Source organism: Anser brachyrhynchus, assembly GCF_964034855.1.
Source record: "Anser brachyrhynchus genome assembly, chromosome: 12".
Taxonomy (NCBI): Eukaryota; Metazoa; Chordata; class Aves; order Anseriformes; family Anatidae; genus Anser; species Anser brachyrhynchus.
In genome coordinates this window covers 14,340,679-14,789,018 of record NC_137707.1, presented here as the reverse complement: position 1 = coordinate 14,789,018, position 448,340 = coordinate 14,340,679, and the positions used below count along the sequence as shown (strand labels likewise).

Here is a 448,340-nt window from a genome sequence, read left to right as displayed (position 1 = left end):
TTAGGTATTACACCTGTCTTTTCAATAAGAAATTGGAGCCTAGTAGCTGTGAATTATTTGATTGAAGGCACTTTGAGCTGTTTTGTTCTTTTGAACTTGGAAGTCCTAGTAAGCATCTACATGTATATTATTTACAATATGGGCATTCAAATATGGCCTTGTGTGTTCTTGAAATGTGACCTACTTTGCCTCATTATTTAACTGTTGATGATACTGTTGGTCTTAATCAAAAGTACATTTGTTTTTTTTTTTAATTTATTGTAATCTTCAGATTATCAGTACTGGTCTGAAAGCAAAATTACAGGGACACCATGCCATGATCTCTGGAGTATTGTGCATAAGTAACTTAAAAAGTATAATTTATTTGGATGTAGTTCATCGATAGTCTTCGTATTTAAAACTTTGAATCTTTTTCTCAGATGATGGCATCAGCATTAAACCATTCTTTTATAATGGCAGAACAGTATCTCATCAGATGATGTTCAGACTATTTTAATATAAATATACTTAATTAATTACTTAAACTACTTAATTTTAAATGACTGCTGTTCAGATCATAGAGTAATTTCTAGTAAATCTATACAGTCTAAGAAGAAAAGTTTTTCTTACTCATTTTGTATGCTGCAATAAATGCAGTTCAGTATACTTAAATTTGATACAGCTTTAGCGTTAGAATTTTACTCTGAACCTGGAAAAGAATTTGCAGCATTAAGCAGAAATTTTAGAAGTAGCCTTTTTCCTGTTGGAAGTGCTATCTTGTATCTTGTTCCTGTTCATGTTGTTGCGGGCCATCACAGAGGAAAAAGTCCTGCTAGTGGTGTGGCCTGCAAATTCTCATAATATAGAACCATTGGATGTTTGAGCTTGGAATGGACATCTGGAGATCATGTCCCATTCGACTCCATGCAGGCTTTAGCTTTCCCAACCACATCACTGTGCTCAGACAGCATCTCTCTTTCTTCCTGGACACCCAATCTTGCTTTCACCTTTTGTTCTTCCCGTGTATATTTAATTTTGACTTAAAATGCTAGTGAGAGCACATGTTTATGGCAAGAAATTGGTCAACTCCAGTGGCAGTTATGAATGTGTAAGGTTTGATTTTACATTGAACAGCTAAGCAGATTTCTGCAGTCCAGCTGTCAAAAAATCACATGTAACTATATCTGGAAGAACTATAGTTGGAGAGAGATGTCTAAATAGAGGTTGTATGAAAATACTGTAGCTCATAAAGGTTTTACTAATTATCTTATATTCCAGAATATGTGCCTTGTTTTGGCTGATGGAGAGAATTGAATAATACTGAGTATATATTCCTCTGTAAGCTGGAAAAAATGTTACATTAATTTAGGACTGCAAAGTGTATGTATTGTATTTTTCCAAAAACAAATGGAAGCTAAAAGTTTCTGGAGGTTGTTTCTGTTTCCTAGTAAGAGCATGTCTTCAAATCCTAATTTAAATTATTACATGGTCAGAAATGCTTACATTTATTCCTCATAATTTGTTGTAATACTTGTAGATGTTGATGAGGTGGTCTGTGTTGTAGTTCTGGATGACCACAACTAGGCCAAACAGCACGTGAAAATGGGAGTGAGAGTCACTCTATCGGAATGAGCGCTCTACGCTAAATATAGAAGCGCTGTAAATTCTGGCAATTGGCTCGAAAGCATAGCGTATGTTTGACATCCTTGACCCATGTCAAAAGGGAAACTTGCAATTGTGTGTACCTGCACATGGGAGAGTGAAAATAATTTTGCTTAAGGTTTGTTTTCTGTTACATGCCTTCATTCTTAACTCTATTGCAACTAATGTGTGACTTTGTGCCATTGCTCAATCCAACCTCATTAGTTTTACAGTAAGTAGGATTTGTATTTAACGTGTGTATTCCCTCCCAAGTACTGGTTTTAAAGTAATTCAGCACTGTGCTTTCCTTCTAGAGACTGTTCTGTTCGCATTAGTTTTAAGGACTTTGTTGGACAGTTTATCCTGCGCTTCTCTTTTCTGCTGTACCTCCCATAAACAGAAGGTGGCAGATTTTATTGCTCTTCTCCAGGAAAATCTGCTGACTTCGGCAAGATTTGGCGGTGCAGCCATTGCACTTCTGCATTCTTGCATAGGGTGGCAATTGAGACCACAGTTGGGTTGGAGGATGTTTAGCCTCACTCGCCAGAAATACTTTTATTTTGCCACTTTTAATATGGTGTGGATGTGATACTCGGTCAATATGAACCGAAGCTGTGCTTTAAGTATTTAGTGGGAAAAAAATCCTATTAATCCTATGGAATTCAGTGAAGCAACCTTTCTTTTCTATCTAAAAAGCCTTTTTTACAAGTATTGGTGCTGCAGGAACTGTTCTTAATACCAGCCGAAGGTGACCCATGTGCATAGGGAGCACTTTGACACCCCCTGATAGCCTACATGTATTCTACTTATTAAAGCATGAATGGGAACGCGAAGATACGTTTACTGGCCTTTTAGCACGGATGCGCTCAGTGTGGGCTACCTCTGGGGCCTTGCTGGTTGGAATGCTTTTTGGAATGTCCCAGGCTCTGAGCCCAACCCCGCCCTGGAATGTGAGGTTAAATGCTGGCGGTACAAATCTAGAGTTTGAATATCAAAATCCTAGAGTTCCCTAGTGCTGCAATTTCAGAAAGCTGGCAAGTGAACCACATGTCAGCTCAGCTGCTCTCTGATTCAAAGAGTAGGCATGCTTTGGGTTGCTGGGGGAGGAGGGAGGGAGGATGTTTTTTGTTTTGTTTTGTTTTTTACTTACCCGTTATGACCTGCAGAAGGGCATGCTTTTCAAAGACATTAACTGGCAAGATCGCAGGAGGTCCCAAACAGGTGCTAGCTTGAAAAAAACCTTCATTCACACAAGTGCTTTATCGCCGCTTCTTTAACCAAACCTACGAGCTCAACATACATGGGAGCTGTTGCCTTATTAAACAGGAGTCTGCTGATTCTTGGACTCAGAGTCAAGAAGCTCTCGATGCGATGGCCCACGAGGCTTAAGTTTCCGTCTGTCCAGAGTGCAGGAGGCTGGCGTTGCAGACTTTTAATCTGAGTCTGATGACAAAGCTGATGAAAAACATTAAAAGAGACATGCAAGGCCTTTGGTGAGGAGGGAGTGCCTTGTGCATTGTTAAACAGCAGTTGTCTAGGTCAGTTGAGGAGAAGAACTGATGAGCTCCAGAGGGAGCCTAGTCCAGTATCCCCACTCGAAGTATTAACCTCAGTGTTTTTATGAGGGGAGGCTTGAAAAAATCGACATGTTTGTGGCGTTCACGTAGCTCCCAAATGAAATTCTGTTGCAGGAGTTAATGGGAATCTGCTTGTTAAATAGCTATTAGATAAATAAATAAATACTTTTCCCTTGCCCCGGCATGGTGGGAGAGGCTCTGATTTCCTTTTTTAGAAAGTTCTTGTCTGACAGATAACCTCTTGTGAGAGTTTACAAAGCGCTGCAGTGCAAAGCTGACATTTTACCCATTTTGACTTAATTTTTCCTCAGTGGTCGCTATATATTGAATACTTCAGTTTGTACATGTGTGTAATAAGAAAAATGGGCTTCCTGTTTAAGTGCCTTTAAAAAATATTGCTTGCTTGGTTCTTGCAACTAAACTAGTTGTAACTGTGAAAATGGATTTTTGATTAGTGTTCTGTGGGGTAGAGCTGAAGGAACTGAATTTGAGAACTGATCCTCAATCTGTACTTTTTATACAGTTTTAAAACAGCTTAAAATTTTACCTCTCCTGTGAAGGTTTTTTGTTGATTGTGAAGTTACCTATGCTGTGCTAGGAGGCTGCACATGCCACGCATGGCTGTGTGCTTGCTGTGCACAGGTGTTAGCAGAGACTGTTAGAATGCTGCCATAGGTCTGTATCTGAAACTTCTTAAACTGATAAAATGGTTTCCCCCACTGGCACCTGAGAAAAGCCAGGGTTACAAAGATATTAAACTCAAAGCTAATACCTTTTAACCTTTTTTTTAGTGTTGGAAAACGTTCTCCTTTTGACTTAGGGGAAAAAAAAAGGCTCCGATCAAGCTTCCATGGCTCCATGGATTTGATTCAATGCATGTTTATCTAGAAATTAACTACTGCAATTTTCTCTAAGTTTCTCAGGTAGCAAAGATATGTATACCATCTAGTATTTTACTGTCTCTCGACCTGTCTGAATAGTTACAGAAATGTAAAGTAAATTTCATGGCCATCAGTGTATCTGCTCTAGTTGCATACTCAATACACGTCCCAGGCAGCAAACAAAAGTTAAAACCATTGTTTTCTGCTCACTGTGCTGAAATAAAGCAAATCGTGGACACCAGACAGAATACAAGTAAACATGTCTGGGTAGATGTACCTATACGAACCACAAAACCCATGAGATCTTGAGTATGTTAAAAACAATGTGGGACAGTTTCACTTCAGCAGTAGCATGCATTTATTTCCCCTGTATGGCATACAGTGCTTTTTTTTTTTTTTGCATTTTTTTTCAGAAGCTAATTGAACATTAAGCATTCTGGCCATTAGGTGAGAGGGACCAGCAGATCAAGTGTTCGATAGGTGCATAACAATGACAGGACTTCAGAAGCTGGGATATTGAAACGTCAGGATTAAGCAGGTAAATCACTGTACAGTTAGACCGTGATGCTTGCCTGTCACATCTGTGACATGTAGTTCTGACTTGCTGTCCTACTGCCCTGTGACATTTCGCTAATTACAGCTATTACCAGCTTTAATATTTTGCACTGCCTATAGTGTTTATAGTACTTAGGCTATAAAGATACTGCATTATGAATACTAAATTAATAACAGATGTAATAAGTTATCTTCTCTCCCATTAACTTTCATCAGTAGGCCAAATATTACAATGTAGACTCTAAAAATCAGGTGTAGTTTGCTGACTTGTACAGGTAACATACAAAGACTACAGTGTGATCTTAGATGTGTGCACATCCTATAATGGCAGTGATGCTGCTAGGGGTGAAGGGATGAGTGGAGCAAACAACCCAGCCCACCCCACCCAGCCCACCAACCCCCCTGAAACCAAACCAAACAAAAACCTTACTCACTGACATCTTACTGCACAGTACTACTGCTTCATTATTTACCCATAGTTTCTGTCTTCAAAACTGCTTTCCTCATATTCATATTCAGTATTTAAGTTCTTTTGAGGGCACAGTGCAAGGATTCTCCGTTCTTTGTTAGAAACATGCTGTGTAAAACATGATTTATTTGAAGTGATGCCCTATGTCACTGTTCTGTAGAAGCAAATGCAACTCGAAGTATGATGGAGGACAGTTTCCATTTCATGTCTTCTTGCAGAGAACCACAATGAAGACAAACAGATTTGTTCCACCCCCACTTGGTTATTTTTTTCATACATCTTAATTAAACAACAACAACAAGAAGTTAATTTAGATGAAAAGGAGATTTTCCAGAAAGGGTTGATGAATTTCCATGAAAGGAAGAGCTAACCTCATCCTGTTAAGAAACAACTTGTATTTTCACCTATCACTGCTAGATTGCCATTATGCTTACCATTTCCCTCTCAGCCTAGCCTGTGAATTCAGCGGATCACCTGGTCGGAGAGAACATTTCGCCCACACAGTTCACACTCTTCTCACTTCCCCTGTGCTTTAGAACCCTACAGCAGACTGTCATCACACTGACATCCTATATGGCCCGACAAGACAGACAATAAATAATGATATTTGTGTGTGAGTTCAGGCACAACAAGTGAACACACTCCTTTATGCATTTTACAGGTTTTTTTTAAGCCACACCTTATCCTTAAGCCATGAAATCTTCCCCTCTGGCAAAATGACAGAGGTAACAAACACAGGATCTGTCCTGTTTTAGGACGTTCTAATCCTCTAATTATATCCTTACAAAATAGATACCTGGGGCCAGTGGAAAATAATTCTGTTCTAAGGCCAGAGCCCACACCCAGGTCTGTAGTTTATTACTGGTGCTTGCAATGTTTTTTTGCCATGTGTATGTGGCCTACTGTTATTCTGCTCTCTCTAATAAGTTTCCCCAAGCAAGTCCTTGATAAAAGTGCCTGTGAGCAAATTGGAGGGATATGCCTTAGTTTAGTATGCAATGGTACCTGGTTTTGCACAGTTTTAGGACCCTTTTCCAAACAGACATGTAGAAAGCAGCTGGCTGTATTCCATCTTGCATTAGTAAGTTTGATTGGCTTTTTTGTAGCTGTGACTTAAACTCATTTTGACTAAGTAAAGCTTGACCTTTAGAGCGGTCTTCTGTACCCTTCTAACAGACTTTGGGATACTGACAAAAAGCTACTCTGGGCTCATTGAAGTTACTCCTTACTCAGGTCAGTGTGGAGGTGGGAAGAGGGAGGTACTCCAGTGGTAGCTCAGAACATTTGCTGGTCTCAGTTATTTTTTCAGCCTCACTAAGGTGAAGTTAGCATCTGTAAATACATTTCTTTCTTCCACCTCAGTGTTTAAAATCAGCATGTCAAGCTCAGCACTCTTTTTATCTGAACATAGTTACCTTGTTAATCCCCATTCTTCCATGACAAGCCTTTCTTGCATCCTTGGGTGAAAATGTATTCTATATTCAACTGCTACATTCGAGTTACCAGTACAGTACTGCACAGGTGTTGACTTCCATTCAAGAAGGCATTTAGCTGGGATGATGAACCTGTACATCTGTTGTCTTCCTATCTTTGCTTGGCAATGATTGCTTCTGTAGTACAGATCCCTAAGGAGTACAGATTGACTTCTGCTGTGTACTGCCTGTAGCGTTTGATTAGTGTCAGTGCTAATTGTCATGATGCTGCTTCCTCACGCTGTGTCTGGGGAGTGTAACCCTTCAGCAGGTGCAGCTAGCAGATCAGAGCAGGCAGCCGAGAGTGGTCACCACCTTTTTAGCTCCAGCAAAATCTGCCACCAATTGTTACTCAACACCTGAAGTGCCTCTTGACAGGTAGAGACTGGCTAGGACAGCAATGTAGCGAGAATACTGAAGATGGATTATGAAAGTGGAAGATGCAGACAGATAGGGAGCCTTTTGCTCTAACACCTGCACGTATGATAATACATACGCAGACAGTAGGGATGTTTCAACTGAAGTGGAATGAGCTGCTGGTTACAGTCCAGTTCTTAGCATGAAACATCCTGTTGACAATGTTAGCACAAAGATCAGTGGCAGAAGACAAAAAAAGCAATTAAAATATTTTTGTAGTCCCTTGAAGTACTGTATCTGCAGGTCAGGGCTCAAAGTAAGTGATATTGGGGTTCTGTGGACTTTGTCCTGGTACTGTCTAAGATGCAGCTGATCTCCTAAAAGAATTTAATCATTTTCATTTTTTGACACTTCTTTGCAACTTAGCACAGACGTTAGTGAGATGAGAAGGTACAGACCAACTGGATGTGCAGTTGTTTGATAAGCTTCCTTGCGATTCTAGAAATGGAACTGGGAAATGTCTAGTGTATTTCTATCCACTACACTTCTACAGACTGCCTACTATTTTGTAGTCAAGTTCATAACCTCTGCACAGCTGGTAAAAGCTATCAAATGTATTCTGCTAATTATTTGTATAGGTTAGTCCATTAAAAAGCAATATGTAGTATTGAGCTCTGTCAGCAACTAGTCTGTGTATTACAAACACACCCACAGTACATCATGAACTGCTGTAGTTTTACATAAAACTAGCACCAAGAGGATCTTCCTTGATAAGTGAGGAAGTTGCATGATCTGTCATTAGTTTCCTCCTAACGAGAAACAACTATCTTCAACCACATCTTTAAACTCCCACGCCACTGTGGATATTGAGATACTAAGCTCGGTTTATTTTAAAGGTCATCATGTGAGATCTAACACACAATTTCTAAACTATAAACAAAACATCACTCCACAAAAGGAAAATGCAGATTATCAAAAGTGAGTGAAACTTAGCAATGTCTAAAAATAGATTCCAACCTCCCTTTTCTGGCTTAAAAACATTAGCAATTATGCACAAAGTTTGGGGTTTTGTTGTAAGATGAAGTTTAGGTCTATGTGAAATACACATATTTTCTATAATATAGCAACATCCAAAATAGGCCAAGTGTTGTAAGTATATGGAACATCCGCTATGAAGAATTTACTAAGAGAACAAACATGAAAGATAGGGTAGACAGGATATACCATAAACAAAGGGTAGAAGGTGGGGAGGAGCACAAAGCTGACTGACCCATTTTTCACAAGAGTAGAGGAGAAGATGAAGTGCATCATTTTTGTGCTTTTTGTGCTCCCTGTGATACTAGAGGATGGATGTTGTAAAGGAAGAAGAAGCTGAGGGACTCAAGAGTGGATTGAATTTCATAATCATAACATGGAAGAAAGAAAAACTTTTGTATAAAGCAGCTTAAAGAATGTATTGTTGGACAAACCAGTGAGAAGAAAGTTAAAACGGGGGCCTGGAAATGGGGTTACGTGAAACCATATCAATGTAATGGAGTAAGATGATTTACTGTCTCCCTCAGTGCTTATATTGGTGATTTAAATATGATTCTGCGCTGCTGGTAACATCCTGAATTCAGATTTACACACTATAGATAGGGGAACAGGGAAATACTTCCTTGCATGATTCCTGACAGCAGATTCTTTAAAATGGAGATCAGCGTTGTTCCAGGTTTTTGCTAGCTGACTGTAAAGCTTTAGACTGAATTACTTAGAAAGCATGAAGTGCTGGGTAAATTAGCTGGATTAAAGTAACATATTTTGGATCTAAGTTCTCACAAACTTAAGAGCTATTTAGGCTTGGAATTTTGCTTCAGGCCTTTTTCTGTTTGAAGTTTTAAAATTATGTGCTTAAAAGGAAGGAACTAGCATCCAGTACTTCAGGGGGACTGCATGAGATTGCTCCTGAAATGTATTAGACTTTACGGAGATTGGAGATGAACTGAGGGATGCCAAAAAGAGGTATTGAAGGAACATCAGTTAGGGGAGTTGGCATCTGTCCTTGAATCTCACAGGTGTACTGGCATGGCACTGTGTCTGAACTACGCTGCCAGTGTATTCCTGGGACTAATTATTCCAGAAACAACACACGCTTCTCAGAGACACTCGAAGCTACAAAATAAGCCGCTGTAGCATTTAATTCAAACATGTAAACACTTTCTTTCTTAAAAAGTTATAACTAATGCAAGGGACTGTGAAAGCTGACTTGACACCCATTCCGAGCTCTTTCATTGAGCTATTCAGACTCACCGGTGCTTTCATCCTCTTATATTTGCTTTGGTACCATAGGCATAATATGCTTTCAAGGCTCACATAAAAGGCTGTGGTTCATGTCAAATTACCTTACCAAATTCTTGCCTCCTGCTTCTCGGTGCAACCTCCATTGCTCTTTGCCACCTCCGCTGTGCCAGCAGAGATGCTTGCTTATGGTTGCTTTGATTTCTCAGGTGAATCAGTTCCCTGGTCTGATTCACTCTGGGACCCCACAAGTAACTGTAGTGGCACAATAGCAAGCATGGCACGGGTGCCCAAGAAAGGAAAGTCCCTAAGGAGGGGAAATGGGGACTGCTGAAATCAATATTCGTCACCCAGGAAAGGTCAGTACAGCCTCATTAGTTTCAGGCCCAGAGAATATCTCTTGGCAGGTTAACCTTTTCATTTGTAGATCTTATTTATGTGCAGGGTTCTGATTAATCAAATCAGAGTTGTATTTTTTTGCATCAAATTGTTGTTACAGGTAGCATAACTCACGGTGACGAAGTCTTGCTGAGGAAGAGCACTGCCCATTGGGAAAGTTTGCTCTGCAAGTTCTGTGATTCCTGAGAACAGCTCTGACGAATGTTATTTCCATGTAATTGAAGTCGTATTGTTAAAATACCAGTTAAGATGACTGGCTACTGGCAGAACAGCTAGGCCAGAACAGATTTCAGAGCCGGACTAACTTCTCAAGTATTTATTCAGTTTTGTAGGGCGTCATGCATCCCTGCAATGAAATATGCACTGCAAGGGTTTTGCCAGCTACAGCTAATGTGGCTGCTTTATAGCGAGGCTGCCTCTGCCTGAGCTGGAACTCTGAAAATGCCTACAGCGTGCATACACGCTCAGTTGCAGTGGGAGGACTTGGTGGCTCAGTATCTGCTTTCTGTTATGGTGAAATAGCTGTAGTTCTGGTGGGGTACACATCCACTGTGATGCACATGGCAGCAGTCTGAGTGATGGCTATCTCCATTTCTGAGGATAGATTGTGATTCTAGGGAAGAGATTTTAGGCAAGACCATGTCATTTAAACCCTAGATGTTTTATTGCTTCTTTCTAGTCCGCTGTACAGATCATGGCAGCCGACAAACAATTCAGTCAAGTGTAGAATCTAAAATCGAACACCGTGTTTTTCTCTTTGTTTCCTCCCCCTATGATTTCTTGAGAAGGAATGTCTTGAAATAGCTACTGAATCCACAGCACATTTGTAAATGTTTGTTTAGGGAATTAGCGCTTTGGGAAAGGTTTGGATTAGTGCCTCTGTAAGCTGAAGTCCCCTGCCTGTGGTTCAGTACAGTGCACTCAAGTCAGCTTTACCCAGGCTGGTGGAGTCAATTCTAGAGAGGTAACCCCGGACACCTCTTCCTGCTCCCACGTCGCCCTCTCGGTTCTGCAAGTGCAACTTGCACAGCTGTTTGGCTAACTAGACTGGGGAACTGCTGCGGGTTAGAAACAAGCCAGCCAAATAGTGCACTTAACTGGGTGGATTATTTTTGATAACCAAGGGCCACAGAAGCACTCTCATTCTCATCCGGGATGACTTTGAACTGGGCTGTACAGTTCCCGGGCTCTCCAGGGCTCCACAGTTCACATTACCAGATGCTTTGGCCAGTGTCTCACTCCTAAATGAAAAGATGAAAATAGATACTTTTTCAACACAGAAATGGCAGCTGTAAGTATTTAAGGGGTAGATATTGGCAACTACAAATGAGCTGTAATGGGAGCTAAGTGGATACTCGCATGGCTAACAGACAAATAGCATTCTTGTACAAAGTGAGTTGTCTTTCCTGGCAGTAAGGCAGTTGGAGTTGTTTCTTGACTGTGTAACAGATGCTATGCCTATTCCGTATACACATAAGATATCAGCATTTAATATTTTGGGGGGTCAGTCTGCAATAAACAAAAGCTGTGGCAATTCACGATGTGGACAAGCAATCATGGTTTTCTTCCTGCAGCAGTTTCTGAGTTAACTGGTTTTAATTGTAAAAGATTATTTTTTAAAATAGAACTGCCAGAGGCTGAACTTTACAGATCATTAAAATGTAAAGACTTTTTTCCAAATGGTCATCAGTTTCTCACTTTAAATAAACTGCTATACAGTCACCTACCTCTATGATATTTCTAGGGTTTGCTAAGTGAGATTTTGCTCTTTTCTTCTTTAGCTAAATCATGGCATTCATTCACTTTGTTTCAGGGTATTAATAGCCATGGTAACCAACTATCAGTGAGAACCTTGTCCAGTCCCCAGAGTAACAGGAGCCAACAAAAAGGAACACTTTTCTTTTATTCCTTTCCGATGGGTCTCTGATCGTTTGCCATGAAAAGCAGATTATTCTGACAGAACCAGGTTAGGGAGTGGCTCCATGTGTAGTCAGATGGGCAGATCTGAGAGGACTGGCAACTACAGGCAGTGTGAGGGAGTTCACCTCTTAATACAGATCAGCTGCACAAGTCTGACTGTGTCCACAAGTTCAGCAATGCTCCTTCTCTGTTCCCTCTCAGATCCAGGCAGGGAAGACAGATGCTCTGTTCCCAAGGTGACTTGCGAGACCAGTTTTTTCAAAAAAAGAGGCCAATTAAATACTCAGTTTATGGTCCATATGATTTCTCAATGATAAACTTGAAGTTCTGATTGCTCTAGACAGGCAAACGAGTTTGATCCTTTGCTTTACTTGGCTGTGAGTGAAGCCAAGGTTTGCAGAGAGATCCTCTGCACTGGACTGGTCCCAAAGAGCATGAGGGATGGAAAAATGTAAGGAGAGGCAAAGGTTCAGCGGAAAGAATTGAAAGAAAACTTGTTCCAGGATCCACGCTAACCATTTTTCAATTATCTCTGATGCTCCTCCAGAGAACCTACTATTTTCTGAACTCAAAAGGTGATGACATCTTCCACGCAAGACATCTTCATGTCTTCCTGATGAATCCAGGTACTTCTCTGAGCTGCTGGGATAGGTGACAGACAAACTAGATGTTATCTGTGGATCATTTAATATATATTTGGGAAAGCAAATCAACTTTATGACATTATTCTCTCATAAGCTCTAGGGCAGATTGGCAAAAAAAAAGTACAGTTGGTTCCAGTCTCCATATTCGTACCACATCAAAATAAGCCTAGATAAGATAGAAGTTCCTTTAAAAGGATTTATGTATTTTAGTTTTCGTCTGACTCCTGTCTCCATATTTTAGTCTATAGAATAAAAAAAAAAAGCTTGCAGAGTTGCCAAGAGTCATTTCTAAAGGTAAAGGGAACGATTTGAGAGGGGTGGAGCAAAACAAAAATGCCCTTGTTTTGTAAAACAAAAGCATATTCTTCGGAATGTCTTTGACAGCATATAGGTTGGTCAGTATGTGAAAGGTACTCAGTCTAGTCCCCCTGCCCTTCAGAAAATTTACCAGGCTCTGTCAGTATCACTGGGGAGACAAATATGATCCGTAAACAGACTAAGACTTAGGGATTACCTCCTGCCTTACGCCAAAACAAGTACTGTATTATATGGAGTAATAACTCAGCCCAGTATTCATAAAAGTGGGGAATGAGCAGCTGCTTAACAGTTCTTTTCTGCGTGTTTTAGAGCCTTTAAAAATCTGTCTGTGAATTTTCCCCTACAAATGCCTGTATTGTGTAATCTGGTTTGGGAATAGGCAAACACACTGGATCTTGGAAGTCTGTAAATTTATGTGTGGTTATAAAACAGTCTGCATATTTCAATTTCTAAATTTCCAATAAACTGCAAGAGTCAGTAACAACAAGCTTGTTCATAAAAATGTTGTACACAACTGCAACAGTGTCTGGGGTGGGAGGGAGAAGGAGAGACCCCCTTGAAGACTAAGCAGAGTGAGCTTATTACAGTGTGACTTCAGCTGTGTGTGATCCTTTTTGAGAGGGTATCTCCTTAGTCCCTATAAAAAGAGCCTGAATTATAGATAGGTAGTTTTTTTGTTTGTTTGTTTTTGGTTTTGAAGAAAAGGACAACATCATGTAGTTAGTACACAGACAAAACTGCATCAGATTTCCCTAGGAATTCTGAATATGCAGCATGAAGAGATCTGACCCTTTACAATTTTTGAAACTTCAGTAAGAACTGTACTACACAAACTGTGTGTAAACAAGCCCAGTTTTGTACTTTTAGTAAATGGCCTCTACTATGAATTTGTAAATGGGAAGCCAAAGTATACAGCTGATAGGAATAAGGGTGATGGTTTTGAACTAGGAGGGTAGATTTAGATTAGATAAAAGGAAGAAATTGCTTACTCTGAGGGTGGCGACGCACTGGCCCAGGCTGCACAGAGAAGCTGTGGATGCCCCATCCCTGGAGGTGTTCAGGGCCAGGCCGGATGGGGCTTTGGGCAGCCGGGTCTGATGGGAGGTGTCCCTGCCCATGGCAGGGGGTTGGAACTGGATGGGCTTTGAGGTCCCTTCCAAGCCAAACCATTCTGTGATTCTGCATATTTGCAAGCAAGGCACTGAATTCTACTCAAGCTGTTTAAATGGAATCCCCAGTTTCATTTTGAAATAGTTTTATTATTTAAAGGACAAGTTTTGTTGCCATCTTTCACTAATTCATTTTTACTTCCCAAGAATTCTCCTTTAATTGGCTGCCTAGATAAGTAGCAGAAACATTTTATGCTCCATCAGCTTGGCTGCTGTAGTTTGACAAACACCTTTTCTGGTGTCAGTGTTCCTCAATCCCCAGCTATTCATTCCCCAGATCTGTATGCCTGTCATAGTTGCAGCAGTACAATCTTTCATGAGATTTTGGGGTAAAACAGATTAGGGAATTGATGCAGGTTAAAAACATGCTCCCCTCCATTCCCCTTCCAGCAACCTTCTGAACAGTTGATCTGGGGGAACAAGGAACCTATAGCAAGGGTGGTTTAAGTCAGCGCTGCTGACAAGAGAAGTATTTGTCAGACTGTGTCCTATAGATATTTACTACCTGGTTGATTTGGATGTCCTTGACATTAGACTTCCCAGGAGAGCAAGCCCAAGGAAGCATTAACCATACCCATATGTTCCAACAAAAAAATACGTGAGCTGTCAAAGGGGAGAGCTGCCATTATGGAAGCGATGCGGTGTTTCTCTAGCTGCCGCTGGTGAGGCAGGGCAGCCTGCTGGATACAGCGTGAAGATTTGTGCACGTGTGTACAATGTGTCCAGATGAATGTGTATACTTGTTGCATAAAGTTGTTGGTTTAAAAAGCACAAAAAAATCAACAAGTGTAAATAATTTAAAAGTTTAAGTTCCATTTTCAGATCTGTTATTGGAGACTACATCCCACTGACTTGTAATGAAAGACTGATACATTCCTAAGGCATTTTGGAAATAAAATTTAGTTTTTGGAAGAAATTTATATACCGTAGACAATTTTACTCTGGCAATAGCTAATATCTTACTCCTACAATGAACTGCAAATGGTCAAGCTTCATTTCAAGGCAAAGTTGAATGAACTTGGTGGTTGTCAGAGTTATTTTATAGGTTAATTAGGAGAAGCATTTTGGATTAGTGTGTTGTACCTAAAAATCAGAAGTTGTCTTTCATGTTGAGTATAAAATGGATACAGTGATTTCTTCTTGAGCTGCTGCCTGCCAATTTTGCCATCTCTGAAGTGGAAACATTATAGAATTAGTGACTCAGCTGCAATTGAACCCATATTGTTTTTAATTTCCTTTTGCTGTTTTAACTAAGGTTGACTCCTGGTAAAGGTTCTGAACCATGTGCAACATCTGTTTTCACCAAAATTTTAGTTTACCAACTTTGTCTTTTTCAGTAACAAGAAACAAAGTCAGTTTACATAGGATAAGAGTCTCACCATGATCTTTTTTTAGAACTGAACTTTTTCCCCACAACTTCTGAAGACAAAACACTATGTGAGAAGTTGACTACTTTCATCATATTCCAGCTGAGAACAGAAATAAAAGTGCCAGCAACATCACAAATAAGCCTCTTTCTCATAAGACTTACAGCACTTTTTTTTTTTCTGACAGAAAGTGTTCAGATGAATATCCAAACTTTTAGATGTTTATCTGAACTATACCCACATTTTCAACCTTTTGTAGCTCTTGCTTATATCTGAGACAAAAAAAAAAAAAATCTATCAGAGCCATGGCTTTGAACAACAATCATCCCTGGAGGACAGGTTGTTTTCAGAGTTACTGGTATGAATTGTGGGGAGGGGCATAACTTGATGAATTGTTGTCCAAGTGTTTAAAGATTCTCTCAAAGGGAATACGAACTTCAAGCAGGTTTCAGTCTGTTTTTCCTGATGATTTACTATTGCTTATCTCTTATTTCTAACAACGGTCCTTTGAAATGATTATCTTTCTCTTTATTGAATGCAAGTCGTATCTCTGAAACTAAGTAAGGTTAACAAGAGAAAATCCAATAGCAAATAGTTCAATTGCCCTGGTTTTATCGCTTACAATAGACCTCAGTAGTTACTTTTCAGACTTACTTTCTCCTACTTTCCCTCCCTGTTGATCTGCCTCATCACAGGTTTTCTTCTAAAGTCACTCTATAGGAATGCATTCGCAGCATTTACCCCTGAGATAGCATCTGTTCACTTATAAATTTGTTCTGGGTCCCTTTTACAGGCATTCGTGAGGAATGGTTGCCTTGGCAGTGTATGAGAGCCTTTCTCTCGAGCTATTGCCCCATGCAGGCAGGCACAGTTACTAGTATCGCTCGTGCACTTGCGTTTCATGACACAGAGTTTGGCATCAGCACTGACTGAAGATGTCCTTGGTGTGCATTGCTTATTGCAGTCACTACACCAACCCTGAATGGTTGTGCTGACACAGCTTTTCATGGGGCCACGCTTTGGATTGGATCAGGGAACTTATCTGACTGTACCAATCTCTCTCCCCTCAGATAAAGAATAAAGCTGGGTTGGTTCCTTGATCTGTCTCACAGGCTGGCCTGACAAATGGTTGTGCCAAAGCAGGTGAGCAGATGGTGTGCTCCTAAGGTGCAGTGAGAAGGAAGAAACCCTTTAGCTGGTATTGCCTAACACCATATCACCATATTATTAGTCTCAAAGTACAAACAGATGTTAATATTAAATTTATTTCCTAGTACTTGTTGTAACTGCAACTGACCTTAATGGCTAGGTTGCTGATTTTAAGTATAAAAGAATGAACGGACAAGGTTTTGAGACATAGGTGCTGTAATTTATCTTGTAGCCTACATTCATTTATTCATTCCAATTGATTAAAATGTCGTTGGAGAAAGATCTATACTTAATATATCCAGTTGGCATTGATGGCAGCCTGACTAACTGCTGCAGATCAAAGCACTGACTCTTCTGCTAATTATTCCTTAATTACTAAGTTAATATCATCTTGGGTTTGTTTTCTGGTAGAAGAAACATGTTTAAAACGGCAACAAAGGTCCTGCAAATGGGGTCAGGTCTGGCTCTGTTCCCTAGATTAGAGTATGCTCTGGCATGCAGTCAAATTGAACTGATTCCAGTGATTTCTGCACTGTGTCTGACTTGTGCTGGCTTTTCCTGTAAGTCTTGCAGGTCAGAAACCTGTGATTGTGCATTTGCTGCCCCCCATTCATTCTCCACGGTTTGTTCTTTGATCCAACCTGCAGATACCCCAACATTTTCAAAGCTTTTTGCTTTTCTCTCTCTATGCTGAGCAGCAAGGCAAGCAATTGAAAATACACATTGAAGCAGCAGGTTCATCGTTATCAGTACCTTACTGACTTTTTTTGGAAGTGGGCATGTTCATTTGGTACAAATTACTCTTTATGGAGAGGGTGTGCAGAAGGCACAACAGTGGAGGAACAGAAAGGGGCTATGTGCAGAGCCTTTCACATGTGTGTTGTGGCAGGTGGGTTGTTGGTGAGGAAACCGGAGGTGACAAAGGCATGACCAAGGTATAGGATCCATGCGATTTTTCAGTTTTTTTCCAGTTCTCAGGTCTGTGTTCAGAGGGAGCTAAGGAAGAGCTACTCTTTAAGCTGCTGGGGCTAACGTGGCTGATTTTCACTGCAGCTGCAGAAGGAGTGTTCACTCCTTTGCTTCTGTAAGCTGTGTAGGTGGCTGTGAGAGGCAGCCACTTCACCAACCCAGAAGCAATCAGACCAGGACATGCATCCACAGCCCCGCAGGCAAAGGCGGTAGGCTGAGCTGAGCTGAGAAAAAACTGCTGCTTCCACAAGAAAGTGATCCTGTTCCCATCTTGTACTGCCTCGGGCAGAAAATTAACACAGCAAAAGTAAGTGAGACTTTTTCATCTGGTTTAGCAAGTTAAGTCCATTCTCTGATGGCCATATGAAGGAGAGCAAGCAGTAAACCCTCTTTCCCATAGCAGGGAGGTGTTAGACCAGTGCAGCTAACTCACTGTGCCTTTGGTTCTAACTTACAACTTAAAACAAGTCATACTGGGTGATTTGTGACTTACCAGCTGAAAGATGTTACCATTCCCTTGTCAGAGGTATCAGATTTAGTGAAGTTTTATCCATTTAATATACTAGCTGCCATATTCGTGGACCCTAAAGCTAATTATAGTTTAAGTCACTATTTTGTGAGCTACAATGCTCATACACAGATGGTTAGCCACTGAGTGTTGGACAGCTGATGGTCCCAGGGGCTCTGTAGCCCCTTATATCAAACTTGCATGAAACCGAGTGAGGTGAGGTCCCTCCCCTGTGCCAGCCGTGCTACCAAATAATGAGCTATTCAGGGAACTGAGACAAAAAGTTGCTTTCTTTGGAGAGCTGTTTTTAACTGGCTCAGATCCCTGAGCTGACTTACTGCGCAGTGCTCACATCAGCACAAATCTCTGAGCAGCTAAGGGCTGCTGGAGAGGCAGGCTGTGGCAGCTGTGCATTAGATTGGCTTAAGGTGGTGTAGAAATACGTCCCACATTGAGGCAGAAACAATATAAAAACTTCTCTTTAAAAATAATGTTTTCCTTGAGTGTTTGAGACACTATTGAGAAGTGCAGAGAGATTAGGTACAAAGAAATTTAAATCCTACGCAATTTTAATATAACTTTTGAGTTATATTTGGGCCAGTTATATTGAAATAGATTGAAATAGATTTCCCAAAAAGAAATTCTTCCCACTCTTTTGTTTAAAGACCTGTCATTCTGGTGATTTAATAGGTTAATTAGTTCATTTTCTTAAATGTATTTCTGGGATATTTTCCCTTTAACTACTTTGACCCATAACCCCATGTTCTGAGAGTTACTTAACCTTTGGTCTTGTACAGTTTACTGGCAATCATTCCTTTCCTTTTAGGATCTTTCTTATTTGTGATTCTCTTAGCAGTATAAACCACATGTAGCTACTGTTTCCTACCATGAAGCCTCAAACAGTGAATTGATGTTACATTTAATTAACAGAAGAATTTTAGGTATCTCACAAAGTTACTGAAACCAGGAACACTGTACGTTAATACTAAATGGTTGATGTGATTTACTGTAATAGATTTTGTAATCCCAGATTAAATTAATTTTCAAGGATTCATCAAATTTATTTTCCAACCAAAGGACTGCTATAAGAAAGAGTTAACATTCCCTGCATATACTGTATGAGGTTCTATGCCTTAACAAGCTTGGATTTCTTTCAAGTTTTACTCCAACAGTAACATTTCTTGGCTTGCAATTGTTTTCTACTCTAAATCATTTTAAAGCTTAATTTTAAACTTTTACAATCAATTTTATAACAATCTCGGTATAATTTATTAGGGCATTCCCAATGACAAAAAAAAAAAAAAGAAAGAAATCCAGTAAGACTGTTTTAAAGACTCTAAATGTATATAAATATCAACTTTGAGACTATTTTTAGTTTGATCTTTTGTCTGATTCACTGGTACATACCAATTGTTTTGTACCAAGCACAGTCAGAGCCTGGTAGCCAGTTGAACTGGGTTTACAACTTTGGAAGCTGCTAGACGAATAACTTTCATGTGCTGTCTTGACTGGAAAAAGATTCATTTCCAGTTTATGGTCATACTGTGGCAGACACACCCCTCCCTTTGTGATAATAAATGAGAGACAGTATTCTGTGATACAGATCTTTAATATATTGACTGTTTTTGGAAGGTGCCACTGTAGAAATTTCATAAGCACAAAACACACGGTTTCCTAATACAGGTAAAACTCGGTGCAAGCAGTTTCCCACTTGGTGCCTCTGGTGTTTTAGAAGGCTTTTGCTTTTAATGGTTCTCAAGCAACTGTATAAACCCAGAGGATTAGAGGCTGCCTGCAGGAGAGCACCAAGAAGGGCAGCTGTTGCTCTCTTCAGCATTTTTCTGCTGAGCAAAAGCATCTCAAAGCCATCAGGACAGCTTAATGCTACTACATGCTAAAAAAGTCATGCATTACAGCGATTGTGGGTACATACAGTCCTGCTGACTACTTCCTGCTGAATCCCTGCCCAGCAGAAACCACTTCATGGCTGATTGATTGCTTCTTGTTTTTTAATTGAGCAAAACTGGAGAAGATGTATATGTTTTAATTCAAATGGAAAACTAACTAGCAGATTCCAGAGGCTTCGCCTTTTCTTGTCTGTGAGTACATTTAGCTCAGCAAAAGGGTTTAGTAAGTTAATGAAGAGATTTGCAGGAGGGACTAGCACCTCCCTGTATTTTATACTTTTATATGTTAGTTTATAAATACTGAAGTATGTTTTCCAAAAATAACTCGGTCCCATCCTTTTGTTTGGAAACCTGTCATTTTGGGTGGTTTTATGGGTTAATTAGTTTCTATTTTTAACTGGATTTATGGGATATTTTCTTTAACTGCTTCAACCCATAGCCTCCTACTCTAAGAAGAACTTAACCAAAAGCATACTGTTACTCTGCACAGTGCTGCTAAAACACATTATTCCTCAGGATCCTCCCCTTGATTAAAATCTTTTTCTCTGCATGTTTCAGAAACCATTTTGGACTGTTCAGAAAAAGGCTTGAGAATGGACATGTGTTGTTTTATTTCAACAGGAAATAGGCTGACACTGTCCCAATATTTATTATGGCCAGCTGATGTGCCAAAAACATCTATTTACAGGGACAGGCTTGCAGTCATACTACTGTAATCTTTTGAAAGCATGTGCTTTGTTGTCCAACCTTAGATTTTAGGCTGAATTTCAGATTTTACCTCTGTTCTTGCTGTCTCAATGGCTGACCAGATAAAAGTCTGTATAAATGGCACCTATTTTGATTCATTTATTTGCTGTGGTTCTGCGGTGGGCACTCGGTGGTACCCACACACACACGTGTATTTACTCATCTCTTTACATTACTCTCCTCTTCCAACATCTTCCTTTTCCAGAATCTTTATCCATAGCTTTCTAACATTGCCTTAAAACCCTTGTATCTACTGTCTGCCTATTTTCTTTGTTTACAATAGGATAAAAGGTAGATTGCATATTAGCAGTAGATATTTGGGATGGAAAAATTACCCATCTTTTTGATGTTTTGCTTGGCCTTTATTCTATAAAAATACAAAGAGTAAAAGGAGAGACAAAAGTGGCAAAACAATGATTTTCAAGCTTTTTTTTTTTCCTTGTAATTAGATGAATTCCCTGTTGGAGTATCTTTCTTGCTGTTTTCTTGACATTTTTCCTCGAATGGTAATCTTAAATGTTCTTTTCCTGATTTTTCCCCCATTGTCTTTAGTTTAGCAAAAGCTAAATTATTTTTAACCTCATTATGTCCTTATCAAAGACCACTCTACTCTGCCATGCAATAGTTCTGAGCTTTTTTTTTTGATCTTCACGGGTTTTGCATTCTTTTTCCTCCAGATATATGTTTCATAGCAGACATTGCTTCAACTCTGGTTTGTGTTAATCTTCCATCTGTAGAAAAGCCTTTGAAGATGGTTTGCAGAAGTACATGGCATCTTTTCATCTCCAGGTTATTGGCTGAAGCTGTATCAAATCCACTCGGACCAGAATCTGTTTCCAACCACTAGTTTAGCAGTGTTAGTCAGCAGCTATCAATATAACAGAGACATCTCCATATCTGGTACCACTATTGCAAATGCTGGTCTTCCTGGTATGGAGCAAACATCACTGGAGGTCCCAATGCAGGGCCCAGGTTCATTTATAATTTGCTGCCTGAACAGTGGGCTTTGTGCTTTTCTTTGGTGTTGTCAACCCAGCATTCTTCACAAACTCCATCTCCCTCTTGGTTTTAGGAAACATTATTTGTGAAGGCCAAAACATTTTGCTGTGCTGCTGCTCCCTCATGGATGTAACATAAATACTATGTAGAGGTTTTCTAGTATTCTTTTTTTTGACTTCCATCTACTTTCTCCTGAGGTAGCTTTTAATTTTGATATAGTGCCTTTCATTTATGGATCTTAAACTACTTATTACCAATTACTTATTTTTTGTTTTGTTTTGTTTTTTTCATGGAGATGACTTTCCCATGGGTTTACCTTCTTTGTTTCCCATTGTTACTACCATTCTAGATGCAACTACTATGACGTTTCTAGCTAAAAACAGCAGGACCTAGAGGTAACATAGAAGAATAGAGAGTAGCCTGCATGCTGAGCATGCAATTGGCTACTTTCCGATCAATCTACAGATTATAACCCTTGTTATCAGCAAATGCTTTATAGACAAAAATTGAAAAAGAACCAAAATTAATTCAATTTTGCACCAAATTTTATATTTAATTGGCAGATAATCAAGTTTGGTAAGGACCTCATAGAATTATTTACCCATTCTATTACTATCATAATATCAAATTTAACAAGTTTAACATGTTCTCTTACCAGTTTTCCTAATCGGAAAATATTTGTTCTGTAGTTTATTACTAGTTACCTCCTTGTGGCTTATTGGTATTATTCCTTCTTAATGTATAGGAGCACCAGGCCCTGGCCAACGACGGAGCATGCAGTAGGTCAAACATTTTGCATTTGCAGACAGATGATCTGTGACATGCACAGTGAACTCAGACTGCATATTCACACGTTTATGGCCTTTTTGATAAAAGCAAAAAGACTGATTATATAATTTGTTTTTGCTTGCTGACTAGATGACATAAATCCTTGGGATGAGATTTCTAGTTTGAATACGTGTTAGAAATCCATTTTATTTGAGCATTCATTGAAACTCAGTTGTTTTGTTCAATACAAATTAACAGCTAGGCCATTGCTTATGCATATCTGAGAAACAAATACATAGGACCTGCAAATACAGCAAAAATAAATCAGTATTAGAAGTGTGAACATCTATTAAGTAATATTCTTCCAGAGCTGACTGCGATCACATTGTTAATTGAACAGCTCATTCTCCAGCTTGGAAGAATACTAAAGTAGTATTTAATCAGTTCTGAGTTTTCACTTTTCTGCTTCTCATACATTTTTAATAGACAGCAGTACCTTTATCTCACAGTCCAGTCTTGCATAAAAGGAGCCAGAGGACCCAGCAAAGCCTACTCCTGGGAAGGGGTTAGGGTAGAAAGATAAGGTCCAGGGCCAGCAGAACGGTGTCAGATAACTTGCTGTAGCGAGGATTGATTCTGTGACCAAATCAAATCGTTAAACCTTCCAGCCCTTGCTCAGTCAAAGCAGCATCAACCCTCTTCTATGCAATCTGGACAGCAAGCCAGGCAGAAACTCAATCAACTCAAAACTGAGGGGCAGGAGCAGTTAATGAAAACTCTTGATGACGATGCCAGTGCTACTTTTATTCCAATGCAAAGCAAAAACTAAATGTAAACCACCTGGGTGGCCTGCTCAACTTCATACTGGAATGGATCGCAGTACAAAAGACACACAAGCACCTGCCGCAGCTGGGACATGGCAGTGGTGTTCAACACCTGTTGCCTCTCAGCTGAAAGCTGTTGTATCCAAATTAAGACACTGGGTCAGAAAGCCTGTTAGGCACACACCAAGCAAGTGGTGTGAGCATATGTGATCTGACGACTGCAAAATGGATCCAGTTCCACAAAGAGAAAAGGTAGCAGTCCAAAATCCAAACTACCAGGGAGCCTTTCAAGCGTTCCGCGGCATTAGAGCCTATTGTTTTATGTTGGCTTAGGCTGACCTGAGTCAAGGACAAAAGTGATTTGCACAAGGCTGACAGTCTCTCACTGAAGAATGAGCCCATCAGGATTCATACAGGCAGTATACTTGAACAAAAACAGAGCCATATCATAGGATTATCATATTCTGTAGAGATCCTAGAGAACTAGCAAGAGGCTCAGAGACTGGGGTTCCACTTTCCTGTGATAGTTGTGTGATGCTTCTCCTTTTACAGCACAAAGAGAAATATCAGCCCAAATCACCCAGTTAGGCTGCTTGGTTGTTCAAGCAACGTTTAATATTCCAAACTTTGTAGTCCTTATGAAGAGGCATGTGCTATCTAAGTAAAAAAAGAGACAACAAAATCTGTATTATCATCACCTTAGAGGGAAGCAACGGCAGTGTTTTAGATGACTACATAACAAGCAAATTAATTATGCCCTTTGGGAAAGTCTGAAAGTTAGTCTCTAAGAAACTGGAAGCTTGGAACAGAACACTTGTTTTCTGTGTCCCAGTCCTTACCTTAGCAAGAGGACATTCTGCTGGCTAGCAAACCTTCAAAAATGAAAGTTAAAATATGCAAAAGTAACTAAAATGCCCCCTTAAGACTTTGTATCAAGCCTAAGAGCTTTTATGAAACCTCATTCGAGTTTCCACAAATATTTATCTTATGCAAACATCACTGTGCATTAAAGGAGTTTGTTCTTGTTCCGGTAGCAATCTCAGTTGTCATCTGATTTCACCAACAAACCACTGCAGGCTCTGTAATAAGACTCTAAGGTAACTATAAAAGCAATCTCTTCAGAAGCAAATACCTGTGCCTGGAGTGTCCTTATATATTGATACCAGTAAGTAATAACGCAGGTGATAATTTTATTTGGCTTTCACTTGATGATCTGAGAGCAAAATGCTACGAATAGAAGTTCTGCGGAGAGAGCTATGCAACTAGGTGCCAGGTTTCCAGACCCTCGGCTCTGTTTAACGTGTGATGGTAACCTCCAAATGGGGGGATTCCACCCCGCTGTGCAAAACTATGGAAACATAAAGCAGCAACAAACTTTATGAAGTAATGTCTGCTTTACGTGGCAGTGTTAAACAAACAATAAAGCAAAGCATTGATTGTTTAATGTAAAATATATATTGAAGAAAAATCTACTGAAATGTACTAATGAGGCTGCAGGAAGTTTAGGGGAGCGATGAAACTTCCCGGGGAAACCTGTAACATGGTTAAATGAGACTCTATGACCTCATTAAATTTTTATGTATGTGTGTTTTTGTCAACACACACCTTGTAGGCAACCTTTTTTTTTTTTTTTCACTTTGTGATCTTGTTATTACAAATGCCCCATTGATCAAATGCTGAGCACGAGATCTAGATAGGAGTGTTGCAACTGAACAGTTGTGGCATAGTGAGTCTGAAAAGGATGCCTGCAAATTTTCCCTGAAATCTTAAAATTTATCCAAGTTCAGTCAAATTACTCCCTTTTACTCCATTTTCTCTTACCATGTATTCTGATGCCTGAATTAGGACAACTAATTTTCCTACAAAACTTTCCAACGCTCTGCAATCTACTTTTGTTTTCCTTTTAATTCCCCAATGGCAGAAGTTTCACATTTCACCCAGGCACTGGTAATTAGCCAAGGAAATTATTTAAATGCCAGATGTCACATATTAAATATAAATAACCTATGACCTTGTGTGCAGAATGCAAGCCCCTTTTTCTATATGACTGCTGAATTTAACTTCCCCAGACACTGCCTCTATGCTGGAATAGTATCCTTCTCCTACGTAACACGGTTCTGCATGCTTACAAAATTGATTTGACTCGTTAGCTGTGAGAGAAATAAAAGCTGTGATATTTTGTTTTTATGCCATTTGCAAATGAGTGCAAGTGTCTAAGGCTATATTTGCAACAGCAAAAAAAAAAATCTTTCTGTACTCATGCTTTTTTTCAATAGTAGCTGTAAAAAGCATAACCATCGATGCAGCCAAAGAACACTATCTGCTGATTCCAGAAGTCTTTCTCTGTGCTTTCTCATCTGCGCTTTCCATGCCACGCTGGTGTGTGTGGCTTCTAAACAGGTCCAGATTCAACCACGAAAGGGAACAAGATCAAGCATCTGAAATACAACCTTGTGCATTATATTCTTAATTTGAGTCTGTATGGTTTATTGAATCATGCAGAACGAATGCCTGACCATGCTTCTTCCAAAGCCTATTCTGGCTACAATTGCACAGCTGGGTTTGATTTGCTGCCCGTAGGAAGGGGGGGAGGAATCCCCGTTTCTCCAAGACAAATACAGATCTTGGGATGTGGCTGCAGCTCCAGAATTCCTTGCTATCCAGCATAGGATGATGTGTGGAAAATAAAACACGGCACAACGCAGCCCTCAGGTTTTTGGAGCCGAGAGTCACAACACGCCTACAAAATAGCCCCAGTTTGGAAAGCATTCAAATACCACAGGAAGCGTGTTCCTTCCTTCTCGAGGCACACGCAGTAACTCCAGCTTCTGACCAGATCAAGGTGTATCCCCATCTGGATGCAATAACACAGCCTAAAAGCAGCAAGGACAGAAACCACCTACAGATATTAGATGAATAAACAAAAGCACCCCCTCACAAAAACACAAGCGAAATAAAGCTGCCCTCATTACCACCGCTGTTTCAGCATTCAGTGGTAGCAAGCAAATGCCAAATCAGCCATCCACGCTGCGGACCTCAAGCACAGAGGTCGACCTAAGTCCCTGGAAATTGATGTAAACCCACGTCACTCTTTTGAGAGCTTCTGCCAACTCGCTCTCTGTCACGCCCCAATTACTCCTCAGCTTCATGGAAGGGGGTTGAAGGGGTTTTTCTTTTTACAAATTTAGTGCAGAAAGGACGTGCATTTCAGTGCAGGAGGACAGAGAAAGTGGAGTGAAAAAATATGGTGAAGACAAAGGAAGGATATCACTGGCAAGAAACACGAGTTCTGAATTCAAAGAGTTGGATATACCTGATTTTGAAGGAAAAAGCCTTATAAAGGTTACTGCCTTACTTTCTACAAATTCTGTAAATCCTTTCTCTTAGCTAGATGGCCATGAGATAACCGACTGGTGTATTTTATTTCAGGGTACGTGGTCTTTTCTCCTTTTTACCAACAGCTCTAAGTAGGACTGAAACCACTCCCCAGTGACCCACAGGTATCATAGCTTTCTGAGTGAGTATCTGTCTCAAACAGGGGAGAAAAGATTTGTTTTACAATCAGAGGAAAGGAACAATAGTGTACATTTTTAATTTAGCCTGCTGATTAGAATTATACTCTGAGCATCTTATCAAATAACCGGGATCAAATGCTTGTTGTGCTCACGTACCCCCTTTATGCAAGAACAAATTTAGTTGTATTTTACTCCAGGGACATGCATAATGAATAACGTGCTGGTGTAGCAGAACAGGAAAGTACTACAGTTACTCCACCTGCTGTAACCTGACACAACCATTATTTAACAATAAGATGAATTCTAATTTATCTGCTTTGAAAATCAGAAAGATTGCCCCAAAGTTTTAAGTCAAAAATTATCTGTTATCCTGAAACATTTCTCAAAGACCTGTTTTCATTCAAGAATGAAGGCGCGAGGGCTTTTTTTAAGCCATGGTTAATCCAATTACACATTCTTTTCCAGCCTGTCTTGCTCCGTGACCTTGGATTTAGAGGTAAAAAAGAAGCACCAGACCAAGGGCTCATAAAGAAGGTTTGGGTTTCCTTCAGGAGAGGGAGGGGGCTCCCCTAGCAGAGGCATCAGCCTTCAGTTTAAGCACCACAGGAGCAGTAGCTGCAGTTGCTCATGGGTTTTACATAAAGAAACAGCTCGTGGTGCATGGGAAGTGGCAGCAGAAGGGATGGTGCACTGAAGATTAAGGGTAAGACAAACGCACAGCTGCTTTGTACGCTGGGCACTACACCATCCTCAGTTAGACAGACTCCTCCCATGCCAAGGCCTGCATAGTTTTTCCAGTTTTATTTTTTAAGTACGATGCTTTCTGCTTCCACTAAATCTGGAAGACCAGAAAGTAGCTTTTTGTTTAGGCAGGGTTTCTTCAGCACAGATTACTGAGCTTCTTTATGAGTGTGCAGGCACATGGCATTAACTGGGCTCTTACAATTCGTCTGCACCCAGAACCCTACGCACGCACCAAGCTCTGTTCGCATCACCTTTGCTCGCCTACAAGAGCAGCTGGCTGCAGACACACGTGGGGCTGCACGTTTGTGCATCTGCATCCATCCAAACAGCAACAAGCCTAACCCTGTGCAGATAGACGAGCTGAACTTGTCACTAACACCCACGCCTGGGACTGCCCCCAAGACCCCCCCAGCCCCGGCTCCCCTCGCCCCCTCCCTCGCGGCGCGCCCCAGCCACGTGCCCGCCCGGCGCGCTCCCGCGCCGCCACGTGGCGCGCCGTGCCCCGCCCCTTTACGCGCTCTCCTTGGGCGGTGCCTCCCGGAGAACTACAACCCCCAGCAGCCCCCGCGGCCGGGTGGGGCCGCGTGGCGTCACGGGCCCAAACCCCGCGTGAGAGAGAACCCGAGCGCTGGGGGGGGGGGGGCGAGTCCTAACAGAGGGGCGTGTCCTAGCCGGAGGGAGGCGGGGCTTTCCCAGGAGAGGCCAATAGCTGATGCTGCCTGCGCTGACTGACAGCCGGAGCCCCCGCTGCCCCCCCCCGCTCACCGCCCTCCCTCAGCCCGCGGCGCCGCCCGCTGCTATGAGGCGGCCCTGAGCGGCGGCGGCGGCCCAGCGCAGCCCGGCCCGGGGTTGCCGGGGGGGTCTCGCTTCGCTTCGCCCCGCCGGCCAACCCCATGACTACGGCAAACTGCGGCGCCAGCGACGAGTTCGACTTCAGGCTCATCTTCGGCGAGGACGGGCAGCCCGGCCCCGGGCCGCCGCTGGGGCCTGCAGGTGCGCTCCGCAGGGCCGTGAGGGGAGACCGTGAGGGGACCGTGAGGGGCCGGGGAGGGGGGGGTCGTGTTCTCCTCACAGCGAGGCTGGGGGAGCACCGGGGGGGGCATCGGAGGGGTTGTGGGGGTACTTAAGGGAGTATCGGGGGGATCTGGGGGGGTACCGGGGCTTTGGGGAGATTTTTGGAGGGTACCGCGGGGTTTGGGGGGAGCGGCGCCGTCCCGCCCGCCCTGAGGGCCGCAGCCGCCTCACGGCGCCGCTCCCCGCCCCTCGCCGGCGGGAGGCCGAGGGGGCGCCGCCGCCGGTTTCTTCGGGGAAAAGCAAAAAAAAAAAGTTTTAAAAAACCCACACAAATAAATCCCAAAACTTCGCCCTGCGCCGCCCGGGGGGCCCAGATCGCGGGGTGGGGGCGTCCTGAGGTGCAGGGTTTGGGGCCGAGGGACCCTCCTGCAGGGTTTCGTGACTTTGGTGCCTGCCTGTGGGGGCACCCCTGCAGCCTGGAAACCCCTTTAAAAACCCCTCTCGTTTCCTCAAGCAGCGCCCAACACGCGTATTCCCTGTAAGTTGTCGTGCATGGGATGAACAAGAGCCAGGTGTGCGGCGTGTGGCTGCGCTGGACTTGGACGGCTGTGCGCTGCTTTTGTGACCTACTTGAAATAAGTGTTAGCTGGTGACGCGCCGTCCTGAGCCTGCCCGGTGAGATGGCAAGATAGGTCTGAAACGCAGCTGGAGCCGGGCTAAATGGTGCAGCCATGTTGTTTTGTTCGCTCACTTGCTGGTCTGCATAAGTTGATCAGGAAAAAAATTCGTCGATAACGCTCTGTATATAGTCCAGTGCGAACGCTTGGGAATAGTTGCTAAAAAAAAAACCCAAGCCTCCAACTTTTTTGATGCAGAGTTTTAGCTTACAGATTCCTTCAACAAAGGGGGGATTTTGCTCCCGTATTTTCCAGCTTGGGGGAGTAGACAGGAATAGTAAAAAGCAGATGGTGCTTTTGGGAAGGGGGCCTGAGTTCTGCTAGCCAAAACAAACGCGTTGTAGTACCCGATGAACAGGATGCATGCAAGTCAAACGGGAAACAATGGGGAGTGTTAATAAATTACAACAAAAATAATGGTGACGTCCCAATTTCTGTTTGCTTTTCTTTTCACGTTAAACTAATAATCTAAACTATGTTACTCAGTCAATGGTAGATGAGAATGAGAAAACAAGCTCAGAAAACTGGATACTTTTATAGTACTTGTATTTTGGTAGCATTCCTTAACAAATGGCTCAGATATTACTTTACAAAGAGAGAGAAACTTCCATGCTTGATAATTTACAACTGTTTTTAAGGCAAATTTGAAAATGTGATATTCAGATGATGAACAGATTCATTTGCTGTGGCTTTCAGTGAGAAATGCTTGTCGGGGGGGTTGGACCAGATGATCTCCAGAGGTCCCTTCCAGCCTCAGCCATTCTGGGATTCTGTGATCTGCATCCCCAACTCAGGAACTCGACAGCGTGGTGAAGTGCTGGGGGTGGCTGGCCTGTGCCCCAGACGTGGTCCTGAGGCGGAGGGTTTACAAAAAGGCCTCTGCCTCTTGGCATTGCCACAGCTTAGCTGTCAGTTCTGCCTGTGGATCCAGAGCTAGATTCCTTGCCAGAGAGGACCCTAGTTGGAAGTCATATATTTTCCCTTTCCCCCTCGTCCAAGTATATTAGTTGAACAGAAGTTGTTGCATCTCCTTAAAGCACGTGTTTCGTAATCCCATGTCACTGGCTTCAATGATGTTGTCAGTTGTGTAGCGAAGTAAGTGTAAGGGTGTTTTTTTCCTAATATGTGGTGATAATAAAGTGTGTAGGTAACAGGGGAAGGTACTTAATTTGAAATAAATAATATTTAAATTGCCAAGTCTGCTGTGATCATGAACACTTGAAAAATTCTTGTGCCTCATGCTTATCTCCCGAGGTGTTTGGGATCGGCATCCTTGTGAAAGAAGTGCCTGGTAATAAGTTCTGGTGTAAATAGCACAGAAATCTAAGTTAATGCTTTCTTTTATGCTGAGACTACTGCAGTATTGTGAGGATTTAATTCTTCTATATAGGTACATAAATATTTATATATCTTAATTTGTGACTTTTTAACCAAAATCAAAAAAATGTGAGCTATTCATTCATTTAATGTTTTTTTGATTTCTGAGTGATTAAGAAAATGCTAGACCCAGGCTGTAGTTGCCGTTTTTTGTGACATTAAAAGGTCAATATGAGAAATTAAACCAGGCTATATTCTGAGCTAGTGCATAAAACAATCTCAGGGGGTTGCAGGATGGTAGAACTGAAGGGCTTAGCTTTGCGCTCAGTGGCAGAGATTGAGACCACCGTTCTGCAGTGGAGCTTGTGTGCTAGATTTGAAAATTGTAGTTCCTGCTGCTGAGGGGAATGCGTGAAAGATGGCTCAAAGACACTTGAGAGTCCACGGCCTAGTACTACAGTCTGCTGTGTTCTTTGGTTAAAATCAGGGGGATTGCCCACTTCATATACCTCGTGTCTTGACATAAGCATTTGCTTAGGTTCAGAAGCACTTCAGTTACTTGTAAGTGGAGGTTAGGCACTGAGCACCTTCTGCCAAATCTCCCCTGGTGTTTCAGTGTCCTTGTCCCCAAGATCGCTTTTATCTTGCAGCGTTCAGCGCTTGGAGCAGGTGGTTCTGGGCTCTAGGTGCGGGTCAGCTTCATCTTCTGACAAAACACTGCAGGCCTCGAGTGCCCTAAGGTGAACCAAGACCCTTCGCCATAGTCTTCCTTGCAAAACTGTTTTGTTAGTTGGGGCAGCATCTGACTGCATCTCGCCACCCAGTATCAGTTGCCTTTGGGATGCTGAAGTAGGCATTTGAATTATGGTATTGTTGATCCTGTGCAGTCCAGTAAAAGAGGTTGCCATGTAACTAACTGCCTTTGTCGGTCAATGTATTTGAGGTGCCACCACGCTTGGTCTTTTTAATTAGAGATTTTTGAGATTTGAATATGTGACACTTGACTAGCAGAATTTGAATACTATTTTTTCTGATGCCCCCACCCCTTCTACCCCTATTATACTATATAATATATACTATATGTACTTATACTATTAAGTATAATCTTGTGAAGTTTGAATTTAGAATTGATAAGGCATTAATCAAGTAAACTGCATTATGGGCTTGGTGCTACTGTTACAAACCCTGTAGAGGTTGAGGTATAGTAAAAGTTGCGATCTGGCATTGAAAAATGCCAAAGTGTGCAGAAGGGAGCAAATACAAGTAGCTATGATTTGTTTCCTCAGCTGATTTTTTATTTTCAAGGTTTATCTTCTGTTATCAAAAAAGGTGTTTTTACAAGGGAAGGACCTTTAAAGAACTTAGAGTATGTGGTACTGAGCTGGGAATTCCAGATCTGGTGAAGTTCTGTAACATCCCAAATTATTTCTATTCAATATGTGAAATGAGGGCTGACTTAAAATCAGAGGCTGTCGATATACAGCAGATGAATTATTTAATTGCTTAGGAAATTGTGACAGTTGAGTTGTTGATGCTTCTGTTCTGAATCCTGTCAAAAATGTGCCTGTTATTTCTGCAGAAGTCTTCTGAGAGCGAAAGGGTTTGTTACCCAGTAGAGCAGGGCAATATGCCTGCCCTAACCCCCAACTTCTTGCTGTTGAATTATGAAGTGGAGGAAGACAATTTCATAATATCTTTTAGCTTTCAATATATGTACTTGTCCTTGGTTGTTTTTTTGTTTGCCTTCCCAAAATACAAATATTTTAAAAGTACTGATACATTTTTACTATGAAAACGAAAGCTATGTTCCTTGGAGTTTTTGTCCATAATAGCTGTTTTTTGGAAACTACAAAACAAGCTGAGAAAGGGTTCTCCGTATTTTCTTTGACTTAATATTTGGTTAGGTAATGCTGTGCAGTTATCTTGTTACTGGTGCATTATTTCCCACAATCTCTCTTACATCCTGAAGGAAAAAATAGTTGTGGGTTATTGGTTTTGCTTGTTTGGGTTTGTTTGGTTTTGATATCCCAGTTTGGTGATGGATTTAGTGACAGTTCAGGACGTCTTTGTGAACTGGAGCCCTGCTCTGGTTTAGAACAGTGTACCTAGATTTGGCTTTTTAGTTTATTTGGAAACTTGTATACTTTTGTTCTACTTGTTTGGTTTTTTTTGTTTGTCTTTTTTGTTTGTTTGTTTTTTTCTCTGTAGCTTAGAGCCATTAGTGTACTGGTTCAAAGCTGTTTCTGAATACCAAGAATGAAATACTCATTTGGCCATTGTGACTAACAAAGTAATACCTGCTACTTCCTTTCAAAGGCTTCCCTGTTTGCCCTTCTTTCCCTACGAGCATCCCAGAGCTCCTTGGGCCGCTCAGCAGGTGCCCGCTGCTGGTGTGCTGAGTGCTTGGGAGTGATGTCTGGCTCTGAACTTTCCTCAGCAGCTAGGCAGAGGTCTGTGCAGCAGAAGTTGGTACTCTGTCTGTCATTTAATTCAGTTATGTACTGAAACAGCACTGTAATACGAGTCTTCATAGCTTTGCTTTGATCATTACTATCTAAAATATTTTTCACTTCTTAAATGTGTATTTGTGACATTTTTGCTGTCAGGGGCTGCTGTTAGAGAGTAGAAACCAGGCTAAAATGTTTATAGAAACCTGCAGTGCAATTGAATTTCTTGTTCTTTTCCCTAAGGTAATGGTTAGGGTGGATAGTGCTAAGTCACATTGTGGTAGGAAAGAAAGTCTCAAAACTGGGCTGGGTGGAGGATGCAGGGCTGAATGCTGGCAAGTCATTGTGCACTGGAGGTGCGAGCTGAGGGAGGGCTGCTGAAGGTGGAAATCCTGCCTGTGGCCTCTTGCTTCTGATCCCAAACTGCTACAGATCCCTCACCTTAGCTGGGAAGGGGCAGTTTGTGGGATGTAGCCTTCTGAAGGCTTTTTAAGAGATCAACTTGCACACCTGTATTGCTTGCCTGAAGTCATCTTACTCTGTTTAGGTTGATTTGTCTGTATAAATGGGTAGGAGAGCGAGTCTTTGCACAAGATGGTATCTCTGAGGTATCTCTGAATAGTTTGAGCCACCCGTATAAATACAGCTGTCCGTGCTGCTCTGTAGGTGTCTGCTCTGTGAGAGAGAACTTCTGTAGAGGAAGGCCAGGTTCAGCTGGTGCAAGAAAGGGATGAATGAACAAGTTGTTCAAGTCTGTTTCTTTTTTTTTTTCTCCACTAGAAATAAATGTAACTTTTAAACAAAAAATATTTATTTATTTATGATAGATAGAGCACCAAATGTATTGCAGTAGGAACTGCCGCTTGCGGGGAAGTTTAATTGCTGCCACTATTTTATTTCACAAGCTGGTGAGTGCTGTTGTGTGCATGCAAAAGGTTGATGCGCAGGGACACGATGCAAATCAGGCAGAGGCTGTGGTTATATAATCTGCTGGTGGAGGGCAGGGGGAAAACCAAACAGCTGCATCTGACCAAAAATAGAGGGTCTGTGACAAGAGCCGCATGGCTTGAAGATAATGTTGAGAGCCTGAGGAAGAACCAGAGGGAGATAGGTATTAAAGTCAAAGCTGGTGTCACCAAATGCAGCGTTGCCTGGCCATTAAGAGTAACGCTGATTAAGATGGTAATGTTCAAATGTGTTGTGGTTTTTCATATTATGCTGGCAAAATGGAGTCTTGCCTCTTTGGGTAAAGCTTGACCAGGAGGAGGCCATTTGGCAAAAGCCAAAAAAAAGTTCTCCTATGTGCTGTGGTAGTTGCACCTGATCTAATCTTGTAACTTTCACGATTTGGTGTCTGGTTCTTGGCTCACTGTGTAGGGTATCAAGAGGTGCTCATGCAGCCATTTGAAAAACATCCCCCGTTTGACCAAATGTCACTTATTTCATGTGTGCATTCATCCTGACGTGCCACTTTCTGTTCCCCTCCCTCCAGTCTGATGGTGTAAATCTGAACACGTGCTGAGAGCCGGGGTGTGGGAGGTGGGCTGGGTACAGAAAATGTTTGTGCTGATCCTTTTATCTTACAGATTTATGAAAATTGGAAATAAACCTTTTCTTTCTTGAAAGCAAAAAGTAGCCCTCTGCTGAAAACATGACATCTTCCTTTTGCTTGTACCCTACAATTGCAAATTTAGTATTGTTGCTGTTGAATGAGTGAGAAATAAGAGCAGATTGGGCCTGGGTCAATCGCAAGCAGCAATTTGGCCGTTCACAGCAATAACGTAACTATGGGAGTTGTTGCCTAAAGCTGCCCTAGTGGGCCAGGGAAGTGCGTGGAGCAGAGCTGGCAGGCAGCCCAGCCTGTAAAACGACATCCTCGTCCTTGCATTTGTCCAGGCATGCCGTGGGGGTTCAGATGACAGTGGAATTCAAGAGGAGTGAAATGATCAGCAAGGCGAAGTAAAATCGCAAAGCGGGAGCAAGCCCATCAATGAGCCGCTGTTCGGTTCTGCCTCTAGCACAGCCATCTCTAAGTACGGCTGTGAAACGCTGGCAGTGAGGTCGTGCAAAAATGTGCCGAGCTGTTCAAAGTCTTTCAGGGAAGATGAGTTCAAAGCTGAAGAACAGCAGAGCTGATCGGTAAGAAAGCTTTCTGTCTGTGCTGCCGGCTGCACGTCTCTCAAGCTGACTGAACAGCTGAACTTAATCATTTACATGGCTCTTCTGATTAAATGTCTCCCTGACACTGAATGCTTATGGCTGCTCGTCAGACAAAGGGCAATAGGTGTGATATGAGTTATTTTTGGCAGTTTTTGTTGAGAGGGCCGGGCTTTGTTTCTGTGTACCTGGGGGAATGGGAGAAGAATCAGCTTTCTGGGAACATGAGTGCAATGATGGGAACACAACCAGTGATCTTCCAACATCATGGTCATAAAAATGGGAATCTCATTTTGGTTTGGTTTGGTGTGTGTGCTTTTTTGTTGTGTTGTGTTTCTTAAAAGCAGAAACAAATACTTCATTTGAGCATGCAGAAAGATGTTCATAGGTAGAAACGTGAGCAGGTACCTATGGCTAATACATCACCCTCAGAACTACAGAGTGAAATTATTCGTATTAATATTTAGATTGACAGCAATTGTTTGTTTGAAAATGGCTTCTTAGGCTGCTTTTTGGAGGTTATTCATCACGTCTGAAAATGATATATATTTTTAATATAGCAAGATATTGCTAGATGGAGTAGGGCTTTCTGTTTGTTTTTTAATGGGTTGGTGGAGGAAGTTATATTCAAAATCTTATAAGTGTTCATCTCTGGACTTGCTTTTAGGTTCTTTCAAACCTATTTTTTTTTTAATAGATGAGCTTATTCAGGATTGCAAGAGGCAAATATCTCTCAATTCACCGCTTAGCAAGAGTCTTTGTGTTTCAGTGGTTGCTACCTTTCTTTTTTAGGAGCCAATGCCGTGAGATTTTTTTTTCTAAATTGTTTTACATTGGTTTGGGTGAACAGACAAATTGGAAGGCCACGTAAACAGAAATTCACTGATAAGCAGCATTTGTACCATGCTAGAGAGGGAATAAAGTGTTACCTTGTAACTAAATTTGTTTTACAAACTTTTTGTGTCTTCATATCCAAACTAAAAACCCACTACATAACCAGGATCTCAAGCTGGTAATGAAGCCAGGGTGCTTTTATTAACTGGGAGTGCCAGTGGTTTACTGCTTTTGGTGACTGGATAAAGGGTGGTGATAATGTCTACAATAATTTATAAGGATTCATCCATACCTTATATAAAATGCTGTCTAGTAGCTGTTCCCTAAATCAAGGACACAAAGGAGCTGGAGTAACAGCCTGATTACAAAAGGTTTTAGTGGTGTCACTTGGGATAAGCATACTCAAGTGACAAGGCCACGAGAGAACGTGTGGTTTAATGCAAGGAACCACTAAGAAAATCTGTCAACGTTCTGTATTTTGCATGTAGCTACTTTAATTTAGGTCAGAGTTTGTGTATTTCATCAGTGTGAATGGTCAGGTTTAGGCTTCAGAGCAGCAGATAGCAGTACCTTTCAAAGGGGTTAGCATTTCTGCTGGCTGGGGGAAGATTTGATTTTAAGCTGATTAGGTGCCTGCTGGAATAAATACAAGTGACTGAGGACTCTACGAAGAGATGGGAAGTTTCAGGGTTTGCGCGTGACACAGTCGTGAGGCATGCTAATATTTTCTTGCTTGTATTTTGGGGGATCATTCTGGAAATCGGTGAAAAACTGGCTTTCTAGCTGTGCTTTGGTGTCTCCTTTCGGGTTCCATGCCCGTCTCTGCCTGTGACACTTACTGTGTCAGTCGGTTAGCAAAGTGAACTCGAGGGGGGGTTGATAACTCTTCATTGATGCGAGCACTTCTCATTCTGGCTCATTTCAGTCCCATAACATACAGAGCCTTTGAGTTCTGTACATGTGAAGTCTACACTCAAGCTGTATTACAAAACATATTGATGAAAAGCTATAATATTAAAGATTTGAAGTACCTATGTGGTAGGACCGCCTGCTGCGGCACGGCAGGCTTTACCCTCTGTTGTGTTGCAGGACAGCTACTGAAGTAAGGTGTAGCTTTGCTGAGGTGTGAGGGGTTCCCAGACTGGTTTGTTCAGATGCTATCAGCACCAGGTCTCAGCCAGCGCTGTGTTCTGTTTGATAACCAGAAAGAGGCAGGCCCCTGTTTGTCTGCCCTCCTTTTGCTGTAGGACTTAACCTCTCCCCATGCAACCTTTTTGTCTTTGCTTATTGCATTTTTGTCTACACACTTCCATAAAGACCACAGCCCGGGTCACCGTGCTGTCCTACAATCTAAGATACCCATTTTCTTGCACGTGCCTGTTTTCTCTTTTGGCTTGTTTTGCTTTGGCCCTACTTAAGCACTCTAGTCTTGGGAACTCGGCTTCTGTGCAGTGCTTGTTTCAGGATGGAGGCAGACTGCTCCTGGATGTGTCCCTGGGACAGCAGAGTGTTGTCGGTATGCTTGGGGGTGGTGGGAGCTGGTCACGGTACAGCCATGTGGCAGTGGGGTGACAATTTCACTGGGTAGGTCAAGCACTAACCAGAACTTCAAGTAGCTGGAGAACCCTTCATGGAGTCCATTGTCCCCACAAGAGAACAAATACTGAACCATAAACTCCAAAAAGTTCTCATTTGAAAGCCTGCTTCACAATCAACCCGAAATACCAGGAGAGCTTGAGAAGGCCCAGGTATAAACACTGCCTAGTGCTTCCGGTTGCTCTTTGCTGTTCTCGTAACCAAATGTAGAGTGACTAATTCTTGTTGAAACTTACTGTTACAAGCTGGATTTTTTTGCCTGCTTTGTGCATCAGTCTAGTCAGCATCTCTCAAAGCATTCTGCAATGAAAGATTATGAGAACTTGGATTTTAAAAACAAGGAAGAGGTTTTCTCAGCTGAGATTAACTCCATTTGCCACAACTGAAGTACATAATTTTTTGAAACGTGCTTAAGGCTTAAGTAGATACACTTGATTTTCATGTTTATTTAGTCTGTTTTTCTTACATGCCCAATAAAATTTCACGACTGTTACTTCCCTATTTGGAACTGAATTCTGTTACTTCATGGTGAAGCGTGATTGCTCCACGGACAGCCCTTCTACTTGAAATGTGTACACCAGGCGACGGCCGAAGGCTTCAGTTGCATGTTACGTTTTTATTTGAGAGTGCCACCACCTGCACTTCCAGTCCTGGCTGCTTGCTTCTTCCCACATCCTAAAGTTTACGTAGCTGCACTGTAAATCAGATTACTAAAATCATCTCGGTTAAAAATACGACTCTTCTCGTTTCCCCTCCTGCTTTGTATATGTGTGAGTGTGTGTGGGAGGGTACTTACTGCTGAAAAAAACATAACATGTAGTTACACCCTGCAAGCCAGTCTGGTCTTTTTCTGTGAAATGTCAGTTGTAAACACTTGATAGGCTGTATTATTCTCTTGCTTAAGTTAGTGCAACTTCATTACTGCTCTGCGGTTCTACTGAGGATAATTAATTCTCATCTAGACTAGGACTCGGAAAAGATTCATTGACGAGCTGCCACTGTGGAAGAGATTGTTTTTCTTGCACATTTCCAGGATCCTTGCTTAACACAAGAAGATGAGTGAAATTCTGATGGGCATGACAGAGCTGCCTCTATCTAGCAGCATACACGACAAGTAAAATTTATTTTTCTCCCTTTTGGGTAATCAGATATGACTGTGAAAGAGAGCACAACATCATTGAATGTGGGGAACTCCTCCATCAAATGGTGGTGGTGTAAATTATCCTTTCCTGGAAGCTTGAACTTGCACTACTGTTTTGTGTGTTTGTAAACTTGGACTACAAGGAGGTGTTTTTCCCCTGTTCCCCATTGCTGCCCTAATTGCTTTCACAATTTACCCTTTTTATTACCATTTTTGGTGGCCTGCTAGTCAGTTAGACTCCTCATAAACTAATACGTGGCTGCTCTTCAGGGCTTTTTTGGGTTGTTTGTTTTGAAGTTCTCTGCTAGATCTGACATTTAAGCTTGTTGGAAGACATGAATTGTCTCTGGAGAACGTGCAGGTTGCAATGGAAAACTGGAGTTAAATGTCCAATTATAGAGCTTTAGTGGGGTAGTGTGCCACCACGAACGCTGATGGGTTGTCTTTAAGTGCACAAAAAGCAAACTGGGGCTATTGAGTGGGTTTGGCTTGTGAAGATTAGGACTCATTTTTCTCCTCAAGAAGTATATGAATTGCTGCAACTGAGTAGGATAATGAAATTAAAAAGTGGAGCTGCCTATGTTTTTTTGTTCATGTTAACAGATACTTCTGTGGCATTCTTCTAATACCATCAAATTTGGAAAGAGATAATGGTGAGTTGTGACAGACCTGAAAAACAGAGGGTGTCCTTCTCAGAGTTTGGGAATGGAGACAGATTGTATGACTCGCGTTAGAGCACACATGATGTCTGTGGCAATGCTTGAGTCCTTCCTCATGCTATTTAAAGGACTTTATTACTGATCCTGTTTTCACAGCAGTATTTTTGTAAGACCTAGGTCGTGTTGCACTTTCTTAGTACCTTATAACAACTCTTATTGTCTGAACCTGTTTGTTTATGGGCTTACAAACCTAGAATAATACCGCAGTTTGGATATATTTGGCACAGGGCTTGTGTTCAGACATTTGATAGTAATTGACCTTCCTTCTGTGGAGAAATGGGGCTCGCCGCACAGCTGCACATACGCCTGTGCCAGTTCATCGCTGAGAACAACTGGTGAGAAGCATTGCTGGTCCACAATAGCAGTGTGATACGCCAGGCAGTGAGCAAAATGTGCTTTAGAAAATGTTGTTCTGGGTTTTCTTTAAGCTAACTGGAGAACATCGTTACATTGAAGTGTAGCTAGCAGTCCAGTCAGAGATGAGCCAGTGTTGTTTCGATGCTGCCCATGAGCTGCTGTGGGCTCCTGCACTTCCAGGCAGTAGCAAAGATGTGCTCCAAGTGCCGGACCGTCTGGCTCTTGTTGAGGCACGGACACCTGAGGGGGACACCAGTGGCAGGCTGCACCTCCGTGTAGCTGACGGACGTGTTGGGAATACGGGGCGTACGCTGCCTTTTGTGAGCCCGCTAGTAAACACCATCTCAGCAGGGAGGGGAAGAGGGCTTTGCTTATTTCTAGAGACTCGCTGCCTTCGCCATGCATGGTAGTGTGCCGTGCTGTAGTAAGCTGAAGCAAAGCTGAGCTTCTCTCTGTGCTACCAGTCAAAAGGCCTTCGTCAGTCATACAAAACGTGTCTGATGTGGTTTTGTTCTTAACAAATGTTGACTTCTTGTTTTGTTTCTTGGTCTGTAAATGCTTACAGGAGCAAATTACTTCCCATAACTGAAGTTAAACTGATTGATCTGTAATTCTTCACTGCTTTTTAACCTTTTATTCAGGCCAGTTTTCTTTACTCTGCATTGTTATTAATTTTGTTAATTTCCTCGCTTGCCTTTACTGAAGAAGAAGCATTTACAGTCTGCCATGTCAGGATTTTGGCAGGTTTTGGATGTGGATGGCAGTACTTTTCTCTGTCCTTGTGTTTTGCGATGTCCTACTGAGCATCTTGCCTCCATGTGCTTGTGGTGGCTTTTCTGCTCTACCTCAGTAATCTGACCTAGTTTCTGTTTCTTCAATGGTTCCAGCACATATTTTAAGGTCAGTGAAGGCCTAGGCCAGCTTTACTCCTTTATTACAACATCTTTTGCTCCTTTACAAGGATTACTTGGATGTAATAGCTCTCCCATTCAGTTACCTGATTTCCATAACTCCATCCCTTGCCATGGATTTTTGCATAACTCCTTTTTGCCTTGTACTTGCCTTTTGTGAAACACTCATGAGCTTGTTTACTCTCTGCTCTCTTGAAGCCCTCTGTTGGATTTCTTTCAGCTATTCTCACTCCTTTCCATCTTAAGGATTGTCAGGCTTCTTTTTCCCCCTCCTTTCTTTCACTGAAGTTGTATTCATCTTTGTATGTTTACTAGTTCTTTCCATTTAGTTAGGGGGCTCTTCCAGATCAAATTCTTTATATAGTTCTTAATATGACAAAATTAGTGGTAACTAATGTAGTAGAATTAGTGAGACAGTCTTAATATTTAATGTTGTCCTTTGTATGAGTAACTAGCAGATTATTTTAACAAATGATTATAAGGGGAGGGGTGGAGAACAGGCACAAACTAAGATAAATCTTAGTTTGGTTTATTGATTGTGTCTGAAAATGGCTTGCGTGACTTAGACTTCAAAATATATTGTTTCCACAGTCTTAAGCGTGCTTGTGGGATTTGGCATTCATTAGAGGCTAACATGTTCTGACTGCAGGTTTCCAGCTGCCTGTGTTTTAAGTGCACGCTGCTGGGGAGGGATAGCAAGCGAATGCCCATATATACATGTAATGTTACATATAAAATCACACAGTGCATATAGAACTATCTAGTATTAGTCTTAAATTCCTTTTTGTGCCTCTTAATGTGAGGATCATTGTCTGTGTAGTCTATTCCTTGGTAACAGTATGCTTTGTCTCCACTTGAAGATGCTTCCTTCTCGTCTCTGAGGAGATGCTGTTCTGTTCTGTTTTGTTTCCGAATAATGGCTTTTAGTTAATATTAAGATGATTGCTATTAATGAAGCTGAATGACTTGATTAACATACTTTTTTTTTTTTTTCCATTGTGGAAGGGCCTAAAATACATCGCTTCCTGTCTGGGTATTTTTATTTGATTGTGAGACAGAATAAATTTATTTTAAAACCATCTTCATTTTAGGGCAGCAAAGGCAGCAAATTGAGGGACAGTACTGAAACATCTGCTAGAGTAAATATATATTTTTGAATGAGCAGTGACTTTGCTGAGTGGTGTAAAAAGAGTCTGCTAAAAAGGTCTTTTGCCTAATAACTTTTAATGAATCTTGAAATCTGAAAAGGTTGGTAAAGTGTTAATATCCTATCCAGCACTAAAATAAAATAAAATAAAAAAGAGCTAATATCCTGAGATACAATTAATGCCATCCGATTTGCATTTACGGAAAATCATCAGATGAACATGGTGTCTTATCATTACATTTGATAATGAAACATTTCTTTTTTGTGGAAATATATAGGTTTCTGCCTAGTGGTCCCCTACTTCTGGAAAAAAATATTAAAAACAAACAACGCTAGAAACTGCACAATTTTAATTTTAATGGGTGAAAAGCTCTCCAAGTGATTCAGCATTAAAACAAATTATTCATGCTATAGAGACAACATTGTTAACAGATTTTTCAGACTAGTTTCAGTATCGAGTGGGAATAATCCAAGTACGTTGAATTCATCTTCTAGGAGATGATGGAGTGGTGAACAACCTGAGGTCTCCTTCATGCTTTGTATGATTTTAGAGGGAAGGATCCCTTTTACAAGGGAAATTAGTGGAAGCGTAGCGATTACAAAATAAGGAAAAAGGTGTGTTTCCTACTTATTTCCAGGACAAATGTTTTGTAGGGGCACTTAATCCAATATTGAGAAGCAGGGCAAGAATATCTGCATTGGTTCTGTGGGACAAAGCTGCTGATTTTGTTAACTGGACTTGCACTCCCTCGCGGTTGCTTGTTTTTCTTTGGAATATTTCCTGTGTTTGGGATAAGTTTGTGAGATCTGGGAATACTTTGCCTTTTTTATGCTGAACAGCTTGCGCTCAAACTTTGCGAGACTCAACTTGAAAAAATGCTGTTCTGTAGGATGGGCACTTGAAAGTTTTCTGAGCAACCAAAAAGGCCTTTGGAATAAGATTCTTCCTAATATCTTTAATAATGTTCCTTGTTAGGCCTCTTTTGGTTAAATGCTTTGGGTTGTTTGTCATCTTCATTGGAGTTTGAGACATTGTAAGATGCTTTCCAATGTTAAAGGAGATAAATACTGTGCATATGATATTCCCATGCTTATAAGTATTGACTAGTGGGATTGCAGAAAGTGTAGTGTTTGTTCATATTAATATAAAAAGATTAAATATTTAATGGATTATTATCACTACATTCAATTCATAATTAATTTATGAAAGAAGAAGTTTGAGTTGAGCATTTCATCTTAGATTCTTTCAATATTTTAAACCCGTATTCTATGTGTATTACATTTTAAACCACTAAAGATGTGGATAAACTGGAATGTGGTTGAAAACTAGATTTATGAAAGAAAACTTAAGCTGTAGTCATATCTATCTATAAATAAATAAAGGGGATCTAAAATAATGAACTTTATTTTGTGTGCCTAGTATAGTAAGAAATGTCTAGGATGTTTCCCGGACACGTCCTGTTTTCAACAAAAGATCTTGTGACGTTTTTCAAGTATTGCATTCTGACTCTGTTCCTCTTTTTTCTTCTTCCTTTATTTATTTTGTTTTCAGATCTTGAGTCAGATGACTGTGCATCCATATACATCTTCAATGTAGACCAACCATCATCGTCTGTAAATCAGCCAATTTGTATTCCTCGCCATGGACTGCAGTCTCACTCCTCTCCTCTGTCACCACCTACAAGACTTCAGAGTCACAAGAACTATGAAGGAACTTGTGAGGTACCAGAATCCAAATATAGTCCACTAGGTGGACCCAAACCCTTTGAGTGCCCTAGTATTCAAATTACATCAATTTCACCTAACTGTCATCAGGGGATTGAAGCCAATGAAGATGAATTGCACACAAATGGCACAGAAAATGAGTATATGGAAAGGCCTTCAAGGGACCATCTCTATCTTCCTCTTGAGCCATCATACAGGGAATCATCCCTTAGCCCAAGCCCTGCCAGCAGCATTTCCTCCAGAAGTTGGTTTTCAGATGCTTCCTCTTGTGAATCCATTTCCCACGTTTATGACGATGTAGACTCGGAGTTAAATGAAGCAGCTGCTCGATTTACCCTTGGCTCTCCTTTGGCATCTCCTGGTGGTTCTCCAAGAGGTCCCAGTGATGAATCTTGGCAACAGCCATATGGATTTGGGCATGCCTTGTCACCTCGACAGTCTCCCTGTCATTCTCCTAGAACTAGCATTACAGATGAAAATTGGCTAAGCCCTAGACCAACATCAAGGCCCTCATCAAGACCTACATCTCCCTGTGGGAAACGACGACACTCCAGTGCTGAGATTTGCTATGCTGGTTCTCTCTCTCCTCACCATTCTCCAACTCCATCGCCTGGTCATTCTCCCAGAGGAAGCATAACGGAAGACACATGGCTGAACACGTCCATCCATAATGTACAAGGTCTTAACTCTGGCCTTTCACCATTTCAGTGTTGTACAGAGACTGATATTCCTCTTAAAACAAGAAAGACCTCAGAGGATCAGACTGCCACTTTATCTGGAAAAATCGATATCTGTCCTGAAGAACAGGGTAACTTATCATCATCCCTGGAAACTGCAGTAGATGACTGCTCTGGATCTCAACACACCTTGAAAAAAGACTTGCCCGGAGACCAATTTCTTTCTGTTCCTTCGCACTTTACTTGGAACAAACCAAAGCCTGGTCATACTCCTATATTTCGGTAAGTGGTAAGAAAATCTCTGAGTCCTTCAGAAGGCTTCCCTCCCATGCATCCTGTATACACATACTAATGCGCTAATATTTCTGTGATGCGTTAAGACTTCTTAAAGAAAACTTCTTGTGGACAGGTAAACAATATAATAGGAACAAAAGCAAGTTGAGACTCCAAATACCCATCTGCTTCTCCTTTTAAAAATATAGTAGATGCGCTGTAACATAGGAACTGACTGGAGGGTGAAGCTACCCTTTGCTTGACCGGTTCTGTGTAGATGTTTTCTAAGAAAGTTATGTTATGTAAAGCAAATATCTGTATAAAAGCACACTGTGTGTGTGAATCTTGGTGTTCCCATACTAGTCTGCCTTGATTTTAAAATAACTAATTAAAGTAGTGTCATTCTACAGAGGCAGTGCTTAAGATTTGCTCTTCAAGGGCGTTGTGGATGAAGGAATCAGTGTGGTGGATGAAGCAATTTCTCTCTTTTAGTCGGGGAGCAAAATCAAGAGCTGATGACTTGATACAGAATGTCAGAAGTTAGTTAAATGCTGACATTTCTCAAAAATATAAAACAGGTACACATGCAGAAAGCGGCAAAGACTACACCTATTCACAAGTAAGCTGAATAAAATGATACATTGGCTGCCCAAAATTTAGCCTGACTATTGAACTAGTGGAAATGGTTGCATTAGCAGCTATTATCTGTATGAAAAGTCAAACTACTTAGCATTTGTAGCTTGTTCCAGAGGTACCGTGAGACCAGGCGTCTTCAGTATACTCCAATATTTAATTCTGTTGTATAGTATTTTGATTTAGCTACTTACGAAGCAGGGAAGCTAAGTTCACTCTTACCCTTTAGGAATAAAAATTAAATGTAGGGAGATCCACTGTTGAAGTAGTTTATAGCAGTGACCAAAAGCAAGCACCTCGGTTGTCATAAAGTTGGATACTAATTGCAATGTATATATTCATCACATATTATATATGCACTATATATAGCATTATATCATAATATAAATTATAAAATATATCATAAATTACAGGATATGTCAGTACGTAATATTTGTTTGACCAATACCTTGGCAGATTAGCACTCTTTCAATTGTAGATTAAATTGGTCATTTTTCAGTATATTCAGCAATGAAGTTATTTGGTCATTTTATTTATTACATTCTTACTCTTGTTTAAGACACCTTTTTTTGTTTTCTTTTAGTTCCCTTAGGAGGAAGGATAAGAACTGACTTTGTGTATTTCATGTTTCCATCCCCTCCACTTAGAAAATCCCTTTCTTATTGGGATCTTGTGGTAGAGATGGCAGATCTGACCTTGCCATTTGATTGTTGCCCCATTGTTTCATGAAGATGCTGAGTTTTATTCTTTTTTTCATGTCTACTGTTAGAGCTTGAATTTCATCCACTGAAAATACTCTTTTCCCCAGTAAATCTTTCAAAGACCTATTTCTAGGTTCTTGTATAAAGTAGTTTCAGATTTCTTTTATGAATTTGATTATTTTTTTCTTTCATTCCTTCTCAAATTCTGTATTACCTGTTTGAAGAGCAACATAGATGCTTCAGGATAGCCTATGTCAGTATAGGCTAGGTAGTAGTCCAGGAGAATGCCAGAGAAAGTGTTTCTTCCTAGAGCCTATTCATATGCAAATATCTAAATGTGATCCAGTTGCTCATGGTGAGGTACCATCTGAAAACGGTTAGTATGCTCACGTGAGTTATCTTAAGTGCATCCTTAAGTCATTAAAACTCTGTGGAATTCCCATTTAGTAGGTATTTAGTAAATATTTATGAAATCATGTAATATTGGGAAGTTCATCAAGACTGATCCCTTCTAAAGTTTTCTTGTGTAGATTCCAGCCAGCTGCCTCAAGTACAAAGCTGCTGTTTTAGAAAGACAAGTAGCAAGTAGTGTTTTGAAGTGATACATAAATAAATTGTTTCACAGAAACTGATGTTCTCCATTACAATGCCTACAGTTAGACATCTTAGATCTCCAGAAACCAGGGGGGGGAAACAAACTGTTTTATAAGGCTTTTTTTTTTTTCAGGTTGATCTAGGAGAATGAAAACATTGTATGGACAACCCAGAAACTAGTAATGAGAAAAGATTATAATGTAATTTAATACTCAGGATGGGGATTTTTCACTAAAAGTACAGTTCATAAGAGCTGAGCAACATTTAGTGTTAAAATCCACAGATATGGTGCTCTGCAGTTAATTAGTTCTGATTAAGAACTACTTTATAAACTGACGGTTTCCTTCAGAATGCTGTGCCACAGGTTCAGTCTGGAGCACCATGAAGTGATGGGGTACCATGCAGTATCTTGGTTGCAGTGGTGGTGAACAAGTGGGCTGTGACACATGCATGTACAGTTCAGGAATCTCTTTAGTGGTGGATGCTTAACGGCAACTTGAGAGTACTTTACCTGCAGTTATATGGCAGTTTCCACTGAAAGCTAAGATTGCTGACTATGTTAACCTTCTTTTTTGGGAAAAAAGTAGTGTAAATATAGTGGCAGGTGGTAGAACGCTTGAAATAGTTAGTTCTCTTGTCTTTCTCTTGAAAGTCTGTGGAGCAGAGAGGAACAGAATTGTTCTATTTTTAGCATAACAATTGGGATCTCAGTCTTTAATTTTAAGAAGAATAAGCCTTTTAATTCGATTGGACTATAGACAAACTTACTCTGGTACATAGTTATCCATCTGTTTTTTGTTACATAGAAATAACACCAGTTATGCTGTGTTAGCAAAACTTTAAAGTGAAAATATTTGCAAGTCGCTGACTTTGAAGATAAGTACCCACTTAGTGAGACAGGCAAGAGAACTTTGAACCTCTTAGATTTTTAATAAGCTAGGCTATTGCTGTAATGTTTACACACCATTAATGAATCCAGAGAAATTCAGACTGTTTAATATGCGACCTCTGTGCTGTACATATGATTCAGCTCTCTCCTTTGTTCTGAAAGATAGAATATAGATTTTACTCGGCAGTATACTGTATCAGTAAAGCATATTTAACTGTAGGTCTGCTAGTAGCAGAACAGTGACATTTTGAATGTAAGCAGTATTTAAAAAAAGATATTTATTGATAATCTGCTGTGGCAACTGGAATGGCCCCCAAATTCTTAACTCCGAAACACGTTACTTTGTTCTGTGTAGTGAAGAGCAATCACAGCTGTGTTTTCACTCTACAAGAACTCTCAAAGAAGGACTGTAATATTGCAGAACAGTAAGATTTGAGATTCTGAAAGGTTTGCTGTGTCACGGCATTGACTTATCGTAACCAACGCTGTTGGTTATTCTTTGCAAAAGCTCAGGATGTGAAAAAGCTCTGGAATATCCATTGGTCAGCAAGCTCTTTCTCAGTCACAGATTTTGATGTTTCAGGAGAGCTGCAAGTGGAAAGTGTTACTTTTGCTGTAACTAAGAAATAATAATTAAAAAATCACTCTAATAGCAGATCTGTGAAAGTTAACCAATGAAAGAAAGAAACTGAAAAAGAGGAATTGTCACAAACTTTTTGAGATCCTAGTGGGTATCTTTGAAAGGTTATAACTAGAATTTGTGACTACTGAGAGGCAGGAACATGTTCATACTGAGTAGCTAAAATGAGCTCTCATTCCACCTGTATTCAAAAACTTTTTAAGCAAGGAGTCCAACAGAGCATTAGACTAAAACTGAGTTAATCACAGGTGCTTCAGCTGAGGTACCAGGGTTAGCAATTGCTCTCTGCACGGAGCCCCAGCTGTCTGTCCAGTGAATTGCCTAGGAGGAGTGCTCCAAATGGAAGATAACCGTTTTCAGTTTTTAACAGGATTATTTTCCACAGCTGCCATTGGCCCCACAACACTGCATGTGGGATAGAAGGAAGAATAAAGCATAAGTCAAATGCAAGCAAGCAATCTTGTTTCTAGGCTTTGTTTCTTCCTGTGCAAGGGAGATACAGCCCATGGAGGGGGCCGTTGCTTCCGCAGGTCTGAACACTGAAACCCAGAGGAATCCATGAGATTGTCATTCTGATGAGCGTTAGATGTCTGTTCATCAATGTGAGCAGCCAGAAGCGCTGTTGTTTTGGAGATCATAGTTGCAGGTGAAGAAGGTATCCATTGAATTAATAGTGTGAACACTGAAGTGATTGTTTTAAAAGTGATGGCTTCTGCTGAGGATGCTACTGAAGGGTTCTTTCTCTACTTCTAAGTTTCCTTTAATAGCAGCTGTTCGCTAAAGCCTTTAATCTTGAGGTGATAGAAGTTTGAGCTTTTGGAGACTTGCATTAATCAGATTATGAAATTCTCTTGGTATTACTGGAAGAACATCTGTAGCTTTACAGATTGGTGCTGTCTCAACAGCATGCTAAGATTTGATTTCATGAAACATTTAGGATGACCATCAGTCATTGTTTGCTGGTATGTGATTTGGTGCTTTACTAGTAGGTTACTGTACTGTTAATAAGGGGTTTACTCGGCAAAGAAAAGGAAAAATTACAGAACCATGTATAAAAAAAACACTAAGTTGCAAGCTGTTGTAACAGTAATTTTGTGATGAACTTCTGTAACAAAGTGTGTGGAAGTGTCTACTAGTACATTCCTCCTCCCTCAAGTTTGACAAGTGAGAGGTTTGAAAAACAAAAGTTCTTATTTCTTTTAATCTTTTAGTCTAAAATAACTTGTAAAAAAAAAAAAAAAACAGTCAGCACCTGATCTAGATCCTGTGTTCTGAATGCAAAGGTACAGATGGCTTTGAAAGCAATAGAAATGTCATCATGCTGTGTGCAAACTGGGGTAGACAAATCTTTTTGTAACGGTACCAAATCTTTGCACGTTTCTCAAAAAGCTGTGTTTTTTTAAACATGTTATAGGTGTCTTAGTTAAGTTTCAAATCATCAGAGATCAGTAGAGTTCACTATCAACTTTATTTACTCTAATTACTCCAGCTAGCAGCTTCAGAATTTATTTCCCATATACAGTGTCTAGTACAGAGATAGTGTTTCTTCACACCCCAGTTCTGACATGATTCTTCCGTTTTAATGTTGATTTCTACCTAGTGGGGAAAAAAAAAGTTTATGGACTGTATTCTGATATTTGATGTATTTATTTAGTGTCCGAGCTTGAAGGTCCATGTGACGTTCAGAAGGTGACAGGCAAGGAAAGTTCTTGTTCAGCCTCTCTCCCGTTATTTCAGTTTGAACAAACCATTTAGATAGTGGAGGCTCTGGTAAACTAACAGAATAAAAAAGCTTACCTTTCAAAATGAAATAAAGTTAGATCACCGATTCACTGTAATGTGTTGCTCTACAGCATTTGCTTCAAAACAAGTGAAAGAGTGGTGTGGAAGCAGAAATGGATTTAAATGATATCATCACAGGGCAGAAAGGTGCATGACACTGTACCCCGAAACTTTTTAGGATTCCATTGCTGCTAAGAAGTTGAGGGTGATGGAGACAGCAAGAAAAATATTCAAAGATAAACACTTAACACTTTGGGTATCCCACATCACAGTCTGTTCCTTAAAGGGAAGCAGCTACAACTCTGGTCTGTTTCATCTAGAAAATAGCAGTTTGAAGCAGCAAGACCTAAAAGTCTAATGCTATGCAATTTATTTGGAAAACTTTTGGAAGCTTCTCCCTCCCTCCCTCTCTCCCTCTCGTTTAGGCATCTGCACATGCATGTGTGCTTGCTCACTCCCTCATGCTGATTTTTTTTTATTTGTTTTCAAAGAATGACAAAATCTTGAGACCTCGTTATTTTCCTGTCTCCATGTTTGTTCTAGTATTCCAAATATTGTTTCAGCAGATAATGGGACTCTGATATGGCTTGTGCTACATTTTTATTAGTTAATTGCAGGATTAAATCTCTTAGAGGTATAGAGGGCCATCATTAGCAACAAATACTTTTTCTAGAGTGAGTTTAATATGTAACTTTGAGTAATATCTCCCAGTAATTGGTATGTAGTCTGTGGTGTGCATGTTACACCAAGCTCTCTGCGGGACCATATCTGTTCACTATGCATACCAACTATTTTAACATCAACTACTTGGTTATAGGGGAGAAAAAGCTTTTTCAGAAATAATAAAGAACGAATTCTTGCATGCTATATTTCTTTTAAAACTATTTTTAGTATCGTCTAATCCTGATGTTTTCTTTCCGTTTTCAGACTGAAGACTTGAGTCTTGTTCAGTAACTATAAAAGTGAATGGCAAGGTCTAGTTGATAACCAATAGTAGCATTTAGGCAGTACACCTTGGCCTGTGGTAAGTAACTGGCAGGACTGGGCTTATGCTGCATTCCTCTTGTTTTCCTGTTTCCTCTTTTATTCTTGACATCACTTCTCCTACCCAGTAAATACTATTGCTGTGGAAGGACTGGTCCTAAGACCTGCTTACTGGGGGAAGAAGAGTCTTGGCTACACACTGAATGCTTGTGGACATGATTTATTGCTCTCATTTCTTACTTTCAGTAAGAAGAAAGGGAAGAACTCTGGTTCCCATTCATTCCCTGAAAGGCGCTTCAGGAGATGAGTTTATCTCAGGGTTAGCTCTCTGCTGAAGTGCACAGTTGGAGGTACTCCACAAAGCAGCAGGCCAGCAGGTTTATAGGTGGCCCTCCTGTAGGAGGATGCCAGCAAGTGGGGCCTTTGCTTCTCTTCCTTTTCTGTGCTTAGTGACAATGATGTTTGTAGTAAAAGGTAGATATATGGTGCTGCAGCCTGAGCCCAAGTCCATCCAGATACTTACTAAAGACAGCCTTTTTTTTCCCCTTCAGTTCAAACATCACCTTCTTTCCCAACTGTGGATATGTTTTCATAGGTTGCAGCTCTCCAGAAGGTACAGCTTGTCTTTTGTGGATCTGTAGCTGTTTGTGTTTGTGAAAGTGTGCATGGTTTTGGACTGGCAGTGGGGTTTTACCTGACTTCCTGTAAAGGAGAAAGGAATGGAGTTGCACTTTCTCAGGCAAGAATACAAACCAGCGTTTGTCCATCTCTTTAAAACCTACTTTGCTTGCCCTGTTGGTCAGTGTATGGTAGTAAAAACTATTTCAATAGAAGCTTATTTTTATTGTATATGTTCTTGTGTGTTACACAGTGCTATAAACATTCACTTTTAAATGTTTAGAAATTAATTTGCTCCAACAGGTAATTACTGACTTGAATCCTACTGTTCTTCATATTAGAATAATAAGTCTGTGAATCTAAGCAGGTAAAAGGATAGGTATGGAAAAAAAATGGTGATACCATGTGGCTTATTTCCCTTTGAGTTTTTCATGTTACTTCTATTGCTGCATTTTTTTCCTCCTCCCCTGGAGCAATTTTGCTACTGGGTGTAAGGGTATAATCCATGGATAAGCTAAGCACACACTTCAGGTGTGTTTGTTGCAGTAAGTCTTTATGCTTAGACAGGACTACTAGTCTTAAAAGTTTGAATCATCAGGTAGTGTTCATCGGAATGATAGTTAACAAAGTGCAGTGCTTACCAATCTTAACAAAGTAACTGTCTGCTTTATTATCTTCAAGTATTTTTTGAAACTTAATGATTTAGTTATGATAATGATAAATGAATTTAAACTGTTCCCTTTAGAACCATTTGAACTTGCTTGTTGATAAACTTGAGAATAAAAACATAAAATAAGAGCATTATGGAATAACGCTGGTAATGCAGGGCCTGCAGTACCTTTCTTTCAGCCAGGGACTGGAAGGAAGAAATACAGCACTACATTAGTACGCTCCAAAAATACCCCCCAAATAAATGTTTAATTGAAGATTTTAATGCACCAGCAGACTTTGGGAATTTTCAAGAAATAGTGCTAGGCTAATAGCTATTCTTATTTCGTAATCATGTGTTAGGAAAATGACATCATTGTCTGTATTTATGGAGAAGTTCCTGTGATTGTACCCTGGCCAAATGGCATATTTCATTTAACCATAGTGTGCACATCTTGATTGCAGCACATCTTCGTTGCCACCTCTCGACTGGCCTTTACCAAGTCATTACGGGCAATGTGAACTGAAAATAGATGTCCAGCCTAAAACTCATCACAGAGCTCACTATGAAACAGAAGGAAGCAGAGGAGCAGTAAAAGCATCTACTGGAGGACACCCTGTAGTGAAGGTAGGAAGTCTGGCTTTCTTGAATCAAAGATAACTTTCTCTTAGATACAGTTACTGGTATTTATAATGGCGTGAGTCCTTACCTTCTTTGAAGCTTATATTCCTTCCTGGGTAAGATTTTCCCCTAAATGTACCTTGTGCAATACAAAAATTAGTTCAGATTTGAACTGTTACTCTGTAAGGGCAAGCAAGACTTGTTCCCCTTCCTACCCTGCCCTGTGTCTTGTCACTGTTTCCACTGCTTTAACAGAATCAAGCAAGCTTTATTGTCTTTTAGAACAGTTTTGTTCAGTACTGAAACTGATCTAAATGCAGTAGTAATTCAGGCAACGGTTCTCCTCTGACTAACAGAGGGTGGTGGTACACAAACTGTTTTGATACCTGGTACTGGTCATTAACAGTTGCTTTGGCTGGGTTCCTTTGTTCATGCTAAACATTTAAAGTGCTAAAGACATCTAAAGCATAGTATATAAACACTTTGCAAACACCATCCAATTGTTGTTGAACTCAGGGATGGATGTAAGGTCCTGGTAAATTAGGTTTGGCTTTCATGTGAAAGCTTTGCCATCATAATCTCCTTTGAAGGGAAAGAAGCATGGTTTTGGTGTCGTGGATATAAATAACTGCGTACACAAGCTGTGATGTGCTCCCCTCTGAGCCGAGGTGTGCACACATCTCCTACCCTATGCTGGGCAGGCTTCTGGATTACTTTACTGGTAGTCACTTATGTCTCCTTTAGTACCTGTGGTGCCAGCTGGCAACAGAACTGGCCCTCTTACTCGCTGGACACAGGGAAGATTGCGCTGGGGAATTATGGGGCTTTTAAGATTCCTTGATTTGTAAGTTTGCTGCATCCTTGGGTGAAAGCAATGTCTCTTTACTTATTCATCTCAATCTTGCTTAATGATTTTTATCTTAATCCCAAAATATATTAAGATAAAAATCAAGTGTTCATTTATATGTCAAAAGAAACAACAGCTATAAAGGATAAATAGCTGCTTAGGATAAATAGGGGGGACAAAAAGAAAATTAATCTAATTACCTTAAGGTTACCACAGGTCTGTTTCTTCCCCCAAACCCAGGATACTTCCTGTTCTTTTACAGCAAAATGGCAGTCACGGTTTCAGTCCTTAGTGTTTTACAAGAGCAATCGAGAAATTAAAAATGTATTTGTTATATTTGTCCCATTTCAATAGTTTAAGTAACGTGTTAGTATTTAAAACCAGACTCAAAGTGGTAATAGAGTTGGCATAATCAGTCCCTATTGTTTCTCCTACTCATACTGTAGAATAAACATATTATCACTTTTTCTCCTTATACTTTTTTATTCCTCACTGGCAAGCAAATTCTGTCATGCGTTGTAATTACATCAGTTTTGGAACAGCTCTGAAGTTACACGTGCATAAGTAAAGATGTACCAGCAGAATTTAGATGTATTGGACTGTCTGTTCCTTTCTCCTTGCCTAAGCAATCTCCTCTTTCTAAGCTCTTCGTCTAAAGAATTTCTTCTCCTAACCTGACACCTGGTCGCATTCTTCAAGCTATTTACCCAACTCTGATTCTTCTCTGATACCTTACCGTGATTTTTTTCATTCCTTCTGTTTTCTTCTTAGGACTTTTTTTGTCTGTATCTTTCCTTTCCCTTCCTCCAAAAGAAGGCTGGATCTCTTCATCACATCTCTTCTTCCTTGAATATCTTTCATCATCCTTCCATTTTCATTCTTAATCTAAGCTCTTCGTCCAGCTTTCATGCTACCTACAGAGTTTCTCAGTGATCTCCTGGTGACAATACCATGGCGCAACCAGCTCAAACCTTCTCCTATTGTCAGACCTACTAGATTCCTTAGCACAGTAGAGGCAACGATCGAATACACAGCAGGGAAGTAAGTCTGTGCTGCATACTAGAGAAAAGTGAGGATGCCTGAGCTAGGCTGGAATCTGAAAGTAGTTGCCAGGGCAAATTTCTTCATTGTGTTTAGTTGCTGGAGAACAAGTAGATACAATTTTCACATGCCAAGGTGCTGGTACTGGAATTTAACACATCATTAATGAGGACAGAATCTTGGGAGATTTTAGCTGCCAAACTAAGTCTCTGCTGAGCATTTGGGAACTATTTCCCCCCCCCCCCCCCCCCCCCCCCGGGTTTTTGCATCTTGCACTAATATTTGTTTTAAAGGAAATTATTTTGCTGATGGTTATAAGACTTGACAAATATATGTAGGCTTCCTTTTGCTTGCAAAACTAGATGCTTTTAAATTGTAGTGGTAGATGTAAATTAGAAAAAAACCCCACAGATCTGTAATCTATGTGACTTATTATTTTCAAAGCTCTTTATTCTAATTAGAATTGTGAAATACCTCGCTATTACAAGAATCCTGTTTTAAAAATGGCCGTAGTATTTGTTTGTTTCACAGTCTCGTGCTTAAACACATGCATGGTGCTATGCCTCTCTAAATTAAAATGAATACGAATGCAAATCAATATTCTATTTTGCAATTTCGTCTCTTCCAGCTGGATTAGAAATTAATTATTGTGCTTGATGGGAGAGGAAGTTGTTATGAAACAAAACAAGGATTTGAATTAACTTTTTATTCGCTGCTGGTAAAAACAGTGTGCTAAGGGCCAAGTTTGGTGAAAAGTAAACATTAAATAGCTGTGAGTAGACATAAATTACTCAATTTAAATATAAAGATGCAAGCTTTTCCAGCACTTCCAGAGGGTTATTACACAAATGCATTTCACGATATGCATTGCTATTTGTATCTGACTTATCTTCTTTCTGTTTGGTGCTCTTGGCTTTACAACATTCAATTCTGTCTATGTGGGTGATTATTGCAAAAAAGTACTTGGTGTTTCCTTGTGCCTGTAAGTTAACCAGTGTCAGAGACAAGAAAGGATGTGGGTGCCTCAAGGCCTATGTGCTTTTTCTTGCTACAGAGTTTTTGTTACTTTTGCACAGTATTTTATAGAAAGAACATTTAATTTCCAAAATGCGGAAACCTCTGTAGTTCTGCATGTGCAGTTGATGTGTTATTTAGAATAAAGATTTTAAGATAGTACATGGCTTCAAGCCATTAATCTATTAGCATATGCCATTAATCTATTACTAATACTGTACTGTACCTGTTGCTAGGAGACTAAGCTTCTGACAAATTTGGCATCATCTGCTGTGAGTACATTTAATCAGCTTATTTCCAAATGTGAGGAAATGAAATGAGTTGAGCATCATGTTTTGTTTTCTAAGTCCATTGATTTCAAAGAAGTAAATTCTGTGCTGAAATTCTACTGTTTTCAGTCTTTCAATGGCAAAACATTCAAAATATTAGGTAACTGTCATTTTTATCTCTGCTTGCTTAGGAGTGTGTTCCAGCTAATCCGTGTCATCTGGCACTACTTATTTTACCTGTTTAGAAAAATCTACAAGATAAGGCTGACATTATTCACAGGGAAGGAATAAATAACTTGGCAGCATGGTGAGCAATGGGAAGGGTGACGTTTTGAAATTCTCTCATTCAAACAGTGTGGAAATCTTGTGTTCCATAGTCAGGAGACAGAGAAGGCCTCTGAGAACTGTCTACCTAATTCAGTAGGTTGAAGTACATATTCTACCCATCTAAGAAGCCTTTTAAATAAATAGCTGCTATGTTTCATCTAACTCTTAAATGAAAGATCACAATTCCTTGAATTTCTCACCCTTGCCCCAGGTCAAATTGTACATAATAAAATAATGTTTACATTTACAATTTGCTGGAGTGAGATTTAACTGTTTTCTAAAATGGTTAAGGTTTTTCATGAGACTTCACTCGGATAATGGTTTTTAAGCATTTTAGAGCAGGCAGGAACACAATAAGGATCTCTCACAAATAGTTTCTTGCTTTTATATTCTAGCTTCCTGACCTAAAATGACATTTTTCATTTAAAAAATAATTGTATGTTGTGTTCCTGCAATTCACATCAGCTTTTGCAATTTGCCGAGTTCTCTTAAGTATTTTAAATTTGATGCTATCTTCTAGTAGGAAATTCCACAAGCTGTTGTGCACAACAAATATTTTAACCTTATGTCCTGTTGCTGTTGAGGGAGGTGATCTCCAGTATAGTCTTCTTGATAAACTTGCAGTGAGATTTACTGAGTGGCAGTGGAGCTAACAGCTCCTTGTTCTGCATGCGAGGAGGATATCTGTCCTGTGGTGAGTTACCACAGTGGGAATCGGTTCTAGATGTGAACACAGTGATAAGGGTAACTCGTTTTGAAGTGATGGTGTATCTACGACAGACACTGTGTAAGTTCTATTTGGGGATGAAGTACCCCATGTATACCAGAGAAATTTGGGGCAGGGGTAGCTATTAGGAATTTGCCTGTACCATAAGTCTTCTTGCCATGCTTTAATGGGCTCAAGGGTAGGAGCCGTTCATCTCTGCCATAAGCCAGATTTGCACAGGAGTTGATCCTGCTGCAACAGGAGAGAGGAAGCATCATGCAATCTATGGACTGGTCAGCAGTCCTATGTTTGAGGAAGGGTATAGAGAATGGTATACAGAATGGTTTTTCTGTGTCTTATGACCCTTCCCTTCTTCCCACCTTCCATTTTTTCAATTCTTCTGTGTTGGTTTTTTTCTTTGTCTCGAGTCCTTCCCTTTATTCATACATCACCAGAAGGCGGGTTCTTATCCCAGTTCTAACTGTTGGTGACAACAACCTGCAAATAAATGCAGAAGGTAAGTCTCAGCCTGTGTGAGCCGTGTGATCGGCTGTTAGGGACAAAACATTGGCTTTTGGATGGGATTGTAAAAATAAATATCTTTTTAAGAGTAGATTGACTATATAGGCATCTTCTGCTCTAGAACCCCCAAAATAGATAGTAAAACCCATCCACATGCATCTAATATATGTTTGAACACTTAATCAATACAATGCTCTAATTAACATGGAAAAAATTAAAATGGCATACTGGATTGGTAATGACACGGTTGTCTGCTTCTTGTGTTGTGGTTACTAAGATGAGGAAGAGTACTATTGAAATTTTTTTCCAAGTAGAATTAGGGTTTTTTTTGCAAGTTATATGGGTTTTCCTGGAAATGCTCATCTGAAAAGTTGTCCATAGCGTAATTTGGCACTGGGAATTGGAGGTTCAGAAACAGCACAATTTCTTGATAGTGCAGAGCAAACTGAAGATGGATTGTGTATGGTGATGGCTAGTTAGATGTGGCCAGTAATTCTGCACAGCGTGAAGTTGTAATGTTAGTCTAACACTATTTTAGCTATGATTTGGTCTTCTGTTGGTAGCATAGAATGGGACAGGACTCTGAGCTGAAACACTCTTCAAAATATGCCTGAAATTAGCATTTAAATAGTCAGTCTTCTCTGCAAGCAGTAAGCATGGAAGTGTGAGATTTCAGAAATAGAAAAATCCAGGTTCTTAAACCTTGAAGGATGTTCCGTACGTTGTATGACCAGATGGTATCATGGCCAGTAATGCACTGCTATTTTTGCTTTGGTTCTCTTCAGGACCCATTTGTCTTTGTGATGACCTTTAAAATGCTGTTAAACCTGGACTTGTGCCACTATGTCTAGTAGTTTGTTAACACTTGTTGCTTTCATACCTCACTATTTTTATTTTTCAGAATTGCAGAGATCTATACTATTTTAAGGTTTTAAGTCAGTCTACTCAATGAGCTATTAGCAAAAGAGGAAGGAGGATGCTTCTCTGGTGTGCATGCTTTTCTTTCCTACATCAGATAATCAAATGATTGAAAATAGTACTGCACTTCAGGAAGGGGAAGTAGGTTGATACAACATATTTAATTTTAAAATTATACGTTTAACTGTCTCTAACATTAAAACCTTTGTGGAATGGGAATGAAATTAAAAAAAAAAAAAAAACACACTTGCATCTACTGCTAAGCTTTTAAGTCAGTGGTTGGGGTATTGTCTAAGAGATCTGAATGGAGTTATCTTCCATGAATTCACTTTCCTGTGAACAGTCCACAGCAGATCAAAGGTCAGCACTCATTGCCCCTCTGCATCCCCCACAAGGAGATGGCTGTGGTCAGTCTGACTTTCAATAACTTCCCTGAACTTGTTTTTATATCTATAGCGTGGTTCAAGCTTTTCAAAATGCCACTGACAATAAATTTATGGCAAATTGCACCACTAGTGTTAGTCATTCTGTGGCTTTTGTTTCAATTTATTGAGCATCTTCATGCCTTTAGATCTTTTTTATCCCTTGCTTTTATTTCTAGCTGTTACTAGGTGTGCTGCTCAGTTTGGAAGAGTCACCCTTCAGCTTTTAAAACGTCAGTCTTCACGGTTCTGTAAGAAAGTAGCTGCAAACCACTCAAAAGTGAAATTCTTGTGAAGAAATGTCTGAAGAAAAAAATTTTGGTTCCTCAAAGCCATGCTCCAGTGCCTCTTGAATACTGTTGTCAGAAATAGTCCAAGGTTATGGGTCACGTCTCCATTGTCTCAGAGGACAAAACATCTCAAAGCCTTTTTTTTTTCTTTTTTTTAAACTTTTATTATATTACTATGGTGAGGTTTGGCAGTTTTGTTTTGTAAACAACTGTTTAAAAGTGGACTAAACCGTAAGTAATGAAAGTTCTTTTCTTTTAGGATTGTTTAGATTCCAGGGTAAATTATACCGTATCTTCAATACTGCAGTCTTCCAAAGTAAAAGGAAAAATACCTAATTGGAGAGAACAGCTTTACCTTCCCTTTATCTTTGCCTTCGCCTTCATCTATCTGGGCCTTTCTTGTCCTCTTTTGTCTTCCTTACGGTGGTGTAACTGTGGGAGGTGTTCTGACGAATAGAGACACGCTGAAATGCTTCTAGCTGCAGGGAGACTACCAAGGAGGAGATAACTAGTTAGTTGTGCGCTTCATGTCAACGTGTTGAAAAGCCTAGGACCTCACTATTGGAAGTAAAGGGGTAGGGAGTGCCTACACTTCTTCACACTGCTGTGGATTTCCTTCCCCCTTCATGTTTGAGCTGAGGATTTTTACAGGAATACTGGTGCATTTGATGAAGCTGGAGTTGTTAACCTGCATGAAGAAAAGCCTTGATTATCACAGATTTTTTCCCCTGACATGTCTTGTATTTCAAGACTATGCTCTATTTTTAGGGACATCTGTTTTTATGTAAAAGACTTCCTTCTAATCAGCCTACTTTACCAATCCAGTAATGCCATAAGCAGTAAATTAATTGTCCAAGGGGAGGGAGCACTGGAGTGGCGATAGGATCTTATTTTTTGCTCGCTAATTGAAGGCAAGGCGCACAAAGGATAAAACATGAATATTGAACACAAGTGAAAGTTTGGTTAAACATGCAAATTCCTAATGAATGCTGGAAAGTTTTACAGGAAAATTGCTTTAAAAATACAATCAAATGGGTTTTGGCACTGTCTGAAATGTCATTAGTATCTAGGATTGGTTGATTGCTGAGTGTAAAATGTAGCTAAAGAAATGATTTCACTTTTTTTTTTTCCCTAAGCTGTCGTTCCCTTTTTTTTTTGTCTGCGTTTGTAGTCTAACAGAATAGCCATGTGAAAGCCTGACATCACTTCTGGATTTAGTGACAATATAAGGGGTTGGTTTATTGTAAGTAAACAAAGAGAGTTTGGGTTATTTTAAGAAAAACAGACTATTTCGAAGTATGCTATTGTGGTCTGATAGTACCTGTTTTCTGTGAAGTGTGTGTTTTCTGTTGGATATTCTTCTCAAGTCTTCTTGCAGCTCTTGAGAAATCACATCTTGTGGGTAAATAACATTTATATTTGAATAGAGATCGGTAATACTTGGCCTGAAACAATAGATGGAAAACAGAGAGAGAACCTTCTTAGTTTAAAAAAATAGACAGTGGAGGGAGGCAGAACTTCTAAATACTTGAGATTTTAAAGCCCTCTGATGAGCTTGCCGAGTATTGCAAGCTCTCCCTTAGCTCAGAGCATGGAACTGATGGCATATGAGCAACATAATGGCCCAATACGATCTGCATGTAATCTGGAAAACTGCTACCTTTGTTAGGTTGATACCTTTTACTTAATGTGACCTGCTTGATTTCCTCAGAAAGGAAAAGATTCTCACCCTTACCATTAACTTTCAAGTGTAAATGCTGCTGACTTCAGTGATCACATTGATCTCTAGTGTTACAGTTGTTTTTTTCTAAAGGATTTTCTATATGTGCATTAAGAACGTAGGAATGTTTTTCTAATATGAAAACACAGCATCCTGATGACTGAATTTTTCTCATTACCTTACTCTCTTCATACTTGCATCATAAAAATTGCAAACTAAGTATTGACATGCAGGAGTTTACTGAATGCATGTAGTAACACGGCTGGAACTGCTTTGGCTGAAGCTGTTCTGGCTTATCCTGTTGTGACCTTCAGTCTTTAGCCTTCCAGCTTTAGTTTAACTTACGCATGCACTGACCTTTGCTATGGAAACGATACAGAAACACAAAAACAACTTGGCAGAGTTTCCTCTGCAAAGCAGTGGGTGGTGTATCAGTATTCTATTACAGAGGAGGGTTTCTAGAGGTCAGTAGTGACAGCATGCAGTAACTTATTAGTTGTCTGCAGCACAGTGCTTGCTACTCCTGGGAAAGTGTTGCTTTTGTCTTTTAAAAAAAAAAGTAAAATTAATATCTATATTTTTGTTAGCATGCAGCTCTAAAATTGCATATTAATGGCATAAATACTGGAAGGCATGCATGGAAAAAAGCCCCAGTGCTCAACCAGTAGTTTAAGTTACCGTCTTTCTGTGTGTGACCTGTGACTGAATCTTGGACGGGCTGATATTGTAGCAATTTACGGTGTGCATCTTCAGCGTGGTGATGCTGCAGCAGGTTGTAGGTTGTAAAATAGTTTGTTAACTTAAATGCCCATGAGCTGTGTAGTGACACTATGTTCTTATTTGTATATATCATGAATTCTCTACCAAGGTAAACTAAAGGTACAGACACCACAGCTTCACTAGGTATTTGAACTAAACAGTATGTATTCTTTCAAGGTAATTATGTAGGTATTTTCATTGAAGAAAAATTAGCATGTTTTTTTAACTTGCAGTTTTGCTGGGGCATTGGATTTCTTGTTTGTTTTTGTTTAATTTGCTATATAGAAAAGTATAGCTAAATGCCAAAAGTAGTGCTACTATGTGGTGGCTCTTTTTAAAAAAAAAAAAAAAATATATTATTTATTATTATTATGTTTATTTTCAAGCTGTAGTAACACAATTTCAGATTTCCATAGAGGTAAGGCTTGCGTATTGGTGTGATGTAAAACAGTCAGACTGCCTTTCAAGACCATCACTCAGAAAATGCACCTGATACCGTGCTGATATATAGCTAATCTGTTGGTGGGGTAGGGAGTTTTTGTCTTTTTTTGTCTGCCACTTTCCACTCCTCCAACATCTTTTGCAGAATAATGTTTGGAAACCAGGCTCTGTATGTCTTCCATAGTGTATCTGGGAAAGCATAGAGGGTGAATGTTTGCTCTAGTGTAATGGAAGCAAAACCATTGTTAGAAACAGCTCTGAGCAATTCAAGTGTAGTGTGCAGCCATAGAGCCTCGTAGGCAACACCACTGCAACCACTGGCACTGGGTGGGCTTTGCTTCACTGCAGTAAGCTCCCACTGCCTCTGGGCCGCTGTAGAGGACAGGGCCTCCACTGACTGTTGACAGACTGGTGCAGTTCTATGAGTCAGTCTCGGTCTCTCATTGCTGTTATCTCTAGAACTGTTGTGTACATATCCATTGCTAGGGATGGGGGAGATAGCGTTAAGTGGAAAGCAGCTTTGTCCCAGTGACCCTATTTGTTACTCAACTTTTTTTTAATAGCTCTGGCTTGTAATATATATAATTCCCAGTATAAGAGTGAGTGCGTTTAACAAAGTTCACATTCAGGCTGCGTTTCATCATGTTAAGAGTGAATTGTAACGGAGGAAAATGGATGGTGGGGGTCACAGTGTTGAGAGTTTTGCAAAAAGTGACTGCTGTAAATGCTAAATGAATGTAAGGTCTTAATTTTTCTTTAGATACTTTAAATTATTGAAATTCATAGCTTCTGGAAATACTAATTTGTTATTAGGAAAAAAATATTTTAGAAAGATATTGGAGGCCTGCATCAAGTATAATGGATGTAGCCATAACTGATGAAAGAGTCCCCATGTTCTACTTTCAGTGGAATAATAATTAAGGGTAAAAGTTGTGATCTGGTTGTGCTGCTGTAGTTTACAGGTGACTCCTGGCAGATGGAGAAAAACCTGAACACTGGTGGTGGTTACGAGAAGTTCATTGTCTCTACTGTAACATCGGTAAATGCCTGAATATTGCATTTATTTACATGGGTATCAACACAGTCTAGACTGCCTCCACTCAGTGAAGGCTGAGGCCTTGGTATGGTTTGTTTTTTTCCTAGATTTAGCTCTTTGTGCTGCGAACTCCAATGAGAACAAAACCATTGACATATTTGACAGAACATAAGCCTGTGAAATGTAGAAATACATAAATAAATGAAATCATGTAAGAAATTAGTTGGAAATTTGTCAATTATAGGACAGGATATTGTGTTTGATAAAAGCTGCTGTGACTTGTAAAGATTGCCTGGCTTTTTGTGGCAGATATTTTTATTTCATTATACCAAGGGTCTGAAGGGGGTAACGAGTGTTAAAGCCAGGAGGAGATGTGACTTACTGACTGAACATTATTATGTCTGTTTTCTCTGCTTGACTATGCACAGGTCAATTCCTGAAGGTAGTTGGACTTGGGGGAGATGAAGAGAGTTCAAGTTTCAGGACAGTCTGCTTTAGTGTAACCCTACTTTTAGTCTGCATTTTATGGTAAAACTGAACTGGACTGACTTTTAAAAGGCACAACAGCTAGGAAAGGTATAGGGAGAATTGAAGACAACAGAACCCAGAATTCTTTCCCTTCAACTAAGAAAAGCAGGGAGGTCTCCTTACTGTAGGAACGGTCTTGAAATCACCCAGCCCAGGAAAGTGATAGAAATGCTGAACTGCTTCCTTTCTTTCCCATCAGTCTCCCACTGTGAAGAACTTCAAGATGGTATGGTCTTACTAGTGTAGCTTTTAGGACCTTCTTACTCTTCTAAAAACAAATGGAAAAATGGGAGAAAAAAAAAAAAACAAACAGAATTACTTAATAATGCTGTAAGTGTAACATACGTAATACATTAGATCTATCAAGCGTTTCTGTCAGCTCTTCAAGATACGTATGTTCTTGCTTAACAGCAGCTATGTGCTGTAGCTTATCTGGAGATTTTTATCTGCAGTATGTCTGTAGGAATTTTTAGATTGTGTGTGTGCTGGGGGAAAAGGGGAAGAACAAGCGTCTGGTTTTTTTTTTTTTTGTTTTGCTTTTGATTAATCTCAGTTTTGTCTGTCTTGCATGGTCTAGATGTTTGCTGTTATGCTTCTCAATCACATTGAACCAAAAATTAATGGACAGGAAATATTGACCCACATGGTTGTATCTGGATGGATTAATTAAATCTAGGTGGAGCATTACATCTTGGACAAAAGCATTCATGTAGACCAATAGCTGAAAGCTTTGAGAATGGCTCTTTAACATTACGGACTCTGAGAAACAACACTCCTGTCATTGATTGAGACAAAAGTTCTAACACAAGTGATAGGACAGGTAGGTGTTGTCATGGGCGTAGCTTTAATGTAGGAAAGAGGCAGTCATTGGGTGTACGTAAAATTTAGCACCAGTTGTAGCACATTGAGATGCAAGCAGTTTGCAGTGGTGCTTCAGATGTCTGTGTGTGGGTGTGCTTTTTTTTTTGTACTGCTGACTACTGGTGTTGTTGTTCTTTTAAGTAGGTTAAATTGACATGGGTTTTTGCATTTTTGTGTGTTTTTTTGTGTTTTGTTTGTTAGTTTGTTTGTTTTTCTGTGCTAGTTCTGCAAAGAGCTTGGATAATATTGCTGTGCAACCAAGTAACTTTAAAGACAAAAATACTGATGTGACAAAACCACATTTAAAGAATAACTGTCTCCCCTCCCTCGATTTGTAACATAAGTTGACATTGAAGTCAGTGAAATATAAACGTGTTACATTACTATTTAGAAGTCATGTAACTTGCAACGTGCATCAGTCTACACAAACTGCAGGAATACTGAAGATCAAGTGAGCATTGTGGATTTGTAAGACCTGTTTTGTAGGTCTCATTTAAAATTGCAGTGGGTAAAGGAAACTTGTGTGTTACTGTCAGTTAAATTTTGTTTCCTTAAATCTTCTGGACAACTATGTTACCAGTGTATAATCATAAAGCTAGCATTTTTTTTTTATAGCTAGTTTAATTTATTTATTGAGGCATCAGTGTTTTTCATGCTGTTTAATTACTGTTAGCTCAAACAAGAGGTGGTTTTGTGATAGCGGAGTGCATTGGTGGTTAGTCATATTTTAGAAAGGGAAAGATGCACGAGTTAACTTCTTTTAAAAAAAAAAGCAAAACTTGATAATATTTATTTTCTTTATGAAAAAATAATCATACTTGATTTTCTAGCTATGAATCAACTTTTCTTTACCCTAATATAATACGTTTACATTCATAAAACCCCTTAATAAGCTTACTAAATTGCATTTCATAATAAAAAATGTAAACTTGAAAATATTTTCAATAATTCTAGAAACTGTAGGTGTATCTTAATAATATTGATAATTCTTCATTGTTTAAAGGCAGTATCAGAAATGCACGTATAGCATAACACGGTTTTAACATAGAAGTTCCATAGATGAAATGATTGTTTCCTCTGTCCAAGACTCAAAAGGAATACAGACACATTGATATCCATTTATTCTGGTAAATGTTGCTGGAGGACTGGTGTCTGTACTCAGTTTTCTTTAGCATTGAAGAAAACACAAGAGACTGAAGAAGTTTGTTATTTATTATTACTCTTTTATGCAAATACAGAAAAGCTAACTAATATTTTAATACATCTTTTATTTTTTATCAGCTCCTGGGCTATAGCGAGAAGCCTGTAAACCTGCAAATGTTCATCGGCACGGCAGATGATCGCTACTTAAGACCTCATGCATTTTACCAGGTGCACCGAATCACTGGAAAAACAGTTGCTACAGCTAGTCAAGAGATAATAATTGCCAGCACAAAAGTTTTGGAAATACCACTTCTTCCTGAAAATAACATGTCAGCCAGGTACATTGCAACTGTGTAGTTGATATGTGGCTTTTTTCCCCATTTGTACAAATGTGAAAGAAACGTCTTGTAAAACAGGCAATTTTCCACAAGTATGACTCAGGATTAAGCTAGACACAACTCTTTAAATGTGCCAGTATTTAGAAATAAGTCCTCAGGTAACATTAGAAGTAATGAAGTAGAGAGACAAGGAAGCTCATATGATTGATGGGAAGATGGGTGAATGATTCTGGGGTTCTGTTTTCCTGTACAGTCTGTATGTATGTATGATCCCACAGCTGTAGAATTGCATGGGGGTTATAATTGGCTGGTGGGTTTGTTTTTTGTTTTTTTGTTTTTGTTTTTGTTTTTACATAACAGGTGACTTTTTTCTGTGAAAGTATAGCCATGCAGTTCAACTGCCTGTTTCTTTGTTGAATGTGGTCATCTAACCTACCATGTCCTTGGCATTTTCCTTATTTTGATTTTTTTATATAGTTTTTATTTTTAGCAGTTAAATTATTCTCATGTTTTACATCCTGCCAGATGGAGTGTACTGAATAATAGTTTAATACCAGTTAGTTTTAGAAACAATTACACTGCTTTTTTCTACCTGGAGAGTCAGTGAACTGAGCGAAGCGTAATTTTTTATTAATGTAGCATATTTATTTCTAACATATACTTCTGAAGCCAGCTTAGATTTTCCTGAAGTTACACGCTAGTAACCACTGAATGCTATGAACCCATAAAAAGTCTTCAGAAGCTTCTATGTGTGTTATTTGATTAAAGTATGCGTGACTTATATGAATAATCAACAAGCACACTGAATGATAGCTGGGATGTGATCATTCTCTAGTCCTTCCTAAGCAGCGCTAAATATCATCCTTGTAAATGATATTTACTTTGTTAAACAACTTACTGTGAAGGTTAAACAATGTGCAGTTAAGTGGAATAACAATCTTTTAAAGGTTTGAGAAAGCAGCAACTAGATGTTTGCAAGACAGAACAATGTTTAAAGAAAATACTTGCTGCCATTTCTGACGCTAACAGACATGTTAATGGAGGCATTAAAATAACATTAAAAATAGCATAACGTGGGGAAAAAGTGGAACGTTCTCTATTCCTTAACAGAAGGGCTTACAGAGTATACTTTAGCAACAGTTTGATTCATTTTCTTCCATTTCTCTTCTAATCCATCCTTTCTCACCTGTCTCCAGTATCGATTGTGCGGGTATTTTGAAACTTCGCAATTCAGATATAGAGCTCCGTAAAGGAGAGACAGATATTGGAAGAAAGAATACCAGAGTGCGGCTTGTGTTCCGTGTTCACATCCCACAGCCTAGTGGAAAAGTCTTATCTCTGCAGACTGCTTCCATACCTGTTGAATGCTGTAAGATTGTTTTACAATTGTTTTATGTAACTGTACATAATTTATAGCCATGTTTTCTGCATGTGTCAGTAGTAATGTCATTCTGACAGTATTTAGTGTCAGAATATATGTAACAATTGTGTGACAAGCATTTTGTGTAAAGAGCTAAATTATGTAAAAATAGTAATAATTTTATTTAAAGATGGTACTTGCCAATGGGCAACCCCATTTGCTGTTTGGGGGAACAGCAGTGTTTTAGGTTTTAATCCTAATACTGCAGTCATGCAGCTAGCAGCTTCAGAAGTTCCTGTATATGAAGGGAGGCAGCCCATGTATCTCAGTGAAAATAAATACTCATTTTAGGAACAAATAATACCATTTCATTTACAGGAGTCTGTACCATTACTTACCCAATGAACAGCTGAACTTCTGGGGATTTTTTTTTTAAATGCTGGCAGTAAGGAATCAAAACATGACCTTAATCTTAATTATTCCTAGAACTCATTTTATCTATTAAATACTAAAGTAGTTTTTAAACCAGTGTTCCCAAATTAAAAATTTAATTTGCTGTAACAGTAGAGACTGTTAGGTTTTGTGACTTCTTTGTGTTTTCTTTTCTATAATTACATAATTTCAACATAATTCTGAAAACAAAGATAAATACACAACTATGATATATATGGTTGTTTTACTCTCACCTCTGATTCTTCAATTTAGGATCATAAAAGAAATATTACTATGGTTAAAATGATGGCTTATTTTCTTCTTTTTTATTTTTAAAGCTCAGCGATCTGCTCAAGAACTTCCTCAGATTGAGAAATACAGCATCAGTAGTTGCTCAGTAAATGGAGGCCATGAAATGGTAGTGACAGGATCCAATTTTCTTCCAGAATCAAAAATTATATTTTTTGAAAAAGGACAAGGTAAATCTCTTTTTTTTCCTTTTTTTTTTTCTTCTTAAGAACAAAACCAAAACCACTACCTGAGCTTGACTTTATATGTGTTCTTCATCTCTTTTATCTCTTTTGAAATTGTTCTGGATTAATGTCAAACATCAAAGGACTCCAGAAAAGAGCATAGTTTGTATTTTTCTCTGGAGAACTAGTTTTGTTTAAAATACTAAAAACGTCTGTTCTTCAGGTACAAAGTATTGACCAGGCAGTTATGGAAGTATGCCTGGCAGTAAAGTTACTGTTCACGTTATTAAAAGCTCTTAATGAAAATGAAAGGCTCTAAAACTTGGATAGCCTAGTAAGACTGTCAAAACACAAACATTTATCTGTTTTCATTGTTTTCCCTGAACTGCAACATAACACACAACTTCCCTTGTGATTTTGTTTTGCTTTGGGTTATCATTTTAACCATGACACTCCTTCGCAGCTAAAAAAAAAAAATCTTTTGAAAGCTCTAAGTAATATCCGGGGGGGCATAGCATAAGTCAGAAAAGAGCAGTGCTAGACTTGGGGAAGAAACAGACTATGGGATGTCAAAGGAAATGGTGTTTTAGAATAGACAGCCTTTGGAGCGCACAGTACTTCGTGTTGAATTCTGTGAAAGTTTAATGCTGGTGGGCATGGAGAGTGAGTGACGTATTTCAGTGAGAATAATGTAATACCTGTGACAAACCTGAACTATTTTGCTTTGAGGCTTTGGTTGCAATCAAAGCTTTTTCAAAGGCATTTGCTTGGCCCTCCTGTTACTTCAAGTTGAAAAGTTTAAAACTTATATCCATTCCTATAGAATAGAAGCAGCGGATAATTGCTGTTCCAGTTAAAAACTTCACACAGCCTGTTAGTAAAATCTAATTTCTTACGCAAATTCAAAATTTATGACCCTTAGAGATGTATTTTAAGGGGTGATTAAGTTTTGGTGGTTGCATCACAAGCATACAAATTCAGTTCTTTGTAATCTCAAATAGATAGAAAGCTTAGTAAATGCAAAGTTACAAACAATACCTGTATCACAGGAATAGCACTATATCAAAGTGAATAATTAGTAGAAAAGCATTGCTTTTTATCTAGCTAAACCCTTTTCTTCATAGTTTTGTTTTTCCAAAAACAGATGCCATTTTCGTCATTATGCAAAATTAAATTGGTATGCAACTACATAAACTATAGATTTTAACACCCCAAAGCCCTACGAAAATATTTTTGTTTTGTGATGTACACAGGTGTACATATATGCAACTTACCTAAATATGTTGTGTTATCCAGGATTCCTTCCTGGTTCTGTAGCAGTTCTGGATACATGCTGTGATCTTAATCCTTCTTCCTTAAACTAGTATCCATGAAAAATAGTTGAAAGTTTAGGATTAGCTTTCCTGATACAGGGACTTCCTTTTCTTCTCTGAATTTTCCTTTAATATGTAGAGCTTAACATTTGAGCAACTTAAATTATCGCTACTGGAACTTGAATACCTGATTTCAACTTTTCAGGAAAGAGTAGCAAAAGTAAATCATTAAAAGGAAAAGTTTGCAGCTAAGTCCAATTCCTCTACATTTTATCTTTTCCTTAAATATTTAAGTAAAAATGTGGTATTGATTTAGTTTTAATTAGCAAATACAATATAAAGTGTTTTTTCCTACCTTATATTTTGACACCCAACTTTTCAAGCTGTATTTTTAAGCCCCTTTAAAGAAGTACTGCTGCTAGACAGTAGGTTTCTTGATAACTGCACTAAACCCAATAACAGAGAGAATCAAGCCTTAGGTTATGCTAGGTGTGAGCAGGGAGAGGTTCACCAAGGTGAACTTACCTCCCTCACAACACAGGCAACTTGCCCTGTAGTTGAATTGTAGAGTCTTTTAGTTCAGGGGCTGGTATTTGTCTTAAATATATAACCTTTGGATATGTACATGAAGGTACAGTATATATTCTCTTTCACATGGTGACTTAACCTGTAAGTCTTCAGCATGCTTGTTTGAATAATCAATCAAGGTAGAAGTTATTTAACTTTCTTTTTAAAATGTTTTGGAAAAATAGGGAAAAAACACCCCCAGCCACTTACAGTATACACTGCCTACTCTGGAACTAGATTTAACTGTATGTAATCAGCAGGAGTTCTATTAAAATGCAGAATCCTGAACAAAATCCTGCACAACAGCCAGCTTCACAATGTCTGTAGTGTTGAAACTCTGAAAGCACCCCTGTACTTGCAGTCTGTTTACAGTATGCCTGTCAGCTGTATCTCTCCCTGAATTGCCTCTTTATGACTGAAAATAAATGCAGTTTTAGATCAAGTATTTAAGGATTTTAGAAAATGTTTTTTGCTTGAATTATTTGTAAATTTCTCTCAACAGATGGAAGACCTCAGTGGGAGGTAGAAGGGAAAATAATCAGGGAAAAGTGTCAAGGGGTAAGAAACTTTCTTTTTCTTTCTTTAGAAATCTTTGTTTTCAAATGAGAATACTCAGTTTTCATTGTTGTTCTGAAATTCAGAATTCATTTAGTAAAGTAGATCACTGGCTGATTCAGACAGACAACTGGAGACTTCTAAATTGGCTTAATACTATAAAGTAGCTATTAAGATGATACGTTGAAGGAATTGGAAGTAGCATGCTTGCTGTGAAAGCATTGAAAAAATAAATTCAGATTTAACTAAAAGAAATCAGAAGATGATTTTTCTAAAATAACAATTTCCAGCACATTCGAATTTTTCTTGCAAGCTTAATGATCTGAATTGCAGTTCTTTGACTCCTAGAGTATTTTATGCTCTGGCAGATAAACAAAGCATCCATTAGATGTGTCTTCCTAATTTCAGGTGTTACCTTCAGAACACTTGGGTTTAAGAAAGAAAAAGGTCTCCAAATAACAGTTCGCTTATAGTACTATTTTGTTATGTAATATATGCATAAACTTTATCCATTCTGGAATATCAATTTGCTTTAGTTTTGTAATAAAACTGTTTTAGTTCTTCTGTAATTAATAGTAGTTTCATTTGCATTTAATATGTAAAGCTTTTTCATTTCAACTTTCATATAGGCAAACATCATACTTGAAGTTCCTCCATACCATAACAAAACTATTACAGCTGCAGTTCAGGTGCAGTTTTATCTCTGCAATGGCAAGAGGAAAAAAAGCCAATCTCAACGTTTTACTTATACACCAGGTATTAAAAAAAAAAAGCTGCATTCTATTTTGCCATGTAAAATAGACATTTGAAAGTATATCAGACAGTCTCGTACTTCTTATAGATAGATAAGACTAGCTTTGAAAAGTTTGTAAAGCACCTTAAACTCATCTCATTAAAAAACTGAAGTTTAGAATATTAAGCTACAGTGCTACGTGTACAGCCAGGCATTTCTTTGTTATGCTTTTTACAGAATAATTTGCATTTTACCAGTCTTTGAGAATGATAGTGAATCTTGGAATTTGCTCTTCTCAATACCCACAGTGATGGTAGTGAGATAACAATATGCATTTTTATGCATGTTTTATGCATTTTTTTCCTCCTTAGATATTCCAAAAAACTGCTTTATATGCAAGGAAGGAAGAAAAAAAAAGTCCTCTGGACATGTTGCAGCATATTCAGAGGAAATAGCTTGGAACATAGCCAGGACTGAAAATTGTGCCTATTTCAGTTAAAAAGTCTTAATCCCTTCCTTTTAGCACAAGAAGGTGGTCACTACTATCTAGATACAAAATACCTACTACTTTGCCTGCTGCTTTCTTTCTATTAAGAAATTCATGCCCACTTAGAGTAGTCAGTTCTCTTGGTGCTAATGATGGAGCTAGATCTTATAGGACTATTTGGAGTACTTGAGAACAGATAGCTGAAGGCATCTTTAAAGTCAGATATAAATATTAAGACAAACTTCTTGAAGCTAATTTGTATGGTGGCAAAGAAAGCTTCTATTAGTTTCCACAGTTTAAAATAAGTTTTGCTTGTTGTGCTCTAAAATACTTCATGCATAATTTGAGCAATGTTACCTAGGTTTGTGGTACACTAAGTATTCATTTATGTGTTACCAAATTTGTGATGTTTTTCAACAGTTATTCTTACAAATACCAGCTCCTCATACAATTACAAGAAGAATCTTAAGCGATACATTTGTATGAAAAATCCATATTTAAATGGTGGAATGAAGTAGTGAAACTTATCTCTTAAATAAGAAACTATTTTACTTACAACTGCAGCTGTTACTGTACAAACCCTTTAAAAATCCATTTTATTTTTTAAAAAATAGTGCTTTTAACATGTACTGTTTAAAATAGAAATCAAGCCATTAAGAATGTTAGCATTTTTCTCCTATTTACACTTAAAATCAGTATTTTCATGAACCTACCTGTGGCTTCAAAAAAAAAAGTCCTGTAAGAAAGTGTACCTATTTAGAACAGTTGCCATCACTGAAATTAGGGAATATACTTAAAGAGCTGCCCTAAGAAAAACAACACATACTACTCAGACTAATGGAACTGAGTTGCTGCCAAAGGTCAGCAGTCATCTTGATCAGAGGCTAATGAAAGTTTGATATGTGGATAAAAAAAATTTTCATTCACCTTTTCCTAGTGCCTGATACTGCACTCATCTGCCTGTTTTCAGTGGAGCCCAGCAACAGTCCCGACAACACATACCTTTGATGAGCGGATCCTTTAGATGTACTGGACTTTCTCTTTTTTGCAACTTTTTCTGAGTTGCAGATGTCTTTAAGAACCATACACTGCATAGGAGGATAGTTTAGGAGGGAAGAGACCTGCCTTTAAATAAATGCTAGAAGGATTCTTCTCCCTTTATATACCTGTAACACTGACCCTTTAAAGTCCAAGAAAATGAAAGCAGAGCAAGAGGAAAAGGGAAATTAGAACAAGGGCAGTAATGATGATATTGTGGCTGTTGAACAGCAATTAGTGTGCATTTATCACAGGATACAAATGAGATGGAATTGTAACGCGCCGTTTTACTTTTTCTAGTTATAATGAAGCAAGAGCACAGAGATGAGGTGGATTTGTCTGCCGTTCCCTCTTTGGCCCTGCCTCACACAAGCAACGTCCAGGGCCTACATTCTATCCGAACTCAGTTGCCTTCACCAGAGCAAGGGCATCCTCATGACAATTTACTGTCTACATCACCGAGGAGCCTTGTGTGTCCAGTTCAGCCACCGTACACAGCAATGGTGACCTCAGCAGTGTCCCACCTGTCGCATATGCAAGGTAGAAACCTTAGTCCGAGCGAGGAGTGTCACGTTTTGCCCCCTGCTGTGGTTCAGTCTTTTCAGGTAACAACAGCACCTCCTGTGAGGCCTTCCTACCAGCCTATGCAGTCTAACGATGTATACAATGGACAGTCTGGTCTTCCCATGAACTCTGCCTCCAGCCAAGGATTTGATGCTATTTCATTTCAGCAGGACACAGCTGTACCTCATTTGATAAATCTTAGCTGCCAAGCTCTACCACCAATGCCGTTCCACTCTTCAAATCCAGGTTCTGTGTCAACATCGAGTACCGCAGGGCACCCGCTAGCACACTCAGCCCATACGGGACAGTCATCTTCGCACCTACCATCGATGGGATACCACTGCCCAAGTGCTGGGCAAGGCTCCATCCCTTCTGCAATGAGTCGCTCTCTTGGGCAGTCTTCTCCCCAGCTGCAGCAAGTCCCGTACCATCCTACAAACCCAGCATCTGCTTCATCCCCATCCCCAACAGCTTCCCACCCTATGGTCCATTCACCACTGTCTGGACCTTCTTCACCCCAGCTACAACCTATGCCTTATCAATCTCCTAGCTCAGGACCTGCCTCATCTCCCCCGCCAACCACTGTAAGTCACTCGGGACAGCACTCCCCTCAAGCACACAGTCCTGCACTGGGAGGTCTTAATGCAGCTTCATCCCTAGTACACCATACCGTATGCGATTCATCTCCATTTTCACCAGATGGGGCAGCTATTAACATTAAACCAGAACCTGAAGATCGAGAATTGAATTTTCAAACGATAGGACTACAGGACATCACACTGGATGATGGTAAGCGGATCTAATATTTTAATACTGGGATATAATTACATTAAACCAACAGGTGTGGGGGAGGGCTGTTTAATTTAGAACACTCTTTACAAGAGTAAATTTGTACTATCAAAATGGAGTCATTTTTGTGCCTAAAGCAATGACTTATTTAAAACTAATTATATCAGCTGTAGTTATACAGTTCAAGTACTTTAGTTTGCTAGACTTTGGTTTTAGTCATAAAACAGGGCCAGAGGATTAACTCATACATACTGACACCTTATATACAAGGAATTAATTTGAAGCCTCTTCTGATTGTCTTACTGGTATGTTTCAGTGAAAGTCCTAACAAAGTCTGAGTTGCATAAATGTAGTTTGAAGTCGTTTCATGGGGTTGTCCCAGTTTTGATGGACAACCTACTTCACTGAAAAGATAGCACATGCATTTTGGCACTGTCTTACTCTCTTCGTAGGCATTCTGTAGAAATGCTGTTGTCATTCAGCACCTCTGCTCACAGTAGCTGTTTGCTTTTTCCTTACCACTTTGGCTACATTTTTTGAGAAATTCACTTGCTTACCATAAACAAGGACCATGGTGGAAGACATTCCAATGCTTGAGGCCAGACTACAAAGTCCTCTACTTTAAATACTTGCACAATGTTAAGTTACAAAACTTGTCCAACCAAGTGGAAAGTAAGAGAGATCAGCTCCTAAGCATCGGACTATTTTAGGCATAGATGAGAAGCCATTTAAAGAACATGTCAGACTAAAATAACTGAAGGAACAGAAGGCCTGCACTTCAGAGGTGTTTGATATTGATGATGGGAATCTTCCTAGTATCTTTTTTCTACAACAGCCGTAACTGAAATTTTTGTTATCATCCTTTGTAATTATTTAATTGCATCAGCAGTACCGATACCATAAAGACTTAAGCATAGGCCATCTGTTAAATATCCTTATCAGTCCCAGTTCCTTGCCTAAATGGAACTTTGGTATTGTAACCTCCAGTCGGTAGTAAGAAAGTTTAGTAAGAAATGCCATTAAGACACAGCATACTAGAAAGAAAATGAGAGAAAGTGATAATGTAGTTGGGCTTTCAGTTAAATGGCCACCCTAGGTAAATAATATTCTGATTTTAGAAACGCTGCACAATCAGCTAGCTTTCCTTGATCTAGAAAAGAAGGAAGAGACTGATCCTTTCAAGGACTTGCTGAGGGGAGAAGAGGAAGGCTTTATGAAACAGAATGCCTAAAAAAAGAAATATATATCTACTTCCGTGCTTTAGGAGTGAGAAAGAAATCTTAAAGTTTCAAAAAAAGTGTCATGGTAGAACTTGTCTTTTTCTCATCCTGCTTCCCTTCACACCCACCAAAAAGATAAGGGAATAAAAAATTAAACCCTAAAAACTAAATACTGTAGTTAAATTTAACACAACCTAAGCAGAAGTGTTTCGCATTCATGAGCGATTCAGCAGTTTGTCTGTACCTGTTTGGGAGTTAGAAGGAATGCACAGCAAAGAAGAGAGACAGATTTTTTCTTTTTTCCTATAGCATAAATACTAGCTGCTTTTAGAAATATAAATATCTATAATGAAGCATATAATAATATAATCTATTTATATATATAATGAAATTACTGGATTGTTTCTGTGCTGACAAACATATTTTATACTTTAAATCACAGGAAAAGCTGAAAGAGATACACTATAAAAGGGTGACCACTTGCTAATACTTCAGATGATTCAAGTGACCACAGCTTTAATAATTATTACTTCTTAAATAGTGCTGGTTGGAGAATTTTAAAGCTCTGATAACTGGTGATTAAATGATACACTTCCTATATGGAAACAGAACTTGGTTTTGATACTAAACAAGTACTTAGCAGAAGCTATACATTTACAGGCACTGAGCTTACATTCATTTCAGTTTAATGTTACTGCCATACAGTGATTGATTCATTCAGTGTTAGGATTCAAAGAAACAGAAAAACTTTTTTTTTTTCATTTCCAACCTCCAAATTTAAATTAGATGTCTAGCCTGAAACCTGCTGTCTGAAAAATCTTGAAGTGCATAGTGCAAAGAAACAAGCTGCTCAATACTCTCAACATGAATAAATACTTCCCCCGCTTAATCAGTTTTAAACTAGAAAACATGTTTAGACAGGAACACTCTTTTTGTAATGTATCTAATATATTACTGCGGTTTATAAAATAATTTGAAAAATTTGCTTTTGTTTATAATTGAATTTTAGTTTCCATGCAGATAGAACTAGACACAAATTGCGAATGAATTACTCTAATGTTATAAGAACTATGAAAAAAAATCCAAACCCAAATGCATACGTAGATAAATATTGATATGGTATGTTCTCCCAAGTAATTTATCAAACCTGAAGGCTATATTTAGCTGGAAAACAGGTTTTTAAAGGTGACCAATTTAATGCAAATAAACTGCTCTCAAAATAATAGTAAGGGAAAGCCAATTAAAATTTTTTTAAATCACATCTGGATTAGAGTTGTTAAATGTTGAATAATATTTAAGTCAGGAGGTTAAAACAGAAAACAACACCCTGATAGCGTAAATAATCTTCTTTCTTTTAGTAGTGTGCAGGATTTCAAAATCAGCATAGTAGATATATTTTCTTGGCAAATAAAGTTTGAACAAAAATTCAAGTGCAGTACAGAAGTGCTACTTCTAATTACTAAGCTTAGCTAGACAGAGTATGATTATTTAAAAAATAATAATAAAAACGTAGCTAGTAGTTATATCAGTTCCGTTAAACAAGACTCCCAAAAGCGGATTTCAGTGCCTCTTCTGCCAACATTCAGGCTTTTTCTTCAAATCCTGACTCTGCTCCCCTCAAATCTGAAACTTAATGTAGAACTACAACGCTGCTTCATCAGCACTCAAACCAAGAGCATCTGGATTAGTCTTGATCCAGCATCTGCTGGAAGGTGTAACCTATCTGGATTCACCATTTACAGTTTCTGCAAAGTCAGATATGCTTGCAAAGACCAGAATGGAGTGGCTTTTAAAGTCTTGTTTTATTCCCTTGCCCAATATGTAGTAGTGCAAGTTGGGCTCTGTTTGGATTATGAGTGACAAAAGATTGCAGAATTTAAAGGTAGATCCTTTACTTGTACATATGCAGAAATTACACAATTTCATTTTTTCTTCTACTGAAACTTGGGTAGTTTTTTTCCTTATTTTTGAACAGGACCTAATTGATGTTTTAGCCTTTTCTGATCACTTCCTTGCATTTGCTTGTGTGTATAGCATCACTCCTCTTCCCCACAATCCTTCCTCCCCCCACTTAAAGAAACAAAAAATCAACATGCATAAGGGCATCTAGATACGAAATTAGAATTACATTACGGAAAATGTTTGAAATGTAGCACAAATTCAAAGTAATTTGTAGTGTATGCTACCACTTAAAAGACGTTCTGAAAACCAGTACTTTTTCTGCATAGGACTTTCCAATAGTCAATCTGCACAGGTGGAGAAACTTTTGGACTGGAACTGCATAAAAGCAGGTTCCTACTCTTTATTTGTCCCATCCCTTTCTCTTCCTCCTCCCCCAGTCTCTCCCATGTTGGACCTCGTTTTTCCCTTAACTGCTTTCACCAAGTCTGTCTTCTGCACATCTCCCCAGGCTAACTGTTCCCCATACAGATAGCAGAATATTTAGGGCCGCACGCAGGTGTAAATAAGAAGGCTAACATGACAACCAGGCAGCCGGTCGCTTCCTGTATCCATCATCCATACCATGCTATGTTGTGTACTCATCTAACGAAGGTCCCATTCCTTCCCGACTTGAAAAAAGTAAGTCAGTTAGGCTCTGTCTCGCCGTATGATGAGGCCCTGTTAATTTTTTTCACTGTTTTTAAGAAGTGCTCCTAGTGTGGCGGTTTGCCTATCCCACTGTCAAGTGTTAAATTTAAAGCTATTCCAATAGTATTGATCTAAAACTTAAGCTCTTGTGGTTTTTTGCAGTTTAGGTGTGAGCTTACCTTGGACTTCACGACTTTCTAAAGTGATGAGATTTCTGTATTTAGCCATTTTCAAGGTATTATATTAGGCTATATTCAGCAAATCAGGATGACCTTCTGCTAATCCTCTTACATTTTGTTACTCATTGCATCTCCATTACATAAAGCCAGAGATTAGAAAATTCAGTATGTGGATTTATTATAAATCATAACTAGAAATCCTCTAACAGTTCTGTGTACATAAAGCAATAAGTTTGCTTTGTCAGGCGTATGCCACGTAGAATTCTAAGCCACTTGCATTCATTCATTTTAATAGTTCTGTGATAACTCTTCAGAGGATAAGTTCTTTTGCTTGGAAGCTCAGAAATTATTCAGATCTTTACTAGAAAATCTGTGGATCTTTACAGGCATCTTTTTACTTAAGCTTCATCTTAACTTAGCATCACTACTCGTATCCTATTAGCAGTAACTAATAAGAAAGTTTTTGGAGAATGACTGTATTTTCTATTTCTGTGTATTTAAAATTTACAATTAATAGGTTGTTCTTAATTAAGACAGCTTCCTGCCAAGCAAAGCATTGAAGGTCAACAGACACTAATATTATATGCCAGAACAAAATGGTGCATCTTGCAACATACCTGGCATGGATTTCTGTAGCAAGAACTCCAGCCTGCATTGTACACTGAATTTAGAATATTCCTGATTCTAAAAGGCATTCAGAAAATGGCACTGCTGTGGATTGTTTAGTAAGGTTGTGTTTAAACTCCCATCTTTCTTAGTATTCTCTATATTAAGTATATATTATCAAGTATACAGGCTTTGCAATAAAAAGCAGTATACAATTCTTACTCTTCTCATAAGCTTTATGGGCTCCTGCAGTGACATCTTGAGGTTGAGTAAGGTGATAAGGCAGAACCTGACTTGTATTGGACAATAATAGCACTCTGCTTTTAGGATTGGTTGTTATGAATAAAATAGAGAACAGTCCAGACGCTAGACAGTAGATTCAAGGGATGAGGTTGGAATAGTAATATAAAAGTGAAAAGGATCTTATCCAGGGTTGTCAGCAGTTAAAGGATGTTATGACCTATATCTTCTAGTGGAGTCGTTCATAAAATTGAGGCCAGGAAGGCATCTTTTGAGAAGATCAGTTATAGACTGCTGATGCGTTAAGAACTTTGCATAAATCCTCAGATCTCCGTGACCAGCTCATGTATGAATCCTCCTGTTTGTCTCTGAGAGCTGCAGAACACCTCATATCTATTTCCAATTAAATACACCTAGTTGTACCACCACAAAAAGATTCCTATTTAAGAATTAGGACAGGTTAGAAACTTATTTTGGAAATGTAACTGTTATGTCTACATCATGGTGCAGATACTACCACTAGGAGCAGAGCTGAAAGGAGTTAGGCATGTCATTGCAACACTGGCAAAAATACGCTTAGACACTAGTGCACTGCTTTCCACAGCCCAGCATGTGGCCTCCAGCTCCAGGATTCACGCATAATGCTTACTATGATAAACTATGTTTAAATTCATGTATTTTCTTGCTTGAAAGAAAGGGTAGCAATGTGACTTCATGAGTTGGCTTCACTACAATATATAAATGCAGAGTGTGACATCATAACCATGACATGGACGGGTTTTTGTTACTGTACAGAATAACTTACAGCTTGCGCCATGACTCTGCAGCACCCACACAGTCTATATTAGCTATAAACATCATGTGCCCATGAAAGTTATACTACTCCTAGCATTTAATACATCCTTATTAGTTTGTTTTTTTAAAAAATAAAAAGTAATTTTTAGTAAAGTTGGTGTAAAACCCAAAACTTCTAAAGTGAGTACGTCTTATGGCTTGAAGTAGTAAGTTGCAAGGTCACTCATCGTGTCCTTGAGAGTTTGCCATTGCAAACATGGCCTTCCATTTGCCTATTTTTGATCATCAACCCCTAGAGTCACAGCTGGCTGCTCCACAGCAGAGAAGACTGAGGGTTAATTATAGCCTGGCAGCTGCTGCCCCCCCTTTTTTTTTTAAACAGGAAAGTTGACACTGTACTACTTGCTGGTTCTGTGGAGTCAAAACCAGGCTAAGTATGCGGTGCTAACTGTGACGTAGCTTCAGGGCTTCTTAACATAAATGCAGCTGATAGAACTCAATCCAGAGTTGACAAAAGAAGGCCTATATCCAAGGAAGCATGTGCTGCAGTCTGTCCTTAATGTTCTTTGAGGTTTAGTGTTCCTCGTTACATCTGTAAATACAATAATTCAGTCTACTATCATCCAAAACACAAGTTTCTAGCTGGATGCAGCAATACCGCCAAGCCTCGACTGTTGGTATAACCTGCCAGACACTTACATCAAACTGCCTTTTGCAAAGAACATGAAAAACCCACTCTGGCTCTAACAGCACCACAAACAATGTGCATTCTAGTATAGTTTGGGGGATCCACTGTTCTAGAAACAGCAAATCTTCCAGTTTAAGTCTAGCTGCCCACATGTCTTACTCAGCTCATAGCAGTAAAGGATATACAGGCTTTTAATCAGATAGTGCTAAAACAAAAGAAAAAACCTAAGTTACTTGAAGAGATCCTGAAAACCAAATGGTAGAACTCCATTAGCTTTTTGGTCTGCCTGGAGCCATAACAGAACTACAATTTTTCATTGCCTTACAACTCTGACCCAAGTCTGGTGCAGCTAATGGAAACAGGGGAAAAAACTTTTCTCAGCTGTTTATGAAATGATAAGGTAGAAAGGTATTTTCAAGGTATGGTTATTTGGTACCTCAAGTTCTATCTTACTTCACTGCTCATGGCACAAAACCCTTACGCTGTATTACACACTTATAAAGGCTGTTACTTTATTTACCATGTTTCACAAACAACAAATATTGTGCCCAAGGCACGCGCATGCTTCATTCTAGCAGGTGCTGGCAGGAGACCTGTTACACATACTACATACAACATACAGTGTCAGGAATTTGTAAGAGTGAAAATTCAATACTGTCACCAGCTTTGTAACTCAGATAACTCAGAGTCCCTCTATGTATGAAATTAATTGGGAAAAATTTAATCATATTTCTCTGCTAGAGTGACAGATAATCCTTACTGTATAAACGATGCTGACATGATGCAGACACTGTTGCTTAAAAGGGGCAATTAATTCCACTGTTCACTTTGGAGGCTCTCACTGTGATTGTCTGCCTCTTTGAAAGCCTGAACTTTAAAGAACACCGTGAAAAAGTTAATTTGTTTCATCCCCAGGTAGTTTTCTGCCTGTCTCCCTGGATTCGATGTGTATTTAAATGTCACTTTCCTGCTGGTTCTACCAGCTGGTGAGAAAATGCTCTTTTCATAATCTCCCATTATTTGAGATGAACTAATGAAGAGTGAGCTTTTCTCAAGAGTTTGTCCTTCATCTGCTCCTTTCCTTCAAAATGGCAGTGGATATTTCTTTGAAACACAACTAATGCCTTCCACTTCCTGTTTAGATACATGTAACTTTATGCTTTAAACAATTAAGCTTGAGAAGTCATCCAAAGAAGTAATTCGAACTGCTTGAATTTCAGGAGGGAGTGAGAATAAACTTCTTCATTCTCCCTGGAGTCCTCCCTGAGCACTGCTTAGAAATCATGCTGGCAAAACAGATGCGTGGCTCTATCCAGAAGGCACAGTTTAGCCAGTTTTCATAGCAGTTTCATTAATTGTATTAAAGGCCCGTTTACAAAAATGTGTTGCTCCATCTTAGAAAAGAAAAAAAAGGTATCCAGGTGTAAGTTCTGCTGATTAGTGTAAGTTCACTAATCACAGCTGCATAAATACACTCTTGTTGGTTAAATTAATAAATACACCATTCTACATTCATTTTTCCCCCAGGAACAGTTCAGTGAAGTACAGTTCTCCTCTTCCTCCTTGATTTCTCACAGTGCCTCTGACAGAGCCACCCACACCAAGATAATGCTTTGTTTTCCCACATTGCAAACTGTGTGGCCTTACTGACTGAAGAGCGGTACCTTGGACAAAATATTCAGATAGTCTGACAAGTAAGGGGAAGCTAACAGCTGTTTACAGGAACTGTTTCCATTGTTTAAAGGATAAGAATAATAAAAATAAAGGTCTTATTTACTAGCACTACCATGCCTACCACGTTCAGTGGAGGTGATGTCAGCAGGTATAAGCACTTTTAATTTGACTGCATTAAGTAAAGCAGGTTGAGAAAACTGAAAGAGGAATGTTCTAAACCAACACAAATTCTAAATGAAATTTATGTAGCATAAAGTTCACAATTATACAAGTAGGTAGACATCCAGAAATATTAACCATTACCTTTATGGCTCTGGCTACAAATTGAAAACTAACTAAATATACGAGATAAGTGATACTGTTTCTAATAGGCACTCTGACAATTTATAAATAGTTATGTCGACGTATGTAGTAGTTGTGAATGAAACTGGGTGTTTAAAGTTAGTGCTATTAAAAGAAAACTGAAAGTCACTTCCTGGTTGAGTGAACTGTAACTTCTTGGTTTAGTCCAGTCAGTAGTTATGTCTGTCTTCTTCTCTGACACAGACAGTTTTATCTCTGACCTGGAATACCAGCCATCAGGTTCAACAGAGAAATGGACTCAACATTCAGCACTCATGTCCAACTCCTATGTGGAAAATCTAGAGGGTGAGTCTGCTTACGGAAATGCTTCAATGTTTAAAATTGGAGCACAAAGGAGAGGGGAAGGTATTTTAATAGTCCTAACATACATAAGTGAAAAGCACTATATAGTACTTAAGTATTGCTATAATTGGACACCTGTGTATTCTGAAATAGTTGGAAACTTCAGAAGTTGTGAACCAGGTGTACACTCAGTAAAAGCCTCCACCTGAAGTATATATAGCTGCCACAGAACTTCCTGAGTGCTGTAGAATCTAGTACAATAACAGAAGGGGATATGAAAATCTTAACTCAAATACAGCCAAGGTTGTAGAGTGGCCAGATCAGTTAATTCTGAGAAACTTAGGATGTTTCTCCTTTTTTAAAAAAAGATACAGCAATGTCAATTTAAATAGATGGAACACAGTGGCATGCACTACCAGTCTAAGTATCAGAAATATGGGTTTCATAAATAGAGTTCTAGTTGAATGTCTACTATATAATTGGGAAAGTTCATCTGGATTTGCTTTAAGGTGCTTTCAGCTTCTTTGTCTTACGTATAAGCAAGGTAATTATGCACCGTGACTCTTTTAAGTAGTAATGTTAGAAATTGACAAGTGGTATATTGGACATGTTTGTATTTGTAGTCATTTTTCTTAAGTGTTTTTCACTTTACTTACAAACATGCCTAAAATGCCAAAGAACTGTCCTGTTCCTTTACATATATATTCCATATATATAAATAAATGGACACACAGTCATGTACATACACCCATATATATGTAACATGTTTTACTTTCCCTGTAGATTTTTAAAGGGGAATACCTGTAAGTGTACATTCAATTTAGGGTTGTTAACACTAAAGTAACCTAGCTCTGTTATAGCCTTAATAAAGCTCTTACACGATAAGTGTGTAGACTTACCTTAGATTTGCTCACATAACTAATTTAAAATAAACCACACCACTGGTCTTTTACCATCTTTCAAAAACTGACTTAGTCCTGCTTTACTTAAATCATCAGAATGTGATCAGTAAGGTAAGTAGCTACGCTTCAGAATGGCAAAACTTGCAAAAGGACTCCCTACACTGAGTTGACATTTCAACATCTTGAAATGGCAAACTGATTGGTAAAATACCAGCTCTGGCTTAGATTATTTCTGTGTTCTAGACTATTCCCTGTGCAATTCAGGATCTAGTAGGTACAAAATGATTGTTGAAGTTCTTGAATGATGGACTCAATGGAATAATAATAATAATAATTAAAAGAAAAGCATGTATCAGTCTTGTCAAGTAAATGGTGAGACAGAGGTTGGCAAAACCCAAAAGTAGAATTACAAGATGTATGCTTCTAAAAGGGCACACAAACGGAAAACCAGACCCAGAGAGGAACACACTTATTCACGAATGCTAGTATCTGAGAAACACAATCGGGAAACATGACATTTTTTAAATGAAAGTAATAGGTATTTCATCTAAGAAAGCTAATCAGTGAGATGCTAATCCTGTAATGTAAACTAATATTTACACAGGAAAGCCAGAAGAATGGTTCTGTATCTTAAAGAATGCTTAGTGTCAAATCAGACAAAAGAACTGTATCAATCACTAGGATGGATGCCAGGCTTAAATTAAGAGTATAGCTTCTGAATTACTCCACTGAACAGGACAGCGACCGTAACTGTAGTGTGCTGCAGATCAGACAATGTGCAAAGGCAGGAAACACACGAATGGAATACCTGAGTCATCCTTTACAGAATGGGTAAGTGTGACAAGTGCTTCATGGAGCGCTAAGTCATGAGAGGAACTCACAAGGGGAAACATCTCTTTATTTGTCCCAAGTAGTGTACAGGAACTAGTTAAAAAAATATATTTCTTCATTTTGTCACAGCTTCAGCATTACAGGCTGCAACAAACTTCAGTAGTCCTTTGAAAGGGGAACTGCAGGAAAACAGTAAAACTTTAAAAAACAGATAGTCAAAAGGGTAAAATAGTTGCAAGTGGTCTGCAAACTACTTGCAAAGGTTCAGACTAAGTGTACAATTACCTGTTAGAGAGTCTAGAAGCTGTTTCCAAATACCAAAAACAGAAAAGAAAATGAAAATTGGTAGGTTAAACTTGAAACCTGACCAACGGATGACAAATCAGGAATTCAGTTTAAAGTAGATAACCATCAACAACCTTAGAAAATATTTCGTGTTGATGTTCACAGCCAAGAAACTTGTGATTCTTATGCCAAAGTCCTTTGAAAGAGGGACTTAATGCAGGATCAGCCTCAAGTTGAAGTATCAGAACAAGGGTTTCGCAACAAATAGATAAAACAGACAGTGACAATTCACTGCAACCAGATGAAACGCCGTACAACAGTTCTGGAAGAGTAAGCACCAGTTGAACTATTAACCACAATGTATAACCTCTCACTTAACCTGATTTGGAGCCAGAGGACTGGAAGCTGAAAAATGTCACACTGCTGCTGCTGAGCTATTCAGAATAATGAAAAACAAAAACTGGCTGAAAATATCTACAGGAAAACCTCGTGATTAAAGAAAATCAATGTTACTTAAAGGAGTGGAAATTACGGTAAGGGGAGGAGGAAGAAGAAAAAAAACACTGCCCTATTTCCATACACACAGTGACAAGCTCTCTGGACTATTTTTATTTAAAGCAGTCTTAAATTTAAAATGGACAATTCTATGAAAATTTGGTTGTTTTAAAGGGGTGAGTAAATGCCAAGAATGAGTATGAAACCAGCAGAGAACAAATACTACTACATAGATAGGGTATGTGCCCACATCTCAATTATGGTCACCTTCTCTCCTCCCTGAGCTCACAAAAGAATTAGGTGCTGTTTTGGTTAAGGTCAACCAGTAAGCTCAAAGATTTGGAACAGAAGTTCCGTTGAATCAGCTAGCTCTCTCCAGCCAGGAAAATGAATGTTGGGAAGATGTTAAAAATGAATGGGTAGCTTGGAAAAGCTAAAAAACAAAAAAAACTTACTGGGAAAGCAAATGAAAAGAAAGTGTCCAGCAAGTGAAATAATGGACCGATGCAAATAAAAACCACTGATATGGCTACATGTAGTTAACCTTTGGAACTTACTGCCTCACAGTGTTGCGGATGCCAGAATTTTGCACAGACCCAAAAGACCCCTGTGAGAAAAATCCAGATTGGACTGTTCAGCACAAAAGATACTGTCTTAAGAATTCCCTCAGCCAAGCACGTTTTGAAGCCTGGTAGAAGCGTCATGATGTTTTTTTCCCTACTTTTCTCTCTGTCTCTGCTATTGCCCATTACATACCTAGTTTGTGATGTGAACTGGTTTCCTGATAGTCCTTCTTAGAGGTTTTCAGGTAGTATTTTTGACCTATGAAAACCTAAAATGCTTGGCAACTGCTTATTACAGAGACCTGTAGAAAGGACTGATAGTAGATTACCATGCTGATTATAGATTACCAGCTTCCTGTAAGGTAAAGGAGGTCACTTCATTATTACTGGAATGGCCTTTAGGGTTCAGGAATGACTTATGTTTTTCTGTGTTCCTGTACAAAATATGTGGTTCTTAGCATTCACAGAAACGGGGGGAATGAGGTATAGACCAAATTAGGAGGATGCTAGTTCTGGATTGACATTTCATTTAAAAAGAAAACACCTTCACTTCTGATGTTAGAACTTCAAACACCTATCTCAGAGTTTACACTACATTTAAGTGTGCTTTTATTCCAATATGAAATATGTAGTAAGATGGTAGAAGTATGCAAGATGACTCACAAATTATGGCTCAGTCTCACACTGAAAAGGTGACATTGTAGAATTGATGAAACAAATAAAACAGGAGGAAAAAACAGACCATACAAATATATCAAAGCATCAGTTCCTTTTTAGAACTTGTTACTGCAAATTCTTAAAGCTGTTTTTTGTTGTTGTTTTTTATTTATCAAAAAACACAACCTATTTTTAGAAGTCACCAGCTCTTATGATGTGATGTTTCATAACACAAGAACCCTGTTCTGTTCAAAGCAGCTACTGCAGATAACTCTTCCTAGGTGAGAATTTCTCCCAGGAAGTTGGTCTATACGGTACACAGGACACATCTCCATTGGAACAGCTGACAAGATTACAACTCATAGCTGTGTGTGTCACTCACGGCACAAATGGCTGAGCTGTTCGACCCAATTCTAGTTTATTTTAAAACTCTGGATTGCAAATTGCAACAGTTTAAGGAATCTTCACGAACAGTCTGGCTGTTCATGCAGCTAGCAGCTGGAGCAATAGCTTTATCAGCTGTCCCAGTGTAAGTCTTCAGGGAGCGAGAGGCGAAGTCCTCTGACTAAAAGTTAAGGGGGTGGCAAGCGGGGAGCAGGGAAAGAGCTTCCAAAGAGTTGTGGTCCGGTTTTTATATCAAGCTCAGTGGCTCAGCTGTCTTTCATGCGTGTAGTCAGCAGGGACTTAAAAAAGCAAACAGAACACTGTGAAATCAAAACAGTGGGAACAAACCAGGAAAACAGAATGTGTGGTTGCTCTTATTTTACAAGCTTGACAGCAAACCCCAAAGTCAGAGCTGGTTATCTTCTACTCTGTTCCACTGGTATGAGTGTTAGTATGCTGCTTATTTTTTTTGAAAGGTTATAGGGGCTGAGCCTCCAGATGACTTTCAGACTTTTTAGATGCAGCACAGGGAGCCGGAAGTGGGGAACCTTTGCAATACATTACAATCTTACCGGTATTTACAGGTCCAATCTAATCGGTCTGTAGCAGAAGGTTTTTTCTCACCATGCTAAATTCGGTTCTGCACCATCTATTTTTAACTATCAGTATAAATCTGCCAGCCAGTTTAAACTATGTATAGATAGTGGGAAAGAAAAGGATAAAATTATTGCAAATAAAGTAACAGCTAGAATTCTGAAGTCTGGGATAACTGCCAAAGAAGTGAATGAAATAGACCCTGGAAAGTTATTAAAATAATTTCCATTTAACAGCTTGATTTAAAATACCTGTTTTGCATTTTGATCCTCGCCATATTTGACAGTCAAGCTTTCAGAATGCAGTTACTGCTTTTGTAGTGGAAGAACTTGCCATATTTCTACACAGATTGTAGTGTGTGCCACTGCTCTCATTTTTGATCTGATCTAGTCATTATTAAAAGATAAGCAACCTCAATTGTTAGCACATAAATCATCTGATAACACTTTTGATGTTACCCATGCAATTGACATTGATCATGTAAAAACAAGTCATCAGTACATACTGAGTACTAAATACTGGCTAGATCTCTAATTATTTGCATGTAAAATATCTCTGATTCTTTTGGAAGTAGAGGTCTGGGGTGTGGGATTAGTAGTCAAATCACCTGGCATGAACATACCAAACTGGCAAGAGTTTTACCATGGAAATTTAAAAAAAAAAAGTAGTAAGTTGAAAGAGTCACGGTCCTATTCCCTTCCATCTTAGGACTCATGAAATTGGCTCACCTCAAAACAGGAGCAGAACTATAAGCTACACTACAGGAATAAACCTGCCATACCATAGAACCTTAACAGCATACCCAAGATCAGTATTGCTCAATCCTGAGTAGGCTTTGCAGACTTCCCCAGTAAACTTATGTTGAAGGAAGGAAGGAAGTTTTATGAAAAAATGTGTGCATGTATTTAAAAAGAATAATATATCTTGGTTTCCCGGTTTCTGTTTGCTGATTGAATAGCTTTTGCAGTTAAGTAAAAGGTATATGAAATCTTTCTAGCCATATTTCAAGAACAGCATGACCCCTACAGCCCATAGTTGAAAATAGAAAAGGTGGGATAAAGCATTTTGCCACAAGTATAGAAAAGAAGTTTTCTTTCTGTTATAAAGCACTGTCAGTATACCCTGAGCTCTGGCCAGTCTCAGACTGTTGAACTAGACTTCCTCTCCCAATTTGTCATGTAAGAACGAGCCAACATTACAGAAAATCTGTGTTTATGTTCCTGAATTAAGTCTTCAGTTTTAATCACAGAGCAGTAAATGTTCTATGGTAATATTGACCCTGTATGGAGGAAGGTCACACATTCAAATCCTAACTTGTGGATTTCTAATTTAGTCTTTAATATTAATTTTCTCAATCACAAATAAATACAAAGGGGAAAGCACCATATGATTTTTACATTCAGTCTCATATTTCTCTGCAGTCTTTTACTCTTCTTACCAATTACACAATTTACGTTTTAAACTTTCTTAATTTCTACCATCGCACTGTCAGAAAGAGAAGTTAATTTTGATAATGCTGGTAAATACAGGCTGTCCTTCATAGAAAGCCAAGTGTTTCCCAATTTTGATATATCCAGGCATCTCATTAACCGCTGCCTTAAAGCTGGGTGGTACATCTCTTCCTGAGCTACTCCAAAGGGCTTCAAGGCTGCTTGGTTCAACATGACTTCTTTGCAATGGTAGGGTTTTCCTACACTGGATCGGGGCTCCCCACTGTCCCCTTACAAGCACATTATCAGAGGACTCATGGAACAGCCTTGTCCCCGTGTCTCCAACTCAGCAGCCAGGCTGCCGTGCTGTGGGTTAGCGCACTTTGATCTTGGCTGCTGACTTCTGCAGTCTGCACTTTCTTTGAAGCATTTCTGCCATCATCTGTACATAACGTAAAGCAACCTACAGACTTCTGGAGTGTGCTTCCCCTGGCCATTTGTTGCCTGCAGATAAATCTCTATTGGTCACAGGCTAAAAATGTTGCCAAAAAAAAGTTCTGTAACACCAAAATACCAAGTGTAACAGAGATACCACACTGAGATTAAAAACAAAACAAAAAAACACTACAAACTAACCTGTAACTTTAATACTCTACCTAATGAATTATGCAGAACCTTGGCAAATAAAACATCACATGACCAGCTATTGTTTTCATGATACAGTGGGATTTAAGGAAAACGTAATGCCACATGGCAATGTGCTATTCATTTAGTAAACACCTTTGCATATGGGAACTGCAAAATGTTGAACAGTATAGACCAGTTTGATGTGCTGTTGCCTACTACAGATACATATATCTAAAATCTATCAAAACGTAAAGGAAGTAAGAGTCTAATACTTTCAAAACAAAAACGGGATGTAGCTATGTTGCTTTTTATTGCACCACTCATCAAAGTTTTAATAGTACTGAATAGCTGCAGTGCTGGATTTGCACAAAGCAACCTGTTCAGCAGCATGCAGCAGATAATTGTTAGCGGTCCCACAGAGCAAGCTAGTGAGTACCCTGACAGAAACTGAGGGAGCACAGTACTTATTCAAAAATCTGAATTCTGCTTAGAAAAAAAAAAAAAAGGAAAAAAAATCTTGTTTTTTAACAGCTGTTTACTTATGCATTATTTTGATAAAATAAAAAATATTTGGAAAAGCATCCTACCTGCAGTCACACAATTTTCAGTGGCATAGAGCCAGTTAAAGTTCTTTGAACAAAATTTTTTTTTAAGCTTAGCAAATTGCAGTCTTGCAGTGCTCAAGGGATTTTGTTAGTACATAGGTCATCTGGACTATTTTAACCTTTGGGCTACCATAGTGTGTATTTTTAAACAAACTGTCCTTGCACTCATGCAAGAGAATACCATTGTCATTGATCGACTGTTAGATAACAAACACCTCCTCCGTGATTACATATGGGTACATGACATAAGGTGTTCTTAAAGCTTTCCTGCGTAAAGCACACAGACAGGGCCTGTCTACAGGAGCTGGATTCCGTACACATTCCACATACTGCAGAGCATTCACAATATGTTAAGCTTTTTAATGAAAGCAATTTACTAGCAAAAGAACAGTCTCTTAGTTACACGAGGAGTGGTCCTTATTCAACAAAAGGATCCCATTCTGTGCATGCTTATAGAACATCCAAACAAATTCACAACAGGGGCTTTTCTTCTACTACTGTCATTTGGCATATTCAAAATCTTGCTGACTAAGAGATACTCCACACATACTGTGACACACACACACAGAATTGAGCTGCATATTAGTCGATCTTAATTCTTGACTGTAGAAAAGCTGACTGATGACTAAGGAAGATTTTGTTACTGAAATGTTAGAAACATAAGAATACTGAATAAGAATATTGAATACGATTAAGAAGACTGGCCAATTAAATAGGTTTGTAGTATTTAAAAACAAAACAAAACACATTCTATTAACCCAAATCCAAGTTCTGAGGAAGTTCTGTAAGTAGCTTGAGAGAGCCTGGAGTTATTTATTTTGCCTGTAACACTTTTGATCTCAGACTTCTGTGGGGGAATTTGTACTGAACTGACCTATGCTGTGGCTGATGGTGACCTTGTTTTCATGAATATGCATTTGCTTATTTTCTTCAGAAGTTTTAGAGATTTCCTGACATGTTTATGGTAAGTACAGAGTGTAATACGAGAAGCTAGGGCTTTTTCTTCTTGTTTAACTGTTACTGAAGTTCTCTCATTCATCCTCTGCTACTTTACTGCACCAAGGCTTAGCACTGCAATATTTTGATTTAAAAGAGATTGATTGATGAGTTCAGCATTTTGGAAAGCATAAAAACAGCCACTTCTCTGTTCTTTTTTTTTGTAGTAAATGAGATCATAGGAAGAGATATGTCACAGATCTCAGTGTCACATGGAACAACAGTGGCCACCCAGTCTCCACGTACATGCCCTGGATCTCTGGAGACGAGAATATCTGACGGAATCCAGTAACAGATAAGCTTACAACTCAACATCCATGAAAACTTCACAGTCTCTCTGAATACTTCTTCACCCTCTTCCTCTTTAGACTTACTGTGCTTCCAACTCTGTGGCCTTTATGAACTGGAACAGTGGATCCTTGCAAAGCCCTGTTAGTGGGTTACGTTTTTGATGTAGAGACAGAGCATTTATAGTTCCTCAGATGCTGTAAAGAGACTTCTTAAAATGGACATGTGGAATCTACACCAGATACTTAAACTGTTTTAACGTTACAAACAAGCTTTGCTTTTTGCATTTAAATAGAATACTTTTATATTGTAAGTGCTTCAAATGTGTGGAGATGTTAGTTTGCTCTTATAATATTCACAGTACTGAATGTGGAAAAAGATTTAATACACATCTTCAGTGTGCTGCTTTCCCTTAGAGATAGTATAGTTTGTAATTGATGATTTGTTAACACCTTTTGGTCATTTTGGAAAGCCTTTAAGCTTATATTGTTTAATTTTATTATTATTATTTTTTAATATGATCTTCCAGTGGCAGATCATACCTGTCATCTGAAGCCAATGCCATGGAAGCCATTGTGTATACAAATACTGTAGTGTTTTCTTTCTTAGATTCATAGGAAGCAAAGCCAAATATAGATCTGCACTTGTTTATAAACTTAAAATGTTACTTGATAGGCTGCAAAAAGACCATTCCATCATGAAAGTGTTGGGATAGAAATGACATTCCAAAAATTTAACTTTTATAACTTTGTGGATAATCTTCCTGTACTTTATTAGCACAGGCTCCTTCTTGAAATAGCTTTTTCTTAGAAAGTTACATTTGTAATCAAATTTGAGAAGTAGGGTTTTAGATTAAAGAACAGCAACATCAAAGCCATGTTAGATACAGGAGAAATTTTAGTATTTGCTGAGGATCCAGGTGTTCCTATTAACCCTGCAGAATATGGTTTTGAAGTCACCAATTCAGTGGCATTCAAGTTTTCCATGCAATAAATCATTTGATCACATCTGTATCTTTTATGTGCTGTATGCCTGACCATGCCACTTTGAAGTCCTAAGGAGATGACAATTACAGTTCCTTTGTTTATAAACTTCAGCCTGCTAAAAAGCAATTTCATGTGAATTAGCGATTAGGTAGTATAATTTGCCCACATTTAGTTGTAAATGTGTAAAGCAGAAGCTACCAAAGAAATGCACAAGATTCATGGCAGCAGTAAACTGCTGTGCTCAAAGGATGCATTTCCCTTGCCCACATAACCTGATACATCTGAAGCAATCTGTTTACATGGTTATTAAAAGTCTCAGGCCTCTATGATTAGAAACCTAGGAGAGGATCTGAAACTGCCTGCTTAGGTCACAAATGTTTCCCTCCCCCACAAGAAATGGTAGTTTACATAGCTTTCTGATATGGAAAATACAGGGTACAACAATCACAGCCAAATAAAATGAGAAGCATCTGAGGTTCAGTATATTTAAGATGTTAGTTTTAGTTCCTTATTTGGGTAAGCCATGAAAAGAGAACACACTCAAAAATTTTGAAATACTGAAAGCGTAGTTGCACTGAAGCGTTCAGGCAATTATGGACATGTTAACAGCTAAACACACATGGAGGACGTGCCTCTGTCCTGTAGAAAATTATTCTAGGCTCTTAAAATTACAGTAAAACGTAAGTCTTAAAGTGGACTTCATTACTGAATTATAATACCTCTAAGAGTAAATTCAGATTCCTGATGTTGCATTTTGGCAGACAATCACAGGGGAAGACTTTACATTCAGCCTTTTGCAGGCAAACCAGTACTCCTAAATTTAAGTCAGCACCCCAGCTCTAGCATTAAAGTAGTTACAACTGCATCTTTGTAACAGCTGAATCATGTACTTTTTCAAAGTCCATACGTTAAGCAGGTGAAATTAAACTCTTTATCAATTGCTTCCTTTTAAGAGTGCAGCCTGAAGCTACTATCTCAACACTCCATAGTTATTTCAGACAACGCAAGGACACTGCGTACATGCTGGGAATCTAAGCATCCTTTTTGTGAATGTATTGTTCAATGGTGCAAATCTTTAGATTTAAAGTAAAAGATCGGCATGGCTGTAATCTGAAAAGTGTGGTATTACAACTGTCCCTCAGCAATGGTGCTTTACTCTGTCCTCTACTCATTTACATTAAAAATCCTAGTAAAGGGTTGACATGCTCAGAAATGCATCTACTTATGTTTTCAACATTTAAAAAAAAAAAAAAAACAACACTGTAAGCTATGTAATTGTCTTCAGACTGCGTGCTGGTGGCAAGGCATGTTCCAGTTTTCATCCATTTATTGGGTCTTTTGCATTAAGCATCATTTGTAGGAAAATTCTAACTTAAAAGCTTTTCATACTGTATGGGATTTATGCTCCTTTATCCTGCTGGTACAGACTCTCCTTGCAAGTTCTCCAAGTAAGTAGCTGGAATTCATACTGTACCTAAAATATAGGAGCCCAAACAATCCAGAGTTGCTATGCACTAAATTTTCTGATGCCTTTGAATACCTTGATGCCTGTAGACATAGAGATGCTTTCCTATTTAAAAATGAAATTAAAAAAATATATAGCTTTGGATACTAAAGCAGTTTTGTATTTGCCTTGTAAAAGCTTCAATACAAGGGTCTTAATTTTATTTTAGCTTGTGTGATAATGTAGGTAAAGACTGTTAATCTTGTATAATTTTAGTGATATAAAAAGCACACAATCTCTATTGGACTATGCAAATTTAATTAAACAGCAGAACCCGGCAACTGTTGATATTTTGTTGGCATCCACTTTCTGGCCCTTAAGTCCTTTCTTCTTCCTGAGACCTCTTCCAAAACTTTTACTAATTTAGATTGTCCTGAAGGAAAGCCTTAATGATGAGGTAGCTTTTCTATAAGGAAGGTCAGAAAAGATCAACGTTGAAAACAAAAGCTTATGGGACAATAAATTAATCCATGAGGGAGGGAGGGAGTTTTATTACTGAAATTAACATAAACTAGCAATCTCAATTTCTGTAGTGAAACTTTCATGTTGTCAGTGGAACTGCCATCCTTTTTAACCAAAGAATGAAAAGAACATGACTGTTTTGTTCTGATACAAAGCTTTGAAACTCTATTTTTGATACTCAGAATGGATGTCATTCCTTGAGGTTCGGAAATCATTCAAATTGAAGTTTTATATTTAAAAATATGGGACAATAAAGATTAAGTTCTAGATGTTTACAGAGCCTTGTATTGTAATTTCATGTACATTTTGTATTTTAAACATTTTTGTAAGTTATGATTGCAGTGCTACTTGCAGAAATAAAAGGGAAGAACTTGCATTTAGGCTCTTAAATCATAGTGTTGAAATAAATAAAAAGAACGCAAATGCGTTGTCATTCATTTAAAATGCATTTCTGACTGCAGGGTGGGAAGAAAATCCCTAGTTGTGATGCAGCGGTGACAGCTGCACTCCATCATGACATATAACACGAGGGACATTTAATATTCCTCCTTAGAAGAGCGATGGGTTTGAACCAACGCAGTAAGCACGTGGGGCTCAGCCTAGCCGCAGGAACAGTGAGCCTGTACATAGTGGGTGGGCGATGGGCAGCTCTGACAGTTTCACTTGGCACAATAACTGGTGATTTCTTGCTTGCAAAGCTGATTGTTTCAGTTAGGCTGTCATAGGAGTATTTTCAGAAATTATTCCAGAAAATATTCAGGAACAGCATTATAAACAGTAATCTCCATCCCTGAAAGGATATTATCACAGGTGAGTTAAACTGTTTCAAAAACAGATTTAAAATTCCTACAGTCTGAATTATTTTTTTTAACCCAAGATCGGCTAATCAGGCAGTACTGAGGGAAATGCCTTTGGCAACGGCAGATTCAGGCCCTAAAAACTACATCCCATCTCAGTGGTATTAGTGCTACTGAAAAGATTTATTTATTTATCTCCCTTTCAGTTTGGCCACAGGGTCTTTTGTTCATCCGTGGGATCCCGCTTGCATACTTAGGTGTACTGAGGCATGCAAGCGTTCCAGTTTCAATGCTGAAGCAAAGGTCTGGCCTTTGCCTAGCAATGCACACCTGCCCCAGAGTGAAACGGAGCGGAGATCACCGTGATCTCATGCTCACATTGCACAGTGAGAACATAGACCAGTTTAGGATTAGCCTCTTATTTACAGTGCTTGTCCTGAGCAATTACCTTCACCGATGGTTTTTAATCTATAAATATAACAGAAAGGGGTGGCTACAGTGCCAGGAACTGAATGCAAAGTCATTATACCTGAGTTTTACTAAATATATACATGGTTTTTCAAAACTGCTCCACAAGTTTTTTAGTATGATTACCCAGGATATAATTAGCATATGCCAACAACACTAGTAATAATCCATGGATTGATTGTATAATTGTATATGCTTTACTGCCAATTCAAGCCTTTCAGATGCAAGTAAGCTGAAGGCTGATTCACGAAGATTGATAGGATCTGAAAGCTGATAGGCTTTGCGTTCCAGCCAAGGCATTTAAAGCCGAGCATGGCTGACCCCAAGCACCCATGCTGACACCCCCATCTGTTGTGGTGCAGAGCAGAGGTAGTTGGACCTTACTCTAGGCCTTGTGAAAACATCACTTCTAACTCGTAAAACACTGCTTTGTGATTTCAGGCAAGCAAAGAAGAAAATATCCTGTTAAAGTCAGTGCCTTTAGAAGAGATGAAGTGCTGGCAAAAGTCTCAGTTCTCTTAATTTCCTTTCAATACTCCACAGCAATACTTCTGCTATCTGCTGCTGTTTCCCAGCTTCTGGCCCTGTCCATGCCATCTCTCCCAGCCCAATTCAAATACAAGTGTACTCTGAATCCAGCACTTACCCCGCTGTAATGAGTTAGGTGAGGGTTGAGATCATTTTCCACATATTCTCCCTTGCCATCTCCCCCTCCCCCCCCCCCCTTGGCTTTTATTAATTGACAAAAATAATCAGGAAGTAGCCACTGCTGCAGTGATTAAAGTATTAAGATACTTGAAAGGCCCCTAGAAGTGCGTTTAGTTCACCATGGAAAAGAAAAAGGATTTAAATTCATACATAGATTTGCATGAATCTATGGTAATTAAAATTGACATTGAACCTCATTCTGCCTGTTAAGAAGAGCAAGTTTTATCAGTCCTTTACACAAAAGGCATTGTCATTTGCTGGGAGCATCTAAGAAAAAGAATTACTTTATAATAACTTCTTGATACCAGTAACATCTGCTACACATAAAGGGGTGTGTGTGTGTGTTTGTAATCAACCAGCCTGTAACATACAATCATAAATGACGCAGGAGCAAGAAAAACAGGATAGCTGCTTTGTGAAGAGTTGTATGTGCCATGAATTTTATTATACAAAAGATGGATGTAGAAAAGTCAAGCTTTACACAGTCACGTTACAGCTAGGGCAAAGTTCTCCCTGATGTTTCCACAGATTTAGGGATGAGGGAAAGTTGCTCTTTTGTTTGTTTTGTATTTATTTTTTAAAATTTGTTTACTATCTTGAAATACTATTTGGAAACTCAAAACAAAAGCGCTTATCTCTTCCCTACTGTCATTGTTATGTCATCTGCTGGTAACAGCTGGAAGAGTGTTTGTGGTCTCTGCTTGCTCCCATTGCAAAGACGCTTCCCCTACAAAAATGGGCTCTGATACCTCACTTGACATTTTCATTCATTTAAAAAAAAAATTAGATGTTGGTGCAATTGATGCATACTCATCCAGAATTTTTCCTCTCAGAAAGAAATGCGTAAGTTGTTACAAGAAAACTTAAATAGCTCACACCTCAAACAGAAGCCCCTTCTAGCTGTCTGTGCCTGTTAGGAAGCCATGCTAAATGCTAAGCGTGTGCACCTCCCGTCTTTTCAGCTCTCACTGAAGCATCTCCTGAAGATGCAATGCAACTGAAGCAAAAACACATACAGAAACAAAACAACAACCAGACCAAGCAAAATCCTATTGAAGTAGACCTTTTTTCTTTTTTTTTTTTTTGGCTGCCTTAGGTTAATTTAGTCCTGACCCTTTAATACATTGCAGAAAGTGTTAAACCTTTGATAAACAAACACTTTGAACATCTCTCAGAAACCCAACTACATATATATGGCAATCATAAAACACAAGCATTGAAGAAGAAAATGATCAAACTCTGGGTGTACAAATAAGCAAAGAGCATAAAAAAAATCTTAGAGTTGCCATTTGTTTTTCACAAGGCCGTATTTTGGTGCAAGACCATCAGTTATCCAGTCCAATCTTGTTAAAAGTTGTTTTAGTAACAGCTGGAAAACACACATAGATCTTTCTCAGATCTGTGATTTGAAGCCCAAGGCTTCAGCCCTTGCAGATTTATTTCAAAAGCCATTCTTGCCATTGTCTTACAGAAAGATTCATTGTGACAGAGCAGATCAAAAAGACAAGTATATTGGTGATAACCATTTCTGTATGCAGGAGCTGCATTATCCATAAAGGTAAAAGGGAATCAATGACAAGATACAAAGTACATCTTTTTGATTTCTTCCAGACCCAACAGCATGGAGCATGTCTGAAGATTAGACAGACTGATTTGATTCTCTGGGTAATAGGGTGGGGGGCATGGGCTAAAGGGCCTGAAAAAGGTACAGGCAAGACAGTCTGAAAATCAAGAGCGATTCTGGTCAGAGTGGTCCTTGCCCCTTGCATGAAGAAGTTCAGTGCCAACAGATAACTTTCTGGCAGTACTTCATAGTAAAACTAATTGGCAATGAGTATTTGTACCCTAGATGCTGTTTGCTGTGGGATGGTGGGTGTCTGTCTGTCCGTTGTTCCCCCTCCCCCCCCCAGTCAGACTGGAGTTTTGTTGCATTATCAATGCAGTTCCAGTTCCATCCTCCCACCCACTCAAACTCCTTCCTAATCTCACCTCTAACAGAAGAAAAAAGCTACTGTCAGCTTGTTCTTTTCTGTGATTTTTGATCAACATGTCAACATTTTCAAAGAAAAGTGATAGACTACGGTCTTCTGCACCTAAAGGGGACTCGGACATTCAAGAAAATATTGTTTGGGCACACAGCACTGGATAATCGGTGGTATCACATGAAATAAGCAGGAGGGAATGGGGGCAATATACTTTTAGAAGTTCTTGTGTCAGTGGAATGAAAAGTGAGTGGTGACTTGGAAAGTTCCTCCACATTCTGGTTCTTGTGCAAGCAGCAAGAGTGAAGCTGCCATGGCACTGGCATCAACACCACGATCTGCTTCTTTGAGGATTTAATCTGGTATTGAGCATTCTTCAGGACAAGACATGAAGGGTGAGGGTACCCTTCCTAAATTTAATATAGCTTCATACAAAACACGATTGATTCTCTTTGCCAAGCTGGCAACAATACTGTAAGAAACATATACAACATTACAGCTGAGTGTTATTCCAGTTTTCTTACATGCATCAAAAGTTTTTCCTTGCTGCAATAAAGGGATCTGTTTGTAAATATTTCATGAGCTCCTCGGTGGTTTTGCCAGCCAAGTCTCTCTCACAGTGTGTTGGAAAAAGACAAGACAAACTTCTAGAAGTATGTCACTGTTTTCAAGTAGGAAAATTCTGTGAGTATGATGTAAGAACAGATTTTTCCAGTCTTTTGACATTTGAACAAGTGCCTTCAAAGCTGCTGCACAGCCTGCTCCAAAGCCCTAGTTTTCTATGATTTCATGAATTACGTTTTTGTATTAAGGTCTGGCATTTTTAAAAATGCATTATAACTAAGGTGCAACTATTTACAAATCTGAAACAATTTCAGTTCACGTCATTTTTGCAGATTTCCAAATTGGCATTAATTCAACATGTACTCAGCATACTTTATTGTCAGTGTCTGAGTGCTCATATTGCTTACCCTGTGGCATTCGCAGGGCTGTGGTCACAGTAGCTGGATGAGGAGTGCAAGTCATCAAGCCAATAGGACAAATAAGGCAATTCTGAAACTGAATTAAGTGCTACTATGGGATTATTTTTTCTAAGGATATGAGGGAAAAAAGAAGTTATACCAAGAAAGTCATCATTGCCATCTGACCTCACCACTGACAGAAGTTATAATGGAAAAGTTGCGCAAACAATGAAGGAAACAACCAATCCAACACTGGCCAAGTACTGGGCTGAATGACATCGTGGTTTGCAGAGACAGAGACATACATTTTGTGGCTGTCAGCAGAGTTTCACTGAGAGTCTAAAATGCCGATTGACTGAGCTGAAACCCTGTGGAACTAATCCAGCTGCTGAAATGACACTGGGGATCAATGAGGTTTCCTAAGCTAGAAAGAAGAACACAAAACACACACACACACCCCACCCCCAAAAAAAGGGGGGGGGGGGGGGCAGGATTTTGGTTACTGAACAGGTCTGTTTCCAATTGCAGTCTTCCACTGCTACAGAAGGTTAATGTCAACTCCTGCTTTACAACAGAGGACAGAAAAACCTCTCACAAAGGTCTCAGCAATTCTTTTTAGATAGCATGTAAGCTGTATAAAACAGCCCTTAGATAAGCAAGAGTTAAACATATCACTGGCCAAGCAGGGCGAGTTCTAATGTTTACTGTTGTTTTTCTGTGCCATTTTTGCCCTCCCTCCTGGATCCCCGTGCAGGGACCATGCCTTCCTCGCTATGTGTCACTTGCACATGCATTACACTATGCTCAAGATTTTTTCCAGCAATCCGTGAACCCCTAGCAGTTCCAACAACATTCAGGCTGGATGGATAAAATGGAATCCTATGAATTGTAACAAAAAATCCATTTGGTTGGAGGGACCCAGTCTAAATACAGTACAATAGCGGGTGACATTAAATATTTAAACAGTGACTAAGTCTTTCATAAACAAAGTAGTGAAAATGAGAAAGGACATTACACTTCTATCTTTCCACTCTGTAAGGTAGTTCTTAAGCAGCATTGTGTTTCTTTCACCCCAAATCCACCTGAGTAGCTGATGCAGCACAGAAGGCCATTTTGCAGGCAGTAAAGACCTGCTGCAGATGGGCCCAAGGAAGCAGATCAGAACTGGATATTGTGCATTAAGAAAATGCTCAGGGATGATGTTAAAAAAAAAAAAAATCACATTGTTGAGATGCTTTTTGAGCTGTTCTCAAGCTCCACATTTGTTTAAAATAACCAAGCAGATCTTTGGTATTGCTGCCACTTGGATGGATACAATCTAGTTTTCTACTGTCAGCAGCATATGGACTTAGGATTTTTTGTTTGGTTTTGCCTTTATTAAAAAAAAAAAAGACAAAACACAGATGGTGAGGAAGGGATGGTATAATGTTTAATCGACTTAGAGATCTCACCTTTACACCTGCTGTTCTCATTCCCTACAAGAAAAGTCAGGGGTAAGAAAAAAGTTTATGAACAATTAGACAACTTTTTTTTTCTTCTTCCAAGGAATTTTCAGCAGCCCTTTTGCCTGGCAAATGAGGTGTGAGTCGTCACAAAGCGCATGCCCAAGTCATACTTCATGAGCTTTATGAAGACACAGACGTTGGGCACAAAGCGAGAAGTTTACAGCACACACTAGCTTTAGCTTCCTGTTTGCACCCAAGAGATAAAGCTAGGATCACATGCAGTTTGAATGATTTCCCCCCTTTTATGTATTTTGAGTCACTTTATTTACAGTATGACCCCCCACAAGATGAACATAAGCAAGCAGCAATAGAAGATGAAATCACGTGTAGACAAGTCACCAAGGGAGACAGCCTTGGCCTGCCTGCACTGAGTCAAGCAGGACTGATCAGGAGCTTCGCAACTTCTTTAATGCCCTTCTGCCGGTAAAGCCATTGCTACTGCTACTTCTAATAAACCTTAACTAAGGACCAGACTGCCTTGCACCTTTTCCTGAAAAAACCCACCGTGGTAGGAAATAACCTTTCCCAGAAGATGAACTGACAGATCTCCAGCTGAAAGCGAGCAAAGTCTGAATTTCTGGTGCCACTGCTAACACAGCAGTCACTCACATACGCTTAGTTACAGGGCTGAGCAGGACAGAAAAAACAGTTCAGTGGAGATTTGCTTTTAAAAAGAGAAAACGTTAGGAAGCTACAATTAGGAAAAGGTTGGCAATGTGCTACTGCTGAGTGGTAGTGAGCGTCTGGTCTCTCTCAAGAGACAGTAATAAGCTGTATGACTGCAGCGTGCTGTTTCCTCTGTACAGACAGAGGCAGAATACTGCCTCAGTGAAAGTGCTCTGCAGCAAGCAGCATTATCCATCAAAGAGAGGAGAGAATTAGATAGAAAACCTAGCAGTCTAATAAAAGAACTGATGCTTAAGATACAGCAACATTTTACATACATGTAAAAGGGAAAGAGTCTTTATTTTAACTAACAGGACGGCCAAACTCTCTCCTACTCAAGAATAGGGTGTGGAAGCAGGGGGACAGCAAGAGAGATTAAACTGATATAAACTCTCTAGAAGACTTGAGAGAGAATATTGGCTGTAAAAGATAAAGATACCCCACCAAAAAGGAGGAAAACAAAGGCTAAGTCCTTAAGTAGCTCTTCTCAGATGGGGAAAGAGCCAAGATGCTTAATGCACAAATTGAGAGCTTTCTCCCCTAGTGTAAATGCAACTAGACTAAACATGGGGGTTAGTTTGTTATTTATTTCTACACCTATGACTTTTTAAAGAAAGCAAACTGCTTGCTCTGAGCATTATGGTTAAACACTGTATTCACAATCTAAATCACACTTAACTCTGGCTAGATAAAGTAATCTGGATAACAAGGCGTCTCTCGCAAGGCATCTCTTGTCCTAACATGCGGTGAATCTATGAACTGGGACTTCAGGACTTCAGCAAGTGGCCTGGTTCCCCAGTACTTCACCCACTTACTTAACAGTAACAAAGTGCGTTCCCATTCAAGCGGCACTACCCAGAGAAGAGCTGACAGCACAAGGGCCACAGGCACAAAAATAACTTCCAGTAACTACTGGCCATACTGGAGGCTCTGTGCTGGGAGCATACTTGAACCCCAAAGCTCACAGGATACAGAGCATCACAGTGTTGAATAAGCTTTGGTAAAATGGACAAAGATGTCTTAGGATTTGCTAATTTTTCAGTAACACTGTATCTTAGCTTGTTTTTAAAACACTTTGCATTATCAGTTATTTCAAATACATGCAAAAAATGCATCTAAGTCACCAAGGAGACAACCACCACTAAGGCAGATTGCAGCAAGTGTTTAATAGTAACCACAGGAAGTCAAGACATGAAGAAATATCATAGCAGGCTGAAATACCGATGAGTCTCAGGTAGGTGCTACATAATTATCTGAGTTTGTGCAGACCACTAAGGTAAATGCATTCTTAAGTAGCATCAAGCAATCACCATTTGAATTCCATCAAGTTATTTTCCTCTGTGTCCCACTGAGATAACATAAAATCTCTTAAGTACTGATCCCCAGTTCCAAGAACTCAATATTTGGTTGACAGTTCAGGTCATGTATATAAAGCATTTTGGAGCCTTATCAGTTATGACGAACACCTTTTACAGTCTCAGTAGTTGTCAGCATACCGCATATTGATCATGAGCTGTTTCATCATGAACCTTTCCCGTAACTCAAACTTTTAAACCACTCACAGCTTTATCAAGGGTGTCCCTCCCCATCCTAGATAGATTCACCATTTAAAGTCAGTCTAAAACTAGAGGAAATTTAAGGTATTAATGAAAGGATAATCACTTTCCATGCCACATAGAGAATTCATACCAGATTCCCCTCAGGAGACGAAGAAAACGACTGGTGACACGCAGATCCTGCCAGTTAGGAACCCTAACCCAAGAGACAGCATTAGACAGGTTAGGATGAGGCACTGGCCACAAGTCCCCAGCCCTCCCTGTACTCACAAGGGAAGTAAGCTGCTAAGCAGCAAAAGCGTGGGGATGACTAAGCTGGGGGCAGGATAGGGCTATTCAAGTACTTCTATTATCTGCAGCATAAATCTACAATGACAGTAATGTCTGCAGTTAGAGCTGTTTGTGTTATCTCACTCCATTCTGTTGCTGTTGTTATTTCATGTTTACAGTCATCTTTTTCAGTTTGTTTTTTTTTTTTTTGCTGTTACCGAAAGATACTCAGGTTCATCTAATGCCTTATTTATGTCCCACCATCAAATTCACTGAAGTAACAGATGGTGGTTGATGAACCCTAGAAATTTTTAACATGTGCTTCTCGTCAGTTTCATTAATTTAAAACAAATCAATAATTTATATATAAACAATTAATTCAGTGTTCCTGCTGCTGTTCCTGCAACATTACAGAACCATCCAAACCACACGAAAGAACTGCCTCAAACATGGGGCCTGCTAAATAACTTCTGAGAAAGTCCTCAGTCTCGCCCTGCCAGAAGAGGCCCTACCTGAAAGGCCGTATTGCACAACTGGCTGTTTGAACAAAAACAAGTACACAACTAGAGGAAAGACCACATGAAGGTGCATTTAAGAAAGACAACATTAAATCTTTCAGAATGGATTCCTGGCATCCCAAGATTTGCCACAATACAGGTCTAATAAAAAAAAAAATAAAGTGAGCCCAAAGGAACCTCAACAGCATCTTAGTACAGAATTTTGCATAGAGAAACCTCCCTTTTTAAGAAAGGAGACAAAAGGGGCTGGACACCAGGTACAACTGGTGATTCAGTGAGGACTTTCAGCAACAGAAGCCATTCTGAAAGGAAAAAAAATAAACTTGTCCTTCAGGAATAGGGTTTCCTGCTTTCATAGGGTTAAGAGGAAATCCTTGTTTGCTCAGCGTTGGGAACGTTTAAATTATTTTCTCTAAAAAAATCTGCATAATTAAGCCTGGCCTCAGTTGGCCTTCCAGCAACTACTGTAGCCACTCTGCTGGTTTCACACAGCTGGAGCAGTGTTTACAAGAGCTGAAGAGCTGAGCTCTTCTCAGAACATGGTGGGTGGGCTGGGAACAGTGGGCACAAAGTGTGCTCACACTGCACAGCAGCAAACTGTGTACTCACCAACATCAACACCCCACTCTCTGCTTGGAGCTGGTAAGAAATACTTAAAAGCCAAACCACGCACCTCAGTTTGTCAGGCATCCCTTGATACTTCTTATAAATATCTTCCCATCAGCATGTCCTCCCAGAAATGCCCGTTAAATTACTCTTACTGCCGTGCAGAAAGGATTATTTATAAAGCTCCACATTAGCAATCCTTTAGTGAATGCTACAGCAAGATAAATGCAAAGGCACTTTTTGAAAGGGAGGAATGTTTTCCCATCATGAAATATTATCAAGAGAACATTATCTTCAATACTTTAATACATTTGAGTCAAAAGGCTACATGTGTGGTTTGACTATTTGGTCTGAAATGGACTGCATTTACTGTATTCATGTAGAAAGCATTTTTTAAGAATTATTTCTTTGTGCCTGTAAACGAAAGTCAATTTATGCAGGGGGAAAAATTCAAGAAATTGAGAAAAATCACAAGTTACCGATCTCATGCAGTGTTGATATACTGTGTGAACAAACTCTTGATGTGCATGTAAACAAAGGTAACTAACCTAAACGTTAATGTGATTCTTCAAGCATACCAGACTGCTAAAGTGAAAACTAGATGAGCTCCTTTTACAAATGAAGCTCAGATGTGGGGAATATCAGAAGAAACCAGGGCCATGATGTCTCTTGCTTTGGGCAGAAAGCTGGCCCAGACTGCTTGCACAATCCCTTCCGAGAAAGGTTCAAGAAAATCACGCAGCAGATAACCTGATATAAAACTGCTTGCTGTGCAGAGGTTACCAAGCATCCACCACACAGAAGTGGGACGTATTCTAAAGAGGGAATATACAAAGAACAGGTCAGAGAAACATGAGACCCTTAGATCTGAAACGTAGTCTAGGCTGTGCCACAAGGAAGTTCTGTAAACACAATTTGAGGAGCTTCTCACGAGCATCAAAGGTAGAACAAAAGCTTTCCTTTTGCACTGTATTATATTATCCTTGGTATAAACTGCCACTTCCATTTTCTTTTCAAAACAAACACCCACCATCTTTACTCCTTTCAGCACTGAAAAGCTACCCCAGTGACAGGGAGTAGTTTGGACTGTCATCCAAATCATTCATGTCAACTACCTGCAAACCTCACCACTGGTGAGGAAGAAGAGAGGTCAAGTTCCAGGTCCTAAGATTTCATTTATCATTTGTGAAAAACACCTTGTCGTAAACATAATCAGACTTGAAGTGATTGAAGGGCAGCAACCAATTTCTATAATTTCTACAGCATATCAGCAGAACCCATTTAAGAGAGAAGAGTGAATAACTGGTATTCTAACACCGCACCTTCCAGCGAAGCAGATTCTCATACTGGTCACCCTTCCACATAGCACAGCTACTCACTCACAATAACAACTAAACAACATGCATCTGAAAAGCACTATTTGTTACTTACATCACAAAATTACTGAAAAGCTGATCTTTTTGGTATCAGTGCTCACCAGTTGATTTGGGGGACTAAGGACAGAGTGTTTCTAATAAGAACATTCAAAAACACCCTATGGTTTATTGTGTGTAAAAAATAAAAACGAATGATAAACCACAGAGTCTTATTTTTCCTGGGTACACTGAACAATAGAGAAAAACATTCAAGTGTGTGGGGGAGGGCAGTGGTTTTGAGCATTCAGGAAAAAATGTAAGTCCTCTTACACAAAGAGTTTACAGAGTTTGATTTTTAGTGGTATAGTCTGTTATACAGCAGTCAAGTTTGTCCTGTGTGCTTCACAAAGTTGATACCTATACCTAATATGAGGCTGAATATTTCTGAAATCAGTAACAATAGGCAGGAACAAGAAGAATTTCTGAAGAGACATGCTGTGCTTGCTAAATAGAATTCAAAACTTACTCGTTAATTGTAGTAGTATTTCCAAGGAATTTCCGACTCAAATGCCAGCATTAGAAATTCAGGGGTGCTTAGATCCAAGGGTGTCTTTTTTTTTTTTTTTTTTTTTTTTCCAACTCCATAATTATACCTCGAGCAAAACTATGTGCTTTCACAGTGACATCAATATAAATATTAAACGCTCCCTCTTGCTAGGTAAACCTTGTCTGACAGGGATGAGAACAGGTGTTGGCACAAGCAAAGTGATTCCCTGGCCCTTTCTTCAGATCCCAAATCTAGTTTCCTATCCCATATCTAAAGGCTAAACCTTCTTTTATGCTCAATAACAGACATGCAACCAACAAACTGTAATTGTATCCAGCAATCTACACCCACTTTGTCTCAGATCGTCTCCGAACACCCGGAGTCCACCATTTTATAGTCTGTTGTGACTACAGGTCATGAGACCACCAACACGAGCAGAATGGCTGCTGTCCTGTAACTGCCTCCCTGTTTGTCCAGCTTTTTGACATAAACAGTGCTGCTGAGACCCAGAGCTAGCAGTTCCAGAGGTACCTGGCTCAAAGCTACATTAGTTACACCTATCAAGTGCTTTGATGAATTTGTCTCCTCACCTTCCTGCTCCATTTCTGGCCTGTCCAGAATTATCCCAAGAACAGCCTCTTAGCAGTAATGCACTTTGCCTCCACCTCAGCCCATCCTACCCAGAGCATCGGCTAACACCGCCGACTGCCTCCTCAGCATATTTCCAACCTGCCTTTCCTGTTCAAAACAGGTCAGAAAATCATACCACCTTCTCAATCCTTAGAAGAGTGATATTAATCTCTATACCACTAGCCAAACTGGTCTAGTCATTGCAAACCTTCTGAAAGCCACAAGAGCCAAAACTGAACTTCCCCTGTAACTGAAAGGTCTTGAGGTCCACTTCAGCTGCAAGTCAGCATTCTTGTTTCTCAAACTTGTTATATTTAAGAAAGAACAATTGGATCCTCTCCTGGTGCAATGAACAGAATAGGGAGAAACCCTCTATCTTGCCTTTACTGTATTCTGAATTTCCATTTGTTAGCAAACTGACTCTAGGATGCCAAGAGCAGCGTCTAGGCCCATGGCACTGTGATACAACTTTCTTTTCCAAACCAGCCTCAAAACTGTTCCCATAATATGAAAATTCAGAAACCCTTATTTTCCAGGGATTTACTTCTTACCCAGTAAGATCAGGTTAATACTCTAAGGAAAACATCACCATGCTGTAATCTCTCAGTTGCCAATATCTTTTAACTGAACAAAAAGAGATTAAACTTAAAGATATGCAGAAGTTGCATTTCACTGAACACCTGGAAGCTGCCATCGCTGCAAGACTTCTCCTCCTTACAAGCAAGAGAAATGGTCTATTATTCACAGGAGCACAGACAGGCATAATTCTACCTTTTTACTGCTTGTTCAGGACATGTCCGCTTATGTCCTGCAGATCATCATTTAACCTCCTCTCCAGACTGCATCACCAGTACGATGTACTTGACTTGATGAGTCATTTTAGAAGGATTTAAGAGGTAAATAACACTCATAAAACATGCAGCATTAAGTGATCCTGCAACTTTATACTCATCAGACATAGATTATTTCACTCTAAGTAAAAACTGAGCAAAATCATCAAGGTCATTTTAATGCTTTTGCTAGAATTAATATTAAATGTAATGTGTGTGGATTTTCACAGTAAAATTTTGATTGCTGAAGGACTGCATTGCATCAAACAGAAGAAAGACACACTTAATCCAACAGGAACAAGGCCCACGCTTTCAGAGCACATTTAAAGATCTCTGTGAGTTAAGCTGTAGCAACAAGTGGTACACTTGAGTTGAGGCTGAGTCTGTCCTGCCCTGCCGACAGACAGGAAGCACCTTCTGCAGCCTGCCTCTTGCTTCTGTTCAGTTACACCACACCTTTACTTTCCTCCCCACAGCTGGTCTTTGTGTTTATCTGCCCTCCACCTTGAAGGCAGTACACACCTGGGCCTAGGAAGACACATCCCTAACAGTGACATACTATAAAAAACGTTAGGAACAGCTTTTACTCTTCCTGACACGCATGCTAGTGCTAGCTTTCAATGCATCAAAGAAAGTCAAATTTTAATGCTACTCTGTGGCATGGAAATAGTTTTCCTTCATTTTACCCTGGCATACTTTTTAATATTTTTCTTTTAAAAGCATCCAGACTAAAGATTTTGAAGCTTTTTGCACATAAAGACATATTCCAAAAGCTATAGTTGCAAGTATCCTAAATCATTTTAAAAGGGAATATACGCTAACAAGTGACTCATGGCAATACCAAATTGGCTTCACCCACTCCCAGCAAGCAGAAAATTAAGTGTTGATAATAGATGATCATTAAAGCAAACAAACAGCAACAAAACTTTCAAAAGTTACACTGCTTTAACAGTTGAGGCAGAAGGAAGGGACAAGTACAAGAAATTGATATAAACTGGAACATTTGCACATTAAGCAAGTCTATTATAAAAGATGTTCTCCCAAAATAAAAACAATACATGTTGTTGTTGCCATTGCTGCTTATTGCAAAATTATCATAAAAAAAATATTGTAGAAGCAGTAAAATGCCCTGCTGAACATTCCCAGGCTTTGGACAAAAGGCAAGTTGCATTCTCCTAAGTCTAAATTTGTGTTCTAGTGGTACAGACTCAATCTGGCTAAGTTGTCTCTAAATTCTGTTACTAACAATTCCTTTGTATTTTCTGCTGCCTCAGCATTCTTAGCTCACAATCAGAAATTTGAGTAAAGTACATACTAATTACATTTACAGAGGGGCTTGGGGAAGATGACAGAACTGGACACCTCAGCACTTTAAAACTACCATTTCTAATGACAAAGATTATGGCTTTATATGCTTTCACTTAAAAACACACCTAGCAAATGAGTTTACTGTAGTTTTCTTAAAAATTAAACACAAGGTTCTTTATAAACCTCCCACTCCAAGAGCTAATGTTTTCTTTCTAGTTTTATTGTTATATTCACAACTAAAAAGCGTTTAAAATACCTCATTTATTCTGAGGCTCTGCAGGAAACAGTCTTTCCATCATGACAAGGATATTCCTGAATACATGAAATGTTTCAAAACAACAAAAAAGTGTCTATAAAGACAACTCAGGTGTTAGAAGGTTAAGGGATGTGGGAGAGGGAGTTTGCCTTTTTTATTTTTAGCAGAACTATTGTTATACAACTGCCCTTTCTCCCCCTTCCCCGTTATTCCTATTTTCACAAAATTCTCTCTTGAACAACTGAGGCAGTCCCAAAATGCAGGAAGTGCTGGAGCAAGGATATGCAACAATAAAACCCCTCCCCATGGGAGGTTATGAAGGTTTATGAACCCTCTTTCTACGCTATGTACACACTGCACTGAGTGATTACTGTGCACAGGGTCCTCTACAAAGACAATTTCTGAAGACCGTCAGTTCATGGTGCTCAACCAAAGGAAACAACTGGAGATATATTTGTACATTTCAAAGCAGCTCTGACAAATACCAATAAACAAATCATTGTATGCAGAAAGCATTTAAAATTGAAAATCAGGGACAAAATAATAATAATTTTAAAAGTTAACTGCTTTTTTTGAGATTTAATTACCTCCGATTTTAAGACACTAAATTATTTAACAAGATTTGCACGCCTCTTCTACTGCAGTTGCTAACACCGAAGCCCTCAGTCCCGAAGTATTTGTAGTTCGTTTGCTATTTGCAACGCCCGGTCGAAAGGGGACATCTACTGGTAGCAAGGATTAGCGCAGGCAGGAAACACCAAACTGCATTATTAAATTACAGTACCAACCTAGAATCCACTGACGCACTTGAGAAATCTAGAAGCTTCTGCTCCTATCACTTAAGCAAAGGTCTTTAAAAAATTGTCAAAGGCACAGACGACATTAAAGACAAATTATAACTACACTTTAGTAGTGTTTGTAGAAAAGAAGGCATTTTAATTAAACCGTAGTTTTTATGATTAACAGAAACAAATAGCTTTTTTTTAGACTCACGTAGATAAAATGAAATAGGATCGCAACAATACACACCGATATAAGAAACGGCAATTGACTGGGCTATTCAAAACAAGCCTAGATGAACCTGTCATCATTTTTATCTGAATAGTTACATTGTCCAACTGGATATCCATCTAAATAATACAGTGGCCATCACCTAATTCTACAGGAAGAAGAAAATTATGTCCCTGGTTCATTTTAGTTTTGCATTTTTTTCTTTCTTTTTTAATATATGTATTTATATAACAAGTAGATCTAAATAGTCAGAGTTTTAGATTGGCCTCAGACAAACCTTGGCACGCATGAGGAGAGATTTCTGCTTTATACTATCTCAAGCCAACTTTAGATGCAATCATTTTTTAGATGACACTAAGTGTGAGCCTCAAAACCTATCACCATGGACTCTGGCAAATATATGTCTATACAAAACAGAATGCAACTGATTAAACAATAACACTTGTAACTTATTTTAATGGACCAAAAAGATACAAATACTATTTCAAAAGTTAAGATGTTGAAGTTTTTTTTCTTAAAAAAAAAAAAATCAGGAATTGATAATCACTGGCAGAAGTTTGTTCAAAAAAAAATTTTACTTCACGTAAACAAGCAAAACTTATCAGCCTGTCTAGGGTGAGAGTTAGCTCTGCTGATGAAGCAATTCCAACACAAAACACCTGATCCAGAAGCACAGCTGCAACCATTAAAACAGGGAAAAAGCGGCTTTTGCAAGCTTTTCAGTCTCATCTCACCCCAATCTCAAGTAACAAGAATAAACTGCCTTCTCTTAGAACTGGGGAGGAACACAACATAAAATAAACAACACAGAAATAATTCCTGAGTAAAATTATCGGTATCAAGAGAATGGGAAGAGGGATGCACCAGTTAAGGGGTTGTCTCAAAGCCAGCACTATCAGAAGTATTAAACCAAGAGACAAAGAAATGCAAACAATGTTAATTCTGTACTTTAGTTATATAATTTTTGAGAAACACTTTTTGTGGCTGAACACAGAGGGTAAGAACTCTTTCTCAAACAACAGTAACACTCAAATCACAGTTCTTTCCCAAGCTTCACATCTTTCTCTTTGGTGAAAGAACGCACGTTTAGCATTTTCTGTATTTGTTTTTCTTATTACATTAAACTACATACACATAAAAACAGTAATCTCCTTCAGAAGTCCTCCACAACACAGCAGGTCTAAAAATTCAATTGCAAGAAATAAACACATGTATCAAATAGAAGAAAATAGATTTAGGACTTACCCTAAGTTCCTGGCCTTCTCCAGCGATGTAGGCAGCCATATGAAGGCACAATGAAAGTGCTTGGGGATCAAGTCTGAGCTGAGAAGATAAAGACCTTTTTCATACAGTCCTGACACTACTTCTGGTGCATGCTGCTTCCAGACACAAAGCCAAACCGTAAGCACACCTCAGCTTCTAGCAGTTACCTGGTGTACTTGTCTCCAGCACCCAAATTATACGACCCCTCCCTCCCTCTCCAGTGTTCAGAGCAGGCTCCATCCCCTTCCACAGGTGAGGCACATAAACCCTCAGGGGCAGCCTGCTGGGTCGCATCCACCAGGCCAGGAAGGGAGGCCTTAGTCACATGGCGCTTTATTCCTAAGCATGTCTCAAGAAAACTTCAAATGCTAGAGGCAAATGTGCAGTCTTGTTGGGCAAATGGCGGGGGGGGGGGACAGGCACACGACGAGGACCAGATGGGGACACGGCTGAAGGAGACTGACATGGCTGAGGAAGGCTCCCTGCACTCTCCCACCACTCCTCTGCCTCCCCCAGCCCTACAGCCAACATCCCCCCCGGCAAAAGCCGCCTTCTCTTTTAATTTCATTTCGGTGGCCGTCGAGAAGGGGCTGGGCACTGTGGGGCGCCACAGGGGCCCGAGGAGACCAACGGTCACAGGGCCCGCCCTGAGCAGAGGACGAGGGGAGCACGGCCGGGGCAGGCCCCAGCAAGGCCCCGGGCACAGCAGCGCTGCTCCTGAGGGGTGAAGGAGCCTGAGGCCGCAGAGGGGATACAAAGTTTGTTAGCATTTTTATTTTAAACGCTGGATAAAGATACATTTTACTCAAATGTGCTTTTGTTAATTCTTTTGTTGCTTTCTGCTACAGGACCAACAAAGCTCAGAATAACTCCAGGGTGGGGCTGCTGTCAGGCACCTCATGAGGGTGTCTGCTGGCACTGCCCGGCCCTCATTGTAGCTTATAGAAATAAAAAAATGTATAAAATATTTTCTTAAACTTACACCACTCCAATCCCCATGTTAGATTTTATGCATACACACAGCCACAAAGCATGAAACAGCTGAGTTCAGTTTTGATAACCAGTTTCCAGCATCTCCTTCTGAACAGGGATTAAAACAACAGCATTAACTAAGCCTCCTTTTTTTTATTACTTTTAATTATTATTATTAATAATTTTTATTATTAAAAGAAAGCTCCATACAGCCTTTAGGGCTGTAACCTCTGTTCAGGTAAGGGTAGGACTGCAGACTTGCAGATTATGCAGCCTGCCAAGGAAGGAGGAGAGCACGTACAAACAACAGTGGAAGGAGCTATTAAAAAAAAGTGATTTTTTTAAGTAGATTAAACATCATTTTAGCTAACAGACAACCACAAGTCCTATACAGGCTGTTATAAGAAAAATAAGACTTTTCAACTCAACACAAAGCCATAAGCAAGATATCATCAACTGGATGGTGGCAGAACGTAATGGTGTAAAAAAATGGACTGGTAGGTCCATTTGTATTTCTTGAAAAGGGCCTCCCAAAATTTTTAGAAGGGGGAACTGAGAACTATTCTCCACAAAGGCACAAGGACTGCACCATTATAATTAACATTCTCCTGTCTAGTGTGCATGTTACTTTAACAGTAAGATTTTTGTAGACTTAAGACAAATCTTGGAAACAGATTAATGCATTCCCGCTTTAAAATACCAAAATAAAATATCGTAGTCCCAGCCAACTGCAGTAACACTTTAAGCAGGAGATTTTAGTGATGAAGTGGCATCTGACATGGGATGGTTCTGACTAGAAACAAACCCAATTATCTTAGTCAGATATCCCCCTTCATTTTTGCTACAGAAAGGTTTCTGGCTCTGCCATGACAGAAATGTAGCATTTTGGGTTGTGCACAGAAAAGAGAATGGCCCATTTAGTCAATGAAATTCTAAAGTGAACACAATTTCAAGTTCAATACTCATTTTCCTCTGGCACCAGAATGAGAGCTAAGCATGTAACAGCTGCATTGCTTTGCCTGAAAAGTGTTCCACTGCAAGGGAAATATTTATCATGTACATCTCTTTCTTGCCAGAACGTACAAAAAAAAGAAAAAGCATACCATCTCACAAAACATATATGCCCATCTAAGTCTATGGGGAGGAAAAAAATAGGTAAAATGTTACTTCGCAGAAAATAATGGCCCATGAAATTACATTAAAACAAAGTATAAGTTGCTCTCAAAAGCCAATACACATCGTAAGCATCTCTTTTATTTGTTGTAATATAAAGAAGCATACATCATTCAGTTCTTTTAAGTACAACTCAAATTGTGCACTAACAAAAAAGATCAATCCAGACATCCATGAACATGTCAAAACAGGATTCATTACATTTTGCTCTGCTGGTATTGCACTTGGAATAGTTTTGAAGTAAGGCACAGTAAAAACAAAGTCATTTAGTGCTTCTACAGCAGATGTCTTTTTTTTAAACACATGCTACATGACGTAAAAGTACTTCTAGCTTATGTATATACACACAGGGAAAAAGAAAGAAGCATGCACTAGAGGATTTAGATTTCAACATATCTTGTTGTTTCATAATATACAAATAAAGTAGTTTAAAGATGTAAACAAATGCATGCACATAAACTAGAGCAAAATCTTTAATACAGTATCTGAAAGCTATTATGCTTAAATAAAAAAATATAACTTATTAGTACTCCGGTTTATGTGCCATTTTTGTCCTGTAGAGATTAAAAATCTGGGGTGGGGTCAGGGAGTTATGGTTGGGAAGAGAGCATTTTTCTGGTTTTGTCTTTGTTTTTATTTTTTTTGCTTTACACATTGGCAGCAGTACACTGGTAGGAAAGACAAATATGGCTTTTGCAAAACAACATATAATGAAAACATGAGAAAGCACAATTGCATTTGGGGTCCAGTATCCTGGTATTTTCCAGTCCAGAACAACAACAAAAAAATCAATTGGATCTATGCTTTGAATTGGGAATGCTACACATTCCAAAAGCCCTCTCTAAAGACATTTAAACTCTACAAAAACCAGACACTTTGCCAAGTGTAAACTCTTAAAAACTAAACACAAGAATCTGAATGACTCGAGCTTCATTTTCCACTTCAAATGCTACTAAACAGGCAATAGGTTTCTCCCATGGCTGTGATAGCTGAAGTGCTATTAGATTGTCTTCAGAATTAACTAGATGCCAAGAGGGGGGTTGCCTATTTTCAAACAAGTACATTAGAGATTAAGTAAATTAACTGCATAATTTTTCTTTTCACTTTTTTCTTTGGCATACAATACACCATTTTTCTAATTAAATACAGGACATGTACCACTCTACATTCCAACATATCATGCTGAAAAGGCACATTTGCTGCTGCGTGGGTGGCAAGGGAAGACTCCTTATTTTGTAAAGGGCACAGTGTTCAGTGCGACATTCTTTCCCCATCCCCCAGAGAGTGTTTGGTTAGACCAGGTACAGTTCTACACATTGGCCTCCCAGGAGCTGTCCGTTTTTCTCAGCCACTGCTTTCTTAGCTAGATCCAGGCTTGGAAAAGTCACCAATGCCTCTCCGCTGGGCTGGCCACTGAAGTTGTAAAGCACAAGGATGGAATCTGCATGGAGCTGCAAGGGTACAAGAAGACAAAAGGAAATAAACTATTAAGACCGAAGATGACACCTAGAAATGCAGTTTTTAAATGCTGTGCATCAGGTTCACTCCGCTCCTGTGTTTGTGGAAAGAGATTCCAGATGCAAGAACAGAAAAAGAAGATGGACCAAAGATCAACAGAATCAGCAGCTCTTATTCTGCTGGAACAGAATGATGTAGACATAATTCCATGCAGAGATTTTGCTAGACAAGTAACTGAGCTTAGAGGTTGACCAGAAAGAACTTAGTTGTTAATGGAGGGTAAATTGAGCAAGAAAGACCAGGCATTCAGTGAATAATTCTTGTACTATGGGGACTACAGGCAAGTGACAAAGGCTATGAATGCATGCGGATATTCGCATGTAAAGTTTAAAAAAAAAAAGATGGATAGAGATGTATTAGAGTTCTGTGTCGGGAGGATTAGCTGAACTTAAACACAGATATACAGAGCAAGAAAGATTGCTCAGTGAAAGCCGAAGCACTGCACCAGGTCTTACTGAATCAAAGAAATGTTTATTATAATTTCAAGGAGAATAAGAAAGACAAGATAGAAAATGAGATTATTTAGTCATTGGAGTTGATTTACTGTGAAGTGCATTTGCCCTCCTAAATTCTTAAAAGACAGTTTCAAAATACTGAGTTTAAAGCAGATGCGTCTGTATTCCCTATGGTGCCTCAGCCATTTCTTACAACACACTGGAAGTCCTTCCAGGCTAAGTTTAGAAGTCCCATTTGTATGTTGGATAGAAATGAATCTGCATGAAATTTCAAAATCAAAAGGTTGAAGGATCAAAAAAGCTCAGCATACAAGATCAGTCTGTCACAGAGATCAGTGCCAGACAAAACATAAAATCTGTGCTGGAAAACCAACCATTTTATGAGCAGCAGCCTGATTCAAGTTAAGTTCGTGTGACATATGTCCTCATGTGTTTATGAGGAGTTAAAATATTTAGGATTTTTTTTTTAATAGAATTTGTGCATGCCTAGTACACCACAATAGACTTCTCTGTTATTATCAGTAGTAGTTTCTAATCAGTTTTGCATTCAAATATACAAAAATAAAGCAATACATGACACAGCTTTACCCACCCAAACACTTAGCATGCAGTAGAGGTATTCTTAAGATATAAGCAACAGTACACTTTAGAAACTAAAAGAATGTATAGAGACATTTAGCACTGGCTTCACACAGAATTAAAGTTAATCAAGAAATAACATGCAGAAAGAAATTCAAAGACAAATAATACATCACATCTGAAGCCCAGTTCAGGTTTAGAAATAAATTTATAAATTTATTTCAGAAAAACATTATGCTCAAAGAGAAAGTTGTATGCAGTTTGGTTTGGGCCACAATCTGAGCTAAAAGACAGCCTGCTCTAAAATAGCTCTTTAATGTTAATCTTTATATCAGTCATTTAGCATCAGTCATGAATGTAAGTTCAATATTGAAGTTCAAAGTTGAAAACACACAAAGCACAGTCAGCCTGCTGAGCACATATGACCGCTTTAAAAAGTAGTTTAAAAAGCAGCATTAGTATAACACTAGTGCTAGGACCCAGAAATTAATTTTATTTTAGTAAATTAGAGTTGTATAGAAAGTTAACAGAGAAGACTACATATTCCACAAGCAACATAAGCGTTAAACAAACAAAAAAACTTCATGTTCTTTAAGACCTATGTAACAGCTTTACATTCTGATTTACATGGAGAGAAACATGATTTCTTTATGTACCTATATTAAAAAAATAGATTCAAATCTGTACAAATCTTTTTTTTTTTTTTCCTGAATGGTTTGCTATCAGAAGAGTGGTATCTATAATGCTACTTTGGACTGCATAGAATTGAGCTACTCCATGAATTATTTTCTAGCCAAAGCCTGTTTCCAACTAATACATTGTAGAACCCTGTAGCTGACCTGGGTTTCCAGATAATCTGAGTAAAACAAGAGAGACAAACAGATTGTCCAATGCCACATAAACACAAAAATGCTCAGAGTAATGCCAGGTATTATTCTGTGCATCACCAGGCCATGCAGCCTCTACACTATATTCTCCTTAGCAGATCTAATAGTGACATGAGAACCCAACTAATTTGAAAACAACTGAGTAGATGGTGATTTTGTGAAAGTAGTCTATGCTATCTATGCAGATACTGCTATTAACATGTATTATTTGATTATCTTTTTTTTAAAAAAAAGTTTCAATACAAAAAAAGGTAAAAAACACAGTAATTAATCAGTCGCATTTTGAATGGAATACAATAGTATCTGGAAGTGATGAACTCCACCTAGGTCACAATGATATGCCTTTAAGAAGTACATGGTAGTGCTAAAAATGCTTGGGGAACTTTACCATCAGCAGTTTTAGTTAGTTATATTAGAAAGCCACTATACCAAAGAAACCTCTCCTAAAAAAGAAAGTATGTAGTTCACTTTTTATTAGTGAGATCAAGAAACAGAAAAAAATTAACCTCTAGACAGCTATACAGTATAGAAAAAAAAGCCAGAATTCTGTTGTTCTGTGCACACATTTTGTAGCCATAGCAAGCAAAACACGTCTTATACTGACATGTTAAAAATAAAATGCTGAAATGAAAGCTTCACATGAAAATAAACACTAATCAGCTCTTCTGGAAGTCTAGCACACCATCTGAGCAAAACCAGGCAATCGCACTACATCCACCACCACTATCCCAACAACTACAAATCACAATTGACCTATTTACTTAGGTTAGTTGATTTTTTAATAGGACAAAAGCAGAAAGATTTAAGCAAGGATCCCAATGCAAGCTAAGAAGGGGGAAAAAAAAACACAAGAAAGCTCTGCATCAACAAGCCCTTCTTTCCCTTCCCATTCACCACTAGAGGTCCAGTTTCTGCCAGTCACATCTTACCTTCTTTGGAAGTTACAAAGAGTTACAAACAGACCCACTCTTTCGGTGCTTGTAACACACTCCTTGCTTGATCGCTCAGCTGAATAAGGCCATTGTAGTCATCGGGTGCATACTACAGTACAAGTGTGATACATGATAAATCAACAAGAGAAGGAATAGTTCTGGTACAGCAAGCCACACAGACTATCATTTGCAACCATAATTAAGAGCATCAGCTACAACAACTGGCAGGAGACAGTGAATTTGACAGACACCATTTTTAAGCAAGATGAAAAAAATACATCAACTGAATTACTGGTTGTAGAAATAGATTTACAGTAAAGGCACGTGGGGAATATTCTGAACTGCATATTTGAGCAGCTCCTAATTAAGGAGGGAAACAGTTTAGACCATGAAGTATTCCTTTTTTTCTTGTACTTATGAGACTTAAGTATCAGCTAACAAAACTCTTAAGTTTGCATAATCATGCTTCCAGTAATGACTCATTGGGACAGCTGACCATCTTCCAGCATGCATACTGAAGTGGGGGATTAGAAGAAGTGTACAGATCTCATTCAGATTTTTTTTTTTTTGCAGTCGTGGAAATAAACTGCATCTTCTCTAGCGCAGAGTGATTTGCATTTCAGCTGCATACAATACTTGCACTATATAGACTTTACCAGTATAGTTAAAGAAAAACAATGTCCCAGCATGAATGCACTTGAAGATTTTTTTAAAAGCATTTATACTAATATAGCTTATTTCCATACCAAAAAGAAAAAGGAATAAACTATACAGTATAACTGCATCATGACAGGTTTGTAGTAAATATTTCAAATAAAAAGTGACCGTACAGTACAGTTGCACCAATAAAACAAAACCCCCCTCACTTGTGGGTCAGATCTAACAAAAATTTGAGATCCTGAATCTGAACAGTAATTATGTATACTATTGGAGGGCCTGGTACAAATATGAAAGCTATAGTCAGAAAATAGATCGTGAGGAATACAAAACATTGTTTTGTATCTATATCTCATCTCTCCAAAATGACATATCCCAGAAAAGGGCTGAGCATGTTCACACATGCTACAAACACTACTGCAGCAGTTCCTATAATCCAGAAGACAAAATGTCTGGTATGACTCAAGCTATAGAATATCCTTTCAGTTCTCCCATCTCCCCAAAATGGCTGTTTTGCATTAACATTTTAGAGGGTTGCCAGAAGCATACAATGTACACATACTATGCTGGCTTCTTTGATATTCCTATAGTACAAAAAGTCTCCTGCCAGCTTGGGGAAGAAATTATATTATATTTGGGTGTACAGGACACATTGTATCCATCCAAAGTGAAGTTGAAAAGGAGAAAAAAAAGAAAAACCACAACAAAACCACCATCACAGTATACACACCTTCCACAGAGAACAACCAAGAGCCCAGAGAACATAAAAGAAAAGAACCTCCCAGAATTTTTACTACTGGATTCTAGCCACCTTAGCCACCTTCACATCTAGACCCATGCCATTAAGTAAAAGACAAATATAAGAAGTATTTTCTAGATAGCCTCTGCCAGGGCAACCAGACCGTGCAAATATTAGATTTATCAGTTCCCAGACCTGCCCTTGAAACAAGTCTACAAAACGTAAGTTTACTCATTGGAAGGAATGTCTCAAGATAGTACATACTTTAGATTATCAATAGATGTACAGTATGTAAAGGTCTATAGTCTCTAGTGAGGGAGAGTGTTCAAACACATAAGCAATGAGGAAAACATGAAAGTGGGAAAATTACCCTGCACAGAAATGTCAAAGTTGTCGGACCTTAGGCCTAGGCCTAAAAAAGAAACAGAAAAAGGAATAATAATAATAAAAACTAGAACTAAGTTCCAATCACAAGAAAAAAAAAGATAAGAGACAAAATGTAATTAAAACAGAAGTTGCAGGATAGTAAATTCTTCAAACTTACGGATTACAAAGAGTAGTACTGCATACCGAGACAGGAAATAAAAGTGGGGGAATTCTTATTCCCTGTGAATGAAATAGGAACTACCCTACCATGCCTGAGGAAGTACACCATCATGAATACTTCCAGTTGTCTGCTTTTTAGAAATCCATATTAAAAAAACCAAATCAAATGACCCAGGATAAACAGTGTAAAGTCAAGGGTGATTCTACAATCCCATTGCTCAGAATGGAGATCCTGTTCTGCTCGTGGGCCCAATTATATTTCCATTTAGATATGAAAAACGCCACCTAGTGATTTAACCCCCCATATGACTAGTTACAAGTTCACTGAGCTAGATTCTGGCTGTTTCTGGTATAAATGTTACTGAGACCTGAGACAACACACAGCTTCATACTGTACTTCAGAATTCCACCCTTAACAGACAAGTAACTGGTAAGAAGTTACCATCCACTGCAATAGTTCCCCCTTTAATTTAATTCAAATAAAATTAAAAGTAGACCTCACTGTTCCTACCTCCACTACCCTCATCATCACCTTATTCCTATCTTCCTTGCTTCTCTGAGCTGAAACACAGCCTCTTTCCTCAGACCTGCTGCTTTCTCACCTCCCCTCCTTCTGAGCTCACAGCTCTTGGAGGGCTGGACTAGATGATCCAAAGAGGTCCCTTTGAGCCTAAAAGATTCTGTGATTCAGAAGTTTCCACTCAAACATCTGTTTATTGTCTTTGTCAGTGACAAGGACAGTGGGATTGAGTGCACCCTCAGCAAGTTTGTCAGTGACACCGAGCTGTGTGGTGCCATTGACACAGCAGAGGGAAGGGATGCCACCCTGACATCTGGACAGGCCTGGACAGGCCTCAGAGGTGGGCCTGTGTGAAACCTCATGAAGCTCAACAAGGCCAAGTCCTTCACCTGGGTTGGGGCAATCCCAAGCATAAATACAGGGTGGGCAGAAAATGGATTGAGAGCAGCCCTGAGGAGAAGGACCTGGGGGTGCTGGCTGATGAGAAGCTCAACATGAGCCAGCCAGGTACACCTGCAGCCCAGAAAGCCACCCGTACTCTGGGCTATACCAACAGCAGTGTGGGCAGCAGGGTGAGGCAGGGGATTGTCCCCCTCTGCTCTGCTCTTGTGAGTCCTCACCTGGAGCCCTGCTATGAGCTCTGAGGCCCCCAGCACCAGAAGGACAGGGACCTACTGGAATGAATCCAGAGGAAGCCACAGAGATGATCAAGGGGCTGGGGCACCTCTCCTATGAGGACGGGCTGAGGGAGTTGGGTTTGTTCAGCCTGGAGAAGAGAAGGCCCTGGGGAGGACTTATAGAGGCCTGTACCTAAAGGGGACCTGCAGAAAAGCTGGGGAGGGACTCTGTCAGGGAGGGCAGTGATAGGACAAGGAAAATGGCTTTAAGCTAGAAGAGGGTAGGTTTAGATCAGATATTAGAAAAATTCTTTACTCTAAGGGTGGTGAGGCACTGGCACAGGCTGCCTAGAGAAGCTGTGGATGCCCCATCCCTGGAGGTGTTCAGGGCCAGGCTGGATGGGGCTTGGAGCAGCCTGGGCTGGTGGGAGGTGTCCCTGCCCGTGGCACAGGGTTGGAACTGGATGGGCTTTGAGGTCCCTTCCAACTCAAACTGTTCTGTGATTCTATGTCAAATGCAGTGTTAAATCTAGTGGTCTACTGGAATGATGCAGTAGCAAATCTAGGTTGTTAAGCCATTACTTTATCTATGAAATACATGTCTACCAAAGTTTTTCTTCATCATACCCTAATAAACTGGATATTCTCACATGTTCACGGAAGACAAACAGGAGTGACCTATTTCCTAGAATTAGGTAAGGAAAATGCAGAAACAAATTGAGACAAATCAATTTTCTCCCCCCCCCCCCCCCATTTTTTTGCTTAGTCTAGTAAGGAAGAATACACAGAATACCACTGTTAAACAAAGAGCTCCATTACAAAGGTCAGCTTCAGATGCTAAGGACATCAACACTGAGTTACAAGACTGTGCCCTGGTGCTATACTGACCCCTTTCAGTGGTTTTAGAGATGCGAGCTAAGATAAAGAAAGATGAAAACTACATATGGAAACCAGATGTGGGAAACTAACCTAGAAGGAAACAAAACAGAACCTTTGTAAGCAGTTACCTATTAAGGTCCTGGGGTCAATAATTAGTTCTACAGCAAGATGCAGCAAGATGCAAGATGGCAGAAGGAATATGCATACATAACAACCAAAAAAAGTGCAGCAGACTAGGAGAGAGAGATGCTGCTGAATAGTGAAGACTGGTGTTTCCCCATTTCCTACATTTTTCCCTTGTCAGTTCCCCTGTGGCAGTAGGGACTTTCATAGCTTAAGACATACAGTTACAAGACCATTATTGACAGACATGCAGTGTCATGACTAAAGCAAAATAATTTTTCCTGAAGGACATGGTGCTTCTTCATAGAGTCAGTGGTTTACTTTACAAGTCTATATATTTAAGTCTTCACTCGCAGGGTGGTAAGGCACTAGAACAGGTTGACAAAAAGGTTGTGAATGCCCCATCCCTGGAGGCGTTCGAGACCGGGTTGGATGGGGTCCTGGGCAACCTTATCTAGTGGGTGACATCCCTAGCCATGGCAGGAGGGTTGGAAATAGATGATCTTTAAGGTCCCTCCCAACCTGAGCCATTCTCTGATTCTATATCTACCCTTCTAGGTATTAACATTTGAAATGGCAGAGATTTTTCAACTCATGTATATTAAATAACACCATTATTTTAATATTAAATAGTATATATTACAACAGACTAAAATAATACTAAATGACAGATGTATATTAAAAAACACTAACTCCTCTTTTCCTAGAAGAGATGACCAACCAGTATCTCCAGTATGGTAGCACCTCCCAGAAAGACTATCTGCTATACTTTCTGTGCTGCAAAGCTTATTCAGGTAAGAACCAAAGATATATTGGCTAACAAAGACATAGAATATTACACTTTCTCCTTGCATACACTTTTTTTTTTTTGATTCCAGCCATTTTATTGCTCTCAAGGCTTTGGAAAAAAAAATAAATCTAGATACAGTAAGTCTGGAACATAAAGAATCCAATCTGATGACTAGGTGTTTGCAACCTTTGGCAAAAGAGTTGGCAGAAATAGCAAGAAATACAAGGCAGAAAAACTGTAACTGCTAATTTACTAGTCCTGTTCTCACAAATGCTTTCTTCATACAGACAGTATTTCCAGATGGAGGACAATTTTAGGAACAAAGTAAAACAAATAACACTCTATATTCCACCTGCATTGGAGTGAGCATAACACATCTGTGTTGTCAGTTGACTTAAAGAATTCCCACTTACTATTATTTTATCACATCCTCTTTCTTTTCGCTTCCCTAGGCAGAAGGTGCTACAACAAGAATTGGCACACAGACGAAGGGGTATCCCTCTCAGACTGTGAAGTGCCAGATTTCAAAAGGAACCCACTGGAAAGAGAACACCTCTTAGTTCAAGCATGCATTTCATAGGGGGGAAAAAAAAAACTAATCCTTAAAAAAGTCCATAACAATGAAGCCTGCTATCCTAATACAAGGGAGAAAGGTTAATGCTCTTGGAACTTAGCCATCTATCCATTCCCCTACACCTCCTTATTCCTGTTTTAAGCACAACTCCCCACCCCAGCAAGCCTTGAATTTGGGGTCTCCAAAGACTTGGAGGATTAATATACTGCAAAATATTTTTTTTTAGCTGAAGATAAAAGGCACTTAGGCCCACTACAGGTTTAAAGAATATTGACTTTAAGCCTGTTCTACACAAAAACACTTTCACAAAGGAGTCCCTACGTTTCCAGCCTAGCCTGTTTTTCAGCAAATTCAGAAGGCTTTAAATAACATTCAGATGGTGATCAGCTTTGTTCTGATACATAACTACACATAAAACCATCACCCAACACTTAGTTCCTTCCTTAGGTGCTTGATTTCTCTCGCTGCACTTACTGATGTGCAGAGTGATGGCCAAAAATAACACTGACAAGTCTGTTGCTTGTTATTACTATTCTGCCCCACACTTTCCTCAAGCTTTTCCCAATAGGGTCTGAAAGACAGATTATTTTTTCTCAACTTTAAAAGAGTCTCTACACAATTGAAGTCTTTGAACCATAAAGGAAGTTTCTGGTAAACATCATAAATCCCTTATTTCAAAATAATGACCAAAGACCTGCAAACCTGCTGAGAAGCTGGTGTTTTAGGACTTGTCAGGGCAACAGCTACTGTCATGTCCTATTTCAATTCTAAGGGTTGTGTGGTTTTTTTTTTTTGTCCCCCACTCCGACCCTGAGTATTTTTAGCTATGCAATCAGCCAAATAATTGACCCAGTTACATTACAATATAACTAAAAAGCAGTTTAACATGGAAAAATTACTAAATGAGAAAGTATTAATATTAGCAATTTTGAATGTTACAGTGCACTACAACATTATGAAAGGTGATGGGGAAAATAACCATCTCCGAGATTTACTATTAAAATTCTTCACAGGTTTTTCAAGATTGTTTAATGCTACATACATTAAACACATACAAACTAGAAGGAATTTTTAACAATAAATATAAGAAAGCATAACTTCAAGAAGAAAACAAGCTGCTGGATCACTAAACAAGAGCCTAGTGCTGACAAAAATAAATGAAAATTAAAATGAGAGGTAAAATGCTGATCTGCAGATTCTTACATAATTTATTATTAGAAGCATGTACTGATATTGAGACCAGCTTGCTGAAGCCCATAATAAGCAAAGTCTATCTCTTAAGAGGCAGGTCTGGTATGAAAGGTGTTTTCACTTAAATAACAACATGTGAATACATGCAATATATGGAGCCCATGAAGACTGAAGGAAGAAAACAGAAGAGCATAAAGCAGGAACTAAAACTTAAAACTTGCTCCTTTCAGACAAGGACATACAAAGACAAAAAAAATCACCCTTCAATCTCAGCTTTTCCGATCTGTTTCCCAAGCCCATTGAATATGAACATCAATTAGTTATGCAGAGATTAAAACCATGCCCAAAACCACTAACGATTATTAAGGGCTCACTTTATAAATGACCAGAAGCATCGTGCAATGTATCCTTGGGCAGCAGCAGAAAATGAAAAAATAATGAGGAGAGAGGGAAGGGGGGGAAAAAAAAGAAAAAAAGATTAGTTATTCCTCCAGAGACATAATATTGTCCCAGCACAGTAAGTCACCACCTCTGTTTTCCCCTAAAGGAATGAGGGAGTATAAAACTAGTATTACCACATGCGGGATTCCAAGAACAATTCAAAATAATTCCTTGGCTCCTTTATAAGATATTGAACCCGATCTCATTTGGACAACATCTTCTAAAGAAATCAAAGAGGTGACCAATTTAATAACTGTAACTAATGATGTCAAGAGGTTGCAGCAGAAGAATATGAATAGCTTTCACACTGGCAAAATTTCCATTAATTTGAAACATTTCATTGCATAACACAAAGGCTAGAAACTATTCTCTAAATTCAGAAGTAAGTAAAAGCTCAAATACATTGCCAGACCCAGAGTCCCGCTTCGCTAAATTGAAGATCTAGTGGATGACAGGGCTGCTAGAAGTTGGAAGTCACTGACCTGCTCCATGCATAGACAGGCTCCTGTCATTTTTCAACAGCACACAAACTTATAGCTGAATTTCAGTTTAGGAAGTAAGCTATCCCCACACTTAAGGTTTTAATACAACCACCATCCATACATCCATCCACCAAAAAAAGTCAGTTGAAAAAAAGTAAACTATGAATGGTTAAAAACAGATTATTACTGCTGCAACGTTTGGGGGAAAAAAAATTTCTTCTTTGCATTAAAAAAAAAATCCACATCTCAGCCTTCAGCAATACCACTATTAACCAACTTAAAGAAGTTTGAAGGACAAACTCATGTAAAAATTGCCTTCTTTTTCATGCATACCACTTGAAGAGTGGTTTGAGACCCACCAAGAAATTCTAAATAAGGGCTTCTGAGTAGTACTAGAAGGACAGATTTGGTATTCATGTAAATGCTGTTATCCAAAGAGGTTAAATACTCACCAGAACACACCATACACAATTATCTTTCCTTTTAGCAAATATGTGGTAGCAAAACATGGATATAGATACAATACCCTCTGAGATGAAAGGAAGAAGACATGGAAAGACCCATTCCATGAATTCAAACATGTGCTGCTGAAAAAAAGTTTGCACATGGTGCTTTTCTTTCTTTAAATGTTCCTCTAGAAGATAAGTTTCTATGTGTTTGCCCACTGATAGAGTATCAAATCAGTAGATACTGACCAACATTATCTATAAGCACTTAACATACTTGCTATCAGTATCCCATGGATTGGAGAATACATTTTTTTTTAGGTTACAGCGTAATGCAGTTGTAATGCAAAATGTTCCTGCCTGTAACCAAAATAAATAGTCCATGCAAGTGTGTCTGACACCAGCGTCTCTCTCCCCTTTTGTAACATAGGTGTGGTGAGTTGCACTGCAACCTATTGTACTAGAACTTTGCTCTCAGCAGTCTTTAACACGTCTTACATCCGAGCATTAGATCACTGCTTTCAAATTTAGACATGCTTATTATATAAGTAATAAGGCAAATTTTAATTCTATACTGCAGTCTGCTGTGAATATAAAGACTGCAGTGAAAATAAAGAACATTGAGATTGCATACTTGTTTATCAATTTCCAAGAGTACAGGCTTGTTCAGTTTGATCCCTGCTGACCATTACGGGAAATTCAAATAAAATATCAGGGAGAGAGACTGCATACTAACCTGGTATCCCTGGAAGAAACTGAGAATCTCCTTCATTCCTGTGTTATATGGCAAGCCCTGCATACGGACTAATGCTCCAGGCTGGGGCAGAATTGGAGTGTGGGTGGCAGTGGCAGCAGCAGCTACAGCTCCTGGAGGAGCTGCGATATACCCCACTGTGGTAGGGGATACTGGAGGACTGAAAGAGAAAAAGGGGCAAAATTGTTATGAAAACCAGTAACTGACTTTAGTAGCTGGAACAGGCAAAGATGAAACTGAAAAATTTGAGAATAAGAAAAAAAGGGGCACACGCACAAAAAACACACATGCAAGAAAACAGCCCTGATATGGACTGCTCTGCTGACTTCCCTTATTTCTCTTCAGCATTTGACAATTTTTGGAGAAGAGATATAGAGGAAAATAGCTAGCATTTGCAGTCGAAGAGGTTAAGAGTGGTACTTGTTATTTCATTGTGGAGGAGAAAACTAGAACCTACAGATGACTTGTTCTAAGATCATTAATAAAACCATACAGACAGGAGGAAATCATAGTAAGAGAAGCAGGCAAGGGCCCAAATCTGGTGCTTTTAGGCCACAAAAGAAGTTGGTAAAGTAATGTCGCCAGTCAAGACCTGTCTAGCAATTTACTACATAGTCAGGTTAGTGTCACAGGCCTAGGAAACGTCAATGAACAAACTCTTTCTCCACAGACTTGAGCACCAGACTTCAGTGAGCCACGTTGATAATATCAGTCGGAAGGGAAAAGGTGGAGAAACCTGCTTTGCTTATACATGTTTAAGAGTTCTTTGGTCTCACTGATACAAGAAATCTAACAGACTTACCAGAGATACTAAGTGTAGTATTAGTATAGAAACAGTACTGTAAGTACAAGATCAAGCCAAGAGGAGGACAGAGGCATGTATTTACACAGCTTCTCACTTGGCCAAGAAATAGAATTGCCTTGATGATATCACCCCAATGCCAAAAATGCTTTTAAACAATAGACCAACATTATCACAAGATGCAACCAAATCCTATGGAAAAGCTGAACTTCATTATAAGGCCACAGAAAAGTAGTCAAAATGGTTCCTATCCCTGCTTATTAACATCAACAAATTCCTAAGATTGTCTACACCTTAAGTATAAATTTAAGAGCAAATGCACAGCTGCTTACTCCACTGAGATGAAATGGCAAGAGAAGCAGTTAAGTCTAGAGGGTACCTGGGATAGTAAGCTGTGTAATTCATATAAAGCTGAGCTGCCTGAGCTGGGTAGTAGGTAACAGTTGGAGGAGCAGCAGCTGATGCCTGGGGAGTCCTGGCAGCTGGCAAGAGGGCTTGTGGCTGGTAGAGCGCTGCTTCTGCTGGGATCACAGCTGCTGTTTGGAAAGCAGCATAAGCTGGTGGAGAAAGACCTAAAAACAAACAAGGACACAAGAACAACAACATAAAAGCAATCAGAATGGAGATCTCAGCAGTAGAAAAGGAACTGTTCATCCCAATGTGACTGACTGCTCTCTAGCCCCTCTCCAGGAGACCCCTGCGCATTACCATGAATGACAACTGGTGCATTTGAAATGAGCAGTTCCTAAGAGTTCACAACTCCTAGAGCTGAGCAGCCGTGTCCATATGTACATGGAAAGCAGGGAACTTCAGAGTTATTCAAAGAAAGCATAAAGCCATATGCATAGAGAAAGCAGGCGTGCACACCAACACACCCCTTTTTTTCTTTCTAACAGAAGTTGTACTCTGTGGGACAAAAGAACCATAACGTTAGGTACATATGGGCATCTACTACTGCTGACCGCAAGTGTTTATTGTAAGCCTCCTGCAGCTTCAAAAGGTATTTTTAGGATATAGCAAAAGTTTTTAAAACACACAACAGGGAAAAAAAACACTAAATCACTAGTCTGATGCATTCTGATACACAAATACCTGACTTGCATAAGAAAACGAAGCTTAGCGTGCAGTCAAATTGTTTTTAAACAGTATATTTGGCTGCTTTTTACCATTTTGCAAATACACATTGCTATCTGCTTTGTGATTTGGTAGTGAGACTAATTAGAATGGTACGGTGAAGTTCCATTATAGTTCCACAATAAAGTTCACTGCAATTTAATGAAAAGAAAAATAGAAAAACTAAAAATCCTTCCAACTATCATATCATTCCTGTGGGCGTTTTCCTTCAAACATAAACCCAAAGAGTACCTTCTCAATGCTCTAAGGCAAGATAGCAGGAGCACTCATTGGCAGCTAGAATATAAAATTCCTCCCCCTTTTAAAAATGCCTCTAATTCCAAGTAGGTTTTGCTACAAGTGAGTCTACTGCAGAGCTCAGAAGAACAGTACACCCATAAAAAGCAAAGTGTGCAACAATTTCACTGGCAAGGCCTTGCTGCCCTCTATTCACCACCGAAAATACAATAAAAATGGCTCCAATCAGTCCCATTATTGCCCAAAGGGAACAATTCCAATCTCAGCACGTATACAGATGAATGATTATTGATCATGGCAAAACCCAAGTCAAAAGGTGAAAGGCCACAAAGCTTCAGCACCTACCACATATCAGCCTTTAGCAGCAGAGAGCAGAAGAATTGCAGACTTACATGGTAACTTACATGGCGGTGGGGATAAGCCACTACGATTTAAAGTGCCACCCATTAAAACAAAGTTCATCTCCTCTCCCGAACACTGGAATACTTCCACATAACGGTCCTTCATCATTTTTTTGTGACATTTTTGAGCCACCATAAAGGCTTTGTCAGCAGATTTCATTTGGATAAAAGCATCACCTGATGGTCGTCCCTATGAAAAAGAAAAATCTTAAATCAAAAGTGTTATTAGAACAACCAGAGCACAAGGAAAGCAGAAAGTATTAAGATTTTGTTCTTAGAGAAGAAAACTATTGTTCTTCCTCATAAGTCAACAATTATTTTTAGAAGCAGAAAGGCAAGACTCACGTAACGAGCTCCCATTTAACTTAATACTACTTCCTTTTTTCAGAAGGAAATGTAGAATAATTTGGTATGGAAACAGAATCTGGAGGCCTCTAATCCAAACCAAAGCAGAGCTAGCTAACACATTCAGGTTACATCAGGCCACTCATGGTCTTCTCCATTTGAATTCTGAGCATCTCCAGAGGGTAGAGATGTAGTAGATCTCCCTCACTTGTTTCCTTTAAGGATAATACCTCAATATTTCTGTGACCGATATTTTTAACTCAAGATGACAAGAACAAAAGAAATCTTCATGATTGCATCATTAAAATATATCCAAAACATAACTTTAATTATCAGCTTCCTTTAAACCCTGGGAAGTCTCTAATCAAGTTAGAAAAAATGATTTTTCCACAAATGGGCTTATAGAACACAGCTGTGATTGAGCACAAACCCTGAACAGAGCAGATACGCTATCTTACATGAGCCATTTCTATCTTGTGTATTTCCAGAATTTGACTGAAACACAAGGGAATATTTAAGGCAGCCTCAAGGACAAAGCTATTATTAAAAGAAAACATGCCACAAGCTTCATTGTCCTCCATTTTAGGCAGACAGATGATATAGAAAGAAAAGCAAGCATTTATGGGGAAGGTAGGTAGAACTGTTGGGGAAGAAAGGAAAAAGACAAGCAGAAGACAGTATTTTGTCAAGGTTATGGAAGACCTAAAGCATAGCAAATAAGTTACCATGACTTCTAATTTCGTTCAATAACTGGAAAGTTAGCTCTCCCGTGCAAAGTGCTGTTACCTGTTGGTTAAGGACCATGTGAACTCCATGGGGCTTGATATCAGCTGTGGCATCTCCCATAAATTCCAGGATGTCATCAATGCCAGCAGTGTAAGGAAGGCCTCTGAGCCGGACACAGTCACGTATGCTACCTGTGGCAATTGTATATGGCGGGGGTATGACAGGAATGATGGGAGCTGGGAGGGTGGGAATAAGAGGCGTTGACATATATCGATTGAGTACCTGTAGGCAATAAAAAAGACACTGATAGAGATTTACACATCATCTGGTTGAGCAAAAATCAGTTCTCACAATACTATTTCATACATTTAAATAAATCAATTTCCAACATCAGAGAAAATGCCTTCTTGAACCAAATTACTATGGACAGTTTCCTGTTGGGCATTTGAAAGTTTCAAACTCTGAAGGAAAAAAGTCTGATAAATTTAATTCGGTAGACATTAATAGCAGACCTTTCTAAACTTATTACAATAAAGTTAAAAGCAGGTTATAGTTCATTTTAGCACATCCCAAAAAGGAACATCTGAAAACAACGTTCACACTAATACACCAGTCTTGTCACTTACACTTCTTACTTAAATTAGGGTAAATTAAAAACATCTAGTTTAAAAGAACTGAGATCTGAAATAAGTAATAAGTAAAAAGACTAACTAATTCTCTCATAGACCTGATAGGTTAAAAAACAAACATCTTCATTTAATGAAAACAACCATGCTGAAGTACAGGGCTTCTGGAAAAAAAAAAAAACTAACTAAAAGCTACAGGAGACCTTGGTCTCAACATTTTATTTTCTCTTGACTCATCCCCTTGTGACAAAGGGAACATAACTTGCTGTTGGGGTTTATTGCTGAAAGACACATTTAGCAGTGACTATCAGAAATAAACACGTTCCACTGAAAGAGGCACCAATGCAAAGATAATAAAGCTTTAGTATTGTCAATTACGATTGAGCCTATCGAGTTTGTCTCGATAGAAGCTTTTTTGCAAGAATCTGTTCTTGTAGCACATTTCAGGCCAGAAATCTCCCCTCATTGTGTATAGAACATTGCAATCATTTTGTGTTAATTTAAGTAGATGAAAGCTGTCTTTACATCTTGTAATTACACAAAAAAAGTTGCCTTTAATTCCCTAAGAATCATCTCTTGCTCAAGCAGTAAAAAACTAGGGTGTCACCTTAGAAAACTGACCTAGAGGAAGAATTAATGACATATTGGAGGAGCATGGGTTTTATCCAGGTCTCCCTAACAAAAACAAGAACAAAGATCTGGTCACTGTGAACACAGTGGCTTTGTTCCTTTGAGGACTTTGCCTCATTTTCTCAGCAAAGCAGAATTGAGGAGAAAATAAGTTTCACCATGGCATTTTGCTTAGTCTTCATAATATTCATTATCAGATTCTTGACTGTTGTAATCTCCATGCAACAGTACCACAGGTAAATGGCAGGTCTGCAAGTGTGGATATTTTTTACCGTGCCCCATCACTTTTATGGAAAAAGCTTCTCATTTCACATAGTAACGAACAGTAACTGTATGCAAGCTTTATAGACAGCGTTTACGCAAAGGCCAGATGAAATCTCATGATGGTTCCCCCCACTTCGGCATTAACAGCATAGAAATACTCTGTCAGGAAGAAAAATTTAGTATGTGATGTTTTACAAGGGTTTGAGTTGCGGGTGCCAAAACAAAACGGTGGTTTACCCGTTTAAGAAGATGATCATGATTAAGAACTGGTGAAGAAAAGGAGAAAAAAAGTGAAATATGTTATTTTAGGAAGAGAGAAATATCTCACTTCCCTTCACCAAAAATCAGATACATCCTGGTAATTCTTAGTGTCTAACAAAAGAACTGTAGGGAAAGCTCTTTTGATGTAGCCAGATTTGAATTTCATGATAAATGCGCATGGGAAACAGACTTTAAAGACAATACCGCAGACTTAGAATCAGTATTACTACAATACTATTAATCTAGTACATTTTTAGAATTATTTTCAAGATTTCAGTCAATCTTTAAGTGGAAGAAAATTATCCAACGGTTTTTACTTCATGACCTGGGGGATGTTAAAAAAAGTGGTAGTAAATGCAAAAAAGAAAACCAAAACAACGTTGTACCCTTTTTCATGCCAATCAGTAAGCACATGTTGCCCTATCTCAAGCTTGACATCTATAATATAGACAACTTCCATGGCTGTCTACAATTTGTGTGTGTGATCACTTAAATAAATATTTAGCTGTTAAGTTTTGAGTTTCACAGCCAATAGTTACAACCTGCTGGACTTCTGCTGCTGTGCTCCGGAAGAGTTCAATGTAACGTTTTCCAAGGATTTCTTTGTGCTTTTTAAGTGCATTCTGTGCATATTCTTCACAGGAAAACAACACAAATGCATCTCCCGTGGGCCTGCCATCTGGGTACTTGACAAAGAGAAGTCCCTCTTTCCCTCCTGTGACCGGGCACTCTGGCCCCAGGAACCCCAAGACATCCTCCTGAGTAGCAGTGAATGGAAGGCCTCTCATCCGGATGATAACTTGATTCTCTTTAGATAAAAACTGGGCAACTTCATTGGAGGTACCTGGTAGGAAGATATTAACATACGGTCAGCCAATTCCATAGGACAGAGGAACAGAAAATCATTAAGGAGCAACACAGGAGGTAAGTAGCTAGCAACATACACACACAAGACCTGGAGACAATATTAACTCGCAGTAATTTATTTTGAAGTGAGACCCCCTTACCCTTAAAGTCTTACATATTTTAATGAAATTGGAACAAAGAAGAAATTAGTGAGGTACACAGATATTTCTGCTGCAAAGATTCCCCTTCCTCACAAACACCAAGCCCAGCCTACAAACATCACAGCTCGAATGCAACCACATGAAACCAAAACTTCACAGGGTCAAGGATTCTTAGAAAGCAAAACAGGAAAAGCTACTTCATTAATTGTGTCCTCAGCCAAGAGAGGTATCAGAACTAGAATGTGCCTATGAACTTGAATAATTATACTGAACTCCAGCATCACTTACCTCCTGCAATTTTTAAGAATTCTTCCCCAGTTGCTTTGTAAACCTTAAAGAAAAAAAATCCATACATGAAAATGACAACATTCAACTATTTCATGTATGAGAGTGTATTTTTCTTATTTAGAGCAACATAGGAGCACGCATAGTTCTCATTTAAAACCGTACTCTTTGCTCTCCAAAGATTTGCTTCAAGTCATTACTTTTTACCTCAATGTATCTGCTACCCATGTGATGCTTATGTCTTTCCAGTGCCAAATCTCTCTGTTCTGAGTTGACAAACCGAACTAATGCTTCACCATTTCTTCTTCCTTGAGCATTCAGACAAAGGGCCACACCACCTCTGAAATGTAAAGCCAATAAAATAAAAAGTGAGATGTTGGACCTCATGCTGTTTGTCACTTTCTCAACTTCCATGCAGGTGTATTTCTGTAACCCCTTCCTATGGTCTCAGATTCAGGTTTGAATTTCCTCATACACCTACAAGAATAAATCAATCATATTTACTCTGCATTGAATACCTGGAATATATATTGACAGGTATGTTACATTAGAATCACTCCACATGTACACACCCACACAAAACAATCATATGAAAATTTCTTCCAAAGAGCACTTGGAAGTTTCTGAATCTGGCCTGCTTCGGAGTAATACTAGAACACTGATATGTTAGCGCATAACTAAAGCTTCTGTTATGCCTTGGACTCTTCCTTGATTGATGCAGTAGGAGTTTCTCCCTGTAGTTACTAGCAATAAATGAATGTATCCTGGTTTTCAAACAATGTCTCCTTTCTTTTTCACACACTTCAAAAACATTTATCTGGCTTTTAAGTCTCGCAAGTAGGCAACAAGATTACTCTAGAAAATATTCATATAAAAAAAAACTTAGAACAGGTTTCTGAAACCCCTCCAGGCCTTGGTGTACTCATTTGTAAATCAAAAAAATCATCTTCTACCCTCTCTGACGTAGAAATTTCACAGAGAAATCAATTTTTTTCTGAGGTTCTAAGAATCAAAAGAGCTGATATCATCCTAAAATGCAATGCTAGCAAGCTAGAAATAACATACAATAGAAACACAGGAACATCTTTTTCCTCAACTGGCAGGTTTGAATTGGGGGGTGGGGTGGGGGTGCATAATAGACGTCTTTTTGTACAGTTGTCATTGTACGTATGATAGAGCATTGTCTAAATAGTAAGATATTTTGCATGCACATCTTTCTAAAAGTAACATGGGACAGATAACAGTCTAAAAGCCTGAATCATCTTTTAACATGTTAATATCTGACTGATTGGTTCTAACATGAATTTATTTATTTTTTAAATAAGCTAAGGCTATCACATCTCCTGCCTTAGTTTACCCAGGAACTGTGATTTGCACAGCTAAGAGCCTGAGAGCCTTTGTTCTCAATTCTTTCTTGCACAGTTAAGCTGGTAAACCTATTCAGTTATCATGAACATGGGGTGGGAAGGTGCTGGAGGTGGGAAAGATATAAGAAAGCACTTTTGTGCATGCATGCGAGAGAGAATGCACACGCTAAATATTAAACACACTTGATGTTAAAAACCAAGTGATAAAGGCAAGACAAATTCTTATTCTCTTACTTAGCAATATTGAGTCCTTTGAAAAATCGGGCAATATCTTGGTCTGAAGACTGCCATGGCAAACCTCTGGCACGTATTACCGTCTCATTATCCACTGTTTCAGATTTACTACTGCACAGAAAGAAAAAAAGAAGCAAAATTAAGCTTTAATCTAGGTTTTCCATTATCTTTCCAAGTTTCCATTTACAACTCATTTAACTTAAAAAAACAGAGCATATTTGTAGTTGTGACTCTTTTAATTCTTTTACTCATTTCAGTAAAGAAAAGATAGATAACTGGGGTAATTCCTTTATATACACAATGCCTAAGATGCAGTGTATTGTCATCACATAGCAGTTCCTTAAGAAAAAAAAGAAGGTTGTTTCAAAGTGAAGTAATAAGGAACTTCCAAATTTTATCTAATCTAATGTAGATGATTACAAGGAAGTCTTAAATATGAATATACGTTACTTATGCTTAAGATGTGTAATTCTCCAGTTCCTGAAACGTATTCGAAAAGAAAGAACTATTCTGTTTCTTGTCTCCCAAAATCCAAAGTCAATTTAGATTAGAAGAAAAAAACACATGGAAATGTTGAGCTTATCTCTGTAAAATATGAGAAATTTACTTCATGTAAGGAATAGTTTCCATCTGTCTAAAAACCAAGTTCTCAGCAAGAAATCTGTATAAAATCAAAGTGTCTCCTAAATTGTAATGCAGATCAAGATAGGGTAGAGACACGCCCATTTTAATGAGCACACTAAAAAGACGAAACACCTGCAGTTGGGTAAGGAACATGTCTGCTAATCAACAGCTTCCATTTTGTCACTTGAACAGAAACCTAGGAATCTGTTTAAAAAGATGTCCATGTACACTTTATCTAGACAGCAAATAATTAACATCAAGGCTTTCACAGAAGCACAAGGGATCCACTTCTGTAATACAAAAATACCCTTTAAGTGGGATCTCGAAACAATTTAAAAAAAATTCATTTGCTTCAACCACAGCCTTGTAAGACAGTCTGCAATACAGCATATTAGACAACTCTTCAAAAGCACCATGTAATGTAGTTCAGCTCCATATAGGGTGTGCCAGCCATTACCCCTGTTGACTTAGGGAAAGTTCACAAATATTTCTTCACCATTGGGTAAGATAAGTCAGCCTCACTGCCATTCAAAACAATAGCTAGTGAACAAAGAGCGTTTTACTTGCAGTGACTTTTAAGACAGAATAATGTACAGCGTTCAATATACCAGCCACGGTCTGTCTGCACTAGACTACCGAATATGCTGTAATTGTTCTCAGGAATCAACCTAGTTTCACAAAGATAGGAGGAAGTATTTGCAATCCTTCCTTGCTGTAGACAAGGCTCAGCTTTGGTTGTAATGAACTGTAACAACAGCACTTACCATGGACCTGTTTCGTATTTGTATTTCACAGTTTCAGGCTCAGTAAATATGTGATCTGCAAAAAACAGGACACTGAAATATAACCAGGGTCAGAGATTACTTAAGAATGACAGTACCACTGTCAATTCATACAGAAAGGATAATTTCAACATTCTGTATAAACAGGTCACTTACTACAACTTTCAGAGAGCATGCTGAAAATGATAGCCACCATTGTTTTCACTTGCCACACACCGAAGTCCTCCTCCGTTTCATCTGTCCCTAAGCCTAGATCTAAATAGGTGATTATAGAAAATAACAGACTTGCACAATCATTTGTAAACAAGCCATAAGGCTTCCCTGTTATTAACATGGAATTGGTAATCAAATCACACTGGTCTTAGCAGGGACACGTGACCATTAGGCATTTGCAATTCTGCTCATAAACTGGTTAATATTCACTTTAACAGTCAACATTCTGAAAACTATTGATAGCTTACATCATTTCAGCTTTAACAGTTCAAAAAAAAAAAGAATAAGTCCGTTCCTATCACTTCAAACATAACTGAACTTTAACCACATTCTTCCGGGCCACAGCAATACTCCTAAAGTTTAGATGTAGAGGTGGGTTTTGTTTAGATCAGAGAACAATTGTCTGCAGACAGTGGAAGCTTGCAGGCTACTTGGTCCTGAAGAAGCTCACTGATAGCCAAGCTTTCCCTTTAAGGATCAAATATAAATAAAAATGCTGGGTTTTTTTTGTTTTTTTTTTTTTTTGTCGCTTGTTTTGTAATGGATTTATTACATATGGTTTAGGTCTCATTATTAGAGTCAAAATTGAAAAATATTACAAGCAGACCCCCCTACACACACACAGTCACTTCAGCAAACATTTGTTCGATTTCACCTAGGAGATTTTTAAAATTCACATCATAGTTCAGTAGAATAAAACCCCTAACAATCACAGGGGTAAAACCTAAATAAGCATATTTGCTTAAGTTGCAAAAGCTGCAGCAAAAGGATACATTCTGCCATGGTCTTGATAGTCTGATCCTTCACGGCGGCTGAACTAGGGTAGCATGTGTGAAATTCTTTGCGCAGATCATAAAAGGAATAGAAGCAGTCTGACAGGAGGAAGTTCTACAAGGAAGGCAAAAAGGTTTTGTATACATTCCTTTAAAATTCTAATATTTTTGGACTGAATGAGGCAATCTCAAGAACTACATAGCTGCATGTCGTCATCATCTGTCTACGATAGACCAGTTTTGCTCCTTTTTAACAGCTCAAATTCCATAGTCTTCCTAAGTTACTGCTTTCATGGTATTATAGGTTGCTCTATTTTGTTTGTTTCAGTCCATTTTTTCAAGTGGGAAGGACAAAGAGTTACCCACAATCCATATTGCAGGATGGCATGTGGCATGATTTAAAAACAAAACAAAATAAAAAATAGTACTATCACATTTGAACGCTAAACACCATTGTTTCCTTTCTTGCTTCACCCCTACATAAGTATGTGCTTTTATGAAAACTCAGTGCTAAGTTTTAACACAACCCAAATGCCAGATGAGTATTTGTAGAAACTCAGCATGACTACTACCCGTATATAGAGAAGAAAAAAAATACAGTTGATCAGTCAACTCCTTAAATGTCAGCAGCTCCCATTCCTGCAGGGTTCCTCCAGACCCTGCCAAGCAGGCTAACTCGGGAGCCACCATCCTGCACAAAGGCAAGATTCTTCTCCCTGTGCAAGTCAGGCTTGAAAGGAAATTGTTGCTTCATATGGGAGTAGCAAATAAGCTGTAGTACTGCTTCCTGTTGAATAAATGCAGATGGGAAACAACTGCCATTCTCCAGGGCAAGTCACTGCATGTTTACTCTCTACAGGACATTGACACGTGGCTCCTACCAATTTTAGGTTTTGGCACAAACCCATAGCTCTGCACAGACCCAATGATATAAGTTAAGCCTAAACAAAGCAGCACTTCTCTACCACCTCTGCTGAGGTTAGACCTTTTCCCTATGACACTGAATTCAAACAACTTATATTGTTCTCTATCCTGCCTTTCCTTATTTTCCTCATTATGCTTATCTGGGGGTCCTCACGTACTGTAGCTGACTTCCAAGAGCAACCGCCAGGCACTATTTCTGATGATGCCTTCCCTTTCACAACCCTGAGAAACAGAGGTATTCTTGGAGCACTACAGTTGCCAAGGTTGAATTGTGTTGTTCATCTCAAACTCCGGTAAACCATTTTCCTTCTGCATCAGTTCTGATCTCATACCTTCTTAGATGTTTCTGGGTGGAGGACTTGTCGAATGAGTAACTGGCCATCACTGCAGAGCGTGTAAGAACTCCTTCCAAGTACTTTCAAATCACTGGATACCAGCTGAATAAACTGGAGAATAAAAAAAACATTTTACTGACTAATACACATACGCCATAAAATGAACATTTACCATTACTAAAACCTTTTTTTTTTTTTTTAAGAGAAAAAAATTGACACTTCATAACAGATTTGGGCTTCTGATAAAAGGCAGGCATAGAAACAGTATGCTTTTGCAGAATAAAATAAGATGACTAGCAGTACGGCAAAAAGAACTAGGACAGAATGGCAGAATTATGAGTTCATATGAAAGGCAATGGTATTGTAATGGTAAGGTTCAAAATCTGAAGTAATTACTAAAAAATGCTGTGAAATATTTTAAATAAAAACCACATAACGTTTCAAGATAAACCACAGTACTGATTGTGCAATAGGCTTTCTTCACCTATGCCACATTTGACTTCAGTTTCATCCTTAATATTTCATTTTGATTTGTACTTCTAAAAGAGAAAAAACACCTACCCATTTGGATTTACTAATGTTTTGGAAGTTGTATGTCAAGAAAAGCCAAACAAATTGTGGTCTGATACCTTCAACAGTGAAATTATAGTGAAGTCGGATCTAGGACAACGAAAATTTTTCCAGAGATACAGCATTACTAACATTAGCTAAAACAAAGTTATTCCCTGCCCGTAGGATAGATAATCCCCAACAGGTTAATTCTCAAGAGAAAAGGGCTCCATCTGTGTCTTGCTCGAAGTTGTTTTCCATCCTTGGACAATAGTTTCTAGTCTTCTATTAGCTCATAGCAGTTGACTATTATAAGCAGGGAATTTAACACTAATGCAGTATAGTAGCTACACTTATCAAATCAATAAATAGCTACTTGTTAGCTAACTTTCAAGGGGACAAATATAATTATTCTAAGCTTCTCTCTTGATGCTACTCCCTCCCAGGAAAGCATCTGATCACAGACAAAGCAACAATTAACAACATGATGCAGTAGACATCCACTGAAAAATAACCTCCCCTCATCTCCCCCTAACAAATTAGAACAAATCTGCAATTCCAAAGATAGAAATATATCTTTTAACCTGTGTATGAGGAAAAATAGAGTTGGTTTGTTTCATTATCAACACATGCAACATGTTACGTTCTCTGCTTAGAGAGACAGCACCCTAATGACCTGCTCCCACAGATACACAGTGTTAACCCTGAACGAATGTTGTAGCATTTATGTCCCAAAGGTAAGGCTCACAAGGGAGCAATCTTGTATTGGACATGGATTAGCAGAGACAAGACTACCCGGGGTTTAATTCAAAGTAACAGCTCAAATCCAATTCTGGCCCTTGTAGAGAGGAGAGGCACTTCATCAGCATCTTGTGTGAGTTGCTTCATTTGCATACATATGACATTATATTAAAATTCATTTTATATAGAAACAGAAGGTATGTGATACTTTTAAAGGGGCGAAATATTCCCCCTGATCCTTTTTAATGCAGTTCTATCACAGCACACTATCAAAAAACATACAAACCCACCAAAATAAATAATTATATACATATGTTTATATTTTCTCATTCTTGCAGATTCAGAAAGCCAGTTTCCTCCCAGTTGCTACTTCAGGTTCCTACCACAAGCTGAAGACTTGGAGAACCTGAGGCTATAAAGCAAGTCACTATTTAGGAATAACTTAAAAATCAGAAAATTGAGATCTGAGAGTGCTCCAAATACCTCAGCTGATGTGTAAACACCACAAAAAGAACAAAATTCCACATGAACCACTTCAGAAAAGCAGTTACAGGGCCTGCCACAGTCACAGGCCAGCAACAAATATTCTCACCATAACAGACAGGAGGAGAACTGTCTTTTTACTAAATGCAACACCTTCATGCTTTAACTTCTGGGCACAATAAAAAGCAAGTATTTGTAAGAAGGGATTGGAAATGGGAATAGGCATTAATTAGCCTCCCAAAGGTGTATAGGGATTCTTGCCAAAAGGAAGCAGAGCCTTACTGATGAGCAATAATAAAACACTCCCCAAACCTTCAACTTTGTACCCTGTGCTTCTGAAGATGTGCAAGAGCCCACATAACAAAAGTGCAATTAGAGAGCTGTTTTAATAAGATGCAAGAAGAAATCCCCCATACACATTTTGAGAGAAGCAGGAAATGCATGCAGCCTCATTTGATTTGTAAAAAGCATAACAACTGTAGTTCGAAAAGCCTTCAAATTAGAAAACAAAAGTAGAAAAAAAGTTTGGACAAGAGAGGGAGTGCTCAGGCCAAATGGCATCAGATAAACTGGCAAAAAAAAATCAAGAAATATTGAAATATTCACATTATTTTCTTCAGATCATTCATTCAGATCTGGCAGCATTTGTTTTTATTTTTAACTGAGACAGATAATTTGCACTGCATATGTAATAATTGTTAGTGATAAATTTCAACGTTGTTTTCACAAGTAGATTGTCCCATATTAGGAGTTTACAATCATCTACTCTTATTAGTAGATGTTAACATTTTAGAGTGCCCCAGATAAAATGCCGTAGGACTGGCAGGCCTTGCTGAATGCTTATTTAGAAATTTCTATTTTGAAAACAATCTTTTCCAAACTTTGGGGTGTGCTCCTCAAAATAGGTCAAAAGGAGTGTGGGAAGAATAGTTAAGAGTCATGAACAACCCTTCCCGTCCAAACCAGCCTCGCTATCACATGGGTTAACCACGTAGAGGAACGAGGCAAAGGATTGTGAAAGGGAAGATTCACCTAGAAAAAAAGCATGAGGCAAAACAACAGGCATAACTCTGCCACAGAGGAACATCAGATTTTTCAGATTAGTCTGAACTGGCTTCTTTCATCTACATGAGATGTCTTAAATTCTGAAAAGGTTAAGTATAAAAGCATAGCTGGAGACCAGCTATTGTTCCTGTAGGTTACATCAGACTTGTAAGGCTTTCAGGCAGCAGATACAGCCTATCACATATGTTCAGAAGGAGTTAAAGCAACCAGTGCACATGCATTCATAAAGCTGTGTTAAAATGTAACTTCAGTGATTACAAGTTCCTGCTGAAAAGCCATCTTCAGCCTTTTTTTTTTTTTGCACCATAAATACAAGGCAGCACCTCAAAAGGCAACCCAGAACAGTCATACACCAACATATAGCAAGCTCAGGACAAGTTAAGACCAGTGCCAGATTTACATTAGAGTTTTCTGTCTCACATATTCAGCAACCTGTCCACAAGTCTGTCATTTTATAAATTCCATCCACGTCTCCTTAACTCCACTAATAAAACCCACCTCAGCTATTTACCTCCCGTCATTCACCCTCACGCTGCTCTCCATAGAGCTGCCCCACTTTAGCATGCAAAGCTGCCCCACCTTAAGGCTTCCTCCACCAAGCTCACACACCCTATGGCTCCTGTTAATCTAGTCATTTCATATGAACTGAGTTATACAGCGTTAATTACCACTCTTTGCATCTTGCAGCCAGCCCTCATTTAGCCTGCAAGAGCCACAGTGCAGAGGCATCACCCTGTGCTGCTTATTCCACCAGGTCAGCCTCTGCTAGGGCTCTGATGAATCATTCCACATTTAAAGGAACACATTCAATAGTTCGCCACACAGATTAAAAACTGAACAAAGAAGAAAGAAACAAGCAGGCTGCTCTGTACATTTACCTCCCTGAAACCTAAAACAGTTCTTAGGGAAAAGGTGGTGAGAGGGAAGGAGAGAGTCGGAGCACCGTCTGAAAAACTGGCTCTACAGGATCTGGTGCTTGTAGCTGAGAGTACAAAGAGAGCAAAGAGACATGTTTCGCCAGCAGCAAAGCTGGACGAAAGCCAGCACAAGCCACTGTGTTTTCTGCAAATGAATCCCCAGTGGCTGAAACGACACAGCCCCCTTCTCCATGTAGCCTTAACTGAACAAAGCTAGGGATCGCAGGGAAACTTTAAGATTCCTCAGTAAGCTCTTTCAATAGCTATGATGCACGAAGCACTAAAATAATCTGCTGGCTATTTGGATATTCCCATTTCCCTAACTAAAAATAGCTCTCATCCTTGAGAAAGGCCGCTGCCTCTGCACTGTGGCTGGCACGGCAATGAAGCAGGGAGCAGGCAGCTGCAGAACCCAGCCATGCTGTCAGCTAAGCTGTATCTGAACCCAAGAAACCCTGGGGGGTTCTCTCCTTCGTTCACCTCTGAGAAATAACAGAAAATTTGGCTGCTTCTTACTCATCTGACCTGCTCCTAGTGCTTCTTCAGAACTGGATCCTTTCTGTTAATAAGGCACAAAAGTTTCTCTGTTTGCTTCTGTTAGCCCTGCTAACCCGTCACAGCTAACAGCACCAGACTAGACACAAAATCGTTCACAAAGCCTCAGAATTAAAGGCGTCTTTGCAATTTAACTCTGGACAGAATCAGCTTCCAGAAAGTAGCTTAGCTTTTGTGCCATGCTCAGGCTAGACATGCCTCTATATCCCCATGTAGATATTACATGGCGCTCAGTGTGTGAGGACATGGTTTCAGATCAGTGATATCAACAGGCATGCTAGTGAATTACCCAGAGGTTACATTTTGATTACACATGGATACACGATCAAGTTTCTGCCAAACTGACTTCTTAAAAAGTACTCATTTTGACATCTTTTGGCTGTGAGAAGACAAGTCACGCCTGGTCTAGGCAAAAATTAAGACTGATTGACCAACAGGTCATTTGTGATTCTGTATAAAGCCTGTCAAAAAAACTGTAACCGTGTCTTCTAGATCGGTCCTTTGCAAAACAGGTGTGGAGCCCCGTTTTTATACACACATGCACGCATACACACATACATCCTACTGTCAGGGCTTTCTATTTGTAGAGGAGATTAACTGCTGCTTTGCTAGAAAAAATGTCTAATAAAAAAAACTTATGCAGGAGTGACATCTTTTGGTGATTATTAAAAGGAACACTTTCAGAAATTACTTAGAAGAAAAGTTATTTTGGCTCACCTAAGTTCATATATTCCAACGTACTCCCTTGAGCTTAAGAAATTCACATGACTAATATAATGGTCCTAGAGAAACAGCAAAGATATAATCCACATATTTTTAAAATACACAGTTTGAAATAAAAAGTTCTATCTTAGGTACACACATTTGAGCTGTTCCCTTTTGCTAAAACCTGGAAAGTTTGCTAAGCATGTTATACCCCCCCATTTATTTGAAGAAACGAAGATTAAGTTTCCACTCTGATAAGCATGCATCTCTATGCCAAGCTTAAGCTGGAGAACTACTTTAGATCTCTTTCAAAAAGAAATTATTTTACCTACATAAGAGACCTTCTCCAGCAATGAATTACTAGAAAGTGTAGGACAGCAAGGACTCCATTACAGACAATTGACTCCTATATACAGATGTATGCACCTGCATGTGGTAATGTATGGAATTATGCAGAGTGACACAAATTACAATATAAAAAAATCAGCTCAACTGTTGTGTTTGCATGTCTAATAATTCAGGCAGTCTAAATTTATGAAGTTATAATGTTTCTAAATTTTAGTTCACAATACCTCTCAAGGCTTCGCTTTAGGTCCTGAAAATTGTTGCATTTTCATTTTATTAGTATAATGAAGTTTGAGAACTACAGTTCAGTCTATCAGACAGATTCTCAAATAGAATTTATCTACCAAAACATGCCATTAACACTAAAATCCACAGACTCACACACATATAGCATTTTTGTAGAAACAACTTCAGTAGCGACAACACAAAGCATTTTTCTCAATCCAGAAGCACGAGTTCACTTCCATGCATACCCTCCTTACTTTGCCATAGATGAATTGTCAATTGAAGAAGGTATTCAAGTTGCTTCCTAATTGTAGCTCTCCTAGCAAAGAAACCACATGCTTTGCATATTAAGACTACATACCAGCACTTTGCAATAAGCATCCCAAATGCCTCAACTAAAGCCATACTATTTACCACCATGTTTGATATCCAAATTCATTTATGTCCAAAAAAAATCATTACTTATTACACATTACTGTAAGTCACTACATTAGAGCTTTAGACTGTCTTTTAGGCCTTTGGCATGGATTGTTCTTTGCTTGCAGCACAGACCATATAATAATGAACTGTCTTCCTGCTGGTAAGAGAAGCATAAAACACCAATGGCAACCCAAAACACCACCTCTCTGAAGATGCTCTACTACACCTTCTGCTTCAATAGGCAAAGATATTCCAAGCCTTGCCTCAGAGCCTGATTATACAGAGAGCCCTCTACAATTTATTGCTAGAGAACAGCTAAAACCAAGCATATAGTTGCAGGGGTGCTGTTCCTGAAAAAAGGGATTGAAAGTGTCTGAAAACTGAAACAGGCTGCCCAGAGAAGTTGCAGAGTCTCCATCTCTGGAGATATACAAGACCCAACTGGACTTGGCCCTATGCAACCTGCTCTAGCTGCCTCTGCTTTAAGGGGTTGCACTGGAAACCATCCATAGGTACCTTCCAACTGCAGCCATTCTGTGATTCTCGCATCTCTTTGCACTCTTTGTATTGCCCATTCCACAGCTACACTAAGGCTACCATAGTGTAGTATACATGGAGGTTTGTGTGTGCCTTGAGGGCAGGGGTGAGATGCAACCAAATTTGATGAAAAGAAATTTTCTGCCACCAAACAAAAGCAAGATTGGAGCACCACTGAAAAACAAATATCCAGCAGCTCTGAAGCCTCCCTTAAACTCACAGGCATGAGAAATCTCAAGAGTAATTAATCATTGGTTTGGCATACAAAGCTTGGACACACACACAACTTACCCCGACAATGGCAACTTTGGAAAATAATTTCACCTCGACATTGTGCCTCAGATCCTACACCTTCAAGGGTTTCACATTTATTTACAATACTCTCCATGGGCAGTTTTCTGCTCCTTCCCTCTTCAAGCCCTGGTGATAATGCCAGCCTTACGCATGCAATGGTGGAATTTAAAGCATGTCAATACTACTGGGGAAGTGTGTAGACTGCATTTCAGCAGTATTTACAAGTATGATAACCCTTTATTGTTCTAGGTAACTTTTTAAACAGAGAATCCTATAGTAAGCCCTTGCCTTTGTTGACCTGTTAGCTGCTATTCCACATGGCTGATAATGGATACATGGTGACCTTGTACTGAAACTGCTGAAGAAAAAAAGAAGTGTAAGCCAACAAGCTCCAGGCAAGTGTTTTCTTTTTTTTTTTCCTCCTCCCCTAGCAGCATAGGAAAAGGTACTGTATTTAGGTACTATTCACGAAAAAGAAGTTGCCCCTTGTCTTTATTTCTCTGCAGAGGAAACTAGCACAAGTGACACAGGCAGCTCAGGCCCACTCACTAAAAATTCTAGAAAACTATATTGCCAGTTTGATTTCTTCTATTAAAAGAAAAGCAATTTTTTGCTCTGCTGAACACTAATGCCTGAGATTACGTAGTGAGTGAAAACTACCCTGGACAAAGGCATGGGTTTCATTTCCAGCATGCCAAAGACGGCATAACAGTGCTCAGTATGATCAGTCAAGTCACCCATCACCGACAGTATAAAGGTACTCAAACTGCATTTAATAATGGAGTAATCAATCAGAATGGCCACAATAAGTGTACCTGAGATAGTCCAGTATATTTACATGTGACCAATCCAGCACAGTTTCCATCCACCTTTGGAATTTGAAAGTGTAAGAACAGATTTGTTCACCTTGATCTCAAGGAACTGCAGGATACGACACTTCTCACTACCTACTATCTTGTCATTTTATATCCTTTCCTGCAGAAAGCTTCAAGAGCAAGCCAGGCACCACATATCCTGCTGCTTCTGATGTTCTTTCAAAACAGCTTCATCTACATTAGGTGGCTGCATAGACACAAACTCTTATCCTACAAAGAAACTAGTTAATCACAAATGACACAAGCTTGGTAGCAACAAAGATAGCCGAGTCAGTCTCAAACATCATCCGACTGTGGAGTTCTGCCATAAAATTTCAAACATTACAAATCTTCAAAACAACCAGAAGAGAAAAAGACAGGATATATATTTTAAAAGCTATTTGAAAATATCCATTTTTTATCTTTTGCTTTGGTGCTGGGAAGTTGAAATTTCAGGAAATAACTGTACTCCTCATTGCCATCACACTGGTCACCACAGAGTGGTGAGGGAGATGCACAGCCCATATATAGTTCTTATAATGACAGTTAAGGTTTGGGGGAGAAAACCAGAAGGTATTCAAGTTTATTATATCCTTCCCATTCAACAAGTACTTTAAAATAGGCCATATTTTTTTCCACAGATACATGAAGGGGCTGTAAGTTCAGCTTAGATGAGGCTAACCTACCATTAACCTTCTACATGAAGGCTTTTTTTTTTCCTCTAAGGATGGTTCGGCAACAGGTAGAATATGAAAAACATAAATGAAGCAATGGTTGTCATGCTTTGTCCATTGCCAGCCTGTAGAGCATAGAAAATACTGTTGTTACTCAAAACTATAATAAAGTGTGTGAAGTTGCTACATTATTTCTTTGGGTCATTTTAATTGGGCGCGGGTCTCCCTGCTACAACAGAAACAACAGCTGCTTAAAAGTTTTAGTTTTTCCTTGGAAAGAATGCAAAAACGTAACCTTCTGTCAAGACAAAGATCTCTCCAAGCCACGCCACTTGAGCATTTTATGACCATTTTTGATTAATTATTTCTGACATAGAAGTTTGCAATACCAGATTATTTGCATGCTTTCCAGCTATCATATCTACAGAATCTCATTCAGGTAATGCATTAAGCATAAAAAGTAAGACCATGGTTCAGGCTACCTAAATGTCACAGCAATCAGGTCACAGCTTTTATCTTCAAAAGCACAATCTGTTTTAATAAGAGAGTGCTGAAATGTGCACGGAACTCCACAAACAAGCTACTAGAAGTTAGCCTTGTTTGAGACAAAAGAAGCCCATTCCTGCAGTGTAGGAACTGCACAGTTTCTACACTTACATTACTACTGCATTATGTGTCAGGGAACTGAACAACAAGGAAACACTGAGAAAAAGTAAGCAGTTTTCAAGTTTAAATTAACCTATAAGAAAGAGGCCATTAGGCAGCAAAAACAAACAACATGCAAAAAAGATGCATATCTTACAGATCACTTAGGCATTTGTTTGTGTAGGTTATTCACAAGTCTGTCTTTAAACAAAAGACAACTCTTACAGGAAACTTTGAATATTTGCAAAAAAAATCCATATTCTGTCAACCTTTTACCTATATTTCAAGTAGGACTACAATGGTGCCTCACACTCCTCATTGGCTGTTTGCTATCAGTTCAACTCACAGAGCAAGTCATTGCAGCCTGAAAGAAAAGGTTGAACAGACTTTCCAAACTCTAGGTTTTAATTCATATACTGTGACTGTAATATTTCCTAAAATCTTAGTTTAAGCATGAGTTCTCTCTGCGTTCTATACCTCCCCCACTCCCTCTTACCTCTGTTTCAAGGACAAACTTTCATTAGCAATGTGATCTTTAGCACCGGCTCTATTGACTGTAATGCATGGTACCGCTCTATTTACTCAACACTACCTCATTGTTTGTAGTGTAAGCTTAACCAGTTGTAGGAGAATTGCCAATGCCTTAAAAATTAAAACTTCTCCCCCCCCCCCCCTTTTTTTTGTTTGGTTTTGTTTTTCAGGTTGTTTTTGCAGTAATGTCCAAGGAAATGGGAATTATAAGAAGACGGTATACATATTATCCACATTTTTGTTTCCTTTGAATGAGATTCTCTCTCATTCCTTTAACCAAATACAGTAGAATACCATAAGCATGGACTGCCCTAAATGGACTTGAGATCCAGTCAGCATCTTATCTTGTAATGGAATCCAAGTGATCCTTGCTCATACCCTTATAAATATCAGCAGAAAAGTCAAGCTTTCGTAAAACTGCTCTGAGTTTTCCCTTTCTTGTTCAACGTGCTTTCATGAAAATAAAAAGAAGTAGATCCCTAGGCCAACTTGCCTTTAAACTCTGAAATTTTGAAGTCATGGACTAGAGCAGCAACCCCACACATCAGGAACTGATTATTTTTGAGAAAAGGGAAAATGAAAATAAGTGAAATGATTATCTCTAATAATTGTAGTAGTCTACTACTGAGTAAGATCAGAACTTCCATTTGGCCTTCCAAGGGATTCAGACCCACACAATAAAGAACTAGAACACTAACAGGGGCATTATTTAGATGTTGCTTCCTCTTAAAGAACTGTGTTCTCTTTTCCACGTAGTGTCTTGTTTTCAAAGCATTATGACTGACAAAGCATCATGTGAGCTGCATAGAATATGAAGTGAAGCAAGTCACACAGCTCCTTGTGATCAATTCTTTGTGTCTGAGATTTGAAGGGAGGAGTGGGAGGTGATTTATAGTTTCTTGTTTCTTTAAGTATACCGCAGGAGCAGCAGTTCTCTTCTGCCTTGAACCATTTACCTGGTGTCTTTTCACAAGCTTTAGAATAAGCAAAAGTTCATCCTGTCACAGCTTGTGCTGTACAGAATGACAGTGGCTAGTACACTAAAAGCAAGTAAACTCCTAAACTCTTTCATTGTTGCAGTCATTCTTGCAACTGTAACATATTTTCCAGTTCTCAAACTTGTGCATCTTCCCCCGGTCTGACAGTTACTTGATTCAAGATATTTGATGTATTATACACTGTTTTGTGACTCTCTTCACCTCACATGACTCCTAAACTAACTTTTAGGTATTCGGGAACACAGTTACAATAACATCTACTTACAAAGGAAGACCTCCACAATGGTTTTTTTACTTTTATTTTCCTGGTTGCATAATTTAGCTCTACTTTACTTTTAGTGGAATTCACTGCAACAGAATTACTTATCAGGGACATAATTGTGTCTTAATTTATGTAAACACATTTGATTTCACACACTGCAAACATCTATACAATTCATTTAAATGATAAAGAACATGCTTAAATTTCTCTAGAACTAGAAACAGAACGAAAACACCACTAATTAGCTTTGGTTTCAACTCAGTAAGAATGATAATACAGACAGTCCATAGGCTGCCCTAGAGCTGTAGTGACATAACCTTTTTCTTTTAAGCTAAAGGGTGTCCAACATCACCACAGGAGCCTAGTTCTTTAAAAAAGAGCATAAAATAGTTCCATCTATATGCAATGTTTCCACTGTAGCCTGCTGGTTGAGTACCCCAGAAAGACTGAAGGATGGAAAAACCACTCATGTTCATAAGCTTTAGATGCCACAGATACCAATGTAGGGAAGAGAGACATTATTATATTTCTAACTGAAAGATATAGGAGTTCCAATTTTAACCACAAGAAGCATAAAATGAAACAGGGCTGACATTATTTAAGTTGTTACTTACAAATAAATCAAATTCCAATCAGCATTTTTATAGCTTTGGCCACAACACTGCTTTGCTGGCAGCATCAGTTCCTGTCAGCATCCGTGTGTCACTCTTAAACCTGGCTGTTCAGCAAAGAAGTGCTGCAACATGTTGACAGAGGTGTTGTCCTCGTTGGGCAGCACTTACCTATGCAAGACCTTCTGCATATAACTTAAAAAAAAAAAAAGAAAAAAAACAAAACACCTTTTTTTTTTTTAAAGCTCTGAGCAAACCAACACACTGATGCAAGAACTGTGCAGCCCTCTCAAAAGCTGTGACTAGAATCAGATTAATTCTTACCCAAGGAAGAGAGAAACAGTGAAGGTTTGCAGACAACACAGCATCCACACCAAATTTTGTAAACTGCTTCCCTGCTAACATGTAAGAACTGGTGGAGACATCGCATGCATTTTTATTATTAAAATAGTAGAATCCAAATCCTTTATTCCTCATAATTATTATAATTCCTCATTATTGCTCAGCCACTTTTGAAACCCCAAAAACAGTTCATTAACACGTTTCCAGGGACTTTTTCCAGTAGCTATTTACAGCAAGTCATAAGAAAGAAGTTCAAAAACTTTGAGGATCATGTATTCACCAGCAGCAATCTTTGTATTAAAAGGCTTCTACCATCTTCCAGTGACTTATACAAAAAAGTTGCAAGTACAATTTCAAGAGAAATTAAAGTATTCAGGTATAATATCATAGTAGTGAGAACACTGCAGTGTGCCAGTGACACAGCTTTAAACATTGCACAACCTCACATTGTGTGAAGACAGGTATTTCAAGCTTTCAAGCTATTCTGAATATGTCATAGGAGCGTTTATTTTTCTATATATGCTAGTCCATCCGGACATAGTAAGAGACTTAATGCTAATGTTTTAACTTCACCAGAAGAAGCAGCAGCATCCACTACCATAAAAAGTCTACTCCAGCTAACCCTCAAACCAATGGGCCAAATTATTCACTTCTAATGAATATGGTACTTCCCTTAAAATTAAGAGGAGAAAGAAGTAGCACAGCTAACTGGAAATACCACATTTTTATGCTTTCAGAGAAAGTAATATGCAGCTTTACACAAATGCCTTTAATTCTCTGGTGATTCTAAAGTGAAGTGTACCTAAATACAGGAACAAAGCAAGGTTTAAATACATACTCAAGGAGTTCTGATGAAAGCATTGCAGCCTTCAGAGAAACTACAGTTATATTGTTTTTCCATAAAAGCTAACAGAACATAAATGCTGCCAATAAAAAATGCATTCATTATATACGTATATTATACGTAAGTATGTATATAACAGAGGGACTGTTTCTGGTATTAACTCTATAGTTTTTGAGAGAACAGGTGTGTGTTATAATCATAACACAGGGGAGCTGAGTAGCACAGAGGATTTGTAATGACAAAAAAAATCCTGCACTATCACCAACAGAATTACAACTAGGGCTCTTTAATGAGAGTTTGCCATCCATTTTCATTGCTAAACAGAAAAATTCCATATTGCAACAGCCTGCAGTTACAGGAGGCATTACCACACCTTTGCTTCCCTACCATAAAGACTGACAATTATCCAATATTAGGTATCAAACATTTTAACTAATGTTAAGCTAGGTTTATTAATGGAAATGGGAAGTTATTAGAAGCTTATAATAAGAACCCTGCATAAAACTGCTCACAGCCCTCTCAGCCCTTTTGTAAGAGGTGTTTGTGTCTCACCTGCCCTGACAACCTGAAGGCCACCTTGTGTGTGCCGGGGCATCCTCATCACTTACTGCTGGTGCCAAACCAAGGCCACAGTTTCACAGTACAAGCTGTTTGGTAGCCAGGCTGCCTTAAAACATTCCTCTCATTTCAAACGCAGTGTATGTCCACACCTTGGTGCCACAGCTGCCCTCAGCAGCTAACCACCTAATCTGCCTCGCTGCACATCAAACAGAACTGCTCCAGACCAGAGCTGTTTTTGAACTCAGCAATGGGCCTTGCTCCAGTTTAATGCGCAGCCCCCAAGACCTTTGTATTGGCACAAAGCAGGGGAGGGAGGTCCATGTAAGCACCACCTTAGTGAAAGGTGCTACTGAAAAATTTTTGTGCAACTGCAGCTTGAGAGCATGATGTGGGGGCAGAAATACTTTAAGCTGGTATCACCAAACATGTTGGATCATGAAAACACAACCAAAGGGTGTAGTTTCATGGGATGTGAGCTTGGACAGCGAAGCAGCTTACAAGTTCCCACCCTACCTGCTCATTTCAGCGATCCTGTTTACAGCACGGCCTCTCAAAGAGCTTTACTGACACAACAGAAAGGATGGCAAAGCATGGTGCAGGAGCAAGAAGCTGGCTTTGCTGCTGAAGCCAAATCTTGTGAAACTACACCCTAAATATTTGCTGTGGAAAGAACAGCCTGCTCAGTAACACTTGCCAAAGGTTTGCCAAACACCTGCTCCAAAACTTCAGAACTCAGACCCAGCAAACACTCCAAAACTCCAAGCAGACTCTGCCAAGAGTTATATTGGGCTAATATAGTCACCAAACAATCTCAAATTGGAAGACCCACCACAGTCCCAATAAATACATAAAATTCAGGTTGTGATCAGTTTCAAGAAATGTCTTTGACCAAAGATAATTTACATGCTGTTTAGTTCCCTTGAGTTAGCTAAACTTAAGCCAGTAACAGAACAGTAAGAATTAGCTTTCTGCTCCAGGAAAACAGCCCAGTATTACCACTAATATACATTTGAACATCCTTTTTCCTATTCTACATTTTGGGGGGGGTGCATTTGTCTTTTGATTAACAACTGAAGACAAAAAAGTCAGCGTGCATTTTTAGGCTTTTTTCCTCCAGTCTGAAGATTCAGAAGTACATTTAAAAAAATATTTCAGAAGTCATTTACCCAAAATGAAGGTGTAACAGCTGGAAAGAGAGAGCTGGAAAGAGAGAGCCAAGAAAACTTTCTGCTAGCACTTTGTGAAGAGGAGGCTGCAGAACAAGTTTCTCTTTAAAAAAAAAAAAAAGGTTGCAACCGGTTTATCAGGTTAGAGGAATTCACTGGTTCTTCCACCTCTTCCCTGCCCGCCCCCCTTTCTTTCCAAATGCTCATCTAATCAGCTTGTTTCTTGCTGAATTTGTTGATACCTGAGAAAATAAACTGCTCTTGCAGCTCACATAAACAATCAATAGGCATTCGAACATGCTTTAGAGAAGTGGTAATTTGCTATCACCTGAAGAAGTGGCAACCTCTCAGTATTTTCAATTTGAGCATGGTTTAGCTGAGAAGGGAAAACATGCCCAGGTTAGCCTTTCTGTGATGAAGAATATGAATTACATTGGATGCAATACATTAGTGATAAATTTAAAATTTGATGAAAGACCAGCAAGACTAGGACAGTCTTACAAACAGGTTTTTCACACTTATATGTCACTCCACAGACAAAATTTGGGTGCTTTCAATAGGTCCAAAAGCGGACCCAGCTCTCATGAGAACCTCTCCCTTTTCATGTATATCGTTCAAAGAAGGATGGTAATTACAGCTAAACACTGCAGACACCTCTCCAAAATTATTAGCTCTTCTTAGACTCCATCCTTTGTCAGGGAGACATGCAAATATTGCCTTGCAAAAGGAAAGCAACATGTCTTAAGGCAAATCATACTGATTTAGCCAGGTTTTCTGTATGGGAAGGATTAAGAAATCCACAACACTTTCAACTTAGCATTGGGTCTTTAGCTTAAGAATCCCTATGGCTATAATCAAAGAAGCACATGAAGATGTCAGCTTTTTAATGACAGTGTAATGGGGAAGAAAGAAAGGTGAAGTTCATTCTGGTTTTGCTCTTTCAAAACAAGCTTCCATTCCTGCAAGGCTTCAGATAGCAACTTGAAAATATTTTTTCCCTTAAAAGTTTGGAAACTGGGAAACCATAAAGCTCTAAAAAGAAAAAGAAACTCTAGAAAAGAAAACTCTAATTCACATGCTAAATAAGGCAGTCCCATGATTTGAGGATCTGACCAAAGAAACCTAGCAAGGATGTCCTAGTGCTGCAGGAAGAAATGCAGGACGCTGTTCCCTTTAGTAAGTATTACAGGTAATGCATGCTTAGAGGCTTACATCACAGGTTCAAAACAGTTCCAAACATACACTTGAACTTGAGGTTTCCTGCTTGTTTTGTTTAAAAAAAAAAAAAAGCCCTCACATGTTTTCTACTCAGTAGCGTTCTTCAATTACAACACCACATCTCAGTCAGCAGTTTTATGTTCATCATTACAACAGAGACAAGTTATTACTGCCATTTTGAACTAAATACATCAAGCAAACTGCTTCCAAAAGGCATACACTTTATGACTTGTGGCAGTTATTTCCCTAATATTTGTACATGTACAGGATCTTTCCTCCCCACCCAAAACATAGCTACCAGAACACTGCACATCAGCTACAAGAAAATACAGCCGGATCCCATAAATGAACTAGCGCATGTGGAATCAAATGCTTGTTAGCCTAGACAAATACAGTATGAAAAACCTTGTAGAAAAATGTACAGAACATACACTACAACAAAATAAGCTTGATTATTTAGGGGACACTGTGCTTCAGAACCTCTCTTTGTAAAATTACACAGCAAAAATACATCGGGGAAAACAAAAGTGTTTTAGAATACTTGAGACAAACCCAAGCAATGAGTTGTCTGAGGTGCAATGCTGTGAGAATATGAAGTACAATTGAAATGATGCAACGTTGGTTAAGTGCTTTGTTACAAACACAGTAAAGATTTAACCACAGACTATAGGTTTTTGGTAGACTATCATTCCTGGAAAGTGAACTGAAAAGTAACAGGAGGTTTTCTGCTGTCAGTGGAAAAACTCCAGGCCCACAGAAGCTGATCTACCATTTATCAGTTATGAATTGCCAAATCGAAAATCAAAGAACGGTTGAGGTCGGAAGAGACCTCTGAAGCACAGGTAAAAGTTACAATGGCTTTATGGCTGGGGATTCTCACTTCCCTCTACGTGTAGAGACTGAGAACCCAAGGCAAAAGCCAGAAGCGGGTACTGAAACTTTCATTTATAAGATTAAGATGAGTGCTAAAGTGAGCAATTTTCAGCTGCATCATCAGATTCTCTACCACAATCCAAGCAGGGTGTGGAAAACTAATTTCACATACTCTACAACATTATCTCAAATCAAGGTACATGTCTACTTCCTTTTCAAATAACCACTTCACCCACCAGTACTTTTGCTAATCAAAATACTTTACTGAGGGAAAAAAATCTGTATGTGTCAATAAGTACCTGACATCCTTAAAATATACAATGTAGTTAAATCATTTAATGGATTTATCTTTAAAAATGCAGAAAGAGAGTCTACTGTAAAAGAATACAGAATTCTACCTTTTGCTGACATTGCAAGCGAGAGGATGAATTAATTCTCCCCAACTCCCATGGAATCAGGAAGTATGGAGGGGCAGGGAGACAAGCTTAGGTAAAGGGTGTTCCAGCACATCTATGACAGAATTGGCCACATCACATCTGGCATCCAACATTTAACAGCAAAATCATTATTTGGTTGCATAGATATGCCAAACAAAAAGGGTAAAATTGTTGTTTTTCAAGAGTCTACCACACCTACACGCAAAGGTAGTATTTCCTTTTATTTGCTAAATCAGACCCACCTACAGTGCAATTTACAGCAATAAGATACAATCTCTCATAAAGTATTGAGTGTAATTAAAGTGTGTCTGTTATAAAGGTAAACAGAGTGTACTAGGCTAAGCTGTTCCAGATGTCTTTAGTGCAAGATCTGGGACAAGATCAAACCTGCAGCTGCACATTTTCTCAGGGGTTATTCTGAAGCATTAAAAAAAAACAAAAACCTCTTGGTCTTAGAGTCTAGCAAAACTTGTGCAAGTAGAATAAATGCCATGCACAGCTGATGTTGAGAGATTTCAAAACGCAAGTTACATATTTCTGTTTTTAAAGGTACCCACTCCAGAGTAAAATGTTAACCATTCAGTATCAAAGAGGGTTAGGACCTAGCCTGCCAAGTTATCTCTGTGTCACCAGAAGTTACAGCAACATGAACCTGTTCTACTGCCTAAGCAAGTTTCTTGCTGAAACACACCTACAAGTGATTCAGACAAGGTGTGGAAAGCCAGTTTTATATGTTCCACAAAAACGCACTATTGTATTTTTCCACTCAAGCACATTTTGCATGCATAAAAGGGAAAGAAAGCAAAATTTCATGAACTGAGTACATACAAAGTACTAGCATTAGAAGTTTTAAAGTAATTTATGGCATATTGAAGTGCAAGGATCATATAAATTTACAGATTTACTGTTAGTGTAATACTAAATTAGTCGAAGAGTAGAATACAGAAATTGTAGAAACAATCAATCACTTCATTATCCACTAAACAACTAATTAAGCTCATTTGGAAGAATGACATGACAAATACAGCTGATGTTTTATGTAAGCATAGTTTTGAAGAATTCAACTAATTTCGAGAAAAACAACCAAGAAAAGGTTAATATTTTAATTCACATCTTAGCAGAGAACCTGTAGATAAAAACATGACACCTACATTTTGAAAGTTTGATCAGTACTGCATTTATCATGTTTATCTTACTATTTATTTATATATATTTAAGTCTTGCGTAAGAGACACTCGGGATAAAAGGAGGCCTACCAACATAATCAGAAGCCAAAACTTCCAAGAACCAGAGCATGAGCTCAAATAATCTGGTGCTGTGCGTAACTTTCAGAATCACAGGGCTCCCAATTCAAATGCTTCAGGTCTCTTTTTGGTTAGCTTTAAACACAAAACTTGCTAGTGATTTCACAGTGAAAGACAAAACGAAAGTATATTTCTTTTACAGGACAGTTGAGTCTTGCCCCCAGATTCCCCCTGCATTGCCCCTGTTGCAAAGAGCAGTGCCTCACCTGTTGAAGAACCCGGTCCAGAGGCTCTGCTTTGCCCAGTCCCTCTGGTGTTAAACCACTCACTTCACGACATTGATCACTTAACTCCAAATTGTCTGCTTTCACCAGGGATTTGTGCAGTGTCCCTACCTAAAAACATTGAAGAGACGATGGACAGAAGTGAGGAGCAATCAAACAAGCTCTGTTTAACAACACGTTTACAATGCAGAAAAATCAGAAAGGTGCAGTATCACTGCCCCAATGACTATGACGATGAGCAAGAAAAGGCATTTTTTGGTAAAGGTTTCAGAAATGGAGACCCTTGGCCTAGGTTTCCTTCCCTCCCACCCAGGAGAGCCGTGCTCTCTGCTGAGGGCCACAGGAGCAGCTTCAGGCCTCGCCGCTTGGGCTTGGAGCTGAGTTTTGGGGGAATTTTTCGTTGTAAAGGGAAGACCACCAAAAGTTAAGGCGCTTTCCCTAATCTGTTCACGAAATTGATAGCCACATTTGTTTTATTACAGCCCTTCATCTTTGAGGGATTATTATTCACAAGAGGGCTTTGGGAGGGAGGTTAAAAAAAAAAAAGAAAAACACTTTTTTCAGATTAGCCTCAAAGTCGGAGGAATTTAAGATTCTCTGAAAAGTTATCCAAACAGGGGGCTATTTTTCTGTATAAAAGAAGAATGAAAGTGCCCAGCGGGTGCCGTGACGCGGCTGAGGAGGGGTGCCCAGCCCCAGTCTGCCCCGGGCACCTCCAGGAGCCCCGAGGAGCCCTCAGGTTTGGGGCCACCGATGGTCCACGGGGGCCGGGGAGGTGAAGGGGGTGGGAAGAGGCCTGGCTTTCTTTCAAAGTTGATTCTTCCCTTCAAACGGAAGGAAAATAACTTAAAAAAAAAAAAAAAAAAAAAAAAGGCTGCGCCCGGGGAACGCGCCCTCGGACCGGGTGTCGAAGCCATACCTTCTTGCCGGGGAGATCCACAACTTGCCACACCAAGAGAATTAGTTCCCTCTCATCCGAACCCAGTTTAGCCCCATATGCACCAGCTGTTGCCCCAAACAACACCACCAAAGAGTCACTGCGCGAAGCCGTCATGACCACAGGGGGGAAACAACTACAATCAAAAGCAGAGGTCAAAAAAAAAGAGGAAAAAAAAAGAAAAAAAAGACACACAAACAGACAAAAAAAAAAAGGAACAAAAAAAATCCCGCAAAGGTTCACCCCCTACCTCCAAGTGATCAAAGGGGAAAGGAGAGAACGAGGAGTCAAAATATTAAAAGGAGAAGAAAGAGCAACTTAGGAGGTAGGGTTTCTGAGACAAAAAAAAAATAAAATAAAATGGAGAAAACTTGCATCTCTACCTGTTCCCGGTGATCTCCTTCTTCCCGGGGCTGATTGGGAGGTAAAATTAGCAAGCTGTGGGGTTCTTTCCCTCTGACATCATGGCAGAAGCCCAGCCTGAGCTTGGCCTTTTTTTTTTTTTTTCTTTTTTTTTTTTTTTCCTCCCCTTCCCCTTCTCTCCTGAGTTACCTGCCCTTGGTGCAGCTCATGTGACTCTAGTCAATCTCCCGGAGGGACGAGGCCATTGGGTCTCTGGGAAAGGTGTAGGAGGGACGGAGGGAGCCTCAACGCCTGGCTGATCCGGCCTGATTGGTTTTTGAGGGAGATGAGAGGCAAACTCCCTTTCTCTCCCTTTCTCCAACCCGCAGGAAGTGTCCCTCTACCTGCTTTCGGTTCGGCGGGGGTGCTGGGGGCTTTAACCGGTCCCCTGCTCGCACCGGCTTTTTGGGTTTGGGTTTTTTTTTTCGCTTTTTAAATCTGAAGAGTGTGCACGTGCGGTTAGGAAAACAGAGCCTTGGCTCTGAAAGGCACAAAACGAAAGCCTTCACCTGCTCCGAATTAATGGCATCTGCCGAGGTCGCCGTGCACGGACCGAGCCGGCGGTGCCAGAGCTCACCTGTAAGAGGAGGGCGGTGTAACCTGCGGGATAGCTTGTAGTTTTAGGCCCTGTTCTCCACGAGGTTTCAAAGGTGAAATAACTTGTGAAATGACTTTCGGTTTTGAGAAAGAGTGTATCTAGGACGTTTTCCAAAGCAGACGTGAAGCCCTGCATTTTCTGTCCTGTACGTACTCAGTAAGGAACTGTCGCCCCGGCATTAACTACCGTGCAGATGAGCAGTTTTTCTCTGTACCTCCTCCCTTTTCTGTCTCACAGGTGAGACCGCACTGGTAAAATGCCGTCTGGTTTATAAAAACCCTCCTCTAAGTGTTTCTGCTGGATGGCAGCAGTAGGGAAATCTGTAACATTGTGGCTCCAGACATCTTTAGAGGCGCTGTCAAACTCAAATCTGTTTTCAAGCAGAAGTAACAATAAAAAAGCTAAAAACATGCTTTGAACACCGTACTATTTTTTCCTGTTATCACAATTAATAAGTTACTCCTGATTTTTAAAGGGAAAATGTTGCAAATTAGATCGATCATACATATATTTATTTTATTAGATCTTAAACTTGTAATTCAATATCAGTGCTGAGTTAAAATACAGTTTTCACTGACCGAAAAAGGGTGCTGCTATTTAGCTGCTGATGCCTACCGTGGGGAAACTGTAGAGGTGGACATTTAACTGTGAATATCTGAAGGGTTTAAACATTAACATCCCATTTTCTTTTCTTCTTTTAACATGCTAATTTTTTTAATTGGTTAATTTTTTTATGCTCTTTTAAAAGTCTTATGAAGTTATTAAGGACCTAGTTCAGCAAACACCAATTCACATGCTAACAGCATCACCAAAACTATTTCTATTTATTTCAATGAAAGTAACCTACAGTTCAAGGATGCTATCTCATAGGAATAATCTTAGAGTTCACAGATTGCAAGTATTTACCGGGCAGGGACTGCAGAGAAGTCACACTACACAGGTGTGTAGCTCACTGAACGTTACAAGATAGCTGTTACATGCCTTTCAGCTGTCATCTCTGCTGCTCACGTGTGCAGCTGCCCGAGAAGTAGTCCTGAAGATACATCATTGTTACAGAAAGGGCAAATTCCCAAACACTTGGAGATGACAGCTTTAATCTGTAACACATATATATTTACATATTCAAAATGTTTTCAGCAGTATATTTTCTGGCACTGTTGAATTTACATGACAGCTATATTTTCCTCTATCAATACATATTTAGAAGGCCTTGGTAGAATAAGAGCCCATTTATATTTCTTTTGGTTGGATGGAGAGGTAACGAAGTGGCTTCACAGCCTCTTAATTGTGTATGGGATGATTCTTACCACTTATAGTAATACGAATTATAAAAATATATGGACTTCAAGTGTGAGAAAAAATGTTTCTCTTATCCCAACCTATTCCTCCCCTCCCAAATCCATGTATATCACAGGGGTTGGGGGGAGGTAGTATCTGAACGGATGAATGCAAACACAATTTTTTTCTGTAGCTACATTCACAGAAAAAAAGGACCCTTCTGCCACAATATAGCTGCCTTCATGAGGGTGCCATTTCATAGACCTAATATGTACCTATTACATATAAAATTCTGATTATAATTATCAGATTTGTATAAGGGACCGTACACTTGATATATTCTTGGCCAGCTTGACAGATATGCTCACAGGCCTTTGTGAACTGTCACAAAGAATGCCAATACCCCTGCACCTGTCTCTTAGGATCTAATATGAAAGAATGAAGTATTACAATTTACTTATAACAACATGCCAAGTTAATGAAATCCTACTCATGTCAATGCCAAAGACCCTTGACACATTTTCAGGTTTTGTAATTGTTTTCCTATTCCCCTTCTACCCACAAACGTTCATCTCTCTGCATGCAATCCTTAATTACACCAGTCCCTGCAATGTTATGGATTTAAAAAATGCAAAGGAATGACATCGCATGTCTCCAGAGAACAGCAACAGGATCCACTTCCTGAAACACTGTGTGGGATAAGCCCTTGTACACTGAGCACTAGCAAAGTTAATTTGTAACCAAGATCTTGCTGAAATAAAGACTTTATTGCTCACCTTTAGCTTTAATCCTGGCAGTCATGTTTATAGAGGTTCTTGTTTGTTTGTAGGCTCCATACAATAATAATGTCTTGCAAATTTAACTGGATGGAGAGTAGAAGTTCTAAAGACGAACATTAATTGTTATCCAAGTTTAGTATTGTGATTATCTTGTTCGCTTCTTTTTTTAATCAAACAAAACTGGAAAATAAAACTGTCTTGTAGTTAGATCACATGAGAATGCTGAAGAAGCTCATTACATGCATTGTGCTTGAAATGGATAAATCTGTGGTGCCAATTTAATTTTTACTATACATACTCCACAGACCAATAAATCAAGACACCCTAAGATAAAACAAAAACAAAACTCCCTTTTACTACAGTATTATTAAAAACACCATTGACTGAATGTCCTGATCACAGAAGTCCTTTTGAAATAGCCAATAAAAGGAGTGTGAAACATGGGGACACAAGATCCAGAGTGATGTCCTTGCCACATTCAGAGCTACAGCAAAACTTTGATTATCTTTCAGAGAAACTAAAAGATTATTCGCTGTTCCAAACTTGTAGGATACCAAAAATTTGTTTGTCTTCCTTATTGGTACTTTAATCATCAGTTAGAGGGAAGACAATGATCTTGTAAAACAGTTCGAAATACCCTGAGCAACGTGAACTAACTTTGAAGTTGGGTCTAACTTCAAAATTGGCCATGCTGGTGTGTGGAAAGGACAAAATGACCTCCAGCAGTCTCTTCTAGCCAAAATCATTCTGTTTCTGAGAAACAGAGATGCTAAATTAAATAAGTACAGAGCCTTGTTGTTTACCTGCACAATACGGATAGAAGCATTTTTTCTGTATGCCTCAGCCTCTCCAAAATGAATTGGCACAGGAAACAATGTGATCTATAAGTAAATGTGAAAAGACACTTAGGTTTCATACCCATTCAGTCCTTGGCTCCTGGATGGGACTATAAGCAACTGTGGCAATGCCTTCTGAAGGAGGAGCTTACTGTAACTACTGAAACATAAATCCATATGTAAAGAATTTTCTGGCATCCTTTCTTTAACAGCAAATGAGTGGGAAAGGGCATGGGAACAACTGCTTAGCAGTGTTCTTTGATTGCTGTCCAGATGTTTTCAGAGATCTGATTTTTCGGTCTCCAAGGTAGGTCTTGTCATGATTACAATGCAGTGTAGAGGCCTCAAAATAATTTCCATTGGGATATTCACAAAAGCTTGGCAATATGCAAAGTTGCTTCAGAAAGGTGGTTTCCGATGGATTGTTGCCCTGCAGATACTAGTCCCACCAAGCCCTACGGAAAGCATTCACTCAGAATCCTGCACCAGCTGGAATTCCAATTCTACTGACTCAAAGGTAAACTAAAACATAAAACTGGTGACTAGGCTAAATAAATAAAAATGAAATTGCTTTCACTATTACATTACATAGCTTCTCTCCTTTATGGGATGGCAATCAATCTGGTGCTTTAATCCTACAAAAGTTTTATACATGCTCAGCTCCCCCTGAATCCCAATGAATAGATGCATGTTGTTTAGTAGAAGTTTTCCAGATAACAGGTATCAGGCTTCTGAAGATAAGACTTTATTTTTCCATGAAATGTATGGACAGATCAAATGTGTATGCACAGTAGTGTCCTTCATTAATATTCTAGATTTACACTAAGGTTAGCAATTTAAGCAAATATGCTGTGAATTTAGATTTTTGGATATCATGCTCTTCTTCAAATAAATCTCTAAACAGTTTTTTGGAATTAGAATCGTTGAAATGCTAGCTGGTGGGCAGCTCTGTAAGTTCTCTTGTCCAACACCGTGGTCAGAGATGGACTACTGCCAACACCAGACTGAGCCTGCCAATGCTTTGTCTTGGTGAGACTTTAAAACCTCCAAGGACAGCGATTCCGAACCTCCCTGGATAACCTGCTCCAATGCTGCACTACATTGCTGATGAGAAACATTTTCCTAGGAAACTTTTTCCTAGTGGCCAATCTGATCTCTCTGCTAAGCTTTCAAATAATTCACTGAAACTAGTTGAGACAGGATCTTTAAGCTGTGGTAAACTAGACAAGCCATGTGATATGATTTCTGTTACCTAATGAGATGAATATGCAAGTACTTCCTGAACCTTTCAATCTACCTTGCCTGTGACTGAAAATTCACTTTCTGTAGAGCTTTATTGCCCCTAAAATCTGCCAAATAAATTCCCATTGCAATTGGTAACATTTTTGATAGTCTCAGGTACAATATGCAAATGGAAATTCAACAGGAAATATTTCTGTGGCAGTTCTTTAGCAAATTGATGGTTGGTCTTAGATTAAAACATACTGATAATCCGTTCTCTCTTTGTCCACTGAAAGTATATAGCATTTTACAAGCCTGTCAGTGTGACAACGTAACTAACAGTAAAAAAAAAACCTGCTTTATAATGATTAAATTTAGTATAATGAGTCATTTGTTACTTCAGCTATAATGCCAAGAAATACACTACTACCTTCCTTGCTACCACCACCACCACATTTTAGTGAAAAGAGTAAGTACATACACTGATAACTCATTGTAATGGCTAAAAGCCATAAAATTTGTTTTCATTTGTTACTGTGTAAATACAATGCAACAGAATCATCCTATTATCTTTATAAACAATAAAATATTTAACAACTTCACGTGTATGAAGTTAAACAGGACAAACTTTATATCCTGTTGCAAAAAGATCAAGTGGTTAGCTCCTCTTAACAGAAAATGAGAATGACCAGATGTCTCCATTAAACATTTAGCATGGGGGTATTTTATGCTTTATTTTTCATGGATCAGCTCAGAGACTTCCAGCCATAGGAAAAGCAAGACAGGAAATCCAGTAGCCCTCTAACTTTTACAAGAAATTTTTCATAGTCACTCCTTCAATGAATTGATGTTCCACCCACCATATGCCTTATGTAAATACATTCACACTGTAGGTCTAGAAAGTTCTCAGAAGTTCATTGAAAAATGAAATCACTGATATTTCAAAGTGAGACAGCTAAAGCCATCTGGAACTTTGTATATCCAACTCTAAGTACCTTGCATGCAAAGGTACATAAAAAAATATTTAGACAACATATGAAATGTAAATGTTACTACCTACATCAAAACTTCTGCATGCTGTACACTACTCTCACATACTGGGAGCTGCTTATCAATTCTGCAAGATAGCAGTGATGAAAGAATTGATCATCAACTGAATACAAAAGACTGTATACTGGAAGTCCAAATTGCTTAATGAAAAACTGACCGAATTACACAACTAACAATGACTTTATGCAAGTTACACTTTCTGAAGCTTTACTGACTGATACCAGCCTTACGAAAGTATCTTGGCAGAGATTAGTAAGGTGTATAGCTTTGGCTTTTTATTCAGATTATACCACAAGAACTCAGTTGACTTAAGAACCCTGATAAAAACGAGGGTGTGTCCCTATAATGTTTCATTCCCATTTGATTTAGCTGCTCTGATACTTGTTTCTTCATTATAATTTAATTAAACTTATTCCACAAAAAGATATGCTAATACACACCTTTTTCTCACCATAGTATAAATAGAAGTAAAATATAAATGCAAAACTTAGGCAAAGCTTAACCAGATGTTGAAGCACTTAAGCTTTAAAAACATTTCATCAATGAATTCTGTATAATAAAATGATGAATGCAATTATGTGCATCCAAAGTAAACATGATAGGAGACCTATCATTCAATAATTTCTTGATCTTTCATCCTCATTATGTTTACTTTATTTCATTCGACTGCACCACCAATTATTACATATTCAGGAAGTGACATTGGGATTTCAGACATGCTCCATGCCTTATTATACCCAACTACAAGGATAGAAAAATTTCCCCAGAGAAATTGGTCTCTGAAACAACTTTTGCATTTTGGTTTTGACTGCCTTTGTGTTGAGCATGGGTGAGCAGATACCTTTGCTCCTTTGGCTTGATCATGGATTTTATATCCTGTAGAATATACAGTGGAAGTAAGATAGTAGTGTCCTTATTGATACATCTGGTTGATATTACAGTAATGTGAATTTCTGAGAAAAAACATTGTGAGTGAAACATATTGCACAGTCAGTAAGTGTATTCAAGCAAAAAGCAACAGTAACAAAAGAGTATGTATGTATATAGACACACATATATGAAGGATAGCTCTAAATAGACTCTTCCCTTCGGCACACTGCAGAAATTTTAAATTTAAGATGACATCTGATGCAATTCAGTCCATTTTATCACTTAATAACCACAGAATTGCTTTATAAACATAGATAATATGTAAGTACAGGACAAGCAGGTGCTATGAGTTCTGCCCTTTCCCTTCCCAATACGTTGGAGTTGTGATAAAGTACTATGACAGAGCTGTTTTATAAGTGCCAATACTACCACACCTCCTTTCCAATGTCTGTTAATGTGGCACACCCTTGTTTGACAGGAAATATCACCTTATGTTCAGTTGTTCTTTGGTTTTCTCGAGTAACTATTTCAATCAGTGTGACATAGTTACCATACATTAAGATTTTGTCCTTTTTACACAGAACTATACTGCGGTGAGGAAAAGGGAAAGAGCCCTAGGACACACACAAGAGAAAGTTGCCTGGCACAACCTGGGAGTGGCTACGCAGTGAGTAGAGTCAATGTGCTGATAATGCTCTGGGTGAAGTAGTAACATTTACTTACCATCATTCAACTTCTGTTTTCTGTGGTCTATTGCTTTGCTTTGTGTGAACAGGGAGGCAGAGGAGACTGACCTCCTCCTTCACTATTTTTTCAGATAGAGTAAATCCTAATATGCACTATAAACAAACATGCCCTCACTGAAGAAGTGAGAATAGTTAGGAGCTGGTTGGTCTGCCATAATATATGACAAACTGTACTCTTAAGCTGTGGGTTTTATAATAAAAGATGTTTGATATAAATACCAATTTCAGGCAGACTTTACTCATCCAGTCTCAGCTCTTCATTCTCAGGCTGCCTTTGGCTTGTTGTCCTCTCTGACCCTTCAGCACTACAATTTGTGAGGCTACACTCTGAATCAGCTTTGAAATATTGATCCTGATTTAGAAAGTCGGATCTGATTCAGTTAAAACCAAACAGAATGCCACAAAACCTCAGTTTTGCAGTATATTCCTTAAGATTAATCCATTCCTTCATTTTGTTCAGAGATTGGTCCCACATACAGTTATCCTGGCAAAAACAGTGACTCATGGGAATAGGAAAACAACACGGATACTGATGTCTTATAGTATCATGAATCCATAGCCTTAAGGCACATCAAGCGTTTTTGTGGCCAGTTGCTACTGAACACCTGCAGCTGTCACTAAAGGTGGCCAGACTGGCTATCACTGTTACAGATGAGTCACAGGTTGGGTAGCATTTTACACCTACTTTGCACAGACATAAATTGGAAGGCTCTGAAGATCAGATCTTCTTGTCTCTTCAGATCTCTGAATTACTTTCTATCTATGCAGGAATCCAAGCCTGAGAATGTATCTACAGTAGGCAAAAGTGTATTTTTGCTGTGTAGATTTCTGTAGAAGGGAACATTGCAAAGAAAATTTTTGCCAGCAACATGCCTCACCTTTAAGATTTAAGCTTATGCTGGTCAGCTCCTGGTAAGAACACACCTTTTCTCCTGGGGAGCAAGGCAAAAAGACTCAATAAAAATGGTGTAGATCTTGTTTAGTACGCAGGGTTCTGCTCCGTACCTCTGTCAGATGAGCCATTCTGTACAGGATGAGATTTTTAGTAAATGATATAGGGCTTTTCCCTTCATTTAACCGTATTTTTGTGATTTATAAATTTAACCTCTTTTTCCTCACAACATATCTTACAAAAATGACTTTAAAAAACATTCCTTTGCATTAGTATTGAAAGTGCAAGACTCATGCATCTAACCCCTGTGAACCTTCTGGGTGCAGGAAAACAAGGTGGAGCCCACCGCCTACAATCAAAGATTAGCTGCTTTAATCAAAGAGACAGCTTGCATTCTCAGCTTTTGATTTCCACAAAGCCTGTTTGTTTTACTTAAGGCTAGTTTACTACGCCCCTGTTACCATGGAATTGCTAGGGAGCTAAGCCACACCTTTATGAACATACTCAGCACTTCCTGCACAGGGCAGCGTTAAGAGCAGTCTCCTATACACCAAAGAGATAATTGGAAGCAAGAGAGCATAAACAGCTAGATCTTAAGATCTTGGCTGGCTGGCTAAGCCACTGCATGTCGCCTGTGTGCTCTTGTTAAATAGTTCACATAAGGTTTTGGGGAAGTGTTTACCAAGAGATGTATTTTTCAAAAGGAATCCATGCCTATTTTTCAAAAGGAATCCATGCTCATTGATAATATGTCATTGATAATATGTTTCCTACCCTTTCATCAGTTCGAATCCAGCTCTTCCATTGGTGGCTGCTTTGTGACTAGAAGAAAATGAATGGTGGGTTCCTCTCAAATCCCTCTGGGCTGATATATATTCTGTATTAGAGTAATGGTAGACTGACTGGCAGTTCCAAACAACAGGATGAGGGTTCATTATATGTAAACAACCCTCCTTCTCTGTCCTTTGAGGCAGCATGCTGTAATTGCTAGATCGCTTACATCCTCCTTTTTCTGGTTCACCTATAATTTAAATATCAAAATATTTGTCAGTCCTGACTGATGCTTAGTATTTACATGAATCTCAGGATTGTTTATTACATAGAATACTAGAGAAACAATTTTTAAACACTTGTTCAGTATGATAAAAATAAAAGCACTGAACTTGCTGCTGAAACTTATGCTGCCTAAAAGTTGCCTAAAGCACACTGAACATTCATACTAGAAACCTCTTCTTACTGACGAATCAGTTTCACTGATTCTTCCTTTCCCCCTCCTTCTGATTCAGAATATAAAACCATCTTCTTTTTCTTATTATTATATGTATATATTTATATTTATTTATTTTTATTTCCACTCTGTACTGCAAATGGGCTAGCAGTAGAGTTTGTGTGACAGTAAAGAAAAAAATAACACCATATAAAAGACCGGGATGTCAGGTTACCATTATGCTTTTCTTAGAGTTCTTGTGACATGCTACAAATTACAGTAGCTTCTAATGCTTGGGTGGATAGCATGATGATTAATAAGATAGTTACTAGCACAGCAGTAAGGTGGAATAGGTGTGAGTAATTGTATTCTGTGGGAACTTGATCAACATCCTCCAGCTCATGGGCATGAAATTATTTCGTAATCACAACAGCTAAAAGAACTGACAGAAAATCAACAGTATTTTAATGCAAGATTCCTTCAGGATTTCTTAAAACTTAAAATATTTACAGGTGGACAACTACAGAAAATTAAGAGTTGGGGATCAGTTGCTTTGCTATTTTAAGGATGAAACTTGCAGTATATGTTACCATAATACAGGATAAAATGTAATGGGAAAAGATTCATACTTTAACAGTTACAATTATGTTGTGCAGGCCTAAAAGCATACAATGCATCTTGGGATGCATCTTCATTGCCTCAAAGCAACAGCACATATAGTCACAATATACTACTGAGAAGTGGCAAGGGAAGGGATTGTGAGCATATACATACTGGAATGAGACTAGTAGGTGTAAAATATCAGCCAGTTTCATTTATTTGCGCAGTTTATCTGTAGCAGCACAACCAAAGCCCTGTATGCAAACAGCCTTGGCAATTGGGGGTGGAGGTACGTACTCTGCAAAGACTTCATATGAAGCAATACCCTTTTACTGGGATTAGTTGCCTTTCTCGAGACTAGGCTCAAAGGGATTTATAAAACCACTATATACACACAGTCATAGAGCAAATTCTTCATTGTTGTATGGACAATGTGCTGCGTAAGGTAGAAAGTTTTTTGTTGTTGTACTTGTTTTGTTTTTTTTCTCTCAGGTAGAATATAAAACATCCCTTTCTTAGAAGAATTCTATGGGACTGGTAACACACAGATTAAGCAGGCAAGATTAAACAGTCTCAGTTAAATCATATGATCACTAACAAAAAAGTTAAGTGTGTTTCAGGAAAAGGGATAATAGAGTCAACAGTTCTGGAAGTCAGGCCCACAGGTTCCTAGTTCTTGGGCAACAAATATTCATTGCCAAGTGCTGTTATTGAATATCAGATTTGCTTTTCAGTCTTCTTGTCTTTCCACAATGCAATCAAGGCTAGATTACAAACTTGTCACATTTAAACAGTGACCTTTGCTTAGCATTGGGTGTGGTGGTTTACACAATGTATGAGAAATACTGAGGCAAAGGATATGTAGTGAAAAGTTCTCAAACTTATAAAGCCTCAGTTGGTGCCCCCATTTATTTAAGGTGAAACAACTCTTAGAAGGTATCAAGAAAAAGTAGTATGGGGATGAAATATTGAGCAGTTTATTGAGACAAAAAAACAGTAATTTTAAGAGCATGTTTCATATATGCAGGAAAAAAAATCAGAACTTGGGGATGTGTATCTTCTATAGAGCTAAAAGGATAAAAAAAGACATACAAAGCTAGCTAATTTTTGTTTCAAACACTTCAATAGCTTCAACACTGAATTTCAGAAAGACAAAATATAGCAACAGTTCAGTTTTCTAACCTATTTCCTAGATCAAAAAACATTATTTCAAGCAATGTAATGTTAACATTTGGATAACAAGCTTACCAAAATACACAGTCCTGTATTATATACAAATATGTATGTATATCTATGTGCGCATATACATGGAGTCTTTGTTATATATTTGTCTACATTCCTCACCTTTGTGCTCCCTCAGAGTCTGAGGGAGAGGCAGACACTTGATCTGTCTCCTTTTAGCCTTTCTGGCTTCCTAAGATCTTCCTTTAGTTTATATTTCTCTATACTTCCTCTCAAGCATCTGAAAATGCTAAATATAAGCTAAGCATAAGGAAACACGAAGATTAAATGTACAGAGCACAACTTTCCCACACTAGTAATACAAGTATAATTACAAGTATAAATTGAACACATATTTAATACATTGTTTAGGACATATAGTCAGTACTGCCTGTCCCTCCCCTCCAATGAAGGGAAATGACACTTCAAAGAAAAACTGTTTTAATGGGGTGAAATTCACACCTGCTACAATGCTATTATATACTTAATATTTTTACATTTGATTTGAACATGGCTTTTCTACCAGCAGTGCATAGAACCTTATTTATTTATTTAGAATGATTGCCTAGAAGAGAAATACTCCTTCCACGCAAAATGCTTCTTCAGGGTACATTTCCTCCTTTCCTTCCAGCAATACCTTCATCTTTAGGCAGTATCACTCTGAAGTTGTTATTCCTATGCAACAGTTGCTCCTCATGTAGCCCTTAATAATTGCTTTGCTTTTAGGTTGGGCTATTGTCATGTACTCAACACAAAGCTGTTGTGTTCAACTCAACCTTAAATCCTAAAAATAAATAAATAAAAAAATAAAATCAGAACTACTTAATTTACATTAGTGAATTTTAGAATTAAGTAAAACTTTTTTTTTTTTGACATGTTATGACCTATAAAATTCTATGTAGAATGGGTATATACTCTCATTGTTTTTCTTTTTCTCCTGTTACTCCTCCCTGTGTGTGTGTACATGCCCAGCACTGCCACAGTCATAGTATGCCTCACTTTGGTATCCTTGCTATAACAAAAGGAGTGACTAGCAGAATTCCATCTGTGAGGACTACTTCTGTTTTTGGACCACTCTACTGACTAACGCCTTCAGATTAGCAAAGTCAACCTTAAATGACTCACTTGACATAAAAACATTCTTGTTTTTATTTGGAAGAAAACTCTGCTCAACAGTTGTGTGCACAGTTTAGCCTTCTGTTTCTCATGCTTCCCTCATCTTAATTCTAGCAATTCTCCTTAACGTCTTGGGAAGATGACAATTGAATACCTCCCAATGATCAGACTTTTCCCCCCAGGTTTATATGGTCTCTGGCTTTGATTTTTTTTTTAAATTTTTTACCCTGAAGAAGTGTATCAAAACATGTAGCTGTATCTAAAAAAATATAGGAGGCATGTTCAAACAGTAATAAGTCTCACACTTCATATGCACTACAAAGAAAACAACAGGATAATAGACATACCCAATTTTAAATATAAAATAGGTATGTTTATATACATATAAAATGACATGTGGGAATCAGGTATGAGACTTTCATAATATAGGGGTGATAGACACAAACTTTGAAGAGGCCATGGATATTCTCTTTCCTGTTTTAAACAAGTGTTTTTGTTTATAGCCCACCCAGAATTAGGTCACCTTTGAAAGTGTTCTTAGGCAGTGAATACCCAATACACCCAAGCCAAGAGGACAAATGTACTTCTGCTGCAGTTGCATTGCAGAATAGCTTGTCTCAAGGAGGAAGGAGGCAAAAATGAGAATTTCAACTTCTTAGAAAAAAACTGAGTCTTTTATCTTGAGTTGTAGTTCTGGAAAGAATTTATAGTCTACAGGAACAATCAGTAGTAGCAGTGTTTGTTAATAGAAACACTGCATCACATATGGTAAATGGCAAATGTCCATTTGTTTGCTCAGTTTAATTTTCATCATTAGTACATTAACCCTCACAGCTGAATAACGTGGCATCCTCTGCTTGAATGTGTTCTACTAATGTAGATCAGGGTAGTCAAGCTATGATCCAGAAAGTGAACACAATCCACAACTCAATTCAGTTCTCGTGGGAACTACAGTCTTACGAGGAGCGGCTGAGGGAGCTGGGGTTGTTTAGCCTCGAGAAGAGGAGGCTCAGGGGAGACCTCATCGCTCTCTATAGGTACCTTAAAGGAGGCTGTAGAGAGGTGGGGGTTGGTCTGTTCTCCCACGTGCCTGGAGACAGGACGAGGGGGAATGGGCTAAAGTTGCGCCAGGGGAGGTTTAGGTTGGATATTAGGAAGAACTTCTTTACTGAAAGGGTTGTTAGGCATTGGAATAGGCTGCCCAGGGAGGTGGTTGAGTCACCATCCCTGGAGGTCTTTAAAAGACTTTTAGATGTAGCCCTTAGTGATATGGTTTAGTGGAGGACTTGTTAGTGTTAGGTCAGAGGTTGGACTAGATGATCTTGGAGGTCTCTTCCAACCTAGACGATTCTGTGATTCTGTGATCTGTGATTACAGCCAATCACTTTTTCATAGTGCGAACTGTTACTAGTTAATATAGAAGTATGTACTAATATTTGGCCTGCCAAAAGCATTTCAAAGATCTATTCAGCCTTAGAGTAAGGAATAGGTTTCCTGACCTGCTACAGATTACTTAGAACAGTTTTGTCAGCCAAAACCAATAAATCCCATTTGCTTATCTGAGCTTCCACAGAAGAAAGTACAGTCCTATGGGGTCGTAAGACCATGGCAGGTACATCCCATCTAATTTCCTTCACAGTCATCTGCTTTACTTTCAACAGCCAACAAAGGTGTTTTAAGACATTTGGGATGATTTTGCCCACACAGCGCTAGGGAGCATTCACATGATCTTTCCTGCTGTTCAGAAGTACTCCAGATGACGGGACACAAACAGGTTATAGGTGATAGCACATTTAAAAGTCTCAGCAGCATTGCAAAGAGAATGCTGGGCTACAGTTTACTATGATCTTAGCAGTTCCTTAAACTGATACACTGCTCTGTGACTTTTCATCTTAGTGTACATGGTAAGATTACTGCAAACTTGACTGAGGGCATTTGCATTTTGTATGTGTTGTTTCATTGCATGATATTAGCAAGGGAAACTTTAAGATAGATATCATACCTAAATCTGAAACTAATGGTTTGAACAGGCTCACATGACCATCTGCAAGCTTGAATTGAATCCTGAACTTAAACTCTGATCAGGAAATTTTAGTTTGGTATTTACCTTTTCAAGCAAAACTTTTCTAAGCAATTTTTGAAGTTACCACCAGCAAAAGTGGGAAGTCCTTCTTGTTTCCCCACTCTTTTCTTTCCCAGCTTCACATATCCCATTTCTTTATACCTGCTGTGGTCAGACTCAAGCTTAGCCAGTGCAACTTGTTAAATCACCAGTAAAACAACCTTTTGGTCACCAACTTGACTTTGTTCTACAGTGATGCAACATCCCTTTAATTACCTGTTTAAAAAAAAAAAAAAAAAGAAAGATGATTTTGTCTTTGTAACCACGAGTATAAAACTGTTTTATTAAGACGTTGACTCCCAAACTATCTTTTAGCTAAATTAAGTTGCAGTTTCACATCCTTTTTCTTTTCTGGGGGCAAGCTGGGTTTAGAAATGCTGCTGCTTTTGCAAGTACTGCTGCCCAGAAGAATGATCATGGAATTGTGCCCTTATAGGGTCCTTCAAACAAATATGTTAGTATGAGAGGTGACATAAAGAACAGACTTCCTTAAAATTTCCTAACTAGAAAATTATGGCACACATCCTAATCAGTGCCTCCTACAGACTATGCCTCCATACTGGTCTAAAGACGTAAGAGTTACTTTATAGGTGCATGTAGGGAAGGAGGTAAAGCAATAAAGTGAGATTAAGCAGTAAGAAGCCAACTCTTCATTAATGGGTCATGCATTCATAGCTACTTAGCAGTATTATTTTAAATATCCATAGCAACCAATTTAGCCTCTGGGTAGTCTTTAATTTACTTTTTGAATCTTACATTTTAAAGTATTTTTAGAGTGAGAAAACACAGATGTAACAGCTGGAGAAGTAGAACAGAACAGCACTGTCCTTAAACTTTCTATAAAAATCAAAATATGAGAAAGAAACTGATCTTGGACAAGACTGTCAGTGTTTGTTTCCCAGAATATCACAAAAGCTTGATGGTATGGAGACAGATCTTTTCAACACATCAGATGCACAAGCACATGCATTCTGCTTATCCTCCTTAGGTACTTCCAAACGGATTTATTTATAGCAGAGTGCATAGACAAACCCTTTAAACAGTTGCTGTAAGCGTAATTTTAGTCTGCTATAAAGAAATTCAGGTTTTTGAGAAGGGGCTCCAATACTGACGACTGCTATAGTCATTTTAGGAACATCCTGTCCCTATTTGCTAGCCAGCTTTGCTCATGAATAAATACCATGCAGCCAGGTTTTTTCTTCCGCATCCCACCTTTTAATAACAAAAGCAGCCTCAGGCCATTAAGCCTTCCCCATCACCCGTTAATCTCCAGGAAACAGCTTCTTTCTCAATTGTTGTTGCTTAACTGATGCAACATTTAACACCCCAGATGAATCAGCACTGTGCTACTAGTAAGCTTCTGACTTCACCGTTCTTTCGACTCCACAATACTAAATTTGCTGATGTGTATTTCGGGAAATCCAGATTACCACCGTTTTGGGAGGCCATTTTAGAGCCCACATTTGCCTCTGAAACTTTCTTTGCTCTTCCTTTGAATCTGTCTCTAGATTCTGGTAAATGCAACTTGCTCCTATTGTCTGATCAATTTTGGCTAACAGAACTCATGATGTCTACATTGTTTTAGATGTTTTCTTAGCATGAAAGTTCCTTGATTTTTTTTTTTTTTGAAGTTCAGGGGTTCAGGCTTTTTTTTTCCCAATTTAATCAAGCAGAGTAGCCTATGAGTAATAGAAATAGCATTCGTCAGCAAGATCTTGTCTTCAGCTTTTAAAGCTTATAGTCAGCAAATAAAATAACCCAGAAATCAGAAAAGGAAATCTCCACTTTTTTTTTCCTTCTATTCCTGTAACTCCTTACTGTCCCAAACGGGAAGAATGCATTGCATTTCAGGCAATTGCTCTAGTAATATTTTTTTCCTCAGTTGTACCCATGATCTCATCCATCCTCCTTAAGGGCTGAGGCTGTGGGCTGCGTTTATTTAGCAACCTCTAGCGGTTCGCCACAGCTGTTACCAAAGGCAGTATCTTCGTGTGCTGTAGCTGCAGCACGTACCTGCTCATACCTTGCACAGAGCTTTCCAGGATGCTCTTTCCAGGATGATGTAGTTACATGCTGGCCTATGAACATGGATGAAAAAAATACTGTAGAAAGACAAGACAATATTATTCAGCTCTGTGCCACACAAGTTGATTTGACCCTGAAATATTTACACTGGGGTAGTGACTTAAAGGAACTGCATACAATCAAAGCAAAGAAAGAGAAGCAATAGCCACCGGATGCCTGATTTGTCCCAAGTGCACTATGTTAGGGGATGTTTCTTACAGTGATTTATCTTGAATTTTATGTAGCTGTTCTTGAAAGATGCTACAAATTTCACACGTTAAATAGGTGTAAGATTTCCAAGATATCTCACATTCTAATGACAGTCTTCTAGGAGAAGATTGTCACAACTAGGACACTAGGAGATGACATCCACAACTGCAAATAATGTCTACAATTTGTAAACTTTCAACAACACTCTAGTAAACACAGCAATTGATGGTTCATGACATATTTGACATACAGAGACAATATAAGAATTTTGCTGGCCTCATTGTGAGAGCTAACTTGTGGTCTGAAGGAGCTGATGCATTTAACAATGTCTGCCTTTTTACCTTTGTCATCACATAGCTTAAGAGAGCAAGACATCACAGAAATGCTCTGAAAGAGGCATCTTGCCTGGAATATTGAAAAGACTGGAAAGACTTTTTTTAGCCTTCTCCAATTCAACAGAGAATTTCTTCTGGCAATGAAAAATCATTATAAGAAATCAATAATTGAAATAAAACTTCGTACTTCAAAAGAACAAATTTTGGTGCATGAAAATAATTAGTTAATGAAGTGAACTGGACCTTCATCAATGACTGGAGTGGAGGAAAAGCTTCAAATGTGTTTACAGTCAAGGTGCCAAGTCTATCTATGTTACTTTAACTACAAAGAAAGGCTTCGACTGTAACTAGATAAATAATCACTTCAGAGAGACAGGGATTTCAATTAGTGCCTTATATAAAAGTCACACACTTTATAAAACACAGTTAATCATTTACAAAATACATTAAACACATGAAAGATATTAATATATATGAATCATGTAAAAATATAATTATAAATTTAATTATAAGGACCTTTTAATCGTTGCCATTGTTTATAATCACAAAATTAATTATAATGACCTTTTAGTTGTTGCCTTTGTTACGTTTCCTTATGTAAACCCGGTGATCTTTTTGTTATATTAAGTTGGTAATCTAATATAAGGAGTTCAAGTTTACAAAGAAATTAGGGGTTCTGAAACTCACAAAACCATGACACTTATTTATTTTGTGACAGATAGACAGATATACATTAATATGACTCAATTTTTCACATTAGGTTTTTCCACTGAAGAGCAAGAAAACAAGAGTCATGGACAGCAGGGCTTCGGGTTCAAGGACAGCCTTTACATTTTGTTCTGCACTGCTTGAGGATGTGTTGACCCCCACGTATCGCTGAAAGAATAAGGATCTTGTCCTTTAGTGAACAAAATCAACTAATCTGTTTACTTACTAGTTACTTTGCAATATATAAAATGTCATTATTTGTTTACAAAAAAAAAATCAGTTATGAAAGTAGAGAGCATTTTTATTTGGGAAATTTCTTTGCCTTGAACATCCCACTAATACTGCTCTTACTACAATACTGCATTAGTGTGACAATGAGAGAATGAAACTCAGCACCATCGAAGAATCAGGGTTATCTATTTTTTCTCTCCTAAACAGGGATAAAATAAAATCTCTTATAAACTTTGACCACATAAGTGTCTTCATGTTGCTATCTTTAAAACTGCTATTAAACTACTGGGAGCCACACACCTCTTAATGTGAGTGTGCAGAACTCACGCTATTTTCTAATCAAAATACTTTAGGTGTGCGTCTTTCCCATGCCCATGCCAGAGCCTGAAGTTAAATGAATTACCAGAAGGCAATTGGATAGTCAGAGGGATGCATGAGCTTAGGATGATGATGAAAATATTGTTCCTAGCTATATACCTCATTTCTGCTGCATAGAGGCTCAGATGTCTATGGGTCAACCCCTGATTTACCATAGTTTCAGGACACCTTGCTATAACCTATGATTTAGAAGGCTTTCTGAGAGTGGCTTTGCAGTCCTGACTAATAAAGCTAAACTTGATGTATATCCTGTTCCTGTGTTCTTTGCAGAAGTTCAGCACAGCTGCTGGTGGAGCAGTACCTGTAATGCTGCAGTTCAGAATCCAACACTCTGAAGATAAATATCACAGATTTTGATGTCAACATTGCAGGCTGTAAATGGAAAAATACACCAAACAACAACAACAAACAGAACACCCAGCAACTGCAGCATGAACAGCTGCAGCATCCCCAAAGAGCAGCAAGTGGGACAGTATGGGTGTGAACCACTGCAGTTATTCAAAGTAAAGTGTCCCTGCTTGTGAATCTGAGCCCTTGGACATCCTCATATAGGATGTCTGAACAGACAGTAGCAGGTACACAAGTCTAGAGATGTCAGGAACCAGCCCAAGCTTGGACCAGATCATTAATCCAAATCCTGAGGCAAAACTAAGAATAGAACCAAGTTATTTTCTCTTCATTTTATGCCCATATGCACTAGTTCACATTTAAAAACTAGTGATCATGACAGTGAAAAAGGGATGCTGCATTTAAAGTACCTACTTAATCATTTCTCTGGTGACCTGAAATTTTAAACTCTCAAAGTTCTAAACATTCTGCTCAGTCTGTTTAGAATCCTTATTTTTTTTTTCAGTTGATTCTTTCAATTTTCATCAGAAACAAATACAAACAGAAGAGCCAGCTTTGCTGTCAGCCTGGCTAAAAAAGACTATTGAAGCAAGCTCTTCCCAGCAGCAATTACTCAGCGCAACAGACATGTTTTTACCTACAACTGAAGATCTACCAACCCTGCCCCAAGGGGAGAATAGCTACCCCACCTGTCAGCATGCAAGTATGTTTGGTATGTTTGGTCACATTCAATGGAAAACCTGTGAACCCACTTACAAGAAGATGAAGGTTTCTCATTACATTGAGAGGCATGTGTTTTCAAGAGATCAAAACAGTTGGCTAAAAAGATACTTTAATACTGGGAAACAAAATGTGCAAGGTTTTACACTTCTATAAAAGATACTAGGAACACCCAAGAAAACTTTTGTGAGCTCTGGTGCAATCTCAGTGCAGCCTCAGGCTGTTAACTCTCCCTCATCCAAACTGCAAAATTGCTTTCGGGTGACACAAGCTTCATTATTTTTAGATCACTTCATAATGTTCTGAGATAATTTCTCATAAATCCAGAATCATTAAACCATTTGAAAACATTACTTGTGCTACATTAAAGAATATTTATTTTGTCATTATTGCTGTGTGCTTCAAATTTCCTGATATCCCAGGCTGGTAGGCTGGGATACTCTAGCAAGGCAGGAAGTGCTAAGAAAGTCTGCTGTACCAGGTCTGTGAAACCAAAGTCTTAAATATCTGCACTCATATAAAATTGTGGGATGCAAATGTAACCATGGAAGAAAACTGTTTAATAGTTTTTTCAACAAAGCTGTGTTACCAAGGTGTTGTATCTTTCTAGTTTGGGCAATGCAAGAGTTTACCCACCAGAACTGTGTGACCTGGCATACCAAACAATAAGCTCGTGTCCTTTTTTTTTTTTAATAAATATTTTTGGGATTTATCCCCAGTAAAAGTGCATATTGGTTTCCATTCTTCTCCCTATTTTCCCCAGTAAAGATGACTGGGTACAGCAGTGGGGTAAGATAATTCATACTGTGCCTGCAACCATTAGTGTTTTTCATACTTTAATACAGTTATTCTGCCTCCCAGATACTGCAAAGTTTTGTGAGTGTGTACACATAACCATCACTATCAAAAGAATACAATGTAATTTAGCTTTATAACATATATTTTCCATCCTATCCTGGACACCTAAATAATACAGTTATTTTAAAAGGTGTAAAATTACAGCCTTGTAGGCTGAATCTGTCTACAGAGGAAATGAAATAATCTATAATAGTCTAGACTAGATTTAACTTCCACATCATTGAAGCTCTATTTCTCTGCTGGTGCTGTAAATCAGGGGGATGGTTCAAACAGAAGTATGTTTTTCAACGAGAGCACTTAAGGATAAGCAATATCTATGAAAAATCATAGAGACACAAAACAGATTGCAATCTACTTCCTGTTTTAAGATGAACTGGCAAATTTCCAATTACAGAAACTTTTGCACTAGCAATGATTTGTTCTTACGCCTCCTGCCTTTTAAACCAGTGACACGTTATTTGTGATGACACTTAAGCATTACTTAAATTTGTGAATGAGCTAGCTATAATTCTGGTGGTCACAGAAAAGAAACAAGCTAAAGAACTATACCTGAAAATGTGTACTGTCTATTTGCAATTACACTAAGAAAACAAACAGCATGTATCTGTAGGAAAATCAGGCCAGTGGTGTCCCATTCTGCTTCTTTTAGTATAATTACCTGACTGATTATCTTGATGTCAATTCTCCAGTTACATTTACGACTGACCACTCTAGAGGTTCTCTAGTGGCTCCCATAGAAACAATAAGGTACGTTTGTATTCTGTAAAAAAAAAAAAAAAAGTGAAAATGAAAACTTACTTTTCAAGTGCTTGAAGGAAGGGACTGTCTTGACATTCTGTGTTTTCTGTATCTAAGTCTGTTTAAAGAGTTCCTTGCCCCTCTTCTGGGGTTTGGTACAATGGTTTATACAGGTTGCATGATGAAATGAATCAAGGAACTGATCTGAGAGAAAATAAATAACCCTGAGAGAAAGGGTTATTTTTAACACTGATCATTTCCTCAAACATAATCCCACAGACAGTAGTACTCTCAAGACCAAGGAGCATTCATGAGGATAGAGGTGCAAAGTGAGCAAGTGCTGTAAAACTGCCTTTGCCGCTGAGAGAAAAAAAGTGCCTCCATGCTCCAAATTCCTGATTTTCAAAACATTTCTGTGGACTGACTGTGCACAATCAGCTCTTAGTTTGGAAATAAACAGACTGCTACTAAAACTAATTAGAACTTATGCAAAATAGTATATACATTAGTCATACGGGTTATGTTTTACATTGCATCTTACCAAAATGCTGTTAAAATCAGCCAGTGTTTGTTTTTTTTTGTCCCCAACTCATCATTGTATTTACAGGCCTCAATCAGGTTGGTCCTTCACAATGGTTTTCATCTGTTATCCCAATATTTCCAGCCAGATGCCACTTTTTGGTCCTTGTTTATTTACATCAAAACTGTCTTTGACATTATCCCTTAAACGTAGAAAACCCTGCCCAAATTAATTAGCATTCAACTTAAAACTCACCTTCAAGACATGTTTTTACTTTGATGTTTACAGTAAACTGCCAATTAACAGTGGATAGGAAGACTGCAGACAGGGAATTTTGATACTGTAAACACTGTTTACTTCCAGCTTCAGGAAGTCTACTAGGTACGCAAATAACTAGTCTTACTGTTTTCTCTTCTTTCATATTTTTTTCCATTAAGTCACTTTGCTACAGCTATTAAAAGATACTAAATGAAACCTCTGTGTGCTGTATTAATAGCATCAGAAAGCTGACTATTGCTATATGTCTTCTGTCTGATACTGTGGTTGTATTAAGTAATATCAGTGTGTCAAGAGCAAAGTTGCTTAATTTACATTTATATGCATGGTAGCACTGTGCACTAGTAACTCCCTATTTTTTTTTCCAAGATCCATACTGATTTTTAATTAAATTTAATTAAATTTAGAAGCAAAATGTTTCTTTCTTTAAAGCTGTTACTGAGATATAATAAATTTTACTTTTATCTGCCTTACTTTGGAGAAGGAGTTGAGGGACCAAAGTCAGCTCTCTTACTTCAATCCTTTCCCCATATCCCAAGGGAAAAATTCAGTCATCTGTAAAACAGGAAAAGGAATGTAATAGACTAAACTGGATCAGATCAACTAAGATTCACCACAATAAACTAATCTAATTCTCTATTATACTGTTCAAGAATGAAAAAAATAGATAAAGCAATTACCAATCCCTGAATCCCTGAAAGCAGAAATTCAGTTTATTCCTAACTTCTGACATATTTTGTGTGTGTACACATACACACAAGCACTGGAAAAGGCCTGCTCCTTATCTTGTGAATGCATGCAGTTTTTACTGTTTTCAGGGGAATCTACAGATCTGCAGAGTCTAGCATGTTAATGCATTAAAACTCTTCTAAATGTCAACAGATCAAAACAATCTATTTAGTACTATCTTGGCAATGATTAACAATGGAAGCTTTACCTATGTACACTGGCCTAGAAAATACTGGCACAAAAAAAAAAGCTAACTCTTTATGCTTTGTTATGTGAATACATAGCTCATTATGAGATCTGTTGGAATTCCAGTCTTGCTATGTCAGGGATATAAAGGGTATACATTTAAAAAGTCAATAGATATGAAAGCTTCCATAAAACAACAACAAAAGAACTTTTCCAAAAGCAGTTTTTTTATGGTCTACTCAGCAATAGGGAGAGAGACTAAAAACTTCATTATTACAGCAGTAGCTCACACAGTGTTAAAGGGTGATTCACAGTCAGTCACAAAGCCGATTCATTTTGTAGTTAGGAAGTCTTTTCCATCTGCGCATGATGTCATGCATTTATGAGGACAAAAGGCAAGAAAATAGACATACAAAATACTGAGCAGAATTAATCAGCTCTGTGTCATAGGGTAGCCTCTGTTTTCAAATACTGTGTGAATCTGCTTTCATTTACAAGTTCAAGTTCTGACAGAAGGAAAAATTATGGTATAGCTTTACAAGACACAGGCTTAACAGTACTTACATTATTGCGCCACTGACTCAACAGTTCAAACTGATCCTTTTTATCCCTCTTCCAATATTTTATATCGTGAGCATCCTTCTTTTAGCACCAACATGACGAAGGTAGTGTAAAACAGTTGGTAGAATGGACTTGAAGGACTGAAAGATGCAACTAAAGAAACAAAGGAGAGAGGAAATGAGAATGGATGCAGGAGAATCAAGGTAAAAAAATCATGTTATAACTGACAGGAGAGAGATTTAAAGAGAACATGTGGATACAAAGAACAAGTATAATGAGAGTATCAGCAGAGTAGCATGATGTATGTAAGAAAGATAATCTAAAAGGAAAAGCAGCTGTTATAGAATCAGAAAGTCTTCACTCCATTTCTAGGTTCCTATTATGGTTCTAAGAAATCCTAAAGAGGGTATGCGATCCACTAGGTTCTCTGCCAGTAAAATCAGAAAGAGTACTTATCTGATAGGAAACACAGGAATATAAAAATCTATAAGTAACTTCCAGACCTATTAAGTTTCATGCAATGAAAATGAAATTTACACAATTGCTACCAAAAGCATTTTCTCCTAAAGCCAGGCCACCATATATTTGCTGTGCTGTGCTCCTGCTTCTCTTCCCTTCTAGCACTGGAAGAGAGATGCCTCTGTCACAGTCCTACCCTGAAACCCTCCAGCCTACAGTTCCATCACTTTCCCACAACATCTGAGCTAGAATACCTGTGCTACCTGATCGATGGCTTCAGGACATGCCACTGTTTGTTGGAAGGGGTCTCCTGTTTACGGAAAAGAGCTGAGAAGTCTGATCTGTAAGATGCTACAGATCTGGAGAAATTAAAATCCTTAGGTTGATGGAAGTAGCTTTTGAATCAGATATTTGACTAGACTGGTAACGTCAGGAAAAAGTAAAATCTCTGACTCATCCTTTTTGACAGAGGTTACACAAATGAGAGAACAAGTTTGGCATATTAGAAAGAGTTATCTCTTACTTTTCCTTAGGCTTTTTTCCTATTTGCTATTGATGTCTTGCTCTGTTACAACTTACTGCATTTTTATGGAAAAATAAGACTGAAAAAGTAAAAAAAAAAAAACAATTGAAAGAAAAATACAAATTAAACATTATACAGAACATAAGCAAATGTAAAGACAACTATGTTATCAAATAGTAAACAGTATTCACAGCAGAAAATTCAAATAGATGTAGCCGGAGCAACTGCAGAAGAATGCAAACACTGAGCAATTACATAGCCAGAAGTGGAATAATAATGAGAATAAAAGATACAAATGACGGAGTAGGAAGAACTGTAAACAAAGTCACATAATGAAAGAAAACATTAAAATGAGTACACAGTGAATGAGTTCAATATGAAAAAAGAAAAGAAAAGAAAACAAAACAGAAAAGAAAAGCCCCAAATCTGGAAACATAGACAAGGAGTATTGAGAGGAGAAAATATCACCAGAAAGATGAGAGGGATGTCAAGTAGAAAAGATTAACAACGGAAAAGAAAGTCATTGGGATCCAGAGACTATTTTCCAGCTTGCTCTGGAGGTTGAATTTGGAACAGGGAAGATGAAGGTGGGGTATTTATACCACATAAAGTTGAACCTCTCATTTAAGAAGATAATTTGGAATGTTTATCTCCCCCCCTCTTTTTTGTTTTTTTAATAAATAGTTAATAGTAGAATACAATGTTTCTCTAAGCTGCTTCAGGAGGTACTTACTTCTTTCTACAAGGTAAACAGGGAATCCAGAGGTTGACAAGTGGCTGAGCCACACTGACAGCTCTTGGAGGGAGGGCATCCAGTTCCATCCCCTCTTTCCAGCTTCTTTTACTTTTCTCCCACATTCTTCTGTATTGCATCTGGAGCTTATCTGATTGTTCTCAAGGTCAGGCAACTAAACTCAGTAACATTGCAAAAACATACACTTTTGGGTAAAACAGTTTCTGCTGTTTTATTCTGCTGTTCTGCAGTCAAATGAGTTCCAGGGGTGGCACAAGGTAAGTAGTGAGATCACACACAAGAGCACACAGAGTTATGGAAGGACAGGGAGGGAACAGAGAAGGCCTTTTGTCAGTATTAAACTTTAATTTTAACCCAAAGCATCTCCTGAAGCCACAGTTTCATGACATAACCACCTCAGTTAAATACCCTAAGTTAGATGATGAGAACGGTGCCACTGCCCTTCTGTACACTTATGTACAGAGAAGAGGGACTATGAGGAGTCTTGCACACTTTTCAAAAAGGTAGCTTCAGATTCTCATGTCTTTTGTACCTATGTTAACCAATTCATCCCCCAAACGTTCGAGGAAAGTAACATTTGTAATGTCTTCAATTTCCAACCTCTCCTTTCCTATTTTGCTCCACAGCACTGCTGTTTTATGATAGTACCCAAAGTACTATATGCTTTGAAGAGGAAGGCAGCATTAGATTTGCGTACCTGCGGTTTTTATTGCAAATCTCATTATGCCTGTTGGGTTTCATTTTTACCCTTAAAGACTTACATTATGCAAATCAATCAGAATCTCAGTTTTCAAATTTTTATTTCTCACTGATGTTCACCATATACTCTCTATATACTCGGTATATGTAAGTCAGTAAGGCTTTGTATAGTATTCAGACTAAATTTAGCCTAATTTCATTCTTAATTATTTCTCTTTCTACTATCCTGGCTGCTTGCACCTACTAAATTAAGTTTGAGCAAAAGGTGAAACAAGGCTTCTACTGCCTGTAGGTAGACGTACAAACAAGCCACTACAGGGCGAGCTAGGGTGTGAACACACAGCACATCACATGTTCTACAGAAACTGTCTGCAACCTGTTCTTTCTTTAGTTTATTATGTGCTATTACTACACAAAAGCTGACTTTATGATAGTTTGTTAGCCAATACGCACTTTACAACTTTTAAGCATCTTTAGATAATAAATGGATTTTTTTTAACGTCGCTTTGTAAATATATGAATATTTCATTTATTTTAATCTTTTGTTAAAATTGCCAAATCCTCATCTCAAAAATTGAATCTTTTCAAGGAAAAGGAGTTATCTTCCACATTGCTTTTGACTGTCAACATATTCCTACTGGTATGGTAGTCAAAACTAGTCCTTGACAAAGGATCTAATTTCAAACACACATGCACATGCCAATAGACTACAGGTGATGGAACTGTAGTAGATATCAAAAAAAAACATCAGGCAAAGTAAATACATCCTAGGAATATTCTTCCAAAACAACAAAAACAAAAGAAAACGAAACTTGGAACTAGTTTTCTGTTTAAAAACACTTTTACATTCTGGTTCCTCTGAAAACCTAAACATTGAACACATACTTAGTTTTAAGCTTTGGAATGGTCATATGAAAGCCAATAAGAGTAAATAGTGCATGCAACAGTTATGCAGGAACAAACTCATTGCACAATTAGGGATTTTCCTTGCTTTTGTAACATATATATAGTTGGTAGGCTACATATGTATTTTATAGACTTACAACTTTGCTAAGAAGAATTTATTTATCCAGTGAAAAAACATGGCTCTGCATATGCACACTCTGTATATAGAGAAGTGTATGTGTACACATACAGATGTGTACATACAAACACAAATTTATTGATTGTTACTGTTATTGATTGTTACTTGCTGGTTCTTTGTGCTACCTATTGTGTTCCTTGTGAGCAAAGGGTAAAATGACAATTCATTAACTCATTAAATCTTTGCTAAATATTTATCATCTTCCCTGTATTCTAGTGAATACGTGAATAATGCAGGTTATAAAAGAACTAAGAGCCAGAGGCAATGAGATAGGTGTGTTACATAAAACTCAAAGCTGAGGGCTGTGTGTCATCTGCAGTATCCACCCAGTTCAACATACTGAGCAATAGGGTGAAAAATGGAGAGCTATAAAGGCATGAATAATACGTCAGCTAAATTAGCTTCCCACCACTTACTTATTTTTTTTTCTAAATGTAATGATTCATACTAGGAAATTCAACTTGGAGACAATGCTTACAATCCTGAAGAAAGCTGTCTGTGATAAATACCTGAGACTAAGGTAATACCTAAAACAAATACCTTGTAATCTAAGCTGAGAAGGAAATCCATTATAGACAGATGTATAAAGAGATGCAGCCTTCGTGTTCTCTGGCTTTTCTGAAGTGTAAATTGCCCCAAATTAAACTAATCTATAAAAAATCTGACCTGTACTACAGAGATTATTAGGTCTAAACAGAAAATACATACCTAACTTGAAATAGAATTTCAGAGGTTTGATACTAAAACAACACATCACCTTACAGCATACCAGAAAAGATGATTTCAGAAAGTAACAGTCAGGGATGATACAAAAAAGGTCATTGATATATTCTTAACTTTAAAAAACAAAGCTTGTATTTTTACTGAAAATCATTAGGCTTTAAAGTGCTTTTCTAATTTGTTACATGTCTGAGTCTACAGTATTTGGAGAAAAGAACAAAAACCATCCCTTTTGTTCTACAGGCTTCTAAGACATCTTCATTTAGCCTCTGGGTTCATTTCTAAAAGGAGGGATTATACATGATGAACATAAACATCTATTTATGTATAATCTTCTCTGTAAATGCAAGAAGTAATAACCTAGGATTTCACCCTATGCTCTGAGACATAATGAAATCAAATGTCTAAAGAGTAGCCGTTCACTCTGAAGAGTTCTTTTTAGTTGCTGTTTGAGATTGCTTTGTGACTATGTATTCCCTGCTATTGTTAAAACTTCATTAGAGACTTTTGCAATAAAAAGTTAAAATTTTTGCATTAATTAGGAATCATAGTTTTAGATGTGGAAAACTTTGTCTGTAAGGGCAATTTTTTATAGACTTAATAGATACTTTATATACTTTTTTCATCCTAACTATACCCTGAGAAAATTTTAATTTTCAATTTTTAATGTATCACTTTAATGTAACTTTCGCCATTATTATTTTTCCCTTATTCTTGATCCAGGAAGCCGCATACAGAACCTTATTAAGTTTAATTCCATGTTAGCTTAAGCAGTCTACCTTCTTGACATACCAACTCCATAAAAAGCCAGCAGTCTGTTAACAGTAAAAGTTTTGAAATATTTTGCCTACCTGTGCTGTTGATACTTTTGCTTGACCTATACTTAACACATGGTAATATATTATTACACTTTTCTAACTCTTACCCTGCTACTTCTGTAGCCTTAGGTACCTCCACTTACCTTCCATTTTCCTGTCTTTAAAGTGGGAGTAATAATAGCACAGACTAGTATCACAAATAGCACAGCTTCTGTCAGTTGTATGGACGATTTTTGCCTGCATTCAGGTTATCAAGGCAGCACCTCTTCTTACTTTTGGCTTGTGTTTTGAGGCATGATGAAATTTCTGCAGACACATCCTACATTAAATACAAAACAGAACTCTTTGTCCAGAATCATCAGGAAATCATCTTTTAAAACTGGTCATAAAATTATAGCATCTTAAAACTCCTGCCACACCAGTTGTTTCTATGACCACCTGCACCCCTGGTTTCCATTGGCCAGTTATAAATTGAGTAGAGAGGTATTTCTTTACTTTCACTGCCTTTTTTAGTATGATATCCCCCTATTTTCTTTTTGATAGAATGGATTGTCCTGAGTTCTAATTCTTACAGCTGTAAAGATGGAAATTTTCCATTTCCCAAGCCTCTTTTTATACAGGTTAAAATCCTTCTTCCTTATAGCAAAAAATATTATGGTTGTAAGGGATTATTTGGTATCACGTAAGCATTAATTACACATCCTGAGTTAGTGTTTAAACCACTTATTTTAGACAGAGATAATTAACTGTTTGAAGCAGTTATGGTATTATAGAAAAGAGATAAATCTTTAGGTTTTCCTGTCATTGAATTCTTTAGTAATTACTATTCCTTTAACAGATCTCTTTGAAGAACTGAGTAAACTATAATGTTAATCAAAATATGGGAAGTTGCTGCTTAAGAGGCTAATCTTTTATGTTCTGATTCAGACAAATCAAATTGGTTTCCTCTCCCCCCCCTTTTTTTTTGTGGCCCACTTTACAAGAAAATGATGAATTCAGGCATGTTTCTACACCACAGTTGGAGCCTATAGCCAGGGATCAGAGACACCATTGTACTTATCCTCAAACAAGAATGATGGTGAGCTATTTTGCATGTGGAAAAGGGGAGAAGTTAAAAGAAAAAGTAGTAGTTTGGGCTAAAGCAGCAAAGGTGAAAAGTAAGCCTATTTTTACATTTAGCCTACAAGTATGGAAATACACTTACCCAACTTAAACCTTTGCATAAAAAGCAATTGAGGATAAACAAGTATTAATCAATGAATAATTTGAATTATTCTGTGTTTGTTCTTTGGTGTTTTAACTATTGCTGAGAATCAATCAGGAATGCACTTACAGCCCTTAATGACCTTAATTAGCCCAACCTGAGAGCTCAAGCCCACAGGCCCAGAGGTCCATATAAACTCAGGCTTGGGCATTAATTCTCAGAGCTTGAGCTCTGTCATTGGGTTGCTTCTTTCCAGGTTTGTTTGTGCTTGGCCATGTAACTTGTTGATCTAGGCTCTGACTTGGGGCCTGACTACGTGGTTTTACCTTGGCCCTGACTAATCACCATAATCCTGCTGCACGATTGTTGGGCTGTATTTGACCCTGGTTACTCTTGGTAGACCCCACCCTGAACCTTATGTGCAAGCTGACTTTCCAGCTTGGCCCTCGGACTGACCCTGTTTATGTAACAGTGAACTACAGGAGCATTGACTGAATCTACAGAGAGAAAATCTCAATTTTATATCTTACTTTGGCTTTCACAGTACAGGTGAACTAAGTTGCCTAATATAAAATAGTGGTAATGCTATTTCTTTAGTGTAATGTACAGTGCAAGTTTTGGGGTGATCTAAATATTTAAGGAAAGACATGAGTAGAACCCTTCAGTTTATGACTTCTTCTTCCTCAAAGTGCTTAGAAGTTCTTTAGCAAAACCTGTTTCTTCTGATTCTGATCTTTTTAAGAGAAGGATCAGTCAATTAGTGCAATGCTATTCAATGTGACAAGTGTAAGAGGATTAAGCTGAGCCTTGTTCATAGAGATTCTAAAAGCATTACATACAGAAACTAAACATTGCAACAAAGAAAAAAAGGAATTTGGAACCAAATCTTTGTTTTCCACTTCATTCTTAGTGCTTCTTCTTTCTTCTTAAAGGTGAAATTTTTGTGGTTTTCTTATTGTGGGTATCTTCAAGAGTGCAAAAACTGTTCCTATGTTTATCACAATGAACTCAAGACCTTCTGAAACTTATTGGGAGCATCTCAAAATAACAAAAAACACTATAAGTCAATACACTCACTTGGGATGAAATGTGAGCTACTCAAGTTCAAGTGTCAGCATCTAGCTCAACATGCCTAATAATGGTTTTGTTGAAAATAAGTTGTTTTCAATATTTTTTTTCAAAATAGTATTTTTTGAGGAAATTGTATTCTGTCAAAAATTCTCAGGCAACTTAACTTGTTCGATGCTTAACATAAATAAATGTAGGCTTGGGTTCCTGAAAGAGTAAGAGAAGAAACAACTCGATCACTCAGAAATGAATGGGACTTGGATGTTTAATATACTGTTGTGCTTTCTGTGAGCCTTTCTGCCTCAAAGACTTGACTTGCAAAATATGGTTCATAACTGAAACAATGGGCAAAGTACCTAACTAGTTCTTTCAGTGACTTTATGAGTATTGAAATTAGCCCCAACTTTCAAAATGAGAGCCACATGGTGGCAGGAGAGAACAAGGGTTGTAAGAAGATTACTGTGACAAATGCTTCCTTCAATTTTAACTACGTAATACTTCTCTGTTCTACAGCACCACTGAAGGTTCATGGCTATATTTTAAAATCAAATGGACATAAACGTAATTCATTAGTTACAATGTTTTAAAAATGGCCACAGCTTTGAATTTTCCAATATTACTCACTGAACTCAATAGGGAATTCTGCAGTGAATGTTAATATTGCAATAACAGCTTAAGTTATATAGTACAGTTAGGATATGAAACCTGCAAGATGTTTGTAGATTGTCTGTATTGCATCCCCTTATCATAATATGAGGTGTCTAAGACTAGAAGTGATTTTCTGATAGCTCTTTTCCTATTGCTACTCTTCTGGTGGCATACCTAGCATGTTACTGAGTGATACAACTGGCCAGAAATGGTAGTTCAAATTCATAATTCTCTGAAAGAAATATTTAGCCCTTCAATTTTTCATGTAATGTTATGTTGTGAACATGTCTGCTATTCAAATAAATAAAAATCTAGAACTTTCACTTTAAGTTCTACTAAGAACAGTCCAAACTACTAATCCTCTGGTTTAAGACCATCTAGGCATATTACTTCATGGACATCCATAATTAAAATACCTTAACGTTTCTGGATATCTCAATGAAGTTAACACAATTATCTAGCTAATTGCCAATGGTAACAGTGATGTATTTAGTTGTAAGCTTTGTTAGTATTTACATAACTGCAGCCCAAACTGGGGTGTGACCAGTCACTTTTCCAATCAAGATGCAGTTCAGGCAGCTGACTTCTATTAAATTAAGAATATTGTAAATTTTGCAGTTCTGGAAGAGTATAATCTTACTAATTCTTAGAGAGTCGTGACTGTTTAATCTATACTGGAAGACCTTAGAGTATCCTTTGCATTAATTCTATCACTTAAATCACTTAAACTTTGCATATTCCATAAAAATAACTTTCTTTTAGTCTGAATCTTTAATTTATTTTAACCTAAATGAATAGAGTTAAAAATATTGAATTCTTACTAAAAACCACAGCACGACTTTTAAAATAACTGATTTAAGGCAAAAAAAGACATGAAGTAATCAAACAGGATATGGAGTCTATTATCTCTAAACCTATCAGTACAAGAATTCTTAGTACTTTTCTTAGCAATAGTGTTGTAAAGTTTCTGAAATCTTAGAGGCCATCATTGCAGCCCTGGTCACACCCAAATCTTCATGCTAACAGGAGCAGCATAAGCTACTCATCCCCTCAGAAGACAGGGTTATGACTTCAAACTGTATTTTATTGGGATATTTTTCTTTAACCTATTAACAAACAGTGGAGCTCAAACAGGAATTTTCTGATAATGCACAATTTTGGTGATTAATTGAACTGACAAACATTTACGAAAACCTGAAACTGCCTTACAATGTTTATTTCAATTCCTTCTCTATTCTTGCTGTGCACTCTTGAACTTCTCAGTTTCATTCTAAGACCATATGCTTCTTTATAATCCAAATTGACTTATTTCTCTTGTTCTCCTACTCCAATCAATTATAAACCTTCACTTATTCTTTCCCCCTTCCTCATACATGCAGGAAAAGTAGTCCTACAAGAGCTGTAGGATATAAAGCCAGAGAAAAACTTCACCACTGTTAATATTCTCTAATTCTGTATCTTCTAAAGTATTTACTATTGATCAGACAGTTTCTTGAATGTGAGAACATTTGCACACCTATGTAGTCTCCATGCCATCTGTTAGCTTCCAGGTTCCTTAATTCCTTTCACTCCAGACCTGCATACACTTCCTTCTCTTTTAGTCCTGTTAATAGTAATCCTAACAGAGATCCATAACTGCACTCTCATCTGTCTTTCAGATGTCTCTTAACTTTTGCTCTACTTCTTTCTTCCCAGTCAGTGTTCTGCCGATTTCATTAAAGAAACAATTTTGTTTCTTTAGTACAATGCAGTTGCCTGATTTCTACCTGAATACAAGGATCTTTGATTTCTTGTGTCACCTCTTAAATTGAGTTGCCTCTGAATATCCACAAAGCTCCACAGTTTTAATGCAGGCCTCTATAACTATTTTACCATAATGCTTAGAAAAAGACTTTTGATGTCAGCAGGCAATAAAAGTAAGACCTGTTAGACTGATATTTTCCTTTGCTATTTTTTTTACCCTTATTGTATATTGGCTATGCATGAATTAAAAATGCTTCACTGTCTCCTTCAATTCTGCTAATACATAATGAATTCCCTTTATGCAGCACAATCCTACTGCAGTATAAGTAATAAATTCCTGCTGCATACCCATGGAATGTTTACACCAAGTTTCAGGCTGGGTAAGACTTTCAAGTTAGAGATTAATGTTAAAAGATTATTAATTTTGACAAACAAATGAGAAACTCAAAGCATCTGGAATCTTTTTGTGCCTCCCAGCACACAATGTTCTGAGCAGTGTTGCATTGACTCCACATAATGTTCCCTGTACCTCAGGGTAATTTGAGGTGATTTGACTCAGGTGACTGAAGTGGCCCTCTCTTAGCACAGCCTTCCCCCTTGCTGTGTCATGAGAAATAGCTGGACGCTGAAACCACAGAGACAGACTTCATAAACACAGAATTGGGAAGTAAGAAAACAAATGAGGAACTCAAGTGAGATGAAACCTCATTTTTCACAGATGGAACCAGAACTGTCTGAGTATTGCAAGATTTTACCAGTACTCCAGCTATACTTGGAGACTACTCCAAGTCACTGCTTTGAACTATCTTAAGCAATCAAGGAAAGCATTTTCTATCAAGCTTCCAATATAATCTTCAGCATTGATATGTAGTGTAGTTGACAGGAGTCATGAGGTATCACTATCATAAGATGCAGTGTTTCAGACCAAATCTATGCCAGGTCTTAGGGTTTGGCTGGGATTCAGTGTTTTAGGAGACAAGAATATCCAATGTCTGCTGACCGAATGGGCCTGTTGGAATCCCTGTAGTTCTGTGATAGCGCATGTTAGTATAGATGGAGTGATAAATGTTGCTGCATTGACAGGCCTGTTGTGTATCTGTTAAAGAAAGAAGCAGTCAGCCAGGTCATCACCTTATACATCTACATCGACTCATGGATCTAGTTACTGCATTCTATTTAGAACTGTCTTACCTAATCATCTCCCTAGAATGCATTTACTGATCTGGGGATGTTATTTGTTCCCTTTTTAAGATTTACAGATGCTGTGGAGGATGCAACTTGAGCAATAAAGTTCACTTGTGTGAGTGACAAGTAAAAAAAAAAGAACAAACAAACAAAACAACCACCCTAACCCATTATTCCATACCCGTTGATTAAAAAAACAAGCCCACAGCAGTAGATAGTGTTGTGATCTCCTTTTAGTTTGTCCTGGGTAAGGCATAGTTGGCATAAGGCATTTAACATGCAGTGAATGCTCCTGGAAGGCTTATTTAAGAGGAAATGGCACCAAAAGAAATGACTTCATTCACGAGATAGACGATGCACACACACAAATGACTAAAGGGTTTAGCCTGTTTCCTAAGACTGATGATAGCTAGATGTAGGACAGAGTGACAGAAAATTCCAGTCAAGTAGCTTGTACTGAAGCTTGTCTGGGCCTTTTCCCATCTCTAAGTTGCAAAGTGCTTGGTTTCTCGTGGCCTAGGACTCTAGCTCAGTTACATTATTTGTGTGCTTATTACCTCTCTATCGGTTCGGTGCTATTATGGAATAACGAGTGACTGTTATTTCAAGAACATATTGGGAAATACAGCTTTGCTTTTTTTATACAGTAGTTAACTAAAGTTATTGTTTTTATTGTGAGATACTGTTACTTTGCTGTTAGCATATTAAATATAGCAATTAAGGAGTCATTATTAGGGTGAAAAAGTAGTGAGTGGGTGGGGTATAGTTCTAAGGGATTTCATCTGCTTCTTACTCTGCTGTAAACAAGGTCTTGCTAAGGTTTTCTTTCCTTTTACCTCAGTAAAGGAGCCCTATTGATGAGAAGTCCTCTGTGGTGTGGTTTCATAACAAGCAGGAATAACAAATACTCATGCAAAATTTCAAGAAATATTCTAATATTACCAGGTAAGGATTTTTACTTCCCTGTCTTTATTCTAGTTTACAAACTGAAGTAATACAACTCAAATATCCTTGGTTGTTATGTAATCAGTTCTTGAAAATGAAGTTCTAGTTAGTCTCTTGTATTTTCTTTGTAAATATGAGTTACAATAGCTATCAGCAACTGTTCAAAACACAATGTACAGGATGTTACAATAATAATATAGTAAGTCTTAGTAATCAGTAGTTATATTCATCTTATTACAAATCATTGATTTAAAAATAAGCAAAAGTAAGTATAAAAATGTCAAGCATGATTGAAATTTTTAAAAAAAAAAGCACACACAAAAAACCAATAAAGCTTCAAAAGCAAACACTTGGTGCCATGCATTTTTTTCACAGGGAGTTTGCATGCATTCACAAAACTAAAACAAGTTCCTTGCAAGCCCTAAGTTTTTTGTTTCTTAAAAGCGAAATACACTATTCTAGAAGAGAAGACAAAATAATGCTTTTATGCGCAAGATGAAATTCTTAAGATATTAGGCACTTTGTACTGCTCCCATAACTTTCTCACAGGTTAAAAAAATATCAAGGATCTCTACTTCCCTTCCCCTGGGATCTGATCCAATTCATCCATAATTTAATAGACATCTTGGGAGCTTAACTAAATCAGACTTTTTGAGGTTACTCACAGTATGTATATTTGATATATCAGTAGTTTCCACTAACATATGCAATATATTTGAAATCAAATATAGCATGAGGTCTCTATTTGTCATAAACCACAGAATTCTTGTACCTTTTTCTGAAAAGGCATGTCACATTTCATATTTTACTTAAGATGCATTAGCATAAGATACTTCAGTAAATGAGTTTGTGTAAACAACCCTTGTTATTCTCAAATCTAAACAAAGTCCTGAATAAAAAGTTTTGTTTTCCATCTACAAAAAAGTTTTTATGTATTGTAAATATTCTTAAAATCCATTCATATCCATATCAAGAATCTAAGCATGCTCATTTAGAACTTCGGATTATATTTATGGATTTTTTGAGCATTTCAAATCTTCTTCCAGACAAACTTTTTAAGTTTTAAATTTCCAAATCTTGTTTTCCACATAAATGCCTTTTCTAGAAATCACAAATAGTTGTAATGGAAAATAAAAATTTTGTATTCCTTATACTTTAAGCTTCTATCCATCTTGCTTCTCAGCACCGGTGAAACTGATTTTGTGACGTGGATACCAGGTTAGGAACCAAACAAGGTTCTCACTGCCAATTCTTTTGTAACACACACAACCTGAATTGTCTCTAGCATCCCCTGGACTACCTGGAAAACAAAACTGACTACTAGGTGAAAGGACTACTGAATGAATGCCCCAGAAACCCATTGCTCACGAAGTCTATGCTCTTTGTTAGAGATTCTCTGTGCCTGCTGTAATAGTTTCTTGCTTGGTTACAGAAGAAATCTTTTTCTTGTCTTCCTCTGTTACAGTCTGACTCAACTGTTCAAACAGCTTTGATATCTTGGCAAATCTCAGGTGATTCTGGAATTTTCGTGCAGCAAAAGCATAAAGTAGAGGGTTAATACAGCTACTGATAAATACAAGTGCTCCGGAGACGTACTCTCCTTTGTCTATAATTTTTTCCAGTGCCGAATATATTTCATTAGAGTCTTCTATCTGAACTGAAATAATATCTAGGATGTTAAAGAGATGATGTGGGAACCAGCATAAAAAGAATGCCACCACTATGCTGGTAATGAGCCTTTCTGATCGCTGCTTTGATTGGTAAGTCATTTGTCTTATTCTTTTTGCAACACACACATAGCAAGTGCATATAATTAAAAAAGGAACTACAAAACCTGCAAGAGTCTCCAGCAAAAGATATGACACTTTCTGTCCAGTAGTAGAGTAGTTGCGACATGTGCACTGTAGTCCACCGTTGATTTCATCTGTCTCTTGGAATGGAATAATAGTAACGCCAAAAGCAATGGACAGGAACCAAATGAGGAACATGATTACAAAAATATTTTCTTTTGTTTTGTACCTTTGCATTGTGAAAGGGTAAAACACAGCCATTAGTCTCTCCAAGCTCAGTGCTGTAATTAGAAACATACTAGCATACATGCTGCAGTAAATCATGAAGACCAGTATTTTGCAGAACACGATTCCAAAAACCCATGAGTCAGCAAAGGAGTAAATCCAGATTGGCAAAGTGATCAGTATGAGGATATCTGCAATGGCCAGGTTCAAGATCAGCAGGACTGAAGGAGTTACTTGCTTCATTTTTGTACAAACAGTCCAGATGACAATGCAATTTCCAGGGGTCCCAATAATAAATGACAAGCTCAGTATCATGCAGACTACCAACTTCACAGCATTCCATGTCAAGTCGGTGCTGACTTCCTCAGCCTCACTCATTCCAGAAATTTTTCAGTTCTTTTCAGGTGCTAATATCCTTGGCGCTTTGCACTCTGAAAGTTTTGATTCTGAAACTGTCAGCAAACAACTTGAGAGAAACTTCCCTAACTGATATTCTGTAGACTTGTATGGCATGTGACCTCACATCCTAATGCTCACAAACGTCTGACCGCATGTGTTCCTCCTGTTTAGGAAAACAGTATGTCTTTTTGCATGCAGAGCACAAATAAAAATAGTGTTGTCCCTGACTTTGCTCTTAATTATACATGCATCACAGCAGATTTTAAAGCATGGAGGTGGTCTTTCAAAAGTCTCCCTATTTTAAGAAGCCTGCTACTTGGTTAAAGCTACTGGTCTAACCAACAGCTATGAGGAGGAAAAAAATTGTCCTTTTGCTACTTTACTTTTGTTTCTGTGAATATGTCAACATTCTATTTTAAGACAAAAAGACTGAAGGGTGGCAGATAAACCAAAAATGTGCATTAAATGTTTGACATGAAATAGCATTTTAGAGCATGAAACATTATTATACCGTCTACCTTCATGTAATTATTTTTTTTTTTTAATTCAGCAGAAAACAGTTGATCTTGATCATGCTTTGGAAGTACGCTGACATAGAGGAAATCAGCTTTTGTAGTGAGATTGTACATGTACAATGAAGTGGGACGGAGCTGTAATTCTAATCATAGAATCATTAAGGTTGGAAAAGACCTTCATGATCATCTGGTCCAACCATCACCCTACTACCAATGTCACTCAGTGCTCTGGGAAAATGCAGTTCTTTAGCTAAACAACCACCACCAGAATAGTCTGGGTGTAATGTTAGGAGGAAATGGTCTGTGTCTCAGAAAATATATGATTAGGTTGTCCTACTGCGCCAGCAATGGGCTATGACTTTATCTCCTAGGAAACTTGGTAGTTAGTGCAGTATTCAAATCCTGTGTGAATCAAAAGTTCTTAAAAATAAATAAATAAATAAATCTTTGTCTGGCCACAGATTATGGAAATACTGTCTTACTCGAGTGTCAGAACATCTTATTTTTAAGTCTGGTTCCAAATAATTAAAGGAGGAACCAAAACAGCAGCACCAACAAAAATGGGCAAGAGTCACAGAAGTGAAACTAGAAGAGTATTTTATGTAAAATAAGCACAGAAAAAATGAAGTATGCATAGCACAATCTATTAAATTTTAAATTGTGATACAGATTATTTCATTAAATGTTGAGGTAGATTTTTACAAACCTGGCAAATGTAGTGCATAACATTAAGAAGTATCTTCCAAAATGGGAAAAGGATTGCAACACCTCCTCCCAACCCCAAATCGGCTTAGCTGTTTTTGATCTCGTAAGAGTATAATGAGATCAACTGCAAATCCAGAATAACTCCACTGAAGTCAAGAATATTTTTTTCAAAACGCTCTTTGTGTAATTGATATTTTAATTTGGGTTTCATCATATGATTCCAGTTCCTTTAATTTTTTTACTGCATGTAGTACCAATTGGGTAGGGGAAAACCCAAATCAATTGTGTATATTCTAAAGGGAATTTCTGAAAATCCACTAATAAAAGGAAGTGGTGGGCAATGTCTCTTCTTCTAATGAAATCACCTTCGTACACATTCTTTGGGGGGGCTTTTTATTTACTTATTGCCAGTGGTATATCCAGATTGAAATACATTGCAGATACTTAAAAAAAAAAAAAATCAAGGAGAGTTGCTCAGTACCTCTGTAAGATTTTCTTCTTCAAAACTTTACTTTTGGTGGCAAAAAGCAATTGTCTATAAAAATAGGTTGTATCAGAATCGGTATAGTTCTAATCCAGTGACATATGGATCTGGTTGTACTTTGAAGCACCTGTCCTTATATTTTTCAGAAACATATTTCCCCCACTTCAGTTGAAGCTTGCTTGCCAGATGGTCTCTGCCTCAGGCTGTATCTTTCATTTAAAAAAGAAACCAGATGAATCTCAGCATTGCAGGAATAGCGTGGGATTTCTCTTTCCAAACAGATCCCAGACAGGTGTTGAAATGCTGAGATTGCCTGAGTAACTTTCTGAAGACAGGCTTATAGATTTAATAATAAAGGTATTGGAGATAACATTAGCATTAGCTAAGGACCGTGTTTTTGAAGCGCTCTATGTGGTTGTTGGGTCACTACAAAAAGTTCAGACTCATTTTAGGACATCTTTAATGATCTCTAAAAGTGACTGCTATTTGTTGAATTTACCTTAGTAGGACACAAACTTTATAGGAAATTTAACAGGTATTTCCATTAGCAATGTAGTATGTTCAATAACATGCTGAACACAACAGTGATTAAACAAGTCAGTATCTCAGTCATCCTAGTGACCAAGTGTGGTAGAGTTTTTAATGTATAAACATGCCCCTGGACTTCTGCCCTCATAAACACTGGTCTAATTGTATTAACAGTAATGAAGTTAGGCTGCATTTCTGTGTTTAAAAGATAAAAGTCTAAATATGTAAGTTTTGTGTACATGCATATTATATATGCTTTCCATATGTAATGCAATAGTGCAGTCATGAACATGAGAAACTTTCTGTTAAGTGTGTTACCCTTAGATTGGCATATAATTTCTGAAAACATTCAAAAATTGAGAAAGTCTGTGCTATTGCTAAGAAACATTCTGAATTTAATTTGCTGTGGTTTAAGTACAAGGGAGGTGTTTCATTTGCCCACGTTATGTTTCTTCATACACATGAGCTTCCCTCTGGTGGATAGTCTGTAGTTTGCACTACCACTGGGCATTTTTAGACAGTTAATGTGTTTGAGCTGCTACACTGAAATGATAATTGATACTTCCAGCTTTTGCATACTTATACTAAGAATCAGAATTTCACTCCAAGATGCTGAGTCTTTGGGTTAACATCCTCTGCTCTAAGCACATCCACCCTTCCATGCATTAAGAGCATGTCTGTAACAATTTACAGAATAGCTGATGCATGGGAAATACATATTATGCATAACTTGTATGAAGAACAGTCCCAAAAATGCTTTTAAAATTCTTTCCAAGTGTCGTCTTCAGAAAGATCCACTGGATGTTTGGCTATAAAGCAATTGCTGGTGAAAGAATAGCAAGTATCACGTTTCTGCTGAGAGGATGGAAACCAATGTCAGCAACCTTGTTTGCCTGATGATTCTGAAGGAAGTTCCTAGTCTAAACCCCTTTGTTCTTCAGCCACTGAAAGAAGATAGCATTTGCAGGATAGATACAGCTGTCCTACAGCAAATGCAGTTCAATGGTGTTATAAATGACAGTGTGAAAGTCACATGACACCTTGATCAGAAAATTATGGGCTACTCCATTCTCTAAGCTAGGGTAAATTGATGTGGTTTGCCAGTGTAAAGTTGATTTACATGTTGCTTTCCTGATTACAGGAGGGTCTCCTATATAAATGGGATCCTATGGTGCGCAGCATGTCTCCACTCTGTAATTACTATAAAGGAAAGTGTAATGCAGGAAAAGACACTTATTAAACATTTCTAGGCTCTTGCAAACAGTGTTTGCAATAGCAGCCCATGATGCAGCAAGTACAAATGAGAACACTCTCAGTGCTTCTTCATCACCAGGCAAAATACCTTAATGAAGAGCTACCTTGGGATCAGCTCCAGAATGTAATGAAAGATGTGTACCTTGCACTATAAATAGAGAATTTGTAACATTCTGTGCTGTGTTGTTAACTGGTCTTCTAATAATGATATTACAAAATAACTCCTACCCAGCTCAGTAGCAAATAACAATGGTTTAATACAACTGGCCAGAGAAAAGAATTCCTGTGCATTGCATTCAGGAAAACTGTTGTAGAGCTCATGATAAGAGGAGTGGTTATAGAGGCACACTGTACGTGCATTCTTACATATTAGTACTTACACATGCTTACATGCTTACATATTAGTACCTTTCTTACTATAACAGAACAATCATGAACAATCTGAATATGTTGCCAGCGATTGTGAAACTATCAGATTAAATGCTGAAATATTATCCTTGTGCAACCAGACATACTAGGCTCATGAGAGTAGAGGCCCTAATTAAGGAGGTAGTGAGGGTCTGTATTTATAAGTCTGAATACAAGCAGAAATATGAGTAACAATTATGTAGAGATTTTGGAAAAACTTAGAGTATCTTTTCTCAATATTATGAATGTATATTCTTTAATTTTCTATTTTTCAGAGTACAAGCTCTCAGACAGTAAAAGTATGGTTTTGCTGTACTCAAAGGTAAGACTTTGGTCTGTGTTTACATCAGTAGTCACTAAGCTGCTATGTACGTAAAATGTTGCTATCCAAAATCCTTATCTATCTCAGCGTATATAGCACCACAATTGCTACTGAGTAAATCAAATGCAAATGCATTGTTTACACACTCCTCCTTTTATGAGTAATAAATTACCGATGACAAATACTGCTTAGATGACTTGCTACCAAAAGTTACTTGATTTTTCTCTATCTAAATGTACTGTAATTTCTACCTTGTTTGGGGTTTCATGTAAATGTTGTATTACTGTAGCATTCGTGTCTCTGAAATTCAGCAATGCAATTAAAGTCCTCAGATCATCTTAGTTGATTAAAAAAAATGCTGTATTTTGTGCCATACATGTGCTGCAGCAACAGACGGTAGCTGTTGTTCTGCATGCAGGCTAGGTATATATTATTTCCTACAGTATACTTTTTTGTAAAGGGATCTGTCCATGTAGTTACGTATTTTCAACAGAGGGTGGCACTGAAGAACCATTTATTGTTTCATTGCCTACTACTGCAGATGCGGGGGGTGTAGCCAGTGTCTGTAAACAGGGCAGACAATGTACAAGTTCAAGCCTGAGACCTGTAAAACTAACTGGCATGAAAAGGTTAGATGATTGCAACTTAAATTTCAATACTGTAGATAACATTTTCTAGATAAGCTTCCTAGTTGTTTCTATCTTGCAGATGTTTTTTCTATATATTCTTAAAATTCTAGCTCTTAGTGCTGTTTTGAACTACATGACCATTTCCAATTGTGTAATATGTAACTAACACAAGGTCAGTCCTGCCATGAAAATAACTTGGCATCTTATTTAATTTTCTATGTCTCTGAAGCAACAACCTTGGAAAGTTTAGCAATGATTCAAACAATACTGTCTTTAGTGTAATTTACATTAGCATGTTCCTTGTCTTTTTGAAAAGCAGTCCAAACTGTGTTCTCTCATGTTGTGAAACAACCCTGCTCAGCAGATCTGAACAGCTTAAGAGCTTTAACTCCTTTAATACATTAAGCGTTGAGCCATTACCTCTAGTGTGATACAAAGCCCTGGTTTTGTGGCCTTTTGTCAGGAATCTGGTCAACTGTGCTGAAAGTATAAAGACTGTACTCATTTTATGAGAAACACAATAATTTTCTCCTGCCCTGTAGCAGCTGCCATAGGTGTGTTAGACACTTGTAAAGCAATACGTAAGCCCTAAGTCACTTAGTAATTAACATACCTGGCATGTTGTTCTGCACGGCCAGAGAGAAGCTAGCGCATTGTACTGTGCTACTGTTCAGAATGATCTTGTCCAAGAATTCTTATTCTGAAATAAAAAGCAGCAAGGATTGATTCTGAGATGCTACACACAGCTACAGTTACAGCTATTTACTAAGCTTACACATCATATATTGAATGGAAAACATGTAAAATATGCCATGTTTAGGCACTGGCAACTTGCTATCATTCTGCAATGTTATCTATTGCCCCTATAGGACTTTCATTTAATATTAGAAATGTCTGTGAATAATGATGGCTTTTCCAGTGTTTTCACTGGCAGAAAGTGCTGGCGTGCTGGCACTTATAATGAAACTATTCACTTAGAGTTATGATCAGTAGAACAGAAGGGATTTTCTTGGTTAAAAATCTAATTATTCATAGATTTTAATAGAATGTAAGGCTATATTAGACTCCAAAGTCATCTGACCTCATATTTGACTTGAGCCTAATAACATGATCTGGATTTAGGCATGCGTATTATGTTCTAGTGTTGAGTTAGATCAAAAAGTCCTTTTAGCCCAGTGCTTTTTCTCGGACAGCAGCAAAAAGGAGGTACGCAGGGAAGCCTCTAAGAACAAGCCAAATTTGACTATACTTGTCCCACACTCTCTTGCTTTTAGCTGATTAGAGCTGAGAAATTTCCTGAACCACATATGGTTTTTATGCATTTAAAAGCTTTGTGGTCAACTCCTCTGTAGACTTGCAAAGTCTATGCTTGAACTCGTGTACTTTTAGCATCAACAACACACAGCAGCAAGAAGTTCTGCAGCTTTTATACACTGTGTGAAGAATAACCTCCTTTTATTTGCTAGTCTCCTGTTAGCTTCATCTGGTTTCCCACATCTGTATGTCAGAAGAAATAGCCAATAGCTGATCCCATTCATCCTCTCTATAGCCCTTATTTGATTGAACCCCCAAATCTACCATTTCTTACTTCCAGACTGAAGCATTCTTTCATACACAATGAAGTCCTATATAGAAACCATTCCATACTTTTCATTGTCTCTGTTGCTTTCCTCCCTTAATCCAGGTGTTTTATATTATAAACAGGTGAACAGACTAGTTCTGAAATGTAAGAGTTTAGCAGACTGAACTGCAGTGTGTAGAAGGAGAATGAGAGAAACCAAGCTATGCAGGAGTCCCAGATCCCTCTTCTCAACCCTGCTGATTTCACCGTTACTGTGTAAAAAGGAATCTAGTTTGGCTGTCTATACTTAAACTGTCAACATTTTTTTTCTTTTTCTTTCCTTTTTTTTTTTTTTTTTTTAATTTGCATTTAGTTTAGTTCATGGGAATCTCAGACATGATCACTGTCTTTTTGTTTTTCCCCTCAGTGCCAGTCTGTACTCCAGCATTTAGAAGACTTCATTCCAAAGGTCACTGTCATTCTTTCTTCAATTACTCCAGATGCTCCATGGTCATAGAGGTCCTGGTGCGATACAATTACCTTGTCATCTGTAAACCATTGACTGTCCTCTGTCTAGTAGATCTTTGTACCTTGCTTTGCTGTGTGTCCTAGTCTGTACTTAAACCAGTAAAGGTCAAGTATTGTTTGAATATGCCGTTATTCTGCACTGCATGAAAGATGCTTTTAATTTTGTATGCTAGTTTTCTTGTCAGCTTTGTGTTTTGAGTCATGCCTGTGTAGGATTCATTTAGTCCTCAATGGTATTGAACAGTACTTCTTTAAAATCTGCTTTTTTTCCCCCCCCCCAGCAACTTACATGTGACTACTTTTATCATGATTGCTGTTTTCCTGTCTTTTGAGTTGCTACGTATTTACCACATTGTGTGGTATCTGACCGCATCATTGCTCAAACTATTGCTACAGCTCTGCTGCATTGGTTCCCCTCTGTATTAGCTGGATGTACTTCATACTGGTATAGCGAAATATCCCCATACAGAGTTCTGGTCCTTGGCACGTTTTGAGGTCTGTTACTGAGTGAACAACAGAGCACATTATAGGGAAACCACGGCTACGGCTCTTGCTAGACTCAAAGCTCTGGCTCAGGGGAGTTGTCCCCCATCGGCTCCCATTTGCAATTTAAATTGCAGATCACAGATCCAGTCAGAAACATCCAAGTTCTAGTCCTCAGATTCAAGTTTTGAACAATGTTAGGCTGAATTCCTAGTTTAGCAGATTGGCTAGGCTATCGCTGATAATAATGTAATCCTATATTCTATACAAGGTTACACAGACATCAAGAAATTGACTCTCCAAAGAAAATAAAAACAGAATTTAAACAAACATTTGAACAGAACTAAAATTTTGAAAATTGATAACCCGTGTTATCTGAGAACAGCCATATTCTGTGAGCACAGAAGAAAAAAATCAGTACTGTTTAGCAGCTTGCCATAATGAGGAAATATCTAAGACAGGAAGGTAGAAGCTTTGAGAGAATTGTTTTCCCCAGCTAATCAAGGCATCTTTGCAGCCTGCAAACACAGCAAAGCTTTTTTCACAAGCTATGCTAGGATGAGGCTCAAGTAGAAGAGTTCACATTCCCTCATAATGCTATATCTTTTAACAGGAAATCATGAGGCCAACTTATCTGCCACATGAAAGCTCAGATACTTTTTGCTTTCAGTAGAAAAATTGTTTTTATGTCACATGATAGCAGTATTCATTTTCTACCACTTCTTCAGCTTGTAATTTGAATTCTCTGGCTTCTTCGCTTTCAGCTGCCGAACACTGATAGCCAAATGACTTCCACCATACCATGAAGAAACTCTTTGGAGTGTTTGTTATTCTAGTAACATATTTAAAACCTAGCATGGTAGCAACATTTACAGCATCTCAAGCTGTTTATAGCATATTCGTTAAAACGTTGTCCTAGCACATCTATTTTCTCAAAGTCCTATGACAAGGCAGTCTTTGGCAAGCTTCTCCTTTCTTTCTAACATGTCCACAAATAGCTCTAAAATATAATTTGAAGCTTAAAACATGACAGGTTAGTTCACTGACCCCTGCTCAAAATGCACTTCATTCACTGTTAATCCCCCCTAAAAGGGGGATTAAATGTAATGGTGGAATTTTATTAAAATTGTCTGCTGTTACAGTCATTTGAAGTTTCAGACGCTGAACAGCCCTGTAAAACTCAAGCTTGAAATTGGAATCGTGCATTATTGGCTATAATCTTTCCTACATTGAGGGGATTGGTGGGAAGAGAGGATGTTAATCTGAGGATGGACCAGCATTGTGATGTGAAGTATCAGCACTTTGGCTTCCAAGGTTTATGCATATAGAGCATTCCATGATAGAAGTTTAACCTATGTTTGTGTTTGATGCTAACCCCTGTGACCAAAAATCCTGAGATGCGAAGTTTTCATGGAACAGGAGACTGTAAGATTGGGTCATTTTTTATTCTTTGATCATTGATCTTGACCATTTGATTAAGAGAACTATCGAGATAATTGTCCTGATCTAATTTTGATGCTAGTTATGGTCTGAGCAGAAGGATTAGAATAACCTTCCCCAGTCCCTCCAACCTTAATTTTCCTATGATTTTATTTTTTGCAATGACACAGACAAAGCCTGTCACACAATGCTACTCACGATGCTGTTGATTAAACCAGTTTCCCATGATTAATCATTCCCAATTGCCTCTGTCCCTCTGTCCAGAAGGGAACTATGTTCTTACAAGAATCACCAGGCAATACTTTTTAACTTAGCATGCCCAAGGGATGGGAGAGCAAGTGTCTGTGCATAATTTAGGTGCATTTGTAGGTTGTTTGTTTATCTCCTGGGAAAGTGGCATCAGCCAAACATAACAGACATTTATTTTTACAGGCACTGATAGTCCAAACTCAGATCTGAACAGCTCATTTTGTTATTCCTGTTAGTTTTGTTTGTTTTAACATTACTTAAACAACCTTGGTAAAATCTGGATATTTTTAATTTGGTTCCTAACTGTAGTCATTTTTCCTACTCATATCTTATTTTAATGTGATAATCTGGATTTAAAGAATAGGAAATAAGTAGGTAGTCTATACACCATGCATCTCATATCTAAAACTGTTTTATAGATGCATCTTTTAGTGGTAGTATATGTCTTTCAGACCCAAATAGCTGTAATATAAAATGAAGAGGAAAAGAGATCTTTAAAACAGCTCTTAAAATCTGTTACAAAATACCCTCTTCAGTACATTTTTAAAATACCCACTAAAGAGGAACTCTCGAACTGTTTCCTAGAGGAAAAATTGAAGTCTCAACAAATGTGATCAGTCAGATGTTTTTCCATCCTTCACTGGTTGTACAATTTAGCACTGAAAATGAGTAAATGAAACCTTAATGAGATCAGATAAAAACCAGCATGTCCCTCAGTAAGTTACTAAATGACTAATGGACACCAGTTTCAATTCTTCTGGATACACTTGTGTTCCAAAAGTGGATTCACTTCTGTCAGGAGTCAGTTGGATGTAATAGTAGCAGTGTTTTTTCTTCTTAGAAGTAACTTTAAGCTAGCAAATTTCCTATGCCCTGTATTTCTTAGCAACTTCCATGACTCCCAGATGAACTGGGACACTAAACAATGTGTGACACTGGATGGGATTGCTTATTAAATAGAAGAACAATGGTCCCCAAGCCTTTTCATTATGTGTGTGCTAGAACCTGAAATGCTCCTGTTTGACTCATGCCACGTGACAAACAAGATTTCTTTTGCTTTCTTTGGCAGGTATGTCACTATGCCCTAGCCATTCTTACAGTCTTAAAAGACATGCTAGCCTTTAAATAGCAGCATGCTGAACTTCTGCTTCGTCTTTCTCCAAATCCTCCCTTCATCTGAAAAGTATCTTGCCTGCAGATCAAAACCACCTTGTTAAACTTTTTAGCTTTTTACCTCAGAGCACAAAGAGCAAAAAATGCACAGCATCTCTGCACAGCAAAAAATGTCAGGCTCTATCGTTCATGCAACATGTGCTGGGAAGTTGCTGAAACTTATGAGAACTTGTGCAAGACATAAGCTGTCCCTGAGGGTTCAGCCTACTCAGTTTTCATCACAACATAGATCATATTTAAACTTTTTCTCATATATTCCTCCTACACTTAGCTGTACCTCCAATTTCAAAATTCTACAGTGGTTCAATCTGAAGCAACAACTTTGAGTAAATCTCAAGTAAAACTCCCAGTATCTTAAGTCCCAGCATTCTTGCTAAGAATTTCTCACTTGTTGATTCTAACAAAATTCTCTTTGACTCAGCAAGTATTTTACCATTCAGCATCTTTGGGTTTCTTTTGCTGTCTTGACTGGAATGAAGAACTTAGCAACTGAAGGACTGAATTGTAAAAGTCATCCACACTTTATGATGGAGTGAACGTATTCTATGGATTTATTGGATCTTAGCAAATTTTAAAAATCATTTAAATCATTAAATGGGTGTTTTTGTAGAAAGTATAATCTCTAGGTCCTGTCAGAGTACTAACATCTCATAGCCTGTAGCACTGAAAGATTCAAAGACCAAGAAGGTGGGCATGCATTATGCGTCTGTATTATAAAACTATTTTATAGATATGGTTTTCCAGGACAGTAAATTCTTGGTGGTCCCAAAGGCGAGTGAAATCAGATTAGAATACAAGCCTAGTTTTTGTTTGTGTTGTTGTTGTTTTTAAACTGGTGTGTGTGTGTTCCCCCAAGCGTTTACTAGAAGTAGAAGTTCTGAAGTTCTTTGGTTTCACTGGTACATACAAGTCTGCAAATATTAATTTTCCTTACTGCTAAAATTTAGTAAGGAAACTTGTTGATTAGAACACCAAAAAATGATCTGTTTCTTGCACTTCACCTGATATGATGGCATAGATCTGCAGATCTCTCCATAACTGGTACACAAATCAACAATATTTATTTTTCTTCCTAAAGAAAACATACTGTGTGATTCTAAATATGGAGAATGAGTATTTCAAGTTAAAATGTTTCTATTTTAAATTTATTTTTTGAGTAGAACTACTGTTTAAGAGTACCTGCTACACTGGGCCAAACAGTAGGGTTAGATTGGGAAATCCAAAAATCAACCTTAAAAGTGGAAGACGAGTATAATAGGACTAGATTACAGAATGTATTAATCAAGTTCTCTACCACCTTCTACTTAAAACTTCAAATTGTTTATAACTTTTCCAGATCAGTAACATATAGTCCATTCAGTCCTAAATAATTTGTGTTGTTACAGACATAATGACGGAATTACTACTGACATGATCATGCTGTTTTTTTCCCTGCTTAAGAGGAATGTTGGCTTATTTTATATACAACTTCTCAAACTTATTTTCCCTGGTCTGTGCATGTCCTTACACTGTCTATATTGCAGGCTGCTCAGAACTTGAGATCATTGCAGGCTTATTAGTCATTAGGTGCTCACAACTTACTGTGAAGCTTGATTATGTGGATCATTTACAAGCAGTAAATGATTCGCTTTAGCAAAACTTGAGCCAAAAGAACAATATGATCTCCTTTATAGAGATTAAATTCTTGAAGATAGGAGAGATGACAGTGACAGGATCTATTAATTGCAGATATCCTACCATGGCAGATGGTTAGGCTCTCATGTTCTAGATCGATATCCATGTAAGCCTGCATTGTGCACCTGCACTGTCCAATTGCCCCCTGCCCTTCTTTCAGGCCCTGTTCTGCACCATAAACAAACTCAGCTTGAAGGAGACTGAGGAACTGACCTCAGGTCTTGTTTTCTGTCCTGATGCTAGCGAGAAGCAGCATGGGGAACAATACAGAAGTGAATGTGAAGTGCTGAGGAAGCAGGAGAAAGGAGAAGGAAGGGAAAGTAACTTTGCAGCCTGGGTTCAAATGCATGTCAGACTGTTATGGGACTATGTGTCTGTGCTTATATTTACAGCTTGAGTTTAAAAAGTGTTGTATTTAGTTGGGAGGGGGCTTTCTAAAATGCATGAACCTAACAATGGATTAAAAAAAAAATCTTTGTTAAAGGTAAGAAACCATTATCTTCTCCAGGCAGATGAGAAATGGAACCCTCCTCTGGCAGATTTAACAAAAAAGGGCTATGAATTGAACTGAATGTCTGAGATATTTATGGGATCTTGTAGATGTAAAGTTCTATTCTGAAGAAATGTTATTTAAAAACCCTGTGTTACTATAATAATAATAATAATAATAATAATAATAATAATAAATTAACACAGGGGCAGCCTCTTTCCAGTGCACACTGAGCTCTTCAGAAAATATATGTTTATGACTGTCCCCCATTCAGGTCAGCTGCAACATGTATTATTACAGGTCAGTCACACCTGTGCTAAAAGCAGAATACATTGTACAGGTATGACTGATTTCAACTAGACGTCAAAGTATTCTTGAGAAGGAAAGGATTAAGCTTGCTTTTTTACCTCCTAAGCTGAGCTTTAAGGGCTGATATTCGTCTAAAGTAAAAGACAATTATTTTGCTCCACAGACAGTGAAGAAAGAGCATATCAGTGTTGTGTAATGCTATTTTTTGCGCTGCTTTTTCAAAATAAAGTCACATTTAAACAAGGGTGAGGATTCCTACCAATGCTGAAAAAATTAGGAGGGTAAATCTTGTGCCAAGAAGCACTGGAAAACTTTGTACTACAGAGAGTATTACTGGGGGAAAAATCCTTGGCAGCTTCTTGAAAAAAACACACAGCATATGTATTCTCTAATGAAACTTAAAGTTGAACATGTGTGCTGTTCCAAAATTGAACTTTATGGAATATAACTGCTTGTGGCAAACTAATGCAAAATTTACCATCCTAATCTTCGTATGTTCCTTATACTGGTGTAAATGTTAGGTTTTATCAATGCATAGGCTTGTGTAGGTTTCAGGCCTCACTTCTCAATAGTGATCTCGATTCCTTCCTGGCCTTAGGCATGAATTCAGATTGCGCGTATGAATATAACTAATTTAAAGCTGAATACCTGGTCAGGTGTGTGATGTTTGCGGGGCACTGAAAAAGAAATGTCACAGATCATATTACAATATTTTCCAAAGACATGAAAATTTTTGGGAATTCAGGAAGAGATGTCACAGTGATGTCTGCAGGAAAAAAATGAACAGATGTTGTTTGTACATTCAATAACAAGGAATATGATTAAAATAATTGCTATAAATCAAAATATTGTTTGTTTATGTATGTGATAATAGGCATCTTACTCACTACATCTTTTATCTTCTTTCTTGTCTAAGAGGCTTCCGCAAGTGTCTATGTTCCACTACTCTCATTTTCATCAAGGTTAGATTCTGGATCTTGGGGTAATTCTTATTGTTGAAAATCTTGTGAGGCAGTAGAGATTAAAATAGCAAGTTTCTGAAAGATATGAATGGTGAAGATTGTGTTAACATATTCTGAATTTGGTAAATCCCCGAATGAAAAACAGTAACAATGGGGCAATTACTGCATGGGCCTCTGCCTACAGTGCAGACCTGTGCCAATGCTTTGGTTGTCATCACATCTTTCTTTTAAACTTGCCTCAGCTGTGAAACATGTATCGCTACTACAAACAGCAGTGCTTAATCAGTAGACAGTATATGATACAGTTGCTTACTATATTAAACGTTTGTTTCACATACTGCTTTTTCTCCTGTTGTGCATTATCCTTATTTGCTAAGAATGCACATCTTTGGGACAAAGCTGCTTTTCTAGTGGTGTGTCTAGCTCAGCACAATCATGTTTGGGGATATTTGAGCCAATACAAACACTACTTAAATGGCAAGGATCGGAGGCAAACAGAGAATTCTGTTCAACCAAATAAAAGATGTTTAAGCAAATACTAGATTTCTGGAAAGGATCATTTCTTTTAAATAACAAGTCTGCGTACTCATGTCTAATTCATGGTTTTTGTCAAGTTGCCAGTGCAAGCCCTCAAGGAGTCTTAAACAAAGATAAAGCTACTGATACTCTAATTTCTGCTGTTCAATATAGTTTAGTTCTGATGCTTGTTTGGAAAGAAGTAAAGAATATTTACCTAGGATACTGATTATACACATGAAAAAAAATTCTCTACAATGGTAACAAAGTGGACTTTTTAGTGTTTTTTTTTTCTTCTCATATATAAGCATGAAAAAGGCACAGTACTGCTTTCATCAGTAGTTTCAACTGTAACAAATTCCTTTTTCTTGTCCAGATCGTTTTTGATATGAAACACATGAAGGGAAGTAGCACATAGCATTGTACCTTTTATAGAAATAAGCATGCTGGCATTTTACTGGCAGTTTCAGACTTGTAGTTGGTTCTGCTATTTCTTGGATTTTCCCTGGATGATGACAAGTAGAATTCGGTCAAGAGGATGTACATGATCATGGTCCTGAACTGACGGTAATCTGTAAATGCCCTGCTGTCAAGTCATTCTTTGTAGAGACAGAGCTGGATTGCCTTTCTAACAGCACACTACTTGGAAATACATCATATTGAGTTGGTTATTTGCAGAGCATCAACTGGAAAGCAATGCCAAGGGGCTCCACAGTATCATGGTTCCTCTTGTTTCTCAGTGCAAATGGTACCAGACACTCAATAAGAAAACAGAAATTTGCTGTTAATATTTAAACAGCCTTACAAAGGCAAAGAGCTTAGTTTACTTTGTTTTCCAGTATGAATAGTCCTGATCTCCCAAAAGGAGGCAACAAAAGAAAGAACTAACATACATGACTTGATTCATCAGCTGAAAGACTTATCTAAAGAACCAGGGCTTGCACAGCAGAAGGAATAGGAATTATGTGCTTAGCAGGCTTTACTTGGAGAAGAATAAGAGTAAAAGGTGTTTATGAAGAGTGAAGATATTCCCAACTGTCAGAACAGTGCAGAGGTTCATAACAGAAATATTAAGATTGGTCTGAACTGAGTATGGAAATGTGTGTGTGATATCATGAGAAGAAATAATAAAGTAAAGGTTACAAAAATGACACACATTTGATAACCAAAGACATAAATAACAGCAAACTGGCAAACACTGAGGAATGTGGTGTTTACGTCTGTAAAGACCAAAAGGCCTATGTGCTCAGAGGCCTACAGCAGAAATGACTTACCAGCAGAAAAGCTACCCCCGGTAAAAGGAAGATGGTAGAAAGATGGTAGAAAAGTAAGTCATATGTGCCATTCCTCTTTCGGTTAGCTCAGCAATGAAAAGGATAATTCATAAAGACATTTTAAAAGAAAGAAACAAAGACAGCAAACAGTGAGCTTGCCTAAAATTTAGAGGGTGAAATAAAAGACTAAGACAAAAGAAAAAAGACAAAAAAACAAACCCAAACCGAAAAAGCTCAACAAAAAACCTACATCATAATAACAGTACTACTAAAAGGCACAGAAAATGTGTTCAAAAACTGCTTTGCTGCTGTCCAAGGGAATCCAAGAGGCATAGCAAGGACTTGATAGTTGGTATTCCTTGAACCTCATGTCACAACACAAGGGATCTTGGCCTGACTACTTGGGCATGAACATTTTGGTGCTTTTTAGTATATAGCAGTATGAGAGAATGACTGAGTGACTGTTTTTATTTTATTTTTTAAACACAGCTTTACCCTTCCATAAGGTCTTTCACTGCATTTTGTAACATTTAATTCCTACACAAGGATCAGTGTTGCAACCACTTTTACAGACAGTCATACTTGCACACCCTGTCGTTTGCTTTAGTAGGAGGTCATTTCAAGTCAACACTTGTGTGGTGACTAAGCACCTGTCTTTGGGACGGAGGCAGGCCTTTGGTTTTGTTGGATGTTGTCACCTTTCCACTTAGTGTAAATATAACAGGTGTGGCAGCTGCCTGGAGAAAGACAATCCTAGATTTAGACTTAGTGTTGCCTTCCTTGAGTGCTTTGTTGAATTTTGTTCTTCTAATTTCAGAAGGATATATCCTCCTCCTTCCACATTAATGCCACAACAACCCCCTCACATTTTTCTGAATTCCAGTCAACAGGTTGTGTGCCTGTTTTTCCAGATTCTGCTTTCATGTGTAAATATTTTTGATGTGTCTTTCTACAGAACTACAAATCTTGAATAATGAAGTCAGTGAGGCAATAACAGCTACATTTTTATATCTTACGGTGTATATATAGCTGGTTGAAATACGTAGGTCAATGAAAAGTAGTTTTCTACTTTTAGCGTCTCACTCCAATGTTGAGATACTGTTCGTGCTGGTGTGTAACCCATTCAAGGCAGGCATATTTCTGCAAATTAGCAGGCACACCAAAGGACGTAGGAAGCTCTAAAGCAGATATAAAGGTGCCCTTGTTGCTAAGTAACCCCATCAGAAATACTGTTACCCTGAGCATGAAGCGGTAACACCTGGCTCAGTGTATGTTCTCAGTAGGGCTGGATGCAGGAGTGAACCAAGGAAGCCTTGCTTTGCCCATTGACGTGATCATGGCTAGTCACGAGACGGGATTACACTGGTTCCAAGTACCATTTTATTTTCCCCCTTGTAGTTTGTGCTTCTATGGATACCTTTCCTTGTCCCCTTTGCAACTACCCACCACACTTCAGGCTGAGCAGACAACTTCTAGTAACCAGCATTGCCAAAGCATGAAGGCTCATGTCCCTTTGGGATTTAAAATCGTGTCATTACACATCTACCTGTTCTTGTTACGTGGATAAAGATCTAAAAATTTTTTTTTTGAATATTGGCAAACACCCGGCCTCAATGATACTGTGTACCAATTAGCTGTCACACTAGTCAGTACACCTGAGTAACATGAAGTACTGCATGGCCTGTAACCTTTGATACTGGATGTGTTTGTGACTTTGTAATATGAAAATTCACAGCTGTAGGACGGTGTGTTTCTCCCTAACCCACACAGACCTCACCCCTCATGCGCTATCTGCCTTTCTGCCCTGATTTTACATGCAAACACCCCTTACTTCGGCTTCGGGCCCCGTCACGATCTCACGACCGTGGCTGCAGCTGCGTGCGGCCCTTCGCTCCTCACGGCGCGGCTGAGGCAGCGGCCGGGAGCCGCCACCGGAGCCCGGGGAGGGAGAAAGAAGGAGCTCGGCAATCCGCGCTCGGGCTCTCCGCGCTCGGCTGGTGACTCCTCGCGGGGGCGGGCACCGGGCCGGGGCCGGGCCGGGGCGGAGCGAACTCTTTTCAGCCCGGGCGGCCCCGCTGGGCGAGAGGGACGGGACGGGACGGGTAGGGGACGGGGTGCCGCCGGCTCCCGGCCGCGGGGTTATGCGCTGGGGTAATGGTGCCGCCGGCCGGCGCTAGGCTCCTCCCGCGCCCGGGAGGGAGCTCTCTCCTCAGCATCCTCCTCCTCCTGCTGCTGCTCTGCCCCGGTGGCGGCTGCCTGCCGCGCCGCCGGCCCGTGGGGCCGCCCGTGGTGCTGGGTAAGAGCCGGGCTGGGCCCCCTGTGGGGTGATGGTGGGGGGTTTTGGGGTCCTCGCCGTGAGCCGGGGCTGGGGCCCGGCCCTGCGCTGCTCCCCGCCCGGCCACTGGCTCCTGGCGGGCTGCTGTTGTGCCCCTAGCTCTCCTTGGGGTTTGACAGGAGCAAGAGGTTGGGCTGGGGACAGCCTTGTTGCATCTGGTGGCATAGAGACTGGTGTGGAGTGCTGGCCTGGGAGTGCCAAGTCGTTACTAACAGATATGTAGAAAGCGTTCTTGTAAGTCCGGAGTAATTACTTTAGCTGCCCTCTGTGTCCATTGGTAAGAGTTGTGAGTAAACGTTAAATGTTAGAGTAATTTGCCTACTGAAATTGTAGTTCCTAAACATCCCCACTGATCAGGTGCACGTGGTGATATTAATGTCAGTAGGCAGTCTTGTAAGCGGATGGTCTGATAATGATAAGGGGGAGAAGAAAATGGGAAAACATTGAGAGAGACAATCAGAGGCATCCTGTTTGGTTTAAGCTCTATTTACATACAATAGCTTAGGTTCTGTTGACTTTTTTTTTTTTTACTACTGTTACAAATTTCTGATGGAAAAGGGTAAATGCTGAACAAGAACTTCTTCAGAAGGCATTGTTTATCTGCCAAGCCCATCATGTACAAATTCACAGTTCTTCACGGGCGGCTGAGCTAACTGAGAGGATGCAGATTTGCAAGAAGATTTGCCACAAGAAGAAGCAGCAAAAGTATTTCATAAGAGGCTGGAATTAAAATCTGAACACAAGTCCTCTGAGTTCTGTCTCTGAAGGCTAGAAGCAATCTTTTATGCTGTCTCTCCACTCTGTGACACTGGGTTTCAGCAATAAGCTTTGGCACTTCAATGCAAGCTTCTTCCTGATGAAGAGGACAATTTTAGTTGCCTAATATTCAACTCTAGCTACAAAGGAATCAAGGAAGATTTAAAAGCAATTGGGATAAGGGATACTGAATATAGTAGCATCAAGTTCTCACTGATGGATCTATTATACGCATATACGTTACCTAAGAATGTTTTAAAAAAACAATGGTTGACCTATTTTTCTCTTCATAAGAGAAACTCTGGGTAAACGATGTGTGGCTAACCATGGACTCATCAGTGAGTGGTTTACAAAACAGATTTTCTTGCTGTTAATTTTTATCAAACATTATAGAACTTGTATCTTTTACTATTCTAGTGTCTGTTCTAAAATTTTTCTGCTGTCCAGTCCTGATCTATCCAGAAAGTGAAGATTCAGTTGGTTTTAACGTGAGTAATTTTTCAGGCTTGTCGGTATGTTCGGGAAGGCAGGTGCTCTTAGGCAGTCACTTGCTGTAACTTATGTTTGCAAAATACCAGGGGGTTTTTGATGCGTATAAATGAACGTCTTTGTGAAAACACCTGCACCAAGAGCTTAGCTTCAATTAGACATGACATGGCAAGTGAAGGTCAAGCAAATAAAGGAGGAGAGGAAGGAGTGACTGTCGGTCACTCGCTGGCCCTGTATGAAATGTTGCCATACTGATTCTAGTTAACTTTTCATGACCTTTTCTTCACCCTTCTTGTATATGTGACATGTTAAGATAAGCTTTTTAGGAATTACTGCTATGAGGATGGTAGGAAGATTTAGGACAGTCATTTAGGGAGGTGTTCTAAGTGCTGGCTTAGCAGAGGTGTTTGGGAGAAAGAAGGGTGGAAAAAAAAAAACATGCATTGACTTGGAATCACACATGCAGGAGACTAAGGTGTATGCAGGCTGTATGATATGGGTTGTACAGAGACTCCAAAACCACCTTGGGCTTGTAAGATGGGGACAGTGCTGATTCTCCTGATTTATCAGGCTGGCGTCTAGACCCTTAATTCTTCATATGCCTTCAATTTTAAACATATTTTTATTTTGTAGTAAGTGTGGTCTCATGATCTGCACATACACTCTTGGTCTGTTTTTATTTTTTTAAAGTCATCTAAGCAGAAAAAGGAGTTGGAAGTTTTGTCTTATTCTGTTCATGGCAAGTTGGCCATCTGATCTTAAGGAATAAAGAAGGAAGGAATGCTGTCTAAAGGAATGTTGTCAACATAATGATCGTTTCATAAATGTCTTTAGACCAGTGATGGTCATAAGACCCAGTGTAACTTGTTTTCAGAACTTTCCTGTAATGACTGAACTTGCAGCTGCAGCCTGTGCTTACTCAGGTGATGGAGAAGGAAGCAGAGCAGTAGTCTGCAAATATGGGACATTGCTTTTATGTGGGTAATGTCATTTTGCTCCCCAGAAAATAGCAAATAACTCTTCAGGAAGTCTCTCAAATCTGCAAACAGATCAGCTGCTTGGATACAACCCTGTCAATACCCTCAGATGGCTGCTGAGATTTTCTTTCTGCATTGATGACAGATCTCAGATTCGTGGAGCTACCTAACTGGCCTAAGTTTGGGTCTGAGAAACAGCCAAGCCAATCTAATAGATCATTAGTGCTCTTTCTGCTTTTATTGTGCCAATGTATTGGCCACTTTGTAAAGTCATTTGTCTGCTAAAGCAGGAGAGAACTAACCTGTTGAGGAAGAAGTGAGTAATTTTTGTAGCTGAATTGCCTTAATGAAGGAGCTGGCGCAAGGAATGCGGAGAGTGGCCATTCTCTGTTTAGATTAAGATGTTTTCTAAAGCTGGTCTGTGCATCATCAAGTGGTGTCTTGGTAGCAGGAGTTATTGTCTGAACACGAAATATGTCTTCAGATCATGTTTGTACATATGAAAGAAGCAAGACTAGGAACCAAACTGATGTTGGTAGTAATTGATAGCAAAAAAGCTCTAATGCAATTGGCTCAGCTTTCCCTGAGATTTAAAATAAGGCACCAAAGTGTATTCATATTATAGTGGAACCAGGGAAGAATAAGGTAAAAGTCAAAACTCAGAACTTTACTTCCCAAGCCCTGCCTGAAAGTGTGATATCGAAGACAATGTTTGCTAAAATCTAAGATGACTGTCTTGGAGTTATTCCCTCAAGTGTTTTTAGGGAAGAGAGAACTACTTATGCTACTGAATTTTTCCTTTTTTTTTTTTTTCCCCAAGTGTTCCTATTCAGCCAGGCCAATATATTCATACACAAAAATCTCCTGTAACCACCAGGACAGCCTACTTAATACCTTTACTCTAATGACAGTATCGATCTCTGAAAATAATAATTTATTATGTGCTGATGTTTCTAGATATCTGTTTCATGTTTACACACAATTATAATAATCTTGCACTCTTTTATCAGTTTGGTTATGTATTCAACCCGCTTGTCTTCTAGTAAGACGTTCCTTTATTCTTTTCCTTTATTACTGTTCTTCCCACCTCATTTTCTCACATAGTCCATCCACAGTCACTATGTACTATGCCTTATCAATTTTGGGGTCGATAACCTGTCCTTATAAGATCAGCAGTGGATTCACTGAACTCTTTACCTTTTACAGCTGACTCAACACAATTACTATATCAATGTTCTGATACCTTCTGCAAACAATTTGTTAGGTACTTGGCTAAAGTTTTCTAGAAAGATGCCTAAATGAAGTTTGTTAATAATTGATTTACATGCAAAAGAGGTTTGTCTGAATTTCTGCTGACTGCTAATTGAGGGGTGTGTGTTTGTATGGTCAGCTGGCTAATGTCAAGAGTGATTTAACTGTTCATGCCTCATGTGATCTGAGGTATCTGGAAGTATCATGTGAGATCTTGTTTGCTTTCTTGTTCCTAATTTTAAACACAAGCCTTTTTTTGTAGAAGTCTATCACTGAGTCTATAAGCAACTTTGAGACGTTCTCCCTAGAGAACTGTAGTCAGTTTCAAATGAATTTTCCAGATAATTTGGTTTGATCTGAAGGAAGGGTAATTTCTGTAACCAAAAACTTCACAATTATTTGAGGAAATATTAGCTAGTAAGAAAGTTCTGATATTTATCCAAAGGCATATCCACTTAGATAAATGCAGTAAAAAAAAAAAGTACCAGCTGATAGCCTCTTTATTCAAAGCTGATTTTTTCCCCAGTTACCAGATTGGAAAATTTGGGAAAAAGAAGTACCAAGGAAACTTAAAATCGTAAAGGATTATTCCTTTTCTTTATGGTTTTGTTGACTGTTCAGTTTCCTGAGGGGTACTGAGGCAAGTCACTTTCCAGAGTGCAGTTTACTTATTGTCTTCTACTGGGAAGTCAATCAGTCACTAATTCTTTAGCGGAGTGATAGACAGGAGTATCAATGTATCCTAAAGGTGGTTGTTAGAATTCTCAGATTTGGAAAAGTTGTATCCTCTTAAGCTCTCGTATTTGTAAATGTGCTTTCCATAAAACTTAAACAAATACACATCATGGAAGGAGATCTACTAATTTTGTCAAGGAAGTTGAGGCAAAAATCAATGAAGGATATCATAATATTGGAAATTAATTAGGTTCATAAATGTATTAGAATGAGTTCTGTTGGGATTACAGTCTTTGTGAAAACTGAGAGTAATGCTAAAACTTACAGATCATCAAATCTGATGGAAACTTTTTTTCTGCCCAATGTGAAATCCCTGTTTGTTTCCAAGTGTTGCAGTTCATTAGTTAACACCTGCATTACACAACTGCAAATTAGGGAAGCAATGGTACTGCTTGAGATCTTTTTCTGGATGTTCAGTTTTAACTAGTGCCAATGTATTTTGCAGAACTTCATTTGCCAGTTATTTTATAAATTTATGGAGTCAGTCTGTGGGCTTTAAAAAGTGAGAACCATCAGCAATAATTCTAGCAAAAAGGCCTGGAAATGCTACCTATTGGTAGGTATGAGGATGATGACAAAAAGTACTTATTCTGCCCACAGGTATTTTCTGTGTATGGTCTGAAAGCAAAGGGGATTTTTTTTCCTCTGACTGCTTTCAAATTCCATTTCGGAAAAATCAGAAAGGTATGTCCTTATCCTACAGAATTCATCTTGTGTGAGCTTTCTAACCTGTTGCTTTTCAAAAAGTCATGAAGTGGTTCTCCAGCCAACTGTAAATCATAAACACTGTTAAATTGTGTGGGTGAAGACTGAAGGTATTATATACTTATCTTCATAATTTGGAAAGTCAGAATTTTCCTTTTGTTCCCCATAGCTTTATCACAAACCCTTTTTAGCTTGCAGAATATACTTTTGAAAACAAAACGCCAGTTGTGAATGTAGTGATTAGCAGATCGACAATATGAAAGCATAAACCTGAAAGGAGACTTCTGTGTTAATATCTGCTTTATAAACAAACAGACATCATACCTTTGCGTGATACTTCAACTGCGGTACTGTAGCCTGGCACTTGTCCCTTAGCTTTTGTTTAGGATTACATAAAATTACCATGTCTTAACTAATCTGTTCACTGTCATCTTGTGAGCAAAAACTAGTATGTAATGATTCTCATCTTTGTGGTGGACATAAGAGCACAGCCTGTTTCATCAAGAAGCTTGAGGATAAAATATTCTAACCAAATTAAACTTGCAGTTAATCTAAAAGCACTCCAGTAACTCCAAGGGAGACTTTATACAGTTTCCTGCTTTCAGTATTCTTGTTTGAAGATTAAAAGAAAGATACATTTACAGAGTTGTGAGTCTTCCTACTCCAAACTGGTGTGCTTATGACTATTTAAGTGCTGTTTGAAAAAGTTCTTAAAACTCTAAATAACATTCCAGGTGTTTGCCTAAGCTTTTGAAAGGTATCTTTGCTGGAAGAACTTGATTTTTACCAAAGGAAAGGAGGTTCCAGGATAGAACAGAATGTCACTCATGTACTTTGTTTTGCTTCGGAACTGAACACAAAATCAACCTGTTTTGTCCTTGGCAGGTCTGCTGCTGAAACTGGCCAGCCATGAATGATTGATATAAATAGAACTACATTCCGTTCTTTTTGTAATTGAGAGTACTGATACAGCGGCCAGAACAGGCACAAGATTGTGGAACAGGCTGTTGCCTTATACTTCTATAAGCAATAACTATACAGCATTTTGTGAGGTTACAAGACTGAACTGCAGTAAACTTTTTCTAGGGTGTGATGCAATGCTACAATCTTCCTTATTATGCTTTCCAGTAAATCAGTGTCCTTGAAATATGACCTAAATTTAACTGTGGTCAGCTACTGGATCTTTTAACGTTTCACTTAAGAGTACAGAAACAAAAACACTAAACACCTAACGAGTAAGTAGGGGCAGGCAAAAAAGAAATCCTGAGGTATGTCTCGTGGTGGGCCACAATCTGTGGTGGCTGAAGGTAGGAAGAGTGTGGTTGTCACCGTCTGTACTTGGCCTGAAGTTCCATTCTTTTTCAGTTCTGCAGTAAATGTCATTGAAACCATATCTCGCTTTCTAGCTGAATGTTCCCCTAAGAGATATAAAGCCCTGGCTAAATATCAGTGTTCTGTAAGCCTTAATTGTTTTGATAAAATTCCTTACTAAAGGGCAGAGAGGAGGGAGAGCAACTGTATGGATAGGCCTGCATCTAAATCTTCAAAATAAAATATTGACACATAAATAGGATACAGCTGTGGAAACCCACAAAAGGTACATGTTGGGGTAGGGAGCAGTGGGCAGATGGGAGAGGGGGAGAAAGGAGCTGAAAAGGTGGAAAAAATCATGAGAAGTGCCCAGCTTTTCACTTAATGCAGTATTTTTGCCTTCCCAGTCGGGGGGAGGGAGATATAAAATATAAGTTTATATGGGGATTTGTTGCTGAAATTTTCAGCGGTACTTTTAAGCTTAGGAAATTCTTACTTCAAAATTAGAACTGTCTTTTATTTTGTGTTTAAAATAAAGGAGAACAAAGGAGTATGGGCATTTAGCATATGCTAAATTAAGAACAGTGTACTTTGGAGAAGGTGCAAATATAGGAACCTTCCCTCCAAGTATTCCTCCCTTACATCAGTAGTGTATCAAAACATTTACAAAGACCAAAACTGTGGCGTCCAAACCTGACTCATAATAATATGAAACTACACATTTGGATTAGCACACTAGCCAACTAAATTTAGTGTAATAGAAGTGCCGTAGGAGGTGATAATTCCATTTAAATTTTACTTTCACTTTTGCGTCAAATTCAGTTTGCAGACAACTCATTAAAAAGAACAAAGACGTTCAATTGTATTACCTGCAGGAAAAAAAAAATCCTTCTGACTCAGTTTGCATTTTAAAACACGAATAATTCTGGCAATGTCTGAGACAATGTGTTTTTCATACCTATGGCTTAAGCTGACCTGTTCCTGTACTGTCTGTTCTTTGAAGTTAGGAACTATTCATCCAGACTGATCTTACATGGTGGCTCCCCGGCTCATGTTTTTTTCTTTTTTTTCTTTTTTTTTGAGAAATTAAATTTCTTCTGTGGGAAATACGTATGCAATACTCCCTTTAACTGGATAAAAATAATTAACTATTACGTCTGAATGCAGTGATACTGCATGTGAGGACTGCAGCATTACAATGTTATAACCGAAAATGTTATACTCCTTTCATTTTAGTGTCTCCTTTTTATATCTTTCAGTTCCGGGGGACTTAGGTAATCAGCTGGAGGCAAAATTAGATAAGCCATCAGTAGTGCACTATCTCTGCTCTAAGAAAACTGACAGCTATTTTACACTCTGGCTGAATTTAGAATTGCTCCTGCCTGTCATCATTGACTGCTGGATTGATAATATCAGGTAAGACCAGATATGTTGCTCTTTGCAGTTATCTCCTTCCCCTAAGCTGACGTGCTTTGTACAGAACTGCCACCTTAAGTTTCTTTTTTTGATTCAAGAGCAATGAGAGAAATGACTTGGATTTCTGCTAGGCAGAGTAACAGGCTGACTGGGAGGATGTGGCTCTGTTGCATGTGCAGTAGTAGTTCATCACCCCTGAAGAAAATGAGATTCTCTTAGTTTCTGCCACCTCCCTGTACTACCAGTTACCATGTGTTGGCTTGGGCACTTACCGGACTTCAGTAGGCTTATCTAAAGCAGAACATTTGCTGCTGTTTTGATGAGTAAGTGGGAAGGAGATTCATTGGGCAGCTGAGAAAAGGAAAGATAGGAATGTGAGCTTGCACTTTTCCTGGCAGTATGTCATCAGAGAGCAGTTTCATGGGCAGCTGAGATGCCTGGGATCCTTTAAGTGCAGTCTGGAAGTTTTACCAGAATTATTTTAGCTCTACAAATTGTCAATATTTAAAGTTTATGGGGTATTTTATCACTTATTGCTTCATTAATGTTCATGTAAAAATCATAAATATCTCTAAGGAAAAAAATATTTAGTTTGTGCAATTAAAAAATTGACCACTATTTAATAATAAGTTATGGATTTGACAGAAACTCATAGCACGTGAAAGGCATTGACATGGGATTGAAATCCAAAATCCCTTTATCCTTTTTGGGATGATGTTGAAAATCACAGTATTGCAAGTAGTGATTAAATAAATCTTTCTCTTAATGAACTAAAATTGCTACAACTTCTTATGGTATGGAAAGACAGCTTTGCAGTGCCTCCTCAATAAACATTTTTTGCTTCTCTTGGTTAGGCAGAATCCCTTGTGGCTTTTCTATGGTTTTATGGGCTGTAATACTGAGTATTCAAGGAAAGAGGAGTATGAAAAATGTAAAGGCTTCCAAGAGTAGTGTATGAATGCATTCAAGAATGCAACACCATGTGAATGTGTATCAGCACTTTAAGTTGCAATTAGGAATTCATGAGCCAAAGCATGACTGCATTTGTTTGGAGTGTGCTAGAACTGATAAGCGAGAGTACTTGCTGGAGGTCCCAGGTTGTGTGCATTGCAGTATTAACTTTGACATAAAAGGATGTATATTTTTTAAAGATATAGAGCAGAAATTGACATAAAGGCTCAGTTTTTCTTATCTTCTGTTTTGAAATCCATTTGCAAGAATGGGAGGAAGGGCATCTTGCCACTGTGCTGTGGCATCTTAAAATAATCTGTTAATCATTTTCCATTTTCAACTTTGTGTGGCTTCAAAGTAATTTTTGATCTTAGCCTCTTCCAAGTAATGTTATGTCTCCAGCAAATCTCTGCCTGTAGCTTTGTGAGTACTATAAACATATGGACACAAATATATTTTATAATATAAGTAGAATGCCAGAGGGATAAGTCACTTGGTTTCTTAGCTGAAAACTTTTAGATTTAAAAATCTTTCTAAACTCAATGTTCCTTCTGTCAAAGATAACACTTTGTATCTTTCCTAACTAGCTTTCATTGCGTTATTTGTGTATAGAAAACTGATTCTGCATAGCTAATTAGTAGCAGCTTAGCACTTCCTTTTGAAAGACTAAACAGATCTAAAACATAAAGCAACCAATGGGAAAAACAAGAACAGTAATTGCAGAATTTCAATTTTTGTGGGCCGCTGGAAAATCAGTGTGAAGTTTTAAATTTGATGCTTTACATTCTGCAGCCTGGGGAGGGGGAATTATCTAAAAAACACTTCATGCCTACATGTGTTACCTGAGGTAGCAATTGTTATTAGTCAAAAAATAGCAAATGCTTCCTTATGCTGGTAATTAAACACAAATTATTTTTAACTAGGGGAATTCTTGTTATCTGATTTTTAAAGGTATTTTATCTTCTACTGCCGCACCTTTGTTCTTACATTCTTGACAAGTTTTCTCCGTTTTGTGGCTTGATGCAAGGTGAAATGGTGTAGAACTATACTAAGAAGCTTATGTTGTTCTAAAGTCGAAGTCTAGGCATAATTCTATATTCTAAGATTAATAGAGAAGATATGCCTTATATGCTGAATCTAAAACTAAAAACTTATTAGAATAATTGTTTGCACTGTAAAACCACTTAGCCATTAGAGTACTCTTATGTTTGCCTGTTTTTTTTTTTTTTTTTTTTTAACTTCTGGGTAATAGTACTTAAAGTTCTTGTTACTGCACTCAGTGAAAGACCTAATGTGGCTGAGAGCTGTCATGTGGTAATATGACATGCTTCATGTTTCTGTTTTTTTTTTTTTCTTCCAGACTGGTATATAATAGAACGAGTAAGATAACAGAACCACCAGATGGAGTGGATATCAGAGTCCCAGGCTTTGGGCAGACGTTTTCTTTGGAATTTCTTGACCCAAGTAAAAGGAGCGTTGGTATGCAGAAGCATATTTGGAATGCTTTGTCACTTGTAGGATTTCTAGTATGTCTTTATATAACAAACCACTGAAATTTGACTTTAAATTGAGTTCTGTTTACAGGTAGAAATACCTTTTTTGTAGTAGTGTAGCACATAGCTCACTTGGCTTTTCAGTGTTTTTATTGTACACCTTTTTGTCCACTGTTTGGCCTGATGGGTTGAGACAAGAAAACTTATTTAGTCTTGTGCCAGATTGAAGATCTCTGGATAAAACTTGAGTAGGCATCTTGAAGACTCTTTAGAAAATGAGATGGATTGATTAGAAAATTGTGTTAGTGAGCCTTGACAAGCAAGCAAAATACAAAACAAACATTTCTTCAGCTTAGTTTTGAGCATGGCGTTCTTTGGTATCAAGAATGAGGTAATGGACTTGGGGGAGGTGGGATCACTTTGCAGCTCCGTTTCTTGTCAGTGCCAGAATAATTAAATTCATGCTGCAAAAGATTGCTGCATTACTGTGTTTGGTTGCAGTTTCCTTTTTTTTTTTTTTTTTTCCCCAGGAGTCTTTCAGAAAATACTGGTAACCTTATGTGAGAAGTTGTTAGCTGTGGCTAATGGCTTAAATAATTTAATAGCCAGTAATGCTTCACTGTAGAATGGTCCCTGTTCAGTTGCATGTATTTCTTCTTTTTCTTTTCCATAGTGAGCTGTCTCCAAAAGGGCACTACTGTGCTTGGTGATCTTCACTTCATAAACCTGATAAGTAGAATAGGGCCATATTTAAAACCGCCTTTGTTTGTTTCAGGGACATTCAAGCATTCAAGACTAAGGATTGAGGCATTGATCAAAATGTAAATATGGCTGTGATATTCAACAGGATGTTTTGACTTCCTAAAGTGTTTCACTTCCTAAAGTGTTACTAGGTGCCCTTAACTGTGGTAATACTTGCATCCTATGTTTCAAAGCCTGTAATACATAACATCTTAACACAGATACTTGCGGTCAGTCTGCGAGTGTTTCCCTTCTTTGCTTTTGAAGCTTTATGTTCTGTCTCAGTCTGCTAACTGATGGATAGGAAAATAACTTTGGGTAGCTTCCAGTTTTGCCCTGGGGTATGCTGTAAGCTTTTTGTTTCCAAGAATAAAAATTGATCCAGAATTTGCCAACATTTATGAATGTATTATATGCCATAACTGAAGTTAATCTGCAATGAACATAAGCTAGGACTGTAATGTAGTAATTTCTCTTTTAAACAGTTCAATGGTCAGTTATGCTGAGGGAAAACTTGTCCCTGCTGTGTATGACATGTTTTGCTGCGGCCAACTAGGAAGAATTTTTTAAGAATAGTAGTTTTTCTTTTCGGGGACAGTAAGCATAACTCATTTTGCTTAATATGCAGCTTTTTAGATTGTCAGATTGATAAGATTAGGGTTTTAATGTCCATCTAATATACGGAATCATAGGTAATGCATCCCGAACTCGCATCGTAAATGGCTGCTTCTAATGCTGATCTTTTCACTGTTACATTTCTCTAATTTTATGTCTACAGGCAGCTACTTCTATATGCTGGTGCAGAGTTTAGTAGACTGGGGCTACAAACGTGATGAAGATGTAAGAGGAGCACCTTACGACTGGCGAAAGGCACCAAGTAAATGTCTTGTTTGAACAAACTTTCTTGACTCTCCAAGCAAGTAAATAGTTTTGGGTCCTGTCCCCCACCTGTCCCGCCATCCTAGTTGTACTATTATACTTAAAACCTTATTTTGAACTAGTTCTTAGGGCCTGGGTACCCCTAGACTCCGATGAAAGCTCTGTGGTATGGTCTTTTTTTTTTTTCCTCTAAATGATTTGCTACTTAAGATTTGCCTGAAAGAATAAACAACCAAAACCCACCAAACTCCACAAAAACACCACCCCTCCCTATGGTGCATTAATAGTGGAATTTCTAAAGTCTACATTATCAGTCTTCAGAAAGAACTTTGCTAAGGGTATCACTTTGCTGGTTTTGGAGTCACACCAAATCTAGCAGAACTGCCTTGACTGTATCCTGAGGAATAAATTGTATTTAATGTCCTTAAAACTGAGCAATGAGGGGTGCTGCCTACATTTTTCTAAGCTTGTTTTTATGTAAGTGTTAAAACGTAGTACTCTTCATCTTATTCTATTCCACATGAGCACAAGTGGTTTGTAGATTCTTCACAGCTTGTGAAGCATATTGAAGAAATCGTATATATGTTTTATAAATACTAATATTCTAGTGTCAAGTTTGCTTTGGCCCACAAAACTGAAGCATGTAGCCCTGGCATCCAGGAATACTGCCTGAAGGAAAATCAATAATGATGACTTTTGTTTCTGATGTGACTGCTTTAAATTTCTGTTGCAGTTGACACACAGAATTGGTATCTTATTACAGGGTTATGGAAAGGTATTATTGATTTTTTTTTCCCTCCTCATTTTAAAGCTCATTTAATTACATCTAATAGAAATGAAGTATACTGTGCCAGCAGAAATCTGCAAGAACTCTTATTTAGGGATAACTTTGCTTATAGAAGATGTGCTGCTAAATGGTTCATGCATACTTTAAAAGACTGATCTGAACTTTATTTGTACTTTCATGAAATGATGAATCTTCCTGGACTTACAAAACTTATATTTTTTGGGGAAAAAAAATGCAGTTCATAGGAAGTTCAGATAGTTGGTTTTTTTCAAAACTCTGCATTAGCACAATTATTCTAGACTCCAAATGAATTCCACTGTTGATTTTTGTGGGAGGAAAATTAGCATTCCATCAGCATGGGATACTTCCCAGAAAATCTGATCTTAAATGTATTTTAAAGGTAGGAAAAAGTGGAGTAATGTTTTAAAATATATTTAAGCTTCATAGAAGTAGGAAGAAACTGTTTTAAAGCATCAGCCTTTCATAAATTACTGATGTAAAGATGCATTGGTTTCAATTGCTTCAAAATATTACCTTTTAAATAATTGCGTTGAAGGATGGCATCCACAATTAGCGATTATAACTGTGTGACCTGTGTATTTCTCATTTAGATGAGAATGGAGACTATTTTGTGGCCCTTCGCAAGATGATAGAGTTAATGTATGAGCAGTATGGAAGTCCTGTTGTTTTAATTGCCCACAGTATGGGTAACATGTATACCCTGTACTTCCTCAACCATCAGACTCAGGAATGGAAAGACAAGTACATAAAGGATTATGTGTCACTAGGTGCTCCGTGGGGAGGAGTAGCTAAAACTCTCCGTGTGCTGGCTTCAGGTAGGTAATTTGAGGGTTTGCAATGTATTTTGTAAGTAGTATGAAATATACTAAATAGTACCTTCAACTTTCATCCTCTGGTCTTACAGTTAACTATGAAGTACTACGAAGTTAAAAATATTTTTTTGTAAGTGGTGGCAACTTGATGTCTGAAGTCCTGTGGCCAGACTGTCTTTCCATTCATGGGAATGGACCAAGTTTTTACATCCCTTAACTAGGAGCTGCATCCCCTCTTAACCTTTCAGCAGATGACACAAGCAGCTGCTGTTTGACCTGCTGCATCTTATTTCTGTCGCTTCTGCCTGCAGCCTGACTGTTCTCTGTTCAGTATTGCTAAGCCAACATGGACTCTAGAGCATTCAGTAGTTGCCTTTGATTAAATATCATACAGCTGCTTGAGATGAACATAAAGGGGAACTGGTAGATGCAATGGAGAAGTGGTGTGGTGCCCAGAGCACAGATGCCTGCTGAAGTTATAGCTTGGTTTAAAAAAAAAAAAGTCTTTCACTATGCAACTGCAAACAACTGAAAGAAAGCTAAGTTACCACATTATATTATACCATAACTATTTCACAGCAAAACAATATTATTTTGTGCTTTTGGCATTTAATTTGCAATGTTTCTATCCTGCTGTTTCCTTGCTTTTGTTTGGCTAGCTTTGATTATTAGTTGCATCCCAAACAAAGCTGACATCAGAAATGGGCTTCATCAAAATGCAGAGCACATAGCAACTGCCAGCCATGCATGGACAAATCAAAAGAATGCTTTGCTTAGCAAAGGAATTTTGATTCTGAACAGGAATGCACAACTCAGTTATTTAAAAAAAAATAAATCAGATGTTTGTATTGAGTTGTACATTGTTAACTCTATTGCAGTGGCACTGTAAAATAAAAAAACAAAAAATTGACTTCCTTCTTTCCACAGGCTTTGTCTGACAAGTTTGTATGCTATAGAAAGGGCAGGAAGTGAGCAATGTTAAAAATAGCTTCATAAAACTCCAAAAGACTACACAGTTTCAGTCTCGGATTTCCTTTGAATTAAATTTCAGTGCTTCATATTTTGCTTATCCATTATAATACATCTCATCCAAATCAGCTAGCTATACACATGTCTAATGAATAGTTAGATTCCTACTAAATCATAATCATCTCTTAATTTGTATGTCTGTAGTATTAAACTTCATGGTTTGGAGCAGAAAGTCAAGATGCAGGAGACTTAAGAGGCATAGTATAGTATCAGAATGCCCATTTTTAGGCTAGTTCTGTTTCCTAAACATCTGTAGGTAAAAAATCACCACCATCAGGTGTTAATGTTTTGATTACATTAGTCTAGCTAGTTTCTGAAATTATCAGGATACTAGCATGCAGAAGAATCGTTGCTTTAGCAAGAGTACTGTGTTCCTGGAGGAAACATCAGGCAAGCTTTCTTCAAGCAGAAATGCATTCTTTCTGTTCCCCTTCCTGTTTATAGTATGTTAATGGCTAGGACTTGATGTCAAATCCACGGTTGTTATCAAAGTGGCAAGCAGCACACAAGTGGAAATTACTGTCTCTAGATCTTCTGTGCTGCTTACTGCTACATATTTAAGTGTTTCACAGGATTGGTATTTTTATTACAACAATTCTATTGCCAATAAAGTGAGGATGCTCTTCCTGTTTTACATATGGCAAGCACAGATGCAAAGTTCACTTGTTCTTTTTTCTGATTGTCAGCTTGAAATGCTGACAACGTTGTCTTTAGACCTAATATTTTATATGCTATAATGTCGGTGCCTGCTGGCCTAAGTGTGGTCTTGACCTTATAGTACTTCTGCACTTCAGGAAAAAAGTATAAGATTTGATAAGCAGTTCTGAAAGAAAAGGCTGGAGTAGAGTGTCAAGTTCTGTACTTGTTTATTCTGCTTGAAATAAACTTGGTACAGACTTCTCTAATTTTTAGGTTTGGAATTCAGGATTTCATTGCTGAAAACTTGCAAGTAGTATTTGGTAGCTTAGTGGTGAGTGTGCACAGCTAAGTATTTATACCACACAGTAATGTGAAATGCATTTAAGGACTTCTGTAATTCTTGCTGTGCTCTTTTGAGTTTCCTTTTTATCTGTTTCTCAGGATTATGCTTGTAATGTCTCCATGCAATCCTCCTGAAAATGGCAGTAAATACTGTGCTTTAGCTGGTCTTGCTGAACCAACAGTGCCACCTTATGGAATTGAAAAATACATGCTTTGGTGCTGTTTCAGGAACAGCAGTTTTGGTATTTCAATTTTTAAGGTTTTGTTGACATGAATAACGACATGCTGTAACTACCTGAACCTAATAACAAAAAATCGGATTCAAGTTTCAGTTGTCAAGAGAATTGAGGAGTGCTAGCCACTGCGATGGAAAATAGGTCAGATCAGTCACCACAAAAAAGAACTCTGATCTCAGAACTGTTTCAAAAAAATAAAAAATAAATTCCAGTGATCGCTATGTATGCTATTTATTAAGTGGATTTTAATTTGGGGGAGAAAGACATGAGCAGTGGTTACAATCTGAAGAAAGCATATAAATTATAACTTAATCCCATGTTAATTTGAGCCATCTTTAGAACAGACTGCCAAGAAAAATGTATAGACTTGATGTCAACAACTAAAAAATCTTGTTCTTCAAATGTTTTGGTCAAGCATTAGTGTACTGTATTAAACCTAAATGGGGTAAAGTGGAATAATTTTGAGGTTTATTGGGTATACGATAATTTAAGACCTTTAAGGTAGCAGTGCTCTTGGTTTGTCAGTCATTCATAGTTATTAACTTGTATGTAAATTTGTAAGTTATTGGAAGTTAGTTTGCAGAAGTCGATTACTGAGACAATCAAAAATGAAAAACTTCTCCAATTTTCACTGTAAGCAAATGGAATATTTTTTGATTTATCACTGAGCGGTACTAATTGCTTCTGGTTGTGAGATCATGCACTGTTTTATGTATAATGTAATTCTACCTTTTTTTTTTAAGGTGACAACAACAGAATACCTGTCATCAGTTCACTCAAGATTCGAGACCAGCAGCGATCAGCGGTTTCCACAAATTGGATGCTCCCCTACAACTACACATGGCCTCCAGATAAGGTCTTTGTAACCACACCTACAGCCAACTATACCCTTCAGGATTACCAAAAATTCTACAGGGACATCAATTTTGAAGATGGCTGGCTCATGAGACAAGACACTGAACCCTTGGTCTACCAGATGACACCACCTGGTGTGCGCATACACTGTCTTTATGGTACTGGCATAGAAACACCGGATTCCTTCCATTATGAAAGTTTTCCTGACAAAGAGCCCAAGATTATTTACAGTGATGGGGATGGTACAGTAAACTTACAGAGTGCCTTGCAATGTCAAAAGTGGGTGGACATGCAAAAACAGGAAGTGGTGGTATTTGAGCTTTCAGGAAATGAGCATATTCAAATGCTATCAAACGATACTACTATCTCTTATGTGAAAAAGCTGCTTTTCAATTTGTGATACCTTGTGTTGACAATTATTTTCCTCACCTGTGATGCCTTCCCTTAAGTAAGGGAAATGCCTTTTAATCCCTTGGTATTTAGTTATTTGAATTATTTATTGTGTTTTTTTTAAGGTTGTGTTCAAGACATTGGTTGGTGTCCTAAATGGTTGTCTCCGATGTATGTTCATGATGCTTCATGGTGTTTTCATATTCTGAAAACCTGGTCAAATATGCATTTTGGTGCCTCCAGTATTGTGTCCAGTATTCATACAGACTTTTGTTTGGAGATTGTGCGGCCCCTTGCACGTACTACGTGATTTCTCCTTTGTGTGGCCTTTTTAGGGTTAGGAGTAGGAGGGCTGGAAAGGATTGCAATCTGACTCCCATGAAACAAGGGAAGGATATTAACAATTTGAGAAGCACAGTAAATTCCTTCTCAAGGGTCTTGCATATTCTTGCATATCCACAGTTCCCACTACCTTAGTTTGTAAATGTACATATCTACTAGGTAAGATAGACAAGAGGTCTGTCTGGTACTGGATGATCTTTTGTCACATCCAGCCATTCTTTTGTTACAGCTTTTTGGGGAAAAAAGATAATGTGTTAATTATTTGAAGGTTCTTATTAAGTACCTTTTTTCTTAAGAAAGAGGAAAAAGTTGTTTGCTTATTGACTTCTAGAGCCTAATGACTTAATCAGGAATCTGAGGAGTTCTCACCTGGTGCATTATTATCCATGACAGAAAAGTTCAGCTGTGGCTGGGGCTTGCAATACCCTTCTTTAGCTGTGTAAATTCTTTAGCATGTAAATTAAAGCTAATAGAATTGAATGCAGGCAAACAATACATACAGTGCAGAATTGCACTTCAGGTTGCAAAAGATCTCCAGTAATGGAAATGATAACGGATGGTGGGCATTCATTAAAAATGGGAAATGAATTTCCTGATAGGGCAGGGAGTGGAAGCCAGCGTAGCACTGATATAAAATACAAAACTTGTTCTCAAATAATTAAGCTCTTATTCAGTTACTGGCCAAGCAGTGGTTGGATAAATGTTGCATTCAGTTGAAAAGAAACTTTAAACTTCAAAACACAATCTATGGGAACTGAATTTTAGTTATATAATTGCTGTTTTAAGAAGTTGAGATCTCAATTTCTGTTCCTTAAATGTTTAGATAATTGCCAAACATGCAACTCCGTTACAGTACTGTTTTATTCAGCGTTTAGAAAAAATATTTCAGCTTTGAACGACACAGAAATGATGGCGTAAAGGCCATGGTATTTACAACCTTGATTATAGAAGTCCCACTGGAAAAATGTCACTGGAAGATTCTTTTTGCTTGCTTTAAAATTAGTCACCCAGTTAGACTCTACTTAGTTCTCAGAAAACATCTTTAAATGCTTTCAAAATGCTAGGTCTTCCAGAAAAAATGAGTTTTAGAAACTCATGAGAAGCATTGGGGATTCACTGCTTATGAAACTGAAGTTCTCTGAAGGGTAAACTTTAACTATTTTTGTAGCGTGCATAAAATGCTTACTACCATCAAATATAAGAATAAGGTATGTTGAAATGACAGGTTTGAACTCTTTATTACTGAAAAAAATATTTTTGGCACAGGAAGTAGGTTTAAAGCTTTAAATTTAATTTCAGAAATGATTTGTAAATCCAGAACAACTCAAGCTAGGGTCATGGATAAGCTAAATATCTTCCTAGGTTTCTAACTTGCTTATGTAGCTTCACTTTTCCCCTGCGTTTTTCCCTATTACTTTGGTTGAGGGAGAAGACACTTTTCTGATGTTAAAAATGGAATGTGTATCTTGTCATCAGTTGCCTGGGAACCTATCGTTCAGCAGCTATATTGTCTAGACCTCTCCAGAGAAACTACTGTGCTGTCCCAAGCCACTTATAATTGGTTACTGCTGAAATGAGGAGGGGTGGGACGCAGGCAGCACGCAAGTCTTTCAGCCAAGTGTTCTACTTTGTGCAGGGCTGTCAGCTGGATAAGCTTCAGGCTTGTGTTCCAAGACTGCTCAAAGTTAAAGCTCTTCCTTGTGGTCTGACTCAATTTTTGAATAAATTGATGTTACTGTTTTGCAACAGAAAGAAATTAGACAACAGCTTTTCACAATCTATTTCTTGCTGAAGTAGAATGCCTGTCAATAAGCACTTGAACGAGCAGAGCTGGAGGCTGTATTGCAGGCTACCAACAACAGCATCAAGGGCAGAAAAATGAAAAAAGGACGTAGGCAGACAGTTCTTAACCTGATCTGGAGAATGTATCTAAGTTTCATTTAGTTCCTTACTTGTTTAGTTAATCACATTCTCAGTCTCATACCAAGAGTTTAGCTTGAAGTTCCAAAATATGTTGTTCTAAAACATGCTTTTTAAATTTTAATATTTCTCTTTTGGGGTGCAAAAAATTTCTTTTCTAGTTTTTGGGATCTAGTATTGTTTCTGAAATCAGTTGACTGCATCTCTTGACCTGAAGACTTGTAAACCATTTATCTATATTTATCCTTAGCTTTCCATTAGTAGACAAGCCCAACAGTGTCTGTGCTTAATCTTGTTAGCTATTCTGGTAAAAATGATGAATATGGAAGTTCTTCAGGCCTTGGTTTTGGCTTTCTATTTATTACTATGAAATATTGTCTGAGAATGTGCAGACTGTTAGCACAAGCACAGCGCTTCTGAGTTTGATCTGATGGTTCTACAGACTGTAGCTCTGTTTTCTGTTCAGAACCTCTGATTTTTTTTTCTGCCAAACTATCTTCAGCCCCTTCATTTTCTGTTTCTTGCATATTGGGATAGACTTGTGGCTGTGAAGTGAACGCAGCAAGCTACATTACTCTAATCACTGAAACTGAACCACTACACTCAGCCCTTTGAGAAGTGCTTACTCAGGCATATTCCTCTACAAGGCAAGAGTATTTAGCATTCTTTATAGGCTTGCTACCTCCATGTAGCACTTGAGCATTCTAGATTTTTATGGGGAAAGAGGGGTATGAAGAATTACATCTTAAAGGGAAGAGGGGAACGTGACAGTTCCTTAAGAGGAGTAACTCTGGTGCTTTGCCACATTGCACAGTTGAAAACTTTTTGATTTTACTGACATGTCTTTGTTATAATGAACACATATGGATCATGTCTCTCTCTTTCCATAACTTTTACTAGTTTTTTTTCTTCCAGGATATTTTCAGAAACCAAAAATAGTCTTGAGGACCAAATGTGTTTATTTTTGACAAAATGTATAGAAAATGCTGAAGGGGCTTTCAGCTGTCGTCGTAATACTTCTGAAGTGGCTCAGAGTCACTATGTGATTCTGTTTAAAACACAGAAGGCTTCAATAACTAGCAATAATTGCAATGGACTTGCAGACCAAAGGAAGGAATGTTTGATATTAAGGTAGTTCTTGGAGCACAGTGTGTTCAAGGCCCTCTTAAATTCAGGGAATGTTTGGCAATGACTCTGCTGCTCTACATTTAACAGTATTTTGTATGGAACATATTCTGAAACCTAACATTTTATATGCCCTTTTTGTGTATGAATGCGGTCAATAGATTTTGAATATTTTACTGTCATACTTTGATAACATAATAAAGTTGATCTAAGACAGCCTGTGTCCTGTTGTGAATGTCTCGTCTCTCAGATGCAAGGTTAAATTGTTGTAGTTTTTCTATTCAAGAGATTCTCGAGGTGTCTCCCTTTGTCACAATTGTTTCTTGGCTCATCTTCCAAATCCAGCTACTGACTTCTGATGTTATGCCTTCCCCCCCAGTATGTTTAAAGCTCTCTTGTTAATTGTTCTTGAGATGTGGGGCTAAAATTACTCAATTCCTTTTTGCTTGCCTCTTTCTTGCTCATCTTGTATGCAATAAAAGTTCTCAGGATGCTTCATGCTTCTTTTCACGTCATCATTTTGAGCTTAGTCCCTCAAACTTGAAATGCCCTAGATGCTAGCAATTGTCTTTATACTGTTGGCTTCCAAACTGATGCGCAAATCCATGCAAATTGACCACACAATTTCATTATTGTATAAAACCTTTTTTTGCAATTAAAAGAAGTGCATTGTGGCTCAATTGTTAAGTTTTAAGCATAGGGAATGATTTGGCAAGGCAAAAAAAAATGAAGTTATCTATCTACATTGTTGAAGTGTTCTAAAAGTTTGTTGGGCAAGCATAAGTCTGCTGGTGGCTTGCCAGGATGCCTCAGTGTCCTGTGGTATAAGCCTACAACTCTTGAGATGGGGGGAAAAAAAGATGGTCTTAAAATTTGCCGTCTTGGGGCTTTTTTCACGTGGTAAAGCCTAGTACAAGATGAATATTAGTAAGTGCTGCTCCTCTCAGTGCCCTAGATCCCTGGGAACTGGACTTCTCATCCCATTCCAGTTCTTGTTTATGCCTATGTTATCTTCTTCAAGATACAGTGATGTCACACGACTGCAGGAGGAAGGGGAATGTGGCCTTCTTCCAGCTCCCCATTAAAATGTGGAAAATCCTGTATTACAGCACTTCATCAATTCTTAGAAGAAGCTGGAAAGTAGAAGCAGAGGCTGAAACTACAGGGGGGTGGTAACGTTAGAATACTGATGCAACACCAGTGACACCAGTGCTAGGTTGTCATGCATCTTTTAAATCAAAACGTTGTATTTACAGATTGCCTGATGCTATTCTGCTGTGCAATCTCAAATATTTGCTTTGAGGGAAAAACAGTTTTCAAAATTATGCTGAATTTCTCATTTGCTTGAACTAGTTCAATGAGAATTAAATTGGAATGTTCAGCTCCTGAATCAGCATCCTTCAGGCAAAAGTGCAATGCAGTATGAGCCAAGGAAATCAGAGAAGTTTGTAAGTAATGTTTGACTCAAAATATTGGTGTTAAGCTTGTCTTAATGGTTTGTCTACGTTTAAGTCACTTGCCAAGGTGTAGCACCTGAGTTCCTGAGGAGAATCTTCTAATACTGATCCTCCACTACTGTTCACACTTTGTGACCACTTAAAGGTACTCGATGTAGCTCAGTTTTACCTCCAGCTAGCAATCATAGAATATAATCCTTGTTATTTTTAGAACAGTCTCTGAGTACTGCAGCAAATTTTTAAATTTAGGTTTTAACAAAAGACTGCATAATAAGTTATAGGGGCTGTGAAGAGCTACTGCTAAAAACGAAACAACAAAAAAAGGCAGGTCCCTTTAAACATAAGGGTGCTAGAAATCTAAACTATAAATAAAATATTCCTGTGGCCTTGTAAGATATTAGTGGATATTGTTATTTTACTGAACTAATGCATTTTTGCACTTTGTTATGTGGATACATAAACACTTGACCCAGTTAAAAAAAAAAAAAGTCAAGAAAAGCAACTGGAAGAGAAAGTGAGCAGTCTCCTTGTGGAGAAAGGATGTTTAGCATGAAATAGTGTGTGTGTGTTAATGAGGGCTCAGAAGCTGAATAAGTGGAAAAGTACACTAAGATATAACATGATGAATAGCATTAACAAAACCAAGTCCTTAAAGAAACTTGAAAAATAAAATCTATCCACTGAAATGAATTCAAAATGCAAACAAAATACAATTTGTTGCCTTTGAGGCAATCCAACTAGAAATTTAGCTGTTTCTCTTGCTGGTTAAATATTCCAACAGCCCACTTTATGCAATGACTATTAGTTTTGATGGAGTTAATGAATTTGAGGAAGTTGCATGTTATGCATATCCTTACCTAGTCTTCACAACCACTGTTAAATGGCCCATTCCTGCAGTGTAGCTACAGATGGTTGAGCCTGTTTAATTGTGCCTCTTCTTTATGCTCAGCTATTTCCATTTCTCATTCTGCTTTGACTTATTCCTCAACAGTAACATGCTCTTTGTCAAAGATGAACATGGATTTTACTAATGCAGTGAGTGTCCAAAGATAGACTTTTAAGGCAAACAGACAGATTTCAAGGCAAATTACCTCTTCTCAAAAAAAGTGATAAATATAAAAGTTTTGGTGCATGTTCTGAGGCTATGAATCTGATAGCTAACTAAGACTTGAAACAAACAAGCAAAAAAGTAACTATTCTGAACAGTAAAGCCAAATCACAATCAATCATCTATTTTGTCTGTAATCAAAGCTTGCAGGGAAAAAGGCTGAGTGGCTGCTTCTAGTCATTTCCACAAGTCATAATTCTGTCTTTGCTGGTAACTTGCTACAGTGCTTTGAGCAGAACCTGACTGTCAGTTTTACTTTTTTTCTGCTTTGTATTTGTTTCAGGTCTACATTAAATTTAGGTGATGTTTATACAATGCTATGGAATATGCTAGTATACTGACTCCTAAATGTTCAAAAATTACTCCGTATTTCTTCCTCTAACTGCATGCAATTGTGAAGCTTGCTTACAAAGGCTGAATTTTTAACAGAAGAAAAAGGGATGTTCTCAGTGGACAATAGCTTTTGAGCCTTTTGTTCATTTAAATCTGTTTTATCTACAAGGACATTGAAACACAATGGATTTTAATTGGGGAGTAGGAGGGGGATTTACAGAATACTCGATGATACCATGATTGTGAGGCTGTAACTGCTTTAACAAAGTTTCATGGAAATTTTTAGAAAGCAGTTCTACTTTGTACAGAAATACCTGGGAAATTTGGCATTCAAACACTGGCAACAGTATCTAGAATCACAGCTTTCCTCCTGGGATATGCTGCTTCTTGGGTTAAAATTCTGTTTGTCAGGGACTCTTAGGCCATCAAAATCAGTATGTATTTCATTCCTGGGGAATAACAATAGGATTTAAAGATGAATGGAATGCTGTCTGGAATGCAAACCTCGGCCACGGCTTCACAGTACAGATAATAATGGAGCCACTAGAGGGAGGAGTATCTCAAAGATTGGCAGTGGGGTGTCCTGGCTATGGATGGCAAAGCTTGGTCACGGCAGTGAAAGTGAAGGGAGAAGTAAAACATTCCCTTCCCAAGCATGACGGAACCAAGGAAATTATCACCTGACCTGAATCTATTTTATTTTAATGACAGATTTATGGCATTTTGTCTTGCTACTTCGATTTCCCTATTCTTTGTTAGAAAGGGGTGATGTAGGAGTATGCAGAAAACTTTGTAATATTGGGGGATGTAAGCAGAGCTGAAGTGTCTTATGTCCTGCAGAAATCTTTCCTATACTGAAAAAAAAAAAAATCAGTTCCTAAGAAACTGAATTAGGAGGATTAATGCTTAATTTGTTCTGATGACATTTCTTTCAAGACTTACCCTAGATATAAGTGAGGTTCGCTAGTAAGACACCCTCAGTTCATGGGAAAGAACTGTGTGTACAGCTTTATGTTTCTTGCTCTTTGGCAGTCATTAGCATTAGAAGTTTGTTCCCCACACTGGTAATAAGAAGGCAGCAATACTAGTTTGTTTCACATCTGCTAGTTGCTTTATTTTTTTTTTTTTAATGACTTGAGTTTGAGCAGCTAGAACTGACTGGAGTGTGCTTTTAAGTCTGAGTGTGATGTGATGCTGTTTTTTAAAGTAGTTGGGAGCTAAAAGATGGGAGAATTCGTGTATACAGATGCTTGGCTTTCTGGTGTTCTGGTTCAGATATGTTGTGATTTTCTTCCACAGATTTTTTGAATACCTTTTGTTTTATAGTTTTGCTGTACAGATGGGCTGTTTTAAAGATAAAATAAATGATCCTCATAAACATGAGAAGAATTAGGACTTTTACAGTATGGGTTGAATTTACTTGCATTTGGGTGGCTTTCTGGTAGCTCTGTGGACAAATTACTTAGAAATGAAACCATGAATTGGCTTGGGAAATATGTCATTATATGTGGAAAAGTTCAAATTATCCAGTTCTTCTGCATGAATATCGACTCTGGTTTACATTTTTGTCTGTGAAAGCTCTGCAAATTTCTCAGGGTGATGTAATGCAGACTTTTATGTTTTATATTAAAAATGCAGTAGAGGGCACTAGTATATAACAGTTACAGGATTTGTTGGGGGTAATGTTGAAGGGCACGTGTGCTGATTTCACCTGAGAAGTCCAGGCAGGATTACACTGCAGACCTGAGATGTGCAAAATATGTCCTGTTTTTGAGCATTTCTATGCAGATTCTACTTTTAGAAGAACTTCAAATAGACAAGGATTGTTCTATCTAGATGTAAAAGGCAAGAAACTTCAGCTTGATTCAAACTCTGAGTGAAAGAACCTGAGGCATGAATTATATGTCCACTCCCCTCTACATGCTTGGATTAAATCTGAAATTGAATGTTGCTGCTGGAAGTCCGAGCAGAAGCGTGGCAGCTGTTCACCAACAACAGAACATACATCTAATCTGTTAAATTTTAAAGGTTTGTTATCTGTCTATCGGGCACATACTTCTCTATCAACATACATTCTTTTTTCAACAACTAGATGGAGTGTCTGTATAAATGTATTTCATAGTACTATACACCGAATATAAGGGAAAATGTTAAAAAATAAAATCCTATGAATGCAGCTGGATCTGGTTTCTTACTGCGCGGCTGAACAATGGACAAATCTCAAGTACCTCTAAGTTTTCACTTAACTTTTTACCACTGACTCATACTTAGTGACATTTCTGGGAAGGCAAAATTATTGACCAAACTGTAATTGTGTATCTAACTAAAAATGTCACCTTATGTGAGTAAAGTGTAAGGATCCACAAAGTCATCAAGCCAGATGGCAAACTGAGCTGCGTGAAAATGCTCTGCCTACAGGCTAGGTATTTTCATTGCTATTATTATCTTTGAAACCCTGTTTTGTCTGAGATGGTCAAACAAGCATTCTAGTATAGGTCTAAGCAGTTTGAATAAGCTGAGCCAAGAAGACTGCTATTATATCTTCAGTTGCTAGCAGATTCTTTGTACCTGTATAAAAAAAGACAGGATGGAATATAGAAAGTTTCGTTAAATACTTAGCCCAAATGGGAAGACATTTTTCTTCTAGCGAGTAACTTGGTATTTTTCTTTTCTCTTTTCTTTTCTTGTATAGAGTCGAGATATAGCAGCCAAAAAATAGCCAGTCTTTTTATTGTGTATATGTTTCAACAGGTAGCCTACGTCCTAGATAAAAGAGTCCCAACAGCTCTTCTGCTGTAAAGTGCAGGAGGCAAATAAACTGAGGTGAGTGGTTGTTCTTGTTTTTTAAAGCATCTGGATGTACATGTAGATCCAAATCTGTGTCCACATGATGTTTTGGAAGGTTTATTAATTTGACTGTGGATGTAACAATGTTTATTATAACTTAGTAAGGCTCCTTTCTAAAGAAAATGAAGTTTTGTTTTGTTTTTTTCCTCCCACCTTTCTTGGCCCAGAGAATGGTAGAACTTTCTGAATCCGTGGTTCTTTGGCCTTTGAGTGCAATTTTCATAATTCAGTGGTAGCAGATCTTGTCTTCTGCAGGTGCCATTCTTAAGCTTTGGCTGTTCTGTCTTGGCCAGATGGACAAGAATCAAAGCTACTCATTCCAACTCAATGGATATTTTTCCTATGCTGCTTTGTATTTCAGCCACATCTTTACTGTATCTGCTAGTAAGTCCCATCCTCAACCTATATTAATATTGGAGATTGAATTCTCATTTGTTTTAGTTCTGGCGATCTTAGAAATCTAGCATCAGAGCCTTTTAACATTATGGCATATTGGTGCATTTTAACTATCTGTTTCCTTGATCCACATCCTGCCTACAACTTAAGACACTGAAACGCCTCCAAACCAAAATGAAGGTGGCAACACTGCTGCTGTTGCTAGTGTGTTTTTTTAACTGCTATTTGAGGCTGGCTTTGAGGTGTTGTATGTGCGAATGTATGTGGATAGTACCTGAAGAGGAAGAAAGGCTGCTCAATGGCTGTAAAGACATTGAAACAGAAGAACCAGCAAGATTCACAGCCATACTTATAACAGATTTTATGTGCCTGATCTATTTCCTCGTGCCCCAATGAAGAAACAGTAGGGAGTATTTTAAGAGTACCATTGAAATTAGAAGAATTAGAATTCCAACAGAAGGCCAAGAAATACTTTAGAGCTGAAATATGATCCTCACCGAACTGAGCATGTGCCTTCATTCTTCAGAGACTTCTTCTTGTTAGTATCTCCTATGTCTCTTATTTAAGTAAGTATTAGTAGCTATCTTTTTCATTGACATCATGACCCAGCAGACTAAAAATGACAGCAGAATCTAAAAACAGATTTGAGAGATAATGCTGACAAGGGGCAATGATAAAAGGTCCCTGCCTATCCACATGACCAGGACACAGTTTCATGGACCAAATATGCTCAAAACAAAAACACGCACCTGTAGGTCCCAAGACATGGATTGGCACCCCCTTTACACAATTCAGGTATTTGTAAGGATCTTTAGAAGGTGAAATTGTGTAGTGAAATGTTAAAGAAGTTTGAGTGAGGGCAAAATGATAAAGCAAAGAACATCTTATTCTGCCACATGTGTGAGATCCGCACTTCTGTTGTACCCGCTTAAGTTTTGAGCTCTTGCAACATCTCTAGATGCAGGACAGTACTGTTCAAAATCCTTTAGGCAGAATCTAGTTGTGTACCTTTAACTCCAAAGTTGCTGTCTTGTCATTGATCACCTTAACAAATCACCTGCTAAAAGACAAAGCTGGCATACCATTTCTTTTACAAGAAAGAATACTTGTTAGTAATTTTGTCCTGTTCAACTAACTTATCCTAGTCAAAGCTACTGCATTTTTGATTTTTCATCTATTTGTAGGTATTGCAGTATATGCCACTTCACATTTTCACAGAAACATAGACTAGTTTCGGTTGGAAGGAACCTTAAAGATCATCTAGTCCAACCACCCTGCCACAGGCAGGGACATCTTCATTAGATCAGGTTGCTCAAAGCCCCATCCAGCCTGGCCTTGAACCACTTTCAGGGATGGGGCATCCACAATCTCTTTGGGTAACCTGTTCCAGTGCCTCACCACACTCATAGTAAGGGATTTCTTCTTTATATCTATCTAATCTACATCTACCTTCTTTTAATTTAAAACCATTAGCCCTTGCCCTATCGGTAAAAAAATCTTTCCCCAGCTTCCTTATAAGCTGCCTTTAATAATTGAAAGGCTGCAATCAGACATCCGCAGAGTTTTCACTTCTCCAAGCTAAACACCCCCAGCTTTCTCAGACCTTCTTCATAACAGGTGTTCACACATTTTGTATGTTACTAGTACGTATTTGTGTTTCATTTGTACTTCTATTGCAGACTAGAAACAATGAAGAAAAATATAACTAAAATATGATGTCATCTGGAATATAAATGACAAAGCTAAAAAAAACTACACCCTCCATTTTTAAATCCTTCAATTTAAGGATTTTTAAGGATTTCTTGGAAGGATTTTTAAATCCTTCAATCTAGTTTTGACTCCCCTAATCCAGTCATCCAAACTCTCCTCCCTGCCATTGAGTCTAGCCTTTCCAACCTGGTTCCTGTCATTAAGCCCTAGCTTTTTTTCCCCCTACTTAAATGGTTAATAAAATTTCAACACTTTAAGCTTAAATAAGCCTTCCAAAGCCAAACACTGCATGAAAATCTTCCATACAGACAGAAGCAAATTGATAGTAATTAAATGTTATGCACAGTTTCTTTTTGGAGACAGACCAAATGCTTCAATAATGTCAAATGGAGTTCAAGAAAGCTATTCTTTCTTAGCAGGGAAAGATCGAAATACAAAAGAAAAGCATATGGAAAGACAGAATTCAGCTTGGATCTGAAGGGTGTAAGGCAATCAGAAGAGAAAGAAATGAAATGTTATTTATGTCAGAAAGGCAGGAGGAGGCCTCCCTCTTCTGGGAGGATATCTTCTGGGCTGGTAGAACGATGTCTGTCAGGGTATAATGTATTTGCATTTGCTTTTAAAATGTACTTCATCAAAGCAGAAGAAGAATTCTGACTCTGGGTGAGATAAGGAAAAAACTAGTAGCTAGCTGGACTGCAGTTACTGGAATTTGACTAAACTACATCAAAATCTGCCTAGCAAGTGCTAATTTAAAGCTCTTTGGACTCTCAACTAGAAAGCCCTGGCAAAAGCACAGACTGATGTTGGATTGGTGAACAGTAAGGACTGCAGCTGTTTGGGAAACCTCGAGTTATCAAATACTTTGATATAAATCAAAATGAAGCTAAAACTTCATTCTGGAATTTTGGTTACCTTCAGAGCTTGCAATTTCAAAAATACTGTCTCTTTTTTTTAAATAAAGTTGCCTTAAGATCTAAAGTCTAACAAGTTGCTGTCCACAAGCTCTGCAGTGCCCAGGCTATTGACAGTCTCTGTGCAGGAAATCAAACTCTTCCAGCTCAATGGCTTACTAAATTCACTATGTAATGGTGTTTTGAAAGAATTAATCTTTGAGACTATTTTTTCTGGACACAAGAAGAGCTTCTCCTAACTTTTGAGAACAGAGCTCAACCATAAACCACTGTTCCTGTTGTCTTCTCAAAAGTCACCAAAATGACAAATGTTTTAATGGACATAGTATTATACTCTATTAGAATCTTTACAAATCAGTAGTTGGATACTTGTAGCTGTGCTACAGGGCTGTAAAACTATTCCAAATTGCCATTTGCTATTCGACAAGCATTTACAGAGAAATCGCTGTTTTCTACTAAACTGTGTGTAATCTATGCAGGCAGTGAATCAGCACAGGAACATGTTTAACTTCACTGGACAGCCTCCTTTGCAAGGTACTTGTTTCAACACACAGCATCCATCTTTCCAGTCCTCTCTGCACAATACCACCTTTCTGTAAGTTGCTGACTACTTGTAATCAGTGCAGAAACTTGTCTCAGTAACAAAGTTAAAAAACGTAATTATGAAATGCCAAGTAATTTTAAATAGCTGTAACAGGTAATTGTCAACCCACTGCATTTACGGTTCAGGACAGATCTATAATACTCATTAACTTTTCTAAATAAGGGACCCTATTTCAAAATGTATGTGGGAAGCTATGCACAAATGCAGTCAGTAGGAATTTGTATGCTAACCTCCCACGTTGCACTAAAATGTCCTGGACCACAGGAGGTGGTATGTAGGGGTGGGTGGGCAAACTTCAGAAGAGAGGAGGGTACTGAATCAGTTGAAAATTCTCCTTGCTCTTTATTTATGTATTCAATTACTTGTTCCATTTTTTTACCTCCCAAGCATTCATACTTCACAGGGTGGTTATTTCAAGGCTGAATAAAAGTGCTACATTCTTGATGTAAACCTGTCTTTACTCCCACTTCCTCTTCACTTTAAATTTAACAAACAAAATTGTGCTGAAAAATGATGAACCAACTCCCAAAACAAGGCAACTCAAAGCCTGCAGTTGTCAGTTGGGATCCAGGATTCACAAAAATGTACTATTCTGCTACAGCTGAATTGGAAGACGCCTGTATTTTATGGTACACCAACATGTACTGTTGTGCTACAGATCACAGAACAGGAGAGATAATCAGGAGCATGAAGGGCTTATATATCTGAAAGAAAAGCAAAAATGAGAAGGTAGGGGCCAGCATAGAAAATGTAATTAAAGGTGGAAAAATTGGGTATGGCTTTTGTATTTTAAAGCAAGCTGTTTTATAGCAAGCAAGTTTTATAACTATAATTGGAAAAGCTTTGGTTCTGATAAAGAGAGTAGAAAAGAGCATCATAGGAATTGAGTCGTGAGGCGATAACAATGACTTACATTTTGTCAGGGAGATTTACCTATGCATAAAGGCAGACATGCCATGCAGAGCTTTTAAATCACACGTCTGTCTCCTAGAAATGCAGCAGCAACCTATCATTTTCACTAATGTACAAAAAAGATCACTTCATACAAGCAGCATTATTTTTGCTAATTGCTATTCATATCAATTTATAATGTAATCTATAGATCATGTGTAATACATACTGTAGTATAAACTTTCAGTGGATAAGGCAAGAGGCACAACTTTTCCTCGTTCATACAGGTGTTAGAACTGCCTGAGAGTTTGCAAGTGAATTATTCATTGGTTAAAAGCTCATCCTATTAAAAAAGTAGGATGTGTTTTTTAACACAGGGCAGCTATAAAAGAGGAAAACAGCTATGTGGCTGCATGATCATAGAGCAACAAAGCATCAGGGCTAGCTCTTTGGACAGACTATATTCATACCCTGACTGGTGACTGTAATTTTGAGCAGTCATAATTGACTCCAAACTTCAGCGTTTATGCATTTTTATGCATATTTTACACAAAATTCAAACCTCATTTAAAAGTCTTCTCATTAGCTTTACTGTCAATTCTACTCACTGTGTTAGACTTGCACTGAAATAATAGCCCAAATATAGAAGAAAACATATCTTACAATTTGTTACTCAATTATCTGTTTCTAGTAATCTGCAAAATTCTGCCTTAGAAAATTACATTTATCTCAGAGATTTATTAGATAACGTTTTAAAATTAGCTTGTGTCTTTAAATTGCAGTTCCAGAATGACACTGTTTGGTTATAGATGTTTCCCAAACTAGTACTCATCCTCTTAATGAGCCCTTGATGATAGTGTATAATTAGATGTACAGGGGCGACTCAATTACTACAAATACATTTGGGTGCATGGATGCTGGCTGAAGCAGTCAACTGATTTGAACATCTAGTCAGATGCAACTGCCTTTTATCAAAGACCACTGAGAATCAGCTTCTTACAGTCTGCAAAGCTAATGAGACTATGACAGCTTTTCATATTCCACCACAAAAATAGTTCATCCCTGCCAGAGGAAAAATTATTATTATTATTATTATTTTTATTATTTTTTAAATCGAGCTGTCTTTCATTTGTGTTGCTGCTCAGCTCAAGAGTATTTTTGATTAGTTGGGATTCTGGGGGAAAGGTGTTGTCTTTTTACTTGGAAAACTGCTGACCAAGTTGCTGACATGCAAGGATGAGACAAGACAGGGGTCTTCCCATCCCTGTTCCTTCATTCAGAGCTGCTGGAACCAGTGTATGAGCCCATGAACTGATAGAAACTTTCTTACCCTATACCTGATTCCCAGTGTTTTATTTCCATGTTGCTAATAACATGCAATGTTTTTGACTTTCCACAGATAAAACCCAAAGAGGTGAAGAATAGAGAAACATTTACCTACCTGACAAGGCTGACGTGAGGATAACTTGACTCTTATCTACCTGTATTTACCTGTGAAGAGCTAAATGCTAAGTATTCTTTATTGTTTAATTTTTCTTCGCTAAAATCTTTTCATACAGCCTTTCTCCTCCCCATTTATTTCAGTGATGCTTTTGCTAACTATAGTACAGTTCTAACCTACAACACATCCATGAAGAACAGAGCAGCTCCATGGAAACTAAGATATTCCTTCTGAGACATTTTTTTCTTCGTCTAACTGCCAGTTACCAGATGATCTGGAATAGCTGAAGCATTGACTCAGGCTGAGTATGCAGACAAGAATGTATTTTGCTAGTTTGCTTTACAAATTATTTTCCATATTTAAGTGCTACTATCATCTTCTGCAGTTGGAAACTAAAATAGGAAAGCTACCAATTATATATTTTTTCTGTTATAGCAAAACATGCTCATGAAGCAAACAAGCTCACTGTTTTTGCTGCAGAACAGAATGCAGAGTTATAAAATTCTTAATATTCTTATTTACTCTAGAAGTTAACATAGGACTCCTAAGGCTGACCGATGATCAGATTCTTCCCTTCATCTTTAGATAAAAATAATTTACATACTGGAAAAATTAACAATTGCTCCCCACCACGAAACCCCAAAAGACAAAAATGACTAATAAAGCATCTGAGATTGACTAAACAATGCCACCTGGTACTCACATCCAAATTCAAAACATCACACAAAATAGACTTCAATCAGACACAGGTGAGGCTTGTCTTCAGAAAGCTTATATTCTTAAGTAGTAATATTATCACACAAATACCACTTAAGTGAAGAAATTAATTTAGTTACTTAAAATAGATTCCTATAAAAAGGTTTTGCATTTGGAAGATGTCAGTTCTGCATACCATGTAATTAATTGTTTATTATGCAAATATTTTTTGGTATATCCACTTAAAAACACTGCAAAGAAAAATATTTATGAAAATTTTAAATAGCAAGGATGGAAATTTTCTTTCATTTACAAAGCCACTTCCAGTTCAGCAGTAGTCTAAACACTGAAAGTAGAAAATGTAAATATTTTAATGCATATCTTATAAAATTATTCAATTAATTTTTTAGTATGAAAGTAAACTTCTATCACTGAGAGACATCATAACAGTATTAGGCATTATCGTGGTAAAGCCCTTTGAGATTTAGGAACACATTATTTTTGCAGTGAAAATATTTTAAAAATGCTCTAAAGGAAAACTAGAAAATCATCAGTTTGTAAAGTACTCATGCAGTACAGTTATATCTGGGGTGCAGGTGGGGGAATGGAATGCCTTCTGAAACCAGTGGGTATATTAGGTGTAAACCCAGGTTAAAAAAAATAATAATTTTTATTAGAATTACTCCATATCATATACTTCATGTTATGCCAGTGTAAAACCTGTAGAAATTACCACTAAATTCCATACATCTAAGCATGGTCCTTTTTAATTAATGTCCTCTTTGGGCCAAAAAGCCCTCCTGTTTACTTCTTTAGTTGTCCTAGGTTAGCTCTGACAGTAAGCTCATGGTAACTAATGTAACTGTGGCCTTTGCACTTGATGGTTTACAAAGCAATTCCTGAGAACACAAATGAAAAACTGATCTTTAACCCAGCTGTCAAAGATTTATGACACACAGTGAGGTTAAACTTAAATAAATACTGATGTACAAATATAACTCTGACAAGAACTGAAAACCTGCCTAGATGTTCTTGGGCCTTTTGAGGCACATCCTCTCACTGGGGCATGCATAGTAGCCATAGGAGCAGATGTTTTATTTGTGGATGTTTATTGTACAGGGATCAGGTTTCAGGGAAATTATATTGACGAAGACTAGTGCCCAAAACTTCCTGCCTTTCTAGACATGTGCAGCAATACCAGACAAGCGAAGTGGAAAAACCTAAAGTATGTGTTTCCTTTACATGAAGGTAATTTTCTTGTTTTTCACTAAGAATATTCATTGTATTTTCTGATTCAGCAGTGAATTACTTATCAAGACACGCAAAAAATGAAAGGCGAATAAGCTAACTTGAACCAGCTTTCATTCTCCTGCAAGTTAAAACCACACCGACAGTTAACACAAACAGGTTACATTTTTTTTTTTGAACACCAGAAATCATTACTGTAAAGCCAACTTTGATGCCTCTTAACATCAGTTATGCAAAGGATTCTATTAAAACCATTCATAAGAGTATTTAAGCTTCCTGTGTTTAGTAGGAACATCAATACAGCATCCTGTAAGATACAGTGATTTTCTTTTTTTTATTCTTAAACACTTTGTAGGCAAGTTTGAAGCTTGCTAAAGAGAGCTTGCAACTCCTGAAAGTATAGAAGTAAAAAAACTGGTTCTTCACCATCAAATATTTACAGGAAAGTATAGCAGATACATGCTTTGACAAATGAAAATGCATATCACAGATCTTAGACTTTATACTTGTCACATAGCTGAAGCAGTGCGTTAACATTCAATAGACTCCATTACTATAGCAACATGTGCTTGTCAGATCAGAGCTGATTTCATGCAGACACCTCCCATGCAGAAACAACGTGCTAACCCTTTAATACAGATCTCCAGAATTCAACAGGATTTTCATCTATTTTCTTGTATTGTGTAATAACATTAACTTTCTAAAAAGTATCCAGCTCAAGGTGAGCTCTCTGACCTGGATCTGTGCATCTTGCTCTTTATTAAAGCAATGTTCTGAGGCATTTAATGCAGCTAGACATAGAAGAGGATGATCGTGGCTACAAGTTTTTCATATGGGAAGTTGTAAGTGAAATAATCAGATATGGACACCTAATTAGTGTTTATACAACAGTACAGAAACACTGGATATCATTCTGTTTCCATTGGGGTCAACAGAGACCCCCTTATCCACCCCCCTTTATTTCAGCAAGAACAAAAGTTTGTTTAATTTTGACCTACAGTCACAGTCTTAAGACACTGAAGTAGCATTATGATAATATACAGATGGATTAAGTGAGGGAGGGGTGCAGAGCTAAGTGATCTGAGCAAGTTTACATAAAAATTGGCATGAGAAATATTGCTTTGCAGCTTTAAGTTATTAATACATTATTATTACTATATATGCAATCATTTACATTTTCCTTATTATTTGATTAAAAGAAAAAAACGGCAATACAAAGATCTCAGTTAATGTGGCACACTACCTGGTTCCACGAATTCATCACATGCTCCTAAGCCTGGTTTTCCACTGCAGGATGCTGTGGTTTGGAACCTTTGCATATTTTTAATCAGTCACATGTTGCTACACTCAAAAATGTATGCAGATTGAAATGTTAATGGCTCTAGAAAGTCTAAGTGTACGTTATACTCAATACTGCATTATTCATAATTTTAGATTTTATTTTCTTTTTCCTACCAAAGTTGGATCGTTCCTTTACTGCCGGACAAAGAGAGAGAGAACTATGGCTCAGACACACAACAGTATCTTCAAAAATTGCTAGAATTAACTTATATATACTTGTTTATTTTGTAGCATAATCTCTGTTGGTAGAGCAGATTGCTCAAAGGACCGGGTCATTTCTAACAATTTATGGAATAAAAGCTTAATGCAGTTAGAGTTCTTTAAATTCATCCTATATAGCATTTAGTTTACAATGGCATTAAGATTAAAAAAATTATGCTGATTTATTACCTATCTTCAAACATGAATAGTCACTGTTGTTTGTTTGAAATAAAGCATTCTTAAAAAAAGATCCTTCTTGCAAATACAGTTAAATACCTATTACTATGTTCAAACTTCTTTGGTGGGCTCAAAAAAGCCTCCCTGTAGCATTTTTGCTGAAAGACTTATCTTATCAGGTTAAGTCACCAGCAATACACATTTCTTAAGAGACACTTATACACTGACACATATCCCATGGAGAATGGCAAACAACAGGGAACTTAGTAAGTTGTAGTAGGCTCTTTTCACTTTATATAAAGTGGCACAACTCACTTTTAATGTTACTTATTGATATAAAGGCTCATGATATGCTTGGATTTTGAATGACTTAAAATATTTTACAATGTTTATTCGTATCAGGTAGTTTGCAGAGTCTGATGAGTATTGGTTGCTTGGGGCAATATGAAAGCAAAAAGATTCTAGTGAGATGACTAATTTCCCACATCCAACGTTTTCTGGATTCTTTTCAATAAAACCTGCCAGCCATATCTTATTTTTTTTTTTTAAGTGAGGCATTAGACAGGAGAAGAATTCAAACTAACCATGCTCTTTAATCATAATTGACTTTTTTTTTTTAAATCTAAGCTGTTATTTAGAACAGTAGTTCCTCATACATTTCAATTTGTAACCCAATCACAATTAGGTTTGTAACCATGAATAAATTCTGTTGGATTTATGAATCTAAAAGTATGTTCACTGTATTCTTTCAACTTGGAAATGAGTTTTTATAAAAGGAATCTCATACCATAGTCAACATGCTTTTTTAGAAATGTTAAGTTACCTTGAAACGTCAAGTTACCTTGAAAATGTTTTGCAACACACCAATCACCACTTCTTCCTGTGTTCATAACTCTGATACACTCCACCTCATGTTTTCTTTTTCTTGGTCAATGGCTAAAAAATGAACATGTACAGTTAAAAAAACAAAAACAAAAAGCAAGAACACAACCACCACCACATAATGCTCTTGAATCATGTAATTTTTTTTCCTCGAAAATAGAAATTCATGAAAAAATTATCAACTCACTATTTCAAGAAAAGCACCCAGATACAGAATAATATTGCACCAGCATTATTAAGTACTACAGCTAGTGTGGCTGGCATTAAAAAGTGGTGGTTAGAACCAGTCTAAAGCTGCATTTTGGAAAATATGTCAGAATGACAGAAAATCAGGGCTAAGAAAATGACAGGAAATATGCATCTACTGCATCCCCCAGCAACGAAGCTAGATCATATACACCTAAAGCATCTGCAGCAGTTACTTATACGATTTTTATTTTTTAAAGGTCTCTATCAATAGGGATTCCAGTTCTTTCAAGAGCCTAATGCTCAGTTACAAAGAAAGAAGCAGCCTTATACCCAACCCATAGCTAACTGCTACAAAAGTACACAGAAGTCTGTCTTCTCTTCAGTAGATATATGAAAACAATTTATCACCCTTGCCTGGTACATACCGAAAGAATGTTACCACATCATCTGAAGCCTGAAGCAAAGAACAATTGATTCCTATTCTTGCTAGTTTTCTTTGTGAGAGTGCAGCAGTTTCTTAAATGATACTGATGACAGCGGGAGGGAAAAGAGTAACAGCAGTACTAGTCACGAAGCCACTTAATCTGCTAAATATGTATTAGCATGACTGCTATCAATCATAACAGTCAGCACTGATTAGATACAGAAAGCCCTAATAAACTCATATATACTGTGATTTTGTAATTTTACCCTATCTTTCTACAAATGTAATACCATGTACGTTTCAAAGTACTGTAAGGAGTATGGAACATTTAAAAACATCCAAAACTGTTATTTAAGATCACATACAAGGCAAGAAATTGAAAAGCCACGTTAAAGATTAGTTGATTACTCCACTAATTCACCTGGGAGAAAATAACACACTTTTTTTTTTTTTTTTTTTTTTTTTTCCCTGCAGCTGCTGAAAAACAACTGTTTTGCATGGTAAAACAGAATTAGCAGAAACAAGCTGTTTCTGGGCAGCTGCTACACTTGCAGGAAAACACTCAGCTTTTTGAAAGAGCTGGAAAAAGATGTGGAACTACAGCTGCACTGTATTCAAGTAAATTCAAGTATGAGATGGCTGCAGCATACAACATTTCCCATAAATACATGAAGGAAAGAGAGCTGGTATAATTCCACCCCCCCCCCCCACTTTAAGCACACTGTATATATTATTTTATTACTTCTTATTTGCTGATTTTGCACCCTAGTATTTGGACCAGGAATTGTTAAACACACTTTGTATTTGCAGTAACACCAGACCCTCTCATTAGAATTCTGCTTCCAAAATCTAGTCACTGTGATTACCTCTTAAAATACCCAATTTAACTCTCTCAACTAGGTACAATGACAAAGGTCTCTATACCTACCATAGAGAGAACCATGATTAGATTATTTAGAAGTAAACACAATTATAATGTTTACAAGGCATGATCACAGAACAGCTTAGTCCTCCATTAAAGCAATCCAATGTGTAGAACAATGTGTCGTAACATTGACTCTCAGATGTAGCTTATACCTACACAAGTTATATGTAAATCTTTAAAACAGGTAGAATTTCAGGTTTTCAGTACATAATCTACTTCTACAGAATCCTACTTCTTTTCAAAAATATGTTTCAAAGATATTCCAAAATATATAGCTTATTATAAAATTAATCTATAGTTTTAGATCTTCCAACATTAAGGTCTGTGGTACTACTTCAGTGCATTTCTTCATTAAACTATAGAACACACTTATTTTGGGGTGAGAAAAGATGCCAACCAAGTGTCCTGGGCTCCAAAAGCTACTTACAGTATGCAATCCAAATACCCACATAACATGTGTGTTTATTCAGACTATGAAAGTATGTACACACACACAAATGTAAATGTAACTTGCTATACTTCCGTACCTAGCCTATAATAGGATAGCAATGTTGCTATGGGAACAGGTTCCCAACGGGAGTAGATCACTAAGTGATGACACATGACAAGCAGCACATTTCTGGATCCTTTCTGTATGTTGTGCCAGGGTGGATAGCAAACACGTCAATGCTTAAGGCTACCTGACCTACAATGAGATTCCATTGATCATTTTGCATTACACTTGAAGGCTTCTGTAAAGCACTACTTGCTCCCAGTACAGCCTTCCAGGTGTGTACAAACTCTTCTCCCTCATCTTTATATTTACCTTTCATCCGTAGTCTCCTGTCTTATTACCAAATCCTCCCTTTTTGCTTTGTTTTCCCATATATGTACTTATAATGCTCATACATTCTTTCCGTCCACTGGATACATCCTTTTCTTTCCTTCTCTTTCTCTCTATGTGTAAGATTTTTTCAGGATCAATCCCCCCTTGTGCATCATGCAACCTACCTTTCCTCCTAGTGTTGTCCCCTGACAAAACACAGCACTACACATGGATCCTCCAACGGGGAGACCTACATACATGCAGAGCCACAGCAATAACACTGGAGAGGTATTATCATTCAACAAAACTGAATGCGGATCTCTTCCTCCCATCTCCTCATGTACTTCTCCCTTCAAAAGGGCATCTACAGACAAAGTGAGACTGTGTATTTGAAGAAGATAACCTAATGCAACATTGGTTTGGGATACATTTATATCTATTGTCAACTAGTTCTGTCAGCTCAATTTGTGTGTCAAGTAAAAAAAAAAAAAAAAAAAGTGAAAATCTGCCCTGGACATCATCCCAAACCCTTAAAACATGCATTTACTGAAGGCTTTAAACATGGCTTCAGCCTTCTTAGCAGCATATTACAAAGCTATATTCAACACTATATTTTTTTCCAAATAGATACCACCACTGCTTCTTGTCCTATACGCTAAATGAACTATAGTAAAATGAGGTACGTTTTCATTCGTTCTTTCAAAAATCCTCAACAGACTCTTTCCACAGTTTTTTTCCCCCACTGTATATGGTAGCAGGTATATTTTACATAAACTGATATGACTTAACCTTTACATCCTAGTATAGTGTTTCAAAAGCTTACATCCCCATAGGCTTTTAAACTGAAAGGTACACAGACACACAAGATGTTAATAGCTAAAATACAGCACCAGTGCACAGCGTAAGAGAAATCTGCTTGCTCAGTTCCTTCTTTTTATATGTCCGTTAACATTTTACTATAGACTTTTGTAGGTCTTGACATAAGAGATTTCATGCCTTTTTTTTTTTTTTTTTTTTCCCTTTTGAAGACTCAATATGTATTGAAGAAGTCTATAAACTACTAACTTGCAGGAATAGCATTCTGTCCTCAGTCTAGAAGCCTTACTGTGCTCTATTGGACATACCAAACCATTAGTCAGACATTGACAGTGTCAAGAAAACTTCAGCTGAACTGGAAGGTAATATATTCAGCTCAGTTTTATTTTTCCAGTTTTCTGATTACTTCTTGTTCCATGATTATTTCTCTGCATCAACATTTGCAGGAATTTCTAAGTCAAATATAGAATTTGTAAATTGCCAGCAGCTCAAGTTCCATCTGGGATCTGAACAATCAAGCTGAGCTCCGTCTGCTCCACACTATGCTTACACCACCATTACCAATAAATATTGTGAAATTAGAATTCTACAGACAGATTTCCTAATAATGTACAGGCAGAACTGGACAATTTGCTCTTTCACACTTCTACTATTATTCCAATTATAAATCTCATAAAAACTAATTTTGTAAGGTCATTTTTAAGTCTCAGTGAATCAAAATTACACTGAGATTACTAAATTCAAATGCATACGCAATAATTATTTAATAACTCTGAGTACAATGGCATGTCTATAGGAATATTCACTGAACAGGCACATAAGAGTATCAGTAGACTGATAGCCACCAGCATTTATGATTCACTTTTTGGCTTTGTACTATGAAGCAAACAATATCTTCTAGAAAATTGTCCCTGCAATTTGCAAAATCCACTTTTCTATGACTTACGGAAAATAACGCAGTGAGCCCACACCTGGACTGGAGTGCTTTACAAGTGAAACAGCCTTCCACTGTGAGGCAGTGTCAAATTCCTTTTATTATAAGGAGGTAAAGTTGATGCCTCCCAACAAGGCTGGTCAGCACTACCTTCAGCCTATAATTATGAAGGATCTAAACTGGATCAGTCACAACTGATATCCACATATCCACATTCAGCTGTGGTCAAAAGTCCACGAATGGGCTAAGGGGTATAACTTTTCCACAAACACCAGCAGAGTTTACAGAAATCCAGAAGACAACTTTTTTTTTTTTTTTTTTTTTTTACAAAATTGATCATGTGACAAGAGTTACGCTGTTTACGCTTAACATGTTCAATTAACAGAAAAAGCAAGATCTGCAGTTTTCTACTGCATTTTAAGTGACATTCATTTTCAAATAAAATAGAGAAATGAACTGCATTTTTGTAAGATACCATTTAATCTTTTTTCATTTATACTGTAGTACTTCAACTGCTGCTAACTCGTAAATATAGTGATGCTGAAGTTTGCCATCATAGTAAGATTTCTCAGTATAAAAGTCATTTCCTTTCTTCAACTATACTCAAGAGAAAGTTATATTTGTCTGACAAGTACTTTAAATAGTTCCCATTTCACGTTGAGATCAGTGCCAGACCACAAACCAAGCTGCTTCTACACTGCTTCTCCTGGAACTGTTAAAAAAAATAGTTTAATTTAGAAAAACTGATGCAACACAGGAAAAAAAATATCAGAAAGGCAAAGAACTCGGACATAGGGAGTTTCCTCATATCTTCCTGCTTGTTTTGATAAATAAAATGTCATATCCTCATGTCATTTATCATGTGAGGAGGGGAAAAAATAACAGGTATTATTGAAAAATCAATTTAAAGGACTCAAGCATCAAACAGCTTTTAAGTATGTTCCAGGATGCTAACAGCCTGACATACCTGTCTACCTATGAGAATAGGGAATGTCCTTTTCTGCTGTGAATTCAGATTCTTTGAAAAGTGCTGTTTTTTTTTTGAAGTATATATTTGCTAAGCAGCAAGACTTTTTTTTTTTTTTTAAGATTTTTTGAAAGCTTTTTAATTTATGTATCTTAAGAGTTGTTTCAGAAGCTCATATGAATTAAAAGGAGTTTTCAACCTAATGAGTCTAGCTTAACATTACTTGCACACTGGAGCTGCCCTTAGAATAAAAATGGTGGGTTTTAGAAAGAAGATTCTCTTTTCTTTTCAAGGAAACAAGATTTTATGATGGAGGTAACTGGGGAGTGTTTCCAGGTTTATTCAGAATTTCAAAACTACTGCAGAACATGGGGGTATATTTCAGTCCATCTGTTTTGAATATGTCAACCTGTAATCTCCTGAACCTGTTGCCATTGTTAGTTACAACTGAAAATTCTATGTAATTTGAAATGGATGCTTATCAAATTACTATTTTTTAAAATATAAATTCATGATGTGGGTAGGTGACAAAAATCTGTACGGTACTCATTTACTGAACACTTTAGAGGATACATGGCATAGCATGCAATAATGGGAAAGATACTTTATGACTCTGATTCAGCAAATAAAATGTTTTTAAAACCTTTACTGAAATAGGACATCTGAAATATCGTATTTGAATGAATTTTGCTTTTGCTTAAATCTCAACTGGGGGATAGAACCATGTCCCCCACTTTCTATTACCTTAATCAGAGAAAATCAATTCATCTGCTCAATTTACTCTCCAGTATGAAATGTTAATTTCCAAACATTTGAATAATATTTTGGACATTCAAGAAAATTATGTTCAACAAGGAAAGGAAAGAAAATTGCTCACTATGGCACTATTAGCCTTAGTTTTTCAAATTTTTGAAAAAACAAATACAGGAGCTTTTTTTTTTTTTTTCCTCTTTTCCCTCAGAACACACTTTCTAAACAAGTCTCACCTCTGTATGACAGAGTCAGAGTAAGTCAGTGTTGTCATATTCAGCTTATTACAAGGGTATTCCTCTGCATTACATAACGTTTTCTATGATCACTCCCTAGAAAATCTCTGGGGTTATTTAATTTCTTCCCTACTCTACTAGATGCATTTAGAATCAATTAGAAAACTGCTTCTCTCTACAATTTAACTTTTGTAAATATAACATAAAGCTTGCACTCTTGCAAACGACAGTGCAGGTATCAACATTACCTGAGGCATAGACATCGAACTGCACTGTTGTACATGGGAAGACAGTTTGTGAACAGACAGGTAACCACAGACAACAAGAGTTACTGAACAGAGTACTAGATGGAAAATATTGAAGGAAACAGTCAGTAGAAACAGAAATAAATATTGTCTCTCCCCTCCACTGTAAATACACAGAATGTCCTGAGCACCTAATATTTCAGAAAGTCAGTACTAACTATCCAAGTGTACTGTTGAGAAAGCTAGTGTAATAATTTTGCAGTGTTTTGCTGCTTTTGGGGGATTTAACACTAGATGGCGTATCACACCACAAAATGTGTAACAAAGTATAAGCAAATGTACTAGACCAGACTTGTCATTTAAAAAGCTCCTTATACCAACTGGGTAAAACTTCCATATCTGCTCCTTCTCTTATTTTTTATAGGGTATGCTTCAATTGTGTTTTTCACCTGTGGCTGAAGGACACAGAGGTAATACAGCCATATTAAATACACTAGGTCAACTTCTGAAAAAGGCCCTTGAAGAATAAATTTCATACAATATTCACACGTTTCTCCTCAGATTACTACTGAATGAATTCTAGCAGGTTTTATCATGTATTAAACATCTACTACAGAAGCTGATACTAAAATATAGGTCGATATCCACAGGAGAGTCATACGTATAAAGTTATGCTTTGCCTTCACAACTTCTCCCAAAATAATGCCACTGTGCTTCAGTTTCACTGCTGAAGTATCCCTATACAAAACATTATTTTAACTCAGTTTATAACATTGAATGTAACTATGAAGTTGGGAACTTAGAACTGATAGCTATACACTGCTTTTTTCATAATAAAAATAAGACCATAATGTTAAGCTGTAGTTCTCCAGACTTATTTTTTCATAAATACTGTAAGGTTGCTTACAGACCAAATGAACCACAAAGCTCAGAAGCTAAGCATGCATTATTTTCAACTGATTCCGCAATCAAGTCATGTAATACAAGTTTTCATACACTTACTATCAGTAAAGGCGTGCAAACCAAGTAAAATATTATATAAATTATAAGCACATTAATTTTGGCACACTAAGTAAGTTTTTCACTTTATTGAACAGAAAACACATCAGAAACTATCTGTATTTAATGAACCTGTAATAAACATATTGTTTTCCTCACAGCAATAGAATTCTTTCTAAAGATATTTATTATTTAAGAGAGATTTTACTATAGTGGAGCTAATTCCCTCACACCTCATATGGCTTGGTCTTAATTTTTTGATTCTGCAAGAACTTTTTCCTTAAAATAAAACTGCTGGTCAAATTCCTATATATTTTTTTTTGTGTGAGATAGCCAGTTATCAAAGGAAGAATTTACACAAAGATAAGACTTCATCCTATCACATGGCCTTCATTCAGAAGCTTCTCCCACAGTCCTTGGCAGAACAGCTGGATTTCATGAATATAGCAAAAAAATATAATAATGAACTCTGGTTTAAGGATATCTTAATAACTATTTTTACTTTTCCATGAGTAGTCCTTAACCATTCTCAAGCCTGTCTTATGCTCCAGGCAAGACTACCATGCCGAACAATGTAGGTAAGGAAGAGAGATAAGGGTTCAACTGAACTAGCATTACGTAGAACCTTAACATCAGTCCAACAAGAGATCAATATCCTTTCAAAGTTCAGAATTCGTGGACTACAAACCCACTAAGATCTACTCAAACACTTTGATACCTTACTGTACTTTGTCCTTCATGCGGTTCATATTTCAATATACTATTGAATCTGCAGTGCAGGATACAATTTAGGTATTCAAACATCTATCTGCATAAAGAAATGTTATGATCAGATGTATCCATTAAATCCATCAGATGTATCATGAGAGACACACAGTGGCTTCTCCTACCAAATTATCAACTGATGCAAACTCCTTAACTAACTGGTCTCTTCTAACTTTCTTTCTCTATGAAAGAGCTGAGATTTCACCTAAAAATGCAAATTTATTTGTGCAGTTGTACTCCAGACGTTGTGGCTGTGCCCTGCAAGCATAACTTTTAACAGCAACATTTTCAAATCACAATGGTTCCTACGGTGAAAGCATTACTGCTCAAGATTTGGAGCTTTCTAGGCAACCAGTATATTTTATTCACAAGGCAACCACTAAGTGTATTTTTAGATCTCTAAATAAATATCTATGATTCACCTACGTATTGTATTTGTGATACATGCTTGCATCACAAAAAGCTTTAAATTAGACCTGCATTTCATATGCTCTGTAACAGCTTGGAATCATTAAAGTAAGAATCTAGCTGGTGGAATATTTTTAAGCTACACTGGTGTCTGATGCATGAATCCTGCAATAAAATGCAGGATAATCCTGACTAAGAATTTACATGTATTTCTTTTACAAATCTACCCCAAGGAATAAAAGAGAGACACTCTCAAAATGGGCACAGGATCAAGATCCTGTAGGGATCAGTCAGTAGAAAACAATCCTTACAGATGCCTTCATATAAAGGCAAGGAAATGACAGTCGGGACATACAACAAAATGTAACTTTTTTCTGGAGAAGAAAAATAAGTTTTGAGAGCTCAATTCCATATAAACTGAGATCAAAGCCTAAAATGTTTTAAGTAACATTGTAATTGCAAGACAGAGAAGTTATATTGTTGCCATGACTGCCTTCCAATTCCTTTATATGCCTTCATTTCTTTATACTTAATCTTAACTCTGAACTAACTCTGAATTTATCTGTGTTACTACCATATCAGCCATTTTTCTTCAGAAGTCTACTCCACTTCTTAATCTTCTACACTGGTAAAACCTGATCATCTTGTTATAATAAATCTCACTGATCAATATTTCAATTCAACATTTTACTCTTTTCCAGCCCGGTTTTTAACTGTACTTTAACACCTCCATTTGCTATGCAAAAATAACTGTGGTTAAACAATTACAGCTCTATTGATTTTCTTAGCTTGTTTTTTCTTCTCTCTGGGTAGTTATGCAGCCAAGGCTCTAGCTGTATAAGTTTTCTCCATTAACATAGTCAAAAAAAAAAGCCCATGGTGTTCAAAGTACAGTTAGGCAACCAACATGCTAACCCATAGCTATTTTGGTAGCAGCAGCATCTTACAAAGATGTAAACTCCGCAAAGATAATGTGGTTAAAATTGTATCACTCAAGGAGGTCAGACAGTCAAGAATAACTTACCCTCAAACACAATAATCAGGCTTGTATTTGATGTTGAAATTACAGGTAGTTTTGCATTGCAAACAACTTTGTGGCAAACAGAAAATACAGGCTTTTCCCCTCCAATACACACATGCTGATTTATGTTGCTTTGGAAGAAGAGTTTCCTATGTATTTAAAACAAAACGATCCCTTATTAAAGTGCACCAAGACTTTGAAATGACAAAGTAGTAGCTGGGATAATGTCATCTAAAGACAACCTTACTCCTGTCATAATTCTGTGGCTATAGCCAGTGTAATCACTTGAGTTCCACTATTTTTAAAGAAAGATGCTTGGTTTGTACTACCCATTTCCAACATAATTACACCTTTGTTCAGGCAGATTAGTGTATGCTATTTCCCCCCTGTAACATAAAAGGCAAAATGGAATTTTTGAGGACTGGTCAGGTTCTTCATGAGTATCTGATGCTTAAAAGGTTATTAATGGAAGAGCAACGTTCACTGTTGTGTCATTACAGTGTTACAGTGCTTTTAGCATATTTTATATATAAATTATGTTTCAATTGTAGCTTTATGCCCTAGGATTGCTTACAAGAAATCAAGAATAAATAATAGCTATTAGGGAGATCTACCTCTAATCTTAGTCAGCATCCATAAGGAGCCATACATATGGCTCCATAAGCTGACAGCAGTCAGTCAGTCAGTTTGGGACGTCTTCATTTTCCTTGTGTTATTCTAGTTAGTGATCACGTTAAATGTATAGCACTGTGACAGTACCATGAAGCAGGAAATCTAAGGATACAGAAAGATTCAGAGATAAAACCATAGTCCTGGGTTAATGACACACCCCTCTACTATAAGGACAGCAGTCTAGATTTAGAGGATAACTACTGTTAACTGTTCTAAGGTTGCTACAGTATCCTATAGCGCAACCCTATGTGCAAACTTTAAATAGCTAAGAACAAAGAACATGAAATTAAGCATGACCAACTGAAGAACAGACTTTCAAATATTACCGAAATTGCGTGCTTTGTACTTTATCATTTTAAGCCCAGATTTTCAGCCTTCTGTTAGCAAAGTATACAATTATACGGTGAGATTTCTCGAAGAAGTCAACGGTTTCCATTTAGGATAGAAAAGGAAGTAGCTACGTTTCCTAAAGTGCTGATCAACCAGCAAGTACGAATCAGTTTAAGTATTTTTAAAAAACCACTGTTTAAGTTCAGGGTCTAAATATGAATTAAGCTATTATGAAATGTGCTCCTTGATGCAGTGTGGAGAATAGCTAATTTAATACATTTTTCTTTAAAACAGTTGAAAAAAAAACAAAAACCAGCACTAGTTTGAGCAAGTAGTCACCTGGTCTCTTACTGCAACCACTGTATTGAAATCCCTGTACTGCGCTACATTATTTGTAGCAACAAAAGCCCTACAGATTTCCCAACTTAAAAGTAGAGATTTGTGATAATTAAATTAGATGCAATCATTAGTATTGCACCCTTAATAAAATACTAGTTAGCTAAAAAGCTGGTGGATTTATTCTGACAATGCGGTTTTATGACTTATATTTTCAATGTAAAGGGTGTATTTCTCTTTAACATTCCAAGTGTATAAATCAGCAAAAAGCAAAAGCTAGAAAGTTGAATCATAACGCAAAGCTGAATAATGAGGAAATAAAAGAAGTCAATGTACCTGACTGGTGAGGAACCTGTTCACAGTAGCAGAATGATTTTCATTGAATAAACTCCAGTTGCACAAAACTGACATGCCTGAAATCTTTTCTTTTCTAATAATTAAATAATCCTTCTTTGCAAAAAAAAAAATATTTTCAGCAGGTATATGCATGAACAGATGAACAAACAGTATTTGAATTGTACAGGAATATGGAGAAAATGAGCTCCTAACAAGCCTTTTGCTATATCACATCCTAGGGATGATGCTGCCCTGAAGATTTTGTCTAGATCAAAATATCTCAAACTCATGGCATTAGTTCAAGCCATGCTGAAGCTTCTACTATCCTATGCTGAACAATGCAGTTTTAATTTCAACAGGTCTCCTCTATCCTATATGAATTTATTGTAGTTTTCTAAAGAAATAAAGCCAGGAGCAGATAATTGCTATCACTCAATTGCTATCATTCATGCAGCTATAAAATTACTATTTGCTTTTAGTGTGCTTCAATTTAACTTCACAAATGGCGTTCTTGATTTCTGCACACATTGCAGACTATGTATTTAAAACACATTATACCCTCACACTAAAGAATAATTTGTTCTCCTTCTTTTTCGTAAAATAAATTCAAGCTAAAGTACATTGTTATTATGAATGTCTAGAAAAGTGGAACGTGCAGATCTAGAACTTTAAAGTGCTCTTTTCCTATTTAGGTTATTCACAGTAAGTTAAAAAATTTCACTCAGGAATTTGCTGAACAAGAATTTTATGGCAAAATTAGAGAATTTAGCCATTTTTTTGGGAAAGTTTCCGTTATCCAGACTTTCTGCAGTATGACAAGCTAGCAGTTCAGTTCAGTTCTGAGACAGGGTGTTGCTTATTACAATCAAGAAGGATTAAAAGAACTATGCAAGGCTCTCTGCTGGGCACTGTGGATGTTCACAGACTGAACACTGGCCTAGAAACAAAAGAAAAATCAAAGGTAACACTTCAGACCACAATGAGCAAACTGCCAATACCTTTTTAAAAACAAATGTCAGTGAACTCCCTTAGATTATAACAGCATGCAGTAACAGCAGAGGATGGGAACACTGAAGAAAGTCAGATTGGATTTCAGTTGATTGCAAATTGAGTTCATTGGCAATAGTAGAGATCTGGGATTTTTGTTCTGCATAGCAAAAATTTTCTGGTAACTCTCTCGTAAGGTTCAAGTAAAGAAAAGCCATTAGCTAAGGAAGAAAGATATCTAGGTGCCATAAATGCCCAGTATCATCTTATCCTCAGCAAAATGCAAATGAATAAATTTAAATATATAATACCAGAAGGATAGTTTACTTAAACATATGTCGAATATGACAGGCTTAACTGCATAGCATATGCCATGAAGACATGCCTTGCATTCATATGCATGTGCAAGTAGTGTGACATTTTGTTTTTACATCAAATTAATATTTTCAAAGGATGTTGCAGAAACGGTGGAGTAAGGCTAAAAATTCAGATTATTAATTAGTCTTTGGCATTCTCATTACCTACATTTAAAAATCTTTACCTCTTTTATATGTCTTTAGATACAATTTAAAGAATAGAAGGCAAAACTATAGATAAAGTTACCAGGGAGATTTATAAATGGAATCCATTTTAAAAAATCCTGCCAGAACAAAGCTAAGCTAGCCTTCATTTGAAATTCATATGTTTAAAACCACAGAATGGAAACTTTCAGTTATATTGAAAGCCATGATATCCAACGGCTACTAGGACTCAAAGGAGGCTGTAAATCTCTACTCCTACATGTACATTTAAGAAGTTGGCACAGCTCTCTTGCATATAGACTTTCCCTCCTACACTTTGGGAAACAGGAACCACAGTTTTGCACTTTATTTACTGAACTTTCACTGTACTTACTCATCACTGAAGACTGTTGTTACAGACTCTCCCTGCACAGGTCCATGCCAAAAGGCAGAACTATTTATGAACCTTGGTAGAAGCAGAGGTTAAACAGGGATACCAACAGGAATTCAAGGTGTCTCAGAATTCATGATCTTAAGCAGAATTCATTAGACAGGCTGGTAAACATACTGTGTATGTTAGTCCTACATGATCATATCCAGCAGAATAAAATAAGCTGTGATTCATTCACTCTAATTTTTTGTTTTCTATTCCAAATGTACATCTGGTTTAAAAGCTGATCCCATTCCCTGATCCCCTTTATGATTTTTCCACAACTAACAGACCTGCTTGAGGTATTTTCAAGAAGAAAAGCATAGCTTAATTTTTCCCTGTTTCTTTTTGAAGGATCAGCAAGTAAAAGATAACGTATTTGCTTATCTACCAATATGGAAAGAAACCTCTGGAATATCTATTTATGATGGTATTGTAGCTGTGATGATATAGGGATTAAGGAAGAATGATTTTATGTGACAATTATTTAATTAGATGACCTGATAGTTGGAGAGAAAAACAACACAACCAAGTTAAGATTTCATGTAGCACAGACATGCATTTGTTGGCCTGTTATGATTTTTCCTATTGTGGACCTTCTACTTCTCTAGATCCACTGTTGTCTGCTTAGACATACATGCTGTCCCACTCTAGCCTCCTTCCTTACAGGACTGCAGTCCCACTGTTCCACTTGCAATCTACCTTTACCTTTAAATTTAACTGATTCCCGTACTTAGGTAAACTCTGAGCAACTTCTAGCTGTCTTTGCTTTATATCTGAGGTACTGTACCCAAACTCTGTCTTTTCCCCTAGTCACAAATATTTCCATATAATATTTATATATAAAATATGTAATAGATATATTTTCTGAATATATACTTTTAATAGATATTTTGGTAGCAGTATATTGCAGATTTGTGAGTTGTTTAGTATCTTATGAGAAGCTGCTTGGTCCAGGTTTTCTGTTAGAGCCTTGTTTTGCCCAAAGATAGGATACACTGACAAGAAACTTACCAGAAGTACTGACTTGGTGAATAGCTCAGTAGCAAGCAAAAACTGCTCCCGTGGTGAACTGCATTCATAGGTTACAGCTCTCCTTCTTTGTACTCTGGCCAGATTAAGAAAAGACTAGATCGCAAACCTGCAAAGATAAATGCAATTCTGCATGGATGCAATAACAAACTTGCAAAATTTGTAATTAAAATCACATTAAGTTTCCCCGTATAAATTTAATTCTGTAAAATGTGCTTAACGTGACAATATACACTTTATTAGAATGTTGCCTTTACATAGTCTAAACACTAAACGAACAAAAAGATGCTCAACAAATAGAAAACACTAAAATATAAAACAAACCTGGCATGTAAGTATGAGCTACAATCAGACATAACTAGCTGTTAATTTTGCATTCGTAAAACACAGGAATTACCTATCCTTACCATGACTCCTCTTCTTCAGTTTACTGCTCCTTACTACACACTGCTTGTTAACGCAAAGCAATAAATCTCTCTACAATATTGTATTGATGCACGGCTGTATGTGGGAACAGAATCTACTGGTTAACCCACCAGTATGACCCTTCAGTGTTAGGAAAATATCTGGCTTAAAAAGCAAAGTATACTCATGAGTATTTACAACTTAATTGCATTTAATCTGATATATTCTTTTAAGGATCTTATTATGAGGTGCATTATGATGTGCTAAATTCTAAATTTAATTGGAATTTGGAAGACTTATATCATGCTTGCATGCCAACTGTAACCTTAACTTTTCTTACAAAAAGTTCTTTTTTTGGTCTCTCTTGCCTTTTCATTAGGCAGCCAATTCAAGAAGTCAAACACCAAACTCACTGGGAAATACATGGTTTGAGTAGGATATGTCAGACTTTGTAATCACAAAAAGAAGTACAAATGAACATTTCTACATGTTTTCTACAAACAAGCAAGCTAATATAATTGAAATAATAAGTAACTATGAAAACATAATCCCATCATTGGGATTCTGAGAACAGCATAAGCTACCAGTATTTCTATTTTTCTCCCTTCCACGCAGATCATCTTGCTAATCTTCCATGATCCTCCCACCTTGAGAGGAATTCTCACAGCAATACAGCACATGCATAGGAATCATCAAAACCAGAATGAAGAACATACAGGTAGCATAATGAGATTTCTCCATTTTTCTGACCAACAGATCTCACCAAGTTACAAACTGAAGTGTCATTCTGTCCCTTAAACAAGGTTCTTCAATTTATGCTTCAGAAAAGGATCTGTGTTAAGTGAATTTAAATTATTGCTCTTTTTAACAGAATCACAGAATCGTCTAGGTTGGAAGAGACCTCCAAGATCATCTAGTCCAACCTCTGCCCTAACACTAACAAGTCCTACACTAAACCATATCACTAAGGGCTACATCTAAACGTCTTTTAAAGACCTCCAGGGATGGTGACTCCACCACCTCCCTGGGCAGTCCGTTTCAGTGCCTAACAACCCTTTCAGCAAAGAAGTTCTTCCTAACATCCAACCTAAACCTCCCCTGGTGCAACTTTAGCCCATTCCCCCTCGTCCTGTCTCCAGGCACGTGGGAGAATAGACCAACCCCCACCTCTCTACAGCCTCCTTTAAGGTACCTGTAGAGAGCGATGAGGTCTCCCCTGAGCCTCCTCTTCTCCAGGCTGAACAACCCCAGCTCCCTCAGCCGCTCCTCGTAAGACTTGTTCTCCAGACCCCTCACCAGCTTCCTTGCCCTTCTCTGGACTCTCTCGAGCACCTCCATGTCCTTCTTGTAGCGAGGGGCCCAAAACTGAACACAGTACTCGAGGTGCGGCCTCACCAGAGCCAAGTACAGGGGGACAATCACCTCCTTAGACCTGCTGGCCACGCTGCTTCTTATGCAAGCCAGGATGCCGTTGGCCTTCTTGGCCACCTGAGCACACTGCTGGCTCATATTCAGCTGCCTATCAACCAGTACTCCCAGGTCCTTCTCTGCCAGGCAGCTTTCCAACCACTCATCTCCCAGCCTGTAGCGCTGCTTGGGGTTGTTACACCCCAGATGCAGGACCCGGCACTTGGCCTTGTTGAACTTCATGCAGTTGACCTCAGCCCATCGGTCCAGCTTATCCAGATCCTCCTGCAGAGCCTTCCTTCCCTCGAGCAGATCGACACACGCACCTAACTTGGTGTCATCTGCAAACTTACTGAGGGTGCACTCGATCCCCTCATCCAGGTCATCGATAAAGATATTAAAGAGGACCGGCCCCAGCACTGAGCCCTGGGGGACTCCGCTAGTAACCGGCCTCCAACTGGATTTGGCTCCATTCACCACAACTCTTTGGGCTCGGCTATCCAGCCAGTTTTTAACACAGCAAAGCGTACGCCAGTCCAAGCCACGAGCAGCCAGTTTCTTGAGGAGAATGTTGTGGGAAACGGTGTCAAAAGCCTTACTGAAGTCAAGGTAGACCACATCCACAGCCTTCCCCTCATCCACCAAGCGCGTCACTTGGTCATAGAAGGAGATCAGGTTCGTCAAGCAGGACCTACCTTTCATAAACCCATGCTGACTGGGCCTGATTGCCTGGTTGCCCTGCAAGTGCCGCGTGATGACATTCAAGATAATCTGCTCCATGAGCTTCCCTGGCACTGAGGTCAAGCTAACAGGCCTATAGTTCCCCGGGTCTACCCTCTGGCCCTTCTTGTAGATGGGCGTCACGTTTGCTAGCCGTCAGTCGACTGGGACCTCCCCTGACAGCCAGGACTGCCGATAAATGATGGAAAGCGGCTTGGCCAGCTCCTCCGCCAGTTCGCTCAGTACCCTCGGGTGGATCCCATCCGGCCCCATCGACTTGCGTACATCCAAGTGTTGTAGCAGGTCGCCAACCATTTCCTCATGGATAGAAAGGGCCACATCCTGCTCCCCATCCCCTTCCGCCAGCTCAGGGTACCAGGTATCCAGAGAACAACCGGTCTTGCCGCTAAAGACTGAGGCAAAGAAAGCATTGAACACCTCAGCCTTTTCCTCATCTTTTGTGACTAAGTTTCCCCCCGCATCCAGTAAAGGATGGAGATTCTCCTTAGTCCTCCTTTTTGCGTTGATGTATTTGTAAAATCGTTTTTTGTTATCTTTAACGGTAGTAGCCAGATTGAGCTCCAGATGAGCTTTGGCCTTTCTAATTTTGTCCCTGCACAGCCTCGCGACATCCTTATAGTCCTCCTGAGTAGCCCCCTCTCTTTTCCAAAGATTATAAACCCTCCTTTTTCTCCTAAGCTCGAGCCACAACTCTCTGCTCAGCCAGGCCGGTCTAGTTCCGTGTCGGTTCGTCTTTGGGCACGTAAATTTTTACATGAAAAAAAGCAGCCTTCTCCTTTCTTCCTCTGTTTAAGCAGTTTCCTTTCTTACTTTGCTGAAAGTCAAATAACCTCCCATTTCACATATAGTGTATGATCTGGTTCATAAGCTACAAGATTTATTTTGATATAACTGACTATATATTTAATATGTAAATCTAAACACAAGAAATACTTAGCATTTTTACTTTTACTTAACTTTTCTGATAAGCTCAGTTGGATCCTCTTAGAAATGGAGATAATGTTACTTGCATATTTCACACTTTGAATGAAGTATTTACTTTGTTGACTAAGATTAAATTATTGCTTTTTTTTTTTTAAAGTAGAATGTCTGTGTTTATTACTGTAACAGCAGGTACAGAAGACCTATTTCTAAGATTGGCATGCATAACATCAAAAAATTTAAATCATCCATACATTTTAGAAAATACAGTTAAATCAGCAAACTAAGCCTGGGCTTAGAAAGAGATGTTAAGATATAGTCTGATGTCATGTTTCGTCCTCTAAAGCAGTGAAATACATTTTGAAAAAGAGCTGGAGGTTAAAAACTTTTCTAAAAGGCATGGATATAGATGCCCGAAAATTACAATCAATGATGATCATTAACTTCAAGAAAAAATTCTTATGAATTCAGGATAGTCATTAATTACTACATCTAAAGAAAGAATATCATGCGACTGAACAGGATTTTTTAACACAGAGTTAAGTTCTTCCTTCTTTATCTAATTATGTCTGCCACATGCAAGGAAAGGCCAATAGGCAGTGGATTACTGTCATACACCGAAGCTTCAGGTAACTTAAAGAGAGATTCTATAATCCTTTACTTGTAGCAGAGATGATCCTAGCTTCAGCATTGCTCATAGGAGCACTCCTTATGCAGCATGTATTGAAGGAAAAAAGTTTTGGGCAAGACAAATATGTGGGGAGGAGAAAGGCTGTGAATTATTAAATGCTTCTGGATATTCTGGTCTGAATAACTACACAATTAAACGTGCCATACCTTTTGTATAGGGAGGTACTTTGAAAATAAAGCAACATTCAAACAGAATGCCTAAATCAGTCTGAAGAACTCAGGAACTCTATTCCCTTGATCAATCTATAAAGTAATAGTCTACTTCATCAGTATCCATAAAGACACATCCTCCAAATCCCAGCAGGGATTGCTCAAGATTTTGCCACAGCTTTCCTGCTACTAATAAACACACTAACTAGATTAATATTAGTATGGATAGGCCTAAAAATGCTGCAGTATAATAAAAACATCCACTGAGCAATCTTTTGCAGTTTCATCAGTGTAAGTGCTGGAGCGTTCTGAGGATATCTCAATGTGCTTCTGAAGACAAAAGCTCAGAGTGTAAGACTGTTTTTCATATGGCACTATAAAAACAATTTTAAAATTTTGACTTGCTTAAGCCCTCACACGTTTTCTCACTCCTGTTTTTTTTTGTTTGTTTGTTTTTGTTAAGCTTCTACTTAAAAGATTATCTGTAATAAACAGAAAAAGAATTTACTTCAAACAGCACTAAACTGGGTATGCCTCTATGTAACAATACTTAAAAGTCAAAAGCAACACTCCAACTTGAATGTATGTTGTGCGTTTTTTTGTTTCTCATAAAGCACATCTTACCTTTGTAACTTATGTGACATCATCTCAAACGTTATTTTCTGTGAATTGCTGCTCCTTGTAAAACTGCAAAAAATAAAAAAAAAGAAATGGTCACATTCTACTTTCTTAAAGTCATAGTATAAATTGCCACTCATGTTACTATAGAAACAGAGTGGATTTCGTCATTATAATGCATGCAGTGATAATTGTTTTTATTTTAGTCCATGGATAGGTAGTTAATGGTGCCAGCTGCAGTTAGCACAAACACAGGCTCTTGTCATCTAAGCACAAAGCTGCTGTCTCCTGTCACTGTGAGCTTCCCTAACCATCAGCAATTCACAGGGGAACTTTCAGGCAGAAAGAAGAGCCTTTCACAGGCCTTAGTTCTGTGGCTGAAACAGAATTCCCTGCAGGAATTATGTTTTCATATGAAAAAGAAATAAACAAGCTACAGCACAGAGTGCTTCTTCACATTGTCTTGTCAGGTCATTGCAGAAAATCTGGTTTCTATGTGGCAGCTTATAAAATTTGGATTGTATTGAAAAGAGGTTCAGCTGCCATCCTATCCTCAATACAAGCTTTCTCTAGAAAGTACAGCAGGATATTATGAGCTTGAGATTAACACAGATCTCTATGAAACCACATATTTTAACCTTGATATTATAAACAGATCAACAGGTATTAAATGAAAACATTGCAGTTAAATATAGCATTAAAGCTATTAGATGCATTCTCAAATTTATGCTCATTTAAAATACAAAAGTGGATACTAACATACAACAAAATCATAAATGAAAGCAATATAGGAAAAGGGATAACATAGGATATGGGATAATCCAGGGTCATCCAAACCCTATTCAAAATCAGGTGTAAATCAGTTCTGAAACAGATGCATCTAAAATAAGCAGGTAATGGCCCCACTGAACATTACAACTGGCAACACATACAAGGCAAAGATGTGAGAACAGGATCTGTTCAGCTTTAAGAAAGGAAGGCTCAGGGAAACTTCAGCTACTCTGTGGCAAGGTACAGGGAAAACGAAACCAGACTCTTCTTGGAGGTGTACACGATAGGTGGACAAGGGGCAATGGGCCCAGCCCGGTACGCAGAAAGTTTCAAGCAGATCAGAATAGTTTCTTTCACCACAAAGCTGGTCAAACAGTGGGGGACAGGAACACTTTACTGAGAATATGACAGAACACTGGAACAGGTTGCCTAGAAAGGCTGGGCAATCTCCATACATGAAGCTCTTCAAAACTCTTCTGACTGCGATCCTGGGCAACAAGCTCTGGGTGACCCTGCTTGAGCAGGGGTGGTTGGACAAGACCACCTCCAAATGTCCCTTCCAACCTCAACCACGTGTTTCGCCCAAACACGAGCTAAGCATCACGTAAAACAATAGCAAAACAAAGTCTATTGTAATCTGTGCTTTATAAGAAAAAAGGTTTTTCATAATATATGCCAGTTAATTCTCTAAACTGGCTGTTGTAATTTTCAAGATTATTTGAAGAATAGGAAGTCACATGTGAACGGATATTACGCAGGTCTTGACATTGTACCAATTTGCTTTTACTTCAGTTATGTTCCACAAAATTTGCTGAGCTGAGCAACATATGGAGTGCTCTTTCCGACTGTACGGTTAATACGGAATACCTATCAAAGCTGTTGTTTTATTTTAAAACTACCTTTATTACTTTTACTAAGATTTGGCTTGAACTACAGAAGATTTATTACCAATCAGTTATACTCAGTTCATGTTAATTTGGTTATAATTAATAATAGTTGTGTGGAATATTATCTCCTCTTTGTAAGAGATGCAGCTAATGCGTAGTTTAAATATTAATAAGCTTATTCTTTAAAAGGATAACTGCAAAGCTTAATGTAGATTATTAGCCAAGCAGACCATTGTTTTTCCTAAAGTGAAGATGCTTCAAATCAATAGGTTTACAGGTTAACTACAAAGCACCGTTTTCTTTACTTGCTTTCCTTGCTCAACACCATGAAATGCATAAATTGTACACAGGATTGTATTTCCCTCCGATGTATGCCTGTGCAACTTGGTTCTGAAAAGTCTCCTAGAATCCAACTATACTGTATGAAAAGCAACTGTTTTTTCTGTCAATTTTCCCAATTTAGAACTGACAAAATGCTGTAATAAATTAGAGCAGAGCTTCATCAAAAATAGACATTTATGCAAGGCATTCTGAAAACTGAATTAGGGCTAGAATTATACTTGGAAATGTCTGCTTAGAGGTCCCATCTGTGAACACAGAAAATTATAACAGACAAAATGTTGATGGTGGTATAATTTGTGAATACCAATAATGACATTAGACATTGCTGGACAGATAATATACAGCAGTCACTGTGTTAACGCAGTTCTTTCATTAATTGCTTCTCCTAAGATCCTAGGAGTGCTAATGCATGTTTTCTTAGTCAAAGTTTTACGTAGCATATCCCTGCATGCTTCCAACCAGTGAGGTTTTCCCAGCTCCTTCAGGATTCCTCACTCTGTACATACGTACCGTACTTATTTTGTATTTAGGTCACATCAACCATGCACACAACAGCAAACAGGTCACCATATGTCCAATAATTCCAGATATGTTTGTTATACATGTACATTCTGAAGCATATTTGATGTACCACAAATGAGCACACACATGTTCAGAAATACAGCAATCATAATTATAACTTTAATGATACATCCGACACACAATACAAAGTGTTTTGGGGAAACATTAGGCTTACTGCATGTACACTCCATAGTGCGTATATGCATTCAACTTCCTAGTAAATCTCAGGCAAAAGTGACAGCCCTATATTTTCTGAACCTTTTCCAGGCGGACAGCCAGACTGGAAAGATTCTGCTGCAGCCCTCTAAGCTATATTTGGTAATAACTTACTTCCCCGCAAGTATATATAACAACTATGTGAGAGGAAAAACAAGGTTCTAATTCCCACCCATTGGAAAAGAACCCAGTGGAAAGAAAACAGAGTTCTGTGCAAATGTGGGTTGCTGTATGAAGCTGGAAAGTGCTGTGACTACGATCCCTGTTCTTCCGACCTTGGCACATTTGACCACAACCTGGCCCTTTTGCTTGGGCCCAACATTGAGCTGTGACTTGGAACAGAAACCAAATATGATCAGTGAAGTGGTGTTGGCTTGTTTTATTTTTACATGTATGCTTTGAGCTCAAGTAAATAGACCATAACAAGAGTAATTTAGACATATTTCAGCAGTCAGCTTGACTCCCATTATATTTTGTTATGGATAGCTCTTAACTACTTCACCTTCTGTAATAATTCTGTAGTGTGACACAGCATACTGTTTCCTAAGCTGAACTTGATCAGCATGCATGGAGTGGTAAATACACATACGAAAGCTTAGTAAGAACAGACAACATACAGTGATATGAAGCACAGTAGTACAATAAGAATTTGGACAGCAATAGGTATCAAAAGTGGTATTTTTTTTCTTTTTACATTCCAAACATTTAGTAGTGAGTTCAGTACCTCATGTTTCCCTGGGACTCTGCTTCACTACAATTGTAACCAGGCATGCATATTTTACAGCTAACAATACAAGAACAGCAGGAAAAGCAACCTTTCTCCCCAGAGTGACAGAACTGAAATGTAAAAAAAAAAAACACCAAAACCCAAGTAATCTATGTAATTAAAGGTACTTTTTGATGAATATATATATTTTTTTCAATCACGTAAGGCTGAATGAACTCAAACACAAGCCACTTGGAAAAGAGTCCCTGGAAAATACTTTTGTAGCTCATTTCTGAACTGCTTACATGAGGCTGCATGTCTTAATTCCAGAGAAAGAATGCAAGAGGGTCTTGGTCTTTAACAGGGCTAATCAAGTAACTTGAGAGATTATCCAGACATATGTTACTGGCTCCCTCCTGCTACATAGAACATGTCTGAAAGGTAGGAAGAATTGTTATGCTCTTTTATGTTCATAACAGCACAGAGTAATGATTTAAGGTCCTGACTGGGAAAGAATTAAAAATAACTAAATCACTCTTGTTAAGTCAAACAACTACTCAACAAATTTATGGTATTTACATACAGATTACTTTATGAACAGTGACAACTTGAATTCCTTCTTGAACCTTCTTAAGACTCCTGAGTAAGCCCTTCACACAGCAATGCAGATGATATCAGGAAAGTCAGTTCTCTGTGAAATCCAGAAAACCAGACAAAAGTCTTGCATGTAAAAAAAATTTGATTTCTTCCATGTGCCTTTTCTTGACAGCTGCTAGTTTTCTTGACAACTTTTGTGCTTTCACTGAATTTCACTGTTCTTCGCAGGGTAGGGAATCACAACCATGAACAGAAAGAGCCCCACATGCATCAAATTCATCCAGCCATGTGGAAAAACTGCTAGCCTTTTATTTAGGACCTGCTATACGGCACAGCTCTGGCCCTTAGATCTCTGCCACCTTAATTTCAAGCTGTTTTCTTTCTTCACTCATCCTCCTACCAATGTTAGCAATAGATGAGCGTTGGTTACTAGAACATTTATACTTTATAATTAAGCATGCAAGAGCAACCATGAGCAATCGCCTGTGACTTCGGTACAGTTACTACATTAATCTGCCAATACCTGGAAATTGATCCGGAAAATTGCACTTATGACCAGAGTGATCGATTTTCATGGGCTCCTGAAATAAATAAGAATGCAACATCTGCAAAAATATCCAAGGATTTGGGGGGTTGCAGGGGGGAGTATGAAGGATAGGGAGATAACCATATATTTCACTCAGCAAGATAAAATACAGAACAGCCAGGCTGTTTCAAGTTTCATTGTTTAAATCAACCTGGTTCTTCTGAGCAGTTCCTCTGTATTTTATATGCAACGAATTTCTAAAAAAAAAAAAAAAAAAAGAGAGAGAGAGAGAACAGTAATCTATAAAGGTACAGTTTTAAATAAGATCCATCAAAAATTATTATTATTTATTTCAAGCTTTTCTGCTACATTTTTAGTCATCAATACTTTAGTGAATAAACATTAAAAACTATTGTACATAAGTAAAACAGAACCAGGAATGTTATAGAGCTTCTAATGGAAAGCTAAAAGCAGAGCGTTAGGATAAGATCTTTTTCCATTAAGTTGGCACAAACAGATTAAGACCACAAGTACACCTGTTTATATGATCAGCCTGCTCTTCAACATGCAAATGTACATCTTTCCACACCACAAATGTAACTGCACAAAGATATTTTACATCTCTAAACAAGGTCAAACAATTTTGTATTTGTCCACGGCTACACCAAAATTATGGCCAATATTTTCATAGTTCTACTAACAAATACTCTATGTGGTATTAAAAATAAAATTTGGGAATCACTAAAGGCAGAATCTGATGAACACTGAGCACGCATTTGTTGTAGGAGACATAGATAATCAGAATTTTAGTCCCGAGTAATTTTTTTTTTTTTTTTTTACAATAAAAGTTTTCATATAATTGTACACAAGAACTGATCAGGATTACTGTGTTGCTGCATCAGGTACTTTTGTACAGTTCCTATGCCAAATTTCTGTTCTCCGTGCATCATAAAGCTCAGTGAGACATGGTGCAGCACAGACAATGTAAAGAAGTCTTACCAGATAGTGAAATAAGGATACCTGATGTACTGAGGCTGACAGGCTGTCAGCTTAACAGAGCATGCACCATTACCTGCAACGATCCTAACAGAGTGCAGAGAGAAACCTTCCTCTTACAGAATCACAGAACGTTTGAGGTTGGAAAGGGCTTCTGGAGGCACCTGGTCCAACCCCCTGCTCAAGCATGGTGACCTAGAGCAGGCTGCTCATAACCACGTCCAGACAAGATTTGAGTCTCTTCACGCATGAAGATTCCACAGCCTCCCTGGCCAACCTGTGCCAGTGCTCAGTCACCATCACAGTAAAAAACAACCAAACAAAATACTGTTTCCTAATTTTCAGAGGAAGCCTCCCATGCTTCAGTCTGTGCCCTCTGCCTCCTGTCACTTGACACCGGTGAAGGGAGCCTGGCTCCATCTTCTTTACACCTTCCCTACATGTATTTACACCAACTGATGAGAACCCCCCAAGCCCCAATCCCCCCGACAACTGGGCAGCCCTGAACAGCACATAGTACTCCAGGTGGGGCCTCACCAGCCCTGAGTACAGGCACTCAGTAATCATTATTAAATTCCCAACATACAGTTCAATGTGGGATAAAATAATCTATATACTCCTCTTTTCCATTCTATAAGTAAACCTGTAGGGCTCACAGTACATTTAATAGAAAATTTTAGACACTAATATGGAATACTTCCAAGCCACTCTCCCTTAGGACTTATGTGCTGCTATTAAAGATGGTTTGGAGAGACAGGGTATTATTTATTAACAACATTTTAATGTAGGCTGCCTCATTCAGCAAAGCAAATTTGGTGTGAGGAATAGAAAATCTCTCCCATCAGCTCTTAAAATGATTCAGGTAATATTCTGTCTGATCAAAAGACTAGCCAATTTCCTCCTGACCACATCCTTCTCTGCTCTGACAGAGAATGCAGTGAAATACAAGCCTCCAGGCACGTGCTGGAGTAAAAATATTTTTAGATTTTTAATCCCCTGGCTGGATACAGCCATATTAAATATAGATTACCTTTTATGACTACAGATAAAACTGAATGAAAGAAGGGAAAAAGTCACTGAGTAAGAGAAAAGTATAGCAATGTAGGTATATGACGCGCTATAAATAATACAGTACAGAGAAAGCTAAGGTATATGTTCATCATATGAAGCAGAAAAATGAAGGCTCTATTTCTGGCATAGATAATTCAGTACAAGAAAACATTTATAAATGAATAATACTAATTACATTAATGAACCATCCTTGACTTTACAAGGACTTGTTTGTAAAAGTCCTCTATAAACAATGAGATTCAAGCCCAGCAACTTAAATTTATATAGCCATGTCTTGGGATATAGAGAATACCTAACACATTTTTCAGTTAGAAGTTTTTATACTCCTAATTTTGAGAACTCAATGGTATTTTCACTAAATATGCAAAGCTTTGGTTCCCTTTGGTCGCCTTGCAAAATGAAATCGTACTATTTTGATAGAGGATTCTGAATACAGGTTATTATTCTAAGCAGTATGACAAGCTGACGTTTCACTTCAGTTTTCACTGCATTGGTATGATCAATAAATTAAGAGTCTCCCTGTTACGATTTTACATATGTTTATTTGACTTTTCATGGAGGCCTCATGACGCCTTCCTTTGCTACGGATAAGATTTGTATTTTTAGCAGTGCATTTGGCTTTAGTATGGAACTACATATCAAGCTAACAATGCAACTTTCATTGGGAAGTAGTCATATGCCATGAAATAAGTGAGATGAAACTGTTCTGCTTTAGTGAATAAGTGATTGCTAGGAAGGACTAGAGTGCAATTTGTTAGACTACACACTGAACAGTTCAGCAGGAGGCAGGAAAAAAAAAAATAAAATCCTATGTTTTAAAAGACTACCTTCAACTTTTCCCACTTAAATCAAGGTTCATACAGCCAAACATTTCTGTCCAGAGCAGAATGCATGTAGGATGGAACGAAGAAAATGAAGCTTTGCCAAGCAATGGGTCACAACATTCATGTCACTCTCAATAGAAGTAGCAAGCCTTCCCTGTGAAAATGCTTGTTTGATTAGTCCAGAATCCAAATTTACTGAGCTAATCTGGAACCTTCCTTTCATTTATAAATCCAAATCACTTTTTGGAATATATTAATGACACAAATTCAAACCAAAGGGCAGAGAAAAAAGAAAATAGAGACTCCGCACCCTTTACACATATTCATCTGCAATACAGACATCAATCATCCCTTATAGAAAGAAAAAGAACGATGGCTTTTACATCCAACACATCAGTAATGACAAGGTGCTAACTAGACAGCTAAAAGGATGACAAAAGTATTGTATATGGAAAAAAAATATATATATATAAAAAAACTACTTTTTTTTTTTTTAAGAGATTTAAAAACAAACAAACACAAATAGCTCTTTTCCCAAAATGGCATGGCTATTCAGATGGCATGGCCATCTGAAACACAGATCAACTGGGAAACTGGAAAAGTTCCCAGCAGACAAAGCTCTAGCTAGAATTTTCTACAGAATCAACGCCACCATTTAGCGGTAATTGAAAGAATTTAAGGGCTCTGCTCCAAAAATAATGCAGTTTATATATTACATAGAAGCAAAAAAAAACATTCAAGTTCAACATCCTTTTGCTGATGAAAAAGGGCTGTTCGGGTTGAAACTCCTTATTAAAGTGCAATGTTCATTATTGTAAAGTAAGAGTCATTAAATAGTACTAACATCTACTGCTGAAGTCACTAGCACCACAGTGTTTAAAGTACTTTTAACTCATGGTTCTAATTCTGGCTACTGCTTTTTTTTCTTTCCCCTTGCTTGAAAATTTGAAACTGTTCACAACCAAAAGAGGAACTGAAGTAAGCTTTTAAATGATCTGCTTAGAAGAGAGATGGGTAACTTCTGAGGATCTAAGGAGTTAAGAGCACAGTAAGCATACAAAGCCCATTTGATTACAGAGGGCCCGAACTGCCTGTGATTATCATGTGTTATACTTTTTCTAACAAACAAACAAACAAACAACACAAAACAAAACAAAAACTAACTCTCAAACTTATGGAAACTTTCAGTGCTTTATAGCTTTATAGTATATAGCACAGAGCATAATTCTCCAGTTCTTATATTAAGCTGCCTTTGCAGTATTCCTCACTCAAAATGTCTTAAGACTGCACATTGGCTAAAACAGCATGTCGGAAGCATTCCCCCAGCTTTATCACTTTTCCTAAGAAACAGCATAGTAAAATCCTGTTTGCAGTGGTTCCTGCCCAACTCTGAGCTCTTGGTTTTTGTTTTGCTCCCCTGGCTGATATGTTGTCCCTTCTCTTACTGTTAGAGGATCTTCCATCAATGTCTGGTGGAAGGAAGGTTCATTTGAAAACCTTGCTGATTACAGGAGACAATCCTGTTCATCTTCAACGCTGATATAAACCACCTGGAGTCAGTAGATAGGCACTGACTCCTTCCAGAACCGAATTTGTTGTGTTTACATTAATTGTTTCACCATTTGAAACAAATGTTTATTTAAAGCTGATCAAGGTAAGAGCTGACCAGTGTGCCATTTATATCATCAGTGACTTTGCCACTCCATCACAGCAGGTTTTACTTTGAAGAAGCAAAAATAGCTTCATCAGACACAGAAGGAAAATTTTAAAGCTGTGGTTAATCAGCAGCAGTCTGTGGAGAAAACAGCAAAGTACTGAAATCTCCACTTCTGAATAATTTTACTTGGGAAGCAGTCAGATTTCAGCATAAATTAACTCTGAGCATCCTGCTTTGTTTTCTGCTAGAATGAATCAATCAAGTACTGAAGCTAAATTCACGGCTTTTCATACCATACTCTTTAGGGGAGGGTACGGTGAGATCATTTTTTTTAGGCACTAAATATTTTTCCCCCTACATAGCAGATCCATTACTTGTAAAATACAAGTCACAGTTACTGACAAAGGGTCTTTCATTAACCTTATGCTCTCAATCTTCCACATACTAGTAATCAGTAACACTGGAATGCTTACAGAGACACTCGGCCTGTAAACACACTCCGACATTTTTTGTTTTTTACTTCCTCCCCCCTTTACTTATTTACTATACATGACAGACTTTGGTCTAGTCTTTATCACTTAATTACAGTTTTAGTTACATCTCACGTCTCTAGTACTACCTTAAAGGTTTATGTTTGAGCAGATAATTAAGTCCGTTTCACAAATCTTTTTAAAGTTTTCCCTAACTTTTTTTATTACAGCAATATATTTATTTATTTTTACCACATAGGCAGCATACGGCTTCAATATGGAGTGATATTTAATGAATCCTTTTTAAATTAATTTGATCATTTTCCTACTCTGTACTAATCTATGATCACATCATTTTTTCTTGAAATAATCCAGTATTCAAAATTAATTTCAGAATCTAAAGTTAAATTTTTAAAGTTAAATTTTGGCTAGGAACTTGTATGAAAAATGTTTATGGCAATAATTCAGTCTTAAACCAGCTTGACTTACAAAGCATTCTGAAACCTCCCAACCTGGATTTCCAGAAGTAGGCAGAATGATCTATACTTGGGTACCTAAATTAATGGTCTGGTTTTTCAAATATGCTAAGTAAAATTATTTTATTCCCTACTAAGACTTAACTAACTACAGCCTGCACATATTTAGTACTTTTGAAGGCTATAAGAGTGGCAAATACTAGGTTTTCATTTCCCAAACAGTTCACAAAAAGAAGAACGGTATTTTAATATTCTTCTGTTAAGTAGTAATACAGTAAGTGGCCTTGTACTCCAAAATAAACAAACATTAAAAAAACCAGAAGCTCTTTTGCTCTACCCATAACAATGAAGTTTTCTCCTAAAAAACAAAATATCTAATTCAAATGAATAATGGAAGACTACAGTTTTTATGCTTTCAATATTTACTTACTGGTCATTTAATTTCCTCCTAGAGCTAATGTGGAAGCTACTACCATACACAATCAATAATCTTCCTAGAAGTTCGGTTCAAGACTCAGACATTGGCAAAAGTAGTCAGCCAGAAATTAAATACATTTTTTTTTGGTGGTGGTGGTATGGAGAAAGCAATACAAACATTCCCAGCAACCCTTATTTAGCTTACTGACTTCCTGCTGAAGGATGATGTTCTAATCTTCAGAAGCTTTGTCTGACCGGACAAGTTTGACTGGCTGAAACTTATTAGCAGTACTTCAACTTGGAAAAGAAGCAACAAAATTTACTATTTTTATGAAGTTTTATGAAGTGCTTGTCACAACAGAGAGGGCAAGTTTGGATAATCAGTTCTTATTACTATTAAATATGTTTTGCTCCCAAAAGAAGGATGAGTCATTTTATCCAAGTGGTAAAAAAAATTATCTAGTTGCTTTAGCAAGTGGAATTCCAATAAAAGATGGCACTTGATAGGAGGAACACACATTCTTCCTAGGAACAACAAGAACCTGAAAAATGAAGATTCATATATACAAGATGTTGCGCATTTTAACTAGTGCTGTTCTTTGATGACATGACAAGCATCAATGAATCAATCAATTTAACTTGACCTCTGTGAAATATTAACTACGGAGTCCAGCCCGTATTTTCCAGTTTGTGTTCAAGTCAAGTTTAGAGAGTTATTCTGGAAGTGATCCAGCCTTAAAAAAGGCTGATCTTTTAGCAAAAAATCAGCCCTACCCCCCAAAAAATTTGCTCTAAGACATGAGGCACCCCCAACAATTAAAGCATCCAAAATCCTGAAATTACAACTGGAAGTTTAGCTCTAAGTCCATTTTAGGTACACAAACACAACTGGTTTAGGCATCCAAATAAAAGCAGTTTTCAGAGGTAAAAAGTTTGGACTAGATGATCTCAGAGGCATTTTCCAACTTAAGTGATTCTATGATTTTGGCCTTCATATGCAGTTAGAGCATCGTTGGTATCTGATGGATAAATTACATTTTAGTGATAATTATTTTCCTGTTATTCTATGGATTAGTTCAGTTCGTCCATATTAGATATTTGCCCCCCTTAAGGCTACTAACAGATTAAAAAATCTCCTTGGTACATTTACAAGTTGCCTGAAAATCTTCGGATATTCTCTTTGAATCTCTTTTTTACACAGTATTTCCCTACTATGCTCCCATTCTGTTCTCTGACCGTCAAGTCTCTTGGGACACAGTCATTGCCTAGATTTTATTCTGCCTCTCAAAGTGTTTTTGCATTCCAGGCATTTTGCCCGATTTATTCTTACCTGTTTAAATAATGGTTTTCCCTCCTGTGTTCCATAACATAACTTATGTCTATCCAGCATGGACAGCACTGTGCAACAAACGTAGGACCGTTTCTGTGCTCCGCCTGCCTGTCTGCTCTCCTTTTCTCTTTCTCTCAGAAACAGCCCTGCTGCTCAACACTATCTGCTACACAGTTCCAAACACAAAGAAAAAGGTAAACCACCATAGAAATTTTGGGTAGATGTGAAGGGAGGTAAAAGTTATTTCACAATCAGATGACAGGGAAGAGACGCTTCTTTCATATGGTTTTGATAACAAGTCACAAACTATATCTTTGTAGTTTTCAGTTCTCTGAGCAGAAGTCTTTTAGAGGTCATGTTTTTCATACTGTTCAGATACCCACACCATGGAAAAACCTTTCTGAAATTGGTCATTCACCCAGTATAACTTTGAAAAGCTTCCCATCCGGTTACTCATGTTACAGCACATTAATTGTATCGAACTGATACAATTTAAATATTTCCTCTCTATGATGTCATCTTAAATAAAAGATCTGGGCAGACTTGAATAAAAAAGGAAATTTTTGATTCAATCATGCTTTCTCACTAACTTCTTGGAAGTGAGTAACTTTCATGAAGGTTTTTAATGGAGATTTGGCTGAACCACCTGAGAAAAATCATCTCAAAATGAACACCCATCATTTACATGACTACCCAGAGAAGTATTTTAAACTGGACCAAGTACTGACATATCTTAACTGGACTTTGTATCAATGAATGAGGGAGGACTAGTTGGAGATGTGAGAGTAGGGGGCAGCCTGGGCTGCAGTGACCATGATATGGTGGAGGGGAGGATCTTGCAAGGAGAAAGCAGGGCAGAAAGTAGGATTGCAACCCTGGACTTCAGGAGAGCAGACTTTGCCTTCTTCAGGAATTTACTTAGAAGAATTCCCTGAGTTAGGGCCCTAGAAGGAAGAGGGGTCTAAGACAGCTGGTCAGTATTCAAGTATCACTTCCTCCAAGCTCAAGATCAGCATATCCCTGTGAGCAAGAACACAAGCAAAGTGGGCAGGAGACCTGCACGGATGAGCAGGGAGCTCCTGCAGAAGCTCAGACAGAAGAAGGAAGTTTACAGCATGTGGAAAAAGGGACAGGCCACGTGGAAGAAATATAGAGACACTGACAGAGTATGCAGGGATGCAACAAGGAAGGCCAAGGCCCAACTGGAATTAGATCTGGGAAGGAATGCCAAGAACAACAAGAAGGGTTTCTTCAAATACATCAGTAGAAAAAGGAAGACTGGGGAAAATGTTGACCCACTGCTGAATGGGGCGGTTGTCCTGGTGGCAAAGGATATAGAGAAGGCAGAGTTACTGAATGCCTTTTTTGCTTCTGTATTTACTGCTAAGATCAGCCCTCGGGAATCTCGGATGCTGAAGACAAAAGAGAAAGTCCAGATAAAGGACGGCTTTCCCTTGGTCAAAGAAGATCGGGTCAAAGATCAGCTAAGCAAACTTGACATCCACAAATGCACAGGCCCCGATAAGAATGCACCCACGGGTGCTGAGGGAGCCGGCCAATATTAGCCTGATTAAATGTTGAGCCCAAAATGCAAGAACAGGTAGGCAATTTAAAAGAATCTTCATAAACTAATAAATATTTAGAAGTAGAAAAATCCCTAGGTTTTGTAACTGAGCTGTAAGCAACTCTTTCTGGTACCGGGCATGTGCTGATTCTGCTTTTTATTTGTTTAATAAAGAGGAAGGCCTGAACTGTTATTTAAATCCAAAAATGAAGAACCTGTCTGTATCCCAAAAATGGACAGTGAACAAGAAGGAATACAGATGAGTGTATCCAGTTCAGAATAGGAGGGCAAAAAACCTGAAAATGATAAAAAGGTCATGGTAGCATTTATTCTTATAGTTGTTCTCTAGCTGTCCCCAAGAAATATTCTTGCCACCTTTATGCAAATAACTTAATTCATCTCATCCTAAAAAAATATTCATAGAAGAAATATTCACTTATGCATAGAATTTAGTCAAACAATTTGTATGTAAAAAGGTTTTGACTTAAGCCGTTTCTATTTAGCCAGTGAAACCAGGTTTGTAGTACCTATTACAATTCATTAAAACTGTTCACGGGAAAAGGCCATGAGATGCCTGCTGTTTCTGATTATCAGAACAGAGCTAAAAGCTATCTACCTCTTCTGTTGCTCCCTTGGATGCTACAATTATCCTGGCCAATTGGACATGAAAAAGAACATCCATTCTTTCAGAAATCTGAAGCATAATCTACTAGTCTGGATAACTACACTGCTTAAAAACACTGTAGACAGATTCAACCATAACTGTTCATCGGACAGTTTGCTGAGCAGCAAGATGTCAAAAACGATCTCAGATAACTATTTCTTTTTTCTTTCCTGCCGAAGAAAAATAATACTCATCCATAGACAGAAAAAAAAATCTCCCCATAAATTACAGGTAGCCTCAAGCTAACTTCATGTAAAAGGAACACCAAATAAGAATACTAACTGTTAAGTTCTACAAGTCTTCATGTCTTAATCTACAGTTATTTGCCTTCAGGTTGTACGATCCAGTAAGTGATTTGGAATCAGTGTAATAAGGCTACAATAGTGCCTTCATAAACTATAAGCCTTCAGTTCTTGATGACAACTGCTATTCTGTTGCCATTCAAATTTAAGTTATATTGAAAAATCAAGGTTTATTAGCATTATTTTGACTGCATACTTAAACTATATTAAAATCAAATTTTTATTTTTAATAGTTTGGCATTTAATTGGCACTTTTTTTTTTTTTTTTTTACTAAACTTAATTATAGGGCCATGTTTGCTTGCCTTTCAGACTGAGATGCTCCACTACAGTTAAACTAAACATGAAACAGAAGACTACGTAAATTTACTTTTTTGGACCTTGACAGTAAAATATTCGTTTATCAGTGCAATACTATGCATAGAAAAAGTAACACAACTTTATTCACCTGATCAACTTTTACCTCCTAATAATTGCAAATATAGTTTAGTCATTATGAGTCATCCTATCCTTCCTTACTACCAGCAGGACAGTTAGCGTAATCAGTTATCTTTTCTTTACACACAGGACAGCTCCTGTATCATGAACGAGGCACAGGCTTTTCTTGACTATCAAAAATATTTCTGACTTGAGTTTTGCATTCTTCATGCAAGGCTCCACAATGAGGGTGTCAGAAGCCATGGCATAAAGTTAAATAGGGATGTTAGTTTCCCACTGTGGGTACTAGTTACTAATATATGAAAGGATACATTTAAATCATACTATTACTAAAAAAATTTCTATAGTGATGACAGAACCGGCAGGCAGTAATTCCAATACCTACCCCAGGGCCTTAGTCTTCAGTATACACTGCTTTCCCCGCTTCTTTCATTTTCTGTTTTCTTGAATTCCCTTACCTGCCTGCTTTCCAACAATATGGCACAATTAGAGGTAACACATTGCGCTCCATTTTATTTCTGGTAACACAACAGCTGAAGTCCCTTTCTGTGAAGCGCCAACCCGATCATCTTCCTGGATTCCCTGCAGCTTTGAGGATTACCAGAAAAGGGTGGACCAACTAATTAACACCTCTAAGCATTGTCTAACATAACCCCTTTTATAGTTGTGAAATCTCCCACATCTACAACTATTTTGCACTTTTTTTTTTGCTCACTTGTTAACAGTCCCTCATAAAAAAACATCTCTAGATATTCTAAAATGACCTGCTTTCTCAGTTCAGCCTACTTTTTCTGTGCATTTAATATCTATCCTTGAACAGTGATAAACAGACCGTTACAATGACATACAGAGTACCATGCCATGGAATCGCTCAGTGATAAATCATTTACCTTCAAATGAAGAATCATGAAAAAGTTATGCATGACACCTCAAAGCAATTTTCAGTACTCTATGTGAACTAGAAGGTCTAAAAATAGTTTCAAAAATGTATTTAGATAGTGACTATTTAAGGGCAGATCAAGGCAGTCTCTAAGAAGCACTTATTTTCGAATACTTAAATGCTTTATATTTATTTCATATATCCTTTCAATTATACAAGACTTACTGTACCTGGCTGTGTCATGTATTTTAGCTACACCATTTGGCACAATCTCTGCTTTTCTATTCCAATATCAATGAAACAGAACTTCTTCCTCTATTTTAATTTTTAGTCTATTTCTTTGCAAGGCAAAGGAAGCATTGATGCTACATGGCTCTAATTTAATGAGGATGAGAAAATGGAGGTAGTGAGGAGGAATCATGACATCTGCTGTTCTTTAACATAGTAAGAGAAAACCTTTGGAAGCATAGCTAGGTAAACCCTTAGACAGAACAATCAGTGATCCTTCAGTAATGTCTGATTAAATGTTTACTAAGCCCATCAATAAGAATTTGGATGTACAACAAACTGAAAACAAGTAACACATTGAGGTATCCTTAGAAAATAAAATTAGTAATCTTTTTCTTCCTTTCTTTCCTAAGATTTCTTCTTGTATTCCTTCTGCTGAAATAAATGCAGGGATGCCACTGAAATTGGGAAGAAATTTGTTCTCCTATCTGGCTTTCCCTGAATTCATTTTACTTGTGCAGGAAAATGGGAGTCTCTGTCTGCAGGGTAAGCAGGCTGGTTGCTGCTGACAACAGCACACTACAGCTGCTGTTAGCAGAAAGCAGGATCCATGAATCCAGTTATTCAGCTGTACTCAAATGGCTGATGATTGCCTATGCAGGACCTTAAAGAACTTTTCATACTTGATTTGATAAAGTCATTCTACTTTTACTTCTGTCCAAAACTATTTGGAAATCTAATAAACTTACTTAATATAGGCAGAGCCAATTCCAGCTTCAAAAATAGTGCTCAAGAATTTTTATGTGAATTTGGGAGAAAAGTGATGCTTATTCTTCTTCCATTTCAGTGCCCAAAAAGTTAGAATAAGGACTAGGTGTAGGAAATAAAAAATGAGAGTAAGAAACATGTGAGATTTGGGACATGAATTATTGTTACCTGCATTTTATAAAGGATTGTTGTTCTCACTAAGTCCTTTAATTGAATGATAATGTGTGTTAATAATAATCTGTGTGTTTGAATTAACATATTTAGATTATTCACAAGTATTTTGACTATCTTTTGGTTGTGTCTCAATCTTTTTTTTTTTCCAAAGCAGAAAATGGCTACTGGTGTGCTTTCAGCTAAAAAAAGAACTTGGCCTCATCGTGATTATGGGGTGAGGAAACAAAATGCAAAGAGAAGGGAGTTGTGACTCTCTTCCACACAAGCAAACCCTGTGCTAATTTCTGGTTTTGTAATTTGGGATACCCCACAGCTATATATAATCCTGAAAGTTTTCCTCAGCTACACCGTTTACCTCAGCTAGTCTCTCTATCGTTTCAAGTTCCCTGCTATTTCAGATGTAGCATCCCTCTGCCCCGAACTACCACACCAAAGCTCCAATTTTGAGGACGTACATTCTATTGTTACTTGAATGTGTAGGAAATGACAAAAGGAAGAAATTCTGTTTTTCATGATTTGTTTTTGACTATACCCAGAACTCATTTTTAATAATTCTGAGTCATTATTCAGAGTAAAGCATTTGCCTTGTAGTCTCACAAATACTTCCTACACTTACAATTTGTCAAATAAAAATTCTAATGTAGTAAATACTATTGTAAGCTTCTCTACTGTACTTTGCTCAAACTGTATAATGATGAAAAGTTCAGGTATGGCACTAAGAATACAGAATTCTGATTTAAGTAAGCTGTGAAATACTCTGGGGAAGGTACTTTAGGAAGTGATTTGATGGTTGTCATGTAGCCAGGATTAGAATAACGATAAGACAGCTATATGTATTCCACAGACTTCACTTACACTGTGATCAAGTTAGTATGCTGGTGGCATATAATGAAGAATCAGAGCAGGAACCTATTGAAACAACACAAATCCAATAGTGGATAAATCCAAAAATCACTACGCAGCATGTAATATCAGAATCTGTGTCAATTTCTCACCTTTTCAGGAGAGCTGCAGAAGTGAGCTTGCTCAGTAGAGAGTGGCTGCATGATCCAGCTGCTATCAAGGAAGCCTATTACACTGACATTTAAGAACTATCCAAAAAACATCTGAAAGAGGAAGAGAAACCATTGCAATATCAACGTGTTGAAAAACTAACAGTAAGCCTGATTTCTTCTGCATCGTTAGTATAGAACAAGCCATGCAGGGATGAGGATAATCCAAATGAAAGATTTGCTAACTTCGTGTAAATAAGATATTCTGCTTAGTTTAATTTGGTTGTCCAAGTTTCCCTATAATATTACTTGCTAGCTTGCAGTACAATTGCTAGAAAACATCTCCTGGGCATTGGGGTTCAAAAGCAGCAACACCAGGGCCATGCATAGGATCCTAACATAGAATCTAAGTTCCTCTCTACAAAGAGAAAGCTAAAACACCATTTAATGCTCACCATCTAGCGATACGAAATTCCAGAAGAAAAATAAAAAGCTTGGAGAGCTGAAACACACAGCTTTTCAATATCCTGAATACCACATATCTCACAGCGAGAGATGGCATAGTGCTCAAACTTCTGAATTAAGTTGCAAGCCTTTAGCTCCTTGTATTAAACAACTCTTGAGAAACTTTCCTATAATGGTCATTACCAGAAACCCAAGTTTACTTATACACTGAAAAAAATCACTTCTTTTGACAAGGAGCTACATAGAAATCGTTTGGAAATACTGTGTCAGTTCATTTGTAAGGTAAATAATGACACTGCTTCATAATTATCTGAATAGCACTGCAGAGCGCAGAGACATTGGTATGTCTTTGATTTATGTCCGATGCCTTTTTGAAAGGCAGCTGCAATCGGGCTACCGCATTTTTTTGCAGTGCTTTGCTTTTCATTAGGAAGGTGGCATCCTGACTTCATTTGGTTGCTTTTATGTATATTTTAGCTTCTAAATGTCGGTGACAGGGAGGAAGGGTACATGGGGACAGGACACATCTTTCAGGACATTCTCCAAGACTTTAACAACTATATCACTTCTTTGTCCCTAATTATGCCAGCAAAATTACAGAAGAACTGCAGGATCTTAGTCTTTTGTTAAAAAAAATAAAAAAAAAATTTTGAACCCTCCATCCCAAGCAAAAGGCGCAAGCCAACCCCTGACAACATCCCAGCGAGGGGGTCACCCGCGCACGGCGCCCAGCGGGGCGGGAGGAGGCAGCGACCGCCAGCGCCTCTCCCCACAACGGGGCCGGGTCCCCAGGGGGCAGCACCACCCAGCCAAGCCGCCTCCCTCCGCACCCCGCGCCTACAACTCCCGGCATGCAGCGGGAGCAGAGCCACGCCTCCCCCTGCCGCGGGGAGGACTGGGAAGGGCGCTCGGTCCCCCGCGGGGCGGGGCGCGGCGGCGGGGCCCTCCCGCGCCCAGGGGCGGGGAGCGCGGCTCGGCCCCGCCCGCGGCGCCCGACGGAGCTGTTCAGCGCCCGGTGCTGAGCCGGCTCCCGGAGCCTCCGGCGCCGCTCCCTGCCCGCCGCTCGCATGGCTCCGGGGCTTTGAGCTCCCCGCCCGCCCGCCGTGGATGCTGCAGCTGCAGGCGGCCCCGGCTCCGCGGCAGGTAAAGCTCCCGTCCTCCTCCACCCCGCCCAGCCCCAGCTGGGGAAGCACGAGGAACAAAGCGGGGCAGAGCGCCTGCTGCTGAAGGAGTTTCGGGTTTTTGATTGCCGGGAGGTGGGGAAGGGAAAGGGCTGTTTGATCGCAGAGAGCTCTGCCTCGTTGTTCGGGGAGAAAAGGGAGGCGTGATGCTGCCCCTGGAATCGTGGTCTCGTGGTTCAGCAGTGGGGAAATACGTGCAGGGTTTGTCATACAGGTAGTGCTATAGGCAAGACTGCAAAATGGTTTCCTTGAATACCCTCCTTAGCTGTGGTGCTCGGATGGATTTTGCACAGCAGTAATTTCTTGCTCATTTCTGTATGGATTACTACTGCCCCAGCAGAGCCGGGGCGCACAGCTGAAGGTTAGAGACGGAGCAGCGTGGAGAGGGGTCCTGTGGCAGAAGTGGGAGGAAAAAATGCCTCTATATTTAAGGCCAAATGACAAGTTACATCCTAAATGAAGTCAGTTACAGCCAAGCATGGTGCTACTATGCCTGATGCTCCAGGCTTCCTCTTAGTGCTGGGTGATGAGTAAGGACTGGAGCAAGCAGATTAAACATGCACAATCAAGCAGCAAGTGTTCCCAGCTGTGCCTATGTGGAGTAGCTTCCCTTGTCAGTGGAGTGGTGAGTATTCCTTAACTACCCAAGGACTGCGTGTTTTACTCTAGAATAGGCTGTAGTTGTATTTGTTGTTGTATTTTTTGTGCTGGTAACTGACCAGCTTCAAATTTTTAAGTGGCATGGGAAAGGAGAGGCTGGCAAAAGAACACTCGGCACTCTTCTCGCGTGTAGATAGTAAGAAAGAAGTTTAACCTAGGAGATCGCATGCAGCCAGACCAGGAACCTGCATAGGTTGTGCTGATTTCAGCAAGAAACCAGGGAATCGAACTAAGGTAAAAAAAACTACTTCCTTTAGAGAACCAAATGCAATCTAATTGGCATATTCTTCACATTTTACTTATGTCCTGTATCAAGAATTTCTTTAAGGTAACCCCCGCTCCCCACGTTACCATATCAGGTATTAAACCAGAAAAGAATTGCTGGGTTCAGTAAGGCAGGCATTTAAAAGCAAGTTGATGAGACATCAATTCCCATGTTATCAAATATTTTCTCAGTCTGGATTGAAACTTAACACTTCTCATTTTTCATTACTTTTCCCTGAATTAATGATTTTAATAAGTCCAGGTGTGCAATTAATTTTCAGGAGATAATGCATTTGATTCATCTTATCTAGGCTGTAGTTTCAATTTTTGTGCTTTATCTTACTAAGAAGATTTGAACAGAGTGGGTACTATCTCTCGGTCCTCACATATTCAGAAAAATTTTCCTCCCAGTAAGAACCCTGGATACACAGGGCAGAACATCAGGCCCTTAAAGGTAGCCTTTCAAGTTAACAATTACAACAGCACATTACTGTAAAATTAAAAATCAATTTGTGCTTATGACTGTATACAAGGCAGGCTTCCCCCCAGCAGAAATAAAATGTTTCCTGACATGCCTCCTCCCTACTTCTGGCTTTTAGTCTCAGTGCCACAGAAGCCTCAGAGCATGTGATCAGCTATATGTGACTTAAGCTATGCTATTGATTTTTTCTTACAATGAACGATTACTATGGAGTGACAAGTCAACCATTTTGATGTTAACAGATCTAGCTCTGTTCAGTGCTGGTAACCATAGCACACAGCCTAACCCACTCTGCACACCTCACTGTAGCAGCTTGCTTTTAAATTAAAGGACACAAACCTTAAAATAGGTTCTCTTTTTGGGTAGGAATGAAAGAGGCTTAATACTAGAATGGCACTGTAGACATTTCAGTTGCTGCCTGCAATACTCCTCGAGGAGCCACTGAAATCTCAGAGGGGCTAAGCTGCATGCTCTGACCACACCCCTACATTGCCATAATTCATAAACCGAGACTGCTTGCTGCCACATCGGTATTTGTACCTGGTCAGTTAGGACAAAGACAAAGCTCTTTTGTGCTGATGAAGCTTGTACAGCATGCCTTTAATAAGATTTATGATCTTAGTCTTCAAGATATTTTTAAAAGGACACTTCTGTTACCCCAACATTACTTATACTAAAGGCTATTGCAATTAGAACATTTTTTAATTGCTTACATGGCAGCTTGGACAATAAAGTAGTATTTTTCTGATGTAGATTCACAGCAACTTTCCCTGTCCAGTTATCATGCATTCAGCACAGTACAATAAATCTCAAGTTGCAAGCTCTTCATGGAAATGTTTATCCTCTATAGTAGACTGCTGAAGTCATGGAAATATTTCCATTACACTTAAGCAAAAGTCTATTTTTCAGAAAGACTTGTGCAAAAAAAAAAAAAAAGAAGTATTTGAGAGCCACTGCTATGATCCGACTATAAAGCTAGACTTTTTTAAAGATCAAAATCCTTATAAGCATAATTGGTATAAAAATGCTGAAGTTAAAAATCAACATGTTATTGAAAAGCAGTAACATTTTTTCCTGCTAACTATATGTGGGAGTAAAGAGACATACTTTTATGAAAGAGAGCCCAAGTACCCTGCATCACGATAAAATCTTTTAACATGCTGTTTTGTTCCCTGGATTGTGGCCGAGATTGTCTATGTACTTTATAGAACCCTAAAGAAAAAAAAATGTACCATATAGTGCCAGTTTTCTGCTCGAATTCTAGCAATGTTTGCCATTACCTATAACTAATAGTACTTATCCCCATGAATGACATTAAATTGTTAGTATGTTGCCCCCAACTCTGCTCTTTGAAAGCTATTTAAACACACAGTGCATTAAAGTCACTGAACTGCTTCCTCTTAAAAGAGGGTCTGCAAGCTTTAAGCAAGTCACCGGGATTACACCTTTTAAATAGCAAGTAATGGTCTCAGTAATTTTTGAAGGTATAGCTCCTAACTTGAAGACTTACTACAAATATTTAGAATCCATAGGTAAGTTTTCCACAACACTCAACAGTAAAGAAAATTACAGCTGCTCTCCAAGCATGACTGCTATAATCATGTACTTTTATGTACTGCAGTTCAAAGTCACTGTAAAAAACCTGTGAAAACAGACTACAGTTGAGCTGTGACACTGTGCAGAGGAACAGTCCAAGCTGACTACGTAATGCTGGCAAGATTTTGCACACGAATGCTCATTTCCATTTTATTTTGAGTTAGACAAAAAGTTAGAGCATTAGCTTGGGGACAAGTATCTATGCTGAATTGCATTCAAGAAGAAAATGTTGTACTCACTAAGTTCTACTGAACTTTTTTTCTAGTACTTGTGATGGGAGTAAGGAAATGAAGCTGGGTTAGAGGACAAGCCCTGCATGTTACAGTTGTATTTATCCAAGTCATCAGATTTCAGCAATTCCTGACTTAGTCATGACAGTGCTGCCCTTTGATGGCTGTCCTGTCATGGTCACCACAGCAGCAGGCAGAATGCTGCCATACCTTAATAAGAGAATGTTTGCTGGTCACTTTAAGCAGGAAGAGAGAGCTTCGTGATTACAGAGAATCTCAGTGAAGATGAAGGAGACTGAGAAATTTTTCAGTCTTGATTCTTATACTTGCTAAACCTCAGACATGTAGCACATTTGAAGAACTCAAAGGAAGCACGCATGTGTGAACTGAGCCCTGTCTCCTCGCTGGGAATGGATGCCTGGGCAGCATGCCTGCTGCTCCTGTCTGTATGATTATTCCCTCTGGCTGCTGGCCTACTGGGCTTCAGGTCAAATGGCACTTGATAGTTTATGCTCTCCACTCACCTGCTATTCTACAGCTAGCATAGATGTGCCTGGACGAGCGTCAATTCATAAGAACTGCATGAAATAGAAACCCAAAGAATGACAGAATAAGCTATTTCACTTTGAGACTTGTCTGATACTGATATCAAAGAGTTAGATTTTTGTTTTAAACTCTTGCTCCTCAAGCAAATTTGCCCCCCTCCCTCCCCCCCCCCCAATTTTCCTTAAACAATACAACTTGACAAAGTTTGCAAATACAGCCATCTTAAGCACCCCAATGAAACATACAGGACCAAAATCTTTAAAGCTTTTGAAACAGCCAGAGTTCCCATTAGCTTCAGTTTGGGATAGTTACACAGTCCTCTACAGATTTGGACCCAAGACATCTCTCATATTACAACCAGAAGATCCATCCATGAATCTTCCACCCCTTGGAAGTTTAACCTCAGCCTGTCTGCTTATTTTTTTTGCCTGTAAACAGGGACTATTCTTACTTAGATTTGCAGGAACGCAGCAACTCAGTTGACATGGTTTGTTATTTTTGCTTTGGAAGTGCATTTTATTTACAGCATTTCATTCATTTACAGCACCTCAGATACAGAGCAGGCAAATATTTATCTGGCATTCTTAAAACGTGGGGAAACTGAAAAGTGCCCTACCATCACAACTTCTATGTTATCTTGCACTTTAGAAACTAGCATGTGACCTATGATAGAGCTCTACCATAGAACAAGACTTGTCTTACAAGGCTATAGAGTTTTGAGGTCATCCAAAATGCATATACTTCAAGTAATTTAAAGTATATTTAATCCAGTGATACATTGTCAGAGAACAGGTTATAGTTGGACAACATAAGCCAGGAGATTCTGACTTAAATATGAAGAACATCAAGGCTTAGACTTATATCACTGTCTCATAGGAAATATACCACCCACAAGAAGTACTACAAACAAGTTCAGTACAAGCTTCACAGAGTACATCCTAGGCATTGCTTTGGGTAGCTAGTCACTGTCTTGAAAAACACACTTAGGAAAAGGTTTAGCAGGTGGTTAGCACACAGTGACACCACTTCCCCTCCACTCCGCAAATCCTTTGTTACTAAAGGACATCAGCTTGAACAGTATTCTATTACTGTTATATCACTTCATATTTTAAACATACACAGCTCCTTAAATCTGAAAATCTGAAATAATAAATGCAAGACAAGTAAGTACAAGACAAGTATTTTCTCTGTGGTACTTGACTTCTGTCAACTACTGTAACTAAAGCACAATCTATTTTGGTATTAACAATAGCAAAAATAACCTCCAAAGTGACAAGCCATATCTGCCACTTGAAAGTATACAAGCTTTTAATATATTTAAAACCTGACTCAGGGTGAAGAGATAGCATCACAGGATTCCATCTGTCCCTTGACTATTTCTAAACAGGTTAACATTTGATTCCCCCTTCTACACGCTGACAAAGGAACAGTTTGCTGCTAATATTAGAAACGTGCAATTTCTTCTATTCCTTAAGATGAAGTTTGCTTCCAAAATTCACGTTTCAGAACCAAGTCCTACTTGTCTCTTTGGTTTTTAAGCTGTCAATGGGAAAAGGGCCTACTTTAATGCTTCTTGAGAGAAAAGGAAACATCGTGGAACAGGTGGTAAGATCCAGTGGTAGAGGAGAAAAAACAAATGAAGTCTACAGAAGAATGAAGGGGAAAGCTGCTTGGTGCCTGGATGACACTTGGAAAGCTTAGAAATTAAGAGCAAAATAAAGGAGAAAATACAGGAAAAATGGGAACGCAAGACTCAAAAGGAGACAAATCAAGACAGAACACAGGGTAAATAGGGAGTTAAATTTGCAAGGACTAAAGATCCTACGTGGTCCAGAATCAAGATGTATCACAATAGTATTACAGTTAACCCTCAGCCTTTCAAATCAGACTTTCACATAACAGTTGAATCCATGAATTACTCTAGCCTTCCTTACCTCTTCAATTGTCCATCTGATCACAAATAAGAATGGCCCATGCTGTCGTTCCAGAGAGACAGTGTGGTTTCACCGAGCAGGCACCCAACTCAGTGCCCAGGTACCTTTTCTAACTTGCCATGCACCTGTGGAAAGATACTTCAAGCTCTAACTACTCACTATTGCCAAAGTCATTCTACTCCAGTCAACAGCACAAGTCCTCAGCTGGCCGAGTTAAGCCCCACAGAGCCTTATGTTGCTCTTCAGATAAAGAAATGGCAGAGAGAGGGTCATGAATCACACTGCATTGCTAGACCTTTGCTCCATTTCCTTCCCTGCTGTTACCTCCTTTATAGGGAATGTACATTATTTATTGAACTGTCAAGACTAACCATATTAATTCCTTTCATCAGCTCTAACTAGGTCAATATTTTGTCTACTTTTTGACCCCAGATGATCATTAATAAAGTGACCTTTTACAACATGTAAAAGTTTTTTAAATATAGGTTTTTAGGGTAGACTTCAGTAGCTTATCTAATAAGCCAAAGTATGATTCATTGAACTTATCTGTTGAGGAAACTTCCCAGCAAGAGTGGTTAAGAGTTTTATTGCTATTACCTTGTATTTCACAAAGAAGTTTCCTTATTCCTTTGAAGCTAATTTCACACAGAACCAGAAACCCAGAGATGACAGTAGAAGAGGCTTCTTATCAAGATGCAACTACCAGAGTAGCACAACGTGCACATTTTAAAGTCACAGTAAATTCATAGTGTAGCCTACTACTGGAGAACAGCTAGCCATCAGTTGTGTCAATGTAGTTTCATGTTTGCACCAATGCAGGGTAAATGTTTGACACAATACATCAGAAGTCAAGTCAATACTAAGTTCTTAAGTTAATTGACACACCTGCTCTGGGTTTGGGATCTACATTTTGTTCATTGTCTGAAATTCTCACTTCAGCCATTTCTATAGACTAAAACAAAAAAACTAATGGAGTGTTCAGTATTTGATCTTTAGAATACACCTTCTGAAAAAGTACTGGTAGCTTGTAACACTTGTTCCTAAAACAGAAAGATGTCTGAACAGCATGATCACTAGTGCCTGCTGATCTTCTACCTCTTTGAAATGCCTCTTGAAAGGAGTATACTGTTTCACCGTAGGAAGCCATTTTCTTCCCCTTATTCTGCTTTTCTTCCCTAAAGGCTAGTAAGAGTCAGCCTTTCACCTGGCTAGAAATTAACAAAGTTTCAATGGCAGAAGGGAGCAAATGCAAGGACTCAATATATATCTGAGTCATGGCTTTTGACACTACTGTTCACCTTCATTGCTTAATACTTAGCAACTACTCAGAGAATAAGATTCAGTGTCACTATGAAACAGACTTCTGTATGCTTCAAGCATGCCTAAATTAACTAGTACAGCCTATATGCAAACAGTGAATCTGCACGTTTGTATTTGTAGAGTACTCTACCCAAAGTCAGAAGTCTGATTCCAGTTTCTTGCACTTGAGAACACTGCCCTCAAAAAGCTATCCTTCAAATTTTAACTGCTTGTCTTTTACAATTTACATTTTCCCACATTTATGCAGTACAAGTATCCTAAGTATAATAACATGCTGTAATGTAATGTAGGAGACTTGGTTATTACACAAGTCACTGTCTTATGTACCTCTGAGCACTGCATCCATGTCCAAAGTCTGAAGATTTGGACACATACGAAGTCACCTTATGAAATAGCAAAGAATTTTTGAGATGACATGAACGTCTGCAGTGTCTAGACCACTCTTGCTCTGTTTATATCTACACATCTTCCATACCTTAGTTGTCCTTTATCACAGATTTTGAAGAGCTTCCTATCACATCGTGTATCTGAATAACCTAATGTGTACCTTTCCATATCTACATGCAAACTGAAGCTGAAGATAAGCAGACAGGGTTCTTCCTCCCTCCCCACAACATTGGCTAGAATTCCAATTATTTATGGGGGTAAGATTTTTGATTGTTTCTACAGATAACATTTTCTTGACTTTTCCAAGAAAACTGCTTGATAGTAAGCCTGCATTCAGTTCACATTTATCATCACTATCCAATCAACATGAAAGTTTTCTGGTTGTTATGTACTAATTATTACTATTAACTAAAGAAATTGTGGTTCACATCAAAATAAGCCACAGTTTATAAACGCTCAAGTCTGAATTTGGAGGGCTTGTATACACGAAGATGTTAAAATTTGTTTTGGTCATGCATTAAGTTCACCTAGATTGAGAGCATTTTTTCCAGATCTACGGAATTAGAATAAGTCACATAAAACTGTTTGCTCTAAAACTATTCAAGAACTCCATATCTGAACCAGTCTTTTATTGAATTACTTTATGCTTTTGAAGGAAACATGGACCACAGCTTTGCAATAGTTTCAGTCACAGGTCTGCTTCCAAACATTGTAACCAACTCGGCTCAGTGAGTTTGCCTAGAAAACCAACTCCTCTTTTCATTAAAGAACAAAGTAGTAAAACAGCCAAAACTTGTGTTGAAATAGAACTGTTACTTTGTTCTTTACCACCTACACTACACTTGCAGTACAGTAAGAGGAATTCACTTTTAAACAGAGTAACTTGCTTTAATCTTTGTCAAAAACAGTCAGTTTACTCCAATTACTCATTCCAATATACAGAAAGGTGTGTTGGAAAGAGGGCTAAAAAAATCCATAAAATCCTTTAGTGTCACCAAAAAGCAGCTAATAGAAAGATGCCTGATCCCACTCCTCAGCAAACAGTACAACTTTGTATTTTCTTTACTTTTCTGGATGGAAAAGAGACAGTATAACCCTACCAGGGAAGAGATCTATTAGTTCAAAAGAATTAGCACCTAGCAGTTGCGTGGTTATAGTTTTCCATACAGACTACTCCACTGTTCACATATTGCTAAGTAAAACTGTTTGTTGTTGCTATTGGAAGCGGTAATAAATTCTCAATGAAAAATAAGTGAAAAGAAGATACATTAAAATATGAGTGTGCCCTAAAACATTTCAAAATTTCAGAGGCTAGAAGAAAAAATTTAGTTCCCAGCCCCTCTGCACAGTTAGTTGTGTGAAATCTGTACTGCTTTGCCACACAGATGAGAGAACAGTTTCAGAACAACTTCTACGGGAGTGTCTAATCCAACACAAAGCTGAACTCTACCACAGATGACTGTATCAGCAGAAGGGCAAGGCAGGGAGACTCTAAACAACAGGTAGGATTCTCTTATCCAAGCTAATGAACTGGCAGAGACCAGTGAAGAAAGATAAGAATCTTGATCATTTAAAATTTCTCTGCGGGCTGGGATATGTCAGCAAACCTAGTCTAAGGTTAAAGACAAATTTAATGGGAACACCATAGTTGAGTATTACGCCCTCTTATCACTGAGAGTGAGAGGAAGGAAGGATACAGGTCATGCTGTGCCTCCCTTAGGGCCTGAGACAGAAGAGAGAAACCCTGACAATTAGCACCCATAATTCAATCCTGAGCATAAAGACGTATGTTTTGCTGTATACACACTGGAGATGAACATTCTCACTGGCCAAAGAATGCACACACCCATCACTTTTTTTGTAGTGAAACAAAGCTCTGAGCTTTACCTGTAACCTTTCAACACAGAAGTTAAAGATGACAATATAATCCAAAAATAGCACTCCATTGTTTCTAGATCTGGGGGAACTTTTCTTACGCCCGCACCAAAGGTGGAAAAATTACTGAAAAGAGGCCTGTCCTGATAAGGTGCAATTATGCAGATTACTTCAGTTGCTGCCAGGGTATCAGCTATATGATAAGCATTCCTTTGCAAGGACGATGTACAATGGAAATGAAGCATGAGAAGTTGGCTACCACAGACCAGCAGACAATTCCAAATCCAGACTGCTGCAAATGGAGGGGAATATCTTAGGTATGAAATGATTTTTATTCACCACAAGAGCACTGAATTAGTCATTTCAGCTTCTTGTTAAACTATCAATCTTCAGATAACACAAGTAACAGAAATAATTGGAACTTTTTTAAAAGCCTGTCTTCTCACCACTCCTCAGAACCTCCAGCCTTTTACTGCCCTATTATAGCCGTTCACCACAAAACAGAAACATAATCAAGATAAGGTGAAAAGGTACAGGCATAGCTAAGTCTTTATTGAACAAAAGTACATTGAAACTGTTACTGAAAGTTCCTCCAACAGCGCACAAGCTGATAACGCACACAAATCTAGCACCTAATACATTACTCTGCATTTTGCTCCTGCACTCATGTGTCCTATAGGTACAGGACACTACCTTACCAGATCACTGAGTCAGCATGAAGTATTCCTCCACATTAACCTATGCTTATACATACCAGCTTTCCCAGACAGTCCCTAAAAGTAGCATGCTACAGTTATTAAAAGTTCTTCTGGCAGCTGTACTTGTGGCAGATTGAGAGGCACGGACTCCGATGTGCAGGATCAAAATCCAGGTTTATTAGGCAAGTATGCTTCTTCTGTACACTAGGCACAGAGGACGGTAATTTTCTGCTTGTCCTTGCAGCAGGTTTCCCAGTACTACTCCTTCTCCTCCTTATCTCATACATAACTTCTCTTTACTCTTCCCACAGCTTTTGTCCCATCATTAACCCTTCATGTGCTTCAGTCCCCACACCTAATTTGTTACTTCCTTGCTGTAGAATTTATGTTCTTAATGAAAGCTTGAAGTCAGCATTCTATGTTATTGCCTCCTCCAACAGCTAAAGGCAACAAGTCCCCAAAATGCTGTGCTTTCTGGAGAGCCAGCCCACACTGAGGAGTGCTGGGAAGCAATCTTCCCAGCTGTGCTCCATCACTTCAACAGACACCACCTGTTTGCTTTTGTCACCACCCACACAGTAATGATGCACAATTTCATTACTTCACAGTGGTCCTTCAAGTTCAGTTTATACATTGACCATGCAGATTTTACATACCAAATAACACCCTCAAAGAAAAAGCAAAAAACAGTCCTAAAAGAAAACAGCAATAAAAATCTAGACTTCCATTCAGCCCTACCACCTCCCTCAAGTCTTAATGCTTTCCACTGTTATTTTCCCTACTATTTTCTCTCACACAAGCAAGTTTCAAGCATCACAACAAAACGGAGTTTTTAATTTCTGTAAATAACTTTCCATTACATCCATTTACTCCTTCATTTGGTGGTCTGCTAGCAGCTCCTGAGTACCTACAACTCCTAAAAGGGATCTATTATGTAGCCACAAAGAAAGGTTTCCTCTGTGCAGTCAGGTTTTCAAACATATGCACGTCTTTCCCAGAGCCCAGAAAATCCTGACAGATGGAAGAACCAGTAGACAGCTTCATCCCTGGAAAGGCTACACATTAACTCTGTCAAGCAGAGATTACAGTTCAGATTCCATAATTTGCTTCTGAATAGCTACTTCTGGCAATGCTATAGGGCCCAGCTCCAGGTGTCTCCATTCAGACCTTACCTATACAGTCTCTGCACCTGTGCCACAACAGAAGTTCCATCATATAATTCATTTCAACAGAATGTGGAAAGTTACTTGACCTAACTTCTTACTGAACCCATTATAAGTAAATAGAACAGCCTGCCTTGTTTTAGTAAGTGTGAAAAAGATTAATAGAAAAATCACTGTGTAGAGCCTATTACTTTAGGATGTTGCAAATGAGTACTTTGTTTTTGCAAATAGAAATATTACTTATTTGGATACTTTTAACATTGTATTCTAATACATTTAGATTAAAAACTGAACCAAAAGCTTCTATACCTTCCACAATTGAAAGATTTTATCAACCAAATGCAAAAGTTTAGTTCATACTTCTTTCATTTTATCGATTTCTTTAACTATATTATTCAAGTTTTGACTGGTTTGTTGACAGGAATTTTCTTTGGTAACTGAGGTTAAAGCCCTAAATTTGTAAGTCTTCTGAGGTCTAACTTTGTTTTTCCAGTGGGTATCGGGAGATTCCTTTGAGTTTATTGGGTGCTAAGTAACAGCTAACACTTTATAGCCTAGCATGTAAGTGGATTTTGTCTGCTCTAAAAATACCCTTCAAAACCACATTCTACTGAACAGTTTTATTTCTCTGTAGCAAGTTTACTGGTTATTTTCAGTTCAATAAGTAAACATAGGCATGATGTTTACCTAACAGTGTTTCTTAATACCAATGAGACTATGTTCAGTTTGAACCCAGGCTACAGAATACAGCCTGCCCAGTAACAAGGAGGGAAGATGAAATACAGTTCACTAGCTTCTGTCTACAGCTTTCTTTAGTTTGACTGCTTGTTCTTTTTAGAATTAGATATCTGCACCTTCACTAAAGGAGAGGAAAAGTTTATTAGTTACCAACTCACAGGTGCAGACCACTGGGCACCTTCAATTTTCCTCTGCCTCTCATGGTCATACTTAAACATAAGGCTTGTCTTGAGAACCTTATTTAATGGTGTTCTGGAGAGAGCTTTTACAGCCTCAAATGCCACCTCCAATTTGAAAGTCAGACTCTGGGGCAGGACATTGCCTGAGAGAAAGACGTACAAGAAATTAATTATATACCCTTACTATCTGCCATGCTGCTGTCTTACTTGGTTATTTTTTACTTTCTATAACACTGCACAAGAAAGACCTGGTCAGTGCCAGAAATACAACACTATGCATCTTTTACATAGCCTAAGAGCTTTTCTATACCTACGGAATTAAACTGAGTTCCCTTACCAATGTAGTGCTACAGCTTTAACTTCCCAGCCCAGAAAAGACTAATCTATTAAACATATCCTGCATGTTGTCATACAGGTAGAGGTAAGCTGTTGTAGCTGCAATGGTTTAGTTTGGAAGCGAGTCTTCTTATTACAACCAGTCCCTCAGCAGAGGTAGTACATGACAGACCTAAGTTTATCCTGGAGATCACAGGTACAGTGGAGATATAAAACCCAAGCTTACTAATTATTAGTCTTGTAAGCACACTTAGTTTTCCTTACCATTAGAGAAACAACATGTATGAAAAATCCTTAGAAGATGACAAACTAACATCTAATATGCAAGTCAGCATCCCAGGAGTTTTAATCTTCTGGGGCCTTCTTCATGAAGACAGCTGCCAGCTATGGATGCTTGGCTGACTAATTGGCATTAGCAATAAACAATATTTGAATTTGTCCAGGAAAAGATCAGAGAATCTGTGAAAGGCTTATCAACATACATTAAAAATCTGAAAAGCCTCCATCTTTATTGAAATTACTGTGCAGTTCATTTTACCTATGAAAATTGCATTGATACCAAATAGTGGTTTATAATGCTCTAGACACCATCTAGATGAACCTTAGCTATTGACAGATTATGAAACAAGTGTAGTGTACAAAAAGAGGATCTGCTACTATAATAAGTAAGGGTACTATGCACTTGGGGTTTCATAAAGCAATTTTGTATCCAGGCTTGACTGGATTACAAGCAAATAAAAATTATAAAAAACCTGCTAGATTGTTTAGCAATATGCCAGTCCCCGAGCTACAATACAATCTATCCTACCTATAACAATTTCTCTGTAGTAGAATCTGTGTTAAGTTCTTGACAATAAAGACATCATCAATCTTAAGTTTGCTGGAGCTATAACTTGACTTTTATAATATCTGAGAGTATTTAGATGCTTCTTTCTGGGTTTTTAAAGAATGCAGTTGCTGGAAAACAATGAACAAAGCAGACTAGACTGTCCTTGCATTCTGACATGCACCTTCCAGACTGAATTCAGAGACAAGCTAGGCTGTCAAAGTGAAGAGAATTAACATAAGAACTTCAGGAAAATAAATGAAGCGGTAGACAACAAGCAAGTTGCAAAAGAACCGGGATGAAGGCTGGAGGCTGAAGAAAGCAACCGTAAGTGATACACATTAAATAGAAGATTGAAATATAGGATGTGCATGTGCAGCAGGAGTTCTAAAACCTTCTGAATAAAGAATTAACAGCTGATGCTGTACTCAGTAGGACTTGAATCTAGCCTGAGAAAGGGAGCTGAGCCAGCAAGACAGATGGCTGGTGAAGGAACTGACATTGCAAGAGCTGGAACATTCAGTAGAGAGGAAAAACAACAGCTATACCCATAAATGAACTGCTGCCAAGCATGTAACTGAGGTGAGAGGAATCATGCGATTTCAACAGTTCTGGAGAACTGTGGACGATGCACTGAATTGCAGGCAGCATACAAGGTCCAGAGCTGGGCAGTCCAGCATCAATGCAGAAAGCAAAGAGACAATGGAGTGATTAAAAGGTCAAGCAGTACTTGAAAAACAGCTGCAAATAGTCATATTGCATAAGCAATTTCAAAAGCAAGTACTGAAAATGCTCTGTCAACATAAACACTGTAAAGATAAATCTATCACCTAGAATTAATTTGCAAAGAGACAGCTCATTATTCAATAGAAATAACCATGTCAGATGCTAAGAAGTGTGAAAGAAGAAACCAGATTTAAAGCCTGGCTACTAAGAAGAAAATAATTTCCACAAACCTTTAGTTTCTCACAGCTACTCACAGGCATTCAAACACTTAGTACAGTTCTCTTTTCTTTATACTTACCAGAAAAAAACACTTCTGAATATTTGACCATAGAGCAACTAAGATGTATAGGGGGTGGGGGTTGCAAGAACAAGAAGCTCAAGAATTTTACAGTTTAGCAGTACAAAGGGAGGTGTCCTGAGGTCTCATGAAAATTGATATCAATTTTCATGAACTCTTGTTGCTAATCAGAAGTGAGAGTTCTGAGAAAAATGGAGAAGTATAATAATACACCAAATGGGCATCTAATAAAAACAATTATTTCTACTGATTAGACAATTTACGTTTTAATTACTTTTCCAACTCATTACAAGCTGCCAATCACTGATGACAAGAAAAACTGTGTCTTTTTTTTGATTTCCGTGAAGGTGTTTATGAATTTAATATTGTGTTACTACAGATATACACTTCAGTACATGCTGTTTTCATTAAATGCATTTGTATTGCATAACATTACAACTGTTTAAGACATACAGTTAAAGAAAGTCTGCTGTTAAAAACAGCTCTTCCAAAATTCTTAAAGTTTTGCTGAAATTTTAACCACGATTGCAGAATGGCTGTGGCATGGACAAAGAGTATTAGAAATCCTGTCAAATTTATTATAGAATAAGATTATCTTTCTGGTATTCAGAAAATTAAATTACTTTCCAAGATGCAGAAAGATTTTTAATACACAGGCCAGGCAACCTAATTAAATAACAGTATGGGATGGCTCCAAAACATTATAGATCACACGTTAATGCAAAAAGCCAACATAATTATCAAGTTACCCATCCCAGACTTTTGGGTACATAAAACAGATTTAAACAAGCCACTAATGTAATTATGAGCATAAAAATCAACATCTGAATGACAAAAATAAGTCAATGCAACTGATAAAGCTAATTAATATGCTTACAGTTCAGAGAAAAAAACTGCAGTACAAGAGTCATCATCAGTAAGACTACATAAATCTTTAAAGAGGCAGGTAGTATGAGCCTTACATGAAACTGTTCTTTCTGAAAAATAGAGAACTTGACTATTCAAGGGAAGCCTCTTCCACTGAGTAGAAATAGGCCTACAGTGAGGTCAACCACAACACCCCCTCCCCAAAAGACACCTACATCCAAACAAAAAAGACAGCTTCTATCTAACGATTGATCAGAAGTTAAAACACTCTTCTGTTGAATCTCCCTTCTTCAGTCCATCTTAAGTTCCATTTCCCTACACTTTTGTTGCATCCCACTTCTGCAGGAAAGCAGCATTAACACGAATCAGCAGCAAGAAAACCATCTCTGTTGCAAGGAGATGCCAGGAGACACCACATAAAAATGCCAGAAGTTCAATCAGGTAACGTGAGCAGCTCTTCTGTATCCCAGAGAGGATTACTCACTTAATGCAATCAAGTTCTGACAGGCTTACCCTCAACTCTCTTACTCTGTACCTCAGGCACTTTCAGCTTTGAGAAATGGGAAAAGCAGGGTAGCAGTTAGCATGCCAGTCAGGCAGTTTGCCTGCAGTAAAGATGGAAAGATTTACTCATCATCATCATCAGTTAAAACACCAAGGCTGATATGTTTTTTTCCTGATTTAAAAACTGACTAGGATAATAACAGGCTCACTACATAACTTTGGAGAGATACATAAGGTAAAACAAGACTAATCCTCCAGAGGGCACTGATATTTTACTTCAGAAACTAACATTAAACAACTGCAAACAAATGTAACGTAGTGAAGAGCAACATGTGGTTTATACCTTATCTGGAGAGCACAGCTGATACACAACTCTTCACTGAAGTGAGGCAAGTGGGAACGTACATGCAAGACAGCTCTTCATCTAACCCCCAACCCCAGAACTGTGCCTTCTTGTTGAGGAAAGGGGCCAGGGCCTGCTCTACCTCACTTTTACCACCAGAACATACCCATCAATTCTCCGGTTGACTTTACAACACCCAGCTAGACTAAAGTGACTTTACCGAGAAGAAAATATGTGGGGATAACAACTGAAATCCAGCAGCCACAAACTCACTTACCTCCCAGGAAGAGGACGCCCCACCACCGTTTTGTGCTCTCCTCAGCCTCGCAGCCCCTTCAGCGCTACCCTCGCCGCTGTGGGCGCTTTCCCCTCGTGCAAGCGCCTCTGCTGCCGAGCAGCCAATCAGGGCGCGGGTGGCGGGAAAACTGCTCCCTCGTCGCCTCACCTGGTGGAGGGCGGCCGCCATTACAGCTTCGTGTGAGGGTTGCGGTCGTCAGCACATCAGAAGGTGTGAGGTCGTAGGCAGCAACCCAAAGCTTTCTTCTCTTATTTCTACCGGCTTTTTTCAAGCTTGTCTTGTAGAAGGAGGAAAAAAGAAGGGAGAACTAAAGCTTCAACGAGTGTGGGAGCAGCCCCAGGTGAGGGAGAGGCAGCTGACAGGACTGGGAGGTGTGAGAAGTTGGGTGAGCTGGGAAGGTGAGGGCTGCGGCTGCAGGGGTTCATGGGGTGTCCTGCCTGTCAGAGGGGCAGGTTTCTCTTCCTAAAGTTCTGTTGGTTCTCTTTCTCCAGTGTCATCTGTGCAATTAACTGTGCTGGACAGTATGTGGCAAAGGTATTTCTGTGGCAGGTGCTTTATTATTATTATTAAAAATATAAATGTTTGCTCCTTTACTAAGTAACTAAGTGTTGTTTCAGGTGAGAGGTTCTGTAAAATGTGAAGGCTTTGTTTTTATCCACGAGCAGCTCCCCACCCAGCTGTACAAAGCTGAGGTCAGTTACTGCTATTCTTGCAAGGGGAGGTCTGAGGCTAGAAGCAGGCCAGGTGTGCCTGCCTGCAGTGCACCTTTTGAATGAACAGCCTATCTCACAGAACATGAGTAAGTCTTACAGGGCGATTTCTTTCTGCAGAATTCATTGAAAAATTAAAGAAGCACAGCTTATCTGTCCTCCCCCTGTAAGTGGTCAACCTGTAAGTCAAGTAAGTACTCTTGATTCTTGAGGGAGGGCTGGGGTGGAGCTCTCCCATATGAGTCTCTGTTGGAGATTTGCCCAGACAGTGGAATTTAGGGGCTTGGGATCAAATTGATTAATTATTCTGTGTTTTGTTTGCTCAAGGGGCAGGAAGGAAATGTTAAATTACACCCACTTGAAGTTACTTGCTAATGAATAAGTTAATTATACGCTAGGGTGTTAGAAAGACTTAACATTAAGTCCCTGATGTTTTTGTTGTCTCATAAGAATCACCTTTGTTTAAATAAGCTAGAATTAACATCTCTTCTTTAAAAGCCTATATTTTAAGCGGAGCAAAGAGAGGTTTTCTTAAGAAAATAACATGTTTAAATTTGGGGGGCAAGGGGTAGCAGTAAAAATTCAAACACCTGTATGTTGGTTTTCACACATATCTTTTAAAGGCCAGAGTTTCTTCAACCAATGCTTGTAGGCTTCTTATAATGACATGCAAAGACATCTGATGTTTCTGCTTTTTCTGTAGAGTAGTTCAGAGAACTACTGGAAATATAACTTTCCAGTTTAGTCACTAGGAGTTAGACAAAACTGTCATTTCAATTTTTCACTTGAACGCAAAGGTAAGCCATCACTATACATTCAAGTATCCTCCGTCTGAAACAAAGTAACAATGAAGGCAACTCCAGTAATGAAACAACTTTCATTGATGTCTTTGGGACCAAGAGTTGTGCTGAAGGCAGAACTTGAGCCTTGGTATTCCATATTTGATATGAAATTTCGAAAGTGTAAAAGCTTCAACATGTGCAATTCAATCTCATTTTGCATAACAATTTATTTTAGGAAGTGACTCATGGAGTGTGCATTAAAGATAAGTGATGCCAGCTTAGTGCACTTAAATTGCAAATGGCTGTGTTCTTTGGCAAGACGTTGTATAAATTATCAGTTGGATGAGTATTCTATTGTTGTACCTATTGCCAGTGTCTTTCTTGTATGCTCAACTCCTTTACGTTGATTCAACCTGGTTTGATTACAAGAGGAGAAAGGTGTGAGGAAATGCTGCATTTTCTTTCAAGCCAGCTCACTGTTCTCTCACTGTTCAGCTCACTGTCTAGCAACATGCTAGGCTGACATCAGTGAGGAACTAGCAAACAGAAAAGGTGCTCAGTTCTGGCTCAGAAACAATAACGTGCAAATAAAATGGTCTAAAACCAAGTCTGTCCAACGGACAGTGCCAGTAAATGCAGCAGTAGTGAACTTTGTCATTTAAAATAGGCTTATTCTGTTAAAGATTGCCTCTTGCTTTGCTCCATCCCTGGTAGAAACAGTGTTCCCAGAAGTCCCCAAAACCTTCAGTGGCTGCAGTGTTGTTTTTGAGTGTATGACATCAGATTTTTAAAAGCAAGCACCCAGGATTTTGAGTACTTTGCATCTATAACTGGGGACAGATTTTCAAAAGAGGCTAGCACTAATTGTGCTGAGCTCTAGTGAAGATTTGTCCATTTTGATTTTGCGCCTAACTGAGCTGATCTGTTGAAAATCTGCTCCCTATAGCTAAGCCTGACATTCTTAGAATGCTGTGAGGGCAGTAATAACAGGTAAAAAACAAACAAAAAAAAAAAACAGACAAAAAAATATACAACTGCCATCCATATCAGTAGCTCAGTGCTGCCACCCTACACAGAATAGGACAGGGTTTTGCTCTCTGGCAGTTATTTTTCTGTGTTGAGACCAAATTTAATCCTGAATGTATCTTTATTGTTTTGCCACCTCCGCTCTGGCTGTGCGTTTATCTGATGTATAAGCTTTTGTGAAAGGAAGGCTGCTGGTTATAAGAGTGCAAAAATGTCTTATGTTATTGGGATAGTACAGGAATGAAATGCTTTAATGAAAATTTACTTAAGTAAGCATTAATATTGTGAGTTTTGAGATACCACCACTGTTTCTAGAGCCGTACTGCCTTCTGGCCTATAAAAATATTTTATAAATATTTTATCTTAGATTCTCTTTCTCTGTAATCAACAGTGCAATTTCTTCTGAGTTTGATTTCAACTGTTTGATTTAGCAGTATTGAGTCCTGTATAAAAATAGTTGCATCACTGGTAAAATTCATGTTTCATGTTGGAAAAAACTTGCTTCAGTTGTCCAACATTTTTACTGGCAGAGCAGTTACAGGGTCTTAATATTGAATTGTGTGGTCTTTCTGGCTACTTGTTTGACTTATTGCAGATTCAGGCACTTTAGAAGATTTCTAGTTCCATTTTTGAATAATTCCTTTCATTTAAAAATTAATTTAGTTGTCCATTCACACATTTTTTTTGGCTTTGTCTGTTAAAAAATCACTATGTCTGATATATATATTGAATAGTTAAATAAATCTTACATTTGATGGTTAGTTTGTATTTATGAGAAATAGTGACTGCAGTTATTGTGATTTACATGAAAGGATTTAATATTTTACTTAATATTATGACATGACTGATAATTATGAATTTGCAAAGCTTTTTGTAAGTAATTTCTGTGCCAATTTGAACCACAGAAAGATAGTTCCTTTAAGTTCAGGTATATTTTTATTCTTCACTTTGCGGTCCCACACACCTTGCAATGCCTAATTAGTGAATAGAAGCTGTGTGCAATGTGCTCATTTCCCAAGTGGGAATGTAATATGAAATTTCTTGTAAAATTTTCTAGTCCTGCTTGCTTAGAAGCATAAAAATAAATACTGATCAACTTTATTTGATAGAAAATGATTTGTTACGGAAAAAGTAAATCCTCTGTGTTTTAAATGCAGAGGAACTTAGCATGGCTTTTTTGTAATAATTTAATGTGCCTTTAGACAGAACTTTTTTTATACACAGTCTCTATCACTTGATGCTTGCATAAACCCTGAGAAAATGAATTATTATTTGTTGCAATGCTAGAAACAAACCAACATTTTTTCTGTGGACTTTTGAGAGGTAAAGAAATTTTCTTGCAATGAATTCAGATGTTTTCCTTTGTTATAGTGTGGTAGTATAAAAGACAGAACAAATCAAAGTTCCACTGGGTTTTCACCTATATTGTAGTTGTTTTGTGCTGTGCTTGCACAGTTTAAAAATGGACTCTTAAGTAATCTAGATTAAGCAGTCTATAATACCATAATTCTTGTGGATGGGATACCTGCATGTATGCTGTTGTTGTGCTGATAGAGTAGCTGGGAGAATCCTTAGAAAAACATGAAAATGAACACACAATGGCTACACTTTAGTCAATAACTGTCAGAGATTCAGAAACATACAAATAAAGGTGATAAGGGTAAAGAAATGAATTGTTGAGATAACTGCTTTACAAACCTTTCATTAAATTGAACTAGGAACCTAGGATATCATTCTGTTTCTAACCTGTCCATGTTAGCTGGAACAAATAGTAGGCTTTTAACAAAACTTAGTGAATTAGAATAGTATGATGACTGTACAGATTGAAAAAACTAGCATGAAGAGAACTGCCCATGAAAACTGTCACCACTGTGAGCTCCAGGAGCAGGTCCTTCTGTTTTGCTTTTGGACCAGACTGCTCATATGGAGACTCTATTCAACTTGCAACTTCTTAACTGAGATGATAAAATGTTATCCTGTTTTGTTAGTGTCAAGAACAAACAAGTTTAATTAACGGCTTTTGATAGGGCTTTGAGGAATATTCTCGTGTTCATTGTTAGCATGGACACAAAGTTCTGGAATTTTAGTGTTGCATCCTAATAAACAAAAGTAATGTGCCATGGAGTCAAAGTGAAATGCACAGTCTCAAATTTTCATTATCAGTTTCATGTAGCTACTGCTAATGCTTTTCTTTCTTTTTTTTTTTCTTTCTTCCTTTCTTTCTGTGTAAAACTTGAACATTAAACTGTTCTTTCATGTAGAACTTGAACATTAAACTCTCTAGACTCTCGCACAGATAAGTTCACAGCAGTCACAAGCCTCATTTTGGACAAAGAATTCTTCATGTACTTCTGATGAGACGCAGCTTCCTTTGTCACGCTTTTGGGAGGGGGGATAATTTAGCTTTATTCTACATCTGTAGTTTATTTTCTTGAATGTCTTTCTGCAGATGAAGATTTAATTTGCTGAGGCTAATACAGTGAATCTGCTTCAACTTGCACCTCACTGACATTGTGAGCCTATTATGGCATTATTAGTCTCCAGTTATAGACGTGAAGGTAAGAAGTGACCTAGTAATGAAGGGTACATGCCCAGCGCAGTGTGACAAGAATTTTAAATGAGGCAAAAGGACAAAAATATATATTTATGATGCTGATATCAGAAGGCCACTTTTGTAAGTGGCTACTCTGAAAGCGTTCCCAAGAAGTAGTAAGTTCCCAAGAAATACTGTGCCATCACCTGTTCATCCAGGCTACAGACTGGAACTTGTCACAAATGCAGGTGTGTACAATGTATATAGTTTGATGTACTACATAACATTTGTACTGAAGTAATGTAAAGCAGTTTGATATTACAATGTTTATTTCATTTGTCAGAATAATGTCTAAGTTACACTTTACAAAAAAATCACCATGGAAGCATATTTTCTGCTTTGGTGTTTGATGTGCTTTCAGTTTTGAAAATCAAATATTGCTTATTAAATGGTTTATTTGTGGTCTAGAAATCTCAAATATTTACTAGCATTAGTATAAAATCAATGTAACTGTCTTCTGTGATTTAAGATATTAGAAACTATCTTTGTGCATTTCCAAACATTTTTCTCTGGTGTGAGTAGAATTTTGTGAGACTGATTGTTACAGGATCCTTATAGGATTCATTTTTAGAGAAGCTCCTGCCTGCTTTAGGATCACTTCACCGTGAGACTACTGAATATGCCCCAGTAAACTAAAAGGATTAGAGGAAGCAGAGGGGTAATAACTGTCAATAGGAGGCAGAGTCCATATAAATTACATGTGTAGTATCAAATGTTTTAATCAGTTGCTTTAAAAGTACAAGTATTTCTAATCTGAAGGAAAAAACAGACCCACAGTGGACTGGTGGCCCAAGAAAATGGAACGAACCTCAGAAGCAAGGAAGTATCTCTTTTGGTAGAGTAAATAGTGAAATCTAAGAAAAATGGCAGAAATCAAGGCAAAAACTGCACATTCTCTTCAGATAACACATATTAAACTTGAGATATGCTGAGTAAGTTATTTTGACAGAGGAAAGGATCCAGTGCAAAGTGAATAGTAAAACGGTTGACTTGCAGAATAGCAAGTAATAGCCAGTCTCATCTTAGATACTGTTTTTATGCTTTTTCCTAGTTTATCTTCAAATATTCACATAAACCTTTTAAAGTTGTCAGCTGTAGTAATGTGCCATGACACAAAATAGTATTTGGGAGATGCAGATCATACTCAGTTTTAAGATGATGTGAATCAGTGCTGCTACACAGATTTTAGCAGGATTGATTCCTTGGTTTAGTTGCCAGTGCAGGGCTGCTTGAGGTACAAGTATCAGTACAAGGGATACAGGGAAAAAGCATGAAATGAGGGAGGAAGTGCAAGACAATCATTTCTGGTGGCTGTGCACATTCACATTGGCTGAGTTAAACTTTCTGCAAATGTGAAAAATGGACTTGCACGTAGTTACTCCTTGCTGTTTGGAGTAGTTTATTAAATTATTAAATGTCATGTTGCATTTCAATCTGTCCAGTTTTCTGCTCTGGTTTGCTTTAAAACCGGAAAAAAAAATCCCTTAAGTGTTCTAGGTGCTATGGAGACAGTGCTGATGTCAGAAATGTTTGCAGAAGGGGCCTGGAAAAGGGAAACAGATGTCTGCAGTTACAGTGGTTGGCTGCTGGTGCATAATGTAGAGCATTGGACTGCAGTTCAGAAGTGCTGAGCTAGTGATGGATGTGATAGACTGTTGGGAAGTAGTAGAGCTTGTGGAGAGACAGCGGTTGTTAGCTTACCCCAGTGCTGTGTCACTGAAACTGCTGCGTGGTGTCGCGCTGTGTCCACAGAGAGCTGAGCAGCACCATATGGCTGCATTAGCTTGAACTGGTGCCAGCTCAGGTGTCTGTATTATTTGCAGACTTGGGCCAGATTAAACTGCCTGTTCAACTCTCATTCCTTCTGTCCTACTATATGATGAAGTACCTTTCTGGTGCTTTGCTTATCTTGACCTTTAGAAATCTTTATTTTCTAGGTGGCTCCTCAACTCATGGGGCTTTTGTGACACCTGAGGAGCCTGGGGGTGAAGAGAAGACATAGAGGTGGCTTGAAGTGCCACTCTTGGTGGGGGGGGGGGAAAGGCTGTTTTATCTTAAGCATTGAATTCTATGGGAAATTCTACATTGTTGCCATTAATATCTTGCCACGGTATCTTACACTGAACTGGACCAAAACCAGGAACAGAACCCCCAAAAGCTTTCCAAATCCCAGACTTTAAAATCTCCCTCACTCTGAGAGAAATCCCCTCCTCTACACACCTTGAATCCTGTTTTGTGCAGATAAAATCAGTGCAGAGCTCTGTCACGAAGGTCATTAGCTTGGATATTGAGTTAACCACCCTGCATGATTTCTCTACATGTCTCTTTAAGTACAGCTATGGCAGAACCTTTCCTGCCAAAACCAAGCTGCTTAGTTGTGGTCTGCTCTGCCGTATCTATTGCCTCACTTGGTGTTAGTTTTTATTCTGAACAATAAATGAGCGAAGTGTCTTTATTGCTTATTTGTCAAGCTTTCTAACAAGCCTTTTCTGTTTCACTTTCCCTTGTGGTTAGGAGAAGCTGCCTCTAAAAATCCGTTGAGTCATCTTCCTTCCTTTCAAATCCATCTTTTGAAGCTTTTATTTGCTGTGATATCTATAAAGTTTTTACAGCAATTAAACAGTGCTTGTCATGATGTTCAAAATTATCTTGTTTCATGTACTTTCCAGTCAGTCTGTGCTGTTCTCTAAAAAATAAAATGATAGATTCTATAAGCTCCCTTCTAAAAGCAGCATCCAGGCATTAAGGCAGAGGCCTGTAGTATCAGCTCACTTTTAAATAATGAATGAGATTTTAGAGTCGTTTTTATGTCAATCTCATTTCCATATTGTCTTCTGCATTTGTTTGTCCATATTCACTTACACAAAAAGTATCTGTGTGAGACCTGTGCTCATTGTCCTAACAGTATTTCTGCATCTGGAATTTTTTCACCCATCAATATTCCAGTTATTTTACTGTAAGAAGGGAACATACTTAAAAAAAAAAAAAAAAAAAAAGTAGGTAGACTTTTTATAGGCTGTCAAGTACGAATAGGTTCAAGGCAAAACCAATAATAATTTGCATGTAGTATAAGCTCATCTAAGTATGTAGTATGGAAATCACATGCTGCTTAGTGAATGTGAAAGTACAACCCTGATTGGAATGATATTGAACTGTTGAAAAGAAAAGCTGTTGGAGAGGAGGGTGAGAGAGAAGAAAATTAGTTGTAAATTATTTTTGATAGGAAGGTAAGAGTAAGGTGCCTTCAGGGATCGTTTCTTCATAATGAAATGTGCATTAACATTAAAAATATGCAATCATTTTTAATTAGGCTGACGTGTCTACACTGCAAAGTACAAGTGTGGTTGGGTTTTTTTTGTTGTTGTTAATGGTATTTAGAGCACCAGTAGCATTTACCTAAGGTGGAATGGGTTGTGTGACAAAATGATTCTGTGCTCAAAAGCTGCAATTATTCTGTAAAATTCAAAATCCAGAATTCAAGATTAGAAGAGGCCAAGAATTTCTGCATTTGATTGGCTCAGGCTGAAAGCTAGAGGAAAAAAGTGGTTTGCCTTTTATGCATTCTGTCAGCTACAACAATGCTAACCAAGGAAAGTGTCATCTCCCTAGAGTCTCTTTTCAGACTGAAGTACTGTAGGGCAATAATGAATCTCATAAGAAATTCACGATTGGAAAAAGCAGTGTTTTGCATATAAATGTTTCTAATGGAGCTATGAACATCAGACTTCTGCTGTATTACTTTGAAAAATACCATGTGAATCCCTGTAGCTTTTAGTGATTCAAGATGTGAAAGGTGTTATTTATTTTAATTTTTATTATGTTCCTTATAAAATATTAAATAATTCCTTGGCATCAAAAAGTACTGTTAGGTCTTTAAGGCTGTACAGAAATAGTTTTTATAACTTCAAAAGCTTAAGTTGCTGATCGATGACACAGAAACCGTCATTAGTGGAGAACAATGCCTACTGGTTTCCTGCACAGAAGCATCTACATGTTAAGTAGATTAAAATGCAAGAAATACATACTTCTAGCAGTAATGTCAAACTAATTAAATTTTCAAAAACAAAATCATACTTTAGAGCCCCAAGTGCGTGTGTGGCAGTTTTGTTTTTAATTTACTCTTATTTTTTCCCAATTTATCATCTGTCACTATCGTTTGGTCCTATACCACACATAAATCCAAGTCATCTCTGCAGCCATCAGGAGTAGACTCGTTAACTATTTGTTATTTGAAGAGAATTGCGATTCATATAATTGCTGGAGCTTTAGAAGATAAAAGTGTTTCAGGGGTTTTTAATGGTAAGTCTCCAAACTTCGCTCACAAAGTTTACTCTTACAAAGTCAAAGCTGGGCTGAGATTCTAAGACCACATAAAACCGAAACAAAACGTTTATGTTCATTGAAAATTTCAGGAGCTGAGTTTGTGCATAGATTTTTCAAATCAAGGAAATGTTTTTAGTGTTTATATATATGTATATTTTTTTCAAATTCTACTATTACAAAAAGCTACTATAATACTTGGTTTAGTAAAGCAGGAATAAATGATAACTTGTACCTGGGCGGTTTTGTTCATTGTGTCCATGTGACCCTGTCCCTCAGCCTGGAAAATCAGCCTTGGTGATACAAAAAAAGAATTGCTATCTGCTGCAGGGAAAGACCACTGAGAATAAAAGAACTGACTGTGGAAGAGCCTGTTGTTTTCTATTAGAGCATTGGTAGAATTAGCAATCCAACCTATTTTGCAAATAGAAACATCATCCCAGCATGTTGTCTTTATGTTTCAGTGATGTTGCCTGAGTAACTTATGACAAAATACAGTGGGATTTGCGTTCTCATAAATGGATGTATTGTCTATAGGCTGTTTTCTATGGCTCTGCAAAGTATTGGCAACAAAAAGTTTCACGTCGTCTTGGGCATAACTGTATATCATGCATTTTGCATAACAATTTTTTTCCAGTTAGTTTTTCATTAGAAATCAACTGTCAGTTGAAATGTCAGTCGCTCAGGAGTCCATGGCACTTGTTGCAACAGCAAAGGGCTGAGGACCTCAAATGAAAAGCACTAATTGCTTTCTGCAGCATATTTTCATTTGCTATTAGAGAGTACTGTAGTGATGTCTGCATTTTCTAAATGCTGTAGTTGGCTTTTTTTTTCCTTTTTCCTCAGATAGCTGGGCTCCATCAGAGACTGAAAATGTTTTTGCCTGAAGTCAGAACAGATTCTGACATAGCTTGCGTTAGTTAGCACTTATTTTGCTAGTATTTGGTGGCAAATAGTACCTAGTTACTAGCTAAAAATAGTGTAGAATCCTTTGAGATGATATTGTTGCTTTAAAACTAAGAAGATTGTGATTTCAAGGTTTAATGCAAGTCTGAAACTGGAGGAAGTGGTAAATGGATAAGATGGGCAGGTAGCCCTGAATTTCTGAAGTGTGCAGGTGTCATCTGTTTTGCCATATGCAACATGTTTATCAGAGATCTGGATTCCAAAATAGAGTTTCTTTTGGGTTTTTCTCCTGGACTGTTTTGATGACTCCTTTATATGAAGTTCTAAATAAAGGAAATGATAGTCACATCTGACCTAAATCTGCCTTTTTCTTTCAAACTGTCAATGGCAAATAGTTAGCTAAAGAAAACCTGTGTGTAAGCTGGGATAGCACTCTGGCTTTCAGAACCAGAAGAATTTACAAAAGGTTAAAGGTCACAAATACTCATAAAAACGTTTGCTATTAGGCTCTATTTGTTGCTGCTAAGATTTAAGTGTTCTTTGAAATGGCTGTTGTACAATTGGGAGCTCCCCTTTGTATGATAAATCTCTTTCATGCTTTTGTCAGAAAAAATGGTGGAGGATACAAAGTACTCATGCGGAGGTGTGGAGAGAACACATGGGGAAACAAGATACATGTTAAGCTTGTAAAACAAACAGTTGTTGGTGTTGTGGGTGGGTTTTTGTTTGTTTTTGGCATATAAGGAAGTTTAGTTATGGCTTTGTCTCAAGCATAACCACCATTTCACATTATTTTGTTTTTGGCCACTGATACTTGCCATTGTATCCTTCACTCTTCACTGATGAAAATTAAAAGAGAAACAAATGAGATAGAGTTAAAACTGTCTTTACCAGTTTTAGTGACTTCAGTGTCCTGTTTATCAACTAGAGAAGTCAGGTATTTCCAAGTGTCAGATCACCGGATGAGTGTTCTTCTGTGAGACATAGTATACCTTTTCTCACTGCAACGGTGACATCTCATGAAACTAGCAGACTTCTAGTTACTGTTCCTTCCCTCTGTCTGGGAAGAAAAGGGAAATTTACATGAGAGCTTCCTATTTCTAATCCCTATTTCAGATAGCATTCTGTGTGTTATGCTTTCTTTTCCTTATTAAATCCCATTTGAAAGATTTTGCTAGTTTCAGAAATTATTTTTGCTCTACTGTTCACTTCACAGTCCCTCGCTTTGCTTTTATATAAATCTGACTTCTGAAAAAGTCTGTTGTTTTTCAGACTGAGGCAAAATAAATTTTTAATCTCTGCAGCTTTTTCCCTCTCATATCTGTCTGGAGTCTTAATTCTTAGACTTAATCCTTGGTGTAAAAAAATGGTGATATTTTATTTTAATTAATGGGGATATGTGAATTTCAACTAATTTACACTGTCTTTATATTTAGATGTGGTTCCAGGAAACACAGAAGAGGCTTAATGGACTGAATGTAAGATTTAGGAGTTGGGATATCTGGGTTCTTTCCCTGATGTTACCACACGTTTTCTTTGTGTGATATTTTGCAAGCTTGTTCTCTGCTGCCTTTAGAAATGCTCAAGAATTATCTGTGGAAAATGTACCAATTTATAGAGGATAAATAGAAAGCATATTTATTGTTTAGCTTTATTTTCAAGTATATCTGAGTTGTGTGAGGCCTTGTGCTGTCCTTCTGTATGAAAACTTTGTGTTCTTAACTACTATTGCTTGCTGTGAATATAAAGTTGTTCTTTAAATACCATCATAGTATTTTTCTACAGTTGAATTACAGTTAAAATGTTAAAACTAGCATGGATTAATTAGGAGAACTGACATTTTCTGCTAATATCTTCAAGAGGACAAGGACAAAGAAACAGGTGTTCTGGCAAGGCAAAAGGTTCAAAATAAAGTAGTTTAAAGTAGTTTCAAAGGCCAGGGAAAACCCAGAGGTTATATTTTGGGTGGAAGTGATGTTATTATTCAACTTCTCTAGCTTTATGCAACTACAGTATAAAGACATCGTCTACATAGCACTTGAGTTAATCATCTGAGCAATCTTTATGGTGAATGGAAAGACATAAGCACTTCTGTGTGCAGTTCATTTCAGCTTTGTGAATCTGAGTGAAAAATCCTACTTTAATGAGATCAGAGCAGTCTGCCCTACTATGCTCATAAAACTTCCTGGGTATATTTGTAGGGGAAAAAGAGCACAATGCATTTGACTGTGGCTTACATCACTTCAGTCAGTGTTGAAACTACCTACTTGTGTCCTGAGTATGCTTAAATATAGAACAGGTTCACTTAGACTAAGTTCTGTCCAAAAATGAGTTGTTTGTAACAGCCTGCAGTAACTAACATATAGCACAGCTAAACAAATGGCTGTCAATTTATCATAATCAAGGATTTGTGGTACTGGCAGGACAGGGTTGTTTTATCAAGTATGTAACGTAATTCTTTGATTATTAAAGGTGAAGCACTTGGTTACTGATTTGCTGTTTTTACCCTTTCTTCTTTGCTGTCAGGTGGATGTTGATATGTTGTGTTGTTAATTCTAATGCTTGTGCTAAAGGCAACAATTAATTAAAGTAAATCAGGACTAAGAATAAATGAAGAAACAAAATGTCTAGGGAAAGAGGGCTTTATAGCAGTACTTAAAAGCTATAGCAGACATATGATTTCTGATATAAATAAGTAAAGTTGCAGTTTCCAAACAGTTGGTTACTCTTGTCTTGTTCTGCTGAGTTGAACTTTGATAGGAAAGTTCATATCTTTCCTATCAATGGAAAATGGTTTCTGAATCTTTAAAGACAGGTACCTGTCAGGTTATGAATACCGAAAATTTGGAATGGTGGTTACGAATAATTTCCAATTCATGGGTCCAGTTTGTATGATCAACATTAAATGCTTTTTGCTAATCCAAAAGCAGCACTACGTGGGACCCTCAGATAGCTCTTGTCCCACAACAAAGCATGTTCACTTTGCAGAAGGGAAATAAATGTGTGAGCCCTTTATTCTGGTCTCTCCTCCTCCACAAGTCATTGTTAAACCCGTTAATGTGAGTAATGTCCAGTGATGGTGAAACTTCAAAGACATGAATTTCCTACCTCTGTTTTTCAGCTGGCATAACGTTAAGATCTTTTTATAAAAATAAATAGAAATTGCTCTGTGTTCTGTCTGATAAGTATTAGGGAAATAAAATAACTTCATATTTAACTCAGTTTGCATAAACACTGAAAATGATAAATGGCTAGATCTTCAAGCACTTCTTTTGTAGTACCACATTAATATTAGTTAAAAAACAAATGTGTCCTCACTAAGGACAGGTGAAACTCAATATTTAGTGTTGGATAGAATGAAGGGAAAATATTCTGTAAAGGGCCATGCACATGTGCATTTGAGTTACAGAGAAGCACTTGGATTGCCAAAGCAACACCATCCTGCTGGTACTAATGTGATGCTGAAGATGATTACAGTGCTGTGTATGTGTACAGAATTATTCAGTAAGGTCTGACTATGCCCATATAAAATGTCAGGTACCTCTGTACCTGACATGACTTAAAAGCTACTTCAGCAAGCTGGTTTAAAACAAACAAACAAAAAGGTGTGATCTAGCTACAGCTCTAGAGTTTTGCTGTCACATGCCAAATGATGACTCAGTGAAATTACAGCGTGCTATGGAAATGTGCTCTGATATGTGGTCATCCATCACTATGAGCCTTGTCTTTTATTGTCTTTTATTATGGGATCACATCCCATAATAAAAATTTAATCTGTACTTATTATTAAAGCAAGGTAGCTTTTACAATTACATATGTAATGGGAGAGGGATCAGGTTGATTGAAAAGCCTCCATCTTTCTGTAATTAATATGGAACTCAAATGACCTAAAAATGAAGAACATTATAATCCTGGAAAAATTAGCTGTCTTAAGTTTCATTCTTCCCCCTGTCATGGTTCGTTAATGAGGAAAATCCTTCCCATTGCTATTTTCTACAAAATGATACTCAGCAAGAACAGAGAGTACTCATTATCTCCTGGATGGTACTTAACCATACTAACAACCATACGGGACAATTTTATCTCTGCAGTGAAATATAATGTATGTAGTGTACACTATGGCTTATAATAACGAGACATCAGCTTTAAGTAGATATTAAAATACAAAGAGCCAACCTACTCTTGGTAAATGACTTGCAAGTTGTGAAGAATAGCACTAGGTTTCCTTGGCTTTACTCTCTGTCCTGTTCTTGCCCTTTCCAAAATCTACTTTGAGAAATGTACAGCTTCACAAGCATGGTCTGGTATAGAAGATGATTACTCCGAAGGGTGTTACTGTTTTCTTTTGTAGTTTGCAGTTAAGACTGGTGGGAAAGATGTATTGTCATCTACCTGTTCATTCTCTCAAATTTGTCACAGTAAAAACAGTTTTGGTCTGAATATTGGAGAAGAGCAAGGTAAGAAACTGTACCCATAGTGACTGGGGTTATTCTGTTATGTGCTTCTAATCCAGCATCAGTTCCTCATGTTGTGATGGCTCAGAAAAGGAGCCATGGATTTAACAGTGTATACTTCACAATGGGGTAATGGTTATGTAAAGCTACAAGATAGAATTATGTATCTGATTATGTTTGATTTAGACAGTAATGCAATCATCAATTTCTGGAGATGCAATAAGAGAACTAACAGCCTGCTACCCATTCTATAGCTGTCTCCTGAAATGTTAAAAGATCAATAGGTGTGTAAGGGCAAGGGGTGAGGAAATTGAAAAAGACAAGAACAACTTGTATTGAAAAGGGGTGATAGGAAGGAGAAGATGATGAGCTACCTAGCATCCCAGCTTATCAAGGACACAACACTAATGCAGCTGATCCATGTAAGCCTATTATAGCTAGCAACTAGCAACGGGGGGGAAAAGTCATGCTCCTGAAACCTGAGAGTAAGGAGAAATCCACCTAGTGCATTCATTATGAATGGTGCTTGTGGATGTGTGCACACCTCAGTCAGGTTGAAGGCAAATCTTAAGTTACTGCTGACTTCCTTTAAGGGTTGGGATTGGGGGGGGGGGGGGGGGGGGGGGGAGGGGCAAAACAGAAAATAAAGTAAATCCTAAAAATGCTATACTTGCTAAAAATACTCCATACATAAGTCATTATAAGTAAGGAAAGAAAATAGGCATGATGTGTTCTCATCAGATTGGACCACAAATAAGGAGTTAAATATTGTCATGAAAGACCTTTAATACTCATAGCTAATATTTACCAAGCCGAAGAGAAAACAATGATTACCTTCTGACAGCAAAACAAAGTTTTGTTTTTCTGAGTGTCTTTATTTACATGCTTCCCTTCTGCCTTGCTTTGCAGCATTACTAGAACAGTACCTTCTGTAGACTTTTCCATGCTAGAAAACAGAATCCACATCTATTGGATAACTGGATGGGTACCTTGCTGGTTTTATATCTAACTGTTAGGAACTGGGCACAGCAGCAGTAATGCTACTGTCTGTTGTGTGTAATTTGTTCAGGAAAAGTGTTGACCTCTTCTCGTGAGGTATTGTGCAGTGTAATAGGAATATGATTTAGGGAATAGTCCTAAACTTACTGAAATTGATAGGTATGTTGTCCATCTGCTAATTTGCACTCAGGGTAAGAGTCCTGTTTTGTAAAGCAATAAAACATTCTTTAGCTGTCTTCAAGCTTGTTGTCTTCCTCCATTCAACCGCTTGTCAGGAAAAAAAACAACCTAGTGTATGTTTCTCATTGGCAGAATTAATAAAACAGAATGCTGACAGGATACAGAACGATCATAATTTCAGAACTGCTGTTATGCATCGTTCTTCACCAGCAACGCAAGAGACAAGTACAAGCTGATATGCTGCAACAACCCTCAAGGTGAATTCCTTTGAGTAAAGCTGTCAATTTGTTCTTATATCTCAAGTTTGTATCAAAAGTTCTAACAAAAATATAAGTATCTTTTGTTAACTGTTACCTCACTTTAAGAAAAAGAATTGCCAGAGTGGTGTCAAAGTTACCTGTTTCAATTCAGAGATTTGGTTACTTGGTTTCCTGCCTGCCCTTAGACTTAACTGAGATCTGCAAAGCTTTAAAGTGTTAAATTCTGGAGATGGACTTGTAGGATTTATAGCATTATTTTCTTCCATTTTCTTCCACTGTTTTGCTGTATGCTGATAGGTAAAGTACGTAGGGGCCTAGCTTGAACCATCTGTTAAATGGGCTTAATGTTAAGTTACAGAGCTGACTGAACAAACGTTCAAATTAGCAGATAATCTTTTGAATGGAGGCAAAAAAATATTTCCAGGCCAAGGAGTAAGAACTGAAGGATGTATGGGTTAGAGACTTGAGTTTCTGTCTTTTATTTCAAACACGTAATTTTAAAATTAAGCCAGCTAGCATTAGTTATTGTCTTACCATTAAATCAGTTTTCTTGAGTCAGAATCAAACTCTATGGGAGCTGGATATGAAGCATTTCAATTTCCACTTGAAATTCTGCTTAGGTAGAGACTTTAAGGTAATGATTTTAAAATAACTGGAGATACTTAGGGGAATAGTTCCATAAAAAGCATAACTGTGGATTTGCTGCTTTTTTATTAATAAAATTTAATTATTGTCTTACCATCATAAAATATATTAAAATGTTACTTAAAATATCTCAGTAACATCTGAGCAATCCTAGCTATTTTTATGCAGAGAAATTGACGTTGGTTGAGAGTAAATATAATCCTCAAGTCAGAAAGAGCTTACAGAGAGTTAAAGCCATGCATGATCATTTTTCATCCAGTTTTCTTTTTTACCACAGTAATTAGGCACAATGCCAGGCAGCAGAATAGAAAAGAAAGTTTCTTTAATAGATTTTTTTTTTTTTTTCGACAAGCATTGCTGAAGACATTCTGAGATTTGGTATCTTACATTCTTGTGAAGCTCTCTTCATGGTCATTTCTTCAAAGGGGAAAACTTTTGGTCATGAGCTAATTTATTTCAAAGGTATCTACATGCTGTTTGAGCTTGGAGCCATTTCAATTAGGAAGGTGATTGCTCACGCTGGCCATAATGTGTTTTTTTTTTTTTTGTGGTGTTTGTGTGTAGATTTTTTTTTGTTATTGTTGTCTTCAGGAAACCTTGAGGGTGTTTGATGTGGAGTAATGCTGAGTAATATGCTGCACAAAGAATGTTTGCAAAGTAACATCAGTCAGTCTTGCATTTTTTTAGTAGAATTAGCTGGGGAGTAGAAAGCTGGAGATTTTTTTTTTTTCAGTCCTTTACATCACTAGAAGAATGATTCTGCTGCTTAGACACTTAGTAATCAGACACTCTGTAGCTTCTGATTTCCAGCATGATCCTATGTAAAGAAAAATGTGCTTTACTGCAGTAGCTCCTTAAGTTAGTATTTGGGTTTTATGATGGTTTTTGTGTGTCTGTAGGAGAGACTGTGTTTGGCAGAATATTTTCTTTGGCTGAAGTTTTAAGAGTCATTTGCAGACATCCAAGCTGTAGAGAGAGGATTTTTTGAGTTCTCTCTGAATTGGAAGGCAATATCACCATTTCATTCCAGTTACTGGCTTGTGGTACGTGAGACTTCTAAACACTTCTAGACCCTTCAGTTTGATTTTTCTGGCATTTCAGATTTTATTTAAATCTAGTCTACATGTTTTGTTGGTCTGGTAGTGTCTGTTTTTCATTCTACTGCTGTAATCCAACTATTAGAGTATGAATAATCAAGACTGGAGTTGATTTTAAAATGAAAGAATCACTGCCTCTCAGTATTAGCAATTCACTCATGAATTGGAGGTATACCTGTTTTCCTTTAAATACTACTTAAGGTCTAAATTAAAGCTTTCATCTATAAAATTTGAGGTGTTTGGAACTAAAATGATAATAAATAGATAAAGTTTAGCCAGATTGCTTTTCATGGGTTTGAAATGCATGACCTCGAAGGGATTTTTATACTCTGTTTTAGGTTTGTATAAACCCTAGGGTGCTATACAGCAAGAGGGTACCTCCTCTCCTCCCAAGTCTATTGTGAAGTCAAAAGGCACTCCTCTTTTCAGTGCTGTAAATTTTTTTACCACAGCTTAGCGAGTTACTTAACAAAAATATACTTCTTTTATTGCCAAGGCATCTATCTTTTCAAGTTTATTGTGGCTGTTAATAATAAACTTCAGTCCCAGTTTATGTTAATTTAGCCTTTTGAGGAGCATAAAATACTGAATTTAAATATTATTGTATTAGGTTTTAAGACTTAACGGGCTTATTTGGGACTGAGCAAATTTGGTAGCTGCCTTGAGATACTAATTGCATCCATAGAAACTGTGAGAGAGCTAGAGAGCTCCTTCTTTACCTTCTGTTTCTACGAGTAAAATGCAGAAATTGCCTTTTTGTTGTTGTTGGGTGAGTTGAGTGGTTTTGACCGTTTTACAAAAGCTATAAAGCATTTCAAATCTTTTAGGCATAGCACAGTAATAACTGCATGTTAGATTGGACTTCTGTACAGTCTCTCTCTCTGAATTAAATTGTATAATTGGTGCCTGAACGATGTAAGGAGAGCATATCTATATGTTATGCACTAATACATGTCATTGCAATAATATATGAATAATAAGTTATGCAGCTTGGTCTCTAAACTAAGGGGAACTAATTTAAGGAAAATAAGGGGACCACTTTCCCATGTTTCTCAATTTATATTCAATTGATACCTTGACTAATGTGCTTACATCTGTTTTACTATGAGAGTGGCATGGCCTCATAAAAGATTCACAAAATTAGAATAACAAAATGTAATGAGAGGGAAAGGAGTGCCTCCCTTACAGAGATGGTATTGCTTCTGCCCAGTGCTTCCAAGGCAGTCTCAACCCTTATGCATGTTGCATCAATAAAGGCTTCTGAGAAAGAAGGGAATCTGTAATTCCAGACTGTGTTCTCAGACTGTTCCTTTCTACTTATATTCTGATTTCAGCTGGTAGATTTAGGTCTGGGAGAATGGAATCAAATAAATTTATTTTCACAATTACGTAATTCCATAATTTTGGATTCTTGTCATAGTTTTCCTTGCATGAATTTATGGTGTATATTAGAATTCAAAGCCACTGAATGGTGAAATCTGGGGCACTTCTGTGTGCTAAAGGAAGTGACTTTAGTATCATTGCTTGTAAGAGGAGGAAAAAAGATGTACAGTCCCAAATGAATTTCATATAGAAAGAAAACTATGCTTGAAGGTGCAGGTAAAAATATTTAAGGTTTTGGTCATGGAAAATATAGTACATCTTGCACTACTTAGCCTCATGTGTATAATATACAATCTTACTTGAAGTTCTGTGTTGGGGTGGAACAATTTCTCTTAGAGTATACAAAGCTTAATGTTATTGTCTGGCACGCATCCTGCTGAAGGACCTGGGGAGTGTCAGAAGTCTGGTTTCTCAGGCTGAAGTTTCTTCTGCTTCTTGCTTTGTTTGTATGAGCATGTTATATACCTATACGCATTTTTGTACATGCTATATACTTGCAGACATCATTCTTTAGTGTATTGTCTCTTCATTTTCTCTAAAGTGATCTTACTGGTTACAGAAAAGTAAAATATAGCCCATGAGTCGTGTTACTTCAGTGAAAGAACATGGGATATATGTTCATTGTGCACATATTGTAATCACAAAGGTTTGCCTTTACTGAAAAAATAGGACTAAAGTTTGAGCATTTGTTACATCTCAATTCTTCCCTCCCATCTTTATCACATTTATGAATATGTGTTTTGCAGTGTGAATATGAGATTTTAATCAAGTTCAGTGATCCTATAAGGAAGCTGTTCAAGAATCTTGAATGTCAGACTTCTGTTTGTGTGGTTGGTAATTGGGTGGAAGCCACTGTAATAGTAAGCTTGAGCAGAAACTGCCTAATTTTCTTCGTGAGTTTCTTCTCAGAAGTGGACCAAGAACTGACCACTGAAGAGATATAACAGTAGTAACATCTATTGTTCTTGCATTCATTAATACTGATGGAAGTCGTGTGAGGCTCCTTTAAATGGGAAAAAGACTGACTAATAACATGGTAATAAGTTTTTTAATTTGAAGTGACGGAATGCATGTAGATGTCTTAAAAAGTAATCAGAAATTGAAATTAAAGACAGAGGTGAGTGCTCAGTCCTTGATAGGCAGCTGATGCACTACTTCTTTGCTGTTTCTTCCTTCCTCTGACTCTGGCTAAAACAATGCTGCAGAGAAAGTTCAGAGGCCAGTTTTACTTCAGACAGTAGGCTGAAGTAGTAGCTGCACTGAAACAATTCCTTAGCTGTAGCTTCTGAACTATATGGTTCAGAGTTGTTGGATTCTCTTGTTTTGCTGTTAGGTGGAAGTTGGTTGCTCAGACTTGGTACAAACAGGAGGGAACTATTTAGCATGGGTGCTTTATTATGTAACTTTTTATAATTTTTTCTCTGTAAAATGGGCAGTCAACTAAAAATTATATACAGGAGAACTTTGTTATTTTAACATGTAATATACAGTTGGATTATTTCAGTCACACATATGAACCAATTTAAAATAGAAAGCTAAGAAATGCTTTCTCTATAAATATCTATTAATATTTATTGACTGATAACTGTGAATTCTTACATTTTAAGTAGAATTTTTTTATGCTTTCATTCATTAAAAAGACACTTAATAGTCTTCATTGGTTCAACACAAAGTTAGCTCTATTTTTATCAGAGACTTGCTGTCTTATTTTATAAAGCCCATTGTTTGCCTTTGAAAGGTGCTGAATAGAGCTTTAACAGGAGACTAAATCTGAACAGCCAGAAAGATTTGAATATAAACTTCTCTTATTCTCTCTCTGGATTGCTTAGATTTTAATTTTGTGAACTGCAGCAAGAAGCTTAAAGACCTTTCCCTATCTTCTGCAACTTTAGCCACTGAATTTATTCACTACTGGCAAAATCCTGTATGTTTGCTGGTTCTCTATCAGCATCACTATTATTTGTCTTATACACATCAGAGTTTGCTTCTACATCTGTTTAAGGAAATCTAATATCTTTTGACCTATAGGGAGAAAAAGATTGTATACTTTGATGTTTTACACATAGACTGCTTAAAGAACAGATTCAATTTTTATGATTCTTTTATCACCTTTTATTTAATAAAGATAACTTTTTGATGAGTTACTTAAAATTATGTAGCTGGAACAGTGTATAAAAATGAAATTGAGTGAGACATTTGAATATTGTTGCATATTTAAATAGATATGGGCAATTTGGATGCCTCCATTATGAGCAGTTACAACAAGTTTATTTACCTGGTAATTGTCCTTGTAAAAGATGCTCATTCCAAGTTAATCTGTATACTATAGTTAGCAAATTCGCACCGTGTAGTAGTTTAACTCACAAGTACTCATAACTTTTATTCAAAAAAAATAAGGAATTGCTACGTTATTACTTATTCCTAAGTCATTTTGAGTGATATCAATCAGGTTAGGAAATAGTAATCTTATTTATGCAGAAACAGGGAGGACTGAAAGAAAGTTAAAGTTTGAAACATCAGTCAGTAATCTACATCTTATTTAGGTCTTTTTTTTTATATATTTTTTTTTTTGCTCCTTTTCCTGGTCTTTCAATGTAACAGTGCATTAAGAACTGGCCTTGGAAGCAGGCTTGATTAACTGTTTTTTTTTTTTTAAAGAAATTGTACTTTCATCTTGTTTGTAATTAAAAAACAAAAAACAGAACAGCAACACCACCAACAAAAAAAAAAAGATAAGTACTTTTCTTGGCAGCCCTCGCTCAAAGGACGGGGAGCAAATGCCAAAGGACAGTGCATGCTTCCTAGTTTTCTGCTCCAGCAGGAATGTAGTCATTTCATTGTGAATTGAAACTAATCAGCTCAGCCCACAGCAGTCTTTCTGAATGAACCTGGGTCATGTGGATCCAGCTCAGATTTCTCTGCACAACACTCCTGGTACTGGGATTTGCTTCTACTGTGCTAGCTCAGAGTGGCTACATGGGCTAAATACACTTGTGTTTATCCTTGTTTTCATTAATGAAAGAAGAACTTGAGACTAGATAAAGCCCTGGGTAACCTGGTCTGACCTCATGGCTGACACTACATTGTACAGGAGATTGGACTGCAGAGCATGTGAGGTCCCTTCCAACCTGAATTCTCCGTGACCCTATGAGTATAGAGAAGGGAATAAGGCCTTTGACATGTTAATGTGTGGTGAAACCTATTTGGGGGTCAGTTCTTTGCTTAATCTGAAAATGAGTTAAGCTTTTTTAACTGAATAATTCAAGTGTGGGATATGTGAAGTAAATTAGGTTACTCAATTCAGGGGGGTGCAGTATCTTCTGAACAGAGTTGGTGCTGAACAGTCCTCTTGCTCAACCTAAATGAAGGTGAATGGTTCTGAATAATCAAATTCTGAGAACTGCCAGCAGTTCTAATGTGGCTCATTAGTATGCTACAATCACTGTTTCACGGAGGTGGCTCGACACACGGACAGTACAACCGGAGTTCCCATCCATAAAAATGATGATGCGATAACTGTTTAGTACTAATCCAAGGGGCTGGCAGCTGTAATAATACCAAGTAATAAGTGGACTGCATAGCCTATACATCTTTAAAGAAATTAAATTTATTATTGCTTACTAAGGTAAGTTGAATATGCAAGGAACTTCCACGCTGTACAAACCAGTGATAACAGTTAAAACAATGTAGTCAATATCCATGTGGAATAAAAATGTGATTGTATGGCTAATTGTATGTTTGAAGTATAAATCCCGACTAGATCTATTGGTCCAAATATTTGACTGTTCACCTGCTGATAATGACCAGGTACTTTATAGCTGTCTTCCTAGCCTTTGTTTAGTTGAGTGTCAGTTGAGAAAAGTAACAATTACTATTTCTTCCTAAATCCAGTTCTTATTTTTTTTCCTGAAGAGTCTGAAATCTCTGTAAATTAAAGATCTGAGTATGCAAATGGTGAATCATCATCAGTTCCTACTGAACAATACTGCAGACAGAAAATAGGCCTTCCTGGTGAATTTTTCTGCATAGTTCTTGTATGTCAAAAATGGAGTAATTGAAAACAAAATATATTTCCGAATAGAATTGTTTTCTCTACCTACTTAAGAAAAAAGAGTTTTGAACAAAAATGAATGTAACTTAGCACTTTTGTATTTTCAAAATGAAACATTTATGTTTTTATTGAAAATTAATTTTTAAATTATTTTCTGGAGAAGAGAAAGTATCATAAAATCAACCTACAATTATTTAAAACTAAGCAAATGATTTTGAAACAAGATTAAGATTTGAAGGGTGTTCACTTGAAGATTTTTCACTTTTGAGGAAAATGTTTCACTATTTTGAGCTTATTATTGACCTAGGAAAACAATTTCATACATAGCTTTTTGCAGAAGTAAACCCAGATGTATTTCCAGATGACTGTATTCATGACAAAAGTGAGATCAGTGTCCACAGTAATACTGAACGGTGCCAAATACTTGATCCTGGACATTCTGTTAGCATTAAGATCTTTATAGTCTAGTAATTTTGGCCATGTATTGTAGAAAAAAACAAGAAGGTGGTGCCTGCTCCCCAAAATTCTCTTTTCTGTTCAGATTTGTAAGAATACATGGCAAAGCAGAGGGAAGGGGAGGGGAAAATGACGTGCCGAAATCTCAGAGAGGGCCGTGAGCAAGAGGCACAGACAGAACTAGAATCTAGACATCAATCTAGGGATGTCAGCAAGCAGTTCTGTCTGAGCAATAGGAAGACACAAAGTGGGGAGGGGGAAGCAGATCTCTTACCCACAGGCTTTACACTGCATGTTTTAGCTCTCCTGTCACTTATGTGGAGAATTCTCTCATCTTTCTTGCATCACTTTTTTGTGCTTTATTTAGTACAGACTGTCTTTTGAATCTAGTAGTGCAGTATGGTGTGTGGTTTTCTTTTTTTTTTGGAGGGGGGAAGGGATATGCATGTTCTACTTCTTTTGGAAAATGCTGTCTTTTTATAATGATTTTTTTTGCATTTCATTTCTCTTATAGTTCATACTGTTCTTTACCTGGTACTTTCTAGCTGCTGCTGGGCCAGTATAATTCCTGATAACTTTCATGAAGCCATTTATGGATGTGCTAAAGACAGGATATGTCGCAAAGACTTCACAGTTTGATGAGGTGCTTTCCAAGGGGACAGAGATCAAAATGGTCCAAACAGCAAACTCGGAGGCCAAAACCTGATCTTACATCAGTGTTGAGTCCCAGCAGCTGCACACAACCAGGCACACAGAAAAGAAAAAACTGGACTTAGAGGCACACCTTGTCCTGAATAGGGTGCTTATGGGGGGCCTGGAGGCACTTTCACCAGAGAGTACAGGGTACGTAATGGGGATCGGTCTCTGGACAAGTCTGATCCCTTCTGAAATAAAACCTGGAAAGGAAATCCAGTCTTCTCAATGAAGGGCTGTGATAATGCTTTTAGGACTATAATAACATAGTGCTACTATTTTTCCCTTTATTAGCATGAAAGGGAGAGAAGTTTGAAGCTAGTTTCCAGAAAATGTGGAAAAAGATTAAAGCAATTTCTAGACATTTCTGTAAACAACGTAATCAATTTAGCATGTAAATTTCCTTTATATTCTTGGAGTAGATTACCACTAGGTTGCTTTCTTTTTCTTTGGGTTGAAGTTTTCCAGAGAGCTTTCCAGTGATCCTCACAGTAGGCTTACAATTTTTGTTTGTAAAATATAGTTTTGCGGAATATAACATTTGAGTGTATGGGATTTTTGTTTTAATCTCTCAAGAACTCACAGACATTGTGGGTTCAAGTAAAAATAAGCAGCTCAGCCATACTCACAGTCATGCTGTAAAATTGTACTTGCAGGTATTGCTCATACAAAGCCAAATGTAATTGCTAGAGAAGGCAGCAGGAGATCAGACTCGCTTGTATGTGAACCAGGTTCACAAACGGCCGCAGCGATTATCAGCATGACTTCTGTATGTACCACTGTTCCACTGCAGAAAGCCTTAGAATGATTCTAGAACCTGTCATCAAAAATTTGTCCTTCTATTACAGAGATTGAACTTGTCTTATGTAGAATGGTACTTAAATCACAGTTAGTAGTTCCAAGCTTCTTATTTTCTTTAAAGTCAGGTTTGACCAAAATATTAGCAACCAGCAGGTCTTTTTCCTTTACTAACCACAGGGTACAAATCTGAGGTTTTCAACTGCTGCTAATCTGTTGTTGAATCCCACTGAGGAGAAAAGGTTGCTGTATAATGATTTGCAGATAGATCTTTAAAATTGGAAAGCAATGTTTATTGGAAAATACACAAAGTTCTTGTTGTTTGGTATTAAATTATACAAGTTTTTCATTTGAAATAGTTTGTAGAGCATTAGGTTGAATATGCAGTACCAATTAGAGTCTGAAATTTATTGTTTTGGGGGACCAACAGCATATTTATTTATTTATTTATTTATTTTTTCCAGGAAATACCGAAGTATTAGGGTTGAGATTGTCATTTGATTTTGATTTGTTTTTTAAATCTTCTCAAGCATTTGATAACGGAAGGTGTTCTGGAATGTTTATGGTAGCTGCAAAATAAAAGTAGGCTGCCAGGAAGACTTTTTCCTGTTTTGTTTTTGTTTTCAAGAAAGCTGTTTACAGCTCTGTTTACAAAGGTTTGTGCATATGACCTACTGAAGTGGAGATGAGTATTTGTAAGATAAAAGTCAGTGTTAGCAGTAGATCATTATATATGATTTTTCCTTCCCCGCTGATCCTTGACTAGAGAACTGTTCTTATCTTTGACATGTTGGTATCAGATGTTACAATCATAAATGTATGGATGCAGGACTTGATGTGAGAGTTCAGCTTTGTTTCCTATAGACATTAATAGAATAATGTAGGAAACTTCTTACGCTGCTCATTAGGAGCCACATTCTTCAGTCCAGGGAAGCCGGTATATGGTGTTCCTTGGTACCCCTAGGAAGATTCTGGTTTTGATGTAATCAGTGTTCATTGAGAGTTGCATGTACTCTGACTCCATCAGTACAGCAGGAACTGGTTACAGTCAAGATCTCTCTGCAAAACTGCAGTAATTATCTGCAGGTTTTCCACCGGTGTCACGATTATACCATGTGCTGAACACAGCTGCTGACAGAAGAGGGTGCTGAGCCCAATGCTGGAAAATAGCCATAGCTGGCTACTGAATGCAGGAGGACAAAATGGATATTCTTTAATTTAAAAAAAAAAAAAAAAAGCCTGAAACTTCTGATGTGTTGTAGGACATTAAACATCTATTACAGATATTCATATAATGTAAACTTTGGAAGCAAAGGGTATTAATATTGTAAATAAATTAATATTTGGAAGCCTCTGGGAAGTTTGTGTGTTCTACTGATACCTGCAGATTTCAGATGCAGCTGCAGTTAACTTTTTTCTATATGCTCATACAAAAAGTTGAATCAGTGTCTCTGAAAAATTATAAGAGAACAGTATGTCTGTCTTTCTGGCTGCCTGCTTCAGAATGAAGTAGTTCAGAGACGCAAGAAAGCAGTCATTGTTTTGTCTTATCACTTCTTCACTGTATGTTCAGTTATACAATTCAAGCGGTGACTGTAAGGCATCCAGTATTCAGTAAAGGGTGCTGTGGAACCATGTGGAGGGTGTTAGACAGGAGTTTCTGCTAAGTGTTTAACTTGCTGTTCATTCCATTTTGCTTATCCCTTCCCCCTCTCACTCCCACCCCTTTTCTTTTTTTACAATGAGTTACTAAAGTAATTAGAGCAAATTTTGTTTTGGAAATAGTCATTGTAAAGCCATGATTACTAAGGAATGTGCATGCAGTACTTAGTAATTCCTTCTAGGATTTGTAGAACTTGGTGGAAGAACAAAACCATAGAGGTAAACATCAAGACTGATGCATTAATATAAAGTAAAACCCATGATTAACTGGTTACTGAAAACTAATTTAATGACTCTACTTTACCACATACCTCTCTGATGTTTTGTTTAGCAAAGATAAATAACAATGCTGAAAATACCATGTTTGTTTTATTGTTCTTTACCAGCAAAATTCTGTTGTGTTTTTTTTATATTTCCTCTTCAGCAGGCATCGCTAGAATTTGTGAAAGGGTAGTAAGTAGGTCATGATAGCAAGGGAAATGTATTGTTGGTTAAAATGTGGTTTTTGTTTGGTGTTGGTTTAGTTTGTGAGGTTTGTTTGTTTTAAGAATATTGTACCTGGGAAGTGTGAAATGTCTCAGTCACGACAGCAATGAATGGCAGTGTTGAATGAGTGATGGAAGTACAAAAGAAATGTAATGCAATTTATTTAGCTGTTGTAACTCATCAGCAAAATGTAAGGCAGCATTTTGTATGACAAATGTGCTGGCGAATCCAGAACTGAAACATAACTTCTGATTACTGCTGGGAATACTGTGCTTGATGTGATAGAGAAGATTTGCTAAGAGCATGCTGAGCATTGCAATGCCATTTAATAGATACTTAGAAGATGAACTGGATTATATTGAGAAGTGGGGGAACTCTGTTAGGGAAGTGGTTACTGAGAGCCTCAGTGCTGCTAGACTGCTAATACCATCTGCCTCTTTATCTTGGAATTGTCTTATTTGCAAGATTTCTGTTTACGTAGCTTTAGAAGCTGCAGTGCTTCAATGTGCAGGATTCTGTAGCTATAATAGGCTTTTACAGTATGGATGGGAAAATTATCCGTGTAAAGTTAGCCAGCTGACTTTAAAACATCATAAAAATTGATGATTATTTTTTTCCAGTACAGAAGGTAGTAAAAGTCTCTTACAGTGCATCTGATGTATGTTTACCAACTGGTATCAGTGGCAGCATTTTCTGATTATATGCATCCCTTCTGAGGCTGTGTGATGAAAAGGCATCAGATGTTAGAACTACTGATGGAGCATGTATGCAGAAGATATTTAATAATTTTTCTATGTCAAATTCTGAAGCTTGTTATTGGATTTCTTTTAAATATGGTGCTAGATTCGCTGTTTATTCTTATTTACAGTATACTCTGTGTCTATGGCAGTTACCCATATTTTTTCTGAGAGCATCTGATACACTGTCAGGAAGAGTTACAACCTCCGGTCCTAAGTGCCATCTTGATATTAAGGCTGCAAAACCGGCATTTTGAATCCTGAAGAGATCTCCTCTATTTCTTTACCTGAATCTCTGAAACAGTTATTGGCTTAGTAGAAGGGGGTTATGTTCCCCACTGTAATTAAAAAAAAAAAAAAAAAGTAAAATTTGGATATTGTGTTCCAATTGAAAGGGAAGTGTGACATTAGAAGGCAGGAGAGCATTTCTCGAAGTGAAAGTAACTATCTGTAAAGACTGGCAAATTACCAAAGAGCGGCATGTACAGAGATGACAAAAAATAACTAAAAGACTTAATAAAATATGTAATTAAGCAAGATTAAAGGGATAAAATACCTAATGTGAGGGACTGGTGGTTTCTTTTAGCCACGTTAGCAGTAATAACAACAACAAATTTCTCATGGGAAGTCTCAGTCAAATTTAGACATAGACATTGCTGTTCTTTAAGTAGAATTTGTTAGGTACAGGAACAAATCAGATTATTATTGTAAGCCTGAAGGTCTACAGATATGTAAATGAGATATTTTTAATTCTGAGGGATTTCACATCTAAGATGATCTATCTTAGAATTCTCTGGTTTGAGAATAAACAAGTGAATTCAACATTTGCTCATGAGTGAAAAGCGTTCTCTCTGTTCTTGAAGCAGTCAATAGGCTGACTAAAACTGTTATGGCCTATCAACTTTTACAGCAAACACTCCCCTCTGAAGTAGAAAGGAAGAGGGCCTGGGAAAACAGGACTTATTTTCTTGCTCTGACAGTTTAGTTATGGGTGATTACAGACAGACACGGTACTGCATGATATGCTTTATGGAGCTGATGTAGTAAATAAGTATACTCCATTTCCTTTGTTGGAAAATACATTTTATTTTGATAAACTTGAAGTTCCTATAGATAAATACAGTGCATTCACATTTGAAAATAAAACCAAGTAGTTTGCTGAGAATTAAATTAGAATGGAATTACTTTCCACCGTGAGGGTGATCAAATACATGGAGCAGGAGTCCAGAGAAGTTCAGGCATCTCCATGCATGGGGGATATTCAAAGCTTCAACTGAAGAAGGCCCTGAGCAACCTGCTGAAAATTGTCCTTGCTTTGAGCAGTGGTTGTGTGTGGGTGTTAGACTAAACCAATCTAGAGCTCCCCTCTCAACAAGTTTTTTCTGCAATTCTGTATCCTCCTTCTTCCACTTCCTTGCTGAATGCAAGGTTCCCCACAGTGACTTCATATTCGTGCCATCTCTGTTCTGTTATTTTCTGGGAGGACAGGAAGAGTACTGCCAATCGTGAGGCTGGGAATAGGAATGTTCTCTCTTTCCAGTTCCTTCCCGTCTCTGCTACAGAAGTAAAAAGGTAAACCAGAAGGTAACTGTTAGTAAAGAGGGGAAGAAGAGACAGAGGAACAGTTTTGAACCAGTTGCACATCTGACATTGTGCCTGTCACTCTGCTGCAATGGTGTTTCAATGCCAGAATTGCCGTATCACCAAGGTATTTGAGAATAATTTCGGAACGGTGTGTTTACCTATCTCAGTATCCCACTCTTTTTGCTTTGGCCCTTTGTTACCCGCTTGTGAGGATGGGCTTCCTGATAACTTTGCTTGAGGCACAGAAATAAGTTCTGGAAAAGAGCAGCCCTTTCCAGCTTGTTGCATTTGACCTTTCTGAAGTTGTTTCCAATTTCCTGATCCAGATGGTTGAGGAAATCTTTCTAATAGAGCAAATCTCTACAGATGCAAACAGTTCATTAATAATTCAAATTGCCTGAATTAAGACAGTCATTCCATTCTTTATTCAGTGTTTGAATTAGTGTAATCCTATTTCCTTTATTTCCTGTACTGCCTTTACTAAATCTTATTTTGATATAGCATATGATTAGGTCATGCTATGAAATAACATGTTGTAAAGGGCTCTATGGAATGATTTGGGTCATATTAATTTAGACAGTAAAGACAAGCATTTATATGAAAAAAAATCTTTTCATGTAAAGACCAGAAATGCTTATAAATAGCGCATGGCATTGTATGATTACATCCAGTCATTTGCAGTGAAATCTCAGTGTGATGATCAAACTGCTCTAACTGTAATTTGGATAAGAAACTTCCAGAGAAGTTAGGTCTTCTATTTGGTATTTTCTCTATATCTACTTTTATGTAATTTGAGCACTTCCTGAATATCAACAGTAAGGATTTAGTTTGAGAAGGGTACAAGGGTATTTCATCTTAAAAATGAGGTAAAGTTACTGTTTCAGAGATTAGTTTTTTTATTAGTTATAGAAAGAAATGGTTTTATATGAGAAAGATGAGAACATGCTGTCCAGTTCACTACATGTGGTAGAAATATCTGGATTTTCTAATGATTCAGAGGAATGAAAAAAAAAAAAAAGCAATGCAGGTAACAGAACCAGTGATATGCAGAACAGGATCTTTGTTTTGAATTCTTTAAGTATGTGGCTATGTAGTACGAGCTTCATTACTTGACTGGTCCCAGGCTTCCTATATAACAAGAGGACAGTTGTATGCTGTTAGTCAGAATCTTAGCATGGGTAAAAAGCTGGTGAATATGCCTGAACAAGTTTTGATTTTTTTTTTATAGTAGTTTTTGGAAGTTTATGGATCATATTGCATTGAAACATGGATTCTGTACTTACTTGACATTCTGTCGTTCAGATGTTTCAGTGACTGTTCCAAAGTGAATTTGAAGAAATTGTATCTTATTTATGATTCATGCTCACTTGCCATTGTGTATTTTTTATTAACACTGATTTTCAGATTTATCTTATTACTCCTCATGTGTGACTACAGTAGCTATGGAAGCGAGTGAACACTTAAACTTTGTGGGAAAGTAATTCTAATTTGTTTTTCATTCCCAATGCCTGTATAAGAGGTTACATTTTTTAGAAGTTAAATTTGTTCCAAAGCTGCCATGCAGAACTCGGTACCAGTGAGTCACAAGTATTGCTTAACCCACACTGAACAAGCCTGGACTTTTACACTAGGAGAAACAGTGGAGTCCTGCAGAGCGAGGCTTGTGAAGCTGAACTGAGCTGAAGTGGAGGTGAAGGACCTTATTGTTCAATCAGGAAGAAAAGCTCTTAAATAGTAGGTTGGGTTCCTAGCTGGCTTTTGGCCATACCTGCTGAATCAGTATGTTGACAAAAACCTTCACTAGTGCGAATTGGGCTCTTGAGGAAAGTGGGGATTGTAGGTACTAATCAGAATAAGTTTGCATTTTTTTTTCCTGCCAGTAGAAGTGTATTTGTTGCACTGAGCCACTTCAGTTGTTCCTCTCATAAATGCTGCTTTGAAACGCAGATAGTGTCCCCCTCCTTCTTAGCAGGTTTTCTTTGGGCAGGGGAGAATTGTTTGTTTTAAAGTATGCATTGTTCTAGTGGACAGGAAGTATAATACTTCAACTGCTTTACCATTGGTTTACAATTGGTTGCATTTTCTTTGAGTTTTATAAAATTGACCAGTAAAGTAACAGTATTATACCATGAAAACTCCAGACCCAGCCCTCCCCCTCCCTCACCTGCAATAAATACTGTTTCTGCAAATATTAGGCACATAGCAGTATGAATAACCAGACATTATGGCTTCTCCTTTGTCAGAGAGCAATTGTTATGTTGGGTGAACCTAAACAAGGAGGTATATCCACATCCACTTGTCCCCAGTGGTATTGGCCAAAGCACCCAGAATGATCTGGGGGAGATCAATTTTACTGCTGCATAACATTTGAGAGAATGGGGGAGGTAAAGTGGAAGCAATGAGAACTGGGAGAGATCTTAAAGGCAGCCAAGGCCAAGATACTTCTTTTAATTATATTACTTTCCATAGTTCGTGTTTTTTTGTTTTGTTTTTTTGATGTAAGGAGCTGGGAAAGAATGAAGCTGAGATGTGATTAATGGTCGCCTAGACTGCAATATGAAAGAAACGGATAAAATGCTTTTGAAATAGATTTGACTTTTAAAAAAGAAAGAGAATCTGTTATTGCTCTGTTTCTTACATCATCATTTGGAGAATGAGATACACTTTGGCAGAACAAACTGTAGTTGAGATACTGCTGTGACAGCACATCTAACTCACGGTGACAGAAATTTCCAGAAGGTGTCAGAGCCATGTTCTCCATTTGCTTCTGCAAGAAGAGGTGGGGGTATTACTACAGGGTGGTGCAAAGAGGCTTCATGTCTTATAGATGCCTGGAACGCCTAGAGAGTAATTTTAGTCAGCATATTTTTGAACTACTGAATAAATCCTGGCATGTATAAATTACAGTTATATAAACCTTTGGATTGACAAGATTACCTGATTCACTTGATGCTTGCCACAAGGATGTATTGCAGCCCCTTACCATTCCTGCAGCGTGTTCTCTGCGGGCATTGTCTCGTGAATTCTTACATTGTTTCTTACACAGCATGGGCCACTGGGTCAAGTTGGTGCATGTGGTACAAGTGGAGAGTAGAAAAGGACAGCACTGGCAGTCAGTCATTGGGGGAACCCTTCAGACTGTTATGGATAAGGTTAAGCTGTATGCATTGTGATTTCCAGGCCTTTCTTTCTGATAATCTTCTAATATGTCATGTTTCGTTAGTCTGCGAACTCTTCTGTGATAAAATAGTGGGAGCATGGTTTGACGCACTCTGTTTTAAAAATATTAAAATTGATGGGCATACATTTTTGTCCTGTACATAATGTCTCATCTACAAATACAATGGCTATTAAAGTCACTTAAGGGTCAAACTTATTTGAAAAGCCTCTTCATTTTACACAAAGAATTTTTTAAGTGTACTTGTAGATCTTTAAAAGTCTTTTTGTAATTTTGCCTGATCTTCTGCTTTTCTACTAAAATGGATAGTGAAGTCACCCAAGTAAAACTGAAATTCTGTCCTTAATGTGACTGTTGTCAGACTGACAGAATTTTTGATACTTTCTTTTGACATTATTTTGAGGAGTATGGCCACATGTAACTTTTCATGATTTATTTATTTATTTTGTTTAATCTAAGCTGTGTTATGTATCTTCCTCCTGCAGAGTTGCTTTTGTTTCCAGACAAACCCTATCCTCTCCTTTTTTGCCCCAAATAAACAGTGCTATCATTCTGAATTTATGTGAATTTGAAGCTAACAAAATCCATGTGTGACTGCTAATAGGAGAAGAAAGACAGCCGTAGAGCCTGCAGTTACCATGCCAACACTGTTCCCTGGGGTGTAGCCACACAGAGATGAACGCTGTGAAATTAAGCTCTGTGTGATAGGTAGGGAAGTACCTTTCCATGCGGCTGTGCTCTATTTGAAGCTTTTGCATGTGTTATCTTCTACGGTTTGTATGTTCAATGTTGTGTTAATCTGGTCTTTCTGTTGTTCCCTTCTCCCTCTGTGCACACTTCAGTTTCTTTCTTTTATGTAGCATGGAGGAACCTGACATTTCAAAATGTCTATAGTACCTTCCCTGAAAAGGGGATTACAAAATGGTTGCAGTACTATGAAGAACGAGGGTGTTCCAACGCAAATTCTGCCTGCCAGTTGCCCCTGTAAAGTTGTTGGAGTTGTACTGTGCTTTCATTTACTTTGTACTTGCAGTCTGTCTGTGGTAGCAACCAAGGAACAAGCAAAATGTTTCACAAGAGGCCACTAGCAAAACTCGTGCATGAGACACTGGTGCAAGACAAAATTTTCTTTAAGAAATTTTTGTGTTGCATGTGATTTTTCTACATTTGCCAGTAGCTGGTCCTAGGTATTTGACAAACACCAAAGACAGACATCCTTTTTCTTAATATTCTACAGGTGCTTACCTAATGCTTCATCCCCCTTTGGAGTCAGAGCACCTTACACCACAAATACACCTTCCATAAGTTCAGGAAAAGGGGCACTGCTCCATATTCTTTTGCCCCACCTTGTGTTCGTGCTTCCTGGGGTTGGGAGAGATGACAAGATTAGGATTTCTCATTCTCAGTAGATTTTTAAGCAGGTCATAAATTTCTAAGGCCATCACAGAGCTTGATTAGAATTATATGCTAAAATTTTAGTGTTGGCCCCTTGAATGTTTTGAAATGGTGACTGTGCTTTGGAAAGCACCTGTTAATACCTTCACCAGCTTACTCAGTTCTTGAAACAAATCCTGTTAATGAGTTGAACAGGTCAATTTTCTTCTGCTTTATTTTTTCCCTAAATGCTCCACTCACAAATACATGTGAAGTACAGACAGAGCTGTTTATAACATGGTGAGCTTGCCAGGTTTACTTACTTGAACTTTCCTGGAAACCATGGATTGGTTATGTAAGTGGAAATTCTGTGGGATATTTTACTAAGTTTTTCAACTCCCTGAGAGGTTAACTTTGTGCACTAGAAATGCCAGTCTGGGAGATTTGGAATGAAAGCATCATAAAGCTTGTGCAGCTCCAAAATTCAGTAGTCTGTTTAGGTTTTTCTTGGGTCGTGTTAAAGAAAACAGTCTTCAGCTCAATTGCAGCTAATTTAAATATCTAAATTACCATGTTTCTACATATTACTTTTGGTAAGGGAATAAAGCAACAGAGTGGAATTAATGTTAACTGCACTTATATACGGTCCCAATGAGGTTTCCTTCCTTCTGAACCACAGTTGCACTAAGGAATATTCAACACAGCAGCAAATGTACTTAGTGTTTAATAATAAACACTGAAAATGCAGCTAAAACATAAAATCTCAACCAAAGAGGTAACTAAATGTATTACTGTTAGTTATGTGGAATTATAAAAGGATTAATGCATAATGTAACTGAGTTCAAAAAGTTGGTCTGCTAGTAGATATTCAGAAACTTACCAAACCAAAGCAAGTGGAACATGGTTTAGGTCTACTGGGTGCAGCTGTGTAAACTGGAGACTTACAAATTAAAGTTTAAAGATAGCTAAGATGCTAACACATCTGAGTCTTTCCTGTCAACCAGTGATTTCTTCTGAGAGTGTTCTTCTGAGGATGCAGACAGAACTTCAATTATTTAAGTCTTTATATTGTACCAGGCTCAACAAGGTTGTTCTTGACATCCATAAGCATCGTGTTAATGAGGCCTGAACTATAGAAAGGGGGATGAGTGCAGAACATCTAATTAGGAGCTGCTGCCTAACAGCAGTTACGTTGAGACATAGTCCACGCAGAGATGATACACAGATGATGGACTCTAATTTTGTATGATATACATATATTTTATGTGATACGCATAATTGTCTGTCTTGGATATATATCTGATAGCTACCATCTGTCTTGGATCGCCTCATTTGTGCAGTAAGCTAAATTCCTGTGACTCAGTACAATGTACGAATCCTTGAGCAGTTGAGGCGGGCTCCTTATTAATCTACAAAACTTGACTGTGAAAACACAGAAGTTGCAATTCTGGCTTAACAAAGATTTTCATAGCCCCAGTCCTTTCCTGTAAAACTATAAATTAATTAAGCTGAAGGGAAGGATCTGGAGCTATAACTTAATAAAACTTGCCTTTTTAATATTTTTATAGAATCCCCTTGGACAGATTATATTTTTTAGGTGGTAGGCTGTAGGGCTTGCGTGCTGACCAACTGTATGGATGTAATGAACTTTTCATTTGATTAAAAACATCCATAAGCACATCCCAACTTTGCAGGGTTTTTCTTTTAAGTAAAGAAGACTGTCACTAATATTATGTCATCGACTTTGGATTTCTGTTGGCCTTTTAAGAGCTGAACTGCTGCTTTTAAGGCCAAATTCTGCAGCTGATTCACAAATTAAACTTCTGTTATCCAATGGAATGACCACATTACACTATTCTTGGATGCCTGCTGCTACTCTATTAAAAAAGGTTCTGCTATTATGTTTGTGATCCAGCTTAAAGGAAGACTGTTTTTTGGAAAACATTCACTTGGTCATATTAGCTAATGAACTGAGCAGGCCTCAAATGTAAGAATTTTGTAAAACAGATTGTGTAAATTTACTTACTGCAAAAAGAAATGCATCTACACTTGCAGCTACTTAAATGGGAAAAACCAGGTAATAGCAGGACATGACAGCTATATGAGTTGTGTGTTCCTGAAATTTATCAGAAATATTTCACCCTAACTAGTGGTTAGTGCAAAACCTCTAATTATCAAACATGGGAAATCAGCTCACAGAAAATGCTTTAATCTTTGCATCATGCATTATCAGCCAGAACACCTGAAAACATGATTTAAGAGGTAACCCTATGCACTGCATCTGTCTACCTTCCACTACGCAGGAAATGAACTTGGTATTCTGATGCATAAGCGAAGCCATGCCTCTGCATTAAAACACGTCGGATTGTCTGAATGCGGAAATTAACCACCTGATTGAAAGTGTGTCTCATAAATATTAACTCTAACTGCACTGTAAAAGTAGAAAGCGTATTACAACATCTGGTTAATAAACAAACTCCTTTTTAGTGTGTCTTACCCTTCATCCGCTCCTGTTTTCTTCAGGAATGCTTTCAGAAGATTGTCACTTGACTTTTCCTGTAGTGGATTCATTTGTCAAAGACCAGAGCTGTGGAGCTAGCAGCTTGATCGTAGGGTTTGCTCATGTGCTAATCTTTATGTGCTGAGCTGCTTTCAAGCTTAAATCCTGAAAGATGTACTTAAAATGGAGATTGTGCATTGCTAAATAAGCCTTGGTTTGTGAAGGAAGAGTGAAGGAGAAAACCAAAGTCAAAAAATGGGCTAAAATGGAGCACGACACAGTTAACTCTAATCCTGTACTGGCAGTAGAAATTATAATAAAAATGTTAGCAGTCGTATTAAACTGGCAGTGGGTTGCTCTCAGAGGAATCTCTTTGAATGTTTAAAGCCAGTGCAGCAGAGTTCTGTGATTAGAACTTCCCAGGACGATAGTAAAGTCTGTTGAGTATCCCCCTGCAATTCTAAAATCTAAGAATAAAATTTACCTCACTTAATTACTGCCCAAGCAAAATAGCTTGAGTTGAACTATATATCTGAGAAAATAATTAAGACCTCTATAATGTGCTTGTAATTGCTGTTATTAGAAGAAAGTAGTTCCAGGTTTTTCTATGACACTGCCTGGCAGGTCTCAGTGCTGTTTGATTCCTTTCTTTGGCTGTTAGGAAAGCTGGCCACTACACACCTACTAGCAGGTCTTGCTAGCTACTGACAAGATTAAAAAAAAAAAAAACAAAAAACACTAAATTGCCTAAATATCTTATGTTGATAAGGGTAATAAGATAGGATTACTTAAAAACAAACAAACTACAACAACCAAACACACCAAATTCTTCAAAAGAATTACCTATTTTTTCTTTTTGGGATTTTGTCTTAATGCCAATATTTAAAATTTCATTTTTCAACATTAGTTGTCAGAATACTTCAAAATTGTATGTTTTTGTCACTCTTCAGTGTTGTTTTACAGTAATGCTGCTAAACATACTTAGCTATGAAGAGTGTACAGCACGCAGGAGTTAGAATACAGGATGTTTATACAGCTCATCTTGGGAAAAATGAATATACATCAATATCAGCATAATCCATTGACACGTTGGGCAGGGTTGCTATTAATATATCTCATTTTTAGCATGTTAGCTATTCACTGAATGTTTATATGATAGACGTATTAAACTGGAGCCTTATGTAACAGTCCATGAAAATATTCAGGATTATTAAATATGAGTCATAACAGAGAGAGAAGGAACAATATAAATAATGAATATTAGTGGAAGTAGAATTAAGATTAAATTTGAATGGGAGAGCTGATGAGATAAAAGGATACAGTGTAGAAGGTGGTCAGTGTAAGGAGATGAGCAGTTCAAGTGCATTTAATGTCTTTATCATAAAAAGACTAACAGAAATGTGTGAGATGTTATTAAACATTTGCCATTTTGTTTAGGAATTCTCCACTGCAAAACAATTCAATATGAATAGATAGCAACTAGGAAGTCTATGCTGGTGACTTCTTAAATGAAAGACAAAATTTGAACTGGAAACTCTATTCCAGATTCTTATTTCCTCGTCTGTTGTATTCTAAGCTACCAAGGAGAGCAGATGCTGTGAAGTTTTTTGTCATTTGTTTGTTTATGCATTTATGTTATAGTTTATGCTTATACTTTTGTAGTTACATTTTTCTTAAAGCTTACGCTGTGCATGTGTTTGCTTGCACAAAGAGGCACCCAGGCATGCAGAGTTTACTAATAACAAATAATAATAGCGTTCACCTCCTTTGTCTGTACGCTGATGGCAACGTGTGTTCCATTAGCACTCTGATTGCAGTGCTCTTGTCAAGATTCCTGGTTTTTGCTGCTAGATTCTGAAAGCACTTGATCAATTGATCTTGGAAACGTGCTGAGCTTTTTCCTAAAGCCTTTCAGACTCACAATCAGCAGGGGAAATTTTTAACAGTTTTATTCTATCAGTAAATCACTGAAGTAGAGAGATGGGGGAATCTATAAATGTTTAACAATTTTTGTTGAACCAAGAACCTGTATGTAAACAGAAATTTCCTCTTCCTGCAGTATTTGTTTTCAAAACTAGGTAAAAAATACAAGAATCTCAATAGGACACTACGTGTTTTTCCTTGCAGTCAGTGAATGAAGGTATCTTTTTCTATTTTCTGGAAAACTCCCTCTATCATATGCCCTTAACCCAGCTAATTTTTTAACTTTTCATTTTACCTGGTGTATTTTACAGCATTTTGCTCCATTCCGTGATGACTGTAGCTGTCTAAATGGATTCTCATGGGCAATATTATTACTGTAGGATACTAGACTGTTTGTGGCTTGTCTTGAATGATGTGTGTAAGCAGGACAGTGTGTCATACGAAGACATTTGTTGTTTACTGCTGTTTTCAAAAATTCAAATCCAGATTATTGTTTCTGCAGTGGTATATTGTCCCATAAGTACCTATGTCAGACTTCATTGTTTTCTCTTATTTTTTTTTTAATCTCTCCTTTACTTGTCAATGTGTTTGAATAATTACATGACCTGAAGTTCAAGCTTTGCTGCATGTTTGATAAGTCATGAACTACAGCATTGAGAGAATAAATAAGAAGCTTTGTGGTGAGAGAAACTTGGTAACTTCCAGCTAGGTTTTGAGTCTTTAGCTGTTACGCACATCAGCGTATGTTCTATGCCAACATATGTCATGTAGGACCTGAACAAGCCCTTGACTTCTTGGGACTGCTCTTTGTGAATTCTTTTACATCGTTTCTCTTGTAAGTCTTCCCTCCTTTTAACAACACTGCTCAGAGAAAAATTCTAAAAGTTAGTATTTTTTGCAACGCTCCTTCACCCCTTCACAAACGTGTTTTCTTTCCAAGTATGCATGTAAATAGCAGACTTGTACTACATGAATCACCTTTTATTTCATGTTTTTACGTTTTAATAGGTTATATCTTAGAGGTGTCTGTAAAAACACAAACATACTTTCTATATAACCACTTTCTTTCTATATAACCATTTGCACTTTTGTATTTATAGTATCAACTTAGCAGAAAATATTAAAAAGGAGAACAAATATGACAGGAAATTATAGTGAATATTAGAAAGTTGGAACTAAACATGTGATAGGTTCATAGTAAAGACAGTTAGACCCAACTTTGTATCTATAGTTGAATGTGACAGTTGCAAACTTAGCAGCTGGTGCTTATCTGTATGGCTGACAGAGCAAAGTTTTTACTTCAGTAACACACATTCCAATAATTCAAATATTACTTAGTTTATATATGCATTAGGAAAGGCCCTTTGCAGTTGAAGTCATGATTTTGTAATCCTTCGAAAGCGAACTGTGTACTTGTTGGTCCTCTGACCTTTATCCTAGGCTATTGGAGCAAGTGTGGTTGGGTAAATGACAGCAAAAGCTTGCTAGCAGCTTTAGGAAAATCTCTACTGTTTCCAAAACCAGGGATTTTGCTTTCCCTTTGCATATTTCTCAGAGGGATTTTAGTGTCTTCTGCTGTAGCTTGGAGGAGTTTGTGCTAGTATTGCCTACACACTGTGCTGTATATTGGAGCAGTTTGACCTAGTATTTCCCAGACTGTGGCATGAACACCTATGTTCATGTCTAAATGGCATGTTAGCCATTGATTCTATCAAGCAGTGACTGTGCTGATAAATCTATAGAAGAAATGGGGAAAGTGGATAAACCGTTAGTTAGACAGTCATGGGCTGATACTAGAAAATTAAAACACGAAATGCATAAAAGATTGTTTGAAAATACAGTGGTAGAAACTAGATGAAGTTGCTTGAAGAAAGTAAATGCTGTACGTGAACATCTTACTGGCATTATAGTCCTGACCAATACTACTTTTTGGGTAGTGTTTCTGCTCTGTTTTCTCCCACTGATTCTTCAGAGACTGTTTAAGACCTAAGGTGGGAACAACGCAATGTCTTGAAGACAGAGAACAGGACTCTAGTCTGTCTTTCAGTTTCTACTTCCAGCACTATTTTTTATTTATTACTTAGTCTAGAAACTGTACAGTTGAGAATAGCCCACTAGGTGAGTGTTTCTGAAAAGCCTTTGGCTGAGCTCTGCTCAGTTCCATTGAAAGCAGGAGTATCAATGCCTGCTTGCATTGGAAAAAGAAGCCTGTGGAGGCCAACAGGCTGACCAGGTTTGTGCAGACTTGTGAGGCGATTGTCAGAGTTTTAACCAAGTAATGGAATATCTTTAAGCCTCTTTCCAGCTAGTTTCTTGCTCACATTTCCTGCTCAGTTATTTTGAATTCTAAATTCTAAAGGTAGCTCTCAGTATGAACTGCCTGGGAAACCTAAGTGTCTAGTTCAGAGCTTTCCTTTCTGCTTCACATTCAGGCAGCTGGACTTCAATGAGATGGCTTTTAGGTGTCTATCAGAATGAAATATTTCCCTTAGATCACAGTCAGTTTCTTTACTTGTCCTAGGACATCCTCAGAAAGTAGCCTTTCATCTCTCTTCCTGTCCCCATAGTCCCTTCCCATGCATTGCTTTAGGTGGTAGAATAATACAGCTTTAAAGCTTTTCAGATTAGATACCCTTCTGAGAGTACATGTAAGAGACTAAGATATGAAAATGAATCACAACTCATTGCATTCCTATAATTAGGCATAAGAGAGCACAGTGTGTCTCAGAACACGGAAAGATTGGTGAACGTGATGATTTCTCCCCCCTCCCCCCCTTTTTCTTTCTTTTTTTTAAGGGAAGATGTGGCAACAATATGATAATGATCTTGTACTCAGATATGCTGCAAGAACTGCCATTGTAAAGGAGATTAATGTCACAAAAAGGTAGTGTCAAACACATTACCTCTTTCTTTTCATACCTTTTTAAAAAACTGATTTCACCCAAGCTTGTGTACTTTTTGTGTAATTGTTATTCTGTGCAAACTTCATTTTAATGAAGCATAAAGTTGAGGAATAGTTCACACTTTCATTTGAATGAAAGCTGATCTTTAATGCAGCTGGAATGCGCATTTAAAAAACATTCATATATTCAGAATGTGTAGTCTTTGATTGTTGCAAATTAAATACTCCTTCAGTAGATATGGTTCTCTACAGGATCCGGTAGACTTTACCTTAACAGTAAAGCAAAATTTTTCTTTTGTTTTGTTTCAGGATCCTACTTGAAAATTAATCTACTGCTTATTGCTATAGAGTCAGTCTATAGAATAACCTCAGTGTATATAAAAGGGTTGCATTAGCAGGCTTAAATCAGAAGAAAATCAAAAATGGAAAAGTATCTTCCTATGTGTATATGTATATACATGTGTGTGTTTGTATTATATATGTTATATATAAGTTTATATAAAATCCATTTAAAAGGTGAAAACCTACATGTATAACTTTTATTTGCGCACATGAAAACTGAACTGCAAGTGCTTCTCCTGTCTCTTTATTGAAGCCTCCTGAGATTCAAAAAAAACGTGTTGGTCATGCTTTTTCTTTATATTTGTATCACATGGTATTTAGTGGAAACTATATTCCTAGCACCCTGTGAGGATCCACGTCGGCCTCCAGAAACTGATTTCAGCAAATAATTGTGAAAATGGTTTTACTTAACAAAGCTCTGCTGGCAAGTGATGACTGGTAAGAATGGAACAGATTTTTGACAGAGGTGATTGCTGTAAAATGTTTCTAGCTCTGTAGTTACCTCAAAGAATAAAGTGGATCAGTTTTCAAAGGCTGATACTGAAAATGGATTTTGGGATACTGTCCATATCTCTTGCAAATTATATTTGGTCTCAATACAAAGGGGATATTAAACCTTGAAAATAAAGTCCTGAGTACTAATATAGATTATATAAAACTTGCATTACCATTTTATATAAAATCTATTTCCCCAAAGATAGAACTGACATGCAGAAACATGAATTCTGATGTATGCTTACATACATACGCACACCCCTCTAGTGGAAAGATCCATACTTCAGATCCTTAAGGCTTGCATATTGTTGTCCCCCTAGTTGGAAACACTTATTTTAAAATTGAATATTCTCTTGCAAAATAATGATTCTACTGAAAACTTCTTGAAGGTAGTGAAATGCTTGGGAATTTCTTAAGCTTATATTTCGTCAGGTTTTTTTCAGAAATACTTGTTTTTTCATGAGAACTTTCATTTCCGGATTTTTAGCTAAATGGACAATAGTACTAACCTGCAAAAATCAAACCAGCATGTTTGTATAAAACGTTGGTAGTTTAATTCCTCATTGTCTTGCTGTTTACTCGCTTAAGTGTGCACAGCCAGTGGATTCAAGACCATTAAAAAGGAGTCATGTTCATAAATAGTTGTTTCACTATATCTTTTTAAAATTATGTGGCTTTTAATCATAATTCTCCAGCATTTGTGCTTTTGTTCTGGTGATGACAGGAAAAGAATTGCACTGCATCCAGGAAAGTAATTCACTAGACTGTTCAATGCATTTTGGCATGTATAAGATGCATACTTCATCTCGATCTTTCTTTAGTTAGCAGAAGCAGTTGAAATGCTTTTTTTTGGTCATCATTTTCAGTGGCTTGTGTAGCAATAGGATTTTGATGTCTGAAGTGATATTGATCGTTTTACCATAAGTTACTTACTGACTTATAAGCAGACAACCTAATTATTCTCTTGTAAATGCCATCCTGGACCAGTCACTGAATTTCACAACAGGCAGCATTCTAGTGAGCAAATCTGGGGAAAAAAAAGTGACCCAGCCAATACGTAATTATTATTCTTCAGCAGCTGCTCCCAGTGGGTGTGACAGCCTGTTAATTTCTTTGCTATATAAGCTTGCGAAGAATTCCCTTACTGGTGCAAAGTTTTCTTTTGCTGATTCCCGTGTTTTCACCTTCCACTACCAATTATTACATATACTTTTCAAGATTTTTTCATTTTCCTTTTGATTATTTCTCTTGGTCTTGCTGAACTAGCAGTCTGCATCTGGACAGGAGGGATAGGTTGTTACTTTTGCTGCAAACTGTCATTGAGTAGAGTTCTCTGAACACTACAAAGTAAGATGGAGACTTAGTGATTTGAGATGCTGAATTCTAAGGAGGCCAGAAAATCCCCCCTTTGATGCTTTGTGTGTGAGGAAGGTTATGTTTCATTCTTAATTCTGAGAAACTGCGTAAATCTGTGTTGCTGTTTTTGTAGAGGAGAAACAAAGCACTGATTTGTAGTGATGGAAAATGAGCTGTAACACTGAATGACTTCCCTGGTGGCATTCCATCAAAGACATTTGTAAAGGTATTTGAGCACCCAAGTGTTCTTTGTGGCTTTCAAAAATCCCTTAAGCAAAAACAAAGGTGGTTTAGAAAGGCTTTTCAATAGGAAAGTCTTTGATAAGACTTCATACTGGTTTCACATGTTCAGGACAAACATTCTTAATCTAATATCTACTTGCTTACAAACAAAATCATGCTCTACGAAACACATTTTTAGTAATAAAGAAGCCATAATGAACATTTGGATACCTGAACAGGATGAGTTGTGAGCAGTGTATTCTGAAAGAGATGTGTAACAGACAGTGGAGCTTTAGTTCCTTGTTGACTACTATGTAAATGAGTATTACATTTTTCAATCTGCATCTCCGTTTTTATTGCAAACTGGATTTGATGATGCTTCCTTACTAGTTTATTCCTAGCTTCTCAACCCTGTTGGCTTGGGTCCTACGGAAGTTAGTTATGTTTTGTCGATACCATTCATGTGAACGGTGTTCATAGTGGTCAGGGTTATCTGTCTGAAAGTTCTTAGCAGTCTTGAGCTAACCATGAACAATTAAAGCATGCAGAGGAACAAATGCTACTCTTGGGCCTACCGCCTTTCCTTCCTAATTTTTAAAATCTGTTCTGTTGTTCATTTATATTGCGTACTTTGCAAGGGGTTCCTATGATGTCAGAATGTCATAATAACACCATAATAACAGTGATGGAAGGTTGCGTTTCCTGTATTTGTCAAATACTCCATAGAAAAATACATCTCAGTGGGTATTTTAGTATTGTCATGTCAAAAAAAACCCTTTGCTTTCTTGTATTGTCAGGGTTGCATTATTTTCAATAATCATATTACTTCTGCTGCAGATCTGGGGGAATAGAGAGGCTATATTCATACCTTTGTTGCTTAACAGTTAGAGGTAGCTTTTCTGATTTTTTTTTTTTTTTCTGATTTCAGAGCTTACCTTCTTAATGCAAACTTCATACGGAAATGTTTTTCATCTAGTGTTGCATTAATGGGTCTAAAACTTGCACAATAACTGCATGACATTTTAAAGAAAATTGTGATTTCTCTGTGCCATTTGGCATCAGTTTACAGTACTTGGAGTCCTTTTTAAGGAATGTAAGACTAGAAGGGACCATCTGGGTTATCAAATACAAAGCCTTCGCGGTTACAAGCAACAGATAGAGAAACAGTGCAAAAAGTTCCCCAGAGTACCCTTGCTCACCAAAGGCAATAAAGATAAAGCACTTCCCAAAGCCTTAAAACGAAGTCAAAAATACTTTTAATTGAGAAGAAAATGAAGTAAGTGACTGTTTGAGGTTTTTTCATGGCCAAGAAGAAAAGCTGAAGTGTAATAAATTCTATACAAATGTTGAGAAAAAGAAAGTGCTCGCAATTAACTGAGAACAGGATTCAGCAGACTGAGACTCATCACCAACTACATTTCTGAAGGCAAAATGAGCCATGAGTTAGCACGTAGACTGCGTATAAACCTCCTACCAATTTTTGGAAGGGATTGATACTGTTGAAGAACAGCTATCCAAAGCACACCTCTTATCGTTGTGAGCTACAAGGAATGTCTCTTTGCACATTATAAATTATCTTTAACATGGATAAAAACTGACAATTATGAAAAGATAGCCTAGTAATGCAACTATATACATTGTGAGCAACATTCACTGGGCAAATTTCAGTTAATTTGGGAAAAACAGCATCTTTTGTTCAGAGAAAGAAACTGCATGTGTTACCATAACATTATGTAGATCAGCACCCATTACATTTAAGCTGATTTTTAGTAGGAGAAGGTTTTTCAGAGCCTTAAAGGGGGCAGTCAGTTGTTTATTTCCTTCATGTGTTGAAAAGAGTGAGATTTTTGTTTCTGTCCTTTTGTTTCTGTCTTTTTTCATATTTGGGAGAAAATGAACAGGCAAACATATACTTACATGTATTTGGAGTTTCTTAATCCACAGGGGTGCACACTATATTGAATTCAGCACCAGAAGAGATTTACTCATGAGGGAATTTCCTCTTCCCCTGGCCCTTTCTCCCTTGGCATCTCTACGCACAGTAGATAGATTCCTGCTGATTTTGTGTGTGTGTATTATCTGTGATTATTTTTAATTCCTTTCTGTTGTTTTCAGGATTATTTTATATCATTAAGTAAGCGTCTGAATGAAGAAGTCACTCACTGGAACATTTAATATCATGGAAAAGGATGGACTGGCAGTATTAACATGCACAACTATGCAAAAATAAAGCCACCAGTTCTTTCCTACAGCTATTATCTGCACGATTATAAAACACTGTAATAGTTTTTTCTAGTCAACGTTAATATATGCAAGTACATAAACGAAAATTCATGCACGCCTACACACTTATTGCTTCATATAGATGAAGTCTTAGGTGAGGAAAGTCACGAGCATGGTTAGCATGGCACGGAATAAGTTCTATCTTGAAGACAAAAACTTGTGCTCCTGCCTGTTCTGTGACAAGTGTCCCAGCTCCTGCCCTCGATCCTCTTGGTTTCGTTAGCATATGGTCTAAGTGTCATGATCTGCCCCTGTGGAAAATGTGGTTAGGACTGGTGGACAGATTCTGTCTTTGGATTTATACAGCTGCTGCTTGCTCAAATGTGAGCTGCTCACGGAAATGTCTGGATAAAAGCTGGTCTACAAGAGTTAAACGGCACAAGGAAAGACTCAAAATGTGGTTGTTGGTCTGCAGTTGGCTAGAACTTTGTAATTGCCAGTGAGGATGCCAGATCTACTGAGGTGTGAGCAGATTGTGCTCGAGTAATAGAAAATTTAGAAATCAAGTTAGGTTGTTTATCATAAATATAATCTTAAAATGAATATGCTTAAGAGTGTTAAGTGCTTAAATTTCTTGCTATGTTCTTGCTTACTCTATAGATTATTAAGCTAGTACTGGTACATCTTCAAATGATTCTAAGTGTTACCTTCAAATGGTTTTCAGTGATGCCTAGAGGAGAAGTTAGTTGATCCTGGGGGGGAAAAAAATGTATATGCATTAGAAGAACATGGTATTTATTTATTTTTAGTTATTATTTATTGTTAAGGATTTCTGGCTGGTAACTTACTGTTTTCTCTAGCTCTTATTTAGATATAGCTCAGGTAAAGCTTTATTAATTTTTTTGGGAATTTGGGGAATGTCATAGTTTTGGCTGGGACAGAGTTAATTTTCTTTGTAGAGGCTCTGTGTGTGTGTGTATTGTCAGAAAAATGTTTTGGTGGGTGGCAAAATTTAATGTAAAATTAAGTAGATACCAGCATACGACTTGAATGCTAAATAGTTGGGGCTACCTTTGGTATGAGCTTTCTCTGTGAGCCAAGTATAGCGCATATATATTTCATGTATTCTGCATTTGTACTGACATAGTGATTCTGAACGTGGAATCAATAAGCTGAGAGTGTATTAGTCATTATGTATGAGTATTGTGTCCTTTCCCAGTGAATTTAATCAGTAACACCATATGCAATTAATTTGAGCAAATCTGAACAGGATACAACAGGACCAGGAGCAAGCATATATTCATAACAATCAGGCAACACCTATATTAACTGTTCAGATTAAAATTGTAACTTGAATTAAAATTCAAGTGAGGCCCATTTGCCTTTAACCAGTTTCTTGGAAATAATCACTGCTGAAGTACATATTGAGCCATTTCATTAACCTTTAAAAGAATGCCTTTAAGTGTTGCTCCTTGGCTGAGATGTTAATATGCTAGTCAGGCTGATGACCTGTTCACAAAAGCTGAATTACCAGCTGCATTTGCATTGATCTGCAGATGAAGAGGGCTATTTTAGAGCTGAGTATTTTCTCAAATCACAACTGTATATACTTATTTGAGTGATAATACAACAAACATTAATTATGTTGATGAAAATATGACAGTTTTTAATGTGATCAGTATGAAATATAACTTTGTATGTATATGATGGCAAATCTTATATAAGGAATAATAGTTTGTTCATCAAAGACACCCAGATGGATGGTTACTGCCCTCCTAAAAGCTTATGGTGCTAGTGGGTGAGACAGAGGGCAAGAGATTAAGTGATCTCAGTGGAGAAAGTTGCTGAATAGTATTTCACAATTGATTATTACCTTAAAGAATAACATTCTTGTCTGTTTTCAGAGGGCAACTTGTCTTCTGATACGCTGACTGGCTGTGGGTTTACTAGCTAATGGAGCTTCTGATCAGTGAGGTGCCTCTCTAACAAGCCTAAATTCAAGGATTAATACAGCACAGAACTGAAGCAAGTAAATCAGCTTGGACTGGGAAGCTGGGCAGCAGACGAGGAAGTTCACACAGAGGTCCTAAAAGCTCACTTAGGGACAGGTGACATATACGAGCAGGAGTGCTCCTTGTTTTGTGTTTCTGCCCCAGCTCCGCAGTTTCTGGATCATCCTGGCTCAGCTGCTTATGTTGTGCACTGGGAAGGAGGCAGAGGCAGGGCTGCATTTGCGTTGGGACCATGGATGTTACAGAGAAGTCAGAAACAGTGAAGCATGTCTAGAGGTTTGTGAGTCAGTGCTTTGTCCTATATCGGTCATAACCTGGTCCTTACCCTGGTCATCAACTTTTTCCTACTGATGCACTAAAGAAATATAATGAAAGTTATTTCGAATTTCAGTATTAGGATGTTGTGGAGGTCATCCTTCAGTCCTCGCCTGACAGTTCAGTTAATTTTTAATTCTGCCATTATCACTATCTCTTTGAGATGAAAGCTGGTGACAACACACCCCACTGGTTCACTGCTGTAATTTTTCTCTTTATTTTAGCAAGTCTTGAAGGTAGGGCTTAAAATCTAGAAGTAGGTAAAGTACTACCTTGAAAGCTCTAGTATGCTGTATAACTACAAATGGATGGCAAAAAGATGGATTAGCAGTACTTACGTGTCTGTCTGCATTAAAGGAAAACTGAAAAAAAAAAAGTTAGGGAGAGGAATAAAAAACAAGGCACACTGTAAAATTCATGTTTTCTACTGCGTAAATGGCAAAATCTTTTGTTGATGATTATCTTCCTGGGTAGGTGCACCTAATCTATTTTGGGAATTTCCATGATGTAATAATAATAACAGTTATACTCCCAAAATAAGAAGAAATAGAAGTGATTATTAATTTTTCTGAAGGGAAGAAAGATACGGTTAGAGACCCCAGGGAAAAAGATAGGGGAACAAATATGTCCAATAGCAGCTAGTAGATCAGTAAACGAGGGCTAACGGGTTCTTATCGTAAAGCAAAACAGAAAGTTAAGTCACACATCTTCTATTATGTTTATTTTGAATATTCAGTAGGAACTTTGCCTGGATTATCTGTTCATAAATAACTTTTTTTTTTATTGAATTAAGTCTGTCCTAGCCTCACCATGTGCAACTGAAATTACAATAGTTAAACCTCATCAGCTTGCAAGCCTCCTTATATGAGGCACAATATCAAATAATCCTCAGCTGTTTTCCCTGTGGTTGCTAGAGTTACAGCTGATGACTGTTCTTGTATGTTGTGCTTCCTGCGAAGTCTCAAGTGTGTTGCTTCAGACAGAGACCAGCTCTTTTATAGGTAACTGGAGAGTTCAGACCAAGGGTATTCAGAATACAAATAAATGTTTCATTTTTGACAATGAGTGTGTATGCTGATGGCAGTGGTATTTTGATATGGGAAGGCTTGACTGCTGAGTGCCTGTCTGGGAAATTTGCTATAGTCTGTAATTTGCATCAGCTTGTAGGGGAATATGATTTTTCTTTATTGTAAAAATTATTTAACGGTCATAGAGTTCTTTTTGATCCTTCTGCTGTGATGGTATTTTAACATGAGGTGTTGTGTGTTTTGTAAAAGAAAGCAAAGATGTAGTTAGAGAACTCACTGAAGCTCTCTTCTCTTTACATTGTAGTGTGAACAGATGACTGAATTTAAAAAAAAAAAAAGGAAAGAAAAGAAAAAAAAAAAGTCCAGTAAAGTGCCAAACAACCAAACTGTCAGTACAGTTGGTATCCAAAGTATGCGTGGTTTATTGATTATTCTGTTTGCTCTAGAGATTATTCTCTTTGGAAAAAATGTATTTTTTTCTGGTAACTATTTAAAGAATTTTGGTCACTGAAATCTTCGGCTTACACAGCAAGCTCACAGAGCATGGTCAGTGGCATTCTAAGCTTGCACAATTTTAACTGTACAATCACTCAGCCCTCCAAATAACACCGGAGGTTTTGTATGTTTGTAGTAACAAGTGGTTCTTTGAGCCAAATGTATGCATACGGATGTCATTTGTTTTCAAATGTCCTGTTTCCACTGAGGAGTATGCCCAGAATGATAAACACAGTGTATAAAATAGATGACCAGTCTTTGGATTGGTCTCTTTTGAAATCTAACTCTGAGATTTGTTAGTGTCAGCAAGTGGATGTCCATGTAGATGATTGCCGCAGCGATGGGATCTAAGAAAGGGTCATTCAATGCAATGGAATATAGTCGCTAAAGTTATCTTTAATGCCTTTCAAGTGCCTTGATGAGGACAACCTTTATTTCTTTCTGTTTGCAGTACTTCATGTTAAAACCTAGCTTTTTATAGGAGAATACTTCAGATTCATCCCAGTTGTCCCTATACTTCAAAAATCCAGTGAAGTAAGGATTGAATCATTCACCCCAATGCTTCTTGGGTTTGGGCCTGCAGGTGCTATGTGCAGGCTGTCATAATTGAATCTTATTTAAGTTCTCTGCATGCTACTCTGTTAGCCTTTTCAATGTTGCTTTTTACGTTTGTTTCTGTTGTTGTTTGGTTTTGTTTGTTTGTTTTGAAAAGTGATCAAATTAAGGAAAAAAAGGTCAGTAATAGGAGATCTCCCTTGGAGGAGTTCGTGGCATCTGACACCTGTGTCCAGGTCCCTTGTGTCCCGGTGACAGAAGCTGGCATTCAGCTGCTGTGGTATTAACATAGTGTGCAGGTAGTGACACCTTTTGTGTTTGGTAATGAAAGGGAAAGTGAGCGTTTTGCTTTCAGCATTATTCAAGTCCTTGACTCTGACATGTATTTTAAAATATAGCACTGGTACTGATGAAGCATGTTTCTAGATGATAATCTATCCCAAGATTACAAAAGAAGGTATCATTCTGAGCCCTAGTGGAGAGTTGCTTAGATTCTCACATGGGTAGAAGGTCAGAAATTTGTTTTTGTTTAGCTTTCCCCTAGAAAGCCCAGCAAGCCACCTGTTATATTTCAGCTTTCCAAATATTCCACTGGCAGCAACACATTAGAGAAACATTTTGGGCTGAACTCTGTCCTATAAGACAATCAGAGGCTGTGCTGTTTCAGGTTCCTCATCTTTTTTCCTCTACCAAGTCAAGTTTTACTTCAGAGTACTTTGTCACACAGCTCTTGCCACAAGCGTGTGAATTACTTCCGAGACACTGACTGGAAAGTAAGTGCTTGGAATGGCATGCTTAAAAAGACACAGCTACAGTTTGAAGAAGGTTTAGACCTGGCTGAATTATTTGCTTCAAGTAATTGTGTGCATTCGTAACTGTGCGCTAGTGTAGGTGGGCTGACTGAAGGACTTAAAGACTGGGATCCCAGGTTAAAACAAATATTTAATAGTTTCCAGTGTGTAGTTGTTGTATAAGTGTAACATTGAAAATGTGTGTGTTACAAAACTACAGCAGGTAGCCTAAATGTAGCTGGTGAACCTAAATAGCTTACCAGAGGCTTAAGACATAGTGAACAGCCGATACACATTTGCCTTTAGAAATCAATGTTGATAATAAAAGCAGTTATTTCCCCAAAACTTGTTTGTCAGAGTTCTTGCAACTGAAGAGGGAAGAATGTGATAAAGAAAATTACCTGTTTGGCATCTGAGAAATACTCACAAACATAGGAATAGTGCTTTTGTTTGTTGTTGTTCTGTTTGTTTTTAGATAATGCTGCAGCACAGAAAATCCTGTGTTGTAGGAAAAAAAAAATCAGTAGACCTGCATTTAAATATCTAACTTGACTTCAAAGATGATCTTTTGTACTGGAGAGGTGGCTTTGGAATTTAGACAAATTTGCTTTGAATTAACCTAGCTTGTATTCATACCTTCCTTCTAACAATTCTTTGTAATTCATTGATATATGCATCAATTATACATTTAAAAATGTGGTATAATGATGGCATAATTAATATGCCAAGAAGTCTGTTGAAGAACCTTGACAGGTTTGTGGTTTACCAACGATAGCTTTACTAGGTTTGGCAGGAGGTCAAAACTGACCTATGTGAGTTGTTCACGTAGGTCTTAATGCTGAGGTCCGTAGGAATGTGAATGTTCACATTTCTCTTAATGCAGGAAGTTGGGTTGTAATTCCAGAAGGGTGGAGCACCCCAGGCTTGTGTGCTTTGCTGCTTGCCACTTGGGCCTCTCTGTCTCGCTGGAATCAGTCACAATCATCAGTTAATTCAGGATAACAACATAGCAATTTTGGTATTATCTCAGCCACAAAATTCACAGATTCACAGATTCACAGATTTCTCTAGGTTGGAAGAGACCTCAAGATCATCGAGTCCAACCTCCGACCTAACACTAAGTACTCCACTAAACCATATCCCTAAGCTCTACATCTAAACGTCTTTTAAAGACCTCCAGGGATGGTGACTCCACCACCTCCCTGGGCAGCCCGTTCCAATGCTTAATAACCCTTTCGGTAAAGAAGTACTTCCTAACATCCAACCTAAAACTCCCCTGTCGCAACTTTAGCCCATTCCCCCTCGTCCTGTCACTAGGCACGTGGCAGAATAGACCAACCCCCACCTCTCTACAGCCTCCTTTCAGGTAACTGTAGAGAGCGATGAGGTCGCCCCTGAGCCTCCTCTTCTCCAGGCTGAACAAGCCCAGCTCCCTTAGCCGCTCCTCGTAAGACTTGTTCTCCAGACCCCTCACAAGCTTGGTCGCCCTTCTCTGGACTCGCTCGAGCACGTCCATGTCCTTCCTGTAGCGAGGGGCCCAAAACTGAACACAGTACTCGAGGTGCGGCCTCACCAGAGCCGAGTACAGGGGCACAATCACTTCCCTCGACCTGCTGGCCACACTGCTTCTTATACAGGCCAGGATGCCGTTGGCCTTCTTGGCCACCTGAGCACACTGCTGGCTCATATTCAGCCGACTATCCACCAATACTCCCAGGTCCTTCTCGGCCAGGCAGCTTTCCAGCCACTCATCTCCCAGCCTGTAGCTCTGCTTGGGGTTGTTGCGCCCCAGGTGCAGGACCCGGCACTTGGCCTTGTTGAACTTCATGCAGTTGACCTCAGCCCATCGCTCCAGCCTATCCAGATCCTCCTGCAGAGCCTTCCTGCCCTCAAGCAGATCGACACACGCACTTAGCTTGGTGTCATCTGCAAACTTACTGAGGGTGCACTGGACGCCCTCATCCAGATCATCAATAAAGATATTAAAGAGGACCGGCCCCAGTACCTAGCCCTGGGGGACTCCACTAGTGACCGGCCTCCAACCAGATTTGACTCCATTCACCACAACTCTCTGGGCCCAGCCATCCAGCCAGTTTTTAACCCAGCGAAGCGTACGCCAGTCCAAGCCCCGAGCAGCCAGTTTCTTGAGGAGAATGTTGTGGGGAACGGTGTCAAAAGCCTTGTCAAAAAGCCATTCAAACAAGTCAAAATGACTTGTTTGAATGCATAAGACAGTCTAAGATAGAAAGAAAAACATTGTCATTAAGAAAAACAATATAAAACAATAACAAAAACAGCACAAAGACTTTTTTTTTCAGTACAAGTGTTTCTTGTCTTTGGGAGGATGCAATGTGTTAATCTTCCATATACCAGCTTTATGGCTTTTCCCCTGTAGTTCTTCCCATTGAAGCACATTAATAATCCTTTTAATGAGGATGAAGAGTGTAACCAGCTGGTACCTGCTTTCAACAGGTACCCTGTGCGAGTTCAGTGGTCTCGGCCCTGACCCATCTGACAACACTTAGTACAGAATGCATCAGCGTACTTCCTGGTTGATTTGTCCGTAAGGCATCAGGAATTTCCTGGTGGTTTTGGCCGTAGGGCTTAAGAGTGAATGAACATGGCTTGTAGGTAAATGCCTTCTCTTCCCTAGGAAAAGGTCATCCACGTCAGGGTAACTGTGTAGCTTGTGGATTATGCTGGTCCATTGGTATCTCTGTGACAGCAGTCTGCTATTCATAGCTAAGGTAGTTATTTCTCTAATCACATTACAATAAGTTCTCCTTTTAGTGTGGAGAGTTTGACACACAATTCCATAACACAAGTGGTTCCTTGTTATCTGTAACCAAGGCACACTGGAATTTGAAGTTCTGCTTCCTGTGCTCTGCTATATAGCTCTGTGTCAATATATGAGGCTTTAGTCTCTCAACTCCTGATTTATCAGTCTAACACCTGTCTGATTCATATAATAAATTGAGAATAAAAATGAAAGTTCTCTTTTGTGAATTTCCTTTTCTAGAGTAATCCTGACTTTCACCGGTTTTGCTGGTGCATTTACTGCACATAGCAATAATTACCTGAGATAAAAATCTACTGTACTTTGACTCCTGTTGATAGTGAAGCTCATTACACCCCCATTATAATTATTACCCTCTTTATGTATACCTCATAAAACTTCAAAAGCTGGTATCCAGGGGATGCTGTTTAAAGAAACTATTTAAGTTATCAGGATGAATTATGTAAGACACTAACAGTATGTTCCCTCTACATCACTTCAAATCTTATAAAATTCAGGATGCATAATAATCAGAATTTTATAAATAATATTATTCTTTCTAACAGGGTTCTGATACTTCCCCAGTATGCTTTTTGTTTTTCTTCCCTCCACTAATGCAAATTTATCTCGGGGGGTAGCCATATTAAAGGCAACATAGGCTTACAACGCATGGCCAACAAACACATGGCATCTCTACCAGCGGTACTCGAGTAAGCGTACGTCCTGCAGAAGGTAGCATAGGCAAGGGGCAGTTTGCAGAGGTGGAAATGCAACTCATAGCTAATAAAGATCACTTTGTCTTTCAAGTTATGACAATTGCTGTTTGGTCATTGAAGCTGTACCATTCCTAACAGTCAGATATCAATCAGTATGGGACAATTCAGGTCCGTAGTGGTGATGAGGTAGCTCAGAGCCAAGGAGGTGCAAAGTATCATAAATGTAGCACCCCGGGACTTCCACTTTTTTCTTTGGCAGCATCCTGTTGCATGCAGGAGATAATACAAACTAAGGCTAGATTATGAATCTCATTTCAGTGCTGAAGAGCTTCACTTCCAAGATAACAGCATTCAACATACAAAAGCCTGCTTTTCTAGGGAAGACAACTGAAATTTTTAGGAATGTATTTCTACAAAATGCATCTTAAAATACTGGATCCTGAAGTGAATCACAGCTCAAAATTGAGTTTATTTAATGGCAGGACAAGACTTTCAAACTCCACATCAGTTTGGAAGATGTAGCAAAATTCTTTTCAGCTGTAGGCATCCATTTTTACAGAGATTGTGCTGTGCAAATGACAGAATGGTTGAGGTTGTAAGGGACCTCTGGAGATCATCTAGTCCAGTGTCCCTGCTCAAGCAGGATCCCCTTGAGCACATTACCCAGGATTGTGTCCAGACAGATTTTGAATGCCTCTAGGGAAGGAGACTCCACAACCTCTCTGGCCAACCTGTTCCAGTGCTCTGTCACCCTCATGGTAGAGAAGTTTTTCCTCATGTTCAGACGCCTCCCTCAGCCTGCTGGCAGTGCTCTTAATGATGTACCCCAGGATCCCATTGGCCTTCTCAGCCACAAGGGCACAATGCTGCCTCACGGTCAGCTTGTGCATCAGGGCCCCCAGGTCCTTCCCCACACAGCTGCTTTCCAGCCCCCTGCCTGTACTGGTGCTTGGGGTTATTCCTCCCCAGGTGCAGGACCTCAAATGATGTACTTTGCACTATTATAACCATAATAATTTATATAGGAATTGCACATGTCTGAGGGTGCTCTTCAAAAATAACACACTGCGCAATTGGTCCGGGAAGTGGAACAAACTTGACAAATATATTGATGCAGGTCTTATAAAACCAAAACTCCATTTAACTTGCAGTGGTAGAGCTGGCTGTATAGAGGCTGCTAACAGCAAATTTTTGGAAGCTAAAATGAGTTGCTTGCATTCTGAATATGCCTCAGAGACCTGGTGAGGACAAAAATATTTTGACCAAATTTTAACACACTCAGGTTGTTTGTTTGTTAACCATCCCCCCTGCCCCCGGCCCCAAACAGCAGCATTTATTTGTGGTGTCTTGCCCTCTTGCTAAGCAGTGAGAACAGTAACGCCCACCTGTCTGAGTGAAGGCAGGAGGGAGGATCTAGGATGCTCGCTTTGCATCTGAAATGGACTACTGAGCTCAAGTTGTTTATAGGACGATAGGCCCAGGCCTACTTAGCAGTCAAGACTTCTGATTCTCATAAGTTTTATTACATGTACAAACTGGAAATATTGTGCATTTGTGCACACAGCCTCTGGCGATTTATTAAGTAACAGCTATTTCAATTAAACATTTTATTTTCAGGAACAATGAAAGTCCTTGTGATAGTTTGACTCAGTAGAAATTTCAGAAAGCCTATTAAATATTTAAACTTTTTTTCTTCTGCTGATGGCTGAGAGAGGCATCTAGTGCACATCATCTGCTGGTGATCATACAAGAACACTGCAGGGATTCCTCTCAAATATGTAAATAAAGCACCCTGTCCCTCCTGCTTGTTCTGGGTGGAGAAAAATTGTTGATTTCATCGTTGCAAGAGTAATTTAAAAAAATGGCAGTGGGAGGTGTAAAATGAAATATCTGTAGGTTGTCCTGGTCTTTACAACTGCATTTAATAACAGAAAAAAACATAAACAGTTACCCTATTTTTCAAGAAAATGTAAAAGTCCATAGAAAGTAATGTAAGCTTTGTATGCAGATATGTATAAACAAATAGAGTACCTGTTCAGTCTCACTAGTTCATTACTCTTTGCTTGTAAAATCTTATGGTTTGTTTGTTTTGTTTGTGTTTTTAACTCTTTTATGCTAATCTCCAGTTAGAGGTAGAAGTGATAGGACATTTCATATGTAGTACAGATTCTTGTTTCTATTCTAAACGTGTAAACATGGACCTGTTTGAGTAACAACAACACAATTTTGATGTTTTAGGGTGTGGTATGGATTAAGCATCATTTTGCCTATGCTCCAAAAATTTTCCCTTTATTCTTAAAATATTTTTGCTCCAAAATAAGATCCCCACCCCCTTAAATGTTACTTGCAATTTGTTCTACCAAATCCTCACCAACCAGTGCACAAAAGCACATTGAAGCATGCGAGTAGGGATCTCAGAAACATGGACCCTGGAAGGTTGGAAGCATCCTGGCATGAGCTGGTATGTGTTCTGCCAGCAGAAAATACGGGAGAGTTTTAGACAATTCAGTGGAGAGTGCCAGGAGCCCACTTCTTGTCAGTCAGCATTAGGAGACTTTAAAGGCTGCTTTGTGACTGAACACAGCTTCCTGTGCTGTACCAGTAAGGTGTCCAGGACGTGCTGAGCGTGTTTCCCAGTTTGTCAGGATGTCTCAGAAGGCAAAGAGGAAGGACCAGCCTCTTCTGTATAACCCAATGCTTAATAAAAAGCAAATAAGTTTTAGGCTGAGTGGGAAACATACCGGAGTCCTTCTGTTTTGCCTTCTTGTGAGCCTAGAATATTATTTTTTTTTTTTCAAAAAATACTATTGTGATGACAAATAACATTTAAAAATTGCTGCGGAGTGTCTCTACAAATGTGTAGAAGCAGAGTTATCTAGGTGGACACTAAGCGGATTCTTGGCATGTGTCCTACCTAGGTACAACTTCCTGCTCTTCCCGAAGTACCCAGTGTGACGCACAGTGGCATATTACTCTGCTGTAGGCAGGGAACAGTTGAACCAGCTCTGTGCTACTATTCCGTGATGTGTTTTGTAGCTATAACAGGGAGTGAAGCTTCCTCCAATAAACTTGTGAAAAATCCTCTCTCTGCTTAGGAATGGCTTTAACACAAATCACCAAATAGATCTTGTGGATTTAAATATTTTATTCATAAGAACTTGAGAGATGAATAGCTTTGGAATATCTGAGCAAAATTTATCCGTGTTTTATGTAAAGGCCACAAGAAATGAATGTGTTCTCTTAGACAAAGTACAAGCTTATTGGATGGGATATTTTAAAACAATCATGAATTGCTAACAATCTTGATTTCTTACTCTGTAACATGAAATGAAAGTATGAGAGGATTGGCGCACCTCAGTCTAACAGTATATTACAGTGAAGTAGATTTACAGATAAGTAAAAATATTTTTGCTGGAATTTGGACCATATTCAAAAAGTCAGGTGTAGAGTCCATTTTTTCTTTTAAATTTGTTTGGAAACAGAATTTTAATAGATTTATATTTAACATTTATATTTAATTGCTTGAGAATGGTTGGTGCTTTTTGTTATGTATCTCAAAACTATTTAAGCTTAGAAAACCCTTGAGTTGGAATTCTTGTGCAGTATTCTTCCATTTTGTCAGAAAGGCTGATACAGTAACAGGTTTTTGGAGGACAACTCAGTATTTGTTGAGTTTTGACTGATGCTGATTCTTTTATGACTATCCACCATACAATTAGATCTCTGTGAATCCTGAGGAAATGCGACTTTGTCAGTAAAGCAAGAAAGCATTAGTTAAGGAGTCTAATCTCAGGCTTTCTGTGAAAATTTGCTTAAGATACAAATACTCTGTTTTTTCAATTTTCCATATGTAGAACATGAACAAAGAGACTTTAATTTTTCTTCATAGGGATGTCTGTGTTTTAATTTAGTTGTATTGTATTTTAATTTCCTTTATAAACTATTCAGAGAATTCTAAGTGAGCTTTTTTTAGAACAGATACTTATTAGCATGGATTTGTGTTGGACTTACTGTAGGCTAAAGTAACTTTTCTTTGCCAGCTGGTAAGAACAACTTCGACAGTATAAAAATATGCACTCGGGGGAAAATTGATTACTTTATAATTCTATCTGATGAGCCATACTGGACTAACCAGAAGCCTGAAGGCTTAAAGTGCTGCTTGAGAAAGAACAGCTTTTCATTTTAGAGGCAGCACATAACCCCTGACAATTTATGCACACTAGACACCGCTGTAGTTAGGCCTCTGTAGGTTTTAGATGGTGAAAGATGAGTAGGAAAAATTTTATCTCCAATTTTTTTTTGGGCAGCCAAAGCTAATATTGTTTCATCTCACTAAGATTTGTTAAACAAACCATCTACAAAGATCAGATTTATTTAGCCATTATTGAATTATGCCAGCTCCTATAAAATACGAGGCTAAAGCACACCAAAAGGTGATTTTGTAAATAGAGCCCATTCCATTTCTATTGTATAAACAGAGCTTAGTGTCACAGATTCATGCATTTGTATGCTGCAGTTGTCTCACTACCAAAGTACACCAAATAAGGGCTCAAAATAGAGAGTGTTTAGCTTTCCAGGTACTGAGTGAGATCACCAAGTGGTCAGATGAATTTATTTGTCTAATTCTTGCCTGATAACAAGGCTTTCCGGAAAACTTCAAGCCGTAGGAAGTGTTCACTGTTATTTTTCAACCATCAGTGGATATGGTGTTGATTCTACTTCTTACTGGCTCCTAAAGCCATAAATACAAATTGGTAATTTGGAAACAGGTGTTTGTCTCCTATATGAAAAGAGGCGGTTTTGCTGGTTATGGTTTTGTGTGTGTGTGAAGTCCCGAGTTACTCAAATGACACACTTAAATTTGCATTTCAAAGTAATGTCCTTGCTGGTTGCAGCTGGCACTAATTACTGCCTTAGGCAACTGGGTCTGTTGGTGGCATTGGCCCTTCTAAAATGCTGCATAAAAGGTGTGTCTGCTTCCACTGAAACCAAAATAACTGTCAAAATTTTCTGCAGTCCAGATTTTAAGAAGAATCTTTACGCCTTCAGTGAAGCAGAACTGAGTGCCCTATGACAAAGTTCCCACATAGCACCTCACGAGTCAGCCTGTGCTCAGTCTGGTATTGGTGCACCCACCTTCAAGTAACAGAATGCACAAAGGTTTGGAGGTGTAACTTAGAATTTGGAATTGGATTGCTGAGGTTTTCTGGCTTTGGGTCAGGCCTGCTGGGATTCGTTAGTAAAGCTGGTGTATAGCTTTGTGTAGATAACCTGATTGTCTGTTCATTGTTGGGATTGCAGTTTATCCACATAAAGAAAAAAAAAAAAAAAACAAAAAAACAAACACTTCTTATATGCTCATAAGATACGATGTGTCCTGTCTGCATTTATGACTCCAAAAGTAAGTTTTAAGCAAGTAACATCTAATGGGGTAGGTGGGAATCCAGGATGCTCTCAGGAATATAAATCCTGGTTGTCTTCTACAATATCCAATTCAGCTCCAGTTTTCTACCCATTTTGAATTAAAAAAGGGACAAAAATGTTATGTTTCTTAATCAGCTATATTTGTTTAGATATGTAATGTGTTCCCATACACTGATGTAGTTGACTTTCTATTTTAAGTATAAAACCTAATCCCATTTAATTTAGGTAGCAGAAGGTGTGTGGGTATGCTTTTTGGCCTGGCAATGTGATCCGGGACTACCACACTGAGATGACTTGCTTTTGGAGATGAGAATGTGTTGCCATGCTGCACTACAGAGCAAGTTTTGCAGTCTGATCGCAAGCAGATTTTCAGCTCGGCGGTAGAGAAACTCCCGTTTGGGCTGACAGTACACAGGACACCATCCCAGTATGAAGCTTGGTTTCTCTGCTGAGGTCTCTGAGCAGGTGGCCAGCCACAGTCAGTCTTCTGTCAAATGAGCAGGATTATTTTCTCCCACTGGTTGTATGCAGGTAACAGTTGACAAGAGCTACTTCTGTTGCTGCCGGTTCAGCCCATCAGGTAGGCTGCTACACAAGAGCTGATTTGCTCTGAGAAGTCAGTTGGCTTCCCAAGCCTTTTTCGGGTCCCTTAAACTACTAAGGCTGTGATTAACAGCTCCTTAGATGCTCAAATACACAGCTTCGACGTCTTTCACTGAATTTCAGTAAATGTTCCAAAAGTTCCATTTGAAAACACAGACCCAGTATTTGGTACTTTTTTTTTTTTTTTTTTTTGAACAGAGCTTGCATCGTACCCTGCTCGTTACTAAGTATGCCAGAGGCTTTAGCAGGTTCTGTGAACTGCTGGGGATTGTTGGTTTCTTTTTCTTGCAAACACATACTTAACTGCGGACACTGCTGGCATTCAATGAGACATGTAAATTCACACTTTTTAATACTTCATTTTTTACAGGTTATTTCAATTAAGCTAGACACTTTGTTTGTAGTGGCTTTTTGCCTGATGGCAGCTTTTAGACACAAAAGAGACAAGGTGCAGAGTAGCCAGGAAATGTTTGATTACCTTCTTTAGAAAGAAGGAAGACAGTTTAGGCAAAAACTAGTAAATCAACGTTGCAATGGCAAGCCTGCTAAAATACCTTCTTCCCTTCTCCTTCTGACAAATCCTTGGGTTGAATGGATACTGCTTTATTCATCAGCATCAGCAGTGGACCGAGTTCAGATTCTCATGTCAAAGCAAATGCACATTTTCTCTAAGTTTTTACTAACTAAGAGTTTCATAAGCTGTAACATTACATTGATTTAAGTGGAAGTTAAGGTGAGCCAGTAAGTGCTGCTAAAATTCCCTTTAATGTACATCTCGAACTGCATCAGAAAGCGAGGACTTTAGTTAAAATCAGTTAAAATCCTGTTAAATCAACAGGATTTTAGTTAAAACATCAGGCTGTGAAGTGACCACAAGGGAAAAAGAAAGCATCTCCATTAGAGCCATTAGCACCTTGAGATAGCTGCATCTCTAATTACAGTTATGCAATCAAGCACGGACAACAATTCACGTGTATTTTGCCCTTTTTTTTTTTTTCCCAGAAAGGAAGTTAGTCGTTAAACTAGACCCCATGTAAAAGCATGCATAATAATTAGAAAGAGAATGTAAATGAAGAGAGAGAATTTATGAAGTCTGGGGAGAGCAAAAGCAGACAAGACCATGGAGGAAAGCAGAGATGAGGCTGTGGTGGGTCTAGTAAGGAACGACAAGAGCCTGAGTGGGGATCACTCAGTTCTCTATTTTGGTCTGTTTCCTCCAAGCTGTGTGGGAGTTTTGATTTTGACTTCCCTATGACCTGTGTTTGCTGTGATGCTGAAGAGACGTGGAAAAGCAAACAGGCACAGGTCTTTATCTTGCCTATTCTCACTGTCAAACACTGAATTTTGCAATTTTGCGTGGTGTAGCGGTAGCATTGTTGTAAGCTATATTTCTCTACTTCAAATAACAACCAATTGACAATAATGAACTAAAAAAAAAAAAAAGTTAACACGTTCTAAACAATCTCTTTTTCTAGAATCCAATTTTAGAAATGTATTGGTACAGCTTTCACTGAAGATCAAGCAATTGTCAGGATTCCAGAAAAACAAGTTTTAATGAATTTATGTAAACATTTCATGAATAAAAACAGCACCCACAGAGCAACTTTCTAAATCAGTTACACAGTTCAGCCATTTAATCTTTTTAAACCTATGTTCTTGCAGTGATTCACATGTATTTTAAAACTATTTGAGATATTAATAGCAAATTTGAAGAAATTTGAATTGTCTGAATTTGAAAGTGTTAATTTTCTAAGAAAAAGGAAGTTAAAAACTTTCTGCCCATTTCTAGACTGTCCGCATAACCTCATTATTGCAGCCTTTGTTTTTCTTCTCGTTCTCTATCATTTGACGACTTGTATTGTCCTTTATCTAGTTTGTAAGCTACGTTGGAGCTAGGAACATCTCTTGATCTACGATGTCTCTAGTGCACTTCTGGGCATAATTATAATCATAAAAATCTTTGAAACCTTTCCACCTGTTGTCTTTATCAATAAAGTTGAAATGTTCTATATTGGCATCATAAAAAAAAATAATTAAATGAAGTCTTTTTTTAGCCTTCAAACACTTAGAAAATAATAAAAACAACGAAGCAAGACTGCTGTTTACCTCTTTGTAGCATATAAAAATATCTGTTTCATTGCAGTATCTTAAATTCTCCCTTAATCTCTCAAGCCCCTATGAATAAAGCATTGGATTACCAAGTAATACCCATCATCACAAGGAATTAGGCACTTTAGCTCTGGGCTCCATCTAAACCATTGCATTAGGAGAGATGTTACTGACGTCATGTTTTCCAAGTTGCAGCTGACTCGCGTGGTGCCTTCCCCCCAGCCTTTAAGATCTTGCAGAAATGAAAAATGTGTCTCTTATGCCTCTTTCTTGTCTCTTTTTGGGTTGCTTTGGGGCACTAGCACACATATGGTTTTGCAGCTAAGAGACGAGTAGGAAACTAAGTTCCTGTTCGTGTGTGCCAGTAAGTCTGTAACACAGCTTTGGCAAATTGTGCGATTTCCTTCATCTATAAAATTAATAAATTAGAATACTATTTTACTTCCAAGCAGAGTGTTTTTTAATTAGGGCCCTGATGTGCCGATGTCTTCTGTCTGCAATATGTAAAAATGAAAAGACATCCGATCACGATTCCCTCCTTCCTTTTCTCCAACTATCATGTTTTAAAATTTGCTGTGGTGCCAGAGTTTTTATAGTTCTGTACCATTAGTTGTGAGAATACTACTAGAATTCAGAGAAGAAAATCGATGGAATGCATCTGTGCACTCAGCTCCCTATTGCCTCCCCACTTCAACTGGGCCAGCAGTGAATGGAGCTGGCACCTGGTCAAAACCATACAGCCACTCTTCCACGATTTTCAAAGGTACCGTCCTTGTTTAAGGCACGGAAAGGGTAGCAGTCACCATGCTGTCTTGAGCCATCATTCAGTCCTTACTGTTTACAAGTAATTACATTCTTGCTAAATGTTTTTGAAACTTCACTCTTAACCAGTTTGCTTTATGGTACTTGCTGCATGATTCTATCCAGTGAAAGGATTTCTGATTACATTCATTTTTCTTCCTTTTTAACTAATAGATATGATAGTATGTTTTATCTGCAGGAAACATGAGTCCCTTAGATTTACTATGTTCCCATAATGTGGATAATTGCTTTTGTGAATCCATTTTAGTTGAACATTTTATGGGTTGCTGGACAGCTGTTTATCTTGTAACTTACTGAGACTGCAGTCCGTAACAGAACCTGCATGAGTTATCTGGGCTTGATCTCTACTTCACCACACCGCTGCACAGGTGTTGACTGCTCTATTTACAAAACTGTCACTTGGCATCATGTCTTCGTAGGAGCTTTAACACCCTGTCATCATACACTTAAGAAAATATTTATCTGTAGAAGACCTAATTAGACAAATTGTTATGAATCTGTTGTACTTCTGCATTTCCTTCTGGCACGTGATTTTAGAATAGTAAAGGTCAAATTGCAGTGGGGTTGCAGAGTGTAATGTCACTTTTTACCATAAAGTTCATTAGCCTGAAAGTTGAAATATCACGTACCAGGTTTGCAGTCCATCCTTACTTCACATACCCTAAACCACAGTGTTCCCTTTATCCTTGGGACTGCTGTAAAGAAGAATCTTTCTAGTCTGTGGAGTGATTATGTAAATCAATGTGGATTTTATAAAGCATTTTAAGCATCAAGAAGAAGAGAATAACTTCTTCACAGTTTTTCTTGTCTAACAGTAATAACGTAATTGGACAGGGTTAAAGTTATCTTTTAACATATGATTTATAGATGCCAGAGTGTCTTTTAAGCGAGTCATACTGAAGAGTCCCAAAAATCCTTCAGGAAAACAAATCTGCTAGGCTTACCCCCATTATCAACATCCCAAAATGCCTTTGGCAAGTAGTAAATGCCAAGTGTTTGTTATTTGGCACTTGACTAGTCACTCATTTATTTAAACTCAAACATAATGTATAAGATTGTGAAAGTTTTGCTAAGCTAACAATTAAAAAGAAAAAAATATCTTCCTTAATTCAACTTTTGCAATTTTCATGGAAATTGCACCATCAGGGAAAAAAAAAAAAAAAAAGAAACAGGACCATGTATTGCAGTAAACATAGCTGACTGCCCTAGTGCTAGCAGTTGCAATTGGCTGTGAGCTGTTATTTTGCTTCTCTGTAGTATTTGGGTACCAGTTACTTGGTTTCACTTTCAAAGGCTTTCATAATCTTGTTCTCACTCAACCTGATTTTTCTCGTTGTATTTTAGGATTGATTCCTGTCTCCAGTTAGTTTTTGTTATGAGCTATCTCATCTGTTTCTTTAATAAAATTCTCTTTTTATCCAAGGTGCCTACTAAAAATGTATGTCTGCAGATCTGATGTGCTATGACTACGCTTAGTCCTGCTGATCAGGAATTTAGGTTGAAGAAAGAATTTTCTTATCATTAATAAACAAAAATGTGTGTGGTAAAAAGAGTACAAAGCTAAGCTATGTATTCTAATGCCTTATTTATCACTTCTGACCAGTATAGTATACTCTGAGTAGGCAGTGGGTATTGCATGTGTGCCACAGTTAAAAACGTGCTGCCAGGAGGAATGTAAATCAGTTGCAAGGGCTTGGTTTGGAGAAGCAAAAATCTAAATGGTGATAGAAAACTGAAGAATTGCATTTTATTTTGATATTGAGGCACTGTTGCTTTGTAGAACTCTCTTCTGTGTTCCATATCATTGTTTTACTTGCTGTTAAATAGAAATAGAAATGTCCACCTGTCTGTGTGTGCCCTGCAGAATATTTAAAATATGCATCAACCTACTATTTCCCTAAGTTTGGCTTTCCAGGAGTCCCAAATTCTAACTGAATTTATGCCAATAAATATTCTTCTGTAATTTTTATCTAAGATGTCAAAATTAAAGAAGAGTTTTGAAGCATGGTCCAATATACATCCTCTCTCTAACTTCTTGATTTTTTTTATTCAGTACTGCTCAATATTATTTACATTCTAGGTTTAAACTTGAAATATTATAAATGGGAATTCTGCCTTCATCAGTTATATAGCTTTGCTGATGAAGAGATTAATTCATTGTAAAACTCCTTTTCTAACCTTCTCCCTTTCTTTTATACTTCTTCAGAGTGCTTGATAAGTGACCTGATTGCTTTGCTTTACTTATTTCCATTCTTTTCATTTCTTGTTCTTCTTATTGGGTAGTATCACAATTTCAGTTCGAAGAGAGTGATATCACATTCATTGGTGATACTACTGTCAAGACTGATAAAGTCTGATTTACAGGAGTGCTTATTAAAAAATCATTTACATTTCCTATTATCAAAACCTGTGATAAAACCTCAACTTACTATAAGGTGTTAGGATTAAATGACTTAAAAAAGATATGTAAGCTGTACATACCATGTCTCTACCATTTTGTGTCTTTTTTAATGATGGCATTTGATAAATTCTTCAGATGTGAATTTCGCAACTGGTAAGACAACCTTTCAAAGACATGCTCTGTGTTCAGGGGAAATTTATTTTATATATTCAATTAGTGTTGTTTTATTCAAAGCTGAAAATTGAAATTTATAAATAATAATATTAACTATGATGACTTCATATTTTGCTTAAGCATGCACCATATAGAATTATAGAATATGTAAGAAGTCTTTTATAGGAAATCTTCTTAAGATTTTTTTGTGGGCTGTTGCAATGAAATTGATCTACAACTTGAATTAAATTATGAGTATTAAATACCTAAATATTAAAGCAAAGCAGTTTGATTTACTGTTTTTAATAAAGTGAAAATTAAAAATTTGAAGCCATTTTTAACTATAAGAAGGGTGTTGTTATTAATGTAAGTCAACCCATTTTGTTTTGAAGTGCAGCAAAGCAAACCATTTTTTAGTAAGCATGGGTTTTGCTCTTGAATACGAGGTGCCTTTGCCATTATACCTTCATTGCATCGTTTTTTTTTCCTTCTGTTAATGGCCTTGGCAATTCAAGTAAGTTTAACTTCAGTGATAAAATGCTAGATGCCTAGAGATAGCTGCTTCACGCCATTTGTGAAGATTTGAAAGCAGCTAATATAAATAAATGAATATTAAACTGTCCAACATATATTTCTGAATGTAAGGCTTGAACTTTGTAGTAGAAATGTCTTCCATGACAACATTTGTCATGTGCATTAAGTGGTTGATGTTCTGATTTAATGTGCCAAAATACCAGTCTCTTGTAGTTAGAGTTGATCTAGATGCATGATCTGTAAAAGACTGTCAAAAATATTAAACAAAACAGGGAAATATTATGAAGGCAAAATCAGCATGAGCAAACCTGCTTCAAACTTTTAGTAACTGTTATATGTGTTTTGTGTCTCTTGTTTTTACAGATTTTCTCTTTGCCTCTGGAGTGTTTCGTTATGGTAGCCTCCAGTGAACAATGACATCCTTTGACAAATACAAATGCCAAAAAGCCAAACAAAAACAGTGGCCTTCTTTTCTTTTTACTACAACACAGTGAAATGGTGCTCTTACAGTTTTCTTATTGACTCTTACTGGAAGAAACAAACTCCTGACTGGACCTTGTTTCCCCAACCCTCTACCAGTGTTATTATGGATGCTTGACACAGTGACATCATGTAGTAGGCCCTGAAGTGTTGTCATAATTAAGTTGCAATGGTTTTATACACTTCCCCATTTCCCAACAGCTTTCTGTCAGTTCTGCATTCCTTTTCCTGGGGCCTAATTTTCCCATGTTATTGGTTTGCAGATAGGCTTGTGGCCTCTTTTGTTCCAACCACCTATGAAAAACGTCAAAGAGCAGACGATCCGTGCTATTTTCATGCACTTTGCATCATTATTACCACTCCCATCTATTTGGCGCTGTTGGTAGCCTCTCTTCCTTTTGCTCTGATAGGCTTCTTGTTGTGGTCCCCGCTCCAGTCAGCCAGGAGGCCATACATCTACTCCAGACTAGAAGACAAGAGCCATGCCAATGGAGCCACACTGCTCACTGAATGGAAGGCTGCAGGGAATGGGAAAAGCTTCTGCTTTGGCAGTGCCAATGTTTGCCTGCTGCCAGATTCTCTGGCAAGATTTAATAATGTTTTCAATACACAGGCTAGGGCTAAGGAGATTGGCCGGAGGATCCGAAATGGGGCAAGCAGACCACAGATCAAAATATATATAGATTCTCCTACCAACACGTCCATCAGTGCAGCAAGTTTTAGCAGCTTGGTTTCCCCCCAGGGTGGAGATAGCACTAATCGTACTGTTAATGTTGGCATCAAAAGGACAACATCAATGGAGTATAAAGGAGACAACTCTGGCTCGAACAACAGTGAGGATAGCAGAGAAGATAAGGGTGGAAATGGAGAGCCAAATGAAGGAGAGGAAAACACCTGCATCGTCCGCATAAACGGAGAGGATAATGGCCACATGTCAGACATAGAAACAGATACCGTCAATGGGCAGGCTAACGCTAGTGGCCCTGCAGAGCACTCGCTGGAAGGTGACGCAGAGATCTCAAAAACACCTAACCACAAACAGAAGGAAGGAGATTCTGGGAGCTTAGACAGCTACTCGGCCTCAAGAGAGTCACTAGTTAAGGTTCGTGTTGGAGACGGCACAGTGGACCAAAGCACTGTTAACAACAAGCTCCTCTACAAGGCTTCGGTCATGAAGAAGACTTCAGTGCGGAAAAAGAAACATACGGATGAGACCTTTGATCATGAGATCTCTGCTTTCTTCCCTGCCAACTTGGACTTTCTGTGTTTGCAGGAAGTGTTTGACAAAAGAGCTGCAGAGAAATTGAAAGAGCAGCTTCATCACTATTTTGAATACATTGTCTATGATGTTGGGGTCTACAGTTGCCATGCCTGCTGTAGCTTTAAGTTTGTGAACAGTGGTCTCCTTTTTGCCAGCCGCTATCCTGTTATGGATGCTGCCTATCACTGTTACCCCAATGGAAAAGGAACGGACTCCTTGGCTTCCAAGGGAGCCTTGTTTCTCAAGGTAAGAGCCTTTCTTTTTGAAGCTGTAAATATTGACAAGTTATAAAATTAAGCTATTCTCTCTCAGTCATTTCTGTTAAGAATTCAGAGAAGCAATTTTTGAGTCTAGATTACCTGATCTAACTTATATATATATATTGGTTTTGTGGCCTAGATAATGTGTTGAAGTGTTTGATGTGCATGAAATAATACGGAATTTTTGGAGGTAAGACAAGTATAATTTTAAGTGCTGAAATGTGAAGTAGTTTACATGGAATTTTAGTTTCTTTTTACAGAAATCTCATTAATAAAAGGCATACATTCTAAACTTCTTCACACAAGTATAGTACTATGGGCATTACAGTTGGACACCAGCTTATTCATGCTACATGTTTATAATGGAATCGAAAGACAATCAAGCCTAAATGACAGTAAAATAAAACTGAAAGTATTGCAATGAACTGTGTGGCTATTCCTCTCTCTTATTTGCAAAATAATCGCTATGAAGAGATATGAAGAAGAGCAAACAAAAATGCATGGGACACTGGGGAGCACAGAGTTTTTTCCCTTTATTAACACAGTTTACTAAAATTAACTAATGGTAGTGGGAACAGGAAGCCTGGGGTTACACTTCTGTACATCACAAACGGCAGAAATACAAGTCTACATGCAATGATTTGCTTTTCCAAGACTAATAGCTGTTCATGCTGAATTCTCAGGAGAATCTGGCAGTGCTCTTCACAAACTGGAATGTGGGCCCTTTTAATTTGGAATTAACTACAAACAAAAACTTTGTGCAGAGGTCCAGATCTGTGGACCCAAACCTACATGGATCTGAAAATCTCCTAGGATACTGGATTTCAGGTTCTGGGATTCTGTCACAGCTTTTAGTTACTGAAATGCATTACAAATGGATTTTTTTTCCTAATGCTAGCAAAATATATCAACTGAAATTTTAGGTATTTTCTAGTGCATATGCTCACTAGTCCTCAGCAAAAGCTATTACTAGCCATTAAAAATATGAACCCTTAATAAGGATCAGTGGTGTTTTGTACCTGTTGTTTGTAAACAAAGAAAAAATTGGTACTGCATTGCATAAAAAGCAAATATTAGATCTTGCAGTCTGATAATGCTCCAGTATTTCACATATATTTGGCAAAAACAAAAATTCCGTATTTGAATACAGGTTTTTCAAAAAATTACATCTGTCTATACTATACTCTTATCTGTTTATAAACAGCTGGAGTTTATTCTTTCATCATAAAGTGCTGTTTGCAAAAAAAAAATATGAACATACATGTTGTTCAACATAAAAATTACCAGGGTCACAAAGACTGCCCTTCAGGATATGTATATATCAGGGACCAAGCGATTAAAAACAATCTGCTTTCAACTGCCTATTGCTGAGTCATTGATTTGTTACCCTGCTAGGCACACAGCAATGTCTCCATTTCTCTTGCAGAAAATTAAGCCTCCTTTCAAAATTCCCCTGGGATGATGAACTTAATTATGGATTCAAGTTGTTAAATAATGTTACAGTTGAACAGGGAATAGGGACCAGTTAATATGAAGATTCAAAGATGACTACATTCTTTTAAATATTACAGAACTCTGGCCCAGCTAAAAGACCCTTTTACCTCATGTCTGTGTCATTCTGACATACTGCATGTTATACCTAAAGTATTTTTAATTCCAAGTCTACCTTGATAATGAAATGACTTTGTCTTGCTTGTGCATTAGGTGGTCAATGCTCGTTTCTTTCTTAGACCAAAAAAGTGTGGGAATGATCTATTTAATTTGAGCATTGAAACAAAATAGGTATGAAGGTTGATTTTCTTGATGTAATGCTTAATTAGTAACTGCATGTGTGTGGAGTCCTGTGACAAAAGCTATAGTAAGTAAAAAGCCTGGTGTGGTTTTGAAGTCATTGACAATCAATTCGTTCACTTCAGAATTCTTCAGGTCTTATGCTGGGGTAGCAGCAAGCTAACAAAGCGTACAGTAACTGGTTAGAAGGGGTCATTCTAGTCAATTTTAATGGCATAGTACTACTTACATCTTACTTAGTACTTATATCTCTGGTTTTATGTCATTCCTTTTACTGGCTGAGGGCAGCTCTTGCTTTACTTTCCGTGCATACGACATAATCCGATCCTACGTTAGAGTTTATCTCTGCATGACTTCAAAGACAGCAATAATACAGCCTTGCAGAAATGTCCTCCTAACGGCCTCGCATCCAGTGCTGCTGTGGACTTAGAAAGTGTCTCTGTCCTGTGCAAATTCTTTTTTAAGTTTATGACTCCTGTGAAAAGCACAGTGCTCCTACTTCTGGAGTTGGAAACATGTCGCTTGAGTTTTGTTTTTGAGGTATGCTTTAGAAGCTTGTTCCCCTTGCATAGATTCCATCTCTGCGTAAAGGGCCAATTGCTTTCCATGCCGTTAAAAAAAAAAGTGTGAAAAGAAAGCGAGGGGAGAAGACTTGCAAATTCTGACAATACAGATAAAATCACTGTGGTTTCACTCACTGGGAGGATGAAGCCTTTATTGAAATCTTTCAGATCCACGGGAAAGACCCAATATCCAAATGCAGAGGAATGTTCAGAGAAGGAAATCGGTTCTCATTTAAAGAGCACTATTTGTCTCCTTGCTACAAACTTAACTATTGAGATAAACTGAAGGTCTCAGAACTAAACCTTCAATGCAAGTTGAATTATTTGGAATGAAAAGGCAAAACTGTTCTGGGGGAGTTGTGTCACATGACAGATCCCTGCTGCCAGGGTGAAGCATTTCATGCATTTTTTCATTTTTGTTTAAAGTGAATAAGATTTCTATTGCCTCTTTCCTCCACTGCCTTCACCATCTAGATTGTAAAGTTCAGGTGGAGATTTGGAAGGATTTGAAAGATTTGCTTAGTTATACAGAATTATTTTACCTGAGAGACTTAGACAGCTCAAGGGTTATTATTAGTAGCTGTAACAATAATCAGCTCTTACGTACACCTTTTCATTTGTATGTCTCAAAGTGCATAATAAAGAAAGGTCAACATCTGCTTAATAGAAGGAGAAACTAGAGCACAAGAAGGTAATGGGATTTGATTGTGGTTTTAACACCTGGAGTGTCACAGCCAAAGAAAGAAGATGTAAGTAAATTATAGGGACTTTTAACACAGCCTCATGCTACTTAAGCTATCCGGAGACCTGTGCAAAGGAATTTGGCTAGTCTTGGTCTGTTCTCTTCCTGAAGTTGTCTGTCACAAAAGGTGCTGCTGCTGGCACTTTCCTGACAAAGATCACAGGCTGTTGTTCTCATCTGGATAGGCTGGTGCTTTCCAGCTCAGGATGAAGGCATGAGGATGACAGAGTTGTGAGAAGCTATTGTGTAAAGTCCGTTTTCTGCATTAGTGGAGAACTAATTTACATTCAGCACTTCGATCTCTTCAAACTCTAGCAGTGTTCTTGTGTCCAGTATAAGAGGCCCTCATTGCGACATAAGTGAGATACAGTCACAGAAAAACATAGTGCATAGGGAGGGGAGAAATGTCACCTGCTTCTAAGTGACAATTTCTTGTCTGAAGTGTTAAACCACTGTTCTTAGCTGCTGGTAAGGACCCGGAGGAGAAGTTAGCAAACACATAAATCAGCCGATCCATTTTCATACTTTGACAGTCAGAGCCCTTGGGAGACTCTGCCGTGACTCCGTGTTCTGGTGTTGCATTTCACATTAATTTAAAATGCCTAAGAAAAGAACCCTTGCGTCTGCTTTGTAGGTTTTATATCTCTGTTATCTCTTATTGCTGCTCTGCTCCAGATAGAGGAGGGAAGTGTGACTGACACAGGTGCTATCCTGTGCTGGTGATTCTAGCTAATAAGCTAGCTTGCATGTACCTGTATATAACATGATGCAGACTGCACTTTTCTCAGGTGTTCTGCAGCTGTTGGTTTGACACATACATAATTTTAATTCATAGTATTTTTAATGAATTTAAAGGGAGTTAAAAAATGCATGTCCCTTGCAGAAATTGGATTATGATACTGCAGGCAAATCAATTTTAAAAGTTACCAGTGAGGGCACCAGTTCGTAAATTACTAAAAGGCTTCAAAAATCATTCATCTTTGGATAGGAGTATTAGTATATATCAATATGCTTAGCTGTACTGCTTCTTTTATTTTTCTGTTCAAGTTTTGGACTCTAGTGTAGTAAAATCAGAAAACTCACCCTTAACTTGACCTGATGAGTTTCTGAGTTGGAGAGTTTGTCCAGCTCTGCTGGCAAATTATGCCCTTCTAGCCTTAAAATGTAATGGCTATAACTGTAATGTGAACCTAAGCCAACAAGATATGTAAATGCGTAGTTGGGGTAGGGAGGTCAATGAAAGGGGTACTCTCAAACTAGTTATTTACTGAGCAGAGGTTTTGGAGTGGTTTTCTTCCCACTGAGACTGGGAGAAGTGGAATTACATTAAATCGATGTTATTCTTCCTAGTGTTCTTGGTAGGAGGCTTCTACTCTTTGGCATCTTCTAAGAGAGATACTTTTAGCAAAAATAAGAATTCTTGTTTAAAACACAGTATATGAATATAAAGCAAAAGCAAAACCACAGTCTGATGTGGGTAGTTTGAACAGATAATAGTACTCTAACACAAAGACTGTAGGAATTAAAAAGGAAAAATTATAAGTCTTGTGGGTTTTGCTAAATTTCTGAAAGAACTTGTGTTTAATTAATATTAATTCCTAAGCTTATTAACAGATTTACTTTTCAAATTCTCTGAAAATTAATGCTGTTCTCAGGAAGTACAGTAATTGTGCAGAGAACGTTATTATTCATTGTTTTAAAGGAAACCTAGCAACCTTTGCTTTATGTGCAAACCTAGCCTTGTTCTCAGAAGAGCTGGAGTGGTTGTAACAGATGGTAGAAGGAGCACTAGCTCCAATTGCAAAACTGCTTCCAAGCAGTTTCTACTTATTTGCTACTCTCTGAGTGTCTGCTTTTTATGATAAAATGAGGGTTCCCTGAATTACCATCTCTCATTCTTTTTTGTATTACAGATGCAGTTAAATTTTGCTTGGGTAATTTAAGCTGTCTTTATGGCTGAGAATGAAGGGGTAACTTACGCTATGCAGTTGGACAACATATTGGGAACCTTTTTTACCTAAGGATTACAGAGAAAAGCAGGATGGCTCCTTTCTGAGGCCAGTAAGAGATTTCAGACTCTTTTCCTTGATCAGTTGTCCCATACCTAAGTTATCCCAAGATGTTAAAAGAAATGTCTAGTGCTGCTCATGATTTTGTTTAGGTAACTCTAAAGCTGTCCTGTTTAACTCAGGAGGGTAACCTAAACATTTTCCACATGTTCAGTTTCTCCTTTAAAATGTTAATGTAAGAATTGGACAGAGTCCAGTAAACTGGCTGAGGCTTTTTTTTTTTAAAAGGACAATCCTACCCATGAAACTTTACCGTGTTTACTTCACCTTGATATAACTGAAGTTATTAATCCCAACCTTTTTCTCCTTCATTAGTGGGACACATTACAACTGTTGTGGAGGATGAAATACAGGATTAAGATCAAATTGTGGGCTTTATCCTTTTTCAGAAAACAGAGAGCCCTTCATTCATAGCACCAATTTACAGCCAAACGCTTTCCCTCGCATATAAACTTAATGAAACTTTGCCAAATAACTAATTCTCTGAGCTCATGAAGCAGCAGCCGTTGTCACACGGTAGGTGCAAAGAAATAGAATTCTGAAAAAATCAAATGCTACTGGGGCTAGAAGGAATTGCAAAGCACCAAAAAGGATTTTGTGCTGATCTCTAACATTTAATACTTTTAAATTTTATTTAATATGCTTAGATAAATATATTTATAATAATAAATTAGTAATTTAACTAATGCCTCTTCTTTAGCAGCTGCTACATATCCCTGAAGGCAAAAGGCAGAGTTGTGGAAGTACTAGTATACAATGCCTGTTTTTACAATGGGTCTAACCAAAAAACTACTACAAAGAAAACAAAGTACAGGAATAAAATAAATCGTTCTTGGAAGTTACCTCTACTCTAAATCATCTGTGTGAGACAGGAATGTTTGAACTGTATGAGTCACAGCAAGTTTTCTTTGGCATCATCTCTTAACAGCAACAGTAATTAGCACTTGGGCACACAGTTTGATTGGTTCTTCCATTAGTTTCTTGGTGCTGACTCTCCCGCTAGCCTTGGAAAATAGCTGAAATGGAGGGGGAAAAAAGTCCATGAGGAATTGATAAAATTTCAGACTACAGAAAAGTTGAAAGAGAGAATCTGTATCATACGTTTGTTTCTTTTCTCTGCCTTCACTCTTATTGTCTGCTCATTGTACTAAGGTAGATAGGATGTCTACACAATACTCTCCTAGTGGTTGAAATAGGGAGGAGGTACAAACTGTGTGCTGTTACCAGGATCTGAGAGCATCAAACGGTGTGAACCCCGAGCGTGTGGAGATACCGCTACTGGGGTGTCATGCAGCTCTTTGTCTTGTGGTCACGTATTTTTAAGGGCATTTCCCTTGAACTTCATCGGCTACATATAAGCAGGATGAGTATTTCTGTGGGAGCAAGACGCTACCACTTCTACTGTCACCCTGTCTATGTACCCTGCTCCTATTTTCTGTCTGGAATGTTTTATTTCACAGACAAACAGTAACTCCAGCCCTTTGCTGAGACGATGTTCTTTGCAAATGCAATCCTCATGCTTTTAAGGAGAGGGCTTTTTTGTTGTTGTTTTTCTTCCCCACAGAGCATGCAGGTGTGCTTTTCAGCTTGGCTAGTTTTCCTTCATGGTGTGATCATTAGCTTGGTTCTTGTCATGAATATAAATTTGTTTGCCATAGAGCTATGTTGTACTTTGGAAACATACCTTCTTCAAAGAGTGCCACAGGCATCACTACTACAACTCATATTTATTCCAGTGACAAAATTGACACCTTAATGATAATTAATCTGATGAAATGAATGGTTTGACTCATTTACAGTCCAAGATGTAATTAAGCCATAATGGTGGAAGTTACAACTGTTCTGTGTAATATCCCATCTCCCTGAAGGATTCTTAATGTTACATTGAGATTATTTACCTTCCCCAGCTTTGGGTTTATTGCCTGCACGTAGACTGTGGGGTGACGAATTCTGTGGAGCACTTTCTTCAGGAGTATGACAAATTTTTCTCTCTTCTCTGGTTTGCACACCTGGATTTCCTTCCCACGAAAGAGAAGGCAATGGCATATCCTTTGAATTTGTGTGTATTTAAACACTTCGTACTAGAGGGCGCACATTCCCGTTGAGAAATTGTCTACCTTGCTTAGGATTTTCTTAGAACGGCTACCTCCAGGCAATAGGCAGCTTCTACAAAATACCACTAAAGGTTAAATTTTCCTCTTAACAACCTTTTTGTTTCTGTCTACACATTATTGCTCAATTGGTTTGATTCTTTAACTGAGTGTCATTTGTTACGAATGGCACAGCCCAAATTTTTAAACATAAAAGAACGTTTCTTTCCAAGTAGTTGATTTTCTAACACAACAAGGACAGATTTGAAGATGTTTGTTGAGGTGGTATTGAAATACCCCTGGTATTTAGGCAGCATTTCTGTTTTTTTATTTATGTATCTATTGATGCTTTTCTTGAGATCCAGATAAAATAGAACTGTTTTGCACTACTGGGACAAATGTGTGTAAATATAAACTGTTAAAGATAATATATTTGTCATGTTTACAGCTTTGTATACTTACTGTACTGGAGTATGATAAACATGAGATGTGCAAGATATTCCAGTTAGCTCTGAAAATTCCCATGATAGCAAGTAATGTGATTGAATTTAAAGTTATTTCTTTCACTCTAGCTGTAGAATTTCAACTGTTGCTACTTGTGAATTTTTTTTACTTGTCAACAAGAATCTTTCCGCTGTAGCCTTGTTGGCTTGACTTCTTTCATGAGCATTGTTTATTATCTGATATGCATCTAACTGTAGTACTTAGTCTGTATTGGACAAGATTTTGATACACAATTTTGCACTGTATAGCCTAGTATCAGCATGTTATCTCCAATATATTCTACTAATGTTCTGTGACATAAGGTGAAAAGGAATCTTTTAGAAGAAAGTACCTGATGTCAGTCTCCTGTGCCTGAAAATAAAAATTTGGAGCTGTGAGTTTTGCACTTACTAAATTCACAGGTAGGCGATGAATGTAAATATGTAGTGGTAGCAACTGCCATTTTGATTTCCAAGCAAAAATCACCTGAGCAGACTTTCCTCTTTATAAAAAAGCCTTTCTTATCTGCAACGAGCTTCCCTTCTCCCCCAACAGCTAACAAAATGTAATGTTCAGTGTTGTAGCAGGGATCAGACTGCTCTCCTAGCTTTTACTTTTCCAGATGTTTGACTAGTTTGATTACTTAACCTTTGCAAATGTACTAAGAGTTGGAATACATTTTGCATATTTCAGCATAATAATGAAAAAAAGTAACTTTGTTTCTATCAACTTAGAATTATGTAATAGGGACACTTTATGAAACAACAAGTACGTTCTCTCAATTGTAATTTTACCTCTAGATAACATCATATGACTTCTTCCTCATGCCATGATTATCCTGTTTTGCAAGATTGGGAACTTATATTTAGATATTGCTTTTCTACGTCTACAGAAATTTTTAGTAAAGTGGTCCATGATACGTTGAAGGCTTTAGAATGCAGTATCTGAAGGACTTCCCTATAAAAGTAATTCAATGAATATTACTGATTCACAGAGCTACTAGACCATCTGAAATGAACATAAGTCAGGCTTGTGATGAAGCCTGGCTTATTTACCTACATACATTTTCTGTATAAATGTGAATTTAAATGTTTCTTCTGTTCTAAGCAGCAAGAAGTACGTTTTACTTGTGAAGTGCTCACTTGGTTTGGTGGAAGTGGAACCATTCTGCCAAGATCCACGTTGCAGGCTGAAATGAACACTCCGAGTTCTCTTCTTGCAGGAGTGCCACGAAGCTGGTCAGGCTCAGTCACCACAATATAATATAGCCTTGAAAATGGAACAGTCTAAAAGTAGCTACAGTATTTGACCACACAAAGGAACGTTTCTGTGCAGAATTACAGGGCTTGTAATATTTGGGAGGTCAAGTAGTTTTCCTCTCTGTACATCCCATAGTTCTTTTCCATCTGTGAAATACCAAATTAGACTGAATAATCAGATTTTTTTTAACATACTAGTGCTTTTCTGTAGCTGGAAAATACACCAAGCGGCTGCAAGGATATTTATTTTCTCTCCTAGTAGTTGTCACAGTTGGTACTTATTTTCTCTCCTAGTAGTTGTCACATATATGACAGAAGTCAAAAAAGTTGGAGGAAATGTGACATCTGGGAGATGATCTGCTTTGGATGTACTACCATGCTGGCACTTTCCAAAGAAATTCCAATTATGTTAATGTCTTCAGCTCTTGCTTTGGGCTGCTGCTTCTTTTTTTTTCCCTATCAAGTGCAGAGCTATGGGGGCACTATCCCCCTGTAGTGGCAACCTGGGGTGGCATTTGTTGTACTGCACATAGCAGCAGTCAGTGTTTCCTCTAGGCCGTTTCTTGTCATTCTTTGAGAGCTAGAGATCCCAAGTCCATTACAGTACGGATATGTGCATGCAGAGACAGTATGGTAAATATTTATTTCTGATTAATGGGTGTGAGTGTGATCCTATGTATAAACTGCTTTATGAGTATGAGGTCTTGTCAGGCACTCCATTAAAGCTGCACAAGAAATTCTAAAGCCAATTTGAGCTGACTTTTCTTTTTCTCAACTGACTATAACTTATATTTGGATGTTTAGCTTTTAGATTTAATCTTTTGTGCTTTTTTAGAAAATGATTCCATCTGTTTTAGGCAATAAGAGGATTGTAAGAAGCACATTCTTCCTGTAAGAAAGAAAACTTTATGTGCAGTATTTTCAGCATGATTATGGTAGGTTACATTGGAAGATGGATCACATGCATGCTTTTTCACTGCAGCAGGAGTCACCGAAAATTTGTAATATATAAAATATATATATTGTAAACTTTACAATATATAGTTTTTGGTGTTTAAGTCAAAATCTGATTCTGAATTACTAAGTTCAGAAAATATTATTCATCCACCCGCCTGCCCTAGATAGTACAGGATTTAAACTAATGGTTTCCCAATTTTCTTTAGGAACTGCTTATGTTATGTAAGAAATTGGAGAGAACACCCCCTTTTAGTTTACCTGTGACCCTGGGATACATTCAGACCAAGGCAGCCTGAGGGAGGAAGAAAGAGGTCTGCATACTCAAGCTCCTGCAGTAGTCGGCAGCCATCCACCAGACTGCCGTATCCTTTGAGACCCTGCTACAGTCTCCTGTGTTTAGGAGAATCCTCTGGTGTAGGGGTAAAATCAACAGTGATGTGCATATTTTCCTCATCTTCCTCTGCCTTCAGGCTCCCTGAAGGAGGTAACTGTTTGGGAACAGCAGTAAGAACCCCATCAATATTCACTTGAAATCTGTCTAAAAGAGGACTGAAGAGACTGAGGGCAGAATAATGCAAGATGGTTATTGTATGCTCTTCTAGCTGGAACAAAACTGAAAGTTAACAAGGCATTGTTGAGTGCAAGTGACATAAATTCATATACTGCAAATACAAGATGGTCAATTATTGGAACAGGGGCTTGGAAAGGTGGTAAAATCTTCATCCTTGGAGCTAATGCAAAACTTAACAAAGCTCTATGCAACCTCATCTAGTTGGGCCTGTTTGAGCAGGGGGTATGCTAAAGGACCCCCAGATGTCCTTTCCATTCAATGATGGTATGACTGATGCAAGTCATGTGTCTTATGACAGAAACCTGAATTAATTCTTCCCTAAATGAGCTTGGGCAGAATGATCTTGCAGTAGTATGCAAACAGCATCACACTGCCTGAAAATTTCCAGATACTTTGGCAAGAGGGGTGCTGATGATGGGATACGGTGTGCAGTAATGGCCTCATTCTGTACTAAGAGAAAATCCTTCCTCAAGAGCAAACGAAAAACAGGCTCTGCTTCCCTGATTTTTTACTTTTTATTTTAAATTTTGTCACCATTGCTAAGCAACTGCAGAAGGCCTGAACTGCCAGAATCTTCAATAAAATTGAAAACCCGAACCAGAACTTGATTTTAATTTGCTTGTGTGTCCACCAGCAAATACATTTTTTTTTAAATACTGTAGTATATGATACACAGGAGCACTTACATTACATTCCAGTTTCCCTGGAAGCCCTGCCTCTTCTGTGCATAAAAGCAGGGGTGCATGTCATTATTTTAATCTGGTTGACAAACATGGGGGCTGCCACTGTGACATTATGCAATGGAAGAATGTAAATCCTTTGCTGAGACACAGCAAAAATCCCCCAAACCTTTGCAGAAGAATGTAAAAAATAACCAATCAAAATCCAAAATGTGCTAGGGACTGGAGGAAATGTGGTCAAAACTAATATTTATTTCATGTTTCATCCTTTTTCCCAGGGTCTCTTGCCATTTTTCCTTCTCCATTCTAACCTTACATAGAGATGTAGAATTCAGACTGCTGATGATATTAGTGTCAGATGGCACATGAGTGGTGGGATTTAATTTGTATATGAACAAGAGCTGGGATACAAAATGGTGGCAAAATAACTGGCACTGAGAATCAGTGAGACTGTGAAGAGCTGAAGAAAGTCAGAATCATCAGAATCTTTGATGTAGTGGTGAGCAGGAAGAAGCGAGTGTGCTAGCAGCAAAGTGGGACCCTGCGAAGGCAGAATGTGATGATCAGGTGTCTCCAATGGGTGTGTGTGTGTATTCAAAATGGAGCTAGATAGAAAGAATGGTAAAAAAAAAAAAAAAAAAAAGGCTAACGGGGCGCACCAAGACTGCACAGCTGGGGTTGGAAGCGGGGCTGTGTGAGCTCCTCTACTAATGACAATTAATGAAATAAAGTATTTCTTCCTTCCTTTCCAGGTGCAAGTGGGAAGTACACCTCAGGACCAAAGAATTGTGGGATACATTTCCTGCACTCACTTGCAAGCTATTGCAGGTACTGTCCATATTTGCTTCTCTTAATTTCTCGCTGTTTCTAAGTCTTTGTTGGAATTCTTGTGCAAAAGTTGGCCAGCATTGCTCCTCCAGTGTTTCTCACAAACTGCAGTGTGCATTGAAAATAGCAGTGAAATAGTGAAGAAAGGGTAGACAAATACATCACAAAATGTTTCCATTTTCAGTCTTAGAATAATTAAGCATTATAAGATACGCAGTATTAAAAATCCCTTGAGAACTCTTCTTCCCTTTGCTCCCTCTTAAGTAAATACTGTTATTATAGCAAATACATTACTATCATCATTATTTGCATTTGTGGACCCATACTGTATCAGCTTATAAACTAAAATTTTACAGATTAGGACAGTTTTTCCCATCGGAAGTCAATGGCTGGAGCAAGCCTAAATTCTCTGCTTTTACCTGCCAACTTCATGCATAAACAGTTGGCAAATTAATACTACTGTTTAAACATTTCCTAGGTCACGTTTTAAAAAGTCCCACTGCTACGTTTACAACAGCATGAAACAGCATGCTATGTGTCCTTTTTCTCGTGAAACAGTACCTTCTAAGACCGTTAGAGATAAAAGAAATACAAAAACTCTTAACAGGGTGTAGAAGGATTTGTTTTAAATTTTCTCTGAATTATCGAAAAAAGAATGAGGAGATGTTCTCTAACAGTGTATGCTGTGTCTGTGAGATGCATGGACTCCACTGTCCACCGTAACTAGACTGGAATTCCAGGTAGGTCTGTCATGTTGTGTCCGGGCTTCTTCCTCCTCAACAATCATAACAACTTTTACTACTTTTTTTTTTATTTTTTTTATTTTATGATAGTAACTCAACATTCAGCTCTCCTTTTAATATCAGTATTCAGAACCAGACTGGGTGGCCTTATCTCCATTTTACAAATCAACTCCAGAAATGGAGGGGAGGAAAAGCTAGTAACTTCAAGTCATTCTGTTTTAGTGTTCTTATGTATATGTTTTGTAATCACGAAGTTTCTCCATTTTAGCTGCTAGCCTGAACACTCATCAATTAAAACTGACAAATGCTAGAAATACTTGGAGATATCTATGGAAATGTCTGTCTCCTATCTTTTGCATCAAAACTACCAGTTCTAGACTTAAAATAGGTATAGTAATAAAGTGAAAGTCAAATCTACAAACATTTACTTTGTGTAAGATCAAAATTTAGTTTAGCCAGAGGGATACACATCCTTAGTTTGTTTTACTTGATGTGACTGTGACTCCTGGGCTCCTGAGAGCTGGAGAGCACCACACAGCTGCCCTAGACTCGTTGAAGACAGCACATGTGCTGCAGGCTGAGGCAAGACAGAAATGCAATGTAAACAGCAGAACTCTGAACCTATGCTGTACAGCATGTCTAGGTTAACCCAGTCAGACAGCTAGCGTTCCTTTTACTTTACAATTGAAACACTGGCAGAGACAGAATTGGGAACAAAACTGCCAGTCCCTAAAGTACATTAGAGAGACTGGATAGTTCTAAAGAAGTTTCATGAATTTTTCAAATACATTTTAACAGTGTAACATTCTTTAGTTTTCTATTTCTAACTCTGGAATTATATAGTAATGTACTGTGTGATTGCTGCTGTGGAGCTGACATTTCTTGCTGTTCCAGTTCAGGTTATAAACCTCTGGTTTTAGTCCTTTTCCTTTTTAATCACCTAGTCATGTATTCTCCAAGGGTAAAAACACAACCTTCCATTTTCCTATTTATGTTCTTGCTTCATATTTTTAGGCTTATCTGGTTCAAGCAACATTCAAATAGAGCAGACAAGGATCTAAGAGTCTAAATGTCCTTTGATAAATCATATTAGTTTACGTAATGAAATAGAAAACTAAACTTCGTAACAGTATGGCAGAGCTGTGCTTTCTGATTTTCATCATCTGATTCAAACCATTTCACACATCTAAAAAACTGACAAAAAAAACAAAACAGTTTGTGTAAAGATGTTATCTATAAAAACAAGCACTGTTTAAAAGGTTAACCATTTAAATCATCTTGTCATACATGGCTAAGTGCAATTTGGCTTCTCTTCTAGGATACACAAACTTGCACTTGATAGTTCTGGTACTTACATGAGTATAACATGAAGGGATCCAACTGTTTACAGTCAATGAACTCCTAATACTTTTTTCAGGAGATGTGCTAGCTGAACTCCGTTCTGAGGTTGTTTTTTTTTTTTTTTTCCAGGGCTAACTTTCACTTTTTTCAGTATAACTTCAGAAATAGATGCGGATTATTCTCTCAATAGGTATTCCTGAATCTCAATACCTGTTAAGGAACGCTGCTATGAAGGAGCTCTTCTTTTCCATTCCGGAAATAGCTGCATTTTCTGCGACAAATGAGGGGGTCCTCTAATGAGACCTGAATGTAATTGTTTTCCAGGGGGCTGTTAAGTTTACGTGTGTCTTTTATGTCTTTCAGTTAGTCAGTGATTGATGTTCTGGGAAGGCTTTGCTTCGTAGAATCCACCTACTTCCCAAGTTCTGCCCCCCCCCTACCCACCTTAAGACACCCCCCTAAGCCATCAAAACAGAGTAAGCCTCAAGCTATTCCAGCCCAGGTCCAGATGATGTAGCATGCTGGATGCTATCTCATAACTCGGTCATGCCCCTTTTTTTGCATTTATTGTGAATCTGGTCATCAACAATCAAGGTACCAGCAACTCTGACTTCTCCAGCACTAGTTTCAAGCTCTACCAACCCCCACACAGCTTAAGTAGAATTTAGCTTGGGACTGAGAGAGATCCCTCAGTGTCTGAAATCTCAGCTGTAAAATCAGGAGTATCTTTGGCGTTCAACATCCCCAGGCAGTAATTCTACAAAAATTGCTAAAGTAGCAAAGCTAGCTTATCCACACTGTGGCAGTCTGCCCTTGGCCCCTCCTCTCAGCTACGCTAACACAGTTGTTGTAAGCTGTGTTGCGCTTGACTGGGGACCTTACCTAGCTGAAAGGTAACTCAGCAGAACCCAGCAAAAGGTTTTTTTTGTTGGTGGTGTTTGGTGTGGTAGTTTTTTTTCTTTGTTTTGCTCCAGCCTATCCTTGCTTAGATATATTACACAGGTCTGCTTAATCCATCACCTAGTCAGGCATGACACTCATGGCTGAACAGGATCCTTTGGTTGTGACTTGGAAGCAATGTTCCCTTTTGACTAGGCTTTATCCCTTACACTTTAGTTTTTGCTCATCTTCTCCAGGTTCCTTCCAATATATCCCCTAGCACAGATCAGTGCTGAGAACTCTGACTTTAAGAACTTCCACTGCAACTGTTCCTTTCCAGCCCCTGACTAGGCCTATGAGCTGCTGTGTTTGATACCTAGCGTTCCTTCTCTTAACAGCTTTCCGGGGAGAACAAAGCAGTCCTCCTATCGTACCTACCTGCAGTTCTAACTAAAGCCAGGATTTCACTTAAGCGTTTCAAAAGTGAATGAAAAGGGTGGCTCTGACTACCCTAGAATGAACAAAGGTGAAGTATTTGTTTATGCTGGCGGAGGCTTCCCATAATACCTTTTCATCCTTGTATGAAATTTGAAGCTGAAGGGAACCGCAGAGAACTTGGAAATGTTGACTGCAGGAACCAGTCACAACATGATTACTTGCAGTTTTCCAGCCCAGTTACTAAGGAAAAGAGTGCAGAGCTATTAGCACAAATCTGTATTCTCTGGTTCATCACTGGTGGCAGTCAATCAGATCAGTGATTCTATCTGAACGTTTAATTAGAGCTGCAGGCTGGAAGAAGGAGAAGTTGAATGTTATAGTTGGGAGTTACTACCTAGCTCCCTTCTGTTAATATCAACAGATGTTATTTTGTTTCAGCAGCAGTTTCTGAAATGTCTGCTTCACTGGTTGTTCTGGATTCAGGTTTGGGTTCCCCTCTACTCAGATGTCTAATTAATTCAGTTACCTTCACCTCCAATGCTATGGATCACTGGGAGGTGCTAAAACTATGCACTGCTAAGAACTTTTGCATCCAGATACATACAGTACCTGCTGTGTAGCTACAGGAAGCTGCATAACAATAATATTAACCTCAGAAAACAGTTACATCTAGGTTGCGTTAGAGGATTTCTTTGTCATGGAAATGTAGCTGACTTGATTGCACACACTCTACTTAAGTGTGCAATTGCTTCCATGACCTCTAGTGGGGAGAACCAGAGATGCCAGACTACCACAGGTTCTGCACCTTTTCTAAAAGGAAGTGACAGGTGCCTGCTTCTCAAACTCCAAGGCTCCTATTTTTCTGAGGTTTTCTGCTGTGCAGTGCTGCTACAAAGGCTCACAATTCTCACTGAGGGAGATATGTATCACTATGTAGTTAATGTTTTTTTAATAATGGCAATGCATGTTACCCATCACTTTTCAAAACATCCTCCTAAAAGCTTTTGTCTGTCTTTTTTTATGTTTTTATAAGTAGTTTTCTGCTTTGGAGAATTTTACCTGTGTGTTTAGTTAGTGGGTTTGCTGTGTTGTTTCAGGTTGCTGTCAGAGTTTTATGTTCTCATAGGTAATGGCTGTATTATATTATCACTCATCCTAACTGAAACCACGCCAGATATATACTTCCCAGAAAATGCATGCAGTATCTCGACACTTCAAAGATAAATAAGTCTGTCTTAGACAGTTAAGCAATAATCAGGACTTTGTGGGAAGCAAGATGAATTACTGTAGTCTTGTCAACAGGCACCATGCTAAAAGTTACAAGGAAACAAAGGCAGGCCAGAAGAATGTGGTGGCCTAAGGTGATAAACCAGGATAGAAAGATACAGATAATGCAAAAGGAGGAGGCTCTGAAAGGATCTTTGACCAAAGTGTATAAATACCTGATGGGAGGCTGTATGGAGGTTAGAGGCAAACTCTCCTTGGTGGTGCCCAGTAACAGAACAAGAGGCAATGGGCACGAACTGAAATGCAAAAAATAGTATTTTAACAAAGGAGGTTTTTTTTTGTTTTGTTTTGTTTTTAATAGAAAAGGTGACCTAGCACTGGAGCAGGTTGCCCAGAGGCTGTGGAATCTCCATCCATGGAGACAATCAAAGCCCAACTGGACATGGTCAAGAGCACCTGCTTAAGGTGACCTTGCTTGAGCAAAGGAGACAGACCAGATGATTGCCAGAGGCCCCCCTGAACATCGTGCTTTCCCTGACGCTGTAATTTCATCTGTGTCTTTAGTTAAGCAGAATGTATATGTTAGTCACACACCGTTTGTAGTTAGTATCACCTGCTCCAGGCTGTATTTATTCCATGTGACCTATTTCTTGTGCTTTTCTCTAACTGCGTCTTAACTGTAAGGCTTTCTTGTGCTGTGTAGTGTATCAGTACACATAATCAGTAAATATGTGAAGTGCACTTCTGCACTTCACGTGCACTGTGGTAGCGAGGGTTTTTTCCAAGAATACAGGACTGGATTTGTGTCAAGCTGTGTGATTAGGGTATTATCTAAACGTGACGTACAAGCACTAGAAACTGTAGATCAGGGAAGAGATCCAAAGAGCACTTGTACAAGCTTGTATATTACAGCCCAACTGTTACAGATTTACAGGGGAAATAACTGATGTTTACTGATTGTTACAGGGGAATAACTGATGAGTAGAAGAAAAAAAATCAGTTTACTTGCGATTTGAATTAACAGTCTGAACAGATGAGTCAGTGTCAGGACCTACTTAAAGGTCTCTTTTCCTGGTCATGTTCTTTTCAATATTTCATTTAATTGTTTAGGATTGTAGCAAATCACACTTGGTTGAACGTTTCTGATTCAGTTTGTATTTAGCTGGAGCTTTCTTGGGCTAATCATTATGTACTGAGCATACTATTATCCGTGCCATTTCTTAATTTTGCACCCTTTTTTTCAAGTTGTCTAGTAATAGCATAGCTAATAATATGACATTTTATTTATGACAGTAATTATTCCACACTTAAACAACTACAGAAGTTCACCCTTAAGTATTAATTTCAGAATTTTGACATTTTTGCCAGAGCATTTACAAAGCCTTTTAATGACTTTTATCTGCTCATTCTGTATCAGGTGTGCCATAGAAAAAAATGATCAAAACCATGCAACTAAAGACACCTTCTTCTGTATATACAACTTGAGATGCAGTACTTCTTAACTGAAAAGCTGGACTTTCACCTAGTGTCATTCTATGTATGAATTTTTAATATAGCTAATTATATAGATGAAATTTCTCCATGTGCAGTCAAGGCCGCATAAGGCTAAGGTACCACTTACAGCTCTTGTAAATCTGGCTTCAAGGCTTAATTTGGCCTTGTGCAGACTTAGCACTGCGTGTGCTAAGGGTTTTTTTCCTTGTTATTTTAAAGAAAAGGTATGCCTTTAATTTTGTTGCCTGCATGTGCTCCATTGAAGGGATTATGTTTGATGGGTAAGGGGAAAGAAAATGAGATTGGAATAGCTCTGTTATTTTTATTTTATTTTTATAGATTTTATTTATTTCTAGTTTGCTTTAATCTCTACATCCTCTGACTGAAACAAGTGAGGTGCAGACCCAGCTCTACAGAGACCTCGCACCAATGGAACAGCACTGGCACTAGTGATTTTGCTGGACTCATGCAGGCATGCAGTGATCTGAACATCATCCAAGATCTTATTTCTTGGTATTTCTTTTTTCCTTTGCTACAGGAGACACTACTGTTCGGTGTGAGCAACTGGATATGCTTCAAGATTGGCTGTCTGAATTCAGAAAATCTACCTCCTCCTCCAGCACAGCCAATCCAGAGGAGCTGGTGGCTTTTGATGTTATCTGTGGAGATCTCAATTTCGATAACTGCTCCTCTGGTAAGACAAGCTTTGCCTTTTCCTAGTGTGTACCGACTTGAACAAGAAATAAGAAAGTTCTTGATCTGTTCATCTTGCGGGTTTATCGTAGTATACTAAGTTGTGACTGACTTGTGCAAGGAAGGACTTGATAAAGAAACTTCTGAACTAGGTACCAGCCTTGTGATGAGCCAAGGATACGCAACCTCTGCCTCATAAGTAAATATGCTGGTTTTGTAAGGCACAAAGAGCAGTAATTTGTGATGTGCAGTAGTAACAAGGACGATGAATCCAGTGATTTAATTTTACTTGAGTGAATTTACTTAATTTTACTATAGTGTGCTATACCTATTGTCATAGAATTTTATTTACTAATTTAAGAGGTGTATACTATGGGATTATAGTGGAGAAAAAGTACTAAATTCATGCAGTTATAAAAGTAATTTGATAGTGCATATACATAAGTATGGGAGATTAATGCTACAGAGAGAACTCAACATTGCTAAATCAATCTTGGAAAAAAATAACTGATGCTGTGTACTTTTGTTTTTTTTAATGTTAATAAATTTATTTTTCTGTATTTGGATGCTGTGGACACTAGAAGAAAGAACTCCACAGAACCATAATTATTGAGTGATATATTTGCAAATGGTAGCCTTTTCCAAATATAGACATTTTGCTCTGTTAAGAGTTACACTGCGAACTCGGGAGTGCAGGGCTGTGTTCTGTATCATCTCTGCCTTCCCACTTGGTACAGTTCACGCATCCAGCAGAGATCCTTGCTCGCTTTATACGATGTCAATCAGCTCTGCTGGTTTGGAGCTGGCAAATGGATCAGCAGGGTCTAGCGGCCAACCTCCCGCAAAGCTGATGGCTGAGAGGCCTTTTGTGTGACTGGGCCAAAACTGAAGTACTGGGATAAAGCGCGCAAGCCAGGTACAGTGAGGGGCGAGTTTAATTACAGGGATTTCACCTCTGCTGTGTTACCAGAGAGAATGTGTGAAGTGCAGGTGAGTTCAAGCTGCAGCATTCAAACTGGGATTCAGCAATTCAGACCACTGAGGTTGTGGATTTAACAGGTGAATGTGTGAAGAATATCACGTGAATGCTGTAGTCTTCATAAGAAGCCTAGATAATTGAGACTGACAGCAAAAACTGCACCAATAATAAAGCAAAGCAAAACAAGCATTGTCTGATCTCAAAAACAACTAGCATTCTCTAATCTCACGGTTTGTATCAGATGCTTGTAGTGCAATATTATAGCAAAGTTGGAGAAACATTTAATTGAGTAGAAAAGACCAGCAACCCAAAACAGCCCTTCTCTTCATTTCTAGCTCATTTGTACAAAAAGTAAAATCTATCACAACTATGCGATCTGAAGTAAACTCAGAAGGGCCAGAAAAGGTGTTGGCAAGTGCTCTGACTGGTAGAAGAATCCCTTATGCACTGTGGAGATGAACAGTAAGCAGTAATGACTACAGAATACTGTAGCGAAAAAAAAAGAGTTTTAGGATAAAATACAAGGGTAGCAGTGGTAGTGAGTTTTTAGGGAAGGAAAGAAGGACGTGTAGTTAATAACAGGTCTTGAGCTGCTACGCAAACAGGCAGAGGAGGCAATTCCAGCAGTTCCAGTGAAGGGAGGAGACAGGAGCTGGGGGATCCAGACGGACACATCCATTGCTATGTGACTGTTCTGGGTGCAGCACTGTTGGATGGATGGAGTGGCCTGAAGGCAAGTATGCCCTTCAAGGAAATAAGTAATTCACTACACACCAAAGGGGAGACTGCCCCATCAGGGTGTGGCAATCTACAGAATGTGCAACTGAATGGGTTTACGCAGCATGAACAGACATGAGTGAAGCTGTGAGGTAGCACATCCGGTCAGCATTCTCTATCTGGGAGGTTCTGGCACTCTAACCAGTATCTTGAACAAAAAGTACAGAATATAATTAATGCTGTTGTGACCTGTCTTTTTAAAGCAAGCACAACTATTTGCTTTTGCGAGTAATAGATGTAAATGCTGCAACTAATACTAAAGATGATTAAAAAGTAGGTTATAAAAATCCATTTTATTCTTGCTATCTCTGTAACTTATTTACACTCCACTCCCTTTTAAAATTCACTCAGCCTAGGAACTGCAATTAAGCTGGCTATTTCATTTGTTATTTGTAGATTGCTTTGTTTGCTTATGCACTAAGCAAGATTAATGCACTGTTTTAAAGTTGTCAAGTTGTCTTGTCCATTTTACATTACACACTGTTTTAGGGACGTTTGTTAGGATTGCAACAATTTAACTGGTTTGGTTCCCCCCCCCCCCCAATAATCAGCTTTCTGTAATTCTTTGTACATTTGTGTTCTTTCCTATTCCACAGACTGATACAGCAAATAATTAATATTGTGGCAGTAAATACCAAGCTTCTATTCTTAGATGTATTTACAGTACAGTTTTCAAAGACCTCCTGGTCCATGAGTAACCTTACGCTTATGACAGATTTTCTGAAACTCAGCTCCCTCCCTCCCAGCTTTAGAGAACATTAACCCAACATTAATACAGTAAATTCTCACCATGGGCAACATTATTAGAAAGTTGTCTTACTGTCAGGTTGGTTTGGACTCAGTTGTGTAAAACTTGATTATATTTTTAAACCTTTTAGTAGAACGTAAAAAGCATTCCCATCAGATGGGTTGAAGTTTGCCTCATCAGCTCTGACTTGTAAACTACCAGCACCACAGTGGCAAATTAATCATGACAAATTTTAATCTGTCTTGGTTTTGAGGTAAGTTTTGTAGCCGTATGACGTAACAAGGGAAAGCCTGAAGAAATGGAGAACTGCACAGATTACATCTTAGACTCTACCATAGACATTAAAGAATCCAGCTGGATGTTCAGACAGAAAGAGCAATTCTCTGCATTGCATACCTGGCAAATTTTAGGGAGCTCAGTCCTCCAGTCCTCTGCCACAGCTCCAGGATACCCTGGCAAATTCATTCTTCAGTCTCCTTGCTCTTATGAAGATATTCTCAAGGTAAAGAGCTGGTTAGAGAGTGGGGAAAAAGCTGAAATCACATAGTGAGGCAGATCAGCTGGTGCAGATGCAGTACCTGAAAGAAAATTGGCTTTATTAATCATTATTAGTGACAAAATGGCCAGGTGCCATGGTCTCTTATAACTACTGTACTCCACATTACCGTTTGTGTTGTGCTTCCTCTGTAACAGGGAGAAGTTAACAACAACTTTACTTGGCAAGAATACTATTTTGCGCAAGAAGAATCAGTTCAATCACTACAGTGCATGAGCTGCATTGTCATGCATACAGCTTACAGTTTGAAGTTTGGCTTCTGACTTTAGAGAAGTCCATTTTCATGCATACTTACATATTCTGTTGCCTTGACAATAGACAGTGATAAATAACAGCAGCAGCTCCAAATGCAGGTGAATATCCCATTGATCCCAAGAGAAAACTTCAAGTGTTGCTAAGAAATTTTAACCTTGTAAAAGGTACAAGTGCTGCAAGAAAGAAAGTTATCAGGAACTATTGCCAGTTTCTTTGCCATTTAACAAAAATGGAACTGTAGCAGCTGGTATTTTCAAGTTCTAATTGTACTTGCTCCTACGTAAAATGATCACTATGTTAAACAGCGTGCACAGAACTAGAACTTGCTTATTTGTATGTTCAGCATCTGAAACTGTGATGTATACGTTTTTGTAGGATATCTGTTATAATAAGTAATCCTAGGAGCTTGATGAGCTTGAGGAGCTTGAGTTAGGCTTTAAATGCAAGGAGCACAGTAGCAATTAGGAAGAAATTAATTTGAACGCTGAGAGATCATGACAATTATATTTAGAAGGTCTCTAATGCTGTAGATATCTCAAGCAAATTATCAATTGCCTGTCCTTTGTCTTACCTATTACAGCTTGAAAAGCATTCAGTGAATTCTTCTGAAACAAGTGAAGTACTAGCTCTTATCTTCAAATTCACTGAGATGTGTATATACACCCCCAAACAGCCATTTCTGTTGCCATTTTGAAGTCAGTCCAAATCTCCATCATGTGATCTCAACAAAAGTTTTGTATAAGTATAAGCAATGCAAACGTGAATGGCAGGGTAAGTCAGTATGTTAGAAAACCTTCAGTTTACAGCTAGAAACTACCCCAACTGTCTTTCATAGAAAGACTTTGTAGGAAAAAGTACTGTTATTAGCAAGCATTAGTTGGAATTTCTGGTTAAGACAAGGTACCGCTGTGCAGTAAAACCACTGAACCAGTTCGCATCAGTCCTCTAAAAAATACACGAATACTGAGTAGGAAGGAAGACTTGCCTTTTCTTTTGTGGCAGAACGAACAGTTATCCACAGGTTTAACAACGTATGGCTGATGTGCTTTTTCTTGGCCTTGTTCTTTCCCTGCAGACGACAAGCTGGAGCAACAGCATTCTCTGTTTACACACTACAAAGACCCATGTCGAATTGGTCCTGGAGAGGATAAACCATGGGCAATCGGTAAGACCTTCTCTAGCCATCATTGTACGAATATGTTCTTGTCTGTCACTCACAGAACACCCAAAAGCAGCAGGCCACACAGTTAATTGGCAGTGACAATCTGTGGAAACCAAATATTTGCAAGGGGTATTTCTCTAAGGTAGTAACGATATTGTTTGTGAATCTTAACAATGTTTTGTTGAATTTTAATCAAGAAGCAAACAGACATCTCAAACCCAGGTCCATATTCTAGAGTTTATGCATTAAACTATTGAATGCCTTCCCACACTTACTGTACTTCTTAAATAACCTCTAGATTACTTTGCAAAAAAGAGAACCAAGTTATTGTTTCTGTACTTTCTTCATGCAACAAAAACATACAGCTTTTGATCAGAATGTTCCATTTGGCATTACAGAAATACTGTAAGTGAGGACTTACCAGTATTTTAACATTACTATGAACTTGCAGAGTTCATCTTATATCAGATTTCACAGAACTCAGACCTGGTAAAACTCATTTGAGCTCAGTAAAGTTTTAGATCAGGAACTAGTTTTTCTTCAGAGGAGCAGTTACAACTGTGAAGATGCTAAATTTAAGAATTCGGTACTACTTAAGAATGTGGCTTTACTCTGTCGTAGCAGGGAAAAAAAAACAAAAACAAAAAAGTTTCTCTGCTCCTGAGAAAAATCAAAGGGCAGAGACAACATTTTGAAAGGTGGCTTTAGGGAGGCTGGGATAGAGGAGTTGCTTGTGAAGACTAAAGCAAGGCTGCTCATCTAGACTGGCAGGGAACAAACAGGCTAGTTCCCTGCCACTAGAACCTACTACCTTTTGCTAATCTCTTGTGCATATAGGTTGAAAATGAAAGAAACAGTTAAGTCAAGAATTATTAAGGAACAAGAGACAGCATTCAGAGTATAGAAAGGAGAAGCAACAGAAAACACGAAGTTCAAGTTTAGATTGGAACATCTGCTGGGAAAACCTAAGAGGCTTAGGGTAGGGACTGTGCTTAGGTAAAATGGTACAGAAGTCATATGGAGGGAGACAGCAAAGGAAAAGCTGAAGTACTAAGGCCACGTATCCTCATCCGCACTGTTACCATTATACTATTATGTTACTACATTTGTTCTGAAAATAAAGAATCCCTCAGACTAAAAGCCTCACTTAGTCAGGTGTGAGATGCAGGCACTGTAAGAAGAACTGCTATAGTTATTACTTCTGTGAATTCACAGAAGTGAATATAAAGTGCTTTCAAATCAGAACAGCGTTGTGTCCCACCCCTGCCACGTACGCTGTCTTCACATACCTGTGCCCCAAGAAGTTCTCTGAGAGGCCAGTAACAGGCTGCATGCTGGGATGGTCACATTTCCCTTTCTGTTCACAGGTACCTTGCTGGATCCTGAAGGATTATATGATGATGAAGTGTGCACTCCAGATAACCTACAGAAGTATGCAACTCCTAATCCTCCCACATGCTCTAAGTGATTCCTTAAAAAGCCAGTTAATTGCTTGCTATTTAACATTTCACAAATTGAGAGGTGTTTCAAGGACTGTAAAAAATAAATTATTTTTTACTCAGGGTGTCTTGGGGCAGAGGTAAAAAAGGGAAGGAAAAGTGTCTGCTTCTCAAAAGTCGGTTGGAGTTGGCTTCGGTGGGTAAAAAGTTGAGAGCAACTGCAGTCAGTGTTTTTGTCTCTAGAGTTGGTCCTACCTGGACAGGCTCACAGGACAAGAACTCTGAGCATGACTGAAAAGGGTACGCAGTCTGAAAACCCCTCGCCAGGCAGCCAGTTCCACGGTGATGGCTCTGCAAAGGACAGAAACAAAAGGAAACATACTTTTCTTCAAATGAAAAAAATAATGAGGTTTAAAACACACCCCCAACCAAACAACCCATGCTAGAAAGCTTGCAAAACTTGATGAATATAAAAAAGCAAACTCACAAATAGAGGAATTAATTAAAATAGCACATCACACATAACTAGGAATGGCTGGTCATCGTTCAGTGATACTAGTATGGCAATGATTTAAAGAGGATTTGATACTGAGAAACAGTATTTTTGTTTTGAGCTAGTGGACTTATAATTTTTGTATTTGTTATTAATTTGCAAGAGCATTTTTACTCACAAAGTGCAGTACAGTACGGTATGCATGGACACTCAGACGAATGCATTAGGTGAGGCTACCCCTGGTGGTCTTGGTATGTTTTGAACATGTCCAGGATCTTACTTAATTTCTAAGGTCTAGGTTTAGTTTATATTCAAAAGATAAGGATTTGTTACAGCAAGTCACGCTTTGCACATTCAAAAGCCTGCAACATTTCTAGGCATTTCTATTCACGTGTTGAAAAACATGAATTTAGTACATGTGAAGAGGATTTTTGGGAAGCAAAAGTAAGGTAATTTGGCCTCTACAATCAAGTTTGCAAATGCAAATCTGTATGTGGGTGTAACATTCTATTTTATGGTTCCAAGAGCAGGCTTGGAGCTCTTTAAAAAATAGAATCTGTGTTTTCAAGCAGCCTTTTGAGACAATCTGTCACCAAATTAATTTGGGGGCTATCTTGTTTTATTCCCTGAAGAGTTGCTTGTATTTAGCAATTAAATTCCACTGACAAATACATGAATGATACATAGCCATTAAATGATCAATACAGGTTTAGAATATTACTCATGCTACCTTATGTATATGCACAGCACCTCAGTATGAGGTAGCTCAAAAATATTCTTAAATTTTGGTAACAGAATATACACAAGAATTTTTGCCTACTAAAAGTGGCTTACATTTTCTCCAATATATATTTCTTTTAAACCAATGAAAAAAATTACTTAACAGGAATTTCGACTAGCTTTTTATACACATCTGCAGGGAAGCTAGGAGCTGAACGTATAAATTATGTAAAGGTGCTTTTATATTAGAGAAACCATCACTTCCACAGAAGGCCAAGAGAGCCAGTCCTGCCACCTCTGCAAGGGACTGGTAAACGTAATTGTAGAAATTACCAATCAATTCAGTAAAATTCAAAGTCGTTAATGGAATCTGGGCTTCAAAGATTTTTTGAAGCATTTTTAAAAAGCATTTCTCCTAACATATGTAAGTGAAGTACTGAGGGACTATGGAGGGCTATTGAGCACTTTCCAGCTCACAAGGGTTGTTCATATATGCAGCAGAACAGAGTACAGCCTAAAATTGAACCGTTCTTAAATTTTTCAGTAAAACTTTGATCAAGCTTTACAGATACTTAAAACAGACATTGAAATTGGCAACGTAAGCTCTTCAGAGAATTATTTCTCCATCAGCACTCTTCTGTAGTTTATAAATAAAATTAAGTAGTTCACGTTATCAAACTAATTAGGCCATGAAAGCAGTAGAACAACTAGTTCTTAAGTATCTCTTTAATGTTAAGTACAGCATACGTAAAACATTGGAATAGACAAACCTACTTGGTACAAATAATGAGCAAGTCATTTATAATTATAGAACAATTAATAAGCTAGACGTAACCATCTGGGGCCCTCTAGCAATGCTAGGAGCTGCACAAGCTTCTATTCAGAGAGCCTTCGTGAAATGCACGCAACTGATCTTGTGTCACAAAGGTAACGCTCACCGTCAAGCAAGGACTGGAATAAGCCACTTGTAGTCTCTAAACCCTGAACAGTCTTGCACAGAGGAGCACCTTACAAGACAGCTAAGAAACATGATTTAAAAGCAGATTTTTCTAGACTCCACAAAATTGCCTGTCTCCACTGTCAGGTAGTGGCTCTCAATTCTGGGCTACAGGCAGAACCACCACTACTAGCCATCCTTAACTCAGGTGCTGCCCACCTGGATGAGAGATGCTCCCTTACGGAGTAAGTTTATGGCTCCCTTACATACACCGCTCTTCATGTTCCCCTGTTCATGGCAGCTGCAGTCGGTAGTACAAAACCAGTGTCCAGAGAAATGCAACTTTCACATTTAAACTGAAGAGCTTCAGTCTCAAGTAACTCCAAAAAGGAAAAACTGAAGTTCCAACTACCTTTCTAGCTTGCCTTTGTGTCCTAGGAGTTAAGACAATTGTTCTGAAAAAAAAAAAAAAAAATCAGATTTAGTTGTGTGACAGTCATAATTAGTAATGTTCACTTAAGTTGTTAGCATTTAACAATTAGTATGGCATAGCCGGATGTTTGGTAGAGAGAAAGAGTAAACCATTATGTGTAAGTGATAGCAGTTTTAGTCAGAAGCACATGCATGCCCAAGTATAATAAATTCTCCCCAGGTATTTGAAATTAACATTTCTCTTCCATGAGCAGTTGTGCAAGTTAAGTGAATACCCAGTGTTCACAGACATTCAAAAGGAAGGAGCTGAAGCTAAAACAAATTCATCTTTCAAATTAATGCGTGCAAGTTTTTGTGCACAGTACTGCAGCAGTAATCAGTTTCTTCTACTTTGTTTCTTAATTGGCTTTGCCAAATATAAATACAATTTTTGAAAGAGGTCAGTTCCATCAAAGAGCTTGCTTTCTTGGATCTAGAAAAAGGATTTCAGGAAGTCAATCATTTGCAGTAGCTCTTTGTAAAATCAGCTTGCAAATGGGGTGCAGGGAGTAAGCTAATTTAACGTGAGTTATTAGATGACAGTCTAAAATTGAATAATACATAAAAGGAAGCTTACTTTTATAAATTGGTTACAATAAACTCTAAGAACCTTCAATACTTCACTAAGTCCAAAGGGACTTAGAAACACTGTGATTAAATAACTAGCTATACAACCATAATTTTGTCACTTATTTTCTGAAGGCACATGAAGTACTAGCAGGCATCAATTGACCCAATCTTACTGATTATAACGTTAATGAGACCTAATCAACTGTAGCAAGTGCTGTGTCCCCTGTCACCATCCGAAGCTTTCCAAAGAGACAAAACTTGACAAAGAAACCACGTGAATCTAAAACATTTAAGACACATCATGACAGTCTAACATTTGTCTCTTGTTTTTCCTTCATTCTGTACACTCACATGCATAAAAAACAAACACACAAAAACAATCATCAAAAAGTCATCCAAAGTCAGAAACTGGGTGACCAAAAATATTTTTTTTCCCCAAGGTGAAATTAAAGGCTTTACACCTGCTGGGACCCAAGTTCATGGCTCAGTGGTTCTCCTGCAACAGTTGATGTAGCCTAATGGTGTCATCAACTCTTACACAGGAAATCACAGAACCTTGAGCTCAGGGTTTGGCAGGTAAGTAAAGGAAAATGATTTTCAGGGAAGTGACTTTGAAAAACATTTGCTTCTGTATTTTGAGCCAGACAGAAGAAACATGACCTCATCTGGCCCTCTCTTCTGGCACAGTTATCATGCAAAACAGATGTGATTGTACTTGATATAAACTGTTGGCATGCTACCCTGTGCATGCAGTTACTGCATGCAGCTCCGCTTTCACGTGCACAACTGTGTCTGTTGTCTGTAGTGCTACTTCGGTAGATCTTTTAAATAGAACATGAGACAGTAACACAAGTTTCCTTTTACATCCAATAAAACAGCAAAACAATACTGAAAACATACAGCATAGCAACACAGAATTATTGTACAAGACAAATGGGGACCTTCAGGGGTTATCTAGTCTCTACTACAGGATACTACACACAGCAGGAGGACAGGTGCCTGCTCTCACATTTTTATTCTCCTGGCTACAAGGGTAGGTCTGCAGGACCACTGTACGGCATCAGTGATGCCAAACCCACCACAAGGCTGTAAGAGCACTGTTAGCAAAGGTACAACCTCATATTGACAGAGACACCTGGGAGAAGGTGTGCTTCACATTGTGTATTCAGCAGTTCTGGACAGGTGTTCTTGCCCTTATTGGGGATTCAGCGAGCTAGCATAATGCACTAAGGGACAGAACAAGCCAAGATCTAATGCCTTTTTTTATGTAATAGGGTGCTGGAAAGTGAAGAAGGAAGGAAAGGATACTTAGTCTATCCCACCAGCAAGAACCACAATTCCAGTCAAAAGGGGAGGAAGGCTTCATTGAAAGGAAACGGGAGGAGGATTGATTATATGCTTTATACAGAAGAAGGTCTCTACCTGGAATGGAAAGTGGTGAGTTTTACAGATAACAAAAAGAACCATAACTCACAGAACAGACTTGTCTGGATAGTTCTGCAGCCCCTTCTGTGTGGGTTCCAGTTTATATTCCAAGAAGAACCTGGTGCTTTGCTATCTTCTACTGTTTGTATGCAAGTACTGAATGTGAAAGCCTATTAGATAAATTTTAGATAGAGTTGTATCAATCCTTATAGATGTGCTGCCCTCTATAAGGAACAATTTTTTTTTTTGTTTTGTTAATCTTTTGCCAGAGTAAGTGTTTCCACTGATATTTTCCATACCAGCAGACTGAATACTTTTTAATCTTTTCAACTGTCTGGATGTGCTTTTGTTATGCCTATGAAAATCAACCTAAGTTGCAAGTCTGCAGTACAAAGGCAGAACTTGACACGGGCTAACCAGAATGAGAACCTGCCCTGCACTGTCTGCTGCTTCACACAGGACCTTGCCTTAACTGGAATTCCATGATGAAAAAGAGAAAGTAGTCCACCATAACCCATTGCAATTACCAAAGAAGAGCAGGCAATCAAGCAATTCAGCGCAGCTTAGCAGATCATACTTCAATCTCCCTGTGCACTCTCTGGACATGGCTGCTGAGCAGCTAAATTCTTTTGAGGCTTCTTGTTTCAGATGCAAAAATGCCTGTGGTGCATCCATATAGTAAACCCATCTTATATTAACACAAGCAGCAAGTCAAACCAGTATCTGAATAGTTTTGACGGAGATTAGGTCTTTGATAAGTCTCATGCTGACAGCAAAAAGAGAAATTAGTGGCTAGGAAGAGACTCTTTCCCCTCAGGCCATGCTAGTTAATGCTCACCACAAAGCTCCTACAAACTACAGCATCCACGCTTCCTCCAAGCAATTCCCAAAGTACTGACAAAGTAAGTAACTGGCCCACAGGAGGGGGCAACCGAATTGTGTGAAGAGAACGTTAAGGTCGCTACATCCAGCTTTTGGAAGCTGGGAAGCAAGCAGTATTTCGTATGGAAATTTAATTTGGTCCTACACAATCTTGCCAGGACAAAGGCTGGAATTGTGACACAAGGAGCAGGGCTCCTGATTACTTTTTAGCATCTCAGTCTAATGAAAGCAGACTTCCTTTTTAGCTGTATGCCATGCCTTGTACAGTACAGTCCCCCAAATGTCTTTTTACTTTTGTTTCCTTCTGCAGGAAGTGGAAGAGTTCAGCTTTATTACCCAGCTAGCAGGCTTGACAGACCACCTACCAGTAGCAATGCGTCTCATGGTGTCTACAGGAGAAGATGACCCTTAAAACTGACCAGCTTTGAGAGCTTAGAAGAGGGAAACGTTAATGATATTAAGAAAATATCGCAAGTTGAGAATGAACTATTCTGGTGCCACGTTAGGAAAGATGACCAGACCTGACCCAGGCTACTCCCCAGAACGTACCAACAATGGAGGATACAAAAAGGGAAGAAATTGAAGGGGTTGTGGCCAAAAGCCACTGTCACAGGTTGCTCAGGCAACAGGGCAGGCCTGTAATACAATGCTTTCACTGTGGACTGAACGGAACCAAGATGGAAGTCCTAATTCCTTCTGAACCAGTGCCATTCTTACTAAAACATGTTTTTATACTAATATATAGCACAATTTAGTTTGTAATTAGTCTGTGAGTTAGTGCTGCTCAATGGTTTTTTGCATAATTTCTTTGTATAACTACGAAGCTAAAGCTTTTTTTCTTTTCTTTAGCCTGTTGAAGTTGTAGTAGCGTGCTTGCATCAGTAGCATGCGCCCGCACTGCATGCCACTCTGAGATAAACTAATCAGTAAGATACCATGGGGAATATCAGAATAGAAGTTAATTCAAAAATCAGATACCAGCCAAAGCAAGGCATTCTGGGACTGGTAAACCCTTCTGTCATAACACAAAGATCTTAAAGCAAACAAAAACTGTTTGATTTGCAGAACAGTAGTCTCCTCTCCAATTTAAGGGTATTTAAAAAAAAAATCTGAATTAAGGCATTAAGAACACAGTTGTACCACCCTTCTTCCAGCTGTGATGCCACTGAAATTGTGTTTTGTCCAAATAACAACTCCAGAATTGGGTCTTTAGTTTTTTAACTGCAAGCTATTCCCTTAAGAAGAAATATAGTTCCCCTGTAATGTCTTTTCTTTAACTCCCACACGTGGGGCAGTTCTGAATTATGGTATGGGATGGTGTATGTGTTACAGTAGAGTGAATAGATTTCTGTAGTACCAGAGGTAACACCAGAGCCAATGTTCTGCCTTAGCTAGAAAGAGTAAAATGGGAAATAGATTGTAAAATGCATGCTAGATATAGGGTTAACATAAACATAAGTGACATTTGGGGGAGAAAGTGTAGAACAGCTTATGACTGGTAAGGCAGGATTCACTTCATTTTCCAAAGGAATCAGTACACTTAAAGGGAAAGCACAGCACAGGCAGCTAGAGTAACTACAGAACTATGACTCTCAGTGTTCAGTAACTACTTCATTTGAGCAGACTGTAGATGTACGTCTGTGAGACACAACTCTTCATTTGTTACATGCTCACAGACTTTAATAGTGGTCTTGCCATCTAATTAGTATGTTCTTTCCACTGCAACTCTGTAAATGTGCGGTTACCCCCACTTTGCCATCTTATCCCCACGACCTGACTTACTTAGCCCCTATAACCTTAATGGGGAAAAAAAAAAAAAAGGACGAAAGAAAAGCTGAGAATCAGGTCTATAACTCAGTTTCTTGGCTTTTCTAGGGCTTTAAATTCAGAAGGGTTTATATTGCTGTAAGAACAATGAGACCCCTTGCATTTTAACCAATACTTAGTTTCTTCTGCCTAATTCCTCTTCAGTATTAGAGGTGTTTCCTCTACATTGCAAATTCCCCGTGTTCAGAAGAATTAATCTAATAGTTATACTTACTCCATTAAGTAAGCTTTTTTAGTTCTGCTGGCCACAAACTCCTGAAGATCTTGTTATAGTTTAGTTTCTACCTACTAGGAATCAGCTTGAGCTAAATCAGAATAAACTAGACTTACATTAGAAATCCTAGTCTGCGCAGCCTCTTGTACTGGCTTTACTACAGCAAACAACAGAATTTATACTTAGATCAGCCTGATTTTGCAAGTGGAGAAACTTCATAGTCAATGAAAGTAATGGACTGACAGTATTGGCTAATTCCCAGTAGGCATTAGGCCACTGCTCACGCTCCCAGTGCACCCGATGTTGACACGTTTTATGCCTCACTCCCAGTCCTGGCATTCCTTCAGCAGAGACTGCCTCTTGCAAGTGTACTGTGCCAAACCATGCAGTAATCTGCAAAGCGTAACCCATGGGGACTCAAAAATGGAACCAGACTCAAATCCCCTTTTTGATAAAATTAGGAATTCAAGTTTACAGCATCAGAGACTTCAGTGTACTACCCCAGTGCACCATCAGTTTCCCACTTTGTATGTTTCTCTTTATACAGAGGGTGCACGTTAAGTGCAATGTGTTTTTCTCGTTTCTTATCTTTCCATCCAATTCAGAAAGACTTGTACCTGAAACAATGCTTTTAATCCTATTTTCTACCTTGCTTGTATTTTATTAACCTTTTTAAAAAAGAAAAAGCAAACAGTATCAATAGCAATTTGTGTGCTGTCCAGCAGCTATTTCTCAGTAGGAAGATTAAATATAAGGTACAGTATTTTTAATAGCTTTCCTAACAATGTAAATTACAATTTGATATCAGTTTCACTAAGCATCAGTTGCAGGAGCTGAATTTGACACTGTGTGGGGTATAATCATAAAACTACTGCCAAACAATGTTACCTTATTTACAGTAACACTAACATTGTCTAAATTACTTCTAAATTAGTTCTATGGCTTTCTGCTGGCTAAAAACAAGGCACTTTTGTCAACTTTTTGAGATATGTTGAGGAATATTTTTTCAAGTTTGAGGTAAACTGTTTTAGATTTTGATGTTCTGAAGTTTTTCAGCGATCAAGAAATGGACAGTTGTAAAATGTTCTCTTTAAACTGTGCACACACATTTAGCCAGTCTAGGTAGTTCTTACCGATTTACTGTCTTACAGATCTAACTTTGCAAGAGACTGATGGCGGGAGGTACAGCTTCGTGGCACCACTGTACAGATGCTCCTTGCTTTTTTGCATTGATCCTGTGCCTTCTGATGCCTTGATACGCTTGCAGGAGTTAGAGAGCATATGTACCAGTAAACTGTAAAGAACAGACTTTTTTTCCCAGAAGAGTAACATCCTGGAGAAAAATGAGTTTGTCTACACAACTACTACAGTTCCATATCCTATCTCACAAAGAATCATTCAGACAATGACTGTGCTGGCAGGATATCAATCATTACAAGCCTTAGACAGATATTATGTAACAGCGTATTTGCATACAAAAAAAGAAAAAAGACAAAAAAAGGCAGAACATGCCCAGGAAATTAAAGCCTGGATAGCTTTTTTAGATGTCAATCCTACCTTGCTGAAGGACAGCATGACCCAATTTATTAGTAGGATGTTATTTATAAGAAATTTGAGTTAAGCTTACTCTACTGCTGCTTACCCTACTTTGTACAGGAGTTTTAGGTATCTTCAAGAAGTGGGTGATAATGCTATAATTGGTTTAATAACTGCCACTCAACATGGATACTGTAGATGATGTGTCATCTGTTTTTATAAAAGCCAGATAACATCTTATGTTCAATTTGCATTTTACAACAGCAGTTCTAGAACAAGTGAACAAAAGACATGAACGAGGACAGCTGAAAACTAAGAACTTTCAGAAGATTCAAGGATGTCAGGTCGTTACAAAGTTGGTACCTTTAGATTACTTCAAAAATCCAAAGAACAGAAAACAGTCCGTACATAGCCTTTCAGGCTTTCAGATCCAGCTAACTGTGCACTGTTTGTCTGAGGGCCTGAAAGGGATACACAATCCACCTGCTTTGCACCACAGCTCAGCCACTCAGGACTAGGATAGTAATGTTTATGTACAGCTTCATGCTACGTGAAAAAGTGTTTACTACAAATAATTCAGCTGGTGGCCAGCTAGTTTTGTCATCATCACAAACCGGATGCTTAATAGAAGCAATCTAAAGCAACTAAACATAAACTGTACCACAAAATGGCTCCGAGAAGCCTGCAGCCCTCGGAGGTGTGGCCTGCTTTAAGAAACCCTTGAGGAAGCTGTCTTGTATATTGAGTTTACCTGTCTTGTGCTAGAATTATTACAAGGTTTTGTCCCAGAAGCATTCTCAACTAGTCTGGCTAGACCCTCAGTCCTACCTGTTGGATAAGACAGTAAGAAACTTAAAATTCCAGATTTTTTTTTTTAAATGGCCTTTGTTTGGTGGTCCAGATTAAGCAGATCTGACTGTCTCCAGTTTGGTCTCTGAGCCACCCTCAGATCACAGCAGCACATCAGTGTCAGCACATATCATCAGCTCCAAAACAAAGTGTTTTTACCTCCTCCTGGCACTACAGGATGAGAACAGAAATAACTACAATCCAAGCACTTTGAAAAACTCCCAATTTTACCATTCATTATGATGAGGGTCAAATTGTTACTGAAGGTCTCATTTTTCCATGCCATCTTGTTTTAAATATAACCTTGATGCTTTTAAAAACTTGTATTATTGCTGAGGTTTAGAAATCCTTTAACAAGAATAACCTTTTTTATTTCAATAATTTTTCGGTATTGTATCCTTCTGGGACCTAATGTTTTTATATGGTAAGCACACACCTTCTGACATTTTGTTATAAATGTATTAAAAAAATAAAAAATTAAATATTTTCATTGGTTTCTTTGCCTGTAAGAAAACCACAACCTTGGACCTGATAAAAACAAGGTATTTTGAACAACAGGGAGAGGTTTTTTTGTTCTTTATTGGTGCTGAAAGGAGTAACTGGTTGATGCAAACAAGATAATAAAATTTCAAGGCTCAAATGTTTCTTTGCAGTCCCCTTCTTATGGTTTTGTGGTGTAGAGTCTGATATCACTAACAGAAATGTGACTCTAAGATGCAGTGGCATTATTACACATTTGCCTGCTTTCTCATGGGGGGATCGAGTATGGTCTCACTGTGGTATGCCTGTTCTAGAGAAGCTGCAGAAAATAACAGGTGAAAGACCCAAGTGCTTTTAACTCAGCAGCCACCCTGGCTTCTACTGCTCAGCTATCCCCAGCACATACCCCACTCTGTTTTCAAGCCGTGCAGCCTTGACACTCAGCTCAACGCGTGCAGCTCAACATGCATACACAGCACCTGCCACGGGCTGCAAAACTGAACCCTGCACCTCACAAGTTCAAGCTTTAAGTACAAGGACATCCATTCTATGTTGCATTCCTCTCACGTTTCATGGAACACTTCATGAGAACAGCTTATTATGCAGTTGTACATCTCGGCATCTCAACAGTTATCTAGTCCCTGAACTAACTGAAGCATATATTGAAATCTATACACTGTACAAAGTTAATTAAAAAACAAAAACAAGATGCGTACATGTTCTTAAGAAATCTAGTGATTTCACAGAACAATGTCAAGGGAAAAGAATCCTTTTTAGTGATTCCGTCTTTGAACAGTCCCCAAAGTCTTTTATAAAGCTGGCAGAGAATCCCACCCGAAAGAAATCATTCTCTCCACAAGCAGAAAGGAGGAAATAAGCGGAATGCAAGTGATTAAGGAAGGAGACAGTGCACACCCATCTTGTCACTAGCTCAAAAAGGAACCACTCCATCTTGCAAGACAGGATGTAACAGAGGGATCTCTGCAGCTTTCTCTATTGCTGCGCAGTTGAGTGTCTGCACCCAATGCCACCACTGCATTACAATTTTGCAGCAGCAGACTCCTAGTGTGTGGCTCTCCTGCAACACCGAATCCATTTTTCCATCATATGAGTTTGCATTATTACGTCAGTGCCTTCCAAGTTGGCTCCCCTGTGCCAAGTGCTACAGAACCACGAGGCTTACAGAACACAATCATTTCTGGGAGTTTGCACCTTCCAGACGTTTCAATAAGATCAAGAAGTACAGAAAGGCAGAGGTCCTTCTCCCTGCTCCTCCTGCCCCGTGAGTTTTAGTGTAATTTATTATGGACTGCCGCCTGCAGCTGCCTGTTGGTCAGCCCTGTAACTGCAATGCCATCTGCCTCTTTGGCTGTCATACAGATTATCTTGGCAGAGCACCCATTAAAATACAAACCTCCCCATCCCACTGAAATTTCTGCTCAGAGTGCTGCTGAAACCATTATTTTCCTAGCCCTTTTCTTTGATGATTTAATACTTTGATGTACTAATCCTCCTTCCCCGTTGCAAATAATTCAAGTTGCTCATCTACATTTTCATGGCCTTTCAAAACACACGCTCTTACCCTCTCCTGTTGTTTATGACTAACCCAGATCTACCTCCTCCTATGTTTGTAAGCCCTCCAAATTTCCTTCCATACTTTCCCTGACATTTAGGGAAGGTTCCAGGCAGCCATTAGAGAAATCAGTGAACTGGGCTTGCGGGGATGACTGGCAGGAAAACAGCAATTCTGATTCTCATCTTCTACATAATGTCAGATTTAATAACTGTTCCTTACAACCATGAGATGTGGACAAGGAGAAATACGCCTTAACTGCAGCTAAGATTAGATGGAGGAGGGCAGAGGAAAAAGTATGTGAGGGCAGTTACACTTTGCATCATGGAATCACCGTCAACATTTAATCTGAGCCTAAAGTTCATTCCCCTTCTTTCCCTCCCCAACCCTTTACATGTCTGAGGAACGTGTCATACTATTGCAAATAGTTTGAGCTCCTGAGGTTGTGCTCAGCCCTACATGTCTCAGTGCCTATGCCAATACTATTACCTCTCGCAATGACACTTTTCCCATCTTTGGACTCAACTGCCTTCCCCTTTTCGTTACGTCCTGCCCCCTCTTTCTGTCTCATTCACAGACCCTTTGGGTCAGAAGACCATGTCACTGTCCGTTTACACAGCACCCAGCATTACCTCGTCAAGGAAAATGGTTCCTGTGCACCAAGAAACATCAAAACATTAAAGACTAATCAAAAGATGGAATTAACTGTAGTAGAAGTGTTTCAGCCTTCCTGTGTGCTTTAAATGATGGTATTAGTTGAAAATGATTCCATACACAGACATTTCCCTCTACCTTCCTATTAACATACTAGCTTTTAGCTTCCTGGTTGTAAATACTCAACTGTACATTGCATAATTCTTAGAGAACAACACCTGCTTAGTCTGTTTCTCTGGCAATGTTCATAAACAAGCTGACACATCACCTTCCCTCAATTCCCACACGAGAACGTCAGTCACCAACACACATCTGCAGTTTTTCCTCCACTGCCAAGGTCTCCCTCTCCCTTCTGTAAGCAAACCTTTGATGTCTGCAAAGCCCAACCTGGCAGAACAACTCCAACCACTTGAAGTGCTGAGGCATACTTAGTAGGCCATGTGTGTCAGAATACCCTTTATCCTTACAAACACTGCAATAAAAGCCTACAGCTTCACAGATCAAGTAGTTGCCACTGTTACACTATATTTTTAAGAGCATCTCCATCTTTGTCAAATTTTTAAAAATACTTTGAGCCTCTCCAACTTCATACAAATCAAAAAGGTTAAAGTTAACTTCACTTGCTTTATTGTTACAGATATATTGGTAGAGTAACACTGGCAGAGGCTTTGGTAGCTTTGAACAGATCTCAGTCTCACATTGGGCATAAAACTTACACAAAACTAAAACATGATTTCTTTTACTGTCTTTATTTAGGAGACAAGACACCTGCTGCAGTTCCTGATTCTAATACTTTACATACAATTATACATGGCTGTGCTATTATTGGATCTCAAGAGCAAAAATAACACAAAAAAGTCATCATTTATGAAGCTCTGATCCCTACTGCTCAAATTCTTATTTTTTAAAATGTGTTTTTAAAGTAATCTGTTCACACCTCCAATATTAAAGTTCCCCACCCAACATAAAGATGTGAAAGTACATAGTTAGGCCAGTCTTTAAAATAAAATCATTACTATCCATCCCCTATCCCAGACAGATTTTATATATATATATATTAAACCGAAGGAATCACCCACAAAACCCAAACAGAAATGCCAACAGAAACCCAGCTAGCTCAGACCAAACCCAGAAGAATTCAAACATAAAACCCTCCGACTTCTATCGCAGTGATTTCATTACTGCACTTCACAATTATCTGATAAAAGCTCCGCGTGACCATCACTTAGAGTACACCAGATTTTTTGCAAAGCTCTGACGAAGCTCCTCAAGCCATGGAAATGTGTATCAAAAGCAGCCAGAAGCCTTTTAAGCCCCACTCCTATTTGCAAATGTTTGCAATGTTCCAAATCACAGCAACACTGCTGTGAGTGGACTGAAAATTGATCTCTGACCACTTTTCACCCAGCTAAAATGGAATCTGCCTCACAGATACACACGTGAAACGCTGTATTAGCCAGTAATTGATATAAAGTCTTCTGCCTTAATGATATAAAACGCAGGACGATTACTAAGGCACAGAGGTGTTACGCCAGAGAAACAGAGCTGTTTGGAGAACAGACAGTAACATCTTAAACTGAAGGGCAGGGGAAGGGGGCCCTGCCCATTTACCTGTGAGCTGTGATTCTCACAGAGGCCTGGCAGAACAACTCACACAGTGGAGGTCGGGATAAAGCTAAGAGCTGCCCTATTCCACAATAATACTGCTGCAATTTTAAGATTTGGGCAAATGCAGTAAAAAAAAATGCAGGGATTTTCAGCACTGCACACTAGAAGAGACAGCTCCGGCACCTGCGTGGGCAGCCTCCAAAGAACCCTGCTTCTTTCCAGTGCAGAGATGTGGGAGCTTGTGGCCTGAAGTCACCCAAAGGCAGGATATTCTGAATGGATCCCACTGCACTGAGGGGGCGAAGAGATGGCCATGTAGAGGGGGAAGGTGGTGTCTTTCAACATCAAATGTAATTAGGTCCCCTTATTCTCACCAAAGAGGTTCTAAATTAGCAGAAGACTTAGCTTGAACACTCTGGCCCTGCTGCAGTTTGGGTAGGATCCTCACTCCTTCTAATCTAACTAGGTATAATCCATAACATTCTTTGTCTTTGCATGCAACAGGTTCTTCAATACCTTTCAAATGCCAATCCCAAGTTTTGAATACCCAGCAAAATCCAGCTAGATCTTCCTCTACAATTAAAAATTTATCCTGAAGTCAATAGCAATGTTGTCAGCTACTGCAAAGCCAACATTTACTGTTATGTTTGGCTCAATAAGGACCTGCAGGCTATCAAGGAACAACAGGCAGTTGCAAGTCCCGCAAGATGGGAAATGAAAGAGTTCCTAGGCCTAGTACGGTGCCAAGCACTATGCTAAATATATTTCTAATGAAAGGTGTATCACACAAGACAAACTGATTCTCAGTATGCAGCCTAGTCCATTATCTCAGCCCCAAATTAAGGGGCTGTTATGAAACAGGTATTTAAACTCTATTTTCTGTTTCTCCTTAGTTACATATAATTTCCCTTTTCCACATTTGCTGAGAAAGCTATTTATAGCTGCCGCAAACTCAGACTTTTAACAAACTGTGTCTTTTATCTCAAAATAAGCACATAAGAAGGACTTCATGCTGTAGCTACTTCATTAATTATGAGACTGGTGTTCTTGGAACTCTGTGGCACACACAAACAATCGGTGCTTACACTGGTGAGATCCCTCTTACCCACAGCTGACCTTGCGTGTGCTTCCACCTCAAGGCAGAACCCTCGGGTTACCATTCTGCAGCTGTTTGCTCCAGGGTTAGAGCAAATTAGAAGCTGTAAACATAGCATTTATCATACACCGACAGAAACAAATGCTGAGTCTGGTGAAATGCTGGGCAATTGCCCCCTATCCAGTATAAAAAGCCCTTGTCCATGACTGGACTCCCAGAGGCTGACAATTAGAAGGTTTCTGACCACAAGACCAGTGAAGTTCAAAAGCAGCTTCCAAATGACCACAGTGGAATGTAAAAAAAAAAAAAAAAGTAAAAAAAAAAAAAAGTAAAAAAAAAAAAAAGTAACTGCTTGCTTTTAAAACAAGAGGGTGGTGTATCTGTAAAGAGAAAATTATACGCATGAGGCTTACCCCAGGCAGGGACCAGACAGAGCAAACCAGAAGGTCCCACTCAGTCCTGTGTTTGGTTTGAGAACAGGAGAAAATTTCAGAACTTCTTTTGCTTCTGGGTAGTCATTGTTTACAAGTGCATGCATAATTATCTATTTGGGACCTTGCTTGTTCCCAAAAAAAATAAAAAAATTAAAAAAAAATCATGTTTTAAACATCGGCAGAACCGCCTTTTGCTACTAGAAACTCTTCAGCTATGAATAACTCCTTGTCAAGGCACTGGGCAAGAAGATCGTACTTCCAGCTCCCCTCCAGCATGGGGGAGGCGAAGGGCAAAGGGGTGGGAGAGGGGGACACTGGCTTGGCAGGTGTACTACAGAGACACAGGAGCATCGCAAAAGGAAAAAAATGTTAAGAACATGAAAAAATACTAAATGGCCCTTAGTTATTTTGATGACACTCCACAGAATATACAGTTCTGGATAGTTTTATTTCTGAGAAGCAAGGTTACACCAAGCTTGCCTTTAGTTTTATGTAAGCTTTTATATTAAACCTTATTTGAAATATAATTCTATGATTAGCTGTTGCCCAGCCAACCTAGGGAATGCAAATACAGACTGTGTCAAAAAGAGACTCATAGCTCTCAGCTTTCAAGGGAAGGTAAAGAATGGGGCAGTGTATCTTAGTTCTCAGCTAGAGGCTGAGACACAAGCAGAATATTCTTCCCTTCAGCAAAGGGATATAGGCAGCAGCATCCAAGAAAGCAGCAGGAAGCTGGCGGTGGATATAAGCCATTGCATCGATCTGAACAGATGATCTCCTGTGAGAAAATACCTTTATTTATTCAGGCAGACTACATGACTTAGCTGACTGGCACCATGACAAACACAAAAATGGCAGCATTCTAAATGGGACACGTCTTCCCATTGAGTGAGGCTTCAAAGGAGGGAAAAAAAAAAGAGAGAAAAAAAGGGCTAAACAGCACTTAGAAGCACCGCATCATTTCCTTATCACAAAACTCCTGTTGATAACCTGATGACTTCCACTGTGGAACAAGGAGCCTGCTGCCAACCACATCTGTACATTAGCATAGCTACATGGGATAATTAGAGGAGTTCACTCTCCATAGCACAACCTTGACATTAACCTATTGTGGGAAGAACTGCTTGGATCATGCAAGGTGCTGGTGCCCTTTTGGAAGGAAAATGCTACTTATAGCCCCACGCTGCTGTTTCACTCACATGATCTTTAAACCTCAAAGAAAACCATAGCCAGACAGCACAGGCAGTGCATACGAACACAACAGGAAATTGACCTTGAAGAGAGCCCTCCCTGTGACAAGCACAAAAGAAAACACAGAGAAATTGAATGTATTGTCAATATATACCCATGAAACCTGTGGAGTAGAGTGCCCTAGTAAACTAGACAAAGAGACTGTTTTGTACTGAAATACGAAGACACATTCTTTTCTAGATCTTTTCCTGCCTTCTTCCCTTTTTGAAGACTTATTCGATGCATCTTGCAGGGTGTGTGTCAAGGTAATGCAAGTGAGGGTGAAAAAACATTTAATGGAAGTTGACAGTATCACAGTATCACAGATTTCTAGGTTGGAAGAGACCTCAAGATCATCGAGTCCAACCTCCGACCTAACACTAAGTACTCCACTAAACCATATCGCTAAGCTCTACATCTAAACGTCTTTTAAAGACCTCCAGGGATGGTGACTCCACCACCTCCCTGGGCAGCCCGTTCCAATGCTTAATAACCCTTTCGGTAAAGAAGTACTTCCTAACAACCAACCTAAAACTCCCCTGTCGCAACTTTCGCCCATTCCCCCTCGTCCTGTCACCAGGCACGTAGGAGAACAGACCAACCCCCACCTCTCTACAGCCTCCTTTAAGGTAACTGTAGAGAGCGATAAGGTCGCCCCTGAGCCTCCTCTTCTCCAGGCTGAACAAGCCCAGCTCCCTCAGCCGCTCCTCGTAAGACTTTACTATTCTTTTAGTCTGCTTTGTAACATAAAGGGAACTGCTACTTTTTGCTGAACACTAATCATGTATTATGCAAAAAGAGAAGGGAGGATAGGTAATAGAAGAGATACAACTTCCCTGCCAAGTTTCGTGCAAAGCAGAACATGTAAGAAGCGCTGATCTGTAAACAGAAGTACAGTTAGAATCACCCTTGATATACTATGGAAACAAAGAGGTGTCACTGTGCTTTCCAAGGACCTTTCTCTACATATCTCCTGTGTCCTGTGAAGATAAAATTGAGTCAATTAAATAAACTAACAGAATGGAGAAACTTTTAACAGAAAATAACTTAAAAATATGAAAACCAGGACACATGCAGTCAAACCTAAAAAAAATATGAGCTTCTGATGTCCTCTTGAGAAAATGGCTGCAAATACACACCCTAACTTAATACATTAGCACAGTTTTCAGCACAAGACCATAAAACATTAACATGCCTCCACACGACCTTCATCCTTCTGCACACTATGTCTAGAGTCTCAGGAACAGTGCTCCCTAACACCACAGAGGCTGAACAAGATACACTTTGTTGTCATCTTACCACATTTTCCACATGCCTTGTCAGTACCTTCAGATAAAGTTTTTTGGTTCTTTTTCCTAGCCTGGCACAGCTCCAGAAGTATAAACTTTAGATGAGACCTTTTTGTAGGGAGAAACACCTTTTGCTTAAGAGAAGTCCCCCTAATTCTGGGAGACTTTTGGCTTGCTTTTTTGTTAGCCTCTTGAAACCTCTGCATCACTCTCAGGATGGACAGACTGGTCCTCAAGGCACAAGGGAGGCAGGAAGAATGAGAGAGTTTTGCCATTGGTTTTGGCAAGGCCAAGGCTCAATGACAAGTCAGCCATCACATGGACTCTGTGAACTGAATGAAATTGACAGACTGAGAGTCCAAAGGCCATTCTGATCACTAGGATGGGAGCACACTACCTGAGATGCCTAATCACAGAGACAGGTAGGCAGCTGAGGTTAATGTGTATCTCAGCTCCCTCACTTAACACAGGTGCTATGATAAAGATGCATTTTTTTTTAAATGGCAAGCAATTTTCTGTTTTAAAAGAACCAGGGATGACTAGCTTTTAATGTAATGAACCCTCCCCTGAGCGTTCAGCCTTGCTTGTATAAACTACAACAAAATTAAGACTAAAGTTAATCCAAAACTGAACTCTGTGACCAATGTTTTCCTTTGATGGTTCCCACCCGCCCGCCTCTTTCACCTATAATAAGGAAAGGTACGATGTAAATACAAGCCATAACACAGAAAGGGTCCTTAAAGGGGGGCAGAAACACAAAACAAAACAAGACAAACTACTGCCTTCTGCTTTTTTGTCAGTCAGCGTGGCTTGAAAAATTGCTATTTAGAGATATTTTATTATTCGTAAAGAAAAATGAAAGTTTCTCAGCAAACTGGACCTAAAAGCAACTAAGTCTAGTGCTAAAGAAATTAAACCTTTTGCTTTGTATCTCTACAGAAGGAGAGTTCAAAGTATTTTTTCCTCTTCAAAAGCCTTCCACTAAAAGGCCATAGTACAGAGGCTTCACTCACAGGAAACGAGCGACAAGAAGTATCATGGAGAACTCTTGGACATCAGCTAAGGAGATAGAGAGACCCTAATTGCTACTGCTGTTTTGAAACGCCAGAGGTATAAGCATGCAATACTAAAGCCACTGTCTTGTCATCAGCTTACTTGGTACAAAGTCCCAGCATGCCAGGACACACATGTGGCAAGAGAGCAAGCAAAATTATATGGTAGGAGTATTTTTGTCACGCCAGTTTATTACCCACGTGTGCTTGGTTTTCTGAGTCTGAAAGTCTCACAGACGGCACTCGACACATGAAGTTTCATTTCTGAAGTCCCACTGTTCTCCTAACGCGAAGAAAGCAAGCCTCTGACCTACAGCCCCACCACAGCCGCCCCCTCGGCGGTTTTACACCTCAGGGCCAGACCTGTCCCCGTCCCCAATCCTTCCCCCCCAGCCCCGTCAGCACAAACGCCTCCCCGGCCCGGCTTACAGCTGCCCTTCCCGGCCGCCGTCCCTCGCCGCCTCGTCCGCCGCAGCGGGGAGAGTCGACGGGGTGCGAGGAGAAAATGGCCGCCCCCTGCCCTCAGGCGGCAGGAGGCCAAAATGGCGGCCGGCCTGAGGAGGGGGCTCGGCCAATCAGGAGCGGGGCTGGGCCCTGTCAGGTGCCAGGGCTGAGGGGAGCGGGAGCGCGGCTGAGGCGGCCCCAATACGACGCCCCCCGACCCCAAACCGGCGGCCCTGGGAGGTCAGCACATTGAGATTCTGCTGGGATCCCCGGCTAAACTTGCTCCTGGCTGCTTCTCCCATCCTCTTCCCCAGCTGGAGGCTCCGGGAGAGTCGCTTCGTTGCTAATTAGTTCCGGATGCTTTCACAGCCCTTTCTGACTAGAGACAGGGCTGATCATCAATCCTTCAGTGTAAATGACTTTGCAGTTGCCTGCAAAGTGGGTATGAGATTATGTATGTAGGCCTACAGCACAGTCACTTCAATGTTTCCTAGAAATATTACAGTTGAGGAGAAATATGACATGTTCAAGTGCTGTAATGAATGCTGTTTGTCTCTCTCCCAATGCCATTCATCGCAGCTGCTTGATTTATTTGCTGATTCTCAGGGTTGTGAATAATTGGTTTCTTAGATACTCTTTAACATGAAGCAAGCAGTTGCTTTATTGGAGTACAGATATAGTAGGATCCATCAGCCTTGAGAAGCAGAAGCCCAATAAATTGCAGTGCCCATTATTTCTTCCACTGCGCAAGCGCCACTCTCCACCTCAGAGAGTGATGTACAAGGCCAGAAAAAGCAGAGGTTGCAGAAAATGAGAGGAGCAAGAGACAACATCCACAGCAAACACGCTGCTGCTGCAATACATTAGGCAGCTGCACTTGAGCAAAACCCTGAGGAAGGAGAAAAGCTGCTTGTCCAGTCTCCAGGGTGCATGTCAGAGCTAACATACCCCAGGACCCACACGACTGCAAAGAATACCCTCCGGTGCAGGGCTTTCCCTTCACATACATGAAGATAATCAGCTCTCATTCTTTCATTAGTGCCCTTGTCCACAGAAGAGGCATCCTTAGGGCTCTCAAATCCTAGATAAGAATCCTGCTGGGAAAGAAAAAACAAAACTGGGTCAGCTTTGTGACAGTCTTTCAAAACAAAAACAAAGCCCTATGGCCTTATATGTATATACACTTTTTTTTTTTTAAACCATGGTTTTAATTACTGAAGTATCCAAGGATTTGCTGCCTCTGAGCCTTTATCTGCTGTATCTCGGTCAAACCTCATAAGGCTGCACTTGAAATCACACTGCACTAAGAAAACAAATGATTAAAGCAGAGCAAGGAAGTCAGGGGATTAGTTTACTCTGCATGGCCTTGAGCAAGTCATTTTTAGCTCCTGAGGCCCTAATCTTACAGCGATCTCAGGGCAGATGAAACACATTAACGCCTACACAAAGCACTCTTGCTTTTTCCTCATCTGAAGAATGTGGATAATTATACATGCCTCTCTCTGAGAAGAAGTGTCTTAATCATTAATCCACATTAAATGACTGGAAACATTGAGTTTGAAAACAAGTACCAAACCAAATTAACAGTTTGCAATGCCCCCAGAGTCAATAAGGTAAAATGGTGATGCAAGCACCCATTGTATTCAGCTCACAATCGTCACTAGAAAAAAAAAAAATCTAACATTAAGAAGCTGTAAGTCTATTCCCCTCCTAACAACCAGCTGTAACTACAAATAGAATACAAAAGATGAGTGCCTAAATGAATTAGTCTTGAACTGCATCCTCTATCTCGTTAAATGCAGGAAGCCTACACAGAGCAGTTTCAAAGGGACTAATGAAGGAGAAAAGCAAGCTCCTTGATCCCAGTTCTTGAACTGTCCAGCCCTTAGACAAAAGGTACCCTTTTTGCAAACACAGGAACAAAACTTGCAGCTGCCATGACTTAATACCCTTTAAATAAAATGCAAGACTTGTCCTTCATCAGGACTAAGACAATCTCACTTTCATAAAGTATTATTCACTCGGTGTACTTAACATGAGACATTTCACCTGCCTTTTTATTGTAGGTGCAAATCCATATTACTCTTACTAGCAGTTATCACTGGTTTTGTACTAGTTTTCTATTTCAGTACATGTATGTGTATGTATCTTATAACATCACAAGCATTTTATTTGTACAGAAAATGAGACAGCTGCATTGAAAGTCTGTGCACTTTTCCTTATAGGAAGTAAATATGTATGAACTGAAAATACATTAAAAAAATAAAAGTGGGTTCTCAGCACCCTCTTGTGGATTAGTGGTGTGATAACCACACAGTAACAACCACCCAAGTATTAGTAAAACTTTCATCACAATTCAATGCTACAGAAAAGTTATTTTTGCAGCAGAACCACAATAGGGAATTTAAATGTGAACAGCAAAACTTTTTGATTGATGATCATTCTTAATACCTGAATAAAACCTACATCTTTAGTGCAAGCATCTCTTCTTGTGCCACAAAAAAAATCATCCAGTTACACACTGGCTCTCATGTAATATACAAGCTATAATACTATTAGTTCAGTGGTGGCAGGGGGATCATGTTTCTTTTAAAACATGCATCTATGCCTGTAGGCCTAGTCAGGATCAAACCTGTTGTCATTTAGGGAAAAAAATGCCTCTGGTGGCAGCACAGAGAAAGTTTCCTTCCAAGAGTAAATAAGATGTTCTGCTTATTAAGATATCAACAGCTAGAAGTTTTTCAACTCGGCACATCATGGCAATGCTTCCGTCAGGTCTGGGAACAAATAGAAGTCTAAATGTTGCTGTTGGGTAGATGTTTTTCTGATAAAATGGCTTTTTTTTTGTTTGTTTGTTTGTTTCCTGTGTTCCTGCAGTAAAATGCCTTGTGGAAGAGGACAGAGATGGAAGTATTTTGTTTTGTTTTCCTTTAAAAGCACACACATGTAAGGAATGGCCAGTATCCCCTATAAGAAGCTGTTTTCCACACAATTTACGTATCACAGTAGATTTTGAATTTTACCCTGAAGAATTTACAAAAGCCAAGGAATACTGATACATATGCTAAATCCTCCTAATTAGAGGTGAACAAAGCTTCCCCTCATTCACACAGATTCTTATCAACACAATCATCTTTTGTATGTACCAGAATTTGATGAATGATGTGACCTTTGTGAAAATGTTCCAACTGTACATGTGGTAAGGGTTTGCTTCAACATAACAGATTCCAGCATGTTCGAATCAAATCCCTAAAGCAGTTTCAGTGCCTGTCTGAATGCATAACCGTAACCAGAAACCATTCACAATGTTGATAGCCCTCACAGAGGATTAATACATGCACAAGGTTTCCCAAGCACATCTATCAGACTGTTTTTCCCTCTAAGGAACCCACAGGTGCTAAAATATGTACAGTGCTCCAGCTTTCCAGCTTCCCCCCGCTTTGGACAGCAGCAGTGTAATTACTGCTCCAGGCATTTTGAAACTTAAGATGTTTTTCATCACATGAAGATAATGTGATTCATATTAATTGCCACAGTTCAGTTCTGGAAGCAGAATTCTGCAGATATGCCACTACACTATCCTTATGGCTTTGACTTTCACTACACCAACCTGTGAATCTCAATAATATCAAGTCTCTCATTATCAAGATGGTTTAAGAATACCTCTAGGTCACCATGCCTAATACCTACTGCAATGACCACATATCTCCCACATATAATACTAATAACAAACTACAAATTCCCATCGACATGGATTTCTTCCATTTTGCATGTCAGCAAATTTATGTTGATTTTTTTTTCCTTAAGTAGTATGATTCAGGCACATATGTATGCAGTTATCTTTGAGAAGGTTAACATTAGACATTAAAATATTGTAACCTCAGTTGTGGTTTTATTTATGTATTTATTTTTTAAGCATATAAATTCTAATATATTGCTGTACTTTCATTCTGTGTTCTCTTCAGAATACTGTAAGCTTCTGTTAGAACCCGCATCATTTGAGAAGTAAGTGTAAAGCACCTTCAGAAGCTTTTTGTACTGCAGAACAGCAGTTCAAACTTTCTGTGTCAGGCCACAGCAGGCAGTATCTAGCTGTTTTCTGCTGCATTCTCCCCCGAGAGACTAGAAGGTACACAATACATTCTGATTTGCACAACTGTCTTTTATTGATGTTATATATAAATATGATCTTAATATAAAAATGCAGTATTTTTGAAAATATGGTAATAACTACTGGTCTAAGACCTCTGTCAGGAAAACAGCTCTGAAAAATTTAGCAATATTTTAGATGTCTTTCAGGTCTATAAATATGATCACACCCTTAAGAATTAAAATTCCTACTCACCAGAATTACATTTCTTGGTGACAAGGCAGACTAGAGTAGGCTCCTGCTCCCTCATGGCTTCTTTCTACCATTCCTATCACTTGACAGAAGTTGCTGCTCAGAGGAAATGGGAGTAGCTTTAGCAAGCAGTTATCCCTGCAGCTGGCTGACATAATTTAGGACAGAGAGTACATTGATTTTTCTACTTCACTTAATAGATCACACATACAAAACAGACACAGCAATTGACTGTCCATCTAAATCAAAATTAATTGCACACGTGGTCACACACTGCAACCTCTGCCAATATGATTTAGAATGGAACTAAGAAAACCTCAGCTGTGGACAACATCTATTGCAGAACAACGTACAACTTACCTGAACTTGCAGATATCATTCAGACCACTGAGGGAATGAGTATAAGCCAAAACTTTAATCATATACGCACATTACATATATCCTAGAAATGTGCAAGTTTTGAGACTATGGCTCTTTTACTTTTGTTTCTGGTCAGACAATTATCAGTTTGTCATTTCCAATTAACCTGAATATGTACATATTCTAATCTCCAGGTATATCTTTCCACTGGGCCACTGTCTCTTCAGAAATGCAGCATATCAGACTCCAGCAGAATGTCAGTCCAACATACTTTAATTTACTAAACATTTCAATCTAATACTAACCAAAATGTACATTGCTTTTCCTTAATATGTGTACTGACACGTACTGCTACACATATGTAGCTTGACTTGGGGTTTCTTTTCGTGCATTCTCACGATTAGTTTCCATTTTACAGCAGCAAAAGCAAGCCTAAAAACAGGTGGTTTAACTAATTTCTATCTAATGTCAGTGTAAGGGTTAGTGTCTTCATCCACTGATATGCCATGTAATAGCCAGTACATCAACTGTTTTTTATCCCCATAACATTCAAAACCCCCAAATACCATGTAGTGTCACAATGAAACAGATGGCAATAAGTAGGTGTACAGATATAAATCCTATTGGGAATACAGGTCCTTAAAACATTTCTCTCTACCTCTCCGGCTATACATTTTGAAAACAAGGACGTTTTAAAAATATTTTTCAGAATGGTTTGTTTGCTTTCTGAACACAAAAACAAACAAACAAACAAACACCCTCTGCCATACAAAGAATACTGTATCAGTTTATTATAATTTAGAAATAAAAGGAAAGTATTTTATAATAGTTTAAAATCCATTGCAATATCTCCTGTCTTTGTGTCAAAATTTATAGCATATGTGACAGCACTAGGAAGGTCTGCCAGAGTTTCTGATTCAATAACAGAACTGAAGAAATAAACAGCTTGCTTGCAGTGGGGATTCCATTCACAGTTTCCCTACAGAAAAGAGTTAAAAGTGAAAGTAGTCACAACTCTAGGATATTATTACTGGACTATTACTGGATATTATTATCATTATAATGCAATGAGAGCACATGAGTTCTTGTTCTCAGTTCAGTATAGAAAGATCAGATAAGAGTTATCACTTTCATTGCCAACCATTCATTACAGGAATGCATAACATGCAATCTAAAATGCTACACCGTGTACTGAAGTTGTAGAGAACAGACAGACTTGGTCAAAGAATATTTACATAGAGTACCAAAAATACTCCTTCCCCTCCAGTTTTTTGCTTTTGTTAAACTGAGAAAGGGAAGTTGTATAAAACGAGTTGTATATAACTTGTATAAATGCTACTTTGAACTAGCATTGTATCTGAGTTCTGCATGTAGTTCCAAACTACAGCTCAGACTCTCTTATTTCAAGGTTCATCTCCCGCTCCCCCCAAAAGTATAAACAGATAGCTCTACTAGTTCTGTCTACATAATATTCAAAGAGTGTAACAAAGAGCACTATATAAACCATGCATAGCCAGCAGAGACCCATTTTTCAGAACTGTAATCCTACAGACTTTGAGAGATAATAAAATTAGCTTGAAGAAGTACCTTTTCATTTGAAATCTGCATCAGTCCTGTACTAACTGAGATATCAGCAGTAAGATGATACTCCATCCACAAAACTGCTCCATGGCTTTTTCCCTTCCTGAAGAGAGTTAGGGGATCAAAACCCATCATCATAACATTATCTTTATAATACTACATCCTAAACTCTGAACCTATTCCTTATGTAGCTTGGGTGAGAGCTGTAAAAGCATGAATAACTTGTTTCTTTGAATAAAAGTTGAAGAGCAGAATAAATAAAATAGATAAATAGGTACATTTGGTAAATAGGTAGCAACTTTTTAAATACTTGCAAATATGAAATCTAAAAAATAAAATGAAGAACATAAGTCATAACTAATCTGTTAAGAAACACAGTCATTTAACAACCAGTCAAGATTACACAGCATATAGTATACAGTGTATTTGGGGAGCACATCCTTCAGAGACCCCAGTTTATATTGTTTCTGCATTTTGGGGAAAACCACATATCCCATCTCACTTCAAGTCTCTGCTCCACAAGGCACAGAGGTCATGCTAGCATATTGCCTCTTAAATACAACTAGTGCAAAGGCACAGAGATCCTATATGCAGATGGTTCTGGATTTCGTGAAATCATTCATTTGGTTTCACAAAGAGAAACATACGACTGCAACAATGTTTAAGTTATGTAAACTAGATAGACAAAAGTACCTTCTTCCTGTTTTTTAATTCTTAACTGCATTTCATTCTTGAATAGAAATAACTACAAACTGTAGTTAGATTATAGTTAAAAGTATCTCAGATGATGTGAAAAATATCAAGATTGTTAGAATTACAGTTAAAGGGAAAGATAATGGACACTTCAAAGCTGTTAAACAGAGTAATATGGAAAGATAAGTAGAAGCTTTGTCTGCAAGAACTCAGCAACAAGAACAAATTCCATAATTAAAAACTTCCAGACAATAGTTTGTTTTCTATAAACTATAAATTAACCTGTTTATGTTTTAAATCATGGTAAAAGCTGACAAAATGTTATTTATGAAACAAGGGTATATTATCTGAGAAATTACCCCTTACTGTTATAGCCCATTGTGAGTAACCACAGGAAATTCACGTCAGAGTGAATTCCGCAACTTTAGGTTACATTTTTAAAAACTGTAAAGTACAATCCCGCTAGCTAACCATAACACACACAGTTTAAAGATGAGCTAAAAAAAAAAAAAAAAAGAGAACATTTATTGCAATGAGAAAACTCACCGTAAAAGATTTACAGAACCCTCTGTGCTGAGACAGTGTTGTGGTACAGTCTCTCTGAAGTCAAATATCAAAACTTCCAGGGGGTCAGAAAGTGACTTGCAAGGATATTCCCACAAAGGGTGAGGTTCTGCTTCCTTGGACTCCCTAAAATCCAGAGAACTCTGAAGAAAAAAAGTAAAAAAAACTATCTGAAAACAACTCAAAGGCAAATAGTCCTTGTTTTCAAGTTAACTTTGTATCCTGAACCCAGAATATTTAAACAATAAAGTTCCAAGAGGACAGGACTGTACTTCTTAAGCACAAGGGAAAAAATATACTACATGTATGAATTAATTGCTAGGACTACAGTCCTCAGTAGTCAGACAAAAATGTGCACTTTCAAGATACAATGCATTTAAGCTTCTCTTCTCCCTTGAGATGAACTCTACTGTAGAACTACCTGTACTCCTCCACAAAGACTAGAAAGGCAATCTAAATGGCTACCTCAAATATGGAGATAAAAATCTCACCCATCATATCTGTTTCTTGGAAGCCAAAGAGCCTTTTTCTCTCAAAAGTACCTGCAAGGGCAAGTTAAGTGCTGCAGGATTCATTTATAAACAACTCCCATCTGATTTTATTTCAAGCACAGAATAGAGAACAGGATTTTTCTTTTTGGATAATGGAAGCATTTCAAAAGCATTGCAAGTGGTTTGAAAACTGAACAGCTTGACAAATGACAAGACATGCACAACCCCACAACCCCTTTTGCAAGAACTAAAGAGCCACAATATTTATAAGAAACCGAAACAATGGCGTTCCGTCTAACATTCACGGTTTTAAACAGTCACTAGATACATTTTTTCTTAAGCCAAGGTTAGTTTTGTTCTCTTTTGCTAAGACTTGTGCTGAAATTACTTTCAGTCTTCTTACTTTAATCATATCATCCATAGTCCGGACATCAAAACCTTCACAGAAGCCACAAGGACTCCGGATTCTCCATAAGTCCTAAAAAGGAAAATAGGATATTCTTTGGCTCTGTTAATGGAAATAGCTTTAGCTGTGAACTAAACTGTTAGTAAACTGCATACACCTACTTAAAAACATCGATTGATTTGTCCTTAAACCTCTGCTTCCTATTACATGATGATTCAGATTTACATTGTTTTCTCAGAATATATTTCATATTCTCTACATTTTCACAGAAAACCGAAAAATATGCAGTATGAGTGATTAGTCCCTCAGGGAAAAAGAACATACATGTTTTCAGATGCACAAATTAAAGGTGGAAGTGAGGTAACAAGGCTAAAGAGTATTAGAATAAGGAAACTACTAAGGGAACGGAGGCTTAGACACAAAACTACATAGTTGGTGAATCAGAAGGAAGAAAAGAGTGAAAAAAGAGCTGGCATCTTGAAAAGATAAACTGAAGATTATGCTTATGTGAATATATGTTAGATTACACTCATTTTTTGTTTCATACATATATTTTAGTGAGTTTCAGACTAAAGAGTTCCCTCACGCTACTGGACAGAAACTTTACATATTAAGTACTTTTGTAATTTCCATTGTCATTGTAGGCAAACTCTTAATAACCTTTACTGACCATCTTAGGGTCCTTAAAAAAAAAGTGTACCTTTGAAAAATTTCCGAAAGATTACTTTTCATAGTAGTATGACCCCCATTATGCCCAAGTTTAGAACTGTGTACATTCTCTAGTTGTTCAAAGAAAATGAACATGCAATTATGAATCCTGCTTACAGTCTTACACTAAAAAAAATCATTTTAAAAACTGTTATTTTACAGAATGTAACATTTTATAAATAACCCCAGTTCTGACATGCTTCAGTGATAACCTAAGGAACTACTTTAAAACATTCAGTCTTTTTAATGAAAATGGCAAAAAATTTCAAGGTAATTTTCTGATAAGGGATTGTAGATATGGTAAAACTCATTTTCAAGGTGTTCCATATTCTTTCCTCAGGTGGTAAGTGCAACGCATATCAAAGTGAACAGTATGAAGACAAGATAAACTTGGCATTAAAAACTCCTGAAAGAGTACTCAGTTTTAAGTGAATTCATATTAATATCAAGTGGTTCTAAACAACCTCACCTGAAACTCCACGATCATCATATGCAAAGAAGCAGACTGAGGCAGGACAGTGACATTGCTGGCAAGATGCTTGCACACAGCTGTCCTAGCATACCAGAAATACAGGTTATGCCACGGCAACAAACTTGTAGTGAAAAACGGCTCTCCAACAAGAACGGAAATCTTGGCAAACAAAGGAAGAGATAAAAAGCATTATCATAAAGAACAACAGCTCCAACAATAACACAGGCTGTTTATAACTTCAGTAGATGGCAATGCAATACAGCAAGCACAGACACCTAGATAAAAACTTCTCCATACAGATTTAATTACTGCATAACATAAATCTTTTTAGGGTTCTAGTCAGTGAATTCTAACATGAAATTCCATGCAACAAAGTCCAATAAAAAAACGTTGCAGTTTTCAGTTGGAAAGCTTTGGAAGAAGAGTCACAGAGCTTTGAAAATTTTAATTTAAGGATGCTGGTACTTCCTGATAGACTATGATCTACTGATTGGCTTCAGGAAGAAGAGCTACAGACTAGCAACACATACACAGTTAAACTGGTTTAACTGCTGTTAAAACTGGTGTAGATTATGCAAGAAAGGAAAGCCATACCCTTCCGAAAACAAAGCAAAAAATGAAAAAGAAAACCAACCCAAAGCCTTTAGATTAAGCTTCATTTAGTTTCAGTACGACAAAGTCTCAACTGTCTGCTCGCTACACTTTGTATGAACTGTGGTGTATTGTGGTTACAGTAGCACACAAGGAAAACAAAAGTCGTTTTCACTCTCCCCTCCCTGCCAGGCCACTGAAATTCAGTACAGGACAACTATTACATACCTTTTTATCTTCCAAATGAGATGATGTCAGTGACTCAGGACGTGCTTCTAGTATTTTGATTTTATCTTCAAGATGATTTGCCTTAAAAAACTAAAATAAAAGCAATATTCTGTCTTTATCAAAATCTACATTTGAAATTCAAACCTGTATCAAAATAATAATTTAACAAAGAAAAAAACAAACAGGAAAGAAAGAAATACCTACAAGAAATTTTAAGAAAATGCCTTCCTTAACTCAGCTCTGAGGATGATACAAGCCTGTTCCTGATGGGTGCACACCATTAGTGCCAAAATGTCACACCTAGTGAGCTAAAGTACGTGACCCTCCTATTCCTTCAATTAAGTACATAAAAGGCAGATGTCACAACATTTGCCTCACCTTTATTCATCTGCACTCTGAACCATATGGGAAGGACAGTCAAGAAAGAGAAATATTACTGGAACTATGAATACACTGAATAATTGGCTTGTGATTGAAACCAGGTTTGCATCCTAAATTGCCTGTTTTTATAGTCTTTAAGACTTTATAGTGCCATCTGAAACAGACACAGATGAGCAGGGACTTCAAGTAACTGCTTTTAATCACTTCTTAGATATTAGCTGCCTCTTCTGAATAGTCTGCACTTTGCCGGAGGGCTGTACTCTAGAGTACTCCTGTACTCTACCTAAAGGAGCAGCTGAAAAATCACCTGCAGTTTGGACTCACTGTCTACTTTCTCTTAAAAGCAGTACAGAAAAGAAGCATTCCCATTCTTGTCTCAGCTGGAAGAAAGAACCGCTAGTTGCCACCTTCCAGATTAGACTGGTACAAACTACGTGATGCTCTCACATTCCACTAAACTTCAGAAACAAACAGCTTGGTTTTTATCAGCAATGCAATGAGAGCAGCAGAGCAGAAGCTCAGGCAGGTATCTGCAAGGAGAGATCAAGCACTTGCAGCTTTAACTCCCTCTGCTCAGGTCAATGTACCCAGTGACCTATTCAGCTTGTTACAGCTGTGAGATCGGATCTCTCTCAGATGGGATATATTCCTCCAAGTATTAGCACACAGCTCTGTACAACTTATTAAAAAACACGAACACCACCTCCCCCCCAGTATCTTTCTGCCTCCCACTGTTGTGTCAAACTGTATGATCAAATGCATTCACTTATCTTATTTAACTCCCTAGTAATTACGTAAGGACAATCCAAATCATCAGCTTTGGCATTAGAAATGCCAAGAGTTCATTTACCACTTCAAGACAAAATTGAAACTCACTTTCTCCATGACAGAACGGGACACAGCAGAGTTTTCTAATGTAAATACCTAAAGAAAATACATAACAGTTAAAAGATTACATAGTAAACAGCAAGGGAAATATTTTGATGCCCTAATGAACTATGCACCCATTCTACAGCCCATTGTCACATGCTTCTTAAACAGTAACAAAAACCACTCAATAGCTACAGGCTAAATAATGTGTTTTCACAGCTGCATAAGAAAAAAAACCACATACAATAGACCGTAACTATTTATTTTCCATTTTTAAGATGCACATAACATCGTTTGCTCTAGGCATGTATTACCCCTGAATAAATGCAAGGATATTGCTAAAAAGGAAACTCTTACAGCAAAATCCTCAAACCCAGGCTGCAGTCAGCTAGATGTTCAAATTCTCACTCTGACAGCAGTTTGGGGATTTAGGTTCATCCTGATGGGAGCTTTAGGAAGAACTGTTTTCCTTCTGGACGTATGTGAATAAGGAGTGCATCACCCTGACTTCAGCTTAGCAGAGAAAGAAAACAGGTCACTTACAACTGACCCCATCACCAGTGTAACGAATCAACCCCCATCTGGTTCTTACCGCTTGTAATCGTGGTTTAACACGATCTGATCACGCTAGCTGGAGAGAGCTCTGATGTGCACAGCAGCACACCAGCCTTTTGAAGCTAGTACCTCTATCCTTTATTCTATTTGATCTTTTAAAGCTCTTTTACCCACACTGTATTTTACAGTGTCAGTTCTACTGGTACCTTTCTGCTGAGAGAAGCTTTCCCAAAGCTAAGTATTTCAGAGGTTACCCAGAATGTATCCATTCATCTGCTCTTTCAAATGCAGAATAGATTTTTACTTCAAACTTTGTATCAGACATTAGATATTCCTGGATATTCAGTCCAACTGATTTTTCAGATTTTAGTTTGAGGGCCCTGTGCAAGCCCACATCACGTAAGGTATATACGTAAGGGAACCAGCCAGGCAACTCTCAGTCTTACATCTACACAGATTCAGTATTCTTAAAGCTTCTTATCTTGCTGTTACAGCCCTTTCACTTCAGAGTAGATAATAAATGTAATTATAGAATGGTGAAGAGAAAAGAAAAAAACCTGCCAGACATTTCGGTCAGTAGAAAGAGTATTTTCGAAAGCACCAAGATATAAGAAGGTAAACAGCAATCAACGAGAAATGAAAAACAGCACTTCCATTCAAGGCTATGCACTGGTAAACATCAAAATTGGTTACTGTTATCTCCCTAGACTTCAACTTGAACAGAAACAAATTTAACCTGCATTTCATCACAATTGGAGCCTCCTTCACACTTTGCACTGAAGAGGCTCTGGAAATAGTTCAATAATGGGCCAGAGTACGACAGAACCCAAAATACCAAGCTAAAATGAAAACATCAGAAAAAAAATAAACAGGAGGAAGTAATATACCTGCTTTGCTCCAAGATAGTGAGCCAGCACAGGTAGCAGACTGCCATCACTGATGCAAAGGCAAACACTATCTGTTCTCAGAACCTACAGGAAAATAAATTGCCATTGTTATTCCTATTCCAGATGAAAGAGTTTAAGTTCTAGACATTTTGAAGGCATTTTTCCCCACTTCACACAGTTCCATAGCAAATAAGGACTGAGAGATACAATGATTAATACAACCACTTCACCCAGAACAGATTACTCTAAGAAATGTTCATATAATCCCTTGCTTTTGGTCTGAAAAAATCTGCATAAACACATATTGGGTGTTTAGAAGAATGTATGTTTTGATTTCAACGTGATCCTAAGAAGTCTGTCTTTATCCTGTCACCAATACTCATCTTCACAAGTACACAGAGCTGCTACAAGTTTCTATTCAAAAAATGGCTGCTTGCTATTAAAACAAAAAACATCAAAAATGTACCATGACAAAATCCAACTTACATTTGCTGATGTAAATAAAACATACTTTATGAGTAAGCTCCTTAGCAAGGGAGAAAGAGATTCCAAAAATAACTAGTTCAAATAAAACAATACACACATCTGTCACATAAGCCAGAAAACCTACAGGCAACATGCACTCACATTCATCAAAGACTTGATGTACTGGCGTGTTCTGTTCTGATCATTTAATTCTCCAAAGCGTGGTCTATTCCAAAGAAGGTGAGCCTGACATCTACAAACTGGACTCTCAACACAAACATCTGCTTTATTGTCTTCTCCTCTGGAAGTACGTATGGGGGAAGCAGAAATTAAATGAAAGATTAACTACAGCATCAAAGATTTGTTTTCCCAAACAGGTAAATTCATGCATTTTAACTAGCATGCACATTAATGCATATAGACTCCACTGGTACTTGTTCAAATTTACTAGCTCCCCAGTGACACTTTTTTAGACTTTGCATTTCAAAATAAAAGGAGCCCAAAAGGCCAATTTTTGCCTTTACAGAAAAAAAATAAAATCCCACTGGACTGGTCTCTGGCGGTTAGGTATTTTAGGCTTTGAACTTTTAGAAAAAAAGTCACTTGTTTGGACTCCTAATTGGAGCTTTTTTTTTTTTTAAAAAAAAAGTCTTGGCTGCTACAGTCATCACAACCAACACAATTAAGCTCCTTTTGAGAGCTTAATCCTTATGTCTTTTCCTCAAGTTAAAAAGACGGTGCTGACTGGGAATATAGAAAATGAAGAGAGACAAAATGGCAATTACTTCACTGTCTTACCTACGTTCTAGCTCAGCTAAGTTATGTTTTAGGAGTTCCAGGAACCAACCACAGGTAGTTTTCATTTCCCTGCTACACACACCACCACCAGGAATAAGGCTGCAGTCCAAAGCTCAATTGTGTTTCTATGAATCACTTCTTTTTTTTCACCTGTTCATTTAAGCGAGTTTTAGTTCATTTACATTTTTAGTAATTTTTGTAGTCTCTTGGGTTTTGTCTTCCTTTTCCACAAAACAGCACATCCCTACGAGCAAATAGTGCAGCTTGGAATATGGTGCACCCCTTTTTTTTACCCACATACTGTTACCTGGCTTTCTGCAGCTTATACCACACAGAGTACTCATCGCGACAGGCAGTCAGGTACACCTTCTCACCCTGGAGAACTGGCTCCTCACTTGGCAGAAAATATACACACTGCATCCAGTGATCTCTCCACTGAAAAGGAGTTGAGAGACAAAACATTAGGGATTAACTCATAAATAGTACATGAGACGTAAACAAATAACAGGAAATCAATTAGTAAGAATGGGCTTGACTTCAAAGCACTGATATATGACTAGTTGAAAGAACCTTGTTTATGTTAGCAAGACTGACTAAGGCCTAATACTGGGTATTGAAGGTACTTGATATAGATTTTTTACAACAGAATAAGCCAGAGATCACAGGCTTGCTGAGTAACTAAGCTTGTGTTTTATGAAATGAAAAACAAATCAAAAAATTAATTTATTAATGCTGGTTTGCCTCTATAGTTCACTTATGTTAGAAACCCATATTAGAAACAGTGACCAGTGTCTGGAGTTTCGTGTATCAAATGAGCTCAATTAGTGTCGTTATGATATGACATCACAACTATTTTGTGTTTCTAAAAGCTGTTTTCTACACTGCAAGAGTTTTAAGCTAAATGCCCTTTAATGCCCTGAAGCTTGCTAGTTTTCAATTTTATCCTCAAACACAGTTAAGTGTAAGAAATCATTCTGTAGTTTCTGTTTGACCAAGTTTATCCTACAAGTAAATACAAAAACACGGGAGTCTGATTTAATAGTGATCTCTTATTCCTCTAAATATCCAGTATCAACTCATCCACACCATCCTTCTTTATGTGAATATAAATATATTACCATAAAGCTAACACATATTTGGAAATTTAATGCAATAACTACATGGAAGCAAAACACAGAATAACAATTTGACTAGGGATGGATACTATTTAAGGAAAAATATGTGGAAGTCTTTGTTGAAAGTAACAGAAAGAAATCAAGAATTGTACATTTAGAAGACAGCTTCAGTTTTTAAGTTCTACATTAAAGCAAACCTAAAATAGGTGCATAATTAACTTAGCACTTCTATATTTTATCATCTTCCAATACATAAAATAGCAGCAAAGTTCCTATACCGTTTACAAGACAGCTGCTTAAATCACCCAGTATGACCTTTACTTAAAATAATTACTGCAAGTCATTTGCTGAAAAGTATCTGAAGGCTCAGCATTACCTGGAAAGCAGAAGTGGATTTTACCCAGTATGGAGCCATTGTGCAATTTATCGTCCCGGAGGGGTCCATGTCAATATCCCACCAAGAAAGTACGATTTGTGCCTTGCCAGATTTTACAGGCTCCAGCTGCACTCTGTAGTAGGTAGAAGCACTCCTTACTGGCTTACTGAAATCCACACTGCAGAGAAGCATCAAAATTGAAAAAAGAAATACTCAGCTCTCTTCAGAAATTCTCACCTGCTTCCTAAGCTGGATGCACAATTTATACCAAAAGCACAACAGGAAAATTTTGCTTTGAACAAAACAATGCCTAGCTTACCTGAACATTGTCACCACATCACTAAGGACAGTGAAGTCACTTGAAGGCATCTGGTTCAGTTGGATATCACAAACAGAAGGAACACCTGGACAGTTCTCCATTTCTGAAGGGGAAACGACAATTTTTTCACCGTCCTCGGCTTCGACACAAACAGGAAACAGTTTGTTCCAGGACCACATTCTTTTGGATTCCACTAACTGGACATACACTGTTGCCCTGTGAGGCACTGCCTCACATCCTTCCTAAGTGTGCAAAACAAAGGGTAGAAGCATTCAACAAAGTGACTTCTTAACACGCACGAGAATTAAATCAGTTGAAACGTGAAACAATTTAAAGAACAAGTAGTTGGACTGAGAACTTTGAAATCTTAAACTCCAAATATTTCAGAGACTTTTCTCTCTACCTCTCTGTGAAATGTTATACTTATCCATCCTGTTAGGTGTCTTTCAGAAGGCCAGATCACTTTGTTATATTAATGACACAACAGAACAGTTTATTTGCTGAGTTAAACTTGCATTGCAGTTCTCATACTGAGATGAGGAATCCGTTTGGAGCTTCTCCAGGCACATAACTATTACGCTATCAACATTAACACAGAATTTGTGTTTGCAATGAGTAAATCAGAAAAATAATGGCTCAAATATTTATTTAATGACAACTTTTTGACCCTGATTAAAGGGCAGAAAACATAACAGTTGTTCTAAACAAAACAATGTGAACTATGAGCTAACTGAATTCCAAGATCAATGCTTTTGCAAAATGTACTAATTACAATTTAGAGTTAAACATGGGAAGCTGTACAAAGTTATGGAGTGATATTGTTTTTATATGTAAAACATGTGAAATGAAGCCTAGAAAGCTAAAGTGTCATCTACCTTTTAACTAAAGGGAAAAATTGAAAAGGGTAAAGGAGAAAGCCATAAAATTATACCCATGGATTACATGTCAAAAAAAAACAACACTGGCTGTTAATTTAAATACAGTGTTTAAACTATCTCCCCAGGCAAAAAACACACTGAGTGGCAAGTGCCTCCTCTTACAAGGAAAATGAATGCCTAGGATGTGAAGTCCATCAAATTTAGGAGGAGAAAAAAAAATGTTTTTGAAAACATCTTGGAACCCATTTGTCATTGGAACCAACTACTAAGGAAAGCTCCAAATTAGAACTGGATACCTTTCTGAAAGACGTTTACTAAGCAATGTTATTAGCAAGTTATTAGATTTAATATAAAATTAAGCATAATTTCACAGATGGTAATTTATGATACATACCCCATCAGCTTTATTCTAGGAATGAACATAGTAAATTATTATCTGAATAAGAAATTAGCACAGCTGCTGGATTATTTACAAATGATACAGAAGCCTAAATCAAATATAACCTCCATCCTATTCCAAAAAAGACAAGAGTTTCCCTAGGAATAAATAACAGACTGTATTTTCTTACCTGTACAAGGTATTTGTGCGCATGCTCATATGTTGGTAAGGCACCTTCTCCTATCAGCTCTGTGTCAAATAATTCTGTTACCAGGATATTCGCACGACACTGCATATCTCCATCTAAAAGACATAATTTAATATTGTAATACTAAGACCATATAAGCCTTTCAAGATGTTATGCTGAAAAGACAAGTCATTCAAAAATTTATTCCTGCCAGAGAACCTGCTGAAGAATGCAAAGTAATTCCCTGTAAAAGTTTAATAAGAAATTCAAATGACTATTTAAATATTACTAAAAACACTTCCTTTCGAAGTAACCTTCCAACATTACTTTCTAGCGAAAAAAGAATTTCTTTTTTATAAATTAAAAACATTCAGAAAATACGAAAAAGTCACATTCCTTCACAGTTTTGAGGTAGTTGCCAATGATTTTTAACCTAGCCTTGTATTTCTCACCTGGCCCAACTGTGACTTCAGTGGAGTGCTTGTTGATTACCTTGATCTTGTCACAAAAACCATTTTTCTCCACTATCTTCACAGCTGCATTAGCCATGGGCTTGAAAACCTGTAAATAGCAAGAGTATAACAAACTGGTAAGGTAACATTAGCTTTCAAAAATACAACACAAAATGCAGCATGTTTAGCCCTGCAAAAATTTAACTGTATATTTTCCTGTGGTTGAAGTTCATTATCATGAAACAAGACAGCAAGCCTCATTTCAAAAGTTCATAGACCTCTAGTGTCACCATTACCAACCCAGTATCAGCTGTCTCCAAAAGCTACACCACTTTATCTTTCGAAAACCAAAAAAAAATATACCTTATGAATTTTTTAACATTTACATTAAACGAACTCATTATTTTTAAAAATAAAGATACATATGCATTATAAAAGGCTTAGTCTCAAGATGTAATAATAATAAAATAAAAAAATAAAAGAAAAAAAAGCAACCAGCACTCAAATAGTCACTGGAATATTCCAAAAATGTGCTCTTATTGACAGCGTAACATTGAAGAGAAGTTTTCTTTCCTTCAGAGTGAAGAGAATAATAAAGAAAGCAGATAGCCTGTAAATAACATAATGATGAAGAGTGTATTGGAAGGGCTTAATGACCAGATTGCTTTTAAACTAAAAAATTTTACATATTCTACCCGGCCACACAATTTGACTACTTAGGATAAGAAATTTGTGACCTCCTTGGAACCTAGCCCAAGTTCCAAAGCTGGAATAATATATTGCTATTAGAACTTATGCACTAATAGCTCTAAAGACTGTGACCTAGGGACAAGTGAATGTTCTCTGTTTCTTCATATGCATTAAAAAAAAGAGAACTTAAACTGGTCAAAATGTTCCTATTGTTATCCTTAACATAAGTAATGGCTGTTAAGGACTATGATGCTCTATCTAATCACAGAGATGGTAAAATCAGTTTATGAGACAGTTTCTTTGTTAAGATGTCATCCACATTTTAGTGGCCTGAGAAGCCACCTACAAGAGTTGAAACTTACGAAGATCAGCAATATGGTTTGAGAATACTCAAAATTTTCAAAAACATTAATCAACGTTGAGGTTTTTTAAGTAGAAAAGTCAGAACACTGTAGAATTTGACTTAGATGATCTCTACATTTACAGAAGCTGTCCCAAAAATGAAAAATGTTTTATGCCTTTTCAACTATGTTCTTGTAAGATTTACCTTTTTCACACACATAAAAAGGCATCAAATTTGCACTTCAGAAAGCAAAGTACAAAAAAGCAAATGCCCCCATGACTGATCTTGAAGACACAACAACTGTAGTTAGAGGTTATAAACACGGATGCAAGTACGTGCAACCAGTTACAAATGCTCACCTCAACTGCATAGCAGAAATCTGCACCTGCTGAAGCTGCCATCATAGACAGGAGTCCTGTGCCAGTCCCTATGTCGAGAACAATTGCTTTTTCACCTCTTTCTTTTACTCGGCTCACTGCAGCACGAATACCTTGGTAATATTTCATGTTCTGTGGAAATAAATTTAAAAAAAAAAGGGGGGGGGGGAGTCAGCGACCTCTCAGCTTCATACACTTTTTTGTGCAGAAATTTTGACTTCTTAGACTATATGAGTTCACAATCAGAAAAAGGCCTACAGACATTCTTTATGCTATACAGTCATACCATCATACCAAAGCCATTGTCAGCAAAGACAAGCATTTTTGGAGGGAGCAATTCATTTACAGCAAATCAATCTTATACCATTCTCCTCATCACCAATCAGTCAGCTATTTACATTGCATGCATACTTTACAAATACAATACATCATTTTTGGAAGGCAATAATAATAATACCCAGGTAAGATGCTACTGGTTTTGTTTTGTTTTTGATTTTTTTTTCCCCTGAGGAATCACTAAAATACTCATACAGGGCCTGCACCAGGGAAAAAGCTGAAGTATCTTGGATTTAGATTCCTCTCTACATCTACTGGAAGACGTTCGTACATGAGAAACAACATGTTTAAATAGCGGCTTTTGGTTACGTGCCAATAAGAGGGGTTACAAACACAGCAGTGTTAGTAACAGGAAAGAAACCAAATGCTTCCACCTGTCAGCTAAAATATTCATATTAAAACATACATTTACTTCATAACAGTCTATTTTAGGACAATCCTTTCCAAACAATTTATTAAACCTTCCCAAATCATCTGCTATCTTTGGACATTATAAATCTAACAATGTTCTGTTGGATCCCTTTCTGAACAATTATATTTAACATTTCTGACATATAATTGTAGCAGAGTTTGTTAATTTCTTATATACAATTTGCTGTCCATACATGGCTTATTAAATGCCCAATCCCACCAGCATGTTTGCTTCAGGGGTCATAATGCAGACATATGAGAAGTCTTTTAAAAGGTTATGTCAGATGTACAGCATCAAAACGCAGCTACTGAGTGTAAATAACACATTCTGCAGTAAACAGCAGTGTACTAGAGTCAGACATAAGAAGGCACCTCCTGATCCAGCAGCAGGTCTGATATCTTGAAGAGTACAAATCCGAACACTTCATCTTTCAAAGAAACCTGTACAGTCATGCAGTGACAGCTTCTCAAGAAAAGAAAAATGAGTATATTCTCACCATTCAAAAGTTTCTTGCTTCTATACTTACTCTGTCTTTATCGTGAAGCATGTCTGCGTAGCGTGATCTACAATAAATAAAATTCCAATCAAAATACTACATAGTGCAGAACACTACACAACTGCTCATATAACCTCCTTGGTTTTCACCTATTAATGCAAAGAGTCTCAGGGCCCATGTGCATGCAGATAACCACGACACACCCTTTAAGGACTCAAGTGGTTTCTCAGATCTAAGGAATGAAGTCAGTTCACTGGTCTGGTCATCAGCATATGAGAGAACTAATTAACCACCGGCATGTATCCACTCTTCAGCAGTGGATCCAATACACAGACCAAACAGCTATGAAATAACAGCCAGGACATATGGAAATTCATATAAAGCCATACAAAGCAATGAAAGGCTATCTAATAATGGTCTATCATTTGTTACCAAGATCCTCTCGCTAAAGCTAGCATTTGTTATAACTTAGGACACAATGCAATATAATTCTTAAGCTAAATTAATAACCACTTGAGCCTGGAACAGATGATCATCAATTATTTGCTGTGTTATGTATTTTGAAGAAATTTAGCTGACATACTTCGCCACAGTTGGGTGAGTGTTGGTATTAAAATCAGAACCTCAAAAAGTATTTTTAAAAAATTGGAACTACTTGGAGAATACTTTATAAAATTCTACATCTATAATTCTGCCCCATAAAATCCTAGGAACTATAACATTTAGACTGTCCTGCAGTGTGCTCATCTCATGTCCCTCGAATTTCCACAAAAATAAAACAAAAAAAGATAGAGAAGCAAATAGTACAGTTACTTTCCAGCATACCTTGCAATTTCCTGATGGTAGTCATAGTTCTCATCCTCTTCTAACCACTCCATGGCACCAGTAGTCGGGTTAGCCCTTCCGCAAAAGGTCTTCATGATCAATCTCTATTTATATATCACGCAATTTTGCTGATTTGGCTTCAATATAACACTCAAAATAGCGTCTGTAAACAAACAAACAAACAAACCCAGTGAAAACAGACATTACTTTCGCTCTGGGCACAAACACACACCTTCCCTCATACACCCGCCTCAGCCAGCACGCTGATCGCTGCCTTCCAAGAGGAAAAACGTTTTTTAAGCTCAAACTTACCCTCAGCACAGAAAAATAAACAACCAAACGGCGTTGTTTAAAAGCAAAACGCCTCCCCCACGCGGCGAAGCGCCTCATGCCGGGGAACCCCACAGCCTGAGGGCAGACCTACAAGCTGATAGCAAAGCGCTCCGGCGAAAAGGCAGCGTCTACCCCACCTCAGAAAGGAGCTGCGGGGGGAGACGATGACCCTCTTCTCTCCTCTTCCCGTCCCCAACCAGCCTCGGGCTCGCCTCCCCTCAAGGCACCGAGCAGCCACCGATCCCCCTCAGGCCGCCCCTTCCCGCCGTGCCCCGCGCGGCGCCATGGAGCCTGCGGGCAGCGGCCGCCCTCTTCCCGGCCTGCCCCGCGCGGCACCATGGAGGCGGCCGCCGTGCTGCGCGTCCAGAGGAAGCGCGGCGGCCCCGAGCCGGCCGGGGCGCTGCTGCTCGCCTGCAAGCGGCCCCGCACCGAGCCCGGCGGGGCCCCGGAGGTGGAGAAGAGCCTCTTCAAGCTGGTGGCCACCGTCTCCTCTAAGGTAGAGGCGCGGCTGATGCAAGGGGCTCTGGCGGGCTCCCTTAGTGGGACGGCTGCTGCGAGGAGCTGCGCCTGCCTTCGGTGTGGGGGGCTGGGGTCGCGCCTCAGGGCTGGGGTCTGTCAGCTCGGTGTGCTGGGGCTCAGCTACGCAGCAGTAGCGACTTCGCTGTTTTTTTCTTGGAGCTGTTTTTCACAGGCGAGGGTGTAAAGGATGTTGTGGTTTAAAGTTAGGACCGTCAGTCTTTTTGAGGCAGGTGTTTTTGTTTGAAGAGTTCTATACCATAAAGTATATGTATCTTTAAATAATATAAGAACAGCCTTACAGTTTGCAAATATTTTGTACCTTTTTCCTGTATCTGGAGAACAGGATGGCAGTTTCATTACTTGAAGCAATAGGAGTGACTTGAATGTTGTTGCAAACACTAGTATTGCAGTTCTCAATTAGGATGTGCCAGCAATAGTCACTGATCGCCTCCAGTGAGGGGCACGAGGGGTATGCCTTACTGTGTTGACCGTGTCATTGTTTCTATTCCTCCTCCTTGTTCCTCTACCCAGAACGAGCCGGTTCAGAAGTATGTTCAAGAAGTTATCACTCGAGACAAAGCAGCGCAAAGTCTGCGGCCCTCCTTAGGAAGCACTCAGCGGATCGTTCAGGAGCTCCGTTCTTCCAAGGAAGTGAAGAGGAAGGAAAATCGTTACCGTGTAATAGCCAGCCATCGACCCAACGCTAGCGGAGCCAATGCACCTGCCGCAGATGGCAAGGCATCGACTGACGGTGACAGATCAGGCTCTGAAGCAACAGAAGATGCTTCGCAAAAGGAAACGAGTGCTGTTGATGAGAGTTCAGACTGTGGTGGGAAATTCCAGCTGTTTGATATTGTACAAGAAGACGAGGTGATAGAAGACCCCAGTGCAACTGCAGCAAACCCACAGGTCAGCAGATAAACTTAAGTGTACTTGGAGTACTTTTATGTCACTGTTGACTGGTACATGTGGGTAAACTGACAGCTGTGGAAGTTTTTTTGCATCGTAAGTATTCCAGTGTTTAACAGGAGCTTTAACTAGGTATTTGTAAGTTGGAATAGTTAATACATTGTACAAGAAACAACTTCTGTGAGGACCCTGAAGTGCAGAATGTTGTTGAAAAAGCCATATGGAGTTGGCCTCTACAGGAAAGACTTGTAATACTGTTTTTTCTGCACCCTGTTCAGATGCATTAATACTCATATTCATCTGTTAGGTAGATTGATGAGTGGTTGTTTTTTATTTATTCTTTGTACTTGCTAGAAAAGAAAAAAAACACAACACTAATACAATGTCTTCTCATCCACCCAGATGCCTAGGAATGTCACTTGTAGGCAAGATTCACCAAAGGAAAAAATAGCTTTGAGTGTCCCCTTCTTGTAATTCCAATATACTTTTTTTTTTTTTTTTTAGTATATGTTGTTTCTAGCAGCATTCCAGGTCTATGACAGACTTCTTAGCCCATTTTCATCGGTATCATGAGTTAAGTATGTCTTTGATTGGAGGAATATCTAGCTCAATATCTACAATGTCTTCAAGTATGCAGAAGCTCTGCCTTCTATGTAAGGTTTCCCTGCATACAGAATATTAAGAAGATATTGTATTTAAAAAACTCATAACTATACAGAAAAGGAGATAAAAGGGCTGTGTATGCATTCTTTAGTAGTTGTTTCACTGTACGTAAGTGAAGGATGGTTGTTTGACTTACGCAGCCCATCACAGCTCTGAGAAAAACACAAATGCTTTGTTTTAAAGCAGAAAATATTCTGGTGACCCAGTGCAGAACCAGTTATCATCCTTTAGCATTTCTTGTAGATAATTTTAGAGCTTTGCTGTCAAACTTCTGTATGAATTCTTGCTTTTTATAAAGCCAGAGTAAGTAGTTCAAATAGACACTTGAGATTTGTTAGTTGAACTGTTATCTATCACTCTGCTGTTCAGAAAACCACGCATAAAATTGAGTAGCATCAGAGCTTTGCTCTTACTCTTTTAGAGCTAGCAGTAAGTGTTGAAAGGAAGAAGAAAAGCTTTCTCTTTGATTCTGTAAGTATTTGGAAGTGAATGAAGGGTTAGTCTATAGCTCCTCCTCAGAAATACTTACGTAGTTCAGGGGATACCACTGTGGTTTGGCAAAAAATATTCTGAAAAAGCTCTAACAGAGAAAAAATGGCAGCAAAAATTAGCCTGTGTAGACTTTCAAACACAGGTCACTAAAGCAAAGGTAATGCAAATGATTTGTTAGGAAGGAGAAGACATGAATAAATTTCTTCTGTTTTAATGAGGAGATAAAGGAAATAAAAGGCCTATCTGCAGGGCCTGTCAGTCTTTTCCTGTTGATTTGTTACATCTTCATTATTTCTTCCATAGACTTGCATTGTGTCAGTGCTGCTGTATGCACACCTTTCCTGCAGTGTTGCAAGCGTAATGCTCTACAAAGCACAGGCTATCTTAAAACACGTCTTTTCAACCCATACATCTTCAGAAGTGGATTAACAGTTGTACAGGATTATTCATATTACTTCAGTAGTTTCTGATGAACTTGTCCCCATTTTTCCTGTTACCTGAAATGAGGCATAGCTGCACAGTACTACAGTAATCGGAAATTTCTTCGGGGTCTTTCTGTTTTAAATTGCTAATGTTCCAAATATCAGTGTTCCAATGGGAAAATGTTTCAGTATAAGATTTCAGAATGTCATCTTTAGCTAGCTGTTGGCTACTGTCACACACACAAAAGAAAAAATATATTTAAAAATAATAATAATAATTTTGGCTATAATTAAGATTTTATGTTTGGCTTCAGGGGAAATCTGCTTTTTTTCCAGAAAAAAAGTGGTGATCCAGATGTGATTCTCTGCAATGCAGTAGAGATGATCCGTGAGCGTTTAAATGTTTCTGAAGATGATAAAAAAGTGGAACACCGTGAGAAAGAAGATGAGTACGTTTATGACATCTACTGCATGGAAACATCAGTTCCTGTCTGGATCCATAATATCCTCTCTGTACAGCCTTATAAAGAAGAATATGAACTGGTAAGGGTGTGAAAAACAGACCCTTCTTAAGTAGAAAGGCTGTGAATACATGTACTTAAGAGTCCTACGACAAAAAGTTGCTGTGCCAACAAAAATAGTTTGAGATGCTACGCTTATGCTCAGTGACTTCTGTGGTAGGGTTTCTGTAATTGCCACTTCTGTGCTCATTCACGTTAGTGTTGACTAGCAAATTATAATATGACAATGAAAACTGAAGGGTACTAAGAAGAATTCAGCAGGATTCAAAGCGACAAATTTTGACATGGAAACAAACTTAAGTAATTCACATCTCATTTGTAAGTAGGAGGCAGCAATTGGTGTGTAGTTGGAGATACATTTGGCTGGGAAAAGGAGCAAGGGAAGATGTTTTCAATTTTTGAGGACCTGACTTTATAATCTTAATACAAGCTATTTTCTTGTGATAAAGAAATGTCCTTCAGTGACTGGAGTTAATTATAAGCTTTATTTTTTCAATTCATGGATACTGTAATCAGACTTGCATATCAGGAACCTGCAGCTGCTTTTTCTTGACCTATTAAAGAACTGTTGAAGTGAGTAGGAATAACTTAGACATTAAGTTTAGCATTTAAATGCTGAAACAGAACACTGAAATGCATGGCTTAACTGACTTTTCACATAAAGCAGACTGCCACTGCAACACATTTTTCTACAGTGTGCTTTGTGCAACTGTTGAATAATTGCTTGCAATAGATAAGTATCTCCTGGCTCTTTATAATTGTTGTAGAGGTAGATGAAAAACTGCTCACTTCAAAGTAGCTGTATTAATAATGAATGTTGTGTTCTGTGTTGATGTGCAGGTAGATGATGATCATGTTCCAGGGGAAATATATGAAGATGAAGATGATGAAAACGATGAAAATAACTGGCGTAATGATTATCCTGATGAAGATGAATTCTTAGCAGAGGAAGATGATGATGGAGAAAAAGGTATGCCTGTCTTAAATATTATTTGGATGCTGAAGGAAGACTGTAGGGGGAGCTGAGGTGAACAGTTAAATTGTTCCATTGTGTTTTGCAGAGCTAACATGTAAGATAGTACCTGGCTTTAAAACATACAAATTTAACTTTTCTGGCTGCACAGGATTTAAGATCAGAGGTTTTTGCAGACTCTTTTTTTATAAACAGAGATTTATCTTTCTTGGAACTACAATGGATCTTGGTGTTTTTGCAGTCAGAATTAAGAAGTCCACTTCAGGCTGCTGCAATTGCAAAGGATTGCTTATTTTGAGAAGGAGCAGATGACTTGGTTCCACATGCTTGTGGAACGGTCTCTGCTTTCTTAACTCCCCATTGCAACACACAAGTAGAATTCAAATCTCACCTAATGCACATTAATACAAAGTTTGAACAACTTCTGTATTACTCAAGTTCCAGTAGCCTGATAAACCTAATCGTCGAACTGAAACCTAGAAATAACATAAATGTGTTGATGCACTTTTCTTTAGAGTCTGAAGACAGCTCCAGTGATGAGGACCAATGTTACAGACGAAGAACATGGAGCAAATACCGTCAGGAAGTCCTACAGGAATTTGGATACGATGAGATCCAGGATGTGGATTCTGACTAATAGCCTTTTTTTGGAAGATGAAATGCACAGAACTGTTACAGTAGGACTGAAAATCCAGACAGTTGCTGATGGCTATTCATAAACATTTTGAAGGGAAAAAAAAAACACCTGGGAAAGCGCTTTCTGCTGGAAGTTGTGCTCATTGCGACAGTAGGAAACCAGTCTTTATGTAGATGAGCTAAATTTTTGTGTGGCTGGCTTTAAGGTAACATCTTGAAACAACTGCTGACTGGCATGGTTCACCCTGATGCTTACTGTCTAGGTATGACTATTAGCTTTTTTTTTTTTTTTACTATCTGAGCTGTCACCAATGTTCAGTCAACATCAGCTGGTAGATATTAAATAAGTGGGTATAAATATGGATATTTGATAATACAAACTTTCTTTCCAAGCAGAAGATACTACGTGATTTAAAATAGATTGTTCCACCAATGCTGCGATGCTTGGGTTGTGACAGGAACGAAGCCTTCCTGTCATGACTAGTCATGAGGATATGAACAGATCTGCCATGAGGGCACGTAGGAATGCCAGAAAAGGCACTCTCTCCTAGTGCTTTCTACTGTACTTGTTCCTACGTTTCAAGTAACCTTATTTACTTGAGCATGCAAAATGCCTTCGACTGTCCATTTTATTGCTGGATCTCTCTGAAAAGTTCCAGTAACCAGGGTAGAAAAATATCTGTGTATTTGGATTGTAAAATAAAGAATCTTTGACTAGGTTTTCTTCACTCATTTAAAGATCAGGGAAGTTGGTTCAGCTGAAGCAATATTAGCATTGGAACAGGTTGATCTTTCTTTAACTTTGCACAGGTCTTATTTTCTGTAAGCTGGTTTTTGACTCCTTATACTGACCGATGTTGTAATGTTGCCTAGCAGAATCAACACCTCTCAAGCTTTTGGTTTTTACCTTTGTCAGAGAAACAGACTGCAGATTTTTTTTAGTCTGCAGAGCTGAATTTTTATGTTGACTTCTTAGCATACCTGCTCCAGTCTGTAATAAATCTGAGACTATTTCTTACCTTAAGCATACATCTACTTAAATTAGATGATTGACAAAACCTCTATCTTACTCCATTATCTTTGCTTCTAGCAAGAAGTTATAGGAATTGCGTTTGCCCTTTTTTTCAGCATTACATTGTATTAGTGCCTTTGTAGAGGGAAAGCCTCCCACCATCCCTCCTTTGGAGACAAGTAAATTGTCTGGCTTCTGAATTTTAATACACAGAACAAGCAAAAACTAAGCCACAGCAACTACCAAAGCCTACCAAAACTGTACTGAGTGCCATGTTGTGTTGTGTAACGATTATTGAAAATGCAGGTATTGGCATTCGTTGTTGATGTGTGAAGAATTAAAGCCTGCAAGAGTTCTTACTATCTTACACTGCTTCCAGGCGTAGTTAAACTTCCTTCAAGTCCAGAAGAAAGCAGGGAACTGAATGCTAGTCTCTTTTTGTCTGGTTTAAGTCGCTGGAAAGGTACAGCTTGTTTCCTTTGTTAGATACTTTGCTTTTGCTATACTGCAGATGTCAGCTGATAACCTGGTACCATCACCTTTGTAATTTTACATGCAGAGTGTATAAAAATGTAACTTGTCCATCTGGCTGATCTTTAAATATTTGAGGACTCTTACAATACTGAATCTCTCCTCCAGTATTGTGAGTCACTTCTGCAAGAAGGATCCCCCAGATCTGACAGTTACCCATTGAAGCACTAAAACTATTTCAGCACCCTCCTACTTAAGTCTGTAATAAATGCCTAATAGCATGTTGGATTAACATCAGTCATGAGCTGTAGGTTGCAGCAGGGACTTTAAGGTCAATTAATTCTGGATGATGATTTCAAGGTAGTGGAGGCAAGTATTTATTTTTTCTTGTCAGGAAGAAATGACTATTAACCTATGCCCCAACCCTAGCCTGTTAAAGCTATGCTGCCCCCTGGACAGATGTCTCAGCTTAGTTACTGTGAATTAACTCTAATTATATGCAAGGCTAAAAAGCTGCAGTAGAATAGCTGAATGCTAATATTAAATAGCAAGAAGTCCTTACATGTTTGTGTTCCAACTGTGCACAAATCCTCAGCTCACATTTAACAATTAAATTCCAACGCTGCTTCATGAGCATAGCTCAAGACTCCATTTTGTGTCAGTTTTTAACATCTTCTGCAACTTGCAATTATCTGCAGTTTTTTGTTCAAGATAGCCTTGGTCAAGAAGTCAGTACAAGATTTCAAATATTCTGTTATTCAAGTGAATGATGCAAACATGCAGCACTTAAAGCATGCATGGATTCAGCCATAATCTTGTGGTTATGAGATTTAGTTCACCTTAAATGCACACATTTACTAAATGCCCTACATTAAACTAAGCTCAGCTGAGATCAAGATTCTGAATTAAGTTAAAAATCCAAGGAATGTTTTTGAAGCTGAGTATTTTCTTGCTTTGTTGGCCAAAGAGGCTGGCTTCAAGTTACCTTTTGCTACACTAAAATTCAGTATCAAAGCATCCTGCTGTTAGCATTACAGCTTTGGAATTACAAATACTACTAATTAGCATCAGTCCATATGGCACTACTACTTATTCCTGGTTTTATTCTTATTTTCTCTCCCTGCTACTTAGCTTTCAGGATAGAAGTGCTGCCATGGATCATTACTTCTGCTGAAGAAGAAAAAAAAGTGGTTTGTTCTGTGAGTTTATGGATGTCATTTTCTAGTAAGAAAACAA

At 38.3% G+C, this 448,340-nt stretch overlaps 7 protein-coding genes and 4 long non-coding RNA genes across 63 annotated transcripts; 6 read left to right on the top strand and 5 right to left on the bottom strand.

Moving 5' to 3' along the window:
• Nucleotides 1-20,645: 20,645 nt before the first annotated feature.
• Nucleotides 20,646-27,777, bottom strand: LOC308176839. Its single transcript, XR_013938682.1, has 2 exons — nucleotides 25,869-27,777; nucleotides 20,646-23,553 (listed from the first exon to the last, which is right to left on the bottom strand). It is a non-coding gene; the product is annotated as an uncharacterized lncRNA (long non-coding RNA).
• Nucleotides 27,778-27,910: 133 nt separating this feature from the next.
• On the top strand, nucleotides 27,911-94,416 carry NFATC3 (nuclear factor of activated T cells 3). Of its 2 annotated transcripts, XM_080553013.1 has the most exons (11): nucleotides 27,911-28,148; nucleotides 43,025-44,156; nucleotides 52,102-52,264; nucleotides 65,241-65,440; nucleotides 66,637-66,809; nucleotides 67,571-67,711; nucleotides 70,088-70,143; nucleotides 70,770-70,896; nucleotides 72,699-73,751; nucleotides 82,289-82,390; nucleotides 90,924-94,416. In XM_080553013.1, the coding sequence occupies exons 1-11, from the start codon at nucleotides 28,049-28,051 to the stop codon at nucleotides 91,046-91,048; spliced, it is 3,372 nt and encodes a 1,123-aa protein (XP_080409139.1). In that variant the 5' UTR covers nucleotides 27,911-28,048; the 3' UTR covers nucleotides 91,049-94,416. The 2 variants fall into 2 exon arrangements, with proteins under 2 accessions (XP_080409139.1, XP_080409140.1); XM_080553014.1 differs by lacking the exon at nucleotides 82,289-82,390.
• On the bottom strand, nucleotides 54,249-70,080 carry LOC308176836. Its single transcript, XR_013938678.1, has 3 exons — nucleotides 68,980-70,080; nucleotides 58,970-63,366; nucleotides 54,249-56,960 (listed from the first exon to the last, which is right to left on the bottom strand). It is a non-coding gene; the product is annotated as an uncharacterized lncRNA (long non-coding RNA).
• Nucleotides 94,417-113,438: 19,022 nt separating the features above from the next.
• On the bottom strand, nucleotides 113,439-159,294 carry ESRP2 (epithelial splicing regulatory protein 2). Of its 7 annotated transcripts, none has more exons than XM_080553020.1 (18): nucleotides 158,349-159,289; nucleotides 158,180-158,209; nucleotides 157,779-157,932; nucleotides 156,842-156,970; nucleotides 138,477-138,590; nucleotides 137,221-137,335; nucleotides 136,391-136,489; nucleotides 136,217-136,271; nucleotides 134,829-134,939; nucleotides 133,435-133,567; nucleotides 133,231-133,273; nucleotides 132,478-132,779; nucleotides 130,215-130,436; nucleotides 129,087-129,273; nucleotides 127,691-127,883; nucleotides 126,492-126,669; nucleotides 117,748-117,859; nucleotides 113,439-114,830 (listed from the first exon to the last, which is right to left on the bottom strand). In XM_080553020.1, exons 1-17 carry the CDS (start codon nucleotides 158,366-158,368, stop codon nucleotides 117,770-117,772), a joined length of 2,175 nt encoding a protein of 724 aa, XP_080409146.1. In that variant the 5' UTR covers nucleotides 158,369-159,289; the 3' UTR covers nucleotides 113,439-114,830; nucleotides 117,748-117,769. The 7 variants fall into 7 exon arrangements, with proteins under 7 accessions (XP_080409146.1, XP_080409145.1, XP_080409144.1 ...); XM_080553019.1 differs by having other exon boundaries at nucleotides 129,075-129,273; nucleotides 158,349-159,280; XM_080553018.1 differs by lacking the exon at nucleotides 117,748-117,859 and having other exon boundaries at nucleotides 158,349-159,294.
• Nucleotides 159,295-162,262: 2,968 nt separating this feature from the next.
• LOC308176834 lies at nucleotides 162,263-176,519 on the top strand. The gene is made up of 3 exons (XR_013938676.1): nucleotides 162,263-165,497; nucleotides 167,254-167,307; nucleotides 176,104-176,519. It is a non-coding gene; the product is annotated as an uncharacterized lncRNA (long non-coding RNA).
• On the bottom strand, nucleotides 170,287-305,124 carry LOC308176825 (leukotriene B4 receptor 1-like; the record flags this gene model as incomplete). Of its 32 annotated transcripts, XR_013938670.1 has the most annotated exons (13): nucleotides 170,287-172,950; nucleotides 174,748-174,836; nucleotides 176,962-179,346; nucleotides 180,595-180,675; nucleotides 181,600-181,749; nucleotides 183,312-183,486; nucleotides 186,797-186,972; nucleotides 201,319-201,405; nucleotides 209,500-209,649; nucleotides 250,107-250,201; nucleotides 264,237-264,363; nucleotides 269,193-269,255; nucleotides 304,936-305,072. XR_013938670.1 is itself a non-coding variant. In XM_080553090.1 (8 exons), the coding sequence occupies one exon, from the start codon at nucleotides 195,837-195,839 to the stop codon at nucleotides 194,832-194,834; it is 1,008 nt and encodes a 335-aa protein (XP_080409216.1). In that variant the 3' UTR covers nucleotides 193,448-194,831. The 32 variants fall into 32 exon arrangements, 9 of the variants coding, with proteins under 9 accessions (XP_080409216.1, XP_080409212.1, XP_080409217.1 ...); XR_013938662.1 differs by lacking the exons at nucleotides 170,287-172,950; nucleotides 174,748-174,836 and having other exon boundaries at nucleotides 176,864-176,991; nucleotides 179,245-179,346; nucleotides 304,936-305,087; XR_013938663.1 differs by lacking the exons at nucleotides 170,287-172,950; nucleotides 174,748-174,836 and having other exon boundaries at nucleotides 176,908-177,032; nucleotides 179,245-179,346; nucleotides 304,936-305,087.
• LOC308176838 lies at nucleotides 186,982-202,827 on the top strand. Of its 2 annotated transcripts, XR_013938680.1 has the most exons (4): nucleotides 186,982-193,446; nucleotides 195,069-195,206; nucleotides 200,030-200,076; nucleotides 202,694-202,827. It is a non-coding gene; the product is annotated as an uncharacterized lncRNA (long non-coding RNA). The 2 variants fall into 2 exon arrangements; XR_013938681.1 differs by lacking the exon at nucleotides 202,694-202,827 and having other exon boundaries at nucleotides 200,030-201,309.
• PLA2G15 (phospholipase A2 group XV) lies at nucleotides 213,417-234,117 on the top strand. The gene is made up of 6 exons (XM_080553078.1): nucleotides 213,417-213,660; nucleotides 221,183-221,339; nucleotides 223,651-223,769; nucleotides 225,303-225,401; nucleotides 226,802-227,026; nucleotides 230,013-234,117. The coding sequence occupies exons 1-6, from the start codon at nucleotides 213,519-213,521 to the stop codon at nucleotides 230,522-230,524; spliced, it is 1,254 nt and encodes a 417-aa protein (XP_080409204.1). The 5' UTR covers nucleotides 213,417-213,518; the 3' UTR covers nucleotides 230,525-234,117.
• SMPD3 (sphingomyelin phosphodiesterase 3) lies at nucleotides 288,473-409,202 on the top strand. Of its 12 annotated transcripts, XM_080553032.1 has the most exons (11): nucleotides 305,127-305,296; nucleotides 305,787-305,856; nucleotides 309,924-310,032; nucleotides 316,730-316,771; nucleotides 372,391-374,014; nucleotides 385,986-386,061; nucleotides 392,722-392,877; nucleotides 397,267-397,356; nucleotides 398,721-398,784; nucleotides 403,258-403,420; nucleotides 404,601-409,202. In XM_080553032.1, exons 5-11 carry the CDS (start codon nucleotides 372,677-372,679, stop codon nucleotides 404,700-404,702), a joined length of 1,989 nt encoding a protein of 662 aa, XP_080409158.1. In that variant the 5' UTR covers nucleotides 305,127-305,296; nucleotides 305,787-305,856; nucleotides 309,924-310,032; nucleotides 316,730-316,771; nucleotides 372,391-372,676; the 3' UTR covers nucleotides 404,703-409,202. The 12 variants fall into 12 exon arrangements, with proteins under 12 accessions (XP_080409160.1, XP_080409162.1, XP_080409155.1 ...); XM_080553028.1 differs by lacking the exon at nucleotides 305,787-305,856; XM_080553031.1 differs by lacking the exon at nucleotides 316,730-316,771.
• On the bottom strand, nucleotides 388,251-440,776 carry PRMT7 (protein arginine methyltransferase 7). 3 transcript variants are annotated; one of them, XR_013938640.1, is made up of 24 exons: nucleotides 440,624-440,776; nucleotides 440,154-440,316; nucleotides 439,359-439,395; nucleotides 438,067-438,216; nucleotides 436,675-436,783; nucleotides 436,226-436,338; nucleotides 434,779-435,020; nucleotides 434,460-434,637; nucleotides 433,276-433,403; nucleotides 432,333-432,471; nucleotides 431,706-431,789; nucleotides 430,270-430,317; nucleotides 429,013-429,102; nucleotides 428,191-428,352; nucleotides 427,011-427,085; nucleotides 426,099-426,259; nucleotides 418,562-419,670; nucleotides 401,162-401,397; nucleotides 399,048-399,143; nucleotides 398,643-398,735; nucleotides 397,177-397,329; nucleotides 396,232-396,364; nucleotides 395,777-395,958; nucleotides 388,251-390,985 (listed from the first exon to the last, which is right to left on the bottom strand). XR_013938640.1 is itself a non-coding variant. In XM_080553024.1 (18 exons), the coding sequence occupies exons 2-18, from the start codon at nucleotides 440,246-440,248 to the stop codon at nucleotides 424,099-424,101; spliced, it is 2,067 nt and encodes a 688-aa protein (XP_080409150.1). In that variant the 5' UTR covers nucleotides 440,249-440,316; nucleotides 440,624-440,776; the 3' UTR covers nucleotides 424,041-424,098. The 3 variants fall into 3 exon arrangements, 2 of the variants coding, with proteins under 2 accessions (XP_080409150.1, XP_080409151.1); XM_080553024.1 differs by lacking the exons at nucleotides 388,251-390,985; nucleotides 395,777-395,958; nucleotides 396,232-396,364; ... (3 more) ...; nucleotides 401,162-401,397; nucleotides 418,562-419,670 and adding exons at nucleotides 424,041-424,257; nucleotides 424,866-424,962; XM_080553025.1 differs by lacking the exons at nucleotides 388,251-390,985; nucleotides 395,777-395,958; nucleotides 396,232-396,364; ... (3 more) ...; nucleotides 401,162-401,397; nucleotides 418,562-419,670 and adding exons at nucleotides 424,041-424,257; nucleotides 424,866-424,962 and having other exon boundaries at nucleotides 440,466-440,630.
• A 23-nt stretch (nucleotides 440,777-440,799) lies between these two features.
• Nucleotides 440,800-446,336, top strand: SLC7A6OS (solute carrier family 7 member 6 opposite strand). Its single transcript, XM_080553095.1, has 5 exons — nucleotides 440,800-440,982; nucleotides 441,537-441,914; nucleotides 443,828-444,034; nucleotides 444,853-444,982; nucleotides 445,501-446,336. The coding sequence occupies exons 1-5, from the start codon at nucleotides 440,824-440,826 to the stop codon at nucleotides 445,620-445,622; spliced, it is 996 nt and encodes a 331-aa protein (XP_080409221.1). The 5' UTR covers nucleotides 440,800-440,823; the 3' UTR covers nucleotides 445,623-446,336.
• Nucleotides 446,337-448,340: the final 2,004 nt, after the last annotated feature.

What these genes read in the sequence shown, in the direction of transcription:
- NFATC3 (XM_080553013.1), top strand. Translation starts at nt 28,049, where the DNA reads ATGACTACGGCAAACTGCGGCGCCAGCGACGAGTTCGACTTCAGGCTC. An exon ending in GAGGACACCCTGTAGTGAAG is followed by an intron (nt 52,265 to 65,240) that starts GTAGGAAGTCTG and finishes ATTTTTTATCAG; the next exon opens with CTCCTGGGCTATAGCGAGAA. An exon ending in ATTTTTTGAAAAAGGACAAG is followed by an intron (nt 67,712 to 70,087) that starts GTAAATCTCTTT and finishes TTCTCTCAACAG; the next exon opens with ATGGAAGACCTCAGTGGGAG.
- ESRP2 (XM_080553017.1), bottom strand. Translation starts at nt 158,368, where the DNA reads ATGAGCTGCACCAAGGGCAG. An exon ending in TGGACCGGGTTCTTCAACAG is followed by an intron (nt 138,591 to 156,841) that starts GTGAGGCACTGC and finishes TTTATTCTCCAG; the next exon opens with TTTATTCAGCTGGTATCCAG. An exon ending in ACCGCCATGTAAGTTACCAT is followed by an intron (nt 127,884 to 129,074) that starts GTAAGTCTGCAA and finishes GTTTGTTTTTAG; the next exon opens with GTCTTTCTCCACCAGCTTAT.
- PLA2G15 (XM_080553078.1), top strand. Translation starts at nt 213,519, where the DNA reads ATGGTGCCGCCGGCCGGCGCTAGGCTCCTCCCGCGCCCGGGAGGGAGC. An exon ending in GGGGCCGCCCGTGGTGCTGG is followed by an intron (nt 213,661 to 221,182) that starts GTAAGAGCCGGG and finishes TATATCTTTCAG; the next exon opens with TTCCGGGGGACTTAGGTAAT. An exon ending in TCTCCGTGTGCTGGCTTCAG is followed by an intron (nt 227,027 to 230,012) that starts GTAGGTAATTTG and finishes TTTTTTTTTAAG; the next exon opens with GTGACAACAACAGAATACCT.
- SMPD3 (XM_080553036.1), top strand. Translation starts at nt 372,677, where the DNA reads ATGGTTTTATACACTTCCCCATTTCCCAACAGCTTTCTGTCAGTTCTG. An exon ending in ACTCCAGATAACCTACAGAA is followed by an intron (nt 398,785 to 403,257) that starts GTATGCAACTCC and finishes TTTATGTAATAG; the next exon opens with GGTGCTGGAAAGTGAAGAAG. An exon ending in TCTACCTGGAATGGAAAGTG is followed by an intron (nt 403,421 to 404,600) that starts GTGAGTTTTACA and finishes TTCCTTCTGCAG; the next exon opens with GAAGTGGAAGAGTTCAGCTT.
- PRMT7 (XM_080553024.1), bottom strand. Translation starts at nt 440,248, where the DNA reads ATGAAGACCTTTTGCGGAAGGGCTAACCCGACTACTGGTGCCATGGAG. An exon ending in ACTATCTTGGAGCAAAGCAG is followed by an intron (nt 430,318 to 431,705) that starts GTATATTACTTC and finishes TATTTTCTTTAG; the next exon opens with GTATTTACATTAGAAAACTC. An exon ending in TGATGATCGTGGAGTTTCAG is followed by an intron (nt 427,086 to 428,190) that starts GTGAGGTTGTTT and finishes TTTCCTTTTTAG; the next exon opens with GACTTATGGAGAATCCGGAG.
- SLC7A6OS (XM_080553095.1), top strand. Translation starts at nt 440,824, where the DNA reads ATGGAGGCGGCCGCCGTGCTGCGCGTCCAGAGGAAGCGCGGCGGCCCC. An exon ending in TGGCCACCGTCTCCTCTAAG is followed by an intron (nt 440,983 to 441,536) that starts GTAGAGGCGCGG and finishes TCCTCTACCCAG; the next exon opens with AACGAGCCGGTTCAGAAGTA. An exon ending in CAACTGCAGCAAACCCACAG is followed by an intron (nt 441,915 to 443,827) that starts GTCAGCAGATAA and finishes CTTTTTTTCCAG; the next exon opens with AAAAAAAGTGGTGATCCAGA.